Below are 500,159 nucleotides of genomic sequence, written 5' to 3'. Positions count from 1 at the left end.
CCGCCCGGCCGGGGCGATGGGCGGGGGCTGCGGAGGCCTCGGGGCGCGGGGCGGCGGGGTGCCGGGACTCGGCCCACGGAGCCCCCCGTGGGTCAGGACCCAGCCCACTGAGCCCCGGCTCCGTCAGGACCCAGCCCACAGAGCTCCGGCAGGGTGGGGACCCAACCCACAGAGCCCCCCCGTGGGTCAGGACCCAGCCCACGGAGTCCTGGCAGAGCCGGTCCCGGCTCACGGACCCCCCCCGTGGGTCGGGACACGGCCCGGGGCCGGGCGGTGCAGGCAGACCCTCAGCGCCCATCCCCGTGGTGGCGGGTGCCGGTACCCGGTGAGGGTGTGCTGGGACCCCCCCACCCGGGGGTCACCCGAGGTGCCCCCGCCCCCCCACCGCATCCCTGCGCGACGGGACTTCCGCGTGGGGCCGCAGGGACACGGGACCGGCGGCTGCTGCTAATTAATGATTAATCAGCGCTCCCCGGGGCCCGGCCGTGCTGCGGGGGGGCCGCGGGGCCCGGCGCCGCCGCGGCGGGGGGGGACCCGGCCGCGGGAGGGGGGGTGTAGGGCCTGGCCCACGCACAGTCATGGGGTACGGGCGTGGGGGGCAGGTGGGGACCCCAGGGAGTGATGCTGACGGGGGGTGTGCGTGCAAAAGGGGTGTGTGTGAGTGTGCGTGTGTGCGCGCGCGCAAGGGGGTGTGCAAAACGTGAGTGTGCAAGGGGTGTGTGTGCAAGCGTGGGTGTGGGTGTGCAAGGGTGTGTGTGCAAAACCTATGCGTGCAAGGGGGTGTGCAAAGGTGCGCACGCGCTCATGTGCATGTGCGTGCAAAACGGGGGTGTGTGTGTGCAAGGGTGGGTGTGCACGTGTGTGTGCAAGGGTGTGCGTGCGTGTGTGCAAGGGGGTGTGTGCATGAGCGTGCAAGGGTGGGTGCACACGTGTGTGTGCAAGGGTGGGCGTGCATGCTGTGTGTGTGCATGTGCCTGCCAGGGGGGCCTACGGGGTGCGTGTGCAGGGGGACGTGTGTGCGTGTGTTCACACGCACGCAAAGGGGCATATGTGTGCGTGTGCAACAGGGCTGCATGCGTGTGCAAGGGGGGGTGTGCTCATGTGCGCGTGCAAGGGGGTGTGTAGGTATGTGTGCTGGGGGGGTACAAGGTGGGGCATCGGGGTGTGTGTATGGGGGTGCGTGCAAGGGACACGCTCGGGGAGGGGGTTGCGTGTGCGTGTGCAGACAAGGGGGTGCGCCAGTGGGGGGGGGGTGCGGGTGTGCGCGCGCGCGGGGGGCCCGGCTGCGCGTGTCCCCGTTGTCCCCGCCATGTCGGTGCAGCGCGGCGGTGCGTGTGTGTGTGCGTGTGTGTGCGCGCGGCCCCGGGGGTGCCGGTCCGCCCGCGCGCGCTCCCGCCGCCCCCGCGCGCCGCCCGCGCCTCCCCCGCCGCACCGGGCCGTACCGGGCCGTACCGGGCCGCCGCCGCTGCGCCTTTAAGGCCGCCGGTCGGGAGCGCCCGGGAGCGGATCCGGGCGGGGGGGGCGGGCACCGGCCGGGGCGGGCTCGGGGCCGGGGCCGGGGCTGCGGCCGGGACCGGGGTCGCCACCGGGGACCCGGCCTGGGCGCGGGATGGGGCGGCGGGGGCGCAGCGCGGCCGCCGTGTAGGAGCAGGCGGCGGCGGCGGGGCCGTGCCGGGGCGCGGGGCCCCGCGGGCGGCGGCGCCGGAGGCGGAGGTGAGCGGAGCCGGGCGCGGCGCGGCGCGGGGGGGGGGGCGCGCACACACACACACACACACACACACACACACACACACACACACCGGGGACCGGGACCGGGACCGGGACCGGGGCGCTGCACGGGTCCCGCTGCAACGGCGGGGTGGGGGGGACGGGACGGGACACCGGGCTGGGCCCCGGGGCGGCGGGAGCGGGGCGGCCCCCGGGGGGAGGGGGCTGCCCAGCGCTTGGGGTGCTGCTCGGTGCCCGGTGCGGCGGGAGCTGCCGGTGCGGCGGGGCTGCCCCGGGCGGTGCCGGGAGGGCGCTGGCGGGTCCGGGCTTGAACGGGCCGGGCTCGGTGGGGCTCCCCGCGGGCCGTGCCCGGAGCGGGCGGGCAGGGAGGCGGCCGCCGCCGGGGCCGGCCCTTCCTTGGCGGTTGTTCCCCACCACCGTTTGCCCGGGGCTGGGACCGGCTGCCACGTCCCGACTGGTCCCCGGTGCCCCCGGGCCACGGTGCCCGGTGCAGCCCGTTGGCCGCCATTCAAGACAAACAGAGCCGGGACGCCCGGGATGGTTCCAGCTTTGCTGCAGGTCGCTGTGCCCGGGGAGGATGGGCTCCGTGTGGCCTTGGCAGGCCCAAGCACTGGGCACCGGGACACCGGCACCGGGCACCAGCCGTTCCCACAGGGGCCATGGGGCTGGCGGGAGAGCTGGGGCTTGAGGTCCACATCCCCCAGGGTGGGACATCGGGGCCTTTCACTGCCCGTCCCTGCCGGGTGGGAAAAATGCTGCCTTGCACCCCCGTGGGCGCCAGGGTCCTTCTCGGGGTGTTGGGGTGGGGAACTGAGTACTGACCCCCTCCCGGCACCCGCAGCATGTCGTGGTGGGGAACTGAGTACTGACCCCCTCCCGGTGCCCGCAGCATGTCGTGGTTCAGCGGCATCCTGGTGCCCAAGGTGGACGAGCGGAAGACGGCATGGGGGGAGCGCAACGGCAAGAAGGGCACCCGCCCCCGCGCCGGCCTCTGCGGCCCCCGCTACATGAGCTGCTTGCAGGACCCTGAGATGGAGCGGGGCGGGGGGCCCCCCCGGGGGCTGCGCTGCACCTGGCAGGAAGACCACTACGGCAAGAAGGGGCCCACGGGCGACCTGGGGCTCAAATCGGTGGACTTGGGCTTGGAGGATGGCGAAGCCAAGGGGCCGAAGGGGGCCGGGAGCCATGGTGGGCGACCGTCGGCCGGCGAGTGCTGGCGGCGGCTGCTCCAGGTTTTCCGCTCCAAACGCTTCCAGTCTGCGAAACTGGAGCGGCTTTACCAGCGCTACTTCTTCCAGATGAACCAGAGCAGCCTGACGGTGTTGATGGGGGTGCTGGTGCTGGTCTGCGGGGTGATGCTGCTCTTCCACTGCCTGCCCGGCACCCCACACGTGCCGGCGGCCACCGTGTTGGCGAGTGCCACGGCCCTTTTTTTTCTCCTGATGGTGCTGTGCAGCCGCAGCGCCTTCCCCCAGGACTACATGTGGGTGGTGAGCTACGTGGTGCTGGGGTTGCTGGCCGGGGTGCAGGCGCTGGGGACGGTGGCCGTCGCGCCTCGCAGCGCGGCCGAGGGCGTCTGGTGGAGCGTCTTCTTCATCTACATCACCTACACGCTGCTGCCGGTGCGGATGCGGGCGGCCGTGCTGGCCGGGATCCTCCTCTCCGCCCTGCACCTCGCCATCGCCTGGCACCGCAACGCCGCCGACCCCTTCCTCTGGAAGCAGGTAGGGCTTAGGGGGAGACACAGTGGGGGGGGAGGGGGGGGCTGTGCCAAGGGGGTCCTGCTCGCCTGTGGCATGGGGTGGGAGAGGCCCTGGGTGGGACCCCTGGGACCCCCCCCATCCCCACCGATGGCTCCCTGAGTCCCTCTCTGCAAAATTGGGCTTTTTTGCACTTGATGTTTCTGTACATGGAAAATTCTGGATGTGGGAGGGGCCCCTCAGCTGACCGGGGTTCAGCGGGGTCTCGGCGGGGAGTCCCATGCCGGTGTCCCAGGGGTGCTGCTTGCGGCATGGCCAGGGGGTCACTCCGCTGGCGCAGCCGCCTGTGGGGGGTGAGGGGGCCCCTCGTCTCGGCAGAACTGTGCACAGACCCGCCATTGTGGGCTGCGTGGGGGGGGGGGGCACCCACAAAGCCCCTGTTGTGGGGCCAGCGGAAACCCCCAAGGGGGGATGCAGGGCCAGAGCGCCAGGGCAGGGGAGTGGCTGCCACCCAGCAGGGACCCTGGCAGTGTCCCCAGTCCTGCCCCGCCAGGGTGGCGGGTGCTCCCAGTGGGGTGCATGCACAGGGGGGCTGCGTGGGGGGGGAGGGTGTCCCCTCATCCCCAGGGCTGTGTGTTCCCAGCCCCTGTCAGGGCCTTGCTGTGCTCCCCCCCCCTTGCATGGGGCCACCCGTCACCCTCGCCCTCCCTGGCTGGGGCCAGGGCCATGTGCCATCCCCACGGGGTGCAGGGCAAGGAATGCCATGCCAGGCGGGGGGGGCTGAGGCCAGCGGGTCTTGGGGGGGGTCACGGGAGGGGAAGCTCCACCCTGAGTGGGGTTAACCCCTGCAGAGTGGGACTGATGGGGCTGTGGGCCCAGGCTGGGGGGATGCGATGGGGACGGTGGGTGGGTGCGAGGCCCCCATTCCCAGCCCGCCGTAGCACTATAAATAGCCCTGGCCTCAGTCCTGGGGGACGGGGACAGGGAGGGGGGGAAACCGCAGCGCTCCTGCTGCAGCCATCTCCGCTTCCCGGCCCTCCCCCGTCTTCCTCCACTTCCCGAGGGCCTGTGGGGCCTGGCGGCGTCCCCATATGCCCCCCTGCCCCGGGTCCCTGCATCGTCATATCCCCCCTGCCCTGGATCCCCAGGTCCCCCCTGCTCTGGTTTCCTACGTCCCCAGGTCCCCCATGTTGACCCTGCCCCGGTCCACTGTGACCCCGGCCCCTTCTGCCCCCCTACACTGGGTCCCCAGGTCCCTGCATCCCCCATGTCCTGCTTTCCTGCAGCCCCAGGTGCCCCGTGTCCCCCGGCTCTGGGTCTCCAGGTCCCCCATGTCCCTGCAGCCCGCCCTGCCCTGGTTTCCCATGTCCCGAGGTTCCCCACACCCCCCTCACCCTGGTCCCCTGTGTCCCCAGGTCCCTGCATCCCCACATCCCCCTGCTTTGAGTGCCCATCATGTTCCCCCTTGCATCCCCCCTGCTCCTCTTGACAGCACCCCCCATACCAGAGCTAGGGTTTTGGGGTGCAGAGGAGGGTGGCAGAGCTGGCCAGGTCTTGCTGTGGGGCTGGGGTTCCCCGGGTGGCCGCACTGAGCCCACCTCCCCCACCAGCTCAGCGCCAATGCCCTGATCTTCCTCTGCACCAATGTGGTGGGGGTCTGCACCCACTACCCGGCTGAGGTGTCGCAGCGTCAGGCCTTTCAGGAGACCCGCGGCTACATCCAGGCACGCCTGCACCTCCAGCGTGAGAACCGCCAGCAGGTGGGCTGGGGGTCCCAGGGAGCCCGGGGGCAGTGGGGTCTCCCGTGCTGGGCTTGGGGGTCCATGAGGACCCCGGCCCCCTGCTGACAGGGTGGTGTTGGGGTGCAGGAGCGCCTGCTGCTCTCGGTGCTGCCCCAGCACGTGGCCATGGAGATGAAGGAGGACATCAACACCAAGAAGGAAGACATGATGTTCCACAAGATCTACATCCAGAAGCACGACAACGTCAGGTACCGCGGGGACTGCGGGCTGGGTGCAGGCAAGGTTTGGGGTGTCACCAGGTGAGGGTGTCTGGGGGTGTGTGTGGTCCCTCCTCAACCCACGCTCTTCCTCCTGGCAGCATCCTCTTTGCGGACATCGAGGGCTTCACCAGCCTGGCCTCACAGTGCACAGCCCAAGAGCTGGTGATGACGCTCAACGAGCTCTTTGCTCGCTTCGACAAGCTGGCGGCGGTGAGTGGTGGGGCCAGGAGGGGCTTGGGGGGGTCCCAGAGCCCCCCTTGACCTGCTGTCCCTCCAGGAGAACCACTGTCTACGCATCAAGATCCTGGGGGACTGCTACTACTGCGTGTCGGGGCTGCCGGAGGCGCGCGGGGACCACGCGCACTGCTGCGTGGAGATGGGGGTCGATATGATCGAGGCCATCTCGTGAGTGGGGCAGAACACGGGGGTCGCGCCCGTCCCTGGTGCTGGCACATCCCCGGCGCTCACCGGCCCGGGACGTGGTGCCGCAGTCCCTTGGGCTGACACGGTGCCGGTGGCGTCCGCAGGCTGGTTCGCGAGGTGACGGGGGTGAACGTGAACATGCGCGTGGGCATCCACAGCGGGCGCGTGCACTGCGGCGTGCTGGGGCTGCGCAAGTGGCAGTTCGACGTCTGGTCCAACGACGTGACCCTCGCCAACCACATGGAAGCGGGTGGCAAAGCTGGGTGAGCCGGGCTGGGGGTGCTGGGCTGGGGACTGGGACGAGGGGGATGGGGCAAAGGGGGTTCAGCGCCTTCATCCCCCCCATCCCCAGGCGCATCCACATCACCTGGGCGACGCTGCAGTACCTGAACGGGGACTATGAGGTGGAGCCGGGCCACGGGGGTGAGCGCAACGCCTACCTCAAAGAGCACAACATTGAGACCTTCCTCATCGTCGGCTGCAGCCAGAAGCGCGTGAGTCGGGGGACATGTGTTGGGGCGGCGGGGGGGAACCCAGGGGTGCCCCTCTCACGGCCATGTCGCCCCGCAGAAAGAGGAGAAAGCCATCCTGGCCAAGCTGCAGCGGGCTCGTGCCAACTCGACGGAGGGGCTGGTGCCGCGGTGGGTGCCCGAGCGCTCCTTCTCCCGCACCAAGGACTCCAAGGCCTTCCGGCAGATGGTGAGTGGCCTCGGGGGGGTGTCATCGCACACAGGGGGCCCCCACCGCAGTGGTATCGGCGGCTCACTGCCTTTCCGCGGCTGCTGTTGGGCTTCCCCAGCCCTGCCCACAGCCCTCGCCTGCTTCCTCCTGGCTGCTGCAGCCCCTGGCCTCGGGGAACCCCCGGGTCTCCCTCTGCCCTCAGCAGCCCTGGTGGATCCCTCCTACGCGTGGGGATCCCCTGGGTGTCCCTCCCATCCTCACCAGCCCTCAGGGGTCTCCCCTGTCCCCACCAGCCCATGGGATCCCCAGGTATAACCCCTGTCCCCAGCAGTTCTTAGGGACCCCCCCCGTCCTTACTGGTGTCAGACGCCCTTCAGACCCTTCCATCCTCCCTTCGCAGACTCCCCCGCCCCCCATCCTTGCCAGGCTTGGGGAACCCTTGGGGATCCCCCCCATCCTGCTTACCCTGGGGGATGCGCCATGTCCTTGTCATCTGTGAAGGTCCCCCCCATCCACGCCGGTGTCTCTTGACACCCTTTGTCTCCCTTGTGTCTCCCCAGGGCATCGATGACTCCAGCAAGGACAAGTAAGTGTCTCCATGCTGGGGTGCTGGGGTGGGGGGGTCACAGCCAGCCCCTTCCTGGGCAGAGTCGGGGGCCTGGGGGGGCCCTGACCCACCTCTGCCCCCAGCCGCGGCGCCCAGGAGGCCCTCAACCCCGAGGATGAGGTGGATGAGTTCCTGAGCCGGGCCATCGATGCCCGCAGCATCGACCAGCTCCGCAAGGACCATGTGAAGAAGTTCCTGCTCACCTTCCAGACGTCTGAGCTGGAGAAGAAGGTGGGGGTCCCTCCGTCCCAGCCCCTGCGGTCACCTCCACCCTCTCCACCCCACCTTCTGACCCCTCTGATCTGTGGGGTCCCCTCCATCTTGGCCTCTCCATCTCATCCCCCCGGGGTCCCCTCCATCCCCCTCGGCCCAGCCCGGCTCACCTGTCTCCTCCCTGCAGTACTCCAAGAAGGTGGACGACCGCTTTGGTGGCTACGTGGCCTGCACCCTCCTCGTCTTCTGCTTCATTTGCTGCCTCCAGATCGTGGTCTTCCCCCAGTGAGTGCCGCAGCCCCCCCAAACCCCAGTCCGTGGCCGCCTGTCCCCCCTGGTGCTCACGGCCACCTCTCTCCCCAGCTCCCCGCTGATGCTCGGCGTCTACGTCGGCATCTTCATCCTCCTCGCTGCCATCCTCTTTGTCTGCGCTGTCTACTCCTGTGTCACCGTGAGTACAGGGCTGACGGGTGGGGGTTTTGGGGGGGGCTCGGCCACGCGTGATAGGTCTGTCTCCCCCCACAGCTCTTCCCCGCCGCCCTACAGCAGCTCTCCCAGAAGATTGTCCAGTCCCGTGCCCACAGCACCATCATCGGGGTCTTCACCATCCTCCTTGTCTTCGTCGCCGCCTTCGTCAACATGGTAGTGGCGCAGGGCCGTGGGGGCGTGGGGGGCTGTGGGGTACCAGCTCACCCCTCTCTCCCCTCTCAGTTCGCCTGCAGCCGGGTAGCCCTGCGGGACTGCGCCGCTCGCGAGCTCAACGTCACCCCCGAGGCTGTGGGACCCTGCCAGCTCCGGGCCCTCAATTTCTCCCTGGGGACCCCCATGGGACCCTGCCACCGCGATGGGCTGGTCTGCGACTTCCCAGAGGTGAGCGGCTGTGGGGCTCCCACGGGTGCGGGGCACTGGGATGGGGTTCGGTATGGGTACCAGCATGGGTCCCCGCAGGTGCAAGGTCCTCCTTAGGTGCTGACACAGGGTCCCTGAGGATGCAAGATGCTTGCAGGGGGTCCCCGTGGGTGCTGTGTCCGTCAGGGTGCTGGCATGGGGTCCCCCCAGATGCAGGGTGCTGGCATAGGTCCCTGTGGGTGCAAGGTCCTGCATAGGCACTGGCACAGGGTCCCTGAGGATGCTGGCACTGGGTCCCTGAGGGTGCAGGGTGCTGGTATGGGGTCCCTTCAGGCACAGTGACCCCATGGGTGCTGGCACAGGGTCCCCGCAGATACAGGGTGCTGGCTTAGGCCTCTACATGTGCAAGGTCCTCCATGGGTGCTGGGACAGAGCCCCTGAGGGTGCAGAGTGCTGGCAGGGGGTCCCCATGGGTGCACAGTCCCTGTGGGTGTGGGGTGTCGGCAGGGCGTCCCCACGGGGTGCTGGTGCATGCCCGCGGTCTCTCCCGCAGTACTTCAACTACAGCGTGGTGCTGAGCCTGCTGGCCTGCTCTGTCTTCCTGCACATCAGCAGCATCGGCAAGCTGCTGCTCATGGTGGCCATCGAGGCCACCTACCTGGTGCTGGTGGAGGGACCCCAGGCCACCCTCTTTGACAATGCCGACCTGCTGGTGGTGGCCAACGCCCTGTGAGTGCCCGGCGTGTCCCCCCTGCGGTCCCCACCCTGGGAGCTGCGTCCCCACCCCGCTAACCCCCGGCTCCTTTCCCCCCAGGCCCTCCTTCAACGTGACCCAGGGTGAATGGTGAGTGGGGAACTGGGACCAGCAGGGAAATAGGAGTAGGGGGGTGAGGGTGGGCAGCAGCAGGAGATTCTCTTGGGGGTTTGTGCTGTGAGGGTGGGTGCAGCTCTGGGGCCCGGGTACATCTTAGGTGGTCCCTGGGGTGGGTGCAGCCTTGGCGTCCCTGGGGTGGTGCATCTTACGGGGTTGGGCACAGGTTTGGGGTCCCTGGAGTAGGTGCATCTTAGGGGATCCCTTGGGTGGGTGCACCTTAGGGGTTGGGTGAATCTCTGGGGATCCCTTGGGTGAGTGCATCCTTGGGGTCTGGGGGCAGGTTTGGCGTCCCTGGGGTGTGTGCAGCCTTGGGGTCCCTGGGGTGGTGCATCTTACAGGGTTGGGTGAATCCTAGGGGAACCCTTGGGGGGGGTGCATTTTTGGGTTCTGGGTGCAGGTTTGGGGTCCCTGGGGTGGGCACGGACTCGTCCGGCATCCCGTCTCAGCGGGCGGGGGGTGCCCGCAGCCCGGCGGAGGGGAAGGTGGCCCTGCGGTACGTCACCCCCGTCATCCTGGCCGTCTTCGCGCTGGCGCTGTACCTGCACGCGCAGCAGGTCGAGTCCACCGCCCGCCTCGACTTCCTCTGGAAGCTGCAGGTAGGACCAGGGACGAGGGGCCGGGGCTGACCCCCCTCACGGCACCCCGGGGCGGCTCCCGCATGGCGCTGTGCGATGCAGGCGACGGGCGAGAAGGAGGAGATGGAGGAGCTGCAGGCGTACAACCGGCGGCTGCTGCACAACATCCTGCCCAAGGACGTGGCGGCGCATTTCCTGGCGCGGGAGCGTCGCAACGACGAGCTCTACTACCAGTCCTGCGAGTGCGTGGCCGTCATGTTCGCCTCCATCAGCAACTTCTCCGAGTTCTACGTCGAGCTGGAGGCCAACAACGAGGGCGTCGAGTGCCTGCGGCTGCTCAACGAGATCATCGCCGACTTCGATGAGGTGCTGGAGGGCGGAGTGGGGTGCGATGGGGTATATGGGGATGGGGTGCGTGGGGTGCTGGAGAGGCCATGGGGCAGCGTGCCTGGGGGGTGCAGGGTGCTGGAGGGGCTTTGGAGCACCACGCATGAGGGTGGGGTGCACGGAGATGGGGTGCCCAGGGTGCTGGAGGGGCCATGGAGCAGCATGCGTGGGTTGCATGGGGATGGGGTGCGGGAAGATGGGGTGCTGGAGAGGCCACTGAGCACTGTGCGTGGGGATGGGGTGCAGGGGATGGGGTGCTCAGGGTGCTGGACAGGCTGTGGAGCTACGTGCATGGGTTGCATAGGAATGGGGTGCAAGGAAGATGGGGTGCATGGGGTGCTGGAGAGGCTGTGGAGCAGCGTGCATGGAGCTGTGGGGTGGGGTACATGAAGACAGGGTGCAGGAGATGGGGTTCGTGGGGCCCCAGAGAGGCTGTGGAGCACTGTGCATGGGGTGCACAGCGATGGGGTGCTTGCGGTGCTGCAGAGGCCGTGGAGCAGCGTGTGTGGGGCATGCAGGGACAGGGTGCGGGAAGATGGGGTGCACAGGGCCCTGGAGAGGTGGGGTGGGGGTGACGCTGCCCCTCCATCCCCACCCCAGATCATCAGCGAGCAGAAGTACCGTCAGCTGGAGAAGATCAAGACGATCGGCAGCACCTACATGGCGGCCTCGGGGCTCAACGCCTCCACCTACGACCGGGAGGGCCGGAGCCACATCGCGGCGCTGGCCGACTACGCCATGCACCTGATGGAGCAGATGAAGTACATCAACGAGCACTCCTTCAACAACTTCCAGATGAAGATTGGTGAGCGCCCCCTTGCACGCCCCTTTGCACCCGCAGCCGCCCCGTGCGCGCCCCTGCGCATACCTGGCCCTTGCATGCGGCTTCATGTCTGCTGGCTCTTACACGCCTCGTCCCTTTTGCACACGCGGCCCTGGTGCGTAGCCTTGCACGCGTGACCTTCGCACACCCCTTCGGCTTTGCACGCACAGCCTGCATGCACCCCTCTGTGCAGGCAAAGCCTTGCACACCTCTGCCCTTTTGCACGCGCGGCTTTCGCAGACCACTTTGTGTACAAGCCCTTGCACAGCCCTTTGCACGCGCAAACCCTTGCACACCCCTTCCTTTTTGCACACACAGCCCGCACACACCCCTTTGCACACGCTGATGTTGCACGCGCCTTTAGCCCTTGCACTTGTAGGCCCTCCTACACCCCGTTACACCCTCCTTTCCCATCGCACACCCCTTGGCACACACAAACTCTTTGCGCACCCCTTCCTTTTTGCACACGCAGCCTTCATGCACCCCTTTGCACGTGCTGACGCTGCACGCCCCTCAGCCCTGGCACTTTTTGGCCCTTGCACACCCCTTTACATGCCCCTTCATGCCCCTCCTTTGCACAAGCAAACCCTTTGCCCACACCCCATTTTGCGCCCCCCTTTTCCCCTCGCATGCCCTCCCCCGTGGCCGTGGGGTGAGGGGTTTGTGACACTCTCTGTCCCCCCACCCACTAGGCCTGAACATGGGGCCGGTGGTGGCGGGGGTGATCGGGGCGCGCAAGCCACAATACGACATCTGGGGCAACACCGTCAACGTCTCCAGCCGCATGGACAGCACCGGCGTCCCCGACCGCATCCAGGTCAGCTGGGGGGGTGGGAAGGGGGGGGACGTAGGCCCCCCCCGAACCCCCCCTCACCCGTGTCCCCCACCCCCTCCCCCAGGTGACAACGGACTTGTACCAGGTGCTGGCGGCCAAGGGCTACGTGCTGGAGTGCCGGGGGCTGGTCAAGGTCAAGGGCAAGGGGGAGATGACCACCTACTTCCTCAATGCAGGCCCTGGAGGGAGTTAGGGGGGGGCCCCCACGGCCCCCACCCCGGTGCCCCCCAGCCTGCACGGGGTCAGACAAAAAAGGAAAAATCCCCAAATCCACATATTTAAAAACAAAAAAAAAAAAAGGAAAAAGGGAGGTAGTGGCAGGGGTGTCCCCTGTTGTGCCCCCCCCACCCCCCGGTGGTGTGTTGGCGGGGGGGGCATTTCCCAGCCCTGCACTAGGGTGTTTGCAGAGGGTGGGTTGGGGTGCGGCCCCCTCCTCCCCTTTGCCAAAATCCCCCATGTGCCAAAGAGGGGAGATGGGTCTCCCTGGGAAGGGGCTGGGGTGGGGTGGGGGGGGGTCTCCTCACCCCTCTCCATGTGCCAAGCTGAAGTGCCACCTGCCGGGGTGTGGGGGGGGGTGGAGGTAAAGCACCCCCCGGAGTCCTGGCCAGGGGGTCCCGCTCCCTCCCAGGGGCTGCCGGTGAGGGGGGGAAGGCAGCTCCCCCCCTTTTAAATGCAAAAAAATAATGAAGTGACTTTTTTTGGTTTATTTTTTTGTTGTTTTTTTGAAGCAGTTTTGGGGCGGGGGAGGCTCAGCCCGGGGGGAGGGCACCGGTCCTTCCCTTCTCCCCCCCCGCCCCCAGCGCAGACCTGAGGTACTTTGTCCTTCGTGTGTACAGATAAATTATATATAAAACTCACTTTGGATACGAGCTGTGGCCTGACGTGTGGGGCGGGGGGACGCGCCGATCCCGGCGGGGGGGGGGGCGGGGGGGGGGCCGATCCCGGGAGTACCCACCCCCGAGGCGGGGGCCGGAATCTGGGACCACGGGGAAACCGGAGCCGGGGGGTGGAGGTGGGTGTCCGTGGCGGGACTGGGCGGGGGTCGCGGCAGGTGTAAGGTATAACGGCTGCCCCCCTCCCCCACAACACTTCCGGCATCAAAAGGCGCAGGCGCGACCAACCGCGCATGCGCCTCAACAGCTCCTCCTTGCCCCGCCCCGTGACGCAGCCGTACGCGCGCGCCGCCGCCCTGTAACGCCGGCGCGCCGTTGGCGTGCGTCCGTGCGTGCGTGCGTGCGCGCGCGGGCGCAGATCGCCATGGAGGCCTCGGCGGGCGGCGGGGCCGGCGGCGCGGCGGGGCGGCGCTGGTACTTCACCCGCGAGCAGCTGGACCGGAGCCCCTCTCGCCGCGCCGGGCTCGACCCCGACAAGGAGCTCTCGTACCGGCAGCAGGCGGCCAACCTGCTGCAGGACATGGGGCAGCGTCTCAACGTGTATCCGGCCGCGCTAGGCCGCGCGGCCTGCGCTCGGGTGCCGCCGCGGGGCGGGGTGTTGGGGGCGGCTGGCCCGGTCCGGGAGTGCGGAGAAACGGGCCTGGGTGCCGGGAAGGCCGGGCCCGGCCCCAGAGAGGGACAGCTGAGGCCGGGAGCGCGGAAGGCCGGGCCCCGGGAACGGGGAGAGCCGGGGCCTGTTTCAGCAGCGGGGAGAGCTATGCCGGCGTGCGGGGAAGGCCAGGTCGGGCCCGGGAACGGGGAGAGCTATGCCGGCGTGCGGGGAAGGCCAGGTCGGGCCCGGGAACGGGAAAAGCCCCGCGCATCTCGGCAGCCGGTAGAGCGAGGGCCGGCCCGGTGCCGCTGGGATCAGGGGACCCGAGGGTGCTGCTCGGTGGTTGTTGCTGGGGCCATGTGTTTCCTTAACCACCCCATCAGCTCCCAGCTCACCATCAACACAGCCATCGTGTACATGCACCGCTTCTACATGGTGCAGTCCTTCACCCAGTTCCACAGGAACGTAAGTGTGCTGGGGTCTGGCGGGGTGGGGGGTGCCGGGAGCCCCCCCAGCTCTGCTCCTGCTGCTGCCTGGCAGCCAGCTCGGAGGGGGGGGCCATGTCGTGGGACCGACCCTGGGGATGGGGCTTGGAAAAGGGAAGGGTGGTTCGTAGCTGCTAGTAGTCACCAGAGACCCTTTTCCTTCCTGGTGGGGGTTGGACTTGCGCAGGCTTTGTTTCCTAAAGGCATGTTTGTGTTAGATATGAGAATTAGCCTAATTTATTTGCTTTAATCTTGAATTTACTAACTTTTAAAAAAATAACGTGTTTTTTTTTTTCCTCTGAAGTCGGTGGTACCAGCAGCTCTGTTCTTGGCAGCCAAGGTGGAGGAGCAGCCTCGTAAGCTGGAGCACGTAATCAAGGTAGCACATGCCTGTCTGCATCCCCAGGAAACTCCTCTAGACACCAAGAGCGAGGTAAGTGTCGAGATCGGAGAACTGGGCTCTGATGTGAGGAGCTGGAGGTACGAGGAATGGGAATGGCGGAAGCGTGCTGCATCCTGAATCGCGTGGCTACAGCGTCTCGCTAAATCGGGTTCAGCAGTACCCGCTCTCTAAGCGAGCGGCTGTGTCCTAGGATGGTCAGTGACAGCTTTCCAATTCGACTGCTCTTACGCTACTGAGAGCTTTTTGGCTTCTGTACAGCAGAAGGCTTTTCTTTTCCTGCTCTGTGGCAACCTCTCTTCTGTTCTCCTCTGCTGTGCTGCTGCAAATGTGACTCAGATGTGCTGTGTAGCAATGTCTGCGTGAAAAGCTTCTGAGGAGGGCATGGATGTTGGCTGCTGCGATTGAGTAGTGTCTGTGGCAGAGCAGAAGGTGGTGTGCGCAGTTGGTTCTGTTCTGTCCCCACACGTTTAATGGTGGGTTTATTAAAATCGTTGCTGATTCCCCATCTCTTGAGACAGCCCGTCTTACCTGGAACTGAGCAGCCAACCCTGCTGAAAAGGGGCAGCTTTATCCAGGAAAGCTTAAGGAAAAAAAAAAAAAAGCAGCTAATTCCTCTCCTGTACTGCTCGTATAGCCGTCCCGTGCAGTGCGAGGGACCAGGACTGAGAGGGCCACTGTGGATCCCGAAGCAGCCGTCCCCTAGTAGAAGCACTAGCAGGGGAGCGGGTCCACCCCAGCACTCTGCTTTCTCTTTTCTGGCAGGGAATCTGTGCCAGTTCCCCCAGTGCAGATCGGCATAAAGATTCCCCTTTGCTATTTTTGCCTCCCTGAGAAAAGGGTGTTAGAAATGTGCAGGCTTTATACGGAGTGCCTCATCGTGAGTAACTTGCCTGTCCTCTCAACCCCAGGCTTACCTGCAACAAGCCCAAGACCTGGTCATTCTAGAGAGCATAATACTGCAGACCCTGGGTAAGTTTTTCAAAGCGGACGGGCTGCCACACGAATCCCAGACCCAGGAGTGTTCCGCAGAGCGGAGAGCCTAACCGCACAGTCTTCTCCACAGCTGGAGGGCAGATGCACAGCTGGCCAGTGGGAGAGCAAGAGTCCAGGCAACAAACTCTATTTTTCACGCCCACTCCTTCTGTTTTCCTTTTAACATCAGTTTTTCAGGTGTAACTTGTGTCAGGTTCAATGCTCAGAGAAATTAAAGTGTGGAAGTGTGGCTCGTCTCTTTCCCCCCCCTCCCCCAACAGGTTTTGTGCCGCTTGGACACCGGTCGCTGTCCTCCCTTGTGCTGTTGAACTCAATAATGCTCTAGTCCTGTGGCCAGGAAGCACTTTGCACTGAGATGTCTAACAAAACCTGGATTGAAAGTTAAATGTTTTGTTCCGATAGCCAAACAGTTGAAAAAAACCAAACAGTTTTTGGGGCTTTTTTTTGAAAATAGAAGCTGGAGCCTACATTTAGGGCTGCAGCTGTTTGATCGGGTATCCTGTTCCTTTCTAAAATGTACTGTTAAACCTTGTTTTTACTAACGTATGTTCCATTTCAGAGGCAGTTTGTAGATAGCGTTCCACTCCTAAATACTCAGTAGGACTTTGTTCTTTCTGACTTGGTTCAGAATAAACGCCGCTAGTCCCTCACTCGCGCGGGGACGGGAGGGGCAGGCGTGTCGATGGGTCGCAAGCGCTGGCCTGGCAAGCCAGTGGCTAAACTGTGACCCCGCTTCTGCAATGACTCTGTTCTCCAGTTGCCTTTTTTTAACGTCCCAGTTCTAGAATGTTCTGCATGGGAAGAACCAAATCTGTTGCACACATGGACAGATTGGAATTTTTGGTTTTTTTTTTTCTTTAACACATAATGCCCAAACTGAATAGGAAACTGAAGCGAGGATTAAGTTCAGTTGTCTTCAGTGCTGTAGGCTCTTTCAAAGGGAAAACGTCTGCTTCCTCTTAGCTTTTTGGGTGACAGAAATTCCTTTGAGCAGATGCCATTGTCTTCTCCTTCCTCCCAGCTGCTGTAAGAGGCTTTGTCCTGCTATTTTTAAAATCCTTAATAGTTGTTTTGTTTTCAGTGAGGTCTTTCAAGCGCAGAAGTCATTTAGCTGCTCGGAGGTCTGGCAGCAGCAGTGACCTTCAGGTTTTGTGACTGGAGAACTTGAGTCTTCTGGATACAGGAAAACGGGCTCCTCTATTCCTGCTTGCCTCCGAGCAGAGAGCAGGGGCTGTAGGAGGGAAGGGGAGAAGGCCTTGTCCCCAGGAGCAGGAAACGAGAGGTTCGTAGATCCGCGGGGGTGTGCTGCTGGTCTTCTGATGGCCGTATGTCTGTGTTCTTCCAGGTTTTGAGATCACTATTGACCACCCCCATACCCACGTGGTGAAGTGCACACAGCTAGTGCGAGGTAAGCGAGGTCAGGCGGCGGGTGCTTACGGCTTCTCCTCTGTAACCTCAGCCTGACAGAGAAAAGCTGTGGAAATAGGTTGTAGTGTGTAGCTGGGATTGCCCGAGAACTTGCCTGCAGTCAGTCGCCTTAATAACCATAACGAACGTCAAAATAGAGGCAGTTGCAAATGACTGACGTGATGTTGTGGCTCCGGTGAACCGTGCGAAGCATTCTATGTACAGTAATTCCTAGAATCATTCTAGCTGTGGCGTAGAGTTAGTCAAACCGTGCTGGCTTTCTGATTTTGTGCGTGGTGGCAAGAGGCCCGTGGTTCTGGCATTAAAATGGAATAATGTTTGTCAGGATATGCAGACTAACGCCCTGCTTTTTCCTTTTCTCTTTCAGCCAGCAAGGACTTGGCGCAAACTTCCTATTTCATGGCTACCAACAGGTTATTACTTTACAATTGATTCATATTTGACGGAGGGTCTTATCTGGAGGAGATGTGCTACTGGTGACCCCTGGGGCATTGGTCAGCCTGCGAGCAACCGGGGCTCGCTCGGTTTGCCTCAGAAAGAGCAGGAACACTTTCTCCTGCTAGCTGCTGGTTGAAACCAGCTGCAGAATTGGCCGTATGAGCGAGGCAGACGGGATGCTCAGGAACTTCACTGCATTCTTTTCTGGGAGTTAGACAGCTGTGAAAGTGGGGGGGGGGGGGGGGAAACAAAACAAAAAACCACAAAAACCAACCCAAGCCAAAAAGGTAAACGTGAAATGAATATATACATTTTTACTTGCTTAGTACCTAGGTGTCAGAGAGTTCTCACTGAACTAGGTGCTGTGCAAATTGTCATCAATATGGTCTGTATCCCAAAGAAAGCTGATCTAGAGTATAAAGGGAGAAAAACAGTGGTTGGAGGCGTGAAGTGTCACAAGAGAATACAATAGCCTTGTCTGGTGTGCATGGCTGGACAGACAGGCCTGTAAGCAGAGTCTTGGACGTGAAAAGAGCCCCTAGTTTTTTTTCCACCTTGAGTAGTTTTGTCACTAGACTTTCGCTGCCAGGCTGGCACCAGCCCTTGCCTTGGGATTTCTGACTTTTTTTAAAAAATTTAGTTTCCTGGAGTATCAGCTTCGGGCGAATCGTGGAGTTAGTGTTTGGAACAGACCAAGTTGTGGACACGGAAAATCTTGTGTTTTTGCGAAAGAGCTCGCAAAAGTGAAAGGATGTGAGGAAAAAGATGGTTTAGGCGCGAGCACAGGTGAAGCTGCAGAGTTGGAGAATGCTTCCAAGCCCTGGCCGAGCTGTGAATGTGCGTGGCCTTGGGCGAGCTGTTTCTCTCCTCTCTGCCTGTGAGAGGTGTTACCCGCTCACCTCCGCAGCGTGCTGGGAGAGTTCTTTGTGGAGGGTGCTCTGTAGCTCCGAGGGGCACTGTGTGGGTTTCCTGCATGAACTGGTGTAAAGGGAAGGTGGTGTTAGTAATGTGTGGGTAAATGCATCCTCGAAACGTGTTTTATCCCTGCAGCAATAACTGCAAAACCAAGGAATTATGAGTTAAGGTTGTACTTGAAAGAAATCCAGGCAGAAAGTAAGAAATGCGGCCAGGCAGCCTCAGTTTTGCCTTAAAGTGATGCTGTGAAATGCCTGATTAAGGTGCTTAAGCGGTGACCTGCATTTATCAGGTGTAGCTACGGATGTTTAACTTTTATATCCTTCTGGCATCGTTATGGGGCAGAGTTAAGGCTCTTTGTGCATCCTAACTTCACTTCTTACCTTGGCAGACTGGATAAAGGCTCTGAATTTCCTGGGTTTGACTTCTTGGTGTATGGATAAATACAGTATCTGTGAAACGGCTTCAGACTTTTTGGCTGTAGATGCGTATCTCTGTCTCTCCACATTGCCTTAATGGAAAAATGCATAAATAACCGGAGCATGGCGAAGAAATGCAGATAATGCCACCCTGCAGCTGCACATAGCTGCTCAGTGGCACCATTCCCATCAAGCACTCTTGGAAAGGGCTGACTCACGAGTGTGACAGTGGGTAAATCCTGCACCCAGCTTGCTGTCACGGTTTCTAAGGCTTAGTGGACCTGGTGTTCCTGCAGGTAGAGAGTAAGCTGCTTGCTTAGTCCGTTGGTTCTCCTGTGCTCAGTGCTACCTAGACCTCCCAGCACTGACGTCCGAGCTGTCATGAGGCAAATTCATTTACTAAGGAAAATGCCTGATAGGTGGCCTGAGTCACTCCAGCGTATGGTGCTGTTCACAGCTGAAGCTTCAGTGCTTTTCCTAAAAATCATTTGGGAAAGACCAGACTCTTCCTAAAAGCCGAAGAGGGCCAGTTTGCTCCTTGAATGCCATCCCGGGAGTCGCACCTGGAAGCGTCTGAGTTTCTTCTCAGATTGAGCAGAGCCCACAGCAGAGGTGGGGACTGGCAGGTAACCCCGCTGCTCGCTTTCTCCCTCAGAGGAGGGCTCGAGCGGGGCGGCAGCGTGCCTGGCTGCTCCTGCATGAGCCACAGAGCCTTGAGCTGACAGAGTTGCCTGGACCCAAATTATCTGCAGCAGAACGGGGAAGGAACAAGCAAATCGGTGGAGCGGGATAGAGACGCCCGTAACAGTAGGGTTGTACTGGGGGAGGAATGGCAGGGACTTCCCCACCATGTCCACCTCTTGCGCAGTGTCTGTTCAGTGGGCGATTGTGAGTGCTGAAGTTCAGGCTTGGGAGTTCATGGCTTTCTGTTTCTCTCTCCCTGCTGGTGACGTCAGCCTGCACCTGACCACCTTCAGCCTGCAGTACACCCCTCCCGTTGTGGCCTGCGTCTGTATCCACCTGGCTTGTAAGTGGTCCAACTGGGAGATCCCAGTCTCCACGGACGGGAAGCACTGGTGGGAATACGTTGATGGCACTGTAACTCTGGAGCTCTTAGATGGTAAGTTTTGGAGCGAGGTTTCCCCCCAAAGGCTCTTACATTGTTTTGGCATCTCTGTTCGTGGGTCTGCCGTTCAAACACGGCTACCGGCCAGTTCATGGACTCCAGGACTTCAGGTCTTGCCGAGGTTTCCAGTGCAGCAGCAGCTTCTATGGTACAACAGAGATGGCAAAAGGCGCACAGTGAGACGAGTGTAAATGTGGTCAGTGATACTAGTTGTTAGTTATTTTCCCTCCTGGAGTAGCTCCATCTCATCAGTAGCTCCACTCATCGGTTAAGTAGGGGGTTGCCCTGATGGATTAGTGCTGGTCTGCCTGCCTCTGACCCTCTTGCTTGCATTTGTGTTTCCTCTGCAGAACTGACTCATGAATTCCTGCAGATCCTTGAGAAAACTCCCAACCGGCTTAAGCGTATCCGAAACTGGCGGGTAAGAATCTGCTTTGGGCCGTGGGTGCTTGCAGGAGAACACAGGCTCTGATTTCTTCTGAGTCTGTGAGGCTGTGTGGCATCTCCGGTGTTACAACGCAAGACAGCGTCAGAAGGGCATGTGTGGGGGGAAATCTGCACAGTGCGTCTGCAAAATGTTGTTTCAGTGCTTGAGTTCATCTGTTCTGAGTTAACTCTGTAGAGACCTGGGTTTTTCAGCCGCTCTAGCGACCCCACTTGCAGTGCTTGGGTCTTTCCCCACCCGGAGAGATGGGAGCAAAGTGGATCTGTCTTTAAATGAGGGCTTCCACTTTAGCGGGTGAGCTGCTTGCATCAAACCAGCTCTAATGACAGCCCACAGTAAATGACTGGTCGCTGCTTTTATTCCAGGCCTCTCAAGCAGCCAAGAAGTCAAAGGCTGACGACCATGGTGAAGATGAGAGCCTGTCAGAGCAGACGATCCTCAACATGATTTCCAGGAATAATAGTTCGGACATGAACATCGCTGGGTTAATGAGCATGTCAACGTCCTCGACCGCCGGAGCAGGGCCTTCTCTGCCGGCCGCGGCAGACTCGCCCAGCGACCAGAGCAGTGCAGATATGTCCCAGCCTGAGCACTGGCTGTCCCAGCATCCTCCACCCAAGCTGGAGACTGGCCAGGGTCACAGGACTAATGAAAGCTCATCGGCTGCTGAGCATCCTTTACAGCAAGATGGCGCTGGTTATCAGAAGCCAAGCGGCAAGAACGCCCCGTCGGCCAAAGTGTCTCTCAAGGAGTACCGGGCCAAGCATGCCGAGGAGCTGGCGGCGCAGAAGAGGCAGCTGGAGAACATGGAGGCAAACGTGCGGTCTCAGTATGCCTACGCCGCACAGAATCTTCTGGTCCAGCAGCAGCGGGAGAGGGAAGTCCAGCAGGACAGCAACCCCTCTCCAATCATCCTGAAAATCCCCATCGGCGGCTCGGAGAACCCCGAGCGCCCTCCCGGCCCTGAAAAGAGTGACAAAGCCTCGGCTTTGAAGCTGAGGATCCCGGTGGCAGGTGGAGGTGGGGAGAGGCCACTCCCCTCCAAGCAGGAGGAGATAAAAATGCGGATCAAGGTGCCAACTGCTGCAGACAGGCACGGCTCCTCGGACGAGAGCAGCAGCAAGAACCGGGAGCACAAGGAGAAACACAAGGGCCACTCTTCCAACCACCACCACCACCACCACAACCACCACTCTCACAAACACTTACATACCCAGCTTGGCACCGGCCCCAGCAGCGTGGCGAACAAGCGGCCGGGAGACTCTAAACACAGCAGCCAGCCTAGTGCCGTGCCCCACAAAAGCTACGGTCCCCTCGCCTCTTCCCGCAAGAGGCCCCTGCCAGAGGAGGCGGCAGCCATGGCCACGGCTGCGGCCCACGAGCACCAACCCAAAGTCAGCAAAGCCTCCAAAGGCCCCGGCATGCCGTTCCTTTACTCCCACCTCCCCACGGTGGTCCATCTCCCAGGGCACGGCTCGGATGTGAGCAACCTCCCCTTAACCCAGGCCAACAAAGCCCGGGGCACCCACAGCAAATCGGACAAGGGTCCCACGGGGGCCAACGGGCACAACGCCAACCAGGCCAGTGACTACCAGGATACAGTCAATATGCTGCACTCGCTGTTGAGCGCGCAGGGCATGCAGCCCACCCAGGCCCCTGCCTTTGACTTCCACTCGTACGGCGAGCTCTTGAACCCCCGGGCTTCCACCAGCTCCAGAGCTGCCGCCAACACGGACAAGCCCCGACCGCCCCCCCTGCCCTCAGAACCGCCCCCCCCGCTCCCCCCTCTCCCCAAGTAAAGCCCCTTTTTACTACTGAGTTTGTACAGAGCCCAAGCCCAAACGTGGGCTGCCCCTGCGGGGGCGTGAAAGGGCTTGTTCGATCTCCACTGCCTCACGAAGAACTATTTTATTATATTATAACTTTTATTATTGGTATTTAGAGTGCGGAGTTGTTGAAGCTGTGAAAGGATAAGAAACCCTTTCTCTGTTCCTTGCTCCCTCCCCCATCGACTTCCAGTTAGTGGTGGGTTCTGTCCCGGCTAGAACTGGAGCCCCCTCTGGGGAACACACGTTGTCTGTGGAGGATCCTGGGGGGGACTGGGGGGTATTTAAAGTATGTCACAGAAAATTTAAGACGTTTTACAAATAATTTAAGCAGTAACTTATATCTTAGTGTTTTGTTCATTTTAATTTTGTGGTGCTGCGGGGGACCCCGGTGAGGGTTTGGGGTGGCTTCTTGGTGGTTCCACTTGAGCTATTGGTGACAGAAAGCGGGTTCAGGAGCTTTTAGGGGATGGAGAGGGGGGAAGTGGCATGAGCGGAGGGGCAAGGACCAGAGGCTGCTTGGACTCGGGGGGTGAGGGAATCCCAACTGCTGTGACTGCAGGGTTATGGGAGCCGCTCTACCTGCTGTCAGTCTGGTTTCTGTGCTCCAAAAGCTGCTCTGGTTTCAGGATCCTGTTTCTGTCCCTCACTCCCCTCCTGCAGGTCCTGCTGCTTCTGCTGGCAGCCCCGGTGGTGGTGGGGCTTCAGGAGCAGCATGCGTGCCGAGGGCTGCTGGGGGCTTTCGGTAGTTCAGGGCAGCTAGCGTTGAATAGGAAGGGTGAGGTGATGGATCAAGGGCGCTTGGCCCAGGGCTTACCCCCCACCCTGGCTGCTTTTTGGGGGCAGAGATTCCGGGGGAGCTGCCCGTGGCTGGCAGGGAGGAGTGCTGCTGAGCAAGGTGCTTGTACGTGGGGTTGGATTGTGCCTGAGAGCACCGGCTGGGACGGAGCAGCCCCGCGCTGGGAGCTGGCTGGGTCCTGCTGCAGGTGGTGCTGCTGGTGCGTGTAGAGCCAAGTTTAGGCATGTAACACATTGGTGGACTCTGTCAGTGGCTGTGCAGGGGTCGATCAGGAGAGGAGCAGCGTGGCGCGTTCCCAGCAGGGACGTAGGATGAGACCATGCAGGATGGCTGGCTGGAAGGGTTACTGTGCCTGGGGCAGCTCTTACAGGGGATCCCGCTGGAGCGTGGCTGTTCACAGCTGAGCTGGAGACAGCTTTTACCGTGACACAAACCCTGCGCCATGGCAGCCACCTGACTTTTGGTTGAATGTTTCAGAAAAGCCAATTTCCTTTGTTCTCAGACTTTGCTTTTCCAACCTTCAATAAATGTACTGTCTCCGTATGGTTTTGTGAAACTCTTGTTCTACATCAAGCTTATTTTTAAGAGCAGTCGGTGCTGCCAACCCCCCCCCCCCAGCATCTCTGCTGTCGGTAACCCACCCCTGCAATTTTGGGTACAGTTTTTCAGTTTCAGGGTCCCGGGAAAGGCCCATCCCACCTCTCTTGGCAGCTGGGCTGGCTGCTCCCGGGTTGTCGGGCTTTGCGGTGGATCGCTCGTTCTTCCCTTTCTGTTAATCAGCGGGGAGCAATGTCTGTCTGCAGCTTGTCCCGGGAAACGGGGAGGGGACCGGGTAGAGCTGGGGTGTGGGGGGCTCTTGGCTCCCGGCTCGTGCCCTGGGACCAAGCCGATGTCCCTGGGGCTGCCGGGAGCTTCTGCCTTCCCGGAGCCAAATCACAAACCGGGTCCCGCCTCCCCTCCCTCGCCCGGGGCTCACAAACACACCAGCGCCCCCGGCCCCGCCGCGCCCACGTGTCAGCTTCCCGCCGCGCCGCTCTCACGTGACTCCTGGGGCGTGGCTGCTCCCTGCGGAGTGACGGCGGCCTCGACCAACCACGCGCCGCCCCGCCCACCGCGCCCGTTGCTGATTGGCGGCCGGGCGGGCCAGTGAGGTGGCGGGGCGGGCGTCCTGCGAGGCAGCAGGGAGGCCGGGGCGGTAGCGAGGTAAGATGGCGGCGGCGCCGCCCGCCCCGCGCGGTGTCCACTCAACCCTTCACCGCGACACCTGAGCGCTCCCCCGGGGCCCGTCCACCCCGCACAGGTGGAGGGGTCGGTTACACCCCTGCTCTCCGCTCCGGCAGCCGCCGCCTGGGCCACCCTTAGGAGCGCCCCTCACGCCCGCCGCCCGCGGACAAAATGGCGGCGCCGGGGTAGCCGGGCGGCGCGACTGCGCATGCGCGGGGCCTGGGTGCGGGGCGGGTGGCGGAGCACGTGCGCGGGGGTGAGAGGGGCCCGCGCCGGGAGCGGGGGGGTGTCTGCACCGGAATGTACCGCGACGGGCACCGGCAGATGGGGGTGGGCACCGGCATGTACCGGGACAGGCGCCAGGAGATGGGGTTCGGCACCGGGAGATGGGGGAGGGCACCGGCATGTACCGGGACAGGCGCCAGGAGATGGGGTTCGGCACCGGGATGTACCGGGACAGGCACTGGGAGCGGGGCCCCCGCACTGAGGAGCTGCAGGAGTGTGCTGGGAGGAGGGGGTCCTGCACTGGTGCTGTACTGGGCGGGAGGGATGCTGTACTGGGCGCTGTGGGTTGGCGAGCTGCGCACGGGGAGGAGGGGTGCAGGGCTGGGGTGAGCACTGGGCCTGTGGGAAGGGGGGGGGCAGGGAGGGTTGGGGGGTCGTGCCCCCTGAGAGAGAGAGGCCGTGAGTTGGGGGACAAATGGTGCCATGAAGGGATGGGGTTTGTATCGGGCATCGTGGGGCCGGCGGGCTGTGTGCGGAAGGCAGCGTTGTACCCTGGGAGGGTACGGAGCTGTGGGATTCCTCTGCTGGGGCGCGGCGGGTAGGGGGGCGCCTCTGGGGTGCGTGTGCCCCGCTGGCCGCAGTGCTGGCAGGCAGCAGCGCTTGCGCCCACACCTTGGCATGGATGCTGCTGCTTGGTAGCTCAGGTGAGTGAGACGTGTTTAATTCTGTGTAGAAACAGGGTTGCTGCAAAGCTAAACGTTTCCTTAGACATTGGAAGAAACTACCTCTATACGAGCAAATTAACATCCCACCTATTCAAGGGGGTCAAAGTGTTGTATTCAGATGCATTAGCAGATGCTGCTCCTCTTTTTTTTTTTGTCAGTAGTTTGTTTCATTGCTTTTAACTGGTCTGCATCTCTCAAACAGGTGTTGGCATGAACAGAATTCGGATCCATGTTTTGCCATCAAGCCGAGGACGCCTTACTCCTGTGCCGCGGCCGCAGGAGCCCCTGTCATGTGCCTTCACCCACCGCCAGTGCTCCCAGCCACGGCTGGAGGGGCAGGAGTTCTGTATTAAGCACATTCTTGAAGACAGAAGTGCCCCTTTCAAGCAGTGCAGCTACGTTTCAACAAAGAATGGAAAGAGGTGTCCCAATGCTGCGCCCAAACCAGAGAAGAAGGATGGGTGAGTACCTCTGTCTCCTGGTTCTCCAGTTCCGTACTATATAGAATTAAAACAGAGAGGAGGTCACTCTCCTGATTCAGCTGCTGCACTTAAGTTACCTCAGACAAATGGTTCCCTCTTTCTGAAGTGCTTTTAAGCTAAAGAAAGACTCTGAGAGTGCTGGACGCTGCGTAGAGTTGTCTTGGTCCTGCAGGACTGTCGGGCTGCTGCTCTCTGCCATCAGAAGGTGGCTGCAGTGATCCAGGCCCTTTGTAAGAGCCGTACGTGCACCCACGCGGTGCTCTGCCTCCGCTCGGCCCCGCAAATGGAACTTGCCACCGTCTGCGCTTACGGATAATCCTCAGCGCAGATATCTGGTCGCGTGTTATGTGGAGTTGATGACCTGGTTGCGCTTCTTGCTCTCTGATGCATATAAAATGTTCTGACTGCTGTGGGTGGAAGGACCTAGAACGGTTATCGACATTCAGTAAGCACGTCAGCGGAGCACGGTTTCTCTTACGGGAGCATCGACCCGCGTTTCATTCTCAGAGGTTATGGGCATGTGAACACTGGTAGTCTTCATTCTGCCCTTGGTCCCTCTGTGATAAAGAGAATCCATCCGATGTGGGACAGTGTGCTCTGCATGGAAACTGAGGGCCCAGTGTGAGCATTTGGGAGCAGAAGGGCTCACCTCAGGGGCTTTAAGTAAAAAGCTCTCTTCTCTCCCTGCTGCTGTGCCATGTGGCTGCCTGCCCCAGTGCCAGAGGTGGCATTTCAGCAGTGGTGTGTGGTCTGCAAGCCACCTGGGGCTCTCTGGCATTTCTGAGCCCTACCTGCAGCCAGCGTCTCTCTCTGTGAGAGCTGTGGAGGGGATGTGCTTTCCAGGTGCCAGGGAACGTTTCTCACTGTATCACTTGTTCTTTTTGCTGGCTGAGGGCTTGGAGTTGTAATGAGCTTGTGATTTATTCCTGCAGCGTGTCGTTCTGTGCGGAGCATGCCCGCAGGAACACTCTGGCGCTCCAAGCTCAGATGAAGAAGTCCAATCCTGGGCCTGTAAGCGAGACTCTCCTTTGCCAGCTTAGCTCTTATGCCAAAACCGAGCTGGGCTCCCAGACTGCAGAGAGCAGCCGCAGCGAAGCCAGTCGGATCCTAGGTAAGAATTGAAAGCGAAAACTGGTGAGAGAGAGCCCTGAGTTCTCTGTTCTGTGTGCAAGTGCCAAGAATATCGCTTCTTAAATCCAGTGAAAAAAAAGATCCCAGGGGTCCATGGGTAAAAGACTGTGTTCTGCAAACCCCGGCGTCTTGCCTGCCGCTGGCTGTAGACAAATCACACTGCCAGACCACAATCCTGCAGGTTTTCTTCCCTTGCAGTTGCAGAGCAGAAGCATTACCTAGCTTCCCTCTTTGCTGGGTTAGTCTCTAGCGGTGCCTGTCAAACGCTGGCTCGGTGCTGAGCTTCCCACCTCGCAAGGTCGCCCGGTGGGGCCAGCTGGCCGTTCGTGGTTCCTAGCTAGACAGGAGCATCACACCACAGGAGCTGTGTGTTTTGGCTGCACCGAGTTGGTGGGTTTCCTGTTGTTCTGTGTTGCTTGCTGACACTGTGCTGGGGAGGAGAAGCCTCTCCTGGCAGGAGGCAGAGCTGGTTCACCTCTGTGGCTGTGGAGCCAAGCTCCTGGGGTCCCTGGCTACCCTGTGCTGGAGCAGCGAGCGCGGGGACGTAGGGCAGTGTCCTATTGCTCAGGGCAACTTGTCTTTTCAGATGAGGACAGCTGGAGCGATGGCGAGCAGGACCCTATCACAGTGGATCAGACGTGGCGAGGGGACCCGGACAGCGAGGCTGACAGCATCGACAGCGACCAGGAGGATCCCTTGAAGTAAGTTGGATGCTGGTGGCTGCAGGCTGCTTACACAGATGTAGCATGTAGAGCGTTCTGAGCTCAGTGTGGCACCAGAGGCGATGGTGGCTATCCAAAGGAGGTGACGTTATTAATATTGTTGCAGTTGAACTTTGTGCCTTGGTGAGTTGCTAGGTGTGAATGCTCATTGAACCTGGTGGTTCTGGGAAGTATTTGACAGTCATCCTCTTTCAGAGCGGAGCGGTCCATTCAGCAGCAGTCTCTGGGCGATCTCTTAAATCAAAGATAAACGGGTACAAATCGGTATTTCTGCTCATCACCCACTGATCTCTCTAATCCAGCCCCGCTCAGCCCGTGTTCCTGATAACGTCCGTGTCGTTCAGTCAGGAGAACAGCTCCGAGGGACCCGTAGAAACTTAGCCCTGTTTGTGTGGGTGTTTTTCAGGCATGCTGGCGTATACACAGCTGAGGAGGTGACTTTGATCATGCGAGAGAAGCTGATCCGCCTGCAGTCTCTCTACATTGACCAGTTCAAACGACTCCAGCACCTTCTCAAGGAGAAGAAGCGCCGATACCTGCACAGCCGCAAGGGAGAACATGAAGCCATAGGCAAGTACTGGTACAGGTAGTCACCGATCTGCATTCATCTGGCTGAGGGCACAGTGCTTCTCTAAAACACACACAGGACTCGACTCTAAAAAAAAATGTGTTTTTCTGCTTCTACAAGGGCAAATTTCAGAGCAGTGCTGTCTCAGTAAGGGTGAAAATTACAGTAGGGCTGAATCTCAGAGGAGGTATTTCTGTGGCTGGCCTCATGCCTGGAGATTGGTATCATTTGGGCTAGAAAGGTTGCCGGATTTCTTTGCTCTTCAAAGTTTGCAGTGTTGTCAGGAAATGAGACTACAAAGTTAATTCTGAGGCAAAAGTTCTTTTTTTGTATGGGGTTTCCTGTTTTTGGTTTTATAAACAAAAAATTTATTCATCTGTAAGGTCCTGTCTGTATCAGCAGCAGTTTGTTTCGGTTGTTACACCAGGCTGCTGTAATGACATACTCCTCCTTAGCCCAGATACAACTTTCCCTTGCAAAAGCACTTCTGCCTGGGTCGGATTCTCCCTGCACAGAACATGCTCTTGGAGGCAGGAGCTCGTAGTTCACCAGGAGCAGAACCGGGTTGTACGACTGGTTGCAAGCATTGCAGTGCAAGGAATGCCTTCTGTAGCGTAGTCTTATAATAGCTTGTCCTGGAGAATGGCATAATACAGCTCGGTCTCAAATAAAAATAACTAGAAGTTTGGTACATAACAATTTTGTATAACTCTTTTTAGCAAACCAGTAATAGAAAAGCAGATCCTGACCGTTGCCCTGTAATTACAGCTGGGAGTGCTTACTGGAAGCTTCCAGAACTTGCACAGGAGCAAGCTGGAATTTGACAAGCTGTTATTCTGCTTGCAGGAATCACGATAGACTCTTGAGTGGCCAGACTATTTTAAGAGACGCTTAAAAAATATTCAGTTGGCTCCTCCTGTGCACAGAGCAGTTGGGATAAGTTTTGGGATGGGGTCTGCTTTCTCGTCGCCTTAATGTAACCGAAAGATGTGCTTCCTGTTTATACGTGCAACTCTCACTACTTGGTCGCTCCGTGCATTGATATCTGTGTCATTAGTCAGCTGTTGGAGCTCTCGACAGCTGATTTTGGCTCTTCGATACCAAAAAAAAAAGGAAGGGTGTGGCAGGTGGGGTGGTATTTTCTGACCCCTCCCTCGCTCCCCGCAGGCAGCAGCCTTCTGACGGGCCCGGAGGGGCTGATGGCCAAGGAGCGTGAGAACCTGAAGCGCCTGAAGTGCCTGCGCCGCTACCGGCAGCGCTACGGCGTGGAGGCCCTGCTCCACCGGCAGCTGAAGGAGCGCAGGATGCTGGCGACCGACGGCGCTGCCCAGCAGGTGCGTCCAGCAGCTCGGAGGCTGGGTACGGCCGGAGTCAGAGCCTCGCCTGGAAGCTGGGTCTCTCCTCTCGCGCTTTCCTGGGAGCGATCCCAGGCCAGGTCCGCTCTGGCCCTGCCCCGTTGCCCTGCGCAACACCCGTTCTGCAAGGACATAAAGGTCTGGTCCTGGCCAGCACCCTCAGCATCCACATGTTGGCTGAAACATTGGGGTTCCCTAGAGTCATTTTAAATGGGCACCAAAACTGCAAAACTTAGTGTGGGGCTGGAGAATTCTCCCTTTTGAAAGGGAGGGCTCAGTACAGGGTAGCCTGATTTTCATCACTGAAAAATGTGTGGAAAATACTCCTCCTTACGGTGGTGAAACCCAGACTCCTGCTAGACCTGTGCGGACCCAAAGGCAGGCTCCTTGCGTCGCACGTGAAACTGAATTTGAAGCTGTGTGGGGCCATTTCTTTGTAACCGTTTTAAAATTCAAAGCATTCCCTTAACTGATTTCTGAAAGTTGAAAGATAAGTCTGAGAAATCTCATTCTTTTGAGACATATTTCAGAGGTGAAGTTCTTCCTACCGAAATGGAGTCGTGCCTTATTATCTCGGCTCTGTTTAATAAAAGCTTGAATGGCAAGGACATAATGAGGAGCGAGGCTCTGCTGGAGTGGGACTGAGAGTTCGGTCTTGGCATGTTTTGAAAGCAGGGCGCAAGTGTTGTGTAGCTGAGGGGGTCTCTCTGGGATAGAGCCGGACGACTCTCCAGTGCAGCTCTGAGCTCTTCTCTTGGACTTGCAGGCGCACACCACCCGCTCCAGCCAGAGGTGCTTGGCCTTTGTCGACGATGTCAGATGCTCCAACCAGTCCCTCCCGATGACCAGACACTGCCTTATGCGTATCCTTTGATCTGCCTGTGCTGCCTTGGGCTGAGCTCCTGCCTGCTTGCTGGCGGTTTGAAGTGTGTCTGGTCCTCCCTTGTTTTTTTCTCTTTGGCCCTAAATCAAGACCACCGGTTTGCTGTAGCCGCTGGTTTCAAGCAGGAGCCCAGAGGAACCGTCTCCCGGTCTGTTGGCGCTCCCGTCCCCGTGGAGCGGCCAATTCGTGTGGGAGCGACAAGAAGCCGGGCTTGCCCTCGCCTCTGCCCGGGCAGGTCCCGCTGCAGCCTTCCTCTGGTGCGCTGGCCGACCAGAGCATCTGAATGGGGTGGCTGCTCCACTTGGAGGTTGCAAGGGAACCTCACAAAACCCGAGGGAGGCACAGGAGAGTTTCTGGCAGCACGAAAAGCGGGTAGAAGCGAGTCTGCTCTTGGCTTGGCTGCAGGTGCTGGGTGCCAGCAGCCATCCTGAGCAGGGTCCGTGAGCTCTCGCTACGAGTCCTGCTGTGGGGGATGTTTGTAGGAAAGGTGGCCTGACCGCTGAAGCATGTGCTCAGGGATTTTTAGGGAGGGCTTGAGTGAGGGAGGGGTTCCTAGCCTGTTTGGGGCTGCCATGGGTCAGCTCAATGTCCTTTGACTCCTTGAAAGGTTTGCACACGTGTGTTAACAGCCTCAAGCTGTTCGACCTTCTGAAACAGCCTCGACTTTTTGAAGGCCAGCACTGAAATTTCCGCTGGGATCCCCCCCCAGGTCAGGGATCCCCGCCCCAACGTGGGATCCACAAACCGAGCGTTGCCCCGGGTGCATCTGCGCAGCTCTTGTCTAAGAGGGATTGGGTGGATGCGTCCAGGAGCAGGTTTGGATCCTGTCGGAGCTGTGTTAGCAGCTGTTGCTGGTGTGAGTCAGGAGAAGCTCCGGCGCTGGGTCCCAGAGCGGAGCTGGCAGCCAGGGGGAGGATGAGCTCTTCGTTTTGTTTGAGCTCTTCGTTTTGTTTTGTTTTACTGAAGTTGGCAGGCTCAACTCCAGCTATGTGCAGGGAGCAGCCCGGGGAGCAGGAAGCCGCCTTTGTTTCTCTCTAGTGACCGTATACTTCAAAATAAAGACAGGATAAATACCTATAAAACGGTTTGAGCAAGTTGCTGTCTGCAGCTGGCTCGCTTTGAGGAGGGCAGGCCGAGAAGGGAGTGGAAAAAGCGAGGTTTGATTTCCTTACGTCTAAGCTGTCAGCTGACTTTCACTGACACAAACAAGATTTTACTTTGGTTAGCCCCGCTGAGCCGATAACATCTGCAGTCTGCTCTGCTTTGTGCATTGTCGGGAGGCTCTTGGGCTTTGTTTGCTTTTCAGGAGCCGGATTGTTTGTGACAATGCATTAAAGGGACTGAACCCAGCTGGGCTGTTGGGCTCCAGGTGGAGCGTGTGATTTTTGTCATCTTGGCAATTCATGCTTTTTGGCTACCAATAAAGTCAGCGCTTGATCTGGGAGTCATTCAGAGAGATAAAAATCTGGCTTCCCCACCCTGCTGTTCATACAGAGACGCTTTCCTCACCACATCTGCCCTCGAGTGTCTTGAGGGATCTGGCTCCTCTGGGCTGGGCTCTGTATTGTTGCTGCTAGCACAGATTAGGGGCTCCCTGCAGCCTGCTGGGAAGTCATATCAGTGCATTCACAGCTGCCTCGGTGCAGGGAGGAGAGGAGGAAAGGATAAATCTGAAATCTAGGCGGCTTAAGAAACGAGGTTAAACTGGGTGCCTTTTACCAGTTTATGTGGGTTTGGAAGTTTGGGGTTTTTTTCCCTCTCCCACACCGCACTGTGCGAAGAGGAAGCTGCGGGATGAGCCCCGCAGACATTGAGAGCAGCCGGGCAGTTACTTGGGTGGCCTTGCCATCGAGGTATCTGACCTGAAAGACTTGATCCGCACCTGAAATCTGCTTCGGCCCCAGCTCCAGATTGTGCCTCGCTCTGCTCACCTGGTGACACAATCTCCATGCAGGTGACGGTATCGGCTGTTCGTTGCAGCAGTAAGTAGAAGCTTCACGGCTGTCAGTAAAACGCTCTTTATGCAGACCCTCCTGCAGCCTCAGCGGTGGGTCCGTCTGTAGTTTCGCAGGGCTCTTGGAATGGGATGGGGTTTGGTCTGTAGCTGCTTTCTGCCGGTGGATTGCTTTGCCAGTGCGATGCAGTTGGAGCAGGGTTTCTGTTTGTGATTAAAGGCAGGAAATCCCATTTACACCTCTGGCAGGAATAGGTTTTCCATTGGGAAGGAAAATGCACTGGGAAGATAGAAATACCGGAACTAAACTCCTGGCTGTGGAAAAAGCATTGTATGTGCTCGTATCTCCGCTGCGTGTTGGATGTTAAGGCTTGTGCAGATGCCTTTTAAATGGATGTCTGCAAATGAAAAGTAAGCCTGTGCCTTCGTAATATCTTCCATCTGAAGATCTGCGAGTGCTTTGCAGGGAATCCAGCTACATCTCCCGGCCCCCACTGGGAGGCTGTCGCTGTTGTCCTCCTTTTCCATCGTGCAAAGTAGCATCACCCGCATCGCCGGGCAGTCGGGGTGCGTCTCTGGAGTCTGGACTCCTGGCCTTGGAGAAACGTATGGGGGTTTTAGCACCATTTGCTGGAGGGTGGTGGGTGAGCGGGGAGCGTTTATGCCTCTGGATGCCTGTCTTGTCTGTAGCTTGAATGCTGTGCAGGTTTCCCTTGACCGCATCTTCCCAGACATCTGTCAGGACACTAATCAGACCCTGTTTAAACCGTGTCAAGGCTCCGAGGAAGTGCCCTGCAACAAGCCAGTTCCCGTGAGCCTCTCCGAGGATCCGTGCTGCCCGCTCCACCTCCGGTTGCCCCCGCAGATGTACGTACCCGAGCAGGTGCTGGCTGTCCCCGAGGAGCTGGAAGCCGCCCCCACGGACCTGTACTTGAGCGCTGCTGAGCTCCAGCCCACGGAGAGCTTGCCCCTGGAGTTCAGCGACGTAAGTTGTGCAGCGTGCTTTAGGCCATGGTGTGCAAGCAGCGTGTCCTGCGGAAGAGCTTCCCCTCCGTATTGCTGGTTTCATTACACGCCATGAAGCTGCACGGAAACACTCGTGGAGCAGGCTGCAGTGCCGCAGACCCGGTGCTCTCGATGTGAAGCACGCGTGGATGTCATGTAAAGCACAGATAACGAAGAATTATTTTTATTCTTGCTGGCTTGGGGAAGGACAGTCTCATTTAAATCCGCATTTAGGGGCTTTTTAGAGGATTTTTTTTTTCCCCTCCTCTCCCATGAGGAATACATGAGGATTTTAATCCCCAGATTATTCTGATGTCCTGCATGCATGTTAAGCCTACATGCTTAAAATCCTCTGAAATTTATTTAAACAAAAAAACCCGCTCCTCTGAACAAGGCATCACTTGCTTCAGTATTCGGATGCCCCTGAGATTCTTGAGCACTTGTATCAGGAGGCAAATCCTGTAACTGTCTTAGAGTTTGCAGATGGAGGAGGGATCGCCGGCAGCTGTGGAGTCCCAGGGATGGCAGCGGCCACGGCTGCTGCTGTGGGGTCAGGCTGGGCACCCCTGGGGTCGGGGAGCGCTCCCCCTGCCTTCGGTGGGCGTTGGACCAGATCCCAGCCCTCCTTGCTGCGGGGCAGAGCCAGCACTCTGAAAAAAGCCTTTGTGGGAGGTGGGGTTGTTTTTTCAGGTCAGGAATGAAAAAACATAACTGTTTCTCTCCCCCCAGCCTGGTCCTTCGAGAAGGTCCCCCCACTCTGGTCAGGGTTTTGGGTGGTTCAGGCAGGAACCCGGGCACCTTGCTCCTGCCTCGTACCCCGAGCCGTGTGTGGATGTAACTGCAGACACCCTGCGAGAGCCCTCCGTCCTCGGCTCGCAGGGGTTTGGAGCTACAGCAGCGTACGGCCGCGTAGGGCATCTGTGTTTTATCTCGCGTCACGCTAGGCTGGTAGAGTGCCACTCGTGAGTCGCAGGCATCTCGCCTTGATGTCAAACACCCTCCAAAGCCAAAACAAATCCCCTCCTCTAACAATAGCCTTGCAGGAATCCCAGCCTCTCGCGTCAGCGGGGTTATCCACGCGTGCAGCAGACGGCAGCGAGCAGGGCGGACGGAGGCGTAAGCCAGAGACCGTCCGCTCCAACGCGTTGTGTCAGGGCACGCAGAGAGGGTTGTGTGAAATCCTGGGAGAGGGGTGACTGCTCCGGGTGTCCTGGGGAGGGCAGGATCGGACCCTTTCGCAGCCCTCCTGGATGCTTCTGGGGCAGGGCTCTGGACCCTGTGCCCCACACCTTGTTGTCAGTGGGAATGCAGCACTGCCAGCCTGCATCACGCTGTTCCTGCAGGAGGTGGCCGTGGTAGTTGCGTTCCCAGCTGCCGAGGCTACGGGTCCCGGTGGCACGGTGCCTGCCGCTGCTGCCTTCCTCCTGTGCCTGTAAAGCAGTGGAGCTGTCTACCCTCGAGGGGGTAGTGGAGAAGGGTTGCGAGGATGGGTGCTTCTGTCTCCCACGGGGCTCTTTGGAACCCCCCTGCTGATGAGGCCCTCCTGGTGTTTTCTCTCCTAGGACTTGGACGTGGTGGGTGACGGCATGCAGTGTCCCCCGTCCCCTCTGCTCTTTGATCCTTCTGTGGCCCTCGATCCATCCCTCAGAGATGTTGCCGAGGCCCCTATAGACATCCTGGCCCTGGAGGAGCCCTCCCACCCAGGCCTCCCTCCGCAGACAGCGCTGACGGACAGAGGGAGCTCCTCTGCCCACGTCTTCTCCCCGGCCGCCGAGCCTCTGGCCGAGCTGCCTGTACAGGTACAGCCGGGAGAGCGCACCGGGGGCTTCCAGCGGTACCACGGCTCCTGCTCCAGGCAAACCGCTGCCCCCGGGGCTCTGCAGTGACCCAGAGGATGTGTCTTCCCCGGGGGCAAGTCCCCATTTGCCCCCCGCCATGCAGCCAGGCCCTCGGGGGGTTGCTCTCCCGTGCAGCAGAGTTCAGACCTGTGCTACGCCCACAGTCTGGATGGTAGTAGGAGCATTGAGAGGGTGGGAGCCAGAGCCTGTCCCCTGGGGAGCGGCAGAGGACGCGCAGTCGCCTCTTCTCTGTGGGTGGCTCGGTGCCACCCTCTTCCTGTGCGTGGGACGGGTGTCGTGGGGGCTGTCTGGGATGCAGCAGGCATGTCTCGCAGGCTGGGGACCACCCGCTGTGGGATTTTAAGGGGAACTGTCGCCTTCTGGGCAAAGGGCTGCTGCTTTCTCCTTTTGAGTCTCATTTTCACTTACAACTTGTTCTTCTGTCCCGCCCAGAGCCTGTGGCTTGCTCAGGGCTTGCCCACGGGGTGTCGTCTTTGGAGATGTCCTCAGACGCCCCGTCCTGCATCCCCCATCACCCCACCAACCCTGTCCCTGCAGCTGAGGAGTCCCCCCCAGTGCATCTCCCCCAGTGGGAGCCGAGTGTTGGGGTGGGGGGACCCCAGCCCTGGAGCACACCGCCCCTCCCCAGGCCCTGAATGAAGACCACCGGTTTGCTGTAGCCGCTGGTTTCAAGCAGGAGCCCAGAGGAACCGTCTCCCGGTCTGTTGGCGCTCCCGTCCCCGTGGAACGGCCAATTCGTGTGGGAGCGACAAGAAGCCGGGCTTGCCCTCACCTCTGCCCGGGCAGGTCCCGCTGCAGCCAGGCCGTGCCTTTTCTGTCCCCAACAGAGTCACCTGCCGCCGGCAGCGTGTCGGCCAGGGCCCAGGGATGACAGGCGCCTGGAAGAAGCCGCCTCGTCCGCCCAGGCCCGCGGAGCGGCCGCAAACGGGAGCCTGGAGCCAGCGTCCGTGAGCTGAGAGCGGCAGCTCGGAGCGTCTCTACCCTCTCTTGTGAATCCGGGTCGCAGCAGAGCCCGTCGCTGCGACACGTGTGGAAAACCTGCAGCGCCGGCGTCTTTGCCCAGCCCCACGGCGAGCTGAAGCGCCAGCTCCTCTGCCTGCGGCGTTCCTGGAGCATTGGGGGCTGAAACCCCAGAGCAGGGACCCCAGACCCTCCTTACCCCGGCTCTGCCTCCCCTCGCTGCGGGGAGCCCTGTGGCGCTGCACTGGCCTGGGGGAAAGCCAGAGGGGGGGGTGGGGAAGGGGTGGGGTGACTCCCCCTCTCATGGGGGTCGGGGTGCTCCTTTCCTTTTCCGTGGGGAGTCATCTGTGCCTCTTGGGCCCCCGCGGGGTGGCTCTGGGGTGTAATGTGAGGTTTTGGTCTGGGGAGGGAACCTCCTCCTGTGGGTACCCCCACCCCCCCAATAAAGCGATGGAGGTGGGTGCCAAGTGTCCCTGTGTCCTGTGGCTGGGGGGGGGGAGGGCTGAAGGGAGGAGCAGCTGGTGCTGTGCTTGGGGGGGGGGGTGTCGGGGGTGCCGAACGCCCTCCCGGGAAGGGGGTGACCCCTCTGCTCCCAGATCTCCGGTGAGAGCCCCCACATTTGGGTGGTGCTCCCTTGGGTGCTCGGTGGCTGCAGCGGGGTGGGGGCGCTCCGTGGGGTGCGGGGGTTCGGCTGCTCGGTGCCGTATCCCGGGGCGGGGAGGGGGGCGGCTGTGCCTGCACCGGGGGTACCGGCTCCCTCGGGCAGCTCCGGGGTGGTGGGGAAGCACCGGGCCGGGGGAACGGGGCGGGCGTGCGGCGGCGGCGGCAGCACCGGGACCTCCGCCGCCCCGGGACCCCCCCGCCGCCCCCGGGCGCGGATTGGCGGCGGCGGGGGCGCAGGGCGGAGCCGGCCCGGTGGAGCCATGACATCACCGCCGCCGCCGCCGGGCCAGCCCCAGCCCCCGGTCCCGGCCCCGGTCCCGGCCATGCCGCCCCGCGCCGCCGCCGCCCCGCCGTAGCCCCCGGTGAGTCCGGCCGCGCCGAGGCGGGGGGGCGGGCGGAGAGCGGCGGCGGAGGCACCGGGCGGGGGGGGGGGGGGTTCCCCGGGGAATTCGGGCCGCAGCGTGGGGATACCGGCAGCCCCGCGGTGCGGCGGGGGTTCCCCGCTACCGCCGGGCACCGGAACGCCCCGCGGGGCGGGGGGGGCCGGGCGGCGGGGCCGGGGGTCCTCCGGGGGAGGCGGCACAGGGCGTCCCGGCCTGTCCCCCCTGCACGTCCCCGGTGCCTCCCGGCTGCTCCCGGTATGTCCCCGGTGCCTCCGGCTGTCCCTGCTCACGTCCCCGCCGTCCCCCGACTGTTGTCCCCAGAACGTCCCATGTGCCCCCAGCACACCCCGCCTGCCCCCGGTCTGTCCCCGCCGTGTCCCCACCGACCCCCGGTACGCCCAGGCTCTCCCCGCTGTGCCCCGGCTGCCCCTGGCGTGTCCCAGTACCCCCAGTGCATCCTGGCTGTCCCTGGTGTGTCCCCCACTGTCCTCCATCCCACCCGCGGGTCCCCACTGTCCCTGTCCCCCGTCTGTCTCTTCTGTCACCGCTGCATCCTGGCTGTCCCCAGTGTCCCCACTGCATCTTGTCTGTCTCTGGTAGGTCCCCAGTGTCCTCACTGCATCCTGGCTGTCCCTGACATGTCCCTGGTGTCCCCACTGCATCCTGGCATGTCCCCCGTGTCCCCACTGCATCCTGGCTGTCCCTGGCATGTCCCCGGTGTCCCCACTGCATCCTGGCATGTCCCCCGTGTCCTCACTGCATCCTGGCTGTCCCTGGCATGTCCCCAGTGTCCCCACTGCATCCTGGCATGTCCCCCGTGTCCCCACTGCATCCTGGCTGTCCCTGGCATGTCCCCGGTGTCCCCACTGCATCCTGGCATGTCCCCCGTGTCCCCACTGTATCCTGGCTGTCCCTGGCATGTCCCCGGTGTCCCCACTGCATCCTGGCATGTCCCCCGTGTCCCCACTGCATCCTGGCTGTCCCTGGCATGTCCCCCGTGTCCCCACTGCATCCTGGCATGTCCCCCGTGTCCCCACTGCATCCTGGCTGTCCCTGGCATGTCCCCAGTGTCCCCACTGCATCCTGGCATGTCCCCCGTGTCCCCACTGCATCCTGGCTGTCCCTGGCATGTCCCCCGTGTCCCCACTGCATCCTGGCTGTCCCTGGCATGTCCCCAGTGTCCCCACTGCATCCTGGCATGTCCCCCGTGTCCCCACTGCATCCTGGCTGTCCCTGGGAAGACCCAGCTGTCCTCGATGTGTCCCCGCTACCCCAAGGCTGTTTCTCCAGCACATCCCATTTGTCCCCGGTGTATCCCGGCTGTCTCCAGGGTGTCCTCCCTGTCCCTGGGCTGTCCCCGCTATCCCCAGTGCACCCTGGCTGCACCAAGAGCAGCCCAGGCCCTGCAGCCCAGCAGGGTTGGGGACACTCGGGGCTGTCACCCCACGTCCCCAGGCTCAGGGTGGGGACCCTGGTGTGGGGCAGGCCAAGGCCAGCCTGTCACGACCGTGCTGTGGGACCGTGGCCCGTGTGCAGGGGGCTGTTCCCTGCCACACTGGCGTGTCCACAGCCGCGTGGTTTGGGCACAGGCTGCGTTCTGCAGCGCCTGGGGTGGCCGGTGCAAGTGGTTGCTGTCCCTTGGCCCAGGGTGACCGGGGGGACCGCAGAGGGGGACATGGGCTCTGGGTGCCCCTGGGTCTGCTGGAGCTGCATCCCCCCCCCCCCACAGGGACCCTCACGCTGCCCGCTGGGGCCCTGTGCCAGGGGAGGGGACGGCCGCACTGTCCATCCATCGGGGCCCCGCGGCTGTCCCCTCCCCGTGGGGCCTGGGGGGGCCATGGGCTGCTCTTCCCCTCCAGACAGAGCCTCACTTCCCCCCGTGACGCAGCTGGAGCCGCCGGCCCCGGGGCCGCTTCCTGTGCTGGGGGCAGTGTGAGGGGGGCCCACGCACCCACGGGCACCACGGGCCACCCCGGGGACCTGCCTGGGTCTGCTGCCAGCCCTGCGGGCTGCAGGGGGACGGGGACAGCACGAGCGAAGTCTGGCCACGCATGCCAGTGAGGGCGCATGGTGCTGCCGTGCATGGTGCCAGCGGGTCCCAGGGTGCGTGGCCAAGGTCACCCAACCCATGGGGTTGGGGACAGCTGGCTCGGGGTTTGGTGGGGACGTGGGGAGCATCTCACAGCCCCTCTCTGCGTCCCTCCCTGCTGTGCTGAGCAGGGCTGTAAATACTGACGCTCCGGTTATTTTTGCCACTGTCATTGTGTTGGGTGGGAGAAGGCAGCAGAGTTTGCTCTGGGGCCGTCCGGTGGCCCCAGCGCTCCCACCCCTGGGGCATGTGGGGTCCCCAGCGGGCAACAGGGCTGTCACGAGTGCTGCATGTGCCCTGACCTCGCCTGCTTCCAGTGACCTCCCTCCCGGCCTCGCCAGCTCCGTCACCCGCAGACCCTCCTGCTGTCCCCTCTGTTCCCCCCTGCGCTGCTGAACCCCCCTGCCGGGTCACCAGGCGTTGCCCCCATGGGGTCTGGGTGAGCCGGGGCTGCGTGGTCCTGCGTGAACCCCAACCCCTGCCCAGCTTGTGGGGTGCAGGGTGGGGGCCACGGCCTGGAGCCATGGCATGGCTTCATCCCTGGCGCCCTGGGGGCCTCTCCGAAGGGTGCCCAGGCTCCTGGGGGTCCCTTCCCAAAGGGTGCTGGGTGCCCCAGGGGGGTCCCTCTCCGTGGGGTGCCCCGTGCCCGGGGGGTGCCCGGTGCCACATGGGGATGCGCAGTCCTTCCTCTCCCGGGACTCCCGGTGTGCCGGTGCCGCCTCTCCCGGGGGTCCCCGGTGCCCCGGAGCCCGCGTACCGGCTCCCCGGTGCTCCCTGGCCGGGGCTGGCGCTGGCGGAGCCGCGCACCGGGGGCGGCGGCGGCCCCGGCTCCTCCCCGGCCGCGGCGGGAAGGCGGAGCCGGGCCGCCGCCGCCTCCCAACAATAGCGCGGCCGGGCCGGGTCGGGATGGAGCCGCCGTCGCCGCCGGGACCGGCCCCGGGGCCGCGCTGAGCGGGGACGGGCGGCCCCGCCGGGAGCCCCGGGCGTGAGTGCGCGGCGGGGGCGGGAGCGCGGCGGGGGGAGCCCCGGCCGGGGCCGCGGCCGGTGCCCGTGCCCGGTGCTCGGGGCCGGTGCTTGGGGCCGGTCCCGGTTCCGGCGCGCACGGGGCGAGCGGCGCGGGGAGGCACCGGTACCGGCGGCGGGGGGAGCCCCGGGGGAAGCGGGTGGGGGGGGCCGCCTGCACCCCGGGGGTCCTGTGCCCCGGGTGCTGCGGATTCCGGTGCCCCGAGGCCGGTGTCAGTCCCGGGGGTGCTGCACATCCCGGTGTCCCGGGGCTGGTGGTCCCTGTACCCGGGCCCAGGGTCCCTACACGCCCCAGGAAGGGACGTGGGTAGCTGGGTGGCAGGAGGGGTCCCTGCGGCTCTGGGTGCTGGTGGGGTCAGGGCTTGGCCCCGGGGCTCCCCCGAGGCTCGGTGCCCCCCTCAGCCCTGTTGTACCCCACAGGTGACAGCACGGAGGGACGGGGCTGAGGACGTCCTGAGTAAGGTAAGGGGGTTCCCAGCTGCCGTGGGCCGGGGGGACACCGGGCAGGGCCCAGCGGTGACCCCAGCCTGACGCGCATCCCCCTGCAGCCAGCGATGTCGGAGAGCGTGGCCGAAGCGCCGGGAGAAGGGAGCCCCGCGGCGCTCAGCGAGACGGGCACCAGCCATGAGCTCCTGCAGCGGCTGCGGGAGCTGGAGGTACGGCGGGGGCCGGCAGCCGGGCCCACCAAGAGCCGGGACCACCGGGCAGCTGTGGCTGGTGCCACTGGGCAGCCACGGCCACCAGAAACTAGGTCCACCAGGGCAGCCGTGGCCATTGCCTTTGGGTAGCCGTGGCCATTGCCTTTCGGTGGCCACCGCCACCGTGCAGCCAGTGCTACCAGGCAGCCGTGGCCGGTGCCACAGAGCCAGCAGCCCAGGTGCCACGGTGGGGGGCAGAACTTTCCTGCTTTCCATGGCCCTCATGTGCCACTGCTCCTGGGGCAGCCCAGTCCCTCCATGTGTGGCCCTGGGCCCCACCAGGCAGAGGAGGGGGCCCCAGGTGCTATGGGGAGGGGTCCAGACGTCTGTGTCCCCTGAGCCATCCCCACTCTGACCCCAGGCGGAGAACTCGGCCCTGGCCCAGGCCAACGAGAACCAGCGGGAGACGTACGAGCGCTGCCTGGACGAGGTACTGGTGGGGCGAGGGGCATGCGGGGCACGTGTGCACACGTGTGTGCCAGGGTGCGGGGCTGTGCTTGCCCTCACACCTCACCCAGGCCCCCCCTCTGCTCCCCAGGTTGCCAACCACGTGGTGCAGGCGCTGCTCAACCAGAAGGTGGGTGTCAGGGGGGCTGTGGGGCATCGCGGGGGCTGGAGGAGGACGGAGAGGGTCCTGGCTGATGCTCCCCCTCCTGCTCTGGCCAGGACCTGCGTGAGGAGTGCATCAAGCTGAAGAAACGGGTGTTCGACCTGGAGCGCCAGAACCAGGCGCTGAGCGACCTCTTCCAGCAGAAGCTGCAGCTCTCGGCTGGATCCCTGCCCCAGGTACAGCTGGGGCTGGGTCGGTGCTGGGGGGGGTCATAGGGCAAAGCCCCCCAGAAGCTTAACCTGGTGTCTCCCTCCTATCCAGCTGCCACTGCACCCAGTGCCAGTGCCCCCGGATACCCCGGCCAGCCCCCAGCCAGGCTCCGCTGAGCAGCTGCCCCCCCTGCTGCCCCCTGGCTGCTGCATCCCCCCTCCGGAGGTAGGTACTGGTGTCTCTGAACCCCCCCTGCTCCAGTGTCCCCCTCTCCAGGATGTGGCATCCCCCTCCCCAAGTTCACGCTATTGCCTTTCCCAAGCCTGTGGTGTCCCCATGCCTGTGGTACCCTGCTTTCTAGGCCTGTGGGGTCCGTCCCCCCCCCTTCCCTGGGTCCATGGTGTCCCCATCCCTGAACCTGTGGCATCACCCTTTCCAAGCCCGACTGCCAACAGCGTCCCTGTCCCCGAGCCTGTGGCTTCCCCTTTTCCGGGTCCCTGGCAAATCCCCTCCGAGCCCCTCTGCCTGTGATGTCCCTGGCTCCAAACCCCTTTGCCCCTGCTGTCCCTGTCCCCAACCCTTTTGTGTCCCCCTCCCAAACCCCATCGTGTCCCTCTCCCTGTCCCCCTCCACCCGTGGTGCCCCCAGGGTGTCCCCCTCTCCCAGTCCCAGCAGAGCACCATGGGGGTCAGCGCTGTGTTCCCACGGGGTGACGGTGCCCGGTCCCCGCAGATGACCCCGTCGGTGCCGTCGGGCAGCCCCGGGCTAAGCCCCGGCACCCCCACCCTGGACGCCCTCTCCCCCTTCTTCAAGAAGAAAGCCCAGATCCTGGAGGTGCTGCGCAAGCTGGAGGAGACGGACCCGCTGCTGGGGCCCCCCCAGGCCTCTCCCGGCTCCCCCGAGTCCTGTGCCGCCCCGGGCTGGTCCTCGTGCCCGCTGCGGGGGCCGGGGGCTGCTGGGGGTTGGCGGGGGGCCGAGGGAAGCCCCTGCTCCTCGCCGGAGGAGGCTGCACCGCCGCGGGGGGCCCTGCTCAGCGCCTTGGCTGAGCGGCTGCTGCGGGGCGAGGGGGGGTGCTGCCGGCGCAATGGCGAAGCCTCTGGGGGCCCCCCCCGGCAGCGGCGTAGCGAGCACCCCGCTTTTCTGGGGCTTTACGCCGCGGGCGAGGAGAGCCCCGAGGGGGGCTTCGCCGCGCTCTCGCCCGGGGGAGACACCAACCCCCTGCCTTCCCCCCCCAAGGTGCTCAAGCTGCCGCCCCCCCCCGGGGTGCTGCGCCTCAGCCCCCAGCTCGCCCGCGCCTCCAAGATCCCCTGCCGCAGTGGCAACCCCGAGGCCTCGCCGGCGCTCAGCCGCCGTGCCTCCCCCGACGCCCCCCCCGAGCCCGGCTCCCCCGAGCCCCCGGTCTTCCCCCAACCACGCACCTACGAGGCAGCTGAGCAGCCCCCCGGGCCACTGGCCCCCACTGGCAGTGGGGAGCGGGCAGCCACCTCCCCCCCCAGTACCCGTCGTGGCACGGGGGGCTCAGCCCCCACCCGCCGCCCTGGCAAGAAGCCCCCCGAGCCGGGCTACTTGCCTTTCAAGGAGCGCTTGGCTGCCCTGGGCAAGCTGCGGGGGGCTGAGGGCCGCGAGCCCCCCGGCCCGGGGCGGCCTGAACGAGGGCATGGGGCCGAGCCGCGGCCCCCTCCCCGAGGAGGTTTGGGGGGCAGCCTGAAGCACCCCGAGCCAGCGCATGGTGGGGAGCCCCTGGCCCGCTGCTACTCCTCCGGCTCCATGGGTGAGGCCGGCAAGGCAGGGGGCAAGGGGCGCCCTGCCGGTGGCAGGACCCCCCCCCGGGTCCCCCCAGCCCCCCCTACCAAAGCCGCCCGCAGCCCCCACGGCAGCCCCACCAAGCTGCCCACCAAGGCGGGTGCCAGTAAAGCCGGGACGCCACGGAGCGAGGAGCCGGCAGGCGCCAAGGCGGCGGGGGCCCCCCGCAAAGCACCACCAGCTGCCGAGCCCCCCGGCACGGTGCCGCCGCCGGGTGCCGCCGGGCACTCGGCCATCGAGGAGAAGGTGATGAAGGGCATCGAGGAGAACGTGCTGCGGCTGCAGGGGCAGGAGCGGGCGCCGGCGGGCGAAGCCAAGGGGAAGGCGGCTGGTGGCTTGGCCAGCTGGTTCGGGCTGCGCCGTAGCAAGCTGCCAGCTCTGAGCCGTCGCGGCGATGGCAGCCGGGGCCGGGAATGGGCCGGAACGCCGGCTCCTCTGCGCCGGGAGGTCAAGCTGGCCGCCCGCAAGCTGGAAGCCGAGAGCCTCAACATCTCGAAGCTGATGGAGAAGGCGGAGGATCTGCGCAAGGCGCTGCGGGAGGAGCACGCCTTCCTGCAGGGGCTGGCATTGGAGAAGGGGCGCCCACGCGGGCCCCCCCGCGGCCCCGGCCACCTCCCGGTGATGTACCAGGAGGTGACGGCCGAGACCTTCATGCAGCAGCTGCTCGACAGGTCAGTGGTGGCCCAGGGGCCGTGGGGGAGCAGGGAATGAGGGTGGTGGGTGCCCCCCACCCCGAGCCTGCCCTGACATGGCGGCGGCATCCCCAGGGTGGATGGGAAGGACGTGCCCTACGAGAGCCGCCTGGAGCACAAGCGGGAGCTGTGCGACCTCCGGCGGGTCCCCCCCGACGCCAAAGACCCCCGGCTGTGCCACCCGCCCCGCAATGGCATCGTGGGACACCTGCGGGAGCCCCCAGACAAGGTAAGGACAAACCCCCTCCTCCACCCCACGCCCCCACCCCATCACCGCTGCCGGCCATGTGCCCTCTTTGGGGGGGGGGGCGCACAGCCACTCACCCTGTCCCCCTCACTGCAGGTGCCCGATGTGGGGCTCCAGGATGAGCTGCCATCGGACGAGAGCTTGTCTGAGTCAGGGGCGTCGCAGCACTTCGCCGGTGAGGGGGTGCTGGGCGGGGAGTGGAATATGGCAGGGAGGGGGGCACCGGGGCGGACCCCTGGCACTGACACCTCTGTCTGTACCGGCAGCCTGTGGTTCGCTGACGCGGACGCTGGACAGTGGGATCGGGACCTTTCCGCCCCCCGATTATGGGGGGGTCCCTGCCAAAAGCACCCCCAAACCGCGGGGCCGCCCTGAGCCGCTGCCCGGCGCTGTGCCGGCGCGGCCACCTGCCATCACCAAAGTGCCGCGCAAGGCCCGGACGCTGGAGCGGGAGGTGCCCAGTGCGGAGGAGCTGCTGGTGGCCGGCAAACACCGGAGCGCCCCGACGTGCCGCCCCCCGGCTCCCCCCGGCCCACACGGCCACCGCGCTGCTCCCCAAGGTTGGTGTCCTGCGTGCCGGGAGTGTGCAAGGTCCTGGTTTGCCGGGTGTGCAGCCATGCTCGTGCAATGGGGCTTGGCACCTGGCACGGGGTCCTGGGGGGGCCCTGCAGGCCAGCACTGACACCCCTCCCATCTTTTCCTGCAGACGCCGGTGAGGATACCGGGAAGCCGCGGCGCATCCAGCAGAGCAAAAACTGGACTTTCCCCAACGCCAAAGCCTGCGGTGCTGCCGACCCTTTCCTCTGCCCGCCCGGGGGGCTGGAGGGGCTGCACCATCCCACGCTGGTAAGGGGGGGCTCTGGAGGGGGGTGGGGTGGGTGGGACCAGCCCACCAGCCCCGGGGTGTAATTGGTATTGGCAGGAGTGGGGGGGGCACAGCAAGCCCTCCCCCCCATCACCCTGTCCCTCCCAGGCGCCCGTGTGCAGCCCAGCGGGGCATGGAGGAGCATCCCCGGAGGCCCCCCCGCCACTGCCCCCCACCCTGAGCGCCAGCAGCAGCCGGACGCCCAGTGCCTCGGATGTGGGGGACGAGGGCAGCACAGAGGCCCGGTCGCGGGATGGGGGACATGGTCCCCCGGGGCTGGAGCACTCCGAATCGCTCAGCGACTCGCTCTACGACAGCCTCTCCTCCTGCGGCAGCCAGGGCTGAGCCCCCTCCCTGGCCGCACTCGCACGTCTTCCGCCCCCCAGCCCCGCTGCCCCCCACTCCCCCAGCCCTGCTCTGGGGGTGCTGCCCGGGGTGGGGAGGGGGGGTCTCGGCATCCCCCCTCCCCCCCCCCCCCCGGTGCCCGGCTCTCTCCAATGGTGCTATTGCAGTGTACAGCCCCCACCGCCGGGTTTTTAACTCAATAAAGCCACCCTCCCCCGGTTTATTTATATAGGTTATTGTGCAGCCGCTGTCGTCTCTGCGTCGGCCGCATCCTGCCCGCGGGAGGGAGGGGGCCGAGAGCTTCGAGTCTGAGCATTTTATTGAATCATCCCGGTGTACAAAGAGGCAACGGCGGGATTGGGAGAGCTCGGAATCAAAACACCTTCGTCCCCACGGCCCTGCCAGACGGCTCGCCCAGCAGATCGTTTTCTTTTCCATTGTATTTCTTGGCACTGGTGCTAAAGGAGAGGCTCCTCCGTTGAATTTGGCTTCAGGGTGTCCCACCACCCCCCCAGCTGGCATGGGGGCAGAGGCCATGGCTGCCCGGGGAGGGGGATGACACCCCAGCTGCTGGTGCAAGGGTGCAGCGGGGACGTGTTGCCCACAGGGCTGGGGAGAAACTTCAATGGGAAGCTCACGTGTCGGCGATAACCGCGAGGGACGTGGGCTCTGAGGGGGAGCTGGGCCGGGGAGGGGCGGGGCAGGAGCTGAACTCCAGCAGGATCTGCAAATTGGCCGGTTTCTAATCAAAGAAGAGCTAAACGAGAGAAAAACCCACAAGGTGCAAAAGCTTCTGGGCTGCTTTTCATCAGCAGCCAAGCACAACCCCTTTAATGAATCAGAGAAGAGATGGGGATGGGGTGGGGACGGGGACCCGATGGGGACAGCTCCACCTCGGCCTGGAGCCGCTTCACTTCTTCTCCTTCTTCTTGTTCTGCAAGAGGAGAGGCGGCCGGGCCCGGTCACTGCCGGGTACAGGGTGCCTGTCCCCCACCAAGAGGGGCGGGCTTGTCCCCCCCCAGCCACGCCCACGGGACCACCACCCACCTCGGTCATGCCCAGGATCATCAGGAGCTCCCGGAAAATGTTGACGAAGTCGAGGAAGAGATCGACGCAGTGCCTGTGGGGACGTAGGGACGCGCTCAGGGGGGCCCGTCCTGTCCCGTGTCCCCCCCCGTCCCCAGCACCCACCAGATGTAATCCTTGTCCCCGCTCTCCGCCTTCTCGATGATGAGCTGCGTGTCGAAGAGCACGAAGCCGCACATGATCATCAGCCCCAGGTACAGGTTGGCCTGCGGGAGGGAGGGGGGATGTTAGATGGGGACAGCCCCGTATTGGCGTCACCGGTGAGAGCTGATGTCTGTCTGTCTGTCTGTCTGTCCGTCTGTCCTCCATGGGCTCCTGGCAGACGGGAGGGGACTCACCGTGAAGAGCCAAGTAGATCCCACAAAGGCATTAACCACAGAAGAGAGAAGCATCAGGGTGAGGCCGGAGAGCAGGAAGCCTGTGGGGAGAGGGCAGGGAGTGAGGCCTTGCCCTGACACCCCATGGGGTGCCCCCCACCCCACACAGGGAGCCCCCAGCCCCCTGTGGGTCCCCCTCCGGCCCCTCTCACCTCCCAGGTAGAGGAAGCTCCGGCGCCGGGCGTACAGGGCGCTCAGTGAGAAGCAGGCGAAGATGGTGGCAGTGCCGAGGAAGGCAGTGGGGATGATGCTAGGAGAGAGGAGAGGGGGTGAACGGGGCCTGGGAGGGGCGCAGGGGGTCCAGTGCGGGGGTCACGCTCCTACCTGGGATTGATGGAGATGCACATTTCCAGGAGGGGCCCCAGGTTGATGCCTGGAAGGACAGAGCAGCGTGTCACCAGAGTCATTTTGGAGCCGGTCGGCCCTGTGTCAGGGCCGTTGTCCCCCCATCCCCAGGGCTCAGGGTCCTGCAGGACTCGTGAGGGTCCCCGGTGCCCACCTACCTGTCAGGAAGGCGAAGCCCACCAGCATACCCAGCCTCTTCTGCTCTGTCTCCCGACTGTGCGGGGTGGCCGTCAGCCAGATCATCAGCCCCAGAGCGCCCAGGCCAGTCAGGAAGCTGAACTGTGGGGCAAGAGGCAGGTGGGGCCCCGGCACTGCCTTGCTGGGGTGGGTAGATGCAAGCGCAGGGGCCCCCCCAAAATGCCCCTCACCTGGAAGAAGCGGGTCACCGCATTGATGTAGGCCCCTGTGGCCGCCACAAACATGCAGAGGGCGAAGCTGGCATAGACCCTCTTCAGGTGCTCCTGTGTGGAGGCCGAGCTGGGGGCGAGGGGACAGTGGTGAGGCTGGTGCAACCCCCCCATCAGCCCCCTGATTCGAGCCCGGCCTGCCCAAGAGGTTACTCACATGTGGGAGAACTTGAAGAGGGCGTCAAAATTGATGTTTCGGTCAAAGACGTTCATGGTGCCGCACTGGGAGTGGGCCCACCAGCCGCTTCGCAGAGGTGCAAGCTGCAAGAGGGGAGGTGGGTCAGGGGGGCGTCAGAGCCCTCCCAAGCTCCCAAAGCTCCCACCACACGGCGGAGGAGCTCAGCGGGAGCTGAGGACCTGTTTGTCCTGTGCGGAGCGAGCGGCAGGAGCTGCGGGCTGCTTGGGATCCGCCACGCTCCGCACCGGTGCCAGAGCCCTCCTCGCCCAGCTGGTGCAAGTGTTGCAGGCTGTTGCGAGACCAGGGTGGCCCCCGGGGAGGCCCTGACCCTGCGGGAGCGCTACCAGCAGCTGGAAAGCATCTTTGTGCCAGGCTACTATTAGCACCCGTAATGACATCCCCAGAGGAGGCTCTGGCAGTGCGAGGCTCCCTGCACGGTTGCCGCCTCCTCCTTGTCGTCCCTTCCCGCTCCAGCCCCTCCGCCAGCCCCCGGTCCAGCCAGCTTGGTCGGTGCTGTTTACCCCGACACCCGTGGGAGCCCAACCGGCCCAGTAAGTGGCACGGGCCGCGTGTCCCCAAGGGGTGGAAGGGACCTAACAGGCTGGGGCAGACAGGGCCTAAGAGGGCGCAGGCCATGGGGCTGCCAACCAGTCGCCCTAGCAGAGACCCAGGGTCTCCTCCTACCACACTGGCAGGGACTTTGGCACCCGCTGGCCTTGCCCAGGGGTGTGCTGGTTTTGCCCCAGCACTGGGACAGCAGGAGCTCGGCTGTCACCAGGCTGGTGCCACCACACTGCCAGGCACCCTCCTGGCTCGACCCCAGGCTTCACGGCGGGGCAGAAGCAGAGGTTGGTGCCCCACGGCCTTGCCGGGGGTTGCGCAAGGCAACGGGGAAGCTGGCTCTGCGCGGGGTGGGGCAGCCACGGAGGTGTGTGGTGGCCGGCTGTGACAGCCGGTTTCGTCAGGCAGGGCCTGCCCTCCCTGCGGAGGTGGCAGGTGGCTCCCGGCTCCCGGGACGGCAGGACGCGGGGCTCCGGGGGAGCCGGGACAGCAGCCCTTCCCTGGGTGCGGGTGACAGAGATGCGACTGGAGCCCTTTCGGTTTCGCTGGTGACGTCCCCGTCGGTGGCCCGAGGGCGGCCACCGGGCGCTGTCGGCAATGGGTAACCAGGACTGTCGCCATGGGGCGACCTTTACCCCCCGGCGCTGCCCCGGGCCCACCAGTACCGGGCCGCTTCCCCCGCGGGTGGCTCCGAGAGGGGCTCCCGCGGCTGCCGCCCCCGGCAGCGGACGCAGCCCCCACGGTGGGCCAGACCCGCGTGTGACCCCCCGCCCCGTTCTCCCGTCAGCGAGGCCCGGTGCTGGGGGGGGGGGAAGGAGCGGCCCGGCCCAGCCCTCCCCCCCCGGGGTGAGGCCTGCGGGGGCGGTAGGCGCTGCCCAGGGCCTGCAGCTGCCGCGAGGGCCCCGGGGGGGCGGCGGGGTCCCCCGAGGGGGGCCGGGCCGGGCCGGGCCGGGCCGAGACCCCCCGCCGCCGCCGCCGCGCTCCCCTCCAACCTCACCTGCGCGGCGCTCCGCCGTCCGTGCCAGGCCCCGAACGGTCCTCACTCCACCACGCCCCCGATCCTCATTGGCCAACGCGCGGCGGGTGCCCGCCCACTGACTCGTTCTATTGGCTCACCTCCACAACACGGGGAAAGGAGGGGCAAACCGCCGCCGTCGTCCATTGGCGGCCGGCCGCGCCCGAGCGCCGCCGTTGGCCAGGCGCACCCTCTCCCCTCCGCACAGAAGCGCGACGGTCATTGGCCGCCGTGGCCTGGGACTGGCCAATCGGCACCTCCCGCTCGCTCGCTGCCCTTGGGCGCCCCCCAGTGGCGCCGCTGCCCGCCCGCTCTTGGGCGCCCCCTGGCGGCTCCGCCGCGGAACCGCGGGCGGCGCGGGGCGGGGCCGGGCGGGGCGGGGCGGGGCGGGGCCGGGAGGCGGTGGCGGCCGGACGCGACGGGCTGAGCCTCCCCCGCCGCCCCCCGGTGCCTGGGCCGGGGATGGGGAACGTGGAGAGCGCGGACGGGGAGGCGCTGCCCCGGGGCCCGGGAACGGCGGCGGCCCCGGGAGGGGCCGGGCTGCTCGCCCCGGGCAAGATGCCGATGCCGGAGCCCTGCGAGCTGGAGGAGCGCTTCGCCCTGGTGCTGGTGAGAGACCGACCCCCGCCACGGCCCCGGCCGCCCGCCGTGCCTCCGCCCGCCTCCCGTTGCGCCCCTCCGGTTCCCGGTACACCCCACCCACCCACCCCCTGCTCCCCGGTGCAGCTTCCCCCGCGCTCCGTCCCTGCTCCGCGCCGCGCCTCCGCCAGGTCCCGCTGTGCTTTCCCAGTCCGCCCCCACCCGGGACCCTTCCCGGTGCGCCCTCCCCGGCCTGGCGCACCCCGGCCGCCACGCTCCCCTCCCGGCGTCCGGCGGGCGGGCGGGCACCGACGGGACGGCACCAGCGCCCGGAGGAGCCCGGGGGCGGGCAGGGAGCGCCGGTGCCCGCGGGAATGGGCAGTGGCCGGGGGCAGCCGCGGGGGAAGCCTGTCCCGGACTAGCCCTGCGGGCGGTGACGCCACTCCCGGTGCCACCGGGGGGGGCCCCTTCGGGCCCGGGACTTTTTAACCCGGGAAAGTCCCATCGAGGTGACACATGGGGCTGGGTACGGCTCCGTGTGGGTGCGGGGTTCCCTAGCGCTGAGGGTCTGCCGTGGGTGCCGTGTCCCCAGGGCTGGGGCACCCATGGGTGCGGGGTCCCCGTGGCTGGGGATCCTTGTGGGTGCGGGGTCCCCGTGGGTGCCCTGTGTGGTCCACGGTCTGCTGTCATGGCCAGGGCGGTGGCCTTCCCACAGCTGGCCAAGGTTGCGGTGCTGTCCCGTTACCGAGACATGGCACGGCGGTGATCCTGTCCCCACACCGTGACCACGGTGCCATCGGGACCACCGATGCCACGGGTGCCACCGCGTCCCACCAACACTGGGCTCGCGGCACAGCGGGGTGTCCCCGTGGCTCATCTGTGGTGGGGTGACCCATCGACGGTGCCGGCACGATGCTGGCTTTGTCTGGGGGCGGGACGGGGGACACACTGACAGCGACACCATGGCTGGGTGACACCTGGGGCACACGGCCCCCAACACCCAGCACCGCTGTCCCGGTGGTGGCCGTAGCCAGTGGAAGTGTGTCTGGGCAGGAAATGCTGAGCGTGAGCCCGCGGAGCTCTGGGAGCTGGAATTGGGGGGTGCCGGGGGGCACCGGCACCCCCAGCTTGTGACTACTGTGCTGGTGGCAAGTGGCACTCGTCTGCGAGGCCGTGGCCCATCCCTGCATCCCACGCAGGGCGGATGCGGCAGCCAGTCCCTGTGGGGCCGGTGCGGGGGGGACACATCCTGCTGGGCGATGCTGATGCCGGGGGGGTGGGATTTGGGTGGTGTTTGGGTTCCCCCGGTGCAGCCACCCTCAAAATTCCACTCATCGGCATCGCCCTGTGTTGTCCCGGCTACTGCCGAGGAGGAAAATATTTCATCATGTGATGGGGCTGCAGCACCGGCGGCCCCTGAGCAGGCAGGATCCGTCCCCACGTGCCCCCCAACGCCGGGGTGGGCTCCAGCCCCGGTAGCCCCCAGTCTCCAGGGGCACTCAGTCCCGGGGCAGCTGGGGGGGGTCCCCGGTGGGGAGCGGTGGCGGAGGAAGTGCCAAGCCGGGAACGGCCCTGCTCCCACCACAAAGGCAGGAAGCCGAGCGGCGGGAATGCCGGCAAGGGCGGCTGCGCTTCAAAGCCCCCCATGCCCCCCGCCCCCGCCCGGGGCCTCCACGTTCCCCCCCCCCTCCATCCCCGGGGTGTCCCTGGGGGCGCCGTGATTTTGCCATCGGCCACCCTGTTACAAATAAGGGTGACCCTGTGGGGAGGGAGGCACCGTCCCAGTCCCCAAGGCAGTTTTGGGGGGACCCCATCCTGGCAGTGACATCCCTGCTCCCATGGGAATGTGTGCGTCCCCCCGGGGGTGCATGGCCTCGCCCAGGCTCTGCCCTGGTTTCCTGCAGCTTGGTGGGGCTGGGATGACCAGGGGAGGGATAATTTTAGCTGCCACGGGGCGGGTGGAGCACCGGCGCCTCCCGGCTGTGGCAGTGGCTGGCTCTGGCTAACAGCACTGCCCGGGAGCTGCCGTGCCGGGGTGGCATCGCCCGGTGGGGTGGCATCGCCCGGTGGGATGGCATCGCCCGCCGGGACAGCCCCAAGCCTGTGGCCATCCGGAAACCCCGGTTTCCACCGTGGCATCCCATTTGTGTCCTTGCTGGTATGGATGTCCTGTGCCGCATCCCGCACCAGCGGTTCTCGGGGTCTGCCACGAAGATGCCCAGCGCCCCGGTGAGCCGGGCGCCGCTGCCGGGCTTCGAGCCGCGGTCGGGGAGCGGAGGCTGCGGTTTGCCGGCGAGGAAGCTGGTGCAGACAGGAAGGACGCGTCGGCGCTGGGGAGATTTGGTGCTGACGGTGCAGCTGGCACATGGCGCTGCGGGCACTGCTGGCACTGCCGTCCCCGTGCCGCGCATGTGGCCCAATCCCCACCAGTGCTTCCCAGTGCCGGGGACCCTGGCCGTGCCGTGGTGCTGGGGGACCGTGGCTGTGGTGGGACTGGGTGGCCTTGGTGGGGTGGTGTCACCGTGTCCCCTGGGGTGATGCCCCCTCCTCTGCCCCCAGAGCTCTATGAACCTGCCTCCGGACAAAGCCCGGCTGCTGCGCCAGTACGACAACGAGAAGAAATGGGACCTCATTTGTGACCAGGTGGGAGGCTGGGGGGGGCAGTGGGGGGTCCTGGGGGGGGGCTGCGCTGCTGTGCCAGTGTCACCAAACCCCCCTGCCCCCCCCAGGAGCGGTTCCAAGTGAAGAGCCCCCCCCATGCCTACATCCAGAAACTGCGCAGCTTCCTGGAGCCGGGTGTCACACGGAAGGTGAGGGGCTGGGGAGACCCGGGGGGGGGGGTTTAGGGGTGCTTGGGGGGGTATGGCTCAGCCTTGCTCTGCCCTCAGAAGTTCAGGAGGAGGGTGCAGGAGTCGACCAAGGTCCTGCGTGAGCTGGAGATCAGCCTGAGGACGAACCACATCGGGTGAGCACGGGGTCCCTGGGTGGGGTTTACGGTCCGGGGGACGGGGGGGCACAGGGTCCCGACACTGGCCTTGCTGCAGCTGCAGGGGAAGTCAGAGGCGCTGCAGGAACTGGGCCGGTTCCTGCCCCGGCCGTGCCGCGGGCCAGGGCTGCCAGCGAGCAGGTCCCCGGGGCGGATGCCGCGGGCGGATGGGCCGGTGCTGACGCCCTGCGTGAAGCTGCGTGGCCAGATCCTGCCTGGCTCCTCCCGGCACTGGAGGGCTCAGCACCATCCCCGAGCCTGCGGCGCTGCGGCCCCGCGCCGGCAGCTGGTCCCCTCGGCGTGCGGGGCGATGCGCCGGAGCTGCACGTGTTGGCCGGCGGGACGGGGATGTTACTGGGGCCGGTGGGGACGTCACTGGCGGGTGCCCGGTTCCGTGGTCGTGCCCGCATGCTCGGGGCGGCTCGTGCACGTGCCCGGCTGTGCCCCGCCGCCGGCCCCGCCGTTCGGCTCTTCCCCGCCCGCGGCCCGAAAATAGCAGCAGCTGGAGACAGGAAACGGGCTGGGGCGAGGGGCTGGCGCCGGCAGGAAAGGGGCGGCCACGGCCCCCCCGGCTCCCGCTGCTGCCTGACTCACCGCCCCGGCCGCGGGCAGGGCTGCAGGCAGGGGTACAGGCAGGCGTGGGGGGCCCCGAGGCCGTGCACGCACACCCTGCGCTCCTGGGTGCAGCCCTCTCGGCTGTGCACATCCCCCCCCCACCCCACGCACACAGTCCTTCTCCCCGTGCGTGCACCCCCCGCGCACAGACCCTCTGCCGCGCACGTCTCCCCGTGCACCCCCTGCCATGTGTACCCCAAAGACACCCCCCCTAAATGCACACCCCCCCATGGACACATACGTCCCGTGTACACGCAACACCATGTGCGCCCGCTCCGTGCACCCTCCTTGCACACACGCCCGCCCCCTCCCTGGCCGGGGCACATCTCACCTGGGCTCCTTGCCCTGCACAGTACCTCACACATGCACCCTAACACCCTCCCAGGGTGCTGGGGCGCCCTGAAACCCACCCCCTCCGCCCCAGGGTGCCCAAGGCTATGGACACAGCCTCAGCATCCAGCTCAGCTTCCCGCCTTGCGCCCGGAGCCGAGCCCTCCCTGCCCTGCAGCCGGCAGATAAAGCTGTGCTGGAGCTGGCACCGGTGATAGCAGAGGGGCTGCAATGGCCACCGGAGCCCCGGGATGCCCTTGCCACCCCCTCCCCATCCCTGCACCAGGCTGGTGGTCCCCATGGTGGGTGGGATCATGCCGGGGCGAGGGTCCCCAGCTCCTGCAGGCCTGATGGGTGCCTGGTGCTGTAGGTGGGTGCGTGAGTTCCTCAACGATGAGAACAAGGGGCTGGACGTGCTGGTGAACTACCTGTCCTTCGCCCAGTGTGCTGTCATGTGAGTAGGGTGCTGGGGTGTCCCTGGGGTGCAGGGGGTCCCTGGAAGACCTGGGATGTGAAGGCTCCCGGTGCAGCTCCCTGCTGTGGGCGGCTGATACTGCTTGGCCCCTTATCAACACTGGGGCCGCCCAGCCCACATGTGGGGACCCGCCTGCCGTGGGGTGCCGTGGGGTCCCGTGGGGTCCCGAGGGCCACGGGATGCTTGGCCCCTTCCTGCCCACCCGGGCTGGGGGTCCCAGGGCCACCCTTGCGCCCCTCCCTGCCCCGCCGCTGCCCAGCCGCCATCCGCTTCAGCGCTTGCCGCGGTGGCTGTGCCGCTCGCGCCAAAGCCGTGTGCCCGCCGCCGCGCGCGTGTCCCACCCAGGTTGGATTTTGAGGGCCTGGAAGGCGGCGAGGACGGCGCGCTGGAGAAGCTGCGCGCCTGGAGCAGGTCCATCGAGGATCTGCAGCACCCCAGCGCCCTGCCCGCCCCCTTCGCCAGCAGCCTCGCCCGCTCTGCCCGCCAGACCGCCCTACGGTACGTACCCGCGGCACCGGCCGGCTGCAGGGGTACGTCCCACCGCTGCGCCCAGCAGCTGCCCCGCTCTGCCGGCTCCGGCCAGCCACGGCGCTGCCGCTTGCTGCGTGCCGTGCCATGTGCTGTACCGCCGTGGCGTGCGCCATGCCGTTGTGCCCTGTGCTGAGCACCATCCTGCCGTGGTGTGTGCCGTGCCACGCACCATCCCGCCCGCGGAGCACGCTGTGCCGTGCACCGTCCTGCCCTGCGGTGCGTGCCACGCACCATCCCGCCTGCGGAGCATGCTGTGCCGTGCACCATCCTGCCCTGCGGTGCGTGCCACGCACCATCCTGCCCACGGAGCATGCTGTGCCGTGCACCGTCCTGTCCCGTGCTGTGCACCGCCACATGCGTGGCACACGCCGTGCCCTGTGTGCCGGCTGCCCCGTGGCGTGCCCTGAGCACCACGCTGTGCCTTGCCCGCGACGTGGCTGTGCCGTGGCACGTGCCACGCGTGCCGCATCCCGCGCTGCCTTGCGTGCCGCGTCCCGTCCTGCCGCCCGTGGGCGCCGTGCCCTGCCCACCCACAGCAGCTCAGTGCTGCCGTCCCCATCCTGCCCACACCACCTGCCCGTCCTTCTGCCTGCCGCGGCTGTGCTGCCTCTGCTCGCCCCCACTCTGGCTCTGCCCCCACGCCTCGGGGTAACGCGCCCCATCTCTGCTTCCAGGGCCGGGCCCCCCTCTCTTTGGCTGCGCTCTCTTTCTCTCCTCTCCGCGCCTGCCTCGCTGCTCGCCCGCCGGGTAAGTACCGGCTACCCGGGGCCGGCCCGGTGCTCGCGGCAGCTTTGCTCCGTGTCTCCGCCAGCCTCTGTCCCTCTTGCCCTCCAGCCGCTTTTCTCTGCCTCTGCCCCCTCCAAAAGCCCCGCTGTCCCCGTGCTGCCCCCACCCTGGTCCCCACCGTGGTCCCGCAGGGCCGGTTCCCGCCCAGGCGAGCGCTGGCGGTGCAGCACTGGTGGTGCGAGGGTCCCGCTCACCGGCGCCCGGTGTCTCCCCAGCTACGGGACGCTGCCGAGCCGCAGGGCGCTGAAAAACTCGCGCCTTGTGAGCCAGAAGGACGACGTCCACCTCTGCATCATGTGTCTCCGGGCCATCATGAACTACCAGGTACTGCTGCCCCGGGGGTGGGGGGAACACCGCTGCTGCCGTGCTGGCACTGCTGACGCCGTCCCTGCTCCTTCCCCACAGTACGGCTTCAACCTGGTCATGTCCCATCCCCACGCCGTCAACGAGATCGCCCTGAGCCTCAATAACAAGAACCCGAGGTAAGGGGGGGCAGTCTGGTGGTGGGGGGCGTCCCCGGTGCCGGCTGGGTGTGATGGTGATGGTGGTGCTCTGCCCTAGGACGAAGGCGCTGGTGCTGGAGCTGCTGGCGGCCGTCTGCCTGGTGAGGGGTGGCCATGAGATCATCCTCGCTGCCTTCGACAACTTCAAGGAGGTATGGGGGGGGGGGGGGCTGGGGGCACCAGGACCAGGCTGGGATCGGGAACTGGGAGCCAGGGAATGGAGGAACCAGGAACACCAGGACCAGGCTGGGATCGTGAATCTGGAGTGCAGGGTATGGGGGGGATCAGGGAGGATGAGGCCAGGCTGGAATGGGGGGGTCTGGGGGCATCAGGACCAGGCTGGGATTAGGGGATTGGAGCCCAGGGGATGGGGGGCCAGTGGCCGGGGGAGGGCCAAGCCAGGTTAACCCCACGTCCACTGCCTGCTCAGGTCTGCAAGGAGAAGCACCGCTTCGAGCGGCTGATGGACTACTTCCGCAACGAGGACAGCAGCATCGACTTCATGGTGGGACAACCAGTCGTGGGTGATGGGGAGGGTCTCTGGGACAGCAGGGGGTGCTCGGGGGGGTCTCCTGGTGACGCCAGCCCTGCCCGCAGGTTGCCTGCATGCAGTTCATCAACATCGTGGTGCACTCGGTGGAGGACATGAACTTCCGTGTCCATCTCCAGTATGAGTTCACGAAGCTGGGGCTGGAGGAGTTCCTGCAGGTACGGGGGGTTGGAAGGCTAGGGGGTCGCCCCGAGGAGCCCCCCCATCTCTGATGCCGCCCCCATGCCCGCAGAAGTCGAGGCACACAGAGAGCGAGAAGCTGCAGGTGCAGATCCAGGCGTACCTGGACAATGTCTTTGATGTGGGGGGGCTGCTGGAGGACGCTGAGACCAAGAACGTGGCCCTGGAGAAGGTGGAGGAGCTGGAGGAGCATCTGTCCCATGTATGTGAGCGCGGGGGGATGTGGGGATGCGCCTTGTCAGATCCTGGGGCATCCCCTTCCAGGGTCTGGCTTTGCTCCGGGGATGTCAGTGGTGATACCGCAGTGGGGGTGTCCCTGAGCTGGGGTCACAGCCACGACTCCCCTGTAGCTAATGGAGAAGCTGCTGGACCTGGAGAACGAGAACATGATGCGGGTGGCAGAGCTGGAGAAGCAGCTGCTGCAGCGGGAGAAGGAGCTGGAGGTGGTCAAGGTGCGTGGGGGGGGCCGTGAGGGCTGTGGGGAGCAGGGCAGTGTCCCGGACCCCCCCAGCCTGACGCTCGCTGTCCCCAGGAGACCTACGAGCACACGAGCCACCAGGTGCACACGCTGCGGCGGATGATCAAGGAGAAGGACGAGGCATTCCGGCGGCGCTACGGCTCCGAGCCACCCCCCGTACTGGGCACCGAGCCCCCTCCCCAGCCCGAGCCCGAGCCCCTGGAGGAGGCCCTGCGGCTCCCCGTCCTGCCCCCCGTGGAGGCTGCGCCCCCCCCCGCCTCCCCCGCCACCCCCCCTGCCACCCCCCGCGCCCCCGCTCCCAGGTGAGGATGGGGGAGTCCCCAGGGCATCCCCAAAACTGGGGCATCCTGGAGCTGGGCTGGCCCCAGGGCTGGGGCTTCCCCAGGATGGGGGTGGGGGGATTCCAAAACCGGGGTGTTCCTGGTGCTGGGCCACTCCTGAGGCTGGGGGATCCCCAAAACTGGTCCCTCCCCACTGGGGCACTGTCTCACCTTCTTCTCCCTTCACAGGCAAGTGCCCCCCGGCCCCGCCGCTTCCTGGGGCTTCGCCCTCCATTGCGCTCACCGTTGGGCTCTCAGGTAGGTGGGCAGGGCACGGGGACCGTGGGGACAGGGATGGCGGGGGGGACCGTGGGGACGGGGAGGGTGTGGGGACTGTGGGGACAGGGACAGGGGACAAAGGAAGGGGAAGGGTTACAGGTGTCAGGGTGTCGGGGTTGCAGTCACCAAAGGATGGGTGCAGGGACCACGGCACAGGAATGGGGTGGCCCAGGGGATGGTGACAGCATGGGGACCAATGCACTGGATTCGGGCGGCTCAGGGTGGGCACAGGACACGTCCCCCTGCCCCGGCCGGGGCTGAGCTGGCTCCTGCCCTGCTGGCAGCCATCCGGATCAAGAAACCCATCAAGACCAAGTTCCGGCTGCCCGTCTTCAACTGGACGGCGCTGAAGCCCAACCAGATCAGCGGGACAGTGTTCAGTGAGCTGGACGATGAGCGGGTGCTGGAGGTGAGCCCAGGACCCCCGGCCCGAGTGGCTGGGTGGGCACTACCGCTGCTGCTGCCGTCTCTGAGCCCCCCGTTCCCCTTCCCACCAGGACCTCGACCTGGAGCGCTTCGAGGAGCTCTTCAAGACCAAGGCGCAGGGTCCAGCCCTCGACCTTGTCTGCGCCAAGAACAAGGCGTCGCAGAAGGCGGCCAGCAAGGTGACGCTGCTGGAGGCCAACCGCGCCAAGAACCTGGCCATCACCCTGCGCAAGGCAGGCCGCAGCACCGAGGAGATCTGCAGGGCCATCCACACGTACGTGCCCCCACGCCGGGGTGCAGCAGGGGGCTTTTGGGGGTCTGGCAGGGGTGCAGGGGGTCTGGCTGGGGTGCAGATGGTCAGGCAGGATGCAGGGGGGGGCTGGCTGGGGTTCGGGGGGGGGCCAGGCAGGGTGCCAGTGGGGCTGGATGGGGTACGGGGGGCCAGGCAGGGTTCAAGGGGGCTGGCTAGGCTGCAGGGGGGCTGGTTGGGGTTCAGGGGGGCCAGGCAGGGTGCAGTGGGGCTGCTGGGCTTCAGGAGGGCGAGGCAGGGTGCAGCGGGTTTGGCTGGGGTGCAGGGGGGCAAGGCAGGGTTTAAGGGGTCTGGCTGGGGTGCAGGGGGGGCTGGCTGGGGTTCAGGGGAGACAGGCAGGGTGCAGTGGGGTTGGATGGGGTGCAGGGGGGGCCGGGCAGGGTTCAAGAGGGCTGGCTAGGCTGCAGGGGGTTTGGCTGGGGTGCAGGGGGGGCTGGTTGGGGTGCAGGGGAGACAGGCAGGGTGCAGTGGGGTTGGATGGGGTGCAGAGGGGCCAGGCAGGGTTCAAGAGGGCTGGCTAGGCTGCAGGGGGTTTGGCTGGGGTGCAGGGGGGGCTGGTTGGGGTGCAGGGGGGCCAGGCAGGGTTCAAGGGGTTTGGCTGGGGTGCAGGGGGGGTTTGGCTGGGGTGCAGGGGGGGGCTGGCTGGGGTGCAGGGGGGCCCAGGCAGGGTGCAGGGGTTCTGGCTGGGGTACAGAGCGCCCAGACTGGGTGCAGCAGGGAGCTGGTCCCCGATGGTGCGGGCGCGGGGCAGGTTCGACCTGGCGACGCTGCCGGTGGACTTCGTGGAGTGCCTGATGCGGTTCCTGCCGACGGAGGCGGAGGTGAAGGCGCTGCGGCAGTACGAGCGGGAGCGCAAACCGCTGGAGGAGCTGGCGGACGAGGACCGCTTCATGCTCCAGTTCAGCAAGGTGGAGCGGCTGCCCCAGCGCATGGCCATCATGGCCTTCCTCGGCAACTTTGCCGAAAACCTCCAGATGCTGACACCGGTACGGAGCTGGGGAGGGAGGGATTGCACCCACCGGGGGGGCCCAGACCCCGCACCCCAGCTGAGCTCCCCCGGTCCTGTCCCCCTGCAGCAGCTCAATGCCATCATTGCGGCCTCGGCCTCCGTCAAGTCCTCCCAGAAGCTGAAGCGCATGTTGGAGGTGAGCGGGGGATGTCCAGGGGACGTGGGGACCAGCTGGGTCAGACTCCTGCCCTTCATCCTTGCCTTAGCTGGGTGGGAGGGGTGTCCCATGGGGGTCTTGTTCCTCCCTGACCCCCAGCAACCCTGGTGCTTTTTCCCCGTAGATCATCTTGGCACTGGGCAACTACATGAACAGCAGCAAACGCGGCGCTGTCTATGGCTTCAAGCTGCAGAGTCTGGACCTGGTGGGCACCCCCAGACCCCCTGCCCAGGTCCCTGGGACCTTGTGGGCTCCCCGGGGTCCCATCCCACAGCCCTGACCACCCACCCCACCCCCCGCAAAAATCACCCTGCAGCTCCTGGACACCAAGTCGACAGACAGGAAGATGACGCTGCTGCATTTCATTGCGCTGACGGTGCGGGAGAAGTACCCCGAGCTGGTGACCTTCTGGCAGGAGCTGCACTTCGTGGAGAAGGCGGCTGCAGGTACCACCCGTCCCCGTGCCCCGGCTCACCGTCCCCCAGGGCCGTGGGTCCCCTGACGCGTCCCTCTGTCCCCGCAGTGTCCCTGGAGAACGTGCTGCTGGACGTGAAGGAGCTGGGCCGGGGGATGGAGCTGCTGCGGCGGGAGTGCGGGCTGCACGAGAACAGCGTCCTGCGGTCCTTCCTGGCCGCCAGCGAGGGCAAGCTGGAGCGGCTGCAGAAGGACGCGCGGACGGCCGAGGTGAGGGCTGCAGAGTGGTTGTGCCTTGCACGGCCCTTGCACACGCCTGGTCATGCACGCCTTGCTTTGCATGCTCCTCGTGCGAGCCTTGCTTTGCCTAGCGCTTGTGCACGCCTTGCTTTGCACACTCCTCATGCAAGCCTTGCTTTGCACAGCCCTTGTGCAAGCCTTGCTTTGCATAGCCCTTGTGCGAGCCCTGCTTTGCATAGCCCTTGTGCACGCCTTGCTTTGCACACTCCTTGTGCAAGCCTTGCTTTGCACGCTCCTTGTGCGAGCCTTGCTTTGCATAGCCCTTGTGCACGCCTTGCTTTGCACACTCCTTGTGCGAGCCTTGCTTTGCATAGCCCTTGTGCACGCCTTGCTTTGCACACTCCTCATGCAAGCCTTGCTTTGCACAGCCCTTGTGCAAGCCTTGCTTTGCATAGCCCTTGTGCGAGCCCTGCTTTGCATAGCCCTTGTGCACGCCTTGCTTTGCACACTCCTTGTGCGAGCCTTGCTTTGCATAGCCCTTGTGCACGCCTTGCTTTGCCCACTCCTCGTGCGAGCCTTGCTTTGCACGCTCCTCGTGCGAGCCTTGCTTTGCACAGCCCTTGCACAGGCCTTGCCTCGCTCACACCCCGTGGCAGGAGGCTGCTGGGAGCCGTGGGACGTGCAGCCCCTCGGTGACCGCCCCGTCCCCCGTTCCAGGACGCCTACAACACCGTGGTGCGGTATTTTGGCGAGAGCCCCAAGACAACCCCGCCGTCTGTCTTCTTCCCAGTCTTTGTCCGGTTCATCCGCTCCTACAAGGTGAGGAGGGGCCAGGAGGGGACACGTGGGGGTCGGTGGCGATGTGAGGGGGCTGGGGGGGGGGGGGGGGGGGGCTGGATCTCACCGCCACCCCCTCGCCCCGGCAGGACGCGGAGCAGGAGAACGAGATGCGGAAGAAGCAGGAGGAGGTGATGCGGGAGAAGCTGCTGGCGCAGGAGGCTAAGAAGCAAGAGAAGGTGAGCGCGGGTGGTCCCACGGGTCGCCGGAGGGGGTGGCACGGGGGGGCAGGGAGGGTCACCCGTGACCCCAACCCGTGACGCCTGCGGCTCCCTCGCAGCGCAACAAGTGGCAGCAGCAGGAGCTGATTGCGGAGCTGCGGCGACGCCAGGCCAAGGACCATCGCCCCGTCTACGAGGGCAAGGATGGCACCATCGAGGACATCATCACCGGTAGGGCCCCTGCCGCCCCCCAGCCCAGCCCGGACGCCTGGGTCCCACCCGCGTGCGGGGGGCTGACGTCTCCCTGTCCCCCCGCCCCCCTGCCCGTGCCCCCCCTGCAGCGCTGAAGAGCGTCCCCTTCACGGCCCGCACCGCCAAGCGGGGCTCGCGCTTCTTCTGCGACCCGTCCCACCACGACGAGTCCAGCTGTTAGCCCCCAGGTACCGCCTGCATGCCCGGCCCCCCCACTCCCGGGACCCCCGGAGCCCTCTGGATCCCCCCCCGGCCCCGCATGCCCCCTCCTGCACGCCCCCTCCCCGCATGCTGTCACCCCGGGGTGCCCAGCACCCCCCCCAGCTCCTCGGAGTGGAGCAGTGCTGTGGGGTGGGAGCCTGGTGCAAGGAAGGTTCCCGGCACTGGATCCCAGCACTGGATCCCGGCACCGGATCCCAGCGCAGGGCTGGTTCCCGGCACTGGATCCCGGCACTGGATCCCGGTGCAGGGCTGGTTCCCGGCACTGGATCCCGGCACCGGATCCCAGCGCAGGGCTGGTTCCCGGCACTGGTTCCCGGCACTGGATCCCGGTGCAGGGCTGGTTCCTGGCACTGGATCCCAGCACTGGATCCCGGCACCGGATCCCGGTGCAGGGCTGGTTCCTGGCACTGGATCCCAGCACTGGATCCCGGCGCAGGGCTGGTTCCCAGCACAGGATCTCAGTGCAACGTTGGGGTTCCGTCACAAGGTCTTGGCACAGGATCCTGGTGCAAGGCTGGGTTTCCGGCATGGGGTCTTTGCAGGGTCCCAGTATAGGGTCCCAGTGTAATACTGGATCCCAGCACAGGATCCCAGTGCAAGGCTGGGTTCCAGTGAGGGTCCTGGTGCCAGGCTGGATTTCCAGCATGGGGTCTTTGCTGCAGTGCGGGGTTGCAGCGCAATAGTGGATCCCAGCACAAGATCCCAGTGCAATACTGGATCCCAGCGCAGGATCCCAGCACAAGATCCCAGTGCAATAGTGGATCCCAGCGCAGGATCCCAGCACAAGATCCCAGTGCAATAGTGGATCCCAGCACAAGATCCCAGTGCAATAGTGGATCCCAGCGCAGGATCCCAGCACAAGATCCCAGTGCAATAGTGGATCCCAGCGCAGGATCCCAGCACAAGATCCCAGTGCAATACTGGATCCCAGCGCAGGATCCCAGCACAAGATCCCAGTGCAATAGTGGATCCCAGCGCAGGATCCCAGCACAAGATCCCAGTGCAATAGTGGATCCCAGCGCAGGATCCCAGCACAAGATCCCAGTGCAATACTGGGTCCCAGCGCAGGATCCCAGCACAAGATCCCAGTGCAATACTGGATCCCAGCGCAGGATCCCAGCACAAGATCCCAGTGCAATACTGGGTCCCAGCCCGGTGCCTGGGGGACTGGCCCCGAGCTGCCTCAGCCCCGCTGGGGTCACCCGGGACCGTCCCCCAGGACAGGCCAGGGGTCCCCTGACCCTCTCCCTTCCATCCCGCAGCCCGCAGGTGGATCCGCCTGTAGCCGAGCGAGGGTAAGGACCCCCGGCTGGCCCTGGATGGGGCGGGGGGGGGGGGGGTGGGCTGCGGTGGCCAGGCTGCCTCAGTTTCCCCTCCTCACACCCATCTGCCCCGCAGGTCCGAGGTGGGGGTCTCTGTCTTGCCCCCGGCACCGTGCAGGGACGTCCCGTGCCACCATCCTCGCCTGGGCTCGCAGGCGCCGGCCTGGCCCCCCCCCGCCTCCAACAGGCGCGGGGGGACTCGTGGCCCAGACCCCCACCCCCCCAGGTCTGCCTGCAGCAGAGGCCAGATCCTGCCTCTGGCTGCGGTGGGGGCCCAGCGCTGGTGGCTGACCCATGGGGTACCCCCTCCCCATCAGGGTCCCTCAGCCCTGTCGGGGGTGGGGGGGTCAACACCCCAGAGCCGTTATCCTGCCAAGGGGACCATGGGGGCCCCCCCCCAGCCCCCCGCGCTCGTCACTTTGACCACTGATGTGAACACTAATTGCCAAAACCAAAAGGGACCAAAGCCAGGCTGGGGCGGGGGGGGGCAGCAGGATGGTGCCCCCCACCCCGCCCTGGATCCCCTCCCCCCCCGGTGACTTTTTGTACATGTGAAATATATGGAGTCTTTTACATGGCTGGTGCCTGCTTTGGGGTGGGGGGAGACACAGAGGGCACCCAGGCGTCTGGGGAGCCCCCCCCATGCTGGGGGTCCTGTGTCCTGGGGTGGGGGGGACACGGCTGGGCAGGGGCCAGACCTTTAAGCTGGGCTTTGCAGTGGTGTTATTAAAGCTGCAGGATTAAGGGGGGGCGGGGGGAGCGCCCACCCACATCACCAGCCCCGTTCTGGGGTGGGGTAGCCCCATTTCACCCCACTGTCTGCAGCTGTGGGAGATTGGGATCAGCTTAGGGCCAGGCATGGAGGGGCTGCAAGGGGGGTGGGGGGCAGGAGGCAGCCCTGGGCGCAACGGAGGGGCAGGATCCGGCCTGAGCATCACCAGGTCAGGGCAAAGGGGGTGAGCAGGGGGTTTGGGGCAGGAGGCAGCCACGGCACCTCTGCCAGCAGGGTCTAAGGGGCTGGGAGGAGCAGGATGCGGTCCCTGCATCCCGAGAAGGGCAGAAAGTGTTTCGGGGCGGGGGCAGCATGTGGCACTGGCATCGCTGCTGTCAGGGTACAAGGGGGTCGGAGGGGCAGGATGCGGCCCTGGGTGCTCCCTGAGCCGTGAGTGGTGCCTGCCCTCCCAGCCCAGGGATTAGCCCTGAAACAGGGAATAAAAGTTTCCCCTAATCCTCTCGGTGGGGGTTACCAGCGCCGCCGTGCCCATGGCCAGATCCTCTCCCGGCCCAGGACCAGTCCCCGCAGCGGCTCCGCTGGCCCCATCGCCTTTTAATTCATCTGTACAAGCCGGGGGTGCTGCAGCCCCCAGCGCCATCCTGCTCCATCCCCAAGTGCCATCAAAACTGCTACGGGCAAAGATGCTGCTGTCCATCCATCTTTCCCTCCAGCCATCCCTCTGTCCAGCCATCCGTCCATCTCTCTGTCCGTCGGCTGGGCTCAGGGCAGTCCCTATGCCCCCTCGGCAGCCCCCTCGGCCTCGCGGGATGGCCACCGCTCCCCCTGTGCCGGGGCCGCTGCCGGACTCTCCGCCTGCAGCAGCAGGTTGCAGCTGAGGAAGATGACGGTCAAGGTGACGGCGAGGCAGAGCACCAAGACGATGGCAATTTGGATGGCTGCTGCCACCCACGTGTCCCCCCAGGTGCTGGCCTGTGAGCTGGCGTTCATCTCCTCCTCTTCTTCCTCCCAGGAGCGGAGTGCGGGCGCGTGGGGCGGTGGTGGGTTGGCAACAGATGGGGAGGATTTAAGTGATGTCAAGGACTGTCTCGGCCACGCACACGGGCCCCCTCGCTCTGCCGAGAAGCTGCTGCCTGGCAGATGCACCCCCCTGAGCAGGAGAAGCAGCTCTGCCCCCCCTTGTTGCTGTGGAGGGGCGTGGAATCCTGCACTGAAGGGGGTCACCCCGTCCCCTCCCCTGGGTGCGCCTGGGGGCAGCTGGGGCTCAGGGTGTCGCTCCTGGGGGGTGGGCCCCAGGGTGCCAGCTCCCCCAGTCGCACTGCGGCCGGTGAGCCCCAAGGTATGAGGATGCGATGGGGTTCCCCAGCTCAGCACCCCAGCCTCCCCCCAGCCCGGGGACGCCGGCCCCATCACCAGCCAGGAGGGGAAGAGACTGCAGGTGAAAGGAAAAATACTTTATTTTTGCCCCAGAGGCGGCAGCGAGCTCATCTTCGGGCCCCGCGGGGAAGCGGCTCAGTCCAAGGGATGGGGGGTGCCGCTGGCGGGGACACATGGTGACGAGGGACGAGGCTGGTGCTGGCACAGAGTGAGGTGGAGAGCGGCCGCAGGCAGGGCCAGACGGGGTTCAGACACCATCCCAGCTCTGCACCGATCCCCAGCATCGCTCTGCCGGGCCAGGAACCCAGCGCCGAGCTGGTGCCGATGCCGCGCACGCCGACCAGCAGCTCCCGCCCCAAGGACTCGCCACCCCCTCAGCCAACCCGGGAGCCACCAAGCCGGTTCTCCAAGCCCAGCGAGCGCCCTGCGGTGCAAACCGAATTAGCAGCAGTCCCCAATTAAGGGCCAGGCCGAGTCCAGCTCCATGCCGAGGCTTTCTGGAGGCAGAGATCCAAGCAGAGCCGCCGTCCCAAAGAGCCAGGGGCTGCGCCGGAGAGGTGCCACCACGCGAGGTGAACCCAGCCCTACAGAGCCAGTGTGTCCTTGATGAGCCGGCGCATGGTGGTGGTGACCGAGGTGCCCAGGGAGTCCGTGATCTGGTAGGAGATCTTGTACAGGTAGGGCTGCACGTCCTTCAGGCCGGTGTCGAAGACATTGTCCACCTCTGACTGGGTGGGCATCTTGGGCAGGTACTCGTGGCGGTTCATCACCTCCACGATGTTGATGATCTTTTCACAGAGTTTCTCGCCCACCTTCTCCCGGCAGATCTGCCGCTCCTGCTCGTTAGCCAGGTTCACCACGTTCACCTTGATGGTCCACAGCTCCCAGGGGATGCACTCATCCGAGAAGGGCCAGCGTGACTTTTTTTTCTGGTAGAACTCCAGCGAGATCTGCCCCATGCCATCGCTGCCAGAGTTGCGCAGTGCATCCTGCCGAGAGAGCGCATGGCTCCGCTCAGGGTGCGCGAGGGACAGTGACCTTCCCCTCTCAGATAAGGACAAGGCACAGCCCGCAGGTCTTTAAGCTCCTGCTTCCAGCCCTGCCAGGTCCCTGTGGGGCTCCTTACCTTGAACTCCCCGACGGCCTTGCGGAGGGCCCGATCCAGCTCCTCGGAGGAGACTCGGACGTAGGCGAAGTCGATGAAGTCACAGTCGACGTCCTGGGTGCCCACGGTGCCAATGGAGTAGGTGCCCTCCTTCTTGTAGTGGAACTTGCCGGTGCTGCGGTGCAGCAGGATGGTGTGGAGCACTGCCAGCATGGCCTCCTCCACCTGCCGACCCTCCACCGACACCTCCAGCACCTCCGCACGGCAGTTCATGGCGGGGGCGGCTCGGGGGGGGGCACAACGGCAGGTCCTGCAGGGAAAGAAGGGTGTTGAAGTGGGGGCTCAGTTGTGCCCCTGTTTGGCCAACAGCCCCGGGTGACAGCCTCTACCGACCCCCTCCATGCAGCCCCTGGGGACCCTGCTGTCCCAGCATGTGCCCTCCCCACTCCACAGGGACCCAGGCACCTAGGTATGGGCTCCCACACAACCCACTCCCACCTCGAGAGCCCCAGGCCCCCCACAGCCGCCCTTAACCAGGACCCCAGTGCCCCTCACCCCAGAGGGTCCCGACCTCCCTTCACCCTCGGGGGTCCTGGCCTCCCTCCCTCCCAGGACCTCCATCCTCTTCAGCCCCTACCGCCCCCCCCCCCCCCCCGCCTCCTCCCGGGACCCCGGCCCCCCTCACCCCATCCCAGGACCCCGGCTCCCCTCACCCCCGAGGGTCCCGGCCCCCCTCGCTTCCTCACGGCCCCCCGGCCCCCCCTCACCCCGCGGTCCCGGCCCCCCTCACGGCCCCCCGGCCCCCCTCAGCACCGCCGGCCGGGCCCGCACCCACCACCCGGGACCGACCATCTGACCGCGGGGAGGAGGGAAATGGCGCAGCCCATCTGAGGGGGGGTCGGGATAAACCATCTACCGATGTGGCGGCACTTCTCGCCGTAGCAGCCGCGTTTCCTCACTCTACGCTTCTTGTTGCTACCGGTGTATCCCCCCTCCCGTTGCAGTTCCCGGCCGCGGTGCGGCCCCGGGGCTGGAATCGGCGTTCCGTTCCTCGGCTGCCCTCCCCCACACCGCCGCCAGCTTGGTTCATTCCGGGGGCCACCACAGAGCTGGGCATACCGCGGCGCAGAGCGGCTCACTTCCCCTGGGCGCTCCTCAGCGCATCGCGCCCCCTGGGCTGGAGGCTCCGCGGCGGTACTGCAGCGGGACTCGGGGTGCGGTGATCCCGGTGACCCCGCAGTGCCATGGCCCAGGGCGGGGGGACACGGCAACAGGAGACAAGGAGAGCACAGGGGCTGTATATGGGGACAAGAGGCACGGGCAGGGGATGGGGGGGCACAGGAACATGGGGGACACCACTATGGGCACATGGGGAAAGCAGGGACACACGGACCTGGCATGACGGGGACACATGGGGACATAAGGAAAAGGGGGGACATGGGGACTTATGGACACAAGGGACAGAGGGGGCTACTGGAGGCAGGGACATGGGGGACAGGGGGACGTAGGGACGGGGGGGTGGATGGACATGGGGGACCCAGGGACTGGGGGGTACATGGACACAGGGACATGAGGGACACAGGGACAGGGGGATGGATGGACACGGGCACATGGGGGATGCAGGGATGGGAGGGTGGATGGACATGGGGGACAGAGCGACAGGGGGATGGATGGACACAGGGACACGGGGGATGCAGGGACAGGGGGAAGGATGGACACGAGGATATGGGGTACGCAGACACAGGGGGACATGGAGATTTGGGGCAGTGGCATCAGGCCGCCCACAGTGCCATGGGGACGTGTCCTGGGGAGGACACAGCAGGGAGGGCTGTGGCACATCACCGGGCAGAGGGCTGGGCACACGCCGTGACATATGTGTCTGTGCCATGCAGCCCCGGGGCAAACAGGCATGGCCGGAGCCGGCTGCGGGGCTATTTTTACCTGGCCCTGCTGGCACCATCATCTCCGGTCCTCTTGCAGCAGCCCCTGCCAAGGGGATGGGGACAGGGACGGGGATGAGGTGGGCAGAGCCCAGCCCTGTGCCGCAGGGAGAGGACAGGGACGTGCCACCCCGCTTGTGACCTTGCCGGTGGCCTTGGGGCACCGAGGGTTGCCCTCCCCGGTGGCTTTGGGGTGTGGGCTGGCACCATGATGGACGTTGGGACAGGCAGCTGCTGAACTGTGGCACGGCAGAGCATGGCATGTCCATTCCTGCCCCACAGCATGGCACAGCATGGTACGGCATGGCACAGCACAGCTATTCCTGCCCCACAGCATGGCATGGCACAGCCACTCCTGCCCCATGGCATGGCACAGCATGGCATGGCATGGCCACTCCTGCCCCACAGCATGGCGTAGCAGAGCTGCTCCTGCCCCATACAATGGCAGAGCATGGCATGGCACAGCACAGCACAGCTATTCCTGCCCCACAGCATGGCATGGCGTGGCATGACATGGCCATTCCTGCCCCACGGCACAGCACGGTTGCTCCTGCCCTACAACTGGTGCAAAGCCATGCTGTGCCATGCCGGTAGCCCACCCATGGCCCCCCATCCCCACTGCACCAGGCTCCCCTGGCCCCCCACCGACCGCCCCCCCCGGCTGCGGCCCCGCCGTGCGTCAGCGCTCTCCCTGTGGCGGGGGCGGGGGGGGACAGAGGGGCCCTTGTTGTTCACCGCCGCAGGGCCCCCCCGGCCCAGCGCCTCAATGTGGCCCTTGTTCGGCGCCAGCCCTTGGTGTCCCCATTAACATTTGCTCTGGGGCCAGGCTGTCCCCGGCAGGAGGAAGGGGACAAGCCAGGGGACCACGCCAACCCAGCCTCCCCCCCACACACCAGGACCCCCCACCCTGGCCCGAGCCCTGAGACCCCGGCTGGGACGGGGACCCCAAATGCCATCCATCCCCCCCATCCCCCCCCAGGGCTGGCCTTGCCCATGGCCACGTCCCCAGGGACACGGGGAGGGGGGGACCCAGTCACGCTTCCCGGTTATTTTGGGGAGGATAAATCAGGCGGGTGACAGGTGCGGGGCCGCGGCAGCCGCCGCCGCGGGGGTGAGTGACGGTTCAAGGGCAGCGGCATGGGCAACGTGCAGCTCCGGCACCCCGGCTGTCCCCAGCCCCGGTGCTTGGCGTGTCACCATATATTAAATATAGATGATATTACTGGCGGGGGGGACACATATGCATAAGAGAAACAGCTCCTTTCAGCACCTCTCGATGTACGTACAAGTTTATATACAGAAAATGGCCAAAAGAGGGAAAAAAAAAATATAAAGGGGAGGGGGACGAGGCTGGGGGGGCTGGAGCCCCCTCCCCAACCCCGCGCTCCCCGCTCTGTACAGGATCCGGCTGCTCGCTATTTACAAGGGGGGCATTTTTACAGGGGAGAAGGGGAGCGCCGCGCTGGCGATGCCCACCCCAGGGGGGAAAGGCACTGGGGCTGCTGTGCGTCTGCACCCGGCGCCGTGAAGGCACATGGGGGATCCAGGCGTCCCCAGGGGGGTCCCAGGTGTCCCCGGGGGTGGGGCGGGTGGTGGTTAGGGGCTGGCAGCAGCCCACCCCCACTGCTGGGGGCTCAAAAGGGCAGCGTGTCCATGAAGATCTTGTCAACGATGGGTGGTGGTGGCACCAGGTCCTCCAGCTTCAGGTAGAAGATGCGCTGGAGGCCCTGGGTGCAGAGGCTGCGCAGCTCGGGCAGTTTGCCCAGCAGCTTGGAGAGGCAGCCGGGGCGGCCCGGCTCGGCCCCCGCTGCCGCCACGTGGTCCTTCAGGCAGCCCACGATGCGGTTCTGCAGCTCCTCCACCCGCTTCGGCTCCTTCAGCCCGTGGCGGTCTAGGGTAGGGGGGGACACAGAGGCGTGAGGCCAGGGTGATGGCCTCAGGGTGGGGAAGGGGACCGTGGTGGGGTGTGGACCGGGAACAGGGTCTCACCTGTGATGATGACGAGGGCGGCAAGGCAGGAGAAGGAGGGGATGTCGACGCTCATGCGGTGGAGGCTCTGGGAGAACTCGAGGATGGCGTCGATCCACTCGCCGAAGCCCCGCACGCACTGCAGGCGGTGCAGCACCACCCCGTTGCAGAAGATGAGTTTCCCTTCCTCCGGCTTGGAGCTGCGGGCACAACCACGTGTCACCCTCCCGGCACGGCCCTGGGCTCCCCTCTGCGCCGTGTCGCGCCGTGCCGGGGCTCACCGGTACGCCAGGCGCAGGATGAAGAGCTCGAGGAAGGCTGACTCCAGCAGCAGGTCCTGGTCCTCCTTGGGCAGCTCAGTGAAGCCCTGGATCTTCTCAGCCCACTTGCGGATGACGTCCATGGAGCCGGTGAGCAGGTCGTAAAACTGCTGCACGTCCACCGAATCCTCCTTCTCAAACTGGCACGGCACCGACTCCTGGAACTGCCACGGGGACGGGGTCAGGATCGGGCCCTGGTGTGGCCCCGGGGAGGGCACGGGGTGGGACCAGCCCTACCTTGGAGTAGTCGAGCTTGGTGGCACTGGGGACGGAGTCGATGTGCGCCCGCACCAGGGAGGTGATGAGGCTGACGGGGGTTGTGTCCGGCGGTTGCTTGGGCTTGGAGGGCAGCCGCCCCCGCCGCCCCTTCAGGCTGTCGGTCCGGACCACTGCGGTGAGGGACATGCAATGAGTGTGTCTGTCCTCAGCGCAGCCAGGTCGGGCTGTGGAGCAGGGCCCCCCCCCCACTCCTGCTGGGAGCCCCCCCACCCCAGGACAGGACCCCAGTACCTTCTTTGACCATGCCGACGGCCAGGCACTTCTGGAAGCGACAGAACTGGCAGCGGTTCCTCCGCCGCTTGTCCACGGGGCAGTCCTTGTTGGCCAGGCAGATGTACTTGGCGTTCTTCTGCACCGTGCGCTGCGGGCGGGGAAGGAGCGGCCCAAGCTCAGCCCGGGGCGCCGAGCCACCAAACAAAAGCCCTTCTGTCCTCCCCTCCCTCCCGCTCCAGCCCGGCATCCGGCTCCGCATCCGCAGGGAGAGCTCCCGGGGGCTGCGCTCCCTGCCCTGCCCCTCGCCGAGGTGACCCACAGCATCCCCACTGCTGCAAAGCACTGTGGGAATATCCTGGCAGCGGATCTGACCTTGGGGGGTCCCTTACCTTGAAGAAGCCCTTGCAGCCCTCGCAGGTGCGCACGCCGTAGTGCTGGCAGGAGGCGTTGTCCCCGCAGACGGCGCAGCGGCCCTCGCCCGCCCCGGGGCTGCGTGCCTTGGTGGGGGCCAGCGCCGGCCCCTCCAGCAGCGGCGAGGTGGGGGCCAGGGGCAGCCCGGCGAAACCCCCGGGGGAGCCCTGGGCCAGGGCGAAGGCGTCCGTGTCCAGCAGCCGCGGGTCCAGGCGGGGTGAGGGGCCCGGCTGCCCCTTCAGGGTCCCAGGGGACCCACCAGGGCTGGGTGCTGGGGTGCCAAAGGCGAAGAAGGGGGGCTGTGACCCACCGCCCTTGGCCGGCTCAGCCCAGGGCCGCCCACCCTCGTAGTTCGGTGGGGGCGAGTACGCCCCGAAGGATCCCTCCCAGCCCGGAGCCTGGGGCGGCTGGAAGCCCGGCGTGGCGGGCGAGGGGACAGAGCAGGGGCTGCCATAACAGTCCGAGCCGCTGGAGGAGAGGGTCTCATCTGGCTGCCCGCCGAAGGCCCCGGGGTAGCAGCCGTACACCTGGAAGTCCTCCAGCTTGAAGGCAGCGGCAGTGGTGGTGGGCTGGCTGCCGGCCGGCAGCTGGTAGAGGAAGGCGTCGAACTCGCCAGCGTAGCCCTCCATGAAGGTGCTGAAGCTGGGCAGGGCAGGGGCGGCCGCCAGGTCCGCTCCGGCCACCTCCATGGGGAATCGGCTGCCGTCGGGGCTGAGCAGCTCGGCCGGGCAGCGCTCGCAGGGGCCGGTGCCCGCCGTGCCGTACTGCGCCTGGATGCAGGGCATCTCTGTGGGAAGAGCAGGGTGTCAGAGGGGCCCCCCACTGCCGTGCCTGCCCCCCGCGGCCCCTCCGGCCCTCACGGAGGATGGAGACGGGGCAAGAACTGCAGGGCCTTCCCTGGGATCCCCCTCGTAGGTGGCCGGGGCCAGACCCCCCAAGCTGGTGGCTGGCCGGTGGTGGCCACTGCCGTCCCCAGGAAAGGTCACGCCACAGCCAATGGGTGCAAAGGACATTCCCCAAAACGCTGGCTTAGCAAAGCCGCCGAAAGGGAAGGAGGGAGGAATGTGACCGGCGGATTCCCGAGCCCAGGGGCTGGCCGGGGGAAGACGGACCTGAGGCTGAACCAGGGCTCAAGGGTGCCACCCCCCGCCCCCCTGATTTCAGAGACTTTTGGAAAAGCAAATGCAGCCAGACCTGCTGCCTGCAGGGGGGAGAGGAGCCCGCCCCCCCAAGACCCTGCAGCCCCCCGTCCCTGCGGCACGGATCCGGCCCTGCATAAGACGTAACAGGAGTCCCAGGTCCAGCTGAAAGCCAAGTCAGGAGTGACCCCGATGGCAAGACGATAATGTAATGCATCTCATAGACCTTTAAATGTCACGCCGCGCCTGGCCCCCGGCCGCTGCAGCCCCGGCACGGCACCAGTGCCAGCTAACCCGCGGTCCCCCGGCTTCCCCCAGCCAAGTCCAAGCAGCTCTCACCAGCTCTCAGAAAGCCGATACCCATCCAGGGAGCCGGGTTTAAAAATACCCAGTGTGGGCCCAGCCCTGGCACCCTCGGGATGCCAACGGGCCCCAGCCCACTCCCGGTGCCCTGGTGGGGTCTGCACCCGTCTACTGGGGACAAGGACTGTGCTGGGCTCAGATGGTGGGGTCAGAAGGGACAGTGACTCCCCGGCTGCCTCCTGTCCCCGCACATGGCCGGGAGGGCACAAAGCTGTGCTGGGGACACAGCAGTGGGCAACGCCAGCTCTGCCAGTGGCAGCTTTCCTCGCCTGCATGCAAATCCTGGCTGCAAGTTGCCAGCCGGGCTATGCAAAGCCTCGACCCTTCCTGCAGTCCCGGTGCGGGGTTTGCCTGGCAGCAGCGGGCAGCGCCCTGCATGGTCGCTGCTTCCTTATTCAAATGGTTTTGCCCTCGCCCGCTCACTGGCAGCATTTGGGGTCACCCCTGCCATGAACTTTCCAGGGGACGAGGCGCAAATTCCAGCAGTGGGCCCCGTGCTGCCCACGGCCCAGGCTGTAATTGCAGATTCCTCATTTGGGAGTGCAGGCAGCTGCCTGTGCCCAGGCCCGGAGGCTGCTGCCTGCGCTGGCTGGTGGCAGCCCCTGGCACCGGGCCCTGGGCCGCGGGTGGGCGAGAGCAGCCGGCAATGCTGGGAGGGGAGTAACGCTGCCCACCTCCCTGCCGGCACCTGCTGCCTCACTTCGCCAAAACGCAGCCGCTGCCAGGCCTGCGTGGGCCGTGAGGGGCTTGTCTGCACAGCGCTGCCCGCACGGCAATGCCCCCGGTGCTGCCTGCACTGCAATGCCTGCACAGTCCTGCCTGCACGGCAATGCCCCCGGTGCTGCCCGCACCGCAGTGCCCCTGGTCCTGCCCGCACGGTCCTGCCCACACCGCAGTGCCCCCGGTGCTGCCCGCACGGCCCTGCCCGCACCGCAGTGCCCCCGGTGCTGCCCGCACGGCCCTGCCCGCACCGCAGTGCCCCCGGTGCTGCCCGCACGGCCCTGCCCGCACCGCAGTGCCCCCGGTGCTGCCCGCACGGCCCTGCCCGCACGGTGCTGCCCGCACCGCAGTGCCCGCACGGCGCTGCCCTCTCCAGCTCCGCGACCGCTCTGCTCGGGGCTCCGGGGCGATGCCCGGTTTGGGGGTGGCTCTGCCCTCTGCAGCCCCCGGGGCTCCGCGGCTCTCCCTGGCTGCAGCCGGACCCGGTGGGGGGTCCTGCAACCAGGGACCTGCCTGGCCCCGGCCCCGCAGCCCGGTACGGCCGGGGGCAGCCCCGAGAAACAGCTCCCGGTCCTGCAGGGTTCCTCTCGGAGCCCGGCGTCCGGCTCTCCCTGGGACCCCCAGGACTGGGACCCCTCGCTCTGCCGGCCCCCGCCCGGTGCGCCTCCCCCCCGGCTCTCCCCGGTGCTACCGGGTACCCCCGAGGGCCAGCCCCGCATGGCGCACACCGCCCGGTCCCTTCCACCGGGACCCCCGGCTCCCCCCGGTACCACCGGGACACCCGATCCCGTGCGCTTTGCAGGACACCCGCCGCTCTGAGCTCCCGGTACCACCGGGACACCCGATCCCGTACACTTTGCAGGACACCCGCCGCTCTGAGCTCCCGGTACCACCGGGACACCCGATCCCGTACACTTTGCAGAACACCCGCCGCTCTGAGCGCCCCGTGTCATCGGGACGCCGGACCGCGGCTCTCCCTCGGTGCTACCGGGACACCCGACCCCGTGCGCTTTGCAGGACACACCGCCGCTCTGAGCTCCCGGTTCCACACGGGACACCCGCCGCTCTGAGCTCCCGGTTCCACACGGGACACCCCGACCCCTGCTCCCGCCGGTGTCACCAGGACACACGACCCCGTACGCTTTGCAGGACATCCGTCGGTCTGAGACGCCGGTGGCACCGGGACACCCGACCCCGGCTCCCCCCGGTGCTACCGGACACCCGCCGCTCTGAGCTCCCGGTGTCACGGGGACACCCGGCCCCTGCTCCCCCCGGTGTCACCGGTGCCCCCCGACGCCGTGCACCCCCCGGTGCGCGCACCCCCCCGCCCGGTGCCCCCACCGCCCGTACCCGGGTGCCGGCGCGGCGGCGCTCCGGTTCCCGCTCCGCTGCCTCCGCCGCCGCCGCCGCTGCGCGGGCTCCGCCGGGCTCCGGCCCCGCCACTACTTTCTCTTAAGCGCTCGGTGACGCGCGGGGCGGCGCGCGGGCCCGTGACGCACGGCGGCGCCGTAGAAGGCGCGGGGGGGGGCGGTTCCGGCGGGGGCGCGGCCGTGACGCACGCGGGGTTCCATTGACGCAACCGCGGCGCCCGCGCTAAAAATACCCGCGCGGCCCCGGCTAAAAATAGCCCGGGCGCCCCCCGCTCCCCACCCCCCACCCCCCCACCCGGGGCTCCCGGGGCCGACGGCGGGGGGGGGACGGAGGCCCCGGTGTCGGCACCGAGACGAGCGGCGAGCCGGGCCGGGCAGGGGCGGCAGCAGAGCCCGGGGCCCTCCCGGGACCGGTATCCCCGGGTCCGGTGTCCCCGGTGCCCCCATCCCCGCTGCCGGTGTCTCCGCTGCCGGTAATCCCGATGTCCCCTCGCTGCTGGTACCCCGGTGCTGGCATCCCCCGGTGCCACCTCAGTGCCGGTATCTCCGGTGCCGTTATCCCCGGCGTCCCCTCGGTGCCCCCACCCCCGGTACCCCCATCCCCGGTGCCCTCTCGGTGCAGGTATCTCCGGTGCCTCCACCCCTGGCGCCCCCTCGATGCCGGTATCCCCTGTTCCCCCAGCCCCGGCGCCCCCTCGATGCCGGTATCCCCGGTACCCCCATCCCCGGTACCCCCATCCCCGGTACCCCCATCCCAGGTACCCCCATCCCCGGTACCCCCTCATTGCCGGTATCTCCAGTGCCGTTATCCTCGGCGTCCCCTCGGTGCCCCCATCCCCAGTGCCCCCATCCCCGGCGCCCCCTCGATTCCGGTAACTGCGGGGCCCCCATCTCCGGTGCCCCCTAAGTGCTGGCATCCCCGGACCCCACATCTCCGGTGCCCTCTCGGTGCCGGTATCCCCGGTGCCGCTGTGCTCAGCGCCCATCTGAGCCGGGATCTTCGGTACTCGGCGTCCCCGGTGCCGGTGCCCCCGGTCTCCTTCCGCTCGGTGCCTAGGGAGGCTGATGCCGGTGGCGGGGACGACACGCGGGGGTCCCGGGCAGTCGCCGGGCCTGGGGGGGCAGCCACCCGGTGGGACCCTCGTGTGTCGTCCCCTCCCCCGCCCGGTCCCGGCGGGGAGACCCTGGCCGGGACGATGGAAAGAACGGCGGCTGCTGGCGGGCGCCCAGCGCCGGGAACAGCGCCCGCGGGCTGGAAAGATGAGCTCAGCCCGTGCGGGCCGGGCCGGCGGGAGGGAGAGGGACGGGCGGGGAGGAACCCGGTGTCCCCCCCACGGTACCCCTCCCGGTACCCCCCCCGCCCCGGTACCCCCTCGGTATCCGCTGCCGGTGGGCGAACCGGGAATGTTGGGGGACCCGACCCACCGTGCCCGGTCTCCTCTCTCCGGTCGTGGGTATCGGGCACCAGCCCATTCCCGGGGCGTCGGGGCGGCACGGTGGGGAGCGGGCCCGGGTGGGAGCTGCCGGGACCCCCTGTACCGGGACCCTGCCCGGCGTCACGGGACCCCCGCGAGGAGCGGCAGGGGGGGAAGCCCGGGACCGGAGGGGCCCGGGGCGGGGGCGGGGAGGGGGGCACGGCCCCGGAAGCCCGGGGGGCCTCGGGGGTACCGGGGGTGACGGCCCGGGACCGGCCGCCGCCGCCGCCTCCCGCCGCCCGTTCCCTCGCTCGGGCCCCGGCCCCCACTGCCGCACGGCCCCGCGCGCCGCCCGCCCCAGGCGGGGGCCCCGTGACGTCACACCTGCCCGCTGACGTCCCCGGGATCCCTCGGCATCACGGGGGCCGCCCCCGCGGGGATCCCCCGGGCTCGGCCGGGACCCGGCGGGGGTCACCGCACCTCGCGAACGCCGGGGCCGGTACCGGGGCTCAGCCCGGGGCTGCAGCCGGTACAAACCGGGGGTACGGCCAGGACCCCCCCCAGGGCAGGATCGGAGCCGGGGTCCTGGAGCTGTCGAGGGTCCCGGAGCCACCGGGGGCGCAGAGCGCGGCGGCCGCAGCCCCCTCGCACCTCTCGCTTGGTGCCGGTGCTGCGGCGGCTGGAGGGTGACGCCGGCGGCCCCCGCACCCGGGATTAGCTGTACCCCGGGAGAGGCCGCGGGGCCCGGCCAGCGCCGGGGGAGGAAACCTGAGCCCGGTCACCCCGGCAAGGCCACGGGGGTGCGCGGGTGGAGCCCCGGCTCACACCAGCCATGGGGTGCCCCATCTGCCCCAGCCCCCAGCGAGGGCATGGGGACACGGGGGCCACCAGCGGGTCCTTCACCCTCCCCACTGCCCCCAGGACCTGGGTGGTTGGGGTTGGGTGGGCGTCGGGGGACTGCAGGGGGCTTACAGGCTGGTGGGCATCGGGGGACTGTGGGGTGCTCGCAGGCGGGTGGGTGTTGAGGGACCATGGGGTGCCCACAGGCGGGTGGGTGTTGGGGATTGCGGGGTGCCCACAGCAGGCGCTGGCTCCCTGCCCCAGGCCTATATTTGTCCCTAAAGACTGGCTGCTCCGGGGCGTTCCCGGGCCAAACGCTGCAGCCTTGGCCCCACCAGTACTGCCCAGCACAGCCGGTGCCACGCGTGACCCTGGTGTCCAGCCAGCGCCTGCCCAGCCCCGGGCACACGCAACTGCAGGTTGGGGCTATAAAAAGCTCCGCGTGGGGTGGCACCTGCCGCGGGGTCCCGTGACGGGGACGGGGTGCCCCGACCCTGGCAGCGCGCAGGCGGGTGCTGCGAGCCGGGGCCGCGCGTGCGGCCCTGACAGCCAGACCATAAATGTCCAAGCACGGAGCCGTCCTGGAACGGGGACAAGGCAGGAGAGCGGCCGGACCCCACGCGCACCCCCACGGCCCTGCCACACACACACACGTGCAGGCACACAGCACACATGTGCACACGCAGCCCTGCAGCATATACGCGCGCACCCCACTGCAGCGCAGCGCGGCCCCCCCCACGCCCCCAGCTTCTCATCCCCAGAAGTTTCCTTCAGAAACCCCAAAAGGGTCCCGGCGGGCTGAGCCAGGACCACACACCCCGGGGGCCGGCTGTGGGGTGCCGGAGCTGGGGGGGTCCCAGACACACAATGGCCCAGCCAGGGGCAGGAACAAACCAGAGGGGAAAACTGAGGCGGGGGCTGCAGGCTCTCGGTGCTTGCACATAGCGCTCATACAAGGCCACACTCGTGCACCCATGGGTGCTCGCTGCAGCAGTTGAGGGGTGCTCTGTGCCCCCCAAGACCTCTAGATGCGGTTTTGGTGGGACTGGGGGGCAATGGGGCAGGGAACTGGGGGACCCCAGTGCCCACCCAGCTCCCCGTGGGTACCCTTGGCCCCCGCGGCGGAAGGGCTTGGGGTGGGACCAGCTTCCCGCCAGCTGCTGGAGGAAGCAGGGCAGGAAGGGCCTGGCCAGGGCCCCGCAGCGCCAGGACACGGCCCACAGCACCGGGGGCTGCTGCGGGTGGGGGGACACAGGGGGTCTCTGGGACCCCACGCAGGGTCCAAGGTGATGCTGGTCAGCCCCAAGGCCTTCCTGCCCAGAGCCCAGCTGGCTAGCGGGAGGGCAAAGGGGGCAGCATGGGGGGCAGCATGGGGGGCTGCAGGACAGTGAGCTCCCTCCAGGGACACAGACCCTCCCCAGCCAGCTCATCCCCGTCCCCACAGGGCTCTGTCCCCCCCCAGTCACAGCCACACGCCGCTGCAAAAAGTCTCTGTATTGGCGAGCACCGAGCACGCCGGCACAGTACAAAAGCCCCCTGGGCAGTGGAAGGCAGGACCCCCGTGGCACCCCGAGCCAGGGGGGATGCAGGGTCCCCTCCCTGTGCCCCCCAGCGAGGAGGGCACCTATTCCTGAGATGAGCAGGGGCTTCACAAGCCACCTTGGGGAGGGTCCCCATGTCTGTCCTTCGGTGCTGCGACCCCCACAGCCTGGAGGGGCCGAGCTGGGACCCCCAGGGCTGGCCCCGAGCTCCTTCCAGTGGCCCCCAGGGAGCTGTGTGTTGGGGGTGCGCAGCCCATTGCAATAAATAAATAAATAGGCGGGGGGGCGGCCGGTGGTGCCCCTGGCTAGAGGTGGCTCTCCTCCTCCTCTAGCGCTCGGTTCAGTCCTGGGATGAACTTGAGAAGCCGCCGGCGGAAGCTGCTGTGCCGGCCCTTGCGGGGGGCGGCCACCCCCTCCCCGGAGTCCCCGGCCCGGGCCCACAGCCGCCCTGCAGCCCCCGGCCCCCCGCTGCACTTGAGGCTGGCGCTGCGGGCCAGGGCTGTCCGGGGTCGCGGCGGAGGGGGCGCGGGACCCCCACTGTCCCCATCTTTGTTCCCATCCTTGTCCCCATCCAGCGAGTCAGTGGAGGCGAAGAGGCAGGTCTGGTAGAGGGAGTCATCGCTGCCGCAGGCGCTGGCCTGAGGGGAGCCTCCAGGCAGCCCCCCCTCACCCTGCAGGCACCAGCGGATCGACTCCAGCGTGTCGTAGATGCTGGGGTCCTTGGCCACCACACCTGACAGGGGACACAGGGGAGGTCAGGGGGGGCTGGAGGGTGCCCCACAGTCCCCCTTGCCCCCCCCAGGCCCCCGCTCACCGCGCACCAGCCGCTGCTCCTGCACCATCAGCGAGCGGTACTCCCCCCCACTTCTCGTAGAGTGTTTGCTGCAGGGAAGTGGAGGGGGATGAGGACCCTGAGGGGGGTCCCCAGCTGCCCCCTGACCCCCCCAAACCCCGCCTCCTCACCTTCAGGTACTGCAGCCGGGCCTCCAGCTCAGCCCTCCGGATGGACGTCCCATAGAGGGTGTCAAGGCTGTGGGGCAGCAGCTGTCAGTGCGGGGGGGCTGGAGGCCACCCCACGACCCACCCCCCTCCCCACACTCCTCCAGCTCACCGGAGCATGTTTCCTGAGTTCTTGATGATCTCCACGATCTCACGGTGCCGGACACCCTCCACGTTCAACCCGTTCACCCCCGTGATAGTGTCCCCTGGAGCAGGGCAGGAATGGGCTCAGGGATACCGGTCCCCACTGCTGGGCCCCCCTCCAGCACCCCCGGGGATGCACTCACCGGCCTTAAGTCCCGCCGCCTCGGCCGGGCTCCCACCATGCACCCGGCACACGAAGGTGAACATCTCCACGCTGTTCCTGTCCTGGTGGTGCAGCCCATAGGTCTGAAACAGGGGGCTGGTGAGGGACACAGGGTCTCCCCGACCCCCGGGGTCCCCCTAAGCAGCAGCCACGAGGTGACAATTGCAGCATTTAATTGCGATGCAGGGCAGCACTCCGGCCCAGGGGGTCTCACCCTGCTTTGCTGTGCCCCAAGCAGGGCCCCCCCCAGCCGCCCCCGCCGTCACGGCCGGGGGAGGCTTCGGTAACCAGGCAGCTCCGTCACCACTAAAAATAAACCCTGGCTCAGAGACAATTTAAAAATACCCTCGATGCAAAGCAAGGTGCGGGCTGGAAGGGTGGGGAGCCCAGTGTAGCAGGGCTCGGTGTGGCACAGCTCGGCACGGCACGGTACAGCTCGGCACCAAACCCACCTGGATCTCGAAGCCGAAGGTCTCTTCTGCCTTCTTCTCCAGCGTCACCACCCTCCTGGGGGACATGGGGATCAGGGACAAGGCAGAGCCCACGGTACCCCCCAACCCCGACTCACCCACCGACACCTCGGCTACTTATCTAATGAAACGCTGCCTCGGGGTCTGGGTTTTCTCTGTGCGGGGCAGGGTCGGGACCCCAGGGTCAGCACCTCAAGGACAGGACCGCCCCACCAGACTGGCCTTGGCCAGAGCCCTGCAGCCTGTCTCGTGGGTGCCAGGCAAGGTCCCCATGGAGTTTGGGGGTGTCAGGGCCCCCCAGTGAGCTGTGACCCCATTGTTGCTCTCACCCACCCCAGGTTTTCCCATAAAATCACCCGCATTTCCAGCCCCCTCGGGGTGTCCAGGGAGGCTGAGCCCCAACCTGCTGGGACACCAACCCTAGCCCCACTCCTGCATGTCCCCCCCCATCAGCAGGACCCGGTCTCCCGTCCCTACCTGTGCTCCTCCGGGGACTGGCTCGGGGATGCCCACCTGAACCCTGCGCCCTGCGGCAAGGGGAGAGCTGTCAGGGGGGACACTGTCCCAGGGCACATGCCCCGTCACCCCCTCCAGGGATGGCCGAATCGGGCCAAGCCGGCACCGAACCAGCGCCCGGGTGCACCCACCGCCCCCCCGACTGGTCGGGCATAACGAGGCTTTTATCGGTGCTCAAAGCCACCCTCACATCTGCTCCGCGCTCACCCCACGCTTTGACGTCAGGCTGTGCCGCACCCCACCCCACGCCATGCTCTGGGGGGGCCCCGGGCACAGAGGGGCCCTGTTGTGGTCACAAAGTCGGGTTTTTCCATGCAAAATCCCCCCCCTTGGCCCAGACAATGTCCCTGTTGTGGAGGACACGGAGGCGTGGGCGGGTGGAGGGACCAGCCGGGCACTGCAGGACCCTTGCTGCGGGGCAGGAGGTGACAGGGCTGTCCCCAAATGCCCCTCCGTGGCCGCTGGGCTCCGGCCGCCGTGGTGCGGCCAGCATCACCGTGAGCTGTGCCTCGAGAGTGGCACGTGGCCCATCTTGGCGGCAGCCGGGTGCCACCGGCTCGCTCTGCTCTATGCCACGTGGGTGTCACCAGCCCCACAAGTGTCACCGGACCCACGGCTGGCTGTTCTGAATGTATCCGCGGGCGTTTAGGTGCAAAAGCACCAGAATTGGGTGTGCTTGCCCTAGGAAAAGTTGCCGCCCGTCACGTCGGGCCCCCACGTCACCCCAGTGACAAGGAGGTGACGTGGGACACCCCAGCCCCCTCGGGGACGTATCCGGCGGTGGCCTCGGCCGGTGAGCGGGAGCCAGGCCACCGCATGTGACCCAGCCTGCGCCAGCACGGCCGCGAGAGCCGCTTCTGCTCCGGATGTCGGCTCCGCTCTCGCTTCCCCCCGACGTTCAGGAAGCGCCGGGGGGAGCGTCGGGGCGGTGACAGCCCAGCGCTGCTGGAAGGGGGCTTTCCCGGGGGCACGGCGGCGGATGGCCGCGCACCCCACCAAACCAGACCCTGGGGTACCTCGTGCCCCGTCCCCCTGCCCTCCCTGCAGGGCAGCGCCCGCGGGGACGCGCCTGTCCCGGTGACATGGCCACGTACACTGGGATGGGGGGTGCCTGTCCCTGCGCCCCAAAGGCTGCAGGGCAGGGCGTGGGGAGGAACCGGGACAGGACGGGGGGCCTGGGGGGGGCGCTGGGGTGGGCTCCCAGGGAAGATACCGGGGCGAGACATGACGCTTGGGGCGGCAACGCTGTGATGGGGACACCGGGACGGCGCTGGGGCAGGATGGGACCGGGGTGGGGAGGCGCTGGGGCAGGAAAAGAGGCTGGGGGGGGGTGGAGGGGTGTCACAGGGGCAGGACCGCGACACCGGGGAGGGCAATAGCCCAGGAGAAGACGCCGGGACAGCCCCACGGAGTGCGGGACGGGGACACCCCGCACCCCCGGTGTGTGTCCCCCCCTCCTCTCCCGTCCCAAAACCCGTTGCCGGTGCCGGCGCTGTGTCCCCACCGATCCCGGTGCACTGCCGGGGGGGGGGGGGGGGGGTGGGGTTCGCCCGCCCCTCCCCGCGCCCGGGACTGTCGGCAACCCTACCTTCCGCACCCGGGGCAGGGTACCGCCGGCGGCCGCCAGCGCCCGGTACACGTCGGCGGGGCCGGGGCGCTCCGGGGCCGCCGCCGCCGCATCCTCCTCCTTCGGCCGGAGCCGCCGCAGCCGCCGCAGGGTCATGGCCGGGCCCCGCCGCCCCGAGCGCCGCGGTTATAGTCCGCGGGGGCGGGGCCAGCGCCCGCCACGCCCCCTCCGGGATCACACGCCCCCTTCTGCCCCAACCACGCCTCCCTTGGGCGTTAGGCCACGCCCCGTTGCGATAAGCCCCGCCCCGCACGGCCCCAGCCGTGGGTGCCGGCGCAGAGACACCCCCCCCTCCGTGGGGTGCGGCGTGGGGGTCCCGGGGGTGGTGCTGTGGGGCAGCGGGGGCCGGGGGGAGCCGGGCGGGAGGCTGCGGGGGTGGCGGCACCGCGGGGGGAACCAAGGAGGGGCTGCATCGGCCTGGAGAGCGTCGTGGTGGTGATGATGATGGTGGTGATGATGGGAGAAACCAGCCGGGCGCCCCCGGCGCAGGAGCTCTGCCGCTCCCCAGGGCCAGCACCCACCGCTGTTCCACCCCACAGCACAACACCCTGCCACCACAGCCGCGTTTAGGGTTTAACCCAAGGCAGGAGCTGGCGGTGAGGGGCAGCTGGCGCCCCCAGCCACACTTCCAAGGGGTCAGGTGGGGGGATTTAAAGCGTTCCTGCAAGAGCGGTGCCCGCGCTGAGGACCGGGAAAGAACAATTCCCGGAGGCAGACGCGGTGTCTGCTGCGGACACGTCGCGCAGCCCCGGGCAGCCTCTTGCTGCGCTGCACCAGGAGGGAGCAGGAATTTCCCTGCTCGAATCGAAGTGTTGGCTCAGATGTTTATTTAGAATTTGCCAAAAAAATTCAGCTTTTAACAATCCTGCTGGCGTTACACCCAAGCCACCCGCCCACAGGCTGTCCTGGGGTTACCCGGAGACAAGCAGCTGAGGGCCTGGAAGTGCTTGGGAAAGGACAGGATTGAGCCCACTGCCCACCCCAGGGCTCTAAACCACAACCCTTTGTTGGAGTAAGGAACACCCCATCCTGTCCCCAAAATGCGCAGCCCAGGTAAGGACTTGGCCCCTCGCCCAAAGCCATCCCAGACCTGTTTTTCCACCACATTTCCTAAAAGGGGAGTAAAGACAATTTTTTGCTTTAAAACCCAAGCACACTCCCCGAGTCAGCGCTGCCCCCGTTTCCAGGACAGGGTTTGAGCTTCTCATGGCAGGAGCTGCAGCCAAAGCTGGGAAGCGAGGAGGCGCGAGCCCAGATGGCAGCTCCCCCTCCCCACCAGCACCACCAGTCTGAGCCCATGGGGGACCCCAGGCCCCGGCAGATTTTCCCCTTGATCCGCTCACAGCATGCTCATTCACGGGAAGCTCTAATTAGGGGGAATTAGTGGGGGCAGTTTGCGCAGCACCGGCTGCCCTCTGAGCGAACAGGATTTCACAGGGGTGCCGGGCAGGTTGGGCTAACGTCCATCCTCCTTCGAAGCTGCGGGTCTGCGTGTGTGGAGACCCAAGGGGACGTTTCGGGGAGCTGCCTGCCGTACCCCCTCCTGCTCCCAGTTACTGTCACCTGGCACTGGAAGCCCGATTTCAGCTGCTCGTCCCTGTAGGGGTTGGAAATCCCACCCTGCCACATCTTTGTCTCACCTCGGGGCGGCTCCCGAGCGCATGCTGGCCGAGGGAAGCTGCATCTCCACTAGCAAGGGGCATATTCAACAATAAGACTTGCTGAGCAGGATTCTGGGGAGATTATTTCAGCTGCGGGTGAACAAACCCCCCCCCCCCCCGACACTTCTCCGAGGGCTGGGGGAGCAGAAGCTCTGCCAGCCCTCGCCGCTCCGTTCCTGCCCCTCTACGCCCCGGCTGACCCTTCGCAGCAAACCGCGAGAGACTCCAACACCCCACGTGAATAAAACAAACTTTTAATAATGTACAGCAGAAATCGACAGCGTTGTTTTATATTAAACAAAAGATTTCCTATATTACATCGTATTTACATTTGCATACTGAAGAGGTAAAGTGTCTAAGTGGCTATTTTACAGTCCATTTCTAATAAAATATACAAAACCAAACAAAAAGGGGCAGAGAAGTACCAAGAGATCTGTTCTGAAGCCAGCGTACCACTGATTAACCCTGCGCCACGGACGAGAAGCACGAGCTCCGTACCTCTGCCTCTCCCCAACACCACCTGCCCTCGAGTATCTGACGTCTCCCCTCCTCGTTCTGAGCCGCTGCGGCATCGCTCTCGTCCTGAACCATCTGTAGTGTTGCATGGTTTTTTTTTTCCCCCCCACAGCTGCTGCAGCCACCTCTGAGCCGGGCACGTTTCAGAGCCGGGCAGCGATTCCTATGTTTGCTACCAGTCAGCTAAGTAAGCACTGCACCTCCCTGGCACATGTTTGCATGAAAAGTGCTGTATAAATGCTACATAGTCAGCGTTCCCATCTCAGATCCTCCTCGGTTTTGGCCATCTCGCGATGGCATCTCTCTACAAACAAGGCTTCTTCCACAATCCTGCTTATAGGGGATAACCTGCCGCCCTGCCCTCACCCCTTCTAACCTTATCCCGTCTGAAACCGCTCCGCTGTCTGCTGTTTGGTTTAGCGCTGAGGCAGATGCATGTGTGGCTACAGTTGGAGGGGTGGGTGAGTGAGTCAGTGCAAGTTACGTAGCTGATTTAGTGTCCTCGAGAAGCAGCCTGCACAGTTAACAGGGACGGGAGACTCGTACTCGGAAACGAGAGCCCGCAGTGCTCACGCGGGAGCGCGCGGCAGACGTACCTACTGGCGTGATGGGCTTTCCTATGGCAGTTTATTTCACAGTCGCTAAGACCTCCTCCCCAGCCCGCTGGGACGGGCCATCGCCGGGGTCCTGTTACAGCAGCTGAATAGTATCTGTGAAGCGCCCACCACCGCGGTTTCTAAATGCAGAAGGGTTTGGTTAAGGGACGCACAGCACTGGAGACACACGGTAGCCTCTGGCTGAGATCCGAGTCAGAACAAATCGGAAAGGGAAGCTGTACATTCACAAAGCGAACACTCCGCGCTGCTCCATGAACCAGCCCGAAAGCCTGCCGGCCCTCCCACGACAGCTCCGCGCCGCCCGACCGCCGAACTCCACGGGAGGATGCGAAATGGCTCCGAACACGATGCAAAAAAACCCACACTCCTCACATTACACAAAGTCACGGACAAGATAGGGAGTCTGGGGGAAGACGGACACATGGACAGATACACAGACAGCAAGAACAGAGTGTTTAAAAAAAAAAGTTAACCCCGGTGGCCGGAGCAGAGATGAAACCTCACCTTACGGAGCAGGCGCAAGGTTTGAGTAGAAACAGTTCCAGTGTAAATCGAGCTGTGTGCATTTGGTTTTTTTTCCTCTTTTTTTTTTTTTTTTTTTGCAGTGATTTCTTTACAAACAAACAGGTCAAGAGGTAATAATTATAGATTGTTTTTCTTCTCTTATAAAGAATTAACAATATTAAAAAAAGTTAAAATCCAGACCCTCCCATAAAACAATAATAATAAAAAATAATAATCAAAACCACTCCAGTTAAAAGTTATGGCTTCAGAGTTATATACTGTAGATACTGACCTACCCACCAAAGCACCGGCACTTCCCCGACTGCCTTTAGTGCTGCGGTCAGCACGACAGACTCAGCCCTCAGCCTCTTCCATTTCTGCTAGGCCCAGCTCTAGACAACGTTCAAACCAACTCTACTTCACCCTGATTCGGCGTTTAATCAAAAGAAAATTCATGCAGTTCCCCCCACCCCACAAGTTATACACAGCCACTTCCAGATTATGAGATATTTATACATGTATATTAAAAAGGTGGACACCGATTTCCAAACCCGCACCCCGCCGTCAGGCGCTGCCAAGCGCCGAGTGCCTCTCGGGGGGTGCAGAGCCCCGCGGAGCCTGCCCCACGCTGCCCAGCGCGCCTGCGAGGGCGCCTGGGTGGCGGACTCGGGAATCGCGCTCCTACGAGAACGGTCGCCTCGTTCCCCCGCGGCCTTGCTCTCCTTCCCGCCGGGCGCAGCACCTGCTCTACCTCCGGCATGCATCTCGGCCCCGTGGCATCTCTCCCTGCCAGGTCTCGCCTTCCACCCTACCAAGAATTACAAAGCCCAGGGGCTCAAGGCAAAAAAGCCTGGATTCCAGGAGTGAAGCCAGTTCCTCATTTGTTTTTTCTTAAAAATAAAAAATAAAAAAAAAAAAAGGGAGGGGGTGGCAGTGAGGCAACCTGATGGGAAGTTCCTGCAGCCGGCGTACGGGCAGCAAGGCCACAGCACCCATCGGAGAGCTAAGGATCCGGTTTTAAGCAGCCTGTCCAAGCTAGACAATGCTCACTACTCAACAAGGAGAGCACCAGCGCGCACAGCTCAAAAAAAGGACACTCTAGATTTGCACATGCACAGAAAGCACGAACAGAGATGAGCCACCCTACGGGCCGACACCGCACGTCTACGGAAGGAGATGAACAGGCACAGAGGACACGCGCACCTCGCGCATGCATACACCATTGCGCACACTGACAGCCAGTCAGATTGCTGTTTTTTTTTTTGACTCAGAATTTTTCAAGCTTAAGAAAAAGGAGGGAAATGGTTTCATGAAGCTGATAAACTGTTCAGGCTCAGCCTCTCAGAAGGGAGCACCATTTGTTTTGCAAACGCTTTTTCTGCATTAACGTGCCAGTCCCTGGAAAAATCCTCAGAGTACGGCAAGAAAAACCTTCCCTTTCCCTTCCCACTCCCAGCACCTGGCACCCCGGCCTCAAACACTGCCAACGGGTGCACCGCGCGCACTGAACTTTACAGGGATTTCCATTAAAGAAACAAGAGTTACGATCATGGCTGAGATCCCTCAGGTTAAGTCCCTCTCCAGTCTTCACGCTGTCAGGAGGTGATCATAAAGGTTTCTGATTGTTTCATACCCAAGCAGGGAAGAGAGCAATTCAGTAGGCTCCGTCACCCCACCTAGCAGCCTGTAGGTCACGCTGTCTGGTTGGTAGCAGTAGATTGGGCAGAAACACGAGGTAGGCCTCCATCACACGTCTACTCTAGCACGGCAGCTTTTGTGCAGTTTCCTCCTGCTGGGGCTCAGAGCCTAGATTTTCACATCTTCCTGGACACTGAGCTGTGAGAGGGTTTTCTTAATGCGGAGGGCGGTGAGTCGAGCCGCTCCGTTGGCGTACCAGCACTCTCGCATCATCTTACCCATCACCCGTAGTGCCTAGGCAAGAAACAACGGCAGATGTCAGCGCTCTCCTCTCCCCCGAGCCCGAGTCGGTCTGCCAGGCTGCCGCCGCCTGGACAGACACTGAGCTAGACCTCCTCACCTCCTAAAACTGGAGCTCAGCTTATGGTACTTACTCTTTACTCACCTTATCGAGGAGGAAGGGGATGTGAAGATGAAAGCAGACCTTACCTCGTAGCTTTGCCACCAGTTTGGGATATTAGGCCGTAGTTTCTGATCACATACGACCTTCCGCATCTCCTCAATAGAAGGATCGGAGGGTACAAGGTCGTAGTACGGAAGCTGATACTCTTCATGGATACCTGAAAGGCAGAGAAGGGGAAAGGCAGTTCCTGGGAGAATGTTCACTGAAGGCAGACTGATACTCCTTGGACTCTGTGACTCATTGCTGAGATGCGTCAACACTTTGCAGTTATTTAGAACAGAAATGAAGAATCTGGGATTTCAGTTTACAAGAAAAATTCTGGGAAATAAAATGCAGCTGCCCAAACTGGAACAGAGTCAGCGAGCTGCAACCAACACCTCCCAGCACGGAGGCAGGGTCACTGAACCTCGACTGCGCCGGCAGCAGGGCTGCCACGGGCACCACTGCGCTGCACTCCCGCCTGCAGCTGGATGTGCCGAGACACTCGTCTGTACTGATTCGGGGGAAGCAAGTCACCCACCAGATTGGCACCACCACTTCCTTAAAATCTGTCCAAAGGAACAGCAGCCACCAGCCAGAGCATTAACCCCCGCTTCCCCACACGGGCCAGTCTTTAACAGCAGTCCCGGGTCACTTCTGTTACCTCGCTCCGTAGCAACACAGACGGACGTACCCTCCTGCAGCCCTGCTCTCCGGGGTCCCCTCAAAGCTCACAAATACCCCATCAACAGACACCACCGAGGCTGGGAAACCCAGGAGCAAGCCGATGGCACGGGCACACAAAGGGTATTACCTCCTGCGTTGCACCTTCGAGCGATCTCCCAGTAGACCAAGCCCAAGGCATAGATATCGGCACATTTAAATGAATCAAAATGCTTCATGTTAATGGTTTCATCCAAGACTTCAGGGGCCATGTATCTGCAAAACAGAAAAGGAACAGCGTGTTCATTTTGAGAGAGGATCCTCCAGAAGACAGGAAATGGAAGGTTCTCCCACACAGCACTTCTCAGCAGACAAACCTCTGCCCTGCACAGCCTTAATCAGACAGAACTGGGCCCTGTGGTTTAACAGGGTGAACAAAACTCAGAAAGAATAGCAAGTTGGGAAAGAGGTAACAACGTCCAAAAGCACATCAGGCTCCAGACAGCAGGCCCCAAAAGGCCTCTGAGAATGCCAAGCTCCTGGTGCTGAGTTTAGGTAGCTGGCCTGCACCTCAGCTTGATGGCACCTGGAGACAAAGGTACTGACACCCCTTCAACATCGATCTGGGCACAACGCTGGCACACTGCGAAACACTAGGAAATGCTCAAGATGGGAGAATTTCACCAGCGCTCAACCAGCAGCTCAGGCATTTTGCTAGTCACACTCCGACACCTTTGAATTGCCGGCCAAGAACACCGTTCTCCTACCGTTTGGTTCCGACCCTTTGATTCGGCGCAATGTCAATCGTATCCGTAACTGAATCATGCCGGACGGCCAGACCCAGGTCCGCAATGGCACACGTCCCATTCTTCTTCACCAAAATGTTCTTGGATTTCAAGTCTCTGTGAGCAATCCCAGGCTTTCCTAGCAGAGTAAAATAAAGAGAAGCAGGGGTCAAGGTCTGGTGAAGTCTGTTAGTCAAACTGGCACAGAGGCAGTACCGGATTTCAGGGCGTTAGTTAAACTCTCGGTGTTGCAACACATTTTCCTGTTTGGATACACTTCGGTGCCGAAGAACAGAGCAGTGCTGGCAGCCTGCGGTATGCAGAGGCTCCACTCACGCTTCCGAGGCACTGCTGATGCAGTAGCATCCAGACGCCTCAAGAGGGACATAAACTCCATCGTCCCAGGCATCAGGCACGATGTCGACGTAAGGAGTTTATAATTCCGTTGCTGCCCGCGCTAATGTCCCACCCAAGTAGCACCGGTTTTAGGATGGGGATGTGGAATGCTGACCTCACTCCCGGCAGCTAGCACAAGGCTAACCCGCTTTGCAGCCAGCCAGAGCAACCAGTCTCTTTCTGGTCAATACTGACCAGATGAATCCGGGCTGACTCAGGCAGCGTTTTCTGCGCAGCACATCAGTCCCGCTCGATGATTCTGCTTCATTCTCCCCTCAGGAATCCCCAGCACCTTTTCAAACTTTGCTCTTACCCTGAGTGCCCACAATCTCCATGTGCAGATGGGCCAGCCCACTAGCAGCGGACAGGGCGAGCTTGATCATCCCCTCGATAGTCACTGTGTATCGATTCAGGTAGTCAAAGAGAGATCCGTGCTCATGGTAGTCAGAGACGAGCCACAGCTGAGTCCACGTTCCATTATCTGCAGCAGGAAAGAGACCGCGCTCAGACAGGCACAACGCAGGGACAGCACACGACCACCGAGCATCTTGCACCCTGTCTTTTTGGTACAGAGGAGAGCTGCTGGGTAAGGCTGCAGCTCAACAGCCAGCCTGGGGGCAAATAAGGTAAAGAACTTCAAGGCAAAACATGACTTTTTAAGGTACAGCTAATGCACCATCGCGCCTCTCAACAATAGCAGCAATTTTACCATCTTTTGGTGAGAAACGTTCAAATGTGTAGCTCTTTGAAAAGCACGCTGACAGTTTTCTTTAACCATTTAATCGTAAATCCAAGTGAAGAAATGCAGCTCCCAAGAGCAGACTGCACACTGGTGAAGTCCCAGCTCTCGGGACTGAGGCATTTTTTACCTTTGTTATCTGCAGCAATAAATCCCAGGATGTTCTCATGTCGCAACATAACGGTTTGATATATTTCCGCTTCCCTAAACCAGGAACGCTCCTCACGTGAAGAGAAGATTTTTACAGCTACGTCACCTCCGCGCCACCTGCCACGCCACACTTCCCCGAAGCGGCCTTTACCGATGATCTCCTGAAGGACAATCGTCCGAGCCACAGTCCGTTGGACAAAAAGCGGCAAACCTACGGACCAGAAATCGGAGGAATGAATGCCTGTTGCAGCAAAGGAAACTCCTGAAACCTCAGAGTCTGAAGTAAAGCATCAGACAACCCAGAAAGCTCTGCATTTGATAACAACCAGCAGCCTAAGCGAGACCCGAACAAGCAAACGGTGGTAGCTGCCACGTAGGACGTGCCATTTGGCTGCTTGGGCAGCATCTGCATATCGCTTTGAAGTAGCTTGCAAACCGCCAGCCATTAGGCACAGAGCAGCTGGGGAACTTCTGCTCTATGGCAGATCAAAGTAACTTTAGCCTGAATATGCAAAGAGTGGAACTTGTTGAAGACAGACTCTGCTAAAAAGCAGAAATCCCCCGGAACTTCTCTTAAAGGAGTCCTAACACAGCTGCCACCTCTTAGGTAAGCTACAGAGCTCACCTGCTGGGAGTGTGTTCAGAAGAGATCCCAAAACATTTTATATATAGCAGATGTGGTGCTAAAGGTTTATTCCCTGGTCAAATACCAGGTTGTTACATTCTCCGCCTCCGTGGATTATCCTACGGCTTCCATCTGCTGCAAAATTCTTTTTTTTAACCTAACTGCTTTCATAGTTCAAAGTCATGAATAAAACGATGACTTCCCTATCTACTCTGAGGAGGATTTCTTCTAAGTGCTACAGAAGCGAACGCTGTACCTCCACTTCGGAAGACCCAAGGATTCTTTCGGATGAAATGACCTGTGCAAATGCAGTATTTGCACACTGTAAAATGTTGAGCTGCTGGGATCTTTCCCCTTTTCCTGCCAGCTTTGACGCAGGTGACATCCTGCGTCCTCTTTTGAAAGCCAACAACCCACAGGTTAGCAGCCAATGTCTGTTTCCAACCCAAATCCAGTTCCAGGGCTAAATTTGAAATAGATGTAGCCGTTTGAGTTATCCTCTTGCAGGAGAGGAGGAAAGCTACACAAATCTGTTTTCACGCAGCAGCAGTTAAGGAGGAGTTGAAGTACTGCTTTTACCTAGGCTAAGCACTGAACACTGACACGGAGCCGTGGCTACAGCATCTACTGCATGACTGAATTTAAAACATGCCCTCCACATTACCCAGGACAAGGCAACGCGAACAGGCTGACGATGCAACGGCCCCAGCCGCGCAATGCTGTGGCAACCAGGAGCCCAGGGCAGACGGCTCCATTGCAAAGACAAGTTCTCATTCGTCATTTCCAGTCATATCCCAATACCTGAGCCAGAGCCAGAGGTGGAGAGATCGTAGACGAGATCTTGCAAGGTCTTATCCTTTGACAGGCACATTTCACAAGAGGGGTCTTCCATGTCCAGCCGCTGACGATTGTGATAGACTCGTTGGTGGTGGTGAAAAACAAAGACTACTATGATCGTGACAACAAACACAAGGAAGACAGGTCCGGCAATCACCGCCACCAGCTCCACAGGACCCCAGCTCGACGGGGGCTCGTTATCTTTCAGGTGTCCTTGAGAGGAAAGGGAGGCAAAAACCAGAGACCTTTAGAAAATTATCACTCCTTCACAAGAGTTCTTTAAGGACTTTCTTCTTGTGTTTTAATTATCCTCTCAGAGCCTGGACAATTTTAGCTTGCTGTGCCAGGGTGGTAGAGGACACAGCAAATAGCGGTGTTAACATGGGACTGATCGAGTCATCAGGCAGGCAAACTACAGCTAAAACCCCCAAAAGGAGATGGTGCTTCATCTGTGGGATCAGGGGTTATTGGCACTTGCTATTTAAAAGAGGCTGGAGCCTGTTCTGGGCTGAATTTGCTAGAACAGCCTGCGTTTTACCTGCCAGAGTAAAACCATCGGGTCAGTAAGGACTCATTTCTCCCTCTCTCCCCTCCTCCCTGTAACAACCAGGGAAGACTCGTACCTGAAGACAATAATTTGAGACCAGATAAGACTTCTCCACTACACCCAAGAAAAATGGATACTGCAGCCTTTGTTCGACCCACTAAATAACAGCCCAAAACGGAAAGTAAGGAGATATGAGGAAGTACCGCCTGCCCTCTCTGTCCCAGGAACTAGAAAGAAGCAGACGTTTCCCACACCCTCGCTCAGAGGCAGGGTTGCTTCCTCTTGGTGTACTCAGGATCCAGGCACCTCTCCACCCCACACACTTCACTCTGAAGCTGCTGCCACGCTTCCATACTCATGGCTCATCACTGGAAAGATCTGCAGCCCTAGAAGAAGGAAAGCCACTCTATCCGATAAAAGGCAGCCTACAGCACAACTCAGCGCCGGAAAAGAGATCTGAGCTGTGCCCAGGGAACGCGCACCGTCCTTGGGCCACTGCAGGCACAGAGTATCATGCAGCAGAGATTTATATTCAACTGTAGATGAACATTGCTGCTGCTGCTGCTTTCAGGAGCCTGGGAGGATACCAGCAGCGGGGCTGATACGGTGAGGGGAGTCTCATGATACCGAGCTACTGAGTGCAGTAAAACTGCAAAAACCCCCAAACTTTGGAAGCTTCTCCTACCCTAAAGCACAACCTCATCATCTGGTGACATTTTGTCAGCTACAGGGGAGTTCTAGCAACTTCCCATTTTAATTTGAAGTAGTTCCTTATTATTTCCACTTTACAGATCAAGGAAATAAACCTAGTGCTCAGGTTCACACAGCAACCTAAGGGAGGAAATAAAGACAGGGCCAAGAACTCTTATTCCCAAACAGACAGCTTCTCTCCTCCCCACTTCAAACAGACAATTTATTTAGCTCTCTACTCACCACTGGGAACCATTAAATCAATTTTGTTGCAAAAATCGGAGTAGCAGCAGTGAGTATTACGCAGATCTTCTGAACTCAGACAATAGAAGGGTTTCCCAGCAGGAATCAATTTTGCTTCAGGAATGCAGGTCCGAACGTGATGCTTAACACCATCCAGATTGAAGACCGAAACCATGCATGCGCCGTCCGTTTCACAGGTGGAGTTTGCTTGTTTGCAGTCAGAGCACAAACATGTCAAAGCTGCAGAAGTCAAAACAAGACCACCTCCTTAAAACCCAGAGACCAAATGCTCAGACAAGAGAAAACTAACATTAAATTTCCCATTTCAGAGGGAACCGGCCATTCTTAGGCTCAGGAATTAGAGTTTAGGCACAGAACAAGTCACACTCAATATTTCAGACCCACAAGAACCCATGGAAGGGCAAAATACAACATGGAAGCAGAGGAGCCTTTCCAGGAGACGACTGCCCAGACAGCCCTTTTTCCTGCCCCTGTTGCAACCGCTAACGGAGATGACCCGAGTCATCCCTGCAAACCAGGCTAGATTTTACCGAGATCCACTCCCCACCCAACCTAGGGTCAGAACTCAAATTGAAAAACAACAATTACTCAAACTGACAGACTCGATTTCACCTGAACTGCCTGTCCAGGCTTCTTCAGCTACACCAAGGACAAGCCGCCTGTTACGGGTTAGTGAGGGACGACCACCCCAGCTCGCGGGAGACAACAAGCAGTTGGCAGATGCCAAAACAAAACCAATTCAAACCGACTACACAAGCCAAGCGTGCTACACCCAACTAGATCAGTCACTTATTTAGTAACTGCTTTCCTGATCCGAGACGCTACCTTGGGTCAAATACATTCCTGGCTTTTTGCCAGGATTATTTGGGTAAAGAGCAAAAGGAGAAACTCCAAGGCAGATTCCCACATTTTTCCACCTCCCAGCTGCCACTGTGCTTTTCTCAAGCTGCCTGAAAAACTGTAAGCAAATCCCCAGGCATCGCCATCCTTGGGAACAAAGAGCGAATACAACAATGTCAAGAAGAAGGGTGGGGCTTGTTTAGCAGCACGCAGTATTTTCTGCAGCTTTCATCAGATCTTTCTGCCTCCCCGGGGGGATTCAGAAACATGTACTTACCCGCTGCAGAAATGGTCTTTCAGGTAGAGAGCGTTTGAAGAAGCGTTTTAAAAGATACCAGCGCCACACTTAACTCTCCCCAATCAGATAGCTAAATCTTCTACATCTGCTCGTACCCCCTCAGTCTCAAGACACACACCAAAGTCACTGTCGACACTTGCGTGTGTGTCAGCCACCTTCCCGTGGGGCAAGGGAAATGCCGAGCCCTCAGTCATACCACCTCTGGCAACTAGCAGATCTAAGGAGCGTCAATCAGCATTCAAGGATATTCATGGCACTGGAAGAGCCTCTTGCTCCCAGCCAGCGCACGGTCCAAAGCGGAGCGGAGCATTACGCTGCTGGGGGCACGTTACCTTGAGCTTAACAAAAAACAAGCGGGTCTGATGAACTTCAGGGTACATTTAGGAGAAAGACGCCCATTAGCCCTTATCGCCAGTGTCCTAGGTAAATCAGTTAGGCTAATTGCATTACTATTCACTTAATTCTCTCTGGACACTGCGCTCTTCATTTCCTAGCTGTTTTGTGAGCTGCCTAACAGCTCCAAGGTGGGCTGCAGTATTTCAGACAGGCTAAATGCCTGGTGAGTTTTGAACCAGCAGATCCCCAACTGCAGAAGCAGTAAAAAGCCAGTAAACCCCAGAAGAGCTGTTAAGTGAGACGTCCTTAAAAAGCATGAGCAAATGCAGCTTATTACTATGTGCTTAGCACAGGCCAAGGAAAAGGGACATAGAATGGAAAATGGACAGGGAAGACCCCGAGACTGAACGATATTGAAGGGCTGAGAGCACCACACCCATGGATTATGCAGCTTTTAAGGGGAAACTTTATAATGAAAGGAGAAATACCCACTACTAATGATCAACCTGACAAACAGCTCCGAGTACACAGTTTTCCAGCAGTCAGCAGAGCACAGAAAAAACAATTTTTCTGAAAAATACGCACACTTGGGGGAACAAAGGTCGGTTTATAATGGAGTTTTTATGAAAACATGAGAAAGGGAAGAGCAGCCAGGGCACATTCCTACCTTCAAGTACACTTAAAAGGAAATAGTGTTTTAAAGCATCTCCTTTATTACTTTATCAAAACTCAAGGTACAAATTAAAACCATTTAAACCACACACACCTTTCACCATGCAGGCTCTTTTCAACTTGATTTAGATACAGCAAAACTGAACTTTGTTCCTGTTAGATTAATTTCTAAGGTCTCAAGCCCAAGATTGAGACTATGGCAGTTTCACTTCCAGAAGCTCAGAAGTAAACAAAACACTTCAACACACTAATAAAACTGGTTTTGTAAACTTCTTACTGAAGTGTCTGGCCTGAAACTAAGCATCCTTTTCAGAAGAAAAGCGGAGGAGCTGGTTGTATCTGCTCAGTTTCATTTCTAGAGTTAAAACAAAAAAGAAATCACTTTACCTGCAAGGTATGATACCAGAGCCCCAGCGCACAGGGACAGAGTAAGATCCTTATCTGCTCCGTGCAGAAAGCAGAAGTTTCCTGCTAAGGAGGGGTATGCCCCACAGAGCTCGGCCTCATTTCACCTCCCGGTGGTGTCAGCTGATGCTCCCCCTTTGAGACAACTGCTCTTTTTTAAGAGCAATTCCTACAGTTCGCATCTCAAACCCCCTACCTAAGGAGAGCTGTGTGAACAAAGAAAACTAAGCCTTTGGCACACCTATGTACTTCTGCTACACCTTTCATGAGAGACCCTCGAGGGGCTTTCTAGATACTCTAGCCCATAACCTCTGGGCTGCAGGTAGGCACTCAAAATTTAGGACGGATGGTCAGATCCCTGGGTAGAAGCTGAAGTCCAGCTCCAGCCTCCCTCGAGCAGCCAGGAGTCGACTCTGCCTTTAATTTTATTATGAAAAAACACAGAATATATATCTACCATCGCTACAGCCGTATCTTCCCTAAGCATCACCTACCGCCGGCTGCCAGTGCTGCAGCGAGAAGGGCCCCGCTCCCGCAGGCACCGGCTGTGCCAGGGAGGAAAGGCCTGTCTGCGCCGGGGCTCGCCGGGAACCGGGAAGCTTCCGGCACACAGGAGAATTACAGGGCAACCTGCATGGGTCCAGCATTTCAAGTCTGATTAACCAGAGGGGAAAGTTCTTCTCATATCAGTAACACCAGAAGCTAGGAAAAAATCAACCTTTCCTTCCCCTTGGGTGGGGGTCAGAAAACGGACAGGTACACAGAGCTCCCCGCCGGGCATCTCCTGGGTGTTCCCGAGAGCAGCTGGGGACGTCTGGGCAAAGCAAATGGAGACAGGAGTGAAGAAAAGCATTTTTCATGCCAACAGCATTCTTTTTATTTGGGAAGAAAAGCTCCTATTAAGCAAAACATATAATCTACTTAATAAAAGAAACTGACTGGGCTGAAGAAAATAGATGGGGCAAAGGAAAACAAAAGAGCAGTTCACGCAGCCGGGGCAGCGAGTTCCCCTCTCACAGAACGCCTGGGGATGAGTCTGCGCGGAAGGTGCTACAGAAGTTGGCAGCAGAGTCTGCCCTATCTGCTCAGCACACTCCTCCTGACATTCTGCTCAGAGACAAACCCGACCCTTTAAAGAAGCTGTTTAAAAAAGCCTAACGTTAAGCTGCAGATTCTCAGAATAAAAGCTTTTTTCTCACTCGGGAGATGGATCAGGTCGGTATTTATACCGAAGCAAAACCCTCACTGCGACTGAATCCAAGGCAGAGCGCAGGTGGTCGTGACATCAATCGCAGGAGCGAGCCAGCCCGGTGCCGGTCCTCACCGCTCTTCCTACAAACCGGAGCGGCCAGTCGGCACTGCCAAAAAACCTCCTTGTTCTTGTTCCTCAACTAACGCAGCCCAGGGCTCTGCCGCTGGGCCGGCTCGTCCTTCAGGTGACCACCCTGGGCCCAAAAGGCGCTTCTGCTCCCTGCGAGGTGCCCAGCGAGGTTTACGGGTTACAGGTGGCAGCAGGATTGCTCCTGGCAGGGACCGGGAGGTATTGGTATCCCTCTGCATTAACTACAGCAGAGAGGAAAACACAAGAAGGCCCTCTTCTACCAAATTTCCCTGTTAAAGGTGACCCGTATTTACAAAATGAATCCAAACAAACAGGTGGGGGTCCGGGGATTAGGGCTCTATGCTCCAGGGAGGCTAAAATGTTAAGACCCGACAGTCAAAGAACATTTCCTTTTTTTCAGCAACTATCTGAGCTCATTTTGCACATATTTATTCTCACACAGGATTGTATGTGTCAAGATGTCTCTGTAGCTAGACAGGGGAAAGTTTCACAGCAAAATCTCATGTAATGGTGTTAACCACCTTTTGGAATACGTTTTCCAAAAATCTCCTGAAGCTGTGCTATGCAGGATGGCATTTTCTCAGGGCTACATGCTACCTGATCAAGATGTATTAAGATAATTAACCCGAAGATGATCATAGGTAAAATTGCCAATAACCACCCACGTATTTACCAGATAAACAGATTTTTGCAGAGATTGTAAGCTGCTGTTCTTTTTCAACAGTTTGAATCGAGGCTGGAAGAACAATGATTCCCCTGACTTGTGAGCCTTTATAAAGCTCTGGAACAGGAGCTGCAATTTATTATGTCTCTGTACAGCACCTAACTTAATGAGACCCAATCTGGTAGTGATGTTTTAATGTTGCAGCAGCATAATGTTAGCAAGAGAAATGGAAAACAATTGGGTTTGTACCTCTGCTGTTTCTTTAGATGGTATAATGAAGATGGACATGTGTAAACATGCTTGGAAGAAACACACACCTTTCTGTGTCTCCCTATATGCTGTGCCGACATAAAGAAAGAATAACCTTTATCACAGAGCGTTTTGCCCAAGAACTTAGGAACAAAAGGCTTAGGAACAAAATCCATTCCCTTGCGGCAAGGGAGCAGAGGTCTGTTCCGGAGTCCCTTTGTGCTCCCACTCCAAGAACAGTGCTTCAAGGAAATAACCAGGGCTTCGTGTTCAAAAGGCAGGGATGAGGATGCTCAAAGCAATCTGATGATGACTTTAAAAACAAAGATTTACCTTCCATTACATTCACCTCGATTCTTCTGCTGCCTGGCGTCAACAACTGGGATCCCTGCATCCCTCTCTAGGATACGTCCGAGTCCAAAACGCCCGCCCTGTACAGCGCACCAGCATCTTCTCCAAGCCCCAGAGCCCGTCTCCAAAACCAAGCGCAAGGCCAGCTCTGGATGCGCTGGTTCTGGACACTCACGGTGCCCCGGTTTCCTTACAGAGGAGCTCGAGGTGAGCGCAATTTGCTCTTCTGTAGCTGGAGTACCGCCACCTCGAATATCCTTCCTACATCTTGCTGCCCCATCAACTTCTCCTCCTACTTTCGTATCTCGACATCTCTCTTGCTCCTTGCTGGTGCTTATGAAATCTACTGACCTGCTGTTGCTAAATGAGAGAGAGTTAAAATTAGCTGCAAAGTACTATGAAAAAAGCACTTTCATGCAAGTCATCCAGAAACTAAAAATTGTACTAGGATATTTAAAGTTGGAAACAAGAGTCCCAACTTTCTCAAGCTGGCTGCCGTCCCCTGGCACAGGTTGAACCTGCCATGAACACATCATGGCTGACTAGAGAACATGTACTAAATGGGAAACAAAAAAAGGCAGGAAGAACGTGCTCTCATTTTTAAAGTGAAGAACTTTCCCTGCATCTACTCAAGTAACACAAAAGGAGAGCTTCAAAATGAATTTTAAATAAGTGAATTGACAGGAGTCTCATCATTAATAGGTTAATTAGAAGAAGCCTTGACATTTCTGCTGCTGTTGCTCTTCAACTCAGAAAACAGACATATGGCTCCGAACTCCCTCTCCAGGCTCTGGTCTGAAACCTATTTTGTGTTTTAACTTGTTAGGAAACCAGTTTAGGAGCCACCCATACCATACCAGGACTGTGGAATAGGGTCCTGCAAAGCAGCCGCACAGCAAGGCAGATGCACAGGTCATTATTGACGGCTTTCAAGACTTAAAAACGATTCTGTGCGTTCTTAGGCAATTGGTACACGCTTTTTCATAGTCTAAATAACAAGTTGTTTAATGTGCAGTCTATACTCCGACACCCAGCAGTCCGCAGGTTACTTTCAAAAAGCCCACAGAAAACAGCAAGCGCTTGAAGCCCTTCCACAAAGGCTTGGATTTCTATGTGCAGTGAGTCTGCTTTTATGATGAATAAATATATATATGGGTCCACAAGCAACGAGAAGGGAGACTGGAAAGCCAGTGGCTTAAATAATGAGGACAAGGGAGGCCCCCACCCCATACGGCCGCTCACACACGAGGGTCTGACTCCACAAGCTCAGCACCAGCGGATGTTTCATCCCCGTAACACCATCGCAGCTTTCTCCCTCGAGACGAGCAATTCCTTCTCGGTCTGCTCAGATAACCGTGCTGGCTGCACAGTGGAGAACATATTTCCACTGGTCAACACCCAGTGAACTTTGCTTGCTGTTAAGAGAATTGACGTTTTACTTCACTTCTTTCGCAATAGTGATTTCCGGAGCATCCACTACTGGCAGCGGACGCTGTACCCAGGGAAAAAAAAATCCGAGCTGTCTGGCCAAGGAGTTGAAGGAGTTCAAGAATGCTTGTTGGACACTGTTTTTAATTTCCAGTTAGAGGAGTCTTTCTTGGAAAGTTGTAAGATGTAACTTATGGACCACGCGGAGTTTGCCTGATTTAACCGGGTAAATATTTTAAGCAGGTGTTAATAATAAAATCTGCCGGCCCAAGATTGCTCCCCACAGTATTCTTTTGCTTTATTTCAAACAGGCAAACAAAGCCTACCTACAACCACCCTGTAACCATCGCTGCAGAGGCACCTTTTTTTTACCCCCCGTTTCCTTTTTTTTAAAGCAAGGAGCGTGGAGGGGTGTTTTCAACTCTGTTTACCGACGCACACAGAGGTTCACAGCTCCCAAGCACCGCAGAAATCAGGATGCTTTTCCAACCTAGCCTGAAATAAGCAGCTGTTAAGACCTCCTGTATAAAGCACAATAGTAAGGGCAGCCCTTGCTGGCTGAGGAGGCACACCGAATGTGCATCATGGCTGCTCAAGCAGCAAACAATTCACAGGGTTAGAGCCCCTATTCCCTGCCAACCTGCTCCCAGCTCCACAAACGTGGCTCCCTCACGCCCTTGAAGCCAGGCTGAGCTCACACCTTTTACCGGACAGCACGAACAAAAATGTGCAGCATGTACCGAGCGGAAACAATAGCCTGCCTTACAGAGCCCAATATCAAAGGCACTGATAGTTGTCCGAGTTTCCAGGAGATATGCACAGTCAATTGGCCCTTTCCTGTTTATTTATTATTATATTTTTAAAATAAACACCAGCTGTATATAAAATCCAGAGTGGAAGTCTGAGCCTACGTGCGATGAGTCTCATTTGGGCCTGCTTTGCCATTTATCTCAGAAAAGCTGAAACACCTTCCTAAGGCTGGATTTTACTTTAGGTTAAAACAAAGCCCAGCCGCTCTCCCCTAAAGCACATTTGTATTACCAGATTGAACAGGACTTGTAAATACACCCCTAACCTACTGCCCTAGTGGGGTTTAAAGCCATTTTCTGCAGCTAACAAGTCCAGATCTGCACACACACAGTTATTACCTCCTGACAGTCGGTTGGTAATACCTAACACGAACGGTGAGAGGATTGGGGAGGAGAAAAATGTTTCAGTGCGGTTCTTGTTGGAACAGGTACCTGCATTACACAAGCAGCGATCGCCCCCGATAGCCACAGAGAGACGGACCGAGCAGCAAAGCCTGGGACACTGGAAAGGCCACCGCCACTGGCCTGTCCTCTGCTCCTGCCAAGAGGTGCTCAGGGATGCTTCGGCCCCATCCAGCTCTGGGGAAAAGGGCCAATCTCTTTAAAAGCATGGGGCTGATACCTCTCGCTCTTCCCTCAGGAAGCGGCAGCAGTTGCACCCCCCAAGGTAAAGAAAAAGGATCGCCACAGAGCAAACAACGGAAACAAAAGAGTTTTCCCTCGCTCACCACCCTCCAAACAAATATTTACAGTTGGTATAATCCAGAGGCACAGGGTTCAGAAAGGTTCCTTTAAAAGAAAAACACAACCCACAGATTCCGAGAGGCTATATTCTAAGCGCACATTGCAATCTCTGGTGCATGGGGGGCTGCTGAAGCCCCCCCCTCAGCCGGGTCAACAGGCTGAATGGGAAGAGGCCACAAACTCCTGCGGCCTGATAGAGGCTCAGCAACAACATGGTGGCACTTCCCACCCCAGGGCTGATCCACCCTCCCAGCGCCTGCCCCACGCCGAGACCCCGCTTCCCAGGGCTGCAAAGTGCCCCCACGGACCCATGCGCCCAGGCCCCCAACACACACAGACCCCCCAGTTCTTCCCCACTCTGGGAAAAGCCCATAAATTCCAGTTTCCTTCATAATCTCCTGAAGACAGGCTGGAAGACTCCCAGTTCTCTTCCCAGCCAAAGCCAAGAGAAGCCTGTCCCTCCTCGGAGCACCCCGGCCACCGCAGGTCTCCCCGCGCACCGGGGAGGCCCCACTCCCCGGCCCCCATCCCCAATTGCTGCTGCCCCAACCGTCCCGTCTGGGGAGGGTATGCCCCCCCCCAACAAGCTCAGGGTCCCCTTCACACCACGCACCCCACCAATGACCCCCCCCGTGAGCATCCCCCCGCCCCAGGGGCTCGGTGGTACCCAACACACCGGGGGCCCAACCCCGCACCCAGCCCTCGATGCCTCCAGAGACCCCCCCCGCCCACCTCCCAGGGCCCCCAACCCCACGGATCCCCCCCTATTCCTTCTCCCCACCCTGAAACACCTGCCTGCGTCCCCCAGGCCCCCCCCGCCCATAGCCTCCCCTGCCCACAGCCCCGCCCCAGCCCCCCTCAGGGCTCTCCCCGTAGCCTAGAGAAAACCTCCAGGCCCCCAAACACCCTCGCACCCCCTTCCCTCCCCTGATCCCCCCTGAAATCTCACCCCCATCCCCAACCCCCCCCCTCACCTGCCCCCCGGCCTCCCCGGGCCGACCTCACCCACAGGATCGGGCTCGTCCCTGCCCCCCCCCCCCCCCCCCCCCCCCCAGCTCCCCTCAATCCCCCGCATCGCCACCCCTCTCCGGTTCTCCTCATCGATCCCCGGTTCCCCTCACGATTCCACCCCCGGTTCCCCTCAGCACCCCCACCCCGGTTCCCTCTCCCCGGTTCCCCTCACGGCGCCGGGCGGGGGCGGGGCGGCGCGCCGCCATGTTGTGCCCGGTGCGGGCCGGACCCGGGCACCGCCACTCACCGTGGGCCCCGCCGAACGCCCCGGCCAGGAGCAGGACGAGCAGGAGGGTGGCGGCGGCGGGCGGCGGCGGCGGCGGCAGACGGGCACAGGGCGGCAGCGGCGGCGGAGGGGGGGCGGCCATGGCGAGCGCCGCGGCCTCGGTGCCGAGCGGCCGCCAGCGCCTGCGGGAGGGGCGAGCGCCGGCGCGCGGCCTGGGGGCGGGGCAAGCCTTAAAGGGGACGGCCCACCCCGCGCGTCTTAAAGGGGAGTGTCCGCCAGGCGCGGATCGGCGGACACGGAACCGGGGTTGGGGGGAAGGACGTGGGCAATGGCGTGTGTGCGTGATTTGTGCGCGAGGTGTATGCGCGCGCGGTGTGTGTGCATACGTGATTTGTGTGTGTGGCAGGATATGCGTGCGTGATCTGTGCGTGCGCGTGGTTTGTGCGCGTGCATGCGCGATTTGTGCGTGATCTGTGCGTGACTTGTGCGCGCGCGATCTGTGCGCGTGTGCGTGCAGGGTTTGTGCGCGCGTGATTTGTGCGCGTGTGCAGGATTTGTGTATGTGCGCGTGACCCGCGGGTGCGCGCGCGCGTGCCGGCGCCGTGTGTGCGTGTGCAGGCGGGCGCGCACGGCCGCGCAGCGTCGGGAGGGTGCGTGCAGGGGGCACGTGCAGCCCGCGTGTGCACCGTGAGGCGTGCGCTCTCCCGCAGCGTGTTGCGGGTGCGCGGTGTGAGCAGTGTCTGCGCGGCGGCGGGGGGCGGGCAGGGCAGGCAGGGGGCTGTGAGCCACGGGCCTGGGGCGGCTGGTGCACGGTGGGGACTGAGCCATGGTCAGGCTGGGCCCCCCCGAGCCCCGGGCTGAGCCCCCCAACCCCAAGCCGAGACCCCCGGGCGGGGCACCCCGAGCCCCAGGCTGAGCCCCCCAACCCCAAGCCGAGACCCCCGGGCGGGGCACCCCGAGCCCCAGGCTGAGCCCCCCAAACCCCAAGCTGAGCCCCAGGCAGGGCACCCCGAGCCCCGGGGTGAGCACCCCAAACCCCAAGCTGAGCCCCAGGCAGGGCACCCCGAGCCCCAGGCTGAGCCCCCCAAACCCCAAGCCGAGACCCCCGGGCGGGGCACCCCGAGCCCCAGGCTGAGCCCCCCAAACCCCAAGCCGAGACCCCCGGGCGGGGCACCCCGAGCCCCAGGCTGAGCCCCCCAAACCCCAAGCTGAGCCCCAGGCAGGGCACCCCGAGCCCCGGGGTGAGCACCCCAAACCCCAAGCTGAGACCCCTAAGCAGGGCACCCCAAGCCCCAGGCTGAGCCCCCCAAACCCCAAGCTGAGCCCCCGGAGCCCTGGGCGGGGCACCCCAAGCCCCAGGCTGGGCACCCCAAACCCCAAGCTGAGCCCCGGGCAGGGCACCCCGAGCCCTGGCCTGAGCATCCTGAGCCCCAGGCAGGGCACCCAAGTCCCAGGCTGAGTTCCCCAAACCCCAAGCTGAGCCCCGGGCAGGGCACCCCGAGCCCTGGGCTGGGCACCCCAAGCCCTGCCCTGTGCAGCCCCACACACCCCTCACCCTGGTGCCAGCCCTGCTGAGGGCTCGCAGCTGCCCTTTGCTGACCAGTTTCTCCCAGTCCCTAACTGGGAGCAGAGCACAAGCGCAGGATGAGACGAGCCCGGGTGGCCACAGCGACCTGCCGGGCAGGGCTGGGAGCACGCAGGGATGTCCCAGGAAAAGTCAGAGTCCTGTGGGGACCAAACCCCACAGACCGCCACGTTCTCCCACGCCAGCCCCCCTTTCACCCTCGGTGCAGCCCCAGCCCCTCGTGGGCGCAGGGAGAGGGTTGGCGTGAGGCTGGAGCCGGGTTTATTGCGGGATCTGGCCGTGCCGGGGCGATACGCGGCAGCTACGTAGTGGTGAAGCAATAAATTCAGCCATGCAAAAGCACTGAGGTCTCCTGCCACTTCGCCCACTGCCCAGTGGGGGAGCTTTGGCAGCTGTTAAGCGGTAAAATAGCTTTACATTTTATTAAATATATTAAATCTTAATAATTAAATAATTATGGAGTAGGGTGTCAAGCTGGTTCTGCTGAACATCCTGGTCCCATCCAAACAGCCCCAAATGTGGGGTGGTTTTGGGGATGGCGGTGAGCGCTGTGGGCTGGAGCTGGCCGCAGGGTGCACCAAAACACCCCGGAAAACACCAAGATGTTGGCAAAGACCAAAAGGGCTTGGAAAGGGGGACTGCCAGCTGCTCGGCGGGGATGGATCAGGCCACCACGGCTGTGGGAGCCCACGTATCGGTGGGTCCCTGTGTCCTGGGGGATGCTCGGGCCCTGCTGAGTGCCGGCAGCTCCTCATCCTGGGGAGCACCAAGATGTGCCAGGGTGCGGATCCGGTCTGGCTGGGGGGGACGTTGCCCCTCGACCATCCTTTCCCAGTGAAATCCAGACCTCCTCCGGCGAGAGGCGCGCCAGGCACCGCAGCCCTGCCGGGGAATTCCTGCTGCCGCCGCCGAGCCCGCGGCATCCCCGCTGCCAACGCGCCGGGCAGGCAGGTTTGGGCAGCACCCGCTGCCTGCGTGCCGCGCCGGGCGCCAGCGATGGGGTGGGTGCCCGGCTGGGCATGGGGGCTGCGGCAGGGGGTGGTGCCGGCTCCGGCGCCTGCTTGCCTCTCAGCTCTGGCCTGGGGGTCTCAGGGTGGGCTGCCAGCCTCAGGCGCCTGCTGCCATCCCCGCCGGCAGGCGAGACGGGCCGGCGTCAGATGACAGATCCGGGGGGTATTTTTATAACCGGGCTGGAAGATTCCTCCCTTGTTTTTTTTTTCTTCCTATTTTTTCCCCTCCTTGCAAATTAAAAAGGCTCCAAGGAGGGGTGGGAAAAGTGGGGGCTGTGAGCAAAACCCCTTCTGTGACCTGGAGCTGTCCCAGTGTTGGCTTTGCCACCATCCCCGGTGCAGCCCGCGAGCGGCTCCGGCGTGTGCCCGGCACTCACTGCTCCGGCTTGGGCTTTTCCAGGGAATTGTTCAGCTTCTTCAGTGTCTTTTTAATCCGCAGGGCGGTGAGGCGGGCCGAGGGGCTCTGGTACCAGCACTCCTTCATGATCTTTGCCAGCGCCGACAAAACCTGGGGGAGGCACAAAAGGAGGGGAAAATTGAAGGGTTTCATAGGGAGCAAAGGTCTGTCATGGGGTGGGAGGGGGGCAGCCCCCCTGGGACTCACTGAGTCGGAGAAGAGGCGGTTGGGGACCACAGGGGTCTGCTGGTCGATGCACACCACCTTCTTCATGTCCTCAAAGCTGGGGTCACTGGGGACGGCGTCAAAGAAGGGTGGCCGGTACTCCTCCACGATGCCTGCGGGAGGGGGGCGGCGTGAGGGGTGCAGGGTTCACCCCCCCACCTTCCGCATCACGGGGTACTCAGAGGGGGGCCGGCACAACCAACCTGCACCCTGCCTTAGGGGGCACGTGGCGCCCCGGGAATTGCCGGTGTGATTTGCCCCACCACACTGGTGGTGACGCTGCCCGTGGGGTGCACGGCTCCAGCCCCGGCTGCACCACGGGACCTTGCCAGGATGGCACGGGGTGGCTGGGGCTGGCTTCAGCACTGGCTCTAGCGCCGCTGGTGGCTCCAGCACCGGCTCCAGCACCGGCAACAGTCCAGCACCAGCCCTACCATAAACAACAGCTCCAGCACCAGCTCTAGCACCGGCACCAGCTCACGGCACCGACGCCACCTCGCAGCCCCGCACGTCCATCCGGCAGCCCCACAGCAAGCCTGCCAGCTGGCCTAGTTAATCTCCGCTTGGTGCCTCCATATGTCTGTGTGTCCATGGGGTTTACCCCCACCCCCCCCCGCGCTGCCCTGAGCACCCACCAGCTCACTGCACCCCAGGGGGCGGCCCCCGAACCTCGGGGTCCCCTGGAGCCCAGTCCCTCATGTCCTGGGGCTGTGCAGGGGCTGCTCAGCCCATCCCGGAGGGTGAGGGTGCCTGGAAGGGTTAAAACCAGCTGGCTGAAGGTCATCCGCTGCACATGGCTTTGGTAATTCAGAGTAAATGGTTAATCTGAAGAAGCCCCGGGGTGGTAAATGAGATTATCCTGGCCAGACTGTGCCTCGGGGGGACCTCCTGCCTCACCCGCCAGTGCCCACCATTTAATTAATGCTTCTAATGGACTTTGCCGACAGTGAGCGGCGCTGGCTGGGCAGCCCCAAGGAGGCTCCTCTGCAGCGTGGGGGATCTTGTCCTTCTCCCCATCCCTGTCCCCATCCTTGCAAGCCAAGCCCGGCCGGCCGGAGGTCCCGGCCATGGCCGGCTTCCAGGCAGCACTCCGTGCTGCTTGTTTTCTAATCAGTGCTGAACAAACAAAGCGCTGATTGAGTCTAATGGGCCCTTTAATCAGGGAGCCGGGTGCTGACACTAGATTACAGTGTTTATAATTTACAGCTAATCTTCTGGGCGAAGGGAAAGAAAAAAAAAAACAACATAAAAAGGAGGGAAGGAGGGAGGGAGTGCGGAGCCTTGCCACGAGCTGGGAGGGCCATGGCAGCCGGCTGGGAGGTGCTCACCGTTCACCACCGTCCGCCGGGTGATCTCCCAGAGCACCAGCCCGTAGGCCCAGATGTCCGTCTTCTTGTAGGACTCAAAGCAGTCGGTGCGGATCTGCTCGCTGAGCACCTCCGGGGCCATGTAGCGCTTGGTGCCCACCCGGGGGTTGTTGCCGATGTCCAGGTAGTCGCTGCCCTGGGAGTGCATGACGGCCAGCCCTGGAGGGATGCCGGCCCTGGTCAGCGCCATGGTGGTGCTGCATCCTCAGGATACTGCACCACATCCCCGGAGCACCGCGTCCCTGATCCCTGGGCACCGCATCCCTGGGGCACCGCACCTCTGGGGCACCGCATCTCTGAGGCACCACATCCCCGGGGCACCGCATCCCTGATCACTGGGCACCGCATCCCTGGGGCACCGCATCCCTGATCCCTGGGGCACCGCATCCCTGGGGCACCGCACCTCTGGGGCATCGCATCCCTGGGGCATCGCATCCCTTGGGCACCGCATCCCTGGGGCACCACATCCCCGGGGCACCGCATCTCTGGGGCACCACATCCCCGGGGTACCGCATCCCTGATCCCTGGGCACCGCATCCCTGGGGCACCGCACCTCTGGGGCATCGCATCCCTGCGTAACACACCTCTGGGGCACCGCATCCCTGGGGCACCGCATCCCTGGGGCATCGCATCTCTGGGGCATCGCATCCCTTGGGCACCGCATCTCTGGGGCACCGCATCTCTGGGGCACCGCATCCCTGATCCCTGGGCACCGCATCTCTGGGGCACCACTTCCCCGGGGCACCGCATCCCTGATCCCTGGGCACCGCATCCCTGGGGCATTGCATCTCTGGGGCATCGCATCCCTGGGGCACTGCATCTCTGGGGCACCCGCATCCCTGGGGCACCGCATCCCCGGGGCACCGCATCCCTGATCCCTGGGCACCGCATCTCTGGGGCATTGCATCTCTGGGGCATCGCATCCCTGGGTAACACACCTCTGGGGCACCGCATCCCTGGGGCACCGCATCTCTGGGGCACCGCATCCCTGATCCCTGGGCACCGCATCCCTGGGGCACCACACCCCTGGGGCATTGCATCTCTGGGGCATCGCATCCCTGGGTTACACACCTCTGGGGCACCGCATCCCTGGGGCACTGCATCCCCGGGGCACTGCATCCCTGGGGCACCACATCCCTGGGGCATCGCATCCCTGGGGCACCGCATCCCTGGGGCACTGCATCTCTGGGGCACCCGCATCCCTGGGGCACCGCATCCCTGGGGCACCGCATCCCTCGGGCACCACATCCCTGGGGCACCACATCCCCGGGGCACTGCATCCCTGATCCCTGGGCACCGCATCCCTGATCCCTGGGCACCACATCCCTGGGGCACTGCACCTCTGGGGCATCGCATCCCTGGGGCACCGCATCCCTGGGGCATCACATCTCTGGGGCATCGCAAGCCTGGGGCACTGCATCTCTGGGGCACCGCATCCCTGGGACATCCCATCTCTGGGGCATCGCATCCCTGGGTACCATATCTCTGGGGCACCGCATCTCTGGGGCATCGCACCTCTGGGGCACCACATCTCTGGGGCATCGCATCCCTGGGGCACCGCATCTCTGGGGCACCGCATCTCTGGGGCATCGCATCCCTGGGGCACCGCATCTCTGGGGCACTGAATCTCTGGGGCACCGCATCCCTGGGGCATCGCATCCCTGCGGCACCGCATCTCTGGGGCACCGCATCCCTGGGGCATCGCATCTCTGGGGCACCGCATCTTTGGGGCACCGCATCTCTGGGGCACCGCATCCCTGGGGTACCGCATCTCTGGGGCATCGCATCCCTGGGGCACCGCATCTCTGGGGCATCGCACCCCTGGGGTACCGCATCCTGGGGCACTGCATCTCTGGGGCACCGCATCCCTGGGGCATCGCATCTCTGGGGCACCGCATCCCTGGGGCATCGCATCCCTGGGGCACCGCATCTCTGGGGCATCGCACCCCTGGGGTACCGCATCCTGGGGCATTGCATCTCTGGGGCACCGCATCCTGGGGCATTGCATCCCTGGGGCACCGCATCCCTGGGGCATCGCATCCCTGGGGTACCGCATCTCTGGGGCATTACATCCCTGGGTACCGCATCCCTGGGGCACCGCATCTCTGGGGCACCGCATCCCTGGGGCACCGCATCTCTGGGGCATTACATCCCTGGGTACCGCATCCCTGGGGCATCGCATCCCTGGGTACAACGTCCCTGGGGCACCACATCACTGGGGCACCGCATCCCTTGGGTACCACATTCCCAGAGCACCGCATTCCTTGGGTACAACATCCCCGGGGCACTGCATCCCTGGGTGCTGCATCCTGCCCCCCATCTCACCCAGGTCGGCGATGCAGCACTGCCGGTTGCTTTTCACCAAGATGTTCCTGCTCTTCAGGTCGCGGTGGGCAATGGCGGGCTTGCCCTGGGTGCCGAAGATCTCCACGTGGAGGTGGACGAGGCCGCAGATGATGGAGGAGGCCAGCCCCAGGCAGGTCTCCACGTCCAGGGCCGTCCGCTGCAGGTAGTCGTAGAGCGAGCCGTTCTCATGGTAGTGGGTGATGAGCCAGAGCTGGGTGCTGGAGTTCCTTGACGTCATGTCAGAGGCGATGAAGCCTGGATGGGGAGAAAAGTTGGGACCGTGGAGCCACCACGCAGCCGCCCCCCAGCCCCCTGGGGTCCCCACTAACCTAGGATGTTGTCGTGTCGGAGGAGGACAGTGTTGTAGATCTCTGTCTCACGGAACCACGACTGCTCATCCCGGGAAGAGAAGATCTTCACGGCCACGCTCTCCCCGTGCCACACACCTCGCCACACCTCGCCGTAGCGCCCTTTGCCTACCACGGCCACAGCACTGTGTCACGCAGCCCCTCTGGCCCCCGACCCCATCCCCACACCCAGCGTGATGAACCCAGCTCCCGGTGTGGAACAGCTATGGGGTGCCACAGGGTCCGTTGACCTTGGTCAACTGCCACCCACCCACCCAGCTGCTCTCTGCCTCCCCCGTCAGCAGGACAGGGGGAGAACTTAGGGTGTCTACAAGGTTTTGGCTGAGATGGTGGTATCCAACCCCCCCTCCCGGGCCTGGCACTGCAGTGTCGTTGCCGGCTGCTGGAGGAAAGGGGTCTGGCACATGCCCAAGCACCAGCTGGGGGGGCCAGGGCAGCCTCCCCCCACACCCAGCCGCTCTCCTTACCCACACACTCCACGAGGGTGATCTGCCGAGCCACTGTTCGCTGGACGAGGAAGGGCAGCCCCGAGCCGCTGCCAGTGGTGCAGTCGTCATTCAGCAAGTCCTGCGCAGCCGGGGTGGCAGCGGGGTCAGCCCAGTGGCCGCCCCACGCTCAGCACATCTCTCCCTCCCGCACTTCAGGGGCATTCGGCGTTCCCCCCAGAGCTCACCCACCTCTAAAGTGCTGTCTCCCACCATGGATGCCTTCAGCATGAGGTCCATGTCTCCCAAGTCGCTTTTCTTGTGGCGGTGCTGGGCCACCTTCCAGCAGAAGAGTGCTGTGAGTGCCACGAGGACGAGGAGGGCGAGCAGAGGGACGAAGATCATCAGGAGGAGGTTGGGCAGGGAAGGCGCTTTTCCCAGGGCTGCTTCTCCTGGAGGGAGAAACGAGGGATGGGAGCATGAAGGTGGTGTATGGGCTTGGACCTGGGGAGGCTGGCTCTGCGTTGGGATCAACCCCACGGACGGCGGCTCTGCAGGCACAGCCTGAGAAGGGACAACCGAGGACATCTCGCTGGCCCTGTCCCACCTGGGAAAGGGTGACCCTGGAGGTGCTGAGTGAGGAGGGGAACGATCCAGAGACCCAACCACACCTCCAGCCACGTGGACAGCTCTTCCCCTCTCCCCTCTGGGTCCTCAAAGGGGACCGTGCCTCCGTACCTTGCAGGAAGATCTCCAGCTCAGCATTGCACATGCTGGAGTTGCAGCATTTCATGCCATACTGCTCTGTCACGGGCGTGCGGCAGTTCTCCAGGATGTTCTGGGAGAAGCAGCCCCTGTGCTGGGTGATGATCCCCTCCTCCTTCCTCTTGCTGACGAAGCACACCTTGCCCGTGCAGGTGGGCAGGCTGCAGTGCGGCACGTCGCAGGTGCACAGCAGCTCATCTGTGGGCATGAGGAGGGGGTGCATTGTGCCGTGGGGCCACCCCGCGGCCTGGCCCGGGCATGCTGGTGGCTTTGGGGACAGTGACATCTGTCCTAAAGACTCTTGAACCAAATTTTGAGAGTGGGGAGCCATGGACCACCATGGTCTGGGCTGTGAAATGCGGCTGTGGGTGCTCAGTACAGGGAAACCCATCCTAAGACCTCCTGGAAAAGCTCTTGCTCCCAGCCGGGACGCAAGTGCCAGCGCCAAAGCTGGGGCCCCCCTGTCCCCGCACCCCTGGGAAGGCAGCAGAGGGGCCGTGCATCCAGCCCCACCAGCTGGGAGTAACTGGGATGGACTGGCTCACAGCACACAGGGTCACATCCTGCCCGCAGGGTCCCGGGGGACGTGGGAGTGCCCCACTGTGGGGCCGCCTGCGGGAGCTGGGTCCCAGGAACCAGGGCAGGACCAAAAGCCCCAAAACCCAACTCGGTGGGTGCCAAAGCCGGGGTCTTTCCTGGAGCTTTCCCTGGCTGCCCTGAGGCCCTTCCCTGCGCTGGGATGCTGCAGCGGCACAGGGGACGGCCACACTCCCAACCTCCCGATTTAGCTCTGCCCTTTCACGCAGAAAATATCCCTCCTGGAATCAGCAAGTTCAGCACGAGGGCAGCCAGACGGATATGGCGGTGAGGGGACGGACAGACGGACGATAGTGAGGGGATGGATGGCTGTGGCCAGTCCCCTTCCTGCGCCCGTCACCCCTCTGCCCCAAAGGCTGCTTGGTGCCAGGGCCACGGGGTGCTGGGGGGCCGGGGCGGTGAGTGCCGGGGTTGGTGGCCCTGTGGGTGGGATGGGGACCCAGTGGGGACTTGTCCCCCCGACGGGCTCTACTGCTCCTCCCCGGCACAGCCACACTGCTTCAGCGCTGCCGGCACAAGCACCAAGCCTGGAACCGTCCCCAGGTCACCCTGGTGCTCCCCGGGGTGACGGGCAGCTCCTCCCTGCTCCCCACCATCACCCCTGGGAAAAAAACACGTTTTAAAGCACGTGCATGCAAGCCTTTTCCCCATCTCCCCTCTGCTGACGTCAAAGCATTTGATGAACTGTAATTAATTAAGCTGAGATCCTCTCTGGGAGGCAGGTCACCATTCCAGAGGGGAGAAGCCCCTCGCAGGGGACGGTGCGAGTCCCCAAGGAGCCCTGCCTCCCTCGGTGCTCGGGGGAGGCGAGCTTGAATGAGCTGCCCTCCGATGTGGTTTATTTTGAGCAGAGCAAGGGATGATGATGACATTCCCAAAGAGCCGAGGGTTTATTTTAACCCCTCGTACGTGGCGGAGGGTGTCTGGTACTGGTTGCCTTCACCGCATCGTTTTGGCACTCACCGGCTGCGAAGGCGAGGGAGAGGGTCAGCAGCATCAGCACCGCCCGGCCGCAGGCTCCGCACAGCATCTTCCTGCGGAGAGCAGAGCGGGTGAGGGGCAGCCCCCCGCAGCCCCCTGAGGGGCTCATCGCTGGGCCAGGGGCGGCCGTGGGGGCTTTGGGAAGGAACTGGAGGGCTGTGGCGAGCGATGGGGGCCAGCGGGGAGGGAGAGGGCGGGCGGAGCAGCGTGAGGTAGGGTGTACTGCTTCCAAGCCGAGTTTGGCTCCGGACGTCCCGGGTACAGCCCTTCCTGAGAGCAGATCTCTGGGACCTCCTGAGCTTGGGGGACCTCCCGGCCGCAACGTGAGACACCGCGCACGACCCCCAGCACCCAGGAGCCCTTGGGAACGGGGACCTCACCATGTCCATGCTGCCCCAACATCCTTCCTTTTTCCCAGCGATCCGTATTCTGACATTTCCCACCATTCTCGCGGCTCCCGCGCTGCAAAAACGCAGCTGACGGCAGCAATGGCGAGCGTGGTGATGCCGTGGCAGCACCGGAGATCCCAGGTTTGGCAAGAGACACGCCACGGGATGGAGCTCAAAGCCCCCGTGCCGCAGTGCACCCCCCCCACCGGTGCCGGAGCCACGGGGTGCAGCTGGCCACGGTCCGGGGCTCGGTCCTCGGGGGTCTTTTGTACAGAGCTTATCAATGACACGAGCAGAAGCACTGCGGGCAGCCAAAAATTCCCCAGCTGCGCCTTTGGGGGAAGTTTTGCTATTTTTTCTCTTGTTTTTTTTTTTTTTTTTCTTGTGAAAGAGACATTTCTGCCAAGCCAAACAGAGTGGAGCCGGCGCTGCCCCCCGCCCCTCGCCCTGCCGGCATCGCTGCCCCTTTCACATGGCCGAGAGCTCAGCCGGCGGCAGCCGGGGCTCCCCAGCCCCTCCTCGGCTCATTCTTCGTGGTTCCCGACATAAACACGCCAAAGTCTCCGTTTCCTGCAATTGAAGGAGCCCTGCCCAGGGCCGCCGGGACAGGAATCAAGATTGTTTAGATTCTGGCCTTGATGGGGAAGCGAAGTCACGCAAGCCCGGCCCTCGAGAGCACACGCGTACGTGGCTGACCCAGGCAGGCTCCGGCCGTGGCATAAAATGGGCTTTTCCTCCCCAAAATAGCTCACTTGGTTGTTGCTTGTGGGGAGGAAACAGCGACTGGGTCCTGGAGCTGGAGGGCAGGAGCAGGGTCTGGTCCTGGGTGCCCCACGCCAGGAGCCACGCCTGGGCTGATCTCTGGCTTAAGCAGCAGCCGGTCCCTCGGCTGGCCTGGGATAAGCTTAGTTTTAAAAAAAAACCCCTCCCCTGGAGTTGGGCTGCTGCTCCCCAAGCCTGCAGGGTGCTTCCAGGCACAACGCCTTTCCTTGCCACCCTGAGAGCTACAAAACGCATCCTTTCAAAGTGCAGCTGAGACTCCTTGGTGGTGCTTTCCCTTCTTGGGGGCACTTGCATAAAATCCGGAGCCGTTAGATGGCTGCAGCAGCTTTACCATGAAACACAAAGCGGTCCAGGCTACACCCAAAACTTTGCTGTACACGTAACACCACCGCACGGATTTTTGGTGCTAACCAAGAGCAAACCCTAAGCCAGAGCCAACCCCAGCGTCCCACAGGAGAAATATCCAAGGTGTTTCTGTAACGGGTCAAACCAACCCTCCTGTCCCCATCCCTGTCCCCAACCTCCCTCCCTTCCCTCTCACAGCAGAGCTGCAGCTCACGCACCCTCCGGACCATCTTCCCCAGCCTGGCCGGGGGAGATGGTGAGCCACGGTGCTGTGTTACATCCTTCCATCCTTAGGGATTTGCAGCAGCATCAGGAGAAGAAAAAAAAAAAACAATTAAAACCTCTCGGAGGGGGTGCGGGTGCCGGCAGAGCGGCTGGGAGCGATAGGTGGCCATGCCGCAGCGCTGGCTGGTCGGGGGGTCCAGAGCAGCCCTGGGGAAGGAGGATTTCCCTGAGAGCCCATGGAGAGAAAAGCGAAGGGGCTGTTGTGGGGAGATGGAGCGGAGGCAGCGGGAGCTTGGGGAAGCGGGTGGCTGGGTGCGATCCTCTGGGACACACAGGGCGGCTGGAGGATCCCTGGCCCTTACCGGGGCGGCTCGGCGGCGCTTTGCAATCCCTGTGCTTCCGCCCCTCGCTGTGGTTTCTGCTGCTGCTTGGGGGGGGGGGTTTGCCGCAGGATGTGGCTCATGACTCAGTGCCCCTGTGTTGCCTTCTTGCAGGGAGCCAGGCACAGCGGAGACCCCTGCACCGTCTGGCCAGGCAGTGCCCGCACCGGTGCCGGCGCCAGCTGGGGGGAAGCAGGGCGAGCCAGGCATGTGCCGGCTGCCGGCGGCACCGGCTGCAGGTGTGAAGGGCTGGATGGACACCACGTCAGAGGTGGCCACAGCTTTGCCATGGACTTCCAAGGCTTTAGCCTGGTTTCAGGCAACAAATGAAGGTTTTCCACCCTCCTCCCCATAGCTGCAGGCTGGTCATGCACGCAGCAAAGCTGTTTGCATCCTCTGGACCCTCCGGTGCAGACCGTGTGGGAGGGATGGGTGCAGTTCTCAGCTCGGGGACCCGCATGGGTGGGCTGAGCTGCCCCAGCCCCTCTCACGCCGTTGGGCATCGCTGTGCTGTAAAGAAGGGATGCAAAGCGAGCAGCAAACCCAGCTCGTGTTCATCTCTTCGTGGGGCCGGCGTCGCAGGCGGCTCCTCGTGCAGAGCGGGCGGGAGGGGAGCGCTCCTGCCCTGGCCTTGCAGCAGGGTTCGAGTGCCGGCGCCGGGGCAGAGCTCCCACGGCACGGCTCACACCAGCTTCGCTTTAGGCACTTTGCTCTGAAAATGGAGCTTCTGTAGCGGCCATTTGGCTCTTCCTCGCTCCCCTCTTCTCAGCGGGACCCAGGGTTTGGCTTTGCAGAAGGGGTACGTTGAGGCGGCGTGTCCTGCAGCGCTGCTGCCGTCACTGCCCCGCTGCCCTCGCTCCGGCCCACAGCTAGCGGAGCTGTCAACTTTCACTCATTTTTCCCTGTGCCTCTTCAAAATACACCCAAATTCCCCATTTCCTATGTCAACAGGCTTTCAGTAGCAGCTGCGTATTATTTCAACTCTTTAGCAAGGGCCTGCGGACTGATCCTGCTACTACTGCACTGGTGTAAATCCAGATTTATGCTCCCAGCTCTGCCAGAGCCCCAACTCCCACCCCTGCTACACTGACATCAACCCCGGCGTCCCACCGAACGCAAAGGAAATGGGGCCAAATCCTGATTTTGGCTGCACTGGGGTAAACCAGGAGGGAAATACTGACCTCAGGGCAGCCTTGGACCCCACAAACGCGCGGCGCTTCCCCACTCACCTACAGCATCTGTGTCCCACGGGTGCCCACGGCTCTTCCCAGCCCTGGCAAGACTCTGCCGGCTGCGGTCCCAAGCTCGGAGGCGGCGTGTGCGGCTCTGCCGGGGCAGCCCTGCTCCGTGCCGTGTGCCCCGGTTTGGAGGATCTTCATGGGTCTGCTCCCCTCCTGCCGCCTGTCCCGGCACTGTGGGGGCTCCGCAGCCGCACCGTCACCCGTCCCGGCTGCTGAACATCTCCGTCCCTGTCCTGGCCCCAGGGGCTCGGCTTGGTGGCCCTGTTGTCCTAACGCAGCCGCTTGGCAAGTGCTCTGTGGTCTGGATGTGGGAGAAGTCAAAAAAATGTTTCTTATTACTGCCTCTTCCTGCCTGGCTTCTCTCCACCACTCCCAGCTAATAAAGCATTTCCTATTGCTGAGCACACATCCATGGCCAGCCTCCCTTCCTCCCGCACACCGGGCCCCAGCTCCATCCTGGTTGCTCTCCCGGCCCGTTCGTCCCGCCCCTGTCCTTCACCGGGCACTTTCCCTTCATAGTTTCCCGGCTTTCAAGGCAAACCCAAGCCCTTGGGCTGCAGCTGGTGCGGGGACATCCGTCTCCTTCCCTGAGCCTCTAAAGGCCTTTGGCAGAAACACAGCCAGTTGCTTTGATGGTGCCGGGGGTGGGAATGGTCCAGAGAGATGCTGTGGGAACGACCTTGACGTGCTTGGCCATCCCTCCCACTCCAGCATCCAACCCTCATGGGGGTGGGAGCATCACGGTGAAGCCAAGGGGCTCCCTGGTTATTCAGTGCTGGCCACAACACTTGTGGGGTGCTGTGCTGGAGGGCAGGGAAAGTTTTCTCTCCTGGGGTGTAATGTGGCATTGGGGGGTTGCTGCCGAATGGTTGCCCCATCAGGGATGCTCTGCTCCGGCTGCGGGCACGGTGGGGCCGAGGGGGTTTGCTCGGTGTGTCCTGCTGGCGCGTCCCCGCTGTGGCCCTTGAGGTGCCACAGCAGCAGGCGCTGGGACATGGGCAGCGGGGCCGTTCCCACGGGGGGAGGCTGGGCACTTCCCGCTCCCCCAGGACACGTGGGGCCGCCAGGACTGTGGGCAGCAGAAGTGCCGCTTCCCCTTTTGCCGCTTTGGGCTCGTTTTCTTTCAGCCACCCCACTCCCAGCAGCTTCGCGCTCCTCCTGTCCCCTGCCAGCACCTGTCCGAGCCCCATCCCTGCCTTCCTCTCGGCTGCTCCCCCCAGCATGGTGACCCGCTCCCGCGGGCAGGCAGAGGCTGCCAGCAGCAGGCAGGCATTGCAGCCTCTTTCCTAACGAAGTTATGAGGCCTTATTTACCTCTCCATTGCATCACCAACCTCAATTGCATCATGAACCCAACTGGCACCCCGAGCCACCCCGTGCCGGGGGAGCGGAGCGCGGCTGCGAAGCTTTGAGGTCTTGCTGGCCGCCTCTCCCCCACTATCGCCCATGATCTAGGAAGTTTAAACAAACAAAAGCACAAAACCAGGATAAAACACGAGGGACCTTCACGCGTGACCTTGCCCGCGCCGGGGCCGGGAGCTTTGCAGAACCGGCGCAGGGGAAACGGGCAGTTTCCATCAGATAGGAGCCGCCGGGGAGGAAGCCGGTGCCTGCAGACGCCTTATCGCTGTGACCATCTTTGCTCTGGCGCGCGGGTCTCAGTGATCTGACCGGCGATCGGCCGCTCCCAGAGTTATTCCTGGATGGCTCCTGTGTCCCAGCTGCCTTTCGTGGGTGCAGACATACGGCGGGTGCCAGCATCCCGCTTTCACGGCTGCAGACAGCAGTTTTCCTGGGAAGATGAGTGCGCCGGCTCTCCGGCGAGGGCTGGTACTGGCTCCTTCAATCCCTGAAACCTCATCTTCCAAATGGGGCAGCCCCATATTTTTAACAATAATCAGCTGTGGTGGGATAAATATTTGCTTAAAACTTCTAAAAGTTACAAAGTCCTAATCCCGAGCGATTCAAAGGGCAGGGATGGGTGGGAGCCCCATGCCAGGCTGCGTCCCCAGCGCTGCTGCCGTGGGAAAGCAAATTCATCCAGAGCCGGGACGACCGTAGGTACGTTAATGAACACACCGAACTCGCCCCAGGCTCCTTCAGCTGCAGGCAGGGCTATCCCTGCCCTCGCCAGCCCCCAGCTGGGGCAGACGGGGTGAATCAGCGGGGATGGGCGCCTGCCTCGGCGCTGGGCTGAGTGCCGGTGCGCCGGCAGCACCGTGACTCGTGGCCCTGCCCGCCGTGGTGCAACCTCCGGCTACCCCCACTGAAGCCAAAGCGAGACTTTCTGCCATTGTTTGGGCACTCAGCGCCACGCACTGCGATTTCATCCCGCAGAAAGGCACGGGCATCCCTGGACCGTGGCCGGATCCCACCACGGGCGCATGCAGCCATCCCTCGGGGTTTCTCCGAGCCGTCCCCGCAGTGGCGGAGCGGGGTGAGGGGCCGGCGGGAGCCTGGCTCTCCCTTCCCCCTGCGTGGCGGGAGCCAGGCTGGCATGGCACGTGCGATGGCTGCTCCATGTGCCGTCCGCCCCCGGCTCATCTGCGAGCCGCCGCCGGGAGCTGGCGAAGGAGGACAGCCACGTGCCAGGGAGCCCGACGTGAGCCAAGGGCTGGAGGGGAACAGACGGGGAGGTTGCATCTCCTTCCCTACCTGCCTGTGACTCGACCCAGGCTTCCCTGTGCCCCCCGAAAGGCAAAGCTGCAGCCTAAGAGTGGGGACTTTTGTCCCCCTAAAGCAGGGGGCTCCATCCTGGGCTGCGCTCCTGGCCAAGGGTTATTTGTTACACAGATAACCAGTGCTTCAAGCAGCTCTTGCTGCCAGTCGCTCTCCCTGGAGGTCAAGCCCTGGGCGCTGCAGGAGCCAGCACAGCTGCTCGAGGCAGCCAGCGCCCAGGTTTCGCCTTCCTCTGCCCCAGGATGGAGCCAGACTTAAGAGGAACTTGAAGTATCGGGAGCACGAGCTCGCCGCCGCTGCAGCAAATGCAGCGTGCCAGCACCGTGCAAAAAAAGCAGCTGCACGCCGCCCTGCGGGAGCGGGTCCCAGGGGCCGCATGGGTGCGGGCGAGGGGTCCTGGGGCTCCATGTGGGCGCAGGCTGGAGCTCCCAGGGGGTGGTTTGCTTGGCAACAGGGACCACGGGGTCCTGTCCTGGGTTTCCAGGTTTCCAGCCTGTGCCTGGCACCTGGAGCTCCTGTTAACCCTCCTGCAGCATGGAGATTCTTCCCTGCGCTGAGCCTTCTTTTGTCCATCTGCAACCCAGGAATACGTGGGAGAAGGGAAGTTCATGTCACCGAGGGGTGACGGGGTAGGTAGGGGATGCTGGCAGCGAGGGGGAAACATTCCTGCCAGCCTGACAAGCAAGCCTGAGCTTTATTCATTAAATCAATCCTGTTAACATGGCAACCACTTCCATTTTAATTTGCACAGCCACATTCCACCACCCGCTGCAATATCAAGATCTTGGGAAGATCGGGGCGGGGGGGGGGGGAAGAAAAGAAAAAAAGAGAAAAGAGCCACTTCTGCCACAGACCTGCTCCCTGGCAGACCGAGAGCCCAGCCCAGGGCAGGGTCTCAGCACGTTGGAGCCCAGCGCAACCAGAGCCGGGCTGGGGTGGCCGCCCTCAAGGTGGGAGAGGACGAGGGGCTGGGCAGGGGGCTGGGGACCCGGGACCACAGGGGCTGGGGTGTCTCAGCTGGACACATCCACAGCATCCTCCTCCCTCAGGCATCACCATCCTGCCAGGGAAGGAAACCACCCGTGTGCCAAAGAAGTGAGCGGGTCCAAGGGTACAGGTGGGGCCTCGCCCCCACCCTGACATGTCCTGCCTTAATGTCTCTTCCTTTTCCTCTTTTTCTCCTCCTTCTTCACCTCGCTGGCCGCTCTCTGCTCCTCCTTCAGCTCCTTGTACCTCCACTTGGGTGGCTGCAGCAGGTCTTTGTTTCCCCCGCGCTGCCTCCGCTCACTCGCTGCAGGCGGGCAGGTGGGTTTGCTCACTTTGATTTTTGGGATGGGCTCTCCGGGGAAGATGCTGTTCCCGCGCCGCAGCCGCAGGGGCAGGAGCCGCAGGAGGGCACTGGCCAGCCGGTGTGGCAGCAGGAGCCGCACCTCCGACACGGCTTGGCCATTGCAAGAGGATGCACCAGTGCCGGGGCACGAGGTGGGTTCTGGCTTGGCATCCAGATCCGGCACGTGCTGCCCGAGGATCTCCGGCACAGACAGCCTGTGCTTGCCCACCTCAGGGGGGCTGTCGGGGCAGACAGTTTGGCAAGCGGTGGCCACAAAGGGGCTGGCGAGGGAGGTGGTCATCCTCACCATGTGGTCCATCACGCCATCCTCCTCAGGGTCATGGGGGAAGTTGAAGGTGAACATGGATCGGATCTTTTCCGACAGCCTCTTGCCCCTGGATTTGGGGCTCAGGGCTTTGGCCACCAGCTCGGCCAGGGCTGGCCACTCAGGCTGGTACCGGGTGCTGAACTGCTCTGCCCGCGGGCGCTGCAGGAGGCTCCGGATCCGCACGGTTGTCTCGAAGCGGCCAGTGAAAGCTGCCCACTCCCTGGCCGTCTTCCCTTTGATGGGATCTACCGCTTGCAGGTCTGCTCCTGGAGACATGGGGATGCAAAGAGCATCACCGCAGCGTCCCACTCTGTCCCACCCCAGAGCGCAGGGTGCAAGTGCAGGGTGAGCAGCAATGCCGCCCCTTCCCAAAAAAGCCCCAGAAAGTCCCTGGGGATACGCTCACCGGCCAGGAGCAGGGCGGCCACGCAGTCCTGCCGCCCCTGCATCGCGGCCTTCATCAGCGCCGTCAGGCCCCGGGGGTCTCGCTTGTCCACCTCGAGCGCGGGGTAGTAGTTAAGGAGGTAGTTGACGATGTTGATGTGTCCTTAACAGCCAGAGAGAAGCTGCGTTAGAGTTTCGACAGTTAACGAGTGATAGCTGCCGATGCCTGTTGGAGAAAGAATATTTAGCAACTGCATCTCACTCATGAGGACAAAGATGCAGAAATTTGGAGGGATCAGGACTGAAAGGGTTTAGGTTTATTTTGTTTTGGGTCTGGCTGTGGAGGGAACAGCACTGGCGGACCAGCTGCTTCAGCAGAGAATGCAGGAAAGAGTCCAAAACTGCAAAAAAATCATCAACTCCAGCAAGGATAAAGTGGGAATAAAGGGTGATCCCCATTTTGAGACACTCCTCCCTTCTGTCACGGTTAATCAGGGTGGAAGGAGCTGAACTCTCCTGCTGTAATGAGGAAAACCATCATGATCAGAGATTTGGTCCCTACACGTGGCATTTATCAGCTTGGACCTTGTGTGCAGGTAAATCACCGCGGCTCACAGGGCTTCTCTGGAGCATGCGGGACCGTGCTGCTTGATGCGACTGCTCAGGTGGGATGTGTTGCAACACATTGCTGTAGGAATCGCCATTTTTGGATCATCCACCCAGCTTTAAAATGGTGTTAAGATAAATCATAAACTTCGATGGGGAGGTTCACATCCCTTGGGACCCTCAGCTTTCCCAACAGCTCATTTTCAGGTTTTTGGAGGGGAAGCACATCACTACGAGGGGCCTCGCGGGGGGCTGCCCCATGCCGAGGCCGAGTGCGGTGCCCACCTGCCTGGGCTGCCATCATGAGGGCCGTGTTCCCGTCCTTGTCCTGCTGGTTGACGTTTATGTAGAGGCACTTCTGCAGCAGGGGCACGATGTCCACAAAGCCCTTGTAGCAGGCGACCATCAACGCGTTCTGGAGAGGGGGCAGCACTCAGCACCGGGGCCAGCACTGCACCATCCTCCCCACCATGGTGCTCCCTGTAGCCCCCCTTTTTCTCCCCCACCCCAAACTAGACAGGCTAAGGGTGGGGGGACAGACAAGGTGCTCCAAGGATTGGATCAATCCCAGGAGACCCACCCCTTGTCAAAGCTGTCCGACCCAGGACTCTCCCTCCCCCTGCCTTAGCAACTACCACCCTTCAGGATTTGCCTATTCCCAGGAAATCCTCTTTCTGCTCCGCAGGGCGCCCGCCCAGCCACTCACCCTCCCGTTGATGTCCAGCTCTGCGGCCTCACTCTGGGTCACCCCGTGCTCCAGCCTCTCCTGCACCAGCTTGGCATCGTTCCTGGCACAGCACTGGTAGAGGCTGAGGTCCCCAGCACCACCAGCCCCCAGGGAGAGCTCGTAGCAAGGGTAGATGGAGTCCTCGGAGAAGACGCTGCTGGTGTCCGAGGGCTCCGACTCACTCCTCCTCCTCCTCCTCCTCCTCCTCGTAATGCAGCTCTGGGTCAGAGGCATCCAGGCTGGAAGCGGGGGCTGCAGCATGTTCTCCTCCACCGCAGGCATCTGTCATCCGGCCCAGCCGGGGGGAGCGAGCCCAGCTTGGCCCCGAGCCCTGCGTGGGGCCAGGAGCCTCTCCCGGGGGGGACGAGGGGGCACTCCGGACCGTTCACTCCCCCCTGTGCAGACACAGAGCGGGCGTGGGAACCGCGTGGGCTCCGGCATCCCTCACCCACCGGGAAGCCTCGCCTGGCTCCCGGCCACCGGCACAGCCCGTGGGTCCAGTTTCCATCCGCTGCCCTGTGCAAATGCTTGCACGGGGGGGCTTGGAGGCAGCGAAACCCCAGGTGGGGAGCAGCAACCCAAGGCACCGTCTCCAGCACGGAGCAGGGAAAATGGGGGGACATCTTAGGAGTTTGAAAGGCGGATAAATGTCCCGTGGTCTAGGCATTGAAGCCAGGTGGGTGGGGAGGTTGGGAATGTCTCCAGGGCGGTAGGGATGCCGATCGGGGCACTGAATGCAGCTGGGCTGTTGTGCCAAGTGCCAGCAGGAAGGGCACATCCACCCCTCCCCGTGCCCCATGGCTGGGGTCTGAGCCCTTCCCACACTGTCCTCCCCGCTTAACTGCAAAGACCTTTCCAAGCCGCAGAACCAGAGCACTGTACAGAGAGAAGGGTTAAATCCGGCTCCCTACAACCAAGCAGCAGCAGGGCAGAGGCTGGAGCAACTCCCAGCTCCCCGAGGAGCCCCTTTAACTGCATGACACAGGGAGACCCGCAGCCCTGGTACAGGGATGGACCAGCCACATCCCGGCAGCAGAAATTAAACCATACTGCTTCTAAATAGAAGCCAAACATTAACTGATTGGTACTGTGACAGGAAGAAAGCCTGTGCAACTCCATTAAACACTGCCACCCCTCTTAGAAATCCCAAAGCAGGCTCTGGAGATGAGGGATGCTCTTCTCGCAGCACCCTGATCTTACCTGGGGCTGCTCAGGCCTTCTCCGTGGGTCCCTCTTCAGCTGGGCAACATCACGGCTCCGATCTGGAAGGAAAACTTTGCAAGAGGCAGTGGAAAGTCACCCCTACCCTTTGCAGTGAGAAAGAGGTTTTTGCTCCGAGTCCAAGGTAGCCTTCAGGCACCAAAGCTGTGAAACCTGCACGCTGACGTGGGCTCAGCTAGCCAAGATGTCTTAATTTAAACTGTTGCTTAAAATGGACCCTGAGCAGGATCAGGGCTGCTTGGGCAGGATTTAGCATCTTTAGCTGAGGAGCTGCTGGGAGTCCAGGGCTGTATTTTTATACCTACCACACCTCAGTAAGATGCTGCCACCTGAGCAACCCCCACCAGCTCAACTGAACCCACCCAAATCCCCTTCCAGCTCCCTTTATACACAGGTGAATTTGCTGATCAGATAAACCTGGGGGACGGCTGCTTTGGCCAAGAGCACAGATGCCTGTAACTGTGCAGGTGCATTAAACAACCTCTGCAATCCCACCTCGAGAGGTGCCTTGGAGCCTCCAGCCCACCTCCCCCTTGGGCACTGCGATGCCAAAGCCTCAGGGCACCCGTGAGCTCAGGGCAGCGTCAGCCGAGGAGCTGCAAAAACTGGTTTCCCGCATTCCACCTGAAACCTGACTGCTCCCTTATCCTCACTTTTAAAGGTTTTTTTTTTCTTTGTTGTTTTTTACATGTTTTCTGAGGTACGGGGGCCAGCTGGCCTGTGGGATCTGGGAAGTGGCACTTTTAGTCCCCGGATCACCTATTTTCATGGGAAAAAGGCATGAGTTTTGTTCCAAAGCAGATTGTGGGAGGCCATGTTCTCCACTTAAAGCAACCCTTAAGGCAGAGTCCCAAAGGTCACTTTGCTTGCATCCTTAAACATGAAAATATGGAGCAGATGAAGGATCCCAGCTGCTTCCTCTGTGCTGGGCGCATCCTGCCGGGAAGCGCGAGCTGAGGATCCCGACGCTGAAGGTCAGGATCCCGATGTTGAACACGAGGATGCTGATGGTGAACGCCGCGGAGCCGGCGCTGGGCTCTGCGCCCGCAGCGTCCTCCCAACCCTGGCGTCACCCCGTGCCCATCCCTGCCAGGAGCTGCTCCGAGCCCCTCGGCACCGCGCGTAGCTGGGTTGCCACCCCGCCTCCGGGCTGCTCTGCCTGCGAAAGCCCCCAAAGCTGGTGAACGCCGCGGTGCCGGATCCCCCATTGCAGCACCGAGGAGCAGCCCTCGCCCCCCAGTTTGGGGCTGAGCCCTCTGCTCCCGCCGCACCAGCGGGATGGCGTGGCCAGCACGGTGTCGCCCCGGTGTGACACCTCCTGCCCCACAGCCACCCTCCCGCGCTGCCTTATCTCGGGAGAGGAGCGGGAGCAGCTTTAGGGCTTAGGGAGTTATCTGGGGAGTTCTGTGCCGTAATCTGCAGCCTGCCGCAAGCAGGAGGCTCTGAGCCGGTTGTGTAAGGCCGAGGGCTGGGGTGCTGCGGCCGAAGCCCACCCGTCCTCGCCCGTCCGCCGGTGCCCTCGGTGGGGATGGGGGCTTCCCGCAGCACGATGCGGTCCCGTACGCTGCACCACAGCCCTGGGGTGGCCGGGCCGTGGAGGGGACAGGCGGGGTGGCACCGGGAGGGACATGTCTTGCAGAGCCTCTTGGGGCTGGTGGGGCTTTGCAAAGCCTCTGGCTTCCACAAGGGGATGCCGGAGGCCGCGGGAGGCGGCTGCGCCCGGCTGCTCCGCCGGGAAGGGCCGAGCTGGGGCGGCCGCGATGCCCCGGGCCACTGTCGCATCGCAGCTCGCTGCCTCCAGCACACCCTTGTCCTCCCGCAGGGCTGGGAAGACTCTCATGCCTGCTGAGGGGGCAGTGGGCAGGCTGGGTTTAGGCCTTATACTCTTGTTATTATCGTTATTTCTTTAAGAAGTTTGTACATAGACGTCATAGCATCCTCCCAGGTCTCATAGCATCCTTCCAGATGTGGTGGCATCCTCCCAGACGTCATAGCATCCTCCCAGGTCTCATAGCATCCTTCCAGATGTGGTGGCATCCTCCCAGACGTCATAGCATCCTCCCAGGTCTCACAGCATCCTTCCAGATGTGGTGGCATCCTCCCAGACGTCATAGCATCCTCCCAGGTCTCATAGCATCCTTCCAGATGTGGTGGCATCCTCCCAGACGTCATAGCATCCTCCCAGGTCTCATAGCGTCTTCCCAGATGTGGTGGCGTTGTCCCAGACGTCATGGCATCCTGCCACGTGTCATGGCATCCCCCCAGATGTCACAGCATCCTCCCAGATGTGATGGCATCCACTCAGGCTCCATTGTACATACCCAAGCCTCACTGCCTGGGAACCTGTTCTTTAAGGACATCCTGGACAGAGGGAGGGAGGGAAGCGCAGCTCAGAGATGAATAACCCAGGTGACATGTGGAAACGGTCGTGGGGAGAAGGACGCCCCTGCCCAGAGCACCGGAGCCGTCTGCTTCGCTGTGGGGATGCGCTGCTGGGAGCGGCTCCTCCGGCGGCACAGCATCGCCCGCTCTCCCGGTGAACCCGCACACCCTAAATCACAGCTGACGCTCAGGAGCATCCCCGCAGGTGGGGGGGCCGGGAAGGGGCTGGAGGACAGCCCTGATCTTTCACCCCTTGCTCAGGGTCCGGCTGGGAGCGCCGAGCCTGGTGGTCTGGCCCAGGTCACTCATCCCTCACTGCCTGGTCATCTCCATCACAAAACCAGGGTGCAATAACTCAGCATGGAAGGGAAGTGGAGGGCGTTGATTTAAACCCGTGGACGGGCTCTCCTAACCCTGGCCCTCCTCACCGCGGTCAGGGCTGGGTCATGGCCGAGTGCAGCTCCTGCCCCGCGCGCAGGAGAGGGCTGCGGGGACACGGTAACAAGCTTCGCTGCGTGGCCGCATCCAGCCCCGCGGCCTCCGCACTTGGGTGATGCCCAGGGAAGGAGCGGAGCGGCAGGGAAAGGGCCGGGCGCTGCCTCGGCCGCCTGCGGGAGGGCTCGGAGGTGTCTGGTGTGTCACAGCCCCGCTCCCAACCCAGCTGTAAATCAGTGGCGGGTGTCAGCGTTTGAAATGACGAGGCCAACCCTTCGCAGAGGGCCGGCACCCGGCGCAAACCTGGGGTCAAGCCATGATTTACGTCGCCACGGCTGCGCGAGCGTGGCGGTCATGCCGGCAGGAGGCTGTTACCGGTGCGGTTCCTGCACACGCAGCAAAACCTGGTGCGAGCAGGAGTTTGCTGGGGCTTGGCGGGGGGCCGCAGCAGGGGAGTGTGATCCGGGGGTTTCTATACCACAGTGCAAAATCCCATCGGCTGCGTGACCGGAGACCAGCCCGTCCACCTTCACTGCTGCCTGCATCCCTTTTCCTTACCCAAAACACTGCGGAGGGGGGGATTGTGTCCCGCGGCGGGTCCTGCCGTGCCGAGGAATGTCACCCCCTGCCACGGGCGAGGACAAAGCAGCCCGAGCATCCGTCACACTCGGCTGAACCACCCTGGGGAGCTGCCGCCCGCAGGGCTTGGGGCGGCGGGACAATAACCCCTTGTCTTCTGCCTGCCTGGTGCCGTGCCAGGACGTCCCCAGAGGTGGCACACGTTGAGCGGGGAAGCAGCACGTGCTCGAAACTGGGGGATTTCACTGGGATTTACCTCAAATACCTGTTAAGACCATAAACCGCCTTATCCGAGGCTGTGGGCAGGCGCTCTGGCAGGGCCGTTATCTCCTGCCTCCCCATACAAAGTGAGCAGGGAGTGCTATACCTCACAGGATAACAAGGGTTGCAAGGAAAATTTATTTTTGGCAGTAAAAAAATACAAAATAAAATGGAAATCTGGAATTTTTTCCCTATTTTACACAGTTTCACAAACCCCGTGCAGGTAGAAGGGGATCCAGCCCTGGCACGGCCCAGCTTTGCTGCCTGAAAAGGCAATTAAGGGCTTGAGTGTGTTTGTTATAAGTGATTTCTTTGTCAGTTCCAGTCCTGTAACAGCAGCATCAGGTCAAAGCATTTTTTATGAGGCTTTTGCATTATAGTTCCGCAACTTGCCTTTGGTTTTGGAAGTCCAGCTTGTGGCCAGCACAGCTGACAGCCCCGAGCCCAAAGCAGAGGAGAGCCGCTGGATCGAGGGTGTCTGCGGGGAGCAGTGTGCAGGATTGGGCCCTGGGGACCAGGTCATCGAAGCAGCCCTGTGTGCGGCCAGGCACGGCTCCTCGGCGCTGCCAGACACCACTCGGCAAAGCCCGGGCGAGTCTCCACGTGCAGGGGCTGGCGAGATGCTTCGGCAACCGCTGCAGCTCCCCGAAACCGCAGCCAAAGCTCTGGCCTCTCCGATTCCCACCCCACCACTGTCCTTTTTAATTTAGCACCTTGGGGTTAAAAAAAATAAATAAATGCCAAGAGAGAGGCTTTTCTGATTAAATTACAGCTGGCCAGCAACGGAGCCAGAGATCAATTTCAATTTCTCCCTTTTTTTTTTTTTTGGAGGGGGGGAAGCACCGGGGACGGCACAGAAGAGGGGGGAGAAAATCAGACTTGCTAATTCCCTGGCTGTAATTATACCTAAAGAGAAATGGTGCCGCGTGAGGTCCCTGGTGTGCAAGGAGTAATTTAGGGCTGCTTTGCAAGGCCTCTATGAAATTTGGAAGGAAAGGGGCTCCCCCCGCCCCCGGTAATTGTATTTCTGGTGCCGCAGATGGTGCTGGCTCCGGATACTTGCTATAAAGAAGATGGATCGTGGCATGCGGAGGGAGGCGAGGTGACGGCATCGCTCTCTCGCCTTCATGATGAGCATTATCCATCAGACCCTTTACAAGGCAGTGGGAGCCGGGACAATAAGGAATTGCCCGGCAGGTAAAGGCCACCACGTCCAGTGGCCAGTGTCCCTCTCCCCAGCCAGCGTCCCTGCCTCCACCTGCGTTTATTTCCAGCCCATCTTCCTGGTTGTCGCCGTATCCCTCAGCCTTCCCAAATCTCCATAAGAACGGCTTTAACCAGGAGCGAGGTCCAGGGCTTCGGTAAGGGCCACGTAGCACCGTGCTGGCTGCCTGGTCACACGTGTCTCTGTGCAGGAGCGGGGATGCCCAGCACTCGCCTAACATGCAGGGTATCTCTTGGGAGACCCGTTAGGTCACGAGGGGCTGGAAGGGGCCTGAGGACGAGCCTGGCCGTCAGGGCTGCAAAGAAAAGCCTGGAAATGAGCCCGAGCGCAGCCGTGAGGCTCCCATGGGCTGGTGGTGACCATGAACGAAGTGATTGATTTTTTTTAATGCTCGTAGCAGGGAAACCGGCTGTGCCATTTGCAGGTATTTCCCTGTTTTTATAAAACATTGCTTCTTGAGCAGCTCTCTGGATATCCCCAAGCAGCATGAGCATGCACGGCCATGCTCACACACCCATCCTCTTCCTCACACCAGGTCCCTCCCCACCAAAGGCAGCTGCTGCTGCTCAAGAGGTGTTTTCCAGTGGCTCCGCATGATCCTTGGCAGGGGAAAAAGCAGCTCCTGGGGCTCAGAAAAAACCCAAAACCCTCAAAAACTCCCCCACCTCCAAGGTGCTTAACCCAGCCACGCTGAGGTCTCCCGCTTTTGGAGCCCGGGGAGAAACAGGGGCCAGAGGAAACCTAATAACTGCCCCGGGGCAGCCGAGCGCAAAGAGCTAGAAGAGGAGCTGGGTCCCTGGCTATGTAAATAAATGTCAAGTTATCTGATCACGCAGGCAATAAATAGAAACAGGAGAGCACGGCGATGGGAGCTGCATCCGCCCGGAGCGTCACTGCGTGGACGGGAAGGGTGGGATGCCCCGAGCCCGGGGAAGGGACGCGCAGGAGGGACTGGGGACGGAGCCGGGTTTGGTGATTTACAAGATGTGACAAGGCCAGCTGAAAATGATGGATAGGAGGTGGGTAACACCGCTCCCCAGCTGGGCTCCGTTGGTGTTAGCGGAGGGGAGAGGACGTTCCCAGCTATTTATCATTTTTCCCCAGGCCCCTCTAGGACTGTGAACACCCAGTGTCCAGCACACGCTGGGTGGGTTAACCCTTTCCAAGGATGCCTGGGGGTAAGTCTCTGCCGCCCGTATCCTGGCTACAGTAGGAGGGTGCGTTTTTGCTCTCATTTTCTGTTTCTGCCCCAAAGTGCCCGCAGATGGGGGGGATGCTGCTGCTCCGGGACAAGCAGGCAGGGGCTGGGTGGGCTGCAGCTGGGTGGAAAACAGAGGCTTCCCCTTTCCCCAGTTTTTTTTTTTCTTTTCTTTTGTGCCTGGGGTGCTGTGGGGGGAGCGCCTGTGTCAGGCAGGGTGGGCAGCACCGGGCAGGCTGAGATCGGCAGCTCATCACAGTAGTGACGGTGATGAGCCCCAGCGCCGGGAGGGCGGGCAATGGCAGGGGCAGCAGAAAACTGCGAAGGGCAGCTGGAGGCGCAGGGAACCCCCCCGGGACCTCAGGGGTTGCCGATCCCCCCCGCAGCTCCTCGGCCAGCGCCGCCTTATTAGATTTGGCAAAATATTACGGGAGTGTTTGGAAGGTTAATTAACACAAAGCACTGCAGCATGGGAACCCGGCGTCGCTGCTGGGTTAGCCCTCGGCCAGCCCAGTTCAGGCTGTCGAGCTGGAACAGGAGGTGCCCCGGCACAACGCGCCCAGGACCACCCGGTGCCTCTTTGCAGCTGCACGGTCTCCTCTGCGCAGGACCCTTGGAGCATCCCCGAGGCAAAGCTTCCCGGTTGTCCTGGCCCTGTAGGGAGCAGACAAATAAGAGGATGTGCTTCACCAGCGGGGAAACTGAGGAAGGAAGCTGCGAGGGGGGCTGGCTGCGTTGCGCAGGAGAGCTGGGCTGCGGCTCTGCCCGTACTCGGCAGATGCCACCTCGTCCCCCTGCCCAGGCGCTGCTTCTCACCCGATGTGAGACCCGACGACGAGATAAACCCACAAACAGCTCCTTATGGTGCACTTTGGGCAGCGCAAAGGCTTTTCCTACAACGTAATCTGTATTTAGAGGAAAACCCTGCACGTGGCAGCGGCAGGGTCTCCCTCAGCATCACCGTGCAGGAGCAGCTGTGGTGGGAGACGCTGGGTGCCGTCCCCAGCCTGGGGACGGAGGGACCCAGGGGCAAACAAAGCTGAACCGGAGCCGAGGTGCCGTTTGGGGCTGCGATACCAAACAGCCACGGCCACTGATCCCCCCCGGCTTCCCCTTGTGTGTGTCGGGGTGCAGCCGCAGAGCCGGTAACCCGACGCTCCCATTCCTGTCATGTTTTACATGGCCGGGCATGTGGTTATATTTTGTTTTGCCAACCTTTGCTTTCCCCAAAGGAGGGAATGAAAGGGCCAGTGTGCCGCCAATTTATTGTGCCTCCCGAGAGCCCCATGGCTGCCGAAAAAGCAGATGCCTTCTGCTTAATCTGGCCTGTTGCTATGTAAACCTCCTTCCTGCTTTGATGTCCCCTATAAATACCCCATGTGTTTCCAATAAACTGGCATTTTTATCACTGGAGCTGTTAAAGGCAGATCTGTGTCAGATTTGTCCCTGGGCTCGGCCGGGGGCTTGCTGGGGATAACCTCCCTGCCCTCGTAAAGGGGCTCATTGTATCTGGGAACGGGGGTCCGGGGCTGGGAGGGGACGTAGCTGCCGCGGCGATGGCACCTCTCCTGGGTCCGGTACGACGCTCCCAGGGGAATGGGGTGCTGTGCGGGTGCTGATCCTGCATCATCCGGGGCTGAACCCTGCGCCGGGACCACCACGGCCCCAGGGACCCTCAGGGCTTTGCCTGCTCGACCCGGGCTCCCCCTCGCAGCCTGGCTGCTCCAAAAGTGCCGCTCGCCCACGTTTCTTTCCAGTGTTTCTTGCAGGCGAGCAGGAACCCTGGGCTCCTTGGGGGTGATCTCAAGCATCTCTTGTTTTTCTTTTTTTATTTTTCCCCAGCCCATAATTTTGTGGCTTAAATGATGCGATGGCCAAAGGGTGTGCAGGGAATGCAACGCAGCATCCTTCCGTCAGGAGCAGCCCAGAAGCAAGGACCTCCCTTCTTTCTGTTCACATTATTTCACTGAGGTGTTAGGATGAGACCCCCCTCACCTGCTCACAGACACCTTCTTAATCTCCCTGTAGCTCCCCCCTGCCCTTTCGCTGATATAAATCTCTCTGACTATCACTGTCACCCAAGGACAGAGCACAAACGCCCCCGGCTCGGGGCAGCTCCTCCGTCACGTTCACGGGTCAGTCCCTGTCCCCTGCAGCGGGCGCTGCTGCCGCCGCTGGTGCTGGCAGCACGCGAGGCTTTGGGGTGCTCAGCCCTGACGGGGCGTCCCTGGGGGAGCCGGGTCGCAGCTGGAGCATCAGCCCCGCTCCTCTCTGCAGGAGGAGATGGCCTGGGGTGTCTGCAGAGGGGTGAGTAAAACCCCGCATACTGAGATGTTTGGGGACGAGTTCTGTGTGTGCTCTGGGGCATTGACAGCCTGTGACAAGGCCACTCGTGTGACAGAGCTGAGATGGACGTGTTTCCTGAGATAGCAATGGTCATATTTCAGGAGGGTGTTGGATACAGTCAAGGTTACCGTGGGTCTGGGTCTTCCCAAAAGCTCTGTGTGTCAAGTGTGAGCATTGCCATATGTTATCACTGTGCAAAATTCACCCTAAGAGACCCCGGTGGGGCAGGGGGCTCTGCTTTAAACCTTTCCAGCCCCGGATGCTCCTGCACTGTGGCTGCTTGCGGGATGTCAGCTCCTTCTTGTCCCCCCAGAGCTGCAGCATCCTCCTCCTGCCCCTGCATCCTCCCCTGGGGGTTTCTGCCCCTTCCGCTGCCCGGAGTTGAAGGTCTGGTTGTGCCTCTGCAGCTCCAGCATCTCCATCCCGATGCCGCACTGCACACGGAGGGCGCCTGGGTGGACCATGCCATGGGCACAACCGGCCCGAAGCTGAGCTCCCCATCGAAGTCCAGCGGCAACTGGGTTCCCAGCTGTGGGGCCAGAGACCAACATCTCTGCCCTGTTGGGAAACAGGGGGAGGGGTTGTTGTGGGGCTTTTTTTAATCCCTGTTTTGGCCTGAAATGTGGTGTCAGAAGCCTGGCTGATATATGCTGCAAAAAAAGGGGTCGGCAGCGCTGGTATTCTTTATTTTGACAGGGCAATGAAAGTGTTATGTAGTCGTGACGCCTCCCTGCTGCTCCACCCCCCTCGGCCTTTATCAACCTGAAAGAGCCCAGGATCCTATTTATAACCTAACCTGAATTGTGCAATGCATGGGGAAGGGGCCACAAAGAGCAGTGATTTATGAACGCGGAAAAAACAATGCAGACCCTCCACGCTCTCCCCCGGTCTGGAGGGGAGACCCCTTCACCCAGCCCCAGCGCTGCGGGGACGAACCCGGGGGGGTTGAAATGCCCCTGCTTGGTTTGCACAAGGTGGAAGCAGCCCCTGTGCTTGCTTTTGGGTTTGAGATGGGAAGCCAGAGCTTCCCGGGCCCCTGATCCCCTCCAGGCGCTAGAGCTGCTATATGGACCGAGCGACCTGCCCTGTCCTGATAGGGTTTGCAGCCCAGGCTACCTCTGCCCAGGCTCTTCTGCAACGCTGCTCTCCTCGAGATGTCCGCAAACATCTTTCTAAAATTATTTAATAGGGTTTATATTAATTACTTTGATAAAAGGTGCTTTCTGCTCGCACGTCAGGAGCGCTGACAGATTGCAAAGCCCCTCGTTACGGCGCGGGGGGAAGGGGAGGGATGACAGCAAAGCTTGTCTCTCCAAGGTCAAACCACTTCCATTCCTCACCCTTGCCTTTCTAATAACGCTGTCAATGAGCGCCGTCACCGGCAGCTTCGGGGGGAAGGAAGCTTGCTGTCAGGCTTGGCTCCATGCACAGGCACGCGTGGACATCCACGGCAGTGTCTGGGGGGTGGGTTTGGGGTGGCTGGGTGCTTCCCTCGCCCTGGTTAAATGCCTGATACCCGCCGTCATCAGTGGCAATTAAGCTTTTCAATATCCTTCTACAGCTGTGAGCAGTTCAGAGGAGCGCCCGGGCTGTCCCTTGCTGCACTGGGTCTGCGTGTGTTCCCTGTGCCGCCTGCCCTCCCGCACCCCAGCGCTCTCTTTGCGTTTCCCCTTTTTTCCCCTTTTTACCGATAGAAACGGGGGAGCAGCCAGGGAAGGGGTGGTGACGCTGGTGCCATCGATGGGCCTCTTACCCCTTGTACGTATATCAGGTTATTGCTGATGACATCTGAATTTGGCATTTGGAATACCTCCCTTCTGAGTTGTGACACATTGATGGTTGAAGCAACCCAGCAGGGTTTTGACTTTCCCTGCCTAATTACTGCCAGATTGCTTGGCCCCGTCCCCGCGCTCCCGAGGGACGCGGCTGCACGCGTGGGGAACCAGGCAGGGGCAGGCTGGGCTGCCCAGGCTCTCGTGAGCTTGGGAAAACTCACCCTCGGCCCAGCTTTGCCGTGACCAGGCTCTGCTGAGGAAGATGCAGCACTAGAATTAGTTTATTAGCGATTTCCAGTGCAAAAGTGTCTCTGGGCGGCACTAAGTGTTTCATTAAGGATGCTCTACCTGCGGGTGGAGATCTCCTCCATCTCCCCACCTCTGGACCTCCAGCCGGGCGTTGATGTGCTGGGTACCACCATCCACCGGTGTCGGTCCTCGAGCTCCCCGCTCCCGGCACAACCCCCGTGCTGCAGTTTCACGCCAAAGAGCTTAACGAGGGTGTTTCTTCTATCTTAACTAATTTATTCTCGTATACATCGAGGTCAGCCAGGGTGCAGGGCACTGCAACTGGAGTGAGAAAAGCTCTTGACAACAGAGATCTTGCTCTGCTTTCCGTCAAGCGTCAGCCCCGCTGCCATCAGCGTTTCCCTTTGGTGTCGGAGCCAAGCCGCCGGCCGGGGATGCGGCACCTCCCTGCTGCGGGCGTGGATTCGCAGGGGAACGATGCTGGGGACTGGCTGCCTGCGTGTGCCACGGCCGCGTTTTGGTGAGCTTTGGTCTTTGCCCGGAGCAGAGGGGTAAAATAATAGTAAAGAGGTTTTTAAGAGGCAGCTGCTTGCAGGGGCTTGTTGGGAGAAAAGCAGATCCAGGTGCTGCACTCAACCAAGCGTGAAAAATAGCGAAGGGGAAGGGAGCGGGCTGTTGACTGTGCCGTGGTCGCCCGGCTTTCGCTGTGCAGGGGAGACCAAGAAGCTCACCTTGTGTGCCCAGGCACTGGGGATGGGAAGAGTCAAACTGGCCGGAGAGGTGGGATGCGGCTGGCTGGCTGGGAGACCCTGGGGATGCGAAGACGTGGTGGAGCTGCTGGGCATAGCTGCTCCGCGCCGGCCAAGCTGCCCCGGCACGTTCCTCCCTCCCCCTTCATGCATTTGTACGAAGGGGTTTTTGACCCCACTCACCCTCATTGCCCTGCAGAGGGAAGAGAGGCTTGAGGTCCTGCATCTGCCTTTTGAAATACACCCACCGGTGTTCCTACCACCTGGGCCGGGCCTGCGACTTCGCCTACCTGTGATCCCTTTGGTTTGTGGAGCTGGTATCAAACTGTATCAGGTGGTAAATGCTGCCATCCTGGGTGCTGGGCCAGCGATCGCCTCCGCAGTCCTCTTCTGCCCCACCACAGCCTCAACTCGGAAGAAAAGCTTCATCTCACTGGGTTCATGAGAAAGAAGAACCAAATCTGGACTTGCATAAGCCTGGAAATATTGGTGTTTTGTCTTAAATTCAAGAAATGTTGGGACTGGTAGAAATCCACCCTACATCCATGGCTGTCTTCTTCCAAAACTGAGCCAATTTTAGGGCGCGGAGCTGTAGCCTTCAGCTTTACGACTTCCTTCATTGAAATCCTGTTCTTCTTTCCTGGTTTTGGAGGTCAGTAGGCACATCCATGATGTGCTTGAAGTCCTGCTCCCTAACCAAAAGGCTTGCATAAAGTCAAGATGCTCCTCAATGGAGACATTCAAAATGCCTGTAACAATGCCCGCCCAGAGTTCATGTTTCATTGTGTGTTGATTTATCATCCCTTGAGTTAATTATTGACCTTAGCTTTGCCTTGGTCAATATTTACCTCCCCAGGTCAATAAATCTTGACGTTCACCTCAACAGAAGTCAATATCTCCTTAGTGTTTATCTATTCCTTCTGTTGCTAATTTTGCTGAAAGCTTTTATTTATTCCTATAAAGTGTGCTCTCTTGGCGCAAGGCCTGCTTGGAGAGGAGCAACCTTTGTTTATCCACTACGGACAAAGCCTTTGCTTCTCTAAGATGGCTCACGTGGGACATCATGGACACAAACCGTGGGTGGCATCACTCCAGCAGAGGCGGGACACCGCTTCCTTTCATCCAGCTGATGAGATCCAGCCAATTTTCAATCATCAGCAATGCTGGGTTTTATGGTGGGGCTGAGTGTTTTCCTGGGACCACAGCCTGGCTGCAGAGAAGACCACATGTTCCTGTCAGCCAGGCTTGGAGCTGGTCAAATACGGGGGCAGGAGGAAGAAGAATCACAATTTATCCTCAAATATTTATGGAAAGTGGGGCCAGCTCTTGGGGACATCAACCCTGCTGTGCTGCTTGGTCCTCGAGCGTCGCAGGCAGCTTGTGGGTGCCACTCTCACGACCCCAATCCTAATGGAGGATGCTCAGGCGTGGTAGGGATGGGTGAGGGAGCTGTGATTTTAAACATGTTATTTCTGTGGTCTGGATGATCCTCTCCTCTGAGTACAGCAGCACTGGGGTCTAAATTGTTCCCTGTTCCTGTGTGTGGGCGCAGGAACACCCCATCATGCCCTCAGCCTTGGCCAGGCAGGGGTCCGGGGGTCCTCCCAGGCGATGTCTCTGCCGCGAGAGCCTGCCTTTCCCTTCTTTCCGTTAAATGGAATTAGATTAATTGCTGACGTGTCTATATGCCACTGTCCCCTCTCCTTTTGATTACCCCCATGACAAAGATTAATTGGAGTTGCTGTAGGAGGCTGTGGGTGTGAGGAGGGTGCGAGAAGTACTTTTGATGTGGGTATGAGTGGGCTACGTACAGTGCCAGGAGCCTGGACACCTCCTGTGAGCTCCGGCTGTGCCGTGGCCAAGCATCCTGGCCACCATCAGCAGAAAAGCCCCCAAACCCATGCAGGCACAAACCAACCCATAGCTCCTGGGAATCCTTCTCCCCCCAGACACCAACACAGGTGGGTACGGCCACTCTTCAGGCGATGCTTGTCCACGGCGGTGCCGTGTGGGCAGCACTGGCCCTTCGGTTCGGAAGCAGAACCACCTCCCCATCACCTTTTGCACCAATTTTCTGCCAGCGCAGCCCAAATCCCAGCCTTCTTTTAGCCAGAGAGGGTACCGAGGAGGACCTTGGCCAGGATGAGATTTCTGTTTCCTCAATAGTGCTGAGCAGTGGTGGGGGTGGGAGCGGGGTCTTCCCATCCCAAGGGCTGGTGGTGGGACACGTTGGCTGGAGGTGGTGGTTTCACGGATTTCCCTCGCTTATCCCTAGTGCCATCTTCAGAGTCTGGGCTCCCAGGTCCAGGGTAAGCTCTGATAAATGCTGGATTCTGTAGCGTTGGATGTGGCCAGAGACTTTGTCTTACAGTCATCTGATTTGGGAATAAACCTCTGCTCCTCTCCTCTCATTGCATGTCCCTTTGCCCACGAGGACCCCCCGACATAATCCCTAATCTCTCTCCCTCTGTGAGGAGAAGAGGGGAATAACCTCCATCTCTGTGCTCCTGCCTCGAACTTTTAATATTTTAATTGAGTGAATTGACCTGGAGTAGTCTATTGAACTCTGCCTGACCTTTTAAATAACAGGTCAAGGATTTAGCTTTGCAGTGCTGACCCCTTCCCTTATCTGCTAATACTGCTCCTCTCTCAATTAGCTGCCGTCCCCGCGACCCAGTGAAGTTGGGACCACTTTGCAGGCGTCAGCGTGGCTTCGTCCCTGCACGCGTGGGTAACGCCGCGCGGCGCCCACCTCCGCGATTCCGAAATGGGGATTGCTGAGGCCCCCTTGGGGTTTGCCGTCGTTGTCCTTCAGCATCCTTGTTCAGGGGCAGGCCTCCAGGCAGGGATGTCCACCAGCGCACCAGCACCCAAAGAAATCTTCGTCCTCATCTATTGATTGGGAGAATGGAGGCGTGGCAGAAGGAAAAGCAAAGATGAATCTGCTGTGAGGGTCCTGTAGCATCTCCAGCCTCACCGGCCACGTTGAGGAGACTGCAAGGGCACTTTCCTCATTTCCCCAGATGTCATAGGTCATCAGGAGGAACAGCCTGAGATCCCACCTGCCACGGTGGCCCGAGGGAGGTGACCCCTTTGGACCAGCTCGAGCGGCTGGTGTGGCCCAGCCAGAAGGTCCTTCCTCAGGTCAATAGTGGAAAACACTTACCAGGAGAGTCATGTCATGCTGAGGGTTGTAAAAGGGCCTCTTTTTTTTGGCATTTCAGCAGACCTGGGACACGGAACCCTCCACAATCACGTCAGCTCGAGCAAGAGGTCCTGTGCCATGAGCTAACACAGCCTCTGCAGGTCCCTCCTGCTCTGCACGCCTGGGCAGCTCTCTCCTGTGCCCAGAAGACAGACTCAGGTCCAGATGAACCATTGCGGGTTTTGAACCTCTCCACATGGCCCCTTGTTAGAGGTAGAAGCCTGTTCCTCGGGCCGTGGCCGGCCGTGGTCATGCCACCCTCTCCCATCCAACGCAGCTGGCTTGTCCATCTGCCCGGCGAGGTGGCTGCTGCCTTCACAGGGAGCATCATTTAACTTTTATGGGGATCCAAGGGGGCCAGCGAACAAATGTAAAGATTTGTAAACCCATAAAACCCTGCCTGGTCCAACTTTGTCTCCACGAGAGCCCAGCTTGGAGAGCAGCCCTGGGTTACCCAGCCCTGTTAAATTAGCACTGGGCTCTGCATTCCAGAGTATAAATATCTGCCATTGTAGTGCTGAGGAATGCAAGCGCGTTGGAGTCTAAAATTAAAGAGCTGGGACGAAGGCATCTCGGGTTACCAGAAACAAGACTCCATTGTGCTCCCGTTGGGGCTTCGCCTTGGTGCAGGGAAGTGGGCTGTGAGTGTTTAGAAACCGCCTGGGTTAAATGCAAGGGGTGAACTAGCCTTTAATTACAAAATTTTGATACGTATCTTAAGTTGAAACCCCCCCCCGATTGCTGCTCCGGAGGGCAGGGTGCCCCACCAGGCGCTGGGTGCAACGTGCAGAGGATGCTCTGGAGTTCTGCAGCATTTTCCAGGGGCTTTTCTATCGCCCATGTGGGATGCTCTGGTATCCCGTCCCCTTCTCCTGCCTCGGCTCTCCACATCTTTAAGCACACGCTTAAATGAAGCCCCTCTGAGACTCAGCGTTAACTCGCACCCCGTGCCCGTGTCGCAGGGAGGAATGTGCTGCGAGCCCCCATCCCTGCACTTGGCCCCCTCCGCGCCCACCCTTAAGCGCAGCCGTTGCTCATGTCGCTCCGCTCTGTTTAACACGCGGAGCCAGAGGTGCTCGGCTGGTGTTTACTGGCCATGAGGCCACTTGTGCAGAGGAATTTCTGGCCCCTGGAAAAAAACTGGTGCAGGGAAAATTAGTGCCTTTTTTTTTTAAATGATACTTTATATTCTGCAAAGGAATGGGTCGGAGTGGGGTTGTGCTGACATTGCTCTAGGGATGCACGGTTGTGTTTGACCTCCTGGGGTTCTCTCTGCTACGGCAGTGCTGAGGGAAGCCCCGTCCTGGCGAGTTTTGCCCGGCAGCTACATGGAACCAAACCCTTCAGGAGAAAATCTCCGTTTCTCACTTCAGACACAAATGTCTTGTTGGCTGAAAATAAGGAATAGGGCTAGAAAGAAGACAGGAGTCAGGTGGGTGAAAGGAGAGAAAAAGGCAGAGTTGCTGATTCTTTGGTATTTTGCTCCACTAGTTTTAGTCAGGATGCAGTTCTTCGGAAGCGGGGGGTGACTCGGAGTGTTATTTCTCTGTGCCTGGTGCAGCTTTCGTGCCTCTTGCTTTTGCTCCTACTCCCAGCTCCTATTTCCAAGCACCCAACGCTGCCGAGGGGCGGCCGTGGAACATGCAGCTCATGGGGACGCTGGAAGCGGTCTTGGGGTGTAGCAAGCTGCAGGGAGAGCCACGATTCTCCCTGCCTTTGATGAGGGTTTCACTTCACATCTTGCCCTGAAACTGGCAGTTGTTGGCAGTGTGGATGGGGGCCGGCACGGCCACGGAGATGCCGGGTCCCCCTTTGCAGAGGGTCCAACCACCTCCTTTTAATCCCACCCGCGAGCGTGGGCTTTGATTGTGGTTTCAGACCCATATGCCTGCTCAGTGAGCACGGTTCGTGACGCAGAAAAAACACAGAAACCTCAGTAAATATGGAGCTGTTTCCTGTTGCCGCCGCGGTGTCCCCTGAGCAATCAATTTATGGCCCCTAAAGCTCCTCTAAGTGGATTTAGCCTCTCAAGATAAATCTTTCCCCTTTGTGCGTGCAGAGCGCGGCCCCGGTTCTGCAGCCACTGTTGCTAAATCGGGCGTTCGGGGGGATTAAACCCTGCAGCTGGACCCCCAGCCGAGGCCGGCATCGGTGGCAGCGCCGAGCCTGGTGGCAGCAGCCGCTCTGCTGGGTCCATGCAGGCAGCTCATCCCCAGACCATTCTCATAGTCATGGGACTTTTTTTTTTAATTAAGGGGACACATTTCCCCTGGGGTAAGATCTTAGGGCTGAATTATGATTTTCCTTATACAAATGGACTAAACAGAGGTCCTGGAAGTCCTCTCCCTGCTCCCCTCCGCTGCCTCACAGCAGAGATAAGCCCACGAGGACCCTCCTCGGGCTGGACTGGGATCCTTGAATCGTCGTGTTTAACCCCGGGGGGTGCTTTAAGTAAATAAAGCTGCTAATGGACCCTCTGCCTTCTCCATCTCTGCCCGGTTCGGTGCGAGCGGGGTCCTCGGGCTGGGGGCGATGCCCTGGGGCTCGTGGCTTGCCCGCCGTGCTGCTCCCCTTCTGCAAAGGGGGGACCGGAGGTCTTGAACCTCTGGGGGAGCGAAGCAGATGGCCCGTGGTTATTTCTTCCCCTCCGTGGCGGAAGGGAAGGGAACTGAGGCAGTTTCACCTCTCGCCGGGGAGGAGGAGCTGGGTTTAATTGCAAACGGGAGCGGGGATGCTCGGGACAGGGGACGCTCCCCAGCCGCCAGCAGCGCAGCCCCCGGCTCCAGCCTTCTGCTTGCGCTGGGCTGGAAAAAGCCCTATTAGCTACACGAATTTTAAGCACAACCAGATGTGGGAGATGAAGCTGTTAAACTCCTTTTGTGCTCTCGGTGGAGGCTGAGGGGGGGGTCCCGGGCCCCCGCACCACCCTGCACCCCCTCCACTGCTGTTACTGAAACCAGAGGCTTCACTCGGGCTGGGGAGGGGACGGTGCGGCTCAGATATTTCACATGTGACAACTCAGGGAGTCTGTCATTGCTAAAACCAAGACTAAGGCTTGTTCCACATGCTCCTTCCCCAGTTTTTGCATCTTTACAGGCATCAACTCCTCCAGAAACGCGGTGCAAGCTTTTTATAAACAGGAGACCCATTTCCAAGAGGCAAACTGCCAATTTCTGGAAGCAGAAGGGCTTTGCTTTCCGAAAGCACGTGAGCAGAAAGCTTGTCCCTGTTAGGAGTCGGTGCGCTTTTGATCTTGTCACTGGGAGCAGGTACCCCCGAATCCCGGGAGAGAGCATGAGCAGCGAGGATCTGCCGCTAGTAAATCAGCAGCTCTCTGTAATTTTATGTAACGTTAATAAATCAGACAAATGAAAATAGCTCGAGCCTTGTAAGGCATAAATCAACCTTCCGCTCTGGCATGGTGCTTTAAAATAATTTGTAGATTGATGGTTGTCTGGCTGAATGAGGGAGTTGGGGGCCTGGGAAGATTTTTAATGACCGCTGCGGTGCAATGTCTCCCTGGGAAGTGTCCCAGCTCCTCCCCCCCTTCCCACTTTGCCAGAAGCGGCTCCAGGGGAACTGGGAGATGGCTGCGGAGCTGGGAGCAGAGGGAGAGGTCCAAACCGGCCGCCCCGGCACCACCGGACATGTGGCCCGCGGGCCCTGGGTGCCCTTCGCTGGGATCGGTGGCTTTTGTGCTGCGATGAAGCTGAGGTCCCCCGGGCTCTGGGTATAAACTCGATGGGACCAGGTCACCGTCTTGGCATGGCATCCTGCCGGCCCAGGGTCCGTGCCCCCATCACGGAGGGCTGCGAGGGTCTTGGAAGAGGAAAAAGCAGCGGGAGACGTGCAGCTTGGCAGAGCGTCTCACGCATCCTCCAAAAGCGTTGCTGGCTGAAGCGCAAGGGACCCACCAGACCTGCTTCCAAAAATCCCACCGCCTTGTCCTTCCCTGCCCTCCCCGGCAGCTCCCGCGGGCGCACCGTGACGTAGCCGCTCCGGGGACGCACCGGCATTGCCACGCTGCTGGCTGCTGCCCCCGCGGGCACGGCGCTGGCTCTGGCAAATGTCTCTGTGTGCCGCGAAGCACCGTGATGCGTTTTGTCGCCAGGGGCGTGTTCAGAGCAGGTCGGGCACAAAGCGTCCCAGGGACAAGGACCTCGCTCTTGCCTTAGCAGCAACCCCAGGATGATGTTGGCATCAAACCTGGGGGAAAATACTCCTTTTTTCAGTTTGTTTCTGCCGCTCGTTTCTGTCTGGGTTTTAATTTCTGGGCTCTGCATTGCTGTGCTCCCTGCCCTGGCAGGTCCCTTGGGGTTTTGGGGCTGGTGCCACAAGCGTTAGCATGGGTTCAGGGCTCCCGGGTTTGTCCCTGCCTTTACCTCTTGCTGGTGGGCAACCATTTAATGCTTCTTGGCCTCATTTTCCCCATCTGTGCACTGAAAATAATATTCCTTCCTAAGGGCACTGACTCCATTAACCGCTGTTTTCAATTAGACCTGGCCTAAACCCAGATTCTGTAACTGGTTATACTGGCACAACTGGTATCCTTCACCTGCATTCGCAGGCTTGATGCTCACCACCGGACCGAGCTGGATGTCACCAGCGGAGCTCTCAAACTTGCCTGAATCCGTGCCGGCACCCGGCCGTGCTCAGGCCCCTCCGCAGCTGGTGTTGGCAGACGCCCGGTCGGGGCTCAGCAGAAAGCCACTCTCCCCACCACAGACCCCTCGGCTCTCACCCATCCAGCTGCCCCGGCCCCGGGAGAGATCGAGTGCAGGGTTCGTGTGAGGTTTTTTTTTGCGGTGCTGCATGTTTTACTGCTTTTGGAGGTGTGAAGAGTTAAGTGCTCGGCTGGAGGGCGGTGGATCAGGGTAATTGCTCCCTGACACGAAGGCAGCGTGTTCCAGCAGGATAATCCGCTCTGCCTGCGGGTTTTTTTCTTGTGCACGGGGCTTCCAGAGGGATCCCGGGTGCTCAGGGGGTCTCAGACCCCCCGAAAGCAGCTGTGCATTTCCCAGCCGTCCCGGCGAGGGGTCCCCTTGGCTGATGAGCAGCCAGTCCCTCGGGGTCCCCATGGCTCTCAGCCGGCCCCCAGCCCCAAACATGGCACAAAGTCTCCAGCACCTGAGGGCTAAGCTCTGCCTGCAAAGCGGGGCCGGGATCAGAGTCTCCCTACAGCACTCTTCGTCCCGATGTGATGATTCACAGGGATGCGGCTGCCTGCCATGTTGCTGCCGGCGCCGCCGGGCCGTAAGCTGTCGTTCTGCTCATTTTTAAGAGCTGAAACAAGCTCTTATGGAGCATTGAAGCAAGTCCTGGCCCAGTGTCCCATCTCTGGCATCTCCCCTCCGGCTGAAGCAGGTCTAAACCCCATCCCAACATCCAGGGATGAGCCATGACCATTTCAGCTCACCCTCTCACGGATGCGTGGCCAGATTTTAAACCCTTTGCAGCAGGAATTTATAGCTCTTCCCAATCCCTAGGGAAGGAGGACATTAAATAATTAGAGGCCTCTTCAATTAATGCCTCTCGCTTGGCGTCGGGCACTTTGAGTGCCTCAGCCCCGCTCCCGGCACAGCTGCTCCCGCCCCGGGAAGCGCGAGCCGAGGCAGGGAGATGCCACCCCTCTGTGAAGGGGCAGAAAGTATTGGCCATCACATGTCCAAAACCCGCAGCCCTCGGATTATCATATTTTGTCGTTAAACCCTAATGTGAGCTGTGGAATGCCAGCTTCCCTGTGGGAGAAGAGAAACCCCAGTGTTTTTAAGAAGAAGGTGTCAGCACGGATTTTTGCTGATGGTTTCTATTGCTGATCAAACAGAGAAATAATTAACGAATTCAGACTTTTGATTAGGAGTTTATTTTTTAAAGGAATCATGGGGAGTGATTAGTGAAAATAAATTGCGTGACCCCGCGGTTCCCATCCAGCGTTTCCTTGGCTAATGAGGTGAGTTTGAACTCTGCAAGCAGGGCTAGAAATCCGGCTTCCCAGTTTAATAAAAGGCAGCTTATACCTAGTGAAACCGGAACCACAGTAAATGTCAGGCTCATTTTATAGCTTGCTAGGATTAGTATCGTTAGATACTGTTTTCAGGACAGCAGCGCCCAGATGCACACAGCCAGAGCAATGGTCCTGTGAGGCCGGGAAGTCCCGGCCCTCGAGGACCCACTGCTGGAGCCTGATGGATGACCATGGGATTTAATCAACGTGGTCGAGAGAGGTGGATGGTTGGCATCGCCTCGGCAAGCTGCCTCCCAGCAGCACCTTCACGGGACCCTCGGTACCGTGAGATAGCACCAGAACCAGCCAGGCTTGATCTTTTTGGCCAATCCCCAGCCCTGCTTTGCATCTCCCTACCTCTATCCAGCAACAGCCGCTCCGGCCGTGCATCGCACCGCATGTGCCTGTGCTGGCTCCGAGCCACACGCCTTTACCCAAGCACTCGTCTCCCGGAGGGTTTCAGCGCTCCTGTAAGACGGTGGGGAAATGATGTGCGTGTTCTCCACTCCCCGGTGCCCGCAGCTTGCGGTGAGCACCGCAGCTGTGTCGCAGGGAGGGGATGCGGGTGAGATCTGGGCAGGGAGTGGGGAAGGTGGCGTTTTTGTTCCAGCAGCAGCTCCCCAGACGCGCTCTGAGCTTCGTTGGGTGCCAGACTGGGATGGTAAAACCCTGAGAACGCTGGGAGGGTGAGGCTCAGCCAGAGCCGGCGCAGCCTGCGGGTGAGCCGGCCGGGGGCACCGGGTGCATGGTGCAGGTCCCGGCGCGTCCGGCAGGCCCAGGGCCACGGCATTTGCCGGTTTTTGGTCTCTTACTGCAATCACACGGAAAAAATTCATTCCCGGCTGCTGTCATTTGGGCTGCTCCCTCCGCTGGTGGGTGAAGAGAAGGGACTCATGCAGGCACCCCTCAGGGATGCAGCAAGGAGCCGAGTTCATGCCTTTTCCTACTGAATGTAGAAGAGCCCTGGATGTCCCTCCTGGAGCACTGGGTTTCCAGGAAAAAACAGTGGTGGATGCAGGGGTGGGTGGTTGTCCTGGGGACACACACACATGGTTTTTAGGCATTTTCCCCTAATAAAAAAATTCAGTGGTGGACCTAATATGGGAACCTCCAGCGCCTGGTGGGTTTCTACCAACATGGGAAGGGTGGGAAACCCCAGCCAGGTTGCTGGGTGGCTTCTGCAGGAAGCAGTGACACATAATCCCTCTCCTAAATCTAAGCCGGAGAAGAACTGAGCCTCCAGTGTTTAAGTGCCACGTCCATGCGCGCTCCCGGCACTGAGCAGGGCTCTGCGCGTGTTAAATAACGGCTTCTGCTTTGTCACACCCAAATTAGAAAGCACAATGGTGCATTGTTGCAGCTGGGGGAAGAAAAAATGGGATTTTATTTGGATGTAAATAAGCCGCACTATGAGAATTGAAGGTGGGATCAAAACGTGCTCGCAGATGGGGCGATGCTTGGAAGCGGCAGCCGGGAAAGGACCGACAAGCTGCCAGGGTTCGCCTCCACGGGAGAACCCCAATTAATGAAACTGCATCAAATCGCTCAGGCCAACACAAGGCCCTGTCCGGAGCCGTCCCTGCGAATGTCCCATGTTGTGCCCTGAGCCAGCGGTGTCTGGAAGTGCTCCCATCGTGGGGCTGGGGCGAGGACGACAGCCACGGGACGCTGGGGCATGGACCCCTGCCCACGCCGTCCCCTCGCCGTGCTCTGCCCGAGCAGGGCTGCCCGGCTCTCAGCTTAAAATCTGATTAATTTGTCCTTCCCAGGTTTTTCTCAGGCCGGCTGGAGGAGCGGTGTTCCCGCGCGTGGATTGCAGCCACGTTAAAACAAACAGCGCACCGGGTTTGGCTGCTGAGCTGCGTCGCTTGCGGACCCGGGCTGGTGCAGGCAAAGGCTGCCTGCAGCTCTGATGCCTGCCCGAGAGCAGGCAGCGCTCGCCTGCTCCTGAAAAGAAAAATGTGTCATAATCCCTGAGGGATATGACACAACAGTCGTGTGAGGGAAATAACACCGTAATGTGATTGCATCGGGGAAGAGCCTGAGCTGGTTAAATAAAATGAAGCAGGGGTTTGGAGAGCAAAGGCGAGGTGGCTGCAGGGTGTTCTTGGTGCCAACCGGCCCAAAGAAGGTGAATTTTTGGGCCTGGAGAAGGGAGCGCATCTCCCCACTGCCCCAGCCCAGCTGATCCCGGGCAGAGCGAAGACTATGTGGGTCCAGAGAGTTTTTGGTGGGGTGGATAATGCCTTAATAAATGGGTTGTCCTGTGGACGCCTCCCATTGACACAGTATCCTTGGGGCAACTGTTTTATTTTTGCACGGTAAACTAATAGTAGGAAAGTATTCCAGGTATTTGGGATTCCTCTGAGCGCGGTTCAGCAGCTGAGGACCCAGCCCACGGCTCCCCACAGGCCGCAGCTGGGTCCTCGGGGGTACGGGCAGGGCCGGAGCCAGGGTGCAGGCATCGGGGTGCAGGGGTCAGGGGGCTGGGGGGCTGGGGGCCAGCATGCAGGGATATTGGAGGCAGGTGTAGAGGGGGGCAGGGGTACAGGGTGCAAGGGGTCGGGGTGCAAGGATGCTGGGGTAGCAGGATGCTGGGTGCTGGAGTGCACGGGCGCTAGGATGTAGGAGGCTGGCATGCATGGGGGCTGGGGTGCAGGGCAATGAAATGCATGGGGGCTGGGGTGGATGGGCACTGTGATGCTGGGGTACAGGAGGTTGCGGTGCATGATTGCAGGAGAATGAAATATGTTGGGGCTGGGATCCTGGGGTGCTAGGATGCATGGGTGCCTGGGCATTGGGATGCTGGGGTGCATGGGTCCATGGGTCCATGGGCACTGGGGTGCTGGGTCCCTGGGGGTCGAGGTGCATGGGAACTGCGATGCTGGGGTGCAGGGCATTGGGGTGCATGGGGGCTGGGATGCTACGGTGCAGGAAGGCAGGGTGCATGGGCACAGGGATCCTGGGTCCCTGGAGGTCAGGGTGCCTGGGCACTGGGATGCTGGGGTGTCGGGGGCTGGGGTGCATGGGCACTGGGATGTTGTGGAGCATTGGTGAATGGCAACTGAGATGCTGGGTCCCTGGGGGTCAGGGTGCCTGGGCACGGGGATGCTGGGGTGCATGTGTGAATGGGCACGGGGATGCTGGGGTGCATGGGCACTGGGATGCTGTGGTGCATGGGTGAATGGGCACGGGGATGCTGGGTCCCTGGGGGTCAGGGTGCCTGGGCACTGGGATGCTGTGGTGCATGGGTGAATGGGCACGGGGATGCTGGGTCCCTGGGGGTCAGGGTGCCTGGGCACTGGGATGCTGTGGTGCAGGGGTGAATGGGCACGGGGATGCTGGGTCCCTGGAGGTCAGGGTGCCTGGGCACTGGGATGCTGGGTCCCTGGGGGTAGGGGTGCCTGGGCACGGGGATGCTGGGGTGCATGGGTGAATGGGCACTGGGACGCTGTGGTGCAGGGGTGCCTGGGCACTGGGATGCTGGGTCCCTGGGGGTAGGGGTGCCTGGGCACGGGGATGCTGGGGTGCATGGGTGAATGGGCACTGGGACGCTGTGGTGCAGGGGTGCCTGGGCACTGGGATGCTGGGTCCCTGGGGGTCGGGGTGCCTGGGCACGGGGATGCCGCGACGCGGGGTCTGGGCCGCCCGCTCCCCCGCTCCGCCTTTGTGGCGGTCCGGCCCCGGCCAGGCAGCGGGGCCGGAGCGGAGGCCGTGCCGGCCCCACCGCCGCGCTCCCGGCGGGGCCGCCGCCGCCTCCTCCCGCCCGCCCCCGCCGCGGCCGAGGGGCCGCCCCGCACCGCCCCGCCGCCCCCCGCCCCGCTCCGCCCCGCCGCGGCGCAGGGGCGGGCCGTGGGCGGCGGGCGGGGACCGGCCCCGGCCCCGGCCCCGGCCCCAGCCCCAGCCCCAGCGCCGGCCCCAGCCCCCGCCGCCCGCGGGCCGCCGCGCCGCCCCGCATTGTCCGGGCGGCAGCGGCAGGATGCGGCGCCCCGCACGGCCGCCCGCCGCCGGGCTGCGCTAGGGCCCGCCGGCATGAGGAGGTGAGTGCGGGGCCGGGGGGGCGGCCGGGGGGGCGCTGCGGGGATGCCCCGCTCCGGGAGGCGGAGGAGGAGGAGGAGGAGGAGGAGGAGGAGGAGAAGGAGGAGGAGGAGGCGGCTCCCGCCCGCCCGCGAGCCGCCGAGCCCGGGTTTTAGGGAGCAGCAGCCGGATTCGGGGCTGCGGGGCGCGGCGGAGGGGCCGCGGGGGGCTGGTGCTCCCGGTAACCCAACCCCTCCCGGGGGCCGGGGCATCCCCCGCCGCCTTGGCCTTTGCCTCTCTCCTCTCCCTCCTTTCCCCCAAAAAGGGTGCAGGGAGCCCAGGGCAAACGTGCTCATGACATGAGCCTGCTCGGCCGGGAGCCCGCCCGGGGAGCGCAGCGGGCAGCTCCCACGCCCGGAGGGGTGCTCACGGCAGGGGGACCGTCTGCCCACCCATCCACCCACCCACCCACCCAACCACCCGTCCACCCACCCAACCACCCATCCACCCATCCACCCAACCACCCATCCATCCGTCCACCCATCCATCCGTCCACCCATCCATCCACCCAACCAATCACCCACCCACCCATCCACCCACCCACCCATCCACTCTCCCACCCACCCACCCACCACCCAGGAACAATGCGCGCTCCCCTTGGCCGCTGTCGCACGTCAAGCGCACGCTGGAGCGCTCGCCTTCAAAACAGTCGTGGCGTTGAGGAGCCGATGGCGTTTTTTAATTAGGAGATTTGCCCCAAAGGTCCTTTTGTTTTTCTTTTCTTTGAAAGTGCTTTTTCCACTCTGGGGACAAAAGGCACTTGGGGAAAAAAACGAGAAAGGTTATTAAATAGCTTTGTACTGTGTCCTCCAGCGTCAATTCTCCTGGTTTCAGAGACACCGTGTGCTGGTTTACATCATTCCTAGTTTCACTCTGGGATCGCAAAAATGAACATTAATTGGATCCCAGTTTTGCAACAAACTGATTTCAGGGGTGCGAATGTGCTGAATTGAATTCATAAGAGAACTTGGGTGCGCGCATGTTTTTTTGGATGCCTGCTCTCTCTGGAGGGTGCGTGAATACAATAATAATGGCTCAGAATTGATTTACTGATCCCCTGCGTGGGAATTGCTGAGGTTTTTCCCCCGGTTTCCTTCCAACGCGCGCCCCACCAGCTGGGTCGCCGCTCCGGCGCGCGGCCGGCGATGACAGGGAGCCGCGTTTGCCGTTCCTGGATGCCAGCGTGCGGCCCCGGAGCCTGTTTGTTCTTAGAGGTGGTTCTGAATTAAACATTTCTGCGGGGGCTGAGGCCCAGGAGTTGTTTATCACATTAAACATTTGTTTTAGCTCTCTTTAGCAGAAGTGTGTTGACATTTTCTCTTGGGGGACTGCTGGGGATAATGAATGGCATGTACTGTATTGTGTTCCTCGGAAAGCCGCAGGGTCCTGCAATAACATAAACACCCAGGGCTGAATTCATCCCAGATCTGAGAGGAATGGGCTTAGTGTTTACATCAGTGCTGGTCCTGAGCCGCAGCTCGCATTTAAAGTTTATTATTGATTACGAAAACATCCCTGTTAATACTTGTCAGATATATATTTTTTAAAAATTTTATTGCCGACAGCTGCAGTTTCACTCCCGGCTCCGTGCTTTAGCTGCAAAGCTTTCACGGAGGAGAAGGAGTGAGCCGGCTGGGTTTCGGGGCGCCGGGCCCCGGGGGGAGCAGCCGCGGGCTCTCCCTGCTCACAATTCGTTTTCCCCGGAGCGGGGAAGGGTTTCGCAGCCGCCTTTGTTCTCCCGCGGAGCCCCCGCCGCATTCTTCCCTTTTGCCATTATCATTTTGGTTAAACAGAAAGGCAAGTTGTGTACCATATGGATCATGTTAACAATTGCTTATCTGGAGCTGGTGTTTTCTCCTCCCTCCCTTTCCCCCGGCCTTTTTCTCCCCTCTGAGGTCTGGGTTGGGGCTTTAACAGCATCTCAGGTTTGGTGCTGGTTTGAGGCTGTCCCGTAACCCAAACCTCTCCCCGTGAGTCCCGTCAGAGCTAATTCCCCAAGTTAAAACGTGGAATAAATGCTGAGAAATCTCCAAAGCGGGTTTCCGCGGATGCTCTGAAATACAGAAAGCAGTTATTGAAGAAACCAGCGTGTCTGCGTTCATAGACTCCCGCCTCCGGGCAGCGACGGGCTTCTCCCCCGGTGCAGCTGAGGCGCCGTTTGCCTTTATTGAGGGAGGAGGTCGATGGCCAGGAGATGATCCCGATGCCGCTTTGCTTGTTTGTACAGACTGACACAAGCAGGGGCCGTGGTTTTCCCAAATCCCCCATTCGAGCTGCTCCCAGAGCTGCTATCGAGGTGCCTGAGAAAGTGGGCTGAAAGTTTTGAGCCCTCACCCCACGTCCGTCGTCCGCTCCAGGGCATTTCAGTAGCCGCTGGGGGAAAAAAAAAAGAAAAAGGCGGTTAGTTTGGGTGCCCAAATACAGATGCGAGGGCCTAACCTTAGGCCAAGGGAGTGGCCATCGGGTCACTTAATTCACCTCCTCCTTCCCCCGCGGAAAAAGTAAACACAAAAGCCTCTGGGAGGGTTCGCCTCCAAAGCCGGCATCGCATCCTGCAACAGCGCCAGCGGATTGGAAGGAATGGAACGATTCCGCACGGCACATCGTCCCCTCCGTCACGCCGGCATCTCCAGCCTGATGCAAAAAATTCCTGGAAGGAGTCTGGAAGCGTGTGCCGTGCCTCGCCGGCATCGGCAGATGCCGCGGACTTCATTCATATCAATTAATTTTGCATCCTCCTAGTTATTCCCGAGGGTAGAAACGCCAGATGTTTCTTCAAACAGCCAAAAATTCTCCTTTCTTCCCCTCTGTCTCTGCTTTTCTAATGGTTTGGGGTTTCTGCACCTCCCAGCTTTCGTGCCTGCAGCTGGAAGGAGATGGGTTGTGTGTAGGGAAGGAGAAATCCTTCAAGCCACAGTTTATGGCAGCAGATGCGGGGGCACCGGATTTAGCGAGGGTTCCTAAAGGGAATTTCCCCACAGATGACATTAATGCATCTAGAGAAGCGATAGTGACCCTTGCGCGACACTGACCCGTGCGTTTATGCCATTGTAAACACGTTTCTGTTATATTTTTTGAGGTCCAGTGATTATATGGCTGGAAGCGGAGCTTTGCCGTTTGACAGGGCCATCGGGGAGGCTCCTCTTGTCGTCCTGGGGCAGATCCCATCGCATCTGGCCAAATGTCAGCTGGAATTTTGCAGTGTGCAGGAAAGCTTAATTCTCGTGGCTCCGGGCATCTCATTAGCTCGGCACGCTCCCTTCCTCCACTCCCTGCTCCAGCAAACAGCCCCAGCTCGGGTGCTGGCGAGGCGGGTCCTCCTCTTACAGCTTTTTAGCAAAATAAAGATGTTTTTCTTCCTTTTAGGGGCGTGGAGGGGTGGGCTGGTTAATGCACGTGGTTAGTAATGCGGTGGTGCTCTGGCTGCAGAAAGCTCGTCCCTGCTGCTGGTGCTGCTGGTGCTGCGCTGTCACTCGCGTGTGTCACCGGGTGTGCGGCGCTCTCGTCCCAGGGGACACACGTGCCACCGGCAGCACCCAGCTCCCGATCAAAGGAAGCTGTTTGGACTAAATCGGGCTTTATTAACATTAAGCAGGAAGATTCCCATTGCCAATCAGCAGCCGAGCAAGGAATAAACCAGTTCTTCCCAGTGCCAGCCCTTGCAAGTCCCAGTCCCGAGAAGCGGTTTATCCCTCGGCAAGGATGTGCCGCCACGATACATTTTCCTGTTGGTTTTTCCTTTGGACTCGGCTTGTCCTCGTGCTCTGGGGTGATGGGAAGGGCTCTCCCCGCTTTTCTCCCTCATGCTCTGAACCCTGAGCAGGATCGTGGTGCTGCTTCTGCTCCGTGAGCCCCCGTCTTCATTTGCGCTGCCCAGCAGCCCTGCGCGGGGCCGGCGGGGCCTCGGCAGCTCTGGGCTCAGGTCTCCTCGTAAAGGGAGCAAGAGTTTAAAGTCAGCACCGGCTCTTCGCAGCAAAGTTTATTTTGCTGTGTAACGAGGGTGTTGTAAAATCTCTCTCCTGGCCTTGTGGCCTGTCATCAGCTGAAGTTAATGTTGGTTAAATTGTACAGATCGCTAGCACAATTTTTCCTCCAGTGGTGCATGCCTTGGGTCGCTTATCAGCAACCCCTGATCTTTATGGGGGCCCTAATAAACCAGGCCAAGGCCTCGCAGATGCTGCCGACTTATAGTTGAGAGCAGGAGAGGACGCAAAGTAAAGGTTTTCTTCCTGGCTCTTTCTCCCGAGGATGGAGAAGTCAATCGTGGGCAAATCAGGCATGTTTAATTACAGCGATGCCACCATGGCCCATGTTGTGGTGGTGCCCGGGGCCCCTCTCCCTGGACGGGGATGCTGAGGCGCGCCCGGGCGTGGGATGCTGGGCGTGTGGTACCCAGGCGAGTGTTTTCCCTCAAAAGAGAAAAGAGCCACTTTTTTTTCTTTTTCCCCCCCAAGAAAGTGAAAACTAATGTCAAGACAAATTGCACTTTAACCCACACTTGTCTTGCCTACAAAAAAAAAGCTGAATAATAGCTGAATAAGTACCCCTTTCCCTGCCCCGGCCGCACTCAGAAGAGGAGCCAGCTCCTCACAAAGACTTTGCTGTGTAAATAGATGAGAGGTGCAGCGGCGGCACCGAGCTGGAGGGGACTCGTGGCATCAGGGGACGCTGGAGCCCGGGTCCTCTCCCTGTGATTAATCTTTCTCGGCGTTGCTTTAGGCTTCTGAAGAGCAGCGGGACTGGCTGCCGGGCTGCTTTGTCTGCCGCCTTGGCCCTGCCACGGCGAAGGGACGTTCCCATCGGAGGCTGTTTCTTTCCTTTGGAAAGAGTCTGCAAAGCACTTGACTCTGCTCCCCGCGTCCTGCTGCCTCCCGGAGCAGGATAATGTGGGTGTAATTGATGGCGAGAGGACTAATGGCTGCAGAAATGTGTAATTAAAGGCCAGGGGTGACGTGCTACGAGGCTGTGCTGTGCACGGGAGGTTAGAGAGGTTGAGTGTGTTTTGAAGGGCTTGTCCTGCACGTCCCGCCGTGGGAGGGCAGGTTGCCCTGCTTGGGGTGTCCCACGTGCCCGGCACCTTGTGCCATCAGTGGGGGGACGCTGGGCTCCCCAGCTGACCCAGCCCCACGTGGCGAGGCAGCAGGGAGCTGTGCATGCAGCTGCATCCCCACTGTGGATGTAATCGGGAAGGGTTTAGGCATGGGGGTTTCCATACCCGTTCTGGCATCACCGTAGCTGTCTTCCCATAGTTTGGCTAAATCTGGGATTGCCAAATCCCTGGAACCGGCCCAGTCCTGCCTCCCCATCCCTCGTGCTACATCCCCAGCCCTGCACTCTGGCCGCTTCCCAGAGCATTGCCTCCTCCTCCCTCCAAACACTGAATCAGGCCACATGTTGCAAGCATAAACCCGCCAAGATGCCGACATGCCGCGAGCAGGTTGGACTTTGCTAGGCCTGGCAGCCCTTGGCTGTGCCGCAGGGATGGGGCGACGGCTCTGAGCCCGCGCTCTCCCTGCTGGGAACGCCCTGGGGCTGCACCCCGATCCCCCGGGTGGATCAGCGATGGGCAGGATGTCGTGCCCGGGGTGGTTTTGTGGCAGCCTGAGAGCACGCCGCGGTGCCGGCTCTCCGTGTGCCGCTGACGGGGACACGGTGACGCTTCTTTATGTTACACTTTGCAGCTTCACACTCTTAGAAAAACAGGTTTTAGCAGCTGCAGTGAAGTCCCAGCAATGTAAAAATCAATCAGCAGCTGGAGATTTGGAGATTTATTGGAGATGCCACCAAATAATGAGATTTAAAAGATACCTTTTGAAGCATTGCTCCTATTTTCCACCTTAGGTGTTGCGGGTGCTTGGGGCCGAGGGGAGCAACACCCGTGCAGCGTGACCTGGCTGCTCGGTCACGGACGCTGGCAGGCAGCGCTCACAGAAGTGAATATCTGCTAGTTTAAAGAGATTTTTTTCCATTTGTGTGTTAATCGCCACCAACCCGAGCAGCGAGGCAGGGCCCGGCCGTGGTGGGGCCGAAGCTGCCGGCTCCGCGCGGGCAGGGCTGGGGTCACGGCGTGGCCGCTGGACGTGCCAGGTACACGCTCCAGAAATAACGTCATTACGGATCTGACCTTGGGCTGTTCATATCCTCCTCCTACAAGGTGATTACTTTTTAATGAGTGGCTGCTGAAAAGGGAGGAAAATGAATTATTTCTGCTGTAGGATTAGCTCTAGGAGACAGGAGCAGCGCTGCCCCGATCGATAGGCTGTTGCACAGAGCCAGCCCGGCACCAAACTTCTCCCCGATTTCCCAGCAGTGCCTTCACCCCGACGCTGCTGCCACCTTATTATTCTTTAACCTTTATTTTCCTTTGAGCTGCAACCCCGTAGCAGGTTGAGACGTCTGCACCCTGTGCTAGATAATGCTATATAATTATAACTGCTTATAATAGCCACGTATCTGTGCAAGCTCCCGGGGCGCAGAAGGTGGGAGCCGTAGGGGCGGCTGCTCCGAGCGTGGCACACGGGTCCCCAGCGTAAGGGTCCATCCGTCCATCCGTGCAAGCACAGGCGTATGGCAGAGGGGAGCTGCAGCCCTGGGCGTGGATGGGGGGGCAGCAGTGTCAGCAAAGAAAGAAGCCAAAAAAAGGGAACTTCTGGAAAATCCATTAGTGAATGGAGTGCAGGAGGGAGCTGGGCTTTTCAGGCTGCTGAGGCGGTGTTTAAAAAAGAATCCGCGAGTCAAAAGGCTTGTGAAAACAAAAGCCACCGAGAGAGGCCTCCCCCAGCCCAGCTCCCTCGGGGCTGGCCGGGGACGGTGAAGCTGCGGGTGCTGAGGGCAGGGGAGGTGGTCCACAGGGGATGGGGTCCGTCATCCCGCAGGGCGGGTGACAGGGATGCACGGGGACCGCGAGAAAGGAGATGCAGAAATGAAGGAAAAGAGGAGTTTTTGCTCAGCTCCCTGGGGAGCATGCTGCCGGGCAGGGCACCGAGGCGGAAAATACAACCGCGTTGCGCGGTGCTGGATGGGGCTGGGAGGCTCCCCAGAATTAGAGTTAATTAAGATTGATTCATTCCGCGGAGGAGATGAGCTGGAGCGTTGCTGCCACCGCTGCGGACAGGCTCTAGTGCACGGGGCAAATTATCTCCCTGTTTTAGCCCAGTTCCCGCGTCCGCCGCCGCTCCCACCACTGACCCCTGCCCAAGGCCAGATGTTGGAGAAGATAGACCAGGGACTGGTGGCTCCTGCCTTGGCTTTTGCCCCCGGGGCTGTTCATTATTGGAGCTTCATCGGGAAAAACACCCTGGGAGGAGAGGGCTTGGGCAGGGGTGGGGGGTGCCGGGTCCCTAGGCTCCGTCCTGAGCTGCAGAGCATCTCCTGCGTTTAATGACCTTCATCCAAGTGCTTGTGGGAAGATGAAATGTAACAACAATGCTTTCTTCTTGGAAAAATAAGTCATTTAAAATTGTTTTCAGCCTTCTGGGGTTTATGTGTGTATCAGGGTTCGTAGACCCCCCATCCACAGCGTCTCCCCGAGGCGTGTGCAGCGCTGGGTGTGGATCAGACCCGGTTCTCCCCGGGGTGCAGCAGCCGTCCAGCAGCCAGGCTCGGCGTTGGCTTTGCTTCTTCTCACGCTGTTGTAGTGGAGAGTCCAGGGGTCGCACACTCCAGGCCACCGACATCATATTTAAACTGCACATCACAGGTCGCCCGGCCGCTGTCTGGCTGGGGGCTGGCAGGGGCCATCAGAAGAGCATGGCCCCCCAAATCCTCCTTCTGGGGGTTCAGGTGGGGTCAGACAGTCCCTCTCAGGGGGGATGTGGTGAGTTGGGTTTCAACAAGTGGTTTTGAATGGAGCGAGGCCAGGACAAGGAGTTGTTCAGAGCAGCTTCCCTCTGTTTGCTGGCAGCCACGGCCAAGCGCCTTCTGTGGGGGCAGAGACGGAGACGGTATAAAGATGCCTTCGGAACATTCCTCTGCACCCCCCTGTAGACCGTGTGAATACGCATCTGCACAGCCAAAGTCTCTGCAGGTGGTTTCACGTGCCGTGTTTCTAGATGGGCCTGAGGAGGAGTTGGCGGTGGTCACGTCCGCGCCAAGCGCAGGCTTGCAGCCCCGTCGGGAGAAGCAACGTCCTCACCTCGCCGCGTCCTCCAGCCTCACCACGGGTCGGGGGCAGAAGCAGGAGGCGAAGTCCCGTGGTGGTGGGACCGGTGGTGGGGCTGGGGGCTTCGGGGTACGCTCGCCACCCTGGCTGGCTTCGCCTTTGTTATGCAGATTGCATGCAAATTGGGTCCGTTTGACCTCCCGACCTTTCTATGTGGCCACGTCTGTTTGGGGAAATGGTTCTGCTGATTAGAAATGGATTTTCCTCTCTCATGTAATCCTCCGAAAATGGGGCGGGTCCAACCCCAGGCCCTGGGGAGCTCGTCCAGCATCAAGGAATGAAATTTCGGTGAAGGGCTTCAGTCTCGACAGGGATCTGAGTGGCACCCATGGGCCGTGGCACCCTTCTCCAGGGTGTGCTGAGGTTTCTCGTGCACCTTGAGCATCTGCCCTGAGTTGACCTTGAGGGGCGGTGGACTTTGATGACCTGAATATTCAGTGATGCTCTTGCTAAAAACCTCCTTCCTACCTGAGAACCGTCCTCCAAGCAGCGGTCTGGTGGCGGTCACCGCTGGAGTGTTGCCCCAGGGAACATCCTAGGGCAGACGAGGTCCCGCGGCATCACGGCAGGAGAGCGTCTGCTGGAGGGGAAGCGACGGCGTGGCTGGGAGCGGGAGTGCCGTTGGAGGCAGCCACGCTTGGCACACGCTGAGGCACTCCCGTGGCAGGGCGTGGGCAAGACGGTGATGGATTGATGCAAGAATTAATCTTTTGGGGTTAATGTTCCTCTTCGAAGCACTGGAGGCAGTGTGCCGGTGGTGTGGAAGGAGTTGGGGGGGGTCCCACCTTCCAGTGTTTTCTAGACCTAAACAAATAGTTCAGCAGTTTTGTCCCGTGTTCGTGGCGGTGGGTGCAAGGCTGAAGCCCAGATCCCAGCAGGCCTGAGTGGTCCCCGGGACCTGGAGACCAGCGACGTTAAGAAAAATACAAATTGCAAGGAAGGGGCTGATTTTTTTCCACTTTTTTAGGTCCCTATTATTGCTTCTTTTTCTCCCATCCATCTTACATTGAAACATGGCGCAAGGTTCCTCAAATCCAGAAATTGCATCAGCTCGTTATTAATAATATCTGGATTTTATTGCCATATCCCCTTGATCTGGGGATTCCCAGGGCCATGCGCCGGGTACAGTTTCGTCCCGGTGACATTTATCTGAGAGTTTCTCCTCTCGCCGTGACAGATGGGTGATGCTCAGCTGCTGCCAGGCTGAGCGGATCCATATTAATTTTTCATTTGCTGGCCGGGTGCTGGAGCAGCACAGATGGGCGATGGCCCGTTGGTCACTCCCGGTCCGTGCTGGTGTCCAGCTGCTCTGCACTTGATATATGAGTGGACAGAGCGGACGCTGGAGCCTTCAGCTTGCGCCGGCCAGGGTGGAGGTTGTTTCTCCTGGGGATGGGGAGAGGGCACGGTGGGAGTTAGCCTAAATCCTTTTAACATATGTACATTGACCCTGCTCTGATTGCAATACCATCCTTCGCTTTGTCGGCACTGCTGAGGAGGGGACTGGGAACGTGGTGGACAAAGAAATGCAGCTCCCCGATGGATCTGCCAAACAACCCAAATTTGCCTTGGAAAATTCGATGTTTGCGCTCCGGCAGCGTGCCAAAACCCCGGCTGCCCGGCCTCGGCCTGCAGGGGAGGGCTGGGGGATTTAAACATCTCACCCCTTGCAAACGCTGCCCGGTGTTGCGCTTGGGTTATGTCAGCTATAAGCGTGGATTTGTGCTCTGCTTGCCCTGGTCCTGGCTTTGAGACCAGCTCTGCCACCGGTGTAAATCACTGGCGGGCGGTTGTGCCTATTCTGGACCTGCTGTGTGGGGATTTACTAGCGATGACCGGTATCTAGCTTAAATGTGTGTATCAACGTGCAGAAATGTTGCTATAAGCTACAGGATTAATGCTAAAACATTTCAGAAACATTGCCGCAACCCTCAGATCCACAGTGAGTGTAAACGGAGTATCTGCATGGGTTATAAATCTCATTTATAGCTGTGATTTGACTCGCTGTTGCACTTTGCCTGCGCTCTTCTTAGGAGGCAGGGATGAGCCCCAGCCCAGGACGAGCTCCTGGCAGCAGAAGCCAAAAAGATCATCAGGAAATGGCACATTTGAAAGAAGGAAAAGTCATTCCCCTGCCTCCCATTCATTGGGCAGACTTGAGAAATTCTCTTCTTTCCTCCTGCATATTTTTCCTAGCTTGCCTTTAGCCTTGAGCACATCACTGCGGCTGCTGCAAGACCTGGAGCATCTCTGCGTGGTCGCAGATACCCCTCAGTGCCGCAAACCCAGCTGCAGCAGCGAAGCTTCGGCGCAGGAGTTGCATTGATGTGAGCCTGCGTTTGTGCTGTGGGTGCTTGGTCCAGGTCCTGGGCTGGACCCACCTTCGGGTGCTGGTAGCAAAATCCAGCACAGAAGATCCATCGTTCACAACATCCCTGATATGAGAAGTCTCGGTGAAGTCTGGGCTGTGAAATGGGACTCCCAGCATCCAGGTTTGCTCCCTCTGGGGCCGAAGTTTGCACATTGGAGAATTAAAAACCTGGGAACTGGGGAAGCCCGTGGAACCGGGACGGGCTCTCCCTGCCCGGGAAACCGATGGCAATGGGCTGCGCTGCTGTGGGTGATTGCAGGGATAACGAAGCTGCTCAACGTCTTTCAAAAAAGGCATAAATCCTCCAAGCTGGCAGCTCTGCAGAGAAAGGAGCCGCCAGCGTTTGAACCAGCAAGGCGGCGGCAGTACGGGCAAAGCATCGCGGAGGCAGCGCTTCGGCTTGTTCATGCACCGGGAGCCGAAGGGCGGCAGCGTCTGCTCCCTCGCGAGGGCTGGGATGCTTCTGCAGAGCAGCAAGGGCTGTCCACGGGGACGTGGAGGCACATCCAGCGCTTGCAACTGCGGGGCTACGCTCTGCTGGTGCGGGCTGCTTCTGGGGTGACCTCCTGCGGGGTCCTGGCTGCTCGGCTGGGTTTAAACCCTGGCTCTGGTGCATCCTCGTTTGCTTTTGCGTGCTCCCTCTCCTTTGCCCTCCAAATCCATTCCAACCGTCTCCTTGCCCCCTAGGGATGCTGGATTGCTGCAGCCGTCAGCATATGCTGCCTGTGGGTCATCTCTGTACTCGCCTGCGTAGGTTTTGCTGTGAGTTTTGACACACCAGCGTTAGCGCCGGGTGCGTGTACGTGTGGCTGGCACCAGAGCAGATAAAATACACGTACACGCCTGCGCGCATACGTGGCATGCTCAGCGTACGAGGGCTGTGGATGAGATATTTGTGCCCCAACCAAGACGGCCCGCGCCGGGACGCTGCTCGGGGCAGCCCCACGTCCCCGCAGCCTCGTGGCTGTGCCTGAAATCCCCCGGCGAGAGCTTTTCCCGGGGTGGGGGCGGCGGCGGGAGGGAGCGCACCCCATCGCCAGCACGGAGCTGTTGGACACCCTCGGCGGTGCGCCCCGCTAAAGAGCCCCCGAACAAAAGCCCAGTTCAGAGTCGCTGCTGAATAGATTAACAAGATTTCCATAATTAGGGCGGGCGGGAACAATAGGATTCTCCCCTGCCCAGCCCCCCCTGGCCGCCTTTGTCTTGCGCTGGGGATAATGGGCAGCAGCGAGGGTGGGAACCGGCCCGGCCATTTGGTCACTGGACAGTAATTTTCTCACACTGCCAAGGGGAGCATTGAAACATCTGTCCCGCTCCGCCGCCTCATTCACGTCCCATTTCAAACCCCTGACAACTTCTCCCTGCCCGCCAGCCCTCCCCCTCTGCCTGGTTTTCCAGGGTGCGATGGGGCTTTCCGGGGGGTTTTGGCTTTTCTTCTCCCAAACCCATCGCGTCTTTAAAGGGGTCGGATGGAGGCGGGTTCGCTTCCCGGTCCTTTTCGCGCTCGGGTTTGCTTTGGTGGCAGCAGCGCTCGTGCAAACCTGTGCCCGTGCATCCCCCTGCCCCTTTTCTTGCAGCAGCTTTGCCATTTTGCACGGTCCCGGTGCTCCGAGACGAGGCTGGAGGAGCAGCCCGGGCCCGCACCGTGATGGTGAGCTTCCAGCTGCACGCTGCGGCGTTGGCCACCCTCTTGGAGGCTCTTAGAAAAGCAATTCCCGTCACCGGGTTTGTTTGTAGACATCAGTTTTTAGCTGGCATCGGAGCAGCCGCCTTCGGGCGCTGGTGTTGGTCCTGCTGTGGGGAAAAGCTGGGCGCTCCTCGGAGAAATAACCATTGTCATGCAGGGTTTGTGCGTGTCCTCGGGGTGTATCGTCCTCCGAAATCAAGGTGCTGTATTGCTGGAGAAGACAGATGTCGAGTTGGTTGGGCTGCCAGGCCCTCCCTTCTCCAGGAGGGATGGGTGAGGGTGGCTGTGCCGCTGGCGAGGGCGGCTGCTCCTCAGCTGCAGAAGGAAGAGCCTGGAAACGTCGCTGGGATTTGCCGGCCATGGTGGTGGCACCTCCTTCCTGCCATGCCGCTCCACGCCGAGCCCCGTGCGATGGCGGCTGCTGGAGCAACCGGCCGCCCCCCAAACCCCTTCCCTCCTGCCCTGAGCCCCGGCCATTTGCAGTCTGTATTTTGGGGGGGGGACGGGGTCAGAAGCAGCTGCGGTCTGCACCTGCAGCACACTGTGCACCGCTGCGCAGTGGTCTGAGCAAGGGTGGGAACACCTGGTGCTTTAGTGCCTTCAGAAAAAAGTTGTGGTTTTTATCTTAAAAACGCCTTATTCCTCATGGAGTCATCCGAACCCTCATTTTTTTCCCCATTAATAGCTTCTCAACGCCCTTGGCTCACAGGCAAGGAAGGCCCCCCCCCCATCCTTCTCCGCCCAGCCAGACCCCGCGTACGGAAAATCTGCTGCAGGAGCGCAGGTTTCTCGGGCAGCGCTCTCCTTTGTGTTCATTAAAAAGGGCCCTTTCCCGCAGGCTGTCGTTGCTGTCTCTGTCTGAACGTTTATCTATCGGGAGCACTTTAATAATGGCCAGTAAATGCAGGGAGGATGCCGGATAAAGCCACGCAAAGCCGCCATTTAAATCCTCTTGTGTAAGTTTGATATCCAAAGTGGAAGTACAAATGCCATATAAGTCAATTAAAGCATTAAGTAATCTAATTGTGCTGTGGTCACAAAGTGGCTTAAAGGCTGAGAGAGGCGAGTGAATGGTGCACGAGGTCCCCTCCCGGCTCCTGCTTTAGCCGTTCCCCGGGGCTTTGGGCATAAGGGTGGGGGGAACGGGGGGGACCCACACCGGGGGTGGCTGTGGGGGACACTGCCGCTGCCCTCCGTGGGCGCTGGGCGCTACCCGGTGTTGGGGGCTGGAGCAAGAGAGGGTGAGGCCGACCTCGGCACCCCCATGATGTGGAGCTGTGGGGTGACAGGGATGCGGGGGGATGGTGACGCAGCATCAGCTGGTGGGCAGGTCCTGCAGAGCCCCCCCGGGGTGCATTTCCCACCCGCCGCCCCGGCAGCCCCAGGGCAGGGTTGGGTCCGGACATGGCCGTGGCGTTTCTATCTTCCCCTTTGCCGGGGAAATTGTTCTGGTGGGGCCACGGGCAGCCCGTCGGTACCGGCACCGATGCCAGGGGGGTGAGCGAAGGGATGCCGGCAAAGGCTTGTGCTCAGTCCGGGGTGAAGAGCTGCTTCCCCCCGTGCAGGGGCGTGCGTGCGTGTGTGCAATGCAGCCCCTGCTTCCCCAGCCACCTGGCTGCACGCTATTGATATGCCATTAATATAATATGCATTATATTTATAATATTATAACTACACTCTGCTCCAGGAGGGGCATCCCAGGGCTGTCCTCCGGCTGTGTGTGGCCATGCTCGGCACCGCGGTGCTGCCGACAGCACGGGGGGGGGCTGCACCGTTTGTGTCGCCTTGGCTTGCCATGGTTTGATAACGTGACTATTTTATTCAGTTGGATGATGTGACCATCAAAACTTGAGCCGTCTGGGTTCGCTGGAGTGCTTGTGGTTGCCGTTCCTGGGGGATACTAGCGCTGGTGGTGGTCAAAGGGAATTTTTTCACAGAAAAATTAGAGCACGAGCATAACTGAGGACACACGTTTGCAGTCAGGAGGTGCAAAACGGCTCAGAAGGACAGGGCAGCAGGGCTGTTTTTTGGAGATCCCCAATGCAGAGAGGTGCCGTCGCTGTGTTGCTGCTCTCACCCCGTGCTGTCCTGTCCCCTGCAGGTCTGTCGAAGATGCACTGGTCACCAGAGCATGCCCAGTCCCTGAACCAGTGGCCGGAGCAGCACCTCGACGTCTCCTCCACCACCTCCTCGCCAGCCCACAAGTCCGACCTCTACCCCAGCACCCGCCAGCGCTTCAACTACGCCTGGGCCAACGACGACATCTCCGCGCTCACCGCCTCCAACCTCCTCAAGAGGTACGCCGAGAAGTACTCGGGGGTGCTGGACGCGCCCTACGAGCGCCCGGCGCTGAGCGGCTACGGGGATGGAGCCTTCGGGCCGGTTAACGGGCAGAAGGGGGACGGGGAGCCCTGGCCAGTGGCGCACGGCTCCGATGGTGCCTACCCCCTGACCCCCATCCATGATGGCCTCCCCGGCGCCAAGGGGGTCGTGCCACCCGCCGTCCCCGCCAGCGGCGGGGCCATCGGGCTCGGCGGCTCCCCCGTGGTCTCCGCCAACCTCGCCGACCCCATGTACCCCGGTAATTCCTGCGGAGGAGCTGCCGCCAGCTCCGGCGGGCTCGGGTCATCTCAGGAGTACCCCTCAGGCTACGGTGGCACCTACTTGCCCTCCGGCTACTGCACCCAGCCGGCGGCAGCGCTCCCCCCACCGCACCCCCCCTCCCTCCACGGCTCGGGGCTCCTGCAGCCCCCGCACCCCTCGCCCGCCCTGGTGCCGGGCTACGGCTCCTCTGGCCCCATGTACAACTACGCCGCCGGCAGCTACCCGCCGCAGCCGGGCTACGGGACCATCCACCCACCCCATCCCTCCGCCTCCTACCTGCCCTCCGGCATCGCGGCGCCCACCCCCATCCCGGCCCCGCCGCCCCCCGCCCGCCCGCCCGGGGTCCCCGGCTACGGCTACCAGGGCGCCGGCTTGGCCCCGCTGGCCGTGCCGCCCCTCGGCACCGAGGCGGCGGGCGCCCTGAAGAGGAAGGCTTTCGACATCTCTGGTGGGGAGGATGAGGGGGAGGGCAGATATAGGAAATACAGCTATGAGCAGCCAAAGTCCCCCTACCCCATGTCGGACAACGGCGAGTGCCGGGGCAACGGGTTCGGTGGCAGTGCCGAGTCCCCCCAGGTGGCCTTCAAGCCCGGGAAGCGGCCCGCAGGAGCCAGCAACGCTGAGGAACATGCCGGCAAGTACGGCGGGCAGCCGATGAAGAGTATGGTCTCGCCGCCCTACGGCGCTGGGGATGCTCCGCTGCGGCCGGCAGAGCCCTTTGAGAAGTTCAGCCCCCCCCTCGCCAACGGGGAGCGGGCGGCCGAGCCGGGACCCCCCTTCCCGCTGCGGCTGCCCCCCAAAGCGCCGGTCTTTGGCAGCCCGCCGGTGGAGGAGCAGCCCAAGAACGTCGACCCTCTGGTCTTGGAGCTGGTGAACACCAAGATCGTGGAGCGGGGCCCGCCCGTGCAGTGGACGGACATCGCCGGGCAGGTCTCCGTGAAGGCCACCATCGAGGAGGAGCTGGTGTGGCCCATCCTGCGTCCCGGCGCCTACACCGGGGCGAGCCGGCCACCCCGAACCGTCCTGCTCTTTGGTCCCCGCGGCACGGGGAAGACCCTGCTGAGCCGGTGCATCTCCACCCAGCTGGGCTCCACCTTGCTGAAGCTCAGTGGGACGACCCTGCTCTCCACCTGGAAAGCCGAAGCCGAGAAGATCCTGCAGACCGTCTTCTTCGTGGCCAGCTGCCGGCAGCCCGCGGTGGTGCTCATCACCGAGGCCGAGTCCTTGCTGGTGGCCCGGGCTGGCGAGGACGGCAGCCAGGTGAGCAACCTAAAGTCCCAGCTGCTCTCCTACCTGGACAACGTGGCTACCTCATCCGAGCAGAACGTGGTCGTCATCGGGACCACCTCCCGGCCTGGCAGCATGGACGAAGCTTCCCACCGCCGCTTCGCCAAGCGGTTCTACATCTCCCCGCCGGACAGCATTGCCCGGCGGCAGATCCTCCATCACGCCCTGGCTCAGCAGAGCTCCTGCCTGAGCGAGCGGGAGATGGCCTCCCTGGTGCAGCACACGGAGAGCTTCTCGGGCAGCGAGCTGGTCCAGCTCTGCCAGCACGCCGGGGCCACCACGCTGCACGGTTTGCCGGGCCAGATCCAGCCCACCTCCTACCAGGACTTTGAGAAAGCGTTCTGCAAGGTCCGCCCCGCCGCCTCCCAGAAGGAGCTGGACTTGTTCCTGGAGTGGGATAAAATGTACGGCACCAGGCACTGACGGCGCGGCGTCGGGGGGACGGGGGGTGTGGGAGCGGGCCCTTCGCCCCGGCCCGAGGTTTCGGGGCCGGCTGTGGGACTTGGCTGACAAACGCAGGGTTTGGAGGGGCCGGGCTGGGGTCTGCGGGGGCTCTGGTTCTCCCCCAGAGCCGCGCCGGGGCCGGACCCCCTCCTCCCGAAGTGCAGGAGACCCCCGGACAGCCCCGACGGCAGCACGACGTACCTCTTCTTTACTATTTCGGGCTCGGCTGGGCTTTTCCTCTCCTTGGTTTTTCGGAAGCCGTCGCTCACTGAACTCAGGATAACCTATTTATTATTTTCCCGTTCATCCGTCCCCGGACCAGCGACGCAGCGAGCGGGGCCGGGGGCACCTCAGCATCCGGCTCTCCGGCGTCGGACGCACGAGCTCCCCTGTCGATCCAGAGGCTCGATTATTATTATTTTTGTTGATTGCTTTTATTGTTCCTAACAGAAATACCTCGGGCGTCTTTTGAGCAAAGCAGCCCCTTCGCACGTGGCACGAGCAGCCCGGCGGCGATGTCCTTCATCGGGGGGGAGGGGAGCGGGCGGGGGGGGACACAAAACCAGGGGGTTTTGGAGTAAAATGCTGTAGATTGTTTAATATACTAGACTTGGGTTTTTATTTTTGTAAGGTATGTAGTATTTTTTTGTTTTTTTTTTTTTCTTTTTAACTACTCAGGAAAAGAATTACCTCAGAAAAAAAAAAAAGAATGTGTTTTTAAAAACTCTTTTTATCTTCTCAGAAAAGGAAAAAGAGATTTTTAAGAGTTTTCAGACCTGGAACTAAGCTGCCTCGCGCGTTTGCTTCCAAAAAGGGTGACAGAAAGAAGGAAGAAAGAAAAGAAAAAAACTTGAAGCTGTTACAAAGATGAAAGTTGAATGTATTTTGGGTGCTTTTCACGTATATTATGCCATAATTTTATTTTAAATTTTTTTTTTTTTAACATTGTTATTGTAGCGTTTGGTGGAGTAACGTGTCTTCAACGGAAAGAGTATTAGTGCCGTAGTTTGGAAGCTGTCGTTAGCACCACTTTTGGGGCCAGGCTGGGTCCGTCATCCTCCAGCATCTCGCGCCGCATCGCGGGGCTCGGGGCCGGGGACTGGGGGTGCGGGGGGACACCCCCCCGTGCGGGGCTGGGGCCGGGGGGACCCTCCTCCCGGTGCCGTTTCTGCACTGGGGATGGGCCCGCGGGGGCCACCCGTGCTTTGCCGGGGAGGCTGCCGCGTCGATGCCGCTGCGGGGGTGTGCCGCTCCCTTTTCACCCGAAATCAGGGATTTTTGGCTTCCCACTGCCGCTGCCGCCTCTGAACACCGAGAAGACCCGGCAGAGGCTGGCGGTGGCTGCAAAGTTTGCGGAAATCACTTCCCCCCCAAAAAAAAAGAATAAGCCTGGCAGGCCGAGCGTGGTGGTGGGTTTTGCCCCGGGGGCTCTTTGCCCCCCGCTCCATCCCGGGGGGCCGGGCTGCGGCGGCTGCTGGGGTCAGGACGCGGCCCAGCTCCCCCCGCTCTTGCAGATGCAAAGCTGCGTGGCACAGAGCGTGACCCCACTGCACGTCCAGCTGACCCCCCCATCCACCTCGCGTCGCCGCGCGGGGGGGGGTGTCCAATTAAAAAAAATATTAATTTTTTTTTGGTTTTCTTAGAGCTATATATTGTACGGGGGGGAGGCGGCTGCTCCGCTGCCGCCCACCGGCACCGGCCGCTGCTCGGAGCAGCCCCCCCCCCCATCACCTCAGGGTCTGGGGATGCACCCTTGGGGGGGGCTCCCCCCCACCCCCGCTGCAGGAGCGCGGTGTCTGCCAGTTTGGGGACGTTTTCCCAGGTTTGGGGTTTTTTTTTTTGCAGTTTCCCGTTTCAGCGGGCGCGGGCAGGCACTGCCTGCGTGCAAAGGGCATTACCGCGGCAGACGCCTCCCCCCCCCCACCCCCCAAAAAAAAGTGGTACTGGGTTCCTGAAGACTTTTTATTATTATTATTATCATATTTGACTTTGTACACTCTCTGTAACCATTTCTACCTCATTTTGCAACATATTGTACATGAAAGTATTTAATTCATGTCTTATTAATGTCTGAGAAAGAAATGCTTTTGAACTGTAATGGTCTACCTCAAGAAATGCTGTATTTTAAAAAGAAAAGTATTACACAGTATTAAAGAGATTACACGAATGCCTGGCTGAGAGCCTGCCGTGCCTTCTCCCAGCCCTCGCCCCCCCCAGGCTGTTTCAGCCCCGGGGGGTGCTGGTACATGGGGGGGGGAGGTTATAGCAGGGGGCAGGAGGGACTTGGGGGATGTTGTAGGGGTAGTGGGGCATGGGGAGGGGGCATTAAAGGGGGGGTATTGCAGCCAGGGGAAAGGCAGAGCCTCAGCCCCCCCTCCCCCCATTAGGCGTAGTGGGGGGGTCCAGGTGTGTCCCCCCATTAAGGTGTTGGGGGGGGTCCAGGTGTGCCCCATCCCCTCGTTAGGTATATGGGGGTGGGGGCCAGGTGTGCCCCATATCCTCGTTAGAGTTTTGGGGGGCTCCAAATGTGCCCCATCAGTCATTAGGGGGTGGGGGGTCCAGGTGTGCCCATCCCTCATTAGGGGGTGGGGGGGGTCCAGGTGTGCCCATCCGTCGTTAGGGGGTGGGGGGGTCCAGGTGTGCCCATCCCTCATGAGGGGGTGGGGGGTCCAGGTGTGCCCATCCCTCCTTAGGGGGTGGGGGGTCCAGGTGTGCCCATCCGTCGTTAGGGGGTGGGGGGGTCCAGGTGTGCCCATCCCTCATGAGGGGGTGGGGGGTCCAGGTGTGCCCATCCCTCCTTAGGGGGTGGGGGGTCCAGGTGTGCCCATCCCTCCTTAGGGGGTGGGGGGGTCCAGGTGCGCCCATCCGTCATTAGGGGTGGGGGGGTCCAGGTGTGCCCATCCGTCGTTAGGGGGTGGGGGGGTCCAGGTGTGCCCATCCCTCATGAGGGGGTGGGGGGGTCCAGGTGTGCCCATCCGTCATTAGGGGTGGGGGGGTCCAGGTGTGCCCATCCCTCATTAGGGGTGGGGGGGTCCAGGTGCGCCCATCCGTCATTAGGGGTGGGGGGGTCCAGGTGTGCCCATCCGTCGTTAGGGGGTGGGGGGGTCCAGGTGTGCCCATCCCTCATGAGGGGGTGGGGGGGTCCAGGTGTGCCCATCCCTCATTAGGGGTGGGGGGGTCCAGGAGTGCCCATCCCTCATTAGGGGGTGGGGGGGTCCAGGTGTGCCCATCCGTCGTTAGGGGGTGGGGGGGGTCCAGGTGTGCCCATCCCTCATGAGGGGGTGGGGGGGTCCAGGTGTGCCCATCCGTCATTAGGGGTGGGGGGGTCCAGGTGTGCCCATCCCTCCTTAGGGGGTGGGGGGGGTCCAGGTGTGCCCATCCCTCATGAGGGGGTGGGGGGGTCCAGGTGTGCCCATCCCTCATGAGGGGTGGGGGGGTCCAGGTGTGCCCATCCCTCCTTAGGGGGTGGGGGGGTCCAGGTGTGCCCATCCGTCATTAGGGGGTGGGGGGGTCCAGGTGTGCCCATCCGTCGTTAGGGGGTGGGGGGGTCCAGGTGTGCCCATCCCTCATGAGGGGGTGGGGGGGTCCAGGTGTGCCCATCCCTCAGGAGGGGTGGGGGGGTCCAGGTGTGCCCATCCGTCATTAGGGGTGGGGGGGTCCAGGTGTGCCCATCCCTCATGAGGGGGTGGGGGGGTCCAGGTGTGCCCATCCGTCATTAGGGGGTGGGGGGGTCCAGGTGTGCCCATCCGTCGTTAGGGGGTGGGGGGGTCCAGGTGTGCCCATCCCTCATGAGGGGGTGGGGGGGTCCAGGTGTGCCCATCCGTCATTAGGGGTGGGGGGGTCCAGGTGTGCCCATCCCTCATTAGGGCAGAGGCAGCGGGAGGAGCTGCCTGGGTCAGTGGGCACTGAGGTCCCCTGAGGAGGGGTCCCTGCTGGAAAGGCCCCCCACAGGTCCTGGGGGGTCATGGGGGGCTAAGGCAGGTTTGGCTGCTGCCGGCGAGGGCCCATCCAGCGCCTGCAGGTACGAGGGGCGGGGGGGTGTGAAGGGGGTCCGGGGGGTGCGAGGAGCGGGGGGTGCCTGCACTGCCTGGCTGCGAGCTTTGCTCTGGGGAGCCTGGGCTGGCCTCGGTTTGGTTCTGGGTTTATTTTCTCTGTCAGCTGGGTCAGATTTTCGGCTTTTTAAAGCTGAACTACTTGTATTGAGCTTTGCTGCTCTCCCACCATTTATTTCTCAAAGTTTGATATAACTCGTGAATTACGTGGTATTCATTTATCTGGAGGCTTGTGGCATCTTCATCCTGGGTTTTTTGGTGTGCTAAGTTATGTGCTTAGACGATTTTGTATCCTAAAATCAATTAATTCAGTTAATTAGCTCCTCCATGGCCGGGGTAGCTTCCGAGGTGTGGGGGCGATGCCGAGTGAGGCGCTTGGCTCCAGCTGGGGCCCGCGCGGCTGCGGCGACGGCTGCGATTGGCATCGCTGTGAGCGTGCAGTGGGGGACCCCTGCCGATGCCCCCCCCCGCCCCCCCCGGCTGCCGATGCTCCCCCCCGCCCCCCCCCGCTGCCGATGCCCCCCCCGCCCCCCCGCTGCCGATGCTCCCCCCCGCCCCCCCCCGCTGCCGATGCCCCCCCCCCCGCCCCCCCGCTGCCGATGCTCCCCCCCCTCCCCCCCGGCTGCCGATGCCCCCCCCCCCGCCCCCCCGGCTGCCGATGCCCCCCCCCCCGCCCCCCCGGCTGCCGATGCTCCCCCCTGCCCCCCCGGCTGCCGATGCCCCCCCCCGCCCCCCCGCTCCGATGCCCCCCCCGCACCGTTCCCCGCCTCCCCCGCCGCGGGTCCGCAGCCACCCAAGCCTGCCGGCGCCCCCTGTAGCTCCGCCGCTGGCGCGGAGCCGAGCGCCCGCTCGGTGGCCGAGCTCTGCCCCGCCGCTGTCGCCGTGTCCCCACGGGAGGGGACGCCGGGGACCGCAGCTGCCTCCCTCCATCCCGGCGGGCCCCTGGCCGTGCCACAGCGATGGAGTTTTTTGCCTTTTGCCGCTGTTACGAGTAGAAGCGAGGGGAGAAGCAGCTCCCAGCCCACGGCTGCTCGTTTGTGTGTCTTCTCAAGCCCCTCGGCCGGGCCGCTAAAGGCACCCCACGCTCTCCCCCCGGGTTCTGCCTCTGCCCCCAGCTCCGGGTTAAGCCCGTTAGCGATAGCGGCCCGCCGGAGAGGGGCCCTGCGGCCCAGAGCAGAAATAATTGTGGCAATTAGTGTGGTGGCTTCAGGGTGTTTCAGTGGGTGGGAGGGCGAGGAATCGGGCGCCGTAGCCCCCCGTATGGGAGGGGGCGCGGTGGCATCCCCGGCCGGTGGCCGGGAGGAGCCCGGAGCCTTTGTGCCGGCGCTGGCGCATCCGGAACAATGCGGCAGCTCCGGCCTTTTATCGGGACCCCTGAGGTTACTGCGCTATGAATAAATTACTTGGTGGAAGGGCTGCGGAGTCACGAGCTGGGGAAACGGGAGGAAGGCTCCCTCCTCCTCCTCCAGCAAAGGGCGGCTCGGCTCCTCTCCACCTGCTGCAAGGGCCGCCGTGCGCGTCCCCGCTCCCGAGCCCCGCGGATGCTGCTGGCGCTTCGCCGCGTCGCTTTGTTCGGCCCCGCGGTGCCGGGGCGAGGTTTGGGGTTCGCCGCGGGCAGCACCGGGCCAGGCTTGGCTTTGAGGGGCCTCTTGGTCCGGCAGCGGCCGGCGCTGCTTGTTTTTGTTGCAGAGCCCGGCGGCGGCCAGCGCGGGGTCTCCACCTGTGAGCAAAGCCCCGTGGCAGCGGGATGATGGGGAGCCCCTCGCCCGGGGTCGCCGCAGCATCCGAGCTGGTTACCCCGCCTGGGACAACGCCAGCCTTGGCCACGGGCTGGCCCTGGCTGGGATGTGCCGGCACAGGGAGGCAAGGCAGGTGCTTCCCAGCATCTCAGGTTATTAAAATGAATTTGCAGCTGGACTCTGACCTTTCGGAGACTCAATTCCACAAAACTTGTGAAACCTGCCTGCTCTCCCCAAATCCAGGCCAAATCCTGTGCGGGACACGCTGGCGTAATGGTGCCGGCATTCCTGGCATTCCTCCCCAGCCTGGCCACACGTGCCGCTTGGCCCCTTCGCCGGGACGGTGGGACACGCACAGGCCTTTCCTCCTTCCCTGGCAGCCTGGTGCCTCTGCCCTGACTGCGTTTTCCTCCTGGGGAGACCTGAGGGATGGTCCCGGCTCCCCCATGGACTCTCCCGGTGCTGCCTAGACCTCCCTGCAAGGTGCTCCCAAACCTTTTGGCAGCGAGGGTGGGCAGGAGCATTTCCAGAGGGGCAGCAGTGGTGTTAGTCCCGAAATCTGGCATCCTTAGGGTTAAAAATCCTTGTCATCGGTGCAAAATTGAACACCATGGGGCTGGCAAAAGCCATCTGGGACCGTGTGGTCGGTGCTGCTTCTCCCACCGGGGCCGCGGGAGAAGGGACCCACCTTCACGTGGCAGCAGGAGCAGAGCAGGGGTTTGTATGTTTAACAGTTACCTTCTGTTGAGAGCTTTAATAGGGTATTAAGGAAAAAGTGGTCTCATTAGAAAAGCCCGTGTGACAGCTGCTGTCCCCCCCTGGGTTTGGTGTTTTCATGCAGAATTTGTTCATTTTTGGGTTGGGCGCTGGGCTCATAGCCAGGGGGTTACAAGGGAGCCTGGGTGGCTCCCTTCGATGCTACAGTTCAGCTCTCAACAAGGCAGAAACTCCTGGAAAACCCTCCTGTGGGTCCCCACGAAGTGGGGCTGGGGGGCTGAGACCCTGGCACAGGGGACAAGGACCCATCCTCACCCCAAGACCCCACCCCGGCGAGGCAGCTGCAGCAGGAGGTGTTTGCTCGGTGGGTTTGGGGCTCTGTGACTGTGGTTTCCCATCTTCTCCTTATTTATGCTCCTAAAGGAGCTGCACAGGCCCCTTCCCTCCATCCCTGTTAGCCCTCCCGGGGAGATGGGATGCTTTCCAGAGCTGCAGTGCTGTGGTTTTCCACCCCTGGAAGCAGGGCTGCCCGCCACAATCATCCTGATCGGGGTCCTAAAAATCCTCGTGGCAGGATGAGGCCCTCGGGCACCGGCAGGTCTGGCAGCTTTGCTGCTTGGAGGATGCTTGGAGGGAGCAGGTGCTGGGAGAGGCAACGACATAGGATGGAGCCCCGCAACGTGAGCCCGTGCCAACCTCCCGGCTGGGGAATCGCCCCTTCTCCTGCTCTTTGGTCCTGGCCGCTTCCTCCGGCCGCTGGTACCGACCACGGCCCCAGAGCAGCCCCACGGCCGAGCCTCCGCGCTGGGGCTCTTCGGGGAGGTCTGGGGAAACCGCAGCTCTATCCGCACCCTGATTAAAAAGCGGGCGCGTGGCGGTGCGTGGCCGGGGCTGCATTGCCACCTGGTGGTTACGGGGTCCTCACCCGGTCCCTGAGCAAACGCGCTGCTGTTAAACTCTGCCCCATCGATTTGGGGTGGGAGAGGAAAAACGCAGGTTCCCAGCAGGGTGTGCGGGGGCTCCCTACCCCCTCCTTGGGGAGGGAAAGGGGAGCGGCTGCCTTTGCCCTGGGGCCTGGGGGAGGTGGGAGGAGGGTGGGGGAGAATTCCCAGGGGAGCAGCGGCCATCCCCGCTCCTGCAGAAGCGCCGGCAGGGATGGGGGGGCGGCACCGGCTGACCCCGGACAGACCCGGCCGAGCTGGGTCCTGTGGGCACAGGCAGGATGGCAGAAGCAAAAGCTGTTGTGCCTGGCTGGACAGACGGACAGACCAGTGGTGCAGGTGCCCTGAAGCCCCAGCATTAAATTTCCAGCCCTTTGATTTGGCTCTGCTGGGACCACTTGTTCCCGTGTCCACGTTCTGTGAGCGTTTGGTGCCCAAACGGACTGCTCAGATGGGCTGAACTGGGCAGGGAGGGGTGCCTTGCTGGAGGCGAGGGGCTGAGCTGGGGCACAGCGGTGCGGACAGGAGATGCTGAGTCCTGGGGGGTGACATGGGACGATGCTCTGGGGGGACAGGGAAAGCGTCCCTGGAATGCGCAGGCTTGTGAGGTCAGACTGGGGCGGGGGGAGGAGGGTGTCTGTGACCCTGGACCACCCCAATGCACCCAAGCAATGCTGGCACCCGTGGGACTCATCCTGCTCTTGCTGGCGGTGGGTGGCTGGTGTGATGACACGGTGGCGGCCAACGTGGGCCGTCACACCATGAGCCGCATTGCCGAGCTGCTGTCCCCCTCCGAGTGCCGCCAGCTCCAGGGGCGGCTGGCAGGGCCCGACGAGGACCTGGGGGAGCAGGAGTTGGAGCAGCTCTCTGAGAAGAACAACCCCATCCGCTCCCGCCACCGGCGGGACCTGCATGGCCCCACGGGATGCTCGGAGGCTCTACGGTACTGGCTGGGGACAGCGGGAGAGGTGACGACCTGGGACCGGCTGGCCCGTGGCCTCCACCAAATCGGGCGCCCCGACATCGCCCGGGAGCTGGGGAAAAACCTGAACCAGGACAGGAGCCTGGAGCTGCGAAAGAATGTGGAGGAGTACAGCCGCAGCGTGCAGCACCTCACCTCCTCCCTGCTGCTGGAGGGCGAGCGGCACGGTGGGGTGCGGGGCAGGAGGGCCCCAGCTGGAGACCTGGGGGACCTGCGCTTCGAGAGGCGGCCGCCCCCCCCATACACCCGCAGCCTCCTGGGCTGGGTCGGCCCTGTGGTCTCGGGCATCCTGGGGGGGTTCCTCGCCTCCATCCTCTTCGCCGCGGCCGCCGTGTACTCCTGCCGCTGTACACTGGGCTCAGATGCTACCTGAAATTGGGGCGTCACCCAAACTGGAGCATCTCTCAGAAGCTGCTGGAGGGAAAACGAGACTCAATAAAGCCTCATGGAGGGGCTGAGAGCCAGGGAGTGACCCCGTGTGTCCTTCTGGGCAGGGAGGGTCCCAGCCTCGGCTCATGTCCTGCTGGAGCATCCAGGGCTGGGCGTCCAGCAGCCATCCCCACGACCCCGGCTGCGCTGGGCATGTCCCCGGATGCCAGAGTGCCCTATGGCAGGGACGGAGCTGGGCAGAGTCCCCATGGCCACGGCCTCGCTGCAGCCCCACGTGCCCCAGCGTGGGATGTCCCTGACTCCCGGCGTCCCCCCACCCCAGGCAGGGAGGGGACAAAACCTCTCTGCTGCGTTATTATGCTAAGCCAGCACCTGGGGTTAATTATTCATGGGAGAGAGGTTAATTATAACACCAGTGGCCTGATTTGGTGGTGCGGAAGAGGAGTTTTGTGCTGCTTGGAATCGTCCTGGATGACATCCTTGGCTTTCCTGAAGGTGGGAGCTGGATGTGCCGAGGAGCCATCTGAGCTGCTGACGGTCTGGGGGCTTCACTCCCATCTTGGTCTGTCTCTTATTGCAGGTTTAGTTTTTTTCTCTACATTTCTTAGCCAAGGAACTCCTGTGAAGCAACCCAAAGGCACGGGCTGTGCGTTACAGCGGGGCTCAGGTGGGGTTTGTGCTGCTGATAGGGCCGGGGAGGGCAGGATGCGACCCGCTGGAGAAAACGGCCACACAGGGAAACCAGCAAATATCCGAGCATTTGCAGATGGCGCTGAGGTGCCTCGCTGGCTTTTTGTGTGTGCACAGTCCTAAAACTGCAGAAGCTGGAGGTCCCCAGGGGATGCTGCCAGGCCCGGCTGCACCTGGGGGGGATCCCTGGGCCCCGCCGCAGCATCTCGGCTGTCCTGGAGTGTCGGCGGCCTCTCCCCGCCGCTGAAATCAAACCAGCGCAGTGAAGAGGGGGGCGTGTGGGGCCCAGGAGTGCTTTGGATGTGATTATAGCCATCTGCATCACTGTAATTAGAATTAAAGCCTGTATTTGGTATCAAGTTATGGCTTGCATCAATCCAACCAGCTAGCAGTGGCATGCCAGCGCTGGAGAAAGGGAAGGGCAAATAACTCGAGCGTGGCTTTAAAAGGCGAGCGAAACAGTTGACTATTTACGTAATACATTTTTTTTTTCCTAAATGCAATTGTACCCAGTGCCCTTAGAGAGGGCCGTTTCCTGCAGCACCGGCGCAGCCGGGTCCTGGCACAGAGATGCTCCTCTCGGGGCGGCTCCTGCCGTAACCGAAGGTCAGGGCTCAGCGGCCGCCCGCTCCTGCTGCTGCCGGCCCCGCCGTGGGGATCGCAGCTCCTGGGGGGAAAGGCTGTTTTGCCATCTGCCGCGCCGCCCTCCCACGCTGCGGCACATCTGCCCCGGCCACAGGGAGCCCGAGGAGCGGCTCGGAGGGATGGGGGGATCGGAGCTCGGAGGATGCTGTGAGTCTGATGGGGTTAGAGCTGTAAGGGACAACGGCGCTTACTCTGGAGCGGAAGGAGGGATGGTCCCCTGATGGCCCGAGATGCTGCTTGGGGGTTGCAGATCTCCCCGGAGTGGTGCGTGTTTGCAGGGGCAGGCTGATGCAAGGAAGCATGCGCAGAGCGGCGGCAGCAGAATACGTCCCCTAATGCAATTTAGCACTCGGCCTCCCCAAAGCACAAAAAGCCTAAATACGCCCTGCTTGGGCTGGTGTGAGCTTTGCGTTGAGACCATGTGGGTTTCAAAGCCGTGACTTGGCCCCCAGCTTAGCAGCTCCTTCAGGGCAGGGGCTGGATCTGGATGGCCACGCTTCAGATCAGCCTGACTTCGTAAAGCCACCGCAGGGGTCGCCTCCGCTGTTGGTTTCTGCTCCAGAAGCAATGACCTGCCTGAGCCGAGGGCGGTGGATGTCCAGGGCCGCGGGGAGGGCGGTTGCTGCTGCGCAGAGGTAACAGAACGACAGTGCAGCCAGGAGAGGTTGTTAAAACAAGATGGACGTACCCCTTTATTGCAAATTCCAAAGTAAAAAGATGTACAGTACAAAGGAACTCAAAAGTTCAGCCATCAAGCTCCCAGCCCGCTGTTTTAGCACGGTCCTCCTCCCTCCCTCCCCAGCCACCTTCTCCCCCGTCATTCCTTCATGTAAAACAGAACAGAGAATAAAACCTAGGAGCGCAAGTGGGGAGCAAGTACAGCACGGGGGGAAGAATCCCAGTGCTGTGAACTGGTTTTGCCAAGCGGGAAGCCAGCTCTGGCCCCGACGGGGAGGCGGGCGGCCGGAGCTGTGCCAGGTCGGGTGTTTGCAGCAGCGGTTCTGTGCCTGTGATTCTCCATGCGTTACACTCGGTCGCTAATTAAGCCTCACAACACCCCTGTGAGGTAGGGAACGAGACACCCAATTCACCGGCGGGTAGAACTGGGACAGGAGACGGGCGGGAGTCCTTCCCCGTGCCCTGTGCCGAGCATGAGGCTGCACTGGGACTCTAGGAGACAACCTCACGCACGCATGCATCTCTATAAAATTGCAACATGCAGCAAACTGGCAACAGGGAAAGGATGTTTATTGTTTTTAAAATCTCAAACCGGTGTCGTCTTTGCGTGGCACATTGACCCGCCGAGGTGCAGGACAGCACGGCCGCGGTCCACGTCTCGCAGTGCCGGTGGTTTGCTGAGCTAGCTGGCCGTAACCAAGCAGCAAAACTCATTAATAAATTGGACCAAAACTCTAATAGGAGAAATCACTTCAAGGCGATACCTTGGCTAGTTGACTTGCAACAACTTCAGGTTAAATCCTGCCCTCGGAGGCAGAGGCAACGCCTGAGCGCCTGCCCTGCTCAGACCTTTGGGTCAAAAGCAGGAGAAGCGGGACAAGACGATGGGCTGATGGTGGGTGTTCACGGCTGGCTGCAGCCCCGGTCCAGGGCCGCACGGAGCAGCAGGACCCCGTGCTTTGGGAGACCCCACTGACCAGCCCTCGTCACCGCACACGGGCCCCGCCGGATACGTGTCGGCGCTGGGGGAAGCAGGCTGAGCACGGGGCGAGCACGGGGCCGCGAAGGCGCGCTCCCGCAGCGACGCGCCCAAGCAGGGGCTGCAGCCGGCGGCTCCCCAGCACCGTCCGTGCACGGGAGCTGCTGCCTCCCGACCTGCCCTGACGTTGCATGGCCGAGGGCAGGCGGCCGCTGGGGAAGGGCTCGCTGGTGGCTCTGGATCTGCTTTGGCTCCTGTGCCTAAGTGCCGTTCAGCGCAAGTGCTTGGGGGCTCCGGGTTAGGCACCGGAGCGTGAAGTCCTCCCTCGCCAGAGCAGGTCCAGCGCGGGCAGCGGCAGCGAAGCCGTCCTCCCTGCGTGCGGCAAGGGAGGCGTCCGGCTCCCGCCGCTGCGGCTCCAGCTCGCCCTGCCGCAGGGCACCTCCCGGCCCCGGAGGCAGGAGCCCCGCGCGGACACGGACCCCTGACGGCATCGGTCCCCGGCGCGGGCAGCTCGGGGCAGAGAGCAGGGCTGAGCCGTGCCTGCCGGGCACCCACGGAGACGCGGCACCGAACAACGCGCTCAACTCCCTTCCAACAGCTTCTACGGCAAGTGGCTTCGCGCGCTGCATGCTTTAGCTAAAACCACTCTAGAAGAGGCCTGAAGGAAGTCCAGAGGAGCTGGAGGGGAAGGAGAATGCAGCCAGTCAAATAATTGGGACACCAAGACAACCTTACCTTGTACGGTGAAAAGGGTAACGTTTATTTTATTTTCTTTTGGGTTATAGTAACGTAATTGTTAATCACGTTGGGTAAGATCAGGATGAGCCACCATGCAGTTTCTAATACACTAATCTTCGCTATTGAGCTTTTACAGCTTTAACATTTTATTTTTTTAAATTTTTTTTTGCGGCGGAAAATTAAATAATCCAAACTCGGGTGTGGCCTCTATGTAACATCACGGTTTTATTTTGATTTGTTTTGTTCAACATCGGCTTCTATATTTTAAAAAAAGGTGAACAGGAAAAGTGAATAAAGCAGCTTGAATTGGTATTTCTTGCTCGCGCTTCCCCTCGGCTCTCGGAAGAACAGTCACAAATGAACCCAGAAGGGAGGATTTCGTAAGCGGGGGAGGGGAGAGAGCTACTTGTCGTAGTCTTGAGTTTGGCTCCCCCCGTTTCGTTGACACCCCCACCCTCGCCTTGGTCCCACAACCCTGAACCCGGACTACAAACTCCCCGCGCGCCGCTGAGTTTGGAGAGGTGCGTACGGCACGACCGCCCCAACGCTCCTTGACCAAAGCGTCCTCTCTGTCCTCGGCCGCAGCCCGCGCCGGCGCGCGGCAACGCGGCCCCGCTGCTGCCGGCGCCGACGGAAGCACCTGCCTGAGGAGGAACCGACCCCAACCCCCCCACGGACCTGCCGGCTGAGCAGAGGGACTGACTCCAGCCAACGACCAGGCGAAGAAGCGACTCGCTCCTGTTCTTCCTCAGCAAAGCGGACAATACCACCGGCCTCTCGCATTTAAGACAGATCTAATGTTAAAAAAATAAATATCTATACATAGGGACTTTTCACTTTGAAGTAACCGAGTAGCTTAATGAACCTGCCAGCACGAACGCTAAACGTACCACGCTTCGCCTGCGAGTCAAGAGCCCAGCTTAAGAACAATTACGCAGTTTAGCCAAATCTTGCATAGAAGTGGTCAACTTATTGCACATCAGAACCCAAAAAATATATACTTTTGCTGTTGCAAAGATCATTTGCAATAAAGCTTTTTTTCCTTTTTTTAAACCTAGTTGGAGGGGGTAGGGTTTTGTTTGTCTTTTTTTTTTTTCTTTGGGGGACATTCACTGGCTATCTAAAGTCCTAAGGAAAACAGAAAAATATTAAAAAAATAAAAATAAACATGGACAATGGCATAAGCCAGAAGCCATTCTATTATTTTTGTAGTTCTTTGTATTTACAAAAAGGCATGCCGATAAAATAAAATGATATATTACAGTATTTATAATATTCTCTTAAAAAGTTCAACCACACTTTTCAGCTATTCTTTCTTTTTTTTCTTTTTTTTTTTTTTTGTGCTGTTTACAACGTAGCCTGTACATATGTATGTAGTTGTTCTGTGTTACTATACATCGTATCCTAGGAGCAACTGGGGCAAGAGCTGACAGGATAGAAAAGGTTCCTTGCTGTGTTCCTGGGGGCAGCAGGAGTGCTCCGCTGACATGGCGATGGCTAGGCTGCGCGGCGAGGCCGCCGGGCTCGGCACAGATGGCTGCTGGATGGCTTCCTGCGCGGCTTCGGTCCTGTGAGCGACTCCGGTCATGTTCCGGGCTGTGAGAGTATGCAAACCGAGATTCACCCTGCCATCACGTTCCCGGGTCTCGGTTCTTTCCGCTATTCTGGGTACCCTTAACTTGCTCCACGCGCCGAGGCCCCCCCGGGAGGGGAGCAGCGGTGCTGCCGACCCCTCGCTCCTCCTTCCAACCGCCGGCGGAGGCAGCCCCGGCGCTGCGGACCTACCCTCTACGAAGACCCGCGCTGGCCCTGAAGAGAAAACACCTCAGCCAGCGCAGTGGCTGAGAGCTGGCTTGGTCATGAGGACACCACGAAACAGGAGCTGGGCATGTCTCAGTCTGGTCATCGAGAAAAAGAAACGCTTGGACTTGGCTCGCGATGGTTCTGCGGCGCTATTTACTGCTGCAGCGCGACTAGGCAAGAGGTAGCTCCGAGTCCTACCCAACCTGCGGGGCCGTTTCAGTCACCACTCTATGAAAGCGTAAGGAACGGGAAGAACGTGAAGGCACCCGAGGGCCGGCTCTCCCCCGCCCCCCGCCCCCCGCGGGCCGCGGCCGGCCCTGTGCTGCGGCGCGTTCCAACCCCTCGTGGCTACGGAAGCGCGAGAACCCACGCAGCGACACAGAGCAGAGCTGCCACAACCGGTACCAAGGAAAGCCGCCCGCGCCTCGGCGTCCCGGGCGGAGCGGGAATCCCGACGGCCGCGGGACAACGGGGCGCTGAGTCCCGGCCCCGGTCCCCCAGCCCCGCTACTGGGATCGCTTTGGGTAAGCTCCCCCAGTTTCTACCCGTAGAGATACCGTGCTACGGTTTTTAGCACTTATCTCTTAAAAAAAAAAGTGTCTACGCTGCAGGATGGAGGCTGGATAATAATTAATATTGATGATAAATATTGCAGGATACAAATGAACTTACTGACCGGTATTTAAGCCCTAGATTTTGGTTTTACAGTGACAAAGTATAACAAGCCATTCTCAGTTCTTATCGCCTCCCCTCGGACGAGGTCCAGAGCAGCATTTAGTTTTGTTATATTTCAGTGTGCAAAAAAGATGGCTGTATGGAAAAAAAAGAGACAAGTTGTTAAACATACACACACCATTATTTCATCCGCTTGTTTCTTTTTGTTGGTTTTTTTTTTTGTGTGTGTGTTTTTGTTTATTTCTCCTACTGGCAGGTCTCTAAGGGTCACTAAGAACTGGGACGTACTGGTGAAGGGCGTGAGGATTGTTAATCTCCGAATACAGTGTACGGTAGTCAGTGGAGTGCCTCGAATTTATGGCTTCACACACCGCTGTGGACAGATTACTGAGTGCCTTGTGGTTTAATGGTTCCTCATGCATGGTTCCTGGTCACGGCATGCCATCATGCAAATCGGTTCTATGCGTTGAACGAGCACTTTTTTTGGGGGGAATCAGCCTGAGCTGGCTCCAGGCTGAAGGTACCCGATTACCCCATCTCCCAAACCAAGTAAAGCCCATGTAGAAAGTAGAATGCAGATAATAAATATCAAATAAACTATGACAATTAAATGGCATGGGCTAAATGGGTGGTTTGTTTCTATTTTCCTTTTTTTTTGTTTTACTTGTTTTAACTTTTTCCTTTTTTTTTCTTTTTTTCCCCTTTTTTTTTTTTTTCCTGCTTAACTAAATGCAAATCTAGTTTTGCATGAACAAACCCTTTAACATTGTGACTTCTGGGTTTTCTTTCAATAATAATCAACAAAATGGGAAAATAAAATCCATTTTTGGCTGCTTTGGAAAATATATGAATCCCAGCAGCGGGTTTTGTTTCTGTGTGTGTGTGGTTTATTTTGCTTGTTTGTCCTAAGTTGCATTGACTGATGTGGAACATGCAGTATCCACCTGCCCGAACAATAGAAAATCCATTTTTTTCCTTTTTTTGTGTTTAAATGTTTGTTTACAAGGGTCCTTTATACAGGTGGTAGGTCACTGCTTTAGATGCAACGCTGTCACACAGTAAGCAGACTATGTTTGGTATAAGATCTTCAGGTAAGTGTCTCCACAGCTGTTCTGTATTGATATATTTCATGAAGTTTGTAAACAATCTTTCCACTTGCAAATATTTTAATTTGTACAATTCTATTATCTTGCCTCAACACTTGGATTCCCTGACGTCTTTTTGCCTTTTCGCTCTTTCTCGCCTTCCCTCCTCCGCCCGCTGCTGTTTCTCCTTCTCAGGTTTGGTAACACTGTCGTACGACGGGAGAGACGCAGTAGATGGGGTGCCTTCTTTTTTCTCCCTGTTTGCTCCTCCGTTCTCCAGTTTTGCGGAGACCGGCCTTCGGCTAATAAAGCCCCGCCTTGCTAAACGAGCCCTGTAAGCCCTCTGGATAACCACTGCTGAAACTTCTTCCTGCTTACGCCGCAGCGTGGTTGTGATAGGCTCATAAGACACTTTGGAAGGGTTGGATGCCACAAATCTTTCCTCCATCTGTTGTCTCAGTATATCCAGCTCTCCACTGTCCCCCAGGACACGTTTGGTGAAAGCAAAGAGGATGTCTAAACAGTGGATCCTGTCTCCACTTACCATAGGCAGGTCCATGGCAATGAGTTCAATGGTGTTGGGTTTTGGGACGCGGAGAGGATGTTCCAAAGCATCAGCAAAGTCTGCGAGCTTGCTGTACTCTATGAACTGTGTGGCGTCGGGGTCGAATTTCTCCCAGATCTCGTAGAAGGTCTCAAAGTCGTCCTCGCTCAGCGGATCCGCGCTCTCCTCTGTCGCCACGCTGAAGTTCTCCAGGATGATGGCAATGTACATGTTGACCACGATCAGGAAGGAGATGATGATGTAACTCACAAAGAAAAATATCCCCACTGAAGGGTTCCCACAATCCCCCTTAAAACCACTCCCAGGGTGCTCCTTGTCTAGGTCGCAGTCTGGGGGCCGGTTTAGGATCGGCAGCAGCAGGCCATCCCACCCGGCTGACGTGGTGATCTGGAACAAGCAGATCATGCTGTTGCCAAAGGTCTCAAAGTTGAACATATCATCTATGCCGGCCTCATGCTTGACGTAGGCAAAGTTTGACATGCCAAAGATGGAGAAGATGAACATGACCAAGAACAGCAAGAGGCCAATGTTGAACAAGGCAGGCAAGGACATCATTAAGGCAAAAAGCAAGGTGCGGATTCCTTTGGCTCCTTTGATCAAACGCAGGATACGTCCAATGCGAGCCAGTCGGATGACTCGGAAGAGAGTGGGCGACACAAAATACTTCTCAATGATTTCAGCCAGGAACATTCCTACAGAAGAAGAGGAGGGACAAGTGTGACAATGGAGACAGGCGCTCTGCTGCTGCTTCTGAACCTACTTGGGGGCCTGGGGGCACAGAACACCTTGGTCAGATTTTTCGAAGGAGGTTTGTGATCAAGGGGCCTCACCTTCAGGCAGCTAAGTCTTGGCTAGCTGCGCTGGCTCCCTAAGTAGCTCTCCTCAATGGAGAGGGAGAGAGGTACAGCTGCAGAGTGGTTCGTTCCACCTGGATAAGGATGGGTGAGTTGTTTCTTGGAGGTGTCTAGCTCTTGGTGCCTAACTCTGTCATGGGAGTCAAGACTATGGACTCTGAAGACGCTAAAAAATACGTAGGATACATCTTATTTCTAGCAGCAGACAAACCTGGGTCTGAGTTTTATAGTGCAGGCCAGTCTCTAAATGTTGGTGTCTCGTCAGTGTGCCTGGGCAGAGCTGTACCCAGCCAAGGATTCTGAGTCACCCGGTTGTATTTGTGAGGTTATACATATTTTACAGATTAGCTGCTAAAAATCAAAACCCTGTTGGAGGAAACTGGTTGATTTAACATTCAACCAAACTGAATACAAGAGTGCAAATCACATGCTGATGTAGGAAGCACTGCAACGCTATTTTCAGTGGTTAGTAAGCATTATAACATTCTGATGAGGTGAGTAAAACGTCTGTTTTAAAGACAGGGAGAGTAATTGTCAAGTGTTTTACTCCATACAACTGGAAACGAATGCCAGAACAGAGGGAGGAGGGTGCTTTAGTCAGGACTTCAAGCTGCCAAATTCTGCCCCAGTCTCTTCACAAGGCCAAGAAGAGCACCTAGAAGTCCTGGTACCTGTATATCCCCTTCAAAGACAAGAATGCGCTCTACTCTGCAAACACCAAGGCAGCCTAGCACTCACAGACCTCTATCTAACCGGTGTCGCACTTACCCACGATGGACAGAATCACAACCACGAAGTCAAAAATGTTCCACCCGATGGTGAAATAATAGTGCCGCAAGGCGAACATCTTCAGCACACACTCACAGGTGAAGAAGATGACAAACACCAGGTTGATCCAGTACAGGATGTCCTCCATCTGCTTGCTTTGCGTGTCTGTCTCCACCATCATGGTCACCATGTTGAGGCAAATGAGCATCATGATGACTATGTCAAACGCTTGCTGAGTAACAAAGTCAAAGACAGCGCCTTGAATGCGGTTCTGTGCAACAGGAGAGAGAGACAATGGACCAAACGAGTTTGAACAAGAATCTACCATTCGTCAACAAATTATTTCACTGTTGGTGGAAACAGGGATGAGGACATCGTTTTTGCAGTATCTTATGAAGCTTTCAAGGCAATCTCTAGCCACAGTTCAATCTCTTTATGCAAAAGGTAGGAAAATGCTATTATTTATACCCCAAACGTGCCACCACGACCCTATTACCAGCATGTCTTCCTCTTTGTTGAGCCCAAAGGCAGTGTGATGCTCTTCCATTCACAACTGGAGAAAGCAGCCAGGTCTGCCTTGAGCGGTGCCTCTGCCTGCAGGGTACTTGAAGTAGATTTCAACTACCTCTCCTGCATCCTGGCAGCGGTCTAGTTCCAGCAGCAGGCAGAGCAGCAGGATGCCTTACCCACAGCAGTATCTAAGGGACTCGCCCAATACCACATGCAAAGCCTTTCAGAAAGCAGGGAAATGTGCTTAGGTCTCGATCAATACAATCCACAAGGCTGTCTAATTGTCCCAGGTCCCACTCAGTAATGCCAGGAGGCCTCCTACTCTCCATCTATAGCCTCTCAGCCAGACAGGCTTTTCAGGTTGCTTTGCTGATTCACGTGAGCCAACTGATTAACATCAACCACAGCTGCAGCATTTTAACCTTTCTCAGATGATACCTGAATTATAATGACAAGAACATGGTGATGTGGAGTCCAACATGAGTTAGAACAAAGGATGCTTTTGGAGCCAAAGCTCCTTTGAAAGTCTGCTCTGCAGGTTTTTCCCTTCAGTTCCCTTTATAACATACTCACCAGAGGCCGGGGAATAGGTTTTTGAGGCTTCTTTGAGCCCAGTTTTTTCATGGCGTTGTAGTACTTCTTTTGTTCTTCTGTCATGAAAATATCTTGACCTCCAAAGTAAAGGGGCAAGAGGAAAACTGGTTACAATCAGCTCATACACCAGAAGGGAAAGGAATAACATCCTAGCTAAGTCATGAGGATACCTGCCATATGGGAAGTTGGTGGCAGCTATTTTAGACAGAAATAACTTACACTAATACCCAAGGCGGACTGGTTTTCCTTTAAAGAAAACTGAGTATTTTTCCTATGAATAACCTATTTTATCGCACCACATCCTTCCCCATCCCCTCTGTCTCAGTTGTGATCAACAGGCAGCAGAGGTGTCAGGCCATTCAGCAGGTCTGTGTCCATGCAAAGCCTCCGCTTGACTTACGGAGAAGAAAAGCAGTACACAGGAGAGAGACGGAGGGAGAGGCAAGGAAGACATCTTACTTCCAGTCTGTATACTTTAGCCAGGGCAAAAAGCCACCAGAAATGCAGGAAAATGTCGTCTAGGGAGGTGTCTCCTCTGGCTTGGGTTTTACATTAAGCTTTGGGCTGCCCCTTGCGCTGCCGGAGCCTGTTGGGCCGCTCTCAGTGGGGCTGGGTAGGGAGCGATGCACTAAGAGTCACAGCGGGTCTGCCGCCCGCAGCTTGAAGAGGGGAGGCTTGTGGCCCACACTGAAGGTCCGTCACCCTCATTTTGCAGAAAAACCCATCAGCCCAAAGACTCGACACTCCTCTAACAGGTCTCAGCTCCCCTGCTAAACAGCAAACACAGATCACTTATCTTTTTCTTCTGTTGATTGAAGTTGTCAATGATGACACCAATGAACAAGTTCAGGGTGAAAAAGGAGCCAAAGATAATGAAGATAACAAAATATATGTACATGTAAATGTTGTCCTCATACTTGGGTTGCTCTTCTTGCTGGATGGGAGATGAGAAGAGAAATAAATGACATTTCCAAGACCTCACACAAATACAGTCGAAATGAGATTGCTCATGTTTTCAAGTATTCCCACGTAAAGCGGCCATGCTTTATAAAGCTGTAGTTACAGATGGAAAACCATGTCCTCGCACCGTCTGAAGGAAAGCAGTATATGCATGTACATCGTAGGGGTATACCAGGAGGACGGTGAGCTGATTTTCAGAAATATGCTACAGTTTAAACTGACTTTCACTGTAAATGAGGTCAGTGCCCATAAAATATATAGTAATTTGCAAATCACAAAGGAAATTATCATTTTAATGACAAGCACTGTCAAAGTGAAGGCATCATTCCTTCTTTTGAAGAGGGACGTGTAAGACCATCAGCTGATCAAAAAGAGAACATTTTTACACTGTCTTGACACAGCCACACTACTTGTTTCCCACCCTGCAGTCAGTGTAAGACAAGAAAATCCATTTCAAAATCTTTTCATATAAAACCAAGAGAAGAGAAGGAAAAAAAATTATAAAGCCAACTGGCAGTAACGGTATTCGCCTGATTCTAGCAGGCAGGAGTGCCTGAAGGAAGAGCTCCAACCCAGGCATAACGGCACAACTGGAGGCAAACCGACACCTGGGCTCCCACGCAAGGGTCAGGGAGGACCTTCCGGCTCATGCCGCCCCGAAAGTTGTTCTCATGATGAAATATATGATTTCACTGTATTCCTTCCTTCCTTCCTTCAGTATTTCTACTCCAGCAGGAGCTCCCCTGCCCCTAAAGCAACCAGAACCCTGCCCTTCTGGGGATTTTTCTTGAGCCTCTTTTACCTTATTGCACTAACAGAGCAGATGAACCAATCACAGCATTAAAAACATACTATAAGCATATTTCTACAATTTTTACTCTTGATTTTACCAATGCAAAATAGTAGAGTGAAATACTGGAAGGTGAGTTTGTGCTCATGCTCTTTACCTTTCTGGAATCTACTGCTGCATACATGATGTCCATCCAGCCCTTGAAGGTCGCCTAGCACAGAAAACACACGGTCTCTTAGCCAGAATTCACCCAAAGTAAAAACCACGCCTCATTTGTGCCAGCTGTGCCAAGGATTCCCTGGCACGCTTCATTGCCCTGTATCCTGAACTTTAATGTTACTCAAATATGTCTCTTTCATTTCATATAAATGAAACAAATCAAGCTCCAGAAGTGGGCCCATGCGAACCTCATGAGGTGCAGGGCAAGGTCCTGCAGCGGGGTCGGGGCAGCCCCCGGTAGCCGCACGGGCTGGGGGACGGGGGGACGGGGAGCAGCCCTGCGGAGAGGGACTCGGGGGTGCTGGGGAGGAAAGGCTGGACACGAGCCGGCAACGTGCGCTCGCAGCCCCGACCCCCAGCCGTGCCCGGGGCTGCACCCCCAGCAGCGCGGGCAGCAGGGCGAGGGAGGGGGTCCTGCCCCCCTGCCCCGCTCTGTGAGACCCCCCTGCAGCGCCGCCTCCAGCTCGGGGCTCCTCAGCACGGGACAGACACGGGGCTGCTGGAGCGGGGCCAGAGGGGGCACAGAAATGCTCCGGGGGCTGGAGCCCCTCTGCTGCGGGGCCAGGCTGGGAGAGCTGGGGTTGTGCAGCTGGGGAAGGGGAGGCTGCGGGGAGACCTTATTGCAGCCTCCCAGTGCTTCAAGGGGGCTTATAAGAAAGATGGGGACAGAACAAGGGGTAATGGTTTTAAACTAAAACAAGGGAGATTTTGACCAGATGTAAGAATTTTTTTACAATGAGGGCGGTGAAACCCTGGCCCAGGTTGCCCAGAGCGGGGGTCGATGCCCTGTCCCTGGAAACATCCAAGGCCAGGCTGGATGGGGCTCTGGGCAGCCTGATGTGGTTGGGGATGTCCCTGCTCATGGCCGGGGGGTTGGACTGAATGGCCTTTGAAGGTCCCTTCCCCCCCAAACTGTCCTATGATGCTACGGTAAAGGAATCCAAACAGGTTTACTGTTGGCTTATGGAAGGTTTGGCAGGCTCTTTGAAGAGCAAAGTTGGGGCCACTTGCTGTGCTGGGAGACCCATATTAGGCAAAGGGATGAATGATAAAATGACAATTTTATTCCAGACCCAAACCCGCGTGGGATTAATGGGATGCTGTTATTTCACGGAGAGAGGGAAGCAGACAAAATGCATTGGAGGAAGCTTGTATTTACCACTACTAGGGAGATGGTGAAAGCAAAACTTACCACTTGCAGAAGAGCCAGATAACCTGCCCCAACGTTGTCAAAGTTAATTTTCACATTCTTCCATCGGATCTCTGTGGAGTTGGGTGGCATCAGTGCTTCGCAGTCTGTCTTGTTGTTAACAACCTCTATTTCAAAGCGCTCCTCAGCTGTTTCATTAAAGCAGTAATGATATTTCCCGGCAAACAGGTTAACCCCCATAATGCTGAAAATCAGCCAGAAGATAAGGCAGACCAACAACACATTCATAATGGAAGGGATAGCGCCAACCAAGGCGTTGACAACCACCTGTGTTGGAAGGGGTGGGAAAAAGTTTCAGTATAAAACACAAGGCAGGAAACAGCAAGCATCAATACAGCTGTTTTTGGGGGGGGAATAGGAGGTAAGGCCACTGACAGATCTGTGGCGTTTACTCCACGCAGAAGTTGGCAGTGAACTTATTCCAAGCGGTGAAAAATTCTACTTAAAAGCCACCTACTGAAGCTCTGTTTTTAAAATAAAACAGGCCAGGCTGTTCGATTTACTGGGTTTGATTTTGGATTGTTACTTCTTTAGTTAAATAACAATTATTATAGATAATTTTAGTTGCCAAAAGGGAGAGGGGGGCATTACTGAGTGAGGCTCCGACTCTCTTCTTAGGAACAAACAGGCTCCTAGCTAGAATTTTCTCAGAGCCAAGTTTGAGGGCACTTTTGCTCACGGATTTGATGGGTCGTATCAGCCAGTGGCCCTTACGGCCATTCCCCACTTTCAAACAAGGCTGTTATCACTTCAAAGCCTGCCTCCTGCTCCCACCGAGGTCGCCAGCAAACTGCGTGGCACTGACTTCGGTGGGGACAGGACCAAGCCCGGCATTGCTCTGTTAAGACTAAGCAGTGAGTCGCTGTAAACATCAAGATCATATTTGTGACCAAGCAAGGCCAATCATGTTGTCTCAGGCAGACAGCTGAGCATGCAGCTATGCAGGCTCAAGAAGACAGAAAAGCCATGTTCCTTCCTCCAAACTGCAGCAAACACAGCGGGAAGCGATGATGGGTTTTGTCAGAGCTCGTATATTCCACCACCTCCTAATTTTAGCCTCTCAGAGTTTGGGAGCACCATGTCCCTAAGCATCCCTGGCCAACACATGACAAAATGTAAGCTATCAGGATTTTAATAGAGTTAGGTCAGCAGGATATTAAATCTTTTATTACGATCTCCTAATTTAGATTCCTTTAATAGATGAACAGAACCTAAACTGTTTTTACCCCTTTGCCTTAGTTTTGAAAGACTACTCAGTCATACGGTGATTCGGGAGTCCTCACGTCGTAGCACCTGAGCCACAACTGCTCCTGCCACCGGCAAGCGGCACCTCTCCTACGACATCAGTTTGCTGGATGCAAGCCCCACACACGATAAGCTCTGCAGCAAGCACCCGTCCTCCACCGTAGGAGGCAGGAAGGAAAACTGAAGACAACAGGGATCTAGACGGGAAGGAGCGTTACACCTGCTAAATGACGTCATGAACTCATCACGGTATACCAGGTTAGAGTCAGGCCCTCCAGATGGGCTCCCGTACAGGATGCCTTTGCTTTCACTCCCCTTCACCCAAACAGGATGCTCTGCTGCTGACCACCACCACCACAACAGCAGTACGCCTTCTCGATTTAAGATCCTTCGGATATCAGCACGCTGGTTTATTCCAGTTCATCATGGGAAGCGAAAAAAGTGTCTTATCCTCCTGAAATACGGTCACTTACGGGACGTTAAATTTATACAGCGTTCAGAAAGATGCGAGAGAAGGAACATGGCTTTTGTGTGCAGACTGACGAAAATGCATGCACGTCTCATAGCATTACTGTCAAACTCCCTGAATAATTTAAGAGCAGAGCAAGCTCTTGAAAATGCAGATTACTATGGAGTAGAGAAAAGCAAAGAACTACATTTTATGTTTCCTTTGCAAAGGCATTTCAAATCTCTGTTCTCTGGCTCAGAAGAATTGTTCTGGTTGTATGGGGCAGCAACACTGGTCTTCAAGTCAAAAGAAAGGAAAAATAATTGGGTTTAGGCAACTAACTTGGGCTGCAGTCATAACGCTCTATCAATTTTGCTGTGGCGAAAATCCCCCGCTTTAAGCACGAGAATGTCCTGATTGTGCATGAGAAACCACAGCTTCTCTCCAGCACGGCTTAAAAATAGTTGTTTGTATCTGCAGGCAGAGTGCTAGGTCTTTCCCGTTGTGGTCATGCTCTTAGGTGGGGCTGGAACCCAGCCCAGCAAAAGCTCTGGCTTTGCGTCGATGGAAAAGTTCTCATCCTTTGTGCCTGCATTATAGAATGAAGTTTAGAATTAAGCTAAGTGACACCAAGAAATAATAGCAGGGAAACATCTTAGGGAAGAAACGACCCTCTTCGGACTTGTTATGATGTCACTTATTTCTGTCCCTTCCTACGGAATTTGAGGATTCCTGATCGGCTCATTACCTCTCTCGCGCTGTGTTTTGTGCTCAGTTACACTGACGGCAAATTCAAAGGAGCTCAGAAGGATCCAGGCGGAATTGCTCCAGCCAGACCCTGGAGTAAAACTGTGGCTGCTATCCCCTTCCCTCCTTTAAAAAAAATATGTGATTTTATCTCTTGTAATCTCTCTGACTGTGAGCTAACTGGGGTTTAGCACAAAAGACCTACACTACTGTTCTAAGAGCAATGGGGAAAACCCATTAATACAACGTACCCTTTACTTAACAGAAACATACAATTTTTTGCATGTTCTATTTCAATCCCAAATGGAAAAAAAGCACCAAAATACAGGATATTAGTGGCAAAGTAACGAGACGCTGCAATAATTTCCAATCCCCAAGACGGTGGTGCTGTCTAACAATTTGAGGAAAGCTTGTTAAGTTCAATGCTTTGCTTGTGCTTCGGTGCTAGTTCCACAGTGACAGGACAGGGGACCATAAAGCATGGTAAAAGGGAGGGAGTGGAAAGGAAAAGCTTCACTATCAGACAAGGCTTCCAGTCATCACCAGACTGGACCGAGAACAACAAGGTGCAACAAGAGGAATTAAACCAAAGCCTTTTTTTCAAACAGCTGAGCTCCCCGCCAGTCCCTTCCTGAAGGCCTGAGTGATCCGAGAAAGGAAGCAGCCTTTTACCCCTTGCAGGCAGATTGCATTTTTAAAAGCCCCTCAGATATAGTCTTTCAGTCCAATTCCACCAGCAGCGAACACCTAGAGGGGCTGGAGACACTGAGGTGGTTCAAATTCTGCTTCTTTGCACCTGGTGATTCTCCCTAGATAAAAAGTTACAGCTGAGAAGCCCCCTCGGATGCTAGAGGTAAAAGCCAGGCTAAATGAGAACAGCCAAGTGTTAACATCGTCTACAAATGGCATGTGGTTTGGGCCAGTAATTAATGTAATGAGGCAGCTTAATGCATCTCCCTTTCTTAAGAGGGGAGGGTGCAGCGGTGGGCAGGGTGAGGGGACAATCCACGGTAGAGGTGATCGAGTCAGCAGCTGCATCATGAGTCTGTTTGGAATTTTCTTTCCACCAGTTTTGATCAGTTCTAGCATGCTTAAAAAAAACCGCTCCACAGGCATGCAGAAGGATCAGCTGCTAATGGCATCTTACCCTCATCCCCTCAAATCGGGACAACGCTCTTAAAGGCCTCAAAGCTCTTAGTGTCCTAAGGGACTTTATGGCACCTAGTTCCGAGTAGCCCAGGGCATTAGCTATAAGGCTGACTAAAGAGACCTACACAGAAAATAGAAAAAAAAAAAAAAAAAAAGAAAGAAAAAAAAAAGGAAAGAAAAAAAGAAAAAGAAAAAAAAGGTTCCAGACTGTTAGAATGAATCCCCTAGCACTGATTGCCCAGCCCAGACTGCCAGCCTGGGCGGCCCCGTAATAAATACCGAAGACATGACACCAGCTGCCTACTTCACTTGACTGAAACGACCTGGAAGGAAATAATGCGGTTGAGAAAGGCATAAGAAAAGAACATAGGGGAAAGATAAGTGAGAGAGAGGCAGAGACACACAGACAGAGAAGGGGTCTGTCGGAAGGAAGAGCCCAAACGATGACAAAAACCTTACCCTCGCCCTTTACTGTCTGCAGGATCCCAGCGGCTCCCATTAAATTTAAGCCAGACAAATTTTAAAGGTACCTATGAGAAAGAATACAGATAAATACACACACTGCACAAACTGCGCTCAACTCGTAATGCAAGCCACCGTGCTCACGCTGAGTGGTGGTGCTTCATCCGTGGCAACGGCCTCCAGGGGCGGGACGCGTGCCTGGGCTCGCTTCTGCCAAAACAATCCTGAAAAACGTGAACGCTGACCCCGGCACGCTCGGCGCTGAGGCAGCCGGTTCCAACGTTTACGGCCTGAAAACCCAAGGACGGGTGTGGTTTTTCCTCCTTGTAACACAGAGCAACTCCTGTGCGCTTTTTTTGCCTGCCCGAAGCTGCAGTGACGTTTGCGAGCACCTCTGAGGGAGGATGAGGATGGGTAAGTCCGTCTTACAGATGGGCAAACTGAGGTGCACAGCGATGGCGTGGCTGCTCGGGCTCATACACCGACACCACGACACAGCTGCAGACGGGTTTCTTACACCCATTTCTCAACAGCAAAACCACAAAGACAACCTATTTTCTTTTGCAGCTTGGCATGGGATTTTGGCTCTACACTTGTGAACCACTGAATATCCGGAACCAGCTGGTACCGAGAGCAGCTCAGGGTCCTGCAGGATTAAGCCCTGTGTCACCAAAAGCCTGAAAGCGTGGGGCCATCTACTTTCTGAGCTGGCACATGCGTTTAGGCAGCAGTCCATTTCCCACGCAAGCCTACGGAAACTCTTTAGGTTAGATCAGACTTTACGTGTGGCCAAGTCACGAGTATCTACAGACACCGTTTCATCAGCATGGCACTATCTTCCATTTTTGACCAGTACCACATTACAGACAGATAAGAACAGATATGTCAACCTTTTAGAAGGAAAAAAAAAAAGACACCAATATACAGTAACAAATAATGGAAAAACATGAGACCTCCTCCTACAACAGGTGGGGATTTTTAGCTTCATTTGCAGACTAGGACACTTCCTACTTATCATTCCCTTTAAAAGAAGGGATATTAAGATAATAACGCGAAATTCATTACAAGGACGATTCTGATTCCACACATATTCCAGGGAAATCTCAGGACCAGATTTCAAATGCATGAACATGCGGAAAAACACAGAGATTTGACCCTCTTTTGCTGTTTGTGAGTGTGCTTCACGCTTTCTTGTCTGCCCCGAAATAAGTGGCCACAATATATGGCAACACAGCTCTTTGGTTTTTCCATGTGGTTTCCTGATTTTAAAATTACACTGATGAAAACATGCCGGGGCGTCCCAGAGGTTTACAGCAAAGCCTCTGTGACCAGCCCACCGAGGACCGGGGCAAGCCCACCGCCACAGCGGGACATTAAATCCCTGGTCCCAAATTTCAAAATACGGATGGGATCTGGAGGCCCAGGCTATAAGGTCCTCATACAGAGAACTACAGCATTTTACCCTGTAAACGTAATACAGGGCAAGGCTTCACTGCATCCTCGATTTTCAAGCTTCTTCCCCTTGGGATAACGCCTTGCTCCCAAGAAGGAAACTAACACAACGGCAGCGAAACGTCTAAAGGCTGTTTTAGATTTCATGGGGCCTTTTCAGCATTATTCTCTTGGGACGCTCCGACAGAAGACACAGCAGGCACCGATGTCAGACAAAAGGAATTCCAGATTGACTGAAAAGCAGAAGCCTTCATTATTACCCAGAAAAAGACTCTGTCTTCACAAATACACCCAGCAAGCTTTGGGGATCAGAGGAGGAGGGTTATCTGACAACGCTATCAAACCTGAAAAATAACATTCAAGAGCGTTGTTACGATGCAAAGGCTTATTCTCTATTAGTTACGGCTGCCATCCTGACTTCACTCGAACCCCGTCTATGTCCCATTAGAAAATTTGATACAAAAAAAAAAAAAAAAGGTGATTTAATGGATACAGGACGGGATGCATAGCTGAGATCCTGTCGAGTAAGATTTTGGCATCTCGAATTCACATTTCAGATTTTTTGCAGACAAAAACGTGCAACACTCCTCTCTACGATACCAAGCGAAAAGAGAAATTCCTCCTAAAGCACTGTGAATTGTGGTTCTTTGTACCTATGCGCTTGGTCCCTCCCTGCAGTGCGCCACCGGACTGGGAAGCTGCTTCTCTTTACTCCACCAGCAGCCGGATACTTGGGAAGCAAAGGAAATTTGTAATACATGTGTCAATGAAACCGCACTTCCCTTGTTCCCAACAGCTGCAATTCAACTCACAACACGAAGCAGAAGGACTGAGAATGCTATTTTTGTGCTCAGCTGCTGGTCGTCTTTTCAATACAGTACCCCAGAGAATTTCATTTGCTGAAACACTCTTGGAGCAGCACAGAATAGATGGTATCTCGCATTAGTTTCCACATTAGCACTTGTACTTCATCTTAAGGCAGCAAAAGAGATACAGGGTTATTTTCAGAAAAGAAGAGTTACTGCTTCAAGATGTGGGTTACAAGGAAAGGTGTTAAGGAGATCGGAGAGGACTTTAAAAATTTTTTAAAATTTTAAAATTTCAGTTTTCCACAGGAAACGTAGACATCTTGAGTCACTTCTGCCCCTGAATTCCAAGCATAGTTCCTCCTCCTACTCAGAAATATTTCCAGAGTGATAATGTCACTGAGCAGCAACTTGGCATAACTGAATCATATTCAAAATGTTCCAAATGAGAAGCTTGGAAAAATTTGGGGTTTTTTTGGTTTTTTTTTATACTTGCTCTTGGGGCATTCACTAAGGTCACTGACTCACAACTGGATGTGATGACACGTTTTAAAAGAATCCAAGCACTTGGGATTCTAAAGTTCCTTTTTTTGCAATTCTTTGGACTTCAAGTCCTATTGAATTCCATCATTTTCTGCCACTTTTGACAGCACAAATTCCCTTTCTTTTAAATGCCCTTGCTGTGCTTCAGAACCAAGTTTATTGCTAACACTTCTCGCTATTGTCTGTCTTCTTTTAATTCTCAAATTTATTCTCCCTACCAAGCCGTTCAGCAGGGGATTCCAGAGCGATCGTGTGCTGAACTGCCCAGACCGACCGTCTGCCTTGTCCGTGCTACGATCTCTTCTCAGCAGCTGTCTTTGCTTTGTGACACGGTCCTGCTTTTCCTCTCCTGGGCATTAGGTCTTTTTAAGAGAAGAAGGATGATGTTCAACTTCAGTTTGCATATTAAGCTTTCAGAGTAGTCAGATTCTCACAAATATATGTGCCCAACGTTCAGAACAACAGACCTCGTCAGGGGGTGGGAGGGGAAGATTCTGCCTGCATCATCAGCCCCCGTCATTAATAACACAAGAAAATGATTACAGAAAGAGGGTGTCACCAAGGAATACCACGTCTGCACAAGTTCTCCCACTGTTAACACCTTCCCGTAGCTCAACGTGCAGGCAGGCCTCTTAGAAACAGTATTTTCAGCGGAGCAAAAGAGCCAAGGCCTGGAAACCCCTCCTTTGTCTCTGCAGGCTCATAGGACCTGCGGGGCAGAAATTCCACAGTTGCACAGGAAACACCAGCAACGCTCGGAGGGCTCAAGGGTTTTATCCTAGTTCTGGAAACTTACAGATACCTGGGATTGAATCCTCATTAAATGTGTGAGTCAGTTAGGACACTTCTCAGGAGAAAACATTACCCCATCGTGCTTCTAACTACCATTTTTTTCCAACCAGAAATAAGGAGGAGAGGATACATACAGCCACAATGAGGAAATCCAGCCAGCACCAGGCGTTAGTGAAGAACTTGACAAATCCGTAAGCACACCATTTCAGCAACATCTCCAGGATGAAAATGTAGGTGAAGACCTTGTCCGCGTACTCCAAGATGGTCCGGATGGTTTTTCTCTGTTCTATGTAAATATCCTCAAAAGCCTGGGAAATAACCAGGTACTCGTGTCATTAGAGCGGATTTATTCCATAACGCCATGTCGTTATCCAGAAGCTTATTCAAACCATACTGAGACGAGCAGTGGAACCGCATTTCTTCCGCGGTGCATCTTTTCTGCCCTGGTAGTTGCAACACGGCAATGCCAACCCAAAAACCCCCAACCCAACCCCCGGAAAAGGAAAGACCCGAATCAATTAACACAAGAACTTCTCTGCCTTTTAGGGATCTGAGCACGAGCCTTTATATCTAAACGTTCAGCAGCTGGTATCCCTCCAGTAACGCACACAGGCAGGCTTTCTCTGCGGCTCAGCGCATCCAAAAGGGCCGAGTCAGTGGCAATCAGACTGTTCATTGCTAGGAAAGCTGTGCCTGTCAGGAAAGCCAGGCTACTGCTGTGGGATACAAACTGTTGTGGACTTCGGTCCTAAAACTCACGAGTAACGCGCGCCTGAAGCTGCGTGTTGTACAACCCTATCTGCTGAACGGCCGGCGCACTGTGTGAGAACAACCAACGGTAGTCGTTGTTTGTGTCTCTGTGACACCACAAGGCCAAGAAGGTCTGCGAGGACAGGAAAGCGAAGAAAGGAAAATACAATTATTCTTGTTCAGGAAAGGCTGATGTCCAAAAGCCTCACATTTCTAGCCAAGCTACAATCAGAACCCAGGTTTGAAGGCTTTCAGTCTTAATTTAAACTAAACAAGAATCATTAATAAAAGCTTTTGTTCAGCACCTGCCGCAAGGGAGCTGTGTTGTTTTCCAAGTAAGAATTACCACAGCTTGCTTTTTCACCGCATTTCCTATACGCGGCCCTCCCAGCTAAACATCCCCTAGCTTAACACAACCGAGCCACACACGTTTCTGTATTTCACTCACCAGAGCACCACTGCTCAGTAGGATCATGAAGATGATGAAAGTCTCAAACCAGTTATGTTCCACAATCAGAAAACAAGTCTTCCGCAAGGTCCACCAGGACTTCCCCAGCCCTTCCTCAATATTCACCTGGCAACACTTACAGCGCTGCATACAACCTGGAATGGGGACAGTGCACGAAGGAGGATGGGCCCAAATTCGGTTAGATAACAGATGAGCTACTCTAAGAACATGAAATTGTTGTCTAGAAGCAGCTTTGATGCCAACGATATTACATGCGCTGAGTGTCAGTTAAAACTCTTGCTTTCTTGAGTACTTTGTGATTACTTTCGCCACTTCTGTATCTGGGCACCTGAATTAACATCGGTCCATGAACAGATTAAGCTCGTTATATTTGGTGAGGTATCCATGCACTTGACAGAAGAGGAATGGAAAACTCGCTGATAAAATAACCTTGAACCATTTAAAATATCTTTGCCATGGGAATACCTCTAATGAATCAGTTACTGAAAGACATTGAGGCCAGCGACAGAAGGGGAAAAAAAACTCAGCCAGAAGCCAGGTTCTTCTGCTTCTAAGTACTCAAGGCATCAGCTGTACAAACGATCAACTTGCCCTACCTATAGGTCATCTAGATCCTTGCAATGGCAACTATGCCTCCGAGGCCTTCACCTTGCAAATGCTTCTAAGCTAGTTCACCTGTGATGGAGGGACCAGGAGGGTCTCAAAATAAGCTGACAGCCAGCCCTGATGCAGGCCGAGACCTAACCTTAAGGTAAGCTTACAGTAGACAGGTGCCCGAAACAGCTCAGAGGCTTCTTCCTATACTCACAGTCATCTTACCTTCTGTGAAGCATGCGTCTGGGTCCAGATACTCCTCTGGTGCCTCCACAGGGACCTCTTCCACTTCGGGCTTGATATCAATGGTGCTACCTTCAGAGGAGCTGGTATCATCAAGTTTCTTGAACACAAAATAAAACCCAATCCAATCTATAATTCGTTCCCAACAAATATCAAACTTCATGATGACTCAGCAATTTGTTAATCAGATTTACTGTAACGGAAGTTGTTTCCTCACTTCACCTCATTAAGATCCTGACCCAGCTTACATCTCATGTTAACAGGACAGACAGTTTTAAGTATTTATATTATACATATTTATAAGTCTTTGTGGCTCTCCATAGAGCAACTAGCCCAGGAAACTTCCCTCTTGAGTGCAAAGACATCATCACAATATAAACTGAAGTTTTGTGCTGGCACTCTCTAGTTCTCCCTCCCGAGACGCTTCCAAGCACCCACATGAGGGTCAAATGACTAGAACGAGTTCTTAGCATTCCATCCTACCTCTTTGCTGCCATCAGGGTCTGTATCACTGCTGAAATCTTCTGTGTTGAGATTTTCAAAATCGGATTCACCTACAGCAATAGGTACCCGGACAGTGAGATTGGGGTTATTGATGAAGGACATGTGATCTTCATCTATTATGTACTTCTCCACACTGCTCCCAATTCCACTCGTCGTGCCATTGCCGTTCTTCTGATAATCAATGTCTCTGTTGATATCGGCCCCTGTATGGTTAGCGATGCAGTTCACCTTCTTGTCATACAATTCATCCAAGGGCTTGACCTCATCTGCCTCTCTCTGCTTGAAATGAGCCTGCATGAACTCACGCACTTTGGCCTTGGTCCAGGCAATGCCCTTCTTGATGCGAATAACAGATATCTGCAGGTTGTTCATCTCCCCGTCATCATCTGTTGCTGCTAAGTTGTCTGCGCTGAAGGAGCTCAGTAGCAAGGCCAAGAAGAGGTTCAGCACCTGAAGGACAAGAGGTCACGCTTGGCAGAGCTGCCACCCAGGGTTATATTCCCAAAGCTGAAGAGGAGTATTTAGCCACCCGAGTCCTGCTGACATTAACAGGGGCTGCGGAGTGAAGTCTCCAAACACCACACTCACAACCAGCTCTGGGGCCCCACAGACCTGCTGAGGACTCAGGGAACAAGACAGGGATCCTGCCACGCGTTCCGTGAACGGGGAAGCCCTGTCCCGCACAACTCCGCTGGTGTCAGTGGGGTTTGGTGCAGGTAAAAGGGTCCCTGAGTCCCTGACACAGAGCCCCTTGCAGGACCCAGAGCGCAGGGATTAGAGAGAGGGATTTAAGCAGCAGCCATCCAAGGGATTTAAATTCCGTGCTACTGGTTTAGTCCCATCTCTGGCTCAAAGGAAACGGGCCAAATCTAGGCATTTTGAGTGGTCACTCCCAGCTCTGTTTCCTTGCCCACACCTAGCGCTGGTCCCCAAGACTTATTTTGTCAAAAACCCTTGGCGAGACAAGTCCTCTCAGCGAGCGCTCACACTGCTTTTTAGATATGCAACTGTTTATACTACTTCATTCTTGCTTATGTTTTCCTCCAGAGACTTTTCTTCATGAAATTTAAGACGAGAAGGAAGCATCATGATCTAGTCTAACCTCCCACACAACAGGCCCTGCAATTTCACCAGCCGATCCTTGCACACAACTATCCCTCCTGACTGAGCTAGTGGGCAGATTTTAGAAGAAACTTCCAACCTGATTTTAACACTTCAGGACCTTCCCCTGCGTACCAAATTATTTCCTCTCCTGGCATTTGAAGAGCCAGGTTTTGGTTCTTTTGAGCTTCTTTTACCCCCTCAGGCAAGGTGTGGATCTGTCCCCTTTGACCGAGGTCTTTGTACCTCCAGCTTTTGTTACAAAGCGCTTCGATGCTTTACTCGTAGGCAATGGTCGTTATCAAGCAAAGCACATCCTTAATACTGTGCTACCAAAGTCAACAGGACCGTTCATATGTCAAAGGCCACGAAGGACCGCGAGATATGCACAGATCATTACTCCCTAGTCCTGTGGTCTCCCCATGTTCTACCCCACCCAGAGGTAACCAGTAAAGACCATCAGTAACCATTTACTGACCACTAAATTTCCGATGACCATGACCATCATGAAGACAATCAAGCACATGGCCTGTCCTGCCACTTCCATACAATCCCACATGGTCTCAATCCATTCCCCACACAACACACGGAAGACAATAAGGAAGGAGTGGAAGAAATCGTGCATGTGCCAGCGGGGTAGCTCACACTCCGGATTGATCTTGCAGACACACTCCTTGTAGCTTTTGCCGAAGAGCTGCATGCCCACCACAGCAAAGATGAACACGATGATGGCTAGCACCAAGGTCAAGTTCCCCAAAGCACCCACTGAGTTACCGATGATTTTTATCAGCATGTTCAGAGTGGGCCAGGACTTGGCCAGTTTGAAGACTCTCAACTACAAAAAAAAAAACAACCAAAAAACAAAACAGAAAAACGACACTTAACTTAATTCCATCTTAAACAATGACGGAAATCAGGTAGAACGTTCTAAACATCGACCGTCTTGTATTTTACGTAAACATAAGCCCATGGTTCTGCTACTGAAGTCAGTGGGAGTGCGGAATACTTTACTTCTCCTTGGGTTTGGCCTCCTATATTTTGTAGTTATTTATCCCCTGCACAGTGATCTCCCTTTACAAAGGAAAAGTACGGAGCCTCTATCTTGCTTTGCAACTTTGCAATGTCAAGGGAGTCACGAGATTTATTTGAAGGGTGTGTGTCACAAAAATTTACTTTTTCTTTCCTGAATGCTTCTCATCTTCCTCTGGAAAAAAGGACTTGTCTTCCTGGCATATCCAGAACACACAATCAAAGATTAATTTCCAGAGAATCTCATCTGGAGACAGACTTTCTGAAGCTGGTATAAGCAGGAGCTTCTGAGTACTGTGCTCCTTGGAAAATCTGACCTCAGTTGTGGTTCTCTGTGCCCAAAAATTTAACCTTGAGGCTTTCATAATTTAATTTTCAAAAGCTTAACCACTGACAGCACAAGTTAAAGCACATGACGGCTGTAGGCATTCAGGACTTTTATCATACTGTAACATACAACCTACCAAATTTGACCACGTGAAGTAAGAGGCACATTCTAAAATGGTCCACCCCCACCCCCACTAAGCACTCTACACCGAGACACCTCCCAGGCCATCCTTCACTGCCTACGCGCTGTCGCTCAGCTCTCATAAACAGCAGTTGCGAATTAAGAAGAGACAACAAAACCGACACCATTCCATCTCTGTCCTCCCCAAACCAAACCAAACCAAACAAACAAAAAGAGTGGGTTTTGCCTTATTTAAAAGCTTTCTAGTAGCTCCAAGATAGTAACATTCAAAAAGAACTGGAATACAGAATACCAATCGGAAAGATCGCAGCACAGAAAGTCCTTCCACATCTGCTAGACTCAGTTCCATTAAACTGAGGGAGACAATAAATCCATCAAAGATGTTCCAGCCTTCTTGGAAATAATAGTAGGGATCCATGGCAATGAGCTTCAGGAACATTTCTGCTGTGAAAATTCCAGTGAAAACCTGGAGCGGTAAAGAGAGAGACAGGCAAAAAACAGGCAAAATGTCGCTTTAGTTCTTTTTCTGATCTTCAGGGTAAATATCAAACAATGCAATTTGTCATGCCAACTCAGACATGCGGCCTGTGCAATCCGTGTGCTTGTCTGCAATAGCCTCTTCTCCCCTGACGCAGCACAGGTATCACTGACCCCCTCGGGTGTACCAGGAATTAAGAGATGGATTTTTAAGCAGTAACAAATTGTGACGAGAGAAGCGCACCCTTCGCAAACATCTCTGAGCTGCCACAGATTGCCGTGAGGGCAAGCTCATGCCTCTCGGTGTCATCTAGAGTCTGGAGCAGCAGTTCCTTCGGTCTAAGTCTACAATAACCAGCAATTTATCCAGCAGGAGCAGATCTGTCAGGAGTATTTACCAATAGCGTCTTACCAGATTTCCTACGGAGAGCACATGTTCAAACTCCGGGGTCATAGGATGGTGCTCCATTGCCATGAACAAAGTGTTCAGCACAATACAGATGGTGATGGCCAAGTCAACGAAAGGATCCATGACAATTAAGTTCACTATCTCCTTCAGCTTGATCCAGTAGGGGTGGCACTCCCAGATCAAGAACGTGTTGGCAAATTTGTACCAGCAAGGGGGACACTTCCTCTGGGACTCTTCCAGCTCTACGGTTACAAAACAAAACAGCACGAGTTCAGTCTTCACCTCTGAGGCTGCTGGATCTGTCTGAGGCCTCGCACAGCTACAATACTCTCTGATTTTCCCCGTCCTGAACCTCTCTTGTGTCTCCCTGATTGCACAATTCAATATTCTGGGGCCAAAGATATGTTTTGCCCTATGTACATACTACGCTCAAAGCGGAAGAGCTCCAGGATGCTTGGCGGTAGCTTAAGACAGAGAGTCACTAAGCCATGAACCTTGTGATGCCATGGCCAACCACAGATCGCCACGACAGACAAGCCAAGTCAGTCTTTGCGCTGAGCTTCACTGGCTTCTCCTTTGTGCCTACGCAGGAGTTACCTCACACCTGCACGAGGTTACCGGGAAGCACAGTTCTAAACCTGTGCAACAGCCCCGTGTGGATCTCGTGATTCAATCCACATTGTTTTAAATGAAGGGATGTGTTTAACTCAGAACTGATCAAGGTAAAATGGTTTAAATCAGAGTTACAGATTCTAAACTGTCTTCACTGCCAGTTTTTAAATAGCTTAAATGAATTCTGTGCTGAATGCAGACATGGTCTAAAAGAGGAAATATATGACATAATGCTGCAAAGGATTTTAAACAGGAATAACCTGATTAAGACAAACCACATCCATCTACAGAAATCAAACATGATGCTGCGTCCTTTTTTTTTAAACTGGCTTATTTCAAGTGGGGGTGGGAAAAAAACAGGAGTTCCCCCCCTCTATTCTTTGATTTGCAATGGTCCCATTCAGGCTATACAGCTGTTCGTGCCAAAGTTTTATTTTTTGAGGGGTAGGGAAAGGATCACTGCTCTCTCTTTCTCATTGGTTCTCTGGTTGCTTAGTATTTAGTTGCCTTGGAATTTCTAAAGTTAAAAAAGAGGACCGTAGCACTGTAGCCTGTAGGCGTTTGCGCAGGAGGGAAGCAGCAACAGAACCTTGCTCTGTTTCTAAGTATATTTAGTTTTCATACAATTTTATTGCAGGAGACAGCAGGAATTTGAGATCATCAACCTCATACGGCTGCTGTTCATGAATTCTCGCTGGCTCCTGCATAACATATTTGGAAATCTCATCTCCGCATGCTGTCCGTTTCAGAATTTCCGTCATGTAGAAGTCCCTTTCTCTTCTGACAGCTCTCACATTTCAGCTCTTAGCGTAGCCCAGATCTTTTTCTCCCGTGGACTATAAGCAAAGGAGGGTCCCTCCGGTCCTTGGGAGATGGCAAAGACCAAACGCCTGAATCAGACATTGTCCTACCCCTATAATCTCCAACACTGCCTATTCATTATTGTAAAATTACAACTCTTCGTTGCCTTTACCTCTGTATCTATGTAATTTAGATGCAAAACCAAGTAAAATAAAGCCTAATAAATACTTCTGTACCAATAATGACTCAAAAGAAGCAGATTTAGGCAAAACCAATGCATGAATATGTACTCAAAAGCAGGGACAGCTAAATTCTGTATGTCTGAAGGGCACGGCATCCTCTGTCAGGTACCCGAGGCTCAGAACTGATCTCTGCTGTGCAGCGCTAGCCCACGCAGTCGGGGCCTGACCAGAGCCTGTGCCCGCACCCTACACCCCTCACCCTGCTCCCTTACAGACCAGCCATCGCGCTAATGCCCCAAGGCACTACGAAGCCATCTCATGAAGTTTTAACCTTACCATTCGGCATCCTCTCGGACAAACTGAGCGGACATGTGTGTCCGTACCTGTTTTGTGGCCGGCCACACCTCTGGCCGTGCAGAGGGACAGACAGCCAGCACGGCTCCAGCACAGGGAGCCCAGGGCACGTGTGAAGAGCTACGGATGGGTCCTCTGTCTTCCTACAACACACCACGAGAGGGCAATCGATACATACATACTGGAAAATACCAAAGGCCCACCTTCGAGCCATACCTACCCTCAACAAGGGTATTGGTCAACCCCGTCATTACACTGTTGGTTCGATCCTTTCTTCCATAGGACGCATTCACCTGATCCATCGAGACCAAGAGAGACCCACCGGGTTTCTTTCTAATTTCGATTTCAGTAGTACCCTGCAAAATTCATATGATGATTAATACAAACCCTTAATCTTCCCGGCATTTTACATGCTATCAGCCTAGAAATATGGCACGTACGCCCAAGGGAGAAAACCTTCCTTGCCCCTGCCATCCTTCTCGCTTTCCCATATTACGTGAGTGGCCAAACCAGAACTCAAGCCCTCATTTCTACTAGCACCAGTACTTTGCAGCCTTAGACAAATTAAGGACTATATTTTAGAGAACACATCTAACGAAGACTGCTGTAGTACACAGCAGTTTATACTCTGTACTACTACCAAACAGCACAGACGGGCAGTGACTCTTTTAACCAGCCACTTTACAACACATCTGGTCAGAGCGTGAACTCCACCCCAGCCCCCTTTGAGCCACACAAATGAATGAGGTTTAGGAACTAAGCACTTGGCAGTATCAACATTTATTTCAAAATCTGCACCTGAAAATTAGGATAAAAGAAGCTTGGCCACATCACTGTCCGAGAACTAACAGGGGTTTCTCCCACTCCAGCCCACTCCGAAGCTGATTTTCTAACACAACACGGACATGAAACCACGTCTCGATTTCACCCTTGCGAAGGATCGATCACCTTGCTTCCCATAAGTCAAAGAGCTTGCACTGCTAAAGGCACCTCACAGCTTCCCTCCTAAGATTGCTCTGCAAATGCCAGTCCCTGTTTAGGCACAGACAATCTCGCGTACTAACAGGCAGCTGGGTTTTTTTCCTCATTATAGGAATTTGCTGCTACCTGCTCGTGAGCCAAGGCCTCTGCACAGCCCAGGCGGCTCTCCCACCATGACAGTTAATAGCTTGTTGCCTGTTGAACTCTCTCTACATACAGAGTTAGCAAAATAACCGCTAAGTAACACTTTCTCTTTCACACATGCGTCATGCAGATTACTATTCCTACCCCATTCATGCTGTGTTAGAAAGAGAGTTAAACACTGAAGCAAAACATTGTATTAACATGCTAACAAGGGAAGAAAAAAGCCAGGTAGCAACTGATGCTTAACACAACTAATTAAGGTCAAACAGGTTGCAAGAATTGAAATAACTTTAAAAAAAAATAGCTTGGAATTTACAGGCACAGTAACCAGACTTTTCTCAGAAACGACTGATTTAGGTATCTCTCAAAGGAAGTTGTTTCAATCTTACCCAGATTCTTTTACGCCCTACTAATATTCTAGTTTTTGAGCTTTGTTTCTCTCCTGTATTCGGAAATGCTGATCCACTAAAAAGGTTACTCGATACCAATTCAATCAACTAATTACAAAAAGTCACAGTCAAGGAAAATTGAAAAATTTAAAAAAATAATTTTTAAAAATCCTTATTTTACTAACAGCTTCCCTTGCAAAGTTTAGTGAGGGCTAAAAGATTGTTTGTATTTCCCTTTATATCCCCAAATATTTTGTCTTATAGTGGACATCTGCAACGAATTTGGGCTGGTTTCCCCACTCCCAGGCTTTAAACAGCTCCTTACGAATTGCCCCGACATACTATCATTAGTTCTTTAAGTAAGGACTCAATTCCAAGCCTTTTTTTCCCAGGAAGCCAGGAGGAGAAGGAGGCGGGTCATTGATTTGAGAAGGAAAGAAAGGGGAAGTTGAGGCGCAGGGCGTTCGATCCAATACAGACTTTATCGTCTGCGGTCAGACAGACCGACTCTCATTCCAGCAGGAGTCTGGTTCACTCGAAGGGCGGCATACAGGAGAGGAGGAGAGGACAGACCGCCATGCCTGTGCTATCTACCCATTGCCTTCCTTACACTGTCATCAGTAGCTGCCTTATCTATTTTCACCTCAGGCAGAAGGCGTCCCCCAGGCATGCTGGAAGGTGGGCCACCGATGAGGGACACCACGCCGTTACAATCCACCGTGCTGTTCCTCTTCACGTTTCGGCGGAGGTTGGGGAAAATCCGCGAGGAGCGGCTGCCTTGGCTGTAGCCGCTGTAGCCGCTGTAGCTGCTCCTTCGATCGCGACCGCGGATGGGGATAAAGAGGGAGTCTCTCCTGCCTTCGCTTTCCTCCACTGTGCTGTGCTCGTCATCGGCAAACTCGTTCTCTGAACCTGGGTCACGAAATCGCCCCTTGTAGCTGAAGATGCTGCTCTTGCTATTGTGTCGGGAGAGAAAAGGGGAGCCTGGGATACTGAGGAGAGACTAGGAGGGAGAAAAGAAAGAATGACAACAGCGTGAATAGTATGGAAACAAAGCACTGCGGTGCCGTCAAGTGCTGCTAAAGTGGTTTCGCTCCCTCTCCAGGTCTACACAAACCATCGCCACTTAGTCGCTGGCTACACTTTAAGAGTTGTTTGCTCTTGGCTGGCCGAGCTACGTCGGTGAAGAAGTTATCTGGTTAGATTCAGTGCTCTCAGGAACAATTTATGCCAGGGTAAGTGTGTGCAAGGGCTGTAAACTTGGGCCATAAGTGTCCTCCTGATCCGCGGCAAGTTCAAGACGGTGGGCAGATTCCTTTGACATGCTAATGAGGATCTAAACTAGAACATTATCCTGACTGCAAACAAGCACAAACATTAGCGAAGGAAATGAAAACTACCTGGTTCATGATGGAAAATTTCCTTCCTAGCCTGTTATCTGGTAGCCTGAATGCTTTCCTCCTCATGCCATCCTCAGATTCAGACTTGAACACCTTTTCATTGTCACACTTCTCATCTCCTTCTGACAGTTCCTTGTCCTTTCGTTTTTTCCTCCTGTTTTGACGCTCCTTGGCGCTCTTGGAACTGAGTTTGGAAATCTCCGAAGAGCTCCGAGACATCCTCCCCCCACCATCATCTTCCACAGCATCTTCAGAGACTGTCCCTGCCGAAGTGACCATAGCAGCAGCCTGAGGGTGTAGGCAAGAGAAGGGAAAAATAAATCAGATCTTACCACGATTCATACTCAGTTTTCTGCTTTAAGAAAGACTGTGGCTTAATGCACGTCAATACAAGCCTCTGAGGCAGGATTGAGATGCTTATTCCTTCTCCTGGAAGAAACTTGGAGCCAGGACTTGTAAAAGCTTTTATAGTCTGCTTTTGCAGGTAGTAAAATCTCTCACAGTCTCTCAGCTTTGTTTATAAGCATTTAATAAAGGACCAATAAAGATGTACTTGTCTGTCTTGAAAAGAGAGTCCCACACTTAACTAGGAACTCTGGGAACATTTAAAATTTCCTTAATAGAAGGGAGTTTTCCAGTACAAGACAAACACAGCAAGCTTGCACATAATTCAGGAAAAACCAGCAGCAGCGGGAAAGGGATTGCGCACAATGTCAACCCCAGCCACCAGAGGACATGACGCCAGGGCAAGCCAGCCGTGGTACTGCTGCGTGTTTTGATTATACGTCACTGCTCTGTGATAACAGGCAAATCAATCTTAAAGTATGTAAATGCATCAAAAATATACAATCAAAGCACTCACCTGTGCTTCCTCCTGCTGCTTTTTCAATTGTTCTAACATGGCCTTAAATTCCGCCTCCTTCTGCTCTGCCTCCTCCAGCGTGGCCTGGTTCTGCTCTTCGTAAGCCATAGCTACCACAGCCAAAATCAGATTAACCAGATAGAACGATCCCACAAAGATCACCAAGACAAAGAAGATCATGTAGGTTTTTCCTGCTGCTCGTAAGGTCTGGAAGTAGAAAAGAAGGTAGAGGGAAGAGAAAAGGAACGGGGAAAGCAATTTCAGGGTGACACCCGATACGTGAACCGATCCCAAGTTTCTTGACCCGAATGCTTCTAAGAAAATACAGCGGTGCTGAATATTTAACATCTCAGCACTTCCGCTGCAAAGCACTAAGACACTGCACCTCCGTTAGCCATAAACACAGAAGGTGACATCCCTCTTCTCTTGAGGGAACATCCAACGGATGCAAACTGAAAACGATTCAGAAGTACAGTGCGAAACTCAATGCTTAGACTCCCTTAAAACAAAACAAAATGGAAGAAAAGCCATTTCAGCAAGGTCCCCAAACCATCCTCAGGTTACAAGGAAACACTCTGCCCTCCAAAAGCACCTGAGCACCCTCTGCGAGCAGAACTGCTCACAATCTTCCGCGGCAGGCAGTGAGGTTCTTCCAGAGCTAATTCACAGTTCAGCTGTACGCACGCTGAGGACCCTCCGTCCCTTCTGGACTTAGAAGTACAACACCCGCTTACAGGTGAAGCCCCCTTCCTCCGCAACACAGCATCTCATTGTGCAGCTTCGCTTGTAGCTACTCTTTCAGACAGGAGGAATAAAATAAAGCTTGTCACAATTTCCTTTCCTATACTGTCCCCAGATTCTCAGCTTGTATTAATGCTGAAGCAAAGCGTTTACTTACTAATTGATACAAGTTTTCCCAAAAGTCCTGAGTCATAAGGCGAAATAAAGCCAGAAAAGCCCAGCTGAAAGTGTCAAAGCTTGTGTAGCCGTAGTTGGGGTTCCGTCCTGCCTTCATGCACGTGTAACCCTCTGGACATTGACTGCGAAGAAGACGAGAGCCAGGTCAGGGCACCAAGGCAGTAAAAGGGATAGAGCAAGCTGACAACATGCACGTTGTCCGCGCTTACAGAGGTTTTCACAAGTCTCGTAACAAATGGCATGCGTTCTGCTTTTCGTGTCAAGTAAGACTGGCAGACAGGGAGACTGACAGACAGGATTGCTGGAGAGCCCTGTTATCTTTGTCCTATGGAAACAAGATGCGGCAACGCGAGGCTTTTCACCCAACGTGAGCCGAAAGGACTGGCTTTTGCCGTAAACGTCTTCAGAGCTGAAGGACTGGGTGAAAAACCAGTTGGAGGCAACAGCACATGGAAAGCTTCCCTTTCTGAACCTCCATCCCCTACTTCTCTGATGATTCTTATGACTGGATTCAGAGGGAAAAAATGCCACTGGTAGTCACCATTAGACGTACCTGCCTCCTGAGATGACACGAACAATGTCAGCTTACGTTACAGCAGTCAAACGGTAACAATGGATTAATAATTACATTAAGATATGTGAAACCTTTTACATGTGAAATAACACCAGAACCAAGAAAGGAATCAACAGGAAACATTCCAAAGGTTTTGCCGTCATTAACCAACATCAATGGTAATTAGAGTCTCTGCTTTTAATAAAGCTCAACACTCACCCTGCATCTGAGCTGTTACCACAGAGCAACGGATCAGGGGCGCCAGGAATTATGTAAAAATTTGCTGAAGAAGATGAAAAAGAAAAGATTACGTGCACTCACATATGGAGTTAGAGGATTTAACATACTACAGCACTATAAAAACCTTTGCTTAAGAGCCCTCTAGATCCCCTACCGGTACATTTATCAGTAAACTAACTCAGCTTTAAGTAACATCAGCCCCACTAACTGTGCCCAAGTTTAAACACCTTTCTGGAAGTCAGTATAGCATTTTGAATACAGATTTAAACCTAGCTGACTGCACAGCAGAGAAGTTCAGAGTGAGAAGGGAGGAAGAAATTCAGTTACAAAATCTTGGAGGCTGGTTCCTTGACCATCCGCACCATCATTTACAGCTCTGAAAGGCTGCCAGCGTGGCAGGATGCTGCAAAGCAGAGACAGGTACCGACGACTTCACGTGCGTTCTCTGAAGAACTCGGCAAAACTAAGTGAAGGACCTGATGTTCAGCCCAGGGATTTAAATGGCTAGAGTTACTTCCCATTTACCGTATTTAAACAGCTTTGAAGCGGAACCAAAACAGGAAAAAAATGCATTTTTGACAAAATAGCGAAAAGAGCACAGCCGAGACCTTCTAAAGGATGAACCCAACTAGAGACACCTTAACAAGGCCAGGTTTCTAAAAACTGAACAATATCCGAGCAGGGGGGTTTTACGGCAAAGCTGGACACGCTGCATTACAAGCCATGTCCGAAATCCTGGCCAGCAGCATTAAGCCAAGTAAGAAGGTTTTAGCGAGTATCACTGCAGAAATACCTACACATATTGTTGGTGTACTCCTCCCAGTCAAAGCCCCTGGAGCCGTTATCCAGGAGCGTCTCATTCACGTTAATCGGCCATATCACACACTTGTTCCTTAAATTGCCCATAAACAGCTGCAACCCGATCAGAGCAAAGACACTGAGACAGAATACTGTCAAGATCATTACATCTGACAGCTTCTTCACAGACTGAATTAGGGCCCCCACAATGGTCTTCAAGCCTGCAGAGAAGAAAACAAGACTAGAAATCACTCCTGTAGAATGAAGAGACATTGAAAATTCAAGTACATACAGTACCTTACGACCGCTATATGGTGGCAAAAGACGGCTGCTATAAAATGGCCGGGTTCCCGTGAGCCACCGCTCGCGTTCGGGTCTTTCCACAGAGTACGATAAAGGTGATGAATGAACCAAGCTCACCGGTTTCGAAGGTGAACTAGCAGTAGTTAGAAGAGAACAAAATACCAGCGTTCCTCGCTGGGAGTATCTGAGCCTTGCAGCAGGGGAGGCAAGGCGTACTCGGGAGTCACTGCCACGAAAGCAGGGTTTGTCTAAACAGAGGCGTTGAATTAAGATACGCTGTTACAAACCTCTCCACGGACACGCTTAGTGGTGTTTAAGCCTGGCTTATTGGCACAAACTACGAAAACTTACAAAGATCAAATACCTTTCGAACTGCCTACATCTTAAGTTTCTACTGCTTAACTGCTTCAGCACTTCCCTCTTCCTTGCGGGAGCATTCAGATCATGGGTTGTGTTACGGGTAGGGCAGGATTTCACCCAGAGTGCTGCCTCTTTGGGTTTTACCAAGGCCGTCCGGATCGTTAATAGGCAAGGCTCAATAAAACAAAGCTCAGGCATAAGCCAAGAATCTTGCCTGACTTCCAAACCAGCCTGGTCTGTAAGAGGAACGGCCCATGGACTGGGGGAGGAGTGCAGCATTAATGCTTTCAGGAGACAGATCTAACAAGCAAGAATTTAGGATGCAGGAACAATGCAGTACTAGGGCCCTTTACTGAGCCTTTCTTTCTATGTAAGTAGGATGCTCTTGCATTTATAAATGGGTAGTGAAGGAGGCTGAAGGGAAGAAGGAGGGGAAAAAAAAATAAACCCCAGAAAACCCAGATGCAGGTGAATTCAGGGCTAGTCAGATCCAAGTCTCTGGCTGAGGCCACGTGAGCATTCTGCAATAAACCTCGGGTAAGAAACCTTTTTACACCAGCCGAGGTTGGATCCATATCAGAAACATAAAGATGCAAAAACACATAAGTAAAAAGATTCCTCTTACGGAGGAATAATTTTTAAAAATGTCTTTTACTTCAACCTTCAAACCTTTTCATCAATGCCAAAGCCCTACTCCAGCACAAAGCAGTTTTTTGCTGTTAGTTCTGGCAGACAAACAGCCGTCACAACCCCCGCTTGCATGCTCGTCTCCACCGCTCCGATACGCACCCCTCTGCGCATGCAGCCATTCACACCAGCGCTTGTGTTTCTGGTTTGTGTGTTGCTCTCTCATAGGCGTTTAAGGAGAATGGGTTTTGAACCAAGGTGATAAAGTGGCAGCAAGAGTGCTCCCAGTCCAGTCGCAGGAGAAATACACCTTCAACGACTTCCAGCATTCGTGTACCGCAGACCCAGCTCACCCGGGGGTCCTCTCTAACGTAGGCGTGCCCCCGGCTGGCCGTGCATGCAGACTGGTGGCATTAGTCAGTTCAAATACCAATAACTCAAAAGCTTTAGACCACCACGGGGTTTAATGTGGTCTAGCAAGCCATAAGATGAAAGCAATATTCTGATACTTTAGGTCACAGGTGCCGCAGTCAGTTCCTGTCACGCAGATCTATACCGACCCTCTACCTGCACGGAATTCTGTCCTGTGGCATGTAATATTCTGGTAATATTTCCCATTTTTGTCTTGTCTAAAACACACACCGAGGACAATTCCAATTATTGACAGAAGATGTAGTTAGCGCTCATCGTAACAGCAAGACAATTTTCTCATTAGCTCACCGCAGCGCTATAATTTCCATTCCATTACCGGCGCTGAAGTAGCAGGGGAACCCCTTTATATTTTAAAATTAAGTGTATTCTAAAAAATCACTTCTGCCCTGAGACATGATAGCACTAAAACCCATAAAGAGCACTCTATGCCTAGGTTCACATTAAATAATCCAAAAGGCTAATTACACAAACGCTTTACAGTCCTCCTGTTGTCAGTCACAAAGCCGAGCGGGGCGCTTTACCTGCGTGCTGCAGGGCCACAGCTGGGGCTCTGCTATCCAGAGCCTGCCTGACGCGACCAACCAGAGTTTTGCCATTTACAGCTCCAGCCAGGGGAGCGTCCAGCGGGCCCGAGACCCGAACGGGATCCCCTCGGTGTCCAGCAAATCACCCCTTTAACGAGTGTCCAGCAAATCGCCCCTTTAGTAAAAAGTATGGCTGCACTGAACTTAGGCGGGCTCGGATCCACCCCCCTTGCTGTCATTTGAAATAGAAGGCAAACCCCCATTACTTTTGGGTGGTATGGAGAGAATGATACAAAACGGAACAGTTCTGCTCCTTTCCACAGAAGACAAGGCATGCTGTCACGCGGTTAGTAACCAGCTCGTTAGAGTTGCACCATCTTCACTTTGCTATGATCATGAAAGCAAAACACATACGAAACTCGTTTTAACATCGATGCTTTTCTCGGAGCAAGCCGGTTAAGACCTGTAGCAGGCTGACAGAATTTGCAACTGCCCTTCAGATCCGTCTAGTGCACTGCTAACAGCGATTACCAAGTATCGTTCGCTCTTTGTATGTGCATTGCCAAACTTGAAGGAAGGCTAAGAACGGACATTATTCTAGCATACTCTCATTCGGTGCAAGGAAAGCAGGCGCCGCTTAAGAACGTCATGCACAACAGCCATGTACATCTGATGGGTTTAGCAGTCTGGAATGGGGACAAAAGAGAAGGGCCCCTACAGTTCCATAGCCTCTTTTCTGGCACACGTATATGCAAGTGTAGCCTGAGAAAGCAAAAGAAGCATTATCAGTTAATGCGTTAGGAAACAAAACACAAAGAGAAGACCAAAACTCATCGAGTGATTATTTAGGGTGCCTACCTTGAGACAGGTCAAGCACCTGAAAACTGGAAAACTACAGATGCTTCAGTGCCTATGAAAACTGAGTCTTGAGCTTGACCTTAAAATTAGGGACACTTTTGAGAAACCACCTGCACGAGACTCTTCTATACAAGACTTCAGGATCAGAATCATATTCTCAGTCCATAACGCCTCCATGGTCTCTGACAATAAAGGAAGGGCCATTGCTTACTCTTTGACACCCAGATTGTTAAGAGTCTAGAGGTAGTGACGGTCCTGCCAAGTCCAGCTCCGGGGTTGGCACGTGAAATGGGCAGGTCTATGAATTCGGACTTCTGGCTTACTGAAGGTAAAGTCAGCACTTTGGGCCACACGCTATTGCATTAATCGCTGACAACGGGTTCCACTACGACGTACAAATGCAAGGGCTGGTAGTGCCAGTGCTCCGCCTAGCTTAGTCTATGCCAAAGACAGGCGCACCGACCCATTCTGAAGATGGGGAGGCAAGCTTATTGTCATTGTCTAGAAGACAACCTGCCCCAGATCCCGTCTGACTCCAAGTAACTGAAGTAGCCTCACACAGAGAGGTTTTAGTCTTGGTTGGGTTTTGCTCACTTGCTTTACAAACTTATTTCTAAATGGGTTGACTTGCTGAGCAAGAAACCGTTCAGCCTGAGGAGGAAGGGAGTGCCTGATCCTTTATTCATCTGGAACTAAACTTTAGGCCTGGCTTTCATGTCAGAGATCGGATAGCCACATGTGTACACAGGGACAAAGAAGTGTGGAACAACAGACTGTTCATCCCGTAATTTGATGGCCCAGAAGCTTCAATTTCAAACTACTCAGTTTATACAGACTGCAAAGCCCATCAAAAATATCCCAGTGCCATTTCTGAGAAATAAGCAATGCGGGACGGGAGGGGGGAGATATGGAAGAGAGATACACGCAAGACCAGCCTTTAATGCTTAATGGTTCTCACCTGGAATAACAGAGATAGTTTTCAAAGCTCGGAGAACTCTGAAAGTTCTCAATGCTGAGACATTCCCAAGGTCCACAAACTCTGTGACATATCTGCAATGAGGGAGGTCACACACAAAAAACACAATGACAATACACACACCAAAATAAAACAACAACTACAGACAAAGCAATACATCACTCACAGGGGCCTGTACCCAACAGCTAACACCAACCGGAGGCCGCCTTACCTGGAATTACAGAAATAGTTTTCAAAGCTCTCAGAACCCTGAAAGTGCGCAGAGCTGAAACATTGCCTAGGTTTACAAACTCTGTTATATACCTGCAGAATTAAACCAGAGTTAATGGCACCGTTGGGGTCACCTTCCTTTTCATATAGCTGTCTGTTTGTAGGAAACAGCTCGTAATTTAAAATGCTTTAGAATTGGCATTTAAAAGAGAGAGAGAGAGAAAATTTCAGAGCCAAAACACAGTTTAAGTCTCTCCACACTGCAACCAGCTTGTCCAGGTGCGTGGTTAGATACTTGCATTCTCGCCTATAGAGGACTTGAAAATTTGATGCTCTCTCTTACAGGGGTAATTGTAAAACTGTCAAATATGCGAGGAGACTTGGTGACATCACCTCGGCTCCGTGGTTTCAGGTATATTCGCTTCATGTTTTTAATAAAGCATGATCATCTTTTGCTCCGATTAGCACCCTTCATTTTAATCCTTTAGCTTTACTACCTGTTTGTGAGCTCAGGTAGGTACGATTATCCCCATTTTACAAGGGGATAAACCTGAGGTACACAGAGGGTAAGAGGCTTAGCACAAGGTTAGCAGAGTTATATTTTACCACAACTAAGAACAGAATATTTCCTCTGTGCTGCCTGGGGAGAAACGTGGTATGAAAAAACAAAGAAATGCACAATATTCGAGATTTTCTGGTGCAGAAAGGCCTCAAGTGCTTCCTAAAACTTAAACCCTCTCAGTGGGGTTTAAGTAACGCACAGGCTTGCTCTAGCCCTTGACACAAAAAAGGATTGTATTTGAGTCTACAGGCAACCTCCCTGGAAATGAGGAGGTTACAGTCAGATCAGCCAGAGGTTTAGCACATTTAGTTAAAACCAGTGCATTGGGACTTGTAAAGCTGGCATGCGGCTCCTTGTTAATTTATCAAGAAACAAAGGAAATAACCGATTCACAGGCTGACTCCGATCCGTGTGCACAGAACCGGGAGCCTCCCCCGGGCAGGCGTTTACGCTGTGCACAGCAGATCCCCGTCTATTCTGAAGTAAAACTGAGGTGTCAGTGAGCTACTGGTTATTTGCCTTTTGTGTACAATGTCCAACTCTTTGCACAGAATTTAAATACACAACTAAAAGGCAGGTAGAAAAAGAGCAGAAACTCAGAAGATCAACAGCCTTGGGTGCAGAATCCAGCCAAAAAAGGCATTTTATACAATTAAATTCAAGTGCCTTGGAAATTAGACTGCTGAGTCTCTGAGTTTTCATCAGCCGTTGTTGACCGCAGGGGCCCAGACATGCACACGTGCAATATTCAAAAAACAAATATCAAAGGGAAAAGAAAGGATCTCTTCCACCGGTGACTCAGACTACCCGTGACATACACCTGGTTTCCATCAGCGGTACTAAGCCTAAGCAATGATCAACGCCGGCCAATAAGGAAAAAACCAGAAAGCTAGCGTGCATCTCCTGGTTCAGCTGTGATTCAGACATCCCCATGAATCCTCATTATCAGACCCATGTAAGCTGATCTGGCACAAAAGAAAAGAATGAGGAAGGAAAATAAAGTGTCTCCTTTCCTGACGCTGCGCCTTCATCGGAAATGGGTTCGTAACTGGTCAACCTCAGGTCGCAGCCCGGGAAATGTTAACATGTAAGCCCAAGGGGGGAAGGAGCGGCAGCGACTAGAATTTGAAGATCTCTGGCTCCTAGTCCTGCGCGTGACAGAACAAGCTGCCACTCCGGCACGGGAGCAGTCTAAAAAGCTAGGCACTATTATAAAGTCTTGTATTAATAAAAGCCATTTTCAGAAAACCACATTTTTTGCAGTAGCTACTCTGTGGGGCTGCATTTGAGATCTGTGACTCTGTATCAGGCTAAAGCTTTCTTTTGAGAATCAAGAAAGAAATCTTTCAGGGATTCACTTGAGCTTTCCTTGATTTGTTTTTTCCTTACACACCCACCCTCCTCCTAAGGTCTCCTCCCCTCCCGTACGTCACAAACACCTGAAATAATCCGAAAACACAACTTACGCCATCATGATCACACTGAAATCTAGCCAGTTCCATGGATCACGGAGGAAAGTAAAGCCATCTATACAGAAACCTCTTGCAATAATTTTCACAAGTGATTCAAATGTATAAATGCCAGTGAATGTATACCTGTTACAGGGAAGAGAGAGAGCTGCACTGAGAAGTTCGTAGAAATGTTATTTTACTCATGAAAAAAGATGAATTACAAACACTTCTGGCTAAACAAAGTGGATATAAAAGAGGACTCGTATTCATGCGAACTGAAACGTGAGCAGGAACGGATTTCTCAAAGGAAGAAAAACAACGTTCTGTGAGATTCTTAAAGACAAGAAGCATTACTTACTCCACATTCTTCGACCATTCAGGTGGGTTACTAAAAGTCATGAATACACAGTTGGTCAAAATAGTGCACATTATGATCATGCTAAATACTGTAGAACAAAGTCAAGGATCAAAGGGACACTAGCGTGGCTCTCTACATCAGCTTACAGCTCCCCAGGGACCGCTGCGCTGCCATCAAATTCAACAATTTCCACTCTATTCTCTGTGGACTGCAAGTAAGAGCCAAGGTGCTTCCAGCAGTCATGGGAAATAAGACCGGGGCGACTATATAGAAGTAGTATTTTTGCATCACCATTCAATTTATTTTGTATTTTCTGGCACGTCTTAGCAATTCAAAAATCACATGCCTTAATGAAAATGCCTCCCCAGATAATTCCAGCTATTCAGTAACACCAAAATACATTGTCTGCTAATGCATCCAACGGGAAAGCAGCGTTGCAACCCAGGGACACCTAGGGTTTAGCTTGGAGAACGTGTTACAAATCTCTCCAAACATCTCTCAGGATCTTGAGTCACGTTTGTGGACGGAAGGCGCTGGACTAACTGATCGAGGAGCGTTGCAGGGACAGCACAATTTCAGAATTAGAAGTTTCAGTGGATTTTAACTACTGAATTATTAGCAGAATGGTGAAATCCAGAGCCAGATCCAAAGCTGTTTGACTTCCAAAACTGTTTAAGCAGACTCGAATGGATCTTAGATCAAGGCCCAAGATCCACTGCCAGCACCTCGGTCTCAGCCTGACAGCCGTGCATCCCTCCGCTGCTCCCAGCACGTCCAGAGGGGAAGCAAGTCTACGCGAAATAACACTCAAGCCAAAGAAAACGGCCCCGGCCTCAGATCCCAAGCTGACTTTGGAGAGATGGAAAAGCTTTTTCTTCATCCGAGATGCAGGAACTAAGGATACAGAAGCCTCTAAAACAACAAATGAACGTGTTTCTGTTTTAGAGTGGCTTTCTAAAAATAAATAAATAAACAGGGCAAAGCAGCTCATCCAATATACTACTACTTTTGTTTTCCCCTCTCCTAATAACACATGCAGACGATGTTTCCGAAGCTATCAGAGCTGTCTGAAGCCCTGCAGTGGAACATTTTGGAATAGCCTTGCCAGTAGAAGGAAGTTTGAGTGATGCCAAAAGAGCAAGAAATTAGTCAGCGTCTAATTACATATAAGGTATCTCTGGCTCCTTCTCCAGCTACTAATTCTCTTTAACCATTTTAGCAGCTGGTTAAAGCTCAACTCCTCTGCATGTGAAGCATAACCTTAAATTGTATCTGTTCCAAAACTTGTCTGTGCGCTGATGGAAGGACAGACACAGACAGGTACAATTTAGCAGGGAAAATGAACAAAAACTTTACATGGCTGTACACGTCCAAAGGACCACGCTTTTTCATTCAAAAAAGCATGTTTTTGTGATTGCTCTGAGGCCAATCCAACTTCACCAGGTGCAGAACCACGATTCACAGACACTATCTGAATTGGGCAATAATACAATAGGTAGGAGATTTTTCAACGAATATACAAAGGCAAAAATAACTCAGTAATAAAAAGGATATGAATGTATCAAAATTTTAATAGCTATTCTTCTAAACAGGTTAAAAGGACTTAAAATGTACAAGGCAGGTGTGGCACTAAATCGGAAGAGTGTTTTCCCTCTGTTTAGTACTACAAAGGTCTGTAGGGAAACAAAGAAAGAAAGAGAAAGAGAGAGAGAGAGTTAATGCATGAAAATCAAAGCATGAATTGTATAAAAAAAGACGATCAGCTTCCATGGTAAAAAATAGCATTTTCTGCTTTTTTAAAGCATAATCTCCTTTATGAAGTTCCCATTAGGGTAAAACATACCTACCGGTACATTACGAACAATTCTACCCCAAACCATCCATTTTACACGTCGGACAGAGCAGAAGCAAAATCTCCCATCCAAGAGCGCACGTTTTTGCACGCGAGGGCAGAAGCATTATTATCCCTACCTAACAGAAAAGAACCGAGGCCCAAAGCAACAAAGGACCACAAATTCAGGAGCAGAATTAGCAGCTGAACCCCGACTTCACGCCATTGCCCGAGACCACCTTTACGACCCAGTGTTTGTGTAGCCCGGGCCTCCTTCCCAAGCCTCGCTAACAGCTACCGCAAGAAATTGTGTTTTTACAAGCCAACGCCTCACCTGCAAAGAAAGATCGAGAGGTGAGGAGAAAGCAAACGTCACGGCAGAGTCCCCCACCCCAGCAGACACACCAAGTCAGACACCCATCGTCCCCACTCATCGGCAGTTTTGAGCACATTCCACGCTGGCGCACCAACCCCGGGCACGGTCATGCGCTCTCGTTGCCTTTAATTAGCGAGATGTTAAGGCTCGCTACTTTATACAGAACCTGCGGAATGAATCATGTAAACGTGAGGCAGAATCGATCTCAGCTCTCCATCACCAGCCTTAAAATACAGACCCACTATTTCATCTCCCCACTAGCGAACATGCAGATCAAAAAGCACCGGGAGAATCACACGCAGCCATCTGGAGAGGCAAAATTAGAACTGCGGTTGCTTAATACCAGCACACTCCCCGCACCTACCGCTCGTCTTGAAGGGAAAAATGCAATTTGTGTGCACTGAAAAGCTAAAGCCCTTTCCCTGGCACCATGTTCCTGTTTTACCTTCCCTCCGGGATGCTGCAGCGTCAGCGAGGCATGACGAACCCCGGACCGCTACAGGGGCACGGAGCAAAGCCGGACTCGCGGCATCGGTCCCCGGCACCAGCCCACCATTTGGCACAGCCCCGAGCCTCCCGGAGTCCAACACAAGGGAATCCACAAGGGCTTTCTGCCAACGCAGTCGCTGTGCTTCCCCAGGAGACTCACTCTTATGAAATTTGTCATTTCCCTCCCAGCAAGTGAAACAACGTATTTCAGCTCGTTTGGCTAAATTAGACCATTGAGCAGTAAATTATTTGAAAAGGAAATAAAAATCAGATTGTGGTTCAGCACTGAGTGAGAAAGATTAGTTAGCATAACCGCTAATGCATCTCCCAACAGAGGCACTTTAAAGACAACCCCGACAGCTCTTAGATTGCAGCATCAAGAATTAATGAACAGATTACCTTGGCACGTAACAATATTCTAAAGGGCCGTAAGTTTTTCAAAATTGCGGATTATGGAGCGGTCAAGGGACACCCGATTTTAAGAACCAGCTGCCCCTCCTTCCCTGACACCACACACTTTCCGAGACTCACACCCCATTCATTTTCACGTCGTCTTTCACTGTCCCACGCAGGGGCTTGGGAGCAGGGTTTCCGTCGCATTGGGATGCGCCCGGGCTTCGGTTGCGTCCCTCGCACAACGCCGAGCTCTCAACTCTACATCTTTCAATGAAATCTCCGACGTGACTGTGCTGAACATCACGAGGGCACAAGGTGAGCTGGATAAAGACAGGAATTCCCCCCCAAACCCCATGCAGTGGTTCTGTGAGGTGGCTCAGTTTGATTCTGTCTCCATTCCTACACGGGAAAAATCCCTGCGCAGGAGTGCTGCGGTTTGCTCAGACACAGCTCAGCAAGCCAGACATAAAACACGGAGACACAGGCACGTGCTGCTTCCCAGATGTAAACCAACGCTGAGACTTCAGACCTCTGCTAGAAGAGCAAGCCAGCCTCGGGAGGGGGGAGTGGATGTCCACTGCTCCACATGGAGGGTCCGAGACCATTTGCCTTGGCACGCTGAGGGATTACATGGAAATGTACATTTTTAATATCCGTTCCACAAGGATCGACCCAGAAGATTTGGCATTCCCTGCTGTAATATAAGCTGCTTCATCCAATGATCAGCGCAATCGCCTACCGGACAGGAGCTCACTTCTGCTTGCCACCTCAGTCCTTCAGCTCTTACACGACCTTACATAAGGCAGCTCCTTGCTTTCTCGTCTGTGCTCTGCCCAGCTTTCTCTTTTTAGACCAGAATGAATGCTTGTTGAACTTATTCTTGTCTATAAAGCCCATCATAACTGGGCCTCTCAGTAGAAGCGTAACACAAGTAAGGTGCCATACACCCCAGCCTGCTCAGCGACTCCGATGGTGCCAGGATCCGCTGCTCCAGTTCTCTTGGGTATCTTATAAAGTCCTGGGTAAATCTCTGCTTGGCCTTGTCAACGGAAAGGAGAGCACAAAAGCCAAAAAGCGTCGGGCAATTTGAAACCTTATCTTAGTTTTTCTTTATGCTGCTGACATATTAAAACTCAATTTCAAAATGGCTGCACGCCCTTAAAACGTTTGCTGGTTCAGGTCCAAGAACATCCTTAAGCCCTTTTAAGATCTGCTGAGGCAAAGCTCAAAACTCAGAGAAAGGTGATACCTGGAGAAAGGCATTTTGCAGTCGTCTTGAAGAGATGAAGTCTGGCTGAACTCTCAAAAGTCTCGGTTTGTTGTTAAAAAGTTGCGAAAAAGGCTCTGTCCGCTTTAGTTTTCTTAAAGTTGGCCGTGAATCTACACTTCACAGAAACCTTAGAAGTAGTTCTCATAGAAAAAGAAGTAAGATCACAAAAGATCAGTCTTCTCTAAATCATTTTGCAAAACAGTGCATTAAAGAAGCGATGCTGGAGAGCGCGACAGACCTGATCAGGTGGTGGCAAGAAGCGTTCCAGTTACGTGAAGATTTAAAACACTTGCTTCCTGCAGGTTTTACATTAAGCACTTCTGTAATGGCTGAAAAGCGAGGAGGAGTGGGCAGAAGGTTTAAGAAGAAAACAGCTTTATGAACAGCCTAAGAACATATGGAAGCATATTCCGACGGTGGTAGCTGATGACTGCCTTACTCTCGGTGTTAAGCAAGAGGGAGCAACGGCTTTCTGATGACACCCTGAGCAAGTTACTTTAACGTAGCTATTTTCAAAATTAATTTACAGGCACCTCTGGCACCCCGTAGGCTGAAGAAGTATATGCAGAATTAAACGTCAATGCAAAAATACGTTTCAAGTCTGTTTTGGCTCATAGGGATGTACTTCCTAGTACAGAAAACACATTATTTAATATTTATTTTTCCAACCCCCTCCCAGAAGGGGACAAATTTATGCTTTCTTAGCAACTTATTCTCTGCCACTGAAAAGCTTACGGGATAAAAAAGTATCTGCCACATTTTGCTCTTTGTTTTAGTCTCTTGTTTCGAGCCCAACACAGGAAAAACCCTTGGCATATTTTGAAATTTATCACATAAAACATTCCTGAAAGATACATTTTAAAAAATAAACACTGTTCAACGTGCAGTATTGAGACACCGATCTGGATTTAAGTTTTAACGACATCATAATCCGCCTATGTAAGGAAATTCGTTCTGCCTCAGAAGCGGAAATGACTCTCCTTCCCTCCACTCATCACCAGTGGGTTGCAGCTATTTAGGTGACTGCAGCAGAGATTCTCTCGCCTCCCGGTCCGTGCCGCACTTGGCATACCCTGATCACAGCACGAAAGCGCTGCTTGCCACGGCATCGCCTTCGACTGGATGCAAGCAGTGGCACGATCTGCCGCCCCATGAAAAGCCGTACAACAGCAAACAACTCCGCTGCAGTGTGCCTTCCACCGGGCACCCAGAGCGGACTGGCGAAGGCGCCCGACGGCGACTACGCTCTCCTTTCCTCATTCTACCATGACAGCAGGGACAACGGCTAGGAAGGGAACGCTTACTTTCCCTGCTCCTTCTAAGCCTGCTGGAGAGAGGGAGTGGAAGCAAAATTAACCTTAACCACGCAAGACCCGGAAAAGACAATTAGCTTTTGGAAATAAGGATAAAAGGCTGATTTTTGAGGTGGTCCCAATTCTTCGCTGTTTCAGTGACTTCACTGAAATGCAAACCCCACTAACTGTATCGCGACCTTGTAGGGCCGTTACTTTGCCCTACAGGAGTCGTAAGCGAAGGCTTCTTGCAGCACACGCTAGAGCCAGACATGCCTCCCGCAAGCTGGTCTGTCACGTCCCTGCGACTTTCCAAGGTCCACGCAGCCAAGGTGACATTCCGGACCGGAGGGCCCACTTCCAAACCATGCATGTGACTTGACAAAGTTGCAAGTCACTCCATTGGCACATACGCGCTAGAAGGATCCTCAGGTGCTCATCTGCAAGCTATAGGTGACCTCAGGCAATCCCACTCCAGCCTCAGATGTTCACGGATGTATAGACAGTCTTCTACAACCGCAGGGCTGATTTTCCCATCGATATCAATCCACCTAAGCTTATACATGGTTCCAGCTCCCAGGATGTTCAGGGACCTTCTCCTGCCTCATAAATGGAGCCATTGCAGGAGCATTAGCACCTTTTCCTTGTTCTGTAGCAAGTATGAGATTTGCGCTGAGTGAAATGGAAGTTACGTGAGGAAAATGACCACAACCTGGCAAAAGTCACCTTCAATGGGAAAGACCAGGGTGAGGAGCTGTTCAGTAGGAGTGATAGCCTAGGCCGGAAGTGGGAGAGAAGGCAAGAGAGGTCTGAAACATGGAAAAAGGTTAAAACAAAAGAAATATTAATAAGGTTGCGGAAAGAAAAGAGGATGATGGTCCTTACCTCTTGCTTAAGCAAACATCGAAGGGAGACTAGACTATGAGGCCATCAGCTGCTTTGCTTTCGCTGCTACGGGTGCTCACGTAGGGAGCTTTCCTGAATTTTGTTTGTGCATGTAAAGAAGGAAGTTCCTGTACCTGCCTTTTGGGTTTTTTAATTGAAATGTTTCAGGTTTCCACAACAAATATCACGGGTGAGTACTGTTTCTACCACGTGCTTCAGGCCAGGAACTGGAAGGTGATTACTATTTGCAAAACAAAGAATCAGGGAAAAATTCTCTCTGGTACTTATGTAAAGACAAGAGAGAGCTAAATTAACTCCAAAACCTGCCACCTGTGAGCAAAGGGACTTTCCTGGTTCTCCTGCCAGTCATTACTCCCATTTTGCAAAATGAAACTGAGCAGAGGAGAGAGAAGTAGCTCAGACAAAACCGTCGCTTGTGGGGCTGGGCTCCAAACCCAGGAGTTTTGACTCCCTGTACCATGGTTCTGTTTCTGGGTCACACTGTTTCTCCTTTAAATATCAGTTAACAGGCCACTGGGAAGTTCAGCTTCTCAGTTAAAATGCAGTTTCCTTAGATAAACTAAGATCACTGTGTCCTACTGCAAGGAAAGCAACCAGCTGATTTGTTCCTATGCATGATGTACGGCTAGCTTTAAAAGAAAAGACCTATGATGCAAAGCCTTCTGGCAAGTGCTGGAGAGGGGGGAAAAAAAATCTTGGAAAACTTCCCATGATTCAAGCAGATTCGCAATTCCTGGTGATTCAGAGAAGGGCCTTTTTTAATGGCCTTAAAAAAAAATTCTTTGTGGGAAGTCACCGACTATTTGAAGCAGCAAAGTAGCAGCACACACCTCAGCTACCGCCACAGCGAAGTGGATGCAAAAGAAACAGAGCCAGTAAAACGTTAATCCAGCGTTTATGGGAAGAGGAAAGCTCTCTTCACAGAACAGCAAGTATGGGTTGGCAGGGCTGTGAGAGTTTGTCTTCTGCCTCCAGAACCTTCCCCTCCATCTGCAGCTGCTCCAGCTCCACGGAGAGCTCACATCTTGCATGGCAGGCACCCCGAGAGAGCAGAAACCTACGGCTCTCTCCTGGAGACATGACAGATGCCTTCAAAGTTGGGACTGTGGCTTATTTTCCTCTAAAAATGAAAGATTTATTAATAGCATTCTGTTGGGAGGCAAATATGGAGACCGATAAAGCGTGAGGGCTACCAGGGTTCCCCCCTGCCTCCTACCTCTGGTGGAACATTGAGACAACCAAGAGCCTTTGCCCACTGCTCCTGGAGGTGGCAGTGCCACTGCCCCTTCCGCACTGCTCTCCTAGTTTAGCTAGAAAGAACGTGGCCCAATTCTCCCACGCACACTGTCCGTTCCACTACGTGAACAGGAAGAGGGCACAAAACACTCCTGCTTGGGTTTGCAGCGACATTTCATAACGCCTGCTTTGGCTGGGGGAAAGTGGCCATACAAAGGGATCCCGGGAACTGCTCTTCAGCTACATGCCTCTCCTTCACAGCCTGCCCACGCCAAAACCAAAGGCCACCAGAGCCCTTTAATAAAGAGAAAATATTTGTTTAATAAAGAGAAAATATTTCTGAGGGTTAAGGTAAGCTACCTTGTTCCCAGCAACAGCAACTGTCAGCACATTGCCTGAAGTACGACATCCACCCAAACACCAGCCTGCCTGGTATTCACCACATACACAACTCACCGTCTGAGCTGGTGCCTGCACTCCTAGTGCCACCGCCACCACAAATAAGCCTTGAATTCAGTAGTGTAAGTGCAGAAAAGGATGGTCAGTTACACCCAACGTTAGCAGCAAATTCAGATGACTTCATGTGAGTAACGCCCTGCCGGTCACAGAGGCACTTCTGAGTGGGGCAAGAAATGTCTGCCCCAGCCCAACGCCATAAAACATTTTGTTACCCATGACAACTTCCTGATTTTACATGACAGCCATTCTAGCCAACTTTTGACCGGCCACATCACAACTGTTGTCACACGTACGGCCAAACCTCCAGCCTCTCAAGTGGCACAGCTAAGCCTGAGTTTTAGATGGTGATTACCTCAGCTTATTCAAATTCAATGTCTACCAAAGAAAGCAGTGAAATTAAACAGAAGAACCTCAGTTTTAAGTCACCTAGCCTTCTAAGAAAATCAGTGATCACGTTCTTCCTTATTTTACCAGTAGAAGATCCCTCCCCTCCATTTCCAGCACAGTATTTGCTTACTCACCACTTCCTTCACGACACCGCTTCATTCCTTAATAAATCTCAGCACCCATAAATGCCTCCTGCCACATCACCTTAATTCCACAGACAAATATTTTAGAAATAAAAATTATGAAGATGAAAGCAAGTTAATTAGTTTACCTCACTTCTTTTTTTTGATGATTCTATATCTCACTGCTTCATAACGATTAAATTCAGGCTGAGTTCCGTGCAAGTAATGAAACACACACTTAAAACCGTTACCATTACCCCTCAGTTAAATTCTTCTTATTGCCCTCATGGTTAAAATTGGCACATCAGCACAACTTTACTTATTTTTAGTTTCCAGATGTTGTTCTCCTAACTGCATCCAAGCAGGTGCTTAAAGATGGATCATATAATCTCTATTAAACCTCAAAGAAAAACATATAACAAAACAAACCAACCAAACAAGCCCCATCCAAAGACTCCATTCTTTGTCTTCTACTTAAACCATACCCAAACCTGCAATTTCCTAAGAAAAAGGCGGTTTAGCGACTCCTTTCTTGCAGACTCACTTTCTGGGTCATATAATAAGGGTCAAAGTCCTCCAGTGGTACAGCAACCAGGCCTTTCGGGATGTCCCCGTAGATGAAAGGCAAATTCTTCCCCGCCTCAAGGTCACTGTTTGGTTTTGGTTTGCTGTCCTCATCGTCATCCCGGTGGCTGCTGTCTTGCTTTGGACGCTGCTTCTTTTTTAATTCTGCAATGTGTTTCTCAATGTTAGCCAGAGACTCTGGAGTGAAGGGTTTAAAACTATCAGGGCCTGGTGGTGCGAGCAGCCGTGCTGCCATCTTTTCATCCTGCAGCAGCTTCTTTAGTTGTGTTGCAGCCGGGACAGGTCAGCTCTGCAGGGGAGCAAACAGCACAGGCAGAACAAAGTCAGTCACTGCAGAAACAAGACAGACAAGCACAGAGCGTTGAAGACCCAAAGGCAGCTCTGGTCTTCGAGCCCTCGCAGGGTGAGGCAAGCAGACCCACTGCTTTTCAGTCCCAACGAGCCACCGGCAGATGGACACCAAGTGCTGGGCAGCGGGTGACCCTGCCCGCTGCCCTGCTTCACCCAGGGTTAACAACACAAGCGCATGCGGGCCTGGATCCCCAACAGCCACGCTGACAGCTATCCTGATTTGGGTGTCTCCTGAACACAAACTCTATTCCGGACTACAGAAACCATTCTGAAAAGCAACTTTATCAAATAAAAACTGATTATTAGATAAAAATTCCAAGTCAGCTCCATCCCCAGGATCGGGACACGGTGTTCAGCCGTGTCTAAAACAGGTTGGGAACTATCAGCACAGCCCTTACCCTGCTAACAAGGCATTTAGCAAAGCACTCCCCTCAGTACAATGCAAAAGAGGAGTAACTTGGGGCTGGGTTTATGAGCCAACACGCATGGAATACGCTGAGCTCTTTTGAAGAAAAAGTACTCCTTTGTGTCCTATCAGATATTATTGCAGTTAAGGAGGAGTTTCCTTAATGACTTTGGCGTGCATCGGAACAGGTGAGCCAGGGCGCAGGCTGAACGCAGCTTTAGGCAGTGGGCGCGACCCTTCCTGCTCCGGAGCACGCTAACATCTCTACTTTGGGAAGTCAAATCTCACCCTTTCATTTTACGTACATATAATTATCGGGTTTTCTATTCATTTCAGGCCCTAAGAATGAAATAATTTTAAGAGACTTTCATCAAGCACAATCGTAATTTCTGAAAGTTAGATTTCTGTAATATGCGGGTTAGGCAGAGTCGACTTTGCATCAGATGCAACGCAAACGAGCATCCCCGTGATACGAAGGGAAGCGGACGCGGTACAGAAGCGCAGCTGAGGAGGACCCCACAGAGCTTCCCACCTGCAAGGGAGCACCGAACTCGGACGGGATTTTACACTGTCCCTACCAAGAGCACCTTGCTCTCTTCCCGACTCCTACAAAAGAAAAGAGCTGCGAGGAAGTTCGTTTATCTGAATCCAGCCGCCTACAAACCCTCTGCAGCTCCGCACCTTTTGCCAAGCTCTCGCTCGAGAACCAGCGACAAGAATATATTGCATTTCTGAGACACTGGTGCCGCTTCAGGCTTTTCACACTCCAGGAGGAGGCCAAGAGAGGAGAGGAATTACAGAAACCCTGCACTGATGCAACAGCACTGCAGTACTGCAGGCTGGAATACAACCCAGCCCTGACACGGCTTGGCACGGCAGGGAGGAACCCAAACACCAAAGTGGCACCGGATTCAAGAGGAAAGGCAAAATAACTATGAGTGTACGGCTCACAGAGAGTCTGAAAGCTATGCGGGATAAGGTCCTCTAAGTAAGGAAAAAAGATCATCAGTAAGGTCTGGTCTTTTAAGCTAACATCAACACAGCATCAAAATACTTATTAAAGATTTGGAATCTTTGAAAGAATGACTTTCAAATTCCCTGAAAACTATGATATAGGACTGAATCGTTAAAACTGTAGCATGGTGTTAGCCACTGCTGGTCCCCACAGCCCTTGGCTTTGAACACTGTACTGTATTCACGCGGGAAGAGCTCGCAGAAGCCAGAGGCATCACCGAAACGGAGGCGCGCTCCCGCCCGTAAGGTCACGCCTGCCCAGCCTTGGCAACGGGCACGCTCCGAAACAGAGAACCACAACTTTCTACGGACTGCGGTGGACTTCATGAATAAATACAGCAGAGATAACGGAGTCCTTTTTTTAAAAAATACCTGAAGATCCCAGCCTTTAATATAGTACCTGGGGTGCCTCCAAAAGCCAGAACATCTAGTGCAAAGTATCCTTCCACGTGATTTCGGGTTATTCCTTGCAACTGCCTCGCTCTAGCTGTGACGACGGCTCTGATTCACATGCAAATCTAAAGCTGCACCACACATGTCGAATTTAAACGCTGTTTCCATCTCAGGTTTTATTTGGAGATCCAAAAACTTACGTATAGATCCCCCTCCTTATGTAACTACACAGCGTAGCCTGGGCTGGGATTCTTTTCATATAAACTTGACCAGGTATTTCTAGAGTAATAACAACAAAGACTCAAAAAAGACGGCAAGAGGGGGAAAGAGAAGCCAGTACCTTCGTCACGTTATCTCTAGAAACATCACAGAATAGCTCACTGATATTAAGGAAAAATTAATTTATTCTATTCTTGCAGCATTTGCATGCATTTAATTACCAAATTTCCCACATACTGTGAAACTATATAGCAGCATTGGGGATGTGGTCTAATTGAATGGCACAGATAAATATGTAAGGCCTGAATTTAGAAACCAAAGTAGCTCAGGGACACAGCATAAAAAAGGGAAAAAACCGAAGGCACAAACGAATGCCTGATTCGTACGCAGTTACACAACTGGCAACTGGAAGCAACCACCTAACCTGCTACGTGGCCATTTAAAAAAAGAGCAAAACCAAACCAAACCAACAAAAAAGCTGACCAACAACCCCCCACCCCCAAATCCAGTACACAACTGCATGTCACAGCGGTTTTGCAGAGGTCCTGCCCATCAACAAGTCGACGCTCGGAGGCTATACCCATAAACCGGGTTAGGAGTTTGCCTCGCGCCACTTACTCCTTGTGTTCACTGTTCTGCGGACTGTTCTGCCGCTGAAGTTACGAGAAGTGATTGCTTTTGTGTCAGCGTTTGGTCCTGACTCCTAGGGCTGTTACTTGCTTCACATTAACACGCAACAGCGACCGAGGGCTTTCATTTCTCGGGAAGTTCGTGCCTGTCCTGACTTCATTTGTTTTGGCAGTAAATTGTCCCATATTAAATTAACGGACAAAGCTAGGATGTTACATGAAAGGATGGGAACGGAATGTTTATTGAATTCCTTAAGTCAGACCCACATAGCAGTCTTTATATCCTTGATAGCACAACATTACATGTTCTTACGATGAGTCGTGCTTTGCAGCCCCAACAGCCTACCCCTAACCTTCACCTGCACTCAGCACACGCAGACTGACTACCCGGGCTATTTCAGACAGCTAGTTTTAGGTAAGAAACCAAACAACATCCAAATAGTTTGGAACGCCCCCGTTACGCAGCCCAGGTTCTCCAGGCTCAGGAGAGAGAGCAGAGCAGGCCCTGCGGAGTCACGCAACCAACACGCCTGCAGCCCCTTCCGCAGCAAGCAGCAGCGGTTCAACCTGGCCATGCGCAGCATTCACTTGGTACTGAAGCAAAACCTGGTGAGAGCACCAAGGATTTCCACTTTCAAGAGTTGCTGTTCTTCGCAGCAGGAAGAAAAGAAAACCTCAATAGCAACAAGATATGTTCATGTGAGGATACAACAATATTTCTTAAGCATGTCAGCATTCACCATGGGAGGGGTTCTTCAGTATTCGTTGGAAGAACAGAATGAGTTTAGACCGCATGAACATCCGCTAAAAACCCCAAAATCTCCCCCCCCAGAACGAGGGTGTCAGCACATCTGATCCTCGGGTGAATTCAGGCTCCAGTCTCCAGTATTTCAGTAAAATTTTCTGCTGTGGAGGCCTGTGTGGGAAGCACAACCAAGGGGGTGAGCTGGTTTTCATCCCTTTCCCTTTTTTGTGTATTTAAATTAGTTCTTAGAGGGTATTCACAAAACATCAGGCATTATCTAATTATTTGATATTTAAAAATAAAACTACTACTTAAAGACCTTTACTAAACTTAGTCCTTACCCACATGCTGACTGACTGAACAAATATTAAAGCACCTTCATCCTGAAGATCTCAGGACTTAAGTAGAAAAGTTTCTCTGCAGAGAGAGAGACACATAGAAAGGGAAAATGATTTGTCCAAGGTCACCTGGAAATCAGTGGCAGAACTGGAAGCTGATCACAAGCACTGGGACTCTCCCAGGCTCCAATCCTGCTAATAACAGGCCACGTATAACAACCGTCTCCTTTAATACTGTCTCCAGCCACCAGAAGCCTCCCTACACCAGTGCAGCCAGCTCTGCACCTGGGAACGAGACCACTCCTTGGTCTCACCAGCACCTGTCCTGTTTCCCACGCGTGTTCTGGGAGAGCTGGGCAGCTCGTCCTCACCCCTCTCAATACCGACACTTCCAGAAGGGCGCAGGCGGCACGGCCTGGGCTGTTCTGCGTGGCGAGCTTCTTGAGACTAAAAAGCTCGTAAACTTTATTTTACAGCCGAGCATGGTCTTGCTGGGATATACAGAAATTGGTAAGAATAAATGCCAGAGTTTATTTTGGCCCTTCCCCCCGTGATTCTCCAACCTCTACCAAGAGAAACATACTGAAAATTGTGACAAAGACTCTCCACCATGGTAGAGTTGGAGAAAAGGGCACGTGCTTTACTGAGCTCTGGGTAACTGCATCAGGAAGGACGCCACGCTGCTGGGGATCCCAGTGACTTCGGGGGACTCAGGAGTTCGTCCCGGGCACCTGGAGCTCGGTGCACAGAACTCCCTGGGGCCAGCTTGCACCTTTACATGCACATTTTCAACAATCAAAGATTTTACACCAGAAAAAAATGCTGTACTGAGGTGTCTGGCTGCTAAGATTTAATTATTTTTCCTAAATGTTCCCAGCAGTCCATTTACTGGTACATTATGAAATATTCTAATAAATTATTCAAGCTGATTGTCAAAATAAATTAAAAAACACTTTTGAGGCAATATCTTAGCTTTAATACATTTCTTCATTTATTAATTTGCAAGATTCAGTCATTCACAGTACTTCTTTCAGTTCCTTCGAGAGAGAGCCCTTCTATACGAGTTTTTACATAACCCACACAGACGGACATGGCTTTGGATTAGAACATGCAGGGTTGGGGCAGAAAGGAAAACACAGTGTAGGTGAACAGCCCTCTGAAATTCTACTGCGGGAGAGCCTAAAAAGCTTCAAGCCAAACCAAAATATTCATGCACGAGAAAATCCGTGGCTAGAAACAGCTTTCAGAAGAACTCGCTGATCTTCTCCCTCTGCAGGAAATTCTGTGTGTCTAGGACAGGCCGATTTTATCAATGAAAAGGTACAGCAACGCAACCGGCTGAGGTGCCGGAGGAGCCTTTCCCTCCGCAAAGCTCTCACGTCACATCTGATGCTATAAAGCGGAAGGAAAAGGAAATATTTTCACTTTCAAGCAATATTTATTGTTTCGTTGCTGGCCATTTTCCCCGCCCTGGGTGAAACACTGCAGAAGTTTCCCAGGCCCTCGTCTCAAGGCAGAGCTCAAGGGCAGACCCCGGACAGGGCAAGAAAGCGCTTCTGCTCTTGAAACAGCGGCGGCGGGACTGAACTTGAACACATGCCTCTAAAGGTAAAAAACTGAGCAGACATGTAGGGAGGAGACAGAAGCACAAAAGCAACCAAAAGCAACTGAAAAATATTAGAAAACATACTAATATCTGGAGGTGCTTTAATAAAACCTGAGAAACTCAAGATTTTAACGTGGGCTTTTTCAGTCCCTACCAGTAGCAGTGTGACTTCCGAAATGTCCCTCAGTAACTTACCGGAACTAAAACCAGCCAACCCCAGCTCTCCAGTTCCCTGCTAGCCATGACTCAAAGCTGGCTCGCATTTGTCGCCAATCTCACGTAGGAACTGGGAGACTCACTGGGACTTCGGCGGCTGAAGGGCGGCACTTCGGCTTCCCCTTTTCACAGTCCAACTTCTGAACAAAGAATTGTTTAAAACAGCTGTTGTGTAACAGTTAAGACACTAACCCAGATTTAATGCCTTGCTCAATTCATTCAGCCTATCAGTGACCCATAAAATAGGAGCGAGTAAACAGTTATCCTATACAATAATTTTGGAGGAATTCATTTAATGTTGCAGAGCACTCAAACGGTATGACTACGAATGGTACAAATAGGGACAAATATGAAGGGAAGGAGAATAAATAACCCCTTCTAGCTCTCTGCTCTTACACAACATAGATCTCAACTTCTGCAACGTTCTGGAATACAACCCATGCAGGCCTGGGGCTTCCTACGGCTGCCTGAGTGATGCTGCCTTCACCTTTTTATCACCCCATGCATACCTCCTCTGATTAGACAAAACCCCACCGCCACCACCACCACTGTCAGCTATTCCTAGTTGTCTGAACATTACCATCCTGCTACTGACTTCACCAATCGGTCAATAAAAAGTTTGTGTCCTGCTCAAAACACCACTGGAACAGCAGCATTTGCTGTTCAACCTCATCTTTCTAGAGTATTTCCCACTCAGGTGAAATACATCTCAAACTGAAGGGCCTATGTATCGCTTAAGTCACATTAGATCACTGAGGTTGATTAAATCCACAAATGGCCTAAGGATCAGCTATCTGGCTCTGCCCCTTCATAACTCTAACGCCAGGCTCCTTTAGTTAAGAGCTAGGGTCCTTAGAACCGGCCTGATTTTTAACGATAATGAGCATTGACACCTCTTCAATTTCCACAGAAATGCTGGGAATTCAACGTGCCTGGAAATAAAGACAGCTTTCTACTATTCTTGTCTTCAGAATAACAATGCTCTTGTCCAGCATTAGTTAGAGAAGCAAATTAATTTATGCCTGGGCATGCCCTTAGCCATGAAAAGAAAATTAGGTAAGTTGAAGCACTGGGGAGAGATACGGGAGCTATTTGTGACAAGCTTCAACTGCTGTTTTTCAAGGATCCCTCCTCAAAACCCAGTGCCAGAAATACTACCTCAATGGCCAAAGAGAGGAAGATATTGCTGAGTTTGCCCCAACAAGCTGTAGGAGCTCCTGATCCTGAGCAAGCACCACCTCCTCCCCCAGGAGTCAAGCTGAATGGTTTCAAAGTGTGCCCAAACATACATACACGAATAACCGTGTGCATGATGGTTTTATTCGGGTTTAAAATTCATATGGGGAGTTCTTGTAAAAATAAGTAACAGCGTACGTATACAGCAGGAGAGAAAGGAGCCGGCTTTTAGTCATTTTCAGTATTTGCTGCTCCCTGCTTCTCTAGCAAAGGTGATTTTAGTCATGTAACTTAAAGACCCCAACCTGTAAAGTTCAAAAGGCGTTAGATGCTCTTCAATGATGCAACACATTACTGCTCTTTTCTTTTTTTAAAATCCTCCTGGAATTAACTGCTCAGAATACTTTATAACTCCTCAGACCTTCCTGCTAGCACAGGAACAGTGGGAGTAACTCAGAAGGGGCCTCTGAGGTCTCAGAGAGCAAGATTTTTGCATTTTGAAATGGCCATTTTCAGAAAGGAGCAATTTCACAGTTTTGCTACAGTCCAGTCCCTGCCGGCTACTCTTCCTACGTCAAATATCCCATATGCTGAGGTGCTCCATGAGGCAGGAAGAATACTTTGTTACAGGACGAGACCAAGGGAAGAGAAGGCCAAAGTTACTTTAACCTTGGAACAGTATTTAAAGACAGTCTTTCATAAGACAGAAACTCATGCAAAGTGTTAAAAGCCAGTCCTGAATCTGAGCTGATGTCAAGGAGTGTTAACGCACTCGTGCAGCAGTAAGCCACCTCTTCTTTACTTGTATTGTCCAGCTTAGCAACTGCCCACTCCACACAGAAGTGGAATAATAGCGCATAAAGGGGAAAGTCCGAGCACTTAGTTATTTCTGAACCCCGCCAGCTTCCAGCCAACAGTCCAGCGATGACAAGCTCTCTACCTGACTACCACTAACACAAGCCATCCCATGCAATCTCGTCTCTGTGGTTTCTTAAACTATTTTCCCCATGCTTGTTCTCAGCTCTAGTGATTTTGTTTTGTTATTTTACTGCACCTCCTTCAATCCAAACCATTTCTTTGAACATAACAGTAAATTATTGATTCCAGTGTATTTGTTGATGTCAATGGCAGTTGCAGCCTCTTCAGGAGGAAGGCAATCAATAGTGAATGGAAATCATGTGACCGCATGAACACGGCATGGCCCGGAGTCGCATAGAGCCTTGGGGGCCAATAGCCTCCCCAGTCATTGAAAAATAGTACGGATCGATTGATATGTAAAGCCGTATCTGTTCATTTTAATGAAAAAGCACGCTAGACGAGCCAAGCAAACCCACAAATGAATGCAGACATAACAACAAAATGAGGAAGGCGATACCATGATTTAGATTTTAATCTGCTCATTCTCAGTCAACACTGACTTTGTTTCTGTTTTATTTCACCTCCTTTAACTGAGAATGAAAGTACGTCCATGCGCAATTTCTTGCAACACGCAATCGCCCTCTCTGTTTATTAAAAACCTAGCTTTCCACCTCTGTTCACAAAATATTCACACAAACTGTATTTCCACCGAGCAGTACGACACCTAGACCGCGGTCTAGATATAAGCTACACGTACGAGCTTATATAACTCGTTAAATTATTTGTAATAGGTCCAGGCCCTTTCACCCAGGATGAATGACACTATAGAAGTGTTGAAACACGTAAGAAAAAAACAGGATCGAGCAACTCTTTGGTCACGTTGTTCATCATTTTATTTCAACATGCCCGAAGCTAAGAATGGGGACTTTCTAAACACACAGCAGATGGAAAACGCAACTAGCCGAGCTCTGAGAGGCCTCGCGTTTTACTTGTACGGAAAATTGCGTTACGGAGCGCCGCTATGAGCGCTGGCCATTTGTTTATTACTCGACAAGGCATTAACTCCTCTCCCGTCGCTTTACAGCACCAGAGGCTATTTATAGCTTACAAACAGCTTCACGAACTTTACATAACAGCACCCTGCTCCCGAGAAACGGCGGGATACGAGGGGTCGCCGGGCGGTGGCGAGGGGTCGCCGGGCCCCGGGCGGGCGGCGGAGCGGCGGGAGCTGTCCGCTTCAGCACCCCCGGCCCGGCCCCGGCGCCACCGGAGCCACCGCGGCTCCTCCCGGCACGGCCGGCATCGCCTACAACGTTTGTGCGGGGAAACCGAGAGGAGCTCGTGTGTCCGTCCCCCCCCCTCCCCAAGCGCTGCTCCCCGCAGAAGGCTGGGCCCCACGGCAGCCACCACCGGGGTTACCCCCCGCACGCCGCCCCGCCTGCACCCGCAGCTTTCCGTAGAGGAGTGGCCATCACCAACACAACAAAATAACCATTCCTATGCAAGAATATTTCCAGGCCCCCTCCCTCCAAAACAGGCCGGCCAGCCATCGCCCATGAGAAAACCACTGATGTAACACTCTCTTCCCCTTCTGCCTCTAAAGATGCCAGTAGGAGGGGGCAATCGAGCTCCTAGCACACCCCTGGTCCTCGTAATTACATCTTCCACAGTGTGAAATGAGGACATACGGGTCATGGGTTCCCGTTGGGGGTGGAATGCTGCAGTGTTACAAGGACCAGGTTCCACATCTACGCACAGCAGAAACACAACCAGCGCCCCAGAAAACGACCCCACCTGGCCAAGGCCTCAAGGATCTCATGCCGATCCCCTGCAAGACGGCATACACAGAAAGCCAGCGGTGGATGAACCTACCACGCCTGGGATTTCTCTCCAAAATTCAGCTCAGGCCCCTTACGGAGGACTAGCTCCAGCTCTGGTGGCCTTCACGCACAGGCTTTCTGCTCACACACGCTCCCCTTCCCGTCAGACTTTTAGACTTTACCTCGGATCATCTGCAGCTACTGCCGAGGAGCGTCTCTTCCAGCTTCCCCACCCCCACATCAGCTGGGAATAATTTGCACCAGAAAGAGGGGGGGGAAGGAGTGGAAGAAGACACCCAGATTTTTAATACAAAAAGCTCATGAACATGCAATTCCCTGTCCCCAGAAAGGAAAAAAGTAAAATAAAATAAATTTGCCCTCACCGTTCCCCCAAAATCCGTGGGGTGGAAGGAAGCGGGAGCGCAAACCATGATGCCAACATCTGGGTCAGGCTGGAACCTCAAAGCGGCCTCCCCCCCAAACTGTCCTCCAACTTCTCCCCCTCCCCTGGCAGCAGGAGCCTGAGGATGCTGAAGAGCAGGAGAAAAGGGGGGTGGGGGGGTGGCGGGCCGTACCAGCTCTGCAGCTAGGGCTGCGGGGGGAAGGGATACCGAGGAGAACTCCAGTGATCCCTCCTCTCTCCCTCCCCACAGCGCAGACAAAGAGCACAGCCCCGAATTTGGGGGCCTGGGAGAAGGGCCCCGCGGCTCCCCGGGTCGTGGGATGGATGGAGAAGGTGGCCGGACGGGAGCTCCCACTGCCGCGGGTGGGCGTAGGGGGGGATGGCCCCCTCGCAGCCGGGGGGAGGCTGGCCCCCAGGCCGCAGAGCTGCCGCCCTCCCCTGCCCGCGGGGGCTGCGGCCGAGCGCGGGGGGAAGGGGGCGACGGACCTTCCCCCCCCCGGGGGGGCAGGGGCTGCCCCGGGAGTCCCGAGGCCGCTGCTGGGGCGTGGGGGGCGGTGTTGGCTGGGGGGGGAAGCGGGGGCTCCCCGGTGCCCCCTTCCTGAGCGCACAGGGCCCGGGCGCCCCTCGGGGCGGGCTCTCCTCCGGAGGCCGCCGGGGCACCCCCCCACCCCTGCAGCAAGAGGCGGATTTGGGCAGGGGGCGATCCCTGCCCCCCCGGCGGCCCCCGCCCGCACCGGGGGTCGCTCCCCACGCGGGCCAGGACCTGCGGAAAACCGCTCTGCGGCAAAGCCCCCGCAAAGCCGGAGGTAGGGGGGGAGGGAGGCATGGGGAAGAGTGGGTGCTGCTGGGGGGGGGGGGGGAGTTGGATTTGGGAAGAAAAAAAAAAACCAAAAATGGGGGGAGCAAAGTCTGGGAGACCCTGGGCGCCCCCCGCACGGCCCCCGCGCCGGGGCTGCAACTTACTGTGGCCGCTGCACTAGCGCGTCTCCCGCAAGGCGTTGCTGGACTGCGGAGGTGGGGGAGCTGCAGGAGGAACTGCGGTTGTCGCCATCTTGGTGCGCTGCCCGCGCTGCCCCCCCCCCCGGCGTCCGCGCGCTGCCTGCCGGCAGGGGGCTCAGCGCGCGCGGCCGAGCGCCACCGGCCCGGGAGGGGACCCCCCGCCCCAGAGCAGCGGGAACCCCCCGCCCCGCTGCGGGAGCCCCCGGCCCGAGGGGGAGACACTGGGCCCAACCCGGGGAGGGGGGGGGGGAGGCGGCCCGGCCCCCCGCCCGCAGCGCTGCCGCCAGGCGCAGCTCTAGGCCAGGTTTAAGCTGAGTTTAAAGCCAACCGCCGGTGCTCACGCGACCGCCCAGGGTCGAGCGGGGCCTGCCCAGCCGGTACCGGTACCACAGACCCAGCCCCCAGCACCGGCCCCACCGCGACCACCCGTGACACCGGGAACCGGCGCCGTTCCCGGGGATAAAACCCCACGAGCCCACGCTGCTGGAGCTGCTCCGCCAGCCCGGCACCGGCCGGCTCCTGCACAAACCCCCGGCGATGAACGTGGCTCTAGAACATCGATTCCCAGCTATTAGAACCAAACTTCGCTTAGGCCAGCGTTTCACCTCGGCCTAATTTACTGCCCATGCGGAACAGGCTTCAGAAATAAGTGGAAAAGTCCTGTAACAAACGCACAGCGCGAGCTGGGACAGGCGGCGCCCCCAGAGCAAAAGGAAAACTTTCTATCAGCCAAACACCTTTTCTTCTCCTTCTTCCGTCTCTTTTAGAGTTTCAGGATAAGCTAAAACCTCAAACGGCCACGCACCTCCCAGACTGCATCACCAAGAGCAGCTCCGTGACCTCGTCCCTGGACTCCCTGGTACCAGTAAGATTTTACAGAGGAAATGAAAAGTGCCAAAACGACATTTATGTCACAGATGCAGTGGCGTTCTTTGCCCGCTAAATCTGGGCACTGCGTTGGCTTCTTCCTTCTAAACGTGACCCGGGCTATTTGATTTCTTCTCCAGGGTCCTTCCTTGGAACCTTCCTGGTAGGTTCCCCAGGGAGCTGTGGAGCTCCCCAAAGCCCAGCAGCCCCCTGAAGAGGTGGAAGCCTCCTGTGGAATATTGTCCTCAGCCACAACCCCATCGTATATGCAGATTTCTGCCTTTTTCCAGTAAAAGAGTGAATAAGAGAGTGCTAATAATTGACCCAAGTTACCCTTCTTCAGTACAAGAGACAACTCCTCCTTCTTTATACATACAATTTATGCCTATAATACTATGCCTATAATTTATGACTGCAATTTTAGGATCAATTTTTATTGTTATGTAGTTCTTGTTCTCGATAGGACTGTACCTGTGTTGCTGTAAGAACCTGAAACTGTATTACGTTGCTGTTTTAGAAAAAAAAAACCAACCAACAAATCCACCTTGCAGAAACGTCCTCTTCATAGAATTTTAAATCTTTGTCCTCTGAGCAGGGCTTTAGGAGCTGTGTGCTGAGCAGACAAGCTAGCAGGACACAGCACTGCGCTGGAGAACTCATTTATCTTGCTTTAGAAATGACACAGGGACTAAATCTGCCCTCACTTTACATCGCTGACTTTTATGGGACTACCCTAGTGTAACACAAGGGCAGACGCGACCTAAAAAATGTAGATATCTCAAGCCATAACTAATCAAAGGCACTCAGACACACATGAAATAGGCTGCTACAGGAAGCTGCGGATTCTGAGAAACTTTTAGTCCAAACTGGACCTTCCATAGCTTGGTTCTCACTCAGGCTTAAGTTTCCAGATGTGAAATAAGTAGAGATAAAACCACCGAGATATAGGGGGAAAATGCACTGAGAACAAACTGCTGAGAAACAGGAGAGTACCTCCCAAATATAGAGCGTTTAGGTGCCCAAACATGAAAGTTAAGTCACGTAACATGAGAAAAAATACCTTCTCTAGGGAGCTAACGGTGCCAGTGGCTTGTAGCTCCCAGTGCCGGGCCCAGGCGAGGCTGCCGGCGCTGGCCGAAGGGACGAGGCAGGGCAAGCCGGCCCCCGGCCGGAGATGCAGGAGCACACCCCGGCTTCCAACTAGGGCACCCACAGAGCTGCTGGGAGCTGTGGGCACGCGGGGCCCTTCGGGGCTGGGCCACGCACCAGAAATACTTCAAGGACATTCTGGGGCCCCAAGGGTGTTATTACAGTTTGTATAAGATATCTTTAAGCAAGGCGCTTAAAGAAATAAATAGGTCAATGCCCTCGGAGGTTCAACAGCGATAACAAAGCAAAACGAAAAGTTCCTAATTGACCTCAGCGGTCCCGGCGCAGCCTCAGAGAGACGCGATCCCAGGTGAGAGCCATGAGTTCAGCGTGGTCCCCATCGAGAGCTGCACTTGCGCAGGCTGCCCCATCCAACCTTCCGACCAGTCAGAGCCGCCTTGTTCTCTATCCCGATCCAGGTTGAAAGGGAATCCTCGGAGCACACGCTCTGAGTTTCAAAGTATTTCCAAAACAACGCTGCTTTGTAAAGCGGGTAAATATCACAACTCCAGCTAACAGTTTCACTTGCCTGTGATCAGAACAGTAAAGCTGATAAAAAACATAAAACCCTTCCTTGGGTTAAAACAGAACAAAACTACCCAGAACTCGGGCAACAGAACTAAGATGAATCTGTAATTCTCGATCTGGACAATAACCACCTGGCACTGTGCTGTCTCTTTAAGGAGCACAAAGCTGCTCAGGGCAAAAAGTATTGCTTGATAAGGATACTGCCTTTTCCTTATTTCATCACTACAGCCCTCACTTCCCCCCTCACCTTCGGTGGCGTGACCCCCATTGCCTCATCAGCTCCTAGGCTGTGCGGACAGGGACGTGGCGCACACACGCCTCTGCCGAGCACGCAGGGTGGGCTTCTCTGTGTCTTTGCTAGGACAGGCACCGCGCAAGCCCTCTGAGGCCAAACAAAGTTTAGGAGCTGGAATGCCGAGGTAATTTAAACAGATTGTTACACGTGGACAGTCAGAGGGGTTGCTACAGTCTAAAAGACTTTATCATGGTGTAATCCTCCTGTTACACAAGCGTACGGTGCTCTTAAGCAAGCTCTGTGCCGCCTATAAGCTGAGGTTGTACCTAAACCCTCAAGCTGCTGGGAGAGGCGAGAGGTGTGGAGAGCGTGCGCCACACACCAAGCCGCCGCTCGGAGCCGCTCAAGGTGTGATGATGATACAGCAGCCACAAAACTGATAAGCAAAATACTCGGAGGGTTCGGAACAGGCTCAAGGCAGGCAGGACTGGAGCTTTCTGAATCAATCCAATTAAAGAGGCAATAAATTCAAAGCAAGTTGTACGTTAAGCAGCAAGGCCCGCCTGCTCAGCACTGCTTGCTCTCTGCTCCCCGTTCGTTCAGGTGCTCCCAGCAGCTCTGCACAACTGCTGTGCTGCTGCTTCAAGAGGGCACTTGGTGCCCAGACAGACAGACGGGACAGACAGACATACACATTCAGTTCAGGGGTGGCCCTGGCAGCAGCGAGGGCTGCAGACAGGGCAGGGGGTGCTTGTGGCCTGACACCGGCCACCCACAGGGATGGGGCTTGCTTTCTTCCTCCAGTAATGCGTGCAGCTCCTCCTCCTCCCCGTCCATGTCTCCCCGTCCATGTCCTTGCCTGCTTCAGCTTATGGGGCTCCTTCTCTACATCCTTCCATACATCATGGCTAAGGGGACGCCCATCTACAACCATAAGGTCTACAAGCGGAAACAAGAGCTGTTCAGCACCTTAAGAAAATTTGCGGGCCCTTTGGGCCAGCTCACATTGCCGGAAATTGGGACGGGCACCGGCACCAATTTCCAGTTCCACCCGCCAGGCTGCCAGCTGATGTGCACCAACCCGAACCCTGATTTCAGAAAGTTCCTCCTCAAGAGCCTCTCGGAGAACCAGCAGCTTAAGCTTGAACGTTTGGTGGTTGCTTCTGGCGAGGAACTGCATCGAACGCCAGGCGGCACCATGGACGCGGTGGTGCGCGCCCTCAGTGCCGCGCTCGGTGACCGACGTCGGGGAAGTCCTGATGGAGGCTTTGCGAGTGCTCGGGCTGGTGAGCTGGGGCAGCTCGAGGGAGATGGGGGATCCTGATTTGTGTCCTGATAAGCCAAGCTGTGTGTACTGACCTACATTTAGGAGACTGCAATCACCTGCACCGGGACAAGAGCTTAGAAATCAACCATCATACCCACTTATCCACTCACAAGTAATTTTCTTCTGTGCTGCTCCACCTGCAGATGAAAGGAGCAGCTCAGCCTGCTTCCCCCCTCCCTCCTCAGCACGACTGGTGTGCTGCCACGCACCCACAAGGGCTGGGGTGCCGGCTGCCTCAGCAAGTGGGACATGCAGCTCCTGAATCCGGGCAGCCTGGCTCCTGTGCTTACACAGCTGGGCTACCTCCAAAAACTCCAAGGCTAAAGCTGTTTCAGAAAGAAGCAGCAAAGAAGAAACAAAACCCCCAAAGCCAACAACCCAGGAGGTGCTGGGAGGAGTAGAGCGGTACTGGATAAGCAGGATTACTCCAGCCCAAGGGGGGACTAATGGGAGGGAAGCAGGAGGGGATGGACATTGTAACACGGGTGAATTATTAACTCCAGTTTCAGTTCATTTGCCATGTGCACTCTCTAGAGAGTCTCTCTCTTATCTTTAAAACTTGTCCACCTAAGCAGGTATTTTCATTATAATCTAAGGTGACACTTGTAAAACGCCGCATTCACATGCTGCTTTCCCAATACTTTTTTTCTCCGGTTGGAATAACTAGGGAAGAGTTTAATTTAAACTTAACACAAATCCTGTCCATGCAGATGAGCTAAATCTGGGTAACGGGCCAGAGCCTCCATGTGTAAATGAGACTTCAGCCCCGCATGTGGCTGAAAACCTAATTAATTCCTGGAGGAAATCTCATACACTCCTACAAAGCAGAACTAGGGAAGAGGGAATAAGATTGCACCCAACACACTCCAGTAAGAAGGGGAAGGAAACATCAGCTCTGAGCAAAGCTTTGACTTTGGAGCCCTTTGGCTCCACTGGCCACAGTTTTACAGGAAAGCTTTGCTTACAACCCTGGATTTGCTTTTTATCTGCTATTTATAAACTCGGAAAGACATTGAACAGAGGTAGTGGAAGATACAATTGAACGTTGATAGGGTTCACATGACTGACAAGGACAAAACTATTCTGCGCTACGGATACTGACTGCGGCCTGGGACACTGGACTTCTGCTTGCTAAAGTCATCTCGCGTGGCTACATCCTTGCTGGTATGTAGGGTGAGCAGATTGTTTATTCCCATTTCTCAGATGAGAAAAACTGAAACAGAGGAAATTAAAGTGGTTTGTCCAAGATCAGCCAAGGCAGAGACAAAAACCTGGGGCAGCAGTTCCTGCCATCAGACCACATGGCCTCTTGCACAATCCTAAGTGGCACCTATCAGAAATGTGCAGGCATCCCGTCATAACCCCCGTCCTCAGCGAAAACTGTACAGGAGGGACTTTTAGAGATCTCAGAGTTCAAATGAAACACGACTCCAGCACACGTAACATCTAGGAAAGGAGGCTGGTCTTCCGAGAGGCAATAAAAGGCCGCTTGTTTACCACTATGCACAAGGCCAAGTTTCTGCATCCAGGGGTGAACAGCCCTCAGGCCTTTTACACTGGGTTTTTTTATGCCACTGTTTTCCAGGGTGGAGCGTTCTATTTCTTGGAGCACGTGGCTGCAGATCATTCCAGCTGCACCTACTTTTGGCAAAAGATCTGCGACCCAGTCTGGAAGTATTTTGGAGATGGGTGTTCCTTGAGCAAGAGAGACACAGAAGGAGCTGGAGAAAACTAATTTCTCAGAACTGAATTTGAGGCGCGTTCATGTCACGCCTTACTGGATTCCTACTCGTCCTCACATCATTGGGTACACAGTAAAATAAGTGACCATGAGCACTGCGGGATGCAGGACCACCCTCCAGCACTCCTTTCGTGCTTTATGGAAGGTTTTTCACCCTTACAGTCAGCTCTTGTACAGCAGCTGGCTACCCAGAATAAAGGTATTGAAGATTTCCTGAGCATCCACAGCACATTCAACCTGGGAGTCACGTTCTTCCATTTGTTAGACAGCCCTTCTGGACAGAGCTCTGAAATAGAGCTGCTGCGCAGGGACCAGGCAAACTGGAATGGCATCTAAATGCCTTTCGGTCCAACACAAACCCAAGGAGGAGGCAGCATCTTGGAGAGCTGAGAAGGGGGAGAGGGCAGAAAGGGAACAGAAGACACATGCAAGCAAGTAGAGAGGGCTAATGTTTTTCTAAGGGCAGAGAATAATGCCCAACCTCTAATGTTTCCAATACAGGACACTTGCATAATAGATACAGCATCAGTATGAGCATTTTCATTTCAGGCTTCCCATTATGAAGTATATTTACGAGCAGGCGTTCGCCTGCCCGTGCCAGTACAGTCCTCCCGGACAGGACTGTTTATTCAGGGAAGTGCTCATTACACCACACGTTCACTGGCATAGCTCTCACTGGCCGTTAGATGCTAATGCCATCAGCGCAGATTTAACTTGAACAGCCACCTACAAAGCAAAAAGTGGAACTTCTCTTTACACTGGGAGAAAATAGGCAGAAATCGCATCTGCGCTGTGAGACGCTGTTATGAGATCAGCCATGTCCTTAGAGCCCTCTGGTCATGCACTACTAACATGTTTTAGCTACGCTTAAACTCTTCGCTTTCTACTCTCCCTCCAATCTAGATCACGCCTTTCAGAGGCCTCTTCTAAAAGCCAGGAGTTTGATCAGGAATGTTGTCCAGTTAAACTCCCCCAGGACACCAGGAGAAGGTGCTGCTCTCTTGGCCACTGTTTAACCCGATCTATGACCTCCTGCAGTATAGCAGCAAGGAATTAAAGCCTGGTACAGATTATATTTGTAAGAAAATAATGCATTAACATCTCTATTTTGTGCTCCATACACATCCAATTAGTCTACACACAACGTAATTCCCATTGTTCAAATCTGCTTCTCTAACGTAGTTGCCACAAGGTGGAGGTAGGAAGGTACGACGACGGAATTCGTTAATAAAGCAGTCTAATAACGATGCTGCCCTGTGCTGGATTTTATATTTGCTTTCTTACCACTAGAGGGAGGAGATAACTCATTCGACAAAGGGACTGCCTGTCACTCAACAGAACAACAAAATTCTCCAACACAATTCACAGTAGAACTGCCTTTATTAGGGACCTGAACTCCCTTCCCTACACTAGGCTCACCTGGAGCAGGGCAATTAAATGCTAGTGGTTAATCTACAATCCTGCCAAGGCCTTTGGAAAAGCACTGGCGACTGCAAAGTTGAAAAAGTTTTACAGAACGCATTTAGCATCGAATGGACCGTTCACTGTTGCCTGAAGTGTATAAAGGTAGTAAAACTAAGCCATATACTCCATGCGGTGATTACCAAATTAATAAATTTCTTTATCTCTGTTCTACAATTCCCATCAAAGGTCTGAAAGATAACTGAGAAAAGCAAGCTCATTCACTGCAAAGGAGCCCATATGCGCATACCAAAGCTTCTCAGGTGTCCACAAACTGGAAAGACTGAAAACTGCTGCTGCAGAGGGAGCACAGAGCTGCCTGGCTCATCCAGCTACTCACAAGGCGCCGTAAATTAACTCTTAAACAAACGTGTTTGAAATGAAATGCTAATCAAACTCCTAATGAAATGCCGACAGCAAATCCAGAGTTCAGGTTAATTTCCTTCAGCTCGCTGGAGACAACACACGGTTGCTTTAAGAGATACAAACTGTAACCTGAAACTGCAGAACACGGAATTAGGGTATCTTGTGACATTTTGCCAGTGGTTACATATGAAGTTGTACTGCCCAGTTTACCCTGCTTGCGTAACAGACTGGCAGCTCCTCTTCCGCCAGCCGCCAGCGCTGGGACGCTACGGTAACTGTTTGGTATGCGGTCCTGCTTTGCCCTTCCTTGCCTGTGACCAGACTTTAAAATCAGCTGTAGAGAAAAGTCTACCAGATCAATCCAAGGAGCTGGATATTCTTCAAGAGGAACACGGAAAGTACACGAGTGGGGCTCGGTCTGAATTCCAGGGGCTCTAATCCACAGAAGAACTACTTTTGCTGAGTACAGATCGTCTGCCCCACGCTGGAAATGACAGAGGCCAGCATCCTCGTCTTCCGTGCCTGCCTGGCGCTGCTTGCCATGCCCATCTACCTGCTATCGTTCCTGGGCATATGGGAGCCCTTCTGCAGGAAGGTATTTTTTCCTTTCTTCTTAGAGAAGATTTCTGCAATTCATGAGCGCAAAACAAAGAAGCAGAAACAGGAGCTATTTCGTAATCTGCCTGACTTCGCGAGCCCCTCAGGAGAGCTGAAACTGCTGGAGATCGGGACCGGCTGCGGTGCTAACTTCCAGTATTACCCACCAGGCTGCAAAGTCACCTGCACTGACATAAACCCCAACTTTCAGCAAAGCCTTTTGAGAAGCATGAACAAGAACCAACACGTCCACTACGAGAGTTTCCTGGTAGCTGCAGGAGAAGACCTGCACGAGGTGCCCAGCGGTTCTGTGGACGCAGTCATCTGCACCCTGGTCCTCTGCTCTGTGCACAGTGTGAACGGCACCCTGAAGGAGGTACTGCGAGTGCTCAGACCTGTGAGTATCTCACTTAAACAGTTTTGTTATTACCTTTATCATCTATTCCAGAGGCACTGCACCAAAAGAAAATAAAAAAAAAAAAAGGAAGAAAAAAGTTGGTTTTGAGGTTACAAACCAGACCCAGTGTATTTCTGTAGTTAAATCAGATTTACCACCACTCACCACTGCTAAATGGTGCAAAGAAGCAGCAACACACTGGTCAGCCTGTCCTAGTCTTAAAAGTAAATGCCTAAAATGAAAAAAATAGTCTGGGAACTAGAGCTGCCACTAATTTTGTAAGTAATTATGGTATATAATTTAAAGCAGAACTCGTTCCTGTGGTGGTGTCTCTCCCCACACACACCAGATTTTCTTTGGGTGGGAAGCTCTCTGTTGGAGACTGAAAGTCTGCATTTTAAATAAACTGCTTTAGCCTCTTAGAAGTGGGTCTGATCTACCTGTACAACTAGTTTAATTAAATGCCTTAATTCCCTGTAGTATACTAATCAAGCTAAAGATTTAAAAACAGCTGTTTTGTTGGGGTATTTTTTGCAATAGACTTTCAGCCTTTAAAATGGCATTTCAGACAATCCTCTGGGTTGTCAAAAACTGATGAGTTTGAGTAGGATTTATACATTTCTCTTGGTTTCCTTCGAGAAAAGTGACATGCTAGCAACTGTGATTGAAACAAAAAGAGAACAAACTATTGCTATAATAAAAAAGGGATCAGAGGAGTATATCCTTCACGCTTTCTGAATAGGCATTTTGAATCTCTGCAAGTTTCCTGCTTAGATTAATGCCAACTGACACCACAAAAGCAAAAAGCGGGCAGGGAAGGGGTGGGAGAATAGCGACGAGCGATCAAGCTGCACATGAGCTGGTCTGTGCTTGAGAGGAGGTGGGATGGAGGGGAGAAGTTCGGCATAACCCCAGCACCTGCTGCGGCTCTGTAAGACAGCTTTGTTTTTCCCAGGGAGGCGCTTTTTATTTCTTGGAGCACGTGGCCGCTGATCATTCCAGCTGGAAGTATTTTTGGCAGCAGATCTGCCATCCGACTTGGAAACTCGTCTTTGCTGGATGCTGCCTAACGAGAGAGATATGGAAGAATCTCGAACAGGCCAACTTCTCGGAGCTGAACTTAAAACACATAAGCGTAGCGCTGCCCTGGACGCCCATTCAGCCCCACATCATTGGGTACGCCGTGAAGTAACCCACCGCCCCGCCAGGCCCTCTCCCCTGCCCCACAGAAATTCCTTGACATAATCAACGCAAACCACGCGGCATAGGCTAATCCTGACATCTGAATTTAGGTAACGCGGTGAAGGACTTCAATTAAAGTTCCTGGTTTAAGCACCAAAAGAGAAGAGAGGGTCAGTTTTCTAAACGTCTTTAAAGGCCTTGCGCTGCCGACCGTGCCTCGCCGGACCCCAGCGCAGCCCACGGAGGAGCCCAGGAGGAGGCTGCGGGAGGCAAACCAGCCCAGCAGGCAGAAATAATAATGCATTAACTCAAGGGAAGTTCTGCCTATGCCTGGCTGACACTGGGAAGCGATTCCTTCGGGTGCTCCCCATGCCGGGAAGCAGCCGGGGCCCAGTGAGCCCTTGTTCGCCGGCACCGGGCTCGACCCGCTCCCCTCTCCCCACGCTCTGTCACAGCTGTTCGCGTTCCAGCCTCACAGAACAAGCAGTCCGATGCAAACCCTTCACATCTTACATCTACCCTTAACGTCTAACTTTTGCTCGGCCAGAATTTATTTACAAAAGACGGGGGTGGGGAGGGGAGGAGAGGCACACGCCCTGCCTCCCCACGTTACACTTACCAAAGCCTCTCGGGCACTTGGCTGGCTGCCTGCCTGCCCCTGCGCGGTAATCGGTTCTAACACTGTTCGCCACCGGAGCATTAAAAGACTCGTGTTTAACGTTTAACGGGAAGTTTCTCGGGGAGGCGCCGCAGCTCAGTCAGGAGCCGCCGCCTCAGCGGCGCCCCCGCGCTCCTGCCCCGCCGCCATTTTGTCCCCCTCGACGGAGGATGCGGCGGGGCCGGGCCGCCACCGCCCTGCCGCTGCTGCTGCCGCTGCTGGCGGCCGCCCTGCCCGGGGTGGCGGCGCCGGCGGCTCCCGCGGAGGGTACCGCGGCTGGGCCGGGGCAGCGGGGGTGGGAAGGGCCGTGGGCGGCGGTTTAAGGGCCTGAGGGGGCAGGCGGGGAGGGGGGGAAGGGGGCCGGGCTGGGGTGTCCCACGGCTCCCCACAGACACGCGGGAAAATCATAGAATCATGGAATGGGCTGGGGGGGAAGGGACCTTTCGAGGGCATCCAGCCCAACCCCCTGCCCTGAGCAGGGGCATCCCCAGCTCGACCAGTTGGCTCAGAGCCCCAGCCAGCCTGGCCTTGGATGTCTCCAGGGATGGGGCCTCCACAACCTCTCTGGGCAACCTGGGCCAGCGCTTCGCCACAGAATCACAGGTTGGAAGGGACCTCAGGGATCATCTAGTCCAACCTTAGAGTAAAAAAGTTCTTTCTTCTATCCAGTGTAAATCTCCCTGCCTTTAGTTTAAAGCCATCCCCCCTTGTCCTGTCACAGCAGGCCTTGCTAAAGAGGCCACCCCTACCCTTCCCACAGCCCCCCTTTGAGCACTGGGAGGCCGCAATAAGGTCTCCCCGCAGCCTCCCCTTCCCCAGCTGCACAACCCCAGCTCTCCCAGCCCGGCCTCGCAGCAGAGGGGCTCCAGCCCTCGGAGCATTTCTGTGCCCCCTCTGGCCCCACTCCAGCAGTTCCATGTCCTTGTTGCTGAGGGCTCCGGAGCTGGACGCAGGACTCCAGGGAAAACTTCACCTCTACCTAAATGGGATGAATTCATAAAGCAACAGTGACTGCAGCCTGCTTACCCTCCACGCACACAATAAATCCATACACAAGAAACACATATGCAACCAGATGAAACACACATATTTCATATAACCTAAGAAAACAGCCCTGGGATCTCCAGAAGCTGGGCTCCCGCTGAAAACATCAAAAATCCCACAGCAAGTAATGCTGTAGATTAAAAAAAAAACCCCAAACCCCAAACCAAATTAAAAGCAAAGTCCTGAAACGCTGCGTGCGCACCAGAAGCTCTGCTCCCCAGTCTGAACGATACAAGCGAGACTGTTCTGTTTTGCAGAGTGTGGACAACGGCCGCTTGTAGACAGCCTCTCAGGGTCCCGCATCGTAGGGGGACGCGACACTCGAGCTGGAGCGTGGCCGTGGTCAGTTAGCCTCCAGATTCTCCAGGCTGGTGTACAATTCACACACGTTTGTGGTGGAGTTTTAGTTAATGAGAATTCAGTACTTACCGCTGGCCACTGCGTTACAGGAAGGAAGTATGTATTCATGCTAATACCTCTTTTTATTAAGTATGAGAACAGGGTAGATCAGCAAAGCATCACCTGTGGTAAAGGGAAATCGATGGGACAGACGGACCGGGCTCTCATAGTGCAGAAACAATGTGTGGACCCAAAGCACGCAGCTCCTCTTTACTGGTACGGCCCGTAGCAGGGAGCGGTCGTGGCGCTAAGGACCGAAGACCGTCCCCTTTGTCACCTTCGCTGTCACGGTCGTGTGTGGTGGCGGCCGCCAGCCCAGCACAGGACGCAAAGTTACATCTTCGTAACTCAACATGAAGAAGTCTTGGATACGCGCTTCTGGCATGGCCCAGAACGATCTCTGTTAATAGATAAAGGGTTGGTTGTTTTTGATCGAGGTGACATTTCTATTAGGTTGGGGGCTTCTTTCTTCATGGAGCTCTAATAGATTTTCTGATTAACAGATTTTTCTAAACTAGTAAAGCTCACTGCAAAAAGAAAATGTTACAATACTTAGATTAGAAACATCATAATTCTTTAGTTTTAACACTATTTCCATTTTTTCCTGTTTAACAGAACCAACAATTTGGCACTTCACTACATTCCTTTTTTTGGACAATATGGTAAAACCACTCCTTAGAACAGGCCTTTTAATTGTACTTACAGAATTCTCCTGCACTGCAGCTATCTGATTGCTGTTGTCTTTTCCGTAGTCTTCTGCATAGCTGCAAAATCTGCCCACTAGTTCAGGCAAGTTCGTATCGACTGTGTTGATATAACCATGACCTGAGGGAAACTAAACCGTAAAAACCTCTGAACTTTGGAATTTTATAATTTATCAGGACTCTGCTAGATCAGCTCCTTGTTTCTTTAAATGCACTTTGACAAACACTGATTTAAAAGGCATTATATCACAAATAATTTAATTTTTATCTTAGTCTGGAGAATTTTGGAAGTTAATCTGAATTTTACAGCCTGCCCTTTGCCGCCCATCACAGGCCAAATTCAATTCTCACTTAATACCAGTGAAGATTTTTTTCAACACACGTGAATAGAAATTAGGTCTGAATGACTCCAGCCCTATTTCTAGATTTAACATTAAGCTGATATTAATTATTTGTAACTTCTAGTTCATGCATTTCCCAGATCTAACTGCAAGCACAGTCTTTGTAAGCATTGTGGGTGCAAGACTACTTCCTTTCTGCAAAATAAATCCATGTTTTTATCTTTTTCAAAAGAATATCTCTCGGGTGGCTCCTGCTGAGATGGGCTGGGAAGCAAAACCTGACTTTCAGCTTAAATCATTAATCTGAATTCACCTTAACAGCCGTAACAAGCATTAGGCAAGCGAGCGCTAGAACAGACGAAATGGTAATTAGCCAAATATGTTCCGGAAAATATTTACTACAGAATTTTTCAGTGTATATTCCTAAAGGTGAATAAGCCAACAGTAAAACAACCGGTTACAACAATGCCATCAAGAAACGTGTTTACTTTAACATACCATGAATTCTCTCTTAGGGACCCATATTCCTGGAGAGCTGTTTTGGGCGTGCATAACCTTTGGAAACACGGCAAACACGCAGCAAAAAGAAACATCAGAAGCATCGCTGTGCACCCAGAATTCCAGAGAGAAGCATTTGAGAATGATATTGCATTATTTGAACTCGACTCCGCGGTACGCTACAGTGACTACATTCAGCCCATCTGCTTACCCCCCGCAGCCCTCCACCCATACCCTGACAACGCGACAGAATGCTTTATCAGTGGCTGGGGACGTACGGCAGAAAAAGGTAAAAACTCCCTTGCGCTGCTGACCGCATTATAAGCTACATAACTAATGGTTATCTAAATTTATGGTGTAAACTTGGGGCTGTCCTGTGCAGGGACAGGAGCTGGACTTGATGATCCCTGAGGGTCCCTTCCAGCTCCGGGCATTCTGTGATTCCCTGATACCGGGTTCCAGTCCCTCAAGCTCACTGAGAGAGAACTGAATGTGTTCGGGTTATTGTCTCATCACACGTTGTTAAATCCTTCCGCAACTGAATATCTGCTTTCAGTATTTTTTCCACTGAAAGCAGACTAGATCTACACAGACATAAACAAAGGTATACATTTTTTAGCCTTTTTTACAAGTATAATGTGAAAAAAGGAAAAGAAACTGGCCTGACTTTCAGATCCATGGTACAGCTACTCAGTATTGTCTGCTATAAACAGCTTTTTTTCCTTGAAAAACAATTCTGATGCCGTGCACTGTGAACTCAGGGGTCCCCGTGTATGTCACAAATGGCTGCACTCCCTCAAATTCTCTCTTTAATCACAATGAGCACAAACTTGGTCGGACATCAGCTGCTGGGGTGCATCTTTCTTGCGTGGAAATTTCAGGGACAGCTGGGGATCGCATGAGCTTGTTTGCTAAGTCCCCTCTGGCATTTTGAGCAAGGCTAGCGAGCAGTACTTTTATCATCCATGTTTCTTCAGTATAAGAACTGCAAAGACTACATCAAATCCAAGTGTGCAAATCCTTAGCCCGCTTAAGTTTAAATCCATTCGAAGTAGGCACAGTCGATATTGCGTACGTGCCTGAACGCGTACAGAAACGTGCCTCAGCTAGTTAAAAGGGGAAAAAAGAGCACAGTAAGAATTGTCACACACAACAGCAGGAATATTTTACCTTTCTATATGCTGTCTTCCATTAAAGGTAAAATTTCAGCCGAGTTAAAAGAAGCGCAAGTGGAAATCATTCCTTCTAGCGTCTGTAACAGTTCCGATGCGTACGGAGGCCTGATTAACAACAACATGATTTGTGCTGGCTCTTGGGCGGGAGGCACCGATACCTGTCAGGTAAGAACGACCATTGTGCCTGACCTGCCACTACAGAAACCACAGAGGCAGAGTCCCGGGGCGTCACGATGAGCAGCATCTGTAGCGTAATTGGTTAAAATGGCACGAGTGCTAAACAGAAAACACGTCAAACTGCAAAAGAAGCATCATGAATAGAGAGGCGAGACGGCGATTCCAGAGAAAAACCACATCTCAAAAACACACAGGCAAAGGACTCGACAGTACTCGGAAGACGACAAGAATAAGTTAAAGGAGAAAAACCGCAAACACGTTAGTATTTTGTATTTACACAACACAGGCCTCAAAGATGTCAATAAATGACACAACATTACACAAATACACCTAGGGGTGCGCACACACGTGCCACTGCACGCGTCGCCTGCGAAGCCCACAAGCATCTCGCCCGGTTTTATGCTTATGAAAGAGAGCAGCGGGGTTGGAAAGCGATACGGTTCAGTGGTTCGGCAAGAGTTTTATTCCACCACTGCCCCGTCAGCATCGCTTTCTCTGAAGAGAGCTCTCGGCTCTGAAGCGCTCGTATGCAAAAGCTGGGGCACCCGTTGTGGAGACATTTATAATTAAAACCCATAATGTATTCAGCAGTACTGTCTGACACACTTCCTGCTTACTCAGCAGTTTTCTTTTAAGTAGGTGAGACGGCAAAGAGCCGGGGCTGCGCAGTTGTCACCGCGCTGCTTGGTACTTACGCACCGTGCGGACGGTGGGTTCTCGCATTAACTGGCGAGTGAGGAAGTTCAGGGAGACAAGCCTTAGCCTGGAAAAGTGCAGAAGGAAAAGCAACACCAGAACTTTAGTTAAGGACACTGAAACCAACGCAGGCACGGTGTCCTAGTCCAGGCAGTCGCACCTGGCATCACCGAATGTTACCTTTGTTTGCCCGCGTGCTACTACGTACTGTCTGTGTACGGCTGGTGTTATTAGCGTCCAGTTAACTTAGCTGATCTAAAGTAAAAAAGCCAGTGGGTGCATTACTGACTTAATTCTGCGTTGGCTCCTGGAAGGGAACATACGTTACTCTTTTTTTTAATCATTTATTTACAGGGAGACAGTGGTGGACCTTTAGCGTGCTATCACCCTCATGCCAACAAATACTATCTCCTAGGGATTGCTAGTTTTGGAGTCGGCTGTGGCCAACCAAAGTTTCCCGGGGTCTACGTCCGTTTATCTCAGTACAGAAGATGGATAGAATCTGAACTTCTGCTGAGGAATGAGGCTGCGAATCCCGGGCGCGTCACACTTACCCTCCTCCTGGCTGCGATACGCGTAGTGCTTGCGTAGGCCTCCTACAGGGACGAACCATTGCGTCCTCGTCAGAGAGGTTTGTCTGCCTGCTAAAACCTGGAGAGCTAACTCCCGCTGCAGAATAAATCTACGAGCCAAAGGACACACACCTGGTCTTGAGAAGTCGTTGTTTGCAGTTGTGTAATCTTTTTTGTTTTCTGCCTTTGCTGTCCACACTAACGGCAGAGGAGATTACAGCCTTGGCCCTAATAATGAAATCGAATATAGAAACGTTACCAACTGAAAATACTTTCTTCCTACCCCGTTCTTTGCTTTTCCAGCTTGTACTTAGCAAATTCTACCACCATTTCGCAGCTGGCAGAGACGCTCCCTCTGCTGGGCGAACACCAGCAGAGCACAAAATGCTGCTCCTTAGCGGTGGCTCAGGTTACGGAAAACTAACAGGGAAAAAAAAACCTGCAGAAGGGTAGAAGGTATTCTCCACTAGTTAGTTTTAGCGATGACTGAAATTTATGCACACACAGCTTAGTGCTCTGCTGAAAGGACGCATCAGGTGGACGATCTCTGGGCGCTGTTTCAGACTCGGTATTTATTCTTGGCCCGTGTACGAGACCGGTCCCCTGCAACGGGGGCACGTTTGGTCAGAACCCCCACAGTACTACGTTCATTAAAAATAAATAAGGAGCATCAGAATTATATTTTGGCGACTTTATTTATCAAGGTCAAAATTTGCAACCATGTAATTGTTTCAACAAATATTTACAATTCATATAAAGCACGTACGTTTGTTTGGAAATAACCAGCAGAACAGCATTGGGTACTGTGTCTCTTACTCTCAGGATATAGATTTTACTCTCTTACAATCTAGATTTTGAAGTAAATCCAAAATAAGTACTTCATGATAAGTGACTATTTAAAGAGCAAACTCATGTTACTGTTTAATATTCCCATGATGAAAAATAAGCCGCTCTTTCCGAAAGACTATTTTAAGAGGATAAGAATTTACTAACGTTATGGCTGGCAGCACTACGCTTGCTTCACTTGCTGAACGCAGAAAGAATCGGCCACCATTTGTTTCTTACAGTCTTAACACTTGATAGCTTTTTTTGTTATTATTCCGTATTACAAAGGAAGGTAAAGGAACAACAGCACACAGCGAGGATCAAAATGCCATACGGAGGAGTTACCGAAGTAGTGGCAGCACTGGAGGTCAAACCCTCTGAGACAGATGCCGAGCGGCGCACACGTGCCCGACGGGAGAGCGCGGAAGGTCCAACTCTCTGAGGTGCTAAGCACGTTCCGAGGTGTTCGGTTTTCCTGAAATTCCGCTACCAGAAGCGGGAGGCACCCGACAGCTCCTCTGGAGCAGCTCCCTAACGTAACGCCGATCTCCGCCTCGCTCGCCGCTTTGGGCCTGCTACAAAAGCGCGCTTCGACGTGACCGCAAACGCGCGCTCCCGTTTGGCCTAAGGGAAGCGCATCGTGGAGCACGTCCCTGACAACCGCAATCTGAGAAACTTCAGAAAAAACCCATTTTTTTGTAGCCTGCTAACGATGTGATTGTGGAATGCAGTCTTTCTCATACCATTTGCGAAGAGCTCTGCTTGCTAAGAAGTCCATTAATTCAGAAGTGAGTAAAATAAAACATACTGACCGACCATATGATAAGCATTACACAGCTAGGGAATGAGTACACCTTTTAATTTCATTCGGATCTGAGCTAGCACAACACACACACGTAGCTCTAACACCTGTTTAATAGCATAGTCCATAGTGCAATTCCCGCTGACATAACTGGAAGCAGGATTCAATCCTAACTATGGAAAATAGTGTATTTATTATTCATGCAATGAGCACTGCATACACATTTTTCTATTTCACAGAACGGCTGGGGTCAGACGGGACCTCTGGAGGCCGCCTCGTCCGACCCCCTGCTCAAGCGGGGTCTCCTGGAGCAGCTTGCCCAGGACCCAGATGGCTTTTGGGTATCTCCAAGGATGGAGATTCCACACCCAAAAGAGTCCTGATCGTGTCAAACGTTTAATTTTCACCTGAAACAAATGTAAATCACACAAACTAGAATCTCTGACAGCAATCAGGTCTCATGTGCAGATACTACCAACGGTGGGGAGTAAAAAGCCCTGATCTCTCTTTTTTTTTCCTTTTTTCCCAGTACTTTTAAGGATCCTTTTTTGTTGTGTTTTGTTTTTTTGCAAGTTGTCTACAGACATACAAAATTAATTCAAATATCTCCTACACCAAAGACGACCTCATTTGACTTCGTACTGTCCATAAAAATATATGCTCGAAAATCTGGTTCACAAAATATTTCATTTGTTTACTAAAATGAAATATATAAACTGTCAAAATACGTATATAAACTCAATTTCAGAATTTGTAAAGATCACAATTTAGCTACAAAATATACCAACCATCTACCTGTTTTCAATAGAATATTTTCTTACAAAGATACTGTTACTTTGCAAAATATCGCCTACCTTACAAAATTAGTCCAGAAATGTCGCACTACTTTCAGCATATAAACCGTCTATTAGAACCTCATGAACCCTTTGGTATATATCTTCGATTTTTTATCGTTCTCCTATTTGGCTTAAATGTTCCAAAGCACAGTAGAATCTCCAGACGGAACAAGCAATGCATGTTCAATTGTACGGATAATCAGCACACGATTTATTTTTCAATTAGAGATGTTTATCATGCCCAGCAAATAAGAACAAACTGCTGTGAAATCCTTCTTCAGAAACTTTCATTCACCAGTACTCGTCCTGCCACGCCGTGCTGCAAAGCGATCGGATGTGCTGAACTCTCCTAAGAGAAGTCAACACCTTATTTCATGTGGCTCAGAGGTTTTCAGGACTAGGCCTCTCGCTGCTCCCTGCAGATCCTTTCCAAATTTGAGAAATACAGCAAACATTGGAAAAAAAAAAACCAAACAACCCCCAACTTTTTAAGCCGACAGCCAAGAAAGAGTAAACATAATTTATACCTCTAGCAGAGTATTAGCATTTTTTATCACCTGCACCTGTAAATAACAACTTACAGGTTAAAATAAAAATATTTACATACAAGTAACTGAAAGAAAAAGGAAGGATTGAAAAAGAGTAAGAAATCAAAACATATACTGGTTATAAATGTTACTAATAATGTCAACTATGGCAAGGATTCCGTTTCATCCACATCTTAACTGTGATCAGATATTGCCTCCATTGCAAGAGGTATTTGTAGAAATTTTCAAAGAAACTCTAATCACCTGCCTCGTAAAACGTGACTGTCCTCTTATTGTAGACGCAATCTTGACTTCATTAATTTCCAGTTGTGCCAGCAGGACTTTTGGTGAGGTTTTTTTGTTTCCTTTTTGTACTTTGTCACCAACATGTTGTAAATAAAATCTATATAGTCTTTAAGTTGTGAAATCTAGGTAGAAAAGTTTCCTTTTTGACCTTTCATCTAGTTTAAAAAATTCAGTATAAAAAAAAAAATTCTCCTCTGAAATTTAAACAGTCCACAAAAGTTTTACCTTCTTTTCTTACACACTTTTATGACAGTAAAGATCTTTCAAAGTTTTTAGCTCTTCAATTAGAGTTTTGTTCTGATTTTCCAGGACTGCGACTCGATTTTCCAGGCATTTAACATACTCTTTCTTCTTCCGGCGGCATTCTCGAGCAGCTTCTCTGGAACAGACAAGCAGAAGTCAGAGTTTATTTTAGATCTGAGAGGCGTCTCTTTCACGCGCGTGGTGATTCTGACCAACGTGAGAGGAGAGGGCCGGCGCTGCCGGCGTGAACAGAACAAACTGAAAAGTACACGCCGCCAGGCGGAGCGTGTGAAATTCAGCACTACCCGGTAGTGCGCACCGGAGCCGATCTGCAGGGAAAAACCCATTTGTTTTCTCCAAATTGTGAGAGACAGAACACGTAGCGTGTTTTGGTCAGAATTTCCCGAGTTTTTAGTGACTGGATGCAGCACAGTCACTTAGCTTGCAAGGCTCGGAATTTGTCCTTTGAAGATATATTTCAGCATATTTAAGTAACAAATCAAAGCAGCCCCTGGGCACTTACATACCTGTTCTTCATCAGCCTTATTTCTCGTTTCAACTGCGGATCATCTGTCTTACTTGTCTGTGATGTCAGAGTGACAGGCGACGTCATCACCACGGTCTGCGGAAGGGACGTGGTCGTCGGCGTGCTGCGGATCTGGTAAGTCTGCATGTCTCCCGATGCAGCTGTTGTGAAAATAACGTAAGACACCAAACCGCGGGAGCGTTAGAACGTCACACCTGCGTTAGCGGTGGGGGTTTCTAAGCGTTCCCAGGAGCCGTACTCACTCTGCACGACCACCTGGTTGCTGGGAACAAGGATCTGTTGACCATCTGACGTTTGCGCGTACTGCAGGATTGTCGTCCCGGGCTGAGCACCGCCTGCGTTCGTCATCGTTAGCGTCTGCAGACCCTGCACGCCGTCTGTACCCGGGCTGGCCAGCTGTAATCCGTTTGCAGCAATGGCAACTTAAAGGAAAAAGAACAGGCACAACAGCGTTTGTAGCTGTACAGATGCGCATCTGTAACGCACAGATGAAGGTAACTCTGTGCATCTGTTCCCACTCCTGAGAAATACTGCCCGTTTTGAAAGGCTTTTTCTCCTCTGCCACGTTCAACTATCAGACCTTGCCACTGGGTTCTTACTGAACGTACTGGGGGAAATGGCGAGGTGTCGGTAGCGGGGGAGCCACGGGGGTGGCCGCTGCGAGATGAGGTCCGGGACTGCCCCGAGCCAGACACTGGCTCCATGCGGACCCGCTCTGGCCGCAGCGGGCGGCTCCTCCGCGGAAACACTTGAGAAAGGGCAAAAATCCGGAGAGGCGAAGGAGTGAGGGGCGGGGGGAAGCGAGGAGTGGCAGTATGAACACCCAGCGCCAAGAACAAGGATGGAGAGGAGGTGCTCCGCGTGCTGGAGCGGGCTGCTTTTTGGTTCACAAGCAGAACCAATACTGGGTGATAAAATCAAAGGAACAAATCGTTTATTTTTCCACGTCCCTGATATCACAGGAGCACCTTTTGGTGCGGCCCTGTGATATAAATAATGGTATTTTCACTGATCTTAGGGTTTGGGCTAAATCTAACACTACAAGAGTGCTCTGCACTTCGTAACAACATCCTTTGAATGTCTTAATATGCAAAAGTTAATGAAGCATTGACTTTATTTGGAATCTTTAGATGCCAGTCTATTTCTGGGTAATAACAGTACTAACTTTATTAACTGTCAGGTAAATAACCAAATCTTTTGAGTTTTATGTTAGTCAGATATATAACGAAAAGCAAATCTGTATTTTGAGGACAGCTGAACAGAAAAAAGTCTCCAGTTCGGCACGTATTTTGTATAACGTACTGTACTGTCCAGTGCTCGTCTGGTAGATCGGCGTGGGAACAGACATAGAGGTAACAGTGGAGACACCAGGACTCTCCTCATCTCCTTTCCTATCGCGCGTATCTTCAGAAGAAAGATCTTTCAAAATTTTTCTAAAAAAAAAAAAAAAAGAGGGTTTTTCTCAGCCTTAATCGTAGACGAAACCTACAAATGACTGCAACAGTCACAAACTCCCATCCCTGTTCTGTATTACAGAAAGGCTAGAATTTTGAGGTACGACAGCTTTGGAGTTAACAAAATTTTGTTAGCTGCTGTGGTTTATATAGTCCAGGGCTTTAGTCAAAATATTTGAATAGTTTTATGGGCTAAGAGCGATTCAAGTCAGCTACTGATTTATAAAGTGTGCGCATGTGCGGATCAGCATGAATCCCAGATTTTCAATCGCTATCCTCTAAAAGCCTTCGCTGTTAGGACTGGTAAGCCCGTGCTGGAAACCTGCGCCATCTACAGCAGCCGTCAGCAACCTCCAGAAACACGGCGTGCCCAGAGCGAGCACTGCAGCCGCGTCGTTTCACTTCAGTCAACGCTGCATCGGAGTTCCCACCGTCACCATTTCCCGGGGATATGTAACTGGCCTATTAAGAGATTTTTCTGCTTTACAACTTGATCCTCTAATTCTCTCAAGAATAGGCATTGTATATCCAATTAAAACCAGTTTGCTCTGTCTGGTGTCACAATAAATGAAAAAGGGGAAGATCGCTACAGAAAAGTTTAAAACTTAGATCTGCTCTTTCAGTCCACAGTAAGACTTTACATTTCTTTTCTGCATTTCACTTAGCTCTCGCGCGGCTTCTCAAGCAACCCGCGTCCTGCGTAACAACACCCCGTGAAAACAGACACCTCTCTATTTAAAAGAGGAGCCAGTGGGAGCATGAGTTTTATGCACCTTACCACAGGCCAAGTGATGAATTGGTGGCAGTCAGATGAAGAGAAAAGCAGAACTGACAACTCCTGCTCCCGAACCCGCGCGGCAGAGCAGCTCTCCCACAGAAACTCTGCTTACAGCTCAGATTTTCCTACCCTGGCTACTTGAACTGAAGATTCAGAATTGCTCTTTCCCACCACTGCTTTGGACTGCATGCAAAGTAACAACATGCCGCCTAAATTATTTGTTCTGGTACATAATTCAAGATGAGATAAAGCCATCGGAAAGTACTAAGAAGAGTGGATAAAACATTCGAAAAATGAAAAGCAGCGGCGGAAGCGGGAACAATCACCACAGGTAGGAGTATCAGGGAGGTTCATAAACTGTCTTTTCTATTTTTCAGAACGTTATTGTAAAAAATACTAAATTTTGTGTTAAGCTTCTATGAAATTTATTATTTGAAAAGCTAGGCCGTGGCATTTGACTACACTGCTCATTTCAGTACAGTGATATAACTGAGGAAAACTACAGCTGATGAAGAATTTTCCCCGTGCCACATCACGTTGAAGCTGGTCTCCAGTTAAGTCACAGTCTCCTGTAGCAGACGAGAGCCAACGCAGCGTTCTCAGAAGGTTTACTGCCTGAACAGATCCAACGCATGTTTCAAGTGGAAGAAAACAATTTAGAGGCTGACAGAACACACGAAGCGATTGAAACAAGTTGCTATTTTGGTTTTAAATGAAAATACAAAATATATTACATGTAGTACTTACCGGTAAGACGGACGACGAGCTAAGATGCCTCGAGCTTTCTGCGAGGAGCCTATGCTATCTGATGAATCCTGAGAATCTTCACTCTCAGACAAAGAAGATACCTAAAAAACACATTCCATGTGGTTATCCGGTAGCCTTCAGAAGAAATGCCCGGAAGAGATCACACATGTTCATTTTGTATGAGCTAAAGCTGCACGAAAACTACACACATGCAAAAAAATTCAAGCGATTCTCCCAAACTATTTAACACATTAAAAGCTGAAAGATGTCCACCCTCTGAAGCCTGCCGTTCAGCTGGATTAAACTGCAGGATTAATCAATCCAGAACTTTTAAAACAGCAGTGTGAAGAAATACAAACAGTTTATTATTTTCATAAAGCTCATACAAGCCTAACTATCTTATTAGCTGATGCGGTCTGAGAAGGTGAGCCACTCCCACGTGTAACTGCCTACGGAGGTGGGGGGAAAGGAAAGAGGAACACCATTTACGTGCAGACACAAACATATAAAACACCTGAAATCCTTTATGCGGTCAGAGCAGCAGTTATTTTGTTGGTCAGAATATGAGTCAAACGAAAATAACATTTAGGGCAACAGGGAGGAAATATGCAGAGTATTATCTATAATTTTCTCTTTATTCCTCTGTGTCCCCATCCAGTTGGCAAGTGTTATTCTCTTCTCTGATGCTCCTTATTAAGCACAAGCGAACAAAACTTTCATTTGTACTTATCTGTGTGCCAGCAACAAAAAGGCAAGAATGCATACAGCTCTGGGAAGAGCATTCCTCGCTTAACTGCTGCTACAGAGACCAAAAGAACAACCTGCTAGCAACATGTAAAAAAAGAGCTGCCCGTGTATTACTGTTTTTTCCCCTTTAAGCTCCAAGGCCACAGTGTTCATAAATTACAGAACAAAAGGAAAGAATCCAGTCAGCGGGGACCCTGCAACTAGAACACGATGACAGGGAAGGGATTAACGGAGACTCAGGTAAAGAAAACCTACTAAAACTGATGCTTGGCTGTTTTCAGAAAAGAGAAACGTGTTTTCTTTTCCATGATCTCATGTAACAGGAACAGCGACAGCTGAAACTGCATTACAGGTTTACTTTTCGTCGTTTATCAATTTAACGCTGTATGAATAGATAAGGGCAGCACAAAGGATCAGTGACAAACGCTTAATGCCTTTTAGCAGTTGTTGCAGTCATTCGGCTGCCTGGTGCAGCCACCTCGCCGTGTCACTCCAACGCCACGCTGCCCAGAGGGCAGCCGAGAACCGAACAAAGCGTACCAGACTCGGCTGCGAGCTCCCCAAGGCGCCCCTCTGAAGCGGCTGGTGCAAAAATCACACGGCAGATGAGTGGGAGACACAAGCAGAACGCTTGGGTACCACACAATCGGGGCTACAGCGTTCGTGAGGAGGGCGATGGGGACTTCACCCGCCATCATGCCGGTCTGCCTTTCCGAACACATGTTCTTCTTCTCTGGGTTGTTCTGTACTCTCCTTATTAATTAATAATTAATTATTATAGCACACCGGCTGCATGGCTGCTAAGAGCACCAACTGAAGAGCTGTGGGTTTGGTTTGGTTTTATATAAAGGAAGGCAATGTCCAACAGTTTAATCCCAACTCCAAAGGCGACTTCAGCACTACAATTTCTGCATTAAGAACGATGCATCCCCAAAATACTGCCACTGGATGGCTCGCTCGCTCCCACAGCGGGGCCAGAAAGGCTGCGCCGTGGCAGAGTTAGCGGGGCTGACAAGCCTTTACAAGCCTTTTCACGTACACAAAGCAGGATTCTTGGTTGTTTAACAGACATTCTGTAGTTACCTGCACTGTTTGCACCTGGGGTGAGTGGATTACAGAAGAGGACTGAGCTGTCTGAATGACTCCCTGGACCTGGACTTGTTCTCCAGGAAGCTGAACCACTGTCAGGGGAGCAGGACCTCTTAGAGACATCTACAACAAAGCAAAGAAGCATTAACAAAAGCGTTTGTTCTGCAGTATTCAGAAAGCGTACAGACATGTAGGGAAACTAGTGGGGAACATGCATGAGCAAAAGCTACTTTTAAGTCTAATGAAGTCACAGAAGCGTCCTTTAGAGATATCTATTTTTGGGATATGTATCTGCACACAAAAAAGGCTGAAACAGTTACTTATTTGACTCGGGCTACGGGGAGAATCAAATATGTAGCATTACGTGCAAAGGATTAAAATGCTGCAACTTAAATACATGCAGTTCTGAATGAACCTCAGTGAAGCAGGCTTCTTCAGAGTCACAACGCCGAGACTAACTGCGCATGACTGCTTTCACGTAACTCCATCCATGTGCACAGATAAAGCCCCGCATTTGTGGCAGTTCAGTTTTTTTAAGCTTTGATTCCATTTTAGGAGTGTCTTAGACTTAGGTAAGCAGAAATAAAAGTGCCTAATAAGGAGCCTTAATCCTCACTAAAGTTAATAGGACTTTAGGGCACTAAAATCTAAATCGAGCTGAAGAGATCGACAAGACTGAGGCCGTACGACAGCTCAGACTAACAATACTGAAGTCATGCAGAAGGCAGCGTGAATAACGCACATATTTGGTGTTCTTGGTTTATTTATTTTTAAGCAACCGGTATGAGGCTGTGGTTCAAAGATTTCACAGAGAAGAAATCACAAGAGTCAAGTATAGCAAAAGCCGACCAATCTACTTAGAAAGCTCAAGGCCCGGGGGCTGCATGGAGGACACCAGACCAGGAAGGGAACTGAAGGAGACAAGGTATGCAAGCTCTGGACAAGGAAGAAGAACAAAGAGCAGACTTTTCCAAATAAAAATTATCTCATCTGTTCTTTCATGTTTTAAAACGATCAAATTCAGTAAACGTTGTAGGCGGAATCTAGGTTTAATTGGCAAATGTTAATTACTCCTCCTGTTCCGATATAAAATACTACTTATGTTCTAACAGATTGTTAGTTTTGATGTTGCACTCGCAGAAGCCTCTGCACTTCAGCATTGATTAAGGTCATACATGTAGATGCATAAGTAAATAACCTGTTTCCTCACCAAATTTCTTCACTGTTTTCATTAATGTGGAATATACGAAAAGCTGAAGGGATCATTAAAACTCATACAGCTGACTTTTCGTTTAATCCTACTTTAGGATCACACATCATGATATTGAGTTACATTGGCAATCTTGTATAAAACCAGCTCAGAAAAACAGCCTGTAAACAAACAACAGGATGCTTGCTGATGTTCTGCCCTGCCTTCGCCTCACGAAGTTATCTAAATTTCGCATCAAAAGCTCATCGCCTCCACAGGGCGAACAGTGGACGAGCTGCAAAGCTTCGCTGTTTCACAGGACGGCTGCGGGAGCAGACCTGGCCTAGAAAGGGCTGCTCTTTCACAAGCAGGAAGGTGAATCATGAGGAATTCAGGATCGGGCTTTGGAAGCGACGTTCCCTTGTACTAAGCATGTCAAATTTCCAATGTCATGCGATTTTTTACATTAAATACATTCCTGTTGGGCTAAAATCCAAGTGTCTCCGCGGTGCTGAGCACCCAGGATTGCCGTTACTACAAAAGGAGCTGTGAACGGTTTTTTCTGACAAAAAAAAGGAAAATTAGGTCCTCGACTCGTTACGAAGCAGCTCCTGCATGGCAGGCCGACGACGATTCCAAAGGACGTACAATCTAACAAAAATGCTGGGCTGCATTTTTGCATTGTACGAGCACGAAACTGCATTTTGGTCTTTTGGATACAATCCATTTTATTAATTTTGTGTCGTCCATCAACAAACAAGTACATTTTTCTCAACCTTCATTTTTTCTTCTCTGTGTGTTTCTAAAACTCAAGAACCAATACAGTTTGTAGTACATAAAAAATGGCTCTTATCTACCTCAAATGTTTGCTGAGATTTGGCCCAGGCTTTACCTGTTGAGCAATATGAGAGAGCTGAGCTGCCTGTAGTGTTGTACCTTGTACAGCTGATGTTTGTGAAGGCGTCACTGAACTGTTACTGCTGCTCTTGTGCACCTCTTCCATAATCAGCTACAAGAAAAGTAACGGGTTAAATTCAGTTAATGATAAATGCGAACAGCCGGTAGGTGCCCAACTTCCAGTGGTGTTTTAGGGAATCTCAGTGCATAATGCTCTTAGCCTTATTTGGACATTTTTAATTAGTTCTTTGTCCTTCAAAGTCACTTTCTATTACGGAGTAGCCGAGCATTTTTCGTCACTTCCCCTGCGATACCCCGCGCGTTGTTACGCCTTCTCACGGGGACGGGGCCTCGCCACCGACCCGCCCGCGGGTTTGGGCAGGCCGGGCCCAGCGCCCGCACGCCGCCTCTCGAGGCCTGGGCGCCCACAGCAGCACGAGCCCCCTTTCGGAGCAGGAGAGGGGTCCCGTCCCACCCTGCCGATGCCTGCGGCCCAGCTGGCTGTCGGCACTGGCTCAGACCCACCCCAAGACGAAGTTTCTGTCAAATGTATTTATTGAATTTCCTGTTTTTTCATGAAAATAAACAAGCCAGGCCATGAGATCTAGGAAGACATGGAAGATGAAGCATTTATACCAAAGAATATTTTGCTCTAAGTAATATAATTTTCCAAAATATTTCACCCAAGCTACCAGCCAAACCTATTTTAAAGCATCTGAAGGTGTATAAAAACAAAACGGGGATTCAAATCAAAGCACACAGAACCCAGTTTTGAATTTTCAACCCTGCAAAAGCTGCTCCGTCTCCATACAACACAGTCAGTAACGCTTCTCTCATTTCTAAGATTTTTATATTTAACTGTTCGACGTGTCTTGACAGCATCCCCCCTCCAATATTGGGGGATTTAGTGATGTAAAATGCATGCTTTTAGGCGGGGTGAGTGGGTGGACCAGCCTAGAGCATTAAAAGATGATTGGTGAGTGTTAAACATTTTGTCACAGAAGGTTTGAAACTGCTGAAAGGACAGTTGCTATGAGACTGGAAATTACATTTCTTTCTGTGGAAATGTGAGTCATTGATTTTTCCCTACTGAGATAAACCACAGCTCTTGCGGCCTGACGTATACTTAGAGGGTAAAAAGTCAATGTACACCAAGACCAGAATCTTGTTCTTGCAGTCCTTACTGATCCGAGGAGTCCCGCTGCAGAACTCCTCAAATATGTCACTAGAACGGGGCTTTGTGGAGAGAAAACCGATGGTCGGATGGTACATGAAACTGTATCCCCCTACGGCACGAACAGGCGTTCTCTGAGATAGGATATAGCCTCCCAGCGTACTTATGGCTATCAGTATTAAGAAATTCATCCATAGTTTAAGCTGAAGCGGCAAAACGAAGGCTTCGCTCTGGAATAAAAAGCTCGCAGGAGCAGGACAGTGCTTCAGCTGTTCCCAGCTTCTGGAAACCTTTGGCTAATCAAACCTACCCCGACTGCCTTTGCTGAGGTCATCGCGTCGCTACTGCCGCTCGGGCAACAGGGCTGCCCCGTGCATCGGCAGGAGCGCGAGCTGGAGCCAAGGATCCCGACTGCCACCCCGCTCACGCCTGCGAGGCACCAGCCCCGCGCCGGGGCACAGCAGGGCCGTTCCTAAGAGGCTCTTTTTCCAGCTGCAGCTGCTGCAGGGCTCGCCTGAAAGTCGCAGCGACTGCCTGGGCTTTTTTTTTTTTTTAAGGAAAGAAAACCGTGAACAAAAGTAATTTAAGTATCTTGAAGCCATAAAAAAAATTAAGAGCAGAATTAACGACAAGCATACATAAGGGATGTGACTTTATACACCCTCTAATGTAGTTTTAGGGTTTTTATGAAGGAAAATCTACGTTTCGTACCACTGCAAAGGGAGACGTACTAAGTGTCACAAGTAAACAGGGCACTGTCAAACTGAAATCCAGTCAACAGCAAAAATTAAAATAAATTTCCAGTGCTACAGAATTAGCCAATTCATTTCTGTAGTGCTAAACCGCATTCTGTCTCCCCCTCCGTCTTTTACTGTTTCTCTGCGCCTCGTTGTCCCGTGGAAGACTCGCAACAGCAGCAAAACAGACTGCAAGGAACAACAGAACTGCTAGAGAACGACCCCCCCAAACCAAACGCAGGGAGAACACGCACAGGCTTTTGCCGCTGTGTCTCTCATGGGTGTGAAGTCGTACTTACAGGAACAAAAGCTAATGTATTTCCCATTATAAATATGATTTTTCAAGCTCACTTCACCTCTGCTTGTTCTGCAATATTTAACTAAATATTCACCCAACATCTATGAATCTCAGTAAAATAGTATTAATAAAAAAAGATTCAACAAGCGATCTGAACAAGGTGACAACGGTGCTGTGTCTTATCCCCTGCCCTGGACAAAGGAGGTGCGAGAGGCTATTTGGCCTTGTACCAAAGTCTCACGAGAAGCCTCACGTGCCTCTCTCTTGTTAGAACAACTTATTTAGCTGGAAAACCACGATTTTTCCATTGGAATGGCCTCCCGTGAACACCCAAAGCAGCGATTACCATTGATCAGCTTGTAGGAAGAGAGTTCCAATGAAAAACCTTAACCTGCAAGTTCTCAGGCTTTGACAAGAAGCACCAAAGATGGAGAATGTAGCAGGGTTTCAGCTTTTTACACCTCAGTTAAAACTACATTTGGCTGAAACCGGCTGCATAGTCTGGGGTGAAGGAAGAGTTTTAACGCATCCTGGAGTACTGACAGGAGGGAATTCCTAAACGCAACACCCAGCGTTTTATTAGCCAGGAGGTAACTACTGTTCCAATCTGTATGAAAACCGTGGTTTTATCGTTGGATAGGTAAGGATGGTGCTTTCCAGAACAAAAGTGATGCCTGCACGCAGCTGCGTCTCAAAAGGAATGTAATTTAAATGACAGGATTCTGCAGTGGCAGCATCAGGAACTTCGTTTTGAAGGACTTTTAAACTTCTGAGAATGGGCTCTCTCCAGCCAAAGAAACTCATCTCACCTAAAACATGAGCCTGAGTCTCAAACACGTCTTCCTTTTACACAGAAACAGGAACGTTGCGTTTCGTTGTGGGAAAGCTTAATTTATTATCCCGCAGTTCACGTAAACCCTCCTTGTACCACGTTCCTTACTTCGAACCACCACAAAAACCCGGAATGGCTGAGGACTATCGACTAAAAAAGAGCAAGTAAATAACCCACTGCCACAACTTTCACTAATCCCGATGAAAAACCTCCTGAAGAGACGGTCCCCTTGCAGCCACGCTGCGCCTCTGCAGCGACCGGCTTCCCGAGCCTTTACTCTGAATCGCTCTTTACTTCAGCGTCCCATAGACAGGGCGCTGCTCTCCTGCCCTCGCTGTTTGGTTTTGCCCCTTCACCACGCAGATTAACCGAGACAGCGACTCGCTCTAGGTAAATGCGCATAAAAAGACTAAAATCATGGATTCCCCACCTTGGATGAAGGCTTAAAGCATAATCGGGAAGCAAAGAACAAGGTAATAGAACCCAAAAGCTGTACATCGAGGCAAAGAGAAGTGAGCTGTGGTGTGAGAGCACCGAAGGAGGAAGCCAAATTCTGTTTTGCCCTTTTAAATATAGCAGAAGGAAGGCCTGAAGGACAGTTTCGTACTGAAATATTATAAGAGGCAACTGATTTTTTAAAAAGACTGTATAAAGTCAGAAATCAAAGAATACTGGACACGGAATTTTATTGTCAACTACTAAATGATGAGTCCAACGCTGACATACACAAATTGCAGAGAGCGATTTAAAACATCGACTGAAATGATACGCCAGCAATCTGGTGAAATTTTGGATTCTTTAACGTCTCAAAATAAGCCGTCTCCATCAGCTACAGCAGTTAAAAAACCATTTACTTAATTTTACAGTTAAGACGCTTGGGGAAAGTTTTTTCATGCAGAAGAGTGACAGAACGCCAGTTTTTTCCAGGAATCGGTGAGAGGCCGAGGCAAAGGACCATAGATGCTACCAGTTCACGCCAGACAGCAAGCGAGGAGACCCGAGTCAACGTACCCAGTTACAGTTTTGGATCCCATTCTACAACCACACGCGCGAACACCCCTGCAAGCTGCAGGAGCACCTTCCATATGCCTTTTCTCCCACCTCCCCCCCGCCCCGGCCTTCGGCGGCGAAAGGCAGCGGAGCGAGCCCTGCCGTGACAAGCCGCTTCAGAAGGAAAAGCCTGCAGCCCGAACCCGCGCACGGCGCGCTACACGGGCGACCCTGGTACGTGCGAGGGGAAAACATCGGTGAGATCATTTACAAACGACTGGCACCGGCCGCCCCGAGGCTCGTTGCCGTGTCGGAAGCCACGGCTCACGAAAGCGGTGGTCGGTCAAAATTAATGGGGAATAAAGGTAATCGCTGCCATCGAGACTCTGTTTTTTTCCTGTCGGTCGAGCGCGAGGGTCTGTGGAACGGCGCCCGCCGCCGCCCTTTTACCGCCCCCCGAGAGCTCGGCGCCGAGCCCGGCTGGGCCCCGCTCCTCCCCGGGCCCCGCCGCCCCCCGGGGCTCCGCCGCGGCGACAGCGGCCCCAGGCCGCACCGGGACCGCGGCGCCCCGGCTGGGGCGGGAACGGCCCGGGGGGAATCCCCCGCGGCAGCCGCCCGCCGGGAGGGGACTCGGCGGGGCCCGGCCGTTCCCCGCGGCCCGGAGCAGAGCGGGCGGCGGGGAGGGCCGGCGCTGAGGGCAGCGGAGCGGCGCGGCCTGGCCAGGCCTGGCCTAGGCGGGAGCGGCCGGTCCGGGCCCGGCGGGGGCGGGGGGGGAAAAAGGGGAGGGCGGGCTGAGGGGGAGGGGGCGGCCTCCCCCGCCCGGCTGCGCCTCGGCGGCGGCCGCTCTTACCTCAGAGGCCCGCCAGGCCCCGCCGGTGGCCGCGCGTGGGGAGAGCCGCCGCCGCCGCGCCCGTCTCCGCCTCAGGAAACCGGCGCCGGCGGCATCGTAAACACGGCGGGCCCGCGCGGGACGCTCGGGGTGGGCGGGCTGCGACCATAGAGTCCCAGCGGAGGCCTCGCCTAGAAATCCCCACCATAGAGTTGCCGCGGGCGGAGGCTAGAGCGTCCGCTCTAGGCGCCGCCTCCGCCCGGCGGTTTCCAACCGCGGGTACCATAGAGAGGCGGCGGTGGCGATAGAGCGCCGCCGCCGGCCCGAGGGCGGGAAGGTGCGGCGGCCCGCGCAGGCCTCGGCCGCGGCCTCAGCCCGGCCCCGGGGAGCGATCGCCCCCGAGGAAAACACATTTATTTCCCTTTATCCTCGGCGGGGTCACGGGCGGGCACAGCCCCCCCTAAAGCAAAGCGCCAAACGGTCGCACAGGGGCAACGGAGGGGGCTTCCAGTATCTTCCAGTGCCAGGGCAGGGCCGTTGTTCCGTCATCTCCAACTGCTTCGCCTTTATTTTTAATCTTTAGAACAGCTGTATTAGTGAAAAGGAATTTCAGGCATTGCACAGTGACTGCTTTAGACTAAACAAAGGTCAAGCATGTAAAGGGAGGGGGGAGGATTTTGGCCACAGCTCCTCACGGGCGGGACCCGGGATTTTCTTCTCTGTGTGAGGAGATAAGGAAGGGCCGAGCAGCCGCTGATGGCCGGTAGCGGGGCGACAGACCCTCGGCCCAGCGGTTGTTCGCCCAGTTCCAGGCCGTGTGGGGTCCCAGTAAGGAGACTCGGTCCTTCCTGTAAAACACAAACTCCAGGTAATCACTGATCAGACCCAAAACCTTCCCCGTGATTTTTAGCGCCTCGTGGCTGTTATTGTAACACAAACTGTAGAAAATTATATTGGAAAGGACTTTGATTAAAGGGTTAGTGTAATACACTTCCTTTTTATCCTGTGCTGCTACACTGAGCCCTTCCGTTGTTTTGTTTGCCCTTCGCCATGTTTGTTTTCTTAGTTTTCCCTCCCTGAGGCCCCCCCGCCCTGACGGGGCTGACCAAGCCCTTCATCCCCACAAAGTCAAGCTAATCAACGGTAGCAGATGAGCGAGCAATTTGCAATAAATCCCGAGTACGCTTTCTGCTCCCCTGGCAATACCTTCCGCGGCTACTGCTGAAACCCTCGACATTCTCACGGTTTTCCTTCCTGAGAATCACACAGTTTTACCCACCCAGTTACTACGAAGCTCACACCGTATAAAGTTACGACGCCAGAGAAGGTGCCTGGGGGGCCAAAACTGCGGCAACGAGGACAAGAGTCCTCACACACCTGGGAAATGCGATCACTCAATTCTAAATGCCTTTATGGACAGGAAAGATTTATCGGCTATTTTAAGTTCCTTGATTAATAGAACAAATTCAAAGTTAGTTTACTTTTTAAAAGATGTTTTCTCAATAGTAATCAAATACTTTTAAAATACAGGAAAGATTTACTGAAAATGAAATGTTTCCCAAGGAAACCACGGTAAAATCACTACTCGTCATTTGTAGGAGATAATGTGTCCAAGTCTATTCCAAACCCGACCACGCAGCCAGTAACAGGTAGCGCAGAGAGGGTAGCAGGCATTAGATTGTAATATTAATTACATCCTCACTGGTACTGAATGATACCTTAACATTTATGAATGTTTAAATCTTCACAAAACCTCCAGTTAGTTTTGGACAGCAGCAATTATCCGGTGCTAAGCCTGAAAAGCCACCACAGTTTCTATTTCATCAGCTCATACAAAGCCCTCCAGAGCACAAACCCCTCACGTCTTGCAGGGAATCGCAGACGTTTAACAGTCTGCACGTCTCCCGCTGAATTCCAGTTCAAAATGAACCATACCCGTCCTGAATCCTAACCAGATACTGAATAAAGAGTATTTAATACTACACTAAAATCTTAAATACAGGTAGGCCACGCTTGAAACCGCATGTAATTCATCCTGGGCGCGCGAGCTCGGTGGCGACCGACTGAACACGGCGCGGCCTGCTGCTGCGGGCCCAGGACGGCTGCCGGGCCGCCAGCGCGGGACGCCCGGCTCCTCGCAGCTGCACGTCCCCTGGGTTGCTGCAGACAAGTGGCCTTTGCAAAAATGCTTGCAAGTTCTCCCCTTCACCAGGAAGAATGCTAACCAACGCCTGCTTCCCTAAAAACCCCTAAACCCCACACCCTTCGGAGAAACGGCAGCTGAAGACCTGAGCGAGCAATCAGGCATCAATATTTATTAACACAAGACAAAGGAAACACAATCAATGCGTTAATGGAACACTGTCCAGCCAGATGTTAAATTTAAAAATGTATATCTAATCTAATTTTAAATAAATAAAAACTTTATACATAATTACATAATGCTGTAGCCTGAATTTGACAATGGTAAGTAGGTTGACAGAAATTAAAGAAAAATCGCATTTAGGGCTAAAATTCATCCTGTTTTTACAACCTCATTTTTAGGACAGTTAGTATGACACATCTTAATTACATTTATTTAAATCAGAAATGCAGTGCAAATCTTAACAAAGCAGGACTCGAAGTTACCTGTACCCACATATTTTGCTTGGGGAATATTCATAAACAGCAAGACATACAAAATACTTTCGTTCAAAGTGTTAAGAATCCCTAGTTTTTAAGTTTCGCTGCAGCTGTTAGCGTGGAGTCTGACGGGCGACAGCAGGAGACAACGTGCCCTCTGCAGCCGGATAAGCTGCAAAGGCGAGCGGGCGCCGAGAGTCTGCGTCCCGGGACTCAACGCTTGACTGGGCGGTTACGGAAAAGCATCCAACTCTGACCCTGAACACGCAACATCAGCGGCCCTGCCCATCCTCTGAAGTATCTCGGTTTGTTCGGGGTGATACCAGGCGACCGTTGTAAAGCAGAACGGCCGCCGCTTTTCACAGCCCTCCCACGGCGGCCAAATAACCGTCTGTCAGTTTGGGAGAACAAACTGACCCCAACCTCAAAGAGGCTAGCAACGAAAAATAGTTAGCACGTAGTGCTGTACAGTAAGTTACCTCACAGGGATGTTGTAAGGATTAGATAATGTCCTCATCTACAGATGAAGAAACTGAAGGAGTGACACGACCTGTTGAAGGTCTTGTGGCAAGTCCTCAGCAAAGCTGGAGCAGGAAACGGGCGCTCCCAGGTTCACAGCTCCAGGCCTCCTCCTCTCCGGTACGCTGCTTTGCACTGTGCCGAGCGTGGACAGAAGCATTCAGAGAGTCAAAACTGGCCAGCTGCTCTACGCCACTTGCTGCGAGCAAGAATGGAATGTCATCTCGTTCTACGGGCGGGACCGGACACTCACAGTCTCCAACACAGAGAAACGTGACGTGCCCGAATGAAGAGCAAGAGTACACAGTAAACCTGCGGGATAAAGCCCCAAAGTGTAAGAAACTATCGCTGCACGTAGCCAAACAAAAACCAAGGGAAAAAGCCTGCAGCGTAATCCAGCGTCATTCGAAACCGCCATTTCAGAAAGTCAAATCTGCCACGTACTGGGAACCTTCGATCCAATTAACACGTGCATTGTTTACTTCTGCAAAATCTCAAGTAAAAAGAACAGACAAACCTAGAATCGTACTTAAAATCCGCTTCGGTGGATGAATAAAGTATTTGTTGAAGCAATTTACCTCAAGCTTTGAGTAAAAAAAGGAAAAAAAGGTCAAGGCCATCAGAATTTTTTCTGAAACGGGCAACAACGAAGCGGCGCTGTACGGCAGGTCACTGCTGCGCAGGGAAGCCTAAAACCAGGCACGCGTAACAGGTGATAACTCGACCTTGTTGGGCGAAAAGGGAGACCAACTCCTGCGCACTTTGCACCCTAGATCAGCTGCAGCAGCAACCGCGTCAGTCACAGCTACACCTGTCGCCCACCTCGCTTTGTGGCCGTTTGTGAAAACTAACTCCAGCCAAGGCTCCGTGCGCGGGTGTTTCAGGACGCGCATCCACGGTGCCGACGGAACAACCGTCCGCGCCCAGTGCCACGAAGCGGCGCCGGCCCTGTTGTCTTTCGGGTACAGAAATTGTTCAAAAACGCGCACCCGTAAACCCAAGTGTTTGCAAAGGACTCTTACGTCCGCAGCTACCAGAACAACTTCCGGTTCCTAAATCTATTCCTCCACCAAAGATTTTTCAAAAACATCCTTTGGAACTTCTTATTGGAGTTTTAATACTCTTGTCTTCAGTGAAGAACTAACGGGACACACCAGGAGGTCTTCCAGGACAAAACCGGGGTTTGCTTACGGATACGCTGGGTTCTGCTCTGGTAACTGCCAGGGGATCTCCGGAGTTCATACTATAAACCTTCTAAAAACCGCCTAAAAACTTTGAATGAGGTAATGGGACATCTTAATAACAAGTTTATTTACACTCTATACCACGTTTGACTCAAAAAAACCTGTTGCAGTATCTGGTATCGGCTCTCATTGCTTCCAAATCACATTTTCTTAACACCCATTGGAATTTAATTGTTCTTAAAAGATTATTAAGTATTAGACGAAAGAAAGGTGATTTTGAGTCAAAGGTTAAACACCGCGTCCCTCCCAGCCCGGTGCGCAATTGCTTCCTAACAGCACAAGCTTACACCCGCTACTCTAAGGCTCCTGTTGCTCTCCATTCACTCATGTGGAAACCGACACAGCATTTTGAACGCTGGGATACTCATTTTCACCAAGTCGTTCAGCGAAGCGTTTACCAGAATTGCTCTGTCTCACTTTTGTGCCTCCTCCTGTAAAAGGAAAACCACGCTCAACGTAAAACCCAGAAAGATCTCGTCATTTCTAGCGAGTGCTCTGAGCAAAAGTGGGCTGTGGCCTCCTGGTTTACATTAAAGCCTATTTACGGTACTTCTGGCTCTACCTAGAGGGAACGGAACCGAATAATGATGGAATCGCACGAACGGTGAATTTAGCTGTGTCAGTCCAAAGGATTTATTCTCCCTTGGGACACGCGGTGTCAGAGGGCAGAGGCAGAGGCTGTCGCTCAGGTCCATCGTTTCCGTCAAGCATTTTGGACTTGCACTGCGATTTCTACCAAATTCCATGTTGCTGCTTAAATTCAGCCTCTTTTAGAAAGACGTGCCTTAAAATCGGGGGTTTCTACACGCTAGGACACGCTTCTGGCCAGCAGTAAAGACTATGCACTGAAATAAGGAAACTTGCGGAAGACGCGTGTGCCTCGCGTTAGTCGTCCAACCAAACGGGATTTTGCTAAGGACCGCAAAAGTTACTTGTCCTTAAAAACGCCTGCCTTCAGCTGTCATCGTTATCCAAGTTAATTTTCTAAGTGAATTATGTATTATAATATTTACATATTTAAAATATAGGCAAAATTCTTTTTAAATTCAAGAAATATCTATATGAATAAGTAACTCTTAGATTCCGTAAGTTATTGATTTGGTCATGGCACGATTTTAAATAAGTTGTGTGATCCCATGGAACGAATCGCTACAGTACAGATGCCAGGTACATTACGGAGTAGGGAACCGCAGAACTCTGACGACCCTTTTCTTAATAGTTTATTATCTTAACTAAATAAACCCTCCCCTTATAGAATCCTAGAACAGTATTAGATAAAAATACAAATATGTACAACAGATGAAAAAAGTAACACTACTGTAAAGGCCTTAGGAACTTTGTAGCTCACACACTTGTCAACTTTGCATTTTCTATAAAGCTAATATTTCAGTAAACTGTTACGAGTGTTTTCCATTGTCTACCACATTTCCTTTTGTCCGCCGGTAGTTAACGCGATCTTAATACCCCAGGATGAGATGAAGGGAATATGGCAGCAATCTCAAACTTTATGTCAAGTATTAGTAATTTTCACCAGCTTCATTTCTATAGCCACGCTTTGTCATTCAGTGGTCCCGCAAAGGTTCCGAGCGTCGCGTCCCCATGCGCGTTACATGTTATAGGCTACATATATGGGGTCTAATTGATCAGCGAGAAAACTGTCGCGGAGATGCATTCGTTGTTTCTCTCCTCTGGAATTGATAGGGATAACTCCAGGATCCACTACCACCACCACTCCCACAATTAGGTAATGTTCTTCCAGGACCACGTTTGTAACTAGAGGAACTAAATCCAGGGCTTCCTGTTCGCAGCCACACAGCTCCACGACAACCACGAGCAAGTTGGTCCATGTGAATACAGCACTAAGAGGTAGAGAGAAAAACCACACAGAAAACCCGGTTATTTTCACAAATACAAAGACCCACAGTCTACAAGTCTTTATCCTCAGATGGAGTGTACCACCTGCTTTGGGCTGCGTTTGCAAGAGACCCGACCCCAGGACTTAGTCCCAGTGTGTCAGAGATCAGTTCAGACGCATCGCAGCACTACCTGGGGCGACATACGAACTCGGCGCTGCTTTCGCTGGCTGAAACAAATGGTTCTTTACACCACAGAGCAGGAAATATTTGTTTCTATTTTGAAGTAAGGCTCGTGAGAAAACACTGAGTCAGTCAGCCCAGTATTATTCTGATCTAGAGGTGGAAAATGAGGTGCATGACTTGCTGATGGCAACACAAAAAAGGATCTGAATTTGCCTTATGGTGGTTTTTTTTTTCCCTACCGAATGCTGCGTCTTTGCATAAACGCGGCTATGTTTCAGCTAGGTTAGGATGAAGTCATGCTTTACCATTCAGCAATGCTTCTGTGCGTGCGAGATACAGAAGTCTCAATATCAATCGGGTGGTAACGCAGTCCCCTCAGTTCCAAAGTTTCATCCAGTGCTCCAACAACATACAGTGCATCGTGGCGCTCTGGAGAGGAGAGACGGGAAACGAAGCGTACATACACCACGGGAACAGAAAATGGCAGAAAAGAAGTGGAATTCAGATAAAAGCATCTCCTGTATCCAGACATGCGGATCAGGACTTAATCGCTGCACATTACGAAAGAAAACTCTTCATTTCGAAGCTAAAGAACCATTTCTGCCATACCTCCGCTGGCAGCTGTGAGCTCTGTCCGACGAACAAAACCAAGGTATCCAGTCCGAGCCCAAAGCGTCTGGGCAGCATCGCCAAAGCTCAGACGAGTGTTGAAATGATCGGCTTGAAGGGTTTCGTTGTCGTAGATAGTATAGTAGCCGCTGGCCGTGTGCGGACTATTAACCCAAATCTGTACAGGAAGTGGAAACACAGTCAGGTCCACACGCTACAAAACCAGAGCATCTGTTGAGGTTTAAAATGATGGGGTGACAGATAAAAAGAGAACTTTCTTGTTACAGTTTAAGATTTTCCAGGTAAAAAAATGTTTTGCATTTAGCTCAAACCTCCAAATATCCTGCAGAATCTTAAAAACGGGTCTTGCGGATTTACTGTCCTACTGCCTGTAAACTGGGGATTAACTGAGTAAATAAACTGCGGATTTTTATAACGTGAAGTCCAAAATTTGATAATAATCTATCAAAACAGATCAAATATACTGGTGTGTTATCGAGATAAGGAGAGCAAAATGTAAATGAGATTATTTGGAAGCCAGTTACGCAACAGTCAGGTGGTAGAAGCCTTCCTTTCTAGCAGGCTTTCTTTTTCTTTAAACTTGACAGTAAAATAACGCACCCAAATTCTGAACACTCCAGCAAGAATTCAGCTTGAAGAGCCCTGCAAGTTTTACCACTCACAAACTGTCACCCAGGAACTTACATAATCGAACAGAGAGAATTCAGCTCAAGGAGCCGACAACAGGAGAAGCTACCCAAATAGCGAAATCTGCGCTTACCTCCCCAAGATGAGAGTCTCCAAGAGGCCCTTTTGTCTCTGGGTTAACAATGACTACTTTGACGCCAGGTAAAATCTAAGGATCACAAGGAGGAATATGTAATCTGTGTCTTCCCGCACGACTACAACACAAAGGCTGTTCATTCATACCCCCAGAAAGGCATGCTTTCACCCACAGAAATTACCAACAGGTACAAAACATGCCTGGACGCATACCCTGAAGTACGCTAACGGTACGGGGGTATTTCGTGACTCAAGAGCCACGCAGGTAAGGGATTCTGGGCCCACAGATGTTGCTATACCTTCATTTTGAAGAATTCAATGTTAAAAACTACCAGGAAACATCTTTTTGTTAATCCATTTAAAGAAGGGAATAAGAACGACAGTAAATCTCAAAGGCATGCTGATTCAGGGTACGTCAGCGGACACTTTTGGTACGGTTCACTCACTGTAAGCAGAACCAGTTCTCCCCACTGTTCCGGCAAAGCATGCTCCTCAATCAACAGCTTCGTTACTACACATCATACTAGCTTTCCAGAGGAACAGCGTAACCAGCTGTCACCTCTTCTCCTGCCACGCCACAGGACTACATTTCCTGGCTACACACCTACATTGCAAAGGGCGCAAACCCAAATGGGTGGCCGTCGGATGCTGCGTGCCAGGTAATAACGTGAAATTACCTTCCCAGACTCTGAAAGTAGCAGGCTTTGTGGAGCTCCCCTTTCCACTAGACGTACTCTGGAGGTAAAGAAAACATTGTCAGGGAAAAAAAGAGCTGGAGTCTACTGAGAGGTGTGACAGCTCAGTAACGTCACAACATTTTATAGTCATTAAATAGGTTTAAGTAAACTTACTGTACCTGTCATGCCTCAAGGATTTCAGATCTACATACACCGTGGTGGGATCAGGCCCAGATGTTCCCTGCAGAGTTAACATTTAAAAGAAAAAAATTAATGTATCTACAGAGGTCGGGGTAACTCCTGTCTGAGCTTATAAACCTTTCCAGGGGTTTCTTACTGGCAAGAAAATTCATATTCCCCGCCTTGGCAGCTGCACCAAGGGAAGCACTTCAGCAAACAGGCCATTTTCTCTCCATGCCAAGTGTAAGACCAGTGTGGGATGCATCTCTGGTGAGGGGGGAGCTGCTGTGGGGACAGCCCGAGCGAGCACTCTTGGCTGTCAGCCCTGGGGCAACTAGTCGTTGTTTACGTGGAAATAAACCGTTCGCTAATGTCATGTTTTCAGTTGTTTTGAGCATCTGTGATATAATCTGACAGTTGAAAACAAGAGAAGCTGCTTAAATCTTGTGCCAGCTCTTCTCGACAACGCAGATGTTGGGCTACACTAACAATGCGGAGCGTGTGCGGATCAGGAAGTTGGCCGATTCTGACCGAATCTGGAAATCCCATGCCAGTGACAGCACGTGCCCTAGAAAGCACTCGCGTTACCTGTAAACAGATAGCAACGTTGACTCGTGATCCGAAGGTGGTGCTCACAGCACGGGATGACAGGCCAATGTCTTTGAAGAGTTTGGAGAAGGAATGAGTGAGAGAAACTCGCGGCCGTTCCTCTGCAACTACCACGCAAGTCCGGACACAGGACAGATTAATTCCTCGTGCCTGGGAAAGGCAGAAATGAGTGCAAAGGACTGTATGTGTAAATTACCTCTGCCACACCACACCAAGATCTGCGCCCTCACAAGAAGCAATATTTGCTTTTTATCCCTGGAATCCCAAAGAAATCACTCAAGAAATGCAGGACAAACCCCGCTCTTGTATTCAAGTGATTGCTTCTTTTCAGCTTCTGTTTGTAATTATAAAATGTGTCTGACCAGAGCCTAGAAACACTGCTGGAACAAAATACGCGTTTACAGCGCTTCTTCCTCCGCTACAGAACGTAGCATCATGCGATTCTGCAGTGCTTTTCAGCCAAGATTACACCTGTTATTCCCTATTTATATAGATGGAAACCAAATCAAGTGAGAGCAAAGTCACATTTACTGGGATTACACCAAGTCTTCAACAACACTGGGACCGCATCCGTTATTATTTCTAGAGGTGATCACGAATGCACTGAGCAGCACCAGCCAGCTGTTCGAACCGGTGCGTTATTCTGTTTAACTGGTGACACACAGCAAAGCGGACACCTTCAGAACTCCGCCACCAACAGACCAAGACTGACCCGTAATCCCATAGATGGAGCACACTATTTCAGCAAACCCCATGCACAAAGCCAGCTCAAGTGTTTTATGTAGCTATTTTTTTTTCCTTCCTCTCATCTCCAAGGAGAAAACACCTCTATTTAGCAAATCGCCTAACGCGTGTGCTTTACATCATGTGCTGGTCTGAGCCTTCACTGCAGACTGTTATATAAGCACTTCTTCTGCATTGCATTCTGCTGCTGGCACCCTCTCTTCAGGGTTTGCCCAGTAGTCTCTGACACTCACTGCCTACACTGCAACACATACGCCCTGCTCGGTTTCAATCCTTTTGATTTCCTGGGCCTGCAAACATTTTTTTGTTGCTTTTGCTTTTGGAGCAGGCCATGGACTGGGGACCTGTGCACCATGAAAACTCGTATTTCACTGTCGTGCGGCTTTGCTTTACTACCACAATTTCCTTAATTTATGTAACGTAACATTCAGGAAACATTTCTTACCTTTAACATTTCAACTTGGTTTCCAAGTCCCTTTGTACACAGTTCCATGACTGAATAGGAACAGAAAGTGTCCCTTATTTTATACTGGCTGACAGTAGATAACCAGAGAAAAAGGTTGGATTCCAGCTCCATAGGAGGAATTAAAATTGACTGGTGTCCAGAATACACACTGCGAAGAACATGAAGGGAGAAAAACATTTTGTGCAGCGTGCAGTTAGCTTTACATTAATATTTACTGTATTTTCACATTACACTCCTGCTAGACCAAAAGTGGGCTGTGGGACGCTGCATCTGAGGCAAACCGATCACAGCTCCCGTGCCCCCCTTCTGTAGCAACATCGTTTTAAAAATACAACTTACTGTACAAGAATAACAATCTGTACACACACAAACGTGCACGTGCGCTGTCAGAGTGAAGGAAGAGAACAGGCTCAACCACACAGTTTACAGAATGAAAACTCCCTTACTGCAACATATAATCAAGGAAGAAAGGCAAGAGAAACATTCTGGAGCCAGTAATATTTGGCAGCACAAATACGCATAATCAAGATAGGATAACATCTTGCTAATTTGCAGGAAAAGGGAACATATTATTGTCAGTTCAAAGACAAATTCTCCCCTTCCTGTAAATTAGTCATTTTGGTAATGTCAACATAATCTGTCTGTAATTACATCAGATAAAGACGTGGACTGCCATTTCCCATTTCTAACCAGCCAAGAGTTAATCTTTTCCTTTTTCCCTCAGAAGTCATACCTGCAAAGGCACCAGAGCACAAAACCTAGTCCACAATAGGGGTCAAGACAAATTGCAATCTGCCGAGAGGAGTAGAGCTCGCACTGAAGCTTGATTGCCCTGCAAAGGCCACTCACTGCTGCGTGGGACATCTGCAACAGCAGAGACAGAGAAACTGCGCTGCAATTCAAGGACTCAAAATAGACTTCATCAAGACAGGTAGGTAAGAAGAAAGACAGGTTTGCCCTGCTAACACCTCTCCGTGAACTCTGTTGCTTCTTCCTTTACCTTCCGTAGCAGAGGGAGCGCGCTGCGGAGCCCTCTGAGCCACAGCAAACCAGAGACAGTGATACCGATAGCTATTGCTTAAAAGCTTTGGTGTCTCGGACTCCAAACCCAGCTGATCATTAATGACAGTCTTAAGGCTTTCATTTTTTAGTTTCTTATCCTCTTCTCTGCCAACTGCATTCCTACTCTGCTCTTGGTGGGGCGGAGGCAGAAGCTCATGGCTACGCTACTCGCATCACTCGCTGCTCTCCTAACAGGCAGCTCTCCAGTGGGAGGCAGCAGCAGAATTCCTGATGCCCACTGTAGAGACCCGTCTTCCTACTGTGCTGAAGAATTAGTTCTGCAACAAGTCACACTGCATTGTCTGCAGTGAAGCCGTAGCTTTACTGGAAGAAAAGCATAGTCTTCATTTAAGCTACAAGAGCCAGCTTTGGTGGAGGTCGAGGGGAGAGGTGGTTCAGAACATCAGCCAAAGACAAGACACCAACCCGCCCTCTCCCAGTCTTCTGAAACCATTTTACTGTACCTTTACTCCCGTAAGCATGCCTGTCGTGGAAACACTAAAATCTAGGTATGCTAACATTTCAGGCGTAGGTGGCTTATAGATCTGAGACAGCCGCTTCCTGGGCAAGTCATCTGCACAAGAAAGGAACAAACGTGGTTAACTTTTGATTACTGAACTGGTATTTGAAAGGAGAACACAACTTTCAAGAAGTCAGAGATGGACGATAAAGCTTTCTATTAATTCTCTTTCTAAAAGCAACAGACTAGTATATGACCAGATTCTTGCCAAAGTTCCCTTGTAGAAAATTATTTATTCTCAGGAAAAGGGAGAAGAGACCAACTTGCTCGTGTCTTAAGGAAATTAACAGTTGTCCGCAACGTGGCTTTGCAGTAAAACTCTTTTCCATGCATATCTCAAGAAATGCAGAAGAGGTGCCAGAGAACAAGGGCAGACCTAGCTTGTATCTTGGACTGTTTTTCTAAATATTCAAACAAATTCTGAAGAGCCATCCAGTTAGCACCCGAAATGGGGGACAGTCCCTTTGGAAGTCAATGGTAACGCCTACACAGAACTCCAGTAAGTCTTTTAGCCCATGGACCGCACCTGTGTCAATGATGGTTGGCCAGGTTTTCACATCGACAGCAGCAGCTGCCTCTCTGGATTTCAGTAGTCTCATTAAGGTCTGGGTTGTGAGAATACAGGCAGCTTTACTGACCTGAAAAGACAAACACTTACTAAAAAAAAGAGACAGACAAAAGCACGTCCCAGGGGCACTGTCATTGCAAGATCTGACGTTCAGAGAGTGTGTTTTACCATCTGTAGCCAGCTTCCCCTGACAAACTTGCATTAATTTCTTTGCCTTTTGCAACACTGCTCTCTACTCTTCCTTCATTAAAACCCCACATGCAGACTAAAATGCAAATAACCACAACAGGACCTTCAGAGCAGGTGAGAACATTACATAGTCTGCATCTGGCTTTCTCCCCATGGTTATAATGGGGAGGCATCCTTTCCTGCTTACTGGGCTTGGACTAAAAACAGGATCTGCACTCGCTCAGCAGTAAGGAGCGTCAATGTGAAATTTTACGTGCTAACATCACACCAGTATCTCTCAGAAACCACCCGTTTCATAGCAATTTGTCTTGCCACACAAGGAGAGGAGGTTCTCTCTTGCATTTTATGCATGTAGACGCTGTCCTTCAGTCATAAGATGTGCTTCAATCACTGCTGTCATGTAAACAGCATGGGAGTGCGGACAGCTGTGTTAACCACTCGGGTCTGAGAGGCCGCAGCAAGAGTGCTCCAGCCATGCTCTCAGCTCCAGCCCCGTTACTCACTTCCACGATCATTCGCACAGTGGGCAGAGTAGCAGTGAGGCTCTGAGCATGAGGTGGTCTCACGGTCACGGGGATGCAGCCAGCGTACAAACAGCCATAGAACGCGGTGATTAGCTCAATGCCTGCAAGGACACGACAGGCTGTAGTGTAGGACACTGGTGGATGGACACTCTGGTGACACCAGCCTTTCCCCGAGGATTTCTTCTCCAAGCATCGGTCACAATTTCCGTTAGAAGAAGGTACACGCACTAGTCCCTTCCACAGCACAGATGTGCAACATAAACGGTTCCAACACCGAGGGTGGCACAACAAGGAAGCTAAGAAAGCTTTGGGTAGGGGACTGGGAAAGTAGAGAAGACTGACCACATGGCAAACCATATCCATCTTACAGGAAAAGAATGTTCCAGGGGTCAAATGACTCAAAAGTCAGTCAGGACAAAACAGAACTGTCCGGCAGGGCAAGAAGAACACACACCAGGAAGCACCTCTCACTAGCAGTGAGCGTCTTACACACGCCAAGCGATTAAGCTGTGTGCTACCAGCCACAGCAGGCAGCCGGCACTTCCCGCTGTTCCCAGCCTCCCGCTGTAGCAAAGGCACCCAACAGTCTCAGATGAAGCGCCCATTTTCTGCACAGCTGAAGGCGAGAGCACTGGTCTCTACCAGAAGCCACCCTGCCATTTCTCATCGCAAACTATGTGCTTTCCCTGGACGAAAAGCTGCCAAGTGGCAACATGACCTCAGACAAACAAGATCTGAATAGACCGGGGAGCTGAGGAGTCTCTGGCAGGGTGAGGAGCGCAGCTCTCCAGCACATGCGGTGTGGTCACAAGTTTCTAATAATTTTGCAGTGAACACATCGTTGCCTTTGGAGTTTTTATTCTAAACATGACGACACAGCAAGATTTAGCCAGGAGCGAGAAGGTAAAAATTGGCTTTTCCAAAACTCTAGAGAATCAAAGTTTGAGTCCTGATACTGTAAGACATTACAACAGCCCTCTCTGGAGTCAACACTAGATCAGTGAGTTATGCAGTCCCTCAGGTATCGCTGTTTCAACGATCCCTCCTATATTTCCAGATCTCGATGAGATTTCAAAGACAGACCACGCTGCGCTCCCACAGTGGGATGCACTCATTATTAAAACTTGCTTACCAGGAGGATAAAGAAGCACCACATTGTCTCCTGCATTGAGATGTCCTTTGTCACACAGAACTGACGCAATTCTCTCAGCTTTTTTGTGCAGCTGGAGGCAGGTGGCTGTGCACACAGTGGTTCCCTTGAAAGGAGACAAATGTGCTCTAAACAAGGCCTGGCACAACACGTGTGTCAGTAAAATGGCTGTGGCTGCAAAAAACCAAACCCCAACTTGCTTGCTAGCGTCAGTCTATAGCTACTAGTTATCTATAGCTATAGGCTGCTGGCATTCAGTGAGCCATTTATCCACTACACTATCAAAAAGATAGAGATGGAGTTAGATCTGCTCTAGAAAATTCTACCTTCCAGGGAGTCAGTTCAGGTCTTCTTGCACCAGAACCTTGCCAGAATATACTCAACAGGGATACACCATTAAATGATACAGGAACCAGTGGGACCTACAAACACGCTCAGTTTTAAAATGAAGCACTGAAGCATGACAGTCATTTAGATGAAGTGACCTATTGGTTCAAAGGTTCAAATTTTAAGTTACAAATCCATGGGCAAAATCTGATACAGAGACTAAATAGAGGACACTGGAGTGAGCAAAAGATCTTAAACATGGCCTCAAACTTGCGCTGAATAACATGCTGTGGACCTTAAAAACAAACAGCTCAGCAGTGACTTTACCTTGGCATTTAATAAAAGGAAGAGTGGGTGGTCAGGAGTTGTTTGAGCTCTCCACTGCAATACCTCTGTCAGGAACTGGTGCTGAAACAGAGAGGCAGTAATTAAACACTACTGCTTCTACGTCAGAGGCAGTACTTAAGTCCACTTCACGTTGTTGCTTTGCATTCGGCTGTAGGATAAATTCTTTTCCCATTCTTCAGTTGTAGCAAATACTGATTTACCTTTTTAACTAAATCGTTGTCTTCTATTTGACCAAGATCTCTTCCAGAGGCTTGAGCAATACGCTTCCCAGCAACCAGGTTCCCCACCATCACAGAGGCAGGGCCAACGCCTGTCGATAAAGAACAGCCATGTGAAATCTGGACTTTTAATGCAAATAGGAAGGAGCTGGCCTAGAACTACAATCTGCAGGACAGCAAAGGTCCGAGGGTTCTCTGTAGCGTCCCACTGCTCCTGGGCTCGGGTGCCAGAGGAGAGGTAATGAATCCGCACTGACAGAGTTCAGAAGGCATTACTAGTCTCCTATTCATCAGCAGAGAGAATCCCAATGAGTTCAAAGGTAGGAATCAAAATTCCTGACTGACACACGCAAAGAGAGGCCTCAAACACGCCCCAGCCACAGGCACAAGCCAAGCTCTAGTCCCCAGTAAGTAGGGCACTCAGCATCGGAGGCATCACACAGCTTCCCAGGTCTGAGACCGTGAACTTCAGTTTACTGACATTAAATACGAGGGGCTCGTCTCACCTGGTTGTTTCTGCCTGGGTTTTGGCAAGTTCGTCACACACGTGTGTGGGCACATGAGGATGTTGCACGGATGCAGAGAGCCCTCCAGAAAGTGCTGTTTAGTTTGAGAGATATGGATCCCTCCCAAGGGAGTTTTTGGCAACGTATTGGCTGGCACAAGAGCAAGGCAGTATACACCCACTTGGTGAATGCTGTCAATCGCCTAGAGAAAGGAAAGATGGTCACTTGAATTCTTGGTACTACTGGAGACAGTCTACTCTTACTGGCTGCTCTGACATCCTGCACAACAAATCCCTGCATTCAGCAGGCAGTGGGGAGCAAGTCAGTCACTATCATTCCACCTCACCTCTGTAACATCAGAGAGCCCTACGGTAAGAGCGAAGTGCTTGTTCACATCCCTGCCTTTATAGTTCATTTCACACACAAGACATCCACTTTTAAATCCTTCATGACCAAAATCCCAAAATATACACAGTTGCTTGATGAATCATATGATTTTGATCTCAGGATTTTATCCATCTGTCTCCTCTGAACCATCTCTCTGTTCCTTTTTGTCTGCCTCAGCATTCAGGCATCTAATACATTATTCAGATCACCGGGTACTTCCCTGATTTTTCTTCCCAGTTTGCATACTTCACAACCTGGAACGCCATTCCCAGGAATGACGTACATGCAACGCAGGCAGCTCTTAAAGTAAGTATTTGCTACTCATTCTACTTTCTTAGGACTATACTCATTCAGCTGTTTTAACCTTTCTCTGCTTACTGTCTCCCTGCTGAAAATGAACCTCCAAAGGTAAGGGTGGCTTTAAAGCATAACTTTGAGCACCAGCATGATCCGAGACTAAAAGCAGAACTCCTAAGCTTGAGCACCGGATCTGCTTTGCAGGGCTGAGAGACAACTGTATTTCTCTACTCAGTCACCTTGCTAGCATAACGCTGACCACCGTGTCAGAGCCTACGCTGCTCTGTGTGGCAGCCACTTTCCCAGGACCTGCAGGACATAACAGAACAGCTTGTACGCAGCAGATGTACCCAGCTTGTGACCCTGTAAAAACACCTTGTGCCAAGAGGGATCGTGAGCCTGTGCTCTTTCCATCTGGGGCATGCTGATGGCCTCTTATCTGCCCACGCACCGAAATGCTGCACAAACTCACCATGTCCACCTATGTAAGCGGGCTTACCTGCAGCACTCGACTCATCCACTGAAAACTGTCCTCTTCAGATGCATCTGGCCTCTGCTCTGCAACCACCACAATCCTCTCATCGTAGAAGATGGATACTGAGAACACAGCAATCCTAAGGAAAAGGGGAGAGCCATACTGGCACAAATTCCAGTTTCACTCCTTGGGAATGAGAAGCCAAGGAAACAGTCTAGAGACAGAACTCGTAAAAAACTCCCGTGGGCAAAGACAGAGAAGAGACATTAGAGAATTAAAATTGAGTCAAAAAGGGAAGACTTTGTGAAGTAAGGGATTCATTCCACCCTCCAAGGAAGGTTCTATACAGCATAGCCCCCTGTCCTCTCACATTTCTGTGCCAGCCTGTGGCAATGCACCAATGCAATAAAAGCTTTAAAAGTATCTACATGATGTAGCGGGCTTAAAATCTCCTGTTAAGTCTTAGAGACATGAGCTCCATCCCTGCCCGAGGATCTAGAAACTTATATCCACAACTGCTAAATAAAATTAAGTGTCTTTGGACATTAATGAAACTCTTCCTTGCTGCAGAGCACCAGCCAGCAGCTAACTACCACAGAGACCTAAAAGCAAATGCCACAGAGACAGAGAACTAAATTTTCCGTGCGGCTGACTTATCCTGTCACTTGATTCCTTCCCCTCAAGTACACAGACGTGATGAAAAGCCAGAGAGGATACTGAGGAACACAAACCTGTGCTGGGCAGAATCAGGCCAATTACTGACTAAACCAAAACCGTATTTACTTTAACCGAGCCACCCAAACCAACCAGTCACTGGAGAGAAATCAAAGATGGTACTAAAGATCCTGTTTCACGACATTACGTGCAGAAGCCTATGGGCAGGGGCAAGGTTTATTTTGCTAACCTTCCTCTGTAAACTGTTTTTATTGACTCCACTGCCAACCCAGTCGCGACGATGTCATCGGCGTTATGTCTACGCCCACTAACTGTCAGCAATCCATCCATTTTTCCAACCACAAACACCAAACTGCCCTGAAAGATAAAAAGGTATCAGTGAGCAACTTACATAAAGCGGATATTCAGATGACTTGGATGACTCGCATATTTCATAACTATGGCTAGATCAATGGAATTTGTATAAAACATGTTTTCTTTCTCTTTAAATTACATCATTTATGACTAAACCAGAAGCATCGCAGCCGTGAGACAAGGAACTCCAGCACGCGTAGCAGAACTGCCACACAAAAAGCTTCTTATGCTTGGTTTTAGAAGAATTTGCAATCAAAAAACATAACAAGCAACACAGTAAGGCACTGTAACGACAACGTGCTGCAAAAGGAAGGGTTCCTGCTGGCTCAGGCAAAGCCATTAACTCTCAGCTATCTTATCCACAGCAAACTATCCTCACACATGCCTCTGGACACGAGTGCTTGTCTTTTAAACGTTCTAGGCCATTAGCACGAACAAACGAATGCAGCAATGCAAGCTCAAATACTGTACTACGTACGGGTCCAACAAACCCCAGCAAGCCGGAACGGACAAACGGCACATCGCCCACCGGAGAGCCAGCCGAGTTCACAGGAATGACCTGCAACAGAAGGGAGGACACTGGAGGCAAAGTGGATTTGCCCGAGGATAGAAGAACATTCCCCACATCAAGAATTGCACTATATGCGAGTGAAGCGATGAGAAGGGGAGGGAATCCTTGGTACAGCCATTGTTTTAGCACTGTGGGAGACCTTTATGCAAGGGGAACACTGAATATATCTAATTGTAATGAGTTTTTCCAGGGTATCTTTTGAAAAAAAACATTAATGCTTAAGTTACAAAATCAAGAGATTATCCAAGGCTATCAGTTCTACACAGGAAATGGGGAAAGATGCATTCTACCACACGTACCTCAAATGTATTCTTTGTCACCCCCGTCAGCCCATAATACATCATTCCTCCTGCCCTGGAGCTAACGCAGATTTCACCAATCTCATCCGTTTTACAGAGCTGAGGGGCTCCATCAGGTTTCACAATACACATCATTCCTAGGACAAATTACGCATTGTTAAAACAGCACACGATTTGCCTTGGATAAGGACCGACACATTTAACAGTGACAGGTATGACAGCACCGAACAGGGGCTGCCTAACCTCCCCAGCGCCGAGGCTGAATATGGCAGAGCACACTGAACCATTCTTTTTCTACAACATTGGCCTTACAGGGGACTCCTGCACATTTTTTACCTCCTGGCATCACGTGCCCAACATCCTGGACAGTGAGAGCAGAGTTTTTATCTTCAGTGTTGACACGAATCACACCAAAGCTCAGCCCGTTCATGGACAGGATGGCTCTTCCAGGCAGAGGTGCCCCGGGGACCCCCGGCCTTTGAAGGACACAAAATCAATACACTAAATCAGGCATACAGGCTGTTACTAGACTCAGATGAAGATATCGCAGCAACAGAAATAGGCATATTTCAGTGTCTCTTCTTTGCATAATGAATTTAAAACTGTGAGATGGCAGTAGAGGCTGCCTCCCAGAAGAGCCACATTGATCAATAACTAAGAAACCGTGTTCTTGGGCAAGTGCGACTCTTCTTCCAGCTCCTTAGCTTCGTCCACGTGAAACACTAGCTCCCAGGCCAGATGATTACAGGGCTATTTATTACAGAAGGCAGCAACGGACAGAAAGAGACTATGAAAATGACTGTCCAAAGTGATATCAGTTTTATTCTCAGATTCAGGAATACCATGCAAGCTGTGTAAATCACGATTAGGAAAAAGCAGCGCACAGTTCTTACGGGCACTGTTGAGCTGTCACACATCTTAGAGGGAAAAAAGCACTTGTATCGTAGGAGAAACGTTTAACAACTTAGCTGCTTGAATACCTGAGCACACACAGTGTCAGTGGAGTTTATTACATGCTTAAGTCAACTATGGCCAACCGATGTGTGAACAAACCTCAGCCTGGATCACTTAATCTAGCAAATAGACTGCAATGCTGTAGGCCCATTACCTCCGTATTGCAATAGTCATTGCTTCTGGAGATGTGGCACATGGACAAATCGCCTCTGGTTTAAGCCCATGGCTCTGAAACAAGCTCAGGAAGGCATCACATGAGGAAACAGACCCTGGAAAGAAAGAAAACGTACCACTGTGACTTTACATAATTTTGTTTTTAAAATTGTCTGTAAAATAACCTAGAAATAAGTGCAGTGTATTTGCAGAGTATATATAAGGTATCTCTTCTAAAAGCTCCAGGTATCATCTTCCAAGACACCAGCCACAAAGAAGCTTAAGTGCCTCCTGAATGTGACTTGGAAACCGGCATATTCTCTTGAAGAAGTCTGATATCCTCCCCCAATTTGCTTCAGAGTTGTTACATGCTCACGATACAACAGGCTTAAAATATTTCCCAAACTTCCAACAATTAGTGCACACATGTGGGGTCTGTTTCCACGCAGCACACACAATCAGAACAGGTCTAACGGTATTCCAAGTCTCCCTTCCAGTTGGTGCCATCTAGGCAAACATTCTTTAAGCCTTTTCACTAACAGCATTCCTCGCAGATTTTTCTGGGGATTTTTTTCCCTTCAAAGTTCTTCTTAAAAGCCTTTGCCATATCCCCTGTGAGCAATTTAAAACCAACCTCGCTGTGTCTGCCAGAATTCCGTTTTACGCACGAGAGCTCCCCATTCAACTCCCCTGTTTCTTACTTTGCAGCATCTCTCACAACTCATACTCAAAGGATGAAAGCACAGAAACCCCCTTTGCCCTGGTGCTCAAGGACCACTATTCACAGCTCTGCGTTACCAGACAGCTGCCCTGACTGAAATCTTCTGGAAGTATCTACAAAAGAAGTTAAGCTTGAACCTGTGAGACTAGCCGAGAAACCCCTCTCCTGAAAAGAGCAGGACGTGCATACTCACAAGGATTTGCGCCATCAGTTACAATCAGCATGCGCAGAGAACTCAAGCTGACGTCTCTTTGGTCTCGATGGGCCATCATGGCCCAGTGCAAGTCTCGACACTTGACTAAAGCAACTTTTGCTGCAAATCAACACACACAAAAAACATACATAATGAGAAATAAAATCTTTCCATGAGTCATTTTGATATGACTACACACTCCAACACTCCCAAATGAGAAAACTCTCACTAAAGCAAGCCAGCCTTAATTAACTGGCCCTGCAGTAAGAGCAAACTCCAACACAGAACAGCACCTGCTGTGGCACACGGGCCGCTGGCCCACCACCTGAGCCAGGGTCTGTCACAATTGCAGCCCCTCCTCCAAAGTGCAGAAATCATTATCACCATCTGAATGTCCTCGGTGAGGACTGAGGATCAATGGATCGTGCTGTGCTCAACTATTTTCTTGGTCTCGTAAAAGGCACTGGCTTCAAGTACACAGGTCACGAGGTCCCCATCAAGTGCACTGACATTCTCATGGCATTAGGACTTTGTGCACATTTAGAAATAAACTAAGAGTTTTGGCCCTTGGGATTTGTCTTGGAAGAGCAAGACGACGGGCTCTAAAGCATTTGAGGTTTTAATGCCTCTCACTCACTTATCCTGAGAACTTTGAGCTAAAAGTTGTAGAACATACACAGGTACCTTTGTGGGCATAAACTCTCTGCACCCATGAGAGGGGACAGGTTTTCATCACAGAATAGGGCACGCTGATGGTATGCAGTTTGTTCATTACATTCTGAAAAGTAGAAAAAGATTTTTAGAAAAGGGCTCCCAAAACCTGTTACGTAGCGGAAACGGGAGACAGCCTCACTCCCCGTGATCGCCTACCCCACCCAGAATTCACATAAGTGTACTGAGGATGCTTCTACACTTCTTCCAGAGAACTGCAGATCTAGCAGGGAGAGAAATGGTTGAGTTAATAGGTACATGGTCCTCAACCATCTCCTCAAATGTTGCAATTATAAAGAGAGTTATGAAATGCTTCAGAGAGTCCTTACAGGCCCAACTCACCGTTAGAATGCCGTGCCACAGCCCCGCATCCTTCTTGAAATCCAAAACATTCACTATCGTTTCACCTGGGAAAAGGAAGTTGTAGATTTGAAGTGAAATGTGCCAGGACAGCTGTGACCATTATGGATGCCAGAATCCGCATGCATTTGAATCCCTCCTTGGAATCGGTCAGATTTGCTCCAAGAGGGAACACAGGTAGCAAGTGCAGAGCCTTGTTTGTCTGATTATACGTTTTACCAGTCAGACCTTCTTGTTATGCAAAATAACAACTGAACATCGATTTAAGAGAAGCAACGCATCCCAGAAAGTTGAAAGAAAATTACATTCCAGCCTGCAATGCTCATCAGTGGAAGAGAAAGGGTCTTAACCTCATTATGCATGAGCAGTAGCAGGGGAAGAGAGAACATCATTTAAGCACTGACTCCCAGAAACAATGGAAATTAAAGCGATGGCTTCCAAAAGGCAAACTCTGCATTTCAAAGTACTATGACATACAGCTCTAAAAATAAAGTTCCAGTCATGGATATATAAATTAGCCTGATTTACAAGGCAGACCAGACTAAAACCATATTCTATAGCAGAGCTCTCTGTACTCCCACCAGCAATTTCCAGTCTCCATTTCTGGGTTAGCCAAGAAGCCTCTCGTGACTAGTACAGAACCAGTCTATGCAGCAGGTGCTTTGATATTTAACTTACACTATGAAAAACAAAAGACATTTTAATAGGTGATCAGTACAGCGAGAGGAAGACTCAAGCTTGTGGGCAAATGCTCCGCTTTTGATTCATCTGTTCCCCTTTTGATTCACCAGAACAGACTTGTTAACTTTCTAGACGTGATGCAAATCCCACTTTCTATTCCTCTTCACTGTGGCAATGAAAATGATGTGTTTTGGACAGAAAAGATTACAGATCATCTTCGCTTTCGGGGGAGAATTAATCGGCACATTTTTCTTTTTTTTTTTTCTTTTTCAAGAAGATACTACTGTGCACTGGTTACTCATAGACCACTATATGAGAGGCAACCATGGAAAACGATGTCGCTGAACCTCCACTCCTTTGATGCTTCTGTGACATCACCTACCTTCAGAATAGTTGCAGGCCTGAGACAAGGCTTGACAGTGAGACAGCATGGCAATCCGAGACACCGTAACACCCATGACACTGCCCTCTTTGCTCGTCTTGTACTACAGAAGAGAAAAAAAGTCAGGGTGTGACTCTGGATCCCACATGTGGAGGAAATTAAATCACAGAATCCATATTAAATAAAGCTTTGTTCCTCTAAAGCTGCTGAGACATACTCAAAAAAGTACCTGCTCAGAGAAAGGCGTCAGCAAGGTTCATTACAGAAAATATAACTATTCAGGCAGCAAACATGTTCAACTAACTCCAGAGATATGAGATAAAGACGGCAATTGAATGTGTTTGTGTTTATTTCACTATTACTACCTCTCACAGCATCTCTTCCTACCCCCACAAGTAAACTGAGAAGCCAATTTGTAATCTTAGAACAGCCGAATTACTGTTACTACTTAAACCACTGCAACTCCTAGAAGTTGCCTTACTGAGGAGTACGAATGAAAATAAGCTCTGCTAGGAAGAACAGAAAACTCGAAATGCTGTTGGCTTAAGTAGTTTCAGAAACCTGTGTTATCAAGTACACTATCTGAGAGAACTCAGTCGTCTCCATTACTAGCTTTCTGAAACAAGAACAGTGTGCTCCAACTCATTTTGAGCAGCGCCCAAGGCCACAAAGATATTCAAAACTAAAATAAGCTTCACAGCAGGCTGTACACAGTGGAAGGCTTGTTTCAGCGGCTAGAAACTGGGAAGCTTAAGGTAGTGAGGTGAAAATATTATCTCTCTGGTGATTAGAACATTAAATTCAGCTCACGGAAACTGCTCTCTATTCCCCATTCACTACTTACCTCAATATATGCTGGCTCAGTTCCTGCAGCCGAGATGTTGGGCTGCCAGTCCTTCGGAGATTTCGAGAGATATTTTGAATCTGTCACAACCCATTTGAGTCTGGGCCAACCTAGAGCCAAAATTAAAGCAGAATATTAATGTCAGTTTATTTATTGAGGGATTTATATTCTGCAAGAATACACTAAAACCCCATCATTTGTCCAAGCTCAGTTACACAAGCAAAATACCAAGCCAAGCCAAGCCGCTAGCCAGAAGGTTCATCTTGTTTCTCATCGGGGAGTTCAGTGGGCAACAGGGCACTTCCTCTGCTGAGGAAAGATCCCAGCAGTATTTCTAAATATAGCTTGTTGTATCATTAATAAAACTGCTTTTGACCCTGCCAAATGCCACTGAAGGGATCTGAGGACAACGCTGCCTTGTAAGGTGGATTCATTGCGACGCCCAGAACAACAAAGCAGTTCTGGCAGAGACGTGGATCAATCTACACCGTATGCATAAACCTACATCAGTTCAGTGATGCTATCAGGAAAGTTGCTCACTTTGCCCCCCCCCCAAATCCATTCAGACTCCCGATAACCGCTTTCAGACAGTTCAGCTATAGCAAGAGTACCATCAAAAGCAAGTATATAACCAATCTGACCTTTAAACTGCACGATTTCTCCATTCTGGGTTTTTGGAAGCCCTTTCAGACAAACTTCAGTGGTGAGGGCCAAAGCAATACCGCAGCTTCCCAGCAGAAAGCCAATCTGCTGACCACCGGCATCCTGAGGGAGGAAGAGGAGAAATGTCATTCCTGCTTAAAGGTGACGTAAGTCAACTCTCCCCTTACCAAAAGCCAAGGTTTGGTAATGCTCTGGTAACTGCATGGTAACACCAGGGATCACATGGGGAGCAAAAAGAAGAAACAACCCATGCCCGCAAACACGCTTCCCTTTGGTTTGTCCTTCTCCGCCTACATCCAACGTCTGCGATGGTTTGAAACTCAAATGACAGCTTCTAAGCTTACATCATCACACATTTTGGAAGATGATCTATATCCAGGACAAATGCCTGCTGGGTGAAAATGGAGACAGACCTACAAGCCAACAGAAGTCCACAGGAAAATGATAAGCCATCGCAAAAATGCAGAAGGGCTACTGAAGCTTCTGCGTATCAAGTCTGCTCTTTTCAATTAGTTTTGTTAAAAAAAAAAAAAAAAGAAACCATTATGTAACTGGGGACAGATTGCAGGGAAATTTGGTGATTCTCAAAGGGAACTCTTTATCCATAAAACAAATATTACATTGGCAAGACTAAAATGCACTGGATGTGAAATCCACAGAAAACAAGTGCTCATGCCCAGCGTCTAGGCATCGAGCATACACCGTTTATTTTCATTAATGGAAGCCCAGATGCCTCAAAGAGGAATCATGAGGCAAAAAAAAGCAAAACATATATTTACGCTGAAGTAACAAGGCCTCTCCTTCCCCAGGAGCTAATTTCTACTGCACAATGATACACACAGTGAAATGAGGTACCTCACTAAGAAATCTGATTGGGCAAATAATGGGAGAAGTTTTGATTTTGTATTTGGTTCCTGTAGCAGGTGCCAGGATGCAGACAAAAGCAAAGCTCTGCGACTCCCATGGTGTTACCAAACTCACTTACCATTTCATTACCACTTCTCTTGCCACGTGTTTGCCATTACCCTGTTTCTTTTGTTTCCTCTTAAGAAATTCTACAGTTTTAGACAGTTCTTGATGTGTCAACAATATGGCAACACTGCAAAAATTCTGGTAAGGGTAAAGAAAACACTTTGTGGAGCAAATAACTTACAAAAAGCGCCCCAGAGCCTTCAGAAATACTTAGCACCTTCAGTCTCCAGCAAAGTCAAGAGACTGCCAGATGCTAAGCATGGCTGGAAATGAGACCCCCCTCACAGCAACTGGAGGGCAGATTCACAATATCATCCGTGCCGTATAAATTAGTTGCAATAACAGAACGAGGGCTACAGCATTTAGGTGAATCGACCATTTCCAGCTACTCCGCACAGCGCTCTGGTCAATATGTTTTTCCATTTTTAAACAGCTATTCCAAGCTTACAAAGGTCTCGCATACTGCGTTGATACGGAGCTGCTAAGGCGGCAGCTGATGCTGTGAAACGCTTTCAGAGGTTGATGGTCTGACTTGGTTTTCATCCCACATCAGCCTATCACTCCTCTAAGTTCCATCAACGTTACCTTTCTGGTAAGAGGTACCTCTATAGGCACTGGTATGACTTCTGCTAGGAGACAGCCGTAAAATGCCACCATAAACATGACTGGGTCATTGTTGGGGTAAATAAGGGCTACCTACAATTCACAAAAATGTTTTGTTAGTTGAAATACAAGGAAAAATTGCAAAGTTCAGATCTATAGTGACTAAAAGTCAGAAAGCTTTGTGTTATTTCACATTCTACCACAGCATTTTTCACAGGGCATCTTTAAGCACGCTTTCTTCCGCAGAGTATCTGGTATGTACACGAGTTCCTCATGCAGTAACGTCCGCATTCCCCGTGTGCCCGCACACGCGAAGATGCACGCACAGCCAGACGCAGAGATCTAAAACTCTGCATTTCTCTCAGAGGTGCAATGCTCTTCCTTAGATGTATTTCAAAGTCCAGAGCCAAGAAGTTGCTTATAGAGCAGCCAGCAGGACTGAAAAATCACCAAAGTTTCTCTCCCAACTAGCCTGCCCCTGGGATAAGAGTCTCGCTGTTAAAAGAATAAGATTATAGCGTCTGTGGTAAGTTACAGCCCCCCCAAACCCTCTTTTTATTTCAGAGGGAGAACCAGGCAGTCCCAAACTCATTACCCTATCTCCAGGTTTTAACACGGGTTCATTTTTGGTCCCCAGTTTATTAAGCAGTGTGTAGGCCAGCTTGAGACTTCTGCTCCACAATTTGCCTAGAACACAAAGAAGAGAGACTTGCACAACTCTAAATCAACCCGGCATACAAGAGAATATTTCAGTTCTTGAAACGGCTTTTACCATCTACAGCCACGTCCTCTGTTTCAGCTACGCTGCTTTGTCTCCAAAGCTCTCAAAAGGTATTTGCAACCACACTAAGACTGACAACCCCGTGTTCTGTCCGCTACTGCTCTTTCAGAGCAGTTCAGCAATGGAAGCCAGGGCTCAACTCACCATACGTGAGGGTATAAACTGGTTTCCCTGTGACATCCAGTGCTGTCAGACACGGGCATTTAGCTTGTGTGGTTCCCCAGCGCTGCAGTGCCGCTTCTAAGGCAGGAGGCCAGTTACAAACAACTCCCAGGGGTTCTCCCTTCACAGGTGTCATCTGGCGGCCCTCTGGCTTGGGCTGATTTGGGTCAGGCTGCGGAACTGAGGAAGATTCAATAACGTTTCCAGTTCGTCTTTGCCCATTTGTTACCAGACATTTAAGCTGGAAAGACGCACTGAAAACAAATGCTTTTCCTCATCGCGTTTAGGCTTAACAACCCCTATCGCATTTCACTTCCTAGGAGGACCTGCACAAAAAAACCCCCATCATGAATGCAGTCTTCTCCTAAGGTGCTATTAAAAGGTATTCAGTACAGCAGTGAGGAAAGTAACACAGCATTGGAGAAAAGAAAAAACAATCTTATAAAATAAGGCTGTAATGAAATTGCCAGTGAAGAAAAACCCTTCTGGGAAGTTAAAGTAGCCTAAGCAAATGAAGGGGTTTTAAAAATCTATTTAAATATTTTTGTTACTAAGTTCTAGTTACTGTAAGAAGTTCACTGCTGAGCTTTGGGTGGCCTCAACGCTACAGTAAATTACTTCAAACATTGGTGCTGTATCAGACTTCTCACGAAGGCTCCTGCTAGCTGCAAGTAAGTGAATCAGAGTCAACTTCGAAAACAATGGCATACATAAATGCAGCACCGTGCATGTCTGTGTACTTGTAACAAAGGATTAATAAAACCCATTTTTTGGTGCTATTACCTTCCACAATTTCTTCAAAATCATCCACAAAAAATTCTTTCAGGGGTGGTCTTTTAGGTCTTTTCAAGGTGTTAAGCAACTGCTGAATTTTCGTGGAGACTCTACTGCTCACAGGAACACCTGGAGGGAAAGATCTTGTCTAATAAAAGTGTTGATCATGTCTATTAACACTTACATCTTACCTCCTTCCACCGGAGGATACTTCTCTTGGTGCACCCACTCGTTCAGCTACTGGCTTCCACTACTAAAGGCTGTGCCAGTGCAGGATGACATTAGCCAGTATTACATCAGTTCTGTATTAACTCAGTGGTCAGAAAGTGCTAGTAATGGAAATTCATTTTTAAAGCATTTACCCCCTTCCAAAGCCCGATGCCCCCTGCCCCTGTCACAGCGTACTTGCCGTGAAGCAGACTGCAGATCGGCACCAGCCGGCAGTATCCATCAGCTGCAGTGCAGGACTGCCAGCAGGGGGAGGACACAACAAGACCAGAAGCGTTAATGCCACCCCTCCGCACAGAGGTTTATGCCAACCACCTCGGAGTATGATCAGCTTCACAGGAGCCTGATTATAGTTAAAAATTACATTATTTCATTCATCTTACCTTTCCTTTCGGGGATTCTAGGACAAGAAGCCTACCTATGCATTTGTAATACTTTTCTTAAAAAGTGGTAGAGAAAAGCCTATTATTATCTCTCCCATGATTTTCTCCAGTTCAGTACGTAGTAGGTAATTGCTGCAGCACGGGAATGTCTTAATACCAGTGTCATAACTGCCTCACAGGAACGTGTTAATGCTAATGCCGTGGCCATTTCAAATTTGTGAAGTGCTTAAATGGGATAAACTTGAGTCAGGAGAAAAAAAATCATGTGACTGCAGCCCTTCCTTAACACCATTCTAATTTCTGGGTAGACCGAAAGGTTCCGTACCATCAGCAGTATCCATGAGACTAGACCGATTAGATCCCTTGTGCATGCCTTTCACAATCCCTGAAGGAGGAAGGTCAATCACTGCCGGGCGTGCGGAGGAAGAGGAGGTAGTTGCTGTGACATCTGGGGGAACTGAGAAATTTTCTAGAAAAAGGGAGAAAATTGAGACGGCAGTTAACATATACTTTTTGTTGTCAGATGGAACAAGCAAAGTGTTAGTTACCTGTTACCAACAATCTTAAGAATTTAATGGGTTGAATGTATGGGAGCTCTTATTAATGCTAAGCACACTGCTTCCTAAATATTAAGTAGCTCTAGGAGGTGCACATTGTCTGTTCTGGAAAACAGAAAACAAAGGCACAAGATGAGTGGCTTTGTCCACGTCAGGAAAGTGCTTCGCAAACGAGAATTCCTGTTCTTGGTTTGTAACCTTCAAATCAAGCTCAACCTCTGAACATTCAGCACTGTAAGAGATCCGCATGAGCTCTGAAACATTCAAAGCCCCAGAACAAAAACCTACATCACCTATGCCGTAATCTCTCTTGCTAGAATTATACTATTTAACTTTTTTTGTCAGTAAGGGCTTTCTAAAACAAAACACGCAGTAAGCTATTGACTAAAGCAGATCAGCAAAAAATCGTGTTGGGTTTAAACTTCTTCCAGCTGGGTGGCTAAACAGTATGAGCCTGTCCCGCAGCTAAATAATAAACTTAATATCTAATGACCAGAGCCAGCTGGGTCTCACTTATGCTTTAAGTCGCAAGACACTGTTCTGCTTTTCAGATGAGTTTGTAAGCTTCAAAACTGCACGTAACTCTGCATACTCTCGTCAGCTTTCTCTTAAATAGCAATTTTTGCTTCCGTGGGATTTCTTTATACCACACAGTAGGTTCAATCATCTGATAGGGCAAGAATATTCTGTTCTAGCTTAATAGTACCAGCAACTCTTGCTTACAAAGGGAAAACCTAACAATTCATTCTAACGATATGTTGGCATGCACAGTGAGAGCCTGAAGGAGGTCAGACACTGAAGAGTTCCCACAGAAAGCTTTTTGCAGTCGATTCTCTGTTGCCCTCTTTCTAAGGAGAACAAAACACCTCCATTTCTGCATAGCTTTGGAGATACAGTGGCAAGGAATATTTCTCATGTATTGAGCTTCTAAGATCACTAGGAAGGACCTAGATTTTGCATAACTCTAAATATTTGCGGGGCTTTTTATTGCTCTCTCCAAAGAGACATAAAATTGCATATCCGAGAGTTCCTATTCATTTAAATTAGGTGTTAAGACAGGATGAATGTGACATCTACATGGCGAGTATAAATCCAACACAGATTTAAGGCTTCTATTCTGCATAAAATATTAATTATATTAGATAGTAGGTAAAAAGCTATATTACCTTAATTCATTACAAAAGTAACGTGGCTTTCTGTATGCTCCAATTAAAATGGCCTCTCTGCTTCAAAGACACGTTAATTATATTGACTACATTTTATGGGCAATTTCCCCAGTTTTCTGTTTCAGAAAACAACTTGCATCCCAGCAAACAAACAAAAATAGTAGCAATAAAAAAAAATGAAGTGAAACAGTTAAAAACACCAGCACTTCTATGCACTGCTTGCCCCAAACCAGTTAAGCAAAAGCAGAGAGCACACAAAATACAGACACCTCCTAAGATGCAGTAATATCCTTAACAGCAGATAAAAAAAAAGACAAACACACACAGAGCAAAAACAAACTTGGCAATTTCATACAGAAGCATCAGCAGCAAGGAGCACCTCAGAGCCTCAAAAAACTGAGCCTGGGGTATCCAGATCTGTAGGTTTTGCTCCATCTTCTCAACACCTGGATGCTCTGGTTATTTCTCAGACTAATCATAAAGGATCTGTGCTAAATCTTTACTCTGCTAAAACCGGTTTTTTAATGACATGTTCGTTTGTTCACATATATGGCTGGTTTTGGTTCTTTTTCTTTCTTTCTTTTTTTTAATTTTTCAAAATCTAACGCAAACGATAAACCATTAGGTCTTAGAGCAAAATGAGAACATTAAAACACAGTATTTCCCCCACTCCATCGGCAAAGACACCCCTATGGTATTCATCAGGACACAGATGCCAAATGCTACTTGCATACGGTAGCTCTGTACACAGTAGCTTCAGGTAGCTGTAGACGTAAACAACACAGTATACAGAAAGAAGGTTGTGCCTACTGATCCTGTCAATACTGTCATCACCCCCTGGAGGCTTCTCTACTTCGATAAGCTCCTGCTCCCCACTTCCCCTTTTTCAACCAACTCAATATTCTGAAATTCTTCAGGGAAAAAAACATCATGACGGTGCAACTCCAACAAATCCTAGCAAGTTCCATCAAAACTAACTAAACTCTCGATCCAAATTTCCCTTACGCAATGAGCAACTCCAGCTTTATTAATACAATCTGAACTTGAAGCAATTTTTCTGTTCATACCCATCTCCTACCTATTCGAGCATTGGCAAATACATCAGCTAGTGACCCACTGGTCCCTTTGCCTTCTCCATGGGAAAGTGTAGAAGATGCTGATGAAGATGTGGATGACCCCTGAATAGATCGGTTGATCCAAGACTCAGCATTCTGTAAGCTCTGATGCAATGCAGCAGAAAGAGCAGCTTGGCGCCTTAGCGACCCCTCATCCTCGGATGCAGAAGACGTGTCTGTGTGGAAGCAGAAAAGAAAATCTAGCTGCTTAGGGAAAAGCACATGGCACTGAACATGCTCTCTTTCCAGTTCACGTATCAACGGCACAGGCTTGGAATACGAAGGTCTTTTTTTCACAGGCTGTGTCAAACATGGTTACATTGGCCAAAACAGAAGTTAAAGCAGCAGACATCTCCAGTGTGTACACATTTACCCCTGGTGTTCTGCCCCTGTTTAAAGCACACAACAGATTCACCTCCTCAGACAAGTATCCTTCCCCTGGGTTCTCCAAATTCATTAACTTATCTCTCACTACTTTTCCAATCACATTCTACAGTATCAGAGCTGCACTGCCTAACCCTGGTAATTCTGAAATGGAAAGCGAGGGGTCAGAATTATTGTCAATACTGAATATTCACAGGAACAAAGCAGAATGCAGGCGCTGGGAAACAAATGTGCCAAGGCCACACGCAGAAAATGCTTTTGTCTGGTGTTCTAAATGGGTCCCTTTCAACTGCAGAAAACAAACACAAAAACCCAACCCCAAAACAAAACAAAAGAGAGCAAACTCCAACAAGGAACTGCATCTTGCGTTTGAGAGAACAGACACCTCGTCTATCCTAAAGCTGTGAACTAATTATTTACTTATCATGAAGAAAGCACACATAACGAGGTATCTTAAGCTGTACAGTGCTACATAGAAACACTCAGTGAGGCTTTGGCCTAAAATTTACATGTTCTTCGAAGCGATTGCCTGCCTACGCTCTAGTAAATCAACCTATTAAATAATGGTCTACCTACTTGCCGAAGTAGAATGCAGTTACAAGCGGAAGAGAAAGGCTGATTCCAGTCACACTCTAAGTGCTAACCTCTATTTGTGTAGTACCCACAGCTCAGATGTGCTGGACAGGTTAGTACAAAGCTGAGACGGCAGCAGACACCAGGAACATGCAGTAGCCCCCAGTAGAAAGGAAAAGAAAAAATGAAGTATAAAAAAAAAAAAAAAAAAGGTAAAAAAATAGGCACGAGGGAAGTGGCCTAGCAGAGCAGTTTCAGAGAGATGAATTCACAGTGAGATATGAATTCATAATATTCAGATGACTTCGTCAATCCAAATGACTGTGATGCTTCTGCACAATGAGAGACAACATAAAAGTTACTGCCGAAGATGACACATATTCATTTTTCAGCCAGTGCACAGAGCTGCTTGGAAACAGAGAGGTTTATCAGTATCTGATGCACATGCACCATAACAGACACCGCATTATCCAGGTATTTTGCCGCAGCCATTACATGGGAGGGGTTAGGAAGGAAAAGTCCTGCAAGTCACGGAATCCCACAGGACCCTCCAAGGTCCTTGCCCAGAAATGTACATCGCTGCAAATCCTTTTCCTGTGCGTCGAGAATTAAACCTTAAAAAAATCGAAATGTGAGTTATGCAACTGAAATAGGTGTGAAAGAAGCAAAAGAAGAAGCCTCAGTCCAGAAAGCCTGCTCAGCTCTTGCCAACTGATCCTTTAAAAGCTCCCAGAAGAGGAGTCATTCTCACAGCCCTAACAGCAGCTCCATGAAAACAAGCAGCTGCTCAAACGTAGCAAGAGAGCTACAGGAGTAACAGACTACCTACAATGTGCTGAAGAGCTTGAATATTTTGACAATTGCAGCCTCCTGATTTGGAAACTGTTACTAATGCGTACCTTAACATCCACACAGACATGCACGCTGCAAGAACCTAACCTGGGGGGGTGCAGGCATCTGCTGGAGACTGAACAAACGTAGACCGTCTTTTCGTTGGCATGGGCAGGGCCATCTTCTGTTCTTTGTGTTTTGCCAGTGCTGCTTGAACTGCTTCTGTGTGGATATCTGCAAAATGGAAGTTTACATGCTCAGTTTTGCAACAGTAGAGGAGGAAGAAAAGCACACAAGGCTTAACACATGTGCAGCCACTGCTAGCTGCCCACATTTATGCAACTCGCCATTTCCAGTACCTTCCCGAACAACTACATTTTGCCGTCTCATGAGTAACGTTTCCTTTTTTTTTTTTTTTTTAAAAAAAAACAGGGAAACCAACTGAGGTTTCTAAAGTTAGCAAGCTATACAGCAGGGCCACGTTTTTTAACCTGGAATCTTCTGGATTAGTCATTATATTGTTGTGTCTCTAGCAAACTTTTATAGAAACCCCAAACCCACCAGATTGTTCCCCTCAACCAAAGACTATCCTAAAATATGTCTGAGCATAACTTAAAACACACCCATAAGCTAACAGTGGATACAGCCCCAGGTGCCACTCTCGACTATAAACTGACACATTCTGAGCCAGTTGTCTGGTTTAGGGAAAAGCCTTATGTTCAAAAACCTGAATGGATGCAGATTTCGTGTAAATCTTGAAAGTTACGAGCTGTGGCTGTAAATACATGTTTGAGAGTAACTGGAATGGGCTGGGACAGGTGGCTTCCATCCCTCCGCAAATGTCCAGAACTCTTTAAAGGAAGAGTCATCACTGGTGACGAGAAGACAGCTTATTTTAAAACTGCCACAAAGGAGAGCTCATCTACATGATTTTCTCAGATCAACGTATTTAAGTTATGCTTTTCCAAAACCCAGAACAGTAGGCCCTTCTAACGCTTTATGAAATGGTGGTATATGATAGAAGTGTCAATGGAGAAGGTGTATTTGATATACTTTATTTGTCCCTGTTGAGAAGAAAACTTCAATCTTGTTCATGCAAGGTGAAAGACAAAGCCAGGAGGAAACAAAAATTAGGTGCTGCCACCTTCTTCTTTCCTTAAGTGGAGAACTGGAAACCAGCAGGGCACTAGTCAGCCACTTCTGCTGCTCTTTGGAAGTACTTTAAGCACAGAGAAAGCCAGCTTTCATTCTCCAAGCTCCTAGAGCAGATATGCACAGCAATCACCAATTCCAGGAACAAATTATTACTTGTCACTTCACTGAATCTGGTTACCTACGGACATGGTTAAAATAGGCTTTCCATTCTGTGCACAACTTGCACTGAAGCGTTGCATTCAGGCCAGAAAATTAAGGTGGCAAAAAGTTATTTGCTTTTTCTGCTCAGCATTCTTTCTGATTCAGCAGCTACAAGTCTGATGTTTCTTTATACAGAACCACCAAGGTAAGGCTTTCCATCAGTGGACAAATAATAAGCTCGACTCCTTGAGAGGACATGGTACATTCTTCCTCACTAACAGGAATCCCAGGTGAGCTCTTGCTCCTGCCCTTACCAGATCGATAGCGTTCATCTCTGGCTCCCCCTGAGCGAGCTCGGTGAAATTTGGATGAGGATGATGATGCTGACGCTGCTGAGGCTGGAGTTGCAGATGGAAGGGGCATCTGAGTCCTGGATTCCTTCTGTAATGCTGGATCAACGCCTGGAAAACAGTCCACAGTTCTCTGAGAGCAGGAAATAGAAGTAGACTTTTAGACCATACTTTTCTCTTTTACCATATAATTACAGGATTTCTCCCCTTTTTTTGTTGTTGTAGTGAAGTGGATCTAATTACTATATTAATACATCTGTCCAATTACACCCTAACCAGTTAAGATATACCTGTCCCTTCTCTGACCTTACTTGTAAGAGTTTTTCCAGGCTTTTTCTTTTTAAGGAGTTGTCGGGCACTTCAAGTAAGAGACCATTTACAGCAAATCTGAAGCAGGTGACATAACACACACACACAATTTCACACAATTTTAGTAACCTATCAGTGATGACCAGAGGTGAAGTCACCTTTAAAGAATTCATTACAAAATACAAAAGCAAAGGTGATAAGATCAGATAAATCTTGTTAAATGAAAGAGTAGATAAGGCAGGGAAGTCCTGCACTTCCACACACTTAACAGGGCCATTTGCCACGAACTTCAGTGTTTTGTGACGTTGTATCTGTATGGTTTGCTCCTATTTTGCCATGTTTCCAGTGGGACAGGACTGCACCATACTCTCATTATTGCACTAGGATAGAAGAGAATTAGCAGTTTAACTTGTGGTAGAGTGATGTACGCAAACTGCTTTTGGAGATCATTTACACCAGCCTCTTGTAGACAGGGCTGCTACGGGCACGAGTAAAGGGGTTTGACTGGCGCAATAAGTCATTGTCCCAAATTAAGTTTGAGTTGTGGAGAACAGCAAACCCACAGGAAAACGTGTTGAGAAGCCGGGTTCGTTACTCACTGTGCCACTGACCAGTGCACGTTATTGACAGGAAAACCAATAATGTACCAGCGGCAAGAGCCTTTGCTGTTCACATTAACTACAAAACCAAATAGACATCTGGATGTCCAGGTTCTGGCTCCTTTCAGCAGTGTGCCGCTTTATCTTCCTGCAAAGTTTGTTCTTCCCATGAATACAGGGAGCTAAATAGATAATCTGGTAGGAAATTATCATTTTACATAATTCAGCAAGGGACGTTAGGAATCACTGCTACAGAGTTTCAATTCTAGAATGAATTGTGCCTCAGTGGGAGCTTTTTAAAAACTAAAGGTCATAGAGCTGTAATTACCTTCAGGTTGTCACCTGAAGTCATGCAAAAAGGAGGGCAATTGTGTCACCTAAATATGTGCCGCTTATGAATTCTCACAAACTACCAAAGAATTAGAGAAATGAGGAGGAAACCACAAATCCTAGAGTCCAATTCCAGTTATACCACTTTCTTAGTGTGTGGTTTTAGGTAAACAACTTAAGGCAAGCGCCTCAAGCTCAGGGAACTGACAATACCAGCGAATCACACCTAACTAGTTACAGAAATCTTCAACCATCTCTTACACCTTCCAATATCCTAAAGAGCAGAGTATTAATTGAACGTTACAGCAAACTAACTATCCACTTAGCCCAGCATCACGTGCTTTGGAAAAAATTTGGGAATCAGGGGCAACACACTCCTGGAAAAAGTTCTCTCTTAACCCCAGCATTACTATTTGGCCTGGGAACCTTTACAAAATTTTTCACCTCTTACTCAAATTTTTAGTAGTTTGTTTCCGATATCAACATTCAACAAGGCAAGCCACCGAGCCTACGTATTAATGATTCTTTAAACTATCCTGCCAAAAAATTAGAACCTTTATTTCTACGTAAGAAGAACATACCCCGCTAGCCAGAAATTCTCAAACCGTATTAGGGGGACAAACAACTCTTCCCCATTTTCACTGGCAGTTTCTGGATATCATAACATGTAACACAGAGTTCCGTATTCACTTATCAAAACATAACCATCACCCGCACAAAGATGCCAGCAGCACGAAGTAAAATGGAAAAGGAAGAGAGACTTCTGTGGTTTAGGTGCGGGATCTGCTAATTGAAGACCTGGGCTTCAGAGCAAGATTTTTGGTTCAAAATCTCAGTTTACCCATGTCTAAAAGAATCAGCGTTTGTGACCCCTTCCTGTCGTGCTGGCACACATTTAATTGATAACTAGTTTAACATCTGTGTAGCACATGTTTGCCCTCATCAAAAATGACAGTTTCCTTTTGATCCAGAGACAAGACAGCTTCACAGACTGAGAACAGCAGCTCAGTGCTTCCTGATCATTGGAGTATTTACAGATTCGAGTACCCACTAGATGTCAGCAGCAGATCTAACACTATTTTAAATGAATTAATAAATTTGTATTCAGTTCTCCTGCAAGTCTTGCAAAAGCATCTCATCTGCTCGGCAGGGCATTGCAAGGCAAACATGACATTCCATTTACCAAACGATCAGATGTGTCTGAAAGTGACATGACACGCCAAGAGCAAGCTCTTTGTTTAAATATTTTGCTATGACATAACAACATGTTACAGTAGCCTAACAAAGCAGTCAAGCATGGATGAGGGAAAAAGTATATAGCTACAGTAAATCGCAAATGGTTATACAACAGCGCAGCACAAGTGAGCTGAGCCCGGCAGGTGAGAGGTGACTTATGCAGCATTCCCTTTGGAATAATCCTGCTGTAGCTGCAGCTTCTGCCAGCAGGATCTGCATCTAGAGGCATGAAAAATAAATTATTTTACATTCGTTTTTGAAGGATGCTGTGCATTTTAAAATTGTCCTTAGTTTTTAAGCAGAATTGACTGCTTTGTGATCCCTGTGTTTTGTAGAAGGAAGAGGTTCAAGGATGTAGAGATTCAGAGATATTTTTTTTTTCATAGAAAGATTTTTAGATTAAAAGAATCATTACAAGCATCACGTATGATGAACAAGGATAAATGCTTACATTAATAACAAGGACAGTAAGTGCTAGATTCATCCGACAGAAGAAAAGCAGCAGGCAAACCTGTTATTCTGCTGTTTTGCATAAGGAATTAAACAGAAGTGCTAGTGTTGGACTGGCTATTCCTTATATAACAAGATGGATTTTTTCAAGCTACATGCCTGTAAAAATCACATAAATAACAAACTCAAGTATCTCGGGGTTACAAGTCAGCCTGGGCAGCACTTCCAGAACACAGGGGAGAGCCTCGCTCAGCAGCGGGCATGGCTGCACAAGCTTTGCATGATTGCTGCTGTCTTCCAGCACTGAGAAGGCCGAGAACTCACTGGGTTTAGGAGATTCAGAGACTTTTGCACGAGTTACTAGCTAGATGGATCTTAATTCTGCGTTGTACAGGACATGAAGGAAGAATTCAGGTCCTCCATTGACTTAGTCTTGGATATTTTTCAAAGATGAAGAAATGTATTTCCTAGAGTCAATCAATAAGCTTTATTTGAAATTGTGATACCCCTCAGACTGAATAAGGAAGAAAATAAGTCCCCATTTGTGGTAGCTGCAAGTCAGATCTTGTAAATGGGTGAAACTCTCTGAACAGCGCTAAGCTGGAGCGCGTGTGCATGATTTACAGGTTTAGACAAAGCTGTTTTATCACTGGTTATAATTCCACATCAGCTCCCATTTGAAATAACACGATGCTGAAAGATGGGAGGAAAAAAGACTAAAAAGAAGCAAAACTTTACGGCAGAGTTCTGCCGGCTTATTGGCAGTCCATAACACAGGGTGGCAGGAAGAACTCTTCTGAGACAGGAAATACATGACAGCCCACTCAGGAAGCAAAGAAGAAATGCTTCTTTTCCAAAGCGAGCGCCATGATTTCAAAGAAATGAAGCACTAAAGTAACAGAATCTGTAACGTTCCCACCTTGTGGTATCCATGCGTAACATGGAGCAGGAAAATCAACAAAACATATGGTAACAGCTGAAATTCACCAATCAATTCAATTAGCTTCAAATGTTGTCAGCCTCAACAGGTTTACCGGCATATTGCTCCTGCCTTCCAACACTTTTCCCTGAGGTACTGGAATACAAAGAACACCAGACCACATTCATCTTACCTTTTCAATAAAAACAGTGAAGCACTCCAACATTCTCTTTGCTTGTTTAAATTTTAAATTTTTTTATTTTTTCTTCCCCCCCATCATCATGAGAGTAGAAAACAGGAGCAAGAACACTCTGGAAGGTCCATAAAAAAGTTCTGACAGTGAATCAGTGCTTAACGAATATAATTTCCTTTACACGTTAGCAGAGGAACCGAACGCATTATCTTAAATAGCAAGAAAACGGACTCTGCCAACAGTCTATGTGCAAGGGCTGCTAATTTCGGCAGAAGGCATTCCTGCGTCTGCATTGTTTGAGCTGAAGAGTTGTAAATGCTTTTCCAGATTTGCAGCAACTAATTCAGACAGGAGCTCTTTCCCTCGGCAGAAGTTTGCCTGTAGTCTGCAGCAAAAACTAGTTTCCAGAGGTGGCGAGTTACTCTCCCATCTCTGAGTAGCAGAGCAGTTCCTCCGTCCATCCAAAAATCATTTTTCAAAACAGCAAAAAATAGCATTGTATTGCATCTTTTAAAGTAGGCATAAAAACACTCAGTCCTCACAAATGACTCTGAAGGTGACTGGAAAATGTAGGCATTACTCCAATAAGAGCAACATCTCAAAGCACTGGGACCCCAGTCTGCTTCTAAAGGGAACTTATGGTTCAGCTACAGTTATCACACGCAGAAGGACACCAAGGATGGCCTGACAGCAGCGCGGCCTGCCTTTATTTTCGCAGGAGGTTAGTCAGCAGCGTAACGTGAAATGAGCACGCCTGTCCTCCCTGTTTTGGTTCGGGCAACAGTGAAATCAGCAGCATTACTTAACACGTACAACTTGGGAAGCTGCTCAAAATCCTTTCTTCAAAGCCTTTTGTGCAGCAGCCAGCACGTAACAGCGCAGCAACAGCTCTGGTATCACAGCTCCATCACCTCGGTACGTTCCATTTACAAAAATGGATGCTGCACCAGGAAAACATGTATCTTTAGGTAATTAACATTGCTGCCTTAACTCTAAAATAATGAGGCAAGCTCCCAGAGGCAATGCGAATGGAGCACGGGTTTAGCAATAAGAATCTCCGAAATTACAATGCTGACATGCCCTGACATGTCATCATACCTACCTTCGTCTCATTTCACATCTGTGAAATGGAGACAATACACCAGCTAACGTCAGGAAGGTGCTTTGAGAGGTGTAATGAACTAAATGCCAGGTGTAAATATTTTTTGTTGTTGTTGTGGACTAAATGAATTTTCTTCTCATTAACAAGGTGACCTGATTCTGAATCCCTCATGCATGACTTCAACAGGATTTTCACAAGCAGGAGATTCCCAGATACAAGGGCAGCTGGAAATAAGATATATAAAAAGCCGGAGGGCTGAGCCAGAATGGCAGTCAAAACACTATCTTAATTGGTGACCTTCTATCAGCCTGTGTCTCTTCCTGAACCTCGGCTCATTCTGCAGCCTTGAAAAGCGGGACAATTAAAATAGCAGGGCCACAGAGAGTCTTGCCAGACCTTTTTTTTCCCTCCTAATTAAACAACATTTTCTGAAACAAACCAAACATGCGTGCAAAGTGACAGGCACACGAGGCACAAGATCACGTCGTCAGATGAAAAGCAACTTGTAGAGCTCCAGCCTCCACCGGCCTCCAGGACAAAAGCAAGTCTGCCAAGGCGGCCCCTGAACACATGAATGCAGCCCACATTTCCTTCTAAGGCTCGAGATCCCCACTGGTATACACGTTGGACTGAGAGACTGTAAAACCTGCTGAACAAATATCTACTTATAAAGACCATAAAGAGGGATTAGTCATGTGTATTACTTTCTGGTTTCTTTAAACAACAGAAGCAGATTTGATACAAAGGTAGCGACCGAGTTCTTAAGCAATTCCTATCAGATGCTGGTTCAGGAGGCAGGGCTCAGTACTCCGAGCTATTTGTAACAAAATCTCAACGTTGAAGGCTAAGAAACAATTTCTGCTTGCCCTGCTACCTTCAGTACGTTAGCCCAGACAAAATACGCTGTTCTTTTGTGTAGAAAGCACCCGCTGTGGCAGTAAGCCTCGGACAAGAGAACAGGCACCAGCTTTTGTTGAATACGCAAGCAAAACAAAGTTGAGAAACAACTGGGATGGAGGAGAGCAGGAATGCAACCATCAAGTGTTTTGGAGTGGCAGAGTCGAAAAGTTACCACATGACAGTGTCAGAGCCCTTTTTGTGCTCCTCAAGCAACTGCCTGACGTGAACTGCTGTAATTTCAGCAGAAAAAACCCTACACGATCTTCCCCCAGCGGATGCAGTGCGGATGGTCAATAAATGCACTTTTAGTCTTCACTCTTTCTTTCTTTTTTTTGGCAGTAGTTCAGTCTCAGTAAGTTACAGTAAGTCCAGTCACGACTGCCTGTCATACCCATTCACTGCCCAAACTGCTAAGAGCCAGACACATTAGCCTGTAATGGTTAAGCACCTCAGCATATCAGTAGTGCAATTATTTTGGGTAAGCATCCTCATAATAATTATTAGGCGTACTTTCAGCCATGTCCTTCAGTTTACAATTACATATAATTATCCTACATACAATCAGCTCTGCTGCTAAGGATCTTTGAACCAAAAGAAACAGATGTAAACGAAGCACATGATTTCAGCTACTCTGGTAAAATACACCAACAAATTACGAAAATTCTAATGTTTCTCCAACAAGGAATTAAGATGGCTGAAAGGAGGATGCAGAACAGAGCAGCTCTGCAGTTAAGCCTTTTTTAAGCAGCTTTCAGGAATGACTCTTGAGGACCTCACACTTCATGACTGATTCAAAGCCCCTGAGTTCTCAGCTGACAAGGGAGGAGGACGCGATTTATTTACGTGGGAGATGAAGCCAGGGCATGTGAAGTGTAGAAATAACAGCACTCTATAGAGACCCAAACAGCTCTGGAACTACCAGGAATCCCTGGAGTTCAACTGAATGAGTGAACTAGAGGCAAAATACTGCCCGTGACTTCACGGCACCCATGCAGCTCCGCAGTGTAACTGCCCGATAGCCGTGGAAACACGTATGAAACAGAATAGCCGAGAGCTGGCAAAGGAAGCCTCAGCGCTCCACTCCACCGCCATCCCGTGGATCCCTCCAACATCAGGCCTACGCAGAATTCTTACGCCAGCTGAAACGAGTACCTACCTTGGGTTTGTGGAACATATGGAGCCAGCAGCTTTGCTCTCTTCTTCTCATACCCCTTTTGTGTGATGTCCCCTAAAACCAAGGAAAGAAAACTCATTTAACCGTGTCCTCATTTTTCAGTTCAAGGTCTGTTTGCTTTTCTTTTCAGCCACGTGAAGGTTTCAGCTGAACACAGCAATGCACATGCTGATGAAAACCTAAAACCAAATACGCGCAAGTACATTATGATTTCAAAGCCTCCGTATTACAGAACTTCTGTAGTTTCCCTTGGGATCAGAGATATACACTGTGCACTATTTAAATGCAATAATTTGAATCAGAACAGCTATCTAAATGGAATATCAAAGCAATGAAAACCTAAAAAGGGAAACTAGGAGCACACGAAAATATTCTGTAACCAAAGCCGACTCAGGCTAACAAAACAGAATAATTCCTAAACCACAAAGCAAAGGGAAAACGCAAATTCAGAACCTCGTCTTAAACTAATCAAATTGCGAACAGCTTTTAGCAATTAAAGTGAGCCCACGCATGAGCTGTTTAGGGCACCTCTGAAAACAGAGGCAAGGAGAGTCAACTTCTAGCCTACTGCCCAGCAAGCACACCCTCCAATCCAGAAAACCAGACTTTTAATCATGTCCATTTGACCTGGTAGCTGTAATTCCACTGTTTGCCTACTGGTAGAAGCATACAGAAGACAGATGCTTGAGCTCCACAGAAGCAAGAACTCCAGAAGAGAATAAGTACTAGTAAACTTTTCCCTTTTTAAAAAAAACTAATCTGTCTGATCCTGGAGATGTACCATCTGGCTGCTGTCTTTTGTTTTAATTTCTCACGTTACATCAGAACCACAAGAAAGGCTGAAACATTGAAGGGATTAAAGCAAAAAGCCCTGCAGCATTTCAAGCCTTTTTGTAGCCTGACCTGCACTTGTAACCTCTTATCTCTTGGGGCTGAAAGATTGGAAGCGATCAAACGCATAGCAATAAGAAAACAGAATTGTTTGGTATTACTTCTCAAGCAAAAATTAAGCCCACATTTGTCTTACAACAAGAAACCAGTGATTGCAAACCGTGTGTCTGCTTTGCCACGAGCCTGATTACTGCAAGACAATAGAGTATTACACACTGAGCAGCACACGCCACTGTGTTTGCTGCCTTCCAGCATCCTTCTGCCAGACACTTCCAGCCTGATCTGGAGGGCCACATCAGAAAAGGTGATTAAGGGGTTTAGGCTCTAAGCCTCCAACACAAAAAGCCCCTCTGCTAAAACATGCCAGCTAACAGGCCATTTGGGTTATAGAGGTGATTTTGAAGTACTGAAATGCTTGGAAAGGGAACGGACTTCACTCCTTTGTGCTGGAGAGTCAAACATCAGTGTCACTTGAAACACCTAGACTGAGTTTCGAAGCTGAAATGGGTACTTACACCGCTTAGCGGAGGGTATGCATTTGCACACAAAACTTTATCTCCCTCCTCTAGCACTATGTTTGAGTCAGGCCCCAGCAAGTCCAAACAAATCCAGCAGCTGAAAAGTAGAATGTCCATGAAGCACTAAAATGCCAAGCAAAGCATTCATTTTAATGCTTGATTGCAATACATAGCTCAGTTAAATTAATCCAGCTCACAAGAAAGGTATGCTGCCAATGTAAGAAAAGTACACCTCCAAAAAAGAGCTACACAAAGACTATATGACAAAAGGGTAATACTTTGGCCCACTGCACAAGCTACAAATCCACCAACTTTTCTGTGATTTGCCTCTCCATTTGCAGAGGCAGTTTTAACTCCCCACGTTTGTTCATTTGGGTAGCAAATAGACCGGGGCGACTGCCACTTCAGGAAAAACAAACCTGCACAGAAAGGGGAGGGATTTCTCCTTCGAAGCCAACCCACAGATTTGTTTGTAGCTCGTTATTTTGTGATTAATTTCTCCACAATATTTAATTGGACTCTTGACATTGGTGGTTACATACTACATACAATGAAACATTTGCCACAGCATATTGTTGGAATTACTAAGGAATACCAGCACATTATGAACAAATACCAGCATTCTCCATTTAAGTATCCCATTCTGGTTTACTTACTGGGAAGCAAAGAACTCTAAACATTTGCTCCACACTAATGTCCTCCCAATAAAACAAACCTACCCTCACAACAATGAAAGGCTTATGGTTCACAGATCTGCATTTGTAAATTTGAAGTGAGATACTGTTGAAAACCAAGAAGTGTCTTGGCCTGAGTTGCCTATTTGCAACCTTAACTATCACACGATGCAGATTATTTACATTATTGCTTGAAAAAAGGATTGTCCGAGCATTAGCTAATAAAAAAAATTATAAAAAGCCTAACGCTATTTGGCAAAAGCAGGAAAGTTCCAAGTAGCAAAATTCAAGCAACAGAAATAATGATGATAAATTCCTGGGACTTCCCTGCAGCGCTGTGTCTTCCCATCGCTGAATTTCCAAGCAGGGTTTGTTAAGAAAAGTTAAAAAATAAACCCAACCATTATTTTGACAAAGCGGTTGACAGTCTCAAGCACCTGCCTACAGGATTAGAAAGCATAATGCTTACGTTTTTAGGCTAGCCCTACTGAAGTGGAACTGGGCAGTAGGGACCGAAAAGATTACAAGGAACAGACAAATTAAGAGTTCTTTATTTAACAATAGCCATCCATGCTGGTCAGAGACAGAGCACAATTATCTGAAATTTATCGAGAGGGAAATTTTTCACAGTGAGGACAGTCACCATTGGAATAATCTCCCCAGGGAAGTGGTTGACTTGGCCACATTGGACACCTTCAAGAGTCGGCTGGACAGCGTGCTGGGCCGTCTTGTCTAGACCGGGCTCTTCCTAGGAAGGCTGGACTTGGTGATCCCTGAGGTCCCTTCCAACCTGGGATTCTGTGAAATAAGCTCCATCAGGACACAGGGACTAAGGCGCTCAGAAAAAAAGCTTGTGTGTAGGCACAGGCAACAGGTGTAAAGTCATCGCAATAAAATTGTGATCCAGTTACTAAAATCACAAGAGTTATGCCCAAATTGATATCTTACATCTTGGAAGCAAGTGTCCCTTTAATAGGCTGCATGTGTGGAATGAATTTATTGCATAAAGCCTCTTCCCTCTGCTCCAAGTTTGGTATCAATCCACTGAGACAGAAACCAAAGATTCATTAAGAGAGAAGTTTTCTTTCACCCTATTCCTTTCCTGCCAATCTACAGGAAATGGAAATGGCTAGATCTGAACATAAATGTGGACTTCCTCACTGAATATCATAAATTACAGCAACAGGAAGAGAACCAAGACAATAGGACTGCAATCTCAAGAACCATTCACTCCTACTACATAAACCTGGTAAATCATCAACGCCACTTCCATAAACTTAACACTTTGGGACATTTGTGTGCTGAATTCTTCCAGCTTGCTGAAAAAACAACCCAAGAGCCACAACCCTTCTGTACACAGATGTAAGACACAGCACTACAAAGAAAGTATTAGCAAAGCAAATGAGAGCTGACAATTTAGCTTTAAAATGGTGCTAGTGTTTGTTCATTCCGAGGAAAAAAATTCCTAACCAAAACACTGACTGCTGAGACATTCTTTTGGCCCTCTCCCAGCTACAACTGTTTCTGTGCAGTTGTAGTCTATATTTATCTATATCCGAAGCTAGTCATGGGTTGTGCCTCCACATGCTGAGGAGGCCCTGCTAAGGAAGTGGGATTCTTGTCAAAAGAAAGCAAAGCTTCAGTTTCTTTCAGCCAAGACCCTTCGCTATAAACAGCCATAAGATTCTTGTACATAGTGATCTTTCCCAGAGTCTCAAAATGTGATGTCAGGAATCTTTAGGGTTTTGGTTTGAGTTTTGTGGTGATGGTGGTGGTTTGGGGTTTGTTTTTTTTTTTTTAAATGAAGGACATGTGAGAGGGAGCTGAGCTGCTGATCACTGAATGCAGTGGAGGAACAAGCTCTCCTTCCCCAACACCTCTGCTGCAGTGACAGCAACCATCAGCTCAGGCGCAGTTACGTCTTCACCTTTCACAGATAACCAGCACATCAGAACAGACGGGAGTATAAATACAGCCCGCCACCAGAACCCAATTCATCAGCTCCACACACCACCGTTTTCCTCGCTATGCTACCCAAGCTCATAGCTCATCCCTCCAACCAATGCAAAGCTCTGCTGCCACCTGCGCTACTCACAAAGGTCAACTCACCCCAACACATGAGAAGTTTTCTCCTGCAGAGCCACCAGCTCAGTTTTCCTGCTCATTTGCAGAGCATTTCATGGACCAGCCCCGGCCAGCTTCACAGAACAGGTTCTCTGGCAGGAGGACGGCACTGGTATTGCAATGCTTCAGTAACTCCTCATCTCACTATGTATCACAATACTGTTCCCCTCTTTCAACCCTCTCCTCCCCCCATTTAATCTTTCTTCTGACAGTTTTAAGAGAGGAATTTAAAGAAATCCTGCTTTTCAAGAGACAGCAAATACACAAGAGATGCCCTTCTGCAGATTCAGAGTAGGAAAGAACTCTAGATATATATTTGCAGAAACAAGACAAGTTCAATCCAGGAGGAACAATTTTTCCTTGCTTGGAACACCTGGACAATAATCCTGCCTGCAGACACCTCTGTGATGAAATCCAAGAGGCCCTGCTTGCTTGCAGCATGCATCTGGGAAACAGAATTCCCTAGAAAAATGCAAAAAAATAGATTCTGACATTCCTTTCTCGTATGATTCTCCTAATTTCTTGAGAGGAAATTAGAATTGATCCTCATCATGCAAATCCAATCTGGATGTTCTGACCATTGAGAGTGCAAGGGAGACGCCAAACTTGGCAATGACCGAGAACAGAGGAGTACGGGCTTACACAGAGCAGAACAAGTCCAGTGAACTACAGCTGATCAGCCTGGATGTTACACCTATATTCAAATCATGCAATAGAGAAGCCTGAAACTTCAGGAGTCTCACCGCCCTGTGACGCCAGACTGCTTTTTAGCAATTAGAGTTGATGATCTATTCTAAACAGTGGTGCTCAATCAGTGCAAGGTGGTAACACCAGCTAATCCTGCTACGCTCAGACAATACTCCTCTTTCAACATCCTCGCTCCCCTTCCCCCCATGGAATGAGAACACTGAATCATTTACTGTCTAACAAAACCATAATTACTACAGTGGAGAAATTAAGGAAAATGATCACGTAGTGCACAGCATCTCCCCAACAAAGCCTCCAAACACTTGACTGTATCAAGCAAAAGATTCACATTTGAAAGCAGTTTGTACTCATTTTTAAAAAATGTTTGCATGCTTTTAAAAAAAATACGATGATGTTTCTATTGGTTTATGGTAACAGACAATCCTGGAAATTAGCCCCAAAACACAGAAAGCTACTTCCTCTGTGGAACAGCAAATAGCGTAACAACTTTATAACAAAACCAAGGAAATTGATTCCATTATCACCACTGCACCTGCTTTTCCGGTCTCACCCTTATAAATGACCCTGATGACTTTGCCTTTCTTGCCTACTCCCCTGCTTGATCTCTAGGCACAGGACAGGCAATGTCTCCCTGCAGTTTTATCATCTCAAACTTGCTCTGAAAGAATACAGAATGCTTTTGCAGAGCTTGATTTTGGATTTTCTGTCCTTGGCCAAAATAGACACCAAACTGGAGATCCTGAAACCCAGAAGTGCAGCTCAAAGTCCAAAATATTCTTTTGTTGCATGCCACTTCCAGATAAGGTCTTTCAAGTGTGTTTGGAAGTGTTGGGTGGTATGTTTGAGAAATCCAAAATGAGGAAGGTATGCACTTTAGCACTTAAGACTGCCTCGGCTATGGCCTAGGTAGAAAACAGGTATCAAACCAATCAGTTCAGCACTTTGGTAAGAAATGTTGTCGCCACTCATTTATTTATTTTGCAGCTAGACAGTACCCTCTTCCATTTGCTGGAGACCTGACAACTTCTGGGCACCCCCACCCCGATGGTTTTACCAAGGCTTAAAGACAGGATGTCCTCAATCCCAGGCTTCAGCAACCCAAAGGACAACATTTAAACCCCTTTTTTTCTTCAGGCTGTGTGTTCAAACGGACTATACCTGTTAAATGGTCCTGCACTCCTAACACTCTTTGGCTATAACTTCGGCACAAAAACTATGTTTGAAACAAGTTTAGACAATTGCCTCCTTCTGTTTGAGGCCAAATGATGATGCAGCTTCAAAGATTCCCTCCTCCTTTCTTCTGGTGAAGCTGTATATCAGGTTTCCTCCTTGAAGACAATACCAAAGTCTGCAAACTAAAGTCTTCCAGAAATAAGTCACTGATTTCTTGAAAGACATAAAGCCTTACTCATTCCATATGTCACCTCCCTCCCCCCCCCAAAAAAAAACCCAAAACCAAACAGAACAGGTTTGTGCTTAGCAGTTTCCCTGTAACAGCACCATTCTGTTCCCATTAAGAACGTGAATAGGCTACTGAAAAAAACAGCAAGTCTTACAAAGCTGTATTTGTTAAGCACAAGCATTATACTGCTACAGTTTCAGTACTAAAAGTTTCACAGACAGATCAGCTCCAGATTAATTTAGATACACAGTACAAGTCTGCTTGGCTCCAGCACTGTGGGGACTCTGTTCCAGTTTCAAAAATCTTTTCTAAAGGCTTATAAATGTTGCTTTACCAAATTAAAACTCTTTTAATCTCCACATTTGTGATTTCAAAAGAATGCAATTCAAGACTAGGTTTTTGTGGGTCTACCCTGGGCACACGGTCATTGCCAGACTTCCTCCCTGCAGAGGTCTGGTTCTCGGTCATTTCAGGTCACAAGGTGTGCTTGACCACAAGTCACTGCTGTTTGCCTTAAGCCTTTTAAATTTTTTGTTGTTTTACCTTTAAACAATAAATCCAACTACTCTAACTATACTGAAGAACCTCTTCATCTTACAACAGCATTTCAGAGTTCCAGATGATCCACTGTCCTCGATTCACCCGTCTGGGCCTGTGTATTACAAGCAGTAATCTTAAATGCCATATGTGATGCATCACCAAACTGGGTGAGCTAAGGACAGAGTTCAGCTTTCCTTGTGTGCGTGAGCAGGGGGTGACCGACAAAAAGGAGGTGCCACCAGATCAACTTCCCCACAAACACAACAAAAAAAGACATGACATAGTAACTTATCATTACCATTTCTGCTGAAAATGGCACTACCCAGGGTCAGCAAAATGAGTTCTCAAAGGCTTCGCAAGACTGGGACACGGAGAAACACTTGGAAGCTTACCACTGCAAATAAAAGAGCCTCTTCTCGGTGTACTACACGTCTGTTGATTCTTCTCTTTGCAGCAGAAATGAGAACATTCTCCCATGTGACCGTGTGTGCAGCTTACACAGCATCAACGTGACCCGGCTATTCTCAGCAGTTAGTGTCTTTAGAGGATCTCCCCAGGTAAGTTGCTCCAACGACCATGAAGCCAAACCTCAAGCCGTACCTCTAGTTCACTTGTATGTAAGAACTAAAAGGCCAGAAACACGTTGCCTTTCAGATCCTTACCTGTGCCAAAAGGATGCACGACGCACTTGTGCATCAGCAACTCAAATCATGCTGCAAATGTGTGGGTGGCATCTACTTTTACAAAAGGTAAAATGTTTTTTAAAAGATTCCAAAAAACCCTTGAAGATAGCCCCTTCAAACCTTTAACTACATCACTAAATTCTGTTAGGCCCGACAACCCTACTAAATGCAGGCTCTGCTCACTGCCTCTGACAAACATCTGCAAAATACAGTCACTGAAGTCAACTTTATAGAAGATATTACCTTGCAAAGTACAGCCATATAAATTTTACATGTTACCCATAAAACCAGCACATGCACATAAATAGCTTAATTCCATAGACAAATAATAAATCTTGCATGTAACCTCATCCGGGGGCGGGGAATCTTTTAAATAGCTACAACTTGTCACGGGTTAAAAAATGCATCTTCCCTTCTGAATGCTATAAAGGGCACGAAACCAAGGATTTGTCACAAATCGGATTTTACAAAATCTATTCAAGAGAAACGTTTTCATCTATTTTTAATATGCAGTCAGTGAGAAGAAAGTGAGTTTAGATGTAGGAGCACTTAACAGTGTTTGTAATACTAGTCGCAAACAACGCATTTAAACAAGGAGAAACAGAAAGAGTCATACACAGGTGCACAAGAGCTAGCTATACTCACAGGCTGAGCTGAGTAACGCAAGACAACTCACAACGCATTTAAAAACACCCAGAGGAAGGGATTCTGCCCTGAATAATGCTCTTTTCTGACTAACCTCCTGGTCACAGACTCTAGCAGAAATTCACACGTACTTAAGCCTCAGCACAAACGCAGACCTAGCCCTCTACCACTAGACTGAAAACAAAAGTTTCTCGGGAAATGACTAAACTTTATGCAAGAGTAACAACCCTGTGATTCAGCACTTATTCAATAGGTAGGTACATCATTGTCTTCCTCTAGGTAGAAACTGAATTATTAGAACAGTGAGTGCTGATAGCCTTCTCCTAGGAGTTGTCCGTCCAGGCCAACTACAAAAGATTACACACACGTAAACTCTTGGCCTGTTCTAAACAGTATGCACTTTCTCCACATGGCAGACCAGCGCGGACAGATGATTTTCTAAGTGAAGCCCGGTTTTAGCCCAGGAATAAAACTAAAAACATGCAGGCACCCAAAGAGATCTCTGTATCTTGCTGCAAAATGCTTAAGGCTCACGTAGACAGCCACCCACAGCTAGAAAGCCAAATGGTATCTTCCCTCGGGTTCAACGCAACCTGCAGTAAACAGCGTCCAATGTCGGTCTGGGGTTCTGGCAAACGCGGTGATCGATTGAAGTCAGAAGTACGGAGCTTTTACCCCACCCACAGCCGTCGGCGACGCCAGTTTCCAGTCCGAGGTATTCAATGAAAGCAAGCAGTCCCTGGCACTCATCCTGCATCTCGGTTCCAGGGGAGGACGGGCCCTCGCTGGGTTGTTTTTCTCTCAGCTCTCTCGCACAGAAACCCAATCGTATTTTTGCAGCCTTTTTTTCCAGCAGCGAACGTGGCCAAACAAAAACATCAGAATATTACCACAGTGGATCCACCTGGGATAAGATTAAAATAGAAGTTACTATGGGTTTTAATCCTGTGCGCATTTCCTATCGCCTGCTCTTTCATGGCTCTCGGATGTCAATATTTAACAACTCTCTTGAAACAGGCTTCAATTTTTCTTACATAAATTGACTGCCACAGGTACTCTTTGCGGGTGACTCTCCTCCAAACCTGATGCCATAGCAACACACTGCCAAACCATCCCGAAAAGCAGCTCGGATACGCAGCTCACTTCAGTTTAACTGTACCTGAAGTTACTTTTTGTAATTAAACTCTAGATTCTTGAATAAGATGCAAGAATGGGAGAAGAAAGAAGTTACGAGCAATTATTCCCCTATCTATTGATCAAACACAAAGCATTCATAGAGATGCAACTCCGACCTTCCTTTAAACACAGTGTTAAGAGAGCACTAACCTAGCTGTCATGTCATACTGCATGGTAGCACAATAAGTACGTATTTCCAGATGGGAAAGTGCTATTCCAAATCATAGTGCAATGAGCTCGATGATTATGCATGATGAAACAAAGATCGGTATCTTGATGAAAGCATTAGCACTTAAAAGATCACTCTCCAAAGAAAAACCAACTTTATATATATAAATATATACATAAATATTAAATATACAATCAATCGCAAGAATTAATTTTTCAAAATGAAAGAGGTGAGCCATTTATCACGACATGTTTTCCCACGTGCCTCCTGCCTTGGCTTTCCCAATGAGGCAGTACGAAGTGTGTGCTCATAAGGATGTCACCCCCATCTTACAGAAAAAAGCAGCAGAGAAAATGATAGCTGCTCAAGAGAGCAAAACCCCATTGTTTTTCCCAAAGCACTGAAATCTGAAACACAAACCACAGTCATTTTGCAGCACTAACAAGTGCTTACTCTAGGATAGTTACCATTAAACAGTATTAGTCACCATAGTAGGATTCCACTACTTGAAGTTAAAGCAATACAATTATTAATCTTTTACCCAGCCTCAAATTAGCGTGCAACACTAGTAATTTGACTTGTGGAAACTCACACCAAATTCCAGAAGCGTACCTGACAGAGACGGGAGGCAGACTCAGTGACCAGTTCCGAAACTGTTCTTGGTTTTGCTAGTCATTTCTTTTAAGCCTGACGAGTGGGAACCAAAGCACTTTGTTAAATCACCTTAAACCTGCTCTGTACATGGTAATTTAAAATAACCCCGCCTCCGTCCCAAACACAGTTCCACCAAACCAGAGCTACATCCAAGTTAATGGAAGGCTGCCCCATGGGAGGCTGCTCCTCTGTGCGGAGACCAGGCCATCTTTTCTGGATTGAAGAGTACAACCCATTCAAGTTGGTTACGAGCTTGGGAAGCCAGATTTAAATAGAAGAAGCAGAAGAAAAATGCACTGTGCAGCATGGCATAAGAAGCAGATTTCAGACCCTGAGCTCAGTATGGGCTGTGTTAAGCTTTCAGTTATGTTTACATCAGCAACCATGGCTTCTTGAGGAATTTCACTGCTAAGGAAACCATGTTGGCATGTCACCAGGAAGCCTAAGAAAACCCATTATTCTGTCAGCTGCAGCGCTCTTTACAAGAAAGATCATGCAAGGAACGACTTCTGTTCAGGCTCTTTCAGCATGCTAAAGAAGAGTCAATGCCCGCTTCAGAAGCACTTTGTTCAGAGGCTGGATAGCAGTATGTGGCAAGATCCTTCTTATGTGAAAGCCTTTAAGCTCCGTGGAAGATCAAAATAATAGGCAAAACGTACTACGGCAGCAAACATGAGAACCCTCGCAGCACAGCTCAACAATCCAGCTGCGTGTTGCAAAGCTACCACAAAGTTCCTGAACTTCGCTACTTCAAGGGAAAATCCGCACCTCTCCCGGCACATCGATCCCTCCTAATTCTGCATGATAGTAGCTCTTTAAAGAGAACGACATTCAACTTTTGGTACAACGTGGCCCTTGCTCTGTCAGCCTTTAAGCAGAAAACCCATGCTATTGTCACAGAGAGACAGAACAGACCATCTCCGCTTGCTGGCCTTGTTATATGCAGGATACTGCAATATCAGACAAATATTTCTGTCGTTCCAAAGTGGCAAGAACACACGGGTTCTTCTTGCCTTGTATCAGTACGTCACCACTGCCATCATCTTTTTTCACAAAACCGTGAGGACAAATATCCTTTCTACATTGACATCTGTGGACCCTGAGCCTAAACAAACAGGCTTAAAATTAAGAAAGATCTTATTCAACAAGCTATCTCCAAAACCACAATTACTACTTAGAGTGAATTTTCCTACTGTGGCCTCTCTATGGGTGCAATATTTCCTTTTCCAATTTAAATAAACTGAATTCTCAAGTGTCTTACTTGTAGAGGAAAGGAAGTACGGAGAAATCAGCAGGATTATTTAAAAACACAATCAGCAGCTCAACAAAAAGAAAAAGAATGCAAACAAAAGGAACAAAAGAGCTTACAAAAAAGATATTACCGTTACAGGTGTGATTTAGTTTGAAAACTTAAGTCTTTGACAGCAAATACAGGACCTATTGACAACACAATATGCTTCCAAAATACTGTGTGTTTATTACATTTGTCACTGCAACCTTGTTAAAAAGCTGGTTTTGAGATCACATTTTCTTGTCAAACATTCACACAACCAAACTCTACATGAGAAAATTTCTATCTTGTTAATTTTTCATTACTGAAAAATAAAGCAGTCAATAACAGCAGAGTAATCACAGCAAATGACTCCACAACACCTTGCCTGAAATTCTCCCTGAGTGGGGAATTGGGGCTCTTGATAACACAAAAGCCAGAAGACGACACAAAGCTTTGGACAATCGCTGCTTTGTTTGTACAACAACTACAATCTCTGCAGCAGTCTAGATAGAGAGGCTGAAAAAAAGATCTCAATTCCTCCATAGCCCTGATCTACCTAGGCTGGGATTTCCATAAAGCGGCTTTAGTATTCTGAATTGCTCAGAAAATCTGCCAGCGCTCACTCCTCTCTGAAAGGTAAGCTCTTCTCGTTGCGGCAGGCACCCTCTTAACAGGCCAATGACCGGTTCTGGCGTGGCCTGATCTACACACAAAAAGTAACTCCCTTCTGGAAAAGCAAAGCTATCACCATGAGACAGATTAAAGCCTAATCATCTCACTGACAGAAGCCTCGTGAAGAACAAATTGGACAGCTTCCAACATCACTGTCTCCACTTTAGAGGACTGCAAAATAGGGACTGGCCCTAACACAATACGTATGACACTTGTAATATTAATGAGTCAGCCCTCTAACTACACACCAGAGTTGAATATCAATGAAAAAGGAAGCGAGTTTTACATCTGGCACCTGGCATATCCGAACAGCCAGCGAATGCTGCTTTGCTGGATGAGCAAACACCTAAATACAATTACTCTCCAAATTGATTTAGATGCTTCTGAACTCTGCTCTCACGAAGGCGAGAGACATTTGATACAGTGGAAATAAACTCATTGGGGCTTATTTATAATAAAAAGGGAAGAAAAACAAACATGTTCCTCTAGAAATGACACAGCCTTCAGCAGGTAAATGAAAAACTCCTGTTGGTAAATTCAGCATCAACATATCAAAAGCCAGAGTTAGCTGTAAACAGATTCGTTTAAACAACAGATCGACTGACCCAGCAAACACTGGCCAACTGGAAAGAAACATTAACTGGTAAACAAAACCGGCCTCTGCCAGAGGCCAGAATGGCGGCTGCGCTTCCCCTCTGATGTTTCCATCTTGCATCACGAACACCAGATTTCGGGAGGCTCAAAGTGGGACTCAGTCACAGCTCAGAGGGCTGTCAGCTGAAAAGCATAAACTCCTGCGCAGGCCTAATCAAGGACTTAGCACAAAGCAAAACAACTCTGAGCTCGTGTACTGAAGGCAGCTGCACCGTCAGAGTGAACAAAACCAATCAATCTCTAAACTGGTTCCAAATGTTTTTCAGGCCGAATTATCTCAGGCACTGAAAGGCAACCTACCAGCACCAGATCTGCCGTCATGTCGTGTGCTCTTCGCTTGAACAAAGCATCTTGAATTTGGAAGAAAATAAACTTTATTTCTAGTAGCAGGTAAAAATGTCACGGTGTATTTGTGCTGACAAGCCGCAATCTCTCCAAGATCAAGTTTATCGTAAAAATGGGTGAAAAATAATGAAACATCATTTATATAATCTTCTAAACACCTAACAGCAGTGTCAATAACCACATTCCAGCCCTAACCAAGTGAAAGTCGAACACACTTCCTTGTCACCAGAACACCCGTGTTGGCACTGCTCGCTCGCATGAAAGCGCCACTGGCTCGAGCTGAGAACAGAGTGATTTCTGTCACGGCAAAATCACTTTGACATTTAGAAGTCCAGCATCAGTGTCTTGCTCTGTACGGAGCGGAGCCAGAGAACAAGCAGGGGCAGAGTACATGGCACCGGGGTTTTCTCTGAAGCCAGCACAGCTGACAGCATCCATGTTTTTCACTGGAGAATGACAACACAAACTGGTCTTTATGGGCAAGAAGAAGTGTTATTTGGATGTGATACAGCATTTGTTTGGCTGGACTCTAGCTGGAGAAAAGGAAAAACTGCTGGATCTACTTTATGGTTAAGTTCATGGCAAAGTTACTTACAGAACAGGATGAGCCTCTTAAAAGTATTTCAGTCATAAATCAAAATAAATAAAACCACTTTGCATATTGTAAGTTAATCAGAATGCGCTCTCAAGTTGTCCTCACATACACTACCACAGGGAAAAAAGCCTGACAAATCTGCTAAAAGCTTTAAAAAGCCTAAATTAAATATTAATATTCTGAAAATGATGAAGCCAGCACAAAAACACAAGTCTCTCCTGCCACTCCAGTACTGTGCAGCCCAGAGCTAGAGATGAAAGATTTCTTGCAAACAGTGATGCCTAGATGGAATTATGAATAAAACAGAAAAAACCCCGGGCTACAGCTGCACAGGTTGGGAGCTGCAAGCTATCTGAAAAAGCAGCATCCAGCAAAATGTATTCACAGTAAACTAGTAACAACAGTTAATTGTTATAATGCCAGCTAATGAAAAGCAGAGACAAAAGGTTATCAATACTGCATCGGCCTTACAGTTACGTTTAGCATGATGAAAAAAACTCGCTGAAGACAAAGTTAGAATCGCTCCCTTCAAAGGCCTGCTTTTGAGGCACACGCATATTTGTAACACACCTTCAAGCGAGGCACCTGGAGGGACAAGCACATTAAGAGGAATCTATTCAACTTTACTCCAGAATTGTGCTTTGACTCTAAGCAACCTCATGCCAGAAATCTCCATGAAGGAGAAGCGCGCTGGTAGCACTGCCTTACAGGCGTTTAGGGGTCGCTGGTTTGGTTGGCTTTGCTAGTTGGGCATTTTGTTGAGATGCTCCCTTGTCTTTCAGTTACCACAGAACTATCCCTCCTTCCCTCCAGCTTAAGGACGCTTGGCTGGTCAGGTCTTAATAGCCACCTGGAAAGACTTGCCAAAAGCTCCCAAAAAATCTTTTAATTGAATGATGACATCAATTACTTAATTTTAATGAGCATGAGATCATATTGTAATTTTTCATTCTGCAATATATTTAAAGCAAAGGTGACTGTGCAGTTTCAATAGCCAATCTCCCTCAAAGGTGTAAGGAGAATTACTGCTGCTTTATTTCCCACTAGCACTTAATTCTAACAGTATTAGCCTGTTTTTATTACTATGGAAAAAAAACGTAAGCTCTCCAACTCACTCATCTAAAACAGGCGCCCAAGACTTTGAACACTCTGGTTCTCGCAGGAAAAAACCCTGATGTGGTAGCTCATTTCTCTCTAGGCATGGACAGAGCAAAATTTAAGCATATGCAACTCTAAAATGTCCAGAAAAAAAAACCCAATCCAACAAGCCAAAGAACCAAGACAAAACTGAACAAAAGCATCACGTGAAAAAGCAAGCTAAGAACTGCAGAGGGTGTTAAATTAGACTTAGAGTCATTTTTAGGGACACAAAGGTCTCCAAATCCACATCATGGCTGTTGAAAAAAACATGATGGAAGCCAGAAATGAATGCAGGTGCACAGGGCAACTGCAGATGTTTGGCAAAGCTGCTGCTTCAGCTCCGCAGTATGACCTTGGCAGGTATCCGATGTCCGTGGCCTAATTCCACCTCTCTTTTGGCTAGTAAAGAAGGCAGGGACTTTTCAGACCTCTCCCTCTAACTCAGTAATTGCAGGAATCCTACCTCTCCTAAAACCTGGAAATCCTACAGGATACTGTGGTCCACCCACCCAAAGACCATCCTAATTGCAGTCTTGCTCCACTGACTTACAATCCATTCGAGTTTCCGTGCTCTCTACTGTCGTGCTCCAGCATGATTCAGTCTCCCTCTCTAGTCTATTCTGCGTCATTCTAGATAGTAGTTGACTTCCTCCTTGGTCAACAACCTAACGTTAACAGGAGACCCTCCTCCACACTACACGCTAACTTCCCAGCCTCACCATTGAAGAGATGAGAATTCAGCACTCCCTTTCATTTCAATATTTCTGCTAGAGATGACAACATGAAAAGTACTTGTGGATGAACCATCTGTTACTATGCCTAATGGAGCCATAATCACTAGATACCAACCATTTCAAAGAACACTAAAATGTTTATAAAACCAGTATGTCAATGTAATAATATTAACAGGGAGAAGCTTGTATCTTTTTGATAAAAATATTATATTCACAGCAGGCTTTGCTTTCAACTAAAAACATTATGGCCTTTTTATAGCAATCTGAAGCACACAGACAGTACTACAAAATTTAGGGGGATGGGAGAGAGCAGGAAGGGCTAAGGACGTGTCGACAGCAATAATTTAAGACAAGATATTCTGCCAAGAAAGAGAAACTAGAGAATTAAAGTCCAAATAGAAAGCTTGCAATTAGGCAACAACTCTGAAAAAGGAGGACTGTAGACAACAGGCATTGGTTTGGACTGCTGCCCTCCAATTTGTTCAGTAAGACTTGTCTGCTGACTCCGTATGTTTCATATAAGTGAAATTTGTGCCATGGTACATAATAGTCTCTTAAGAGAAATGATGATGTTTGGGAAAGAAAGCAACCACTTCTCTTCAATATCCCCTGTACAACAGAATAACTTCTTCTTAAGCACTGGGCGTTCCAGAAGCACAGGACAGCACTGGACAAAAAAATATAGAAACAAAATAAGTTCCTGGGAGCACCCCAGCTTAGATCTGCCTACCAGATACAACACCAACCTGCCTTTTCAGTGACGGCCAATCTGGAGTGCCCATAGAAAACACCTTGTAGGCTGTAGCGCCTCAGACTTGGAGAGATGCTCCCTCTAGCCCATGCCAATTCTGCTGGAGGAAGCCACAACAAAATTCCCCCTGAAACCCAAAGTCACACTCGGGTAGCTACCATCTCCATGAAAATACACAACAGACAGAAGCCGCAAACACAGGATGTGCTCACACCCCGACACCTTCATCGCAGTTCTCTGAAGCATGACAACTGTATCAGTTGTGCTGTGCACAGATCTGATTATTTCATGATAAAAGCTCTAAAAGGAAAAAAAGTCCCAAGCCCAGAAATGCAGCCTGCAGAAGCCAACCACAGCAGCCAGTACTGTACCTAGCAGCCCCGATGAGACTGGCGTAACAGCTGTAAATCACTCCAAAATCTTCTTTTCACGCAGAGGAAAGGGAAATGGCAGAGCAGCACAGATTTAAGAGTGAAAGTGTACCCATTTCTGATTTGCTTGGTTGCACTGGTTTAATGTTTATTTTGATACTTGAGTTTCTCTCTCCTTTTTATTTCAGCACACAGCAAGCTGCGAATGAGAAATCTGTCATATGGAGAAAACAGTCATCACAGAGGCAGCCACCTTTCCCAGAGGTAACGCAGCAAAGCCTGACCACTGGAGACATCTCCTTCCTTGTGATCAGAATGAAGTCATGTACGGGCTCCGAGCAGTTCAATAAGAGACCGGTTTTGCAAGTGTTCTTGCACAGAAGATACTTTCCTCATAGTTTAGTTTCAACAGATGGGTTAAGTGCTATGCTGACAGACCCACCGGATGAAAATCCTGGGAATTGAGCACAAGTTCTTAGCATTCAAACACAACAACCAGGGCCTAAAGAGCTAATGTAGACTGACATGCAAAAGTGTGCAATCGTTTCCATGAGGCTGCCTTCATCATCTTTACATACGAGGCCAAGAAAGCCCCTGGGGCTGTACTAGTGCCTAAATGGGCGCAGGTTTCCTTTAGTCTCTAACAAAGGCTTAAAGCAATTGGCAAGCTGCCCTCGCCTAGCTGCCTTCTTCCTTTTCATATGTGCCTCCATCCACAGATAAGGCAGGGCGGCTTTGAATCTGCACCCTGCACAATCAGAGGTAAAGGATATCACAGGAAACTCAAGTCAGCTTTTCCCCTCCATGAGGTAACTCCCTGGAACGACCAGCAGAGTCTTTTTCATTTACGTATCTAACAGTATGTAACACTTAAATAGCAGACAATATGTTCAAAGCTCAAACATTAACTGGTTTAGTGAGTTAAGAGGAGAGATGCTGTCTGCAATTGCTTAGGGCAGAATGTGCTGAAGGAGCAGAAATCTACCTTTCAACTAGGAATCTATGAAACAGCTTCAAGCAATCCCTTTAAAACATGGAAACAATCCAACAACTGCTAGCTTACTCAATGCGACAATAACTCTTGGAGACTTTTTGTCACGTTTCACCCACAGAAAATCTAAGCTATTCTTAAATAGCTATTCTTGATAGAAGAATTACAGCAAAAAAACAGCTCTTACATCTCCCAGATGTCTCCACTTCACTAGTTCCTTTCATCCTTCCTTTCTTGGGCTATTCTGCAGGCTATCCTCTCATGATGGCAAGTATTCAACAGCAATACTGTTAATTTTTTTAAGCCTGTCAGCTCCTCAATCCAGGTCCCAAGACAGACCCAAGAGCAGCTGTACCAGTACGACCGAGAGGTTGTCACTTTGCACAGCAAGAGCAACAGAAAGTAGCAAACACGCTCTCAGCTGTGCTGTTGCCAGATCTTTCATAACCTGAAGCCAAACTCAATTCTAATAGAAGACTATTTACTCCTTCCCCAGTTCTCCATGCCAAGTCTTTCCTTTTATCCCTCTGCCCAAATAGTTCTGTCTGTGCTGGAAGAGGAGTGTGCCTGCAGTGCCGTACAACGCGTCTGTGTCTTTCACACCATTTTATTGTTCACAGGAAGGCATTCTGTAATTTTAAACAAGAGAACAAAACCAGTAATTATTTCCCTAAGAGAAGGGGCCAAGTTATCCTGCATGGCACAGAGAACTCTGTCACCACCACCTACCTTACTTTGTGCCCCCCCCGCCCCCACTGCTTTGCTGAATCCATTGAAATCTCTAGAACATGAATAAAAAGCAAGCGTCACCTTTGCTACAGACTCAATGAGCATCCATAGGTAAGCCCCTGAAAAGCTGCCAGTACATGAACCTTTATTTCTGTTTGGCTTTCCCCATCAGGTTCAACACGAGAAATTACCTTCTTATCCCAGGGAAATGAATGGGTTGAATATCATGAGCTGCCACACTGCAACACCGATAAACCAAGAAGGATTACTGCAGGTACACGTGTGTAGAGACAAATCTCTATGACTCTTTTGAGCCAGAGGATTGCAGTTCACAGGCCACGTACAAAGCCCAAAGGATAGCAGTCACTACAAAAGAACAATGCAAAGCAAATGGTATATGTTTGGACAAGAACAAAACCCAACCCTAACCCCTGTGAAAAACCCCTTGGACTTAGTGACAGCCACACTTCACAGACAAGAATTTGGGCCCCCCTTTACAGGAGCTACAACAGAAGAATGAGGAGGGAGGGAGGTGAAGGGTCCAGCTTTTCTTTATTCTGTAAGCCTCATCTGAAAAATAGCTTCATTCAGATTTATTAAAAATTGGCTTATCCACCACTAAAGAGGGAAGAGACACATGCTATGAGGTAAGTAATTACCTAGTGAGATACATGACAGTAATCATAACATATCAAGTACGATTTTGCTAGATCCAAATGCTTTTCTTTATGGCTTCCATGTTATACCTATAATATGACTAAAAGCGTTTTACCAAAGCTTTGTACAATGACCAAGGTTTTGATACACAAAAGCCAAAGGGTAATTACATCTTCCTGTTTGCTGTTCTAGCCAGACTTTTTTTAAAGGCCTACTGCTAAAAGAATTGCCTTGAAAGCCTTCCAAGGCAACGCCAACTCCAAGGTTTTGTATTTTTCCAATTTTGGGGAAATCGGAGAGCAAATTCAATATGCTCTAGCACTGACATCCATGTCTCTGGTCAAAATCACTAAAACAACGTTTGTAAGCCTTTAACACTAATGGTGACCAGCCCTACACAACTTTTACATGTGGCAAGTTTAAAACAGGACTTTACTTGTTACGTGTATCAAACGCAGGAATAACTAAACAGAACAGCAATGTTTGCTCAAGGTTTCTAGGTGTGGCTGCAGCCAAGACATAATGAGATTATTTATACCTGACTCATTTGCTTTGTCTTTATCCATGATTCTCCCAGTTTGAGACTCAATTATTGACTTTTTTCCTGCACCACAGAATTTTTTAGATTCAGCATGTTTTCAAGGAGGACTCCAGAATTTAAAGCAGAGAGGAGAAATTCCACAATTACACTTGGCGTATGTGCTCACCAAAACATACTGTCACAGCTAAACTTCCGATTACCTGAACATGTAGAACGGGTGAACTCCCAGCACACTGTACAGACACCCATTTCCTAGCTATCAGGCTGCACATTTCAAAGTCCCTTCCTTTGTAAGTGACAGCGCACCCCGCCTATGTGCAGGGCTGAGGGCTGAGCTCGGCGCCTGGCTCTGCTGCTGGTTTGTGTGACTGAGCCACTCACTTCACCTCTGTGCATCTCAGCTTCCTGTCTGTGAACTGAAAATAACAATACTTCCCCCTTTTCACTGTAGCAACTTCCAATCCAAAACTGCGTAAGTATGGAGGTTTTCATTCCAATTACAATAAGAATTGTTCTTTTTTTTTCTTAATCCACATGGGATCACTTCAAGTTTCTGCCCTAAGAATAAACACGGGTCTCAGTCTCAAAAAAAAAAAAACATTTACATGAGCACTCCACTATTATGAGATCTACTTTTTGCTAACACAAGACAGGCTTCAGTCTTGTCTTGTTTAGTATTTTTTTCAGGATTGCCACAAAAGCTTAAAAAACCACCTGTATCAAAGTAGTTTAGAACTTGGTTACCTACAAAGGCTTTCACTGCTCATGAAGTGAATGGTTCAGTATTTTTTTAAGAAACAAAGCTTACATTCCTAAAAGTTTAATCAATCGCCCTCTCCAGTTTGCCAAAGTTCACAGCTTTACAAAACGCAGAGCTGAGGCGCCTGTGCTCTCCAAGAAAGACAGTAGGGTGCTAAGAGGTGAGAGTATCTTGAGCCAATACCGCTGCCAAAGGCTTCATTATGAAACCAGGACCGTAGCTCTTGAGGACACACCGTAGGAACGCACAAGCTTTTCTCCAGCTTCAGAGTCACCTGAAGCAAACTTTTCAGCAACACCCTCTCTTTTCACATGCACAAACAGCACTGGAAGAAGCCCTGCATCTACCCAACCAAATGCCTTCAGTACCTTGGTAGAACCACCGCTATGGGACACATAACGATCTTTTTTCTTAATACTAGAAATGGAACACCTTTAATAGGCATTTTCCACTTATATTCAATTAAGGGGAAAAAAAAAAGACAGAGTTTAATAAGCTGCAGATCTGTTTATTCCTCTCCAGAGCCGCTGAGGATCAAGGACCTTTTATCTCCTGCTCAGATCACCTGACTCGGCTCTCCATCCCATGGTGAATAATCGCAGGCTGGAATTTGCCATGTCACTTCCCAGCTCTTCAGAGTAACTCTCCTTCTCCTTACCACAGTGACAATGCACATTGTGAGCAGGAATGTTGGCGGCGGCTGTGCAGCACAAAGCCACGCTCGCTACACATCTTGCCTTCTTGACAGAAAGGCAATGAGTGACCTTTTATAACTGTTAACTTTGCTCATACCTCCTTCTAGAAAGTAAGCAGAAAACTTCAAAGCCACCTTCCCTTCCTCAGGGTTTCTTTCAGCTGGTCAGCTTATCTGTGCGATCATTGTTTCCAGAGAAGCACACAAAGCTTCCACAGTGGGTTATTACAGTGAAAGGTGATGATGAAGACGCAACCACTAGGCAAAGAAAACAGCCTTATCAGGACATCCACACTGACATACACGCATTTGCTGCTGTTCTCAGTGAGCAAATTACAGTACTTCCAGAAAAGGTGCTTCATATTGCAACGGCTCCTCGTGTCAAAGATTAATCAGCACCCTAAATGAAGAGTTGATGCACCGAAGGTAGAGGTGGGACAGCAGGCAACACAAAACCTTCTTTAACACATCCTCATCTGACAGCTGCCATGCAGCTACGGAATGAAGCAACACGTACAGATAGGACCTGAAACAAAATCTTTACGCTCTAAATCTGGTCCTTTATCTGCTGTATCATTCCCACTTTAGATGACGGCCTTCCAATCTATGGCCAACCAAACGCCCCGTCACAACTTATTTTGTCTGCTTAGCACTTCTGTCATCTCACATGGCTCGCCCCATGCAAACAGCTTGTCTTCCTGCTCACCCCTTCCCACTCCCAGCAGCACAGCGCAACACCCCACCCAGGCACCCACAGTCCACCCTTGCGGCAAATACAGCAAAGGCTCGTATGGAAAATTATTAATGGGAAAATACTGATTCCTAGCTTCCTGTCATGAAATTCAGCAGCCTGGAAGGAGGAGCTGAGTATCACATGACAATCGATTCCCAACAGGACAGCAGGCTTTGTCTGTGCGTGGCCGCAATGACAGCAGTGACTTCCCTCTGGGCAGGGGAGCTCTACCAGGAGAGGCAGGAATAAAGCAGAGCTTCCTCCAGCAAGTTACCTGTGCTACTCTCAGAGAAATTTATTATAAACTTGTATTAGGGGAGCACCAATGTTGCTTCTCCTAAGTAAGTTTTCTTAACGCAGGGTGAGCTAAAATCTAGAAATACATGCACTAACTCCTCTTCTTTGCAATTTATGCTTTATTTCCAATAGTAGGATGGTTTAGTTTTCAAACTCCTTTAGGATGAAGGTACAGCAACAGTATCCCTGTAAGAGCAAAAGACAGGAAAAACATCCTGAATAATTCTTTTCTACTGCTGCACTTTAAACCTGATGTTTGACGTTAGTCCTGATCCCAGAGGCAAAATGGGAGTGCTTTATCCACTAAGTCAACCAGCTCCCACGGCTATAGCCATCCTAAATGGAATGCATTATTCCTGCATTAAAACATATGTTTTTCAAGGCAGCTAGCCATCCGGCTGTTCTGAGAGAGATTACAGAAGACCTAATTTTATCAGGCAGGGATACAATTCTCCTGGTTGTTTTTGCTCCCTAGGGACATGGAGCTGGTGAAAGCAGGTTGCTTGACTGCTGGGGAACAATTCTGAGAGGCTCAGTTGCTGATCACCGAGGCAGTAACTCACATCCTGGGTTCCCAAAATATATGAATGCATGCCCTGTAGGCTCTGTGGGCTCCCATCCCTGTGGAATTCAAAGTCCAGAAAGACCTAGTTTGTATCAGCAATTCTCAAGTCAACAAGAATTAGAAAGAGTTTATGTTTGCACAGAGGTGCTAAAACTTTAAGCAAGTGCTTTTTTTTTTCTTTTTCTTTTAATCAGCTTAAGTTTCCCTAAATAAAACAAGGTGTTTGCTCACAAGAGCAGCAGGCAAGTTAAGTTACTGTTACACTCACTGCCTTTAGTATAACAATAATCTCTCCTGCCTCTGTTTATTCTAAGTAGTATTTCAGAAACTCTCAGCTTTGAAGTTTGGAAAAAATGCAAGCTGATAGAAATAGGCTTTTTACTCAGAAAACATCCAGGCAAGAGTAACAACCCAGCATTGGCAAACATTATTCAGAATGAGAAATACAGGTGTGAGGCTTTTCCCGAGACTTTTCATCAAAATGTAATGGGAAAATTCGTGTAGCAGATGGAATGCTGCTGCTTGCAGAGCATCCGTTAGCTATAAATCACTGTTTCCTCACACATGGTGCAAATTTAAGTGTCTTCCATCCTAATTAATAGAATGAGACATCCTAGCCTGATGACTCTTCCCTGATTTCATAAGCTCTAGGAAGAATTTTGGACTGAATCAACCTCAACAGAAGAATGCTTCAATTCCTCTCTCCATTAATCCAGGCACAAAAAGCAGCCGAACAACTCACTGAGAGATTCAGGAAATGCTTTTTATAACTTTGAGACATACAGTTTAAAGAAATTATCTGAACATTGTATTTGAAACAAATGAAAACAGGATACTCTCCAGCTTCTGCTCGCACCTCTGGGACTTCTCACCATTAGTTCACTCTTTGGCTTCTGAAACTTGCCACTGAATAAACACGATAAATCCAATGAACAGAAAGCTTCATGACAAAAACTAACCAGACAGAGGGAATCAGGAAGGAACCCATCACCCTTTCCACAACATTACCAATGAACTAGAAACACAAGGGGTCCTCTGCATGCATACTTTCCTATGGAGCTCCAAGCGTTGGCTAGTTAGATGCACATTTGAAAGACCAGCAGTCCGGCTCCATGCAGTTCTGCTACCGTCCATCACATTTACTACTTAATATTTCATGCTACAGAATTTAAAATAGAAAACTGAAGATCAGTTATCTAGGACACCACAAAATGAACACCAAACGCGGCTTTAGCGCAGATGTGTCAGGCTAACAGGTCTGATTAACATTTCCAGCCTAAGTATCCAGCTGAAACTGCAAATACCACCCATACTAGAAGTAGTAAGAACCATAAAAGACAAGCCAAGAATCATTGCTACCAGATGTCCCCTCCACCCAACTGAGGAAAAATCGTTCTAACTCTAGCAAAGCTTCAGAGGAGCAATCAGGGAGGAGGTAGAGAACTCTCTTTAAAGCCTCTAATTTCCTCCTTTCCCCAAGGCGAAGGGTCAGAGCTGCAGCTTTTAAAGATAGCCCCAAACTCGCTCCTCATGTCCTAAGTACAAAAGGGGCAACACAAAAATATGCACATTCTTTAACTCTCCAGGTTTTTCTGTATTATACCAGCCTGGATCCTCCAAAAACGTTCCTTTTCTTCACCATGTTTACATGCTTCAATCATATACCAACAGTAAAATCTAGGGCTGCTCACAGTAGCCAAAATATTTCTGTCAGTATTTGAGTTTAACTCACTCTCTACAAGCCATTAATCGTTTAAATCATTCTGCTTTGCCCGTCTGCATCGTAGAAATTTGTGATCATCGTATGGATCTTCTGGCTGATGCACTGGTGACATTTTCGTTACTTTGCTCCTTTTGATCATGACTTGAGCCGTATTTCCTTTTCCTGTGAGGCACAGACATTGCAAGGAACCCATGCGCTGCCATGCTTGCATCACTTTTTCCTGGGTTGTGAGGATTAAGAAAATACAATATCATCTGAAGCGAAGGCTCTTATCAGAAGCTTTGTAAAGCCAAACAAGGCAGGAACGATCATCTCCGAATTTGCGTAAACAGCTCCCTATGACATGCTCCCAAAGGTTTTTTATGCATTTCAAAGCACTCCCTCAGAACTGCACCTTTGCTGGCTGCATACAGAAAGACTGTGTCAAAGCCATACGCAGATTTCTCAGCAGATTCGGTACCCATCAGCTGTCAGTCCGGCAGGTAAATTAAGGAAGCAACATAAAAGCTTTCCCATTGCTAGTTTTGCTTAATGCAAGACTTGTGGGTGAGATGCTGCATAAATGCACAAAAACCACCTGTAAGTCCTGCTAGCTACAAGACGATCAGATCTGACTTGCTTATGTTTGTAAGCTCTTCTTCAACCTTTTGAACTGTGCTATAGCCACAGTTCCCCTCTGAATGGGAGGGAAGAAACTGAAGTGAAACCCTTCTGCTCACTCAGCAAAATCTACTACATAGCCAGTCTTTACTCGGACAATTACTTCCTCTGACTCTTCTCCAAACCATTTAAATTCTATGCTTCAGCTACTTAATCTATAAAAAAGATCCTCACCTACTTTGATAGGCACCTGGCAATCAAAAGAATGAAAACCAAAATGCACAATTTTTGAAAGAACAGAAAAATACCAGATTCTGTAGGAAGTTTTCAAGCCAAACAAAATAAAGACTCTACCCACTTGCTTGAGTCAACATGTTTTCTTCCAGTAAGGTTCTATCCTATTTGGCTGGCCTTCAGTCCTAGGATTCAACTGTTTTGCTGATACTACTTTTTCCACACATGCCACCATCCTTGCTATTTCTTCAGCTTCTGAAAAACCCAATACAAAGCTTTCCTCTGCAGACAGAGCCTCAATTCTTCAGTAAGAGATGATCGGCTTTAGAAGGAACAAACACAGGTGCATGAAGCCATTCACAGAAACACCCACACAAGATCACAAACCAGACAGCCAAATATATGTTTAACTAGAAAAGTAAACAGAAACCAGCTCCTTCTGTACATGAGGCAAGAGAAATGATATGATAACCCTGTCACATAACCCAGAAGCGACTGAAATTATGTTCGAGGCCTGAACTGCCAGGGGAATTCCTTGTTATTACTAGGTGGAGTTCCCCCCGTCCCTTACCTCATACTTTCATAGATATCACAAGCTGAAGTTCACTCTGCTAACATCCTTTTACTAGTTAAAAGCATCAGACAAGAGAGAACCCATAGTCAAACAAAAACCAGGAGCCAAACAAGCTCTTTACGAGAGCGCTTAACCCTCTCAGAGACAAGCTGGCCCATTCAGCGCCGCTGGGAGGCCACCGTCCTACTTTCAAAGCGAAAGCCCCCATCGCACTGAGAGAACGAACCTTGCCACACAAGCGGCACAATAGGCTCAGAACGTGCGCTGTATAAAACAAATCCACTGAACGTGCTTAATGAGAACCTTTGAATCCGGCTATTCCAGAGTTTCGCAGCTCTATTAACATAGCTCTGATGAGGTTAATGTGAAAGGAGCTGCTTGAAAACGTCACCCAAAGTATAAAAGCACCTAGACACCCCCAAGCTGAGTGCTGAAGTGCTTTAATACTAACATTTTCAGCTGAATATGGGACAAATTCAGGCATTTACTTTATTCTGTGAGCGCATCAGCACACACTGCAAACATTTTAAGAAACAGCATCCTATACTGGATACAAAGTCACCTTGGCACGCAGCTGCAGTTCAACCCTAAGGGCGTAAAACTGAGCCCCACACTTCAGAAATGTGAAAACGGGGATAAAAATCTTCTTTAAAGTTAATATCCCTGGCACTTTTACTCATGAAAAAGCAGATGCAAATACAAAGACAGCCCTTCCCATCATTAGTGATGCATCATGTGGGTGTAAACTGACATATGAAGAGAGGCACTAGAAAGAAAAAACCCCAAAAGTGAGAAAAGAAGGAAAACATGAGTAATGAGCAGGTTCCAGGCTTCACACAGTTCCATGACCCAATTCACTGCTTATGCACAGTTATTGTTATTTTAACATTTTTACTTAGAGGCAATGACACCGATCCCTTCTGTAAAGGAATGAGGTGTCTCTGTCAAGTGCGATGTTTAAGATTTGGGTATAACATGCTTTGCACTGATAGAAGATGACTGAATTCTTATGTACGCTTACAAATACATGAGTCAGACTCAGATCAACCAATGAGGCCAAATAAAGACATACAGTAAAAGACTAAAAAAAGAAATGCAATCTCTGTTGATTAATAAACAACTACTGTTTCCGGAAAGACATTCCACTGTTTCACTTAGACATTTTAAGCGTACTTAGCAATGGGACTACTCTTACTTCCATGCTGACCACGAGGCTCGGTAAGGAATAATCCAAGGATGGCAGAGGTATAATTAGTCCTGTTGCTCTGTCTGCACAGATTGTTCCTGAAGAAAGTCTCACGGCTCATCACTGCAAACTATGACTTCTATTTTAAGCATACGTTAAACTAATCCTGCTCCACTTTGCATCCTACTTGCTGACACAGCATCTTTCCCAAGCCTAACGCCAGATAAGATTTTAATGCTATATTTCCCCCATATTGTTACAAATTCTCTACACTGTGGTGGTCACTGGTAACGCAGCCCTGCATAAAACTCACCGTGAGGCTTGGCCCACAACTGGTTTATGCTCCTAGCCTGCAGCCTCCAGCACCCGAAGCAACCTTCCAAACAGCGCCCAGGTACCCCCCACCACGCGGCCGGGTAGCAAGGGCAGAGCGCTCTCCCCGTTCCTGCTGCCAGGGACCCCAGGCTACCTGTATGAACTCACTGTGAGTGCGGTTCCCCTCCTCTTCCAACAGAAAAGCCAACAGAAGCATTTACATAGTAAACAGTCAAGCCCAGAGACAAATAAAGCTGCAATAAGGGGGTGGGAAAAAATGGATCAAGTGTTCTTATCTGAGCAACAACCAATCAGTTACACATGAAGCATTGCTGCCATTTTTAATGAAATGCTTCTATTCAATATTGTTTACTATACAGAGCCCATAGTTATGTTCAGTTGAACAATGCACACATACGCCTTAAAATCTTTAAGCTTAAGCCTCAAACTAGGGCGTATTTTTCAAGAACTATACAATGACATTACCTCACTGACTCACTCGGTGCCTTTACAGGTCAGACCTCAGTTATCTCAGCAACAAGATACCGTCAAATATGTTTCCAAGAGCTTGGGGACAGTCACACAAAAGTCTTTGTACTCGTAGTTTTTGGACAGAAAAAGTGATTTGCACAAACAAATCCATAATACGTATATTAAGAAAACTGAGTACTAAATCCACAAAGGGGCAATGGATTTAATGTTCAGAGAATTACTTACATAAGATAGAAAACTTCACTCTATAACACTGAAGTTTAAGCTATTAGAGAAGCTTGTTAAGGATTAGTACGATGCCACAGCCAGCCATTCTCACAAGGGGATTTAATTTTATTTTAAATAGTTTGCACTACAATATATTACAGGGTCAAACCATGATGGGCTTTCAGTATCACAAGAAACAAGTTTCAGAAAATACAAGCAAATGCTTAAAACAATCAGCAAATTCTTTAAAAACATCAAAAAAATACTTCATATTACATTTTGAGCAACACGAGAGACTGTTCTTCAGCCCTTTATTACCACGGAGTACCCAAAATCAAAGAGCAGATAGCATTATCACTTTAGTTAAATGTTTACAGAAAGTATATCTGAAAAACATTTGACAGAAAGAAAAAAAACCCAGCTAGCATTAACAGTTTGACCACAAAAAAGCTGCATTAAGAAAGCACTACCACGGCCTCTTCATCTGGCCAAATATCGATCACAGTATAGCAAGGTGGGCAGCGGGGACTGACAGCACCCAGCTCAGCCAACGAACTCCTAAGCTTCAAAATAGGGAAGAGATCTCCTTTGCACACTGCGTGCTCTGGGACAAAGCGACTTGATTTTTCCATAAGTTTTAACGCTCGGGGATTATTGCAGCCGTGCAGTAAGCCCTCCCAACAAGCCACTGATCATGGCATCAGGTTTCGTACCCTGATGGAGGGAGGAAATTTTAAAGATATGCAAAACAGAGGTACCTGCTCTGCAACCTTCACCCTCTACCTCAGATTCATCCCTCGCCTTCCGGCTTCACAGGGGAACTTTACAACAAAGCTATATTGAAAACTGCATTTTAGGCACTAGGAAACAAAGACATACCCATGCAAAAAAGGAAAAACACACACACACAAAAGCGCATGCTCCGTCCCGACGATGGCGACGGAAAAGAACTTATTCAGAAAGTGGAGAGAACATCGGATGTGCCTTCATCATGTACCCGAAGTTCCCTCGCCTCCCCCTCCCCAGGACCACCGGCTCTCCCCAGAGCTCCTCCCTCCCGCTACGCGTCCTCCGCTCGGGAGCTACAGAAGACAGGCCACAAGAAGGCAAACCCTCCCCAGGGGGGCTCACCTCCTGCAAGGGGGTCCCCTCCCGGGGTGAGGCGGGGGGCCCCCCCCAGACACATCCCCACCGGCTGGCAGGGCCCCTCCTTCCCCCACACCGCCGGCCATGAACCCCTCACACGGAGCCCCCCGCTCACATACACACACGCTCCCGCCCCCGCACACGGAGCCCCCCGCACCCCCTTACACACATTCACAGTGGTCCCCGCACACGGAGCCCCCCTCACAGGGAGCCTCTCGAAGCCCCCCCACTCACATACACACCCTCACGCACGCTCCCAGCCCCCTCACACGGGACCCCCCGCACACGGAGTCCCCCGAAGCCCCTCACACACACACGGAGGCCCCCGCAAACACTCACAGCGGCCCCCTCACACACGGAGCCCCCCACTCACATACACACCCCTCATACACGCTCCCGCCCCCGCACACGGAGACCCCCGCACACCCCAGCCCTCGCCCCGGGCCTCCTCTCCCACAAACCCACACGGAGCCTCGCTCCGGCCCCCCCTCACACGGAGGCTCCCCCCGCTCGGGCGGCGGGAGGCCGCGGCGGCCGGGCCGGCGCCCCGAGGGCAGGGCAGGGCAGGCGGGATCCCGGCGCGGCCCCGGCGCTCCTCACCTTCGGAGAGCTCCAGCTCCAGCTCGGCCAGCTGCTCGCGGACCTCGCGGGGCAGCGAGGAGACGCCCGCGGCCACCGGCTCGGCCATGGCGGGCAGAGGGGAGGAAAGGGGAAGGCAGGTCCGGCCGCCGGCTCGGCGCGGCTCCGGCTCAGCGCCGGGGGCTCCGGATCGCGGGCGCAGCGAGAGCGGCCGCCACCTCCGCCATGCTGAGCCCCAGCGCCGCCCTCACGTGACGGGGCGGGCCGCCCGCCTCGCCTCACCGCCGCCGCGCGCCCCCGGGCGGCCCGGCCCCGCGCCGCAGCCCCGCCGCTCGCCCTGCGCCCCCCGCCGGCCCCGGCCCGCTCCCCGCCGAGCCGGGAGTCGGGATCGGCTTCTCCACTTCTACGCCCGCTGCGGGGCGGCACGGCCTTGGGGAAACGCTCCCTCGGTGGGACCACGGGCCCCCGCGCTGCCCTCAGGGGCGGCCGCCGCTTCCCGCGCTGCCCCGGGCGCGAGCCGCACTCCCTCAGAGGGCACGCGCCCGCGCCCCTTCCCGCGCTCCCCTCAGGGGGTCACCCCTCTCCTTCAGCAGCGAACGCCTCGGAGAAGGGCAAAGAACAGCTGCGGTGCCCCCAGCCACCCCAAACCGTGCTCCAGACGCAGCTGGGAGCACCTCACCGAACCACCCCAAAAAGGCATTTTCTGTCTGTGCCGTTTAAGTAGGAATTTACCTCAAACCCGGCTTCTCCGGTCAGGCCGAGGCAGGTGCCCACGCCAGCTCCCCGAGGAGAGTGGGGTGACGCAGAGCCTGAGAAGGCTGTCGGGGCGATGCTCTAGGCCTTCCCTGGGGCCCGCGGCCCTACTGCCTCCTCCATCAGTGCAGGCCAGAGCAGGGGCAAAAGGCCAACGAGGGATGAAAAGGGGCTACAGCAATGGCATGCTGGCCAAGGACGACGCGAGGCAGCCAGAGGAAAAGAGATCTACAACACAACAGTGACGCATGCACGTAAGAGCTTGGGGGTTTTTGGTGTTTTGTTTGGTTTTTTTTTTCTCTTTTAAATCAGCTTTATTTTTCTAACTGTTATTTCAATTTCCCATAGCACCTTGGCAATGTCAAAAACAAATACAAATACATGTATTATCATTTTAACATTTAAAGCATGAACCTACTTTACACAAAATTCGTTTTGGACAGTTTTGACAACAGGAATATACCAGAACAGACAAAGTATAGAAGCCAGATAGGTTGCTTTTTTTTTTTCTCTCCTTTCACTGAAGCCCTACCACTTTGAAGAAAGATCATAAATGCCAAGGGGAAGCTGGATTCATCCGGGAGGAACAAGATGTCTGTAGTAACTTGAGCTCAATATATTATCTGAGTATTTTGTATTCTATAAAAATTAGAACAAAAACCATTTATGCACAGTCTGTTTACATTTGAAGTTGCATTTTTGGAAACTGTATCCATAACTGAAGCTCCATAAAAATAAACCTCTGGTTCTTAAATATAAAATTTTAAAGTTGTTACAGGTTAGTTTGCAGATGGATTTTTTCAGAAATAAGTTGCTTTAACTCCATTTCAAGTCCTCCCAACTGTACATTAATAACAGACTCATTTAACCTCTTGAAGTGCCTACGCTAAAGGCACTTAAGAGAAGAGCCAACTAAAATACTACACCAAACCAAAATTATGTACCATCCTAAAGGAAGCTCAGACTATATGTAATATATACACACAAAGAAGAGCATGATAAATCATTCAGATTAATGGCAACGATCTTATGTTTCAGAAGGAAATATCAAAATTAGAAACAAAAATTCTATTGCATATCTGTAGTAATCAAGGATTTACAAAAAAACTTATCAGAAGCAATTTCCCCCCGAAGTGCATTTCTGTTGCATCGTCTGTAATACAATGGCGCATTTTACAAATTTAAAATATCATCTGTACATACCAGATATTTTACCCCAGGTGAACATTCACTTGGGTAACAGTAAAAATAGCGGACATTTTCAAGACAATTAAGCTGATATTGACAAAGTAGTAAGGCCATAGCTATTTAACTACAGTAAAGCATCGATTAAGTCACTTATTTGCTACTGATCTGCCACAGTATCATCTTTCTCTTCTGGTTAATAGAGTGGGTTACTTTTTTTTCTTTTTTTCTTTTTTTTCCCAAACCTACTGCTAAAACTGTGCCAGGCTAACTTTTTTTTTAAAAAAAAAACAAACCACAAAGATAGCAGGAATGTAAGATACTATAAAACTAACTTAATTTTAGAAATAAAAAGAAATAATTTTTTTGCACTTTTAATTTTACTATCACATGCAAATAAACACTTCTCTCTTCACTCCCTGGCAGAGGTACCAGAGAGTGGCCCAATCTTTCCCATGCACAACAATTTGGAAAAGAACTTAATTGGGGAAGTATACTTCTGTAGCCAACAAAAGTCAACAATTCTGAAAACAAGTCACAGTTCATAAAACTAAAAGTTACGTGTGATTTGCACCTTCTGGTATTTAATATCAACAGAGTAGGAAAATTTGTCTTTACGTCACGCGGTAAGCTACCGAGAAGGGACCACAGAGAACTGTCGCTTCACGCTGACCATCGCTGTTGAACAAGGGACAGCTTCACCTCTGCTGATGCTCACACGAAATCAACGAGCCATACCAGCAGCCTGGCTCCCAAAGGATCGCTTCATCCCCGGCTCCCCCAGCCTGGCGGAACAGGCAAACTCGGCGGGCAGAGGCACAGCAGCTTGCCTGAGTCCGTAGGGGGATGAGAATGTAGCAGCTAGCCCGTCTAAGTTCTATGTTTGCCATGCAATACGAGTACTGCAGGGGAACTTGCACACAAAACTATGGTTTTCACAGCCATTATATTTACTTGGTTATTCCCTCCCCACCCCTGAAAGAACAGAAAGGGAAAAAAAACAAAAAAAAAAGCCCAAAACCACAGTTATAAATGGCGGTGGGGGAAGGGGGAGAAGGGAAACGCTACTGTTAAATCCTTGCACACAGGTTTCAAATAAATAATTATGAGCGCCCTAATCTGATAAAAGTTTGAATATGCTGGAAAGAGCCGACAGCTTTACAGACTTATTTGCATACACTGTGCAAGAGCCACAATCTGCTGCTGGAAAATGCACGCCCAGGACGTACAAAGCATCCTTTCCGCGGTCGAGTTTTTCCAATCGCCTCACAAGCAAGGCTGAGCTGCAGTTTGGGGTTTTTCTTTTCCACATCTAATAAATGAAGAAGTTACATTTCACAACGGTTAAAAATGCAGATGCTTTCAGCGCTACAAGGTTACTCTGCACACTGCACGGCGCGCGGACGCCTGCGCGGACCCGAATTAGCACGCTGCCTTTACCGCAGAGGCCGGAGACCAGCATCTGCACGAGCCTCTCCCCAGACGACTCCTCTGAACAGCGACAGCTTACGGCAGCTATCAGCAGCCCCGCACTTACTCAGCTCTGCAATGACAGCGCACATCTATCCTAAATATCTGTGACTATCACACAGCTTTGTTTTTTTCCAGTTTGACTGCAGTAATCGTTTATAGCCTTTAAGGTGATTAAAAATTAACTTTGAACTCATTTCATTTCAGAACACTTAAATATTTCAGCTTCTCTATCATTCCAACAAACATAGTGTTATTGAAATGAACGGCGAAGGGCTCTGTATGCATCCCTAAACTGTAGACGTGATCAACGATTTTTTTACTAAATTAAAAAAACCTCCCAAACCCAGTACAGGTAGTTTAAAAGTGAATAATGATTTTGGTTTTTTTTTTAATATATATGTGTATATATATAACATGCGTAGAAATGAACAGTTAACTGCATAAATACATTATATTGTGTTATGAATCAAATCAAAGCAATTGCCAAGCTGAATAATAAGTTAGAGAAATGACAACTCTGGCTTTATATATATATTTATAAAAATAGATATGAGTGTTCTCAAAGCAGTTGATAGAGAATGCCTACTGAGTAAGAAGTCGCCACGGGTTATCTGGCTAAGAAATCAGAAGATGAAAATTTTCACAGTTATTTTAACTGCCACTTACATTCATTCTAATGGCAACACTAGCATATATTACTAAGATGTTTACGGTATATATCACAATTGAGTTTTCCAGTGTTCACAACTTACGACTTTAAATTTGTACACTTGCTAGTCACAAAAAAAAGAAAAAAAAAAAGATGTGATTCTTCCTGCTGGAAGCTACTTTTCCCTAACACTTTATACAGAACTTTGAACCCTGGCATGCTGATTTTGGCAGATTAATGCACTGAATTTTCCTAGTTCAGTCATTACTGTAATCACCTTTAAACTTAACCACTTACTACACAATAGTGTTGCAAATTTTGTCAGCATACGGCTAGGCTATATGAAAGCAAGATGCTACCTTTCAAGTAGCTTCTCTGATCACGAGGGCTTTTGTTTAACTCTTTACATTTAGTTCCACTTTAGACAGTTAAAGAAGTCAGTTGCTACTACATCAGCTGTAAACAGTGAGTTCCCAGTAGATACAAACCCTGATTTCTAGCATACAGCATCCAATACCCTACTCCAGAACACAAAGATAGGTCAGCACATCCAACACCCAGCCACGTCTCCCATCTGCTAGCCATTCAGAGACGTCACTTTAACGCTGGCGGGGCACACAGAACTCCGTGCCCAGAGTTCCCCCGGCACGGTAGAATTCCACGCCTGCAGCTGGACTTCCAGGCTCCTTACTCGTGAAGCTAACATCACGTACCGTGTAGCCACCCGTCAATGCTACACTGGGCCTGCCGCAGGAAAACATACCAAGATAAATGCACAAAAGCCTGTAACAAAGAGATTAGAGAAAGCAACAAGCAAGAAATAAAAAAACCCAACCAGCCACAAATCTATGAGGTTTCCCTCAAAGGGAGGCGAGGAAAAAGGGCAAATTAAGAATTCTGACATGCTCCCCTCTACCTCCTTCCGACTGTGCCTAGAAGACTAGTTTTGTTGTCCACGTGCTCTGCTCTACAATCCAGTATCCTGTAAAAATTATAGTTTGAAAAGCTCGCTGAATGAATTACTAGTAAGGTCAAGAAGACTATACTTCAAGCTGGAAACACAAAGTTTACTACAGCAGTACATTCAGTTTTTATCATCAGTGACTAAGTCATGACAACAGTATCTGGCTGCACTCACTCCACTCACACGCCGACCAAGCACCTCAGCTGCAGACGGGCTCTGCAGTGCACGGCCGTCAACGGCAGACACATCATCCGACAAGCCAAATGTTAAATAGGTTAAAAAAAGTTCTAATTTTACAGAAACGCTCCTTTTTCAAAAATAATATTCTCTTATCCTTTTCCTCCTACGCTGAGGGACAGGTTAATTTGTCAATTCATATTCTATCACTTTGTCAAAATGCTAGTTCACAACCCCAAAACTGATTTCAAGCAGGAAACCCTCTGCAAATTAAAAACAAAAATACAAAAATTATAATCTCTATATTTATATTGATTGGAATCCTCCAGCATTTGTGAAATCACTTTTAGAGATGAATTTTGGGACCCTCCACAATTTCTCCACACAAGCCACGCTCCAGTTCAATATTCCCCTTCATGAATACTTCTTTCTCCTACAGTCTGCTTTGCTGCTTATTAGTTCACAGCTCAAATTAAATAGAGAATAATTGGCTGGACAAGTGTTACTTTGGTGACCGGGGTGGCACGTACTGCTCCTTGCCGATACGTCGAGGTGCTCCCTGAGGCGATGCTCTGCGTCCAAACTGGCGCCTCTGTTCCCTGATTTTCCCAGCAGCTCCCCTGGGAGGCCCGTTGCCTCGAAACCCAGAATAATCCTTCATTCGACCGTCAACCTTGTCGTGAGCCTTCTCCGAAGCCTTCTCGGGTGTGCCGTTTTCTTCGTTTTTGGTAGGGGGAACTATGTTGGTGCGATGTTCCCTAAGAGGCTGTACAGGAACTGGAGGAGGCTCCTTTGGGGGCTTCTGGCAAACTTCAGCGTAGCTTAGCTTGCGTGGCTCCTTTGGGACCAAGGGAGAAGAGCGAGGTTTACATCCCAGAATAACCACACTGGGCTTTTCCAGACAACCCAGGCCCACAAGGCACAAGAGTGAGAACACGTACAGCGAGCGGTTACACCACAGCTGCGGCAAACCGCACGAGAGAGGGTCCCAAGTGCTACATCGGCATGCCCAAGAGAAAGCTCCGCATACTCCCTGCTCGCTCCCGGCTCTCGGCCTTACCTGCACCGACGAAGCAGGAGCTGCATTTGTATTAGGAGACGGGGAAGTGGTATTTGTCCTTGGGGGCTTCGCAGCGCTGACAGGAGAGACAGACACCGGTGGGGAAGCGTGGCCTGGGACATCTTTCTGAGCAGACACTTCTTCCGGTTTGCTGTCTGGCTGAACTGTGCTGTTAAATCAAGAACAGTTTAACATTGAAACCTACTAACACAGAGATTAATATTTGAGAAAGTACTTTCTTTGAAGTCACAGCTGCGTTGTTTGCTGAACAGGACTGTACAGCCATTACCACCACGATTTGTTATTTCCATCTAGCGGCCTCGAGAGAAGCTGCCACCATAGACTGTGACGAAACAACAAACATGACTGCCACCTTGCCGGACACCAGCTAGAGTCTTTGCTAGAACAGGCAAATTCTAATATTCTTGATTCAAGCCGCCCACATACCTTAACACCACAGCTTCAGCCTCACTTGGAGAGCTCACACTGGTCACGGGCTCCTGGACGGTGCTGTGCGTCTGTTCTTCCTGAGCTGGAGCTGGACAGCTGGGCAGCAAATCTTTGCTTTCCTGTACAGAAAGCATAAATTGCAAAATACTGAAAGACCACAGATGTCCTTAAATTGCTCCTCAGCATGCCAGTTCAAGACGTCTGAAAAGCAGGATATTTCCAAAGGCTGCTCAAGTACCAATTACAGGAATTCTACTCCTTTTGGAGCATGGCCTCTGAGGCACTCACCCTTCACATGGACAAAACAAAGAGCAGATAAAATGAGGAGTTAGGGCTGTATCACCCTAGGCTGTATCGATGCCTAGTCCCAGCAGCTCAAACAACAGATTCATCTGGGAAAAGCCCTTGCCTGCACTACACGCAGACTGTTCCTACTTCAACAGCCAACACTCCTCATTTGCCTGCTGTATTCCAAAACAGCACCAAGCTTACAGCAGCGTAACTGCAGAAGCTTCAGCTGGGTACCCACAAAAAGCCAAGGAAATCCAAGAGCAGAAAGACAGACAGTGCACTTTTATATTAACAAATATAGCACGGTGTTTGGGCTTAAAGCATTCCAGCGTGCGGCTCTAACATAAACTGATTCTTTAAGCAGGGGAGGAGGGAGACACGGCATACGCATACTACCGTGTGGGTACCAGAGGGAAGAGCAGGTACCTTTTCTTTGCAGACTCCTTTAACGATATCGGACATCCTGCTCTCCAGCACAGGCTCGCCCGGTATTTTTGCTGTGCTGCCAGGCAAAGGTGGGAAATTTGAAGCTAGCAAGTCAAACTTTGGTGTCTGAGTCTTTGTTTCTGCTGAAGGCTGAGGTCTCTAGAGAAGGAAAATACCTGTTAATAGAGCCTAGCCTTAAAAACATTGAGTAAGTGCCACCGAATGTCCTAGAAACACTGAATACCCACAGCGTAACCTGAACTTGAGGACTATGCCATTCCTCCAACAAATGCAAAGCCAACACACTGCACTTTGCGCAACTCCTTGCAACAAGGGAAGCGGAACTTACTGAAACCCGGTCATCTTCTCGTCTCCTCCGACCTCTGAAAACGTTCCTCCTTTAAAGGCAAAAAAATAGAAAAGTCAGCAAGAGCATTCATGTAGCTGAAGGGCGCACTCATCTGCACAAAGGGGAGCCTGTGGCAGGGGATTTACAGCAGCCTGCTGATGCTTCTCAAGATACAGTTCTGGGACGTTCTCCATCTTCAGGAGGGGTCAAAGGTCTTACACTCTTGGAACAGAGCCAATATGGGAAACAATTTCTCTTTTCTCTCCCCGTGGAAGAGGTTCCCTAGAGCATTGTATCTGAACAAGCACAGTGACAATTAGACTGTAATATTATAGAAGAGTATCCTAGAATTTTATAGCAATAAACTTATTCATCTGATTTCTCACATATCTGTCGCGGTCACTTATTTTTCGGTGTCTAAACCCTGAATTAACTGACAAAAGATAAAAACAGCTGATCTTACAATTTTCGGGGGCATCAAATTCCCCAACTGACAATTTGCTTAAATTTACAGCGATACAAATACCATCTTTCCTTCAGCAACTGTTCTAATTCTGGGGACAAATCAGGTGGTTATTTTGAAATAAAGACACCTCACTGTCCTACTGCACGGTGTTTGTCAGAGTAACTCATAGCTGTACAGTCAAGCAGGAAGCATTCATGCTCCCAGTGAAGTAGTTACCACACCTGGTTTATTTAAATGCCAGTTTCCTCCTGGCCAGTCTTTACGGGAATACAGATTGTGCCAAAGGTTGATGATCCTTGGCTCACAAGTCATTTGAGTGTCCCAACTGCACTGCTGTGTTACAGCAAAACACAGCGCACACAGTTCTTTACCTGCCCCTGCCAATGCCGTAATCTCCGTTCTGCTCCATCTGTACTGTAGGAGAATCCTTCGGGGAATAACCTTGGTCTTGGTGCCCAGTTAACGTACTGTTATGTCGCTCCATAACAAAACTCCTTGAGCTGGTTCTGTTCAGTGGTCCGTCCCCCATTGGCATGGTACTGACGGCAGCTGGACCCTCCACAGCGTGTTCCGAGCTGTTCGATGATCGGAAGTGAGGCTTCACACTGCAGGACACAGAGCATCAGCTGTGTAATCCAGAGTTGAAAGAACAAGGTGCAAAACTACCACCACCAGCTACTATTTGTAGCTGACAAGAAAGGAGGAGGTCACTAAGCACTGGAAGTCCACCAGAGAAGGTGTTTTCTACGTGCATTTGTCAAGAACAAATAAATTGTTCTTCCTTACCTCCATCTATCCCTTTTGTTCTAGCTTTCTTGCAACCTCCCCTCCTGCCAGGTGTTGCCATTTGAAGAAAACATTGAGATCACTGCCCAACAGATACCAGGGGGGGAACCCAAAGCCAAACCAAAACTTAGGGGTGGCAGAAGAGCTGGAAGAACCCCAGGAGGGATCCCATTTGTCTGGGCCTGCAGCACAGGCACAGGAAAAGTGAGCTGGAGAACTGAGCCAAGCCTGAGGAACAAACTCATCTGGCCACAAGCAAAAAACACTGAACTGAAACAGGAAGGCAGGAGTAGATGATGACTACGTAGGCTGACGAGAACAAGGCAGATAAGGCGAGGGTAGCTGAGAGCTGACCTCCCCAAGAGCTTGAAACGCCAGATCTCAGTCTCACGGCTCCTGTTACCAAACACCCACCATGCTGACTCTGCAGTTTACAACACCCCCGACATTTTACACAGTTATTGATTATTCAGCATTGAAGCTGTGTTTCCATTGAACATAGATGCAGCCGTGCACGCTCAGTGTTTCTGCAAGTTAAGGCTCAGCGTCTTAAATGCAGAATTACCCAGAAAAACTCTGACCTACCAGAACATGCAACAATTTTCTGGAGCAGCATTCAGGTGCCTTAGACTATTTTCCACTTCTGCACCTCGCTGTCTTTTCCACACAGCACCAACCAGCTTCGGCAAGCAAGGCAATGACCTTAAAACTCTATCTTTCTCCTGCAGTCAACCCTGCGCATCTCATAAATTAAGGACAGAAGGAGGATTTTGCATGCTTATTGTTTTCAAACAATCTCATGGTAACATTCCATGCAATCAGAAGAAATTCTCCCACTGCCAGCTGAAGTAGGATTCCTGCCCGGGAGGAGAAGTCAACTTGACTACATCATCTCTTAGAGAGTAATCAAGGAGCGGCCTGCAGCCTGAAAAAAGGGTCCTTTCTTTCAAGAGACCATAAACCACATGGCTTCTGCTTTCTCTAAGCTAAGCAAATATGGAAAGGCACGTTGTGGATGCCACAGACCCTAGACTGCCTAACAAAGAGGTAGTTTCCATCCAGCTTCCACCAATAAACTTGTTCTCTCCCACTTGGCCAGAGGATTTAAGTTGGGGGGAAAAGCAGGTAAAATAGGAGAATTCAACGAGTGACAAGTCATCATCTGTCAGCACTAAATCAGAACAGCAGTACGTGATGCGGCTGTAGCAGCAGCGGATTCCTCCCTCTCTGCTCAGCCATCATCCTGTGGTATTTTAAAAAATATCAGCTCTGCCACTATCCGGATTTCTCCATAGCCTTCAATTAACAGCTGGAAGTTTTTCAGCTTTTCATGTGTAACCAGAAAGCAGAACAAAAACAAACAAAAAATCACCTTTTAATAGCCCAATTTTGAGCGGTCAAATTCATCTGCTTTACCAAAGACATTTTAAGTTACCTTATAGATGGCTGGATAGAAAAACATCAATTTGACCTATATCAGCACTGCGGATTCTCTGTTACAAAGACTCAATCTTCCTTTCCCACACGGATGTTGCAACAAATCAGGGCAAAATAAATACGAGGGGCTTAAACAAATGTTTGGCTACAGAGAAAAAAAACCCAGTACTTAACTATTAACTGCCTGTCTGACAAAACAAATCAAGTTTAATGAGCCAGGACAGAAACCCAAATGCAGCAGCTGGATGAACCTCTCCAAATGTGCTTTTCTGCAGTTCAAGAGAAGATACGCTGAACAAAGATTAATTTGTACTTCACAGCTTCCAGAAACATTAAGAACCAGTTTTAAGATTCCAGTAAGGTTAAGTTTCCCCTCAGCAAAGACCATAGGGATGAGGAGGTAAGCTAACTAAATTCTTCCATTTGTTCAGTTTGTTCTTAAAATGGAAGACTCTCAAGTCATTATTCAGCCCTCAGATCTCATAATCTTACCCGTCATTGAGAAGGCCACAATCTTGTCTGGGCAGAAGAGCAAAGCAGAAAAAAGAAGGAAAGATAAAGAAGGAAAAAAGCAGAGAGAAGGAGAGGTGATGTGAGAGAGCCAAAAGAAGGAAAAGCATGAAGTGCAGGCTGCCCAGACAACCGACTGTTGGACCTGTTCTCTCTTAGCGCGATACTTGATCATCACTGGGCCAAACCTTTGAGGCTGTGCCTCACTGTTGCCTTAGCAGCCTCCTGTTTGCAAAGGAATCCTGCTGAAGCAGAACTAATGTCTGCTTCCAGAATATGAAGATTTATTACCGCAAAAACAGAGCTTTGTACTAGCACAAAGGCTGAGCAAGATTGGCAGGAAAGATAGGACAACCAAGACGGACCAGCAGAACCTGTACACGCTTGACCCTAAAGCTGTAACTTCACAATGACTGAAGTTTCACAAATCAAAGTCTTAATATAACCAAAAGAGTTTTAAAAGCTTAAGGATTACACCGATGTTTTCTACAAGGCAGCAGTGAACATGCGGGCATTTCAAGATGTTAATATTTGGGTACTTACAATTCTTGTCTAGTTTCAGCATCCACACTTCTGAGAGGACCCATATACATGAGAGTTTTACAGGCTTTAGGTTTGGGCATAATTTAAGGCAAAAACAACCCCAAAACCCTTTATGAAAAGATCTGAGTTGAGGGCTGAGCAGCTCTATCCGAATCAGCTGCCCAGTCTTCCAAGCCGAGTCCTACTTCCAGCTTCACCGCCTGTATTAAGGCTCTGCTGAGTCACCGCAGATGAATTCTGAAGCTCACCTTCTGCCAACAGCCACAAACTAACTGCATCACAAACCCGCTTAAGGTACTGGCAGTTGTCAGCCGATTACTCAAACGGTATAAACAGCAATTCCCATGCTACCAGCCCGCATGCCGAATACAGTGAAAGAGCTTGCAAATAAAACAATTTCCACCCACACAAACGGATTACTACTCCATTGTGTTTACAGAGAACTGTTCCAGCAAATTTAAAGCTGTGTCCTCCTCCCCAGTGTTTATACCAGAGTCCTTAGTTATCAGGAAAGATGGGGATAAAGCAAATAAATTATGGTAAAGACTCAGCATCAAGCATTTTTAGCATACAGCAGTCAGGGCATGAGACTCTCAGCTGCACAGACCGAATGGCTCTCCGCAAGAGTAATCACACAACAGGAAAAGCTTACATTTGTGCTGCAGGAGTTTATAATCTGTGTATAACAAACATAATTAGAAGTGTTACCTTAAGAGGAAGTTATTTATTTGTCTGCAGAAATTCCTCTGAGGCTGTTAAAGGAGTTACCTTTGCTCTCTCCAGCACATATGTCCGTTATTTTAGGATCTTAAGCTGCCACCTTGATTCTAATTTTGATTTATAAACCAAGTTGAAAAACGTCATGCATATTCGATAAACAAGTAACCTACTCCCATCAGAAGGCACTGCATTTTACAAGTGCAAGGAACACTTCAGGATCTCAATACTGTAATTCTCAGAGCGCAAACAACTGACAGAGCTATCTTACCGATTTCTATGGAATGGGCGACCTATACTCAAAGAAGCAGCATTTGTTTTATATGATCCTGGTGTATTAAAGCCATTCACAAATCCACCGTTAGGAAAGGGGGCCTGCAACAGACAGAACAGTCTCAATGGCTGAACTAAAAAGAAAAACGTTTGCAGTTTTATGAGATCAGCTTCGGCAGTTATTCATCTAGTCTGTTTGTACTTTTATGCTGGGCTACCGTACCGGGTATGTCGTAAACTCAGTACTGAAGAGAAAACCCCACCAGATTAACGGTCTTCACGTGTACTTTAGCATCAGAGTCCTCTACAAAGAGCTACAAAGCTCCTCCAGTAACAATAGCTACTGGCTAATGGAATTTCAGACCAAAATTTCCTGAAATAAATGGCAGCCAATGGTGAGACATGCAGCCTCTCTGACAGCCCTGCTTTATCGGGTCCGTGACATAACGTGAAGTATCACGACACAGAGGGATCTGACTAGAAAACCTGTGCATTCTACAGCTGAAAAGCCCACTAACCCTGTTGATTCACTAACCAAGTTATTGCTCATGTTTTGGGCTACCTCCCCTCGTTTCCATCAGCTGTTACTCACCAGTGGTGTTTCAAAATAAGGTGCAGGATTTGGAGACCACGTCTGAGGCACAATGCTGTAAATAGAGTACTGCTGAGGACTATATACAGGCTGCATAAACAGTGGCGAGGCAAACTGTGCTTGTGTTTGAACTGGCTGAGTATAGACACTGGAATCCACTACCCGGTAACCATTCTTAGCAAAAAACGTGTTGATGGCTTTTATCCTTGCCTGCAAGACATCAAATCGCACCACACGCTTTAGTTGGGAGGAGAAGCAGAACACGAAATCTTTCTTGGCTACTGAAATGATACAGAAGGGGTGCGAAGACAAAGTAGGTTGATTGCTGCTTACAAATAAGAACTCTGATAAAAATCAATGCGATGACATTCTTACAGCGTGCTAAAGGGAAGGGGACGCACGCTGCTTTAGCTAGAGAATCTGTCAGGTTGAAGATAAACACTGCTTTCTACAGCGGTAACTGTCCACACTCCAGTTCTGACAGTTCCTCTCACAGTACGAACAGCTTGCTTCAGCCTTATTTGTAGCGCAGCAGACTCAAGCTAGAGACTCGTGAAGGCACGAGTCCCTCTCCTGAGCTCTGCAGACCCAGATTCTGCGGAAAGTGGAGAAGGAAAGACGAAACAGGAACATGTTTCACACCTCAGGGGAAGCAGCGCTGTGAGCAACCTCAGCCACTGAACTGTAATATTGCAGAGCTACCCACGACCTCATTCGAGTTAACAGCCTGCAGAGCAAGTGCTATGAACCATCCCACTGCTGATCCCTTACATTCCCCAACAAAACTCACGCTACCATTCAAATAGGAACAATATACAATTCAATTCAAACAGAAGCCTCATCTAATGCAGCCTTACCATTACTGGCTTGCCCTGAAAGGTTTTCACTTCTTCCCTTAAGTATTTAAATGCCTGTGGATACAAAAAAAAGATTAACATCAGAATATCTTGATAAAATGGTACTTCTCAAAGGCTATGACATGATTTAACATGAATGTAGCAATGTGCTTCCCTGTTAGCCCATCTAAATTCATTAACGCTTCAAATTCAGGACATGAGATGTCAGTTATGGCCAGAGAGCACTGAGGCAAGGAGCGGACAAGGGAATTATAACCTTACAATTTCTCAGCTTTTTCCTCTATCAACTAGAACTTGCCAATAACCTCTTAAAATAACAAAAGGGGGATCAGTAAATAAACATGTCTTTTAGCTGCAGGAAGCATGCGTGCAATTCTCTTGAGAGCAGGGCAAGAACTAATCACAAAATTGAGACACCGTTAACAGTTGAAGGCAGCCTTACCTGTTGCGCATCTGTATCTGACTGGAATGTAACGTACCAGTTGTTGTTGTGAGCAAACTCACAGCTTATCACTTTGGGGCAGTTTTCATTTTTAAACAGAGCCTTCACTTCCTGAGGGAGAGAAGTAGTCAGGCAGTTAAGGGGACCTAGCTCTAAGCTGTAAATGGAACACTAAACCAACAGAAGTTTACACTCCAGCTCCTCAGCTGCACTCTTCCCTTGATTAGGGATGTTCTTTTATTCCCTTGAGAGGTCTGCCAGACACCAAATTACCCTCTACCTGTTTCTGAGCCCAAGAATTCTAGCCCAGCCTACCGAGCTCCCCAAATAATAAGTAGCAGGCTCATCTGGTAAGTAAAATCAAGATCAGTGTAGAACTGGTGACATTTCTGTATGAAAGAGGTAGCAAAAACACAGCTTTATATCAGAAAAGTCATCCAGACAAGAACAATTCTGAGAAACATTTCTAAATCAGGGTGACCCGACAGCTTTTCAATAATCAGATTTTAAAGAGAGGGCAAAGCAGCTGTTCAGCGTTTGCATTGAAAGAACTAATTAAAAATGCTAGTAGACAAACACCCTGTGTTACAACTTTAAAAAACAAAGAACTAAATCACTCTCTTAGCCAAATATCGGTAGGAATTTTATTATCCTCCATTCTCTGAACACAATGAGCTCAGCTCACACTGGGTCACAATGAATGAGAAATGTTTAGTAACATTTGCTGCCAAAACAGGCGTCTGACTTCAAGTGAAGTTACCACTGTGACAAAAATTCAGCCCGAATTCCAAGCTATGCCCTGAACTGGTTTTATTTTTGGATCTGAGAAGAGATCAGTTCAAACTTCCTTCCAGAAAAGCCCAGCTAGCTCAGTTTTGGGTGGAAAAAAGTTTACTTAAGAGCACTTTCATATATTAGTAAATAACGGGAAGGGACAACAACAACAACAAGTGTTCCCTTTGGCTTTTTTGACAATACATCCAGGCAGAAAAAATTACTTATGTGGTTTACAAGAAGAGCATCTGTGTTTAATCAAATGAATACCAGCTGACCTTTTAAGCAACACTTCCTGTTGCTGTTTGACACACTGTCGAAGATACCTTCCAAAAATATCACCAGGCTTTTATCTCTCTTTTCTATTTATTTACCTCTATAGGTGTTGTTTCAGGGATCTCACGGAGAATGATAATACATCGTTTGTGGTTTGGTCTAACTTTCTCCCCTCTCTCATCCACTTGTACCATTGGAGAAGCTGAAATTAAAATATAAAAGTTGGCTTAATACTGGACTTTGTGCGCCACAGAACACCTCGGCAGTACCAGACTCCATTGTCCAACGTGTAACAAAGAACTGCGATGGACCGCTTCAGAAACCAGATCTCTTGAATTCAGGGTAAAGAACTGTTTGATCAGCTACAGGCTGTTAGATCTTCAGCACATTTTAGCTGATTGTCTGATGCTGCCTCCACCTACAGCTCAGATGTCTAAAAACGCTCAGTCCCAAATTCAATTCTCTCTCAGTTCAAATTCAAGAGGATATAAAACCACTCCTAGACAGAGCCCTCATAGGAAGAGTTCAAGTAAGAGGAAGGAAATCAAGTTAGAATAAAGACTTACAACTGCCTCCACAAGAAGCCGTGTGCAGAACAGCACAGGACAGTATGCCAGGAGAATTCCAGCTAACTTTTTCTAATAAGCTTTTTCTAGTTTTATAATTTCTAGTGAACTTTTTCACTCAATCAGAAGACTAGGTTTACTCCCAGAGTAAGGCTTTCACCGCTAGCAATAACTTAGGGTAGCCTCTTACTGGGGCAGATTATTATAAAGCACAACTAGAATTCAGGAGTCTGGAGCAGCGACTTATTCAAACACCTCCACAGAACAAGATTCCCATCACCATTTACCAGAACAATATGCCATAAGCAGCTAGAGACTAATACATTTCTTTGTTCTGCTACCACAGACAACAAACACCCAGACTTACATCTCAAAACGTCAAGAATAAGGTCCATATCAGTTGTCAGCTTCTTAATACCTTCCATGTTGGCAATTGTCCATATTGGAACAAACTGGTCGCTATCCATTTGAGACATCAAGTAGAGATCCTTTGAAAGATTCTCACTAAAAAGACATAAGTTTTAGTCTATTTATAAAACTGTTTCATAAAAAATCCTGAACTTTACTTACAGAAGCCTCAAAACACCAGTATTTACCAATATTATACCAATATATATTAAGTATTTATCAATACCATTCACAGCGAACTCTAGCCAAAAGGTACTCAGATCTTCTCTCCTGGAAAAAATCCCAGCCCATCAACACAAAGCAGAAGATAATTAAACAACTTAATGGAAGTTACAGTGCTCTGCACGCTGGTCTGCAGAAAGGATATTGCCAAAGAGACCTCTTCTGGTAATAAACAGCTGAACTATTTTGACATCTTACAACTGAAGTGCAGATGTCATGCTCGATTCTCATTAAAGGACAAGGATGCCTGGACAGGACTGAAACAGCTGAAAGCTACCACAGGGTTTCGACAGCCTTTTAGCAAACCCTGTTTCCTATCGCAACCAACTCTCACTCCCAGTTAATGTTTTTATGACGAAAGCACGTATCAAGCCACAAAGGGGAAAAATTTGTCAATGGTTTTAATAAAGGGTTTATACAAAGTTGAACTGACTTTACCGTGAAAAGCAGAATTCAAGTTGTTTTTTCAAGCATTCTCTAATGTCTTCTGTGGACACAGTGGAACTGCCTTCACCTAAAAGGTACCACATTCACCATCAGATCTCAGTTTCACGGTAAGAATGCAATGCAAGAACATGTCTCATTGTACAAGAAAAGCGTGAATCCTCCTGGGTAAGACCGAGAGGAAACGGTCACGCAACATGCTTAAAGACCACCAGACCACATTCTCAAAATGACTTAAACCCCACAGTTTTCACCTGCTTGGCCAAGCGCTACGGCTGGCTTGGGTCTTCTCGAATATGCACGGAATGGGAACATTCAAAGTTCCTACCCTGCATTTACAAGTCACATCATAACTGCAGCAGACTTTGGAGGACTGCAGATACTGACAGTGCTGTTCTAACTTGAATACACACCAGACACTTCATAGATTTGGTATCCAAGATCTTCAGTTGCTAGGACAATTCCATTTGCAGACGCTTCATCAACTCCTGTGCAGTTTCTCGTGGCTTCACAAGACGGGGAATACATCACTTCATATTGCTTGCAGCTATCCTCTGAAATCTCTAGGTTACCTGGCAAAAGAACAACAGAAAACCTACTATAAGCTTCGGAATATTTTCCTTTTGAAAAATTTTGGCTACCAACATTAAAACAAATACTCAAGAACACCGTAACTGGAGGCATCCAGACTTAGTCTGTGTTTCTTAGACTTTCAGCATCTACTTTGTATTGGATAACACTTTCTACCTCTCCAATTTCAGAAAGATCTTCTGGTTTGCACCAGGGTCTCAGGGATAAGAAAATAATACGATTGTGAAATTGTAAGAACCCCCAAAGTGGCAGAAGACCTAAAAAACAGGCTTTCCGTCTGAAATTTGAAATATTTAAACAAGGTTCCTATTGTTATGAAGGGACAAATGAGTTTCAGCCAACGGACAAATTCAGTACTCTCTTCACTTCTGCTGACTTAACCAGAAACTTTTGACAGGGCCACACAAACGGAATCCTCCCTTTTTTATCCCTAAGTTTTCCTAAACCTTTTTCCAGGGAATCTTCTGCTTCCTTCTTAAGCAGCCTTTGCCATAAATCGGGTTACCTCAGCTATACAATTGGCTTCACATCAACTCCAAGCCACATCAGAAGAGTTAAACCATTTGAGTATTTAGTTCTGGATGACAGGATTTACCACATGGTAAGGATGGAAAATGGGGACTGAAACGGAATACGGACTGAAAGGGGCTGACCGTAGATGCTTCACCATTTCTACTCCAATACAAAGGCTACCGTCCAACAGTTCTCGGCAGCACCTCAGTGATCTACCAGGATTGTAGGTGGCCCTCAGATCTCATTTCCTGTTCACAGGGTCAAGCAAATACTAAAGTGCAGCAATGGCGAACAAGTCATGAATCCATTTCTACACATTTAGCATCGTTTCCCTCTTAGCGCGTTACTCAGTCATCACCGGGCCCCTTGGATCCTGTTACGTGCTGAAGTACTCAGTCCTAGCACAGCTCTGGGCACCTACTTCAATCCCTAAACCAAAGCTCACTGGTCAGACATGTAATCTCTACAACCCACGTACTGCTTTCTTATGTTCATTTCATACCTGTTGCTACATCAGCACTAACAACCTCAAGGACAAGACTAAGAGGCTGCTTCTCACCACTGAACTCTTGCGGAGAACCCTCAGTGCTACCTAGCAAGGGGTGTATCACGGCAACCGTTTAAACACGGGCCCGTGACATCTCACCCTCGGTATGAGTCCCTTGCGCGGCCGCCGCTTCTTGCCACGAGTGCTCTGCGCCATTTGTCGGTGGCACAGCCTCAGCGCTCCCTTGGGGTACTTCTTGCCACACTTTTGCATTAGGGTTTAAGCCAGCACCTTTTGATGTTACCTGCTGAAGAGACCAGAACACTTTTATTAGGTAAAAGATAATCCAAAGATGCTTTAGAAGTCAAGCCAGACAATACAGGTGAATTTAGTGATTTTCTACAGAGTTCCACATCTCAAGTATCTAACCAGCTATTAAACACCCACGTGATTTTTCATTAATCAAAACAGGAAAATCCTTGGTATTTTCCAAGTATTTCATTTCTACCTCCATTAGAAGTGTTGCCTTCAACCTCTCTTTATTGACATCCGACAACATCAGCAGAGGAAGCGGCTAGCCGTCAAGGACTCTGGGAACTCATAAGCTTTTAAAGACTTGACTGTCATAATGCTCCAGTCCCCTTTCACCAGAAAGGGCAATTTTCCCTCCTCCAGACCCCTTCCTAGAAAGGAAGGTAAAAAAACATATTTCAAGGAAGAGAAACTAATGCCTTACTGAATTAGTGACATCTATACTAACCAAGCGCCACCTACGCTAGGTCAGATTTCCTCACGAACTTACCTGAGCACTACCTGATTTCCCCGTGAGTTTACCTACATCTTACACACATCGATGTTCACTAGTAATTTCCTCAAACCTGTAACCAAGGAGATTAAAGTTTTTGAAGTGCCAAGACATACACACCATCACAGCCTGCTGGGGACGGGGGAAAGAGGATCGTGGCACTTTGAGACTGGGCAACAAGGACCGTCATCAGAGTAAGAGGGTAAACGTGGCGACAGACAGGAGAAACTGCTGGATTCCAGCCTGGAGCCTGACGCAGAGAAACACTTATTTCTGCAGCAAAAGATCCCTCCAAAGCCCCTTTCTGAGAACTGCCCTGAAGCTCAAAGGCATTTGGGCGAGGAGACCAATAATCCAGCAACAGCACAGAAGATAAGCATTGCAATGGCCTTCGCTCTACCATGATAAAACAAACTCCCTCCACACAGGCAAGAAAACTATGCTTTTGCAAAAATTCTCCTCCCAAGAATTCCTAACACCCTACAAGCAAATAATAGTTTCCTCCAAACAGGTTCCTTCAGACATTGAAGGACAGTCTGCTTCACTCACGCCATTTGCTTGAATTTAAAAGGCGAAAGTCATTAATCCTAGCTCGTATCTCACAACAAAGGAAGTTTGATATTTCAGAGGCCAGGCTCCTGGATTCTGAAATTAAGGAGTGGCTTATTACCAGGCTTCAAACAAAACGCAAAAGGATAAGGAAGCAGTTGCAATAGCTTTAGAGATAATTCCTCTGCCAAGGTCACACCTAGTTCCAAAGCTATTTGCTACAAGGACAAGCCCAAATTCAGTAACAAAAAGCCTCCAAACACTGGCGAGGTTCAAGACAACCACAAGAGAAGCAAAAACAGAGACCACAATTTTTGAAAGGCCCTCTTTGGGATTCAAAACCTGCACGCATGCACACACCCCACCCCCCCACCCCCCTGATGTAATCCACACAGCAACAGAGTTTTCCCCCTTTCGTCCCTGTTTGCAGAAGAATATAGCTGGAAACAGAAAGAAGAGCTAGAAACGGTTCAGTGGGAAGGGACAGACGTACTTTTCCCTTCTTAGTTTTCCAAGTAGCTGTTCTCCAACACAACAACCTTAGAAGTAAAACCCCGATAACCTGTTGCACCCGCATGCTCTTACTGTCAATGCAGTTCAGCAAGTTCGAAACTTAACTCGGCTCAACTGCTGGTGACTCCTGTGACGTAGCGCAGTGTACCTGCCAGCGTGGGCACCTGCTCAAGAACTGCAAACCAGCAGATCCCATTTCCTTGAATTTACCTTTCATCAAAGCAGAAAAGACAAGACACATCCAGGAGATGATTCATTATTTTATAAAAATAAACACTGCCTCACTACCCTACGCCTTTGAGGTTAGCGTTTAGCGCAAGCTGAAAGTAATTTTAAGGACTAAGTATGATAAAAGTGAAACTGAAACACTTTCGGGAGATCACTACACTACTGGAGGCCATCAGAAGTAAAGAGCCATCCTGAGCGTGGCAGATGATGTTACTCGCTTTAGCAAATACCGAAAGACACACATGGTAACGCGGAAGTTCAGAAATCACAGGTCCAAGCGAAAAGCACTAAGAAACGAAATAGATTCAGGCTGATAAAGTGATGAATGGAGCTATTAATACAACGCTGAAACATACACCTGAAACAGAGCGTGGGCTACTTCCTCTTTGTTCTAGAAACACTTAATGGCATGCAATGCAATTCTGCAAAACCCAGCCCTGATGTCATGCATCTTAATAGCAAGACACCACGGACTTGGAGAGGATGAAAAGCCCCCAATTTACATAAGCTTTTCGAAAACACAGCCTGCTATGCTCCAGAAGCAGTGCTACTCCATTCTGGCAAGCGGCTCCTCTGAAGAAGGCCAAAATATCAATTCTTGCTTATTTAACTGAGGCTAACAAATAACGAGCACATTTGATTGGCTGCAGAACAATCCTCCCAGCTGCTATCGGGAACTTTCATGATGAGGTTAAAGCTTTACAGAGTTACAAAGGTTAGGAACACTCGCTGGTATCCATGAGCTGACAAAGCTGTCCTCCTCAGCAGAGCTTCCCCTCTAGTTTACGTTGCTTTTGGCAAATGTGGATCAAAGATTCTCCTCGAGCAATTCCTCAGAATTGACTATCGAAGCACCTATCTCATTCTGAAAGGACAGCAAAGAATGTTTTTCTTATTGTAACAGTCTAAATTACATTTAACAGATTCAATTAAGCCAACAGAAATGAAAGTGCTCAGTTTCTTTTAAACTGTTCTATTTTAATAGCAATTCAAATTATCCTGCAACCAACCTCTTAACACTGAGCTTGTGACAGATTTCCTGGAGCAGACTGACTCTCTGAAAGGGAATCCAAGTGAAAAATCTAGAACGGAATTCAATAAAACTTGTGAGGTGAGAATCTAAACATTCTCCAGAAGTGGAAATGTAAACAGAGGGAATAAAACCCCAAAGGTCAGCAACCTTAAGGGAGGTTGGCAGAGAGAAGCATTGCGCTGGCCAGGGGACGTGACAGGTAAGGAAACAGGCTCCTGCAGCGGCCTCAGGCACGTGCCAGCGCAGTTACCTGTCACCTCTTCAAAGCTTATCCGGGCTGTGAAGCAAACCGAAGAGAGAAAGCTGGTGTCACACCAAGAGCAACATGCAGAACTGCTTTGGAACTGGCTGCAGGGTATCATGTAACAGCGGTTCGGTGCTCTGAACACCCTGGGTAATTCTCAAAACACACATTAACTGTAAAGGTCACAGGAGAGTTACTTCCCCTGAATGCAGCATGCTTTTTTCATTAGCCAGTACGAGCGCCCTGGGACTAGGGGTGCCTCCTTCATCCCTCGGGAAAGCAAAGCCACAGTTGTGCCTCGCCTGCACCAGCGATGCCCATCGCTTCTGTGTGAGCCGCAACAGTCTGGGGGGTTTGTCACCTAAAGGGAAGTAGGAAGCCCCGCCTGATAAAAAAGAGGGCCAGCAATACTCAGCGCTTCACAGAGTCCTGGTTTTCTAGCTAGGAAACATTGCTGGCCACAATTAGGGCAGCGTTTCACCCACCTGAAACGCGCAGATCTGAATTTTCCCAATAAATTACTAATATACTGAACTAGGAACACATACTCCAATGAAGCAAAACCCAAAGCAGGCACAGCAAGCCACTATCAGTTACATTTTTCACAATGTGTTTAATAATATTCCCAATGCACCTTAATTATCGATTGCTAACAGCACGCTTGCTCTGGCTGCAAGTGAAAAACAAAACCTACCCGAAACACTAGCGCACGAAAATGAGCATGAGCCTTACACCACTCCCTCGGTGCAGCAAGTTTTTTGGGCTAAAAGATGTTAAAGCAAAAAAGAATTCTGTGTGCACACCGCAAAGGAATCAATTCACAATCACCGTGTGCACACTTCAGTTAAGTCTAAAACACAACGCTGACAGCTACAGCAAGTCCTCCCGAAAGCTTCAGGACTTCTAACACCAGCTGGTTCTGTACTTTATTTTTCAGGCAACCCCAAAGTTCCCAGGTAAAAGCTGCCGTCTGCTTTCAAGCATCTGACTACAGTGTTTCCTTTCTGAACACCTGGTTAGAAGCTCAAGTTCCCTGTGCTGGCAGTGAAAAGGCACCTTTAGAAAGTCAGGATTGTCCTCAGGAGCTCAAAATTAAACATTATTGATGCCTCCTGAATGAAGATCACAGAAGCCAACTCGCCAGACTATCAGCGGAAGAGAAAGGAGATCAAACAAAGCAACCAAAGTAAGTCAAGTTTGTGCTTTAAAAGGATTCACTAAGCACCCAGACGCGCGCTGCCTGGCTTCGCAGGCTCCTGATTTGCCTCGGCTCTCTTTGAGCAGCCCGAGCCCCATCCACTACACTATTGCTCTATGTCACTGCTGTGGACTCCAGAACCCGCCTCGCACACCTGCCGCTTGGAGCAACCACCTCCACCTCGAAGGCTCAGCTCCTCTCCGCCACGCTTGGCCTTGGACGAGGTTGGCTGCTTGCAGCTCCTGGCTGCAGTCAGCAGGCTGCAGCTCCGATGAGCTTGAACAGTTCCTCTTCAAGTTAAATACTTTAAAACCAAAATCTTAAGACCTGTCATTCTGTGTTCGTGACATCTTTTTTTCCCCCCTCTCAGCGCAACTCAAGTAACTTTTAGTTCAGAACTGAAGCAATTAATTTAAGAAAGGTGTTTCCCAAATCTTTTTCTTTAGACGTTCTTAACTGCAGAATAAGGTTGGTATTCATGTAAAAAACTACCACCGCCCTTGAATGAACGCACCACTAGCACTCAACTGGCTTCTCTCAGTCATTTCTTCATTAACCCAGCAGGTCTTCACTTTACACGTTTTTTGGACAAAATTATTGCAAAGTGTAAAGAAGCAGCAGCGCGGCCGCCTGGGTTTGCTTCACCGAATCCGGTGAAATGCCGTAAAAGGGGTGAAGCACCGGCACGCGGGGCAGCGGCGGCAGACCCCGGCCGCGGCCGACAGGCCGCCCACCTCCCAAGGCGTCTGTCTGGCTCAGGGAGGGACACACGGACACAGACGCGTGCGTGCGTCCGTTCGTTCGTCCGTCCGTCCGTCCGCCCGCCCGCCCCCCCCCGGGTGACCTCCCCGCCTGGGGACGAGCTGACCGCGCCGGCAGCCGAACTCGGGGACGGTGGGGACGCCCCACCGGCCAAGCCCTCTCCCCCCGCCCAACAACCACCTTTCCACCGACCCCGGGTGTTTAGTTAACGTATTTAACGCCCCCGCCACGCCCGGGCCCGACCGAAAGCGCCGTCGCGCTGCCCCGCGGGGCGGCCGTGTGGTACCGCGGGGCCGGGCCCGCCTCGCTCCCCGCCAAGGCCAGGCAGGCCCCGCCAGGCCGCCAAGCGGAGCTGGCGCGACGGCCCCGGCCCGCACCGCCCGTAACCTTCAGGGCAAGGCCGCGGCGCGGCGGCCCCCCAGGAAGGTCACCGCCGCGCCTTCCACCCCCCACCCCGTCGCGGCCCCGGCACCGGCGGAACCTTCCAGAGCGCCCCCCCTCCCCCGCCCCCGGATTTGCTGTGTCAGCCCCGTCCCCTCCCCCCGGCGCGGCCGGCGGCGGCGCGGCGCGGCGTGCGCGGCCTCCGCGCCACATGGCCCGGCCCCGCCGCGCCGCGCCGCAGCCTCACCTCCACGAACAGCAGCATCCTGCCGCCCGCGCCCAGGCCGGCGGGCCCGCGATCGGCGCCGCGCTCCCCGCTGCCCGCCGGCGGCCGCGCCAGCGATAAGGACACCCGGGCTCCGCCTCCGGCTGCTGCCGCCAGGGACCGGCCCCCTCCTCCCTCCCTCCGCCCGCCGCCTCTTCCGGAGCACGGCGAGCGCTACCGGGGCACGGGCGGCGCCGGGCCGGCCCATTCCCTGCGCAGGGCGGGGGGGAGGGAAGAACCAACCCCCGCCAGGGGGCGCGGCGGCTACACGCGCACGGGGAGGGGGGGACGGCGCCCCCCCGCGGGCCGGAGTGGGCTGTTCCGCCCAGCCCAACCACGGCGGGAGCGGGATTAGATCAATTTAAAGGGGTTTGGGTTTGTTTGTAAAATAAAAGAACCCAAAATACTTTTTTCTTCCGCCAAAGGAAGGGGGAATCGCCCGCTTTGGTGGAGACCCCGCGGCGGGCCGGCATCTCTCCACACAAGAGGCGCCCGGGGCCTCCACCCTCCCTCCCCAGCTTTGCACCCACCTCCCCGCAGGTTTTTTTTTTTGTGTTTTTCTTTCCCCCCCCCCCGATTTTCCCTCTTTCTGCGGCCCACGGGGGTCACTGCGGGCCAGGCCAGCGCCAGGCACTCCCCACACCTCCCGGCTCCCTTCCCTTGCCCGAGCAGCACCTGCAGCATGTGCTGGGTGGAGGCAAGTGGGCGAGGCAAGGAGAGCGAAGGTTTTGGAGGACGAGCCCCCGCCAGCGCATCCAGGCGGGAACGTCCCCCTCTGGCAGGCACCGCACGCCTTTTGCCCCGGCTTGCTCGCACACCCTGCAGCCACTGTGCCCCCGCAACACCGCCGCCACAGACAGGGACATCCGACCGACAAGGGGCGGCTGCCGGGTCATCCAGCACCAGGAGCGGGCTAGGGAGAGGAGGGAAGCTTTTGCTCCGGTGAAAACTGTCACAGGATGCAGGATTCCCTCCAGACAGCGCCAGTATAGCCAGGGCAGAAGCCCACCGGAGCGCCTTTGTAAGGCCAGGCCATAGTATTGGTTCACCCCTGTGGTTTGGGCTCAGCTGAGCCCACCAGAGCCCGAATCACTTATTCTGCATGTTACATGTTGAATCTTCCCATCACAGAGCCGGCGCGCCCGAGCACGGAGCATCAGGCAGACGGAGAAGGGGCCAGCTCTCACCCACCGAAAGCCCTGGACGCGAGAACCCTGCATGTGCGCCTCAGCTCGCTGGCCTTACACAGGCCCACAGGGGCAGCCGCAGAGAGCGATGCTCCGCAGGGATTCCCGCAAGGAAAACGCACTTGGAAACCATTTTGCTTTAGGGGAAGATACACAAAACTTACTACAGCCAATTTAGCGGAACAAGGGTTGTTTCGGGGGCGTGAGGTGAGCAGGTAGGGTTCTATTAAAGAACAATGACATTCTGCAGTGGGTTTGGGTGAAGGATGCGGTGTTCGGCCCTCGGGGTCCTTGTCAGAAGGACGCTGCCGTGGACAGCTCTGCCGCTTGCCATTCCTGCAGGGGAACCCAGGCCCGGCCTAACGGTACTGCCTGCGATCGGGGGCCAGCGAGCTGGCGGGGGGTTAACTTAGAGCTGGCGCAATAATCAGGGTCCATGGAAAGGATTAGAAATAGCAGTACAAGCTGGAGTGCAGACTGCCGGCTCAGCTGGCAGGTTCTGCGGGCTTTTCACTGACCACACCTCCGAGACACGCACGAATGAAAGAAAAGCAAACTATAGTAGAAACCAAGTAACTTTGAGCAGAATTAACGAGAAGTGACTACTGACCACAGAATCGTTCTGGAAACCCACCTTGTGCCAGGGACAGCGTGGGGGCAAACCACCTTCAGATCCTCATATATTGTGACATTTAGCAAGACCTGGCAGCTACAGGATGGAATTGAGAACCTCTCCTTCATTCTCCTCTACTTCACCCACCAGATGCAGTCAGACTTAGCACTTTTCATCTTCAAAGCACTTTGCAAACATTACCTCATTAATCCTTACGCCCCCTGCGAAGCAGTTAAGTATTATCCCTGTTTTACAGCCCTCTTTATCTCCAAATCTGCTCATTAATTTTTAGTCTGCTCATCGCTTTAAACTGAGATATCAGTTTATGGCAGCATAAACTAACCTTGCTTAGCAAAAAGCCAAGAGAAATAGTAGCAACAGAAAAAGGAACAGAGAAACTGCAGCACAAAATGCTTCTAAGCCTCATTTTCAAAGCTGTGGAGACCATACAGGAGCTCAGGATTCTGAAACCAGGCCTTGACAGGATATAAATTATCCCTAATGCTCAGATTAGATCATTTTCCTGAAGTTGGTTCTGCAAGATCCCACGAGATACTCCCGCAAGATCGCCCCGTTAATCCAAGTGCCTGGCTGGTAAAGCGCTCAGCACCAGGGGCGTCAGGGAAGACCCCTCCTACTGTGGCGGGGTTCTCACACGCCAACAGCCTCATTGCCTTTAAGTGCAGGTGGGGTGGAAAAACAGGCCCAGTCTATAGAGCTAGTAAATAATTCATGCTTCGTAACAATCGTTCTCTGTCTTCTAAGGGAGCGATGCAGAAGCGACACAATTAAAGAAGCAGAATGCACTATGATCAGATAACCCATCTGGAAGGCAAAGACAAACGTTTTTGTGTTTACACCACAGTGAAGTTTCTTTCCTGTTAGTCACCAACTACTGTTAACTTACGGGAGGTGGCGAGGCACACAGTCTTCCTCGAACTCCGTCCAGCGCTGCCGAGGAGCCTGCAGCCCGGCTCGCTGCTCTCCTCCCAAAGGCCTCCCCTCGACGGTTGGGTTTGGAATCGCAGCAGAACCAATCGTGCCGCCTGTCCGTGGTGTTACGGCGCAGAACGGATTGACGCTCCCACTGAAACAAGATGCTGTGTTGTAAGAACAAACGAGTGCATGGCAGAAAGCTCCTTTATTATGGCAGTCATTGCCCAGCTCTGTGGAATTGGACTAGAGAGGGATTTATTTTTTGTTACAGGTCAAATTATCTGATATGAGCGGGTGCCAGTAAAACTGGGATTTCCTGCTACCTACCTCTCCTCTGCTCTATTTACTTTTGCTTGCTTTGGGTGCACCTCTGAATTTATCATTTATTCCCCAGCAGAAGGCAGCGATCCAGCAGCAAACTGGATCTCAAGGGCCCCTCACGTGCTGTCGTAGAGCAGCGGGCATCCCAGCAGTCGGGATGGGCAGGAGGAAGACGAGCACTGTGGCACACACATCTAAAACAGCAAACTAAGCCTTTCCCAGTCATCAGAGCCAACAGGACATTTTCAGCACCCGGTGATTTCGCAAGAGGAAACTCCACCTCGAGGTAGTGCCGAGGGCACAGCGTTAGGAATTTGTCCTTAAGAGGCCAGAAGTTGAATGTTATAACCACCAGGCAGACCTGATGAATGCAAAAGAGCAATACCTATTGTAGTCAGAAGCCTGGAGCAGCTACACTGGCAAAGAGATTAATTACTTCTGGGTGTGAGCTGGAACCGCACACCCAGCAGTCCTGAGGTTTTGGTTACTCCCTAGCAAAGTGGGAGACGCTGCTCTCTCCCTGATCGCGCTAAGGCAAGGATTCAGTTTCCCTCTTCCTAGCATTTTACCCCTGTTCTTCCCTCACTGGAATAGTCGTTAGCATCAGTCACAGCCAAATACAAACACCGCGCATGTGATGCAAGAATAAATGCGTTCTCCCTGGTTCTGATGAAGTCCCTGCACAGCAAAAGCTTTACCTGCCTGTTAGGCTGAACATCAGCCCGTCCAAAGGGGTCCGAGGTCAGTCCCTGGGTCGGGAATGATGTTCTGGACTCCATTAAGCACGATGCACTGCCCCGTGCCTGCAAGCCCCCAGCTGAAATTAGAGCTGATGCCAGCCCAGCTAGCTTTTGGCCCCAGTGGTTTGTCCAAAGGTGATAAATCTAGTCTGGTTACTACACCCTTGCTACCATCAGCATTACCAGCGAGGAATAAATATTTTTTAAACACTGAATAAATATGGAGCTGGCAGCATTCTCTCTTGTGTGCCGTCCTTCCAGACAGGCAGGGTGCCTCCAGCAACCGCGGTGGAGCCTTTGGGATTACAGGCTGTTCCCAAGATGGGGCTCTGCAGGCACTGGTTGGGCCTCCTTGGTGGCTTGGTAAATATGTCAGAAAAGGCTGGTCTCAGCAGGCCTGTTGGAAACATCTGGCTTTAATTCTTCTTTAAAGCCATGACATTCATTTGGACACCAAACCACTTTCCTTTCATCTATCCGGAAGACTAACCCTGTGGCAGAGCAGCTGACTTTCTGCCTGCCATCACCCTGCATTATCCTGCAGGAAGAAAGAGGTCACAGAAGAGCTAGGGCTGTGCTCTTCGCAGGAGAGATCTCGGGAGAGGGCGGCAGCTCACAACTGACACTTTCCTCCTCTTCCTCCTCCCTTTAATTCTTTTCAAGTTGTTTCAAGGCATACATTTCCCTGTCAACATGTCTCAAAGGGGCTCAGATTCCAGCTTAGGCGTGATTTCCCCCTTAATTCACTGGACTGAGAACTCAAGCACTTGAGGAACAGATAGACGTGGCATGCTGTCCTGAGTAGGAAAGAGCGCGCCTTTGTGCTGGATGGAGAAGCTGTGTCTATTTAGAAATCCCTCTAGCTGAGGATGCTGAAGCCTTTGTGGATGGGCTGGCACACTGGGAAGAAGCCCAGGAGAAGCAGGAACACAAGCAGAGGCAGAGGAGTTTTCTCAGCAACTCTTGACCAATAATTCTGGTATCGATAAATGACAACCCTAGCAAGGAGGCGAGGTTTCAAACTCGTAAATGTGTTATTGTGCAGGAGGGGAGGCCTAAAGCAAGAGCGCTGGATGTTGGAGAGATCAGCTGCACCATCACGTGATCCCACAACGCCTGTAACCACAGCAAAGTTTTATCCAAAGCCAGCGAGACTTTTGGCTTTGTTTCTAGGTCTGAGCTCAGCAGAGATTAAGCAGTTGCATTTTCACAAACTTCCATCGATGCTGAAGTAAACGATTTGCTTTCCAGGCAAAACTAAGTCCCACCAGCATGGGATAGGTGCCTCGGGCAGCCTCTGAGCTGGTGAGCAGCAATTGCTGGGTCCCATGCCAGCACACTTCAGCGTGAGGCAAACAGCACAGAGCTCCAGCTCCAAGAGGCAGCCAGGCAACAGCACTGAACAATCCATTTCCCATGTCAGACTCCGGCTACGCCCAAAGACTTGGCAGCGCTGGAGTGTATATGCTGTGGCAATAATATCAAATAAAACAGCTCTTCTTGTCTGCCTACCCTCCTTCCCTGCTACTGGGCCACTCTCTTGCAACTGCCACAGTTAAAATGATTTAGCTTTTTATTTAAAGTGCCCATATAAAAGCAATCCATGCAGGGAACAGCAAGACAAGAATAAGCTGCCCTGTGCATTCGCAGCCCATTGCCCAGCACTGCCTGGAAGGAGCACGGCCCTGCTGTGTGGCAGGAGCATGGCGCTGCTAACAGCTGAAGGAAATTCTTCTGCAGCTCAGGGGGGTCTTTTGGGAGCCATGAGTTCCCCTTCTTGTTGCACCAATATTACTCATAGGCCAGCCAGGAAACCCACCAGGGTATCAAGTTACCAGGAGCCGATCTCCGGTGACGTGGAGCAAGATCTGATGTATCCCTCTGCCACCTTCTTACTGTTTCATCCAGCACTAAGACTTCCTGGCAGAGAAGAGAAGCGAGTGAATCATGCAGGAGGAGAGAGCTGGAGCAGGAAATACAGCTGCCAGGCTGACTCAGCATGGGTTCCCTCTTGAACCTTGAGCAGAAGGGAGCTGTGAAGGATGTTAATGTTTAACTCCACCAAAAGTCCCCTATTCAGCAAAAGGCACCTGAGACTCACCGGCTTCTGGCAGGAGACCTTTTGCTTTGCCAGGAGCTGTGCTGGTGACAGTACCTCAGTGGTCAAGTCAGCAGTTGTGCCTTTTAAAAGGCAAGTCCAAAGGGCCTCACCACATCTGATAAGTCCCAGGAAAGAGATGGATAAAACCAATGGCATTAATCAGTTAATCTCCCCAGCCCTGCACTTCGCAGAGAACACCAACTCAGGAAGATAGATTGACCCCATAAATAAGGAAAAGCTCATTAGTTGTTTGGGAAATATTGTTATCAATGACCTCCAAAGGAGCACTGCCAAGCCGCCTGCCACTCTGCCCTTTTGCTCCCCTCATTCTTCTCCCAAAGGGCATTTAAACCTTGGTATGATTCTTGGTAAGAAAGAACATATACACCTAAAAGGTAGGGCTAGAACCCTAGACTTTAATCCCAGCGCTCGTACTGGTTACTCAATAGCCACTTCAGGTTCCTGTTCCTCGCTTCAGCCATCATAAAGTGGGGATGGTGCTTCCTGAACTTCTGCTAGTGCAAGAGTCACCTAATGAGCGCTAATTAGGAAGATCCAAACCCAAATCGCTACATTAGTGGCTATGAAATACTCACTTGTTCGAGGGCTGCTTAATGGAGCCTCTCGGTTGGGAACCCAGGTTTACATGCTCCAAAGGCTAGAGCTCCAACCACTGATGCCAAGAATAGCCATGAGCTGCCAGGAAAAGGCTCTACCAGAAGGGCTCAGCAGTTCTGGCTTTGTTCCACAGAGAACATACAACCTGCAGGGAATTTATTCATCCCTTCTATTTGTTGCCTTTGCAATAACCTGAAATGTGTACAAAAGGGAAAAAATCCATAACTGTGTTCATCAGGTAGATCCAATATCTTTCTCAGTCCCCGAGAGGGCTGAGTGAGAATGAATTCTGTAATTCAAGAAAAAGAAGCAACTCTGAGTGCCCAAGAGTGAAAGAGCTCACAGCAAGCAACCGCGTGGTTAAGGTTACCTGCAAACAAAAAGGGGCTTGCAGCACACTGGGGGAGAGATGAAGCTGTCCTGCTGGTACTGCTAGGAAATGGCGCTGCTGTACTGGAGGGAGGTTGGGATTCTTTCATCATGAAGTAACAGCAGCTCTTGCTTTATGTAGAGATATAATAAAGCACTCATTTGTGCTAATGCATGTGCAATTGTACAATTGAATTGTACAATATGGTCATCAATGAGCTGGAAGAAGAGGTAAACAATGACGTGCCAAAGTTTACCGATGACACAAAATTATTCAGGGTATCCAAACTGACTGGGAAGAGCCAGAGAAGGTTCTCATGACACCAAGTACGCGGGCATTCGAACCGCAGGCAAAACGAAATGCTAACAAATACGAAGAGGCAGGGGCAAGGCAAGCCTAACTGTCATTAAAGCATGATGGGGTCAAGTCAGCTATTCCCACTCAGGAAAGAGCTCAGGGAGTCATTACGGGGTATTCAGCTCCGCATTCACTGATGGTTAGAAAACAAGAAATACTTTTTAAAATGAACACCTCATGGAGAAAACTTGTGCTGATCTCGTAGGATACCACCACAGGAGTGTGCTCCACGCTCAGAGTTAAGGTTTGTTCTCCTTGGTTGAGGAGATGCACGTGCTTTTGGAAGAAGCAGTCCTGGAGGACTAACCCGTCTGCCCGAAGGAGAGCGTAGCAAGGGCTCCAGGACCCGACAGGGGCACTGGTACAGTAACTTAGGTTTAGGAGATACCAGGTCGTATCTTCTCACTTTCTGGAATAGCGGCTTTCTGTAGAGCTTAAAGCTTCTGCTCTTCAGCCCTAAAGTCACCACATCTAATACAGAGGAGAGATGCCTCCTTAGGAAAGTTATGCCACGGTACTTTAAGTATTGTTGTATTTTTCTAGTGCCTAGGCTTTATTAAAAAAACAAAAAGGGAATGTAAGGACTGGCAGAATATGTTTGGAAATGGAAGTAAAATTCCAGTTTAATCACTGATTAAACAAACCAGTGGTGCTGTTGGGAGGGGTCACATGAAGTTCACTGGTTGGGTGGAGATCTCGACAACAACAACAAAAAAAAGCCATGTGGGTGTCTGAGCAGTGTCCCTACCACTGAGTGTTTCTTCAGCAGCTGCCTTACCCTATCTGCTACTTCTGGGCCCCTGCTGTCAAAAGTTCGGCAGCCCCGACAATCAGAGAATCGGGCAGAGAATGCAGACTCCCTCAGGAAGCGCTGCTATGCCAAAAGCTAGACACTTAAATGAAATATCAGAAAGGGAGGACTGAGAAAACAGAAGATATTTCTTTGGATTCTTCTCTCTGGTATAAATCTCCCAGTGGAGTTGGATTCTACTGCTCTAAGATTAACACTAGGAAAGATGCCATCCCTTGAAAGAAACCAGCACCATAAACGTGTTAATAATTACACCTGAGATTATTTTCCTGGAACAGGTTGTTCATGTCTTATTGACTTGTTACCCTTTAGACCTGCAATTCACAACAATCTCTTACCAAACCACCAGAAAAAGCAATTCTGAGCTCAGAGCTGTCATCTGCAGCTCAGGAAAGAGGTCACGGCATTGTCCTTGGCAGTTCTCTGAAGCCACTGGCTCAGGGTGCAACAGCACCAAAAAAAGACAGCTGAACATTGGCTGCTTTCAGGAAGGATACTGACGCGAGGCCGAAGCTCTCAGCTTGCTGTTACGGAAATCCTCGGTGCACTCGCATCTGGAACGTGGTTCTGGCCCAACTGCTCAAGAATGTGATGGATTTACAGAGGGTCCAGGGGAAGGACAGGATGAGCTGCCTTAATAAGGAGCAACCAAGAAGGCTGGGACACTTCCATCAAGAGAGAAGGCAGCCGAGAAGGATCTTACTGAGGCTTATGAAGTTACAAAGGCAGCAGAAGAAGTGAGCACAGACTTGATACAGACTCCTGCTACAGAAGGACAAGGAGGCACACTTTGAAACCACATGATTAGTTTAAAACAGAAGGTATTTTTTGATGCAAGTCTGGAACCTCGTGTCACAGAAGACTGCAGAGACATCAACAAGTTTAAAAGGGATTACATAAATTCACAAGCAACATGTCCATAAATGACTGCTAAAAGGGCAAAGACGCACCTTGTAACATCTCTGCTACTTTCAGGATGCTGGAGAGGGAGATGGACAGCAGCAAGTACCCTGGCTCCCACACTCGCCCAAACAGCATCTCCTGTTGCTACTGCTGGAGACAGGCTGCTGGGCTAGAGGTCTCACTGCTCTGACCCAGGAGGATGTTTTAAACATTCTAAATTAAATCCTGAAAACCTAACACACAATGAATTAAGGCAACGTGGTATCTTCTAACTGCTGCTCTCATCTGCCTCTCAGCCCAACCTTGCTGTTGTGAGCAATGCCTCATGTTACAGCATGGCCTCATTTAGACAATAATCCTACAGGCAGATCCCTTGGCCACACGGAGCTCTCCTGAATCCAGCCCAGCCAGACGCCGCTGGGGAGAGGAAGCTGCACATGTAGCACAAGCACCGAGGCTGAGGCTTTAGACTATCTTTGATGCACAGTTTGACTTTTTTTTCTATGCTATTATTCATTACTGATTTTGATTAGCAATCTGCGAGCTGCTGTAATGTACGCAAGTAGAGAAATACATCGTTTTATCCTTGATACTTAGATAACTAAACTTGCACGCGCTACCCCAGTATATTTTGTATTCCCAACGTTTCCAAAGAACTACTCCATCATACGTAACTCTTAAAATGACCACTTCTGTAAGAATGCATTCACAGAGAAGGATGGCGACTTCTCACTTCAAAAGATCTTTGTTAAGTTTATTGAAATACTACTTTCCTTATGACCCTTAGCCAAAACAAATCACTACAGCATTACTATGGATGAGGCTGCACATCGGTAAAGTGGGAAAGGCTTACTAAAAGTGCCTCAACATTAGCATCTGGTATCGTTTGGGATGTCCCACAGTGTCCCCCTCACCTGAAAGGCGGGGGACGCCAGTCCAGAGGGGTGCAAGCCTGTAGCGTTCCTGCGTTGTACCAGCCAGCCCTGTGCTGAAGCCTCAGGCAGTCGAGGGTGTCTGAAATGGCAGCAGATACCTCTGCTTAGGCAACTGAATCAAGCTTGAAATGTCCTGCACGTAACCTAGATAAACATGCAATTTCCTGTACAAGTCATGCGTTTAATAACAGCACACGTAAGTTTATCTGACATGCTCTAATAACAGTGCCATATCGGCTCCACATGGACGTACCTCCAGCCCTCCGGTACGCAGATCACTATGCCATTTGTTTAAGCTACAAAGCCTGTAATTTATGAAGTGTATGTATTTCTGGGCCATAATTCAGGCTTTTTACTGGAATGAGTAAATTTCATATGTGAATGCTGAGATTACCCTAAAAGTAATACCAGCATATTAATTTTAACTAGTCACTTCCTGTCTTAATGGTCAGGGGATCTGGTGGAGGCCCATGAGCCGCTCAGCAAGCACAGAACAAGAAGGCTGGGAATTTGGGCCAGCTCCAAGTAGAAGCGAGCTGTGGGTATGACAAAGGCCATGTTAAACTCTTGGCCTGATGAACAGCAGGAGCAAGGAGACTGAGCTACAGCACTGATTACATGCAATTATTTTTTTTTTTAACTCAGGAATTTGGTGCTTTACACATTATGAAGAATAACAGAGAGAGGAAAAGAAAGAAACACCTAAAGCTATTCCTGAAAGTACATTGTTCAGATAAACATCTCGAGGAGCCACTGCGCTGGCTGGAGAGCAAGCACTCGTGTCACGCTAATGAAGATACACAAACTTTCCAGTATCTCAGGAATGCAGGTTATCTAGTTCGGCTGCTGAAAACCCTTTTTCTTGTTTTCAAACAAACTGCATCTGCGGGGACCCCAACGCCTAGCACCGGCACTCCTTCCTCTCAGCACACAGTCCTGTCATACAACCTAGCACCTTCCTGACACCAGTAAATCACAGAGCACGGGGTCATTTCTGGAAGAGGTAACAAGCCGTGGCTCTGAGGGCCTTTGTTCCACCCTCGCCTCGCCAGATGCAGGAGGAGCCTGTGGGCCCCCAGTGCCCCCAGCCCACCCTTGTGGTGCTTGGGACTGTACATACCAACAGCCAGGACACACCTGCGTGAGGCGCAGCCCAGAGAGGGGGCCGGGAAGCACGGACAGGTCCCGTTTCCTCGCACGAGAGGAGGCCACCGAGCAGCCCCAGCCCTCAGCACCACCGAGGAAAAGGCGGGAAGCGCCCGCCGCGCACGCGCGCGGGGAAGACCCTGTGGAGCCGGGTGGGGGGCTGTGCGCATGCGCCGGGGAAGACCACCCCACCCCCCACCCCCCCAACTCGGCGAGGGGGCGTGCCCCGCGGCGGCGAGGCGGGGCGGCGGGCGGGGCCGGCGCGGCTGCCCGGTGCCGCCGGCGGGGTGGAGGAGCAGTAGCCGCCTCAGCCGCGACAGGTGTGCGTGCGGGACCCGCCTCCTGGCCGCCGCAGGTGCGTGGGGCGCGCGGGGCGGCAGGACGGGCGGAGGGGCGGCAGGACCGGCGGGGGTCGCACTCCCGGGGGGGGCTCTGCCGGAGGAGCTGTGGCGGTGGGACCCCCGACGGCGGGGCCGGGGCCGCCCAGAGCGGGACCCGCTGCGGGGACTCCTGGTGTAGGGGCTTGGCCGCGGCAGCCCGGCGGTGGGGTGCGGGGTTGTGTAGGTGCCCGTAGCCCGTTACCCGCCCCGGAGGGGGGCTGGAGCGCGCCCCTCTGGGTTTCCCCCCGCCCTCTCCCGGTACCCGGCCCGGGCGGCGCGGGGCACCGGGCCACCGCCGGCTCGGATGGTGCGGGGCTGGCGGCGGCACACCGCCGGCGTAGCGCACCGGGACGTCGGCGTTCTGCTGCTCGGCCCGAGGGCTCCTGTGGGGCGGGGGGAGCGGCGCCGCCCTCGGGCGCGGAGTAGGAGAAGCCCCGGTCCTGCCCCGCCGCCGCTGCCTACAGCGGGGCCGGGTGTCGTCGGGACCGGGAGGTCGGGGCCAGCCCGGGGCGAGGGGTGTGCGCCTGCGCCCGCTCCCGCCTGCTCCGCGGACGAGCCGCTCTGAGCTGGCGAGATGTCCCGTTCGGCAGCCCCCGGAACCATCCGTAAGTCAGCCGGTTCCACTTTGGGGCAGGTGTTAATAAAAAGTTTTGCGTTCGGGACTTTTCCGGGCATACGGATTTTTATTCTACCGTTAAACAGTTAAAGTTACCGGAGCGAGGTTTGGTGCATGACAGCGGCTAAATCACAGCCCTTCCCTTCCTTCACATCTTGCACAACCCTGGGCTCCCTGCTCAGACGCCATGCTACCCGTGTCGGCGTAACCTGTCTCTATCGCAATGTGCAGAGTGCTCCCGATCCCATTTAAATTCTAATATGTACCATAAAGGGCTGTTCCCTGCAACGGCTTGGAATACGTTCTTCGGAAGGAACCACACAAAAATCGTGGAGAGGCTTGAGACAGCGATAAACGTATGGGAAGGCGCTAAAAATGCGGAACGGCGTTAGAAATGCGGGAGCACAAGTTTCGGGGCATCCTCGCATTCTGGTTTGTGGCTTTTCTAGTGACTGAGATTCCCAATATGCTGCTTAACTTTCCGTTTGACCATCCCAGCGGTAGCTGCCACCTTCGTAAAGAGCTTTTTGCCAAAGCAGGCCACGTTGTCTTAACGTACCTGGCACTTTATTGGGGAAAATGGTAGGGAAACTGAACAAAAATGCAAGCGGTGATCCCTGCAAGCTGCGGCAGAATGCCCAAAGGGCATCAAAACCGGACTTATTTTCTGGACAATTAAACCAGATTTTGTTTTCTCAGTATTTAACTGAAACCGTCCTTCCGTGTAAGGTGCATGTCAATGCGCAACCTGTTGTTTCTGCCAAGGGAGGCTTCTAATGAATGCCCAGCTACTGTTTCCTGGGCAAAACAGCCTCTGTTTTGTGAAAGGCCTTTTAACCCACAAAGTGGGGCTTCAGGTGATCTCCTTTTGGCTCAAGATTAATCATAAAAGTTTGAACTGTGGCATTACACGGATGGCTCAGAATTCTTTAACATGGACTTACGTTTTTTGGGCGTAAATTGGATCTATAATCTCTGCGTGTGTATTCTGTGGCTTTATTAAATCAATAGGCTAAATGTTTGCTGCTGGGCATCAGCGCCAGGGACTCCATCCTGCAATACAGAACTGCATGGTCATTTGCATGTGCAACGGGCTTTTTAAAAAGGGAGAAAATTGAGCGCTTCTGTTCTAATCAGGTCCTTTTTCTTTGTGGATGATCGTCTGCGCAGTTGGCAAAGACTCTGGTAACTATTTTAAGCACCAAATGGAGCGCTCCCTTCTCTTGGTCCAGTCTGGGCAGAAGTTCGCAGGTTAACAGGTGAGGATAACAGGGTCCAGAGTGTTTTCAGGAAGGCATGAATTTCAGGGAGTAACTCTGTGGCCTGAGTTTCTCTTGCCAGTCGGAAGGGGCAAGGGATGCGTTTCAGAGACTGCCTTATGTGGGAGACGCGAGTCTGAGCTGCAGCAACCTGCGCCTGGGAACGTAACCTTGATAAGTAGCTTCGGTGTGTTTCAACATCACCACAAAAACTGGCATAACTCTTGTCTGCCACGATGGTTCTACCTGTGCGTGTAAAAGCACCATCTAAATCATTATCTTGAAAACACATGTCCTGGCATGGTGCGTTGTCCTCTCCATTACATCAGGTGAATTAAGGAATGTTAGAGAAAGCCCCGTTCTGTGCGACTGCATCTACCTAGGCAGCAACGTGTCCATCTGCTGCCTGTGTTCTCTCCAGGCAGCAGCAGGGTGCAGCACTCAAGAGGTTCCCCTGGCTCCAGCGCCCACGGGGCACCTCCCGGACCCAGAGCTCCCCTTCGGCACGGGGAATTGCTGAGACTCACAGCTCACGAAATCAGTGAGACTCCGCTTGCTGCAGCTGAATTCTTGTGGACTGAGGTGTTGCAGAATGCCGGGTCTTTGTCATTTGTGAGCGGTTGCATTATATGCCTGTGAGGGTTTCGGAAACGTTGTCTTTCCTATTCTTGATTGACTGTTTATATCAAGTTGTCTTACGGTGCTTCCATTTACAGCGTAACTAGTGGTGAAGCAGAGCTGTACTCAGACTTCTGTCACCTAAGGGTGCAAATCAGTTAAAGAAATTGATGGAAGATATGAGAAAGAGATCAGCCTGCCCGATGTTAGCATTGTAGGATCGCTTAGTGCACTTGCTACAGGCATTGTGTGACATGAGACCTGGGATAGAAGAAAAGAGGAAAAAAGGAAAGGCGTTGCCCCACAAGCTTTATTTTTGTCTTATCGGAGAGCTCTTTAAATTAATCTCCCCTCCTTTCCTCTTCCACAAAAGAAAACGTAGTATGTTTTAAAAAAAAAAAAATCTGATATAGTCTTGTTGGTTTCTGTGGTGAAAAACTGTACGAAATCTCTTCCCATTTACAGCAGGATGGGGTAGCCAAAGCTATTCCTTAGGTAACCGATAGCTACTGCTGCAACGTGAGGTTTACAGCTGCCTCCAGGAACACAAGACTTGTTTCAGCTCACAGAGGAAACGGCTGCTGCATTAAGAATGGCCAGCACAAGAGTGAATGAAAAATGTTTGCATAGGAATTACATCCTCTTAGGTTTCATAACTCAAGCTGCCTTACACAAATGCCAGCACATTTGGCTTAGGAACCAGAATGAGAGAGGGCATATCAGGGCTTCCTGGGGCCCGTGTGTGTGGGAAATACAGAGCTTCACAGCTGCGCCCTCTTCAATCACCGCTTGCTTCTTACTCCTTCCATGGCTTACGGCCTCTCTCTCACCCCATTCATTGTGGCTTTTATCCAGGGCACCGTCTCAATGGCATCTGCAGAGAATATTTATAATTTTAACCTGATGCCTTTTTCTAGTCAGTTGGTGGTCAAGATCCTGACCGATCAGGACCTGGTGACACATGTACACCGGGAGCACCTGGACAGCGACTTAGTATGGAATCACTTTGTGAAACTACTTTTCTGCTCACATAATTCACGTTGACTGATGCTGTACTTTCTTCCTGAGCAGGTAGTTGTGGTGATACAATGGAGCCTTCCCCGTTTACTAGAAATCAATGGACTTCACAGTCTCTGAAAATCACTGCGAAAGAGCTTTCTCTAGTCAACAAGAACAAGTCATCGGCTCTTGCGGAGAGGTTCTCCAAGTAAGTGCCGGGAGGCTGCTGAACACAAGCTCTGTGTGTAGGTTGACAGCTGGTACCTTGAACGACGACTGCTTCACTGACAGTTGCTTTCCTTCTTAAAAGTAACACAGCCCCATAGGCATTTAAGTTTCTGGTTTAGTATGTGCTGGGCAAAAGTTTTTCTAGTTGCCGACATTGTATTTTTTCAGCAATCAGAATTATAATATCTTTTTTCTGCTGTCAGAAAATAAAGGGGAACGTGTTCTGTCAAACTACAAACTGCAATGTGTTTTTGAGGGCAGAGTGCTGGGATGTAGGCGGGTATTGCCATTAGGGTTTTACTTCATCAGAAATGGTCTTGAACTGCTTAAGCACGAACTGCATGGGTTTCTCTGCTAACGTGGCATTTCCTGCCTGGTACTATAAAAAGTAGCAGTAGTGCTTTATCAGTTAATTGGAGACCAGTGAGAAACGGTAGTTTTGTCAACTGCAGGTGATAGATGTAGCCATCTAGTAAGAGCTCCCTCAGGGAATTTCATAGTAGCCACGTTTTTCACAGATGCCCCCTTCCAGAAGTTTCACAAAACGTGTGCAGAAAAGGAGTATTACCCTTCCCTTTTCTCTGAGAGATGGATGATGGGTTACAGTGAAATCATAAAGTAATATTTCATACACTTAGTGGTGGCAGCCTGTACATGTTTTCTGGAACAGCTTTTATTTCCTTAAGGAAATTATAGACTACAGCTTGGATTTTTAACGGGATTTGGGCAACCAAGCCTCCCAGGCTATTGCTTTAGTAGTGTAGCAAGGTTCTGGAGTATTTAAATCTTGAGTGCGGGAGAAACTTTATGGAGTCGATAGGGAAGGGTAATTGCAATCTGGACTTTACACAAACACAGCCCTCTGAGTTACTCTGTAAGTACTCCGTCCCAGGGAGAAGCTGCTTGCTTTGGCGGCTCTTGTTAAGGTAATTTATTCACCCATTGAAGCTTGAATACAAAACCTGGTCATCTTGCTAAATGTTGATAATCCTTTGAAAAGGGCTTACTGGAAGTAATCCAAACGGCTATTCCTAATCAAGTAAGGTCCCTCTACATAAGCGGTGTCAGCTCCTTGGAAAGACACGGTCCTACTTACCGGCTTTGCCAACACTGACACTCACAGTGAGGAGCATGATTTGTCTGAACTGCTGTTCCCTAAATATTTCTGTGTGAAAACATTTTTTTCATTACACGTAGCATCCAGGTTATCAGTTTTGTCAGGTCAGAGACATGCAAATTGCAACAGCAGAGATGTAAACAGCACGCCGTGGTGGGCTGACTTACAGAGTGTGCACTGTCTGGGACTCTTCAATCCTTGTTTGTTTGTCAGCGTGGTGTTTCACTTTCATGCCCATGCCTCTCTTTGTTGCTTCATCCAGTATTGATCTCTCTTCCTCCATAAATGTACTTCCTCAGCATGTCTTGTCCAAATTTTGGAACCTTTATAGTACAGAGACATAGGTTAATATGTTTGTATTGATTAAAGAGGCCGGCTATATTCCTTCAGCAGCTTTCAGTCTGGGCAGTAAGCGCAGATTGTAGAGCAGAAAAAAGTAACAATTATAATTGGTCAACAGGTACAATTTGTCTACTCTAGTGCAATGAAGAGAAATCTACACAGGAGCACACCATTCACAGCAGGAAAAGAAATCAATTGTTATAAAGAAAAAATGAGTAATAGAGCAGGTATCCGCATGTAAGAGGTTTTTTTCTTGGAAGGAATGGAGCCCACGATATATATTAGTTATTGGTTTGATACCAGCAATTATTTAAAGTGTGAAGCTGGTGACTATTAAGACATTAGTATCTTATTTACTGCCTGCAACGTGTTCACAGTTGTATCAAAAGTAGAATTGCACAGATAAGACAGACAGAAATATCGTTTGCTCAAGCAGACGTTGGGTGACGTCTCTTCTCTTTGAAGAGCAGAGCTCTACTTACAAATGGCAAAATTTGTCACATCTGCCTAATTTGTGCGTTTCAAAAGCAAAGCGCAATCGCCTTGCGCAGTTCGGTCATCAGCGCAGTGGGTGTGCTCCTAGCTGTGGATGTACTTACGCCCAGTGGAGGGGTGTGCAGGTTGCTGGGAGTTTTCTATCGCTTCTTAAAGGACTTTGATTCATGATCTGGGGTGGCTTATCTTCAGAGGGCTGTGATTACTGTTTCCACTGCTGGGATGGTTCAGCTGCTCATGAAGCAACTGCTGAATTGGTGCCGTTTACAACCCAGCATAGTAAAATAAACTGGCACTTATGTAGATTTTCTGCGTATGCCAAGCTGTAATTTGTTACGGTTCAGCAGCTGCTGTATAAATAGCTGGGTTATTCCTGCAAGGGGGCACAGCAGACAGCTGGGTGGCAGAAACAATACAGCTATTCCAAGGTAAACGGTCTACATTTGAGAATCAGAGTGCTTAGGTAATGAAATATATTAATGTGTGCTATTGTTGTAAACTGAATGACTTGAAATGTGTCTATCATTTTGCATTGTTCTGGTACTATTTGCTACTATTTTTGCAGCCTCTGGTTTTATTTGGTGGGTCTGGGAAGTGTACAGGATCCTTGGTGGGGAAAAAAATCTTAGCTGTCTTCAAGAGTATTCAATATTCTGGTTAAAAACTGTTTCTGGTGGGGTATTTTTTTTCTCTTTCCTCTTTCTCAAAGGTATCAGAGAGCGGCTGAAGAAGCCACTACTGAGAAGAAAAGAAGTGTAAGTAGTTGTTTCCTAGGCAATAAGCAACAGCCTGCCATCAGAAGGGATGACCTACGTGCAATGTTTCTGTGACAGTTGATTTTTGGAATATCAAAGTTGCTGCCATGTGTCCTACAGAAATCTTGGCTTAGACATAGTGTTTGCTTCTGACTCATTCCCCCTACCCTTTCCCAGTGGAATGAAAGAAAAGCGAGTGCCTTGCCCAAAGCTATATGGTGAATCACCAATTCTCTCCTAAGCAAAAGGCAAAACGAATTAACCACAACACATGAATATCCACCTCTTTGTTCTTAGCTGTAGGCAGTTGTGTGGTACCTCTTCCTTTCTTAACTAAATTTAAGAGCCTGCTTAAAAGAAGCTACCAGCCTCTCTGAACTCTAATGTGTAGATAGCTGGAGAATCCATTAGGGGCATCTTCTCTGAAGTGGCTTACAGGGTTCAAAATGCCCCTGCATGAGGCAGAACCATCCTTTTTGGCTCTGTTACAGCCTCGAGTTCCCTCCTGTAAAGTACCCTGCACTTACTGTTCTGGGGCCAGGGGACCCTGCCTGAAATACCAGGCACTAAGGCTGCAGGTCTTTGTAGAAACAGATCCTTAGTTTAATTTTTATTTAAGAAGACTGGCAATGTTTTCAGGATATATAGGTAAGTCTCTGTTAGATCATGCTGCCTTGACCTCTTTAATGCTTGGGAGTAAATTTTTTTTCTGTTTGGGATATAGGTGCGATAAAATTAGCATTCTAAAAAGTACACTTCAGTCTTAAATTTTCTTCAGTGCTTGTGCAATCAGGGAACAGGCAAGTCCCAAGCAAGAATGACGTGTGTTTACGAAGTATGCCGGGACTCCATAGGCGTCATGTCCAGAGGTGTCCCGGTGGAAACCTGCTGCGCAATTTTCAGTATTTCTGTTACGTTACATTTGCCTTATAACTTTAGTACTTTCTTTTAAACACAGTCAGCGAGCAGGCTGATCTTTTCTGAAGTCTAGGTGGATTCAAGTTAATTTGCAAAGCAGTGTTCAAAATGTGACCAGAAGAGTAATAGGGTGAGAGACTTAAATCCTAATATAGCTGCTAATCCAGTTTAATTCCTGTAAGCCTTGCAGACCTGCTCCACTTGCAATGAGTTTGATACATAGTGGTCTCCATAAGGGAGAGACAGCGAAAATGCAACGGTGGCAGGTATTAGATTTGAATCTGGTCTCTTACTCTGGGGAGAGGTAACTACTTGTAAGCAAAACTGGTCTGAAAAGCACTTGAGAACGAGGGGTACTACTGTCCGGTGCATTACCGTCTAACTCTCAGTGGTAAGGCAGCGCTTGTGACTTGTGTGCATGTTTCCTGCCTAGAGCTTTCAGTGTGTTGAGTGAAATAGAAAAAAAATTCCAGCAACTGATCTGGTATTTGTAAATGGGAGCAAAAAGGCATTTGTTGTCAGTGCTAAGCTTGAGCCTTACATCACATGGTATAAAATACTGAAGACAGATCTCTTGTAACTAAAACGCTGCTGTTAACTGCCAGTAGAAATACATAGCTCCAAAAAAGTAGTGGTTCCTGAAAGCTGATCTGTAGCTTTTTGGAAGGCCTACTAATTGTTGTCTTCTGAACCAGCTGGAAGACATTGCAATGTTTGGCACACCACCCACCTCTCTCTCATATGGCTGCTTTTGCTATTCCTTGCTTGTTCTCGGACTAGAGACCCTTGTTGCTTGGAATTTGGTCCCCTTTCCTTCATGTGTGGATTCAAGCCTTTTGTGTGTCATTTAACTCATTAGAGCTTGACTCCCTTTTTCCTTATAAGGCCATCCTGTTTGCTCACTTCCTGCTTTAGCTCCTGACTTTTCTCCCCCCTCCTTCCTTTCCTATCCTGGATGCTTTCTCCATGTGGCACAGTTGTAACTATTCACAGCTGTCTGAAAAAGCAGAGAGCTGAGATCAGTACTGAGCCTTTAGCTTCCTTTTGCATAGAAAGGAAGTGCTTTAATGCTTCATCGGGCATATAACTGGAATTAACTTCTTGTTCTTTGTAGAACACAGAAAATCTTCCCCCTCATTTTAAAAGGGGGAATCTGAGCGTACTAAAGAAGAAGTGGGAGAATCCAGTGCTGGGAACGGAGTCTCGGAAGGAAACACTACAAAGCAGCTGTGCTGAGGTTAGGCACAAGGTCGCTAGCCCCAGGCTAGGAGGCGGGAGCAGCCCTGCTTCTTCCCCAGACACGGAGCAAAGCCCGGGGGCTGGTGCTACCTCTGACGCCCAGGCCCCTTCCAGCACCCCTGACCAGCTGCAGTGCCCTGGTGGTGACAGCAGAAAGTTTAAAAGCCACTCGCCAGAGAGCGGTAAAATGGAAAACTGTCTGAGAGAGTCCAGAGAAGTGGAAAAGCCTGAAACCAGCGAAAACACCGACTCCTCGGGGAAGATTGAGAAATACAACGTTCCGCTGAACAAACTCAAGATGATGTTTGAAAAGGGTGAAGCGACTCACACCAAGGTAAGGATTTGTCCCTTCAAATCGTAAGAGAAACTAAAACTCTGCTGCCTCTTGGGCATCAGGAAAAGTCCCTGGAGGGAGTGGCTCCAAACTATTGACTCTGCAAATAATTGTATTCATTGTTTTAGTTGAAACATAATGTAGCTGGTGTTAATAACTTACTTGAGCTATACAAATATGTGCAGAGTGCTTAGATTTGTGGCTATTTGTGATTGCTCATTGGAGACGTAAAGCGAATTTGCTTGTGAGAGGGGTACAGTTTAAGAGAGGAAAATAAGGAATTTATTAAGATTTTTTTTATAAGCAAGTTGGGATTTTTTATCTCTTGCCTTTAGATTAAGATGAGTTATGCCAACATGAATTGTGTGAAAATTCTATCTTTGTATATTTATATATGTGTATAAAAGAAAAAGTAACTGTTTGAAGTGAGCTCAACAGTCTCGGGCGGTTGCAATTGAGATGGAAGTACTGCCAGGGTTAAGAGGGGTTTTTTATATATGTATCAGTATGTGAGTCACACGTATGCACACAGAGACAGACATCTAAGTCCTGTGAAACACTCCCCTCTTTTCTTTGCTGTTCTCTCATCTTTGTATCTTAAATGTTTCCTATCGAAAAAAAAATCCTCAGGGGGAAAAATAAGCAGAGATAGCCAGACAAGCTCCTGCCTTCACTAGTTTTGACTTGCAAATGCACAGGGCTTGCATTTTCCTACAACTGCTCATGAAATCTGATCCTGCATGTGGACTGCAGACTGTGTGTCCCCGGGGAGAATTGCTTAACTAGAAAATGAGTTGCATATGCTAGTGACTTGCAACATAGTCCGGAGGCCTTGATGCTGGTGGATTTTCCAGTTTTCTCATAGTTTCCTACACTTCTGGCTTTGTTTTACTGCGGATGGTTTTCTTGCAGTATTGAGTAAAACAAACAAATTTTGGGCAAAAGTTGTTTAAATATGTAACAATTAAGGGCTTCAGAGGAGCACCTCTGTGTTAAAGTGAGTTTTGGGTCTGTATGTAGTAATTTCACACCTTTAGATTTTTGTAGTCTCTGTCATTATGTAAGAGCTGGCCGTACTATCAGGTCCAGCGAAAGGGCGGGCTGTGGAGGGTGATCTCCCGATAGCGCTTCTCTGAACTCTTGCTGTAGGATTAATCAGTCAGGATTCCACAGGAAAGTACCGTTTTGCAGATGGGCTTCAAGTAACTTTATCTTAGCCTGGGGAATAAATTGTTTCGGAGCTGACTGAATCTGGAACTGATATTTATGTCAAGCTTAGTAATTTAAATGTTGTTGAAAGCCGACTGAACACAGTAAATACCATACAGTAGGTACGAAACTATTCAGCTTAGGTTTGAATTATGTTCTTATTCCAAGTTCATGTGGCTACTTTTTAATTTTAGGAGGCAAAAGGCAGGAAGTGCTCTGAAATTGAACTGTAGGGGGAAGGGGGTGTCTTTGTAATTAGAAAGCCCTGTTGTGAGATTTCTGGTCTGGGAATTTATCTGAGGACTGGAGGATGACGTCATGCTGTCACGTACAACGAAGATAGGCGCTATGGGGACACAGACCTTTTTCACTAAGGTAGGAAGCAACTGCAGCAATGGTGTGAGCTTGGCTAACTGCAACCTCTCCAACTGCCTCCTCCATTTATGCTTTTCCTGAACTCTGTCCATTGATAAACGCCTGGTTTAAGTGCAAGCAAGGCTTCAGTTGAGAGATGGCAATTTTCCTTGGCATTTACTTCAGCCTTAAGGTATAAGTGCTGTCAGAGCTTTGCTGACAAAACATCTGTATAAGATAGGGAGTGACATGGCTGTAACTTCGTGGCAGTAAAGGTAAAACGACTTGCCAGGTTGCTGGGCATGTCTCTGGCAAGAATCCAGCTTAGAGCCTGGATTTCCAGACTCAAGTTACCCACTCTAAACAAACCTATACTCATTTTCAGGGTTATAAGCAAAACCTCCTAGTTTATTCATTTATTTGTTCAGATTTTGCTCCGTCTTCTGCAATTTTATTGCATCTTCATGGAGAAAAATGCTCTAACCACGTTAAAGGCAGGCACGTCAGTCTAGATCAGTTCAGCACTAAGCAAAGACTGAACATCAGGTCTTTTATCAATTTCAAAGAATTCTTCCTGTAAGTGATAGTGAAAGCATACACAAGGAAGATCAGAAGAAAAGACTGTTCTGCAGTACTTCTTAAAAAATTGTCTCCAAGCTGGTTTGTGTTTTTCCTTTAAGGCAAAAACTTACCGCCTTGTGTAGCTAACCTTATGTGTGGGGTCACATTTGACACAGTTAGCATAGAATGAAATAGGTGTAACTTTTATTTGGTCTTTTGCCCAACAACTCTTTGTGCCTCAGGCGAAATGCTGCTAACTCTGTTTGTGGTACCTCTGCGCTCACCTCTTTTGTCTTAGAACCTTGAGGCTTTCCAGACGTGACGAATATTTTCTCTCATTTTGCGAGTAGCAGAAGCTGTGGCATGGGAAGTGTGGCCCAGCCAGGGCTGTAAAGGGAACCGAGTGGCACTGGCATAAGGTTGGGAGTCAGGGGTTCCTTCATGCGAATGGTGTTACCTCTGGCGAGCCATAATAACCCTGATTACTTGTGGTTGGTCAGTCTCTTGACTGCAATGGGGAAAGTGCCTCATCTTCCCTTTGTTAAACATTTTTTTTCTGTTACTCTTGCTTTTCCCCCCCAGTACAAAAGGGTTGATATAAAATCTACACAACGTTGACTTTGTAGGTTTTACTACTAGGACATGTAAAGAAATATCTCTGAACTCTAACTAAAGCTTTTGTACTTTGGTGTTTTGGATTTTTACTTTCAAGACCTAGGCTAATTGTGTTATACAGCTTATCTACAGAAAAGTTCTCTGGGTGAAATGGTAATACCTGTAGATGTCTGAGGTGGCAAAGCGGACAGGAGAAGAGGGAGGAGCTGGCAGGACTGTGGAGGTGATTCAGTTGCTAGTTGGAGTACTCATTAACTTGGTCTGTTCTAGCTGGTCGTGAGATGGCTGCCTCCCGTAACTGAACTTTTTCCTGCTGCAGTGGATTCCACAGCAAGGTGGTACAATGCAGGGACAGCCCTCTCCTCTTGAGTCAGAACTCTCCAGCCTTCATGAAGGTCCTATTGAGTCAAGCAGAAGAGTCTGTTTCTGATTAATATTGAATCCTTTGCTGCTGGTAAAAATATGGAGTTTTTTGGTTGCTTGGAAGAAACCCTTGATTTTGTGCATGTGTCTAGATGAGGTGCTGGACCCTGCTCCAGAATTCCTGTTGATGGCAGCTGATTGAACACTTGTCAAAATTGTTTGACAACACGCTGGCCACTCACCAACTCTTACTTAGAGGTTTAATTTGTTTAATAATTCATTTCAGTGATAACTGAGAATTCTTTGTCTTCTCAACATGAGGGCAGTTCAGCATGATGTCACTAGAGAAAGACTACAGTGAAAATAAATTGAAATGAGATTTTGAAGCAAAGGAGAATGAGAGGAGGCAACCTGAACAAGTTTCCAATCTTGATTTGTAACTGTCCTTTTCTCCTGGAAAGTGCTGATGGTTTCTTTCAGTGAGGCTGGAATCCCAGATGCTGGATCTAAATTACTTAAGACTTTGTTCCCTAGTAGTGAAAACTTCTTAGGCGCTCTGCTGCCAGTTAAACTTCCTATGTGTCTATACTGCAAACTTGTTTTTTTTCATTTGTAGCTTTCTTGCTCCTGCTGCATGCAAGAAAATGTATGTGGTGCCATGTTATTAAAACAAGCAAACAAACTCCCTACAACCAAGAACAAAAAATCCAAAATAAGGGGGGGGGGGGGGAACCCCCAAACCAAACCCAGGGCAGTGATTAAATAGTCAAGGGTTTCAAGTGGGCTAATAAACATATTTTCTCGTCTGCATCCTCAAACGATCTTGTCTTCAAGTGTATTCTGCCTACAGTTATCTTTGCTTATTAGTCAAAAGCTAGACCCTTTGAGCAACAAATTTCTGAGTTGTAAGAACTTCAGACTCGTGGACTCAGGGTGACGTTAAAGTGGACATAGGCTGAATAAGAATCATCTTAAGGATAGTTTGCACAGAACGAGGAATTTGCAAGTCCTTACAAGTGTGCAGACACTCCCAAACTGAACCTATCAACGCACTCGGTGGAGGGAAAAGACTTGTCATAGCTAAGCTGTTTTCCAGTAAGAAAAGTTACCAAAGTCTTAAACCACAGAAATAGAAAATATTTCCCATGCTAATGGAAAAAGAGGTTTTACAGCTGCATTTTCCTTTCCTGGTAAAGTTGTCGTTTTGTACGCCAAAGTAGCCTGATTTTTCACAGTGATTATCTTACAGTGCAGTTCTGTTAAAACAAAACTTTGGAATTTCCTTCAGTTTGGTGACCAGCAAATAAGAAACTTGTTGGAAGTTGGGGGTGGCTGGGGGAGAATGTGTGGTTGGAGCATCTTGCCAAACCTGCCTTTTTCCCTACATTAGCCTCAATCTTAATTTCCAGCTGGCTCTGTGATTTAACTCTTCCTAGGGAGGGAACAAAGATCTATCACCTTCTAATATTTTATAGGTTGACCTTCAGCTGTGAAAACTTCCTATCTTGTGCAGAGTTTAGCTTGATTTCATCTTCATGAGCATTTATCAAAGCTGCTGAAATTTCTTTTCACAATCTTTTTACTGAGCATTAGATTTTTGGGGAGTTGGTCCCACCAAATGAGTATCAAATCTGATAGAGCCAGCCAGAGCATCTGTGTGGTAGCGCTACAGAACACCCTGTCCAGCACTGCATTGCTGGTAGCGATTATCCTGGATATCTGAGAATATTTATCTCTAGCACTCTCCTGCTTAAGCTTCAGCCTTATCAGACCTAATTAGGGAATTATTTGGTACCAAATGCACGAGCTATCCAAATCAAAACAAGTAACTGTAGATAACTTTCATTACAATAGTGTTTATTCTTCTTTCTGCTGCTGAAAATCAGTGCGAATTTTTGATAGCTCGCTACTTTCATCCTTCTGATTTAAAATCTTCATAAAATGACCTTGAACATCGGCTTCAAAAGAAATTGTAAGAAATGCAAAGATCTAGGCTGAAGCTTTCTATTTGCAGTGGTAAATGCTTAAAAATTTGGTCTTTGCGGTTCTCTGACTTCAGCAAAGATAACTAGTCAAAGGGCATCTACTGACCTCTTCAAGGAAGGTTTTCCAGGTGACAGAGGGTCAAGTATTCTGTGATCAAACTTTATATTGGTTAAATAAGATGTCACCTGCTAGACTTGTTTATTCCAGTAAAGCAGATTTGCTAGTGACACCTGTGCATCTTAAAGGATTATACGCAACAATCTTTGTTTGTCCAGGCAGCTGATAGGTGGGTCTTGTCTCTAACAGGTCCCTAGAGACCAGAGGAAGACAGCAGTCGGTAGGAGGATTTCTGAAAACAGCCTCTCTTCAGAGGACTTTGATCTTGGCCAAGGAGAGAAGAGCTATAATACATCAGGTGAGTAAACCTCATGGTTTATGTTTTGATTTTTGTTTTTTTTGGGGGGGTGGGCTAGTTTATAAAATAAAACTATTTTATACAATACAATGGAAATAACTTTTGCCTTTCAGAAATGGAAGAAACTGCAGCCATCTTCCATCTGTAAAGTCCATGCGAGCACTGAATTTAATTAATTAAATCTCGCTGTGACTTTTAAACCATTCTACTTTTAAGCACAGCAAACCAAGACACAGGAGATAAGTAGCAAGTTAAGGAATAGAACCCATTTTTTCCATGTCTTAATCCTAGGACAATCCTTGAACTACTTTTAATAGTAAAATTTAGAAAGTGTGAGCAGACAGACAGGACAATATGCCTTCTTGCTTTAATTCTCATCCCTCCTACTTTGTCCAGACATGGGTAACTACAGCTAGCCTTATGACTTGAGCAAAATGATGTCTTTTTCTTATGTTTGGAGACTCTTTTCTAACAAAGCAGTCACAATCTTTTGTGTTTTCAGCCTATGGCTAATATTATATCTCACTAATTAGTGATGCACATTGTGTCCTTATTTGAGCAATACTGGGGAGAACAGCAAAAACTACTTACATTTGCTTATTGTCCTCCAGAGGGACCTTAATGATTCATACAACTTTTTAGTCATTCAAGGCCCCTAGCTAGTGAAAGGTTGGGTTTTTATTATTCTTTATTGAACAATTAAGCTATTACTGAAGACCTGACCGTTATACGAGGAACTTAGATAGCAGAGCAGTCACAGGAGCTGGCTTTTTAAACCTATTTGGCTAACATCTGACAGCAAAAATGAAAGATGGATGGCAAGTGATGGGGCATAGTTCTGAGAGTCAGGAGATCTGCACCTATGCAAAGACTTAAGGTCCCAAATGCTTCTTTCCTCCTGAGCTAAAAACATCCTTCAAATGATCCTGCAAGACTAAACGGAATTATTTCATGTTTGTTCTCAAGCTCCTCATCTGTACATGTCATATGATAAATTATTGTCATGGAGAGGGTGGAAATGGCAGGTGAGACTTCCTTCCTTGCTTCCCATGTTTTCCCCAAAACACTTTGACAACTATTCCACTACAGGAATGATGTGTATTGCTATTTAGCCACTGTAGCAGCTGCTTTCATTTGACAATAACAGCAAAACAACCTTCAGTGTTAAAACTGTTTGCTTACTACGATGGAGCCCACTGGCTGGACGCTGCCTCTGGTGAATACACTACGTCTGGAACCAGCTGGATTAATTATGAGACTTGGAGCATAAATCTTTGACTGAAGTATTTCTGTGCTCTCCAGATCTGGAATTTCTGTGGTCTTGGGAGTGGTGAAGGGGTAGGATTTTTACCTCTTTCTGTAGACAGGTCTTCTGGTGTTCCTGAAAGTTACCCTTTATTCACAGAGTTCTTTTTCCATGGATTCTTGTAGATACTAGTCCAGCACTCAGCCCAGAGAAGGCAGAGACCAAGAAAAGCCTGGACATGCCTCGCTTAACGGAAACTTCAATAAAGGATAGGCTGGCGAAGTATCAGGCAGCTGTGTCGAAGCAGGGCAGTTCCACAGGCCCCAGTACCATGGTAAGTCTGTTCTTTGGCTTGTGTAGAAGTGAATTTTTGTCCCAGCCTGAGACTGGAAAGAAGATCTTATAGAAACCAGGCTTTCTGAAGATAATGCCATCTTCTTTGAAAATAACTTTGTGCCCATAGGAGTAGTTTGTAATGAAGAGTTGCCTCTACATACTGCAGGAAGAAAGAAGAATTTGCATCTTCCTGGAATAATCTTGAAAGTTTTCCCAGGAATTAATTGCTGGCACTGACTGAGGTCCTTCTGAAACATAGCTGACATTCTTTTTCCTTCTGCATGTCTGTAGCTCCCTGCATGTTTGGGTTTTTTTTGTTGTTGGTTTTTTTTTGTGTGTATTTTTTTTAAAACCAAACTCCATTCTGTGTTGTACATTAGCTCTAAGCTCGGGAAAACAGAGGCACAGTAAGATGGAGTGACTTCCAATGTCATACAGCGCATAGAACCTAGATCTCTTGGCCTGCAGCTTTGGGATCTCCCATCAGTTTTCCTCCCTTTTGCTTTTCACCTCCCTTCAAGTCTTCTCACCCATTATCTGGATCCAATTAGACTCTTGCAGTGAATGAACCCTGTGCCAATTTGCAGATATTTGATCAGGAAATGAGCAATTAATGAATCATGGTACAGTATCGCAGCTGAAGAGATTGCAAGAATCCAAGCTTTTGCTAAGAAGTGCTTAAGTACGTTTCCTGGAACTGTCTGATACTTTTGCTTAATGATGGGAACGTTTATTGCTTAAGTATGACTTTTATTAACCAGAATAATAAATTTTAAGAGGCAGGGCCTTTTTAAGTTGGGAAGCTTGCACTGCAAATGAAAGCCAAAAATGATGGTTCGAGCTTGGGAAGAGCGCATGCTTCCTGGGTATCTTTGTAGAGAGGCAAAAGTCTCTACCCAGCTGACATGATTTCTGAATTTCATATGCAGTGTGGGTCTAATTCTCCAACCCTCGGGAGGAAAGTAGAGTAAACTTCACTGCATGAGTGGAAAGTAATTGCAGCCAATGCAACAAATCTGATTAACTGCTAATTGCTGATTTCTGCATCCTGTTTTTCACCTGGATTCAGTTTGCTACGTTGCCTTTCCCAGATTGTGGCTCAGAGTCGTAGCTGATCCAGTAAATTATGTCATAATGGCAAGAGATTTACCATAGATGTCTCTTGAGACTCTTGTTTGCAAATGCCCAGCGCTATCAGTTTGAGTGTCAGTCCAGCCTGGTGCTCTTAGGATGTCCCATTTGGCAGAATCTCTTCCGGTTTTGGCCTGGCACATTGACAAGGGCAGCATACAGGATGGAGCAAACAAGGGTTTCCGAGGCCAGTGTTTGCAGTACTTCTGTGTTTCAACAGCAGCCATAACTGGTGGATATTCCTCTTCCCTGCTGACAAAGCAACTGGGGCTCTTTTGATATGTTAGTGTGGTATTTGTACTTCCCTTCCCTTAAAATGTGTCACATCTGTGCTACAAAGGAAAGCCATAATCTCTCCTGGGAACAACTATTTTGAGGGCATTGTGGTGTAATTAGGCCTGGATTAAAACTGATAGACACTTCTACAGTTGGTTAGAGTAAGGGTGGGAAGCAATCATTTCCATGCATTGCAAGTGATACAGGGAGGGGAGGGAGAGGTGATAGACAGCACATTTGGACATCAATACATTAAAATTCTAACATTGTTACATACTTATTAGATGTGGTTGGTTTTGTGCAGACTTGTTTACAAAATCCAGTAAGATGCTGGTGTTGGCATTTGGCTGTTTCTCTTTCACGTTACAGAGAAGATGCCCTGTGAAAGGCACGAGTCTGTCTCCAATTATCTTGTATCCTGTGGCAATGAAAGAAACACGAGGTTTCACTGGATTTTTTTAAGTCTGAAAGATTCTTTTGTAAAAATCCTTATCAAGTCAGTTTGTCAAGAACAAAAATCTTGGCAAATAACTGAATTAGGTTTTTGACTAGTATTGAAGCAAGGGTAGGATTTGCATTTATGTCGAATTGTATTTTCCAGTTACACAGTACTTTAGGTAGTGCTTGTCTTGAAATACTTGTAATTTAAAATGAAAAATTAACATTTCTGGAAAAGGAAGATGCAGATTGAGCAGGGGAAAAATGAGAGTTGATTTTAAACAGGAACCTGACAATAGGGAAAGAGTTGTTTAGAAAAATGCTGGCATTACCTCTATAGAGTCAAATTCTACAGCCCCATCTTTTATCTTCATTAGAATGTATCGCTTACCAAGTTTGTATAGATTTTTATGCCCCTTCCTTTAATGATCACTGTATGTACTAGGAAAACAGTTTAAAAAACGATTTTAAGAAAAACAGAAAGCAAGTACTTTCCCAGGGGAAAAGAACCTGTCAACTTTAAGTGCTTTATTCTATAGAATGAGATTCAAGCCAGTGAAAGTGAACTCCAGAATTACAAATCTGAGCAGAAGGAGAATATGCCACCAAGTCTTGAGGACTCCATTTCCTGTCAGGATGGGGAGAAGGTAAGATGCTAATGCTGGTGAAGATCAAGGACTTCACTTTAAGTGGAACTAGTTGTAGAAGCACAGCTGATATGCTTGTTCTACATGCCATCTAGGAACTCAATACAAGCAGCTGACACAGAGCACTTACATGCTGCAGAATTCCTGATACTTCATTTTTTTTTTTTTTCAGACTGTATCTGAATTACAAGCTAGCAAGTCTCTGTGGAAGACTTTTTAGCAGCTGCAGAGAATATCTAGAGACATTTTAAGTTTTCTTGGAGAGTTCCCCTGAAATATCATTCTCGGTAATCACATGCCTGTAGTGTGGCAGAATCCTTCAGTATCATACTTACGTATTTTCTGATGGCTTCAGTACTTGACTAGGGCTGAAACCTCTGATGGTTTTGTAGGGGTTTTTTGTTCTGGGCTTTTTTTTACTCTGCCATTAATTTTTGATGACTATGATGAAGCCACCTAGACTTTTTGTGTTGTGTTCCTTAACTGTAAAAAGATGATTCACAGCTAGGTATTTCTTTTGTTTGTGAGTTGCGGCTTTTTTTTATATAATAAAACAAAAAAAGAAACCACAGCAGGAAAAAACCCCATGAGAAGCTTTGTGTGACGCAAGTAAAAGGAGTTTGTCACTGTTTCTTCTGCATTTAGTGGCTAAATTTTTATTAAGGTAACTGAGAATGCCAGTTTGGGTTTGTTCCTGGTTTTGAGCTTCAGCTGTAAATTGAGACTAAATTACTCTGTGAATTAGAGATAATAAAGCACGCTCAAGCATTTGTATACTAAACTGGGGACAGCAGATGGGATAAAAGTAGCTGAATAATAATTGGGGTACTGTGTACTCCAGCCACTCCGAACACGTGGCAGCCTAATGCCAGGAGGGCTTTTAGAGCTTTCCAGCCTTCCTTGGGCAAGGGGCCAAAGTGTTGCTTTCAGCTGTTCCTCGCTGACAGCTGAGCAGCTTCATGTTTAACTGGTGGAGGCTGCTTTTTGCTAAAAGGTGAGTTAATTAAAAGAACACCTGTTATATCAGAATGTTTCCCTGTTGTTGAATGGAAGTTTTGAAGAAAATTTCTTGTATTCAGCTGTAATTGTGAAGTTATTTGTTGAGGTGTCCAGGTGCAATAAAGAACCTGAATAGAATATTGTTTGAGAGCCAGGATTGTCCTTTTGAAATGGCATGATGAACCTTGGAAATAAGCCTAATTAAAACTACCATGAATAATGTCAGAAACAGGAATCCTATGGCAAAAAGGAAACAAAAGAAACTTGCTAGCTTTCTCTATCATTTTTCACACTGAATCTGTGAAAGATTTAGTAGCCAGACATGAGTGACTCTCTAACAGCCACAGAACATGCCAGTGCACTTCCCAGTATCCTAGTGTTAGTTATATTAATGTACTCTGGTCTGCTGAAAAAATATGTAACTTGTTTCCTCATTACCTCATTAATTTGCCAACTTCAGTTGCTTGCAGTGGACCTTCCAATCATTAAAGTGAATTAGTGATGATTTGCAGTTAATCTTGTTAGAGTACTTTAGTTTCTCAGGGCACCTATTTACAACTATTTGATATAATAGCAATAGTGCCAAGTTTAATAAAGAAATATACATTAAGAGCTTTATCTGTAACATGTTTAGTATCTGAAACTTGTTTATATCCAACTCTTCAAAAAAGTTTTTGGTTTGCTTTTTGTTTTTTTAAATATGAATCTGTTTCTGACAGAGGATGAACAGGATAGGTCCAGGCATGTTTGTCCCAACCTGGGAAGAGCAGACTTGTGGTTCTACAAAAGCTTTTTTAAAATACAGCTGGTTATTTTAAAATTTTTTTTCCCCAAAAGCACTGTCTTTGGATGTTTAAATGTCAGAGATCTGTCAAATGTTGGAGGGAGCCATGATATTTGCAGTAAATGGCTACTGCTTGGTGTCAAGGTATTTCTAAGTAAGAAAACCTGGGAGGTACATCAACAAAATCAACAAGGATTTCTGAAGACTAACAGATAAAGGTGGACAAGCTGCAGGTGTTTGGGAAAACAAAAATATGATGTTTGTGTGTGTGAACACTATGGTAGATGATCTGAATGTTGCAAGAGCTGTAGTAATATGAGGATGTCTACCTTGTAGCCCAACTAACATTCTTGACAGTCAGCTGGACTCTGCCTTTTGCCTTACAACACAAAAAGTAGCCTCATGTGCACCTCAGTGCGGCCAGTGTCTCCCTATTTAAGTGCTTACAGCGTTAAGCTGCCTGTTGTGTTACTCAGGCCATCGTTATTCAGACTTCAGAAGGTCAAAGGTGCTCAAGGTCTAATATTCTCTTGCAGGTTTCTGTAGGTGAGAACAACCTGTCTTTCTACTCTGGTCTTCCAGAGGATGGCAATGGTAAGTACTCGTTCTCCTGCCTCAACGCGAGTAAAGCACACGGCTGAGGAAAAGCACTAACTCTGCTCAGTTTTGTGTAGGATGTCTAAGATCAGTCCTGTCAAATGACAAATTCAACCCAATAAAAACCTGTCTTGTACTAAAAAATCTGTCCTGTGCCTAACTCAAACTTTATAAGAATTTCTTTCAGGTTTAGCAGTTCATTTGCAATTGGAATTCTAAGACATCTGTAACTCGTTTGCTCTGATTGAACATATTTAAGTGTAGCCTCCTCACCAATTGGACTTAAACTTAGAGCTGTGGCAACTGCTACATCAGTCAATAGGCTGAAGTACTTATTAATGCAGGACAATTACTAGATGTCTTTGGTGTTGTCCAGAGAGAGACAAGTTCCTGTTCAGGGAAGTACATAAGCACATTCCCAGGTTGCCTTAGCTTTACGCTTAAATTCAAACCCACACGTGAGCACTTTGCAGAAATGAAGAATAGTTCCTGGAAGTTAGATGTTGGATCCCATATATTAGTTTCCTTTACCTATTAACCTAACTTTCCTGGTAATTTAGAAAAGTAGAATAATGGTGTTTATCTAGGTCTAAAGTTTTAATAGCAGATGTTCAAGAAAAAGATGTGTTAGCCCTTAGTTGGTAGGCTTGCTGCTTGGTCTTATAAGCATAAGCTTTCCATGGCTTTCAAGTCATTGTAATACCATTTCTTACTCCTGTGCTCCCTTAGTTGGACAAAATGTGGAGAGCAAGACAGAAGTTCAGAAACCTGTCAGCACAAAGCAGCAAAACTTCGGTTCTAAACTAGGTGGCCAGACCGATGCATCTCTGCCAAAAGCAGTGAAGGTAAAGCAGCTATTTATTCTCAAACACTGGCAATGGTTAAAACCAGCTAACTTCTCTATTTAATATTGAAAAGCCTTAATGCAACCAATGTGGTCACGAAGGGTCTGGCAGTAACGGTATCAATATCTGATCTGTCTTGAGCAGACTGTGTTCATGAGGAAACTTTAATTTTGAATGCAAAAGCATCTCAAAACTGTTAGTTTTTCTTCAAAGACTGAGTTGCTTGCTGGGAGCTGCCCTGCTGCTGTTACAACAGTGTGCCCCTGCAACAGAGGCAGTTTCTCTCCAGTGTGGGAAAGCTGTTTGAAAGGGGTCATATCAGGTCTGTGCCTCTTGGGAAGTCGGTGCTCCTAGAGGCTGCCCCTGAGGTCCTGCTACTGCTTTTCAGAGCCTTTAGTAGGCCTGGGCTTGGCTTTCCACCCTCCTCTTCCAGCTGTTCCCAAGGTAACTGCAACTGGTAGCAACTTTCTAGTAGGGGCACTGTGGTAACTGACTCCACAAAGACTGAGTTTGGCATTCTGAATAACAAGTCCTTAATGTTACATTTTTTTGAGCAGGAGCTATAAAGCTTAAAGCAGATGAAGAACTTCTTGGATAGGAATGTATTTGCTAATCTTACTAGACGTACAAATGGCAGTGCTGAACATTTTGATCATGCTGTACTTTCTTGTCATGTGCGCTGTCTGGAGTTAGATGCCTGTTCCCTGGGTTGCCACAGACTTCCTGGATCCCTCCTGAGGAAACAACTGTCTTTTGTTGTTTTTACCATCTTTGAAAGGAATTGCACTGACCTCATGAAGACCAGTGAGATGTGGCTTCCTAGTGTTCTGGAGTATAAATGCCAGCATGTGAAACTAGAGCTGCCTGTAAATTTTTGTATTCTCAGTCTGCTACAGCATACAAGATACACACAGGTTGTGTGTCTTGGTCCTCTGTGCTATCTCTTTAGATAATTAGAACCATTTTAGTCCTCTACCGTGGTACTGCTTTAGATGCTGCACTGCTGAGGTAGAAACCCAGATGCTGTTTATTCATGTAAGGTTCCTTTTTGTCTCTTCCAGCTTCTGCTTCCTGTTCTTGGTTCCTAACCTCTACTCCTGCCTTCTGCTTCCCTCCTAATGTGAGCTCAACTCTCAGCTTTCTCTCAAGTTTTTTCATATTTATTGGGCCTCACCTTCCTTCTGTAGCTCCTATTTGTAGTAGGCCTGGAAAGGAATTTCTTTCTCTTCACACCCCAAAACGCCTCTCCATCAGACATAGGGCTCATTGTTATACAAGTAAGTCCCTCTTCTTAGATGGGGATGTGCACTGCAGAAGTACATGCCAGCACCATAATGTCATCGTGCAAAACTTAAGCTTTCCAGGAGAGCTATTTTTGATGGGCAAGCAGATTGTTGCTGGCTTGCTCCCTGTGGCAAGCATGGCTGATTTAGATTTTTGTTTGCATCTGTAAACTCTCATTTTTTTGAGATTTCATTTAGTGACTCAAAATTCAGAATTCATATGCAGTTTTGGCAGCACCTAGAAATTGTAATTTTTTTTTTTTCAAAAGGAACTCTAAACTTATGTTGGTCAAGCTGTCATCATACTTAGAACTTTAATCTACTATGACTTCAAAATTATGACTTAACAAAATTGAAGTACCTATTAAACTGGAATTAAATTGGCAGCAGACTTTATGGTTGTGACAAACTGGCTTCAGCTGGCCCTGTCTTCAGCAATCTGTCCCTCACGTATTGTAACTTTCATTGCCTAACCATTGTTTCTAGCCTGTTATAAATAAATTGCTGTAATTATGTCTTCCTGTGACCTTCCTGTTTTTTCTTTAGCCATCATATTTTCCTCAAGGCTTTTTAGTAAGTTTGTAGCAGGTAATTCTTTGTCAAAGGAAAGCCACAATATCAATGTGTCTCTGCAGACCCATGGTATGAAGCCTAGGCACTCTTTACCCTGCTGCTAAAGTAGTTGTAATTAACATGCAGCCTGAGACTGCCAATTTTTCAACTGTAAGTTATTTAATTTTTCCTTTAAAGTGTCTTCCCTATTGGCCAAGCTTAGTAGATTCCAAGAAGCAAATGGCATCAAGTGACCTTTTCTCATGGGCAATGTATTTGCTTCCTTGATGCTGTTAGAAAACAAAATGTGAAATCGTTCCCATACAGCGCAGCAGTGACACTCGACTCTGTAGCATTTAAGCTTACCCTTGCACTAAACTCTCAAGTAATTCTCTTAGGGAGCACATAAACAATTTTAGCTGTTTAACCTCAAAGCCCTGTTCACTTTAAATCTCGAGCAAGTTTGAGGGCTGCAGGTCTTGAAACCTGAGTATAGTTTCTTTGTGACAGAACTGGAACCGCTTGCAAATGAAGTCTGAAGTGTTTGCTGCTGCCTGCATCTATGGTGAGACTATTTCCTCTTCTTTAAGAGGGAAAGCATTTAACAAAAGTGGATAATTTCAAACCACTTAGCAGCCTATTCCATTCCTTTCCCCTCCCACCTTTACCTTTTATTTTGAGGTTATTTCAGCTCTTTTTCTATACTATTGGTTTTTATTTTGGTAAGTCTCATACTGACTGTAATCTATGTGAACATTTCTTCATCATTTTCCTGTAAAGAAAAATTGAGGTTGCAGAAATAGCTTAGGCAGCTTTTTGGGAACTCGTTCAGTCAAAGTTATAACTGAGTTCTAGTATTTTCATTGTTCCTTCTCAGCCATTGCTCAACTTGTGATGCTTCAGCTGTGGAATTCACTGAGGCAAAGTCTTGGCTCCTGTCAAGCCACAGCAACCCTGTGGGCCTGCCATAGCCTCTTCCTCACTCGGTGCCCACCAGAACCCACTCTACCATAATTAGCATTGAGTTGCAGAAAGTGAATTGCTGCAATTTTTCTGAGAACTCTGGAAGCCGTGCATGAACCCAAGCCAAGTCCCCAAGCAGTTGATTCATTTTCCAGTTAACAAGCTTTCTCTTCCCGTAGAAATTTCAGTTGCCAATGAAGGAAACCTGTGTTGGGTGTCAGAAGACTGTGTACCCGATGGAAAGGCTCTTTGCCAACCAGCAGGTGTTTCACATCAGCTGTTTCCGCTGTTCCTATTGCAACAGTAAACTCAGGTAAACACACTGCTCCATTTGGCTGCTGTCTAGGAAGTGTAGCTTTCCTCTGCGGCAGCTGAGTAAGATGTGGTTCAGCCTTAGCTGAGCAACCATGATCCAGTGAATTGGGGAGGAGTGTGGGAGTGGAGATACAGTCCTAGTTCTGCCAGTGGCTCTTGCACTTGGTGTAGTCTATTTGTAAACTCCTAATGTAATTTTGTGGGGTAAAATGATAATGTCCAACTTTGTAAAGAATTCCTGGTGTTTGAAAAGAGGGCCATACAAACTCATGAAAGCTCTAAGCTTTTCTAAACGTGTTGGAAGACTGAAACTGAATCTCTTCAGTAACATAACTAAAATATACACCTGCCTTGGTGGCCGAGACACAGAATGCTAACATTTGACTTGATATTTTCCTGAACAGTCTTGGGACATATGCATCTCTGCGTGGGAATATTTACTGCAAGCCTCACTTCAATCAGCTCTTCAAATCAAAAGGCAATTATGATGAAGGCTTTGGACACAAACAGCATAAGGAATTATGGGCAGGCAAAACCGAATATGAAGAATCCCTGGAGAAAACCATCCACGGTGTAAATGCAACAGAAAGTTCGCAAAGCCCAGGAGTGGAGGATGCCCCAATTGCAAAAGTAGGAGTTTTGGCAGCAAGTATGGAAGCAAAAGCTTCAGCTTTGCCTGAAAGAGAAGAGAGACCAGCAGAAACAAAAAAGCTCAGGATTGCATGGCCGCCTCCATCTGACCAAAGTATTCAAGGAAGTGCCTTAGATGAGGGCATCAAAGTATTCAAACCCAAATGGCCCCCGGAAGAAGAGATTTCCAAGCCAGATGTGCTGGAGGATGTGGATCTGGATCTCAAAAAGCTGAGAAGATCTTCCTCGCTGAAGGAAAGAAGTCGTCCCTTTACAGTAGCAGCCTCATTTAGAACAATGTCTGTTAAAGGCCATAAAACAGAGAATTCACCTTCTTCTAAGGCAGAGAGAGACATGTTGAAAAGAAGTGAGGAACTGGAGAGAGAGGTCATGGTAGACAAAAAGCAAAAGGAGAAGAAGGTTGAGAACAGGAACATCCAGAGTGCTGAAGAGGAAAATGTAGAGGAAGAACAGGAATTGTCTGGTATCAAAACAGTAGAGCAGAACTTTGTAGAAAATGGCCAGGTGAATGCAGAGACAGATGAGGAAGAACACACTATGGAAGAGCAGGAAATTCCAAATGAAGAATTCCTTGAACCAAGTTCTCCTAAGCATTCCAGCGTAGCCAATGTCGTGACTGCTAAGGAATCATCTCCTAACCAGAATCGCAAATCCCAAGATGTTGGTTTCTGGGAGGGTGAAGATATGGAAGATCTATCTGTGGAAGAACAGATCAAAAGGAATCGTTACTATGAAGATGACGATGAAGAATAAATTGGCCTTTTACTAGAAGACGTGCTGCAAGGTGCTGGGCCTTTATAAATCAGTGGTTTTAGCTTTAACAAACAGCTGTCCTCCATGAAAGCGACGCTATACTGCACATCGACATTAAGGGAATCCTACGTACAAATTATCTCAACTAGAAAAATACTCTGGAAGCCTGCAAAGAGTGTATTTAGGTGCATGGAAACAAGTCTCTGGCTGTGGGATAGCTTCAACAGGTAACCTCTGTCCACAGCACGGGAACGGAGCTGTTCTGTACTCCCACTGTCTTATCCTTTTTGAGCTTCAATATGTATTTCACTAACAATTTACAGAATTTCACTGTACTCACAATGGTGGTGTGAAACAGGCTTTCTGTAACACACTACTTTCACCACTACAAATGCTACTGCAGTGCTTAGGGACCAATTTGAAAGGGACTTTCTGGCCTGCTTTAAGATGGTGACTTAATGCACTTTAATACATGTAAAGGGCACAACTGGGATTTTTTTTTAATAATGAAAACATTCATGTTTGTGCTTGGTATCCAACAACTAAAGCATCTTAAACTGAGTGCAACATGATTTTCTTTCTCAAGAATGCCTATGATCAGTTGAAGACTCCCTACTCTTCTATTTCCCTCTGTGCAACTGGAATGATGTGCCCGTTGCTGGAACATATGTGTTTTGGTGCTTATCCAGAAGCTGTGCTGACTGACAGATCTCTTTGAGGACAATTCAACACTTTGCAGTAGCCTGCAGGGCATTAGTTTTGCATTTCATATGCATTTGAAGTGGGTTGTTGGGTTTTTTGGTCTTTGTTTTTTTTTAACTTGGAATTCATTTTAAACTGCAGATATTTTTAATGCTTTTTGACAACTTTGAAATCTTACTTGTATCAAGCTGCCATAAATTTTTTCATTATGGCTGTGAAATTATGCTGCATTGCAAAAAATCTCTGGAATAAGACCATCTGAACAGTGAAACTTTCTGATTGCTAGCATTGAAGCTTAGTACATTTTTAAACTTGACTTCATTTATTTTACAAATAGTGAAATCTTGAACGGTGGAAGGAGGATGCCCTTTTTATATTAGCTTTTATTTGTACTGTATTCTCACGAGAATTAGCTCATAACTATACTTGAGGTGTAAAATATTCTGCTTTCTTAACAGTCCTGCTAATTACAAAACCTTCAATAAAGTTCGGTCATTTACATTAAAATTTAAGTCTGAAGAGTGGATTCATACTCTGTGTTACACAAAGAGGCGGCATTTTAAAAAGATCCTGGGAAAAGGTGGATGAAGTACCAGTGTTCTTAATGGAAGCTGGAGACCGACAGTGATTTTTGTGGTGCCACTAGGTGACACTGTGTGTCCACTTTTTTCTGGTTGACAGTCAAACGGGCAGACTGCGCTCTCGTATGCAAGAGCGTGTGGAAGAGGGGTTAGAACATGGCCAAAAGACATAAGGATGCATGGGTATTTTACACTTCCATTTTTGGCTTTCAGGTGCTTCTCAGGCATGGTAGCTGAGGTCAACAGAGGGTTTTTTTTTTTATTTTTTCCCCCCTCCCTATAAGCTTCTTTATATTGCACTTATCTTCACTCAAGCCTGAGGTGAGTTTGGTTGGGATAGAGAGGGGCTAAGGCCTAGAAGAAATGCAGTAAATGTCCTGCAGCAGCAGGAGAAAATGCATGTGTGTATGACAGGTATATAGGGGAAGGAGGGAGAGAGAAGGGAAAAGCAGCCTGCTATCTAGCTGGAAGGGATTAGCAGTTGCACATCATGAGGTGTACAACCTACTGCTGATTTTTCTTTTTAAGGGAGAAGTAAGACTTGATTTGTATAGATAGTTTTGCAATACCTCTAAGAAAGCTGATGTGCAAGCACACGCTGCTTTCTGTAACCTTTATCTCTTTGTAACAAAATCCAGTTCGTATCAGATTTCCTCAAATTACTAAGCAATTGGAGATCTTTCTGACTGCAAATTGTGCTAAGTATATTCCCTAAGGAAGGGAAGAATATTTGTTGTGGACTCAGATTTACTGAATATGTCTACTACTTGTTTCATAGGAAACGCGATTGAATCATCGTACAATGCATCCCCAGTTACATGGTACTAAAGCAGTACTGGCTGCTGTTACCAGAGGCTTTAAGGTTATACATCATTAGTTCTAGTTAAATCTGAGGCATCTGTGAGGCTCTGAGATACAAGGACCCTTCTGTTCACTCAGACTGGCTGAACATCTTCAAGAGAAATAAGCACAAGTGGTACTTTTAAAATTAAGTTGTTGATTAAAAAAAAGTGAACAGACCATGAACTAGCCTGTGCTTCAATCTATTAGTTATCATAGTATTTGAGTGCCTAATGGGCCGTTTAATTTGCTCTTAACTGGACAGACGCTAGAAGAGCTATTACATGCAAGATGGATCGCTTGCTACAACGTACAAGGTATTTGATGCTGACCACCTTTACAGAGAGTTTAAGAACCTAACTGAAAAGCTTACACAAAGGTTATGCTTTGTTACTTGGTAACCGTCATACCAAGACTGTCAAGCTAAACCACAAATTTTTCTCAATGTTTTAAAATCTCTTAAGGAATATCTTTAAGATTTGCCACCCAGTGCACCTCTCGGTCTCTGTTTTGTGCTTAGATGTCAAACCGCATCACGATTAAAATTAGTAAAACTAATCCTTGGTATCTTACCAAAAACTCTTCACACGAGAAGTTGCACTGTGCTGCTTGCACCTCTGCGGCCCTTCCCTTCTGAAGTGAGTGAAACGGGCTACGAGCCCGCCTGAGGAATCCTGCCTCCTGGGGCTGAGTGGGAGATGGTTTATCTACGGCAGTTGAGTAGCAACCGCCTCCACAGGGTTCAGGCTGGGCTCGGCGCCTGCCTCACCCGGGGCCTTCCCGGGGGAAGAGGCAGAGCGCCCCTCCGGAGCGCGTGCTTTCGGGCCCGTTAAAGACTTTCCTAAGGACTTCTTTTTTTTTTTTTTCAGTCAGAACAACTCGTCTCCGTTCGTGGAAAATCCCCCCGAGGGCTCGGAAGCGCCTAACGGGCCCCCTTCCCGCCTCCTCCCCTCAGCGAGCGCGGGAGCGCCGCTCGCCTCAGGAGCCCGCCCGCCGCCGTGCGCGCGGGTCCCGCACTGCGCCTGCTCCGAGCTAACGGTCTGCGGGGGGGGGGCGCAGCCCGGCCAAGCCCCGCCCGTCCGCTCCCGGTCTGCGCATGCGTTGTGGCCGGCGGGAGGGGCGGGGCTGGGGCGCGGCGCCGCCCCGCTGTCGGCTGCGGTGGCCGCCTCGGCTGCGGCCGGCGGGAGGGAGGCGGTGGAAGATGGCGGCGGCCGCGGCGGCGGCGCTGCGGGCCTGGTTCTGGAATGAGCGGTTCTGGCTGCCGCACAACGTGACGTGGGCGGACCTGGCCGGGGAGCCGGGCCCGCCGGGTAGCGGGCTGCAGTACCCGCGGGCGGGACACGTCCTCTCCGCCTTCCCGCTGGCGCTCGGTATCTTCACCGTGCGGTTGCTTTTCGAGAGGTAAGAGCGGGACTGCCCCCGCCGCCGGGCGCCTCCGGTGCCGCGGGGCCCTTGGGCGGCGGAGGCGGCCGGTGTCTCTTAGCAACGGGCTGCGGAGAGCGGCGGGCGGCCGCGGGGCCGGAGGCGCGGCGGGCCGGGCCCCCCGCGCGCCCCTCGGGCAGCGCCGAGGCCTTCCGCGGAGGCCGGGGCGGGCTCTCCGCCTGCGGCATCTCCCGAGGCTCGTTTTGTGTGGAAAGGGAATATTGTGTAACCCTGCAACACCTCTCCCGGGAGCCGCTCGGTGTCTGTCGCGACATACGCAAGCCCGTCGGGCTCCTCTCTCCCTTGGTTTTGGATGCCCAGAGGCTCCTCCGGAGCTAGCGGTACCTCGTCCTGAGGCAGCGCAGGGAAAAAGCCTGGGGGATTCACTTTTATTTCTCCTCCTGTCCAGGAGAGCCGCGGCCGGGAGAGGGAGGGACAGTTGCGGGTGGTTTGCGTGTGTTGCTGATCTCTGCCTTTGTTGTGCTTTCCTTGCGAGTTCCTGGATGAGGAAACAGAACTTGTTCACATGGCCTGGGATATTATTAACCAACTTGTGGATCCCCCGCATCTCTGACGCGATGAGAGTGCGTGCAGATCGTCGTATCTGCCCCAAAACAGGTGTAACACAGTACTTCTCATTTACTTGAGCACCCATAAACATGATATTAACTCTTCCCCGGGGCAGAGGTTTATCCTTTCCGCGATGTGTATCTCTTACATCCACGCGCAGGGCATGCTGTGTGGCTGACAGAGATGCTAATGAGAAAAGCGGATTATTTAAGAAAACAGTTAGGTGAAGCAGCCCAAGACACCTTGTATTCCGTTCGAGTAGTTCATTAAAGATTGATTTAATCTTAAATTTCTCCACTGAAAGGACAGTAGTATTTCTAAAGCATGAAAAAAGCTGTAGGGCTAAATGGAGCGGGAATGGAGTTGGTTTTGTGGGTTTTCTGTAAGAAGTGTGGATTTACTTGAGCTTTCAGAAATCAGTAAGAGGGGGCTGGGTTAAAGTAAAAAGGTAGGCAAACTGTGGAGAGAAATGAGGCAGGCTAGCAGAGTAGGAGAGAAATTTGAGAGGCTCTTTTTTTCTCCATCTTATCTTTCTGCCCACCAGAAAAAAAAAAGCTTCAGGGAGCTACCGTTTGGTTCTGCACAGTTCAGACCAGTGCAGAGGACCCAGGAACACACGTGGCAGTGCCAAAATGTCATCTCAGCTTGCTGTGCTGGTCTTGGCCAAACGTTCACGCTTGCCAACAGACAAGGAAAGGAAGTCATGAGATAGAATGAAAGGGATATTGTAGGAAGGTGTCCTCACTTTCCAAGCGCGGTTTAGTCCAGGTATCTTAGCATGGGGAAGAAGTGCAGAAGATTCTCTTTTCTCTGGAGTGTGAGATGTGAGGAGAGATGCAGCGCATCCTGCTGCACCGAGTAACACCGTCCTTCTGATAGCAGTTACTTTATCCTGATAGTGTCTACCTGGTTTGTGAAGTTTCTTTTGCAGTGTTAATTTAGGGAAGTGTCAAATGACAAATTAAGCCCTCCACCTACACAGGAAAACCTAGAGACCTGTTTCCTGGGAGGGTGGTTGTTGGGGTTTTTTTTTTTTTGGCTGTCTGTTGTAGTGTGTCTCAATGGTGGTATCCTGCAGTGAAAGCAGATTGTGAGAGGAACATCCGGGGCAGTTTCTAGTGTGTTTATTTTAAAAGACCATATTTTTTAAGAAATGTTTTTCTCTTTCCTCCTGCCACTTTGAATATGTCATAAAAGTTCAGATTTGTCTTAATAAAATCCTGGTGTGCATATATCCTTATTCAAGCTTTGGGGATGATTGTGTCAGATGTCTTCCTTGCCACACAACTGGCAGCTGGACTTGATGACTCAGCACTTGAATTATATACTTGTGCAGCTTTTTTGTTTTAGCTTCTCTTCCTTTCTTTTCTCTTTTTGCTGTAGATCTTCAGCGTGAGGAAGTGCTTTTGTGACACTGACACCTGTAATGCTGACACATATTTCTGTTAGAGAATGCTCCTATAAATTAACCTTTGCATCACGATATTGGTAAAATATTCATTAGGCTGACTCTCTGTGGGAAATACGTGACTACAGAGAAAGGTGAAGTCCTGACTCGGTTGGGGGAGTGAATTTTTGTGCAGGCAAGATAAAGAAGGACTTCTGCCCACAAGTTATGGTTCTTTTTTTTGTTTGGGTTTTTTTTTTTTCCTTGGTTGTACTTGGTGTTATTTCTCCTTACACATCTTGCCCCACTGCAAGCACAGAAAAAATTCCCAGGTATCTGCAAAAACCTGGAGCCTGTTATTCATATGATGTGTTTATAATTACACAGGAAAGCCCTTCAGCACCAGATATACTTGCTACTCTACAGGTTTGAGGAAGGATCCGCAGCATCTTGTGCTCAAGCTGGGGGAGGAAGAAAAAAAAAGTTATTTTAGATGTTACTTCATCAGGTCTGTCTGAAAAATTAGGGACAATTGTGGAATGAGGTGGCTTTATCTTAACACAGTGAAACTGAGAGACTATAGAAAGACGAACTCTTGCTTTGAGTGCATACTTTATAAGTCTTACTGTTTTGCAGATCGTTCTTCCTTTTCGGAGGTCTAATAGGGAGCCACCAGACAAACTTGGATGTTCTATAAAGAAGGATTCTGCCTTTGGGTTTGAGAAGTACAATGTGCCTGAGAAATATTTGTTATAACGTATGAGTCTGTGTACTTGAAAACTGGTGTTGGTTTCAAAAGCAGTCTGTCTTAACCAACATGGAAAAAGGTAGCTTGGAAGGTATGACTGAAGCCAATGAGCAGGTACCTGTTCAGAAAAGTGTAATAGAAGTACTTAAGAGGTGATAATTCCTTGCTGGGAAGGTGTGGCAGTAAGTTGACCTTGTGAGTAGTTGCTGCAGTTAAGATTTATGTGGAATCATAAAATAATTTAGATTAAAAAGGACCTCTGTAAGTCACCTTGTCCAGTCCTCTCCCCAAAGCAAGGCCGATGCTTTAGTCAAGTTGGGTTGCTCATGGTCTTGTGCTTTTCAGTTTTGAATATCCCCAAGAATGGAAACTACTGTCTGGGCAGCTGGGTTTTTTGGTGCTTCACTGCTATTGCTATGCTGAATTTGTTCTCGGGGGGACACAGTGCAAAACTTGCGCATCTGACACTTATTCTGGCACCACAAAATGCCAGGGTTTTTAAGTGTGAGTTTTCCCTGATGAACACCTAAAGGAAAGAGCGTGTCGTCTTGGTATTTTTCTGGATTGATCATTCACTCTGTATTCCACCTGCAAGGTGGTAACTGGTGAAGGCAGTTGGGCCGTGGCTGCTCGGTGGACGCATGAGAGTGAGCCAGCCATGGCCAGCCCAGGTAGAAGCGCCTGGCGTGGCTAGCCGGGAAGCCCTGCGGAAGGACAGTTGTCATTTGCAGTTCCATTGTACGAAGCCATTACTTGCAGAGTTAGAGAAACTGCGTTACGGCGTTGGGTTAGACTTCCTTAAAAGTAATGAAATCCATTGCTGCCATCCTTTTCCTTCCTCTTTCTGGGACTGGGACTACCTCCCTCGCCTCCATTGTTGTGACTTGTCTGTTTATTTTCATGTCTGTCTGCTTCTGTGCACCTAGAAATGTTTGTGGGTTTTCTTCTGGTTTGCTCTTTGGTCACACGCATGCTTGACTGAGTAACTTGTGTCCTGTGCTCTAGCTGTGGCCTGGGGATTACTCTTGATTCCCCCCCCGATTTCTGGAAGCATCTGTATTTTTTCTCTAAGCCTGCTAGTGAAGGAAGCCTACTATTCAGGAAGAGCTTCTTACAAAATTTTGAATTTGGGGGTGTGTGTGTGTTTATTTTTGCAATTTTCAGATCCCAAAGTGAATTATTTCTGCATCTTTTTTTTTCTGAGGAGATGCTGTTTCTTCTTTCCTTGATGCTTCAGGTTTTGAAGTCTAGAATAATGCCAAAACTTTGTATGAATCACCTAGAGCTTTCTTAACCATTCTTTCTCTTCCTTATGTGTTCTTAAAATAAAAGCAGCTCTCCCGAACAATAAATTAATTGAATGTGCAGATTTTTAGATGTTTCAGGTTTCCTCTCTTATGTGAGGAAACTGACCCAGACTGAGTATCTTCAGGCCAGGATTTTTTTTTTAATAGAGCTGTAAGTACTGTAAGTACTGTGTCCCAGCAAATGAAATAAAAATCTTTGGCATCCTGCGATTGCATGTGTCTACTTCTTTGCTGCTGTTGTGGTATATCCTGTAGGAAAGAAGAGTATAAAGATGTACACTTTTATGGGGGTCTAGCCAAATGTTTCATAACATCAGAACATGAGTTCTGGCTGGTGGTCTGTATTACAGAGGAAGCAGTGAGCCTTTTGAGCCAAGCTAAAAGGAAATAAAGGAAATAACCCTTTTTTTTTTTTTTTTAAAGCTATGACTGCTGAAATGAACAGGACATATGGAGAAGTGGGGTAGGACAGTGAAACCTGGGGCCACAGCGGCTATTACATGTTTAGTATTTTCTGAGAGCAGGGGAGTTCCTTTGGGATTAGTCACGAACTGATCTGTAATTTCTCAAAGGGAAAACCCCACAACCTGTGTCTGTTCTTAAACACAGCCATAGTTATTTGTTACTGAAGTACTAACAGTGTACTCCCACGAATGGTTGCTGTTGGAATACTTGGAGTTGTGATTCTCCTGAATTTTAATCTCTCCTTTAAAACACAAGGAGAAACAGTAACAAATGTAGTGGTTGGAAAAAGCAGCGTTTTCTGCTTGATGGCACTCTGAGCCTGCTAACTGCAATACATACATGTAATTTGTTGTCTTCAGTTGTCTCTGAAACAATCTCTGTTTCAAAGCAAAATAGATTTAATGATGCAAATGTTAGGTCCTTTACAAAATTGGTTTTGAGAAACAGGTTAATTGCTCACTCTCTCAGAATGATTGATTAAAAAAAAATCATAGCCACTCCTTGAAACCCCCCGTTTCCCACCAACGGGAGAGAAAACAATTCACGTGTTCAGGTGGCACGTGAATATGCGTTTTTCCATAGAATCCTGTGCCCACTTTGACACAAAGGTACAGCAAAGCCTAATAACTTTTGAACATCTATATATTAATTTTAGTGGCAAAGCCAGGCTTTGTTTTCAGAGTGTCTGTGCTATAAAATTCACAAAACATTAGATCAGCTTTTGGAATATGCAGTGCATATAGGACTGAGATACTGACGTCTTGGGGCTTTCAGACCGAGTGACTTGTTAAGTCTTCCTCACTCTCCTGAAGGAAACAAACCACTTTGTTTTTCCCAAAGACAAAAAAAAAAAAAAAAACCAAACAAAAAAACCCACTGTGTGTCTTTTAGGAGCTGTCTCACTTGATCTTCCCTTTTTTCTGAGCTATGTGACACCAAGGTGCATTCTGGAAATAAGGCGTTTTGTTTAAAGGGCTCCAAGGGCTCTGGCATTTATGTTTGCAGAGGCCTCCTCTTAGCAATCTATTATTTTATTTCGGGGTAATGAGAATCACCCTGGGGGAACACATTCTGATCCTTACCAGCCAAGGATGTTAAGATTTAATTTTTCACTTCAGATGTCTGTGCTGTCTGCCATTACCATTTGGTATCACTTCACCTGTGAAGTGTCTTTAAGCAAAGCGAGTGGAGATCTTCAAAAGCTTTTTGGATAGGTTTTGCACTTGGTGAAATGTCAGAGTCCTTGTTATTTAGGCAGAGGACGGAAACAGATATCTTGTTTTAATCTAGCTCTTTCTTCGGAACTCTTTCAGGTTTATTGCTAGGCCGTGTGCCATAAACCTTGGCATTCAAGACAGTGGACCTCACAGAGCCCAGCCCAATGCAATTTTAGAGAAAGTGTTTACATCTATCACTAAGGTAAGTCATGCTTCAAATTTCTTAGAAATGGAGGCCTATAAGTATGGGGGGGGCTTTTTGCTTCCACACTTCTAGTTTGAGAGAAGTGCACTTCACTCTGTGCGTGCACATCAAGTGTGCTCTTCCTTATTTTACTTTGCCTCTGGCATGTCCTTCCTGTAGCAAAGTAAATTCTCTTTATGGCTGACCTATGCTTTTGTGCACAGAAGAATCTTGGTTTTGTTTGTTTGGTGTGGTTTTTTTTTTTAATTAAAAAGTGTTCTCTTTTTAGAAAGGCTTCTTTCTTTAGTTCCCTGTCTTTGTCCAAATTGTAACAGGTGGTAATTCTTGGTTTAATAAAAAATTTCCCAGTATCTTTCCCTTTCTATTGTAAAAGTGCTGCTCTTTTCCTTGACATCTCTTCCTTTGCTGGTTTCATTGGCCAGTTGTGTGAATGCCTTCCTCTTACTTTTGCTCTCTACTGTGGAACTGGACAACAGCTGTCACGGTGGAAGTCAGCTATTTAAGGGAAGCGTTCCATCAATGGAAGTGTGCCCTGATAAAGGGGGGGGGTGTTTAACGTTGACAGTAGGTGTTTCTTCCGATTGTTTCATGGCGTTTCTTTCACTTAAGCTGACAGTGCTCCGTTGCTCCAGAATTACAGAATTCCACACTGTCTCTACTCTGTTGAATGCTGCCAGTGAAATCCATAGTCAGCACGATAGATTTTCATTAAAGATAATGAAATGGAAGGCTTTATGTTCTGATTTGGTGATGCTGAACTTCATTCTGAGCTGAGTAGATAAAGTGCTCGGGGAATGGAAGGGAAATTCTATAAAACCTTACTAAAACTCGTCTCATGGGAACATTGAAGTTTTGAGGTATTTGAAATGACATGTGAGCTGAGAAGTCCCTATGATTTGATGTTGGAGGACTTTTATGTAGGGGGTGTCCTTGAAATTAATGTTTAGAAAACCCATGAGGACGCACACTGTGCAAAATATATCTAGCTTATGAAAACAGCTGCGTTTAACTGTACCAGGCGGCTTGTGTCTGCTGTTGGATGTGGAGGACCAGAATGTGGGGTGGCACTGATGCAGGGGAAAGATGTCATTGCTGTTCTGAAATCGGAGCTCTGTCAATTCTCCTTTGAGGCAGGCTCACTTCCAATGCAGAAGTGTCAGGTAGCCCGACCCGTTAAAGCCTAGTGAAGTGCAGAGAGATCCGGTTGTGATGGAATTATAGCAAAGTCATGCTCTCATAATTGAAAATCAAGTGACAGATGATTTTGCTTTTCAGTTGAACAGTCTTGTGACTCTTTATGAAATCCGCATTCTGCATAGTTTTTTGGGCTTGTCTGTAACTCAAGTAGTAAAATGTGTTTATCATCTTTCAGTTGTAAGAGCTCCCTGGCAGAGCTTGTTTAAAGGACACTGGTCTGAAACTAACGTGCCTTATCTCACCACTGGGCCATTTTAGAGGTAGTTATCAGGTTTTGTTCGCTTTGTCTCTTATAAATTCATTTGTGTCATTTTTCAACCAGCTAAACTGCCAGTAGAGTTTCCAGTCAGAGAACAGTGATACGTTCTTTATTGTACAATTATTTCAGTTTTCAAGTTTAACTTGCTTTATAAACTTTGATAACAGAAATAACGCCATCTCTGCAATGCCCTTTTGGAATATACAAATATCTAGTGTGTTAAACCAACTCTTACTTGAAAGTTTCCCTAAACTTGCAGTGAGTAGCAACCCTTAAATGTATTCAGCTTTAATCTTCCTGAGTCATGGGCTGTTTGAATTGATGTGCAAGTTTTAACAGGTAGGACAGGACATTTTAAAAGCTCCTCGCCCCAAATTAAGAAACAGAACAATTGCATTCTTTGTCATAATGTGCTGTCAAATGACAAAATAGATGAGGAAATATTAAATCAAAAGCATTCTGAATAATTAAGTAATTAGTAGCTTATGAAGGTTAAACTTGAATGAACATTTGTGGCAATGGGTTCCTGCTTCTAGTCTATATGTAGCACCTTCCTAGTATGGATTTTTTGTTACCTGTGCATCATTTCTATCATAATACAGAGGGGATCTCAGACTGCAAGTAGGTTGAGAGGTCGGAGAAATGACATTTGTTTCATTTTCCTTCAGTCTCCAGATGGAAAAAGGTTAGAAGGCTTGTCAAAGCAGCTAGACTGGGATGTTCGAAAGATCCAGCGCTGGTTTCGTCATCGGAGGAACCAGGACAAACCCACCACCCTCACTAAATTTTGTGAGAGCATGTATGTTTGTGCAGAGGCCAAGATGTGGCTTCATCTTAAAGCTCCAGCTGTATGTTCTCTTCTCTAACTGAAACTGTGGTCAGCTGCTCATTTAAACTAGTGACTTGGGGTTGGCTGGTGAAAGATAAATTCTCCTATAAGCAAATGAAGGAAGCTAGGAGGGCTTTTTAAAATTCAGCATTCTGAAATATTTTGTGTACGTACATGAGAGACCAGAACACATATACAGGAGTTACTCCTGTCAACAACGAGCAGCTTCAGATAGCGGACCAGGTCCTTACTGCAAACATAGCACTGCAGCGCGTGTGTGCACGTATGCACATGCGTGTGCACAGCTTGAGTTAATTACGCTGAAGACAAGTCTGCTGCCTGCCCAGTTATGTCGTAGAGCAGCGTTTCTTCCCAGACAGAATGACCTTGTGGCTTACACAAGGGTGTATATACTTTTATACAGACACTTCTTGGATTCCTCTCCTTTTCATTTCAGTTCATTCTTTTGTTCTTTGTTTCTTTCTGAATGCTTGCAGTTACCTCTGTTAGTGTAGTAGCATCTGAATATTTTTTCCTGACTTGTTATTTCTTCTGTGCTCGTTTCTTTCCTTTCCAGTAACTTTCTTCACATTAATTCTTCCCCCCAGTATGGTTTTGTCTACTTAAAGCCACAAGGTAAGAGGGACAAATATATATACTAGGATACCTTCTAGATAACAATGACTTATCTTGTTGTTATCTTGTTATTGTCTGTTAAAGCGTATGGATGATGCATATTCACTCTGAGCTTTATTTCAAACTTGGCGGTTGATACAAACTCGTGTGTGGTGTGAAACTCTTAAATAGGTTTATCCTTACGTGAAATATTTACAAATGAAGGATTACTGTTTGGTGGGTGAAAGCTTTTCAGGTATCAGAATTGGGCTTTTTCACAGTTGTTCCAGTTTTTGTTACAAATGTTAACCAGAAGCTATTTCTATTTCATAAGCTTAATTTTTGCTTCTTTTTTTTAGGTGGAGATTTACATTTTATTTAAGTATATTTTTTTATGGAATCAGGTTTCTCTGGACGGTGAGTTGATCTGTCATCCCCCCCACCTTGCTGTTCTGTGTGACATGCGGCTGGGTTACAGCTGTCCTGCTGAAATACAGGGGGTTTGACCCTCCGGTGTCACTTCTTGCATGCTTGCACCTAGCTTAAAACAAGGGGGCGTAGCTGTTATAGTCATCTTTATGTTCCCTTATTTGAGATCCTGGGGTTTCTGTTTAAGGACCTTCTTTACACTACAGGAAAGCTTCTGTACAGATCTGTCATAATTAAAATATTAGAAACTTATTTGTCCTGTTACCTCAGAATGGGGCAGAACTGGGGTTTGTTTTGGTTTTGGCTTTTTGGGGATTTTGTTGTGGGTTTTTTTTTTTTTGCTGTGGAAACTGCATTTTTTTTTTCTCTCATCCCCTTCTTGAAGGAATACAGATTCATCTCTGGGTCTTTATTAGAGCTGTATGATTATTCTTTGAATTTCCATCACAGTATAACTTGCCTTTGACTGCAGAAAGAATATTTTGAATCACTAGGATGGTTTACAATAACTTGAGCTTGACTGGGACAATCAAGATGAAATTTCAGCGAAACAGTACTGTAGTGGTCAACTGCCTTAGATGATAGGGAAGAAAAAACCCAGTAGAATAATAACTTACCTTTTCCCCTTTAGGCGCCCTGGTTTTGGGACACACGACAGTGCTGGTACAACTACCCTTTTCAGGTAGGAGATAAGCACTTACTAGATTCCAACTTTCTGCACACTTTTAGGTTTTATTTTCTGTTGATGATAGCAGATTGCAACTCAGTAGACTTGAGCACATCTCGTTATTCTGCGGGGTGGCTGCTGCACAGGCTGCAACCTGGTAAGCGTTCTAGTGAGTGAATGGCCGTCCCTTTTGGAAGGCACAAAGACGGCATTTACTCTTCTTGTCTTCAGATCCTGGTTGGGTTTGTCAACAGCAGCGTTTCCTCAGGTAGAACTGACTCAGTTCATATTCATTTTATGTTTACTTGCTGCTGAGATTATTAGAAGTTAAAAAAAATGCATAAAATTATACTGGTAACTTAGTATTTTCATTATGCAGCAAGTATGACCGTACAGAGGGCAACCAGTGCATTTCACTGCCTGGTTTTCCTAATCCAAGAGGCTGCAGTATGAGTTGTAAATATTGACAAGGGAATCTTACTCCTTTTGAATAAAGCTCAAACACTGAAATATGTTTGTGTGACTAAGCGTAGAGTAAGATGTACGTTGCTTAAGCTTGTTTTTACTAAACCTTAATTCTGGATCTTTTAACTTATGCGTCAGCATTCTGGAGGAACAGAGTGGGATGGGAAGGAAAATGTCGATTTTAAGGCAAATTTTAAAGTACTTTTGTCCTTTAACTGTGCTATCTTTGTTTGTTTTCCAGCCTCTAACATCCAGGCTTTATTATTACTATATCTTGGAGCTGGCCTTCTATTGGTCTCTCATGTTTTCTCAGTTTACAGACATTAAACGGAAGGTGAGATTAACCAGAATTGCACTAACCACTTTGCTAAATAGATAGGACTAACAAAAAATGGGAGTGTGCCTGGCCAGTAAAGCTAAAGCATAGTAATAACTGTATTTTCTTCCTCATGCACATCTTTGCGTAGCCTGCCTCCTTCTGTAATCACTACCCAGTCCTGGGAAGAAGGGAGGAGCAAGCCTGATATGCAACCTGGTATATCCTTGAGAGTCCCCTTCACCTTCCAGGGGAAAGAAAAGAATCACTCAATACCTCCCAATAAAAAGTTATCAAATCATTGCGTAAAAAGAGATTTAATTAGAAGGCTTGCATGAAAACGTGAAAATGAGATGCTCAAAGCAGTACCTTGCTGAGCTGGGTTAGAAAATGGCAAGCGCTAAAGCAATAATAGATGTTTTTTTGAAAGTAATTTTTCATCTCTGTGCGTAGCAGAATGATGACTGGTCGCAATTGCCAGAACCTAATTCCGCTGTGCTGCGCTCTAGGATTTGGCTTGTTGTTGCTGTTGGAAAACAGTTCATAGTAAATCATGGTTTATTGCTTCTGTTATACAAGCTGCAAAGTAGCAAATTATCCCAATCCTTGGATTGACTGTTCAGAAAGAAAAGTTTGCCTGGGATTTTTTCTCTGTACTGAAATATCAGCAGGTGAGGCACTATCGAATGTCATGGAGCTGCAGAAAGGGAGTGACTAACAGCATCCATGATACTGTTGATAATGCTTAATTTTGTACTCTGACTTGAACAAAGCGGATTACGTTCCCCGCTGCGAGCATGGTAAGGTGCGGCGATGTGGAAGCGGCGTACCCAGAGGCCAGACCTGGAAACCGCCCCTGAATGTATGCGCATTGTAAATGTTTTTTTAATGAAGTGGCGTAGCTCTTGCTGTTGGGTTCTCTTGTGCTCTGTGCCTGCTATGCTCTGGCAGGCTTTTGCACACTGACAGCAGCAGCAGCAGCGTACTTAAAATTTGTGCCGAGAGCTGAAAGGACTAGCAACATGACTGTAAAACCAAAAGGAGCCAGAAATAAGAGCCGTGTGTTGTCCTGTCAATCTTCTCAGTGGGGTCTGCAGGTGTTCTTATCTGTACCTTGCATGGGTGTGCCAAAGAGACTGTGCTGTGCCTGCCTATGCAGAGTTCTGACTTCCCAGGAGCACAAATGCTGGGAGAGACCTTTCTGGAACCTTTAGCGATGACGGTTGATGATGTGTGATGAGCTGTGCCTTACATAAAGTGGAGTCAGAGTCTGAACTGAAGTAATCCTGTGACCCCAGTTAGTCAGTTTTGTGGCTCTGTTCCAAACCCTTGTAAGAGCCAAAGAGTCTTCATTTTTTTTTTTTTTTTTTTTTTAATTCTGTTTCCAGGACTTCCTGATCATGTTCGTCCATCATTTGGCTACAATTGGACTCATTACATTCTCTTACATGAATAATATGGTGCGGGTTGGAACTCTGGTGCTGTGCCTTCATGATGCATCAGATTTCCTTTTAGAGGTGAGTTTCCTTTCAAATCTTGGCATACCTAATGCTAGTGTGGTCTCAGGGGAGCAAGCTGACTTTTCCATTCTTGATAAACTGCATTAACTATGCCGTAAAACTTGTGCTGCTGATCCTGCCTTGTCAGCTTTTCCTCATAACTGCTTTAGAGCTGAGAATAATCCCTAAATGTTCCAAATGCCTTACAAATATGATGGCTTGAGGGCTTTTGAAGCTCTACAGCCTGGTAATTACATGAGTGCACAAAGGGAATAATAGTCTCGTGTTTCTCGTCTCTTTTAGGCTGCAAAGCTAGCCAATTATGCCAAGTACCAACGTCTCTGCGATGCTTTCTTCATGCTCTTTGGTGTCGTGTTCATTGTTACACGGTTGGGCATTTATCCTTTCTGGTAAGCACCTTGAGCTGTAAGGTCTTGGTTGTTCTTCAAATCCTTTAAGCAAGGCCTTTGTATTTAGACTTCTTGTAAGCATTCCAGCCTATACCTCAAGGCAGCCTGAAGTTGCAGACAGCCCACGGTTTGGAGCAGTGCGTTCAACTAGGCACATGAAGAAACCTCTCCACAGTCAGCTGAGGGAGTATGAGAAGTGACTAGAATCCTAATGCACAGCTGGCCCCTGTGCTCATACTGCAAAGTGATGACAGTGCTTACTAGCTGGAGCCAAGTCAGCCGGGATCTGCTCTGAAAGACTTGAAGGGCTGTTTGCTTCTCTTAAGAAGTTTTGGAAATAGTCACAAATGAGGCATGGTCTCTTGAGGCAAATTTGATTTTTGAGTATCTGGCTTAGTCATCGTTGCAGTTTCTGATTCTTATGACAGTCGTGTCCTTTCCTTGTGTCGTGACTGTTCAGAGCCTGAAATAGGCCTTATGTTTCTTGGGAGGTAAAACACTGGCTAAATGGCTTATAACTAATCATCCTATAATGAGATTCCCTCTCACCTCAGTGGGTCAGGCTTGGTGAGGTGGTTCTGTGGATGAGCTGTTATCCACTTCTTGTTCCTGTTGAGTGTGGTGAAAATTTGGTTACACCTGGTAATTACTCAGTTTATTTCAGTTTTACTGCATTTATGTATTTCCTAGGCAATGGACAGCTTGCATTCCCATTCTTTTTGGGTGCCTTGAACAGTAGGCAGAAACAATATTTACGCTTTGCTATCAGGGTTACAATTAAAGCTCTTGCCTGTTTTCTAGTAAATGCATCAAAGGAGTCTGGATAAGGAAGAGCTTTAATTCTTATGTCTTCATAGGCTCCTTCCAGTGACAGATGAGATAGCTGTCATTGGTTTTATTACTGTCGTCTGTCATGAGGTGATGCTCTTGCATCATGCTATTGCTCAGCAGTCCTGTAAATCTTTAATGTATTTTCCACTGGCTGTAATGTAATTCCTCACTTCTGCAGAGAAATCTGGCAAGCTTGCCAGGGCATTGCAGACCCTATGCTATTTCAGTTCACGCATATTCCCTTCCCTAATTAGTAGTATAAAACATCAGCAGATCTGTGGAATTGCATTTAATTCATCCGTAAACTGGGTGTTAGATGTTTCTGTAGCTGCATTTTGGGGCACTTGGGTTCTCCTTTGAAAGGCTTGTTTTTCTTTTCTTGTGAAATGTGAAAATCTATGTGAAATTAATGACTTCTTAAAGGTCTCTCCATACCTCTGCTTCATAAAATCTAAAGCGTTTATTAAATTACTTAAGTACTGGCAGTAACTCCCAGCGACAAGAGCGGCAAAACAGTAATGAAAGAAAGCACAAAGCCTTGTCCATAAAGCATTTTTTAGTCCTCCAGCTTGGCAGGAGGAATCTATAAAAATCAGAGGGAAGAGAATAGCGCACAGGGAGGGAGGCCGGCCTACTGGGAGCAAAATTCCTTCCTGATCTTTAAATATGGGTGAAGACTGCCCGAGTACGAATGTGTTAACGGTTGTTTTGGTGACCAGTGCAGCTTGACATCACTTCCTGTAAAGTTGTTATAAATGCTCATGCTTTTGAGAAGGAAATTGGCAGCAGATCTGTATGTGTAACCGAATTGCAGAACATTCACATCTTCTCCTGTTTGTTGCTCAGTTCAAATGTTTCTAATTAGCTTTAGTCTGTCTCCTGACTCTGGCAAGAGAGTAGCCGCATCGCTGCTCTGACAGGAGCAAAGCAACAGATGCTTAAATGAGATGCAAACAGTTGTGCATCTGGCCAGGCATCTTAATTTAGAGCTGGAAGCCATGTGACCAGCACAGTCGATCTGTAATGTGTTTCTGGATCTCTTTTAGGATTTTGAATACAACCCTGTTTGAAAGCTGGGAGTTGATTGGTCCCTATCCTTCATGGTGGCTATTCAACGGGCTTTTGATAACCTTGCAGTTCTTGCATATCATCTGGTCTTATCTCATCATTCGCACTGCCTACAAGGCCCTCGTGCGGGGAAAGGTAAGGTTGCTGGTGACTGTTTTGGGTCCTCTTTCCTACAAGCCCTGTTAAGCATTTGTGAGAAACTGGGCCCTTCAGTGAGGGCTGGTACTAGCTCTCGAGGGACTTGCACCAGGAGTGCTTTGTAGAACGGTAGGGGTTTTTTTAAACCTTGGTTGCCCTGCAGACTTGAGTTGCCGGGTGTATGCAAAGGCCAGGGGTGCTTTCCTCTTTGTTCTGGGAATGCAGGAAATAACACCATTTCCAGTACATTCAGATGTTGTAATAATAGCGGTGATGGCAGACTTACGTACTTCAGAGTGTAAGGTGGTAGTAGGCTCTTTTTTGAACAACCATATAGGATGTTTTCCAGATTTCCAGCTCCAGCTGGTTCTTGGGGTGTGATGGGGGTTATCTATCTTCTACTTGTTAGCGCTAACACAGGCTTCTGGCTGTCAGTGCAGGCCAGGCATTGAGCTGCAGCATGCAGAGGAGAAAGGGTTATCAGAAACGCAGGGGGGGTTGCTGGTTGCCACTGGGGTAATGGGATGCAGGGTCTAGCTTAGGAACCTGGGTATTCTGATTGTAATTTGCGTTGGGAGTCATAGGGAGAGGGAGGGTGAGACTACAGGAGCTGCTTAGCAACAGGTATCGCCCTAAGAGTGAACGATGCTGACTTCTGACTGCAACCTCGCTTGCAAGCAAAACTTCAGCTGAAGCAGCATGTGATGGGTCACACCAGTCTAGGAACTAACTTGACACCCAGCCTGTGCATCAAGAGAAGCCACTTCCTTTGCAGCTACCAGAGAGCAACAGCTGATTTCATAGCACAAGTGGGGTTTTTTTATCAGATATTTGGTATTCTGATCCGAGCTTCTCTCATGGCTCTACTTTATTTTGTGTTTGGCGTATTAGCTGCCCCTACGCATGGAATGTAACCTGGAAAAATATTTATATCATAGTTGTCTGTGGCAGTGATCGTTAGGGAAAGGCATGTTTCAGAGTATGCACATCATCTATCAATCTGTTCCCCACAGCTGCTACTGCAAATGTCTTATTTTCTGTCTGTGCAGCTGTTTCTGAATCCTGAGGTCTACATCTTTTTCCTTTCCTTGGTTCTCTCCTGTCCAGGTGACCTAAGCAGAGAAAGGACTCTAAGCTCTGTCTTCTTCATTCTTTTCTCCTTTTCTTTGTGCCAGATTGGAGCTGGACAGTTTCATCCTTTGCATGTAAGTGTGATCTGTCCTCCTGTTTGTTCACTGAAACACACCTGTGTCTGTGTCAAGGCTGAGACAGAAGCAAAGCGATGGTCTTGGGGCTTTGGATGGCTGGTGCTTTCTCTTAGGATGTTTCTTCCCCTGGTGATACAGTGCTGGTTCTGACAGTATGCTAAAATGGAGGTTTTTCCAAAGGTCAAAGCAGTGTCCTGGGGTTTGTTCTTATCTGCTGCCAGCTGGCTGAGTGACCTTCACCTTTCTGCTTTTATACACCCACAGAGACTCTGATGTCTGTCTTTAGTGCTCACTAACACTGTGCTGAGTGGAAGAGGACAGGAGAAATGCAAAGCTTTTTGCAAAAAGGAGTAGAACAGCCGCTTGTCCCCCCCAAATAATGGGAAAAATTTGAAGGGATTTCTGCTTCCTTCCAGTGACCGTTTGAACTTCCAACATAGCAGGAGAGTGGGGAAAGATATCAAAAGGTCTGGCAACAGACAGAAGCCAGAACATCCAACAGGCCTCTCAAAACCAATCCTGGAGATCATTAACTTTACCTGGCTTTCTGCCAGATCTTCAAAAACTTCCTGCTTGTTGCTGTTCGAAAGCCCTAACCCTGACTCGAAGCAAGCAGAGCAGAATGAAATCCTGAAATCCTCAGAAAGGTGCTAGCTGTGAAATGCTCGCACATCAAGTAAATGAGGGCTATTAGTTGCAGAGGCAGAAGCGTCGAGAGCCTGCCTTGGGGTGTGCAACGCGCGGGCCGTTCAGGCAGTCACTGCTCCACGCTGGTGAGTTTATGGCTCTGGCACCCCGCCGCCAACCAAGGCGCTTGTTTGCAATTAGGGCCGGGCTTAGGATCTCTTCCCTTCACCTTCTGGTGTGGTTGACTCTGCGGTGCTGGTACAGTGCCCTCCCGCGGCACTCGCAGCAGCCGGCAGCAAAGTGCGCCTGGAGCTGCTTCGAAAGCTTCTAAATCCCATGTACAAATCAAATTCAGCTGGATTTGCAGTCAGTCTTCTAATTAAAGGCATAACTCTGTAAAGCAAATCTAGACCTCTGGGCTGAGATGCTCCTGTTCCTGAACGGGTGTTTGCTGGATTAGATAGTTGTCTTTGTTCTACAGCCCACTGCACAGGCTTTTGCTTGTAAATGAGTTCTTCTGTGTGAGCCACAAGCTGCAAAAATGAGATGCCCTTTGTGCAAACAGTAATGTCATAAAAATAGCTGGTTAGCTCCCTGCAGGACAAAATGTTCTCTCTAAAACTGATATATACATGTCTTTTGGTTATCATACTCACTGATAATTATGGTGTGAGTAGTTTTTGATTCAAAACAAATTTGAAATTTGTTGTTTGGAAAAGCGGCCTTTAACCACTCTAGAATGCAGCTCTTGGAAGACAAGAACAACCAAAGATCTACAGTGTCCTCGGATCTGGTGAGAGGAGGGAAGAAAGCGTAGTGCTTTCACACATGCACGGAGTATTTGGAAAATGGAACTCGTCTTTCCAAATTCATTTTCAGTGTCTGTGTCTTGCATCCTGTATGCGATGACATGCTCGTCCTTGTGAGTTTGAAGTGATTCAGGATCAAATGTAGGATGTAAATGTAACGGACTGAAGCTGGTTATTCAGATGGACACACCCTTCTAACTGTTGTTTTCTGTGAGTTTTTCAACTTCCCTTCTCCCCTTTCCACTACCAAATCTCATTTGAAATGTTTAGGTATCAAAAGATGACCGCAGTGATGTAGAGAGCAGCTCTGAAGAGGAGGATGTGACTTCCAACAGCACAAAAGGAGTTCTCAGCACTTCGAGTAACGGCTCCAACCGCATCAATGGCCACGTGGCTAGTGGCCAGTGGGTGGAAGAGGAGTAAGGCTGTGGGTTGGCCTTGAGCAAACACGAACTTATCTTTAAATACCTAGATGTGTTGCGCTCCACATTCCCAAGTGATCTTTAATCAAGATACCCCTTCCCTAGAAACCTCCAGCAAATCTGAAATGGGCACAATCCAGACCAGTCAGAGGCTTTGCACAACAGAAGAGATAAAGCCAATGACTAGGGCAAAAACAAAGCTGCAGATTTCACTTTAAGCCATTTTGTACTTAAATCTTAGTCCCGTCGATATTTGTAAAGGTGTCTTGTTTGTGACAAACTGGTTTTTACGAGGATCAACTCAAAACAGAACAAGTTTGGACTAGGCTGGCTGCCGACCGCAGGAGGGTTACGGTGCCATTTCAGCGATGGTTTGCTCCAGTGCAGGATCAGCATCTCTCCTTGATGCACTCCAGAAGCCACTTAAGAGCACGGAGAACGCAGGGTCCCATGGTTCCCTGTCCAAGCTACCCTGGCTGTAGCAGAGACTCTTTTTCTCAGTCCTGCTGTGAGCGCTCTGGACTACAGCCAAGCTTTGAATTGGACTGCGCTACAACAGAAACGTTGTTCTAACTCGCCATCGGGGTGCTGTGGGCTAAGGAGGTTCTAGCTTACATCTCTGCTGTCACGAGGGACCAGGCCAGCGTTTTCTGCCTACTTTGGTGCTGCAAACCCCTCTGAAGTCTTGACTACAGCCTTCTGAAATGGGGGAGGGGGGTTGTTTATTGCCCCTGAGATAACTGTCACAATACTTGTCTTTTAATTTTTTTTTTTCCTGTTGCAAGTTGTGGTTTTGAAGATGTTTCTAAGCCTGCTGGAAACAGCTGTCCAAGCTTGGACTTGAGAGCTGTCCAGTACTGGTGGGCTGTTTTAACTTTCCACAGAATAAGGTGTTTCAGTCCTGTTTGTCTGTACTCTAAGCCAGACGGGAATGTTGTGGCTTGGATTTTGTAACTGGGTGAAAGAATCACTGGGCTGGAAAGGCAGCCGCACCAGAGGCTCTGCTTCTTCTTTTTTTTTTTTTACTAAATGGTACTTGGGGGCAAGGGAAGACCCGTGTGTCAATCATGAGCAGAATTTTGGAAACTTCCTGAGTTGTTACTGTTTTATACTATTGTTTACTCTTATCTATGATTAAAACATGCTTCAGAAACTTGGTTGACATGTTTCATCTTGAGAATCATAGAACAGAATTAGAGAATGCCCTGAGCTGGAAGGGACCCACAAGGACCATCGAGCCCAGCTCCTGTCCCTGCACAGGACACCCCCAAATTCACACCATGGCTCTGAGGGCCTTGTCCAAGTGTTTCCTGAATATTGCCAGGCTGGTGCCGTGATGCCTCCCTGAGGAGCCTGTTCCAGGGCTCCACCACCCTCTGGGGGAAGAGCCTTTCCCTAATGCCCAGCCTAACCCTCCCCTGGCACATCTCCCTGCCATTCCCTCGGGTCCTAAAAATCAAGGATGGTGTGTCCCCCTTTGCTGTCACTCAGAGCAGCGGGGCTGCTGACTGATGCTAGCCCCAGGTGCTGCCTCCGAGCACCATTTTAGGATTAGGGGACCCTCTTTTGCGCCGGGGGACGGACACCACGCTTCGGCGTTTCCACAGCGTTTTTATTATGCCCCAGCTCCCTTCCCCCAGCCTGGGGAGGCAATGTGGCCGTGCCCTGCTTCCCCCCCCCCAGCCGGGACAGGCGGCACCGGGTCCCAGGCCGCGCTCAGGTGTCGGGGCCGGCCGCGGCCTGCCGCTCCCGCTGGCGCTGGAGGAGGCGGTAGGCGCGGACGCCGCAGAGGTACCCGCCGTACACCGTCAGCAGCACCATGGAGCCGGAGAAGGCCTTGTAACCGAAGTCAGCTAGCTGCTTGCCGGACACCATGGCTGCACCTACAACACAAGGCAGCAACGGTCAGCGGGACCGGGAGCGTTTCCCCCCGCCGCCCCCCGCGCCGGGATCCCGCCCCCCCGTCCCCGTACCTCGGACTCAGCCACCACCCGCGCGGCGTCCCGCTCCGTTCGCCTCCGCTTCCGGCCAGCACCCCGCCTCCGCCCGTCACGTGAGGGGGCGGTGCCTCCGCCGCGCTGCCTGCTGGGATGTGTAGTCCGCAGAGGCGGGAAGCTCACGCGCGGAGGGTTGGGGCGCCCCCTGGCGGGAGGCGGCGCCACCGCCGCTCTTTCACCTCAGGATAAAACCGCACGAAGTCGAACAGGGTCGAGGGCCGGGTTTTGTACCTGGGGCACAGCGACCCTGGCCGTACTGACAGGCCGGGGAACGAGGGGCTGGGGAGCAGCTCCGCGGGGAGGGAGCCGGGGGTTCTGGTCAATGGAAGTTGAACACGAGCCACCAGCGTGCCCTGGCAGCCCAGAGGGCCAGCTGTGCCCTGGGGGGCATCGAGCCCTGCATCGCAGCTGGGCGAGGTGGGGGATTGTCCCGCTCTGCCCCGCGCTGGGGCGGCCTCACCTCGAACGCTGTGGGCAGTGTTGGGCGACGCAGGGTGTAGGATATCAATGATACAAACGATATAGAGAATATAAAGGGTATAAAGCTACTGGAGAGCATCCAGAGGAGGCCACAGAGTTGGGGAAGGGTTTAGAGGGGAAACCGTACAAGGAGCACTGAAGCCCCTGGGTTTGCTCAGCTGGAGCAGAGGGGGCCGAGGGCAGCCTCATGGCGCTCGGCAGCTCCCTCCCGAGGGCAGGAGGAGGGGCAGGGCTGGTCTCTTCTCTCTGGTGACCAACGCCAGGGCCTGAGGGAATGGCAGGGAGATGTGCCAGGGGAGGGTTAGGCTGGGCATTAGGCAAAGGCTCTTCCCTCAGAGGGCGGTGGAGCCCTGGCACAGGATCCCCAGGGAGGCATCGCGGCACCAGCCCGGCGATATTCCAGGAGCACTTGGACAAGGCTCTCAGAGCCATGGTGTGAATTTGGGGTGTCCTGTGCAGGGACGATGGTCCTTGTGGGTCCCTTCCAGCTCAGGGCATTCTCTGATCCTATGAGTCACTTCAGGTGCTTGGTGCCCACCGGAGCCTTCAGGCCATGGTGGCCCTGGGCTGCTGCTTGTCCCCCCCAGGCGCTGCTCTCCTCAGCACAGCCCTTGATACCAGCCTTTCCTCAGCTGGGCTTTCCACCGTGAGGCACAGGTCACCCTGTGTCGGGCTGAGGCACCAGCAGCCCTGGGCAGGCTGTCCTCAGCTGCACGCGGGATGGAGCAAAGGCCGCACAAGTCCCGCTCCAGCACTGAGGCACTTCCCGCGGGCCCAGCCTGTGCCCACTGCCAGCGAGCCTCCTTCAAGAAGACTTGGGGAGGCCACACTCCTCCAAAAGTGCTAGGGCAGCTGTTGGCGCCGAGCGGTGCTCTCCCAGAGCTCCTTGCTAGCTCCTGAACACTGCAGTCACAGCACTGCTCTGCTCTGTGCACTTTGCCGAGCACTGAGGCTGCAGGAGCCAGGCCAACCCTCTCCCTTGTCCTTTCCCCAGGCCGCTGCACAGCAGCAGCTCCCGCGGCTGCAGAGTCCTGCAGTGCCTGGTTGTGCTGAGGCTGCAGAATATAACTCCAAATGGCAAAGGGAAGACTTTTTATAGCTCATGAACTCCAGCACTAGTGCAAGGCATGGGGTGTCGAAAAGCAAGAGACTTGTGCGCTGCCCACCCCCAGGTGGGATTCAGGACCTTCGGCAAACGCTGGGAGGGCCTGCAGAGACTCGGCCCTGCCAGCAGTGCATACTGTCAAAGCAACCTGCACGAGGAGGGATGCACAAAGCACTTCCACGGCCGAGGAGCTAACAGCTGAATGCAAGTCTGAAACACAATTCCGGATCCTGCTGCAGCTCCAGGCAGGTGCTGGCAAGAGTTTAGCAAGGCAAGGTGAGAGGCTGCCATGTGTCTAGGGGGGGAGAGCTCAGAGAGCCTCCCTCCTATATGAGCCTCACATCCAAACACTTCAGCTGGGATTCCTAAAGCACTTAAGACAAAGGGAATTGGAAGTTGTGCCAGCCTGGCAGGAACACACCGGAATTCCTTTATCCTCACTCCAACCTCAGTAATATTCCTCATTAGAGGAAGCCAATGCTGGTTACTTTCTGTAGGATAGCGCAGTTGAATTTAAAGGTCGTAGGGTGCCTGGTGAGAAAGCATGTCTAATAAAAGGCACAGAAACAACTGCAGTGCCAGCAGATTGAATTCCCCTAGCAAGAGGCTGAGCAGAGGGCTAACAGTCCCAGAAAGGTCACTCAGTAAGAGATGAATTTCAAAGAAAGACGGACAAGGCAAGTCTGGGAAAAGCAGTTGGGAAGAGATGAATAAAACAACACAGCATGTCCCAAGAAGCCAAGACATCAGAGAAGGGGAGGCCTGGGGTACATGGGGCGCAGTGGGGTCCTGGCCCTGCTCCTGCAGGCCCCAGGTAGAAGAGTTAGGATTCTGTACCCAGTTGAACATTGCAATCTCAACCCTCTTTGGTCCTACAGCCAAACATTAACACTGGAACTGCTGCTGAGAAAAAGCAAGTGGGACACCGTGTTTTGGTGTGACTGAACAGTGACCTGCAGCGGCATTCATGCTGTTTCTGGGACAGCACACAAGGGTGCAGAGCCAGGAGGGAACGGACAGTGCCCTGTTCTGCTCTCTTTGCAAGTCCAGCAGGCACCAACCCAAAGACAATGATGCACTGGAGCCACAGAGCAAAGAGCATGTCTCCTCTCTCCTCTCCAAGTTTATTATTATTTCAAATGTTCATAAAGTACACTGCTAGTCAGAGACCCAGCAGCACTAGGACCCGGAATGGGGGTGGACAGCGAGACCTGCAGCAGCTCCAGCCTGCCAACCCAGACAGGGATCAGTGAACTGCTGGACACGCTGGCCTGAGCAAACATGAGCAGAGTGAGCCAGCTTCAGAGGACCAGAGGGGCACGTGGCACCCGGCTGGACAAGGGGCAAGTTTCAAAGGCACAGCACGAGGCATGAGACCTCTGTCCTCTCCTGTGATGTTGGAGGTCTCCTTGCACCTCTTGTCGATCCCGTGCCCATTGCTGCCCCTTGTGCTAGCGGGCATTTCCCAGCACCATTGCAGGAGGGGCAGCAGGGAAAGTGCGGAATCTGCTTTCTCAGATCCTATAAAGCCACCTAGAAGCAAAGACCGGGCCAAGGCACAGACTGGAGCAAGCCAGAGAGAAGGCAAAAAGCTGCTGTGGATCATTTATCTAAAAGCAATGTGGCCCAACTGCTTTGTCAGGTACACTGCCAAGGGCTACACAGCCTGCCCGCTGCTCAGAAAGACTTTGGGGCAGTTGGTCCCTGCATTGCCAAAGCCAGCCAGAAGACAACCCGATACGAAGGAGAAAGGCGGGCCGGGGACAGTCAGTGGGCATGGAATTAGCACAGACGAATCTGTGACAACAGGAGAGTTCCCTGGGTGCAGGGGCCAGGTTTGACTGCAAAAGCAAGAAAGCTAAATAAACAAGCTCTAAAGTCTTGGTCTGGAGCTGCCCTCACACACTAAGCATTGGCCGTACCGTTCGGCAGGAGCAGCTGGTGGCAGAGTGGCAAAGACTGCTATCTTCTATGCTTGTGGCTGGTGCTTCTTAGAAAGAAGAGTGCTTTTCAGCCCCCTTTGAAAGTCCTTAGGAGCTTTACTTGTGCTGGTGGAGCCTGGCAGGGAACTGTGCCCTCTTCATGAGACATTTAAGCCAAAAGCAGCAGCAGCAAGCAGGAAAGGGCAGGTATCATGCAAAGTGACCCCACAGGGCTAATAGCAAAGCTTGTCCTCCCAGGCAGTGCCTCCTGCACAACCCCATTGATCAAGATGACCTGGCAGAGTCCTTCCAAGAACTGAATTCATCGAGGCAAGAGAAAGTGAAAGGAGGAAGACGCTCAGCCCTGCTCAGGGCAGACCCTAGACAGCAGCAGAAATTAAACGAGCCCTTCGAAGAGAGAGGGAGGTCAGCAGGTACCTCTGTGCAGATGCTGGGCTCAGGCTGGCAGTGTCCAGGGCCAAGAAAGGGAACCTCTGCCCTTCCAGCACTCTGCAAAGGCTCCCAGGAAATCCAGGCTCTTTGCAAAGCCGTAGCAGCAGAGTGACTTGGTGTGGGCAGGAGCTCTCCGCTCATCTCAGCAGGATCAGCGGTTTTGCAGGCAGAGTTTGCTTACATGTGCTCAGGGTGGTTCTGGAGACACCTGATGATATCAGTAACAGGTTTGCCCTTGTAGCAGATCTGATACACAGCTGTGAAGAGGGGGAACCTGTGGGCAGATGAACAAAGTCACCCCTTGCTCTGTCACCGCAGCTGGCAGAGTCAGAGCACCTCAACTTCTGCAGGAGCGGGTGGGACAGTGGTACGGTGCCTCATCCAACAGGCCATTCCTGCCCAGCTGGTTTGATGTGGGCAGTGCTGAGACTGACCGGAACAGCAGAGACACTATGGGTGGGTTTCCCCTCCCACAGCTGCAGGAAAGATCCCAGCCCCACCCCAAAAGAGCAGACAAGAGAGATGAGAGCACTCACTTCTCCACTGCGTTCTTGGTTTTAAGAATGCGATGCAGCTCAGCAGATGTCGGGGGACCCTGCAGCTTCTGCCCGTTCAACATCTCCTTCTCCAGCTGCTCGATAGACTGAAACAACCCAGCAGTGAGGGAACTGGATCCCGCAACCCCATCTGCTGCCCCACGTTCTTTCCCTGGAGCCAGGCTGCAGCTCTCAGCAACTGAAGGCAGGTTGCCATGGTTCAAATTGGGTCCATCCTGCTGCCAGCTCAGCAGGTTGATGCAGATATCAATGATATCCCCGCTCTGCTTACCTTCCCAGTCTTGGCAAAAGCCTCAGCCACCTTGCGGTTGCGGCCACCATAGCAGGTAGTGATGAGGTCAGCGACCCCGCAGCTCTCCAGGAAGGTGGAGGAGGTGACGGGGCCCTTACAGAAGAGTTTTGCGAAGCCGATCATCTCCATCAGTCCCAGACGGATCACGGCAGCCTTCGTGTTGTCTCCGTAGCCGAGCCCATCACAGAAACCAGCTCCTACCGCCACAACATTCTGGAAAACAGCAGCCGTGAGGAGGGATTTGTTCCCAACGGGGCTCAGGGCTTTGCTGCGTCCATGAGCTGCCTCTGTAATCCCAAGCACAGGATCCTGCCTGCACCAGTGATCACCGTCCCTCCAAGCAGCTGAACAGGACACAGCCACAGTTCCCTCCACAGTCTGGCCTTTGACCCAAAGGTCTCAGCGAGCCACAGTGCAATATCCAGTGGGGTTCCTTCAGCCGGCAGCCTCCTCCCCAGAGTTGCCTGCAGAGCCCTAGAGAACCGCAGGCTTTGCTAACCCACACCTGCAAACCCCAGTGAGCGGCTCACCCACCTTGAGAGCCCCGCAGATCTCTACGGTGTCAGCCTCCTGCACCACCGTCACACGGAAGTTCGGTGTCTGCATCAGCTCCTTCAGCGTCTGCCCATGCTGCATGTTCTTGCAGCCTGATGAGACAAAGGGAGGAGGAGGAAGATGATGACGGAGACCCTCAGGTAGGGCTGTGCTGTTCTCCTGCCCAGTGGTGCATTCCTGCAGCATAGCCCTTGCAGCTAGTGCAGTGAGAGGAACCTATTGCCCAGCTGATGGACGTTGCTAAACCTCTGCGGGTCAGCAAAGTGCCAAGCACACATCGCCTGGCAGGTAAGCAAGGTTCAACATTGGAATTCCCAGAAGACAGGGACTATCCCCACCTGCTGTGTCAAGCAAGACAGAAATGACATGCCCAGTAGATGAAAGGCATGTTAAAAGGCTGCAAATTTGAGTTTGGAGACCGCTGTTCTCCCCCGTTCCTGCAGCATCCTGCGCGAGAGCGTTACTGTGTGCTTGCGGTGCTCTGCTTATACCTCTCCAGTCTCAGCAGCCTCCTGCGCAGCATGTTTGCTTTTGTTTAAAACACAGACACTTTGAATCTTGTAACTTCTAACCCAGCAAACTGTTGTGTTGGTTTTGGCTGCTGTGTGTGATTCACAAACAGTGTGAAGGATGTTAGGAACAGTCACCAGATGAACTTTTGAGCAGCCCTGGCTGGCAATGACATGAGATCCAGGTGAGCCCCAAGGAAACGAAGGTAGGAACTCTATTTCTAAAGGGGCTCTTGGTGTCCACCCCTTTAATTTGTGCCAGGCAGACTGCCTGATGCCCAGAGTCCGTGCTGGCAGGAACTTTTAGACACGCAACTGTTAATGAAGTGAGCAATCACATTGTAAACCCCTGTGAATGGGTTCATCCAGCTGCTGTGGACTCTCACTGCCTCTCCAGGGAAAAGGGCTGGCTCACCCCAGGCAGCAGTAGTTCAGGCTGCACCATGCTCACACCTTTGCCTCTCCCTGCTCATCAGAAATGAAGGCTGCTAACGAGCAGGGGTGTTGGCTCCTTACCGATGGTTGTTTCACAGAACTTCTCTTCTGCCACTTCACTAGCAATGTTGGCCCCCATGAGGACGCTCATCTCTATTCCCAGTTTTTCATGGATAATGTCCGAGATCAGCCTCAGCCCATCTGGTCCTTCATCCACCCCCTGGGAGACAACCGGGGACAGAGGTGAGCACCTGCCCCGATCCCATCACTCCCTGTACCGCAATGCTCGGCTCTCATCCCAACGGCCCCCCCAGTGCTCGGTTGCACCCCGCTCCTCACAGTGCTCGAGATCCCCCACATGCCCTCACCCTTCTCCTCCACCAATATGCCTCCAAATCCACGTGAAGATGCTGCCGCCACTTCCCACTCACCCTTCCCCTGCCTGACCCTGGAGCCCAGTTTCTGCTCCAAAACCGCAGGTTTCCCTTTGCAGCCTCTCCGAGCCGGGCTGCTTCCAGCTGAGCCCCTCGGCCCCGTGCCCCAGCGAGCTGCCTGGGGAGCGCTCCCGCTGCTCACACCTTGATGAGCGACACCCCAACAGCATCTTTCTTCAAGTGGCCCTTGAGCTGGTCACAGACTTTGCCAATAAACTGATGGGGCACCACGAACAGGAGAATGTCAGCCCCAGCACAGGCTTTCAGCAGGTCTGGCTCTGCTACCTGAGGAGAGTACGACCGTCATCAGGGACTTGTGCCTGTAGCTGTGCGAGTGTATCCTGAATCACAACAAGGGGAGCAGGAGCTTGAGAGCAACTGCTGGGGCCTTCCCTGTGAGGGAAGGAAGGGCATGAAGGTCCCCTTCCAGGGCAGGCAGGGCAGAGGGACTGGAGCAGAGCAGCCTGAGGGGCTGAGCGTGCTGGCATGGGGCAGGAGGTCCCCAGGCTCTCTTCATGCAGCCGATGCCAGCTCGGAGGCAGTGACATGGCCTCAAGCCCAGCCTGTGGGATGCCAGAGCGGGGACAGAGGTGGGCAGCAAGAGCGGCCAGGGCTGCAGCTCATCCAAGCACAGACCAAGGTCACCGGGAGGGCGTAACTGTGTCCCATTCAGCCCAGTGCATCCCCTACCTTCGCACGCCCGGTGTCCAGGACACCAGGGCTCCAGCAGCTCCCAGCAGAGCTATTTATTACCTCTCACCAGAGAGCCCAGCTGCCAGCACCGGAGCTCACGCTCCACGGAGAGGCCGCCGGCGTGCCACACTCACCACGTTGGGGGGCAGCTTGTGCCCTGGCAGGTACTTGACATTTTCGTGCTCTGTGTTGATGATGTCGGTGAGCCGCCGGCCGCCCACCTCCTCCTCCAGCACCCACATCTTCACCTCGTTCTCGAAGGTGCTCAGCCGCGCCGCGTTGCTGCCAGCGATCTTGGCGATGGCCGAGCCCCTGCGTGGGCAGAGCAGAGCCACAGCCGGTGGGCACCGAGGCTGTATTCACCAGAGAGCCCAGTGCACCACCAGTAAGGGGTCCTGGTGAAGCGGGGACAGCTCACATCGGGTACCGTGGGGCACCGAGGAGGCAGGGACCGCGCTGTGCTCCAGAAGGGACCCAAGTGCCCAGGCAGCGGGTGCTCACCAGTTGCCAGAGCCCACGATGCAGACTTTCTTGCCACCCATGGTGCGGGGAGCCGGGGCACTGCGCGGCACTGAGCCCGCTGCTGGTATTTCAAGGCCACCCGGAGCAGGGGCGGCCCCGTCCCGCCCCCAGCCCCGCCTCAGCCCCGGGGGGAACCGGGCACCCGCACCCCGGGGCAGCAGAGCCGCTGCTGCCCCGGGCACAGCCGGCGCTGGCAGCTTGGGCAGGCTGTGCTGCAGGTGCACATTGCTCCTTGAAGCAAAGGTGTAATAGCTCAGATCCCAAATCTCAGCAGAACTGGGAGTTGTGACTGCTGAGCTGCTCTTGTCCTGCATAAAAGCATTTTATTCGCTCCCTTCCTAAGAAGTGCCATTCCCTCCCCCTTCCCCCCCACAATTAAGAAATACGAACCATCCCGTTGCAGACCCAGGACGCAATTCCTGCCTTCATCTAAGTGCCTGACCTTAGGCAAACTGCCCTTTCGTCCATACAGAGGATCTCCTTCCCCTGCACCAAGGGCTTACAGGTTTTCTGTAAAGCATGAGCCTTCTGCTTGTATAAACAAGGCAGGGTGAAGGCAGTAATGCCCCTTTTGCATAGTTTTAAACCCTGGTATATAAACTTTAATACAGTTTCCTCAAAATTATGCCCGACTCCCATGGGGCTTGTAACAGGCTGCCACAATTCTGCAAGGCAGCACTGTGGAAACTGGGCTGCAGGGATCGTAGCAGCAGCTTGGCCACTGGATTTCCAGTTTTGCTCAAGTTACTGTTTATCACAAAAGCACTTTGCAAAGGCTTAGCGGACTCTGCAAGCCACGAGATCCTTACATGGAAGGCTTTCTGTAGAAGGCCAAAGTATGAAGAACATTTTCTCTCCAGTCTCTTAATCCAGACGTCTTTGTTTTTTAAAAATATATAAAAAAAAGTTGAGATAATCCTGTCTGTTCCCAGGCAAGTACATGAAGTGTCATCCCAGGCAGCTGCTGAGAGAAACGTGCTGTCAGCGCAGGAGGAGGCAGGACAGCTTCCTTCGCAGGAGGCTTTTATTAAAACTGGGTGACATCTACAAGGATACAGTACAAAAAAAAAAAAATTTGGTCCATGGAAAAAACCATAATATTCAGTTAAGAAAAGCAGTTACTCTGCAACAGCTATGTTTGCCTACGCAGTACTCAGCATCCTTCATGTGTGATTACCCTGAGGAGTCAGTGGGCTGCTTCATCAGCACCAAGACCTTCACCCCAGTACCACAGAGGAGCCATTTCATAAGGGGGCAAAGGAGAAGGGAGTCGAGAGTCTATTACTCACAGACATGTAGTAACACAGACACAAGGAGTAGGGCCACCCAGGCTCCCAAATTCATAGCAACCTTCCCAACCACACCAAAGCCAGGTGTGGGGATGAGGGGGGCTTGTCAGTAACAGGATTTTGCAGCTATGCCAAGAGAATATGACCAACTTTCAAGTCCATTTGCATTACAGTCCCGAGCAGAAATACTGAGATCCAGGTTAAGAGAAGCCGTTCTCTTACGCCTGACTGCTAGTTCACTAGTAATTCATTCCACAAAGAGGCATCCGGGCTGCTCCTCCCCACAGTAGAGGAAAATCTACTTGTACGTTCCTGAACCATGCTGGGCCTTACGGGAGCCCCAGAACCTAAGAACTGACTAAAAACCACAGGAGCTTCGGCATGGGAACACCTGCTAACTCGCATATGCTTGGAGCTACGCCTGTTCCCGAGGGCTGTCCTGTTACACCCTCAGATGCACACAAAGGAGCTCTGGTCCCCACGGCAAGTGACACAGGATAACTGTCCCAAAGGAATGAGCCTACATCACTGCGCCCCTGCACAATTCCACCAGGCAGTCGCTGCATCCCCTCTCCCTGCTACAGGGAAAACAAGCAGCCAGATGGCTCGCTGGAACCGCACGGGTAGGCCTTCTGAAGTGCAGAGGTCTCACCACTCCAATGCTTCCACATCCCTGCAGTAAGCCAACGCCTCATCTCCCCTGTGACCCCAGCCTAGGACAGAACACGAAGGGAACAGGGCAGGGAAAAGGGACAAGGGAAGAAGCAATTCTCAACACAGTCCAGCAACTTCCTCAAGGAGTGTGACCTGTGAGGCAGCCCAGTGCAGCAGCACCCTCCGAGTGAGGGAGTAAGGGCAGGGAGGTATGTCAGCTCATGGCGTCCCGCCCGCTACATCTCCTGGCACCTTGCTATAAAACGAGGCAGGGAAGAGACCAGCCACAGAATTCCAGCCTTACAGCAGATCCAGGCTGCCCAGACCCAGGTCTCACGTGCCACAACTAGATGCTAGTTGGGGAGGAATGGGCTGTGGCTTCTGAACTTGAGAAAGGCTCCAAGTCAGCAGTCGTGCTGGCTACTGGGGACACTACAGGCAGTGCGGAGTCAAGGGGAGGCTCTGGGAAGCCTTGGGACTGACAAGGCAACAGTCAGGAAGAAAACCAGGTAGAAATGTGTGCTCATTGGAGCCTGTCTGCTTGCCACACCCCAGAAGACCCCGGGTGTCCTGGAGCTGCCCCAACAGGGACAATGCCAGGATGAATAATGATGCAGGCCTCGCTGCCGGAGTGGGATTATGCGAGCCTTAACAGCGTACTCTGCAGCTCTCAGTCTCCACAAATAGCTGTGATGCCTTCTGGTTGGGGAGGAGCGGAGCAGCCTATGTGTTACGGATTCCCAGGGCCTGCTCCAATTCCTGCCGTCTTTGCTGCACCTGCAAGAGAAGCCATAATCGCAGCGTTACATACTCGGATGGTGCAGCACCACAGCACCTGAGTAACCCAGGACCCAGCTGGAAAAGGGTGAACTCAAAACTGGGACCAAGATGCATCAGCCATGTCTACAAGTGAAGCTTAGCACTGGACTTTCCACCGTCAGCAAGGAGTGACAGGTGCTCTGAGGCACTGGGTATGGAGAGGGACCCCCGCTCGGGGATGCTCACCTTGGAGTAGAAGTATCTGCACACAGCTTCCTGAGCCCATGGCTGGAAGTAGAACTCAGCTCTACGCTCCTCTTCAGGATTTCCAACAACATCAGTCATCGTCTGGAGAGCACAAAGGACAAAAACAGTTCAGGGAGTGCAAAAGCTCTGGCTGTGCTGAGCAAACCCACCCCTCCTCTCCTTTCCTCAAAGAAATTTCAGTACAGTCGGGTCAGGTTCTTATGCTTGACTCCAAGTCTCGCTTTCTGAGCAGGAAATTGCCTCTCTGTGGGAGCTGGTTATAATGAGGGAAGCGTGTGACTTGATCCACCTTCCACACAAGACAAAGCTCTTACCTTTAGATCCCGGCACTGGGACTGTAGCCAGTCATTGATGAAGCCCTGAGGATCTCGGGCAAAGCTCAGCATGAACTCACGCTGGGTCTTCAGCTGGTTAATTGTCTCTATTGTTTCATGAATCTGAAGGAGATAAGCACAACAACTAAACTGCTGAATAGGGGAAAAAGTCAGACAGAAACATCAAGAGACCCAACACATGAAGGCAAATTCCTATACTCCTGGGTTGACTTATACCTAGCAGACAGGATTTCCAATTCCCAGTCTCCTTCTCTAAATATTACCAGTTTTCCCACTGGCCATTTGCTTTGAAACTGCGCTTCCACGTAAAGCCACCCATTTGTAAGCATGGCTGACCCCACTCCAGCTTCCAAATGCAAAACTGAGCTCCTGTCCTGTTCAGGGCTCACCTGCTCCAGAGACACGTTCCTACCCAGCAATGAGGAGGGCAGACCAGGAGGAGCTCTTCCTACCTTGTTATCCAGAGCAGCAATTTCCTGTTGACTGGCTGTGGATAGCAGAAAGGAATTCATCTGAGTTTTCAAGGTATCATCCACCTCCACATCAATGTCATAGCAAGCCGTCTTCTTCTGGTCATTTGGGTCAACACTAGGGCATCCACAAGAAAGAAGCCAAAATAAGCAAGTAGCTCAAGAAAGCACCAAATTGTAGCTCCTGTAGGATGATGCAGCATACGGACTGCAGGCAGGGACAAGCCACGCTAGTGTTAGCTTCAGCTCTAACACTAAGCAGCAAAGCTCCACTGATGACTTTGCAGCAGAAGGACCAAGTGATTGCTCCAAGCAGATTTCTGTCTACAAAAGTGTAATGCAAAGGACAGCATGAACGTGGGAGTGCCTCATGGAAAAGAGGGATGTGGTAAATGAAAGAGGCGGCTGTTCTTGTATGAAGAAACAAATGACAGGCAACACGAGAACTGCTGCTGAAAATCAGAACATACTACATTGCCCTCCTGTGCCAGGCTCATCCATCCCCTCCACTCTTCTTCCTAGAAATATGAAGTGGACCAGTCTCACCTGATGACGTGATTAATGATGATCGGCTCTGGGGGCATAAGCAATGCATGAAGTCTTTGTGGGATTTCAGAGAACTTCATCCGCTGAGATTCAAATATCTGTGACAGAAACACAGGGCTAAGGAAAGGAATGGGAGCTCAGTGCCAGCGATCGCTGGCTGCTGACATGGAAAAGCTGAAGCGGTTGCTTGTTCCAGTCACACTGTTACCTGCTGGAGGTATTTGTCACAGATGACATACTCCCGTTCGTGGGGGTCCTGGAGCTTGTGGGTCTTGATATATTGCCACAATGCCTGGATGATCACTGGACGGGTCTGAGTGTGAATCCCCAAGAGACGAGCCAAGCGCGGATCCAATTTGAACTGGGGAGGCTAGAACAAAAAGCACAGGAAGGTGAGACGCCGCAGACAGAGCTAACAGCACATGCCCAGCACCGTTACTCCCAGCGTCTTACCTGGTAATCCAGCATCAGAAGGACAGTACAGCGCACATTTACATCTCCCGGCCTCTTCACCTGGAAGCCATCTGTCTCCTGAGTTGTAGCAGTCCTGTGCCACTGGAACAGGAGAGGGCATTTAGAAGCACCCTCATACTTGGCTCCCAACTAGCTTGCCAGTGCATCCCACCCACCTAGAGAAAGTTCACCTTATTCCCACTTACAGCTTCAAACAAGAGTTAATACATTTGTTCAGACCCCCAGCAAGTCAGAGGAAAAGCTAAGACAAGAATTCAAGAGCCCCTGGCTCCTAGCCACGTCTTCGAGCCTTAAGTATCTCCACCTCTCAAGTTGCAAATGATATACAAACCCTGTCTGCTGAAAACACCAACCCATTTTTAGAGGTAACACAGGAAAAAGCAGCTCACCTCTACTAGGTGATTGTCAGGGCCATACAGGTCTTTATCAAGTTCAATGACCAGAGATTTAAAGAAGGATGAGAACTTTCTTTTCTGCTTGGTGGCATCATATTTGGACAAAGCAGACTGCAAGCAACACAGGAAGGAAAAGCGTTAGGATAGCAAGTCTCAGCACTCAAGCACAGCCACCGTGCATGACAGCGTTCCTTTAAGTTCTGACCACCTAAATTCACCTACATGTGCTTGAAAATCAAGTTCCAAGTCAGAAAGTGAAAGACTGGAGGTGAAGATGAGCTTGCAGGAATTATATCACTCAGCAATTACATACAATGCAAGTGCCCTGGTTCTCAGAGCCAGGGGACACGGGTGCCACTGATCTGCTCTCACCATTAATTCTGATAGCTATAAGAACTTTGTATAACTCATGTCCTGCCATGGGGATACCCATCGGTCTCCAAGTTGGGCTCTCGGTCTCGTCACCATCAGACTCCTTGGAAAACAGAGATGAAGGAGGGTATCAAGCCCCTAGCTATGCTCTTTGACACTAAGAAACTGGTTCCATTGCCAATTCCAGATCCATAAAGTCACCTCTGTGGTTGGGTATTTCACACTTACATCTTCCAGCAGCCGTCCTTCCACGCGAAGCTCCCAGGAGGCGACTGTTCCTTCACCATCCTCTGCATCCGACTTGGCTGGATTGAAGGTATTGGAGATAAAAATACGTAGCTTTCGTTTTTGCTAAGAGAAAAAGCATCGCTCAGTGTTAATTCTGAAATAAAGGGCTGACTATCTTGCTTATGTTCTGCTAAAACTATGCTTAATGTTTTTAGCTGCCTCACATTCCCCCTCTCCCAGGGCAGACAGCAAGGAAAGACGCATTTCTGGTTCCACCCCTTGGTTGTGGCTGGACTATTAAGATTCCTGATACACCACGCTTACAGGGACATGACCCAAGCTTCAGTGCCCTCCTGCTGCCTTAACTAAAGTAAAAGCCTCCAAACCTTGCTTATGATAACCATGAACACAGCCGTCTCCTACCTTAATGGGTCGCTTCAAAGCCTCCTGGATATCCAAGCGTTTCCTCATGATCGTCTGGTCCAATTTCCTTTCAAAGGCCAGCAAGTCCATATAGGCCTGAGACTCGGGTACAAGTTCACGAATCTACAGCCAATCAAGAATGCAAGTCACCATCAGCTCGCCCGCACCTACCCAGCCTACTCCGTATCAACACAGGCTGCAAGTGCCCGTGCCACTCACCCTCTGAGGTAGAATTTTGTCAGCCATCTTCTTCTTTTTAGCGCTGTCAAGGAAGAAGATGCACACACGGGCATTAAAATGGCAACCACTTTGTGCAAATTAACTGTAGGCATTCACGAAGGGAGCAAGACAACGGTTTATTCTCTGGTTTAGTACTGAGGCATTAGCAGTGCTCTCAGCCTGGATGCCAGTCTCAGGCCCAGGCTCTCATTTTCAGAGGCACTTATGGTTACCGTCAGCGCATGCAGAGTCAGGCTCTTTATTCCCCACAGCCCCTGCCAGGCCTCCAGCACTGCAGAGCTGACGAACCCTGCAGCAGTGTGACTAACTGATTGCCTGAACCTTTCATATCCCCTACGAGAGCTTAGAAAGCGGGGTTACGTCAAGTTGAAGAGGGCGTACTGACATAACGCCTAATCAAAGTGACTCTTGAGCCTCAATTAGCTTTAGATTGACTTTTCTAGGAGACGCATTTTAAATCAAGGGATGAATTACCAGTGTTACTGGGGAATCACATTATACTGCCAGAAATGTTACATAAACTTGCTCTTGTCCAGCAGTTGGACGTTATTCTTTTATCTGCCGGCAGCTCCCCTCTCCCGGAGAAGGAGCTGCACGAGAAGGCTGATGTTCCTTTCAGCCACCCAACAAAAAGAAGCCGTGAGAAGCCCGGGCGCAGCGTGAAGGCAAAGCGCCCCAGCCGCAGCCGAACAGAAAAGCTTTGTGCCCCTACGCGCAGCCAGCCGATTACCCCGAGCCAGTGACTGACGCTTCCCGCTGCCCCGCATGGTCCTCGCTTCAGCGAGGACTCGCCGCTCGCTCTCCCAATTTCGGGGGTGCCTGCCCGCACCCCCAGACCTGGTCTCTCCCCACGGGGCTTTTGGGGAGAGAGGCAACGCATCTGTGCCTCTGCCTGGGGATGCCCTGAGACACCCCAGTGACCAGGGATGCCCCAGGATGCCCTGAGACACCCCGATAGCTGGCGATGCCCGGGATGTCCCCGCTGCCCAGGGATGCCCTGAGACACCCCGCTGCCCAGGGATGCTCCGGGATGCGCCAGTGCCTAGGGATGCTCGGCGATGCCCCGATAGCCGGGGATGTCCGCGATGCTCAGGGATGCCCTGAGACGCCCCGATGCCCGGCGATGCCCCGGGATGTCCCCACTGCCCGGGGATGCCCCAGGACGCCGGCCCTTACTTGTGGTTGCGGTTGGGCACGGCCTGCGGCTGCACCTGCTGAAGCTGCTGCGGCGCCGGCCTCTTGCGGGCCTGGTCTAGGCTGGCCTGCGCCATCCCGGGCCGCACCGCCGGGCTCCCGCCGTAACCGGGCGGCCCCATGGAGGGGCCCTGCGGCGCCAAACGGCTGCCCGGTATCATCCCGGGGCGCTGCGGAGAGAAGAAAACCGGTCCAGTGCCCACCGGGAGGGGCCGGCCCCGTCCCCGTCGCCCCCGCTCCCTCCCGCCCCGCCCCGCGCGCCCCCGCCGGCCCCTCCCCCGCCTCACCGGGTAGGCGGCTCCCGGCAGCGGCGAGCGGTACAGGCCCTGTCCCGGGGCCGGGCCCATGCGCACCGGCCCGCCCGGCGTGCCCGGTCCCAGCGCGCCGGCCCCGGCAGCGGCCCCACCGCCGCCGCCGCTGGGAGTCACCGACTGGAATCCCGCCCGCGCCGCCATCTTCTCCAGCACAAAGGGGAGCGGGCCGGAACCGGACGCCTGCCATAGAGAGCGCGGGCGGGTGCTGCGCTAGAGAGGCGCCGCCCGCAACCGCCGCCCTCTGCCGGCTGGAGGCCCGCGCCAGGGGGGCGGGGGTCTCGGGGAATATAGGGGAGGTGCAGGGGTTTGAGGGGGTGCTGGGGCTGTAGGGGTATATGGGAGGTGCAGGGTTTTGGGGGTGCTGGGATTGTGGGGGTGTATGAGAGGGGGCTAAGGGGTGCTGGAGCCATGGGGTATATGGGAGGGGGTGCAGGGTCTCAGGGGTGCTGTGGCCGTGGGGGTATATGGGAGGGGGTGCAGGGTCTCAGGGGTGCTGGGGCTGTGGGAGTACATGGGAGGAGGTGTGAGGTCTCAGGGCAGGGTCCTGGGGGATTAGGGAAGGGTACAGTGTCCATGAGGGTTGCCCCTGGGGGTGCAGCGGGCAGGGTTCATGGGGAGCCTCTGGGGGATGCAAGCACCGTGGGGCAGCGGAGGGTCCTGTGGGTGCTCGGAGCAGGGTGGGAGAGGCGGCAGGGTGTGCTAGGCCCCCTCATCTCTGCGAAACCACCTGTGAGAGAATTGGCAGCTCCTGGAATCCTCAGGCGGGCAGCCATTGAGCGCCCCTCAGCTGTGCTCAGCGACTCATCTACCCACCTCAGCTGGCACCGTGCTCGTCCTGAGCTCTCCTGCCCTCATTCAGCCTGATTTCCACCTCAGCCCTCGGAGTTACTGCCCAGGGGCTGAGAGTTGGGGCGTCAGCCCCGTGCTCGCCAGGCCGTAACTGTAGCACTCGCTGTTATTTATATAAATGTGTGTCTGTTGCTGGTTCTGAAGCCTCCCTTGCTCTGGGATCTGCTCGGAGGAAGGCGGCTTTCCCGGCCCCGGGATGGAGGATGCCAACGTGCAGACCTGTCAGTGACAGCTCTCACCAGATTGCTGTCCTTAGCATCTTGAGAAGTAAGGTTATGGGGGTATAAATGGACGTGAATGGCGTCAGGTTGCTCATGTTTCGGCTGAGCACCCGGGAGAAGGATCCCCATGCAGCGACTTGGGTCGCTACAGAAAGCGTGATGTTAAAGGCCACTTTCTGCAAGTATTAGCATTAAGTTCCCTGTTCCCCAGAGCACCTACCCCTGTGGTTGCTCAGAGAGAAAAAGGGACGCAAACCCAGCCAGCGTTCATCTGTGAAGGCAAGCCAAGGAAGTAGTCACACCGCAAGTATTAATTAAGCAATTAATGATGAGCACGGGTCGTTTTGGAGGCTGTCCTGCACAGCGCATGGCATTGTTGACTGAGCAAAGAAGTGGGGATATGTTGGCACCTTTTCCGCCAGATATGGCGTTTCCTATCCTTGATGACAACACGAAGCTTTGAGCAGAGCCATTAACTGTTGTCCCAGCATCCATGTGTCCGTGCAGTTAATTTAATGCCACCTCCGACAGGCTTGGCGCCCAGCAGCCTTATGAAATATTCATGGGGAGGAAAAGCGGTGGAACTTATCTGCTCCGTATTGTTCAGGTGCAACTTTGACTGAGACTTAAAGCCTGGCAGGAGCCTTTCAGGGAGGCTGGAGAGCTGCCTGGCCCCCCGGGAGGGACACAGAGTGAGGCGGGGTGAGAGCGAGAGACAGCAAGGGCCAACCTGAGAAGCGGAGGGAGCGACGTGAGGGTTGGAGAGCTGCTCAGCTTGGCACGGGGGGGGATGAGCTGTCCTGAGAGACCCCACATTGCATGAGCCGAGCTGAGAGTGACCCCAGCCCTCTGTCCCCAGGGATGCTCTCTGACAGTCCTCTTTGTCCCCTGATACGAATTATGTTTTGTAGGAGTCACAGGGGTAGAATAATCCCAGCTTCCTTGGCTCGGTGTCTCCTTACGCTTGTCCTCTCTCCCCGACTCTGCCCTGAGGGTTTGGTTGGTTCGCTTCTCCCAGTGGAAATGGTTTGTGTAACACGACCCTGCACACCTTCATTTTGCTGCACCTGCTGGCACAAGGCAGCTCCTCTGAAACCTTCTTCCCCAACCAGTATGGCTCTGGCTCAGGGCAGCCGAACAGCATCCAGGACTGTGTAATTATATCTCAGCGCCTGTTTCTGCTGGCAGCTTTAGCAGTGAGCAAGTGGTAACTGGGAATTATTGCCAGGGAGGAGAAGAGGTGATGCTATCTCTGCCGTGGTCGTATGCATGTTGCATGATTAATCCTTGCTCCGTAGGGTTTCAGCAGCCACGTAATCCGCAAGTTAAGCACAGCAGCGTGCAAGCAGGTGCTTCCCAGCGTCTCGGGCCTAGGTGTGTCACGCCCCGTCCTCGTGTGGATCGTCAGAGATGCTTCCAGTGAAATGTAATTAACTCCTTGTCTCGTGCACAGCGCGAGTCTCGCGCCGCCGCGGGGCAGAGGCGCACGCGCTGCCTGCGCCGCACACCTTGCCGGCTGCCAGCCCCGTGCCGCCTACGCGTGACGCGTGGTGCTCCCACCCGTGAGCCGCCGGGGCCCCCCGGCCCGCGTACGCCGCCGGGCGCGGATCGCGTGCGCGGTAGAGCCTTGAGTCTGAAAACGTGCGGCTTTTCCACGTCGTATCCCAGCGCTGCTCACGCCGGTGTCCTGCCTGGCTACCTGCCGTACACCCGCGGGATTGCGTCGGCTCTGCTGCCCTTGAGGTCCAGGCACCTCCTCCGCGAGTCCGTTCCAGGCTGTGGCTCACAGATGTCGTGTCCAGCGGCAGCGGAAACCTCGGGCAGCCGTGCTGAGGCTGGGGATGCGCCTATGCGACGCGAGGTCGTGACGGATGGAGGGGGCGACCTGCTCCCGGCACAGCCCCGCAGGTTAATGGGGAGCTGTGGAAGAGATTACAGCTTGCAGAGATGGGGTCGCTGCCTGCCCCCTGCAACAGGAGCTGCTGGGACCGCCACTGTGGAGGGAGCAGGTGCGGTCACCTGCTCTGGCCACTCAGCAGTGGCTGGCTGCAATTAATTTAGGTTCATTAACTCCCTGCTGGGCTTAGCTATATTATCTTGTTCCTATTCAAAGCCCACCCTGTGGCCTTTGCAGCACCAGCTCTGGTGGAGAAGGACCAGAATATCAGTAAGACCGTTCTAGTTTAAATGCAAAACACCCGTCTGCTGTTTCCAGGAGTAACAGGGACACGGCCAGAGACAAGTGACTGGGGGGAGCTTGGCATTTCAGTGTTCCCTGCCCACTGCCCACTCACTATTATTCAGTCTCCGTGGGGTCCCGAGCGCTTTTTTTGAAGCCCAGTGTTGGATCTGGTGTGTTACTTTCAGTAGCCGTAAATTTTTAGGACAAAAAGTGTGTTTACATATGGCTGTGCTACAACTGCTACTAACTTGGTTAAATTAAAACCAGGTGATATTCAAGCTAGTGACTCATTTCTGCTGAATCTCAGCTGTCTGTCCCAAACCACAGAAGTGTTAGAGTTGTCAAAGTTGAGCAGCTGTGCGTATGTTAATTCTCCTCCCCCTGCCTGAGAGCAAAAGTCAGTTCCCATCCTCCAGTCCTAAGCGTCCCTCGGGGCGCGTTCACACGGCCGGACAGGACCAGGACGAGGCAGCGATGCCGGCGCTCGCGCAGGCACCCCAGGCGAGCGATCGCCGCCTTAGCACAGCACTTAGCAAAGGGTCGCTTTAGCGTGGCCCTGTTCCCCGTCCCCTCTGACGTTGCTGGTGCTCGCGTGCGCGTTTAAAGACCCTACTGGGAGTCTGGACCAAAGCTTTACCCTTCCCCCTCCCCCGTTTGGTCTTGGCTCCAGGATTTCGGTGATGCCTTCACGAACACCCTGGGATGATGCCTCCCCACTGCCTCCTTGGCGAGCGTTTCCAGCAGCTCAGCAAGAGAGAAAGGATCAGCGCTCATGAGTTATATCATTCTTTATATCATCGTTAAGAGTAGCAGGTATTGATGTACAATGCATCTGTCATCTTATTGTGCTTCCTATGAAAATGTGTGTACATAGTACAGATACCAGAGAGAATTCAACACTTTATACACTTGAAGGCATTCAGAGATTGGTAACAGAAAAAAAAAAAAAAGCACAAGAACAAGGCCTAAATGCTACTAGATGGGTATCTACACTGATATGATGCATATATAGAGAGATATATATATATGTACACATATATATATAGTCATATATATTATATATAAGAAATATAAAATGCAGATGATGTAATAGAAACGAACAAAAAAGCGTATGCTTCGACAGGTGAGCGTCAAGGTCAAATCCCAGCCCCATCTTTAAAAACTTTAATGGGAAAGAGAAAGAAAGAAAATAAATAAATGAAACGCAATGGAACATCAGGAGAAATCCATAAGAAAATTTATGGATGTGGCCGACCCGTCATCTTTGGGCAATTGCTGGATACGAAGGACTGACCCCCAGTTCCTAATTTTGGTCAGGAAGCGAATAATAATAATAATAATGACAATAACAAAAACAAAACTGCAGTTTAGAAATAATAATTACCAAAAAGACTTATTGCAAAAGCTCTTAAAGATAAGTAGCACTTCAGCCCTGGGAGGGCTCTTGCTTGATGTGTGGGGCCTGGGGGCTGGCAGGGCTGGGGGAGGCCACTGTCACTGACCCTAGAGCGAAACGGGGCGCGCTTGCAGGCCCGGGGAGCAGAGACTCGGCCAGTGCCGGCCGGCCGGAGCCCGGCTGTGGGGGCAGGTCTCTGCGTGCCGGGGAGAGGGGCGCAGCAGCGGTCCCGGGGCAGCGAGCCGGCAGGCGCCCCGAGGACGCCCAGGGCTCGCGGTGCCTGGGGGCGGCTGCTGGCGGGGGGTTCAATGGGGCGGGAGCCTGCGGTCCCGTGGACCAGAGCACCCTGTGCCGTGGGGTGTCCCTCGACCTACGAACCCTTTTAGTGTGGGGGCTCCTGGCTGAAGCGGTGCCGAGGGGCTGACCCTCATGGTGCCGTGGCTGAGCCAGGCCGGTGGCTGCAGATGAAATGGGGGCCAGGAGTTTTCCTTCTGCCTTTCTCCCCGAGGATGGCTGTTCCTGGGGGCCACACGGGGTAGCCCCAGGTTCCCTGGGGGGACAGGAGGGACTGCGGGGCAGGGCTGGTGCCTGGCCAGGCTGCACGGAGCCCAGGAGAGACGGGCAGGGAGACCACGCTGTCGCCCGACCTGATGCGGCCGAGGGAGAGCGCCCAGGCGTCGGGGTCTTCAGTGCTGCGGTGGCACCCCCCGGCCGAGTCCCCTCTGGTGCTCGCGGCCGGCCAGCGAGCTCAGCGGCTGGGCACCGCCGTCCCGGGGGCAGGGGGCCAAGGAAGACGTTTCAGAGAAGTGGAGGTGCCCGGTCTTCGTGCGCATGGAGTGGCCGGGAGTGCCCAGGCGAGGGTGGGCTGCGGGCCCCCGCGGTCCCAGGGGACAGCAAGGCTCTCCTGGGACTGCCGAACCCACCGCCCTGCCTGCCGGCCGTGCCGTGACGCTCCCCGATGATCCCTCCTGCCGGGCACGGGGGTCCCAGCAAGCGCCGGCCAAGGCGTTGGAGCAGCATGGTCATGGAGACAATGGACAGACAGACGGACAGGGCTGTGGATGGAAACTCTGCAGCCAAACGGCTGCTTCTTCTTGGCTTCTGGGTTTCTAGTTAAAAAGGCCGAGGGGAGCCGAGGGGAGGAGACGGGGCAGGCCCGTGCCCCAGCCCGCTGTGCGTATCACTCCCCGCGCCGCGAGGATGGCCGGGCTGGAGCGTCCTCGAGTCTCTGAACTAGCGGGGCAGGCGCGGAGCAGCTGCCGCGGGGGCGGCGCGCCGGGTTCGAGCATGACCAGACCCGACCGCCTGACCCGAAATCCGAGGCTGTCGCTCTTGTCCGTGTCCCACCGTGGTGAGGAGCAAGGTCCCCTAGATGTGTCTCTCCACTGGCGCTCGCAGGGAGAAGGGCAGCTCTCCGGAGGGCTTTGGTAGCTCAGGTTGTACATCCAGACGTCGGTTAGCAGGTGAAGTCCTCAAAGGTGCCCCGGGCCGGGTGATGAGGTAGGATGTTGGCTGCGTACGTCATGCCTGCCGGGTGGCCCCGTATACCTTCGCAGGGATTCTGTGGGGCAAAGGATGGACGGGATGCTGGGGTTGCTGGGTTCACCCAGACCCCTGCCAAGAGCAAGTCCTTCCTCCCCACAGCATCTCTGCCTGGTGCCTCTGCTCCTTTCCCAAAACGGTGACCCCCTCCACCCCACGACACATCTGGGGCAGCCTCCAAGCTGCAAGAGGGGCCCAACAGCTCCCGTGGCATGCCCAGCACTTACATGGCGTTTCACGTCGTCCATGCTCAGCGCGACGCCCTTGTCCGTGTTGTTCCTCTTGTGGTTCTTGCGGCACTTGCCCCGCCGGCACAGCCGGTGCTTTATCACCTGCGAGGGCCAGGTTTCAGTACCGTGGGGGCTCACGGGTGACTCTCCCACGTCCCACGTGAGCGTTTTGGTTCTCCAGGATAGCCTGGGAGCCCTGGCAGCCGTGGGACGGCAGAGACGCTCACCTCATACGCGTAGTCAAACAGCTCCAGTACTGTGAGGATACTGGCCCCGATGAAGAGCCCCATCTGCCCTCCAATGTCGCCTGCAGGGGAGAGGGAAGCCATCAGGGTGGCACGAGTCCAGCGTTCGGTGGCAGAGAGAGCAGAGAAAGGGCAGAACTTGTCGCTGCTGTGACTGGTGCCTGGCCACGGCAGCGGGGTGCCCTGCTCTGCACCCACACCGTCGGCACATCCCGGTGCCTTGGGAACAGGGATGCATGGGGCCAACATGAGAGCACCTTGTTGGAGGCTGCCAGCTGGGTGCTGCCGCGGGACCCCTGGCACAGCCACCAACACTCACCCAGCAAGCCAGCCACCTCATATGCCTTCTTCTGCTCGATCGTCTCGTAGTTCAGGGCTTCAAAGAAGATATCCAGCACCAGGATGTTCTCCCTGTGCAGGAGATAAGCAGCATCAGGCTGAGGTTTGGGATGGAGGGGCAAGATGCCGCCCCATCGCTGTGGCTGCAGCGCGTTACCCGATGTACTGCTCCGACTTGTTGTACTTCTTGGCCAGGTACTTGGCGGAGGCCTTGCTGGGGATCTTCACCATGGAGAGCTCTTTGCCGTAGCGGGTCACGTTGCAGGGCATCTCGCAGACGCAGTACTCGTTGTCCTTCTCCACCAGGAAATCTGGCCAGGGAGAGAGGGAGCTGGAGAGATGGAGAGACCCACCACCCACCGCTCGGTCCCACAGGGCCGGGCAGCCTCACCTAAGGCCGGATCCGCGCACTCCTTGTACTGCTCCGGGGTGCAGTAAGGGGCATCGCCTGGAGGAGAGAGAAAGCGGGTTTTCCCGGTGGGACTGTGTCGGCGGAGCCCGGCAGGGGCCGGATCCTGCCGTGCGCGAGGCTCACCTGGCATGTGCACCATGCGGCAGTTGCAGTTCTCCACCAGGTAGCGGGTCTCGCAGTCGATGCGGCAGGCGGTGATGCTGTAGGTGTCGTAAAACTCCGAGTCGCCCGCCACGGCCTTGCAGTCGCCCCAGGGAGGTGGCAGGTAGATGAGCTGTGAGGGAGCAGAAGCCAGGAGTGAGGACAGAAGCCCACCGGCCTCTGGCACGGTGCGGGGGACAGACACCTTTGCTGCATCGGTCCCCAGGGCCGCGTCCCGCTCGCCATCCGGCACGGAGAGGAGGCTCGGCGCCCCGCAGCAGGTTTAGCTGCAGGGTGGGAGGGAGCGTCCCAGACCCCCCCAGTCCCTACCCGCTGCTCCTGGCAGGACACAAAGGTCTGGAAGCCAGGTGCCACCCCGAAGCCCAGCTGGTCGATCAGTGGGGGCTCATCCTGGCTGTGGATCTGCACCTTGATCCCGGCTTCGAATGAGGTCTCGTCTGCGGCAGAGAGAAGTGGGGTGAGCATGGCTGTAGCCCGCTCTGCAGAGCTGTGCCGAGCCCTGCTGCGAGAGGGACCAAAACATCTGTCTCCCACCCTTCCCCTGGGCAAATTCATTCATTCACGTGTCCATCCATCCATCCATCCATCCGTTTGCTACACCATGTCCTTGTCCCCTCCACCTCTGACCCTCCTGCTCCAGCACCCGGGGACAGTGGCAGGGAAAGTGTTTGCCTCTATTTATAAACAAGCGATGGTTGCTTGTCTAAACCGATGGGGAGTTGCCATGGCGAAGAGCAAAGACAGGGAAGAAAAAGGAAAGAAAAGGACCCAAAGTGATGAGAAATGGAAGGAGGGAAGAGGAGGGAGCCTGAGGGATGTGTACCTGTGGGGTGGGGAGCTGGGAAGGGGCTGGGAAGGTCCCCGGGAGCTGCTGGTGACCGAGCGGACCCACTGGCAGAGCTGCTGGGGCAGTGGGTTACCTGTTTCCCCCCACACTGGCAGATACTCGTCCTGCTGAATGTCCAGCATGATCTCCAGGCCGTTGCCGGTTCCCCCCTTCATGGTGATGAGCCGGGGCTTCCCGTCCTGCCCCGCGTTGAACGTGTAGCACTTCCCATAGCGGGTGAAGACCTGCAGGAGAGGACACGGGGCTGAGGCTGGGGCCCCTCTGCCGGCACCAAACTGCTGCCGGCACCACAGCATGGAGCCGGGAGGGCATCACTGGCCCCAAAGCACAGCCATCCCCAGCTAGGGGGTACGATCCAACCCGGGCTCCTGCCCTACAGGGTGCCTCTCACTGTTGGAACTGCCTGTCTTTGCCCCGGTAGGGGAGGAGACGTTCCCCACCAATGCCCAGGGATGGCATGGACTCGGAGGAGACTTTGCAGATTTACAGCACCTCGACCCCACAGAGCCCCCGACAGCCTCAGCTCCCCGAGATGGCGGCACTCAGCCCTACACCTGCATGAGCACCTTCTCCAAGCCCTCCTCCGTCCCTGCAGAGGATGGGGCTGGACGGGATCCTGAGCCCCGCCCCGTCCCTCCTTGGCCGTTCCAGCTACCACCTCCGGCAGATGGCCTGTCTCCATGCCACGGAGCTGCTGCCAGCCTGTGCAAGGGGCATGTGAGGCCAGCGGGCTGCAGAGCTCACGGTGCCCCACGGCGGTGGTGACGCCGGGACGGAGGTGCCAGGCACCTGCCCTGCAAGCACAGCCCTGGGGCTGCTCCCTGCGTCCTGCCAGCGGGTCTCCGCACGGCCGCTGCCGCCCCCAACTCCAGCGAGACACCCAGGTGCCGGTGGATGGGGCTGAAATATCAGCCTGTCCCTGAGCGAGCTGGCAGGGACAGCGTCACCCGCCGTGCCTGATCCGACACGGCGCCGGCCGGAGCTGCTCCCCGTGCCTGGCCACCTTGGGGCTACTCACCGCCACGAAGTCGCTGGGGCCGCACTGCTCGCCCCGGTAGCTGCAGCTCAGCAGCATGTCCTCCAGCTGGTGGCAAGTGCGGTTTAAAAACACGTATAAATTTAGGGGCTCGTCCTCATCCCCGGGGCTGGGCTGGGCCGGGGCAAAGCCCAGCTCCATCCCAGGCTCGTAGTCGATCAGGGGGCCCAGGTAGAGCAGGTCCTCGTGGCTGAGCTGCGAGACCCGCACACGGTTGATGTTGCAGAAGGTGACAGCGGGGAAGGTCATCTCGGGGCTGTCCTCCTCGCTGAGCAGCGTGATGTGGTGGTACTCCAGGTAGTAGACGATGCGGTCGGCCACCTGGTAGAGGAAGACGGAGAGGGAGAGGAGGAAGGCCAGCGCCCAGAGTGCCTGCCGAGCGCCCAGGCTGCCCTCCACGAAGATGTGGCTCAGCCCGTGCAGCGTGCAGCTGCTGGCAAAGGCCACGAAGTCCGTGGCTGCTCCAGTGTCCTCCTCCTCCTCTTCATCCTCCTCCTGCCCGTACAGGAACATGTCTGCTCCATCCTCTTCCCTCCTGGTGGCTGCAGTATCTCGTGGTCCTTCCTCGCTGGAGAAGGAGATGGTGCAGAATATCTGGAGAGGCATTGCCCAGCGTGGGGGTCCCTGCTGCAGCGTGGGGGTCCTGGCTCCGGCGTGGGGGTCCTGGCTCTGGCGTGGGGGTCCTGGCCCCGTCCCTGCCACAGCCTGGGGGTCTTCAGTGGTGGGTTGGTTCCTCAGGGTGTGGGTGAAAGGGGCTGGGGAAGATCAGGGAAGGCGGAAAGGGCAAGTTCAGAGAAGAGAAAGAGAAGGGAAAAGGAGAGAGAGGTGAGTGGGAGCGAGGGAGAGGAGCAGAGGGATGCTCAGAGGGGACGGAGGGAGGAGGGTATATCAGGAGCAGGCAGGAGGAGAGGAGGAGCGAGGGGCGGTTCTGCGGACTCCCCAGGTCCCCTGGGACCGGCTGGCTGCGGCTTGCAGGACGAAGCAGACACATCGACGGCTCCACCAACACGTTGGGAGCTCCCGGTGCTTCCTGGGGTGCCTGAGGGGCTGCCGGATCCCGCGAACACGGGTGTGCACGGGTGTGCGCAGGCACCCGCCGAGCCGCGTACCCACACCGCATCCGCCATCCCCGCGGCGGGCCAGCGTGGCCCTGCCAGCCCGGCCGGCTGCTCCAGCCAGGCTCTCCCCGCCAGCTGCCAGGCTGTTTCCAGAGCCACCATATGCCTGCCGGGCTCTCTGGGCTCTTCGTCAGGGCAGCTGGAGCCAGAGGTTTTCCCAAAATGCCTGTGACGCTGTCCTGCTGCAGCGCCCGCCCGGGACGTGCCAGCGAGGGTGGAGGGACGCTGTGGTGTCCCCAGGCTGTCGCGGTGCTCATCCTGCCCTGGCAGCAGCGATTCCTGCGGGCTCACCTCCCCGTGCCGCGGGGCAGCAGCATGTGCACGGGAGCACCCGGCGAAGGCGATGCCTGAGTGGTGCGAGCTCCGTCCTCCTCCAAGCCAGGGCTGTTTTCGGCAGGATTTGGGCAGTGCTATGGTTCGGGTGATGATTCCTCCTGCAGAGCCCAGCCGGTGCACAGCGGCATCACCTCGTGCTCTGGATGCCCACAGGGCACGAGGAGCCACCGCTTCCCCTGGGGGATGGCGTTCGGGCCTCGTGCTGCTGAGCCGGCTGGGGCTGGGGGTCCTGGGGCAGCCCCGACGTGGGGTGGTGGGTTGGAGCCGGCGGCCAGGCTGGCTGCCGGGAGCAAAGGCGTCTCCTCCCTGCAGTCCTGCAGCAGCACAGCCCCTTCTTGCGGTTTGCTTTTTTCCTGCACTCAGCACTTCATAAAAGCATCCGACGCGACCACAGACCAATCTCCAGCCCCATCCCAGCACCGCAGCCGCCATCGCTGGCCCAAGGGGAAGGAGAGCATCTAAATACAGCAGCGCTTTGATGCACAAGAGCTGGACGGGAAGTTTTGACCAATGCTTGGGTGCGATGAGCATGCCCAGCCCACCAGTTCAGCTGCTGTGCCTCCTTCCCCACGGGCACTGCGGGTCCCCCCCGTCCCTAAGCACATCCTGGCTCGCAGACACGGGCACCACCAAACCGGGTGAACAAATGCAACCAGGAAACTTGCACAAATCTGTTGTGATACCAGTGCAAAGTTATCTGCTTTTCCCGAGCAAGTGATACCGAGGTAACAGGCAAGGCGTGCACTGGGGAGCCCCGCCAGGGCAGGCTCAGCCGAGATGGTGACCGATGGCGTGACAGCAGGTTGTCCCTCGAGGGGCTGTCCTGGGGCTCCCCAAGCTCAATATTCCCAGTGGGGCCCTTGTGGGACACTGGGCCCTAAGAGGGACCCGAGCAGTTGCCACAAAGCTGGGGACGCTGTCAGCACCTGGGAGAAAAGGAGGATGACCTTGGGGACGAGTACCAGAGCCACAGGATGAAATTTCATAAAGCTGAGAGCAAGGTCGTGCTTTTTGGGAGCAACCCAGAGAGTCTGAGCTGGAAACTGATCCTGGGAAACGGGATTAGGGAGGCTGGGAGTCACCATGCTATGGGGACCAGGTCACTTCCCAGCCCGTTGCCTTCGATGGAGACGAGCTGCAGCTGCACCATGGGCAGGGCTGGGGGATAAAGGCATCAGGGCTTCAGCTGGGAGGGGGTTTGGGGGTGTAGGCCTGGCTCAGCCCTGTGGGCACAAGCAGACCGGCGCTGGAGGATGGATTTGGCAGGGAGCTGGTCTGAGCTGGCTGAGGTCAGGGTGGGATTTCTGGTGTTCCCCAGCTCTGGGACAGGGAGTGCAATGTCTGTACGAGGAAAAGAAGAAGAAGAGAAACGGAAAAGGACCCTGAAGGGGTTTGTTTAGCCCTGGCAGGGCAGTGACAGGTGAGTGGTGCTGCCTGGGGCCCTGTGGGACAGTCTCTGATGGTGCAAGTGAGGGGCTGATCTGATGCCGTGGCGTGGGGAGGTTTAATGTGTCTTCTTGGGAGCAATTGCAGTAGGGAGAGAGAGATGCTGTAATGAAAACACTCCATCATCGGCTGGGACCGTTAACCTGCCTTGCTTGGCTTAAACAGCTTGCGGAGAGTGCCAGGGCTGGTTCCCGGCGGCGGTGCGGGGCGGTGCGGACGAGCACTGCCCTGGCTCCAGTTACCACCGCCGGTCTCAGAGCTGACACTCGAGCTGGGGTGAAGGTGACCGGGGATGGTCGCAGCCAGGAGCGCGGTGGCACCGTCACTCAGGGGAGCGTGTCCTGACTCCACGACTGGGGACAAACTGTGGCCGTGTCCCCGTATTGCACGCAGCAGGGTGCCGTCCTGGTTTGTGCAAGTTTTGGAGATGCTGGAGGAGTCCTTGGGCTCGTTCCAGCTCCTCCCTTGCCAGGAGTTATTTTTACCCTCTCTCAGGTAAAGCTTTGGTGAGGGAGAGGGACGGGGGATGCTATAATTAGCCGTGACATCAGCCCCCGTGGTGGCGCGTGCTGGGATGATGCCGCCACATCCTGACCCACCGCTGGGGACCAGGGATGCTCGATGCCCTCCTCCCTGCCACAGCAAGGGATGCGGGATGGTGGAAGGAGCCTGGTTTTTCCTGCCTCTGGAGTAGTGTTTGGCCGCTGTCCTGGGGCAGTTCGGCCCCGCTTGCTGCGTTGCAGCTCGTCACGGGCCTGGGAAAGGAGGTTCCCTGGAGCGGGGGAGCACGGAGGCGGCAGGGGGGAAGCGGGAGGGGGATTTGACGGCAGCAACAGCACATTTCACAGCCTGTCACGCTTTAATGGCAGAGGAGATCAAAGCTGGGATGGAGTTATTCATAGAGATAAACCAATCCCCGAGGAGGCGAGGAGAAAACAACATCGCAAGCTCTGTTATCCCAGGCCTGCAAGTAGCAGCCCAGCCCCGGGGAGGCTGTTGCAGAATGCGCCCTGGGAGCTGGACCCGCTCGGTTTTGTAACGGGGTGCTGCCCATCCCTGCCAGGGACTGGTGGAGCCGGGACTGAGCTGTCAGCATCATCCCTTGGGGTGCCGGGAGGCCGGAGCTGGCTGGTGCGAAGGGGTGAGATGGGGTGAAGCCCCACAGCAGCCAGGAGCGGGATTTGGGGGACGGGTATTTGGTGGGGCAGATGGGCACCCTGCAGCTGGGCTGTCCTGCTCCCACGGTGCAGCTGGGTGCATTGCAATGGAGGGGAGAAAAATCAGGTTTGCAAGGTGCCTCGGACCACGAAGGTGCTTTGCAGCTCCCTGAGCTGCCAAGATGATGGTGGTGGCACCTGCGGTGCCTCTGTTGCTGCTTTGGCCAGGACGAGCTGCTTTAGGACAGCTCTGCGGCTGAGATCCCCTCCCCGACCCTGGTGAGAGGCAGAGTTGGGGCAGCCAAGCAAGGTGGGATTGCCCGGGCGGCCGGGATCTCTGCCGGGACTAATCCTGCTGCCCCTTATCAGATGCTGTCACCTTGCCTCTGCTTGCTCCACCAGCCAAGCCGGGTGCAGCTTGTGTTATCCGGCCCTTTATCCCCCAGATTAGACGCTTCACAGTGGATTAGCATGTCACATTCTAATGCAGAAAAATTGATGATTAAAAAGGAGTTTTTTCCTCTGTATTATTCCCCACCTCCGCCTCCTCTCCACCCCGTCCCTGCGGGCCCAGGCAGCCCAGCCCCAGCCACGGGGACTCGTGATGCCGCGGCGGAGGGTGATGCAGGAGCCCCGTCCCTGGCTCGTGCCGGGGATGGGAAACCAAAGGTCCCTTTTTGGGACTGTTCAGGGCTGGCGCGTTGCACCCCAGAGGCTTTTGGTGGCAGGGCTCAGCGTGGAGGCACTGGGTGCTCCAGGTGCCCGCGCCAACCTGCCCCGGGTTATGGGCTGCAGACCCAGCATCTGCAGCACAGGACTTTAATAAAAAGCACATTATGGTGAGTAATGCACTAAGTGGACTTCATTATGGACCCGGGGCCTCCCTGGCTCCCGTTGTTCCATATGATTTCATATCAGATGAGCCTTATCTCCTCTCCAAACGCTTCCATTTAAATTCCATTAATCTTTCAAAGCTTCCCTGGGCCAGCGCTGCCGCTGCTGAATGCTTCCCAGGCAGCCCAGCTGAGTGCTGGTGCTGCTGCCCTGGGGCACAGAGGCCACCTGCAGCCTCAGTGGCTCGGGGTCTCCGGGGGGGCTCAGCCGGGCCCCCCTGCACCTCCGCGGGCGGCTGGACGCGTACCTGCGGCCAGGCCCTTTGCCGTGCCTCCGCTGTGACAGCTCCCACAGCCACCTTATCCTTCTTCCCAGGGCTCTATTTACGCTCCTATAATTGAAACAGTTTGTAATGCTGAGAGCTTTGTGGGCGATCTTCCCGTTGGTGGCGTCCCTTTGTGCCATGGAGGGGGTCACCGGGGCTGTGCCGACTCCTGCCCCGCCGGGATGCGGAGGACGCTGCCGAGGTGCCGCTAATTCCCAGGCGGCTGGGATTATTCTGTGTGGACACTTATCCCAGTGCCTCTCCGTGTTTTCTGCCGATTGCAAATTACCCATAAGCAGGTTGCAATTTTTTCCGACATCCTTCACAATTGCTTAGACGGTTTGTGCAAGCGGATTCAAGCCGATGGTTTTATTGGCGGGGGGGAGAAAAAAACCTGTATTCCTATCTGGTTTTCTTGCTGTGTTTGCTCGCTCGGGCTCTGCACGCATCATGGTTTTCAAATCTAATCTAATCCAAGCAGGGTGGTTGTGCAGCCCCGGCGCGCGGCTGCTCTGGCTGGGTCTCCCTGTTGCTTTGCTGGGCCATGAGGCTGCTGGGAGAGCGAGGAGCAGGGGGCTTAAATCCCTGATATGGGAGGGGGCGTGGGAAGCACTGCCCCAGCGCTGTCCTGCGCCCCTTCCCTGCCCTTCTGGTAAGAGCCTGGATGCAAATGTACCAAACCCTCCATACAGCAAAAAAACACCAAGTCCAAAGAAATAAATAAGAGGTTATAATATCCAAGTGTCGGGGCCTGTATAAATAAATAAGAGCCTGTGATGGTGAGGAGCTGCTTGAGTCATGGCTGCTGCAGGAATTGCAGTGATGCCTGCTGCTTAGAGAGCCCCGGCTCCGGCCAAATGCTCTGCAGGCGATAAAACAAAGGTGTCTATAAAAAGCCAGATAAATTAAAACCAAGGCAAAAGGCCGCAAGACAGTTAATTTCCCAGATCTCCCTGTGGAGATCTCTGCCTCCTGCGCAACTCCGCACACTTGGGGGACCAGCCCCCCTCTGTCCCGGCTTCTCCCCGCTTGCCTTTGTGGGGAGAGAGGGAAAACGGCACCAGGAGGTTTCCTGGGCAGATGCTTTGAAATACCCACAGGTGGCAAAGGCGCCATGTGCCTCGCTGCTGCTCGGCTGGGTCGTGGATAAGGACCGAAGGGAAGTTGAGGGGGAACAATTTGGACAAATACCATATGCCAGTGGTGGTCCGGGGCTGCATTTCCAGCCTGTGGCTCCGCTGGGGGCTGGCATCCGTGGGGCACACGTGCCCAGGGCGCCCCGTCTGCAGCTGTGACATCCTTGCCCCCAGAGCGGCCAGATAGCACTCAAAAGCCTCCTCATCTCTTCCAGCAGCCACAGATGCTATTAAAGCTTATTAATAATAATTAATAATTCATTTGTTAATGATTCTTGGTGTGCAAAGGCATCGCAAGAGGGGCAGGAATGGCTTCAGGTGCATCTGAGTCACTCCGAGCTCTTGGTGTGCCTCCAGGTGTGCGCAGCGCTCCCGTGCAGCGTGTGCTGCTGTGCACCGTGGCTCTGGCCACCGCCGGGCATGCTGCTGAGGCTGGGCATGGCCAGGGACTAAATGACCCCCGCCTGGGCCTGATCCTGATCCTGCAGATCCTTCTCCTTCCCTTACTGCCCTCCGGGGAGGGCGGGAGCGATGTTGTTCAGTGCTTAGAGGTTTGAGGCGCTAAATGATTTACCTGCTCTGTTGCAGAGCTGCTAATGAAGCAGCTGTGAGGCACAGGCACGCAACAGCCTCCCGCCGTGCCCTGCCCTGTGCCAATGGCCTCGGCCTGCTTCTTCCTGACCCTCTCCTGCGCCGGCTTGGCCAAGATCGCGGCAGGTTCAGCGGCACCGCTCCCGTGCGGCAACGGTGCCGGGGTGGCACCATGGCATCGCTGTTCTGCTGCAGAATGACTGTGAAATGCGACTGGCTTTGAACAAGAGTTGCTCTCTCCACGTTAGCGGCAGCATGGGGTGAGCCACGCCACAAGCAGCGGAGGGATCCCCAGTCCTCCAGGCTGCACCCCGTGAGTGGCTGTGACTGGAAAAGTTTGGATGAAGCTGGGGAAAGGAGGCGGCAGAGGAGCAACGCTCGCTGGCGCCTCTGCTCCGCGCCTGAGGGCTAAACAGCTCATGGCTGCTTTCTGGATGATTTGCTTTGAGCAAAATACCATGATACTCGAAAGCCTCCGAGCTGCAGATGAGCAGACAGAGTCGGGGTGCTCCCGACTCGCCGTGCTTCCCAGGAGAGCCGAGTCACTAACAGCAGATGGTTGTGGTCCTGTCCAGGCTGTGGTCCCGTGCGTGGCTACGCCTCTGCTCCGTCACCTCCAATTATTGTACGCCAGGCAGCCCACGTCCCGCTGGGTTTGCTTTGTTTGTCTGGAAAACGATGCAACCTCTGGGGTCAAACGATGCTGCTGTTCAACAGCAGAGAGAGGCCAATGCGGAGGGGGAGCCCGGTCGGGAATCTGCAGAGGATGCAGGCGGGGATGGTATGGCCGGGCCCCGGGGAGAAGCGCCAGGATGCCGGAGGTGAATTGCTGCTCTGAAATAACGGATACATGCGAGCAGTTTCAAATGCTTATAAGTTATTTAGGAGCCCGTGTGCTGCTTTAAAAAATGATTTACATAAATCACTTGCATGTCTTACAGAATATATAAACGTGCCGTCTCTGCTGGGCACCGTGGCGGGAGGTGCCAGGGCTCGGTGTGCCACTGGGGACTGGCCTCAAACCAGGACGATGTTATCTGGGGCCGGCGGCCGTCCCTGCCGCCCACGCGTGGTCCCCAAGTTGTTCTTCCAGAGCCGGATGGGCCCATGCGGTTTGTTTATTAACTGTCTAAAGCTCCAGGAAATATCTGGGTATCAGTAATTCCTGCGCCCGGTCTCTCCAGCTGTGTTGGAGATGCTTTTCACTCAGGCTCTATGATTATCCACTAACGCTGCGCCGCAGGGGAGCTCTGCTCGCTGTGGGGCTCCTGGGCTTGTCACTGCTGCAGCTCCACACGGGGCTGTGGGGTGCTGTGGGCCCCACTCCCGGCTCCCCTGGTGGGTGCTGGGGCACGGGTCCCGTGGGGGCGAGGTACACCAGGAAGACCAGCAGCATCCCCTGGCTGAGTACCCTGAGGCCAGCAGCCTGAGCATGCCCCTTGCACCCCTCCCTCAGGGCTCCCATAGGTGCTGGAGGCCACCCTGGCACCCGCCAATAGGGCAGGTTTGAACGACACGAGCGTTCTTTTTGCAGGAGGAAAAGCCACGGTGCTCGTGGGGTGGCAGGAGCTGACCCCCAACGCGCACCAGCTGGAGCAAGGTGGGCAAAGCAGGGGGTTCAGAGGGGTGCAGAGGGGGATGAATTGGGGTTTAGCAGGGTGCAGAGGGCCACAGCAGGGTCTGGTGGGTCCAGTGGGGCTCAGAAGGGCAGTGGGGAGGCTCAGCAGGGTGCAGTGAGGCACAATAAGATGCCGCTGGATCCATTCTCCACCCCAGCAGCTCCTGCATCGCTCCAGGGATGGGAGGAAGGAGAGGAGGAATGTGGTTGGGGTTTGCCGGGGATGCTCCCGACCTTTCCTGTTCTCTCCCTTGCTCTTCCTCCACGCACTCAATATTTCCACAGCAGAGGATGCAGAATCCAATGCAAAAGGCAGCAGCATGATCTCCATGTCAAACTCAATTCTCCCTAGTGCCAGCTCAGCCCCGGAGCCTCATGGAAATGGTCCAGAGGTCTTAATCCTCTGCAGTTTATCAAGGATGTCCCGTGCACTCTGCCCCAGGGCTCCCAGCTCCCATGCCAGGCTCAGCCCCAGTGCCCTGAAGCGGGGCAGTGACAAGGGGTTGGGGACGTGGCTCTGCCCCAGGACGGGCTCGCGGGGTGTGAGAAGGAAGAGCTGCGAATGCACATTGCACTGCGCCAGGCACGGCTGCCCACATCAGCCTCGGCTGCGCTGGCCCCCGAAAAGGGGCTTCGCGAGCACGGGCACTGCCCCGAGGTTTAATGCTGTTTTTACACGCGGCAGGCCCAATTCCCATCCCACAGGCCACGCTGGCACATGGAGAGGAAGCTTACCCCCTGGGTTTCTCCTTTTTCCCTGGGATGGAAAGAAAATGGGGTTTAGAGCCCAGAGACGGGACTCCTGGTCCTTTCCCTTGCTGGGCAAGGAGCAGATCCACAGGGGCTGAGCAGGGCTCTGGGGCCCCTTTGCGGGTGTGGGGAAGAAGAGGGAATGCAAGCTGCGAGCCGGTGGCCATGTGCTCCTGCAGAGGAGCTTATAAATAATGAAGTAGCAAGTGTGAAACATTGATCTCTGCTGCTAACGAGCACGTCGGGGAGCGCAGCCCCGAAACAGAGGCAACAGTGAGGGCAATTCCCCCTTACCCGCAAAGGGGAACTGGGTGGCCGCCCCCTGCCCACTCCATGCGTGGCCCCGTGGGGGTGAGGCGCTGGGCACAGCCTCGGTGATGGGGACATCCTCAGCCCGCGTCAGGACTTGCCCCCCAGCCTTGTGTTTGCCCCTCCGGGCTTTAAGGCCGTGCCAGGATTTTGGGGCTGGGGAGAGGATATGGCTTCACCTCCCTGTGCATCCTCCTGCCATCCTGGACTGCTGCAGCAGGGGAGCTTCGGTAGATGCCAGCCACCTCCGTGGTGCTGGAGGGGCTGTGAGGAGCTCGGGCAGAGCTGGGGTGGGCCAACTGCTTCCCCCTGGGTCATATTAGAGGGTTCAATCCCCCACACAGGATGAGGCCAAGCGCAGTCAGCTCCACCTCTGTCCCTGGAGCATCCCTGCATCCTGCACATGGCTGCTGCTGGGGAGCACCCAGCCCCTGTGGTGCACTGCCCAGGGTGGGTGGAGGTGGAGGGGAATGAACAATGCCAGGGACCCCCTGACGTGGGCCTGGTGACAGCGCAGGATGAAGGAGGGGTGGGAAAAGCCTGTACAATCCCAGGATGGGCTTCCCCACGGCATCCAGCACGAGCCCTGTGTGCTGGGGAATCCTGTCCTGGCTGCGGGGTAAGGCTGTGCGCTGGGGCTGAGACCCAGCCCACAGCCCCCCTGGGATGCTTGTGGGTGGGTGCATCACAGGGGGCACATGGGAAGTGCTCCCAGCACTGGGAGGGGCCCTGGGCTGCTGTGGCTGCCCCCCGGCGATGCTTTCCCACCGTCTGGCAGTGCGAGGGGGGATGCGGGCAGGAGGCAGCCCCCGACGCCTTATTGACACCCAGATATTTTGGTTACGGCAGCCCCTCATTTGCATTTGCCGCGTCTCCCCCCAGCCCTCCCCTCTGCCAGGGACAGATAACACGGCAGCCGTGGCTTGGCGGGGCCTCGGCGCTGGCGGCAGAGCTGTGGCTCTTCCCGTCGCCTCCTGTGCTGGCCGGCATCAGCATGCAGCCAGCATCGCCCGGGCGGCCACTCATCCCCCAGCTCTCCCCACCGGCCCCCCAGCTCTCCCCACTGGCCACGGCACTGAAGTTAAATGGCTACAACAGGGACAGGCACAGGGAGAGGACCGCCAGGCATCCCTGCCTGCCTGCAGGCAGCTCCCCCCATCCTGTGGGCTCTGGGCGGCCCAAAAATCCTCCGTGGGAAGGCCCTTCTCTGGACACAGTTTCTCCTCCATGTCAGCGGGAGGAAAGGGGCAGCACTGGCTGCAAAACACCTGCTTGGGGCATCCCGCTAGCCTGGGCGGTGCAAGGGGCATCCCGAAACGCAGAGGTGAACGCAGCCCCTGCACGGGGTGGTGGGATCCCCGCTGGGGCGGCGCAGGCTCGGGGGATGATGGTGTGTCGCTGGGTGATGGTCCCTGGCACCCCCCAGCCCTGACCAGTGCCCCCGGGCCCAGAGCAGCACCGAGCACGGTTCAGCCTGGGTGGATGCGGTCCGAGTTGGGAGGAGGCAGCAGCAAGGCGGCAGGAATTAACCTGTCAAACAAAGCCCTCTAAAAGCTTCTGCAAGCCCTGGGACCCCCACGCAGGGGTGGGGCAAAGGTTTCCTAAACAGCTGAGCGAGACGGGGCGGCTGCTGGGACCCCGCGTGCGGGCAGCACCATCCCCAGCCCCGCCACACACAGACCTGCCTGTGCAAGACTGCAAGAGGAATCCGAAGAGCAACATAAATATAGCACAGAGCCAGCTTTTTCTAATCAAATCCATTAAATCATCCCAACCTGCTTGCAAGGAATAATCCAGGCAGGAATAACAAACCAGCTGCGAGTCTATTTTGCTTTTGCTGGCTGCAGCAAGCAGGGTCTTTGGACCCCAACAGATGAAGGTAGGGGGCCGGGATGAGGGTCCCCTAGGATGCTTCAGCGCAGAGAACAAAACCACGCACTGGGACGAGCCCGGCGTTGAAACCAGCCGGTGGCCACGCGCAGGCTGGGACCCGGCCCTGCTCGCCAGCCCCACTGGAGAGGATCCAGCCCCCTCCAGGCTGAAACTTGCCTCCATTTAACAAATAAAACGCTTGACGGTTGACAACAGAGAACTGCTCTATGTAAAGAGCCTGTCAAAGGAATTTAACTGCAGGTGATTAAAATCACCCGAATTGTGCTGGGACCTGGGCAGCAGCTCCGCAGATGCCCAGCCGGTGCCTTGGCATGCTCGGCAGCTTCATCCTTGCTCGGCATGGGACGCGAGTGGGACATCCCTAGGCTGGGGACGAGGACAGGGACCCCGAAGAGCGAGGAGCCGCATGCTCCATGCTGGAGCCAGCTCAGGAACAGCCACCCTGGCTGCCGAATTTATTAGGCAGCACCCGAATAGCCGGCACTGTTTAATTCCCAGCTGGATGGGGGAGAGGCAGCCACAGGGGGACAAAGGCTTTATTGTGCGCCAGATCCGTGTACCAGCGTGAGACGCAACCTCCGTGGTGGGGCACAACGCTGTGCCGTGTCACCAGGACCTGCTTGCCCTGAGGGACTGCAGGGCTCCCTTGGGTCCCCGCCGGCCATTGCCGCGGCTCTCCCTGCTTTTCCACTGGTGCCTCCTCGCCGCACAGCAGTTTCCAGCATGAGGTTTCCAGCCCAGCACCCACAACCCTGCTTTGCTGGGTGATCCCGGGGAGCTTTGCCTACGTGGGAGCACCTTGTACAGCCGCGCCAAGCAGAAGCACTCCTGGGGAGCACCTGTACCTCTAAAACCCAGCAGCATCCCCTGGCATCCCCTTAATGAAGATGCTGCCAGTCCTTCCCAAGCTGGAAGGAGGCACAAGCAGCTACAGGCGGACAAACACCTCGCACGGGGGAAACACAACACTGGGCTGAGGCTGTGGGGGCACTCACCACTTTGAAGTCTTCAGGGGTGCATTGCTCCCCACGGAAGAAGCAGGACAGCAGCATCTCCCGGATGTCGTGGCCAGCTCGGTCATAAAACTCCAGCATATTGAAAGGTTTGGGCTTGAAGTTTCGGAAGTTTGCCTTGTCCTGCAGGATTTCCAGCTGCTTCTCGTCGGCAGTCTGGGTGTCTGGGATCTCGTATCTTAGGGAAAAGAGCAGGCAGAAGCTCAGACCTGACTGTGGTGGCTTCTCCTGCTGGCGAAAGCCATTTGGGTTTCACACGAGCTACTTCTGCCCTGACCCCGGCGCAGGTTCATCAAAGTCCCGGGCCCTTGGCACGTGGCATTTTCAGAGCATTCAATGGCACAAAGTGACCCAGAGGCACATGAGAGGCGGCAGGGCAGTGGGCGAGGGGAAGCTGGGCAGCGGCTGCAGCCACGTACCAAACCCATCCCACTTGCCCCAGAGCTGGTCCTGCGGCACCAGCCCCGGTTGAGGCCAGCACATCTGACTGCCCTGTGCCTTTGGTGGCATCTCAGCTGCAGCAGTGGCCTCGCTGGGATGTGGGCTGAGTGTGCTGGGTCTCAGCCCCTGCTCTCGTGGCTGCAAACCCCTCCCTGCAGCGCGAGCTGGGGCAGCGGTGAAGCCCCTTGGCAAACGGCATGGGCAGGGAGCGCGCCTTGCTGCTGGCACCAGGCTCACGGCAGTGGCTTGGCAGTACCAAGGAGATGCTACAGCCATGGGGATGGGCTGATGTGCTGGGGAGGGCGGGCGAGGGCCTTCCCTCTGAACCCTGCCACCGCAGAGTCCTACAGCCCAAGGAATGGCACGGACCTCAGGTCCTGGTTCATGGGTGATGCTCAGCAGGGAGGCATCCCCAGCCTCGCTGCACATGTCAGGCACCCAGGACATGGTTTTGGAGCCATGGGTGCTGGATCTGCCCCGCAGGCATCCCGGGGTGGCCCTGCCCTTGCTGCAAGTGCTGCACGCTGGGGACGGGAGCCATGCATGTGGATCCATCCAGGGCAGCCCAGCATGGGACCCACGCACCCAGAAGCGGCTCTCAGCTGCCGGCGTTGCCGTGCAGTGGCCACATCCAGCTGCAGAGCTGAACTAACTCAGGATCCGCTTCCTCACGGAGCCTAAGGAGATGCCACCCACGCCAGTCATGGAGTGCACTTCTCCAGCACTCGCTGCCCCACGTGCTGCGGGGCCGGCGCCACGCGTGGTGGCCTGCCCTGGACACGGAGACATCACCTGGGGCCACCTCAAAGCGCCGGCACCCACCTGTTATTGAGCAGAGCGAGGAGCTCGCCGGCGTGGTACAGGTCGTTCTTGGTCACCCGGCTGAAACGAAACTCGTTGAGGTTGCAGAAGGTGACGGCGGGGAAGGTGAGCCTGGTGGCCGCCACCTCGTCCAGCTTGGTGACGTGGGGGTAGAGGAAGTAGTACTGGATGCGGTTGGTACAGACGAGGGCGAGCAGCGCCAGCGAGCCCAGGAAGCACAGCGCCCAGACCACGCGCTTCAGCGACAGCCGCTCGTATGAGAAGATGTGCGAGAGCCCGTGGAGGGTGGAGCTGCTGGCGAAGGCCTGGATGCTCACCGGCTGCCCGCTGTCCACCTCCTCCTCGTCCACCTTCAGGTCCATCATGGTCCGTGCCAGCACCCCGGGGTGGCCACTCTGCCAAGAAGGGAGCCTGTGGGTTTTTGGTGCCGTGGTGGCCTTGTGGGTGCTGCCGCTGCCTGGCCCATGGCATCCCCACGCAGGGATGCTGGGGGTGCACCCGGCAGCCCTCGCGTGGGGCAGATGCTTTGCTGTGCCCTGCTCTTCCCCCCCAGGCCTGTGTCTATACACACACATACGTGTGTGTGTGCATATATATATATATATATTTATTTGGGTACAGCCTCTTGCATTTCTTCCCCTCCCACCTCCTCTCTGCCCTCCCCATCCCATGGCACGACTGGGGTGCCATACCCCCCCCCAGCACCCTGCTGTATCCACCCCTCCCACCTTCCCCCCTCCCCGGTCCCCCTCCGCCTCCCCCAAATGGCACCGGCGCATCGGCAAATAGATGAAGGAATCGAGGATGCAAACCTGGAATCAGGGCTGGCGGCCACGGCCGGAGCTGGGCTCGGTCTGCTTCGCGACGGCGGCTGCCGCTGCGACGCGGGTGCCGGGGCTGGGACGAGCCTCCCTCCACCTCTCGCCGTTGGGTGGGAAGACGGGAGCGGGAGACGTGCAGGCACGGAGGGTGCGAGAGGCACCGAGCCCGGCAGCAGCGGGAGAACCGGAAAAGAAGGGGGGGAATAAAAATAGCCTCGGCGGTACCTTGGTGCAAGCGTGGGAGCGGGGATGCGCTGGGGCCTCGCTCAGCGCCGTGCGGGGGGACTGGAGGCGACCATCGCTGGAGAGGAGGCAGCTGCTGGGTGCGAGGAGAAAAGAAGGGGAGAAGGAAGGAGAGCAGGAGGCTGCTTCCCTGCCAAACACATGGATACCTCCCCCTGTGGCTATCTGGGAGCTGGTGATTTCTTCAGATGCATAATCCGCATGAAGTCATTGTGCGCTGGTGGGGCCGGAGGCCGCGGAGGGGTGCCGCAGGCCGGTGGGCAGCGAGGAGGAGGAGGAGAAGGAGGAGGAGGAGGAGGAGGAGGAGGAGGGAGAGGCGGAGGAGCGGGGCGCACCAGCGACTGCAGGCTGCTGGCAGGGGCTGTTGGTGCTGCTGGCGTGTGCATGTGGGTAATGTGTGTGTGTGTGTGTGCGTGTGCCGCTCCCATCCCCCCGCGCCTGCCAGCGATGCTCCAGCTCCTTGCTCCGCCAGACCCACCCCCCCCAAGCCCCCTGTGCAGCCCTCACCCGGCTCTCCCTGCCACGGCCTCCACTGCCCTCGCAGGCTTCACCCACGGGTGGCCCCAGTGCCAGGGCAGGTGCTCAGACACACTTGGGTTGGTCCTTTACGGGAGGATTGAAGAGGGGCACCTTCCAGCCCTTTCTGGACGCCTGCTCGGGGTGGCAGAGGGGCTCTGCCGCGTCCCACGCGTCTGTCCCGGGCTTGCCGGGTGCAGCCCCACGCCTGGCTGCCCAGCATGATGTTCACCCCGGTGGGGACAAAATGCTGCTGGAGGCGCGGGGCTCCTGCCTCTGCCCCGCGCAAGTCGTGCTGCCCCTTTCCCAGCTATTCACCTTCTGCCATTTACAGTCATCAGAAAGTTGCTGTTGTCCCCAGGGTGCTCCCCACTCCCCGGGCATGAGGCACTGGGTGCTCCCCTCCTCCCAGGGCAGAGCAAGAGGGTTGTCCAGGGCTGCCCAGCCTCCCCCCAGCACTGCTGCACCTCCAGCCCTGCTTCACCTCCATCTGCTCCCCGTGACTGCGCTGGAGGGCAGGGTGCCCTCGTCACCCGAGCCGCGCCGGGGGACGTGCACCCCGCTGCAGACCTGCGCCTGGCAGCAGCACGGCGAGCAGAGGCTGCAGCCTGCCCGCTGCTCCCGGTAAGGCGGCTGCAGTCAAATGGAAAAGAGTGTTTCCATATCCTTTACAAGCGTGATGTTGGAAAGGGACAGGCAGACCCCGGGGTCATTCCGACAAGCTGTGTCCCTGCCCAAAGGTGCCTTCCCAGTGCGCCATCCCTGCCTGAACTGTGCCTAACAGGGGCATGGGCGGTTTGGGGTACAGCACGGTCAGGCATGTGTACCTTGTCCCCCAACCCAGTGTCTTGGACACGCTTGGTTTGGTCCTTTTTTGGAGCATCCTCTCCCAAACTGGGTCCTTGCCCATTCCTTGTTGGAGCAGGAACCCAGGGTTGTGCAGCGGGACACCTGCGGGGGACAGAGATGGGGCTCAGGGACGCCCCTGTGATCCAGTGCCCCCTCCCTGCTCACCACTCGGCACAGGGGCGACCCGGCAAGCGCTTGGGAATGCGGCTGCAAGGCCAGAAGAGCAGTGTTAGTGTTTCCAGTTGGCACCAGCTCTGCCTTTCCCTTCCCCGCTCCACTCTGCAGCGCGTCGGCATTGCTCCTTGCCTGGACGACAGCAGCCTGCTGATAGCCGTCTCTCCATTAGGGCTCCTGATAGAAACCTGGAGAAGGATGTGCAGCTTGGATAAAGGATAAGGACATTTAAAAAGGCTTTTTTTTCCTCCCTGCCCCTCCTTTTTTTTTTTTTTTTTTTAATTTTAGATGAGAAGTCATTCTCTGCAGTGGTTTTATTGACAGTAAATCCACCAGCAGTGGCAAGGCTGCACGCAGGGAGGGATGGGGTTTCAGGCCAGAGCGGATGCACGCATGGACGTACTTGCAAGCCCTTGCTTTCCACCGCACAAGAAACCCCAGTGAAGTGGCTCTGCATCTCCAAGCCACACTGGCTGGAAAGGGGATTTCCTGGGGGCCTCGGAGGGCTGGCGAGGCCCCTGAACGCCCCGGGACCCTTTGCCGCGGGAGCTGGGGAGGAGGCGAGTGGTTGGAGGAAACTTCCTTGCCACTGGCCCCCCGCCAGGAAGGATGCAGCTGCATCCTTGGAGTCGAGTGCAGCGTGGGGAGCACGAGCATTTCCGCGCTATTTTTCGGGGGAGCCGCGTGAGGGTTGTGTTAATTCCTGCCAGGAGAGGCGACGTGGCCAGCTGAGGGCTGTGGGATGGGTGAGGAGCTGACAATTAGCCCCAGGTGATAACTGATAGCAGCAAGGCACCAGGCACCAAGGCTTAAAGGCAGGTAGCCGAGGGGTGAGCTGGAACCTCTGAGTGGTGGGCAGTGGGGTGTGGGGAGGAAGAGGAGGTGAGCTTGTGTGAGCTTGTAGCTGCATCCTTCCTGTGCAAAATGGGTGCTCAGCCCTGGCTCGGATCCAGTCGCCAGGGCTCCCCTCAGGCATGCCCACAGATCCAATTAGCGGGGAAAAAAGTAATTAAGGGAAGGTGCTGCAGTGCTGAGGCTCCCAGCTCGGGCTCCAGCAGACAGGCAGGCACTGGCATGTCTTGGGAATGCCTCGGGAGCTCGGGCCAAGGCATTGCTCAAGCCCTGGGGCTCTACTTCTCGCCTTCTGAGTGATGTTTGTCCCCGCTGCACCAGGTACATCTCTGGCATGGAGACAAACTTCTGACCTGGGAGAGCATCTGCAGGGCAAGGATGGGTTTGCAAGGATAGGTAAGAGATGCTTTTCCGTGCTTTTTTGGGGTTATGCTGTGCTATCGCTCCCTCTGTTAAGGCAGCCCTGGCTTGCAAGTTGCTTCTTTATCTGCACCCGCCACCCAGCTGCTGTACAGGAGGCAATTTAATTCATAATGGTCTATTAAGTACTGTGGGTTCTGGGCGCCGCAGCTTCCCTTCCCAGGGTGTGACAGCTCCGGGGGTGACTGGCCCTGCAATCTCCAGGATTGCATTGTGTATTTAAGGTGAGAGATTTAATTAAAAGGCCGCCAGCGTGGCAAGCCACAAAGCCCCTTCTGCTTGCTGCCGGGGCCACGGAGGCAGCACCTTGGTGTTCAGCTGCTTGTTGGGAGGACGGTGCCATTGCTTGCCCCTCGCTGTGAGCCTGGCGTTGCTCTAACCCTCGATGTCGGTGGGGTTTGCCAGGCTGGTGCAGCGTCTGGCCTCGCAGCCCTTTCCGTCATCCCACCCAGGCCAGAAATTCTGGGGGAGAAGGGGAAAAATTCAAGCTCCTCTCGAACACGGGCTGAGTGATGTGTAAAATATCTTCACAGCTGATCTCTGCTAATGGGTTGCAAATTGCTCATCTGAAATTGTTTCCAGGCTCCATTTTGAGGCCAAACACTTCCTAGCTTGGGGAAATAACCATCAGCATTATTAGTAACAGTAAATTGTATTCAGACGAGGTACTGTGAGGCCTTGCGAGGACTTCTTACATGTGCCTTCCTCGCTGGCGGGGTAGCTCCAGGGGGCTGAAGGGGGTACTGCCAGTCCCTGTTGGCCATCCCTATTGCTCCGGGCTGCTCCTCGAGGCACTGCTTTGCTCCAGCTCTGAACCAAGAGCAGCTCTGTTGCCTCCACATAGGCCCTGGTAGAGGTCCAGGGCTTCCTAATTCATGAGCACATCATTAATTATCTGCTGGAAGCCGAAGCCTCGGCATCTTGGTGAGACTAACGAGACTATTGGCAGAGCTGCTTCTTGCCATTGCTGGCTCTGGCTGGCCTGGAGCATGTTGCTGTCCCGGGTCGGCAAACGGAGGAGGAGATAAGCTTTGTGTTGTATCTTTTGGCTTCTATTTGCTATTGCCATTTAAACCATGCCTGATCACTTCTGAGACCTTTCCAAAGGAAACCACCGTATCTAAATCCTGAGAAACGAGAGCCCAGCACGAGCAACTCGGTGATACCACGGGATTTCTAAATCAAGCATGTCCCAGTCACCCAAGCGGCGGTAGATGTGAAGGGTCAAAGGCAGCCTGGGTGGAGGGTCGAGCCACAGCACCCGGAGCTGCTGCTCGCGGGAGTTACCAACAGGGTTATCCTGAGTGAAAATGCAACTGTTTAAAATCAGCAGTTTGCCTGCCTCCCTGCTCCGAGCTGCTGGGTCACTCGCCCCCGTGCAGAGTGTCTCCATCTGATTTATGCCGTGTTGTGCTGTGCTCTCGCTTGCACCCGCTTGGCTCTCCCGGCGCGAGGAGCAGCCAGTCCATTAAACACTGAGTCATCCTCAGCGGCATTTAATTTTGTGAGGGGCAGCAGTTTGGATAATTAAAGGCCTTCGTGGCCAAAGCCGGCGGCTGTGGAGAGCAGGGCTGACAGGGAAGGCGAGGACACCCAGCAGCACCGATTAATGGGGTGCTACCGCACGGCAGCAAGGCCCTGGCAGGGATGTGGCTCTTCTCTCCCACCCTCCCCTCTCTCCCTTGTGTTTCAGGGTCTTTTTTAACCTTTTCCTGCCTCAGATGAGGGCTTCCTTGGTCAGGTGAGCACAATGATGCTCTGTGCTATTTCTGCCCAGATTAACCACGTCCTGATGGGATCTCCCATGGGCAGATATGCTATCTGGAGGCCTTGGCTTATTAAAAGGACAAGCTGTTCAGGGAGCTGATAATAAAGCCATGAAAGCTTTTACGAACCAGAGTTGAAGGCACTAATATCGCTGTGCTCTGCGTGGGTGAGAAATTAGACAAGACTTCCTCCGTGCTGATGGGTTTTTTTTTCCTCCCCCCTATTCATCTTTCTCAACAATTATCTTTTATTTTGATATCTTTCTATTTAAACCTTCAGAACCGCGCTCGGGATAAAAAGGAGGCTGAATAGCTTAACAACCAGGCACCTTGCAGCGCGGGTGCGGGGGACCTGGAGACGCGGAGAGCGCTGGGGAAGGTGGCTCAGGCTCTCCTGTGGTTTCGTCAGTGGGAACCGTCCCCAAGGGCCAGGAGACAAACTCCCTGGAGCCCGTCTCCTGCAGGAAGGCAGGCATACCTCCTTGCCAGCAGCCTCGGGAAAAGCCGTATTGCTGCATCTGTGTTGCACCAACATTGCACGCCTGGGTCTGAATATCTGGGATTTCCTCCTCTTGCTGCTCATCGCCCTTGCATCTGGGTTCCCCTCGCCTGCTTCGGGGCTGCCGTGTTTTTTACAGTCCCTTCAGGGCTGTTTCTACTCTTCTTGCCATTCTGGAAATCTTGTGACCGATCAGCTGCAGCTTCCCAGAGTTGTGAATGGCACAGCGCAAACCAAAGGAGATGGAGACCCTGCAGAAAGTCACTGAGCTGAGCGTGTGGCTTCATTAGCTTGAGCAATTAGCATGAGGCTAGGCAAAACCACTGGAACGCCTTCCCCATGCACCGGCTCCCCCTTGGCCGGCTCCTGCCATCCTCACCAGTTTTGCCCTGCGTCTAGAAAAAGCCTCTCATCTGGGACACGCTCAGCCCAGTGGCTGCTCCGCTGCTCTGGAGGGCCTGACGATGCTCAGGCTGGACAGGACCCGTGCCTGGAATTGTGGGGCAGAGACCAAACAAACTCATTTCACAGGATGCTGGGCCGCGGCTGTCTCAAGCAGGGATCTGCACCGTTGCCTGTGGTCCTGCAGCGCTGCCCAAGGCCATCCCTTCTGGCTCCTCGCTCTCTTCACGGCTCTAATTTCTGTATCAGAAGCCGAAGCTGTTTTGGAGCTACATGAGAAGAAACACCCCGTGGCGTCGGTGGCCGCGCCGGTGTTCCTGCAGACGTGTCCAGCAAAGGCAAACGCCACGCTGAAGCCCCAGCCTGTGCATGGGTACCAACATGTGTGTTTGCACACGGAGGGGAGACGCTGGGATGGGCAGAGCAGGGCATCAGGATCCCCCAGCTCTTTCCTGGGTGCAGATACAGCCCGGCCCCCTGTGCTGCGTCCGCTCGTCTGATCCCGTTTCTCTGCCTGTGCCGGCCTGGCTTTGCTAGCGGCTGCTTGTCCCCGTGTCCTTGTCGCCGCCACAGAGCCTGTTCATATCACATTTTCTTTTATTCCCTCTGACACTGGTTGTGGTCACAACAAAACTCATTTCATTAAGGGAACGCTGAGGATAGCTGGAAGGGGAAACGGATCCCCCCCATCTGGTAAGTGCCAGGTCAGGCCAGCGGCACGTGCTCGCTGTGGCCCCGAGCACTGCGGAGCCGTGATGGAGAAGGCAGCTCGTGTATCTTGGGCGTGCAAACACGCTCCAGCAGCCTGAGCGGTCACGCAGGAGCCGAAGGGTTAACACTGCCAGCATGCAAACATCCTCCAAACAGCACCGATGGGAGCAGCTAGCCTCTCTGCTCTTGGAAAGCTGGCAAACAAATTAGAGCAATGTTGCAACTAATGCGTTTCTTTGCAGCAGAGGGGAGGAAAAGCACCGCTCAAAGGCTGAGGAGACAAAGGCAGCGCAGATGGGTGCTGGGGGACCCGGCGAGCGCCACGCGTGCTCTGCGCTGCTTTGCTCGGAGCTAAGCTGAGATTTGCTGCTACAGCTCCGTGACAGCGGCTGGAATAACCTAGGGAGGATTTATGGGAACCACATCAGGGCCAAAGGTGGAACTTGCCTGGGGAGGGCTGTAACTGGGAGTTACTCTGGTATTGCTGCTTCTGAGTGTCTGTGTGCTGTTCCTCCAGGAGTAACTGTGTCGTGCAGGGAGGGAATATAGCACTATATGCTCCAGGCATATAGATCTTCTTCCCAGGAGCCACCTGACACGCAGCAGTCCAGCATCTCCAAAAATGAGGTCTCACTTGGCTTCTGGTGCTCTTCTTATTAAACAGAGAGATGCAAATCCCCTAAAACCATTCAATGAAGCTGGTGGCTGTGGCGGCCCTGGCAGAGGCAGGTCCAGGGCTGGTGGATGCCTGGGGGAGGAGGCTGGTTGGCACGAGGTTGGTGCGTGGTGAAAGGGCTGGTGGAGTTGGGCAGCCTGGACCTGTAGCCGTTGTTGGAGGGCTGCTGCTGGTCCCCAGTGTGGCCTTATCGTGTTGCCCGTTTACAGAAATGACATGTTTCTTTCACTATAAATGGGGGGGTTTGTTACCCTCCCCCTGGCAGCCAAGCCTGTGCAAGGAGCAGATGGAGCCCATCTTGAATGTGCAATCTCAGCAAAAGCAAAGCCAATAAGTGAGTTAATTACCAGCATGTTATGTGAGAGCTGGGGATTCCCAGGGGATCATGGAGACGAAGCAGCCCTTTGCTCGCCATCCGCAGCTGCAGGAGCTGCACGTGGCTGAGGGGCCGGGAGACCCGGCTGGCCACCAAGGGAGCCAAGCTGCCCTCCCTGGGGACGCCTCGCCCGCAAAAACCCTCGGCGGACTGACTCAGAGCTCTGCGGATATTATCGAGGTCGTATCTGTCCCTTCCCCTGTGGTTTTCCTGGCTGTGTCTCGTGAGGCATATTCACAGGGTAGCAGCAAAGTGCCAGGCAGCGTCTGCTCTCCACAAGACAGCTGTGGTTCTGACTGTGAAAATATAAATATACCTGAGGGCAGAGCATCTTTTGCCTTTGCCTCACTGCTGAGCAAAATTGGGAGAGAAAGAGTAGAAGCTCCGAAACTCACTGGTTTAAAGTGAATTTTAACTGAGCTTGAAAGACCCCTGGCCCCTTACCTGGTGCCTTTGGGGCAGCTTTGCCATGCCCCCCCTGGCTGTGCGATGCCTGTCCAGTGATGTGAGGGACCTTCCAGTTGAAATGCCTGCCTGGAGGCAGCGTGCTTGGCGTTGGCAGCTGGAGGATGTGGATGTGCTGGTTCGCCCTCTTTGGTGCTTCTGCTCTGCTCCCCATCAGCTGAGCTAATAAAGTTTGGACTCGTTAAATCCACAAACAGTTTCAAACTCCATTGCCCTGGGCTGGCTCGCAGCTCCCGTCCACCCCCTCCCCTTGCGTATCTGCCTGAGAGATAAGGATGGCAGTGGTTTTAATTCCTCACTTATGCATTGACTGCCAATTCTCCTGCCCGCTCACCCTTGATAAATATTGCACAAAGATTTGGCTGCCAACGTGCTGGAGATAAAGGTCCAGTCCCGCCAGATCTCCTTCCTCTGTGCCTTTTGTCTTGTTATGTGTCGAATTTGCTAAACAACCCGCCTGCTAAAAGAGAGGCTTTTCCTGCCTCTGCCCCTGCTTTGGATTATTGCTAAAGCTCTGAGTGAGCCCCCTCCTCCCCGTGCCCAGCCTTGGGTGGGAACTGAGGACTAAGAACAGGCACTGTCATTTCCAGGCCTTGAATTGGCATTGATTGGGGGGATCGATAGTGGAGCCTGCCTCGGCGCAGAGCTCTCCCAGGCCTGGCGGGATCCTCCCCGCTGGCGTCGTGGGGGTGCTGAGGTGCTGCCGTGTCATCCACGAGCCCATCCCTGGGAGCAGAGCCCGAGCTAGCATTTGGGGATGCTCCTGTGCAGCAAGCCTACAAAAGAGAGCGCACCAGAGGGTATGGCTGGGCTTAGCCTTGCTAAAATTTGTCTTTCCACCTGGCCAGGCTGGACGACCACATTTTGGGGTGCCAAGAGAAGGGCTTGCATTTGGGAGTCATCGCCGGGATCTGTCCTGTATCTTGCCCACCCACCAAGTCTGGGTTTGCTGGAACTGGTTCCCCCAGCTCCGAAACCCTCCAGGAGCCGAAAGTTGCTTCCTGACGGTGCACAAACGTCTTAGGGAGAGCGCAACCCCAACGGGAGCTGCTCAGCTGCGTGATGGGGGGCGATTGCGGAATGCATGGGGAGGAGGCCCAGCGCTGATGGTCTCCGTGAGACCACGTGGGCAAAAGTCCTAATGCTGCAGCAACGTGCGAGTGTTGCTCCTGACCGAGCCTCAAATTTCAGGGCTGCTTAAGCGAGAGGACAGGCAGAGGCTATCGATTGGAGTGAGGAGGGAGAAACATGAGGAGGGAAGGTCTCAAGCAACCTTATTGCTGTGTATAGATCTGGTTGGCAGCATCTGTTAGAGCTGATACCCCCCTCTGCATCCTCTCATGCATCATCCTCGGTCTCACCTCTCTTATGAGAAGACAAAATTAAAAAAGAGATGAATGACACTCAGGTCTGGAAGTGTTAGAGCTCAAATGTGGCATGCAGGTCTCTCATTCATGTGTGCTGTCCTGCTGGAAAAGCAGCTGTCCCGGGCAGCTTCAGATGCTATTTAGCTCACAGGTCTCTGGATTCCCCAGTTTGGGGCTGGCTCTGACAACGTGGTTTGATCACTATCACTCCTAAATCCATAAGAAATGTCATCTAAAGTGCAACAAATAACCCTCTGATTATCTGCTGGATCCTAATGCTACTCCCTGGAGATAACAAGCTGCAATTTTCCCTGTGGGCCATAGGATAATCGCCCCAATTACTCCCAAGCAGTGGTTATTAAACTCACGGCACCGCTTTCATTTACAAAGCAAAAATAATTAAGCAGGTGTCTATGTTCACTGTTTGGCTAGGAGTGACCGGGGTTATTTCTGCTTTGTTCTGGGAAAGAAACTCTCAGTGGCTATGGAAAACCTCCGTGGCTTTTCTGCTCTGTGTGGCACAGTTCTGTCAAGAACAGTAGAGAGAAGCCGCCAGATGATCGACCAAATAAAATGCAGTTAGTGCCTCTTAATGCTGGGGTTGGTATCCCAAAGGATGTAACCTCTGTCCAACTATAACATCAGAGGGATTTAGGGAAGTAGCGTGGTTAGTGAAGCTGAAATGTGATGGGCATACGAAATCGCACCCTATGTCCTTGCAGAAGTTGATGCGCTGGTTTGGTTTAGCTGGACTGGTGTTGGGTGCTGCCAGGCTGTGTGCGGGGCTCCGGTGGTCCGAGGCTGCGGCAGCGTTGTACCCCGGCTCCCTCAGCCTCCGGGTAGAGGGGACAACGTCCCCGTACCTCATCCCGGGGCAAGCCTGCAAAGAGAGCTACGCTGCAGCTGAGATACGCACATTGGTGCTGTGCCCCTGGACATGTGTGTGCTCACTCCCCATGCCCGAGCGTGCTTCTGCACCCACACGTGCCGCCAACACGCAGAGGCTCGCTTGGACAGAAGGCTTCCAGTTTTTGCTAGAGAAGAGCAGTGAAAGCAAAGAGAGGGATGACCAGGACGGAGGGAGGCAGTGCTGGTGAATTATGCATGAGACATGCACGGACAAAGGCCTGTGCCAGGCAGCCTGGCTTTCCACTGTACCTGTACCTTCCTTTTGCCCATGCTTTATCTCTGCTCCCAGCTTGTAATTCAGCCCAAATATCAGAGGAAGCTGGGAGATTAATTTTCTCTGTTTGCATGGCAAAGGAGAGGGGATGCGCTCTCACTCCAGACGCCCAGCTGCTTAATCTGCTGCCGAGGCCTGCCGAAGGAAAAGGCAAAAATTTATCAGTGTTGGCAAGTTGCTGGCACGAGGAGGGGAGTTCGGAGCCGGCGGCCGCGCTGAGCCCCGGGCTGCACGCTGGCCCCCCGCAAGCAGGTCGCGGGCTCTCACAGCAGGGCTTGGCGTGCTTGATCCATGTGCAATTTGAGGGGGGCACTAGGAAAATGCAAAACCTTCTTCCTGCCCCGGTGTTGGGGCCCAGAGGAATGTGTGGGGCTCCAGAGAGCAGGAGTCGTTCCCTGCCCTGCCGCTGAGTGTGACCTGCGTGTCCGTCCAGTGCGGGAGCATTCATGGCTGCAAGTTGCTCAAATATTTAAGAGACGACAATTGTATTAATACAAAAACTAGATAAAGATCCCTTGAGTTTAAAGCAGGAAACATCAGCTCAGCTCTTATTTTCCAGCCCTCTCCCTTAGCTTACTCCCTGGCTTAAATGAAATCATAAATATCAGCCCACAAAGGTCCTTTGTCACTGCACGCAGCTCCCGGCGACAAGAGGTCATTCATTAAAAGCCAGATGAAGGCAATAGAGACTCCCATTGTTTTTTAACGAGTTCAGGATAAGGCCGTGGCTTCTCTGCTGACGTTAATGCACCGTTTTGCTACGAGGAGCAGAGAGGGTGGACCTCGTGCTGCTGCAGACAGGTTTGGCGGATGCCATCCAAGTGCTCTTTACCCCGATGCCAGGGGCTGCTGGAGGAATTATCCCGGATTCAGGCAGGCAGGAGATCACAGATCAGCCTGGTTTGTTGTTCAGCCCAACGGCACAAACACGGCTCCTTTGGTACTCTCCTCGCAGACTGTACCGGTGATGCGCCGAGCAATATTTTGCACAGACAAGCGATGGCTGAGGCCTCGCAGCTCCCGCTCCCACCCAATGGCATGAGCGTGATGCCATCTGCCGGCCTGCGGCTCGGACCAGGACCGAGAAATTAGAAGTTAATTCCCCAAAATGTCCAGCTTCCTCTGGCTACACCCAGGCTGCCCTCCCCGCTCAGCCTGCCAGGGATTTTCGTCACGCTACTGAATCGTTCCTCTCTGAAATCAGTGCTGTATTAATGCATCAAGAGAAATGCACTCTTGATGATAAGATAATTTTTTCTCCTTTTTTTTTTCCCCTGGAGAAAGGTTGCTGCCTTAAAGTTTCTAGTTCCACTTTCTTTTTCCCCCCTTTTTTTTTCCGAATGACTGTTCATGAAGACCATCATGCTCTAACTGGTTTTGGATTAAAAGGAACTTAATAAAGGCTTCCCCTGAGCACAAAGCTGCACAAATGGGTTTGCAATTCTGGAGTTAATTAGGCAGGAGCCGGGCAGCGAGATTTGTGTTTGCGAAGCTCAACCAGAGGATGAGGCTAGGAGAGAAAGATTTGTTATTGCAGGGCTGCTTGCTAGCACAGCGAGGAACCAGGGCATATTTCTTTGCATCCTGCCCCAAAAGATCAAGGCACAGGGTCACCAGCGAGCCCATCAGCATCATCGTAAGCAAAAATCCGGGTCGCATCATGGGGTTCGCAAGCTCTGCCCAGCAAGGGAGTCTCCGGCGGCTGGAGGAGGCGAATGGGCTAAAGGCGAAACGGAGCGAGACAGCAGGAGGAACTGGAGGAGAATTTCTGCTGCCTGAAAATGTGAAGTGCTTCCGCCAGTAATCGCCGGAATCATCAAATTAGCATAAATTCTATTAACGGTTTCCCAGATGAGACATTTCAAGGCTTCTCCCTCCCCTCCCCGACACAAACAAAAGAGAATATAATTACTTTGCAATAAAGCGGCTCCTGAAAAGGCCCTCAATCCTTTTCCCTTTCTTCTCCCTTGGAATAAAGCTATATATGAAAGGTGCTTCTGACCTCGCTGCTCTCATCATGCATCAGTCAGGAAGGAGGAAAGAAAAACTCTACAAATCTTTTAGGGACCCGGGCTGGGACCGAGTGGCGTTTTTTGGGTACTCGGTTCCTGACGCCCTTCGAGCTCCTACCCATCACGTTTCAGAGGAGGATTTGGAAGCATGCCCTCTGAACACATACAGAAGAAATTTAATTTGCGTAACACTGAAGCCCAGTACCTAACACAGTAACTCACTACAAGCACCACAGGGGCAATAATCTAAAATAATGTGCCTTTTTATTGGCACGAGATTGCAGATGACAATTTAAAGGAGAAGAGAATTTGCTTGTGAGCAAAAGCCTCCTTAACTCTTCAGAATGACACTGAAACAACTCGCCTGCCTATAAATATGATCTGCCAATAAAGACATTTAGCTGTGAAGATTTAATTACAGGCAGGAGCTGCGGGAGGCCCCGGGGCTGACAGGGAAACAGCTGAACCTCCTCAGAAATGGGTGTGCAAGAAGTGCTGGGATGGGCTGTGCATGCACAAGAGGCTCTCAGCAGAGCCAGGTGTAGCTATCAGCCTTCAACTTGCTTTCTAGACTGGGGCAAATTGGGCTTGTGGATGATTTCCTATGCCACAAGGTCAAATATCAAGGTCAGTGACTTTCTTTCGCTTCGCCATTGACTTGGAGGATGAGCCGTGTCTCTTCTGGGCCTCAGTTCCTCCATAAAATATAGATAATTTTGACTATCTTCCTCAAGGAAGCCTCATTAATGTTTACTCTTCAGAGGACCTTGAGGCCTTTTACAATCTATTATGAATTAATTATTATTAATTAAGTTAAAGCAGACTATATAACCTAAATAAAGCAGTTCTTACAAAGCAGCTAGATGGTAGAGAGCAATCTGCCTCACAAACTCCCTTTTCCACTTAGCAATTTTAAGCACTTAGTTCCGCTTTCTAATTGCTAATATCCATTCTTCAATTACCCGCTGTTTTCTTTCAGATTTAAAAGATTAAAGCGAATTGTTATTTTATGATTATGTGATTTTGCTTCTTGTAATTGTTGGGTTTGGGTTTGCGTTTTAGGGGATTGCATATTAAACATCTGGGAATGGAAGGCTTGTGCACGGCCTGAAACGGGGTTTCGCCTTTTGGCCCGTGGGAGGGATTGCCGGCTGTTATTCAGATCGACGTTTCAAAGACAAAAAATCAGTCGAGGCATGGTTTTTCATCTGAGAACACTTAAGAAACGGCCTCCCGGTGAAGCAGCAATGCTCTGAACCAGCTAGGCTTGCATCCAGCACCTCGCGCAAGCCTTAGGGCTCTCTGCAGAACAGTGCCTGGGGGGCTTGGGCCCACCCCCGCCGTGTGCCGAGGGCGTTGCTTAAAATCGCACCCGGGGCTCGGCCTGAGAACAGGTTTTTCTCCCCAAAACAGCCCCTCCGGCGCCATCGGCTGCCCTTGAGCTCTCCGAGAAGCAGCAGTCCTCGGCTGCGGCGGGCCGAGGCCCTGCCGGCGTCGCCGGCCTGCTCTGTTGCTAAGCAACAGGGGCTCGGAGCCAGCAACCAATAGTAAAGATGGCGCCTGACCGGCTTCACCACGCCATCGTCCGGCTCCCCGTCCGCCCTCGCACTGAGGAGTGGAGCAGAGAGGCCACGCCCTCAGCAGACATGGCGCCAGCTTGGCTTCAGCCGCCCAGAGAATAGAGCCAATGAGAGGCCGGGAGGGTGGGGAGCACGCTGGGATTGGCTGGCAGTAGCGATTCAAACCGAAGTGCGGGGCGGTTAGGCTGGGCGGTTGGAGCTGGAGCTCGCGCCGGGCCGGTGGTCCAGGTGAGTGAGGGGGAGCGGCGGGACCCCCCGGGACCGGGTCTCGTCCGGGTCGCGGGCCTCCGGCACCGGGGCCTCACCCGGGCCGCGGGGACCCCCTCAGCGGCCCCGTGAAGGGGAGCTGCCCTTCCCGGCGCAGCGCGGCCCGGCGCCGCTTTCCTCAGAGGTCTCTTCCTTCGCTGTCTCCCGGGCGGGGGTCGCGCCCTGGAGCGCGGCTGGGGGCGCTTTGCGGGCTGGCCTTGTTCCTTCGCTCTTTCCAGGCGATATTGTGTTAGATTAGACTGGATATTAGGAAAAATCTCTTCACCGCAAGAGCGGTCAGGCGCTGGCACAGGCTGCCCAGAGAGGTGGGGGAGTCACCGTCCCTCGGGGGGGGAGGGGGGGGGTAAAAAACCGTGCAGACGTGGCACTTCAGGGCACGGTTTAGGAGGCCTGGGGGTGTTGGTTTGGCCGTTGGACTTGATGACCCTAGAGGTCTTTTCCAACCTTAATCCTTTCACGATTCCCGGCTTCTGCTTGTCGAGTCGGGCGTGGGGCTAATGATCGTGGTGCCGGCGATTCAGGCACGGAGCTGTTGAAGTGCCCCTTGCCATAAATGAAGCTGACTACAAGGAACAGAGGAGCGTCTTTTAGCCGAGAGCGCTCCCACACCTTGTAATCTGCGTAACATAGAAAGTCCCTACGGTTTTATCTCTATAAAGAGATACCTGTGTGTCTGGAACTGTGAATAGAGTACTTCAGAGCTTTCCCCAGTGGGCTCCGAAGTGTTGCAGCGGTGTGTTGTACCTGGCACCTCTCCCAGCTACGTCTGCACCTGCTTCTGGTGCTAATTTATTAGTCGAGGCTGTCCTGCGTGCCCCAGCAACCTCTTGCATTAGCGAAGTAATTTCGGTGTTGCTGAGCTGGAGACTTTCCTCTTCGTTGCTTCTGTTTATGCTGTTGTTGCTACTGTTTGAGGAAAATGTGCTGACTGCCTGAATTTTAACAGCTATTTGCAGTAGGAACTGTAACTTAAAATGCAGCTAAATTTAAAACTGTATTAAAATTCCCCAGAACACTTGCTCCTATTTTTATCTTGTGAAGCTCTGAAAACTTGCAGATTTTTAGTGGCCTATATAGTACCAAGCTATTCGTAGATAGGGCATGAGCTGTGTTCTGCAGCCTTTCAGAAGGAGAATGATTTGGGATCCCTCATCTTGCCTTGGCCTCTGAGCCTCTGTGGTGTACTGCAGATTACTTGAAGTAATAAAGTGGGGAGCTATGCTGCCTTTCTCTGTGGCTCTGCTATCTATAAACTGTGGAGGGGTGAGGATGTTCTTTCCCTAGGAAAGAATTTAGATGCATAAATCTCCATAAAACATAACTCTTAATGTATTTTTATTTGTGCAGCTTCTAAAACTCACCTTAAAAATATAATCATTAATTCTGAAGGTGATTCTATTTTCTTTGGTCTGGTAACATGTTTTCTGTTTGGAGGTGGGAAGAAAGGGCTGGGTTTTTTTTATTTAGCTCAGGTTTCTTGGCAGGAAGATGGAGACTGCGATGCTGAACTTACGGAGTCTGTATGATCAACTTATGCGCCAGGCTGAAGCTTTAAGTGAAGGAAACGAATACCGTAAGTTCTGCTTCTGAAGTGGGTTGTGCTGCTGTAAGGATATAAACATGCAAACAAACATTGGCTGTTACTGAAGAATCTGTTGATGATGTTATGGGTGACAGGACTGCTACAGGTAATCAGATTTGAGGGTTTTTTCATTGTCAAGAAATACGAAGTCACAGGCAGGGTCACGTTCTGCTTGTACTTCGTCCATGCAGGGTCTCATGTTCTAGCTCTTCTGGTTCGTACTGACACGAAGGGCTTGGTCTGAAAAACTGCCAGATCTCATGAACATGGAGAGTGTAGGTGGGTTTGCCAAAAGGCTGGCTTCTCCACCCCTCAGTCAGGAGCAGGTTATATTAATAGATACCTACTGTCAGCGAAAGGAGGGCTGCTGCATCTTGTCTGCTTGCCTGGGTAGCTAAAGGCGTACATGTCTTGTCTCCAGAGTTTATTCAGTTAGCGAAGAACTTTGAAGAGTATCGGAGAAAACTGCAGAAAACGGAGCATGAGCTTGGCAAGTACAAAGATCTTCTCATGAAAACTGAAGCTGAGCGTAGTGCTTTGGATGTGAAGCTGAAACACGCTCGCAATCAAGTGGATGTGGAGATCAAACGAAGGCAAAAAGCTGAAACAGACTGTGAAAAGCTGGTGAGTAATGCCTTTGTTACCGGTTAGCTCTTTAGAGTGTGGAGACAAGGTGATTAAACTGCATTGATCTATGCAAAATAAAGACTGACATTTGTGATAACTTTTTTTCCTGGGGAGGTAAAAGAACTCAACACTGACAAATTGGCTTGGCTCCTTGTAGTAGCCTTCTGCTTTGGTCTGGAAAAAGGCGACTGGCTGCTGTCTGGAGCCGAGCTGCCATTACCTGTCAGAGCATGGGCTTTGCAGCCATTAGCAGCCTATTGACACAAGTTCCAAGAGCCTATCTGTGTGGTATCTCAATCTCTTCAGGTCGGTTCATACAGTAATTAAACGCAGTTTTTCCTGTGGCAGCTTCTGATGTTATCTACCTTTACAGGAGCGGCAAATACAACTGATTCGAGAGCTGCTCATGTGCGATGCATCTGGGAGCATTCAGCTAAGTGAAGAGCAGAAGTCTGCCCTCGCCTTTCTTAACAGGCCGCAGGTTTCTATAGGGGGTTCAGGCAACAAAAGGTAGGCGACATATGTCTGAGCAACATCAGTGTCAAATACCAATCGTGAACCTCTGTGATAAGTACTGCACCCGTATCAACAGAGTTTTACTTTTTATTCCAGTTTGAAATACATCTCTTCTGAGTCAGTAAGATTGTTCTGGAACCACGGCTGACTGAAAGCCAAACTGACACAGGTTTCTTCTAATTTTTTATATTTTTTCAGGCTGTCTACAATAGATGAATCTGGCTCAATTCTGTCAGACATCAGCTTTGACAAGACTGATGAGTCACTGGTAATGTAACTCCAAGTTCTTAAGTTTTCCTCCACTGCAAAACCTTAGGGCTGTGGGGTAATCTCTAGAGAGCCCCATGTGTTTAGAGAGCTGTGGTATTAAACTGGTAGAGCTGATTTAGCCAATAGCACACCAGAGAAATGCAAAGCCTAATGAAAGCCCTGGCCAGAGGCTGTACGGTATTTACACTAAGCTAACCAGTGTTGTGTATTTCCCACAGGACTGGGATTCGTCTGTGGTGAAAGCTGTTAGACTGAAAAGGAGAGAGAAGCGGGTATGTTCAATTCTTCCCCTTCAAATAGATTCCATTGTTAGCCTTGGCTGACACAATGTCACCATCTGCCATCTCACAGCCACCTATAATGATGTCTGAGCTACTAATCACAAACTTCAGATGGATGTGCTTCTACTATAATTCAGTCCTGCTGTGTGGGTTTAGATTGAAAGTTAATTCTGATGTCGTTGTTTGTCTACTGAAAATAACTGGAGTGGAGTTCTGCATGTCTTGCTCTCGTGTGGCCTAGTGTGTGCGAGAAAGCACTTGGAAATTATTAACAGCAACCAGATTAGGGAAAGTCATGTTGGAAGTTAATGTTTTTCTGTTCTGTAAAGGAGCTTGTGCTTGTTCTGGTCTGCTGTGCAGCAGGCACAGGTGGGAAAGGGTGGCCTGAAATCATCCCTCGCAGAGTTGGGAAGAGTCTGGGATTTGCTTAGCTGCCCCTCTTTTTCTCTTTTCCTTCCTTTTTCTCTGAATTGGATTATAAAGCTGGCTAGGAAAATTATTTGAAAGAGGAGTATACCGAGCGCTCCTGATCCTCTTCAAGGTTGCCATGAAGAATGGTTACTGTGGAAGAACTGAATGCATGTGTGGTGTGTGTGGACAATTGTTGAGTCCTTCTGGTTATACTGAACTATTACAACACGAAGTTACCAGCATGCCTGCCTCATAGACAAAAATATACTGTGTCTTTTCAGCGGTCTTCCAGGCAGTTCACTGAAGGCCCACCAGGTCCTCAGAAGAAAATCCGATCAATTGGCTCCACAGTGGATCAGGTATGGTGGTTCCAGCTAGGTTTGTGTGCATTAAAGTAGTTGGTCATATTGCACTCCTGCTTCTAGGGCCAACAAACTAGGAAATCCCCTGTCCTGTCAGTGCTGCCGTCACTAACTGCATATTTCTCATTACAGGGAAATGAATCCATAGTAGCAAAGACAACTCTCATGGTCCCCAATGACGGTGGCCCAATTGAAGCTATCTCTACTATCCAGACTGTGCCTCATAGTCTGAGAAACCGGAGGAAGAGTGGTAGGTGTCACGTCTCCATTCGTCCTAGTCCTGAAGCAACTACTTTGTGGGCCAGAGGCAATCTTGAAATGGTTCCTCCAGGACCCAGGCAGCTGCCTGTGGTTTATAATGCACTTGCTCTGAAGCAAAGGTTATGCAGGGGTGGTGATTTCATTCAGTCAATGCTCCTTTTCCTCTGTCTTTCAGGTCCTTTGCAGCCCTGGAGCAGCGAGTCAAGCATGGGCAGTAAGCAGCTGGAATCCAAATCGGAGACCGATGGCTCTGGCACCCCGCAGAGCAACGGGGGAGTGAGGCTGCATGACTTCGTTTCAAAGACGGTATGTCTACAGGCATGAAGAACTTAAAAGAGCATCACCTTCCATTTTTAAATGTGTGTGATATCAAGCTATCAAGAAGAGGCTACCAGCCGTTATGTCTCAAGTCAATATTAACCGTACTGGCTACCTGCATGGATCGGGGAATGTGTTATCTACGTGGTTATCCAGTCTAAATCCTGCAGAGTTACTACACTGCACTAACCTTTTCCCACCTGTATGCTTTGAATCATTAGGTTATCAAGCCAGAATCGTGTGTTCCATGTGGAAAGAGAGTAAAATTTGGAAAAATCTCTCTGAAGTGCAGAGACTGCCGTGTGGTCGCTCATCCAGAGTGTCGGGACCGCTGTCCTCTTCCCTGTATCCCCACCTTGACAGGGACCCCTGTCAGAATTGGAGAGGTAGGTCTGTAGGCTGAGCTGCCAGCACAAGTGGGTGAATGCTGGGCTAGAGTTAGAACGTGCTTAGGCTCCCACAAGTCTGCCCTCCCCAGAAGAGCTCCTGTTGCTCAGCTGCACGGCAAAGCACAAAGGAGCTCGCTATGGATCGTTCAGTAACCAGGGTAGTGGGTGGTAGGGATGCAACGCTGGGCGGGTGCTGAGCTCTGAACATGGCAGCTCTGGGTAAGCAATCCTGCAGCTTTGTGCTGATGGATGCAGCGTGGCTCTTCTCTGGGCTGACAAAGAAGAAACAATCCTTGCTTTTTAAGTCTAGATCTCGCTGTGCATTCCTGAGAGAATATTTTCCATGTCTTGAAGACTGAGTATCTCTTTTTTTTCTTTTTCCCTTCTGCCTCTTAGGGGACCTTGGTGGACTTTGTCCCTTCTACTCCTCCGATGATCCCTTCCATCATAGTGCACTGTGTTAGTGAGATCGAGCAGCGAGGGCTGCGTGAGGTAAAAAGAAAATGAGGTGTGAAACGGTGCTAATGAAATGGGTTGCAGTGTTAGGGAAGCAAATTGTTAACCCAAATATCTCTTACGGATGGTGTGTAGAGTGTTGCTCAGTGGGTGACTCCGTGAGTGAGCAACAGTGTCTGTGCAGAGTGCTCGTATGTGGAGAGAAGGTGGGAGTGGGAGAATGTCAGCTTTATACATGCAGTTGATATCCTGCCTCTAAGCAATCCTTTCTGTTAACAGACAGGCCTTTACCGGATATCTGGCTGTGACAAAACAGTGAGGGAACTGAAAGAGAAATTTCTTAGAGCAAAAAACGTTCCTTTGCTCAGTAAAGTGGACGATATCCATGCTATCTGCGGCCTTCTCAAGGACTTCCTACGCAGCCTGAAAGAACCCCTTCTCACTTTCCGGTTAAACAAGACTTTTATGGAAGCTGCAGGTAAGGAGTAGCAATTCCTTACTGGTGGACCACAGTACTCTGGAGCCCTCGTGCTTGCGGCTGTGTTGATGATGCACAATGGGCTGGGAAGGGCTCTCTTCTAATACATTATTACAAAATATAAATGTATATTTGTATATAGATACAAAACTATTACAATGGCACGTGAAGCTTCTGGCTTGTTTCCCACACGAGCTTTTACTGTTAGAGGGGACTGTTAGAGCTGTGCTTCTGGGATCACTTTCTGAGGTCTAAATGTTTTTGGTTCCCCCCCCCCCCAGAAATCTTGGATGAGGACAACAGCGTCGCTGCTATGTACCAAGCAGTTGGTGAGCTTCCTCAGGCCAATAGGGACACCCTAGCTTTCCTCATGATTCACCTGCAGAGGTATGTTCAAATGGTACTTCTGAAAGGGGGATGTTGCCACTGGTGCTTTCTCTAATTGACTCTTGTTACTGCTTGTGAGCATAAAGTCTTCATTCTGAAAAAAACCCTGCTTATTCAGATGCTGAAGTGTGTGTGTGGGATGGGGGAGTTGTATGACAAGTGAAGGGGAGAAGCTACATTCTTTCTTAATATTTTTTTTTAAATATAGGGTGGCTCAGAGCCCGGAGACTAAAATGGACGTTACCAACTTGGCTAAAGTCTTTGGCCCCACAATAGTTGGCCATGCGGTACCCGATCCTGAACCTGTGACGCTCCTACACGACACTAAGCGGCAACCCAAGGTAGGTCAGCAGAAAAGAGTGACTTGGGTGAAGTATCCCGTTTAAAGAACTCGACCGGATTGCTGGAGGGAGCTGAGGCAATGCCTGCCTGGTGTCGCTGTGTCAAAGCTGTGTGCTGGTTTGTAACACTGGCTACTCATGGGTGCCAATACTTCTAATATCTGAAGGGTGGGTGTCAGAAGGATGGGGCCGGACTCTTTTCAGTGGTGCCCAACAACAGGACAAGGGGCAACAGGCACAAGCTGGAACATGGGAAGTTCCACCTAAAAGTGAAGAAGCTTTTTCTCATGGTGAGGGTGCCAGAGCAGGGGCACAGGCTGCCCAGAAAGGCTGTGGGGTCCCTTCCCTGGAGACATTCACACCCTGCCTGGACGTGGTCCTGTGCCCCTGCTCTGGGGGTGCCTGCTCACGCAGGGGGTGGGATGGGATGAGCTCCAGAGGGCCCTGCCAGCCCCCACCAGTCTGGGATTCTGTGTGCCTCTATAGGTAGTAGAACGACTTCTGCTGCTGCCTATGGACTACTGGAGCCAGCTGGTGATGGTGGAGCAAGAAAACATTGACCCAGGGCATGTAATCGAGAATGTCAATGCCTGCTCCACTCCACAGACACCAGATGTTAAAGGTAACCCCTAGGTTCTGCTCTATTGGCTGTGCAGCTGCTGAATCAAAAACAATGGCCCTCAATCAAAGCTGCTTGCGAGACTGTTGGAGCTAGCCATTCCTGGCATGCGTTATGGAGGAAGAGGGAAGAAAAGTGTGCCAGGAAATACCAGATTTGTCTAGTATTTCTGACAGATGCTAGGGAATGTCTAATGTTCCTTGCATGGCAATGAAAACTTCAGCTGTCCTCATGTTGCTCACTTGCTGCCTCCTTTTTCACAGTGAGCATGCTTGGACCCCTCACTACTCCGGAACAGCAGCTCTCAAAGACGCCGTCGTCTAGCTCCCTGTCCCAGAGGGTCCGGTCTACCTTCAGCAAAACCACCCCCAAGTAAGTGCCAACAGGCACTGTCGTGGAGGTGTTGGGATGACTGCTGGTGGTTTGGGTGTTCAGGGAGAACTGAAAATTGACGTTTGAACCTAGTTCTGGGAGCAGCCTGGATTTACTACTCAGTCAACTCTCACTTAATCAACGCTGTAGTAACAGCGCAAGCTGCATAATGGTTAATGAGCGTCATCTTACGGTAGGGGGAGAAACACTTTGTTTGGGAGGTGGGTAAAACTTGGGTGAATGACCCCTGGGAAAGAGAGAGTGTTAGACTTCTAATCCCAAATCCAAACCTGATATTTTCTACTTCTCTTGAACTAGATTTGGGAGCAAAAGCAAGTCAACAACCCAGCTTGGGCATCAGGGCAACTTCTTTGCCTCTCCTATGCTGAAGTGAAGCGGACCTGGGAGTTAGTATCGTCCTAGCATTTGCACACCAATATGCATGAATACAGTAAACGCAAGTCCTCTCTGCGGGCAGTGGCAGCTTATGTAATAAGATCCTTTTCATTTTATCTTTCAGATTAACTCAGACTTTTAATGGGATTTTATTGTGCAATGTATTTTTATTAACTAATGCTGTGCTGAATTTAGTATTGGTGAAGAAAATAACTAGCAGGCTTCGTTCAAAGTGTTAATAAAAAAAAGTGCTAGAGGAACTCTCTGGCACTTTTCACTAGCATCCAGTCTTCTACCCATGTGAAGTGGAACAGTTGTACAAGGATCCTAAGTTTTTACGGTGTTTTATTTTTTATTTTTAAGAAAAGACTCCCTAAGTTATTCTTCACACAGCAGTGACGCCCCAATTGACCTCTGTCAGAATCCATTCTCTCAAACTGCACGCAGGTCTGCAGTTCTTGACTTGCGCTGTGGTTGTGCAGCCTCTAATCCTGAGGATGGCAGTGTTGCATTTGTCTGGGCAAACGGTGCTCTAACTGCTGGAGGGGACTGCAACTTGTCCTAAAGAAACATTTCCTGATGCTGCGGTTACAAGGGGAAAAACTTGTAGAGGGTTGTCTGTAGATGCAAACCCAAAGGATTCCTGGGTAGTCTAAAGGAATTACTAGTGCTGCTCAAACTGGCGAGGGGAATGAGGGTGTTTAATAGCACCCTTGCCTTTGGGAGTCCCTGCTTTCCCAAATCGGGATATGTGACCTTGCCCAGTGCTGTGTGAAGAGACTTGTGGAACATGTACAAAAGTTTATAAAGCGGCCGTTCGTTGAGCTCTGAAAAACTGTCATGATCTGTGCAGTTAAGTAAATCATGATGATTTATGTGACCTATGATTCTGTGCTCTAATGCTTCTTATTTGTGCTATAGCGTTTTAACTAGAGCCTGTGTAGCGTTACAGGAGGCTGTGGTGCTGTAATGCTGAGGTGCTGTGCTCCGAGTAGCTCTTGCCCCAAGGGCTAATGAACCTGGCAGCCTCTGCGGTGCAGGATCGTGGGCTGGGCTGTGGCTCGGGAGTCTAGAGGAGGAAGGAGCATAACAGTTTTGGTTCCCAGTATTATATCAGGAGGTGAAATAGCCTGGGCTGCGCGTGGTGGCCTGGGTTGTCTCTCTTCCCCTTGGTTGCAGGGTCTGGAGGGCGAAGCCCTCTCCTGCCATGTTTGCACCCTAGCTCTGACCCACTGCAGGGCATGGGGCAGTTGGGGGCTGCTGCTCCCCCTTCCCAGTGGGGCTGGGGCCCCAGGGCAGGTGCGTGTTTCTGGCCTCTGGTGCTTTCAGGCACACCAGATGTGCATGAAGGGGGCACTAAAGCATGTTCCCGTTCCCTAGATCCTGTGTCTTGGACACAGTTGCCTTGGTCCTTGTTTTTGGAGGATCCTCTCCCAGACTGGGTCCTTGCCTGCTCCTTGTTGGAGCAGAAACTGGGGGATTTGCAGAGGGACCTGCTGGGGTACATCTCCCCTGGTCCCCATGGCTCCCCTCCGTGGGGACAGATGGAGTTTGGGAGCACCCTAGCATGCCACCCCACTCACTGCTGGGCATGGGGGTGGCCCTGCCAGTGCTTGGAAATGTGGCTGCAATGCTGGGACAGGGTGGGGGGGTGTCTGCAGGGCAGGACACCGCCCCCACAGTGGGATGTGCAAGTAGGTAGGACATGGCAGGGAAAGAGCCGTACCCAACACAAGCCTGGGGCAGTGGAAACTGAAGAAAGGGTGTATCTTTGGCAGTCTGTGCGCTGGTTGCTTTAGGCTGTAAGGAGAACTTGTGTGGAAAAGAATTTTAAATATTTACTGATCAAAGAATATGAAAAGTCTTGCTTTGGCCCCAGAAACAGTGATGTGTAAGTTGTCCTAGTAATTCCTTTTAAGTGGGTACCAGTGCAAGAAAGCAAACCCCCTGTTTGTATTCAGGCAGGGCAGGCACGCACGTGCTTCAAAGGATTAACGCCAATATAACGTATGTTCCTTAATCAGCAGCTACCTCTTGCTGCATTTGCATTTAATGCAGAGAGCATCTTTCTGCTGTGCATGCAAGTGCTTCACCCTCATTAAGACCCCTCAGCAGTTAGCGAGGAAGCCACCTTCTTTTTTATTGCAAATGATAGAATTCTGATAGTTGAAGGGAGATAATTTCTCACGCTGCCTTAATCAGCACGTGGTTCTGACTTACAGCACCTCCAAGGGAGCGACACTGGACCTGCTGTTGAAAGACAGGTACTAGCCCCTGATGCCTTCTAGCTTTGCAAAAAGGATAGCCTGCTTTCTCCAGACTGGCGCTCCCACCCCCAGTCTAGATCGGTACCAGCAAATTCCACCGCAGGTGGCGGTCGGTCTCTTGGGCGAAGCACTGGATCGTGTCGGCACGATCGCTGTGGCAGTGCCGGCCATCTTTGTCAGCCTCTGCGCGCCCACCTTCCTCCCTTCTGTCAGCGTGGGAATTTTGTAACCTGCCACAAACTTTGCTTTGGCTTCATCAAGTGACTTCTTGTAGAGTAAGAACTTTCCCCGGTAGAGGCTAAGGGTTTGGCCTTTGGGGCTCCGGCTGTCCTTTCTCTCCTGCAGCTCCTTGTAGATCATCTCATCCTGTGTTGGGTCTCTTGCACCATACAACTCTGCGAAATGCAGCTTTACAAATACTAGGTCAAGGTCTGGAGGTTTCTGAAGAATTTGCTTGAGGCCTTTGGCCGCCTCCAATATGTTATTCTTGTTTCCTTCTTTGCATTAAGCCACTGTGCCTTTATAGCACTTGGCCAAGGCTCAGTAGAGAAGGTGGTAACCTGGCTCCTGCTGCAGGGCTCGCTGCACTATCTCAGTGACTTGCTCGGTAGGCTATTGCAGCCAGAACAGAGCTGAAGCTTTGAGAACATCAGGATCGGAGCTTTTCTCTGCACTTTCTGTATCAAGCCAATTGACCTTTCTATATCCACTTGTTCAAGTAGCTTGGGTAAATGTATTTTGGCTTTGTAGTTATTCAGCTGCTCAAGGACAGCTCTTTCCAATTGGATTGTGGCTTTCCTCGCAATATCAGGATAGCAGAAATAACTGCAGGAGGGATAAAGATCCATTCAGAGCCCAGTGTGGAAATATCTCCTCCCCAGTTCAAGTATCAATGCCACCTCAAAGTGCTCTCCTGCCCGTTCCCTGTTAAGGGCTCTGAGAGCCAAGAGGAACACCAGCCTTTCTGGGCCTGTGTACGGGGTCAGCCATGCATCCCAAGGAGCTGAGCTGCCGAATTCATTCCAGGGAGCTTTCAGCCTCCTGATAAGAGGCCTGAAGGTAGTGAATCCAAGCATAATTTGCATAGATAATCAAAGAACCAGCAGATGCTCCTCTTGTCTCTTGTTCTTCAGCATCCTTATGGCTTTGCAGAGCTGCTCTGTTCCGGCCTTTCGGCTGGTACAGGCATGCCTGCAGCCCCAGGAGCGCTGCCTGGTTTTGGTGCTTGACTTCAACAGCCAGCTTCTGCAGGACGTGTGTAGGTTCAGCACATGCCGGGTGAAGTGGTATTGAAGGGCATCCAACTTCTCCTTCAGTTGCTCATTGCAACAAAGAGGAGAACACGGGTTATGAAAAGGCAGGGTGTGGTGGGGTCCTGGGGTACCCACACGGAGCACAAAGGAGCTCCTGGCTGTACGCAAACCAAAAAGAAGAGAGGGGTGGAGGAAGGGGCTCTCCTCACTTGCTCAACAAGTCCCTTGCACTCAAGCTACTAAAGAACCTGTAAATCTTTTGTTCCAATCAGCCTGTTTTCAGGGAACCATCTGGGAGGCTTCGTTCCTGGCTTGCTGTTCTCCAAAGGGGAGTTACCAGTGCCTGGAGCCAGGGCTGCTGGCTCTTCTTACCTAAGACAAAGGCCCTGAGATGGACTGCAAGAAATGGAGAGTAGAACCAGCCAAAACCACACAATGAAAACTGCTTTGCTCCCCATGGGGAGGTAATGGGGGCTGTGCCTTCATCTGAAGGATGCAACAAGAGGTGGCTAAGCAAAGAGCATGAAGATGTTGGACTGGAGCATCACTTACATGATGAAAGGCTGAAAGAGCTGGGACTCTCCAGCCTAGAGAAGAGCAGCCTCAAAGGGATCTTAGAAATGTTTATAAACACCTGAAGGGAGCACCAGGCTTTTTTCAGTGGTGCCCAGTGCAGGACAAGAAGCGGTCAGCACAAACTGAAACTCGTGAGGCTCCATCTGGACATCAGGAAACTTTTCTTTTAACTGTGAGGATGATAGAGTACTTGCAGAGTTTGCCCGGAGAGGTTGTGGGGTCTTCATCCTTCGAGATATTTAAAAGCCGTCTGGGTGTGGTCATGGGCAACTTGCTGTAGGTGGCCCTGCTTGAGCAGGGGGTTGGGTAAGGTGACCTCCAGAGGTACCCTCCAACCTCAGCTGTTCTGTGGTTCAGAACAAGACGTGGGGCCAAGCCTTGTCAACCCAAAGCCACTCTTTCTGGGAGCCGCTACAGGAATGGATGCTGTGTGCTTACCTCATTTTTGCTGTGAGCATAGTGTCGCAGTCAGGGAGTGATGGCTGGGGCTGTGCCGCTTCCACACTGCAGCAGATACACTGGGCAGTGCAGAGTCTAATTTATTGACTGATCCTTAAATAGAGAACATACTTCCTTCTGGGCACGGTCTGATTAAACAGCTTGTCTCAGAGGAAGCAAAACTGAAAGAGAAAAGCTTAAACCAGGAAAGGAAGTATCCTGGTCTCCCTATCTTAAAGCTACTGCCTTCCCTTCCCAAAACAGGACTGGGGTCTGGATAAACGGGAAAGGAAACCCAGTGGTCAGAGCAGCAGGATCTGAACTTGCCCCTGGAGATGTTCTCCCCACTGAAAGGACTTTGTTAGCATCAAAGCTTTTAGAAAGCAGCAGGGCTGAGGCGACAGAAGAGAAGGATGCTGGGCTACAGAATGTAAATACAGCGTTGCCGTTATCGTTAAAAGGCCAAAGGCTCTGTGTGATTGTAAGACCTTGGCACTGGGGCTTGTCGGGCTGGTTTTGTCTGGATCTGTCCTGACCTGCCGGAAACCTTGCTGTAGTTTGTGTAGCTTGTTTACCCGTAACAGCAACTGCCTACCAACAAGGTGGCTGTTACCTAATTGATTTTTTAGCGTTGAATTTGCGTGGTTTTGTGTAACTGTAAGGTACAACGGCTGTGCCTGTGATAAACCTGATGTGCTTCCTTAAGCAGGGTCAGCCTACAGTCCCTGAGCAGAGGATGGGCCTGGGGCTACTAACAACTCAGCAGCGAGCCGTTACTGATCCTTGAAGAACATGGTTTTGGCAGGTGACAGAAACCAGTCTTAAAGGTAACAGAAAAAATATAGGTAAAACACAGGATATGGGGTATATCTGGATGTAAGATGGAACTGCAGCTCTGTGAAGAAAGATTCAAGTACGGAGGGTAAGAGAAAATATATACAATAGCCCCAATTACACCCTAAACTGAGGAGGAAGAAATGATCAACCTCATAATCATATTCTTCCCAGCAAAGAAGAAGAAAAAACCCATCAATATAATTTTCCCCTTCAGGATGCTGATGAGTCACTGCAGCAATGCAAAGGAAGTAGGGAGAATTTATCATTAGAGGAATGGCGTAGATACTTTTGTTCACTGTGTTTATTTCTTTTTTCTATTGCTGACAACCTTTAATAGAAATTGAGTAATTTGGATATTAGTTGTTAGCGCTGCTGTAACTGGATGAATGGTGAGTGATTGCTGTATCTCGATTAGACTGAGGCATTAATTAGACCATCAATAAGTTCTAATTCTTGAAATCCTCATGTAAGCAGTTTTTTTCTGTGCGCTTTGGCTTGCACAAGCTGCTTCTCCGTTGCCTGTTGTGGCCGGGACGGGGCTGTGTGATTTGGGTAACGGAGAGATGTTTTAACTCCTGGGGGCAGGGGCTGAGCCGGGCTGTGGGCAGAACGGGGGAGAAATTCAGAGCTCGAGTCCCTCAGGCCTCAGCAGTGGTTCTTGGCTCTTTCTCCTGCTAATATTAGGACTGGTTTGAGGAAGAATATGGTTCTGTGAAATAGCTATTAATACCATACAAAGCTTGGATGGAAGTCAAAAATAACAGCAAATGAGAAAGCTACTAACCACGCAGCCAAACAGGAAGTCCGGGTAAGGCTTGGTGTTGTGAAAGATAAACGGTGGGAAGGCAAAGCAAAAGAGCTGCAATAAGACGCAGAGCAGAAAAGTACAAATAGCTTTGGGATAGCCTGAAAAGAGTCCTTGGCTCGAAAACAGTTATTTCACATCAAATTGATGTAAATAGATTTTTACATCCCTAGATGCCTAGAGCCTGGAAAAGGATCACAGGGCAGCGGGAGAACACCTGAAGAGCAGATTAAAGGAATTCCAGCCAGTAAGTTGGCTCCGTTGGGGGCCCGACTTTAATGCAAACCCACGTAGCGTGGGGAATGAACGGAGAGATGTGCACACACCTGCAGGGCTGTGCTCATGGGCACGAGGTGGGATGGTTCTGTGACTGCAGTGCTGGAGTGGAAGGAGAGGCAGGAGAGGTGTGGCGGGCTGTCACCCTCTGTGCCCGTGACCAGCTGGAGGGCAGGGAGGCCCCCCTGGGGATGGGTGAGGAGCCGACCGAGAGCTTTAGGGTCAGGATGAAAGGGAGGGCAGGGAGAGGTGAGGTTATTGTGGGGGTCTGCTACAGGCCCCCTGACCAGGGAGACCGAGCCTGAGGTCCACATTACACAGATAGAAGCAGCCTCACATTCAAAAGCCCTGGTCTTCATGGGGGACTTCAGCCACCCCGATATCTGTTGGAGGGACAACGCAGCAGGGCATAAGCAACCTGGGAAGTTCCTGGAATGTGCTGATAACTTCCTTCTCTGAGCAATAGAGGAGCCAATGAGGAAAGGGGCTATGCTGGACCTTATTCTCACCAGCAAGGAGGGGCTGGTGGGGAATGTGAAGCTCAAGGGCAGCCTTGGCTACAGCAACCATGAAATGGTGGAGTTCAAGATCCTTAGGGCACTGAGGAGGGCGAACAGCAACTCCTACTGCTCTGGACTACTTCTCCTACTACTCTGAACCACTCTGGACTTCAGGAGAGCAGACTTCGGCCCCTTCAGGGATCTGCTTGGTAGAGTACCATGGGGTAAGCCCTGGAGGGAAGAGTAGCCCAAGAAATCTGGTTGATATTTAAGGATCACCTCCTCTAAGCTCAGAAGCAGTGCATTCTGACAAAGGAGTTGCCAGGCAAAAACTCCAGGAGGCCTGCATGGATGAACAAGGAGCTCCTGGGCAAGCTCAAACACAAAAAGGAAGCCTACAGAGGGTGGAAGCAAGGACAGGTAGCCTGGGAGGAATATAGAGGAACTGAGCGAGCAGCCAGGGATCAGGTTAGGAAAGCTAAAGCCCTGAGAGAATTAGACCTGACCAGGGATGTCAAGGGCAACAAGAAAAGCTTCTATATAGGTATGTCAGCGATAAAAGGAGGACTAGGGGGGAAAAGTGAGCCCTCTCTGGAGGGCGACAGGAGGCCTGGTTACCTGGGATATGGAGAAGGCCGAGGTACTCGATGACTTTTTTTTTGTCTCAGTCTTTATGGGCAAGTGCTCAAACCACACCGCCCAAGTCACAGGAGGCAAAGGCAGGGACTGGGAGAATGAAGGACTGCCCGCTGTAGGAGATCAGGTTTGAGACCATCAAAGGAACCTGAAGGTGTACAAGTCCACGGGACCTGATGAGATGCATCAGTGGGTCCTGAGGGAACTGGCAGATGAAGCTGCTAAGCCACTGTCCATCGTAGTTGAGAAGTCCTGGCAGTCTGGTGAAGTTCCCACTGACTGGGAAAGGGGAAACGTAACCTCCATTTTTACAAAGGGAAAAAAGGAAGACCTGGGGAACTACGGGCTGGTCAGCCTCACCTCTGTGCCCGGCAACATCATGGAGCAGATCCTCCTGGGAGCTATGCTAAGGAAAATAAGGAGGTGATTGGTGACAGCCAACACGGCTTCACTAAGGGCAAATCGTGCCTCACGAATTTGGTGGCCTTCTACGATGGGGTTGCAGTGTTGGTGGATAAGGGAAGAGCAACTGATGTCATGTACCTGGACTTGTGCAAAACATTTGATACCGTCCTGCGCAACATCCTTGTCTCTAAATTGGAGAGATGTGGATTTGATGGATAGACCACTTGGTGGATAAGGGATTGGCTGGATGGTTGCACTCAAAGAGTTGTGGTCAATGGCTCGATGTCCAAGTGGAGACCAGTGACGAGTGGCCTTCCTCAGGGCTTGGTACTGGGAGCAGCGCTGTTTATCTTTGTTGTGAATATGCACGTGGGATTGAGTGCACCATCGGCGAGTTTGCTGATGCCATCGAGCTGTGTGCTGTCGTTGACACGCTGGAGGGAAGGGGTGCCATCCAGGGGGACCTTCACAGGCTTGAGAGTGGGTCTGTGTGAACCTCCTGAGGTTCAACAAGGCCAAGTGCAAGGTCCCGCAAGTGCATCGGGACACTCCCCAGCACAAACACAGGCTGGGCGGAGAATGGATTGAGAGCAGCTCTGAGAAGGACCTGGGGGTGTTGGTTGATGAGAAGCTCAGCACGACCTGGCAATGTGCACTTGCAGCCCAGAAAGCCAACCGTACCCTTGGCCGCATCAAAAGAAGCGTGACCAGCAGGTCGAGGGAGGCGATCCTGCTCTTGTGAGACCCCCCTGCAGTGCTGCATCCAGCTCTGGGGCCCCCAACATAAGAAGGACATGGACCTGTTGGAGCGAGCCTAGAGGACGGGTCAGGAAGAGGATCAGAGGACTGGGCAACCTCTCCTGTGAAGACAGGCTTGAGAGAGTTGGGGTTGTTCAGCCTGGAGAAGGTGCCAGGGAGATCTTATAGCAGCCTTCCAGGACCTGAAGGGTACCTGTAAGAAAGCTGGAGGGAGAGTTTTTACAAGGGCATGTAGTGATAGGACAAGGGGTGATGGCTTTAAACTGGAAGAGGGTAGATCTAGATTAGATTAAAGGATGAACTTATTTACTGTGAGGGTGGTGAGGCACCGGAACAGGATGCTCCATCCCTGGAAGTGTTCAAGGCCAGGTTGGATGGGGTTTTGAGCCACCTGGTCTAGTGGAAGGTGTCCCTGCCCATGGCAGGAGGGTTGGAAAAAGATGATCTTCAAAGGTGCTTTCCAACCCAAACTATTCTATGGTTATTGAATTCTCTGAGCTGGTTGAAAGGAAATCCTGGTTTATTGACCCAGAGATTTCCTGAGTTTGGAAAAATACCGTCTGTCATAAAATTCCTCTGCTGCTTACTCAAGAATGCAGAGGGCTTGGACCAGCTTGGCGCTCCAACCCCCTCCATGCCTTGGAAATGAAGCTGCTTTTCTGAAGTTTGTTCCTTTACCCCCAGCCGCCTGCTGCTGTCACTGGGCAGGACCGTCTGTCTGAGACCTGGTTTTCATCTTCCTTTGTAATAGCTATTTTACTTGCAGTGAATAGCTGTTTTACTTTGCTTGTGAGCAGAGATGAGGCACGTTCTGTAGGAATAAATAATCTTTATAAGACCACATGAACTGGTTAGGAAATACAGACAGGCCACTGGGCTCAGGGTCCTTTATCAAGCAGGAAAAGGAAGCACAGAAATCCAGACTCTCAGCTTGATTCTCGGACACAATGAAGGGGCTCTGAACCCCCACAGTGGTCTGCAACACGAAGCAGAAAAGACAGAGCCTGGAAATGCTGTTCTCCTGAAAACAGTGCCTGCGGGGTAGGGCATTTCGAGGAGATTCAGCTGAGCAGCAAAAGCCAAAACTAAAAATACAGAGGTGCGGCAGTAGGATTTCCCTGACAAAGTTTGAGTCCTGGCTGAATATTTAAAGTCTTTTGCTTGTTGATTGCATCTAACTTCCTTGTTGGCATCGAAGTACAGGTGAGGCTTCTATGAGTAAGAAGACAGGTAGCAGAAAGATGGTTTCAGCCGCTGTTACACCTTTCCAGATTGTATTGACTCTGCTACTCCGGGCTGCGCTACTCGTGGTTCTGCGTGCGGATGTACGCGCTCCTCCAGGGAAAGAGGGTGGCAAAAGTGGAGTTTGGCCAGTGCATCAGCATTTGCGCAGAGGCGTCTGGTTCGTGCAGCTTCGTTGGTCGCTGTACAAATCCCTGGCCAACAGCTACGCTGACAAAAGCCCGTGGCCTCCGTCTGTTCAGAAGCTAGAGGATAGGCAGAGGTTTGCAGTCTTACTAGACCAAAATAGCTAACCTTTTTCCTAGACAAGGGTTTATATACTTCAAAGATGCCTATTTTCTCCTACTGTATTTCACAAGGTAATTGCTTCTAACCCCAGATTTAGTCATTTTTACCAGTAGGTGGCAGAGGATTTCCACCAGTGAGCTGTATGTGCAGGGTGGGGGGTCTCATGGCCTTCCTCGCTCCAGCCTGTGCGTAAGCAGCCATGCTTTTGCACCGCTTCTAGATTTCTGCCTCGCAGCTGGATTATTTTTTAACAATATTCCGATTTCCCTCCCTGCCTCCTTATTTGGATGAAAACCCCTGTATTTGGAAATGTGGTGGTTTTTCTTGGGTGTTAACTGGGAGGGAAAACAGACCAGGACCTCAGAGAGCGTGAGCTGCCTGTGGAGGGCGTTCATCCTTCTTCACAACTGAGCTATGAAGGGCCCAAGAAAATGACAGGGCAGCAAGTTTAAAAAGAAAAAGGACATATTTTTTCCATATAATGTATACTGAAACGGAGAGCAACATTGTCCAAAACCAGCCTCTGCCTCACCAAAATATTTGGCCTCCTTGTTTTCAAACGCTCTGAATGCACAGCAGGGAGCAGCTTCTCTGCGTGCCCTGATTCTTACACTCACCTAAACTACCTGATACTGGGCATGAGACCTATCGAAAGGTGGCCTAGGCATTCTGCTTTACTGATACGTGAGCATCAGGTGATGTGTGACCAGCACAGACTGGATTTGCTGCCGTGCGATGACACAGGGAGCTCTGTCTGGAGATGGCAGTGAGTAGCATCACTCCAGACACTCCTGGTTCCCCTCTGAACAGAGGATGCTTGTGAAACTGTGTCTTCTATAACCTGCAGCAAGAGCCGGGCAGCTTCTCAAGCACGCACAGAAAGCAGAAAAAGGGAGCTGTTAAGCAGTTCAAAATCTTAGGCTGAAATACCTTCCTGAAGTGCCTATCTCTCCTGAATTAACCTATCTCCAAAAATATGAGGATTTGACTGTCTGTTTACAGCTTGGTGAGCCAATGAGATCACTGCAAAAGCTTGATCAACGAGAGAAAAATAGTTCTAGGGAAAAGAAAATAGATGATAGCGAGGGGTTCAGTTAACTGACCTCAAAAACACAGCCCTCCCTGCCTGCCGGCTACGTGACCGCCTCACCATCTCGCACGTACAAAGGGTATGTCTGCAAAGCGCTGGAAGACACTCTGATACCAACGAACTCCCCTGGCTCCTCAGGGAGGGCTTCTTATCTCCAAGAGCAAAGCCTTCCCTTCTATCAGCACTTAGAGAGACACTCAACTGTCTTCCAACTGCTCTGATGCAGTGATAAGCCCAGAGCATTTGCTACTCAGCGAGGCTGGGAAACTCCAGAGCACCGGGGTCTGAGCTAGGGCAGGCAGCTTGGCAGTGGAGAGCAGCAAAAGCCCTGCCGTAAGCAAGCAGAATAGCTGGAATCCAGAGAGCTTCTAACAACTCTCCAGTTTGACCCAGCTCGTTCCCTGCAAGGGTATGTAGCCTTCATGCCATCTCCGAAGCCCGGGTAGTGCAGAGCTACCTCGCAAGTGCAGGCGGGAGAAGCCGAAAGTGGCTCTTACTGATGCACCGTGAGCTGTGTGTGGTACCTGCCG

General features: G+C 52.8%; 27 protein-coding genes, 2 long non-coding RNA genes, 2 other non-coding genes and 2 pseudogenes across 66 annotated transcripts; 16 read left to right on the top strand and 17 right to left on the bottom strand.

The window, feature by feature from the left end:
• The first annotated feature begins 1,351 nt into the window (after positions 1-1,351).
• On the top strand, positions 1,352-12,566 carry ADCY6 (adenylate cyclase 6). Of its 3 annotated transcripts, none has more exons than XM_075075723.1 (22): positions 1,352-1,713; positions 2,618-3,452; positions 5,039-5,188; positions 5,297-5,418; positions 5,529-5,640; positions 5,708-5,835; positions 6,012-6,116; positions 6,206-6,347; positions 6,424-6,552; positions 7,095-7,120; positions 7,225-7,372; positions 7,542-7,639; positions 7,718-7,805; positions 7,862-7,996; positions 8,066-8,224; positions 8,757-8,932; positions 9,018-9,047; positions 9,544-9,673; positions 9,755-10,018; positions 10,640-10,844; positions 11,555-11,679; positions 11,762-12,566. In XM_075075723.1, exons 2-22 carry the CDS (start codon positions 2,619-2,621, stop codon positions 11,888-11,890), a joined length of 3,435 nt encoding a protein of 1,144 aa, XP_074931824.1. In that variant the 5' UTR covers positions 1,352-1,713; position 2,618; the 3' UTR covers positions 11,891-12,566. The 3 variants fall into 3 exon arrangements, with proteins under 3 accessions (XP_074931824.1, XP_074931821.1, XP_074931822.1); XM_075075720.1 differs by having other exon boundaries at positions 1,353-1,713; positions 5,958-6,116; XM_075075721.1 differs by having other exon boundaries at positions 1,354-1,713; positions 5,958-6,116; positions 7,880-7,996.
• A 336-nt stretch (positions 12,567-12,902) lies between these two features.
• On the top strand, positions 12,903-23,002 carry CCNT1 (cyclin T1). Of its 4 annotated transcripts, XM_075075727.1 has the most exons (9): positions 12,903-13,130; positions 13,566-13,647; positions 13,972-14,100; positions 14,979-15,039; positions 16,409-16,471; positions 16,859-16,904; positions 19,220-19,383; positions 19,740-19,810; positions 20,200-23,002. In XM_075075727.1, exons 1-9 carry the CDS (start codon positions 12,955-12,957, stop codon positions 21,631-21,633), a joined length of 2,226 nt encoding a protein of 741 aa, XP_074931828.1. In that variant the 5' UTR covers positions 12,903-12,954; the 3' UTR covers positions 21,634-23,002. The 4 variants fall into 4 exon arrangements, with proteins under 4 accessions (XP_074931828.1, XP_074931827.1, XP_074931829.1 ...); XM_075075726.1 differs by lacking the exon at positions 12,903-13,130 and having other exon boundaries at positions 13,155-13,647; XM_075075728.1 differs by lacking the exons at positions 12,903-13,130; positions 14,979-15,039 and having other exon boundaries at positions 13,157-13,647.
• A 598-nt stretch (positions 23,003-23,600) lies between these two features.
• On the top strand, positions 23,601-36,015 carry KANSL2 (KAT8 regulatory NSL complex subunit 2). Of its 2 annotated transcripts, none has more exons than XM_075075731.1 (10): positions 23,601-23,662; positions 24,836-25,094; positions 26,048-26,226; positions 26,833-26,947; positions 27,375-27,542; positions 28,708-28,870; positions 29,658-29,754; positions 32,460-32,713; positions 34,296-34,532; positions 35,420-36,015. In XM_075075731.1, the coding sequence occupies exons 2-10, from the start codon at positions 24,844-24,846 to the stop codon at positions 35,546-35,548; spliced, it is 1,593 nt and encodes a 530-aa protein (XP_074931832.1). In that variant the 5' UTR covers positions 23,601-23,662; positions 24,836-24,843; the 3' UTR covers positions 35,549-36,015. The 2 variants fall into 2 exon arrangements, with proteins under 2 accessions (XP_074931832.1, XP_074931831.1); XM_075075730.1 differs by lacking the exon at positions 23,601-23,662 and adding an exon at positions 24,375-24,612.
• LOC142048767 (small nucleolar RNA SNORA2/SNORA34 family) lies at positions 29,849-29,977 on the top strand. Its single transcript, XR_012657529.1, has one exon. It is a non-coding gene; the product is annotated as a small nucleolar RNA SNORA2/SNORA34 family (small nucleolar RNA).
• On the top strand, positions 35,218-35,346 carry LOC142048768 (small nucleolar RNA SNORA2/SNORA34 family). Its single transcript, XR_012657530.1, has one exon. It is a non-coding gene; the product is annotated as a small nucleolar RNA SNORA2/SNORA34 family (small nucleolar RNA).
• Positions 36,016-36,444: 429 nt separating the features above from the next.
• NCKAP5L (NCK associated protein 5 like) lies at positions 36,445-45,349 on the top strand. Of its 4 annotated transcripts, none has more exons than XM_075075941.1 (13): positions 36,445-36,577; positions 40,131-40,172; positions 40,259-40,366; positions 40,770-40,838; positions 40,947-40,985; positions 41,075-41,194; positions 41,280-41,393; positions 41,835-43,642; positions 43,739-43,892; positions 44,007-44,085; positions 44,177-44,470; positions 44,617-44,756; positions 44,884-45,349. In XM_075075941.1, exons 3-13 carry the CDS (start codon positions 40,265-40,267, stop codon positions 45,118-45,120), a joined length of 3,156 nt encoding a protein of 1,051 aa, XP_074932042.1. In that variant the 5' UTR covers positions 36,445-36,577; positions 40,131-40,172; positions 40,259-40,264; the 3' UTR covers positions 45,121-45,349. The 4 variants fall into 4 exon arrangements, with proteins under 4 accessions (XP_074932042.1, XP_074932043.1, XP_074932040.1 ...); XM_075075942.1 differs by lacking the exon at positions 36,445-36,577 and adding an exon at positions 38,561-38,655 and having other exon boundaries at positions 41,901-43,642; XM_075075939.1 differs by lacking the exon at positions 36,445-36,577 and adding an exon at positions 38,561-38,655.
• A 72-nt stretch (positions 45,350-45,421) lies between these two features.
• TMBIM6 (transmembrane BAX inhibitor motif containing 6) lies at positions 45,422-49,288 on the bottom strand. Its single transcript, XM_075075945.1, has 10 exons — positions 49,072-49,288; positions 47,493-47,596; positions 47,297-47,405; positions 47,087-47,207; positions 46,908-46,956; positions 46,736-46,833; positions 46,545-46,624; positions 46,312-46,412; positions 46,168-46,240; positions 45,422-46,054 (listed from the first exon to the last, which is right to left on the bottom strand). Exons 2-10 carry the CDS (start codon positions 47,546-47,548, stop codon positions 46,031-46,033), a joined length of 711 nt encoding a protein of 236 aa, XP_074932046.1. The 5' UTR covers positions 47,549-47,596; positions 49,072-49,288; the 3' UTR covers positions 45,422-46,030.
• A 191-nt stretch (positions 49,289-49,479) lies between these two features.
• FMNL3 (formin like 3) lies at positions 49,480-63,624 on the top strand. Its single transcript, XM_075075943.1, is given in 29 exon segments — positions 49,480-49,698; positions 52,228-52,311; positions 52,398-52,478; positions 52,557-52,633; positions 53,970-54,053; positions 54,420-54,572; positions 55,607-55,715; positions 55,797-55,873; positions 55,953-56,046; positions 56,325-56,399; positions 56,492-56,602; positions 56,677-56,826; positions 56,975-57,076; positions 57,157-57,317; positions 57,319-57,404; positions 57,612-57,680; positions 57,986-58,110; positions 58,199-58,401; positions 59,189-59,423; positions 59,514-59,582; positions 59,728-59,808; positions 59,920-60,049; positions 60,127-60,287; positions 60,975-61,076; positions 61,184-61,273; positions 61,375-61,486; positions 61,597-61,695; positions 62,992-63,024; positions 63,128-63,624. Coding segments are annotated over 27 exon segments (3,060 nt in total). The 5' UTR covers positions 49,480-49,551; the 3' UTR covers positions 61,689-61,695; positions 62,992-63,024; positions 63,128-63,624.
• Positions 63,625-65,223: 1,599 nt separating this feature from the next.
• On the bottom strand, positions 65,224-67,332 carry ATG101 (autophagy related 101). Of its 5 annotated transcripts, none has more exons than XM_075075709.1 (3): positions 67,116-67,332; positions 66,288-66,576; positions 65,224-66,150 (listed from the first exon to the last, which is right to left on the bottom strand). In XM_075075709.1, exons 1-3 carry the CDS (start codon positions 67,151-67,153, stop codon positions 65,746-65,748), a joined length of 732 nt encoding a protein of 243 aa, XP_074931810.1. In that variant the 5' UTR covers positions 67,154-67,332; the 3' UTR covers positions 65,224-65,745. The 5 variants fall into 5 exon arrangements, with proteins under 5 accessions (XP_074931810.1, XP_074931808.1, XP_074931809.1 ...); XM_075075707.1 differs by having other exon boundaries at positions 67,102-67,155; XM_075075708.1 differs by having other exon boundaries at positions 67,098-67,149.
• A 2,147-nt stretch (positions 67,333-69,479) lies between these two features.
• Positions 69,480-75,123, bottom strand: NR4A1 (nuclear receptor subfamily 4 group A member 1). The gene is made up of 7 exons (XM_075075737.1): positions 74,970-75,123; positions 71,376-72,184; positions 71,005-71,134; positions 70,732-70,883; positions 70,456-70,658; positions 70,196-70,374; positions 69,480-70,097 (listed from the first exon to the last, which is right to left on the bottom strand). Exons 2-7 carry the CDS (start codon positions 72,180-72,182, stop codon positions 69,841-69,843), a joined length of 1,728 nt encoding a protein of 575 aa, XP_074931838.1. The 5' UTR covers positions 72,183-72,184; positions 74,970-75,123; the 3' UTR covers positions 69,480-69,840.
• A 3,600-nt stretch (positions 75,124-78,723) lies between these two features.
• TAMALIN (trafficking regulator and scaffold protein tamalin) lies at positions 78,724-82,827 on the bottom strand. Its single transcript, XM_075075706.1, is given in 9 exon segments — positions 78,724-79,518; positions 79,600-79,645; positions 79,647-79,667; positions 79,749-79,815; positions 79,897-79,990; positions 80,072-80,174; positions 80,544-80,598; positions 81,039-81,088; positions 82,666-82,827. Coding segments are annotated over 9 exon segments (999 nt in total). The 5' UTR covers positions 82,801-82,827; the 3' UTR covers positions 78,724-79,090.
• Positions 82,828-86,028: 3,201 nt separating this feature from the next.
• ACVR1B (activin A receptor type 1B) lies at positions 86,029-103,361 on the bottom strand. Its single transcript, XM_075075503.1, has 9 exons — positions 103,175-103,361; positions 93,758-93,997; positions 92,242-92,490; positions 90,796-91,026; positions 90,240-90,407; positions 89,513-89,669; positions 88,897-89,021; positions 88,130-88,260; positions 86,029-87,934 (listed from the first exon to the last, which is right to left on the bottom strand). The coding sequence occupies exons 1-9, from the start codon at positions 103,293-103,295 to the stop codon at positions 87,809-87,811; spliced, it is 1,548 nt and encodes a 515-aa protein (XP_074931604.1). The 5' UTR covers positions 103,296-103,361; the 3' UTR covers positions 86,029-87,808.
• A 1,772-nt stretch (positions 103,362-105,133) lies between these two features.
• Positions 105,134-116,937, bottom strand: ACVRL1 (activin A receptor like type 1). 2 transcript variants are annotated; one of them, XM_075075611.1, is made up of 10 exons: positions 116,571-116,937; positions 113,202-113,272; positions 111,615-111,839; positions 111,129-111,328; positions 110,919-111,018; positions 110,413-110,559; positions 110,063-110,338; positions 107,699-107,896; positions 106,353-106,483; positions 105,134-106,256 (listed from the first exon to the last, which is right to left on the bottom strand). In XM_075075611.1, the coding sequence occupies exons 2-10, from the start codon at positions 113,266-113,268 to the stop codon at positions 106,122-106,124; spliced, it is 1,479 nt and encodes a 492-aa protein (XP_074931712.1). In that variant the 5' UTR covers positions 113,269-113,272; positions 116,571-116,937; the 3' UTR covers positions 105,134-106,121. The 2 variants fall into 2 exon arrangements, with proteins under 2 accessions (XP_074931712.1, XP_074931713.1); XM_075075612.1 differs by lacking the exon at positions 116,571-116,937 and adding an exon at positions 115,324-115,439 and having other exon boundaries at positions 105,945-106,256.
• Positions 116,938-119,928: 2,991 nt separating this feature from the next.
• Positions 119,929-123,016, bottom strand: ANKRD33 (ankyrin repeat domain 33). The gene is given in 5 exon segments (XM_075075614.1): positions 119,929-121,184; positions 121,325-121,465; positions 122,194-122,323; positions 122,615-122,815; positions 122,817-123,016. Coding segments are annotated over 5 exon segments (1,353 nt in total). The 5' UTR covers positions 122,925-123,016; the 3' UTR covers positions 119,929-120,411.
• Positions 123,017-129,637: 6,621 nt separating this feature from the next.
• On the top strand, positions 129,638-131,361 carry LOC142048561 (uncharacterized). The gene is made up of 3 exons (XR_012657492.1): positions 129,638-129,757; positions 129,843-129,916; positions 130,405-131,361. It is a non-coding gene; the product is annotated as an uncharacterized LOC142048561 (long non-coding RNA).
• A 16,773-nt stretch (positions 131,362-148,134) lies between these two features.
• FIGNL2 (fidgetin like 2) lies at positions 148,135-167,055 on the top strand. The gene is made up of 2 exons (XM_075075719.1): positions 148,135-148,304; positions 162,662-167,055. The coding sequence occupies exon 2, from the start codon at positions 162,673-162,675 to the stop codon at positions 164,872-164,874; it is 2,202 nt and encodes a 733-aa protein (XP_074931820.1). The 5' UTR covers positions 148,135-148,304; positions 162,662-162,672; the 3' UTR covers positions 164,875-167,055.
• Positions 167,056-173,015: 5,960 nt separating this feature from the next.
• Positions 173,016-173,699, top strand: TMDD1 (transmembrane and death domain 1). The gene has a single exon (XM_075075633.1). It carries the CDS (start codon positions 173,016-173,018, stop codon positions 173,697-173,699), a length of 684 nt encoding a protein of 227 aa, XP_074931734.1.
• Positions 173,700-177,439: 3,740 nt separating this feature from the next.
• SCN8A (sodium voltage-gated channel alpha subunit 8) lies at positions 177,440-236,687 on the bottom strand. Of its 5 annotated transcripts, XM_075075510.1 has the most exons (27): positions 236,550-236,687; positions 225,372-225,701; positions 217,618-217,736; positions 216,064-216,153; positions 215,721-215,849; positions 213,465-213,556; positions 209,402-209,623; positions 208,584-208,647; positions 207,792-207,933; positions 206,894-207,100; positions 206,032-206,319; positions 205,275-205,634; positions 203,338-203,473; positions 201,172-201,410; positions 200,575-200,748; positions 199,263-199,619; positions 197,663-198,133; positions 197,162-197,279; positions 196,322-196,476; positions 195,258-195,431; positions 191,067-191,189; positions 187,462-187,746; positions 186,208-186,261; positions 185,097-185,234; positions 184,280-184,384; positions 183,197-183,467; positions 177,440-182,266 (listed from the first exon to the last, which is right to left on the bottom strand). In XM_075075510.1, exons 2-27 carry the CDS (start codon positions 225,645-225,647, stop codon positions 181,119-181,121), a joined length of 5,937 nt encoding a protein of 1,978 aa, XP_074931611.1. In that variant the 5' UTR covers positions 225,648-225,701; positions 236,550-236,687; the 3' UTR covers positions 177,440-181,118. The 5 variants fall into 5 exon arrangements, with proteins under 5 accessions (XP_074931611.1, XP_074931608.1, XP_074931607.1 ...); XM_075075507.1 differs by lacking the exons at positions 213,465-213,556; positions 217,618-217,736; positions 225,372-225,701; positions 236,550-236,687 and adding an exon at positions 213,694-213,785 and having other exon boundaries at positions 216,064-216,173; XM_075075506.1 differs by lacking the exons at positions 217,618-217,736; positions 225,372-225,701; positions 236,550-236,687 and having other exon boundaries at positions 216,064-216,173.
• Positions 236,688-240,144: 3,457 nt separating this feature from the next.
• On the top strand, positions 240,145-242,595 carry LOC142048582 (thiol S-methyltransferase TMT1A-like; annotated as a pseudogene).
• Positions 242,596-243,801: 1,206 nt separating this feature from the next.
• On the top strand, positions 243,802-247,160 carry TMT1A (thiol methyltransferase 1A). Its single transcript, XM_075075626.1, has 2 exons — positions 243,802-245,253; positions 246,209-247,160. Exons 1-2 carry the CDS (start codon positions 244,750-244,752, stop codon positions 246,443-246,445), a joined length of 741 nt encoding a protein of 246 aa, XP_074931727.1. The 5' UTR covers positions 243,802-244,749; the 3' UTR covers positions 246,446-247,160.
• Positions 247,149-252,830, top strand: TMPRSS12 (transmembrane serine protease 12). The gene is made up of 5 exons (XM_075075627.1): positions 247,149-247,360; positions 248,395-248,593; positions 250,097-250,368; positions 251,277-251,419; positions 252,482-252,830. The coding sequence occupies exons 1-5, from the start codon at positions 247,264-247,266 to the stop codon at positions 252,716-252,718; spliced, it is 948 nt and encodes a 315-aa protein (XP_074931728.1). The 5' UTR covers positions 247,149-247,263; the 3' UTR covers positions 252,719-252,830.
• Positions 252,831-253,375: 545 nt separating this feature from the next.
• ATF1 (activating transcription factor 1) lies at positions 253,376-268,810 on the bottom strand. Of its 4 annotated transcripts, none has more exons than XM_075075624.1 (8): positions 268,568-268,760; positions 263,647-263,798; positions 261,595-261,723; positions 259,765-259,865; positions 258,088-258,218; positions 257,028-257,207; positions 256,766-256,925; positions 253,376-256,374 (listed from the first exon to the last, which is right to left on the bottom strand). In XM_075075624.1, exons 3-8 carry the CDS (start codon positions 261,721-261,723, stop codon positions 256,230-256,232), a joined length of 846 nt encoding a protein of 281 aa, XP_074931725.1. In that variant the 5' UTR covers positions 263,647-263,798; positions 268,568-268,760; the 3' UTR covers positions 253,376-256,229. The 4 variants fall into 4 exon arrangements, with proteins under 4 accessions (XP_074931725.1, XP_074931722.1, XP_074931723.1 ...); XM_075075621.1 differs by having other exon boundaries at positions 263,682-263,798; positions 268,568-268,757; XM_075075622.1 differs by having other exon boundaries at positions 263,726-263,798; positions 268,568-268,754.
• A 2,030-nt stretch (positions 268,811-270,840) lies between these two features.
• Positions 270,841-340,552, bottom strand: DIP2B (disco interacting protein 2 homolog B). Of its 6 annotated transcripts, none has more exons than XM_075075618.1 (39): positions 340,321-340,552; positions 319,336-319,646; positions 310,540-310,611; positions 303,310-303,456; positions 301,808-301,933; positions 299,875-300,087; positions 297,399-297,542; positions 296,472-296,591; positions 295,671-295,868; positions 295,341-295,432; positions 294,728-294,838; positions 293,149-293,272; positions 292,508-292,617; positions 291,664-291,766; positions 290,583-290,647; positions 290,214-290,307; positions 289,530-289,649; positions 288,617-288,731; positions 287,845-287,984; positions 287,509-287,645; positions 287,117-287,197; positions 286,514-286,641; positions 285,634-285,748; positions 284,451-284,652; positions 283,927-284,036; positions 283,706-283,786; positions 283,034-283,157; positions 281,881-282,002; positions 281,147-281,258; positions 280,565-280,674; positions 279,772-279,902; positions 279,018-279,186; positions 277,808-277,978; positions 277,219-277,280; positions 277,040-277,097; positions 276,361-276,435; positions 275,580-275,757; positions 275,276-275,399; positions 270,841-274,790 (listed from the first exon to the last, which is right to left on the bottom strand). In XM_075075618.1, the coding sequence occupies exons 4-39, from the start codon at positions 303,416-303,418 to the stop codon at positions 274,538-274,540; spliced, it is 4,527 nt and encodes a 1,508-aa protein (XP_074931719.1). In that variant the 5' UTR covers positions 303,419-303,456; positions 310,540-310,611; positions 319,336-319,646; positions 340,321-340,552; the 3' UTR covers positions 270,841-274,537. The 6 variants fall into 6 exon arrangements, with proteins under 6 accessions (XP_074931719.1, XP_074931717.1, XP_074931721.1 ...); XM_075075616.1 differs by having other exon boundaries at positions 319,418-319,646; XM_075075620.1 differs by lacking the exon at positions 319,336-319,646 and adding an exon at positions 329,188-329,362 and having other exon boundaries at positions 340,321-340,545.
• Positions 340,553-341,314: 762 nt separating this feature from the next.
• LARP4 (La ribonucleoprotein 4) lies at positions 341,315-370,715 on the bottom strand. 5 transcript variants are annotated; one of them, XM_075075902.1, is made up of 17 exons: positions 370,575-370,715; positions 367,666-367,845; positions 359,140-359,287; positions 357,803-357,961; positions 357,384-357,459; positions 356,683-356,819; positions 355,848-355,951; positions 354,700-354,810; positions 354,258-354,311; positions 353,401-353,610; positions 352,807-352,910; positions 348,914-349,147; positions 348,077-348,125; positions 347,728-347,886; positions 347,008-347,129; positions 346,561-346,729; positions 341,315-346,338 (listed from the first exon to the last, which is right to left on the bottom strand). In XM_075075902.1, exons 4-17 carry the CDS (start codon positions 357,915-357,917, stop codon positions 346,003-346,005), a joined length of 1,980 nt encoding a protein of 659 aa, XP_074932003.1. In that variant the 5' UTR covers positions 357,918-357,961; positions 359,140-359,287; positions 367,666-367,845; positions 370,575-370,715; the 3' UTR covers positions 341,315-346,002. The 5 variants fall into 5 exon arrangements, with proteins under 5 accessions (XP_074932003.1, XP_074931999.1, XP_074932000.1 ...); XM_075075898.1 differs by lacking the exons at positions 367,666-367,845; positions 370,575-370,715 and adding exons at positions 359,489-359,663; positions 364,941-365,100; XM_075075899.1 differs by lacking the exons at positions 367,666-367,845; positions 370,575-370,715 and adding exons at positions 359,489-359,663; positions 364,941-365,100 and having other exon boundaries at positions 359,140-359,284.
• Positions 370,716-376,235: 5,520 nt separating this feature from the next.
• On the top strand, positions 376,236-403,824 carry LIMA1 (LIM domain and actin binding 1). Of its 3 annotated transcripts, none has more exons than XM_075075895.1 (11): positions 376,237-376,351; positions 379,941-380,076; positions 382,760-382,805; positions 384,838-385,296; positions 390,691-390,799; positions 392,231-392,379; positions 394,766-394,873; positions 397,193-397,250; positions 397,983-398,098; positions 401,076-401,209; positions 401,616-403,824. In XM_075075895.1, the coding sequence occupies exons 2-11, from the start codon at positions 379,958-379,960 to the stop codon at positions 402,613-402,615; spliced, it is 2,298 nt and encodes a 765-aa protein (XP_074931996.1). In that variant the 5' UTR covers positions 376,237-376,351; positions 379,941-379,957; the 3' UTR covers positions 402,616-403,824. The 3 variants fall into 3 exon arrangements, with proteins under 3 accessions (XP_074931998.1, XP_074931996.1, XP_074931997.1); XM_075075896.1 differs by lacking the exon at positions 376,237-376,351 and adding an exon at positions 378,155-378,251; XM_075075897.1 differs by lacking the exon at positions 394,766-394,873 and having other exon boundaries at positions 376,236-376,351.
• On the bottom strand, positions 377,617-405,816 carry LOC142048736 (uncharacterized). The gene is made up of 4 exons (XR_012657522.1): positions 405,312-405,816; positions 394,066-394,206; positions 381,381-381,536; positions 377,617-379,743 (listed from the first exon to the last, which is right to left on the bottom strand). It is a non-coding gene; the product is annotated as an uncharacterized LOC142048736 (long non-coding RNA).
• Positions 405,817-405,852: 36 nt separating this feature from the next.
• On the top strand, positions 405,853-425,001 carry CERS5 (ceramide synthase 5). Its single transcript, XM_075075906.1, has 10 exons — positions 405,853-406,139; positions 411,951-412,056; positions 414,184-414,314; positions 415,319-415,376; positions 416,020-416,070; positions 416,762-416,854; positions 418,225-418,353; positions 418,639-418,745; positions 420,623-420,779; positions 423,697-425,001. The coding sequence occupies exons 1-10, from the start codon at positions 405,940-405,942 to the stop codon at positions 423,847-423,849; spliced, it is 1,185 nt and encodes a 394-aa protein (XP_074932007.1). The 5' UTR covers positions 405,853-405,939; the 3' UTR covers positions 423,850-425,001.
• A 438-nt stretch (positions 425,002-425,439) lies between these two features.
• COX14 (cytochrome c oxidase assembly factor COX14) lies at positions 425,440-425,723 on the bottom strand. Its single transcript, XM_075075907.1, has one exon. It carries the CDS (start codon positions 425,721-425,723, stop codon positions 425,565-425,567), a length of 159 nt encoding a protein of 52 aa, XP_074932008.1. The 3' UTR covers positions 425,440-425,564.
• Positions 425,440-433,890, bottom strand: GPD1 (glycerol-3-phosphate dehydrogenase 1). Of its 2 annotated transcripts, XM_075075904.1 has the most exons (9): positions 433,782-433,890; positions 433,415-433,592; positions 432,732-432,872; positions 432,235-432,373; positions 431,189-431,301; positions 430,634-430,867; positions 430,342-430,448; positions 425,822-430,079; positions 425,440-425,731 (listed from the first exon to the last, which is right to left on the bottom strand). In XM_075075904.1, the coding sequence occupies exons 1-8, from the start codon at positions 433,820-433,822 to the stop codon at positions 429,983-429,985; spliced, it is 1,050 nt and encodes a 349-aa protein (XP_074932005.1). In that variant the 5' UTR covers positions 433,823-433,890; the 3' UTR covers positions 425,440-425,731; positions 425,822-429,982. The 2 variants fall into 2 exon arrangements, with proteins under 2 accessions (XP_074932005.1, XP_074932006.1); XM_075075905.1 differs by lacking the exons at positions 425,440-425,731; positions 425,822-430,079 and adding an exon at positions 430,104-430,225 and having other exon boundaries at positions 430,328-430,448.
• A 922-nt stretch (positions 433,891-434,812) lies between these two features.
• On the bottom strand, positions 434,813-441,944 carry SMARCD1 (SWI/SNF related BAF chromatin remodeling complex subunit D1). Its single transcript, XM_075075903.1, has 13 exons — positions 441,736-441,944; positions 441,431-441,618; positions 440,234-440,276; positions 440,015-440,137; positions 439,592-439,714; positions 438,986-439,102; positions 438,576-438,677; positions 438,331-438,492; positions 438,123-438,220; positions 437,559-437,694; positions 437,086-437,208; positions 436,751-436,852; positions 434,813-436,522 (listed from the first exon to the last, which is right to left on the bottom strand). Exons 1-13 carry the CDS (start codon positions 441,901-441,903, stop codon positions 436,469-436,471), a joined length of 1,539 nt encoding a protein of 512 aa, XP_074932004.1. The 5' UTR covers positions 441,904-441,944; the 3' UTR covers positions 434,813-436,468.
• Positions 441,945-445,787: 3,843 nt separating this feature from the next.
• ASIC1 (acid sensing ion channel subunit 1) lies at positions 445,788-466,470 on the bottom strand. The gene is made up of 12 exons (XM_075075894.1): positions 465,825-466,470; positions 465,013-465,407; positions 463,732-463,927; positions 450,261-450,411; positions 449,650-449,777; positions 449,302-449,452; positions 449,158-449,214; positions 448,924-449,077; positions 448,747-448,838; positions 448,410-448,489; positions 448,180-448,284; positions 445,788-447,971 (listed from the first exon to the last, which is right to left on the bottom strand). Exons 2-12 carry the CDS (start codon positions 465,375-465,377, stop codon positions 447,867-447,869), a joined length of 1,584 nt encoding a protein of 527 aa, XP_074931995.1. The 5' UTR covers positions 465,378-465,407; positions 465,825-466,470; the 3' UTR covers positions 445,788-447,866.
• Positions 466,471-480,064: 13,594 nt separating this feature from the next.
• RACGAP1 (Rac GTPase activating protein 1) lies at positions 480,065-489,141 on the top strand. Of its 3 annotated transcripts, none has more exons than XM_075075630.1 (17): positions 480,065-480,152; positions 481,676-481,764; positions 482,195-482,397; positions 482,774-482,910; positions 483,115-483,184; positions 483,405-483,458; positions 484,160-484,237; positions 484,373-484,490; positions 484,677-484,807; positions 485,041-485,205; positions 485,605-485,700; positions 485,944-486,142; positions 486,424-486,529; positions 486,738-486,870; positions 487,357-487,492; positions 487,753-487,861; positions 488,180-489,141. In XM_075075630.1, exons 2-17 carry the CDS (start codon positions 481,680-481,682, stop codon positions 488,253-488,255), a joined length of 1,896 nt encoding a protein of 631 aa, XP_074931731.1. In that variant the 5' UTR covers positions 480,065-480,152; positions 481,676-481,679; the 3' UTR covers positions 488,256-489,141. The 3 variants fall into 3 exon arrangements, with proteins under 3 accessions (XP_074931731.1, XP_074931729.1, XP_074931730.1); XM_075075628.1 differs by having other exon boundaries at positions 486,738-486,874; positions 487,361-487,492; XM_075075629.1 differs by having other exon boundaries at positions 480,095-480,152; positions 481,680-481,764; positions 486,738-486,874; positions 487,361-487,492.
• A 1,315-nt stretch (positions 489,142-490,456) lies between these two features.
• LOC142048525 (interferon-induced protein with tetratricopeptide repeats 2-like) lies at positions 490,457-492,811 on the bottom strand (annotated as a pseudogene).
• Positions 492,812-500,159: the final 7,348 nt, after the last annotated feature.

Source organism: Phalacrocorax aristotelis, chromosome 26 (genome assembly GCF_949628215.1).
Source record: "Phalacrocorax aristotelis chromosome 26, bGulAri2.1, whole genome shotgun sequence".
NCBI classification, from domain to species: domain Eukaryota; kingdom Metazoa; phylum Chordata; class Aves; order Suliformes; family Phalacrocoracidae; genus Phalacrocorax; species Phalacrocorax aristotelis.
This window is presented reverse-complemented; position numbering and strand designations above follow the sequence as displayed.

Bases quoted from the DNA above. Each gene is read 5' to 3' on its own strand.
- ADCY6 (XM_075075720.1), top strand. From the start codon at position 2,619: ATGTCGTGGTTCAGCGGCATCCTGGTGCCCAAGGTGGACGAGCGGAAG. The intron at 10,845-11,554 runs GTGAGCGCCCCC...CCCACCCACTAG, and splicing joins CAACTTCCAGATGAAGATTG to GCCTGAACATGGGGCCGGTG. The intron at 11,680-11,761 runs GTCAGCTGGGGG...CCCCTCCCCCAG, and splicing joins GCGTCCCCGACCGCATCCAG to GTGACAACGGACTTGTACCA.
- CCNT1 (XM_075075726.1), top strand. From the start codon at position 13,348: ATGCCGGCGTGCGGGGAAGGCCAGGTCGGGCCCGGGAACGGGGAGAGC. The intron at 13,648-13,971 runs GTAAGTGTGCTG...TTTCCTCTGAAG, and splicing joins TCACCCAGTTCCACAGGAAC to TCGGTGGTACCAGCAGCTCT. The intron at 19,384-19,739 runs GTAAGTTTTGGA...TTTCCTCTGCAG, and splicing joins AACTCTGGAGCTCTTAGATG to AACTGACTCATGAATTCCTG.
- KANSL2 (XM_075075730.1), top strand. From the start codon at position 24,591: ATGCTGCTGCTTGGTAGCTCAG. The intron at 29,755-32,459 runs GTATCCTTTGAT...GCATCTTCCCAG, and splicing joins GACCAGACACTGCCTTATGC to ACATCTGTCAGGACACTAAT. The intron at 32,714-34,295 runs GTAAGTTGTGCA...TTTCTCTCCTAG, and splicing joins TGCCCCTGGAGTTCAGCGAC to GACTTGGACGTGGTGGGTGA.
- NCKAP5L (XM_075075939.1), top strand. The intron at 40,986-41,074 runs GTGGGTGTCAGG...TGCTCTGGCCAG, and splicing joins AGGCGCTGCTCAACCAGAAG to GACCTGCGTGAGGAGTGCAT. The intron at 44,471-44,616 runs GTTGGTGTCCTG...CTTTTCCTGCAG, and splicing joins CCACCGCGCTGCTCCCCAAG to ACGCCGGTGAGGATACCGGG.
- TMBIM6 (XM_075075945.1), bottom strand. From the start codon at position 47,548: ATGAACGTCTTTGACCGAAACATCAATTTTGACGCCCTCTTCAAGTTC. The intron at 46,241-46,311 runs GTGGGTGCTGGG...ACGTCCCCACAG, and splicing joins GGGGACAAGGATTACATCTG to GCACTGCGTCGATCTCTTCC. The intron at 46,055-46,167 runs GTGGGTGGTGGT...CTCCTCTTGCAG, and splicing joins TGATCCTGGGCATGACCGAG to AACAAGAAGAAGGAGAAGAA.
- ATG101 (XM_075075709.1), bottom strand. From the start codon at position 67,153: ATGGGCTGCGCCATTTCCCTCCTCCCCGCGGTCAGATG. The intron at 66,577-67,115 runs GTCGGTCCCGGG...CTTTCCCTGCAG, and splicing joins CTCCTCCCCGCGGTCAGATG to GACCTGCCGTTGTGCCCCCC. The intron at 66,151-66,287 runs GTAAGGAGCCCC...CTCTCTCGGCAG, and splicing joins AGGCCGTCGGGGAGTTCAAG to GATGCACTGCGCAACTCTGG.
- NR4A1 (XM_075075737.1), bottom strand. From the start codon at position 72,182: ATGCCCTGCATCCAGGCGCAGTACGGCACGGCGGGCACCGGCCCCTGC. The intron at 70,659-70,731 runs GTAGGGCTGGTC...TCCCCGTGGCAG, and splicing joins CCAAGCTCGACTACTCCAAG to TTCCAGGAGTCGGTGCCGTG. The intron at 70,375-70,455 runs GTGAGCCCCGGC...TTGTGCCCGCAG, and splicing joins ATCCTGCGCCTGGCGTACCG to CTCCAAGCCGGAGGAAGGGA.
- ACVR1B (XM_075075503.1), bottom strand. From the start codon at position 103,295: ATGGCCGCCCCCCCTCCGCCGCCGCTGCCGCCCTGTGCCCGTCTGCCG. The intron at 92,491-93,757 runs GTGAGTAGAGAG...TTTCCTCTCAAG, and splicing joins TGATTTAATGGTTCCCAGTG to GACACCTGAAAGATAACGAG. The intron at 89,670-90,239 runs GTAAGAGCAAAG...TTACTCTGCTAG, and splicing joins GGAGATTGTGGGCACTCAGG to GAAAGCCTGGGATTGCTCAC.
- ACVRL1 (XM_075075612.1), bottom strand. From the start codon at position 115,424: ATGAGCCACATCCTGCGGCAAACCCCCCCCCCCAAGCAGCAGCAGAAA. The intron at 111,019-111,128 runs GTGGGTGAGCTC...CCGGCTGCGCAG, and splicing joins TGGGAGACAGCACTTTAGAG to GACTTGCTGAATGACGACTG. The intron at 110,339-110,412 runs GTTAGTGGGGAC...CTCCCCATCCAG, and splicing joins CCGACACGACAACATCCTAG to GCTTCATCGCCTCTGACATG.
- FIGNL2 (XM_075075719.1), top strand. From the start codon at position 162,673: ATGCACTGGTCACCAGAGCATGCCCAGTCCCTGAACCAGTGGCCGGAG.
- TMDD1 (XM_075075633.1), top strand. From the start codon at position 173,016: ATGCTGGCACCCGTGGGACTCATCCTGCTCTTGCTGGCGGTGGGTGGC.
- SCN8A (XM_075075510.1), bottom strand. From the start codon at position 225,647: ATGGCAGCACGGCTGCTCGCACCACCAGGCCCTGATAGTTTTAAACCC. The intron at 215,850-216,063 runs GTAAGTAATGCT...TCCCTGTAACAG, and splicing joins GAATGGTCGAAGAATGTGGA to GTATACATTCACTGGCATTT. The intron at 200,749-201,171 runs GTAAGACGCTAT...TTACCGCTCCAG, and splicing joins TGCTCTCCGTAGGAAATCTG to GTTTTCACTGGAATTTTCAC.
- TMT1A (XM_075075626.1), top strand. From the start codon at position 244,750: ATGACAGAGGCCAGCATCCTCGTCTTCCGTGCCTGCCTGGCGCTGCTT. The intron at 245,254-246,208 runs GTGAGTATCTCA...TGTTTTTCCCAG, and splicing joins TACTGCGAGTGCTCAGACCT to GGAGGCGCTTTTTATTTCTT.
- TMPRSS12 (XM_075075627.1), top strand. From the start codon at position 247,264: ATGCGGCGGGGCCGGGCCGCCACCGCCCTGCCGCTGCTGCTGCCGCTG. The intron at 248,594-250,096 runs GTATGTATTCAT...ATTCTCTCTTAG, and splicing joins CACTGCGTTACAGGAAGGAA to GGACCCATATTCCTGGAGAG. The intron at 250,369-251,276 runs GTAAAAACTCCC...CTTCCATTAAAG, and splicing joins GGGACGTACGGCAGAAAAAG to GTAAAATTTCAGCCGAGTTA.
- ATF1 (XM_075075621.1), bottom strand. From the start codon at position 263,792: ATGGAAGAGGTGCACAAGAGCAGCAGTAACAGTTCAGTGACGCCTTCA. The intron at 258,219-259,764 runs GTAAGTACTACA...TTTTTTTTTTAG, and splicing joins GCTCGTCGTCCGTCTTACCG to AAAAATTTTGAAAGATCTTT. The intron at 256,926-257,027 runs GTGAGTACGGCT...TTTTCACAACAG, and splicing joins CAACCAGGTGGTCGTGCAGA to CTGCATCGGGAGACATGCAG.
- DIP2B (XM_075075615.1), bottom strand. From the start codon at position 340,408: ATGGCCGAGCCGGTGGCCGCGGGCGTCTCCTCGCTGCCCCGCGAGGTC. The intron at 282,003-283,033 runs GTAAGCAAGTTT...GTGTCCTTGCAG, and splicing joins GGTGCTTCTTTATCCTCCTG to GCATTGAGCTAATCACCGCG. The intron at 279,903-280,564 runs GTACAGTAAAAT...CTGCTGTTGCAG, and splicing joins GCATGCTTACGGGAGTAAAG to ATGTCCCACGCAGCAGTGAG.
- LARP4 (XM_075075898.1), bottom strand. From the start codon at position 359,539: ATGTTGTCGGATGTCAATAAAGAGAGGTTGAAGGCAACACTTCTAATG. The intron at 359,288-359,488 runs GTAGAAATGAAA...TGGTCTCTTCAG, and splicing joins AGGCAACACTTCTAATGGAG to CAGGTAACATCAAAAGGTGC. The intron at 347,130-347,727 runs GTACCTGCTCTT...CTTTCTGTACAG, and splicing joins AAGGAGTCTGCAAAGAAAAG to GAAAGCAAAGATTTGCTGCC.
- LIMA1 (XM_075075895.1), top strand. From the start codon at position 379,958: ATGGAGCCTTCCCCGTTTACTAGAAATCAATGGACTTCACAGTCTCTG. The intron at 385,297-390,690 runs GTAAGGATTTGT...TGTCTCTAACAG, and splicing joins GTGAAGCGACTCACACCAAG to GTCCCTAGAGACCAGAGGAA. The intron at 397,251-397,982 runs GTAAGTACTCGT...GTGCTCCCTTAG, and splicing joins TCTTCCAGAGGATGGCAATG to TTGGACAAAATGTGGAGAGC.
- CERS5 (XM_075075906.1), top strand. From the start codon at position 405,940: ATGGCGGCGGCCGCGGCGGCGGCGCTGCGGGCCTGGTTCTGGAATGAG. The intron at 414,315-415,318 runs GTATGTTTGTGC...TCTTTTTTTTAG, and splicing joins ACTAAATTTTGTGAGAGCAT to GTGGAGATTTACATTTTATT. The intron at 418,746-420,622 runs GTAAGCACCTTG...GATCTCTTTTAG, and splicing joins TTGGGCATTTATCCTTTCTG to GATTTTGAATACAACCCTGT.
- COX14 (XM_075075907.1), bottom strand. From the start codon at position 425,723: ATGGTGTCCGGCAAGCAGCTAGCTGACTTCGGTTACAAGGCCTTCTCC.
- GPD1 (XM_075075904.1), bottom strand. From the start codon at position 433,822: ATGGGTGGCAAGAAAGTCTGCATCGTGGGCTCTGGCAACTG. The intron at 433,593-433,781 runs GTGAGCACCCGC...CTGCCCACGCAG, and splicing joins ATCGTGGGCTCTGGCAACTG to GGGCTCGGCCATCGCCAAGA. The intron at 430,868-431,188 runs GTGGGTGAGCCG...GCTGTTTTCCAG, and splicing joins AGATCTGCGGGGCTCTCAAG to AATGTTGTGGCGGTAGGAGC.
- SMARCD1 (XM_075075903.1), bottom strand. From the start codon at position 441,903: ATGGCGGCGCGGGCGGGATTCCAGTCGGTGACTCCCAGCGGCGGCGGC. The intron at 440,138-440,233 runs GTGAGTGGCACG...GATTGGCTGTAG, and splicing joins ACAAAATTCTACCTCAGAGG to ATTCGTGAACTTGTACCCGA. The intron at 437,209-437,558 runs GTAGGAAGAGCT...TATCTCCTTCAG, and splicing joins TTGCTGCTCTGGATAACAAG to ATTCATGAAACAATAGAGAC.
- ASIC1 (XM_075075894.1), bottom strand. From the start codon at position 465,377: ATGATGGACCTGAAGGTGGACGAGGAGGAGGTGGACAGCGGGCAGCCG. The intron at 449,778-450,260 runs GTAACCCACTGC...TCTCTGCCGCAG, and splicing joins GCCAGTGTGGGGGGAAACAG to ACGAGACCTCATTCGAAGCC. The intron at 449,078-449,157 runs GTGAGGCTGCCC...CTCCCTGGCCAG, and splicing joins GTGCGCGGATCCGGCCTTAG to ATTTCCTGGTGGAGAAGGAC.
- RACGAP1 (XM_075075630.1), top strand. From the start codon at position 481,680: ATGGAGACTGCGATGCTGAACTTACGGAGTCTGTATGATCAACTTATG. The intron at 481,765-482,194 runs GTAAGTTCTGCT...TCTTGTCTCCAG, and splicing joins AAGTGAAGGAAACGAATACC to AGTTTATTCAGTTAGCGAAG. The intron at 484,808-485,040 runs GTATGTCTACAG...TTGAATCATTAG, and splicing joins ATGACTTCGTTTCAAAGACG to GTTATCAAGCCAGAATCGTG.